The sequence below is a fragment of the Prionailurus viverrinus genome, chromosome D4 (assembly GCF_022837055.1).
Source record: "Prionailurus viverrinus isolate Anna chromosome D4, UM_Priviv_1.0, whole genome shotgun sequence".
Classification (NCBI taxonomy): Eukaryota; Metazoa; Chordata; class Mammalia; order Carnivora; family Felidae; genus Prionailurus; species Prionailurus viverrinus.
In genome coordinates, this window is record NC_062573.1 from 6413661 (window position 1) to 6890387 (window position 476727).

At 47.4% G+C, this 476727-nt stretch overlaps 6 protein-coding genes and 1 long non-coding RNA gene across 23 annotated transcripts; 4 read left to right on the forward strand and 3 right to left on the reverse strand.

The window, feature by feature from the left end:
* Positions 1-16761: 16761 nt before the first annotated feature.
* On the reverse strand, positions 16762-69698 carry MRRF (mitochondrial ribosome recycling factor). 10 transcript variants are annotated; one of them, XM_047829618.1, is made up of 8 exons: positions 69550-69564; positions 66059-66149; positions 64685-64905; positions 56070-56225; positions 52667-52785; positions 46545-46636; positions 26112-26271; positions 16762-17611 (listed from the first exon to the last, which is right to left on the reverse strand). In XM_047829618.1, the coding sequence occupies exons 3-8, from the start codon at positions 64866-64868 to the stop codon at positions 17534-17536; spliced, it is 789 nt and encodes a 262-aa protein (XP_047685574.1). In that variant the 5' UTR covers positions 64869-64905; positions 66059-66149; positions 69550-69564; the 3' UTR covers positions 16762-17533. The 10 variants fall into 10 exon arrangements, with proteins under 10 accessions (XP_047685574.1, XP_047685572.1, XP_047685570.1 ...); XM_047829616.1 differs by lacking the exon at positions 69550-69564 and adding an exon at positions 69236-69413; XM_047829614.1 differs by lacking the exon at positions 69550-69564 and adding an exon at positions 68749-69181.
* Positions 69635-91042, forward strand: RBM18 (RNA binding motif protein 18). 2 transcript variants are annotated; one of them, XM_047829622.1, is made up of 6 exons: positions 69635-69773; positions 72631-72759; positions 80249-80375; positions 83595-83681; positions 85378-85463; positions 89001-91042. In XM_047829622.1, the coding sequence occupies exons 2-6, from the start codon at positions 72647-72649 to the stop codon at positions 89158-89160; spliced, it is 573 nt and encodes a 190-aa protein (XP_047685578.1). In that variant the 5' UTR covers positions 69635-69773; positions 72631-72646; the 3' UTR covers positions 89161-91042. The 2 variants fall into 2 exon arrangements, with proteins under 2 accessions (XP_047685578.1, XP_047685579.1); XM_047829623.1 differs by having other exon boundaries at positions 69648-69773; positions 72641-72759.
* A 9642-nt stretch (positions 91043-100684) lies between these two features.
* On the forward strand, positions 100685-126041 carry LHX6 (LIM homeobox 6). 2 transcript variants are annotated; one of them, XM_047830537.1, is made up of 10 exons: positions 100685-100949; positions 102097-102168; positions 102566-102748; positions 103108-103229; positions 112022-112242; positions 114853-114953; positions 115174-115269; positions 115488-115662; positions 118781-118876; positions 123839-126041. In XM_047830537.1, exons 1-10 carry the CDS (start codon positions 100866-100868, stop codon positions 124030-124032), a joined length of 1344 nt encoding a protein of 447 aa, XP_047686493.1. In that variant the 5' UTR covers positions 100685-100865; the 3' UTR covers positions 124033-126041. The 2 variants fall into 2 exon arrangements, with proteins under 2 accessions (XP_047686493.1, XP_047686494.1); XM_047830538.1 differs by having other exon boundaries at positions 118781-118884; positions 123839-124009.
* Positions 126042-128180: 2139 nt separating this feature from the next.
* MORN5 (MORN repeat containing 5) lies at positions 128181-158159 on the reverse strand. 2 transcript variants are annotated; one of them, XM_047830540.1, is made up of 5 exons: positions 158018-158151; positions 154385-154532; positions 152670-152781; positions 148877-149008; positions 128181-128370 (listed from the first exon to the last, which is right to left on the reverse strand). In XM_047830540.1, exons 1-5 carry the CDS (start codon positions 158062-158064, stop codon positions 128291-128293), a joined length of 519 nt encoding a protein of 172 aa, XP_047686496.1. In that variant the 5' UTR covers positions 158065-158151; the 3' UTR covers positions 128181-128290. The 2 variants fall into 2 exon arrangements, with proteins under 2 accessions (XP_047686496.1, XP_047686497.1); XM_047830541.1 differs by lacking the exons at positions 128181-128370; positions 152670-152781 and having other exon boundaries at positions 148913-149008; positions 158018-158159.
* A 73-nt stretch (positions 158160-158232) lies between these two features.
* Positions 158233-175228, forward strand: NDUFA8 (NADH:ubiquinone oxidoreductase subunit A8). The gene is made up of 4 exons (XM_047830539.1): positions 158233-158404; positions 164934-165097; positions 169808-169973; positions 174912-175228. Exons 1-4 carry the CDS (start codon positions 158252-158254, stop codon positions 175047-175049), a joined length of 621 nt encoding a protein of 206 aa, XP_047686495.1. The 5' UTR covers positions 158233-158251; the 3' UTR covers positions 175050-175228.
* Positions 175229-214301: 39073 nt separating this feature from the next.
* Positions 214302-219639, reverse strand: LOC125150139 (uncharacterized). The gene is made up of 3 exons (XR_007146245.1): positions 219504-219639; positions 218312-218464; positions 214302-215530 (listed from the first exon to the last, which is right to left on the reverse strand). It is a non-coding gene; the product is annotated as an uncharacterized LOC125150139 (long non-coding RNA).
* Positions 219095-458902, forward strand: TTLL11 (tubulin tyrosine ligase like 11). Of its 5 annotated transcripts, none has more exons than XM_047829545.1 (10): positions 219095-220293; positions 271770-271866; positions 279217-279350; positions 319049-319624; positions 331254-331349; positions 332096-332211; positions 395999-396082; positions 417669-417920; positions 426104-426210; positions 447037-450720. In XM_047829545.1, the coding sequence occupies exons 1-10, from the start codon at positions 219589-219591 to the stop codon at positions 447075-447077; spliced, it is 2208 nt and encodes a 735-aa protein (XP_047685501.1). In that variant the 5' UTR covers positions 219095-219588; the 3' UTR covers positions 447078-450720. The 5 variants fall into 5 exon arrangements, with proteins under 5 accessions (XP_047685501.1, XP_047685500.1, XP_047685498.1 ...); XM_047829542.1 differs by lacking the exon at positions 447037-450720 and adding an exon at positions 456965-458901 and having other exon boundaries at positions 219096-220293; XM_047829546.1 differs by lacking the exons at positions 219095-220293; positions 447037-450720 and adding exons at positions 271007-271083; positions 456965-458901.
* The last annotated feature ends 17825 nt before the right edge of the window (positions 458903-476727 follow it).

Genomic DNA, 476727 nt, shown 5'->3' on the forward strand with positions numbered 1-476727 from the left:
CTTTCCGCTCAGCCAGCTTGTGAGCGTTATCAGTCCCATTTTGCAGGTGGGGAAGGTAAGGATGGGAAGAGGAAATCATCTTGGCCAAAGTCCCGCAGCAAAAGAATAACAGGTGGGAATGGGGCTCAGGTCTGCAGTCACCAGAAACCTGTCCTTCCCACTCTTAGAAGGCAAGAAGGAAGCACAGGTGGGCCAGGTAGGACCGAGGAGAGGGACCCCAATAAAAAGCTGATCCAGGTCAAGAGCCCTAGCCCAGGCTGTCTGGCAGCAAAGCCATGGTGCCCCAGTGTCATTCTGGGTGACAGCCCCCACCCCACCACCATCCCCCGCAGGGCTCACTTCTGCCTCCTCTGCCTGCTCTCTGCCTCTGTGTCCAGCCCCCTCCAGGAAGCCTTCCCTGATCCATCTGAGCAAAGCTTCTATATTCTTGATATTTGGGCCTTCCAACCGTGCCCTCTCTACTCTCCTTCACTAACCAAGTATTTTAAGTTATTCATTCACAGGGACTCACCTGCCCAGAGATGGGGGGAGCGGGGACGGGTCCTCCCTTGGGAAGAGGACTGACAATCAGCTTTGGAGCCAGACTAGACCAGGGCTCAAGTCTTGGCTGAATCTGACTTCGGACACTCATTTCACTTCTCCAGATCTCCACTTTCTCATCTGCAATGTGGGAATAATAATAATAATGGCACCTCTCTTACAGGGTCGTTGTAAGTTGAAATGAGATCATGCTTGTAAATGCTTCAGTCCGGGGCCTGTCCTCCTGGGACCTGCTGCTACAACTACTCCTTAGCTGCCTGTGCATGGTTGACACTCAGTAAGTTCCTGTCCTTTGATCACTACTTTCCCTGCTACAAGGGATATTCAATTAAAACAAAACAACAACAACAAAATACCCAGCCCTGAGCCTGCCAGGCTCTCTCACCTCATCTGCTAAGACTTCCCTTTTGGGATTCTGGATCTCGTGTTTGTACTAAGCACTCATGGCTCCCTCTTTCCTCTCCATGCCCTTGCTGGTGCCATTCCTGACACCAGGCGATCCTTCTCCGTGCCCCACTGGTGCATGTCTAAATTCTACTGTTCATTCGCTATTCACGCATTCATTCATTCACAACAAATGCTTTACTGGATGTCTACTTCATGCCCAGTCTGCACCGGGTACTTTCAGGTAACTTACTCGGTGCCCATGCCAGCCTTGCAAGGGAAGGAGTGTTAGCTGCATTTTGCAGAGGAGGAAACTGGGCTCAGAGAGGTTCTGTCACTTTCCTGAGATGACCCAGCTAGCATGTGGCAAAGACCTGCCAGCCTCTGAAGCCCAGCTCTTTCCTCTCTGGCCTGCATGTGCTGGGGTGAGTGAGAGCTGAGTCGGGAAAGGAAAGGAGGTGGGAAGGGGGTGGGGACCAGATTTTGACTGGGTTTCAGGGAACAGCTTCTACAGGGAGATGAGCAGGAGGGGAGCTTCCGTGTGGGGAGCCTGCCACACAGGGCAGCAGGTCTGGACCCAGCTCCACGACCAGATCTTGTGGGGATCATCCCAGTCCGCATGAGGAGTCAATGGGAATCCTCTTCCACCCCGCCCACCTCCCAGCCCCGCTTTTCCAGGCCAGTGTGAGAATAGGTCTGTGGTGGCTGCTTTCCTGCTCTCCTTGACCAGAACAGGAAAAGGAATGGCCACGGCAGGAAGGCTCCAGAAAGTTCAGAAGCCCACCCCCAGCCCCAGCTCCTCCTTCCAGGGGCCACAGCTCTAAGTGAGGCAGCCCTGTGGTCTCAGATCTACCAATCCCAGACAGAGGCCAGCTCTGGTACCTCAGGCAGCTGGGGGTAAAAGTGAGCTGGCAGAGAGAACTGGCAGCCAGTCACGGAGAGATGGGGAGAGGGAAGGGGGAGAGCAAGGTGCAGAGAGAGAGAGAGAGAAAGGAGAGGAAGGGACAGAGACAGACAGACTCAGGGATAGAAGCGGGAGAGACGGGGGACAGAAAAGCACAGAGATGTAAGCAGGGAGAGGAGCCTGGGGAGCCTGCGAGGAGGCAGAAAGCAGAATGGTCCTCAGGGCCTGCACCAGGAGGCCCCAGCATCCATGCTGCATGGCTCTCAGTCCCACCTTTCCCTCTCTGGACCTCAGTGGTCCCACCAGCAGCATGGGAGCAATACCAGGTACCCCTGCTTCAGTTCAGATTCCTGGACGTCTATGACCCCAGTCTAGGGAGCTGAGGTCAGTGATGGGCAGGGCCTGAGCCTGGGGTGGTGGCAGCACAGCTGTGTCTCTTCATACCCATGGCTGTGGCTCTGTTCACCTCGGGCTTCGGCTGTGTCCATGATGATGACTGGAGCTTGGGTCACATCCCCGATGGGTCCCTGACTACTTGTGCATCCATGTGTCTCTCTCTGGGTCCCTGATCTCCACTCTCTGTTTACATAGGGAGCTTTAGTAAAGAACCGCTTGAAGGAAACGAGGTTTGGGCTGCACAGACCCCTGTCCTACAGCCCCTCAGGTCTAATGTCTCCATCGGGATCCTTTCCACCCCCCCCACACCGCCCCCCACCGTGAGGTGCATAGCTGTCAGCCCTGGGTCCCCTGACCACACACAGCTTACTTCCCCCATACCCTCCAGCCTCATGCCTGGTATTGAAGACAGACCCAGATGTGAGGCTGGAGGCTACCTCCTGGGAAAAGCTCTAGGAGTTGAGAAGACCAGCCCTAGGAAAGGTGACTCAGCATAGCACGGTCCCAAATGCTGGCCTCAGGGAGTGACACAAGGGAGCAGAGGTGGGCTCTGGGCCCAGAGCACAGGGTCTGGGATGGGAAGGTTCATGCTCATGGACAGCACCTGGTCAGCAAGGAGTGGAGAAAGCAGGAAGAGGCTCTCTTCAGGGAGGGAGCTCCTCATCCCCAGGGGAGAACAAGCAAGAGCTTCTATACCTGTTCACAGGAATGTGGTAGAAAGGATTCTGTCACCATATAAAGGAAGGATCAGGAGCTTTCTGAGGCCCATTTCTGAGAACATACCGCCTCTCCACCCAAAAAAGAAGGCAAGAAATCGAGAAAATGCTGAAGGGCAGCTGCCCAGCCTCCAAACTTTCCTACCTGCCTTGGCTGGCTTTTGAGTCCTGCTGGCCATACATAGTTCAAGCCCACGATGATGACCATGAGGGCAATAATAATAATAATAATAAAAACAATAACAATAAAACAATAGCATTTGCTGGGTCAGAGCTAACATTCAGCACAAATGCTCCAGTAAGGCCCTACCAGCTGTTAAAATCTTGAAATACATCCACACCAGTTGTTAAGGAGCCACGGTCCCAAGACACTGCTCTGGGCCTAGCTGCGGGGGTTGTCACTCCACATTCCATTCCCTGCCCAGAAAGCCTGCCTGACCCTGAGCATCCCTGCGTCTAGTTCACCTGCAGGAACACCATCCTGAACGGAGATGCCCTGCCTCAGCCATAGAAGCTGCCCCCTGGGCGGCACCCCCCTCTGCCAGGGCCCCTCTCCCAAAGCCTGAGCAATCAAGGCCTGCTCCCTCCCCGGGCTGGTGCAAGTGCCCGCCTCCTCCCGGCCCCTCTCCGGCTGCAAACCCAGCTCATTTGCATGTGGATCGTGCCTGCCACCACGGGTGCTGGGGTCAATTGAAACTCAAGAAAAGAGAAGAAATTTATGCAAAACTGTTGATTGCATTTGTATGTAATGAAATCATCCAATATTCATCTGACTATAGAATCTAATCTGAGAAGAGAACTGAAGGACATGAGTGTCACTGCAAAACCGTAATGAGCCACTGTAGTGATTAAAAAAGCTCTTGAGCCTTCTGAAAATCCAGGCAGAAATAGCGTCTAATCAACTCTGAATATAGGAGGCGAGATTGGGCTGGCGCGCTGCACACGGCCCGCCGTGGCGCTGGGGGTGCGAGGTAAACCCTGGCGGCCGTGGTCTGTGGGTGCCAATCGACCGGCCACAATCAGCCGAGTCCTCCGTGCACAAAGCAATCGCCACGCAGAAAGAGCCCAATCACGGCTGTTGTGGAGAGCGGCTTTGGGCTTTCACACCCGCTTCAGAAGCCTCACCAAAGGCCCCATCTGGGTTCCTGGCTCCTGCCCTGGGAGGCACGGAGGGTTTGCATATCTGGGACTGTCACACCTGGACACACCTGGGGTCCAGCCAGCCCAAGTAGGGGAGAGAGGCTGTATTTCTCAGGAGCCCTGGTTCATCTCTGAAATGCCACCTCCTCCAAGAGGCATTCCCTGACTGCTCCGTCTACACTGGCAACTCCCACCAAACACACACACACACACACACACACACACACACACAGTGCTCCACCCTTACCCCTGCTTTGTTTTCCTTCATAGCAGTTAGCTATGCCTGGCATTGTGTTATTTCTTCATCGTTTTAATGTCTGCCTCTTCCAAGCAGACTGTAAGCTCCATGAGGGCAGGGACTCTACGGTAGTTTGTTTACCACTGTGGAGTGTGGAGAACTAGGCTTGACACTTAGTAGATGCTCAATAAATGTGGCATGAATAAATCAATTTCAGTGGGCAGCCAAACATATTGACTCAATCATTCAGCAAATACTTGTTGGGTGCACAGTACCTTGATGAACAACACAGCCCCTGCCCCCTCGGAGCTCACAGTCTGGGCAGGAGGCAGACACTGAAGACGTTTACATATAACCAAATGGGATACTGTGGTATCCCATTCAGTCCAGTGACTGCAGGAACAGCAGGTGGAGGGTATGGACCCAAGCTGGGGAGGTCAGGGAACGCTGCCAAAAAGCAGTGAGATTAGGTCGAGAGCTAAAGGGTGGATAGAAGCCAGCCAGGCGGAGCGGGGGGGGGTGGTCTGGAGTGCCCCAGGAGGAGGGAATGGCACGTACAGTCCCTGAAATGACCGCATCTATGGGGACCTGAGAAAGAGCCAGAGCCTCCTGGAACCAGAGCAAGGGACAGCCTTGAGTGAGATGCGGTTGAAAGGACGGTCCAAGTCAAACCTTGCAGTTAAGACCTTGTGGTAAGAATGTGGGGCTTTTTCCTGGAGGTGACCTGGAGCCTCTGAAGAGGAGCAGCCTGATTTGCATTTTGTCACCATATAGAGGACGGGTCAGAGGGGCCGTTATGGAGGAATAGAGACCGGTTGGGATGCTCTTCAGGGAGGGAATGAAGAGATCTCAGGGGCTTTTGAGCAAGGCCAAGTCATGACAAAGGCTATTTTAAGATGATTCATCTGACAGCAAGAGATGGAGCAGAGGAAGGGAAACCAGGTGAGGGCAGCCATTCATTCATTCATTCCTTCATTCATCCATGCAGGCAGGCATGCATTCAGCATTCAGCAGACATCTGAGTGTAAGCTGCCTTTCCCCACATTCTAATTTATAATTTCCAATCTGCTCTGGGTTTGCCTACCAAGTTACCTATTTCCTTTTATTTTTTTTTTTTAACGTTTATTTATTTTTGAGAGAGAGAGACAGCGCATGAGCAGGGGAGAGGCAGAGAGAGAGGGAGACACAGAATCCGAAGCAGGCTCCAGGCTTCGAGCTGTCAGTACAGAGCCTGATGCAGGGCTTGAACACATGAACCGTGAGATCACGACCTGAGCTGAAGTCGGACGCTTAACTGACTGAGCCACCCAGGCGCCCCCCAAGTCACCTATTATTAAAATGCGTTCTAAAGTTGGAGTCAATAGCTTCTGAGAATCCAAGGGATTCTGTGGATCATGAGGCTGCTTTTTTTGGCCTGGACTTCCTGACATCAAAAAGGCCTTGTGAGTCATTTGCCTTCTTTGGGGCTTAAATTCCCCATCACTGAAAACAGGGAGCCGAAGGAGACAATCTCTAAGTTCTCTCCCTGTTCCCCAAACTCTGTAGTCTTATGTCCCACGACGACATTATGATACCACAAAGCCCAGCAGACTGAAAATCCTGTGGAGAGGTCTGCCCTGCTACACGGACAGCCAGGGGAGCCAGAGGCAGTCAGGAAATCTGAGTTCAAGTCCCAGCGCTACCACTCATGTGTTCTGCGGTTAAGAGATGCATTTTTCCCTCTCTGTGCCTCAGTCTCCTCCCAGCTATTGACTCCTTCCTGTGGGGGTAAGGGCACTGGCACACTAGTGTCCTCCAGGGCTTCTGGCCGCCCTAGACCCCTGTACAACAGATTCCAGGAAACTACCTTCAAAAACAAACAGAAAGGGCGGGGAGGGGGGAGTGGCCTCGAAGTAAGGAGAGCTATGCAGCCCCACTGCCCACACCAGAGACATCCCCTCCACCTACCAACCAGGTCAGACTAGAGTCCCGGTTTCACCATTTAATGGCCATCGAGAAAGTCCTTTAGACTTTCTGAGTCCAACTTGGTAGAGCAGGCGCTCTGTGAGAATCAGATTAGATACTGTATCTCAGGGCAGAGCCTGGAGTCTGAAGTGCTCAGGAGATGGGCTCTGCTGTTAGCATCGGGCCACGCCTGCCTGGATGGGTGGGCAAGCACTTGGTCCTTCTCCCTCCTTCCACCTCTACAACGGCTCCATTTTACCAGCAACTGGCATTCACTGGGGGCCAGTGGAATAGGGATTCTTTTAACAGGTAGATTTGAGTGGGAGGAGCTAAAGGCCTCTCTACCTCACTAGGGAGGGGGAACTAGCTGGGACTACGTTGGGTTTTCTTAGCCATGGTGCTACAGACACTAGTTAACTAGGACCAGGTTATTTTCTGGTCACAGCAAACAAGACCTCCTAAACATTTCTGGGTAGCAGCTGCCCCTCCCCAGATCCCCATTCTAGAAGGAATGCTTTGAATTTCAGGAGCCCACCCCTCTCTCCCCAAAATTGATTTGTGGGTATTGGATCTAAGATGTCATCAGAGCCTTGGTGGTTTGCCTCCCACGGTGGTGGATGGGAGAGCTAGGTTCAGTCTCACAGACACCCCTGGGCACTGGCTCTGTGCCGGCCTGGTGCTGGAAGTCCCTGTCCTCCAGGGGCTCCTGTCCAGTGGGGAAGACAGTCTATGAACATCACAAAGGGAAACACAAGAAGGAAAGCGCTTTGAGCCTTCAGAGACTGATGCCAGGGAAAAGGGAGACCACATCTGATTGGTGGATGGATTCCTGGAAGGCTTCCTGCAGGAATGGCCTTCAGCTGGGTCTAGGGGAGAGCTAAGATGTCTCTCTCTGGAAAAAAATTTTAAAACAAAACCAGAGAACAAAGGAACAACCACTCCTATTTTCACAACCCCAAATTTTAACACTTGGTCAAGTTTTCATTTTTTTTTTTTAATTTTTTTTTTCAACGTTTATTTATTTTTGAGACAGAGAGAGAGACAGAGCATGAACGGGGGAGGGGCAGAGAGAGAGGGAGACACAGAATCGGAAACAGGCTCCAGGCTCTGAGCCATCAGCCCAGAGCCCGACGCGGGGCTCGAACTCGCGGACCGCGAGATCGTGACCTGGCTGAAGTCGGACGCTTAACCGACTGCGCCACCCAGGTGCCCCAAGTTTTCATCCACATATATGAGATGTCTTTCGGGTACCTTTAAGCTTTTCCCCCAGTCCCCAGTGGCAATCACCATTATGAATTTGGTTAAGAATCTCTTCACAACCCTCCCTTAAAAGAGTGAATGTATAATGCAAAATGGAATCGGGAATAATTTTGTGTAATAAAATTATTTTGTGTCCTCCTAGTTTACGTAAGGGGCGTCGCACCGTATCTCTGACTCTGCCTGCTTTTTCCACGGCCCATTATGTTTCTGGGGCTCTCTTCTTATTCAAACATGTGTCTCTGCCTCAGCAGGGCATCTATGGATGTGCCACGCTTATTTACCCCTGGAGTGGGCAGGGTTTCCATAGATGGAGATAATCAAGGGATGACATTCCAGGTAGAGGAAGCGGCAGCAGCAAAGGCACGGGAATAGGAAAGGGGGGCTGGCAAGGGTCCAGGGTGGAGGGAGCACAGGGCATGCGTGGAGAGCTGAGGGAGGCCCCAAGCCCTAGACCAGGAATCTACCGCTGGCATGCTGGACATCTGGGAGTGTGGGGACAGACACCCCCCCCCCCCCACCTTAGAACCGCCCTCCACAATAATTCCACTCATCCACCCTCTGAGTCCTCCCTGGGGAGGCCTCTGTTACTCTTTCCATTAATTGTCTCATTAATGACCCACTGAAGTCAAGTACCCATTGTTCTCTAGGCCTGGGGCAGCCTCCCTGGCTTTCTCCCCCCGGGGGGATTTGTAAACGTCTTTCCTTCCCCGCTTTCCTTTGGCAGGCGTCCTTATCTGGTCCCTGCAGCCCTGGCCCGGGCTGGTGCAGTCTCTTCCTCCACCCACACCCTGCACACACGGGGCTGGCCGGCCGTCTGGGGGGCTGTGCGGCCACCAGCTCAATAGCTCGCTCTCCCCCCACGCCTCCCTCTGCCTCACTCAGTCTCCGGCTCTGGCTACATGTGTCTCCTCCTGGTTTTCTGTTCTGTTCTTTCTCTTTCTTTTCTCTCTTTCCTTCCTTTCTTCCTGTCTTAACTGCCTCTGTGTTTCTCCCCCTGGATTTCTGTCGTGTTCTCTCTTCGCGTGTATTTATCTCCCTCTGTGTCTCTGTCTCTATCTCAGTGTCTCTCCTTCTAGGTGTCTCAGAATATTTCTTTGGGATGACAGTCTCACTCTCACCCTGTTTCTTTCTGACTATCTCCATCTCTCTGTCACTACCTGCGGACTCTGTGCCTGTATGTGTATGTGCACGTGTGTGCGCGCGTGCGTGTGTGTGTGTGTGTCTTTGTCTCTCTGATTCTGCCTCTTTCTCCCTCCCTCTGGCCTTCATGTCGTGTCTCTGTGTCTTCATTGCCTCTGTCTCTGTCTCCCTCTCCTCTCTCTGACTCACCTCTCCCTATCTGTCCCTCCTCCTTGTGGGTCTCTGAACCCTCCTGATTGACTATTGTCCTGTTTCTAACCCCTGCCCCATCGCTTGCTCACCCACTGGGTCCCTGACACCCACACAGGTCAAACCGCTTCCCTCTGTTGCCTCGCTCCCTGGTTACAGCTCCAGCTTCCCTTGGATGACAGCCTCAGAAGGTCAGTGGCGGCAGTAGGCGTGAGGTCCCACAGCTACCAGACTTTGGGATTCATGCATCTGTAAAGTTAAAAATAATAAAATGGAGGGGATCAGCAGACGGTGACTGTTATTCTTTCTAAATGGGAATTTTTTTTAAAGACTCACCAACTTCTTATCCTTCCATAATAGAGCATTTTAACACCGAAAGCAGAAGTAGGAAGAGCAAGATCTAACAATATGCAATAGTCCAAAGGAATTAATTTTACGTAAACATTTGCAACATTGCCTTTATTTTTTTTTAATTTTTTTTAACGTTTATTTATTTTTGAGACAGAGAGAGACAGAGCATGAACGGGGGAGGGGCAGACAGAGAGGGAGACACAGAATCGGAAGCAGGCTCCAGGCTCTGAACCATCAGCCCAGAGCCCGACGCGGGGCTCGAACTCACGGACCGCGAGATCGTGACCTGAGCTGAAGTCGGACGCTTAACCGACTGCGCCACCCAGGCGCCCCAACATTGCCTTTATTTTACTTATCCTGCCTCAAATGGGTGAAGATATTTTGGGGGCCCGGCCCCATTGGAAACCACGGATCTTGCTTGAGCAAGCCCCTCCTTGCGCCCCCTGGGGAAGTGGAGACACCCTTACCGCGGGCACAAAGGGGAAAGCTGGGACAGGACTCGTTGGCCACTCTAGCCCCTCTGGTCTCTTCCCTGAAATAAGTTACTGAAGCTGCCCGGCTGGGGGTCAGACACCAGGCCCCCTGCATTTCATGCCTTCCTTTGGTCTTGGGGGCCTCTGAACAACTTCACCTCCTCTGTGCTTCGCTTTCCTCATTTGTAAAATGGGCAAAATAATAACTAGCCTTCTAGGGCCGCCTCACACATAGCAGAGGCCCAGGACTTGTTAGCCACTATTATTCTTATTGCAAAGAGGGGGCAACATGGGCTGAGGCTAGAGCCTGTTAGGGAGAGAAGGCCCGTGCACCCAGCCACCAGCTGTGAGCCACACGTCAGGGGTTCTACCGGCCTGAGAAGGAGCCACAGTGGTGGGAGGCCTGAGGGCTTTAAACCCCAGCAAGGCTGCTTTGCAGGGGCCACGGGGGGCTGGGACTGGGAAGACCTTCCCCTGCCTCTGAAGAGGACCCCACCTAGCTGGCTCGGGCACCCCAAGCCCAGGAACCGGCACTCTGGTCCCAGACACCCACACTGCCAACAGGAGCAAAGGCGAAGCTCCAAGTGGCTTTGATGGCTGCAGAGGCTGGCGAGGGGGAGCCTGGGCAGGAGAGGCACAGGGTAGACACCAGTGACCATGGACACCATGGGAGGTAGCCTCTAGATGCCCAGAAACTCTGGAGGCCGACTCAGCAGATGAGGTTGGAGGTCTGAGCAAGCAGGTGAGAGTAATTAGAGAAACTTTGGGTTATTGATGGAAATTGACTTCATTTGTATTCAAGGCCAGGCAGGCCCATTACAATTGGACAAACATCTCCTTAACAGCTGCTCTGAGCCAAGCTCTGTGCTAGTCAGGGAATGCAAAGAGTTAAAAGAGCAAGGAACTTTCTTCCCAGGGATTCACACAAGGCTTATCTAGGGCTGGTGGTGTTCTGCCTCTGAGGAAGGCCAGAGACACAGGCGAGGCCAGCCTGAAACATTTGACACTTCTGTTCCCGGTACGCACCACTCGGCGATGTGCAATTTGAAGACAGAACTGATGGGACTTGGTGACTTCTTGGATGAGAGTGTGAGGGAGAGGGAGGCACAGGTGGCTCCCAATGTCTTGGCTTGGCACCTGGAGGGATAGCGAAGGCATTTCCGAGAGACAACACAGGACAGTGAGTGGGTCTGGCGGGGACACGTATTCCAGATGGGGCCGGTTGAGCCTGTGGTGCTTGAGGCATACGCAGGTCAACAGGCATACACACATTTAGGGATCAGGAGAAACATCAAGATAGAGAAATGAATGAGTTGGTGCAAGGATGTGGGACCAAGAGCTGTGAAGGCTGGACAAAATGTGCCTGTTGGGTGGGGCAGTGACCTAAGGGTGCGCATAGCAGGCAAACAGCCTAAGACAAGACATGGCAGAGGAAGAAAGCGGCACAAAAATTAAGAAAAGGTAGTAATTCCACTGAGCTTAAGCACGAGTTGCCTTAGGGTGGCTGTGAGAGGTGCATCACCACTGCAGAGATACAGAGGTTTAGACGGCAGAAGTTACTGCTTGCCCGGGTGAAGTCTGTACACAATTCAGCAGGCAACAGGGCGCCGTTGACGGGTGTGGAGCAGAGGTGTGGTGTAATGAAGGCTACGTCTCAGGGTGAGTTAACCCAACAGCACGTGATGAATTAAAACAAAGACCAGAACAAAGGAATATAGGAGACAGGGATCGTCATTTATTTGTTCATTCGACAAGCGGTGAGCCTCCTCTCTGCAGAAGCAACCCTTCTCCCCAACCTAACACCCAGACCCTAATCTGCCAAGGGTTTAGACACCAAATCACCCAGTGTTAATACTGCATGCAAACAAAGGTTAAGCGTAGGGTTCTACTGAACATTTCAGTATTATCAGTAAGTGTGAATGAGTTAAGGTCCCCTACTGAAAGAAAAGGAGTTTCTTTTATGCTTGTAGATCAAGGGCTTACTGTATATAAAACCTCGGTCTGCAAGCATAATTTGTTCCAGAAACATGCTTATATTCCAAAGCACTTGTAGAGAAAAGTGAACTTCAAGAACCTTGGCTCAGCTGTGATCACGTGACATTCAGCATCACGTACTACTCGTATTACAAGACATCGCTCGTTTATCAAGTTAAAATTTATTAGAAATGTTTGCTCGTCCTGTGGAACACTCACAGAACAGGTTGCTCACAATCCCAGGTTTTTACTATAGATACAATGGAACACTATTCAGCCTGAAAAAGAAAGGAAATTCTGACAGCTGCTACAATGTGGACGAACCTTGAGGGCATTGTGCTGAGTGAAATAAGCCAGACACAAAAGGTCAAATACTGTAGGATTTCACTTTATCAGGTGCTCAGAGTAGTCAAATCCATAGAGACAGAAAGTAGAACAGTGGTTGTCAGGGGCTGGAGAGCGAGTTGTTTAATGGGTAGAGAGCTTCATTCCTGCAAGTTGAAGAGGGTTCTGGAGATCTCCATACCGCACAACGATGTGAATGTACATGCTACTACTGAACTGTATACTCAAAAATGGTTAAGGTGGCAAATTTTATGTTATGGGTATCTTATCAATTAAAAATGAGGATAATTTTTAAAAGCAGTTTCAGAATGCTTCATAGAACAAAACCCAACCCTAAGAAATCTAAATCTAAAACAGTGATTTGGAAAGACTACAAATAAAGGAATAGGAAAGACACAGCAAGCAAACATAAACGAAAAGCAAGCAGGGGCTATGATCTTGATAGAGGACAAGATAGAACTCAGACTCCCAAGCAATGAATGAATGATATATGAAGATGACAGAAGAGCCAGGCCATCTGGGCATTCAGACAGCACAGAAATTATGGGAACTGCGAGAAGAAATACAAATGCTAATAACGGGAGACTGAAACACACGACTTTCAGTCCCAGACGCATCAAAAGGCCAAAAAAATAATACAGAAAACCTAAACAGTATAATCTATGAACTGCATTTCTTGTGTCCGTATCAAACTTTGTACCCCCCAAACAGAGACACTTCCTTTTAATGCACATCGCGGAAACTGACCACATATTAGAGCAAAAGAAACTGCAAAGCTTCACTCAGTGGTTTCAGTGGGATTAAAGGATATAGAAGCACTTTGAAAACTAAAAGTATTGGGGCGCCTGGGTGGCTCAGTCAGTTGAGCGTCCGACTTCGGCTCAGGTCACAGTCTCACAGTTCGTGGGTTTGAGCCCCGCATCAGGCTCTGTGCTGACTACTTGCTCAGAGCCTGGAGGCTGCTTTGGATTCTGTGTCTCCTTCTCTCTCGGCCCCTCCCCCGCTCACGCTTTGTCTCACTCTGTTTCTTTAAAATAAATAAATGTAAAAAAATTTTTTTTCAACGTTTTTTATTTATTTTTGGGACAGAGAGAGACAGAGCATGAACGGGGGAGGGGCAGAGAGAGAGGGAGACACAGAATCGGAAGCAGGCTCCAGGCTCTGAACCATCAGCCCAGAGCCTGACACGGGGCTCGAACTCACGGACCGCGAGATCGTGACCTGGCTGAAGTCGGACGCTTAACCGACTGCGCCACCCAGGCGCCCCTAAAAAAAAATTTTTTTAATAAAAAAAAAAAAAGAGAGAGAACTAAAAGTATCAGCCAGTATCAGTTACTGGTGCCACCAATACTATGACCATCATTATTACCATTATTCACGGCTGGTGGTCTTTCCGCTCATTCACTGCTTCTCTTCCAAGTTCTAGAGGACTCTGCCAAACAGGTGAGGTAGAATTATGTAAATATAAATCTTTACTGTCGCCCCTAGAGCTACCAACCCTTCAGTGTTTACCACGTGCCACGTCCCGTGCAGCTTTAAACGTGGGCCTTAGAAATAGCTAATTGTTTTCATGAGTTTTCTGCTTCTCTTCTATCACCTCTGGGGCCTAGAGCAGTGCTGAGTGAATTTCGAATAAGTGTTTGGTGAAGACTTATGAACTGAAGTGCACGGATTAAGGACCTACTTCAAAGTCAGATCTGAGTTTCAGACTTCACTCTGGCACTTGCGAGCTGTGTGACCTTGGACAAATTAAATGCCCATTCTGAACCTTAGTTTTCACCTACGTAAACAGAGATAATATACCAGCTAGCATTGTTCAGAAGTTTAAATGTAGTAACACATGTAAAGTGTCCAGCATGGTACCTCGTCTACAATAGGCATTCAATAAATGTTAGTCTGAGGTTGAGGAAGGGTAGGTAAAACTCACCAAAACAGATAAACTTAGAATGGGGGTTGTTTTTCCTCAAAAAACAAATAAAAATCATCTTAAATTTTTTTTAACGTTTATTTATTTTTGAGACAGAGAGAGACAGAGCATGAACGGGGGAGGGTCAGAGCGAGAGGGACACACAGAATCTGAAACAGGCCCCAGGCTCTGAGCTATCAGCACAGAGCCCAACGCGGGGCTCGAACTCAGACTGCGAGATCATGAGCTGAGCTGCAGTTGGATGCTTTACCGACTGAGCCACCCAGGCGCCCCCCACCCCACCCAAATCACCTTTAAATAGAAACACCCTCCAATGCATTTGAAATGATTTTTTAAAATATCATGGGGGTAACAGTGAAGTCAGTTCAGGTATACCTGTATTATGGAATACTGCATTGCAATGAAAAAGGAGTGAACTCTATGTTCACCTATGAAAAGATGGCCATGATGTGTTGTTGGGTCTAAAAAAAAAAAAAAAGGCAAGCTTCAGAGTCTGAACAGAATAGTTCCCTTTCCTGGTTTTTAAAAATTATGTATGGGGGTGCCTGGGTGGCTCAGTTGTTTAAGCATCCAACTCTTCCTTTCAGCTCAGGTCATGGTCTCATGGTTCATGGGATTGAGCCCTGTGTTGGACGCTGTGCTGACAGCACAGAGCCTGCTTAGGATGCTCTCTCTCTCTCTCTCTCTCTCTCTCTCTGCCCCTCCACAGCTTGTGCATGCACTCTCTCTCTCTCTCAAAATAAGTTAAAAAATTATGTACGTATAGAAAAAGATCCAGAAGGATATACATCTAATTGTCAAAGGGGAGTGAGATTAGGAACTTACAAGAAGTTTCTCTTTTAACTTTTTACATCCCAGTTTCTTTTGTAATTTCCAACACACACACACACACACACACACACACACACACACACACACGTAAAAAAGAAAAAAATAAATAAATAGGACAAAAATTCTCAATTTCTCTTTGGCCTGTCATTTTCATGGGCTTGGGAAGCAGTTTAACTGAACAGAGGAGGTGGTTAATTCTTCTGGCAAGGGAAGGGATTTCCATACCCAGCTTTTCCTTTTGAGAGAAAGAGGCTCAAGGAAGGGGAGAGGGAGAAAGCACTGCTCCAGCATTACTCATTACTCGGCGGATCCAAACAGGTAGTCCCGTTCTCGTCCCTGCCACCATTGCAGCCCTGACACAGAGGAACAGAGAAACTCTTTGATAAATGTCAGCTAAAATAGAGCAATCAGCTGAAAGCCATTTGCTGAGCCGTCTGACTGCCCTGGGCTGGAGGTTTTCCTTTATTCATTTATCATGATATACAGCTTTGGCCAACATACACACAGGAGAGAAATTGTTGACATGTGGGACCCAAGTACAGAAAATCTTTCATTTTCCAACCTCCCCCCCCCCCAACCCTGTCTGTTCACCAAATAAGTTTTTGTTTATTTAAAGACTACAGAGGATTTGGCTGTTAAGAACCAAATGCCTTTGGAGTGGAGTTACAACATAATTTATCATTTCCTCTGTTTATTAAAAAATCCTGCATCTTTGAGAAGCACATTTGCTAGGAGTGGGGGCTTTCGGCCACTCACGAAAGGCTGCTGCAATGCCCCCGCCATGTGGCTTACCCCAAAAAAGGCTCCTCGATTGCTATTTCCATCCCTGTTCTTCCCTCAGCTGACTTCCGATCGTGTGATGGCCACTCAGGGCTGGCGAGAGGGGTTGGACCGAGGACAGGTAAGCGGGGCAGGAGACTGTGTTAGCTTCTTTCATTTTTGACCTGATTCTGACCTTGAACCCCCACTGGCTGTGCACCATGTGCGCCACTAGTACAAGCAGCGGGAGAAGAGCAGACTTCCCGCAAGGGATAGAATATGAGAGGAGTCAGACAGCAAAGAGAAGCTGGGTGCTGCTTCGAAGGAGTGCGGCCAGGCCTGGCTGCTGCCCAAGGGGGGCCACTCGAAAGGCAGACAAAACTGGAATGGACTTCCTACCTTCTGCCTGAGACAGTCCAGTGTGCCGTGCACCCCTCAAAGACAGAGGTCACACCTTACCCATTTTTGCATTCCCAGCATGTAGCACAGCACCTGACACACAGTGTGCTCCATAAATGTTTATGAAGGCTGCAGGATGCGTGGGCAGAGCACAAGCTTTAGATCAGGCCTCAGTTTGAACCCCAGCTCTGCCACTTGCTAGCTGTGTAACAACCCCCGGCAAGAAACTTGACCTCTTTTGAGCTCCTCCCTCTTGGTAAAATGAGTCTGACAGTGAAGAATGGAACCTTCTATCACTTGCTAGGCTTGTTACTTTGGGCAAGTTACCCAATACTCTCAAGTCCCCATTCTCAGTTTTTCTATTTGTAAAGTGGAGAGAATACACATCTCGCAAGTGTACCATGAAGATTAAAGATATTACCTAGAACTGCATCTAGCTCATGATGGCTATATTATGAATGAGAGAAAGGAAAGCAAGAAAGGAAAGGAAGGGAAGGGAAAGGGAAAAAGAAGGAAGGAAGGAAGATTAATTATTATGGAGAATCAATCGATTGTTTACTGGAGAAAAAACCTAACAACCCAGCACCCAAAGATGAGCCACAACAAACCACTTGTCTGTCAACAACAGGCGGGCCCTGGGGGAAAGGTATCTCATCTCCAAGTAAATGCTGAGGACAAAGGCAAGGCAAGAGTGGAAAATGACAGAATGATGGTGTTATGATTGGAAGGACGGGAAAAGAAGCCAGTATTTGTTGAGCGGCTACTCTGTGCAATTCATTCACAACACATCTCGATGCCTACTATGTTCCAGACATTACGCCAAGATCTGAGGAAAATGAAGATCTAGAGACTAAGTATCAAAAAGGTTTAATTCAAAGCAGTAGACAGTCCTGAGAGCCAATAATAGGAGCCCTAGGTTGGGGGAATGAGGAGGACTTCCCGGAGCAAGTGGTACCCAAGCAGGGACGTGAAGGATGAACAGGACTGGCCAAGTAGGTCAGCAGCGGAGGAACGGTCGAGGCAGAGAAAAAATCATGTGTGAAGATGACTCAGAGGCAAAAGTATTGTTCTGGTGGCTTTCCGTAAAGGTCCTTAGGGAACATTAATCCGGATTGACTCTACCCGTTCCTTTGTGGTTGTTATTCTTTACAATTTATTTTGATTTTATTGTTACGTAAGAACGGGCCTCTGGCGAAGGGATCCAGTCACAGGTGAAGACCCACACCAGCCCAGAGTTCAAAGTTGGGGACAGGGCCTGACTAATTGAAAAGGAGGCTCCCAAGATGAGAAACAGACGGGCTAAGCCTGTCAATAGTCCTAGTTGCTTGGCAATGTCACGATCAGGGCAAATGGCTGAAGTAGAGGCCATCTGTCAGCAACAGATACTCTCTGAGGGCCACCCATGGCAGAGGGCCAGGGCAGAATGGGGTGGACAGGGAGCAGGAAGAAGAGAAGGAACAAGTCTGGGTGCCCCACCAGAAGGCCTGGAAGGCTGAGCCTCACAAACACTGACAACTGCAAGACGGCAGCCTTCGGTGTAGACGGGGAAGAGGGGTGCCAATGTGCCACCCACGGGCTCCACCAGAAACCAGGCTCTGGAGTACTGCTGCCCCTGGTGGGCTTTCATCCGAGGAGTTCTTTGGTCTTCGCTGCCAGATGCCTGTCCAGCTCTGCTGCCGTATCATCGGCCATTTGGCTGATCTGCAGGGACACAAAATGAGACAGCCCGATAACTGAGGCTGGCGAAGGAGAGGGGGACAGACATTCCAAAGCTATGACGAAGTGATCTGGGAAACGGTAACGGTGACAAAAGCCTCACACTATTCAGGCACCATGCTGATTCCTAACAGCAGCCCCATGAAATAGATACAATTATTATCCCCATTTCACAGATGAGGAAACTGGGGCAGTGAATCACTTGTTCAGGATACACAGCTCAGGTAGCAATGACAAAATTGAATCCTGAGTAGTCTGATTTCACAGCCCAAAATTCTTAAATATTATTATAGAATACAGAGAAGCCAGCTTTCTCTGTCACTTAATGACCCTCTAGAATTTCCTACACCTCAGACACTCTGCTATCTAAATCCCATACTAATTGATAAGAATATTAAGATCCCAATAGTTTAAGCAGAAAAAAGAAGTCCTGAGAAAAGATGAAGTAAATCTGGTTAACAAACCTGGGAAATTCATCAGACACGGAAGAAATGCAAATGGAAACAAGATATAATTCAGTTATCGTAGTTAACAAAATCTGATGTTGTCATTTTTAATTACAATATTCGACTCCAGAAAGCTATGGTAAAATGGATAAGCTCGTACATCAGTGAAAAGAATTCAAGTGGATGCAAATGTCCGTAACATTTTTTTCACCCCCCAAATCTCTCCACTGGGAAATTACCACATGAATGGAATCTGAAAAAAATTTCTAACGTTCTATATGCAAATACATATTATATATACATATATGTGTATATATATATATATATATATAGGCTTTATTTTTAATAACAAAAAGTCAGAAAATCTAAAGTGATAGAACAGGGAAGCGTATGAGTACATACAGCCATTAAAAATGGCAAAGACTGGGGCGCCTGGGTGGCTCGGTTGAGCGTCCGACTTCGCTCAGGTCACGATCTCACGGTCCGTGAGTTCGAGCCCCGCATCAGGCTCTGTGCTGACAGCTCAGAGCCTGGAGCCTGCTTCAGATTCTGTGTCTCCCTCTCTCTCTGGCCCTCCCCCCGTTCATGCTCTGTCTCTCTCTGTCTCAAAAATAAATAAATGTTAAAAAATAAATAAATAAAAATAAATAAATAAAAAAAAATGGCAAAGACGGTCTATTTCTCGCGGTGAGGGTATAAGTACGAGAAACACAAAACAACTTAGTGAGTGCAGCAGCTTCCCTCCCACGTCTAAAAGGGACCCGAGGCAGGAAGCCTTGAAGGGGGCAGCACGGGGCCCAGGATCTGTGTGCTCAGTGGCACAGCAGCTGTTTGACATCTTTATTTGCAGACCACAGGCCTTGGCCAGGAACTGGGAACTAAATGCACTGTGGAAAGGGAAGAAACTAAAAAGGATTTGGAGCAACTGGCCCCGGGCAGGGAGACAACCAGGCTCTCACCATAGCAACAGCTGCTTGTTTGTAGCTGGGAAAGCACCGCTTCAGGGGCTGCTGGGCACGCGGCTGGGCTCCAAACGGCCGCTTGGGCCCTCCTCACTCAGCCACGTACTCTTTAGATGCTCTGCCCACCCCCCCGCCCCCGGGGCGGCCACCTTGCACGGCGCGTGGCATGGTGCCCGCAGCACTCACTCCAGCGCCTGGAGGCCGGCAGCCTGGGATGGCAGGAGCCAGCACCGCAACGCTCCTCTGGGAAAATGGCGTGGAGGGCAGTTTGGGTTCAAGAGTGGGGACCAGGGGGAGGAAGAATACCTAGGGTAACAGTGCGATAATGTGGGTGCTGGATTACATTCTCGGTGGGATAACAATGTGCAAGTCACTGAGCCTCGCTTTCCTCATCTCTCAAATGGGGACGCTGGGCCCTTCCTCAGAGTGGTTGTGAAGGGCTAAGTGCGTTCATCGATATGCAGGCACAGCGTAAACGGCTTATTTGCTATGCAAATCGGCTTGTGTTACTCTGAGTTTATCATTTCCTGACTTCAAGTTAATCGATTCATGGAAATATTTACTAACTTTCTACCAAATTGTAGGCACAAAGTGCCCCTGGGGACAGTCAGGCTGCAAGTTCATCTTGTCTGTCTTCGTCAGACTTCTTAAGATAATGATCACCAACAATGACCCCACTGCCACCAGCAGCTCCCCCCTACTGAGTATCACTACATGTCAGACACTGGGCTAAAAACTTCCTGTACACTATTTCACATGATCCTCAAAACATATGAAATGCTGTTATTATCTCCCTTTAAAACATTGTGAATATTTCATTAGTTCACCTGCCGGTTGCACAGCAGTTCTTTAGTATGCAAAGGGGTTTTGTCCTCTGCTATTTCATTCAAATCCAACAACCACACATAACCTCTGTAAGGCAGGTGGGTCAGGTATTATCCCCACTGTACAGAGGAGTAAACCAAGGCACAAAATGTTAACTCTCCTGCCCAAGGTCACATCAGAAAGTCAGTGGTGAGACTGAGTGAGGAACTCACCCACCCCAACTGCCAGTTTGGTGCCGCGACTCCCCTGGGGAGTCCCCCCACCCCTCCGGCACCAGTGGAACTGGGTGAGGGTCACTCCAACAGCCGATCCCAGTTCTACATTCAAAGGGTGGGGAAAGGAAAGGGACGGGCAAATATAGCGGACGCTTAGCGAGGACCAGCAACCCCACCAGCCGCGTTTAATATATGTCCTTTGGTCTTCTCGCCAGTCCTGGGAGATAAGACCCACTACTCCCACTTTATAGAAGCTCAGAAAGGCGAAGCCGTTCGCTAACCTGAGCAGCTGAGAAGTAAAAGAGCTGGGATGGGAGTCAGTCAGGCCTGACTGCCGGCAGAGCAAGAGTCCTTTCCGTTTTAATACACTGCCTCATAGAGATCACATCACCATCACCCTACCGCCACCACATCTGCTCCCTTCCAGTGCAGGAGAAGGGAAGGCAGAGACAGGAAAGGGGATGGCGGGAGCACAAGGCGCACCGGGGCGGGCTGGGTAAAGTCAGCCTTCCCGAGGCCTGTCGGAACACCCAGGGCCTCACCTGGTCCAGCCCGCTGCCTGCGTGCCTGTCCTGTCCGCTAGGAGCCCTGCCCTCCTTCAGCCACCAGCACCCAGCCTCACTCAGAGCAGCAAGCTCCTCAGAAAAAGATCTTGGCCAGATGTACTGGTGGTTTCTGCCAAGTGCTTTCATGCTCGGCAGGCCCATTTACTGACGCAAAGGTGAGAGAGCAGGCTGGCGGATGTCAGAGTCCTGGGAGGGCAGGCCCCTGTCCTTCTTCAGCAGAGCTGGCCTGGGCTGAGGACTGGGAGGGTGGGGGTGGGGGTGGGGGTCAGAAGGGACTCTAGGGATAGAACCCACAACCAAATCCTTCCATTTTTATACACCAAAGAAGGAAGAGTTTTATAACCTAGTTTTTAAAAATCTGACCTCAAAAGAATTTTGGAACATACAAAAAAATGTCCCACAAAGAATAATATTGAAATTGCTCATAATCCCATTGCCTGAAAGATGAACAACGTTCTCTAGTGGATAAGATGCCACCCTTTTTTTTAAGATTTTATTTTTTTTTTTTTTAATTTTTTTTTTTCAATGTTTATTTATTTTTGCACAGAGAGAGACAGAGCATGAACGGGGGAGGGGCAGAGAGAGAGGGAGACACAGAATCGGAAACAGGCTCCAGGCTCTGAGCCATCAGCCCAGAGCCCGACGCGGGGCTCAAACTCACGGACCGCGAGATCGTGACCTGGCTGAAGTCGGACGCTTAACCGACTGCGCCACCCAGGTGCCCCAAGATTTTATTTTTAAGTGATCTCTACACCCAATGTGGGGCTCAAACTCACAAGCCCAAGATCAAGAGCCACATGCTCTACCGACTGAACCAGCTGGGCACCCCTAAGCTGCCAATCCTTTAATGTACATAAAAGGTTCTGTTATAAAAATGGAGTCATATTATAATATTGTTATGTAACCTACCTTAAAAGAATAAATTCCAGGGCTCCTGGGTGACTCAATTGGTTAAGCGCCCGACTTTGGCTCAGGTCATGATCTCGCAGTTTGTGAGTTCGAGCCCCGTGTCGGGTTCTGGGCTGACAGCTCAGAGCCTGGAGCCTGCTTCGGATTCTGTGTCTCCCTCTCTCTCTGTCCCTCCCTGCTGGCACCCTGACACACTCTCTCTCTTTCTCTCTCTCAAAAATAAACATTAAATAAATAAATTCCAAAAGAAACTTACCATATCTGCAAAATATTTTTTATAACTGTCTCTATACAGAGATTCCAGTAAGTGGATGTAACACAATTTATTTTCCCATTGTCAGAAATTTAGACAGTTTCCAATTTCCAACAGATACCTCTGTAGGTAAGATTCTCAACAATTTTATTTTGGATAAATTCCTAAGCCACTGAATCAGAAATGTATGGATTTTGGTATATATTGCTATATTATTTTAGAAAGGTTGTATAGATTTATACAAAGAATAACTTAATCTTTTCTGTGGAGGGTAGAAACAAAAGCAATACTTCCAAGATAAGCAGCATTTCAAGCTCACACTAAAAATTCTGGGTTCAGATGTTAGGCATTAGGAAAGGCAACAAATTTTTAAAAATATACATATTCTAAAAACCTTGCGAGTGATTTAGGCAGTAAGAATCTTAAAAATATGCATTCCCGTTGTGCAGTAATTCCACACTTGGGACTCTATCCTAGGGAAATCATCTCTACAAAGATTTATGTATAAAAATATTCACTGCAACCTTATTTATAACAAAAAAAGTTTAAACAAACTAAATGTCCAACAAGAGGCTTATGAAAGTGAATTATGGTATAAACCACAAGACAGACTATTTCGTAACCATCAGAAATGGCTGTTTAAGACACGAGAAAATGCTAATGGTTTTAATGCTAAACAGAAAATATAAAAAGCTGAGTACAAAACTGTATGAATACTACATTCTCAGCCGTGTTAAAAACTGTGTAGTTAAAAAAAAAAAACAAAACAAAAAAGAGGGAAAGCAGAAATACTCCAAAATGTTAAGAGCAGTTGTCTCTGCAATGTGGGTTTATGGTGTGGATTTTTCCCCCATGTTTTAAAACAGTCTTCTGAACTCTACATTTTCTACAATGAGCATACATTACACTTTAATAATCAAGAACAAAGTAAACAAATACATTTTTACAAACTTTGATAAAATAACAATCAGCTTGTCTCACTTATTCAAAAAACCAAAACAAAAAACACACACCCAAAACTCCAGATTAGTGCCTTCTGTCAGAGAAAAAGAATAAAACAAAGTGTGCACCAGCCTGTCTCCTGAAGATTTTCTTACTCAAACTTTAAACCATATGACAATAAACTATTAATCTAATGATAAGAACTCACATTTAAATGATAATATCTTAAATAATAAAGGTTCTTGCACTGGATATATTATGTATATACACGGTGATCCTTTCTCTTGTAATATGACGTTATACCTTTCCAGAGATAACTTGAAGGTCTGCACTAGAATGTTAACAATGGTCATCTCTGGGGGATGAGATTCCAATTACTATCTTCTTATTTAAAAAAAAAAAAAAATTACATTAAACATGTATAAGCTTAGCATCAGAAAACTAATAAAGTTATCTTCATTTTGAAAAATAAGAATAGTAAACAGTTATAAGTATTGAAGAAAAAAATCTAGTCTAAATAGGAAGGTGAAAAGCCAGGTGCTAGTGTGAAGGCTTCTAGCCACTTTGTCAAGTGGGTTTTATCAAGAGTATTGTTTATCTGATCATTCCTCCCATTGCAGGGAACACAGGCTCTGGTCCCTGAGGCACAGGGCCAGTCTTGTTGAGTGAGGAGTGCCTGGCAGGTTCCCGAGGCCCACGGGCCTACCACTAAGAAGCAGTGAAAAGGTCTAGTGTTGACTGTAGAGACAGACTCTCCTGGGGATGGACAAGGAGCTGGCCCAGGTGGGGCCAGGGACAGACTCCTGCAAGGCAGGATGGGTGCTCAGAAAGGCCAGCCTAACCCAGGAGCCTCTTTTAGCTGGTACAGGGAAAAAAGAGAAGAGGGCACAAAGAAGGTGAGAAGGGAGCTCTGAGAGTCCAGGAGTTGGATATTCTAAAGGTGCTTCTAACATCTCCAGGGCAACCCTTTAAGGCAGGAATTACAAATCCCTTTTTAAATTTTTTTTTTTTTTTTTAACGTTTATTTATTTTTGGGACAGAGAGAGACAGAGCATGAATGGGGGAGGGGCAGAGAGAGAGGGAGACACAGAATTGGAAACAGGCTCCAGGCTCTGAGCCATCAGCCCAGAGCCCGACGCGGGGCTCGAACTCACGGACCGCGAGATCGTGACCTGGCTGAAGTCGGACGCTTAACCGACTGCGCCACCCAGGCGCCCCTCAAATCCCTTTTTACAGAACAAACGGACTACAAGGAGTCAAGAAATGTCCCCAGGGTCACAGGACATCAAGTGCAGAACTCCCTTGATCTAACTCTGGTATCATCACAGGGGTACACCGTAAGGCTTCTAGGTCATTAATTACCTTCTGTGTCTGCTTTTGCAGAATTATCTGGGCAGCTTTTTAAAAATATACATTCCTAGGTAAACATACTGAATATCAGAAAATGCAGGAGCAGAGCCCAGGCCCAGCTTTTTCTTTGGTGGTGGTTAAGGCCGGCCTACAACTGGCATTCTAACTGCTGGTCCAGGAGGAGAGCAATTGGTTAATTTATGGCCTCCTCCAGATGCCCCTTAACAGCGTTCCTTGCTTCCAACCTCTTCTCTCCTTACTCCCCATCCTGCCCACACTCACATTCAATCTTCCTAAAATAATGATTCTATGGTGGATGCAGAGGCTTTAAGCTAGCCTGTTATACTACGCTAAACATTATTCTATCTCCTAAATACTAGTAAATTCATCTTCCTATCTTAATTCCACCGGTTCCGGTTCAGGTTCAGACCACCATTTCCTGGCTGGATTTCTGTAACAGCCCCCCTGGCCTCCCTGCCTCCAGTCGTGCCCCCTACAATCTGTCTTCTACACAGCCACCATAGTCATCTTTCATAAGCACAGATATGACCTCCCCACGGTCTGCAAAAAAGAAAAAATCTTGCCAGGGAGTTACTATATCAGAATCACGGGAGGAGCATTTAAAAATGCAGATCCCATGGGGCGTCTGGGTGGCTCAGTCAGTTAAGCATCTGACTCCGGCTCAAGTCATGATCTCACAGTCTGTGAGTTTGAGCCCTGCGTCGGGCTCTGTGCTGACAGGTCAGAGCCTGGAGGCTGCTTCGGATTCTGTGTCTCCCTCTCTCTCTGCCCCTCCCCCACTCACTCTGTCTCAAAAATAAACATTAAAAAAAATTTTTTTAATGCAGATCCCTAGGCCCCACCCCAGACTCACTGACTCAATCTCTGAGAGCAGGGCCCCAGAAACCTGTATTTTTATAAGCTCCTCAAGTGGTTGTGATGCTGTGGTGGATTAGACTACTATTCTATAAATATTCACTCCCTCCCCTGCAGTTCCATGAATATATATATTTTCCTGTCTCAGTGATACTGGGCTTGGCCCATGTGATTCACTTGGCCAATGGGATGGACCAAGAACAGGTGCTTAAAATGTACTTGAGTGGTTAGGCTTACGCTCTTGGCATCTGCTGTTGCAAAGATGCCCTGAGAAGACTGTTGACTCCAGAAGACTGAGAGACACATAAAGCAGAGTTGAACCCAATCCAACATCTGGAGCCAAGCCCACTAAGCCCAGCCTGGAACCACGACCCCCCAGCTGAGCAGATACGAGACTAAGAAATAATGCCCGATATTGTAAATCGCCGAGTTTTGAGGTGGTCTGTTAGGCAGCATTTATCAGACAACTGATAGAGTGGCACAGCCCGTGTGGGAGTCTCTGGACATGCTAAAGTTCAACCTGCTCAGCGTGGCCTCCAAGCCCTTCCATGGACTGGCCACTGTGTCCTTTCTTCCCATTCCGAAGTCCCAGCCACTGTTCACACCAGACACCCACCCGCACAATGTTCTTTTACACAGCATACCTTTGCGTGGTTATTCTACCTTCCTCCAGTCTCTCAATGTTTTACTGCAGCTGTTCAAGTGCCGCTACTCAGCATAGGAAGAACACCGTTAAGTCCTTCTGTGTCAGCACCCAACCAACCACACGACAGTATTAGCAAACAGGCTCTGAAGTTAGTCTGCCTGTGTTGGGATCCACTGGGACCACTTACCAGCAGTGTGGCTTTGAGTGAGGTATTTACCTTCTCCGAACCTCAGTTTCCCCACGACCCACTTCACAGCTCTGTAGCAACGGGGAGAAATGAAGGGTTCGGCGTGGAGCCTGGGACCTAGCAAAGCATCAACAGCACCCTCCCTTCCTCCATATCCCCAGGGCTAAGCCCAGAACAGAGACTCCATCAGTCCTGATCACGTCAATGGAAGAACCGGGGGTATTGTTTTAGTTTTTCTCTCTTCAGACACAAACAAGTGGTTCCCTGCGTCAGAGACGTTAACTACTACATCTGTTGGTGGTAGTTACCTGTTTCTCTATGAGCCTAATGGTGTCCTCGGAGACCTTGTCTTTTGATTTCTTTAGCTTATTCATTGCGTTGGTACGAACTTTCCGTAAAGAATCCTTGGCCTTGTTGGTGTTCTGTTTCGCCAGTTTCACCAGCATTTCCCTGTGCTCCCTGGTCACTCTGATTAAAAAAAAAAAGAAGAACATTTCAGCAAGATCATCCTCTACAGTATCTGTTAGCCAAGAATTTAACATTACTCTGTCCACTAGCTCCACGGTTTGTAGCTTTGCTCTCCTTTGGTGATGACCTTTACGTTCCTGAAACGTGCCCAGGGGTGTGCTCAGGGTCAAGTAAAGTTCCTGGTGAGTCAGGTGAGGAGAGCTATGAAGAGAACTGCTTAAAAGCTCAAGCCAGGGTGTCCTAACCATGCCACCTGACCATGCATAACTGACTTCCTCTCCTCAGAGTTCCCACCTGTATAATGGGGATGCTGTGAAGATTATATGAGATGGTGCACATAAACTGTTTAGCACCGGCCCTGGCCCATTTGAAGGACGTCACTATCAGCTCTACCTCTACCCCTTTCTCACCCACTAAAGATGCAACACAAATGAGTGATGATGCTATAGAAACGTGCCATCGTCAAATCTCTAAATCACCCGAAACAAGTAGCAATCTTCAGAATCTTATTATTTTAGCAAATTACTTGTGCGTCACTTCAAAACTGACCAAGACAGAACACGAGTCCCAACCACCACACCAGGAAACTTCCACAGAGACGTCATGAGAGTGTCTGACACACGTAAATAAGTGCTCAATGCCACTTATTTTCACTATTCCCTTCCTCCTCCTAACAACGCCAATGAGCACATTGAAGGCCTACTACAAACCCCTGGGAAAGGCTGAACCTTACAACTATATGAGGCACTTATTATTATTCTTACGTTACGTGGACTCATCACAACAACCCAGCAAAGTAACCCAACACGTTTGCTCTGCCTTTGTTTCTTGGTCACGTATACAGTTGAGTGCCTACTTACCTACAAAAGCAGTGCCGGGCATGTGAACAGTAACAGACTTGTGGTCGACACTAACAGACCTTTGTTCTGTTAGTAGGGACCTCGGCCAGACATTTACCATGGGAGTGTGGGAAGTGCTGTGGTAAGGGCAGCGGAGAAGTACAAGGTGCCACAGGAGCACAAAAGCAGCTCAGCTAACTCGCCAGGAACCGTCCAAGTTGGGGCAGGCAGCAAGCAAGGGAAGACTCTCCTGAAGAAATAATACCTAAATGCGGCAGTCTTTGGGTCTGCTCACTAGCGTTCTGCTTCTTATTCCTTCCGGTAGGAAAGCATTTTTCCTGTATCTCTAAAGTCTGGCGCGGCTCCACAACTGCTCTGGTCAATGAAACATGAGCAGAAATGACGCGCCTCAGGGCAGAAGCTTTAAGAGCCAGTGTGTCCTCCACCATATTTGTGTCTGTTGGCTGCAATACAAGTGGAGACGGAGCTTCCATCAGCTTGGGTCCCAGAGTGACTATGATAAACAGCACCCACCAGGCAGCATGAGCAAGAAACAGATTTCTGTGATAAGCCATGGAGATTTGGAGATGGTCTGTTACTACAGCATAGCCCGTCCTGTCCTGACTAATACACAACTAGTTCTGAAGAATGAGTGCCGGTTGTCCGTGCTGGCGTGGCAAGGGATGGATTTCCAGGAGGAAGAAAAGAGCACATACAAAGGCTTTCAGCTGCAGAGACCAGGTTTCATTTGAGGAATTACTGGACACAGACAACAAGAGAGTGACAAGAGGCTGGAAACCCATACCATGGAGGGTCTTGAAAGATCATGAGCACCACTTTACAGATGAAGAGAAGGAGGCCCAAGAAGTTTGGGCCAAACCCAGGCTGACCTGTCTCAAAAGCCAATAGTCTCAATATGACAAAATTCCTCTGCCCCCCTGGGTCCTGAAATGGACATCACTGGCCTACGGTTCCTGACCCTCCCATCAGTGTGGTTCTTGCTTGGTGAGGACGATCCCAAGTTCTGGGTCTATGTTCCACGTGAAACACTGACAAGCAGGTGTTAAAGATTTAGTGGCATCTACCTGCTATTTTTTTTTTTTCCCTGACAGGATGAGGGAAAAAAAAAAATTAAAGAATTTTGAGAAAAGATGAGCTCTGAAGACAAAGCGGACAGATGCATTATAAATCAATTCTTCCGGATTCAGCTATTTGAAGGTATTCTCAAAGTAGAAATGATCCTGATTACTGCCATTATTAAGCCCATCTATGCCAGGTGAGTACTTTAAGTACATTACCTCAAAGACCCTCGCAACAACTCTTCCAGCTAGACTCCCCCCATCTTCCAATGAGGAAATTGAGGCGCACAGGTGTGGAGTGACTTACCCACAAGCCTGAGTGACGGGACTGGGATTCAAATCCAGATCTCTCTGCCCTGTGTGCTTTCCACTACTCCGTGCTGCCTACCCCTTGTAATCTATTTCAGATAAATTATGCATTGCTGCCATCACTTCTGCTTCCAGGCAGAAAGCTTTTCAAAGTCAGTAATATGAATCTTGGGACTGAAAAGGACAAAACCACCATGTCAGGAGTTTAGGGATTTGGATCAGATCTTGTTACTTTTATGGTTTTTAATTCATTGAACAAAAATCATGCTGACATGTTTAGGTCTCTTTTTTGTTCTGCCAAAGCATATGTCAGTATAAGGAAGGAAAAGGAAAATTAAAACTTGATCCAGTGATTCAAAAAACTTAATCCCGCTGAAATACTAGGAGGGGCAGAAAATAAATGAATCTGAGTCTGTAAGAAACCTCTTAAACTTCTCTGAGCAGAGGTATTTCAATCTTCTATTTCATATATAATTTGAAATAAGTATCCCACTGCTTAGGCAATCTTTAATAAAAAATTTTTTATCTAACCAACTTCTTTTCACCACATTGTTACATTTACATTTTACGTGAAGAAAAAAACCATATGTATTTTTAAAAAATATAAATTGGGACTCAAAGATGTCTTAGGAGTAAAAGGCTATATAAAGAAAACAAAATTGTAGTAAGTGTAATTTGGCCTTAATACAAACATATTATTTTGTATTAATGTAAATGTGACCACAGTAGACTGTTAACAGCAGACAGTTTCCATACATAATAGTACCCAATTACTGACAATGACAAAAATGTTTCAGTTTCAGGATGCAAGCACAGAGGCAATAATCTAAAGAAATGGAGAGGGGGTGCTGTGAGAGGGTTAAGAAGTGGGGGTGGTGGCGGGCACAGGGAAGGTGGAGAGGAAGAAGGGAATATGCATGCTGGTTCGGGGTGTTGGCTCGAAAGGTATCTCAAATACAAGTTCAGAAGCAGCTGGGGTGATGGAAACCCACTGGTTTTGAAGCCAGCCAGACGTGTTTCATTCCCATGCCTATCACTCAGAAGCTAAGTATCCTTGGGCAAGCTACTTAATCTCTCAGAGCCTCAGATTCCTCACCTGTAAAATGAAGATAATAAAAACACCTTACAGGGTGATGGGAAGAACCAGACATAATACATATATAAAGTACCAATAAAGACAGCAGCACATAGTAGCTTTGAATAAATGATAGCGTTTATGAATGTTTTAATCAAATACACTTAATTACTTCCTCATGAAACAACGAGGGCACATCTGTTTTAGAAAAGAAACACACCATATTATGGAAATATTTTAACTCCTTTCCAAACCAGTGATTAATACATCTGATCATCTCCATCTCGCATTCAGGGGGTTCTCCCGGCACACGCTGGTTTGTCCTCCAGGCTTCTGCACTCAGCCGGTTGGTTCTGAGCACCCGCTCTGCACTTGGCGTGCATTCATTCATCAAGCACTGGCTGAGGCCCCTGAGTCCTGTGCCAGATCCCGGGCCAGGCCGAGGAGCTCCAGAGAGAAGGCAGGCCTGGTCCAACTTCCCCAGAGGCTCAGTCCAGTGGCGGAGACAAACTCGTCAGCCACTACTTAGAAAGGGCGTGAGTGGCACTAGGACAGAGGGGTGGACCTTCCGCAGGAGCACCAGGCAAAAAAGTACAACTCTGCCTCGAGACTTGGAAAATGCCTTAGAAGCATTTCGGTCCACTGCATTTCAGGCAGAAGCATGGTGGGAGTCTAATGGCAGGAAGGCAGGAGGCTGCAAAGGTCAAATCTGTCCTGCAGGCCTAGAGTTTTCACATTCCTCTTTAGCCACAAAACTCTGGCTTCAGAGAAAACCAAGGCAGAGGCTCCACTTATAAATTTATAAAACAGATAACAAGAGAGCTATTCCAGTTAATGAGGGGAAGGGCCGTCGGGGAGGGGTGGCGCTCTGTGCCAGGCCCAGGACTGAGTCCGCCCTGCCTCCCCTCCACTTTGGGCCTGCCACTAACTGGCTGAGGGACCTCATGCAAGTTATTTAAACTCTCTGGACCTTGGTCTTCTCATTTGGAAACAGCAATTAAAATCAAGCAAACAAAAAACCCAAGCATCTACCTTTCAGGGTTCTTGTGAGGATTCTATGAGAGAATACGTGGAAAGCACACAGTACAAAGCCTGGTAGAGAATAAACACTCAGAGAATGTCAGCTGCCTTTGCTGCTGTGGTTTATGTGTTGGCATTCACTGAGGCATCTTCGAATAATGATGCGTTTGTTCTTGTAAGTTTTTATCAACGGAGAAATGACAGGGCAAACAATCTATGCTTCAGCAAGATGGCTTTTTGAGATTCTATTAGTAATTTAACGTCTCACATACATTTTAAAATCCACATGCTCCCAGCATGTAGCCCTGAACTTTTCTCTTTTCAGTACTAATTCATTTAGTTTATGGTTTCATTCTACAGCTATTTACTGGGCACGTATTGTGTGCCAGCCCAATGCCAGCCCCGAGGGATACAGCATTAAACACATGAGTTTACCGTCTGGCAAGGAAGGCAGTCATTACACACACATACACACACAATTAATCAATATGTTACAGTTGTAATAAGCACAATAAAGACATGTAGAGTTCTATGAAAATAATTAGTGGGGGAAGGGAGTCTGACCGAGGTCTCTTGTGGGATTCCAGGGGCAAAATGTGGGGACATTCAAGAGGAGTGACATTTAAATTACGAGGTGCAAGAGTGGAGGGGTTGGGGGAGATCATTCCCACCACAGGGAATGGTCGGTGTAAAGTTAAGGCAGCTTTCCAGGTAGGAAGGTGGGTACTGCTCTCTGAGGGGCTGAAAACAGCCGTGAGGCTGAGAACAGAAAGAAGAGAAGACTGTTCCAAAGGAGGCTGGCAAGCCTGGCAAGCCCAAGGGTATGCATGCAGGCCCTTCAATGTCACATGGAAGCCCGGTAGGTCCACCAACAAGTAAAGAGACACACAAATGGTACATGCACACGGTGCAATTGCATTCAGCCTCAAAAAGGAAATTCTGACACATGGGATAGCGTGCATAAACCCTGAAAACATTACCCTGAGTGAGATAACCCAGACTCAGAAGGACAAATACTGCATGATTCCACTTAATACGAGGTACCGAGATTGTCAAATTTATAGAAACACAAAGGAGAAGAGCCGTTACCGGGGGCTAACCGGGGGATCGGGAAATGGGAAGTTACTGTTTAATGGGTATAGACTTTTAGTTTTGCCAAACAATAAAGAGTTCTGGAGACTGTACAACAATGTAAATGTACTTAATACCACTGAACTATACATTTTTAAATAATGGTAAATTAAAAATAATTTTTTTAATGTTTATTTTTGAGAGAGACAGAGAGACAGAGTGTGAGAGGGGGAGGGGCAGAGGGAGGGAGACACAGAATCTGAAGTAGGCTCCAGGCTCTGAGCTGTCAGCACAGAGCCTGACGCGGGGCTCAAACTCACGAATGGTGAGATCACAGCCTGAGCCCAAGTCGGACACTTGACTAGTGAGCTACCCAGGCGCCCCAGTAATGGTAAATTTGGATGTATATCTTACCACAATAAACAAGTCTAAAAGAGTCCTAGCAGATTATTCTAAGAACAATGTGGAGTTCCAGGAGCCTGAGTGAGGCCCAGGAAACGTGACTAGATTTGTATTTTGTGTAGACAGTGATGTACAAACAAGATCTAAGCACATGGCAGAAGTCTACCCAGGAGTCTGTAGGCAGGCAGATGGAAAGCAGTGGACGCACCCTGGAACAGCTTCTTGGCTGGATGATGAAGACAGCAGCCTTTTCCGCTAGGGTCAGAGAGCCTCCCCACATAAGGCAGGGGTTTTGGCTGAGCTGGCAGGGTCACACTTTGTTTGCACATACTCCACCAGGCAGGTCTTCCAGTAACATCCTGGATGGGGGCCTTCCTGCAAAATTCCTTGAGCATGAACAATAAGCACAGGGCATGCCCTGATGGTAACTCACACAGCAGAGAATCACCCGGATTGAAATGATACTTCCTATTGTTTCAGCGAGAACTGGACACATGTACAAAGCTATCCACCAGGTGTGTATTAGAGGAAGCTGTGCTCAGCGTGGGCAGTTACAGTAAAACCCAGTTATGATATGTCAGACACTAGACTTCACAAGGATCACTGGTTACTTACAGGGGTCTTTAAAAGGTGGGGAAAACATGCTTTAAAGCCAAGAAGACCTCAAATTGGAATCCTCACTCTGCTGCTTGTCAGCCTCAGAACTGTCAGCATGCTGTTCAACATCTCCAAACTGGCTCTCCACGTGTGAAGCGGGAGGAAGAATGTTACTATGGGGGCAGAAGCAAGGATTAAATGAAATGGTGGTGGCAAGGGGCTGGCACACGGCCAGCGGGTGCACCATAGGCACTCACTGCAGGGTGGCTGCATTCTTACTCTTACCACAGGCTCTCCAGGGCTTGGGGATACTAACAGGACATGAATCGTGAGGGAGAAAACCGTCAAAAGGATTTAGCAGCTTAAGCGGAGAGGGAAAGAATGGGAACAGAGGAGAGCAGGCGGTGGGAGGTGTGAGTTGGGCTCCAGCAGCTGTGGGGGTCGGGCTGAGGGGGAAGGAAGCTGCACATCCAAGGAACAGCCCATCAAAACACATCTCTGACAGCTCCACCGAGAGAAACCTCACCACCGCCTCACCGGCTTCTGGGAGCCCCCCCCCCCCCCCCAGTAGGGACATCAGCCCGCAATCAGCTGCGGACACACGCCCGACTTTATTGTTTGCCGGTGGGCGCTGCCCGATGCCTTGGGGCCACTGGCCCTGAAGGAAATGTTTTTGTTTGTGTAGCCCAGCCAGACTTCCTATGCTTCTAGGTATACAACTTCCCCATCCCCTCTTGCCTCACCCCCGCCACTGCCAGCTCACCAGCCTGTTTCATATACACTGATGTCTCCTAAGGACATCAGGTGTCCTTTTAGCCCAAAGAAAATCATACGCGCACTTTGGAGGGACTTCTACCACCAGCGGTAACTTCAGTTCTCTCTGGGGACAAAACTGGCCACCTGCTTTCTGACGACCGTCCCGAGCCTCTTAAAGGCCTGGCTGACCCAGACATACTGTGCTGAAATACAGCCCAGCAGGATGGAAAGAGAAAGGAGGTGAGGTCGGGGGCCACATCTCCACATTCTCAGCAGAGTGACCGTGATTAAGTCTGCTGACTTCTTCCTGTCACCCCAGCAGGATGGAAACCCAAGTTACACACAGGTAGAGAAAGAACACGGGTCTGGTGGTAAAGGCAGACTTGATTTCCAATCCCAGCCCCGCCACTTACAAGCTGGGTAACTGTGTACACATAACTTGTCCTCTCTGAATTGAGAAGATGCCCAGTGGGCACACAGGAGAGCAGTCCCTAAAGCCCGACTGCTGGGGTTTGAGGCTCAGATCCATCACATCTTAGCTGCACGGCCCTGGGCAAGTCATTCTACCTCTTTGCCTCAGTTTTCCCATCTGTCAAATGCGTGTAATACCATTAACTTAATGAGATTGTTGTGAGGATTAGAAGAGCTCATAAACATGCTGGCACACGGCGATGTGCTCAATAAACACTATCTGTTCTTATTTCCTCAACTGTCACATGAAGGGGGAGTAATAAAAATGTTACCTTTCTTCCACAGTGAGTGTTAGGAGCAAATGAGAGAGGATGGTTAAAGAATGCTGACCGTGTAGGTATTAACTACTTAAAAGCTATTGATAATATCAGTGATAAAAATAATGGTGATGTCTCCTACTGAGCGAGTGCACAGCACAGGGGGTCAAGCCCTGGCTCAGAGAAAGACTGCCTGCTTTTCCACTTACTGTGTGACACTGGGCCCAAAGAGCTCCATTCCCCTATGACTCAGGTTCTTCATCTGTAAAAGAGGCATAATAATATACCTACCTCAAAAGACTGTTAGGAATATATTAGCTGATACGAGTAGCATCTGGAATAGCAGTGGGCATACAGCAAGTGCTCATATTCATTTAATCCCATTATTCCATAAACACTGATGGCATTTTTGCATACTTACTACGCACTAAGCCCTGTTTCGGGGCTAGGGATACAGCTGACACAGAGAAATAATAAATCCATAAAATGAAACAGAAGAGCTAGAACGAAAATAAAGCACGATAGTGAGATAAGGAAGAACCTTATTATTATCACACTTGCATTCGCCTAGACATGACTCGGATGGAACCTGCTCCCCTTCAGTAAAAATAATGATTACTAACATTTGCAGAGCTCTTCCCCTGTGCCAGCCTCTGAGCTGATACACTCTCCATGCATTAGCTCCATAAATCCTCACAACGCTCTTATGACACACTGGCACTACTACCTGGATTTCACAGATAAGAAAAGGGAGGCTCAGCCAGATCAAGTAACCTGCCCAAGGCCACTCAGCAAGTTCCTAGTAGACCTGGGATCCGAGCCCAGTGCAGATGGCCCTTGCATTCTTTGTTGGTGCCAGACAAATCGAAGCAGCTATTCTTACTGGTGGAAGTGATCGGAATAGCACTGCTCTTACGTTAAGGCCTGCTTAGATATACAGTTCATTACTATTGCTCCAGCTCCCCTATAAGTCCAAGTGCAGCGGGAAGAAAGGAGAAAGGGAATCCAGAAAGGACTGCAATGGAAAAGTGATCGGACCTCAGCAGTCAATTGCCATGTTCTATAACAGGGGCAGGACATGAAGGGGAGAGGACAGAGGAGGGGCAGGGAGAAGAGGAGCCTGTCCTTTGGGGTGCAGCTTTTACACAGGTGTTGGTGGCACTTTCTCCTCAGTCCATGCTCCACTCAATTCCGGATTGCACTTTCTTATGTGTTTCAACCAGAACTTATGTGCTGGGAGCAGGCCCGTTTCACACACGTGGATCCCGAAATAGCAGGAGGCGAGCCTAACAAGCTGCAGGCCGGGTAGGAAGCAACACCACAGAGGAGAAGGCGGGCACCCTAACACCGCACGGAGGCCCCTGCAGGACTGGAAGGCACAGAGAAACAATGTGCCGGATGGACCTCATCCAGCACAATGAGTGGCCCTGAGAAAGCAGCGATGGCAAGCAGGCGGTGGGAAGAAAGGGGAAGGAAAAGCAGCTGTCGTTGCTCAAACGCAGTCTGTGGCCGCCCCAGCCCAAATGAGGTCATTAGGCATTCTTCTCTCACCTTTTTTTCCCTTTCAAGACTGCTAAAGGTCCGTACGTGTGTGGGTTGTGTAAGAAAAGGGTATTTCCTGGAATGTACCCATCATACACACTTCTCCAGTACAAGAGCCACTAGGCGATACGGCAGCTAGACAAGGAGGCCACAGAGCAGGAAGACAGGTTCCACGCTGGCAGCCTGACAAGCAAGACGACAGTGTGGCGAGAACATGGGCTTTGGAAGCAGACAGATTCCATCTGAATAATGACTCCTCCACTTACTAATCTGTGATCCCGAACGAATTAAACTTTCTGATGCCCCAGGATTACATCTGTATCACACCCATCTCAAAAGGGTATTTGTCTGCAACAGTGAGATCACCGTGAAAAAAGCAAATACTCAATTTCATTTATGTTAACTTAAATACGTGTGTGTGTGTGTGTGTGTGTGTGTGTGTGTGTGTGTGTATGTGTGTAGGTGGGTATACACCTCTTTTATAATTTGGAAGGATATACATTAAACTTACCAATAGTTACTTTATGGAAGAACATTTGGGGGACCACAAGAGAATGTTTTATTTTTCTGTAGGATTTGAGTTTTTACAATAAATGGGTACCATTTTTGCGATTAAGAGAGATGAGGGGTGCCTGGGTGGCTCAGTCGGTTGAACATCCAACTCTTGACATCAGCTCAAGCCATGATGCCAGGATCATGGGATCGAGCCCCGCATTGGGCTCCACGCTGAGTGTAGAGCCTGCTTATGACTCTCTCTCTCTCCCTCTCACCCTTTCCCCCACTCACGCTCACTCTCTTTCTAAAAAAAAAAAAGAAACAAAGGGAGATGAAAATCATACACCTAAAAGTCTAGTATCCAGAATATATAAAGAACTCTTACAACCCAATAAAAGGACAAACCACTCAACTTAAAGACAGGTAGAGAACTGCAGCAGACATTTTTCTAAAGATACAGAAATGCCAAACAAGCACATGAAAAGACACTCAACACCAGCAGTCATTACGGAAATACAAATCAAAACTACAATGAGATACCACTTCATACCCATCGGGATGGTGGTAATAATAATAAAAATGAACTGAAACAACAAGTGTTGGCAAGAAGATGGAGAAACCGGAGCCCTCACACATTACTGGTGGGAATGTAACATGTGCAGCCCCTGTGGAGAAGTTTGGCAGATCCTCAAAAAGTTAAACAGAGCTGTCATATGACCCAGCAACTCCACTCTTACGTATACACTCAAGGGAACTGAAAGTATGTTTATACAAAAGTTTGTGCAATGATGCTCACGGCAGCACATTATTCATAACAGCTCAAACGTTCATCAACTTACGAATGGATAAATAAAATGTCCATACAATGGAATATTATTTGGCACTAAAAAGAATGAAGTACTTATACATGCTAGAACATGGATGGACCCTGAAAACATTATGCTAAGTGAAAAGAGCCAGTCACCAAACACCACATAATGTGTAATTCCATTTTTATGAAATGCTCAGAACAGGGAAATCTATAGACAGAAAGCAGATTAATGGTTGCCTACAGCAATCCCAAGTGGGGCAAGGGGATTGGGTAAAGCTGGGAGTGACTGCTAGTGGGTACAAAGTCTCTTTTTGATGTAAAATGTCCTAAAATTGATTGTGGTGAATGTTGTACAACTCTCTGAATATACCAAAAACCACTGAATTGTACACTTTAAATGGGTGAATTATATCTCAATAAAGCAGTTAAGCAAGGTCACGTGCCTACTTGGTTCTTGTCACTGAACAGGGCTTGTCTCCTGGATGGAAAACGTAATGACGGTGGCACATGTTTCTTCACCTGGGGAATGGCAGTGATGATAGGGCTCCCCGTAACAGGTAACACAGAAGGTTCCTTAACAGCAGCTACCTTGATAGCGACAACTTAAAAACTAACATTCACCCTCGCTGACTTTCTTTCCTCTCTTCACGGGTGTCAGGCCTGCATCCATGGTCCAAAGGCTCTCCCCTCTAGTGCTGCTCCCCCTCCCCTTTATCCATCTCAGCACTTTCTCCCAATAAATCTTCATAAAAGTAAATACGGCTATTATCCTATTCTACAGATGAGGACACTGAGACTCAGGGAACTGAAATAACTAGCGTAAGCTCACAGAACTCTTTTTATTGGTTTTCTTTTCACAGTTCTTCTGACTATAAGCTTGGTTCCCCCAGCTTTCAATGCTGGCTCTCCCAGGCTGCACTACAGCTCCCTGCCTGTGGTTAACTCAGCCTGGGGACCACCCTGCCTTACCTGGCTTGCTTTCCCTGGAAAAACCTGGCCATCGTTCATGAGAAACCATATGTCAGGATATGGTGGGGGAAAACTACCTGGGAAAGGAAATTCAGGCTAGGAGAACTGTAACTCAGGGCTTTTTACTGGTATCTGGTAAAATAGCCAGGTCTGATCCTGAGTAGACTTCTCCTCCGTGCTGTCACCTCAGAACAAATCTGGGGGAAGGGGCCTAGCCTGGGCATAAGGTCTATCGCCCCTGACGATGCCCGAAGGAAAAGCGGAAGCCAACAATGGCAACTGTCTGGCTGTTGGGAGGCCCTGTGGAGCAGCTCAGTGGGCTGAGGGTGACAAGAGCCAAGGTCCCTCTGCTCACCAGAAACACGAAGCATATCCCACACCATAGGCAGGACTGGTCATCAGACTTTCTTATTTGGGATAGACGTCCTAGGAGGTTGTATTCGCCACAATTCACATTCAAAGAACAAACTGAATGCTCGTTAACAATCAAACTACAGTGTTCCCGAGTAACTGAAATTCCAAGATAATTACAACATAATGACTCCACTCCTCCCATCCCTAAAAATGGAGGATAGAAAAAAATGAACATGGCATTGGGGGTAGAAGTTGGTGAGGAAGAGGGTGAGAGTTAAGGACTAAAAGAGCAGTCAGTAAACAGAAGTCAAGTATCACTGGTTTTACTTCCAAATAATCAGAAAAAGACGGCTTCCAAGAACTCTTAACCAAGAGAATTAGAGAAAGTCAAAAAGTGTAAGATACAGCAATTAAAACTGATTAAGTACCTATGACATGCCAAGCCCCACACTAAGAGCAACCCATATAATATCGCATTACTCCTCACAACCATAAAAATCATTCCCATTTTACAGATAAGGAGGCTGAAGCTTCCAACAATTGAGCAATGCGCACATTCTCCAGACTGCTGCTAGGCAATGACCACGTGACAGAGGGACTCCTTTAATAGGCAACCTGCTCAGGAATGCCCCTTCAGCCTAGGTGACTTTCTCAGGGGTGCTGTGTGAGTCTTCTCCCACCCAATCCCCCTCTCTTCCTTTCTTCACTGGCAGTAGACCTGTGCTCAGTCTCTCTCGCAGGCATTTCCTCCCATAAACCTCTTGCACATCTGATTCTGTCCTGGCATCCATCTGCTTCTCAGAGGACCCAAGCTGACAAAGCTAGAGTGACGCAACAGGGATTTGAACCCCAAAGCCCTTGTGCTTTCCTTTCTACGAAGACATTAAGTGATGGATAAATCAGGTCGTTAAATGCAGTGAATATTCTCAGACCTTCTCTCCCTGGACTTACCAGCCATGTTCAGCATAGCCGATGACTCCCTCCTCTTTAAAATACTTTGCTCACGGGGCGCCTGGGTGGCGCAGTCGGTTAAGCGTCCGACTTCAGCCAGGGCACGATCTCGTGGTCCGTGAGTTCGAGCCCCGCATCAGGCTCTGGGCTGATGGCTCAGAGCCTGGAGCCTGTTTCCGATTCTGTGTCTCCCTCTCTCTCTGCCCCTCCCCCATTCATGCTCTGTCTCTCTCTGTCCCAAAATAAATAAACGTTGAAAAAAAAAAATTAAAAAAAAAAATAATAAAATACTTTGCTCTGTTGGGGCGCCTGGGTGCTCAGTTGGTTAAGCATCTGACTTCAGTTCAGGTCATGATCTCTTGGTTCTTGAGTCCTAGTCCCACGTCGGGCTCTGTGCTAACAGCTCAGAGCCTGGAGCCTGCTTCAGATTCTGCGTCTCCCTCTCTCTCTGCCCCTCCCCAGTTCACTCTCTGTCTCAAAATAAGTAAGCATTAAAAAAAAATTTTTTTTAAACACTTTGCTCGGTTTCCTGGACTCCACGCCCTCCTGGTTGTCTGGCCACTTAGTCTCAGTCTCCTTTGCTGGTTTCTCCTCACTGCCTTGACCCATAAATCTTGAAAGTCAAGCATCAAGGCCATAGCCACCAAACCCCTTCTCTTCATGATCTACGTTCCTGTCTAAAATAATGCCACCTCAGGGCACCTGGGTAGCTCAGTCAGTTAAGTGTCCAAATCTTGATTTCAGCTCAGGTCATAATGTCACGGTTCGTGGATCGAGCTCCGCATCAGGCTCTGATAGCACAGAGCCTGCTTGGGATTCTCTGTTTCTCTCTCTCTCTCTCTCTTTCTCTCTGTGCCCCTCCCGTGCTTGGGTGTACTGTCTTTCTCAAAATAAATAACCTAAAAAAAAAAAAAAAAAAGTCACCTAATTTCACGGCCTCCTCTACAGGGTCATACTTCCCAGATTTCTCTCCCTGGTCCACACCTGTCCTCTGAGCTCTAAACTTACAGATCAAACAACCTACTTGACCTCCCCACGTAGGTATCTAATAGTATTCCAAGATAAACACAGACAAAACCTGCTCTTCCCCCCACACCCAATTTGCCCTCCCACAGTCTGTCCTGTCAGTGAGGAGTAATCCCATCCTTCCAGGTACTCAGGCCAAAACTCTTGGAGGCATGTTTATATTTAGTCCTTTCTTTCTAAATCCACAACTAATCTGTTAGCAAATCCTGGCAGCTTTTTCTTTACAATGTAATCCAGAGGCAGACCACTTCTTACCAAGTCCACATTACTAAGCTAGTCCAGGCCATCATCATGCCTGGATTACTGCAATAGCCCCTAAATGAACCCTGCCTTCACCCTTGCCTTCCTACAGCAGAATTCTCAAAACAGCCACCATTACGATCCTTTGAAAACCTAATTCAGATCATGTCACTCCTAGCTCAAAACCCTCCATTCACCGACTTCCCGTTCCCTTCCAAGCAAAAGCTAAAATCCTTGAAATGATCTATAAAACTACAATGGTTAATTTTATGTGTCAATTTAACTAGGCCACAGGCTGCCCAGATATTTGGTCACACATTATTCTGGATGTTTCTACAAGGGTGTTTTGGGATGAGTTTAACATTTAAATCAATAGACTGAGGAAAGCAGTTTGGGTCTGAGGACCCCTGGAGGGGTCACTTGGGGGAGCTGCAGACTGCTGTCTGGCCCTGAAATGTCCCCGTCTCTAAGAAGCTCAGCAATATGCAGCACACTGTTGCAAACAAGCACTCAGGCAATCAAGCAGCAGTAGCAACACTAAGGCTCCCCACGGTCTGTTCACTTGTTTCCCAATTCCAGCGCCCCTCCCTTCCCACTCCCAGTAGAACAGGAAGTACACCTTGAAGATCATTAGGACACTGTTAGTCAAAGAGAAAAACTTTCAACAACAAAGACATTCAACAACTGGGAACTAGTTAATGCTGTATGTAAAATGTAACCACTATGCATCCTTTAAAAAGAGTGAGGAAGAATTCTCACTCTTACTCATCAGAGAGTAATGACACATTGTTAAGTTAAAAAAACAAGGGCAGAACAGTATGTATAATTTAATCCCTTATCATTACAAGAAAAAGGAGGAGATATAGGCATGTGTTTGAATCTGCACAGGAAAAAAAAATCTAGAAAATCAAGGTGCTAAGAGTGGTTCCCCATGGAGAACAGGATGGAGGTATTTTAATTTTTTCTTTAATTCTACTTAAAATTAAATCGATGCGGACATTGATGAAAAATAACAAAAGAGGAGGACAATCAAGGAAGAACGCAGCCTCAGCAGGGAGTGAGTCAATCACACGTGCTTTTATCTCTTCAGTGAGTTCATGATTCCTTACAGGTTTCTTTCAAGGCAGACATGCAGTCAGTCAGTGCTCTCCACCAAGCAGCTTCCTTCTACTGTGTGTGGTTTTCTCCCTGAGATTTGATAGAACAATGAGCAAGGGAGTGTGTGTTTGCTTGCTTGTTTGTGTGGGGGCATAGTAAAGATATGAATGGGGTAGGGGCAGAAATCTGGCCTGATGCAAAAAGACCTCCTGCTCAAAACTTTTCAGAGTCCCTGATTAAGAAGTGAAAGAGTGATATTCCAGAGAGATGTGCCACCAGGAGACGAGAACAGGCAACAGGCAGTTAAAATAGTGAGGCCCGAGTTCTAACCATGCTTCTGCCACTTAGCTTTATGACGGCAGATGTTCACCTTCCATGAGCTTCCGTTGTCTTCCCAGTCAAATGGGCGTTAAGAATAATCTCCTGGCCTCATGGGAGTGTAATGAGAACAAGACGAAACTACAAAGCATTCAGCACGGCACCCTCAGGTGCTGCACCTGCAGAGCAGGTGACTGATAAACAGCACCCAAAATTTGACTACATAGATATGAAAGGAAAGTAGAAGAAATGATTTCAGTACACCTGATTAACAGGAATGGTCAAAGAATCTATCCAGTAGGCTGACTTCTCTAAATCAAAGAGTGCTGGCCAGAGAAGAAAACAAAAACTATACGCACTGCCAGTGGGGGCAGACACAGCCCAGCCTCAGGCTCCGCGGTACTGAACTGAGAAGAACCGCACGCAACCACACGAGGCTGGGTTCCCAGAGGCTGTGAAAGACAGCTCCAGGTCTGACCTGTTGTCGATTTAGGATTTATCTTCCCCCTAATTCCCAAAAGGATCAGAGGCAGATTCCAGTTAAGAGTCAACATACTCAGTAGACTCATTTAAATAAGAATAAAAGAATCAGAGAAATATAATGAAGGCGAGGTACCAGCTGAGATCTGCTGCAACTGCAAATAAAACTTAGCGGTGGGCAGCCAGAGTTAAGACCAGAAAACTTGCAGACGGATCATTAGGCAGAGGAAGAGTCAAGATCATCAGGAAGGGCACATTTTCCTAGAACCAAACTTGAAATTTTGTAATCAGAAACTGATCCTAGGGATGTATGCCTCTGGTTCAATCTCACCTCCCAATCACCTCATGTAAGCTTAGTGTACTATTTTCCTCCTCACAGCTTTGCCAATTACCAACTATCTGACCCGGAACCGATGCCTCACTTCTCTGAATCTGTTTCCTCGTCCTTAAAAGGGAATTATGTTCTGACCTATCTATGAAAGGGAGTAGAGGAACATTTGCTAGCATTCATTCACTGGGTGCCGGCCAAACAGCAAAATCTTTGTGTACGTTAACTCACTGTAATCTCCCAATAACCACACGCAAGCCCTGTAAATACTTTACAAGTAATCTCCCAGAGATTCAGAGAGGTGGGGACAGGTGCCATTGTCACACAGCTACAAAAGTGGATGAACTCAACTGCATGCTTCTGTGATACCAAGGCAGACTTTAACCCTATACTCTCCCACTTTCTCCAGCTATGTCAAGCACCTAACAGGCCCTGGGACATAGTAGGTACTCAATATATTAGTTCCCTTCCTCATTTCTTCCCTTCTCAACTAGAATTATATATACCTAGAAAATTAAGTTTACTGAAATAATATCAGTATCTTATATTTACATAATTTCTTTCCCCTAAGGAGATCATACGACCTAATCTATTTTCTCTACTAATCCCACCAAATCTCTACCTATCATTATGTATTATTTCACTTATTTTCCAAGTAAGGAACTAGCAGACAGCAAGCTGCTAGGGTGACGTGGCCACAGTCATGTGGAAGTCACTGCCAAAACCAAATAAAAACCTTGGTCCTCTTTACGTCTAAATCAACCTTTATCCTCTCATGTGACACAGGCTCCATAATGAAGAACAGATCATTCATTTTTTATCTGGAAAACTACCAAACGTATAATTCAGTAAGGGGCCTCATGACCTTACCACCTTGTCAAAGGGAAGTAAGTGTATAAAAAATGAGGTTTGCAGGAGCAGACGGTTTTGGTCCGTCAACTTTCTCTTAGATTACTCCCATTAACCAACATAAAATAATGTAAAATATAATGTAACAGATCCCCAAGTCTTTGGAAATTTAAGCAAAACTCACTGATCCTTCAAACTTACATACAATGCACAAGGGCAACCGTTAACTCCTGAGGGGCTGCAGAGGTGCACATTATGTAAACTAGGTCTTTGAAAGAAGAATATGATACACAACCAGGCCACTCTAAGGAGAATCTAAGTGAGCAATGAGCATTCAGCAGCAGAAATTCACAGTATCACAGAACTTTAAAGTTCAGAGGGACCTGGCAGGCCACTGAGAACAATCTCTTCATCTGGTATATGAGGAAACTGAGGCTTATGGAGGTTAAGTGACTTTTCCAAGATTTTGCAGACAAAAGAACAAGAACTAAAAAATAGAGGCACCTGGGTGGCTCAGTCGGTTAAGCGTCCGACTTCAGCTCAGGTCATGATCTCGTGGTTTCTGGGTTCAAGCCCCATGTGGGGCTCTGTGCCCAGAGCCCAGACCCTGGAGCCTTAGATTCTGTGTCGCCCTCTCTCTCTGCCCCTCCCCTGCTTGCACTCTGTCTCTTTTTTGGTCTCAAAAATAAACAAACATTAAAAAAAAATTTTTTAAAAGAACTAAAAAATAAACCTGCTGACTATTATCTATTCCACTTGCAAGTCTTACTTACATCTGCTGTCCATGAGTACACATAGCACTTTCCAGAATAACCCACCTATAAAGACAGTGCAGGATAAAGAGCACGTACTCTAGTAACAGAGAAATAGGATTCGAATCCTGACTGCCACTTACTGACCATATGATCTTGGCGAGTCCCTTAATTTCTTTGAATTTCAATTTTTCATCCATAAACTGTGGGTAATAGTATATTCCATGGATAAACTGCAGATGATATAAAGAAGGGGCCTGGCCACAGCCTGTGAGCTCCATGAAGACAAACATCAGGTTTGTACATCCCTAGCCTCCAGCACAGAGCCTTTACATTTGTAAAAACTGGCTGAGCAAAATTAATGAACTAACCAAGCAAACAGGTTCTGGACTTGAACCCAGGTCTACTTGGTTCTTAAACACTAGGTTATATTGCTCCCGATTCACATGATTTCAAAGCACAGTGTTAATTCTGACTTACAGAATACGAGAACACAATGAAATAAAACAGCCATTTTCTGGTCCTAAAGCAGAAAAAAAGTTCAGTGGGGAAAGTTCCTGGACTCTCAGTGTCGGGATTGGTTCTTATTGCTAGTGTGCGCACATCATGAGGCTTTAGAATCAATTAAGGCTAGGCTTGGGTCCCAGCTTTAGCATAAGCTGAGTGATCTCAGACATATTACTTTACCTCTCTGAGCCTAAATTTCCATACCAGGAATAAACGTACTTCACAGGACTGTGTGAGAAGTGAGGCAATATATGTGAAGAAATACAACGTGATGTGTGGCACAAAAAGACTCTATTTCCCTTCTAGTTACTTGGAGGCTTCATTCATTCACTTCACCTAGGTCTCTGCTCAAACGTCACTTCCTTCTGAACCTTCCTATCTACAATAAAAACCTCAATCCTCTATCCCCTTACCCTGCTATTCTTTTTCATAGTCCTCATCCTCACTTGATATTACATCATAGGTTTGTCAGCCTTTCTGTCTACTGTACCTACTCGACTATAAGGTAAGCCCAGGAAGACAGCGGCTTTTTCTTGTTTATTTTGTTTACTGCTGTATCTCAACCACCAGGAAAGTGCCTGACATGCAGTTAGTGTTTAATAAATATCTGTTGAATGACTAAATGAATTAATTCAACACTCCCTTGGGACCTGCTGTCCAAGAGGCATCACGTAGGAAGAAGGACTTACAGATAAGTAAGAAATGAGATTATAGGAGAAACTACCATGCCTGCCCTGGAATCTGCAAAGATTTCGAACTCACCTGGACCCTCACAGTTGCCTCCTGACTATTCTTTGTGTCTACTCTGCCCCCCTATATTCCATTTGTTAATCAGCAGCCAAAAAGACCCCCAAAAAGTCAACATTGGATCAGATTTCTCTGCTTAAGCCCCTCTAGTGGCTTCCCATTCCAATTAGAGTAAAGCCCAAACTCCTTACCATGGCCTGAAAAGCCTACCTTCCATTCCCTCTCTCTCCCTCCTTGACTTTCAGGCACACTGGCTTTCTGCCTCTCAAACATGCCAAAGTCTTGTGATTTCTTTTTTAATTTAAAAATAAACATACATTTTTGTTCATTCAAAACTCTAAGTTCTATTTATATAATTAACAATATTCTGTTCTAATGCCTAAATTTTTCAACAAGCAAGGACTAATGTAAAAAATAACTCTTCAATGGACACGAGTGTCGAGGTCTTTTGTGCTGGCTGCTCAGTCTGCCTGGAAAGCCCCTCCCCCAGCCTGGCTCTTCCTCCCCATTCGGTTCAGCAAAAACGTTACCTCCTTAAGGAGCTCTCCCAGGCTAAGTTGTCCCTCTACCATCACCTTCATCAAGTCGCTCTGTGGAGTCCCACCGCCATTACTTTCCCCACAGCATTTCACTATCTGGGATGACTTTACTATTTACGTGTCCCACCTTCCCAGCCTGGAATGTTCCCAGCCTGGAACGGAGACAAGGACTTTGCCAGGTTCACTGCTGCATCTTCGGCCCCTAGCATGTAGTAGGCATGCAGTAAATATTTCTGAATCGGTAAACTGGATCCCAAAGGATGCTGGAGTTTGCCAGGGTAAGAGTACAGGTAAAATACGCTGCGGGCCTAACAGTGTCTTGGCCTGTTGGTTTCCTTCCGAGGACAACTGCCCCACTGCATCAGAAGATGTGAATTTTAACCAAACTTACTTGGGAATGGGCACCCGAATTAGCGTCCCTTCCACTTCTGGGTTCAGATTCATTCCACTTTCTCTTATAGCCTTGATAGCTGCAGCTGTACACTGAAAACCAGATCAAAAGGTAAACAGAATTAGTAAATAATTATTACCAGATGCAAGCCCTCTGTCGATAACTGGCAACCCATCTTGGCAGAACATGGAAACATTTAGTTCTGTTACCAGTAAGATCAGGAAGTTACATTGGTGTAGAGTGCTTTGATCAAGCTGAATAGCAAACTACGTCCACTCCTGGTACCAGTGTACTGCGGGAGGGAAGAAAAGCAAAGAGGAGGAAAAAATAAAAAGAAAACAGCTCTGCTTCTTTGAAAAGATTTCAACGGTTTGAGGCAACACAGATCAAAACCACAATAAATCCTCAAGGGAGGGGGGCTGGTCTGTACAAAGATTGGTGTAAGGACAGATGAAAGATTTTATACATTAAAAATTCCAGTTGACATTTTACACTCAAAATATACCAGTGCCGATGTAGAATGAGTAAATACATTTAACTCCTTCGCATCTACACTCACACCGACCTCACTCGTGTTTTGGCTTGAGCAGTGAGTCTCTGCTGGTCTGTGCTCCAGGAAAGGCAGTATGGTACACCAGTCAAAAGCCTGGGCTTTGGAGTCAGAAAGACCTCAGCCCAAATCCTTGCTCTGCTAACCATGTGACCCTGGGTAACAATCTCGACCTGAGGTCTCCATGTTGTAATCTGAGAGCACACGGTACCTGTATCTCCCGGAGGATTAAATGAGGTAACACAAACGATGCATCTTGTTCTGTGCCTGGCACACAGTAACACCCAGGCAAGGGGCGTTATCATCTAAACTTATTCTATTAAAGGTAAGAATGCGCAAATCCTGCAAACAAGGCTGAGCTGATGTCATCAGTCAGCTGACGCACTGTTGTCCCGCATGACATCCTTCAGGGTCTTCTCTGATACGGCCTTGCTCTCTACTGTGCCAGGCAGCACAAGGTATATGGATTTCCCAACGTGCTTCACTTCACCTCAAGCAATGTAACTATGCCTGCTATGAAATCCTAAAGGACAAGATAAAGCAGTGTGGATGGAAGACACTTTCATTGGCATGGCAATGTGGAATTCAAGAAAAGAAGGCCTCCGACATTTTCAAAGACGTTTAGGTTTGGCCACAGCTGGTGTACTTCACTTGGATTCACAGGGACAATTCTTGGCCCTGAGTTCCTCCCTAGACTTTGTGGTTTAATGAATGGGGTTTGTTGCACTCCTGTTTTGTTTTGGTTTTTGAGGGAGTGCCCAAAAAGCTTATCCATTTCATCTTGACATGACCTTAATTCTACAAGGACCTAAGGTACTGCATAAGGTCAAAAAAGACAAACTGCAAGTCCACATGCAGAAGAATCATCCCTTTGGGAGGCTGTCACAGAATGGAACACAGTGTGACCATTGCTTCAAACAGTAAATTCTTCAAACGGTACTCCTGACCACCACAGACTGTTGGAGCTAGCGGGGATCTCTGACACAATGTAGTTCAGTCCCTTCCTATGTACACAGGGACCCTACACACATATCCGGTCTTCCCTGAGAGCCAAGGGCGGTGGAATGAGGATCTTGCCCACCATACTTCTGGTTACCGGCAGAGTCGGGAGGAGATCTCAGGTGCCTCAACCCTCCATCCAATGACGTTACCTTGTATTTCCTTCCAATGTATTCAGTAATCATAGCATGTGGAATTTAATTTTTTTTAAATAGACAAAAATAATGTGGAATTGGTCTGGTATATAAAGGGAATGGTGAAGGTAAGTAAAAGAGATGGATAAAGAAATGAAATTTTCCTCCGCCAAGAGGGCTGCCATTTTCCTTAATAAAATGAATCATTTCTAAAGTTAGCAATAAAGGGAGAACCTCTACTTTGAAGAAGTGGCCTGATCTCAAGTCTCTAAATCCTCCTCTCCTGAAGCTTCTGAATGACAGAGAACTCAACTGTAGCATCTCACTGCCACCAACTCCCTTCGCCGTCTGCCCCAGTCTTTCCAGACAACTTTCCCCCAGAGGCATGGGAACATCCACTGCGGCTTCCAAGCTGGGCAGAACTATCCCTCAATATGTATGTCCTTACAGTAGAATTACAGTGTGGGTACATGGAAAGTGCTCAGTAAATGCATGTTGAATGAGTGGATTAATGAACTGGCTTCTAGGTCAGTTCTTCTAAAATATTCTAAACATGTATATTTTCATTTGATATGGTAGGATACAGAAACTCAGGGAATTACAGTTATTTTCCCAAAACGACTTCTGAAAGTCATTGTTCAGACAAAAAGGCACATATTTCTATTGCATTTCCATCTCAGGCTGTATCCCCTTACTGAAGGGATGCTAATCAGCACCTCAGGACAAATAGGCTATTCTCAAACAGCAACACTGACCAACTAGTTGGAGCTGCTTGGAGTACTGTGTCAAGAAAGCTCATAGACTCCATCTAGGGTCAGGCAAGAAAGAGTGCCATAACCAATTAGCAATGTCTGCTATTGTGATTCTCAAGCTAATCTATGTTAAAGGATAAAAATGACAAAATTCTCTTGGACAGGTGAACAAGCACTTTGACAATCTGGGTTCAAGTCAACTTTGCTGGGGCCATTTTAATTAGTGGCCCTGCATTTTCTTTATATCCCAATGAGTCCCTAGAATGTAAGGTCTATGAAGGCAGGAACCCTGTCTGTCTTAATCATCGACAAATTCCCAACACCTCAAAGAGAACCTAATAACTCACAGAAACTCAATAAATATTTGTGGGGGGTTTTATTTTTGTTTCCTAATTTGTTGAATTAATGCAGGGATGGCAAAAGCACGGGCTTTAGTGTCAGACCTGTGCTCAAATCTTGACTCTATCCTAACAGTGTGAACCTGGGGAAGATACTTTACTTCTCTGAGCCTCATCTATAAAATGGAATAAATACTGCTTCATTTTAGAAAGTACCTGTGTTGATCACTAAACAAAATATGAGAAAGCAAAGCCTGGCAACACAGCAGACACTCAGTACACATTAGCTTTCTTCCTTCCACAACAGCAATCGTGGAGGCTGTGGAATTTTTTTTTTTTTTTCATTTGCCTTGTTCAAATCAAGCTGTGGTTTTTTACTCCCTTCTTTTCTTTCCCATCATTAACTCTAGCTGCAGGCAAGTTTATGGAAGGCAGCAACTGTGTGTATCATTCATCAAGCAGGACACGTGTTAAACAAATGCAACACAGTGTTCTGTCTGCAATGCGTTTGAAAAGATTATGCATGTAAATCTGCATCGTGTCACTACGCCACGACACAGAAATGCTCAGGTTTGGAAAGAAAACCAACCGCATGTGAGACATAAAGGAATTACATAAACACAGAGGGGATTAGCTCAGCATTTTGAAGCTATGAACCTGGGTAGTCTATGGACAGTTTCTAAACTAGAGGAAGGAAATGTTTAGTTAGAGCTATTTGTTTAATATATGCACCAGATGAGATAAAGGAATTCAAAAGACAATGTAAGTCACACTTCCTCACTCTGTCCTTGCAAAGAACTCTCTACTGAGATGATTATGAAGATTTTTCTTTTCAAAACTCACAGAATTTCAATTTAGGAAGATGGCAAAGATACTCTGGTTAAAAAATGAAGATATACTCCAACTTCCTAAGAAAAAATTAAGCTGTTAATACCTCCTCCTGCCTCATAAGATGCTCTGGTGGCCAATCAGGTGCTTCTTCTGTGAATGCCATTTGCTATTTAATAACAGAAGTGGCTGGCTCTGAAAAGCAATCTGCCTGATGAGGTCTTCAAGCTGTGTAATTAGGAGGCTATTCCCTAAATTGGCCCACGGTGCCTATGGGATCAGATGAACAAGGCAGAAGGCCTCAGCCATTTAGAGGGAGCCAGCATGGGAAAGAGTTGACAATTCTCTTTTCATCCATTTCTCTGCTTCTCAGTGACACCAGGAAAGAGTGCCTTCCTTCCATCAATCTAACGACAAGTATTCATCCACTTGAGGAAAATCTACTGAGTGCTTCCGTGTGCCAGGCAGCGTGAGGGGTGCTGGACGCAAGGAACAAGTTAGATACGATTCCTACCTTCCAAGCTTACAATCTAATGGAAAGGAGATGGAAAATAAAGATGGAAATAAATGTGTAACTGTTAATGATAAGTGTGATGAAGAAAAAGAACGTGCTATGCAAGAGAGGCCAGTGTGGATGAATAATTGAGATTGAGCAGATTAGGGAAGCTGTCCCTGAAAAAGTGACATCTAGGCTATGATCCAAAGTAGGAGTAACAATTAGACATGCAAGAGTGTTCCAAGCAAAGGCAATAGCATATGCGTAACTCCTGGGGATGCAAAGGTATGGTGCGTTTGAGGAACTGAAAGGCCAGTGTGCCTAGACCGGTGTACAGGGATGACAGTGGCATTAGACTGCAGAGATTGGAGGCAGACCAGGGCCATATCAGAAGGCAAAGCCTTTTTTTTTTTTTAATGTTATTTATTTTTGAGAGAGAGGGGCGCCTGGGTGGCGCAGTCGGTTAAGCGTCCGACTTCAGCCAGGGCACGATCTCGCGGTCCGTGAGTTTGAGCCCCGCGTCAGGCTCTGGGCTGATGGCTCAGAGCCTGGAGCCTGTTTCCGATTCTGTGTCTCCCTCTCTCTCTGCCCCTCCCCCGTTCATGCTCTGTCTCTCTCTGTCCCAAAAATAAATAAATGTTGGAAAAAAAAAATTAAATTATTTTTGAGAGAGAAAGAGAGACAGAGCACGAGCGGGGTAGGGGCAGAGAGAGAGGAAGACACAGAATCCGAAGCATGTTCCAGGCTCTGAGCTGTCAGCCCAGAGCCCGACATGGGGCTTGAACTCACGGACTGTGAGATCATGACCTGAGCTGAAGTTGGACACTTAACCGACCGAGCCACCCAGGTGCCCCCATAAGGCAAAGCCTTCTAGGCCAAAATAACTTTTTTCCAAAAGACTATGGAGCCACTGATAAATTTAAAGCATAGGAATGATATAATCCAATATATATTTTTAAAAGTCCACTCTGGCTGCAGTATGGAAAACAGAACAGCCCCACACAAGTGTGCCTGGCACATTAGCTACAGCAGCCTTCTGATTTGAAACAGTTTGTTCACAGCAAGGGATTTCCCTCCTCATGTCTCTAACCCAGTTTGTCAAATCCAACAGGTTCCACTTTGGTCTTTGGGAGAGAAGTATTGATAGAGACCATCGAAACAGGAAGAGACTTCAGATTCCTCCACCCCATGTTAACAGATGATAAAATGGAGGTCAAACAGTAGAGATGGGACTGGGTCCCAGGTTCTCCAGGACTCCCAGTCCAGGTCAATTCCCAATCCACTGGAACAATAAGGAAAAGCCCATTTGTCTTCCTCAACTAGACTTAAAATCATAGCCTCAAGGTTGCAATGATCTAATGCAATCCACCTTCCAGCCCTGGAGGCTCTGTGCTCTGTCCAATTCTGCAATGGACCAGTTTGAAAGGAATATGAATTCCTGAAGGTCTGCTCCCAATACTAATGCAAAGGTCACAAACTGGGGGCCCATAGCCCAAATCTGGCCCATTAATACACTTTGTCTCACAGTCTTTAAAAAAAAAAAAAAAAGTGAATTTGTTACCAACATTTAGGAAAGATCTTATATAAAAATGTGAGTTACTGGCTTATTCTAGAAATAAAAACCTTAGCGTCTGGTAACACTGATTACCAGGTTTAACTTCTGCCTGGCAATGATCAGCAGGGGCTGGGCAGAGGCTGCTCCCTTCAGACAGGGTGCAGGCTCTCCCGCTTACCCCAGCCCCTTCCATTTGGCTAAGCGCCAATCACTGTATCGCCACTATTACGTTCCTTAGATGGAGCCAGTTTCAGTATTCAAATTACTTGCCTGGCCTTTTAGTGCTTGAGTTTAACAAAAAAGGAATTTTGAAACAAGAAGAGAGTTTTTCCTTATCATTAAGTTCCCTTTATTGGGCCTTCTCTCTTGTTCCATCCCAAGCTGGAGGGACTACTTCTTCCTGACTTGACCCAGCCTCCTCCATTCCAAAAGAGATTACGAAGAGGTCCCTTTGGCAAAAGCCACCTTACCTCTGGGAAGCTGGCCATATTCACCAAAATCAGCTGTGGAGACTTCATGGAGATCTGGCCAATCTGGTTTAAAGCAAGCTTCCCATCAGCAGTTACCACAGTGATATGATCAAGGGATCCTAAAAGAAAAGTCACAGAGTCTTAGAACTCAGAAAGACCTTAACAGCCCCACATCTAAGTCCCTACCTAATTCAGATTCAACTAATATTCAGTGATCCCTTATCAATGTGGCAAGACTGTTCAAGGGGCTGTCACAGGAGCAGCAGTGTCACATGCCGGAAAGGGCTCTGAAGTGTTGTCAGAACTAGGACTTCCCTACCGTCAACCAGGGTGGCCAATCAGAAAAAGTGGGGGAGGGGTCCTCTTAGGCAAACTGGGAATTGTCCCAGCATACCGTTGTAAGAATAATGCAGTGCAGTACTTTATTAAGACCCCAAGATCTGATGTGAAGTATTCAACCAGATTCAATGTCATCACAGGAGAGGAGGTTGTTGACAACACTGGCTTCAATCTGGAAAAGTCCAGGAGGTATAATGGTAAAAATCTCCACAATTCTGAAGACCAATGACCTGGGTTCAAATACCAACTCTGCCCCCTCCTGATTATGTGACCCTAGGCAGATCCCCTAAACCTTTAGACACCTGTTTCCTGATCTCTGTAAATGAGGCATACAAATTGTACCTACCTCATCGGGTTGTTATGAAAGTCTCTGGAAAGCACTTGTAACTGGCATATACGAGTGCCCAGTAAATGTTAACTATTACTACTTCTTGACTTTCTCCTGTATTTTAACTAAGCTAAACTACTTACAATTTCTCTAATACAGTCTGCTCCTTCTTGCCTCAGGATTCTGAGCATATATTGTTCTTTCTGTTGAGAATGTCCTTCTGTGCTCAGATAACTCCAGCTCATTCTTTAACACTCAGCTATAATAGCATCCAATCTCAGGAATCTTATCTGACCTTCTAGGCTGGATAACAAACCCCCTTATGAGCTCCCTAGGACCCCATGGACCCCTTCTATAATGATGATAACCAGTATTTGCTGAACGTTTCCTATGCGCAAGACACCATACTAAATGCTCTCTATAATTTCTTTTGCTTTCATTATCACAACTCTATGAGATAGTTCCACTATTTTACAGATGAGGAAATGGAGGACCAGACAGTAACTTGCCCAAGGTCACAACAGTTCTTAATAATGGAGCCTAAATTCAAACCCAAGTCTGGACAACTCTACAGCCATGTTCTTCACCACTCTGCTTTGCTATCTGGTTTTATCCATGTTGGTTTACTTGTTGATCTCTTCACATTAGGCTCTGGGCTCTTGGAAGCTGGGAACAACGTCTTTTCTCTCTGTATCTACAGCACCTACTCATCAGCACGGAATAAGTGCTCAATAATGTTCTGGTGAATACATCAGTGTACAGATGGATGGATGAATGGAAGAGGGCAAGAACAAATACATGGATAAATTTGTATCTTAGACAACTATTAAAAGCAATCAACAGAAGACCATGGGGGAGGGGAAGGAAAAAAAAATTAAGAGAGGGAGGGAGCCAAACCATAAGAAACTCTTAAAAACTGAGAACAAACTGAGGGTTGGTGGGGGGTGGGAGGGAGGGGGGGGTGGGTGATGGGTATTGAGGAGGGCACCTGTTGGGATGAGCACTGGGTGTTGTATGGAAACCAATCTGACAATAAATTTCATATTAAAAAAATAATTTAAAAAAAAAGCAATCAACTACCTTGGAGATAGAAATTACTGGTAGACAGACAGAGGTGTGAAAGGAAAAGTGCCTGCTGGCTCAGATAGCAGCGAAAGAGGATATGGAAGAATATGGCACAGAAAAGACTGGCTAAGTTCAGTTTCACCCAGTCTCTTCACGGCCCCAAGTTCTAGAGAGAACGCTACACAAACATAACCCTGAAGAGAAGGAGGCAAAGAGGAAATACCAACCGGAGGCCTTTTGAAAATGGATCTTAACTCAGCCTTCCTGATTTGCCATAAGATCCTTTGCCACAGAAGTCGCAACACGGGCTTTTCAGTATGCAATTGTGGTGGTTCCCATTCCCTAAATCCATATCGACATAATGCATCAAATCCTTTTCCCTCAATCTGTCCCCAGCGAGAATCTCCCTCAGCCTCATTCCTGCCCCTCATTTTCGCAGAGGTTAACATTTAACAAATTACACTCCCAACCCCTTTCCAGGCCCATCATCTTTTTAAGTTCAACAAGAGTGGAGCTTGCTGGCTAATTTTAAGTATCACATTTCTCCCTGAGCTCCTCTCAAACTGCTCTCTGGTTTCGGCTGCAGAATGTTAACAGGCCAGAAAGCACAGGGGAGACAAAGCACTTTATCAGTTTCATACCTAAAATAATAAGCAAGTTTAAAATAAACAGTTGGGAGAGATTGAATGGCACGCTCTACTGTCAGCAAAGGCAGAAATGCCCCAGTCCAAAGGTTGACAAATGACGGAATGGTCTTCTGATTTCACACAGGATCTCGTCTCTAAACTCAGTATGTTTCTGCTGGTGTTTATAAATGGAGCTGTATATTTTTCATTTGGTTTTCTTAAGAACAAGTTCATGAAGTATTTCCTAGTTTCCTTAGGAACTATCCCAGCCAAGATGTGAGTGGGAGCAGCCCAAGCTCCTAGAGATACCTTCAGAGGGGGTCCCAGGCTTGACTCTAGGATGATGACAATTTCCAAAAGGCCAATTTAACAGCAATTGGATTTTTCCTGCCTGCCTGCACCATTAGCTGACAACTCACTTCTTCCATCACATCTGCAAACAGTTCTCTTAGACAGTTCTGACATTTCCCACTTAGAAAAGCCACTTTCAGGAAGTTATTAACCCAAACGGAATCTTCCTGGTCAAGCTCAGAGGTACAGAAATGCCTCAGATGGATAGGTCTGCAGCCACTTGGTTCCCAGTAAGGGATAAGAATGGCCAAATAGGACAAATTGGAAAAATCAGACCAAAGATGTCAGTTACTGTAAGACCAAATACCTAGAAGTGCTTATATAGTATAATCATAATAAAAATCCCATTTTTTGAGAGTGCAATTCCATGAGAGCAAAGACCATGCCTACTTTTGTTCACCACTTGTGGACCAGCACAATACTTAGTTCATCGTTGAATGGACAAATAAACGTAGTATTAACTACGAGCCAGGCACTGTGCTCAAACCATTACATGAGTTACCTCACTGACTTTAATACTCACCCCAAAGCTATAAGGTGGGAATCAGACAAGGAAACTGAGGACCAGAAAAGTAAAGTTAACTGCCCATGGTCACCAGTTAGTAAGTAACAAAGCTAGGACTGAAACCCAGCCCTGCCAAAGCCATGATCTTTCCACTATGCCCTTCTCCAAAACATTGGTTCAGTCACTAACCTGGTGAGGTCCTTATATTGACAGTCTTATTGAAATTATCTTTGAGCGCTTCTGTCACAGACTTCATTTCTTCATCCACCTCTTCCAAGCTGATTATATCCTCAACCAAGGCAGCATTAAGATTCACTCTGGTTTGGAACTGTCCTTTCCCTTTGGCTAAGAAGTCAACAATCAGTGAATACAAGAACAGCAGCAGAAACAGAGACAATAAACAATTAGGGAAGAAGTGCCTACGAAATGCAGGGAAAAATGCCAAGTGCTAAAAAACTGTACATCATCAGTGTCCTACAAAATAGCCTACATTTATTACCCACTGGATTCCCAGAAAATGCTAATCATTTTCTGAGGTACTAGTGAAGGTACAGGCTTTATAATGAAACACCCCAGGTGAAAATCCTGGCTATCACGCATACGAGTTTTATGACTTTGAGCAATTACTCTGCTCTTCTGAGTATCAGGTTCCTTCCCTATAAAACAGGGATAATATCTATATTGCCAGGTTGCTATGATACAAATTAAGTAATTCAAACACCTATAACAGCACTATCCACATGGCATGCACTCCATAAATAAATTAATTCCTTATTTTTTAGAAAAATAAACAGAAGATGAGAAAGGTAAAGTGACTTGCCTAATGTCACCAGATCATGAAATAGTATAGCCAAGATTTGGTCTCAGATCTGCCTAATTTTAACCTACAAACTTTCCATTAGATTGTCTCTATACAATCTAATTGGAGACACAGGAAATACATTAATTCATTTTAAAACGAATGCTAAGACAAGGATATGCAAAGTATCTGATAGCTGGTAGAGACAAAAGGAACAACAGTAGTTACAGACATTAAATACCACCAGTGGTGATAATAATGACTCATATTTCAGAAAAATCAACAGCAATGGGAGCTGAATAAAATTCTATTTTATGCCTAAGCCACCATGGTTATTTTTCATTTACATTCTATGTATATAGATCACTCCCACAAGTATACAAATATTCCTGCATTTCTTCGTGGGAGGTGGGTCAAGGGAAAAAAAAAAATATTAAGTACTACTACTATCCACTTATTTGCTAACAATTCAAGTATTTATTGAGATTCATTCACAACAAATTTTATTAAACATCTACAGAGAGCTAACTCCTGTGGTATTTGTATAGTGTATTATAATTTGCAATGCAATTTAAAGTACATTCTTCTATTAGATAATCAAAGCAGCTCTTGGAAGTAGGAAGAACAGATATTATTACTGTTCCCACTGTAGAGGGAGATGAGATGAGATGAGAAATCTATAGCACAAGTCATTTAAATGTGTTCCCCAAAGTACCAACCAGTAAGCAGCAGAGTGATTTTTAAAAAAATATTTACTGGCTTGTGTCACCACCGTTCTTGAAACCTTATTGCCCTTAAGTTAACAGAATAATGTCTTAGTATTTTTGGAACTAATGAAAGCTGACAATCTTCAGATTCAGAAACACAAGTTCCAAACAGGATACTGAAAGTAAATTCATACCTAGACATCCTGTGAATGCAGAAAATTAAGGACAAAGAGATCTTGAAAAGAGCCCAAGATAAAAGAAAAATTATCTAAAAAGGATCAAAATTTACAGTAACAGCATACTTTCCAAGAGCAACAACAGGAGCTAGAAATGATGGAAACAGTATCTTCAATTTTAGTTTTTCTAAACTAAGAATGTACGTTAAAATTTTTAAGTGGGAGCCTGGGTGGCTCAGTCTGTTAAGCATCTGATTTTGGCTCAGGGCATGATCTCATAGTTCCTAAGTTTGAGCCCCGAGTCAGGCTCTGTGCTGACAGCTCAGAGCCTGGAGCCTCCTTCGGATTCTGTGTCTTCCTCTCTCTCTCTCTGCCCTTCCCCTGCTCACACTCTCTCTCTCTCAAAACAAAAAGAAAAAAATTAAGTTATGCCCATCAATATGAGGATAGATAATATGAATGAAATAGTATACAGTCATGAGAAAGATCTACAACTACACAGAATAAATCTCACAATCATAACGTTGAGCAAAGAGGCTAGACACTAGAATACAGAGTGTGCAGCACAAAAGCCAGATACAAGAATATAGAGACAAACGTAATCCTGCCATTAGAAGTCAGAATACAGGGGCGCTCAGTCGGTAAGCATCCAATTTCAGCTCAGGTCATGATCTGGCAGTCTGTGTGTTCGAGCCCCACGTCGGGCTCTGTGCTGACAGCTCGGAGCCTGGAGCCTGCTTTGGATTCTGTGTCTCCCTCTCTCTCTGCTTCTCCCCCACTCACACTCTGTCTCTCTCTCAAAAATAAACATTAAAAAAAATTTAAAAAAAAAAGTCAGGATATAGTTACCTACAAGGAGTAGGAGGAGGTAAATTACTAGAAGGGAGCATAAAGGGGACTTCTGACATGCTGGGAATTTCTGGTTTTTGATCTAGGTGCTGATTACACAAGTGTTTTCAGTTTGTGAAAATGACCAAGCTGTTTCTTATGATAACTGCACTTTTCTATAGGTGCCTTTTAATTTCTATAAAAAGTTAAAAAAAAGAAATAAAGGGTAACTACCAAAACAATAAGAAATAAAATGTATAACTTCCAAATTAGCAGAGATGAGAAAACAGAAATAAAAAAAAATTTGGCTAATTCAATAGAAAGGAGGAGAAAAACAAAGAAAACTATGATAAAGTAAAAAATAAAATGGTAGATATACAAATACTCAGTAATCACAATAAATATACACAGACCAAGAATTTGACTTAAAAGTTTGAGACTCTCAGGATGCCTGAGTGGCTCAGTCAGTTAAGCATCCAAGTCCTGATTTCAGCTCAAGTCACGATCTCACAGTCATGAGATCGAGCTCCCATGTCAGGCTTCTCACTGACTGTGGAGCCTGCTTGGGATTCTCTCTCTCCCTCTTCTCTCTCTGCTCCTCCCCACCTTGCACGTGCTTTCTCTCTCTCTCTCTCTCGAAAATAGATAAACATTAGAAAACTCCATCTATTTCAAAAACAAAAGTTACAGATTCTCAGTAAGATATTTTTAAATCTAGTCATATACAACACATAAGAGGTTTTACAAAAACATAAGATTACAGAAAGTTTAATGTACATGAATGGAAAAATAACCCTGGAAAATATTAAACTAAAGAAGGCTGATAGTTATATCAACATCTAAAAATAGATTTTAAGACAAAATGCATTTTTAGAAAAAATGAAGGCCATTTCATAATGACAATAGAAACAATTCACCAGGGGCACCTGGGTGGCGCAGTCGGTTAAGCATCCGACTTCAGCCAGGTCACGATCTCGCGGTCCGTGAGTTCGAGCCCCGCGTCGGGCTCTGGGCTGATGGCTCAGAGCCTGGAGCCTGTTTCCGATTCTGTGTCTCCCTCTCTCTCTGCCCCTCCCCCGTTCATGCTCTGTCTCTCTCTGTCCCAAAAATAAATAAATGTTGAAAAAAAAAATTAAAAAAAAAAAAAAAAAAAAAAAAAAAAAAGAAACAATTCACCAGAAAGATACTCCCCTTCTGAGCTTAAATACACCACATAATGTAGCATCAAGATCAATGGAATTAAAAGGAGAAACTGATGAATCTACAATCATACAAAGACATTCAAAATACCTTCCTTCATAACTGATAAATTGAGCAAATAAAAAAAAACAGAAAATTTGATCAATACAATTAGCCAACTCAATCTAATGGTCATATACACAATCTTGCATCCAGCAGTAAGAGAATACACATTCTTCTCAAGCATATTTGGACTTGTATACAAAATGATCTTGTTCTATCCCTCAAAACAAATCTCAATAAATATCAAAGAATCTTCATCATATAGGACATAGTCTCTGATCACAGTGGGATCAAGCTAACTCTCCAAAAAACATGTTTGAAAATTTTTAAACACTTCAAAATAAGTCATGAACTAATGGAAAACACGTAATGAAAATTTAAAGTGTTTTAAAATAATAATAATACTGTATATCTAAAACTTCTTTGAAGTACCTGACATATTTACATAGAAGTTTTATAGCTTTATACACTTATAGGAAAAGAACAAAGGTTGAAAATTAATGAACTCTCCAGTTCAAAGGATAGAAAAAGAAAGACAGGGGAGAAAATAAACAATAAAGGGCAGAAATCAATAAAACCAAAAATGACAAATCAACAAAATTAAAATCTCTTTCTTAAAAGGCTTATGAAACCAAAAAAACTTCTTTCAAGAATAACTGAGGAAAAAAAGGAAGTAGACAAATCAATTAATATTAAGAAAGAAAAGGAGAAGACAGTTAGAGAAGACAGAGATTTTAATAATTTTGACAGACTATTATGGACAACTTTATGCCAACAACTTTCAAAACGTAGAAATAATAAAAAATTTCCTAAAAATACATAATTTACTAAAATTAACTGAAGAAAAAAGAGAACATCTAAATAGCATCATAATCATTAAAGAAACTGAATCTATGATTTAAAGCCTGCCCACACACAATACCAGGTTCAGGTGATTTCATAGGCATGTTCTAAGAATCATGTAAGGAACTGATTAATCCTGGTCTTACACAGACCATCCCACTGAGAGAGAGACAGAAAGACAAAGATGAACTCCCAGCTCACATCATGAGACTAATATAGTCTTGATACCAAAACCGGACAAGGAAATGCTAGAAAGTTATACCCATCAATATCAGAGACTTACATTAAGGCTAACCTCACATAAAGGTATAGACTCAAAAATCCTAAATTAATATTAGCAAACCAAATCCAACAACATACATACAAATTATGTATCAAGCAGTGTACATACAAATTATATATCAAAAGGAGCAAGCAGGGCTCATACCAAAAATGCAAAAGTGGTTTAACATCAGAAAAAGCTACTGATGTTGAGTCACCCCATTCATAGATTAAAAAAGTAAAAAAAAAAAAAAAAAAAAAAAAAAAAGACGATCGTCTCAATAAATGCACTAAGAGCATTTGATAAAAACACCCATTCAAAATAAAAATTCTTAACAAAATAGGGACAGAAGATATTTGCTTAAAAGAGAAACTACTGAAAAATAAAGCAAACATAATTCTTGATGTTAACACATGAGAAGTGTTCCTTAACAAGTCAGAAATATAACAAGGATGCCTACTATCATCAGTCACGTTTATTCAAATTATATTAGAGTTCCTAGCCAATGCAGTTAGAAAGAGAGAAGGGAGGGAGGAAGAAAGGAAGAGAGGGGAGGAAGAAAAGGTATATGGATTAGAAAGGGAAAAACAGAGCTACCATCATTTACGGGTATCACAATTACCTGAAAATTCAAAAGAATATACAAATAATAGATCTAATAAAAGAGTTCAAAGTTGCAAGATATCACATGAGTGTATAATAACCAAAAGTGTTCCTATTCACCAGCAACCAAACAGCACGAATGATCTTTAAAAAAGATATGAATTTAAAAAAACAAATCTTCCATAAAATAACACAATAGATCCACTCATGACCTTAAAGTAGGGTCATTTTTCTTAAACTGAAAAAAAAAAAAAAAAAAAAGCATTATCCATAAAGGAAAAGATTAATAAATTGACTACCTGAAAATTAAGAACTTCTATTCATCAAAAGACACAATTAAATGTAAGTGATGAATCACTGAATTCTACTCCTGACACCAACATTACACTATGTTAACTAACTCGAATTTAAATAAAAACTTGAAACAAAACACCACTAAAAGGCTGAAATGGAAAGCACATCAGCAATACGTACATATGACATAAGTCTTATCCTTAGAATATACTGAAACTCCTACCAATTGACTTTTTTTTAACGGGCAAAAGACTGGAAAGAGGATATACAAAGAGCCAAAAAACAAATGTAAAGGTGCTCGCCATCATCACCCATCAAGAAATGACAAGTTAAAACCACAATGAGATAAAACCACACACCCATCAGAATGGCTAGAAATAAAAAGACTGTGTACTGAGCACTCGTGAGTACGTGGAACAAAGAGAAAGCTAAACCCTTTTTGGTAGGAGTGTAGACTGGCACAACCATTCTGGAAAACTCTATGTACTGAAAGGGAACATACACATCCTCGGAAGACTCGACCATCCCACCTCTCGGTATACGTACACCAACAGGAAGGTATATATGTATGGGCACCAAAATCCATGTACATGCACATTCACAGTAGCATTATTTACTTCCAGTTCAAAACTGGAAGCAGCCCAAATGCCCAGCAACTGGACAAGCATACACAAGTTGTGGCATAAGCATTCACTAGGATACCATAAATAAAAACGCACAGACAACTACTACATGCAACAACATAGACAAATCTCACAAACAGATTGTTACCGGAGGAAGCCAGGCACAAAAGAAGCTACAGTGAGCTCAAAAAGGGAAAACCTAATCTATAGTGCTAAAGTCCCAAAATGGGTTATCTTTTAAAGGGTGACAACCGAAAGGGACGGGCAGGAAGCTTCCAGAGTACGAGCGATGTTCTATATCTTGACGTGGGTGATGGTTACAAGGCTGTGTTCACTTTGTGAGAATTCTCTGAAATGTAACCACTTACAATGAATGTATATACTATTCTGCATATATGTTATAACCCCAAAATTTATTTAATAAAAAATATGTATGTGACCAAAACGACAATACCCAGAAATAAAGCTGATGAAAGAAATGTATAAAATCTTTATGGAGGAAAACTAACAATATGATTATAAATTTCACATACAGGAGTGAAAGGCCAGAAAAGTGTGTATGTATAGTAAGGGGAAAGATTTTTACCACTAGGTTCAAGGCTTTATGACAGTGATTCAGGTAGCAAGAAATTTAGAACAGGAAGAGATAAGTAATTCAACAAAATCAACTAAAATCAACAAAAAACTTGACATGCGACAGAGGAGGCATTACAAATCTGGGAGTAAAGAAGGGGCTAATCAATAAGTGATGTTGACACAACATATGACCCATTTCAAAAAAGAAACTTAAAACTAGATTCCCAGCCTCACAACACCTTCAAAAATAAATTCCATATGGACTCAAAACCCACGAAAAGTAAAAAACTTTAAAATATTTAGAAGAAAATATAGAAGAATATGACTCTGGGTAGGTAAGGATTTGTTACAGAAGACACAAAAAGTACAAATGATAAAGGAAAGGACGAAAAAAATAGGACCACATTAAAACTTATGGTCAACAAAAGATACCATTAAGTAAAAGGCAAAGCAGACAGCTATAGCACAATCAACAAACGACTCTCATTCCTAATACAGAAGGAATCCAACAAATTTCAAAGAAAAAGTGAAACAACCGACTTTTTAAAGAGGCAATCAGAAGAGCTAAAAACTGAGCAGCCAAGTAAACATGAAAAGCTGCTTACACGCTATAGCTAATGTGTGTATCAGGAGCCCCCCCCCCCCCCATTCCCAGTTCTGCCATTATCTAGATGTGATCATGGACAAACATCTTACATAGGTACCTCGGTTTCCTCGTTTGCAAATGGTGAGATTTGGGCTTCACCAGATAATTATAAAAATGTCTTCACTAGATAATAATAATTCTTTCAGTAGATAATTATAAAGGTCAAATTATTAAATACGTGAATTTGTGAAATTTAAAAAAAAATCAGTGCAACATACAGATGAAAAGTCGTTACCATTATCACTAGTAACAATATAAATCTTCTAACTATTAATGCTCTTTCAGCAATTTGTTAATTTTCCTATTAATAGCAAAGGGAGGGTTCATATGAAACCATAAAAGGAAAGTCAGCGGAAAAAATATTCAGCAGCACGTTTCCAACACCATCCTTGGGAATGGACTCCCTGACCCACCCCTGCAAATAGCACGTGTGCTCTGAGGTGTGCTGAGGAGTGCTTTCTGCACTCCTTATTCATTCAACAACATTTTTTGATACATACTATGTGTCAGGACCTGTTAGGTACTAAATAAGGCACGGACCCTATTCTCATAGGGTCCAGCATAGAAGACACAGAACAAACAATAATTAATCTCACAATTAATTGCTTAATTAATGGGTGCTGTGCTAAGGACGTCAAAGGTAAAATAGCAGTGCACAAGAGTGCACGTAACAAGGGACCTGACCCAGTCTAAGGGGTCAGAGAGGACTTCCCTGAGGAAGCGACATTTAAGCTGAGACCTGCGGCATATCAAAGTCTCATTCTTGGATGACACAAACCATTAAGATCATCCATCTAAATCCATGGCTCTAATACCTCCTCACCCAACAAACTTCTGGTTTTAATTTCACTTCCAACAGAGGTCTTGCTTGTTATAAGGAGAAAATAATGTTGATCTCTGCCACAAATATTCTGGTTGGCTTGGCACTTACATCTCTAATTCCAAAACTAAAACTAAAAGAAGGAAATGAGGTATATTCTGAGCAATGGTAACATAGAAGGCCACACGGTAGTGAGCAAAGAGACCCTTGGTTCTAACACTGTCTCTGTCACCGTGGTATTTAAGCTGATCAACTGAACTATCTGAGACACCATCCCCATGTTCTTCCTCAGGGGAGAAATTCAGTACATCTCTGAGATCCCTTCTAGCTACAATAGTTCAAGGGCTAAATGCAAGAAAAGGGCGAAGAGGTCATATAGCTCTACCTTTGGCTTTCTTGGTAGCGAAATAACGGATTGGTACAGCTGGTGAGGCCATGTATTGTCCATGGTCACTTTGTCTGCCACTCACTGTCTTCAGCGTCACTTCTGAAACAGGTCTGGTCAAGGCTGCAAAGGAGTTACAAAAGACAGGGGGGACCAAGCGGAAGCATCTTAATCCCAAGGCCATGACGGAAGACAATCCTTGTGAACATTCACTATAAAGACTAAGACCAAAAAAAAAAAAAAAAAAGGAAAACAGATAGTATTACAACTTCAGAAAATAATTTGTACCAATTATCAAGCAACAACTGCAAACTAAGCTATGTGCTAGGCAATTTAAATATATTACCTCCTCCTCCCAACAGCCATACAAGGAAATATGATTAGCCCCATATTACAGAAAGATACTGAAGCTCACAGAGATTTAAGTAACTTGCCCACAGTCTGTAGGACTCCAAATCGCCAGGCTCTTTCCACTGTACCAAATGCCCCTTATAGTACGCAGGAAACACAGAGTTAAGTAAATGTGCAGCAGCTGAAATCTTTAATGATGCTAATTAAACCCTTACATGAGAAAAGGCAAAAAAAATCTTGATAAAGTTATACTCTAAAAAGGGAGGGCAGAGCACTGGAAGAGGACTTTAAACTAAATTTAAAAAACTCATTTCAACAGGCATAAAATGACTGGAAAATTCACACGACAGCATTTAATTAAAATTTTCTTTGGTTCCTTATGCGCTGATTACCAATTAGAATGCACTTTACTTTAATGTGAGTCTGAAGCACGGTTGAGGTTTGAGGTCTTCCATGTTACAGAACTAAAGCTCTGGAAAATGCCACCCTCCTCTGTGTTAACACAAGTTATACATTATACTTCTAAGGTCTCTGACCATGAAAAGATGCGGGATTCTACAGCCAGCTTCTGCCAGGAATCTGGCTATCACTCAGTTAAAACCAAGAGCAATTAGCATCAAATACCTGGAAGTTACTATCTTTGAAAATCAGTCCTATACCTCATTAGGAAAAAAAAAAAAAAATCCGATCCTTAAATGTTAATGCAACAGAACTGAATAAAAGCATGCACTTTGCAGCCAGGAAGACTGGGAATCTAATCCCAGCTCCACCACTGACTAAATGCCCCTGAACATCTCTGCACCTTCATTTCCTCAGCTGTGAAATGGGGATAATTATAGTTATTTCTTAGGCTCGGGAAGAATAAATGAGTTTACGCAGGTAAGATAATTGGCACAGTGCCCAGCTAATAGCAGGAGCCCCCCCCCCCCCCCAAAAGAGTATCTGTTGACAGCTATCACCTTTCCTTTCAAAAAGACTTCTACACAACAGTCAGACACAATAAAGAATCCCATGTGTCTTTACCAATGTATAAGATAGTCTAGTCAGTCAGATCTGGATGTAAATTCCAACTTTGGGCAATTCACTGCACCTATCTGGGCATCACTTTCTTCATCTGCAAAATGAGAAAAATAATCCTGATCTTAAAATGCGATAGCAAATGCATGTAAAACACCTAGCACAGTGCCCGGGATATAGTACCTACTTAATAAATGCTAGCTACCATTATTATTATTTCTTAAAGGAAAAGCGAGTAAATCAAAGGCAAATAATTTCTCCTGATGGAGTTGTTTTTTTTTTTCTCTCCTGTTGGAATTTTTAATAGCAAGGGATGCTAGATGTCAGTGATTGACTGCATGAAATCAGTAAAAGCAAATCTAGATTTTAAAAAGTATCTTTCCTCTTCTTTAATTATTTTCAATAGCTACTATTAATTGAAGTCAGGCCTGGGCTGCTTGCTTTACCATGTCTAATCCTCCCAATAATGCCACAGAGAAAGTATAATAATCTCCATTTTACAGATGTAGAAACTGATGCTCAAAGAGACCATCGCTGTCCAAGGGCACGGAACTATTAGCTCTGCCCTATTTTGCCAAAACTGTTCAAAAATTTGGCTCTAAGTGAGGTTTCTATATCTAGGTTTTTCTAATATAGCCAATGCCTTACCCACACTTATATCCAAATATGGATGTATAATAATGTGTTTTGTTGTTGTTGTTTTTTTTAATCTACAGGGTTTCAATCTGGCTGCTCCATTTAAGACAGGTTTCCTGGTGTTCCTGTTGCAGGTCATAATACCAATCCACAAAGCAACAGGAAATCAAAATGGGTTAGAAATAAACAACCTTTGACAGAAAGCGCAGCACCCAAAAGCAGACCCAGTACATGTGAACCGGAAGACAACTCTATAAATAAACCACATTGCTGAAATGTTTTAGGCGTAGATTTTAATTGCACAGAAGTCAGGAAATTTCAAAGTAGAGGTTCAATAAAGGCAGTCCCTTGGGCCCTTTACCTTAAGGACATGCATATTAACAATTCAGCACAGAAGAGTTAGTCAAGGAAAGGAACTGTCACAGGAGCCCAGGTATTATCCAACAAAATTAACCTAAACTCAGAAAAAAATGTGAGAAAGTATTTGGGCTTTGGACAGTCTTGAAATGGAATCCCACACTTAGGAGCTGTGTGACCTTGCATAGATGTTTTTGCCTCTCTGAGCTACAGTTTCCACCCCATTTTTACTGCCGTGATATTACTGAGCCTTCAAAAAGATAATTGTAACAATAATAATGAAACAATTGCTAACATTTACAGAGTTACAACTATGTGCCAGAAACTATTCTAAACGCTGTATTGCATACATTAACTCATTTGAGCCTCATGATATCACTATGAAAAAAGGACTATTAGTATACCCATTCTATGGATGAAGAAACAAAGGCACAGATAACTTGCCCAAGATTAGATTTCAGGCAATCTAGCTCGAGTCTGTGCTCTTATCCAGTGTACTGTATACTATTACATATATGAAACGCTCAGCAATTATTGACGTTATTATTGAAATTGTTGGGAGTATATTTTAAATCTATTTGAGGCACATATTATTTTTCCAAAGTTAAGGTTCTCAAAACTTGACTTTGTGTTTTCTATAGAAGGTGCATTTTAATTTTGCAAAGAACTAGACGAGGGACACAAAGCCCTAGCTTATCTATTGTCCCAGCAACTTCTCACAATCCAGCTGTATATTAGCTTATAATATGTACATTTTTATAAACACGGATGTGGGTCCTCATTGTATATAAAGTACTTTCACATGTATTATCTGATAACCAAATTCATAATTACCACACACATTTTACAAATAAGCAAAATGATTTTTCATTTCCTTGAATATTCCTCCTGCTCCTGGGTCTTCAAACATAATGCTGAAGTTGAATCTGCTTGGAATGATCTTCCCCCATCTCTTTAATGAACTACCTCTCATTTTTCTTTCATATTTCAGCTTAAGCATCACTTTCTCAGAGGATGCCTTTCTTGGCTGTCTCCTCCAGTCCAACTTGGTCAAATGTCCTGTAGCCCACTTTCATCAACACCCTATACTTTTTTCATAGCACTTAAACAGTATCAGCTAATATCTGTGTAGTTATTTGATCACTGCCTACATCCCTCCCTGAGACTATAACCACCACAAAGACTGATCTCTGGTTCTCTTGTTCACTGCTGTACCTCCAGCATAGCACAGTCCCTGAATACAGAAGACACTGAATATGAGTGATGAATACATACATGAATGAAAGTCCGGTGCAAGATCTGGACTCTAAGCCTCAGATTGAAGGTCCTGGGTTCTACTTCCCAATAGTGCTTCGATCATCTCTTAGTCTCCCAGATTTTTCACATAGAGATAGTAGGGTATGCTCTCTAAATTCAGTGCCACACACAGGTATTTGCAGCAACTGACTACATAGTATCTGACTATTCACAGCATCATGACTATAGTATAGAATCATGTCCCTGATGTAACCAAAGGAGGATGACACACTTTAACAGGTAGAGAAAGAACTTTTGCCTAAGACCTAGAAGGTACAGATCCCAATATTCCTATCTCATCACTCCCTGCCAGCAATCCTCTTTAGATTCATAACCACCTGTATTACAAAAAGCATTTGTGGCAGCTCTCCAGTGACATGTGACTTGTACCAAACCACTTCTCCTACCTAGATTGTGTTTCGCCAGCTGCAAAATGAAGGGTCAGTTCAGGTTTTCATTCTTTCGAACTATAAAGCTCTCCAAGATTCTGGAAAATGCAGTAGAGTGCGGTGAAAGGAAAAAAGGCACCAAACTTAGAGAAGACCTGGGAAAGAGTCCTGGTTCTAGCACTTCCTAGATATGTGACCTCAGATAGATCACACTCCCTGGACCTCAATCTCCTAGGTAAAATGTAGATGACAGTACTATTTGTCAAGGTTACCAGGACGATCGAATGAGGTAAGGGCTGCAGAAACACTTTGTAACTAGACAACGGCTACTGAAATGGCAACTGTTTGCTGAGGGAAGGCACAGAGTAATGGTTAAAAGTTAAGGCTTTGTAATTTAAGCTCCATCCCTCACCAGCCGCATGACCCTGACAAAGTTATTTCTCTGAGCTTCCATTTCTTCATCTTGGGGCGGGAGGGGGGGGGGGGGGAGGGTAATAATACCTACCCCCGTGGGATAGTTCTGAACACTAAATGTTCCTGCCAGATAGTGGGCTACAAAGGAGGGGATGCTATTGAATAAGCACCCTCCCCTCCGCATCCTCGAAGTTCGCAGCTGAGGGGACGAGCCCCGCCCCCACCCCACGAAAATCTCGCGGAAGCGACAGGTCCCGCCCCCAGTCTTAAAGGTCAAGCCGGATTCGAATGGAACCGGTCAGGGTACGGTGATCAGACTCCTTCAGGTTCCCCAGAGATGCTTGAGTAGAGGTCTCTGGCACCCGGATCCAGCGCGCGCCTCGAGGCCGTGCAGAGGCCACTCACCAGCTATCGCCCAGGCTACTAGGAAAAGACACACGCGACCGCGGAGACGGCGGCGGCGCGGGCGCCATGACGTCACGGGGCGGCGCGGCGGCGCAGGCGTAGCGCGTCACCGACGGCCTGGCAGCGGGCGACGTTGAGGTGGACGCGCCTGGAGGGCCGTCGGGCTGCGGGGTCGGGACCTGTTTCTGGGGCATGAGCCGAGGGGACGACGCCGAGGCCACGAGGTGAGTCCCGCCGCGAGGCGCCCCTGCACCTGAGCGCCGGCCCCGCGAGGGGCTCGTAGAGGAGGCTGCCCTAGCAAGACGGCTTCTCAGGCCCCGCCCCGGATTGTCCCGCCGCTAGCCCGGAAATAACAATCCGAGACATGACCCATTGCATCTGGGAATTCGCGGCCAGGAATCGGGAAGCCGGGGTTCCAGGCTTGACCCTTCCATTACCCTTAGCTTTAGGGACAAGTGGCTTTGCTTCTCTGGACTTTATTCCCTGTAGGATTATTCTTGCCTTCCAGGCGGCTGCAGTTTGCGAGGATAGATGTAACAAGCGTTTTTTGTGAACTCTGTTAATCTAGGGGATTGTCGCCATTGCAAACCTAAAAGATTTTAATGGTCGCATGACATCTTGATCTTATTACGCTTTTACAAAAGGCCCAGTGCTAAACTGTCACAGATACTCTTATTCAAACCCCTCAACGACCCATGAGTTAGGGATAATTGTGCCCATTCTAGAAAGGAAGAAGAAAATGAGGTTCCAAGTGGAGCCCCGTTCATTCATTCAGTTAATATTGAGCACCAGGCAGTGTACTAAATGCTGTGAATGGAACTATGTCCAGGATAGGAAGGTCCTCCAGGAGCTTACATTCTGGTGAGGGAAACAGAAAATAGAATAGTAAATAACGTTGAACAAGCAGTATACAGAAAGAAAAGGTGGCTATGGCTCTACTCTTAGGAAAAGCTTTTCTGGAAAGACACTTAGCTAAAGTCACACAATAACTGGGTGCCAAAGCCAGGATTTGAATACAGATCTTTCGGCCCCATATCCCGCACTCTTGCCACTAAAACATGCTACCCTTTTGCCAAGTAGTAGTGGGTATTCCTGTTTTCAGACATGAGAAAATCCGAGAAGGTCCTATGATTGAAGTGTCATCGCAAATGTTGTCTCTTTTAGAGAGGCCTTCCCTCTCCACTGATGCTGAAGTAGTCCAACCCCAGTCTCCATGTCAGATCACCTTGCTAAATTGTGTTTGCAGCTCTGTCACTAATTATACCTTGTTTATTTATCTTGTGTTTGTGTTGTCCCGCCCCTCCTCCAAACCATGAGCATTCCAAGCACAGAGAGCTTATTTGTTCACTGCTTTGTCCTAGACAATGCCTAGAAATAGAAGCTCAGTTTTTCTTTTTGGAATGAATGAATGATCTGTAGGAAAATAGGAGGATAGGAAAGCACAGAGAATACAGAATGCTTCTCCTGGTCTGTTTCCACTCCTAGGATTCTGTTTCTGTGTGTTTCACCTTTCTCTCAGGAGGTAAGAGCAAGAACTACAAGCTTATTCATTTCTCTTTTTTCAGCACATAGCCATGGGCTTAGCAGTTAGCAGTTGCTTGTCACACTTTGTTGAACAGATTGAAGACGTGAGTGGGAAAGGTAGAATAATACCCTCACGTGAGGAGCTGGATAAACATGTTATTAACAATAACTTAGCGCCCACTGTGTACCAGACTTCATGGGCTATGCTGAGATGAATAAGAGGTAATGGCAGTGACCAGTGTATGTCATCTGCTGTTTTTAAGACCGTTCCTACAAGCACTACCCTCTGAGGCACTTTGGGTTACATAGTATCTGTTTCCTAGAGCAAGGAGTTGTAAAGTCTGGCACAGCCTGCCATCTTCCCAGCCCTTTTTTTCTTTCTCTACCACATGATATATTTGTTAAAGCTTTGCTTTACATCTGTCATCTCATTTTTGTCCTTCTCAGCACCCTTAAGTTACAAGCAGGGCAAGGTTTCATATGTAGAGATGAGGAAACAAGCTTAGAAAGAAGTGACTTCCAATGGAAATGCCAAAATTGGAAACCAGGTCTTCTGACACCAGCGTTTTTTCTCTTGCCACTACTGTCTCCATCATAACCCTCAGCCTCCTTTTTTGGTTGTGAGATGAGTCCTTTCCAGATCGAAGACTAGTGATAATTTAAGCTAACATTCATTGAAAACTCCTCAGGTGCCATACATTGTTCTTAATGCTTTGAGTGTGTTAACTCAGTGAATCTGCACTTTTGTGAGGGGTCATTCTCTTTTCAGATGAGGAAACTGAGGCACAAGTAGCTAAGTAACTTGCACAAGGTTACGCAGCTAGTAAACGGTGCAACTGGAATGACTTAGGAGGAAGTTAGTCTCTTCTCTGAGTCTCTTCCAAACTATTAAACATGATACTAGCAAACATTGATTGATTGCTTACTGTTGTTAGATGCAGTGTTTAATGATTTTTCATGCATTATCTTTAGTCTTCCCGACAGCCCTGTAAGATAAAAACTGTTATTTCCATTCATAGTGTATATGAGGGAACAGAGGCCTAGAATGTTCTGGCAATTCACCAAGTCACACAGCCTGCTTTCAAACCCAGTTCTGATTCCTAAATCTATAGCTTTAAATTTCCTGTATTGCCTCATCCATGAGGAAGAGACGTATAACTGCACTTTCCCACCCATCTCCCTCAGTGCCATTAAGACTCTCTTTCTGGTGGTTTCCAAGACTTATTTTGGGTGACAGTTTTTGAACTGGAGTATCATGTAGTAATAAAGACTTTGGCCTCCCGCCCAGTCAGCCTCTGGCTTCAAAAGAGGAAAACTTTAGTGTCTGCACGCAGAACCACACCCCTTTCACCTTAAATGGAAGCTCTTGCACTCTGGCTGCCAGAGGAGCTGTCCCAAGGGAATTGGTGCTGGGGCCCTGGTTGTGGAATAACTGAGGCCTTTGAAGAACTGCCCAGGGCTTGCCCTCCTTGAATAAATGTTTGTTGAATTGAATTTGAAGTCTCCTGTTCACACACTGCTGCTCCTCTCCTGCCTGAATGTTCACATTTTCTTTAGTATTTCATAGAGATTGATGGAAGCAGAAACCAAAACTCTTCCCCTGGAGAACGCATCCATCCTTTCAGAGGGTTCCCTACAGGAAGGGCACCGGTTATGGATTGGCAACCTGGACCCCAAGATCACAGAGTGAGTCTAAGTCATCTTAATTTGTTGCCTACAAAACTGGGATGTTTGTAGTGGTGGTGTTCAGAAGAATTTTCAAGAGATGTAGGATATATTTTCGCCCTTTTATTTATGTTTTAATTACCTTTGAAGGGTACATGCTTTTGTTATTAACCTGTTATGTTGACATTTTTCTTATATTTGGACTGTTCTGCAAGAACACAGACGTGGGTATTCTTTAAAACACATACTTCATTTTTCTTACTTGCCGAAGATGTTCTTTTTTTTTTCACCAATTTGAATCCTTGTACCCAGTGACTACAGGACATTATTTTCTAGAATCAAGCCACAGCATACTTCTATTTCTCAAAATGAGGGAACCAGCAGACGTCTCAGTACCTTCACCAACAGGCAGAGGGTACCGCTTGGCTGTAATTCATGTTAAGCAGCCATGGAACCATAGAAGGTCAGAGCTGGAAGGCATCTTAGAAATCACGTCAGCCTCTTTGGTTTTCATTCATTCACTAAATGGTATGGTGCCTAATGTGTGCCAAGTGCCTATTTGTGCCAAGTACCACACTAAGCAGTTTTCAGACTTTTTAAATCTGAGGAACCTTGTCTTAAAGTAATCAGAACCTGTTTATAAAATACAAGCTCAGAGCTGTGCTGATTAAAGTGGGGAAGAGGTCCCCCCAAAGCCTTTTGGCAACTGCCACCCTTTCTTTGGCAGTCAGTTAGAGGACTCCATGTTACAGGACTCCATGGAGCACACTTGAAAACCTCTGATAGGACCCAGGTCTCTTATCCTACAGTACAGGAAACTGAGATCCAAAACACAGAAGTGCCTTGCCCGGGGTAACACAACTAATTAAATTGTCCTGACTCCCCAATCTTTCCATTGTGGCCATTATAGTGGAAAGTACTTTCTTAGCAGGAGAGAATTAAGAGGTGTTTCCTTCCCCCAGTTGTTCAGTAGGTATAGGGCTGTAGTTGGTGGCAGGATGGTAAGGAGTGAATAGATCCAGCTGTGTGGGATCAGTGCTTAAAGCAGGCGTGGAATATGTCATCAGTCCTAAAAGGCAGTCCCTGTGGAATAGTGTTAAAGGCAAGGTGAGAGGAGACAAGAGAACCTGCTTACTTGAGTCTAGGATAAGAGGAGGTGTATATAGGATTGGGACTGGGAGAGAGGAAAGGGATGTGAACTAATGGGTCAGGATGGTAACACAAAGTTTAGTTCTTAATTCTGCTGAAGTTCAGATCAGCTAAATGAAATTAACTTTAGGTTCCTCTAGGAATTATGCCCTTTAACATATGTTGTCCCCATATTATGTTACTTTGGTCACTGGGGCCCTGGACTGTGGACTGTGCATTTATTTTGGTTCCCTTTATGGCTTATGGCTTTGAGGATGAATGAATGTGTGAATCAGCCCAGCCTCTCAATTATGAGTGTTGATCAGAGAAGCTGTTTCCATCATCTAAAGGCCAGGCTGTGAGGGGTTGCTCCCCAGAGTGGTTTCCATTCCCACCTCTGCTTCTCTGAATGGAAATCGGAACATGGAAACACTGTTCGTTGTTTTGGCTGCAACTCACCGTAATGAGACTCTTGTTCTGATTGTGTCCTGCTGCTTGATAGGAAAGTTCAAATGGGCATCTACCACCTCAGTTTATGTCAGAAGTTAAGAGTATATCCATGTTTTCTTCTGTTAGAGCATTAACAGAAACATTGAATCAAAACTTTCCCACTGGTATCTCTGCCCCTTTTATGTCAGGCCAAAGGTGGACATCATGGACTGAGCTGCAGATCAGGGCTTTGCGGGGCCTACCTGTGGCTTCCCCACTTCTGTGTCACCTGCTATTGTTTTTCTTCTATGGATTCCTTATCTCAAAACATTTTCTCTGCCAAACACACTGATTAAATAATAATAAATTTCTTTTTAAAGATATGACAGTCGTAGCTGTGGTTAGCATGAAACGCTGAGCGTTATCTCATTTAATTTACTTAATTATAGCAAAGAAACCTAGCATGTTAGTAAGGTAGGTCTTATGGAAATGTGTGATTTCCTTCCAAGTTTTTGAGTTACATAAACTTCTAGATCCTGTTCCTCTCAAGGTGGGTAATGATGGGCCTACATGAATTATTAAAATACAGTCATTTCCAGGCATTGTAGGATTGCATGTTGTATCTTACGTGAATATGGGTGCCTGGCTTATAGTTCAATCTCAGAAGGGATTTGAATCTAGATCTTTAAACTTCTAATGACTCATGGGGCAACTGGGTGGCTCAGTCAGCTGAGCGTCCCAACTCCATCTTGGCTCAGATCATGATCTCACAGTTAGTGGGATTTAGCCCCATGCCAGGCTCTGCGCTGACAGTGGGAGCCTGCTTAGGATTCTCTCTCTCCCTGCCCCCGCTAAACCCCGCAACTTGCACATGTGCTCGCTCACTCTCTCCTCTCTCAAAATAACTAAACTTTAATAAAAAATTAAACAAGGAAAAAAAATAAACTAATGATTCTTGAGAGAAGTTTGCAGAGCATCCTCCAGTTTTCATAATTAAACCCCACCCACAAATTGCTGCTAGTTCCTGCTGTTTCCCCTTTCAACACACTCTTATCTCTTTCCTGTACATACCCCTGCTCTTTACCATCCCTCTTCCTGATCTCTTATAAACTGATTTGAATGCCCCTCTTATACAGATGGCCTCTCACTTCTTGTTAGAAGACAATTTATAGTGTATATTTACTGTGATGAATGGTAACAGAGACAGTTTAAAAAAAAAAAAAAGACTTTTCCACTCAATTTTTCAGTTTTTTTGATAATTAATTCGAGTCATCTTATGTGTATGTGCTTATTACTAATCTGAGTCCTGATCAAGTTACATGGGACGCCCATCAGTCTCCTCTCAGAGGAATGTGTACTGCTAACTGACTGTCTAGCACTCTGATATCCTGCTTCACATTGGTTTGTGTTCAGTACTTTGTGGTTGCAGTACTCCCCATAGCATTCTTGGCTATGCTAGCTGCCAAGAATATCTGTATGACTAAATAGGTCGTAGAATTTAGATTTAAGGGAATGATGACGTATGATTTGTGGAGGTAGCAGGTTCCATTATTCTGATTCCTCCCAACTTCATTACACCTCATATTTCTCACCTACAAAGTGAGAATGTTCAACTAACAGGGTGAACATTTTTTCTGGCTCTAATATTGTATTAGTTCCTCTTATTTAAGCTCATGACAACCTTGTGAGGCAAGGAGAAAGATAATAGATAATATTTCCCCTGTTTTATAGGACAGGAAGAGTTAAGTGAGGTGACTCAGTATACTGAAATAGTTAGCCATGGACTAATTTCCCATCACCTAATTTAGTGCTCCTTGCTCAGATATTCTAATAGTCCATTTAACTGAACAAGCATAGCCTAAAGTGTCCTATTCTAAATTTTAAAATATAAGGACTTCTTTTAAATTGTCTTGGGACCCAGTCTAACCATAGGGTAAAAACAGTACTTCCAAATATCGTTGCTAGTGCCTGCAACAGAGAAGCCAAAAAAGTTAATGTCCTTAGACATTATCTATTTTCCACACTGTGGTTTCCTCTGAAAGGATTAATCCAGGCTTTCTTTTTCAAATATTAAATGTTTTGCATAGAAAGTCAAATCAATAGCCACTACGTAATTCATGAGGAGAAATACGAGAAGAAACAAAGCCAGCAAAAATTGTACAAGAAGGAGCATTCTAAATGGAAGGTGTAAGTGGAAATAAGAAAGAATGTGTGAGCAGACTATCAGGAGGACCTTTTTGACTAAAGGAAGGTTGAATACTAAATGAGGGTGAAAGCAGCAGTGGGATAGATGGAGTTCTATCAGATGCATACAGGGTCTTTAAAATTGACTCAGACAAGAAGTTTGAATTTGTTGTAGAAGAGACTTATTGGGGGTGTTAAGCAGGATGCTGACAACATGCAAGTGATGTTTTAGTGGAGAAATGAGACATCAGTATGCAGAGTGGGTTGGAGGAGCAAAGACTGATGCCAAAGATTAGCTAGGAAAGACTGCCAGAAACTAGGCCAATCTGTCACCCAGGTAGAGACCGTGAACTTGGAAGCCACTAGGTGAGTCTGAGAGATGAAGAACGTGATGGATGGAAGGGGAACAGGAGTTGAAGATGACCCTGATGTTTCTTGCCTAAGAAATGGAGAATCATGTCCACACTGACTGGTGGAATAGCTGGAAAGGGTATCAGGTTTGGAGGGGAGGTCATTCTGGGTTATACTAAGGAAACTTAAAAGCAGCGGAGAGCCATCCAGGTGGAAGTGTCCTTCTGAGGCCAACTTTCAGAGGTGAACTGGAATGCAAGAGGGGAGTACACGCATGAATGTGTGTTTAACCCTAAAGAAACCTGTGTCTCTCAGCTAATTCTTGTTTTTCCTTCATGATTCATGCTTTTCTTTTAATGCCTTGGTTTGCACGAATCAGCCTTTACTGTTTGCTACTTAAATTTGAAACACAGTGATACTATTTAATAGCATAGAACATGAAGACCCAGCAAACAGTAATTTCTATAAGTTTTAAAGAAAATTTTCTCTAAAACAAATTATGCATTTAAAACAGTCTTAAATATCATTTCATTGGCTTCCCATTGCCTACAGCATCAAATTAAAATTCCCTCACTAAGAACACCAACATCCTTCACAGTCTGTCCCCTGCCTGCCTTTCAGCTCATCTCTTAACTGCCCTACTCTTACTCTCTTCCAATGAAGCAGATTCCCTTTCGCCTTTATTTCTTTGCACATAATATTCAGTAACCACCATGTTCCTGCACAGTTGGGCCTCTTTGTGTGCTCATGTACATACATCTATGTGCAAGTATCATAGCATTTTACAGTTTTTTGATTGCATATCTCTATCTTCTAACCAGAATGTGAGGTCCTTGAAGGCCAGGACCTGGTTGTATTCATCTGGATGGTTCAAGTGCCTACTACGGTCTTTGACAAGTAGTAGGTGTCTAGGTGTCTATTTTAACATTTGCGTAGACTAATTACTTCTGTGCCACTAGGCAGGAAGGCCATTTTCAAGACCATTACAGAAAACACTAAGTTGCAGAAATATGTTGGGACTGGTGTACCAGCTCCTGAAAGTTGCAGGGCCCCACATTTCATGAAGTGAAGCAAGGCTCTGATGAGTCGTGAGCCCTCCCATACTTCAGCAGCACGTGAAAGTGCTTGCAGATGTGAAAGCAAGACTCTTCAGGCTTTTTTTCACTATCAGAGCTCACAGTCCCCATCTCCAGGAAGCAAAATAGTAAACATTTCATTCCTTTTGTTTCGGTGTTCCGATAATTTCAAGAAATTATCAAACAAGGAAAGAAATCCTGGAGAAGTTGAAAGACACAGACCTAAGCAGATGTTCCTGGAATCTTAAGGTCGCACTTCTCGGGCAGAACGTATTTGTTAGCTTTTCAAAGAGTAATCTGTTGGCTTTTTTTTTTTTTTTCTGAGTAAATTAAAATTCATTTCCTAGGAAATGCCGATCGCCTTACCTTCCTGCTTTTAAGCAGAATGGAGCTGATGAAAAGATGACCGCCCCACAGCAGCCCTTAGATTGTTTTTTAGAAAAACGGGTTTGACCCACCATTCATGGCAACTGGCACAGTATTGAGGTTTGAATGAGTATATTAAGTGGAAGATGCAGCTGTGAGTTAAAGACTCAGGGGAAGGGTGCTTGGCTGGCTCAGTCGGTGGAGCATGAGACTCTTGATCTTGGGGTTGCGAGTCTGAGCCCTACACTGGGCATAGAGATTACTTAAAAAAATAAAAACTAAGTTAAAAAAAAAAAAAAAAAAGACCCAGGGGAGACTCTTCCAGTCCATATCTGCCTGCACATTTGAGAGGCTCACCCTTGTTGTACCCCTACTCAAAAATCAAGTAAAACCAGAAATCTGTACTTGAGGTGTCTCCCTTTTCCTCTGGAGAATCCACGCCTACATCCTCCCTAGCAGTTGAGGTCTCCTGATGGGAGCTGAGAATTTGGAAACTAGGGAGTTACAGTTGCTTTCCCTTTCAAAACAGGTCTAAAGACCAGATTAATGTTCACAGTATGCCTTGGGATCCTTGCATCCTGCCCCAGTGCAAGACCTGTATTATGTCTTTCTTGCTCCGTTGTGTCAGGCACCTGATCCAGGATAATGGGCTTGCTTGTTGATGTACATTAGTATCAAATTTAGTATGTAGAGCTTATGATCCCCTTCGTATCTTTCTGCCTCCCAAAGAAGATTGTTACTCAAGAGTAAAATCTTGATGAGTTTCTCCTAGAAAACAATGTGAATATAAATGTGGCTGTAACGACAGCTCTACTGACTCCCTGTGGGGTAGAATTCCCAGTAATAACAGATTTAGCATGTGGGCTGATACCTTTTTAGTATCACAGGGACAGCATTGTTTAGAGAAAGCCTTGACTCCATTTGAATAGTGTGGAGGATGCCAGGAGGAAGGCCAAAGGAAAAGGAAACGGGAGAGCTGTTGGTTTGTCTCACCCTTACATCAGATGACAGGAAGTCGGAATTGAGATTGGCCACAGCAACCTGTTAAGGCCACATCTGTTTGAATAACTTAAAAGCTCTATAGAAACCAAATAAGTGTTAGAGAAAGGAATCCAAGAAGAGGATAAGGGGCACAATGGCAAGCAAGAGCTTGGGGTGAATCTCCTACCAGGAAAAAATGTCTTCCTGGGCCATCAATACTCTTTAATCGGCCGTGCTCCAAGGTATAAACTGTGTGAAAACAACTGAGGTTGATTAGTTATCCACAGCTGGGTGATTTATAGAACTGGCCAGGTTCTCCTGCCCTGTATGAGACCAGCCTCAGTCACACTCACACTGTGGTTCCACATTGTCCCTAACATTCAGTCACGTCAGGGATTGAAACTCACAGGCACGTATGGAAGTGCCGCTAGCTGTGGTTTGGTTTTTGGCAGAGTTTCTCACGAGTGCAATTCAGGGCTAATGATTAATTATGGAATCTATTACAGAAGTCTTCCAAAGTTGTTTTTTTGTTTGTGTGAATGTGTGTTACTTTATTTATTTTTGAGATAAGGTAGGCTTTGGCTTTTGGAGTGTGGGTATGTGTTCCTGATGGAGTTGTAGTTATTCACAAATGCTAGTTCATTGCCAAGAGATTAAAAATAAATAGATCGACACTATTTTTGAGCTTTTCTCCAAAAGAAAAACAAATGGTGCTTCTGGGCCAGACAGCTGTTTGTTAGGTGTGGTTTTTTGTTTGGTATTTTTGTGCTGGACAGACGCTTAGCCATGACAATTCTAGTTCCCATTCCAAATAGAGGCAAACAAGTCTGTTTGCCAAATAAACTAACGCAGCAGTTTGGGAGAAGGCAGGGGGGCGGGGGGGGGGGGGGGGGCAAGATTTTATCCTGGGGTAAATCATCTGCTTTTATCTCCCACTTCGGCCAGAGTGGCCATCCAAGTTCCCAGTGTACTCATGGGCTGTCCTTTCTCTACAGATACCACCTCCTCAAGCTCCTCCAGAAGTTTGGCACAGTGAAGCAGTTTGACTTCCTCTTTCACAAGTCTGGTGCTTTGGAGGGACAGCCTCGAGGGTACTGTTTTGTCAACTTCGAAACTAAGCAGGTAATGAAACCTCTCCCCTTTCACGGTGCTTCCCATACTCTCTTCCTTACTTAGTCCTCTCTCCCCGAGCACAAGTCACGGTGCCTTGTGGGCAAGAGCCGTGTTGGACTCACCCCTCTGTGCCTCGCCCTGAGTCCTAAAGGAGACCCTCGGTAAACGAACGGGTGAACAGCTTTCAAAATCGACCCTCCCCAGGCTCGCGGTCTGAGGCGGCTGACCTACTTTTCTGACCAGATGCTTTGGGGTGCCCACATTAAGCACATGGACATCCTCCTCCCTGTTCTGGTTTGTTTGTTCCTTTAGTGGCAGGCCAACAAAGCCTCCTTTTCTTTCAATAGTTTTGCCCCGTGGTGCAGAAGCCCTCCCTCTGTGTGGTGAGCCACCCACAAACTCTTTTATTTTGATTTCTTAAAAATGTACCCTTCTTCTCAGTGTCTCAGAACAAACGCGTACAGATTTGAATATATATGGAGGAAGAGAGCATTCAGCTTCAACCATGATATACACATGTATCTTCTTGCAGTAAAATTGTATCCTTTAAGTGGACGTGGCTTGATAAAGAAATAGAATTTGAACGTTATTAAATATAGAGATACTGGTTAGTATTCTTTATAACTTTAGTAGCCATATGGAAGGACATTGCCTGGTTATTGTTTCAATAATACTGTATTTGGATGTTTTTCTTGTTATAAAAGTAGTACATATTAATTACAGATGAAAATATAGATGACGTGACTTCCCTTATCAGCCCAGTACCCAGAAATAATTCTTGTTAATATTTAGTCTGGTTAATATTTAGTTTTCTTGTTACTATTTAGATCTTTCTAGTCTCTTCTTTCATTACATTCACACATGCGTACACACGTATAGAGCTTAGAGCACTCAAATAAGGTCATATCGTCCTGTTTACCGCTCAAAGTCTATTAAAAATTTTCTGTCCTCTACTACACATCCAGAAAACATTCTGTATCATGATACTGTGGTTTCACCAGTGTGGCTGTTTATATGTAAAAATTCACTGATGTAGGGGTGCCTGGGTGGCTCGGTCGGTTAAGCGTCCGACTTCGGCTCAGGTCATGATCTCACAGTCTGTGGGTTCGAGCCCCGCGTCGGACTCTGTGCTGACAACTCAGAGCCTGGAGCCTGTTTCAGATTCTGTGTCTCCCTCTCTCTGTGACCCTCCCCCGTTCATGCTCTGTCTCTCTCTGTCTCAAAAATAAATAAACGTTAAAAAAAAATTAAAAAAAAATTCACTGATGTAGATCTTTAATGTTTATATATTTTGTTGTATGTAACTCAACATCATTTTTGATGACCACACAGTATCTCATCGTAGGAGTGTATGGTAAGTTATTTGACTAATCCCCAGTTATTAGCTGTTTAGGTTGTCCCCAGTGATTCACAAGTGTAAACAGTATGCTAGTGAATATCTTCATACCTCTAGTTATTTTCACATTTACTGTATACATGGAAACTGAATGCTATCAACAAAGGCCACGCATATTTTTTCTTGATACGACTGCCAGTTGCCTTCAAGCAATGATGTATCTGTACGCTCTGAGACTATATGAGAGTGTCATTTGTCCTTATCGGTGCTGGGGGTGCTTTCCATCTCCTCTAACTTTTGCAAATGAGACAGGCACTAAGAGATACATTGCTATTCTAAATGAGGGAAGTGAAAAAAATGCTGCGTATGGTTAGCATTTTTAAATACTTTATTCTTCCTTAATGATAGAGTGTGATGAGCATTCTTACAGACAATTAAAATCAGTGGTCATGGTGGGGATAGATGGTGGTTTTAAAACACTGGACTACAAATTACAAAGCCTAGCTTCTATTGCTGGCTCTTTTATTTATGAACTTTGGGCAAGTCTCTTGACCTCTTTTGGCTCAGTTTTCATTTAAAAATGGGGATTAAAAATACCCTTCTTTGCTTACAGGAAGTTGAGAGAATAGATGAGGGTACATAGGAAAATACAGTTGGCATTTAATATTGTTGAATACACAAACTTTGAAATGACATACAAAGATAGGAAAAATTTTTTAAAACATTTATCTCCTTGCTGGCATTTTTAAAACATTTATCTCCTTACTACTGCCAATGCTGCAGAATTAATAGAGAATGCCATGTGAATTCTAATTCCCTAGATGAAACTAAAAAGGAGAATAAAATGTCTCTTATCTGTCTCTCTAACTGGTAAGTGAGGATGTCAGTGACTGTCCAATGGCTGACACATAGTGAACACTCAGGTGTTTGTTGACTGTCATGCTGGTGAGCTCTGGAGGAACAAGAGGATCATCAGTAAAACCAGACTGGAATGCCTGGTGGTATTACACTGCAGTGTCAGATCCACTCTTGTTCCTGCTCCGGTTCCTTAAGAGCTTCTTCACCCCCTGGTAGATGTGGGTTACACTTGGCTGAATGCCTCAGGGATACAAATGGGGCAGAGAAGGTCTGGCAGGATGGAAAAGTACGACCAGGCTTCCTGGGAATGTCCTAGAGTGACTCTTAATCCAGCTTCAGGAATTCCTTTTAACCTTGTTCCTCCTGTATCTGATGGGGAAAGGGTCAGGGAACTTTTGGCTCCCAAAACCAGGTGCATAGATTGGCTCACACAAATACCTTGCTCACAGGCTCTTTGACTCACTCCTGCTTTTTCCGGCCTAGTTTCCTTCACTCCCGTATCCTTTGAAGCCATTACTGTTTCTCACTTTGGATCCAGGGAGTGTAAGCCCTTGTCTGGGGTATAGTTCCGGTAGATTTCCTAGCACAGTGGGTCCTCGCAGACAGAAGTGTATAGAAAGGTATCCCCTGATAAGAACAACGCGCTGACAGTGGTTGAGTGCTTACCACGTGCTCCATGCTTTCTTTACATGCACTCTTCCTCCTCCCTCCAACCAGTGAGGAACACGTAGTAGTGTCCATGTTGTAGAGATGAAGAACCTAATATTCACAGAGCTTAAGGGAGGGACCTGCCAGCTATCCCACTGCCAGTAATTGGCAGAGCCAGGATTGGCGTTTCTGTTTGACCAACTTTATAAAACTCACACCCTTTCTGCTATCGTGCCTTTTTTTTTTTTTTTTTAATTTATTTAAATTGTAAATCCTTTGCCAGTTGTTTATCAGAAGCAGTCCGGTTGGAATCACAGCCTTCAAAGCTGGTGAGGCCCTATGAGGCACATGAATTTTTGACTAACATCTGTCCCTTTCCTGCACAGGAAGCGGAACAAGCCATCCAGTGTCTCAATGGCAAGCTGGCTCTGTCTAAGAAGCTGGTGGTGCGATGGGCACATGCTCAAGTCAAGGTAAGCCTGCTGGGCTAGAAAGACCACACCAAGCTCACCCTAAGGAGTTTTCCAAAAGACCGTTGTCCACTTACCCGTTTGCATCCCAGCCTCTTCACATCTGGAGCAGGCATACTTTGGTCTCCTACTTGTACTTACCATGTGTGTTGCCAGATTTTTCTTTTGAGAAACATCTCAGGAGGGATTAAGTTCCTTCATTGTTTCTCTCCACATACCCACAGATTCTGTTTTTGATTGATTTTTCCATGTGGCTGATGTGTATACTCAGACCTCTATCATGTTTTTGGTGGGGGTTGTTCTTTGGAGGAAAAAATGCATTTATTTTTAAAATTAGTTGCTTTAGGCATTATTAGACTGTTCCCAGCCTCTCCATTCTGTGGAGAGTTTGAATATGTTTATTCTAAACGCTTGAGAAATGGGTAGTTTGTATGAGTGCTTAAATTCCTGGCATCTCATCACTCCGGAGAGTTTGAGAGTTATTTGTGGGACTTTGCAGGGTCTGAATTGTCTCCAAGGCCCTAGAAGTGGCAAATGGCCTTGTTCATCTTTATAGTTGGTCTCTTGGAAAAATGCACTGGAAAAGATAATTACCATTAAAAAAAAAAGAAGAAGAAAAAAAAGAATGGCATTCTGTGTTACCTGGCACAAAGGTAGAGAAGGATGTGGACCAGAGCAATCCCAAGAGTTGAGTCGCTTCCTTCGTGGTGGGGTGTTGACAGACCTGCCTGCAACAAGATCCGTAGCGGTTAAAATTAGAGCTCCGGTCTTTAGCTATAGGAGCACGGCTTTTGATCAGAGACCCCCTACCCATCAAGCTTCCCAGTAAAGAGTCACAGAAATTAAACTTTGGAGCTGGGTGTCCAGACTGAAGAACAGAGCTCCAACACTTTGTATCCTTCTGAGTATCTCAGGTAATCACAGAGCCTTCTCAATTTCTAGGACACATTGCCTTAAACATAGAAACAACGGGGAGAATTACCAAATGCTTTTTTACTCAAAAGAAAATCAAGTCTCATTTGCCAGACTGGCTGTCATTTTCTCATTCTGTGTCTCATTGAAAAGACACGCAAGAGAAATCATCCTCTGTTCCCATCTTTCGTTTAAGAATCTCTGTGCCTTGCAGTTCTCTTCTCCTCTAAGTCTTTGACCAGAGGGCCTGATTGCTCTTTAATATTTAATTTACTTTTTACAAGGGCGTATAATTATCTGACATCAAATTAAACTGTTCTTTTGCTATAGGATGTTTTCTGTATCCGTGGCTGGAAGCTTTTATTGCTACTTTTCTTCTCCACTCAGACCTGTTGAGAGTTGAATGTTATGCTTGGTACTTGGCAGAAATCTAGCAAAATTTTAAAGTGTTTTGAATAAAGCAAAATAAATACTGTAAGAGGACGTAAGAGGGGACTCCTATTGTGTATTTGTACCATCTGTGAATTTGAAAGTTGAAGTTCTCTCCCTACCAAATGAGGCAGACTAGTGGCTAGATAGGAAGCTTCTTTTAAACTTCTTTTTCTAAATTTGTAGCTTTTAGGCCAAACCTGTGTGGGGTTTTGCATAGGTTCTAAATGTAAAGCAGTCCGAAGATTGTCTAGAAATATGCCAACGGTACACTGATGGGGTTGGAGTTTTTGAACTTATGCACTAGAGTAAAGGGCTGGTTTTTGTTCAAGTGAAGTGATTTCCCTTTTTCTTTCAGAGATATGATCATAACAAGAATGATAAGATCCTTCCTATCAGTCTTGAGCCGTCCTCCAGCACTGAGCCCACTCAGTCTAACCTGAGGTAAGATGGGGTAAGGTCACAAACGAGAATTCGAGAGCGTGAGCCCCTGCTTCGTTCCAAGCCTTCATTCGTACTTCAGTGGACCCTTAGACTCTTAGTTTGTAATAGAACCTGTCAACTTCTGACATTTGGAGAGATGTGTTCAGTTAATCTCTAGAACGCGTAATAGCCTCTCCCCCCATACCCCCAAGATCACGGACTTACAGAATTCATTCACTCAAAAACAGCTGCCTATACCTGCCGCGTACCAGTCATTGTGCTTGGCGCAGGAATACGCAGGCACGGTCAGACAGTCCTTAAGCTGAAAACAAGCATTTTAATGAGGGCTTGAGTCTTGCTGGCTTTGTCATTATACGTATGCTAATTCCTCCCCAGCCGTGAATTCCTTTCTGCAGAGTGTTAGTGTGCAGCTCGTTCATTCTCTGGGCCACTTCAGCGACTGTAGCTGTGTTGGTTCTAGTGTGCACAAACTGTCAGTTACTTCTTTGGAGTTAATTCAAAACAGAAGGAATGAAGAGAGTTGGGTGGAGAAAGGGGAAGTTAAGTGGATGGTTGAGCAGAAGTAGAGGGTTTTTGTTGTTTGGGTTTTTTTTGTTGTTTTTTTTTCCCCCTGCATTATAGCCTGGGGAGAAATTTTAACAATAACAATAGCCAGGATTTATTGAGTTTACTATAAAGCAGGCACTGTGCTGAACACTTCACATGCCATATGTCACTTAATTATAAAAATGCCGGTAAAAATACTGTAACACTCATTTTATTTCAGAGGAAACTGACACTCAGCAAGGTAAAATATCTTGGTCAAGATGGCACAGGTAGCAAATAACAGATTCCAGAGTCAAAGCTAGGTCTACTGGACTTCAAAATTCAGTAAATTAATTTTATAGTTACTAATTTAATGTCATTGCTTTATATATTTACAATATTACTACACTTAAAATATTTAATACTTAATATTTGGTAAATTATATTTTTTATATTATAACATTTAATATAATATATTTAATATGTCGATGACAAATATTAAATATAATAGTTAATATAATTGATATTTCTTAATTTTGTCCTCTTTTACTATTTTGTGCTCCCAGAAATTAAAAAAAAAAAAGAAAAAGTATGATGACTCTTGTAGGTTCACTGGGAACCCTATCCACTATGCCGTTTTCCCCATAAAGTTTGAATCTCCATGATCACAACTCAGTTTTCATGGAGGTTTTTATAAATCTAACTCCTGTTGGGAGGAGACCACTGCATTAATGTCTGCTGTCCTCTGTTACAATGAACATGTCTTTAATTTTATTTTCAGTGTTTGCGTCTATACTAAACAGCCTAGTGTTTTCCATTTATTTTGTTATCCAGAGAACCTCAGCTTACATCTTTCTATTAACATCTATACCTAATTAGAGAAGGTTGCTTTTTGGTGACTCCTACTGAACAAACAGCTGGTTATCCCACTAATGGAGAGGAGAAGGTGCTGGAATGCATCTTGGTAATACCTTGGTGTTCTTTTTTATTGTAACCTAGGGTTTTAATTTTACATTGACCATGTAAAGTTATGAGTATATAGGAACAGATGTACACTTTTTGAGGATTTCTGAAAGACCATTGTATACATCCCCTTCCAGGTTTCTGTCTCCCTGACTATAGATCACTGACCGCTTTGCAAATGGAAAGGAAACCAGGGGTCATAGAATATCCACTGCCTGAGTGCTTTGCATTCTGGTCCAGGGATGGCAATGACCTCCATCAAAGAGAATTCCTCCCAACGTGGGCAGTGTCTCCTCACCCCTTCTCTCTGATACAGGGCTGTGCAGCTCCCAACCTGATGGAGAGGAAGGAGCAGGGGTTTGGGTGATAACAAACTGGGTTTGAATCCTGGCCGTGCAGTCTGTTAGCTGTGTGACCCCTGGGCAAGTTACTACCTCCCTGCATTTCTTTATCTATAAAACATGGATGTTATCACAAGGATTAGAAACAATATCAGTAAAACTCTGGGCACAGTGCCTGGCTCATTGTAACTCCATAAATGGTTGAATTTATAAACACACATTTATTAGTAAAAAGAGATTTTGTAGGATTTCCAAGGTGTTTCTTCCATTATTACTCAGTGATTCAAAAAATGGTACAATGTAGTAGTTAATAGCATGGGCTCTTGAATCCAATTATGTTCAAATCTCCACTGCTTACTAGCTAAATAATATTGGGCAAGTTAACCTTTCTGTGCCTCAGTTTTTTCATCTGCAAAATGAGTATAACCCACCTTATAATGTTTTTGATCTTACACGAATTTTTTTTCCAATTTTTTTTTTTTTTAACCATGGTGAAAGGCATATAAAATGGCATTTGCCATCTTAACCATTTTTTTTTTTTAAACTCTATTTGACCTAGTCTTGGTCTACTTTTTTTTTTTTTTTTTTTTTTTTAAGTTTATTTATTTTGAGAGACAGCAGAGGAGGGACAGAGAGAGAGGGAGAAAGAGAATCCCAGGCCGGAGCTGCAGGGCTCGAACTCACAAACCATGAGATCATAACCTGAGCTGAAACCAAGGGTCAGACACTTAACCGACTGCACCACCCAGGCACCCCACCATCTAAACCATTTGAAGTGTACAATTCAGTGATTCTAAATACATTTGTAATGTTGTACAACCATTACCACCATCATTCCCCATAATTCTTTTCATCTTGTAGAACTGAAACCCTATATCCATCAAGTAATAACTTCCCATTCCCACCTCCCCCAAGCTCCTGGAAACCACCGTGCCACTTTCTGCCTCTGATTTTGATTAGTCTAAGTACCTTATACAAGTGTAATCATCCCATATTTGTCTTTTTGTGACAAGCTTATTTCACTTAGCATAATGTCCTCGTGGTTCATCCATGTTTTGGCATTATGTCAGAATTCCCTTCCTTTTAAAAGCTGAATAATATTCCAAAATGTGATCTAATACCACATTTTGTTTATTCATTCATACAAGACCCTGCTTTCAATTTCTCTATGAATTATTTGAGTGCCTACTATTTGCCAGGCCCTACAGTGTCAAACAGTGTGTGTGTCTGAAGATTAAATGTAGCCATATGTGATGTACTCCTAACAGTGTCTGGGTTTTTGGTAAAAATTTAATAGATGGTTCAGGTTTGATCGTTTCTGTTTCTGTTTTTGTTTTTTAACGTTTCTTTATTTTGAGAGAGAGTGCGTGCGAGGGAAGGAGGGGTGGGGATTGGGGAGAGAATCCCAAGCAGGCTCCACACTGTCAGCGTAGAGCCCCATCGCACAGCTTGAACTCACAAACCACGAGATCACGCGTGACTTGAGCCAAAATCATTGGACACTCAACTGACTAAGCCACCGAGGCAGCCCTGATCTTTTTCTTAAAATGTTATTGTGTGTGTGTTTTATGTGAAATATTCGCATATTCATATTTGAGTATCTTGTTGCTTCTCTGATCCGCCAAAAAAGACACAAGGAAGATAAAGTATGCGAGTATTTTCAGAATGCACTCAGGCCCGCTCTGATCCTCTGCTGTCCTTTTTCCAGTGTCACTGCTAAGATAAAAGCCATTGAAGCCAAGCTGAAAATGATGGCAGAAAATCCTGACGCAGAGTATCCAGCAGCACCTGTTTATTCCTACTTTAAGCCTCCAGATAAAAAAAGGACTACTCCTTATTCTAGAACAGCTTGGAAGTCTCGAAGATGATGGTTATGAATTATTGTAGCAGCAAAAGCCAATTGGTCTTCACACCTGAAATCCTCTGCCTTTGTACTTTGTAGATGTGAATGGTACTACCCAACAGAGCACAATCACTGTTAATGTTTGGTAGCGTAACATTTTTGGATGTTCTCATGGATGTTTCTTCCCTGAAGTATGCGTGGAATTGAGCGTCATCCAGAATAAATAGGATTGTATCCAAAATTGTGATTGGAACATTGGGATGCTCTAGTTGGCTGGTGTGTTTGGATTTGTAACTCCAGAAACATTATATAGTATGCCAGAGAGAAAGGCAGACATAAAAAATACCATTTAAATCCGGAAACTAAATCTATTAACATCCATCTTTTTGAAGGAAAAAAAAAGAAGTGGAGCATTTTTCTATGCTCAAACGTCCTTACAAGATAAAGAAAAAGTAAGAGAGAGGGAGGGAAGTGAGAAACTTTGAATCATGTTGAGAACCGTTGTTCCAGAATTTATTATGGAAATCCATCCCTCCAACTAGACTAAAAAAGAAAAAGTTCTTGGCAAAAGGGAGCCGATTCTTTGAACAAAAGTTGTGGTAATCTGTTTAAGAATTATGGTTCTTGTTTCAAAATCTTGTTAGGAAAACACAGTGTACATCTTTAAGTTGTTCGCGTCAACAAAACCGTAGAATCAGATCCAGCATTTGATACCACAACGAAGTTCTGTTCGGAAACCCAGCTTTGACTCTTGAGTGATCATTTTTTAAAAATCTAAATAATTCTGCCTTCTACATGCCAAATGTTGTTATTAACGTGGGACTTTTACAATTGCGCATATTGCATGAGATTGTTTTTTATAGCATGAGTATGTTCTATTTGGAATTGTATCATGGTCAGTCTAAATAGGAAAGCAAACTTTCTCTGAAAATCTAAACATTGCTATATCGATCTCTGTCAAGGATACTATTTATTAATAATTATGTAGGGGTCTGAGTAGGAGAAATTGAACTGTCTTGTGCCGGGTGAGGAGGGGACACGCGGTGGACGCAGGAAGTCCGCAGAGCAGGCCATGCTCTGGCACCAAGATTGCAATGAGCTCATGATTTGTGTCGTTCTTAAAGGCTGGAAAGACCGCATGACTTTAAAATGATTCTTCCTTTGTAAAACATACTCTCTGGCTCGGGTAGGTTTTCCCAGTTTGAGTATTTTGAATGCAACAACGGAGAGAGAAAAATAAACGAATGGATCTGGGAGTGTGTTTCTGTCAGCGGTTTTGGTCCTCTTGGTGCCGGGTTGATGGGACTGTTGCATTGGGCGGCACCTTTGCATCTTTACCAGGTAAATGGTCTTAATCCCTAGTGATGACAGATGCATTACCATCCTCGGCCCTAGCAAGAGGAAGCTTTCGTTCTAGGAATTCAAGTCTTCCTGTGAGCATAGGTGAGTTTATGACACTTGAACCAAATCTTGAGCATAGTGAGGTTTCAAAGTTCATAGAACTGGTTCAGAGAAAACTCTCATCCCCTTCCCCAAGGTCAATCTTTTTAGATATCTTTAGATATTAAATACTTTCTGCATTTATTAGCTCTGTCTGCGATGCAAGTAACTCTCCTTCCATTTGGGGGATAGTTCAGAGAGGCGGGACCATCATCTCCCATTTTTCTGGTGACTTCTTAGATTACAGAATTCACCATTTTATCTTTAACGTCCTCAAAGGGTTATGGTGGAGTAGGACTTACTTAATGCAAAATAGTCTATTTTTAATAGGAACTTAGAAAATACATAACTTTGAATTATCTAGAGTTGTTTCCTTTAGAAACCAGAGCTATTTATTTGTATTTAAAGCAATGTTCATTATTTGTACGGATTCTTAATTCCTCTGTGTGAATAAATGCAAGACAGTGTCTGCGTGGCTGTGTCTCTTGTTTATTTTCTAGCATAAAGACTACAGTTTTCTGGTAGGCTCGTTTCCCTGCGAGCCTTGGGCCAGGGTGTCCAGGTAGGGTGTGTTTTCTAAGTGCCTTCTCTCCAGCAGAAGGTTCTGGCTAGAGGTGAACCTCAAAGACCATTCTCTCCACCCGTATGCCTCCCTTACTTCTGTTGTTAGAGATGAGGAGAGTGGTTCTCACAGCAAACATACCCATGTGAAAAGAAGCCACAAGTGGAAGTCCCTGAAAGTATCACACTGTGTTTGGTCCTTCCTTCAGAGTAGAGGTTTCAGAGAATAACTGTGTCCTAAATATGCTGAAAGCAGTCTGGTGAAAGGTTTGTAAAATACAGGTGTTAACTTGGTCGACGCGTTTGAAATTACAAGAGTGAAGAATTGAGGGAAATATTCAGGAAAGAGGTGTGAGCTATATCCTTAATCTCAGCTCCTATTTTGTCAAATGCAAAACATAACTCTAGCCAGTTGATTTTCTGTAATTGGTATCTCAGTGTTGGGAAAGAGGATTACACAGGGGCAAGTTTTTCAAAGCATGTCAAAAATCAACAGCAAAAGTTTTTTAAAACCAAATATTCTAGAGCCCTGTCCCTTGTTTATTAAGGTAGATACAGTTAATTTCTGAATCAGCAAATAGATTGGTAATTGTATTATACTATGTGTAAAAGGAACAGGGTTTATTATTGCCTTATAAATTGAATGTTAAATATTTCTTACATGGGATCACTGTGTTCCTAAAGTACGATTTGGTCCCATCATATTTATCCTTGATTTCTCTTTTTTTCCCCTCTTCCCGTCCAGTCCTTCAACAAATCCTGTCAACTCTACCTTCAAACTCCCATCTTGAATCCAGCCACTTCCCCCCGACCCCCAACACTACCATTTTTGTTCAAACCACTGTCATTCTTGCCTGGACTCTCGCAGTGCCTTCCTGATGATCTCCCCGCCTCTGCTAGTGCCTCCTTAGAGTCCGCTCTCCACACAGCCAAAGCAATCCTTTTTAAAATCTGAGCTTTGCATCACACCTAGAATAAAACCCCTGACTGCCTGTCTGTCTTTATGACCTGTTATCTTTTTTGTTCACTGTGTTCCAGCCACACTGGTCTCCTTGCTATTTCTTGAATACAAGGCAGTTCCTACCCCAAGGCCTTTACATTGGCTGTTCCATAGAGCCCACTCCTTCATTTGTTCCCTGTGTCTGTTCAAACGTCAGTGATCAAAAGGCCACCTGACTTCTTTCTAAAATCACAGCCCCATCATTTCCCAATCCTTCCCCTTCTTCATTTTCTTAACAGTACTTATCACTACCCAGTTTAATATATAAGTTTATTTTAGCTTTTTTTTTTTTCATTAGAATGTAAGTTCCATGTGAGCAGGAACTTTTATTTACTGCTATTTGCCCAACATTTAAAACAATGCCTGGTATATATAATACATGCTCAATAAATATCTGTTGATGAAAAATCAAATGTGTGGTACTTGAGAGCCAAAGGGGCTTGAGAGGCTCATCTATATGGCCCCTTCCTTGTCCAGATGGAAAAAAGAGTAACCCCAGAGACACAAAGGGACTTGGCTAGGATCACAAGGTTATCGGGAAAGCATTAAGTAGAACCCAGGCCTGCAAACACCTACTGTGGTGTTTGTTATGCTGGCAAACTGACATATCCCTTCTTTTTTGTACAGCCCACAAAGCTAAGAATGGCTTCTACATTAAAATATTGAGGAAGAAGAAGAAGACTGTTTGTGACACATGAATATTATATGAATTTTGAATTTCAGTGCCTGCAAAAATAAAACTTTTATTGGAACATAGCCATGTCCTCCCACATACGTATTGTCTGGCTGTTTTCCCACTACAGCGATCGGTTGCTGTGCCATGAATATTGTCAGTTACTCATCACATCTTTTGGGATAGAGAACTAGCCATCCGTGCCTAGCACCGTCACCGCTGAAAAAAATTGTGTGGGTGCAGGCTAAATCCCTTCATTGTTTTTGTTTTCTTTGTATCTTTTTTTTTTTTTTAAGTTTATTTACTTAGAGAGAGGAAGCACAGTGAAGGAGGGGCAGAGAGGAGAGGCAGGATCCCAAACAGGCTCCGCACCATTAGCACAGAGCCGGATGTGGGGCTCAAACTCACGAACTGTGAGATCATGACCTGAGCCGAGATCAAGAGTCAGACACTCAACCAACTGCGCCAATCAGGCACCCCTGAATCCCTTCATTGTACACGTGAGGATACTAAGGCCCAAAGAGCTTTGGCATCAGGTATGCCCTGAGTTAGACTTGTAGCTCCTGCTGTGTGGGCAGGTTAGTCCGGACGTTTCAAGTGACAGACACTACTCAGACTACCTTACGGTAAGAAATTTAATTGGCTCACGTAACTGAAAAGTCCAGGTGTTCAAATGATAATGTCAGGAATCTATCTCTTGATTGTGTTTTCGTCTGGGTTGGCTTATTCTCAGGCAGGCTCTCTGTAGTGGTCTCTAGAGAGAGACTTGAATCCCAGGTATGAAAAACAGATCTGTCCGAATTTATCCCAGGATGTGGGACTGTACCTTCCTTCTGTGTTTGGTCGTACTTGGCTAGGATTACAAATTACGTACAATGGCATTTTATTTTTAATATGTCCTGCGACCTTTGTAAGCTAGAAATAGAATATAAAATTTCGTTGTAGAAAATAAAACAAATTAAGTTTTCCTCTTCTGAAAACAGATCTCTCCCCATTGAGAAGCTTTCTGGTGGGTGACCTCATCAAAAGGCAAGTTATTCATTCTTCAGACATGCACTGACCTCTGCCATGCTCCAGGCGTGGCGGGTATAATGATGGTCAGGCACGGCCCCTGGGCACTATTACGTGCGATGATAGAGGCAAGATCTGGGGGCTGGGAGAGTGCAGAAAACGAGCACCTGACCAAGCTGGAAACGGAGGTGAGGGCACAGGCGACTTCCCGGAGGAAGCGACACCTGACCTGAGTGCTGCAGGATGTTTAAACACAAGCCAGGCAGAAGGTCTAAGCAAAATGCTGGAGGAAGAGGAACAAAGCCCATTGAAGTGTGAGCTAATCATGAGGGGAGTTAAGACACTTCTGAACACCTATGCCCACAGGATGAGCCAGGTGTATGAGGCCGTCCACAGTCTGTTCCCAAACACGTTCTCCCCCTAACCAGACCCAAATGCTTGGACACCCCAAATGTCATGCAATCTGTCAGACCTTCCATGTCCTTGTTCAAGATGCACTTTCTACTTGGGAAGTCCCATCTGCACACCTCCACCCCATTTGTCAAGCCTACCTACCCCTACCCATCCTCGCTGCCCTCTAGCCAGTTAACTGTCTTTCTGTTTCTCAATGCCTGATTCTGTTTTAGCTTGTGTCACCCATATGTTTTACAGAAACATAAATAATAATAAAATGTATATAATTCTATAATTTTAATTTTTTTTTAAATTTTTTCATGATTCAAAAATCATTCTCACTGAAGATAAGTTAGCCTCAGGGACAAGTTGCTTTCCCCTGAACATGAAAAGGAAACAAATCGACTCTCTTCTGTATGTGGAGTTAATCCTCAATGCTGTAGAAAGCTCCCCTGACTTCAGAGACATCCCTGCACTGACGTCTCCGAAGTTCCTTTCTGCAGCTCCAGCCCGTCTTCTAAACCACAGACCTAACATCCAGGTCACCCCTGGGCACTTTAACCTGCACGGTCCCCTGGCACATTGAACCCAGACTGAGTTCGTTATTCTCCCTTGCCCCTCTCCAGTCACTCCTGTGTCCCATGCCTTTGGGAACAACATAATAAATAAAAAATTAGGAAATCGTGAGTTATCTTTGACATTTTCCACTTCCCCACCCCCCCATCCTATCTCCTAGATGATCAACTTTACATATTATAGATGGCATTATATAGACTCATATTGCATATGTGTAGCATATGTACATATATATGTATCATATATACAATGGTATGTGTATCATTATGTATTATATATAATATGCTTCTATATAGCATCATATATAGCTTTGCTATATAAATATTAGGAGACTGGATGTGTTATATATAGTTATAAATGTATATAACATATGATCATATATAACATACTAAAGTGATATGAAACAATTATCTTTTCATTATATATATATATATATATTTTTTTTTTTTTTCTTTCTTGTCTTTGCAGCTCCCTCCTCAGCCCTCCCTTAGGTTACTGTAGTATCTTAAGGACTCTGTGGAGGACTCAGTCTCTTCAAATCTATCCTCAAGCCCCTGCTTCAGTCATCTCTCCAAACCCCCAATTTAGCCATGTCATCTTCATACTTAAAAGCCTTTTCTTTTTTTAAGTTTATTTATCTTGAGAGAGAGCACACGGAAGAGGCAGAGAGAGAGGAAAACAGAGCATCCCAAGCAGGCTCCACACCATTGGCACGGAGCCCGATGATGCGGGGCTCAAACCCATGAACCGTGAGATTATGACCTGAGCTGAAGTCAGGTGCTTAATCAACTGAGCCACCCAGGCGCCCCCACGCTTAAAAGCCTTTGATGGCCCCTCACGGTTTATATCTTAAAGTTGAGGTCCTTTAAATGCTGCACAAGGCTTATCCCCGTCTAGCTTGTTCTTAAGCCCTATTCACCCTCTGCTGGAAAAAGTTTAACAGGAGAGATTTACTTCCAAATAGCGTGGCCAGGGCAAAATTCCGGGAGAAGGGAACATCTAGCCCCTTGAGGACTCCCCACCTAACTAGCACTTTCTGTGCCCTCATGACACTGTTTTAGCGATGATGATGGCACTGGGTGACCGGGTGCTTGCTGGATGCCAGGCCAGTGCCAAGCTTTTAACTTGTAGATGTATCTTGGTCTTGTGGGCTCGTCACAGCTCATCTGGGTTCTCCATCAATGCCTAGTTTATGGGCGAGGCAACTGAGGCTCATAGAGTTTGTCACTTGCCTTGGGTCCCGCAACCAGTGTATATTAGAGTCAGGTATCAAGTCAGGCTACCTGACTCCAAACCCAGCGTCCCTAACCACCGTGCCTCACTGCATCTGCAGAGACAGGATGCTGTTTTCTGCATGGTTTGGCTGGCGGGAGCTGCGCTTTCCAGATGAACCCAAAGTCCTCACCCAGCACCGAGCCCTCCACGGTCTGGCTCCTTGTACCCCCACAGCCTCATCTAGCAAACCGTTAGCTGGGCACCCCTTCTCCATCCTGACCCAGCTCCCCTCAGAGCTGGGGATCGTGCCTGCATCACAATCCCTCACCTTTTAGGACTTCGCTCAAAGGTCACCTCCTCCAGGACACCTTTCCTGGCATGCCTACCCTGTAAGCCGGGTGAAATGCCCCTCCTGTGCCACCCACTGTGTATTGCCTGCCCTGTTACACTGCAGATGCCAGCTGTTTTCTCTCCCGATAGACTGGGTTCCTTGTGGGCAGGGACCAGAATGGTTCATTCTGTGTCTCCAGTACTTGGCCTGGCAAGGAGTAAGTGCGTTATTATCACCTGCTGACCTGAATTCACGCCGTGAATGTCAGAACCGGGAGGGGACTTCAGGTGACTTTGGTTGCTCATACTTGTACACTTGACGTCTAAAATGCGATTATTTCCTTTACTTCTCTGAGATTGATATTATCCCCGTAGGTGAGAAAACTGAGGTTCAGTTAAATGACTTTCCCAAGTTCGCCCAGCCAGGAAGTGGCCAGACTGAGACTGACCTTGGGTCTATCCGACTCCAGGGCTAGTGCTCCTTCCATCACTTCCCCAATGAGCTGATTCAAATGACACACACATTTACTAATGAGGACACTGAGGCCGGGGGTGACAAATCGCTTGCCCAGGTCAAGCAGTCCATAGCCCGTTCTGTGGTCTTTCCTCTACTCAAGCAGGAAATGCCCAGGAAGGTGACAAGGTGAGGACAGGGTCCTGAGCTGGGAAAGGGTATACTGCCTGTGTCTCTTCCCATTGCTCATTTCCCATGTGTCAAACCCAAATGTTTAAATCTCGTATTTAGTATTTACTCTGCAATGGCTTTCATCTAACTTCCTCCCTTGCTCACCAATTTAGCTGTCAGAGTAAATAAATGTGAAGCTGGGTCTCTAGCTTCCCCCCCACCTCCCCCTGGCTCACATTACCTTCCTAAAATTACACCCCAGTGGGGCGGAACCGCTGCTGGGGGTGGCGGGGGGGCCCTCCCATGAATTCCCCAGTTATTATTGAAGCCTCTTTTTAAACACAAACCTTGGATCAGGTGGAGAAGGATGGAAAAATTCACCTCGGAGGATGAGATGATTAGATCCTGTTTAGTGAGCAGGAGAAAGAATGAGGTGAAGACTAGATGACATTGTACCTGCAGAATACTTCTGACGACGTGCATGCATGATGCCGATGACATCGTATATACAGACTCCCCATGACCTTATACCGTAAGGCATTTATACAGTGCCAGAAACCGAGGCAACACTTTTAAAATATTAGTTTTTAATAGATGGTTAATTGTCACTACGATCCTGAGAGATAAGTGTTGGTATCTCTATTTTGCAAGTAAGGAAACTGAGGCTCAGAGAAGCCAAGTGACTTGCCCACAGTCTCCTGTAGGAAGAAATCCAGTATCCCGATGGAATCCACTGAATTTGCTAATCCTAATTTTGCCGAGGTCACTCCTATATGGACTCTTTTCCCTGCTGGAGTCGGGAGTTGTTAGAAGAGAGATTTCTTTTCCAAAGTAAGTTCACTTGTGTTCCTTTTTGAAGTCCGGCAAGCCTTGACTTGGGTTGGAATATTGGCTCTGAAGCTCCCTTAGGTAAGTTATTCAGAAGAATATTCGATTATTTGGTTGATGTATGCCCTGCCATCCTCCATAAAAAAGAAAAACTGATATGGCATCTGGTAGAATGATGACTGGAAGATGTAGCCCGTCCGGTAACGACAGGAACCCTTTCACATGGATCATTTGCTCAATTTTCACACGCATAAGAAGTGGACTCTGTTGTCATCCCCACTTTGCAGATGAGGAAGTTGAGGCTGAACCAGGGACTGAATGCCTGGTCCAGAGTCACCCGGTATTAAGGGGCAATGCTAAGGCTGGCATCACAGCAGTCTGGCTCCAGAGTCTCTGTTTCTCACTATTGAGGTTAACGCCTCTTATTCCGGTAGTGATTTTCTGAGCACCTAATCTCAATTCAGGAGCAGAAGAATTGAGAAGAATTCTGGAGTCTGAGCGCTAGAGCTCGAGGTGGGGCTCCTGTAAGCTTGTTTCCTCAGCTATAAAGTAAGTATAACAGGGGCACCTGGCTGGCTCAGTCCGAAGAGCACGTGACTCTTGATCTCAGGGTGGTGAGTTCGAGCTCCATGTTAGGCATGGATGGTACTTTAAAAAGATAAGTACAGGGGCGCCTAGGTGGCTCAGTTAGTTGAGTGTCTGACTCTTGATTTCGGCTCAGGTCAGGATCTTGAAGTTCGTGGGATAGAGCCCTGCAAGGGGCTCTACACTGACAGCACGGAACCTGCTTGGGATTCTCTCTCTCTCCCTCTCTCTCTGCCCCTCCCCCACTGGCACTTTCTCTCTCTCTCTCTCTCTCTCTCTCTCTCTCTCTCTCAAAAATAAATAAACATTTGAAAAAAAAAAAGTATGGGGCGCCTGGGTGGCTCAGTCGGTTAAACATCCGACTTCAGCTCAGGTCATGATCTCGCGGTCCGTGAGTTCGAGCCCCGAGTCGGGCTCTGTGCTGACAGCTCAGAGCCTGGAGCCTGTTTCAGATTCTGTGTCTCCCCTCTCTCTCTGACCCTCCCCCGTTCATGCCGTCTCTCCCTGTCTCAAAAATAAAATAAACGTTAAAAAATATTTTTAAAAAAAGTATAATAACAATCTCCTTGTGGGGTTGCTGCAAGGGCTGAAGAGAATAATATAGTAGCTGAGTTTATTACTCAAAAAGATAATAAACCAAAAGGTAACTGAGAGAGAGGAAGTTGTTCATCTGACATTATGTGGATGCCTGAGGGTACACGTGTATGCGTGTACACATGTGTGGATATGACAAACCTCACTGGCTTGCACATTGCCATGGTGCTCTTTGTATAAAAGAGGAGGGTTCAGAGGGAAACTTTTCACTCCGAATTTCTGTGCCTGAGAGTAATAAATGACTAGGAGAGGGTGGGAGTTGCCATTGGCTGGGGCTGGGGCTGATTCTGTGTATCTTGGTGTCTGTAAAGAAACCGTATTTGTATCTTTCAGGGATACAGGTGTGGGTCTTTAGTATGACATTGCCTGCCATTTGTGCCTATGTGTGTGCATGACTGAGGCTGAAACTATCGGGAATCCTGTGTCTGCAGAGTTATATACGCTGTTTCTGCCTATAAATGGTTATCTCACCAGCTGTAGGGATGTGTGTATCTGTGGGTGTCTGAGTAAAGGACAGGAGGTTTTACACAGGTTTGGAGCTATGTAGGTGTAAAAACAGTTGTGTGGGGTGCACATTTGTAAATGAGGGCAATTAGGGGTGTGATGGAACGCGTGATGGCTTGGAGGTGGGGTGTTGCACTGTCTATAGGGTCGGATCTAAGTCTGAGTGTGCATTTTCTTTCCAAGAATGTTGCATATTTACATGTGTCTCTCTAGGCTAAGCTGTGTAGAGAAGGGGGCTGGAGGCTGTGAGTGTCCACTTGTACATGTATATTGTAGAGTGTTAGTGTGTGTAAGGCTCTGTCCTGGAGTCTGAGGGTTTGTGTATGTGTGTGTTTAGGGGCTCTGTCTCCTAGCCACGTGCCTGCCACCACCCCCCCCCACCTTCCCCATCTCTCTGACTCTCCCTAGAACCCTACAGAAGGTGAGGTGAGCATTAGACCGGATGGCTCAACAAATCCCGAAGGGCAAGGGGATATCCCAGGCGATCCCTCCCAGGAGAATTCAGGGAATCAACCCCCCACCAGCCCCCACCCAGCCCAATCCCATTCAGTCCTTAGGAACCAGTACACTCTGGTTGTTACGGAGCGAGGCATTTGTGCAGGTGTGTGTGTATGTGTGGATGCCTTGTGCTCCCGTAAATGATGTGAACAGGTAATCATTTCCATCAGTATGTCCACAAACGTACAGGAGGGTGGCTGCGTGAACAGAGTATAACGTGCGACTGTAGATGGAATCCATCTACAGTCCAAGGTGTGACCATGGGTCCTTTTGGTACCTGTGAGTGGGGCTGTGCCTGAGGGCTGTGGGTGCCCCCTGCGGGAGGGGCGGCAGTGAGAGCTGAGTGGAAGTGGGGGTTCTGATGCCTTTGTATGTCAGCTGTCTGAGTCTCTGTCAGCAGTTCTGAGGCTCTGTGTGTCTATATGTCTGTGTGTGTGTGTCTCTGGGTCGCTGCCTCGCTGTGTGTGTCTCGCTCTGCCTTGGCGGGGAGGGGATTGGTCACGCATGACTCATCTTGAACCGAGCGGGGCTCCAGCGGCAGGGCGGCCGCCGCCGCAGCTGGAGGGGGAGGAGGACGAGGAGGAGGGAGAGGAGGAGGACGACGACCAGGAGAGGGAGGAGGAGGAGGAGGAGGAGGAGGAGGAGGAGGAGGAGGAGGGGGCGGGGGCCTCTCCAAGTTTGTCGGGACCTTCTTCCGAGGCAGCGGCGGCGGCAGCCGGGGAGGCCGGGGCTGCGCGCGGGCCGGGGGCGGGGGCTGGGGCCGGGCCCGGGGCGGCGGGGCCGGCGCCTCCGCTCTCCTCCAGCTCCTGCTTCAGCCTCTGCTCCCGCTGCTGCCGTGGCCCCTCTCCGCGCGGCCCTCCGCGCTGCGTGCCCGCCGAGCCCGCCGCTCCCCGGCCCATGTACTGGAAGCATGAGAACGCCGCCCCGGCGCTGCCCGAGGGCTGCCGGCTGCCGGCCGAGGGCGGCCCCGCCACCGACCAGGTGAGCGAGCGAGCGAGTGGGTGAGCGGCCCGGGCCACGGTCCGGCAGGGGCCGGGCGGCGGGCGGCCGCGGGGAGGAGGGGTTCGGGGGTGCGCCTGTGAGTGTGTGTCTGTGAGTGTGTGAGCGCGCGCGAGCGCGGAGGTGGGGGGGTCGCGGAAAGCGGGAACACATTATGCAAATGTTGGAGGAATTTCTCAAAAAGCGATTTAGCAAAGACACAGGCGAATCAAGAGGAGGCGAGGCGGGTATTGTCCGTCTGAATAGGCGCTGATAGCGCCGATGCGCCGGGGGTTGTGCTGGCGCAACGCTGAGAATCCCGACGCGGGGCCGGTCCCGGGCGCGCCGAGGGGCTGGAGGGTGCTTTTTCCTCTTCTTGGACGCCTCTGTTTTCTCTTTTTGGTTCCATTCCCCCCCACCCCCCCGCGAATCTCGCCCCCGTTTTGCTCCGGGTTTCCCTCCGACTGGCCCTCCAAAGGCGCCTGAATTCGTGTCAATATCGCCGCATCAATTTCGAAGCGTGCGCTGGGCTGGAGGGCTGATGCTCCCAGCGCTCCGGGTTTTATTTTCCTCAAACGCCTCCCCCCCCCCCCATCTCCTTTTTATTTTCTTTCTTTCTCTCTTTTCTCCTTTTTGCATTTTGTGTCGAGAGGAGGAGAAGGGAGCGAGGAAAGGGGGGTGGGTGGAGAGAGAAAAAATTCGATTTTTAATTACTACCATTAAAAAATCAAATTTGCAATTCTTTGGGCGGCCTGATGGATCTCACTGATTGACAGTTGGAATTGACACTCTGGCTACCTCTTATCTTGGGCATTCACGACAATTTCTAATTGCAGGTAGTTTGTGTGTGTGCGCGTGTTTTTTTTCCCCCTCAGAGGCTTGGATTGCAAGGGAACTAAGCGATTACTTCAAGAGCCACGGGTTAAGTGCAGGGAGAGGGGGAGAGAGAGGGAAAAAATCCAATCCAAATTCAAATTGCTTCATTAGAGAGACACCGCTTTTGTGGGGAAGGGCTTTAAATGCCCACTACAAAGTTAAGACTCATTGTTCCGCGCCGGTTTATATAACAGGCGCGGGGAGGCGCTGGGCTCAGGCTGCGCGGAGCCAGTTGTGCAGCCGCCGCCGCCTGAGTTCCCTCCCCCTCCCCCAGGTGATGGCCCAGCCAGGGTCCGGCTGCAAAGCGACCACCCGCTGCCTTGAAGGGACCGCGCCGCCAGCCATGGTGAGTTCGCTCGGCCCTGCCTTCGATCCCCGGTCCCCTGGCTGTCCCGCCCTGGGGACCTTGACCGGCTTTCCGGCCCCGAAGCCGCTGCCCAAGCGCCGGGGGACTGCGGGAGGGCGCCGCCCCTCTCCGAGCCTCGGTTTTCCGGCCGGAAGTGTTGACTTTGACCGTCCCCAGCACCCAGGACGAGCGGGTTGAAAGTTGGGGCCGTCCCTTCCTCTCCAATAGGCCCTTCCATTCCTATCCTGTAGCCCATAGCGCGGCGACTCGGGAGAATTTCGTTGTCGACTGATGCGCTGGGGCCCCAGATTTGTCTCCGAGGCGGCGGCAGCCTCGGGCACTCACTCGGCTGGGCGCTCAGCTCAGCGTGCGGTTCTCCCTCTCTCCCCGACTGCAGGCTCAGTCGGACGCCGAGGCCTTGGCAGGCGCTCTAGACAAGGACGAGGGTCGGGCCTCCCCTTGTACACCTAGCACGCCATCTGTCTGCTCACCGCCTTCTGCCGCTTCCTCCGTGCCGTCCGCCGGCAAGAACATCTGCTCCAGCTGCGGCCTCGAGATCCTGGACCGGTATCTGCTCAAGGTGAGCCAGGGGCGGGGTGTTGCGTGTGTGTTGGCGGGGTGTGGGTTGCAGCCCCGAGGACTGCACGGAAGCGGCGCCGGTGCCAGGTCCACTAAATTCCTAATCCTGGTTCAGCCGCTGCCTGACTGTGCGGCTTTGGGCAAATCTTAGAGTCTCTCTGCCCCCTCGGGTTTCCGTCTGAAAAATGGGAAGAGTGTATGTCTACCTTCCTAAGCTTCCTTGTTACAGAAGGAAAGTAGGGCAGCCTCCGCACCTTCAGACCTTCAGCGACCATCTCAGCAAACGGGGCCGGGGAGGCTGGGGCCGGGCGTGAAAAGAGGCCCGCGCTGAGCCGGCCCCCACCTCCGCCCCCTCCCCAGGTCAACAACCTCATCTGGCACGTGCGGTGCCTCGAGTGCTCCGTTTGTCGCACGTCTCTGAGGCAGCAGAACAGCTGCTACATCAAGAACAAGGAAATCTTCTGCAAGATGGACTACTTCAGGTAGGCTGCCGCCGCTGGGCCAGCAGTGTCGCCGGAGGCAGGCCCCTGGCGCGCACGGAGGACCCTTTGGCAGCGCTTGGTCTCTGGCTCCGGAGCCCCGATCCCGAGTGCACGCCCTGCGCGCCGCGGGGGCTCAGCCAGCCCGCTCTCAGCGCCCCAAAAGAGGAGCTCCAGGCCGCGCGCCGGTGCAGGCACAGGTCCGGGCCCGCGACCCGCCTCCGGTTCCTGCGGCCCACTCGCTTTGGGTCGCGTCTCTGGCTCCGTCTCGGGTCTTGCAGAGTGTCTGGCTCCGGTTCCGACCTCAAGCGCCGCGGTCCAGCTCTGACGTCCTGGTCTCTGGCTCCGACCCGCTCCGATCCCAGACGCGATCTGGCTGCCCCTACAGTGCGCTTCGGCTCTGGGTTCCAACTCCCGCTCCGACTCCAGCCGCGCCGGCATCTCTCCGGGGCCGGACCCTGAGCCGGGCTCCCGACTCCCGCTCCGGCTTTGCCCTTGGCTTCGCTGTGGGTCTGGGTCTTGGTCGGGGGCCCCAAGCACTAGCCTCGCGGCTCTCATATCCAAGCGCCTCTTCCTAAGCCCCAACCTCTGTCTCCGGCTCCGCCTCAACTCAGACCCTGGCGTCCTTCGAGTGTCGCATTTCCAGTCTGGGATCCTGCCCGGGTCCCAGGCGCCTGTTTCAGTCTCAGCTCCGTCGTCGTTTCGGTCGGGGCTTCAGCCTCTGCGGGTCTGGGCTCTGACACTGGCCGCCGGGAAGGTCAGGGTTGTCGGGCACAGCAGTCAGGGCCGCGAGTGGGATTACCCTGGACTGGGCCCTCCGAGCTGCAGAGCCGCGATTGGGCGGCTCTCCGCCTCATCTCAGCCCCGGCTCCTAACCCCGCGCTCAGGCCTGACCTGGTCATGGGGTCGAGGTCACAGCGAGGTCAGGGGCACAGCCGCCTCTGCCTCCGGTGTGATCCCTCCGGGAAGCGTGAACCTAACCTGAGGCGGGGCCACTAGGCCTATGGAGTGGGGGGAGTGGAATGGGACTGTTTCCTGGGAGGGATGCCTGTCCCCAAGGGCTTTGTCAGGAAGTGGTGAAAGCTGTTCCCCTATAACCGCTACCTAACCCGCAGACATCCCTCCCGTCCTTGTCTCTGCGGAGGTCATGGCTTCAGTCTTCCTAGAAAGACCCCTGGCCCTGAGAGTCAAGGAAAGTGGTGGTGGTGGGGGGGGGGGGGGTAATTCTTGCCTCCTTGCCTCTGGTTCTGAGTCTCCTTGGCACCTGGAAAGAGATCTTGAGTCTAGGGTGAAGTTTGCAACGTTTGGGGCTGGAGTACTCTGGGAAAAGCATAGGAAGCATGATTTCAGAAGCGGACTCTTCCTTTTGTGAAAGATCGTTGCAGCTGAGGTGTGCGTTGGGAGAGGGGAGCTCGCCCCGGTGGCCTGGGACTCAGCATGCAAGGAGCATATTGTGTCTCTCTGTTGTCCGGATCTGTGCAGTGCCACAGGAGGAATGCATCACTGAGCAAGGTCAGGGGTATGAGGACAATGTGTGTACTGCTTTATGACCATTTTTGTCTTTTAGTTTAAATGTGTGTCAGGAGTGTGTGTCTCTGTGTGAATGTTGGGACTTCGCGTGGTGTGTGTGTGTGTGTGTGTGTGTGTGTGTGCACGCGCGCGCCAGGTAGTCAAGACACGATTACATCTGTATAGGGACGCACAGGTGACAAGGCAAGAATTCCGAAATCTCATCATTCCTGCCCCCCCTTCCCCTTCTCTGAGGGAGCATTCCTGCTTAAGGCCTTAACCCTGGCATTAAGGAGCCAAGGGTGTGATGTGAACGTGGGTGTGTGGATGTGGACCGCCACACGTGTGCGTCAGAGGGGGTTATCCTTGCGTGGTAATGTAACAGGAGCATGGTGTCTTTCTGCACTGTCCCATCTGACTGCTGGCTGTCTGGGCAGGAAATGAAGGTTAGAGTCCCTGTCTTGCCACATCCCTGCTCTGTGCCTGACTCCGTTTGCTTAAAAACAAAGCCAAAAAAAAAAAAAAAACAACAACAACAACAACCCCCAAAACAAGTAAGAAACCAAAAGCCAAGCCAGTTGCTGTTTTAGGGCTCATGGGGCTCCTCAGCTGGCCAGGGACAGGGCTCCCACCCGGGGCACCCAGCAGGATGGTATCTCAGCCTCCTCCTGCAGAGTAAGGCAGGGCTAGGTTCCTCTCCGGGCCCTCCCGGTGATGGTGGACCTGGCAGCTTCATGAACCACTTGTCCACTTGTTTCCTCGCTGTTTCTCCAGCCTCAGCTCGTGCCCAGGATGGACTGAGTCTTCTGGGACACTGTGCTTTACTAGGCCTTCAAGGAAGAGTCAAAATTCAGGTCCTGACCCTGCTGTTCAGAGCCTCCACTGGCTCCGGAGTCCCCCTTCCCACTGCAGTGGTGGGATGTGTAGCTATTGCGAGTACGGGCAGTAAGTGGGGTCTGCCAGGTCAACAATCACTGTGTGACCTTGGTCAAGTAACTACATCTCTCTGCCCTCAGTGTCCAACTTCCAGGATTGTCTGTCTGAACTGCCAAGGAGGCCAGTGCAGGGAGAAAGGCTCCGTAGCGCCTCCCTAAATGGCAGGTGCTACGGATGCCTGGATTGTCACCATTGGCACCACTGGCAGAGTGGGTGCTGGGCACAGTCCCCTGATAGCATTTCCTCTGGTGGTTGGGGGAGCAGGGCTTGTCTGGAAGGATGGGGCCAGGCCTTTTCTAGGTTGCAGGTTCTGAGCGTTAATCCTTTTCCAGTGACAAGAGCCCCCCAAAGCAAAACTAAAACAGATTTTGAGGTAAGAGAATGGACGGGATAAAAGCTCACATTCCTTGGGATGCGGGATGAATTGGGGCTCTCCTGATCATTTCTATCCCAGCCAAGTCTCCCGGCAGGCGTAACCCATCCCCGACAGTGCCACCTGTAACAAAAATAACAAAGCCCACAAAAAAGGAAAGAAAAAGCCGTGGAGCGCCAGGCATGGACTATTGTCTGCTCTCAGCAGCAGCCCAGGCTCAGGGTGGCTGCTGCAAGGGAGTTTTTCCTGGGGTGGCGTGGGAGGCAGACCTCTTCCTCAAGAGCTGGGGCTCAGGGAGAGGCCATGCACTGAGTTTCCCTAGCCCTCTGCCTCCTGAAACCCAAGGTCAAGGGTCTGGTGGGATAGGGTCTGGAGCATTCTGCCCAAAGAGAGACCAGATCTCTCAATGGGACAGAGGGAGGGAAGAAGTGGCCAAGACCTCATGGAGGGGGCACAAGGGGGCTTCCACGGTCCTCTAATCTCTGGTTTTATCCCTTAGGGGAAGGTTTCTCTGCTTTTCTATCCCTCATCTTGCCCCTTCTTTTCACCCCTCCCCCCCAATAGTCTCCCTTGGCAGAGCCTGGTGTTGGTGGCTCAGGAAGTCAGAAGTTAGGAAAGCTCTCCAAACTCACCGGGGAAGGAGACTGCAGAGCACAGAGGATGCCCTTAGCAAGACTGCTAGCCCTCCTGCCTCAGTTTCTCCAACTCTCTCTCTAAAGAGGGACCTCAGCAGCCCTTGTGGCCTCAATCAGATTCCCAGTAACCCTCGCTTCCTGAGCCCTAGCAGAAAAAAAGAAATTACCACCAGGGAAATATGACATTGCTTTTAATTTCTTCACTTTTTTGGTTAAGACCGTTTTCTTTATATTTCCTTCCAAGAAGTGAAGAAAAGGCCTGAGGGAAAAATAGCATTCCTTCCTGGGTCATTCGTATCTCCACTGCCCTCAGCAACCACAATCTCAGACAGCTGTCTCTACCTCCGACCCCCACCCCCACCCCCTACACACACACCTGCCGCTGCTGCCTGCCGAACAGGGCATGGACTGATCTACAGTGCCTCCCCCTTCAGCTTCCTGAAGCATCATGCCCATTGCATGGCTGGGGAGACTGATGTCCTGGGGAGAGAGGAAAGTGGAGCCCAGGGTCACACAGTGAGAGGGGGTAAGAGGGGCTGGGCAGGGGTGAGGATACTGCTCACCAGAATGTATAGAACTCTGCTCCAGGCCAGGAATTGTTAACTCATTGCATGCTTTATCCCAGTGAATCCTCAAATCCACCCAGTAATTACCATACTCTCATCATCCCCACCTTAGAGGAGGGGAAACTGAGGGTCTGAGAGGTGAGGCCATGCAGCTAGTAAGTGGCAGAGCCTGGGTAAGCCCCATGGCTGTGGACACCACCATCCCTGTGTCTAAACATTCTGTACTGGTCTTTTATAGGGGAGATATGTCAGCAGTAGCTCTCCCTACAACATGTGGCCGGTGGAGTGGCAAAGACCCCTCTCTCCTGGCCCTAAGCCCTAAGCCCAGTTCCGTTGGCTTCCACAGGGAGCACCAACTCTGGTGTGTGACTCTCCCTGGATGGGCCCTGGGAGGACTAGGACAGGAGTGACTTCCTCAGGGGCTGTGACTAGATCAATTTTGTCAGGATCAGGTCACCATGGTTCCTGGCCCCCTTGCCTCCTGCCCATTTGAGTGGGGAATAAAGGGTTAACTACTGCTCTTGGCGTTGATAAGGGTGGGGTTCAGAGAGTGTCCTGGGCTGGGCGCGGGCAGCCGGCTGAAGTTCCTGTCCCTGGCTTGGCCCATGTGACTTAGGGCAAGCCCTCAGCTTTCTCTGGCCTTCCTCCTAGAGCCCAAGCTCCAACCGCGGGCTCCTGCGGGAGAAACCCACCCCCTCCCCCAGAGCGAGGGTCCCCAGGGAGGCTTATAGCTGGGAAGCGGCCCCCCACCGCGGCAGAGAGCGGCCCAGCGGCCGCCAGCTGTTGGGGGACAGATGTTGGGGGAGCGGAGAGAGGAGTTCTGGGGAGGGGCCTAGGGCCGGGACCTCCGAGGCGCGGGGCGTTTTAACCTCGTAATTGCTGGTTCTGTTTTTTCTGAGCTTCTTCTCCTAAGAGTTTGCCTAGAAGGGAAGGAGCAGAGGGGATAGGAAGGGCTCCACCTCCAATCCACCTTGTTTGCCTCTTAGATTCTCCCCACGGCCAGCAAGTGAGTGTCCTGAACGTAAAATAATTGAATTCTGGTTTGAGTTTCCCCACTGGCTCACCAGCTTTATAACTAACATTGGCCTTCCCACTCGAGCTTCGGTTCAGCTTCGGGTAGCTTAGTACGGGGGAAAGGCTCTTTCGTTTGAGGCTCATTCACCCAGCAAATAATGACTGAGCACCTCTCGGTATCCAGAGAAAGTAGGCCAGAAGAGCGAGTTTGCCCTGGCCAAGGGCGCACAGCTCCCTCTGCACAACCGCGAGTACCCAGACGTCTCTGGTCCCTCCTCAGGGGAGAGAGGGCAAGGAGACGGGCGATGCCCACCCCACTCCTTTCGGCAGTTGCCAGGATGCGAAGCGTCCATGCCCCGAGCGCCTCAGTCCTTGGAGCCTTTACCCCGCGGTGCGCGCCGGGACCCAGGGAGGCGCGCGCACAAGGCTGGGGGTGGAGGGGCGGTAGCCGCGCCCCCTAATCCCTTTGGCGCTCCCTTCGCAGCTCCCGAGCACCCCATTCTTGAAGTTTCGTTGTCTCGCCGCCAATTTCGCTGCTTCCGGAATCCCGCGGCTCGGGCCTCGCTGCCCGCCTGGGAAGGAGTCAATCGGTTTGTCAGAGCCTCGATCCGTAAGCCTCCTCGTGCCCCCTTGTTTGTGCCACTGACCCCTGCCCTGGGTGGAGGATACGTTTCAGGAGCGGCCCGCAACGCACCCAAAACTGCATAATGACCCCACCCCCACCCAAGGATCCTTCGCAAAGGTGATTTCGTTGACTGGGCGGAGCCACGGCGAGCGCGGGCAGATCCTAGGGCTGGGGACAGCTCTTGTCGTTTGGGGTGACATGTGGAGGGTGAGAAAGTTGCTGAGAGATCACTCGCGGCGTCCTCCTCGGAGTAAGCAGTGCACAGTGTAGGCGCTGACCGCGCCCGGGCGTGGAGGACTTGGGGAGCCGGGAGATCAGGGGTGTGCGGGGTGTCGTGGACTCATCTCTGGCGGAGGACGAGGAATCCCGTACAGCCTAGCGCGGGGACCCGGGGTCGGAGACTCTGGCGCAGCTCACGGGGCGGGGGCGCACGGAAACCACAGGCTGGAAACGCAACCGCTCTCACCTGGAGTCTGAAGGCCGGGGACCTTCCCTTCCCCGGCTCTCCCCTCTCCCTGGGAACGCAGTCTCTGCCTTCCCGAGCCCGCTGGGCCTCAGGCCCTACGCGCGGGACTTTCTGGGACCGGTGGCTGGGAGTAGGGACGCGACGGGGGTAAGACCAGGTCCCTTTCCAGTTAATACAACTGGGATCTAGTCCCTACCATCTCCCGCCCTGCTGCTTCAGCACGGTCTAGGTTCCTTTTGCACCTCAGAGCGGACCTCGCCCCTCGCCCCACGCTCTTTGTGGTCTTGGGCAAGTCACTTGTCCGCTCTGAACCTCCCATTCCACGTGTGCAAAGCGGGTGCTAGAGTCTCCACCTCACGCGGTTGCACCAAGTCGAGGGTGTGCAATGAAGACCTTGCGCCCTGGGTCCCTGAATCGCTTTCGTGGCTCTGCACGCTGCTGGCTTCTCCCTCCTCTCCAGGGCCGGAAAGTGCTCCTAATCCGTGTACAACGAGTCAGGCAGCGGAACCCCCAGTCCGCCCCGCGGCGAGAGTAGGCAGGGGTGGGCTAAGCAGTTTCCTCTCCCCTTTACTGAGGGATTGGGAAAGAAACCGCGGGCTGTACTAGGCTGTCCCTGGGGAAGCCGAGTTTCCAAGGTCGGGAGCCGCCTCAGTTTAGGGGGCGGTTGACCCAGCGAAGGCGCACAGTGCAGCCTTAGCTGAGCAAACCGCGCTGCCAGGGACAGGGTCCTCCTGGGGTCCTGGTCAGAGACAGTGGCGTTAGAGTTACGTCTGGGAGCCGGGCTGGCGGAGGCCCCTGCGCTCCCTCTTTCAGTTCAACCCAAGATCGTTTATTCAATTGACAGTTGCCTGCATTCGGCAAGACAGGCGAGGCTGTAACCAGAGTGCATTTGCCGGGCTGTTTTCTCCCCACAGTCACAAGCATTTCCCAATGCTCCTCCGGGTGCAAGTGTGCGGGCCCTGGGGACACAGGGCAAATCTTCTTGGTTCTCTCCTAGGATTGCAGGGGGTGGGAGGGAGAACCGAAGAATCTGACATTTACAAACCTGCCGGACCAATGTTGAGAGCCCGGTGCTGGGACTGGAGGGCTCTGCAGGGAGGGGGGTGTGTGAAGAGCACAAAGTCTGTGCAAAGACCTGGGCTGGGAAAGTGCTTCAGAGGGGGCCATAGAGACCTGGCACTGACCTTCCATTGTGGCTGCCTGGGACTCCTGTTTGGGTGTGGGGTGGGGAAAGTTAGGGAGGAGATGAGTCTAAGAGGTTATGGTCTTCTGGGCTTTGTAAATGCCAAGGCTCTTGGACCAGATCCCGAGGTAGAGTGGAATCAGCAAAGGATTTTAAGCAGGGCAGGGTAGGATGCACCGTGCGTGCTGGAAACTTCTCTGTGGCCACTGTGTGGAGGAATGGTTGGCAGGGGTGGTGCTGAAAGCAGGGAGATCAGGGCAGATACTGGCCTAGGAGGGCAGCTGTGGGACTGGAGACGAAATGGATCCCAAAGATACTTAGGAAAAAGAACCAACAATGTCTGATGATCCGTTAGATTGTAGTGTTGAGGAAAGGGAGGAGTGAATGATTTAGGTTTCTAAGCTTGGGGGGCTGGATGACTGGTAACATCATCCCCTGAAAGAGTGTGCAGCAGAGGAAACCGAGGCCTAAAGGGCTGGGACAGGGTCAAAGGATGAGTCATCCACTTAAGGAACAAACCTTCCCAGGTGCTCAGGGGTCAGGCCTTGGGCTGACTTCTGGGACAGGATAAACCAGACTCCTGCTTCTTCTTGGAGGGGCTCGAAGTCTGGTGGTGAAGGGAGTCATACCCAAATAGCTGCACCTCGAGGTGGGAGAAGATGGGGAAAAGGCCCAACAAGGAAGGCTTAAGGGGGAGGAAGCATTCGATCTGCCCCTCGCCGCCCCACTTTTTTTTGTCTTTTTAACATTTACTGTTAGAATGCCATGGGGCTCCAGAGCCTGGGACTGGCTGGGTAGTTAATAGACTTAGACTCAACTAGTACTTAGACTCAAAGTACTAAGAACTAAGTGGTAGTCATTGCTGTTGTCACCTAGTTCAGCTCAGGGCAAGGAAAGTGAGCACTCAGAGGGGTTAAATAATTTTCCCAAGGGCACAAAGCCCGTAAGTGCATATCTGTCTATGCTTCCAAGAAACCCTGAGCATCTCTACAGCTGGGGTACGGTTTATTCATCGTGGGTTTCTAGCCTTGCAAGCTGTGTGACCTTATGCAACTTACTTTACTTCTCTGGTCCCCAGTTTCCTCATCAGCAAAATGAAGATTAGTTGGGATACGCAACATAAAACACTTAGAATCTTGCTGGGCACGTGGTTAGTGCTCAAAATTTTGCCCGTTATTATATTATTACATTTTCCCTAACACTCATGATATATTTGAGTGAACAGATTAGTTATATATAAATATAAGGAGTCATTGTAGAAAGTTTGGAAAACTCAGAAAAGCACTAAGAAGAAAATAAAACCACCCACCAGCTCACCTTCAGAGTAAGCTGGTGTCTGCAGGGGGGTGGGGTAGGGGGCAGACCCAGGCAAAGGGAAATTTGTGAGTGAGGGAGGCCAGGAGACAGGGTGCCAGCGGGCCACTGGGAGGTGGAAGGGGTAGCCTGTCTGAGCTTCGCCACCCCCTTTCCTGCCCCGGTGTCCCGCAGCCGATTTGGGACCAAGTGTGCACGGTGCGGCCGACAGATCTATGCCAGCGACTGGGTGCGGCGGGCACGCGGCAACGCCTACCATCTGGCCTGCTTCGCTTGCTTTTCGTGCAAGCGCCAGCTGTCCACGGGCGAGGAGTTTGGTCTGGTCGAAGAGAAGGTGCTGTGCCGCATCCACTACGACACCATGATCGAGAACCTCAAGAGGGCCGCCGAGAACGGTACCCAACCCGCCCCACCCAGCACCCTGCCACACCTCTGTGCCCCGCCCTCTCCCACCTCAGCCCAGCTCCCCAGGAACTGACCACACTCCTCTGGGAGCAGGCGCTTCCTTTATTGCCTGGAGACTGAGTGGGCGTGGGGCCGTGCACGGCGCATGCGCTCTTGGCCCACCATTGCTTGAGAGCCTGCAGTGGTAGTCTGTCTCTGCAACTGTTTCCTCATCTGTAAAATGGAGCCAATGATAAGACACCTTCTCAAAGATAGATGAGCGCATGTGTTGTAAAGGCAGGAAGCACCCAATGAACCCTAGAGCTGATTCTCACAATGGGGCAGCCTACTCCACCTTTAGACAGTTCTGGTTGGCCTGAGGGCTAATCCCTTCAGGCTGCCTGGAACTGGGCATGGGCCAGTCCTAGAGAGATGATGCAACTCTGTTCTCCCAACTCCCATGCCAGCAGCTCCAAGCCAGAGGTTTGGGGGGCGGGGTTCAGCCTACACTGTGAGGGAAAAGGCCTTTGAGTCTGGAGACCTGAGCACCAGTTTGGCTGCTGGCATGCTGTACTGATATGTGAAGTTTCCTTTCTTATCTGGGCCTCAGTCTCCCCATCTGTGCAAGAGAGATGGGTCAACTAGAAAGATCCCTAAATCTCTTCTGGCTCTAATACTGTATTTCCTCAAGACACATAGGACTGCAGACAGGGTCCACATCTTCCAGAAATTGTGAGGACCAAGTCACAAATGGTTAGAAAGGGGTGGGGGGGGGGGGGGGATGGAGGCTGGGCTGAAGGCGGAGTCAGGGACCCTTTCCATGATTTTCCTGTCTGGGTCTTTGGAAGCTGCTAGCTTCTCTGTAATGTGGACTATTTTGTGTGATCCTTACAAAAAACCTTAGGAAGTAGCTGATGTGTCCCCATTTTACAGATGAGGAAACAGGCAGAGGTTATCTTCGGTATGTGATTTGTCAAAGGTTGCATCCTAGAAGGTCTGTTTTAACCCTAAAGCCCAGGCTTTTAACCACCATCCCATACTACCCCATTCCTGAGCTCCAGGGACCGCTTAATCAGGCCTCATTAAGCAAGGGAGACTGCTGGGAGGTGGCTGCCCCTGTAAGTTTCACTTTCCCATCTAAAAGATGGCACAGCAATCCTTGTCCTGCCTGTTCTCCTAAGGGACATTAATACCACAAAGTGTCTGTCCCAGCCTCAGGGCCTCTTGGGAGGTGTGTGGACCACCCTGCCTCAATTTCTAGCCTGGGGACTAGTCAGGAATCCCCAGAATGTTCCAAACCATGGCCACACCAAGGCTATCACTTTCTCCTGCCAGGGTCAGGACTAAGTGGGCCTAGGTGGGAAGCAAATGAGGCTGGGGTTGTATGAAATTACCCGCAGTGGTGGGCAAGTCAGCAGTGGCGTTGGGATGGAATCTCAGGAATCAGGGCTCCCCCCATACCATGGCCCATCAGTGACCCCAGGCTTCTTCCACATCTGGACCTATCAGGGCCACCCTTACCCACAGCCTGGCCAGTTACATCGCTAACTCTCACATCTAGGCTGACCCCAGACTCCTACCATGAAGGCTTGGGGCCTCAGATCTCCTTTACTGAGCAACCCTCAGTTTTGGTTACTGGTTTTCTTTTAAACACACCCGTCCATCATAGAAAATTTAGAAAAGATGGTTAAGCAAAAAGAAGAAAATAAAGATCACTCTAAATGTCACCACCTCTCATATCTTTAGAATATATCTTCCCAAATTTCCCCCCATGTATTTATGGTGGCATGTTTGTTTGTTTTTTCCCCCCAACATAGTCTTCCTAATTAAAAAAAATTACAGCTAGTTGTGTGAATAGTGCTGGAATTACTGGTGATTTTTATTTTCTTCTTTGTGCTTACCTGAATTTTCTGAGTTTTTGAGAAGGAGCATGTATTACCTAGAAAAAATCAGGTATTAAAAATAAAATGGGGGACTATGTTTAGTGTGATTGTAAAAGTAATAGAAGTGGAAAGAGAATGGCTAACATATGCTCCAGTTAACGAAATTAAACCTTGGAGAAATAAAGTGACATGTGATTGTTGTTAAAACCTCAAAACTTACAGAAATATTGAAACTAGAGCCATAATTGCACTCTTCAGAAGTAACCACTGCTAGCACCTTGGCGTATATCCTTTCAACTTTTTTGCTTCCATACATTTTTACAAAATTAGAACCGCAGTTCTGTAACCCGCTTGCATCTTAACCTCCACTGGCCTTTGGTTTCCCCAGTTTAGCTAAGAGGGAGCCCCTTGGGGCGCTAGGGTCAACCACTAGGCGAAAGGTCTTGGTCAGGGGTTTTCTTCTCTTTGAGCTTTAGTTTCTTTCCTCTACTGTAAAATGGGGCTGTGAGACAGACCCAAAAGGCACACCGAAGGAGCAGTGTCTGGTACTGAGTAGACGCTCAGAAATGAAAGCCCCTTACCTAAAGACAGAGCTCAGGGACTAGGACTCTGGGATCCCCGCTCCCAGCCAACTCCGCTCCTGACCCTTCCAGGGACCAGCTGCCCCCACCCCCGTCCTTTCCAGGATGCCACTAGAAGAGATGGGGACGCGTGGTCAGCCACTTCTGTCACCCCCAGGGAACGGCCTCACGCTGGAGGGGGCAGTGCCCTCGGAACAGGACAGTCAGCCCAAGCCGGCCAAGCGCGCGCGGACATCCTTCACCGCCGAGCAGTTGCAGGTACCCAGGCCCGCCGCGAGTGGCCGGGGCTGTGGGTGGGGCGTAGACGTGGGCGGGGCCTAGAGGACCTCTGGCTCCGCCCCCTCTGCCCGGACCCGCGGGTGACGGGGAGGGGCCGTAGCTGTCTGGGGCGTGGCCTCCGGGCCGGAGCCTCTGATTGGGCCGCAGTCTGGGAGACCTCCGCGCGTCCGTGTCTCACTGCCCCTTTTGCTCCCGTCAGGTTATGCAGGCGCAGTTCGCGCAGGACAACAACCCCGACGCACAGACGCTGCAGAAGCTTGCGGACATGACGGGCCTCAGCAGGAGGGTCATCCAGGTGGGGCCGAGGGAGGGCGGGGCCTTCGGGTCTGGGGCGGGGCCTAGGGGGCCGGGGGCGGGCTCTCCAGCGCGTAGCTGGTCTCCAGCTGAGCCGCAGGCCCGGGCGCACGTGGCCGCCCTTACCCAGGAGGCAACGAGGCAGTCCCGCCTGGGGTCTCCCGGCGGTGTGTCCGACCCTTTTCCGCGAGGCTGAGGCTGCTGAGGCTGTCGTTCCAGGTGTGGTTTCAAAACTGCCGGGCGCGTCATAAAAAGCACACACCGCAGCATCCCGTGCCGCCCTCCGGGGCGCCGCCGTCCCGCCTCCCTTCCGCCCTGTCCGAAGACATCCACTACTCCCCGTTCAGCAGCCCCGAGCGGGCGCGCATGGTCACCCTGCACGGCTACATTGAGAGTAAGTGACCGCCACAGCTAGACCGCCTAGCCTGCGGGCGAGGGGTCACAGAGGAGCGCGCGCGGGAGGTGGAGGCGTGGTGGGTGAAGGCCTTTCGGAGCCTGGTGGGTGAAGACGTGGGCTTTGTGGTCCCTCAGACCTAGGGTTTGGGGAGAGGGGCTAAGTTCCCAGTCTCCGCCTTAGTGAGACGGGACCCTTCATAGAGAAAACCCAGTCCGCCATTCAAAAAACACCTTCCAAGTACCCACTGTGTGCGAGGGCCCAGGGGCTAGGGAGAGAACAAGACAGGTAAAGTGCTTGCTCTGGTGGGACCTGCGCTGTCGTGGAAGAGATAACACGGCACGATAACCAGACAGATGAGGGCATGGTTTTAATTGTGATGATTGCTATAGGAAAAGTGCTGGAATATAGGAATATAGGAATGTGTGGAGATGACGCCTCTCAGCAAGCTGAGAGTGGAAGGATGGATAGGAATTAGTGAGGCACCAGGAGAGGGGAGGCAGGAGTGCAGGGCAGCAGAGGAGATGGATGCAAGCAGGCCTTAGCCGGGAAAGCATTGTGGCATGGGTGTGTTTGGGGTTGCAGAAGAAGGCCCATGTGGTGGGAGTATCCCCACCTACCTACCCTCCTTGAACCTCAGAATCCTCATCTGTAAGCTGGGACATTAACAATGCCTACCTCACAGGGTTGTGAGAATCCATTGATGTGTTCAGTAAATACTTTTCCATGCTAAGCACTGGGATACAGTGGAGAACATAACAGACCAACTCTGTGCTCCGGGGGCTCACGTCCTGGAGTGGGACATGGGTAGAGAGACAATCAACTAATAAAGAAGGGAGGGCTGGCATGTCAGTGGGACTGGATGCCATGGGAATGATGGAGTGGGCCAAGGTGGAGTGACCTTTGAGCAGGGACCTGGAGGAGAGAGGGAGTAGCCTTGTGGATTTCTGGGGGATGGACATTCAGTGAATCTGCTAGGGAGCAGGTGCTTATTACAGATTTCCATTCCCGTTGAGCTTGTTTGTTTCCTCAAAGCTGGGTGTGACCAGAAAAATAGAAGTGGCCACAACATACCCACAAACATGAATCCTCCCTTCTCTGGCTCCAAGTAAAATGGAAAGGGAAGGAGGGGTCAGAGAGAGCCCTGCTGTTTACTGAGCCCCGGCCATGTGCCAGACACTATACTAAGCGTGTTTGTAAACATCAGACATCACTGTCTCATTGTGCAGACGAGAAAACCAAGGGTCCACGTAAGTGAACGGGAGCAGTGTTCCTTAATGGTTGATTGTGGGCTTTGGGGTGAGACTGTCAGGCTTCTAATGCCATCCTTGCCACTTACTAGCTGTGTGACATCAGGCAAGCTTGGTAGCTTCCCTGAATATCAATGTCCTCATCTGTAAAAACGAGGACAATAAGAATCCTTATCTCAGAGCAGTGTGTGAGCATCAGATGAGATCACTGACTTCAAGTCGCCAGCATTCAGTAGATGCTGGGTAACTATTAACCGCTCTTGTAGTGGTGGTGGTGGCTCTGGCTGGCACAGCTGGAAGTGCAGATTCCTGCCTACCGCACCAGGCAGCCTGCTGGAAACCATGTCCGTTTGCGCTGTTCCATTTCTGAGCCACCTGCTCTGTAGGAGGGACTTTTCTTCCTTTCTTTTCTAAACAATGACATATGTTCAAGCTGCACAGAGCCCATTGAACATCTAGTTCATCTGTTAAAGGTGCCAAGGACCCAGGACTCTCTAGATACCAGGAGTCTGGGCTACCAGCTAGCCCTTGCCATGGGGTTGGTAATGGACCTAGGTGACCCTCTTGGGAGTGGGGCCATGGCCTTCAGAGTCCTGCTAGAACTCCCCACATACTTTGCCAATAAAGCCTAGTTTGTGTCTTTGACGCTCAGAGAAAGGGCTGAGGTCCCCTTTCCTCTTCCCCTTGAGGTGGAACCCAGCTTGGGGCAGGAAGTGTTGAGAGTGTTTGGACCTGCTCCCTCTTGCATGGCTGAAGGACAACCTCAGCAGTTTGCTCTGCTGTTAACTAAAGTTACACAATTCTGAGTCTCCTGGGGTCTTAGAGCTTGGAATCTGATAAAAAGCTTTGGAATCGGACCCCAGAAAGATGCACGTACACATGCCGTTTTCCATGTGATCGCAGGACTCCTAGAATACCCCAGGTTAAGAATCCCCAATCTCATACAACTGCCTTATTCTACAGATGAGGGAACTGTGACTCAGAAAGGCACGGTGACTTGTCCTAAGTTACATATTGATTGTTAAGTCTCTGTACAGGGCTTTTCCCTCCTATGACCAAAGAGGAAGAAGTGTAGGGAAGAGAGAGGCCATGGACTTCTCCACTATAGTGGTAAAGCACTGAAACATGAGAGATTCGGGTCAGATCTGAGGATGGACTTTCCCCCCACAGTTTTAGGTGTTGGAATAAGGTACAGAGATTCATGCCAGAAATATTCAAAGAGTACCTACTAGGTGTAGGACCTACTAGGTGTCATGACTCATTCTAGGTACTGGAAATCTATCAGGATCTAGAGTCTGGAAAATTCTCGAGTCAGACAAAAATTCCTGCCCTTATTAGGCCTTGCATTCTAGTTGGCAAAGACAGATAATGCCAAGTAAACAATAGATATCTACAGTAAGTCAGGTGATGGTAAGTGCTAAGGAGGAGAAACAAAGCTGGGAAGGAGGACAGGGAGGGTAGAGGTGAGTACAGTTATAAACAGGGTGATCAGGGACAGCATCATTAAGAAGGTGATGTGCAAGTGCAGGGTCCTCTGGGAGGGACGCAGGTAAAGCCTGAGTGACACCTGGCAGGTAAGAAGGTATAAGGCACCAAGGGAGGATCTTAATAATGGGGTACAGCCTTGCATATAGATGTTAAATACATAGGAGTGTTTGTTTATCAGTGAGCTGGGCAGTTATCACATAGCACTTTATAGATTATAGGGATTTTCGTAACCCTCTGTTGAAGTTCTGCCCAGGGCCAACACAGCTGGTAAGTGGCCAAAGTGAAACTGGCCCCAGGACTCCATCCTGCTGAGCACGGGGCACACGGGTATCCTGCACAGAGGCTGCAGGATGGGTTCCAAGGCATCCTTTCGTCCACAGGTCAGGTACAGTGCGGGCAGGTGCACTGCCGGCTGCCTTACACCGCACCCCCCGTCCACCTCAAAGCCGATATGGATGGGCCGCTCTCCAACCGGGGTGAGAAGGTAAATGGAGCTAGGTTGGGTGTGGTGGGTGAGAGCCTTCCTGCCAGGGATGGGTCTCAGGTAGGCCCCATGCTGCTCTGTGGTAGATCCTCTCTGCCTAGCATACTCCAGCCCCCACCAGGCCCCCGAGGTGGTCACTTGAGCGGCACATTCTATGTGCACAGCCCCTCCAGAGGCCTCCTCGTAGCCCCCCACCAATAAGTGGCCTTCTTTTTTTCAGATTTGTGAATTTAGTTACTTGGCTCAAATCTTGTGGTTTCAGGAAAGGCTTGTGTCACACACCACCCTGCATCCCACCCTGATACCCGTTCTTCCTCCTTCCTCCTTTTTGTCCCTGTCTGTTAGGAGTGGTTACCCTTATCTTGGGGGAGGCCTGGAATAGCAGGCCGGGGGTGACCTTGGTCAACTGGCAGGGCCTTCTTTGTGTAATTGGGATCTCTGGTTATCTCAAGCATCAGGACTGAATATCCAGAAGGGTGCTTAGGTATCCCCCAGCCAGTGGTTTGAAAGCTTTGTTTTTAAGCACCTCACACTTAAAAAAATTTTTTTTTCCATAACCTATAACACAGATAAAAGTGGATAGAGCTGCTCTGGGTGAAACCACAGAGTGGGTAGAAACCCCATCTCCCTCTCAGTGGCAAGACACCTGTCAGTGAGCCTTGCAAGCCTCTGTCCTAGGACAACCCCTCGTTTTAGGACTGGAGAAATTGAGGCCCAGCTTGCTCCACATCCCAGAGCCCGGATGGGAACCTATACACTTCCTCATTTATTCAGCTGACATTTGCTGTGCACTGACTTTGCCCAGTAGCCCCGAGTCAGTTGCCAGGAGCATAGAGATGAGGAAAAAGCATGGTTCTTGCTCTGAGGTGGTCACAGCCTGGAAGGGAAGCACACACAGTGTAATCAAACTGGTGGGGGAGGCCAGGGAGCTGGAGAGCGGGGGCACAGCTCAGGAGAAACACAAGGAGGACTTTCCGGAGGGAGGCACTATCTGCCCCCAGGCCCGAAGACTGAATCAGAGTTCATCAGAGAAAGCATGAGCCACCATGGCTCTCGGGGAACCCTGAGCAGTTCAACATTGCTGGCACCCAGGCTTGGGAGGGACAGTGAGAGGTGGGGAGCTCAGGGCTGTCAGTGGGGGAGTCTGGACTCTGTCCTGGGGCAGGGGGGGAGGCCCTGGAGGCCTCTTGTTTTATCGATTTAGTTTTAAAGATTTTATTTTTATTTTTATTAAGTTTATTTTATTTTACTTATTTTTGAGAGAGAGAACGCGCACATGAGTGGGGAAGGGGCAGAGAGAGAGGGAGACAGAGAATGTAAAGCAGGCTCTGTGCTGTCAGTGCAGAGCCTGATGTGGGGCTCGAACCCACGAACCGTAAGATCATGACCTGAGCCCAAGTCGGATGCTCAACTGACTGAGCCACTCAGGCGCCCCTAAAGATTTTATTTTTCTAATTAAAAAAAATGTTTATTTATTTTTGAGGGGGGAGGGGCAGAGAGAGAGGGAGACACAGAATCCAAAGCAGCCTCCAGGCTCTTTGCTGACAGCACAGGTGTGGGGCTCAAACCCACGAACCGTGAGATCATGACCTGAGCTGAAGTCCATTGCTTAACTGAGTGAGCCACCCAGGTGCCCCAAGATTTTATTTTTTTAAGTAATATCTGTACCCAACATGGGGCTCGAACTCACAACCCCAAGGTCAAGAGTTGCATGCTCCACTGACTGAGCCAGCCAGGCGCCCCTATTGTATTTTATTTTATTTTTCTGGTTTTATTGAATGAAGGCCTCTTTTAGAAACATCGTAGTAGCAGTCCTCAGGGAGGCGGGGAGCCCCAGGAGTCAGCAGGTGTGGTGGACCAGGAACACTGAGCCAGTGCCTTCCAGCTGCAAGGATCTCCAGACACCTTCCAGGCCAGCAGAGCACCATCTTGGCGTGCCTCAGAATCAGCTGGGAAGCTTATAAAGAAGCAGGTTCCCCAGCCACACCCCTAGAGAGTCTGCTGGGGAGGCGGAGGGTGGGGGGCGCTCCTCCAGGACACCTCCACTTACTCTGCCTCCTGACTGAGCACCTGCTGTGTGCCAGGCTCTGCTGTGCTGGGCACCATGGGGCAGGTCTGTAGTGCAGACAGCCTAGCTGGCCAGATGGATTTATAAATAAATGGTAGCGTGTAATACAAAATCCCACAGAACTGGTGGTGGGTGAGCGCGCCCCATGAACACCCGCCAAGATTGTCCTGCTCGCAGCAAGAGCTGCTGTTGCTTCAGCAACTCCATTCACGGCAGGTGCGTCACGGACCTTGTCTGATTGATGCCTTCCAAGCACTTTGTGGGTGTGGGGATGGCCATCCTTGTGGTGAAAATAAGGAAACTGAGGCTCAGAAGGGTGGCGTGCAGGGATGCCTCGAGTCCGTTGGACTCTGAAGTCCGAACAGGTCAGTCTTCACTTCCTCTTGTGCAGCACTTTACACAGTGCTCTCTCTGACCTCACCCATCACAGCCTCGCTGGAGGGATGATTCTGACTGATTCCGTTTCACGCCTGCAGAAACCTGGGCTCGGGGCAGGAGCTCACCAGCATCACACAGTGAGTGTGGGTAGAGCTGGCCTCGATCCTAGGACTACTGGCCTCAAAGCTGCCACTCTCCTGCGAGAGGGCACTTGTCCCACCAGCCCTGGCACAGGGACTGTAGAGGCAAGCTGGCACAGTCCCTGTCCTCAAGAAGAATGTGGATTAGAGCAGGAGGCGAGCAGGGTGACAGGGCAGTTGAGGTGACGGATGAACATGGCCCTTGAGGACCCAGAAGAAGTGCTGAGCTGTAAGGGAGAAGCAGGGAATGGGAAGAAGGGTGTTCCATGTCAAGAAAAGAGCATGTGCAAAGGTACAGAGGCATGGAAGAGCCTGGGTCTGAGGGACCGAGGGATGTTTCGTGTGGTGGAAGCCCAAGGAGGTGACAGGGGTCACATAATGAAGGGCCTGGACCAGGCCCAGAGGGGAGCGGAGAGGGGAGCCTTGGAAATGTTTAGGGTTGGGCTCAGCACTTGGAGCCAAGCCCTTGTCTCCTGGTTACTCAGCTAAGCTTGTGGTTATGTCTGGTTCAGTCTGAAGGATGAGCCAGCCTCGGGTCTGGCAGCTCTTGCTGTACAAGGTTTCTGGCCCTTGGGTTTGGCTGCTGAGCCAGAGTTTTCTCCTGCTGGGCCTCGTCCCCAACTTCACATCCAGCAGCTCTGGAAAAAAAATGTCTCTCCCTCCTTCGTGACCTCCCACCCTCTCCCTATCAGTCCTTCCTGCCAGCTCCTGGGGACCTTTTCTGTCCATCTCTTGCCAAACCCACAAGACCTGGTTATGTGTGATCAGGGCAAGACTGCATGGACTTTCTCCCGAATGCCTCCAGGGCTGACTGTGAGGAGACTCAGTAGGCCCTGGGGCAGGCCCCTGAACCCACTCAAGACCAGCGCTGGCCCAGCGAGGAGGACAGTGTTCTGAGCATTTGCCTGGCGCATCCCCTGCCTCCGCCACATCGTCATTTGGTCACACACTCCTGAAAGTTTCCAGAACCGTACTTCTTCTTGGTCATGTCCCCCGATTCCACAATTTCGGAGCTTGGAAAGCTCTTAGAAATCAGAGCCATGCTGTCATTGATCAGACGGAGAGACTGAGGCCCACAGAAGGTAGGGTCTTACCAGAGTTATCCCTCTTGAGACAGCTTCTCTTAATAAGAGCCTAAAGCCAGGCATCCCAGAGGTCAGAGAAAAGCTCACTGGGGTGAGCCAGTGCGGTGTGAGCTCTGGAGTTAGCCAGCCTCTGAATCCCAGCTCTGCCGCCCTCTCACTGTGAGACCTGGGAACACAATTAGCTTCTCTCAGCCTCCATTCCCACACCCACAAAATGGGGAGAATTATCGTTGCCGCCACCTAAGGTTGTTGCTGAGAGTAGATGCAATAATGTAGGTGAAGGCTTTGGCACAGTGCATGGTACACGGAAAGTGCCCCATAGATGTTGGTTATTCCATTATGCTTATGGAGATCATCACCATTGCTTTCCTCCAGCTCCTCCTCATAGTGACTGATCTGGAACGTTCTTGATCAGAAAATGGAGCGGCCATATGGCCATGCCTACTGGATGTCCCTGGACCCCTTGAAAGCGCCTCCTGACACGTTACTATGAAAAGGCACCTCCCATTGACTAGCCAGCCAGCAATCCTTGACCTGAACTTCAGGGGAACTGGCCTTGTTGGTGGCAATGAGAAGTCAGCCAGGTGCTTTAGGTGGAAGAGGGAGAGGGAAAGGGGCAGACGGTTCTTGATCGCCCGCTGTGTGTCAGGCACCGGGCCGCCTTTTGGCTTGGTGATGATGAAGTGCGTGAAGGGCTTGGCCCGCTGCCTGATGTGTAGTGAGCGTCGATGACTACTGTCCCCATGGCCTCGCAGAAGCGATGCGTTACAACAAAGAGAGCTTGGTCTGGGGCCAGGACTGTGTTGCGGGACCCAGGGCCACCTCTGCCTAGCTGTGTGATCGTGAGCTTCCTGACTTGCCCCTCTCTTGCCCCCCTCAGTGCCCTCCCCGTCAAATGGAGACAATGGCGGGATGCGCCCATGGGGTTGAGTCTTCTGTTACATAACGTCAGGAAGGCACGTTACACGGCGCCAGGAGCAGGGCGCAGTGCCCAGTAGACATGTGCTGCTGCCCTTGTGTCTCACTGAACCCTCCCCATTCTGAGAGAGAGGTTTTGTCATCCCCGTTATACAGATGAGGAAACGGGCTCAGAGAGGGGCAGTGAGTTGCCCAGGGTCTCGCCGCGAGTGACAGAGCTAGGATTGGAACCCAGATCTGGGCCCCGAGCCACCCTCATTCTCCATGCCTTTAGAGGACCCCGGGGGGGGGGGCGGGGCTGCAGGGGGCCAGGGCGGGGGTGTCAGGCCCCCAGCTCAGCCCCCTCCCCCTCCCTCCTCTCGCAGGTCATTCTTTTCCAGTACTAGCGCCGTTGGCACTTCTGCATCCGTCCGCGGGCACCCCACAACTGCCCCGCAGCCGCCGGAAGCCCGTGCCCGAGCCACTGCCAGGGGCCCACCCGCTCCGCACCCGCCCCTCGCCCACCGTCCCGCCCGCTGCCAGCCGGGCCCCCGGGCCTGGCCTTCCCTTCTCCTGCTGAGAACCAGAACCTGCCAAGAGCACTGCGGAGTCCTCCTCTCCCAAGGCAGAGCTCCCTGAAATTTGGAATCAGGGCGAAAACAACGGCCTGTGTTTCCACTTAGACAGGAGTCATCTTCAACTTAAGCTGATTACAATAGCAAAAGGCCAAATTGAACCGTGCAACGCCAACAGCCTTCTAATTTACAGGTTTTCTTTCCTCCCATATTGGCCTTTATTTACTACTTCCTTGCAACCATCTCTGAATTCTGAATAGCCGACAACCCCCCCAATGTTATCCACTCTGTTGCTTTTGTCTGGAAAACTCTACAGTGTTTGTGGGATGTCCCCAAAGGAAAGCTATGTTCTAATTTTATCATTTCCATCTGTCTGGTTATGTCAAGTTAATTCAGAGAGAGAAGAGACACTGACCAACCCTGAGAGGCCCAGCAGGGCAGAGATGGAGCCCTGCCCAGACCAAGAGGCAGGGGATCGGCAGGGACTGGGGGGAGGGGGCGGCAGAGGCTCCCATTGGAGAAGCATGTGGCATAGTGGGCTGGGGGAGGCACGAGCTCTTTTAAGGAGAGGGAAGAGAAAACTCGGGGTGTATAGGGGGAAGACTGTTCCTACCTAGTTATCCAGCCATATACACAGGAGACTGGCGGAGCTGGTGTATGAAACGCACGACGGCATTTCTGAACGTTTCGGGGTTAGAATCGGGAGCCCTCACTGGCTACTTGTTGACTCCTGATAGGGGCGTTTGGGTCATGTCTTCCTTGGAGGGGCCGTTCAGTGGAGGCGGGGCAGAGCTGGAGAAACAGAGCCCTGGGAAATGGCAGAATGCGGAATCTGAACCCGGCTCTGAGTAGAGAGAAGGGACCTGCTGCGGAGGTGAGTGTGCTAAGCCTAGGATCCCAGTGGGCACTCCCCACCACCCCTGCCCAGAGCCAGCCCCACCCACTCCCGAGAATGCAGGCCAGACACAGCTGTGCTCACATCCACCCCGCTGTGCCACAACTCTTCCACCCCAAACAAAAGGGCTTCGGCTGCACAAGACCATGATTTATGTTTTCAGGGGACGCCCATTTGTCCCAGACTTCTCCTGTAATTTCAGAATTACTTGGTGTCCTGATGCATTTCCCACTAGAGGCTGCTGGTAGGCATGTGCTAGCCCGAATCCTCCCTCCTGCTTTGGTTAGCCTGACCTGCTGCTCTTGGAAGGAGACCCCAGGACAGGGAAAGCAAGTTCATGGCACGTATGTACCGGCTGTCCCTGTTGTCAGAGGTGGTAGGCGTCGCTAATTGATTGCATCTCTCTGTCTCTCTGAGTCTGGATGAGGTTTCGATATCCAAATGCTTGAAGCTGGCACTTAACACAAAAACCTATTTGCCTTTCTCGCCCTGGGACCTGGAGGAGGGCCAGGCCCAGGTATAGCCCAAGTTGGGAACCCGCTTCCTTTCCCTTCTGAAGACCGTTCCAGGTGACTCGGGGCCAAGAGAAGGTAGCACCAGAATGCGGTCAGTGCAGCTCAGTTCAGAGCTCATCCACTGAATAGCTCGTACCTGGCCATGCACAGGGTGCTGATGTTAACAAAAGGAGCTGGGGCCTGATCCCTGGTGATTGGGGAGCTCTGTTTCCTTTGATTTTTGCTCCTGATGTCGAAGCCCTGAGCACAACCATGTGGTAAGTGGCCAGCCAAGCCCTGCCCAAGTGGGTCACCTAGTACCCACTCTGCCTTGAGCCTCCCCCCACCCCAGGGTCTGTTCCTTGCGTGGATCATGTGGTTGTAGCATGTTGCCATTCAGACAGGTCTCCACTAGCCTGTTAGAGCAGCCTGGGAAGCCTGGGAACACACAGGCCACCAAGACTATTTATTTAAATACAAAACAGAGGGAGAAAACACACACACGGAAAAAAAAAAATTGTAAGCACTTTTTTTGTAAAACCAATGTCTGTTTTGTTACATACCTTTCATGTTGTGCTTTGTAAATGTCCTATTTGTGTAATAAATAAAGTTAATGCAAGTAGAAGTGCTGGCACTTAAATCCAGAACATGATGGGATTCCATTTCTTTCCTGCTGTCTGGCTAAGGGCTCCCCGCAACTGCCCCGCAGCCGCCGGAAGCCCGTGTTCGAGCCACTGCCAGGGGCCCAGCCAAGTGTCTGGGCTGTCAGACAATGCAGTCCCCCTTCCTGGACAATCGGTGCTATTAACCAGTCAGCCACCTGTGCATTGCAAAGGCATGACAGTGAGCTTCGTCTCCAGTCTAAGCTTTGTAGGCGGCCAGGCTGGCTGCTGTCCTCGGTGTCACTCCTGAACACCCGCTGTCTGCAGGCTCAGGGAAGGGCCTGGCCCACTAGCCACAGAGGAGCTGTCAGTCCGGTCAATGCTATAGCAGACGGATCCCTCTGACATGCTGTGGGGGCCAGGTTGGGGGACGTTTGAGCCAGATATATCCGCTGAGAGATTCACGGAATAGGTGCAAAGGAGGAGATGTTGGGGGCCGGGGAAAGAAGCGCAGAAGCACCTATTTGGAAGGTGCAGGAGAATTTGGTCAGGTGAATTGAAGGGAATAGGGGATGGGAGACAGGGAGACAAGGCTCTAGCTTCGATACAAGTCTGGGTCTCACACTGGCCTATTGGGTTCTAGAGCCACCACACAATCTGGGGAGTGAGAGAGAGCATCTTTCTGCTCGTTGCCAACCTGTCTTTTAGCAACAAACTGTTGGTTCAAACCAAAGCTCTCGAGGAAGGGGGTGGAGTGGCCCTGTCCAGTGCAGAGGCTTCCCAAGTCCCCCCGCCCCCGGCCCTGCAGAGAGTTGTTCATAAACTTCAGCTCAAGATGTACATGGTCATCACCCCTGCAGGACCTGTCTTTATTTTTTTTTTAATGTTTATTTATTTTTGAGACTGAGAGAGACAGAGCAGGAACAGGGGAGGGGCAGAGAGAGAGGGAGACACAGAATCCCAAGCAGGCTCCAGGCTCTGTGCTGACAGCTCGAACTCATGGACCGTGAGATCATGACCTGAGCTGGAGTTGGTCGCTTAACCGACTGAGCCACCCAGCCGCCCCAGGACCCGTCTTTATTGTTTCATTCAGTATCCCAGACCCCATCTCTGCCCCTCTCCACCCTTCTTCTTTTTTTTTTTTTTTTAAATATGATACAGGTTTGTTTTTTTTTTTAACATTTATTTATTTTTGAGAGACAGAGAGAGACAGACCATGAGCAGGGGAGAGGCAGGGATAGAGGGAGACACAGAATCCGAAGGAGGCTCCAGGTTCTGAGCTGTCAGCACAGAGCCTGATGTGGGGCTCGAACCCACAAACTGCGAGTTCATGACCTGAGCTGAAGTCGGACGCTTGACCGACTGAGCCACCCAGGCGCCCCTCTCCACCCTTCTTCCAATCCATTTATCAAATGTTGATTTAGATAGGTGTGTTTCTTTGAAAAAAGTTGTGTGTGTGTGTGTGTGTGTGTGTGTGTGTGTGTGCGCGCGCGCGCGCACGCGCGCTTCTTTCCATGAATGTCCCTTCTGTTTTCAAAACACAGTTCGGAGACCTTTGTGGAGCTCAACCCTATCATTCTACAGAGGTGACTGTTGCCCCAGAGGGGAGAGGTAATCCCCCAGGACCCCTCCATGGTGCAGCTGAGTGTGCCCAGGCCGCCCTCTGACTTCTAACTCTGCCTAGCATGCCAACTCTGGGTCCCCGGTTTGAGGGTCAGTTTCCTGCCCCTGCAGACCTTGTCAGAGCCTTCACAGGCTTGCCTTCTTCTAGCAGCTCTTGGTGAGCCAGGGACAAAGTGGGGGTGGGGTGGGCTGCTGAATGCAGCAGCCTCTAAGGAGGGACAGTTATGCAAAGATCCAGGATGCTGTGGCCCAAGTGTGGCCCTGGAATGTGCCACCCCTTCCTCTTCTGGTTTTCAGCTGACATGTGATCTTCGGGGTGATGTTGAGGAATACCTGGGAAATAAGAGCGCATCAGGGAATGCAGCTGGGAGTGCACATCGCTAGACCCTATTCCCAGAGACTCTGACCAGCATGTCTACAGTGGGGCCCGGAAATAGCTAATTTGCACTTCCGCCCAGGTGATTTTGGTGCTGGTAAAATGAGGATCCCCTCTCTAAGAAACGGTCTCGAGAAAGTACGCTTGGGGCCACTGAGTGCAGAAAGGCTTTATTCCTGGGTCGAAAGTCAGGGTCTGCAACCGCAGGCTGCCCGCAGGGCCAGCCACTGCCAGCGGTGTAGAGGAGACCTCTCATGGGGGCAGCTGCAGAGCTCACAGCTTGGGTCGGTGACCCACGATTTCGTCCCAACCCTTGCGACACGTCTTGATGATCCACTCGTGCTCGTCATCATCTGCAAGGAAAGAGGAAGAGCTGGTCATGCCTGGTGTCTGCTGGGCCTTCTCTGCCCTGGGAGACCCGCAGACAGGGTCTCGGGACTGCAGTGCATTCCAGCATGGGGTGGGTGGCCTTGGTGGTCAGTCTCTTTAGCTCCGTGCTAGGAAGGAACAGATCTTTCATTAAAACAGTCCTCCGGTTGCCTACAAATGCCTGGTCTTGGGGAAATTGAACACAAAGGGGTTTGCAGATGGTGGATGGTGCTGATAGAGGCAGGCATGAGGTCTTCTGGCCACTCTGAGCTGGGCAACCCTGACAGGCACCCAGACAGCAGCTTGCTTGGGAATGTGACCAGTCTGACACCCACAGAGGGCACTCCCCCAGAACATCCAGTCCAGGCCTTGCCGGTAGTGCCAGCTGCCCGAGCCTTCAGAGCTTTGTTTCCTTTCTGGCTTTTCCAGAACCCAGAGAAGGGAACCCCGGGTTCCCTTCTAAGAACCTGTGGTTCCCCAGGAAAACCTGACACCTCTGGTGACTCACGTCCTTTCAGTGGGCAATAGAGAGGAGGAACCGATGTTCCTGTGGGCCCTACACTCATTGGTGTCCCTTACTTTAACCCTCGTGATCCCCTGACAGCAGTAACCCTGCCATTCTACAGGTGAATAAGCAGGCTCGGAGAGGTCAGGTCACTTGTCTGCAGCCACAGGTTGGTGCGTGGGAGAACCCAGAATGGGAGCCTTGGTTTGTCTGACTGCAAAGGCTGTGCTGTTTTTTAAACCTTAGAATGAAGTCCAGTCTTTATTCCCCAGCACACCACAGCCCTCTCTCTGGGCCGGGGAAGGCCCTTTGGGGACTGATCTCCCCCCATTATCCCTCAAGCCCATGCCCAACCCCTCCCCCAACCACGACAGAGACCCACTTTAGTGTTGGGATATACGTCCCTAAAAACGCATGCCGCTCTGTAAAGTGTGTGCTGTTGTTTTGTGTACCAATGTGGCTTTAATTTACCACCATAAATGGCATTGTGCTGTGAGTTTCATTGTGTCTTAGTTTTTTTCACTCAACACTACGTTTTCAAGATCTATTCTTGTTGCTAAATGTACATCTAGCTCTTTGCTTCCTATTGCTGCCTAATACTCTGTGGTGGCTTCTGTGATGTTTTACTATCCACCCTTCCGGTGGTGGACATCCAAGGGTTTCCCCCCGCCCCACCTCCCGTTACCAGAAATGCCTCTGGGACAAACGCCCTTGGGCACGCCCCTTCACAGATTGTGGGAGAACGTCTAGGACCTGGGTGGTGGGTCGTGGATCCGTGCACACACTTCATTCACCAAGACTCCCTGCGAAGCCTGGGGTCTTTTCACAGCACCGCACAACCCGCCTGCTGTCCCACCCTCACCCCTCGGTGTCTTGTCCTGGGGACAAAGAGAATTGGCCCAAAACCCTGCCCTCAAGCAGTTCTCCTCAGGGCTATAACACTGGAACAGCCTTGTCTCCTCTCCTTACCTGCCTCCCACCTAAGGGATGGGAGCCTGGGACTACCCATCCTCCTCAGTGACAAATGGCAGTAGCCAGGGAACAAGGGCACTCCCTGAGAGCTCAAACCTGGAGGGCCGGCCCAAACCTTGCCCTCCCCTGCCCCCTTCCTCTTCTGCGAAAGCACCAGGCCCAGGATCCGGGAAATGGGGGCTTACTGACAGCCTACTGTGCGCTCCATCCTTTACAAACACCCATCTCATTGAGTCTTTGTGATAGCCCGGCAGGATAGGGGAGGTTACCCCCATTTTTCAGAGGTGACGAGCCTTGCCCCACGTCCACAGCCAGTGGAATTCAAACCAAGGCGCATCAGACTCCAGAGCCAGCCTGCCCACCCCAGGGCTGATGTGATAAGGGTAGGCGAGGCTGCCCCCGAAGAGCTAGCCTCCTCTGCCCCCTCCCCACTATTTCTCTGTATGTGACCTAAGGAAAGAGCCTTGCTGACTGGCAGGCTCTGGCCTTTGAGGCCCTCCCTAAGCAGCCAGTGGGCCTCAGTTTCCCCTGGGGAGGCTGCCTGGGACTCCACGTGTGGCTGTCAACACCCCCCACCCCCACCCGGGGGGGGGGGCGGGGACAGCGGCGGCACACAAGGAGTTAAGCGCTGGTGAAGCCCACTTTTGCCACACCGCGAGCAGCCTGGTTGATAATTACAGTTCTGAAGTCTCTGGGCTATTCGAATCAGTGCAGCTGCAAGCTCTTCAGTGCTAACCCCTGAAACCAGACAAACTGGGTTTATTGTGCTAAACCAGCCCTCAGGCCCCTCCCTGATCGTTACAAATTGACAGCAATGGACTTAACAGCCTCTTCACTACCCCTCTCGCTCTCTACCTGGCGGCACAGCCACCAATTTGAATCACAGATGCCTCCCCTCCAGGCAGCTGCTCACCAACCCTCCCTCCACCTCCTTCTCGCTGCGCGAGGCTCCCCTGGCCCCGCCACGCCAGGGTGAGGCTGCCGAAGCACATTTCATCAATATTTAAAATGGAATTAAACCTGCAGCTTTGATTAATGCCTCCCAGATCCCGGGAGTTGTGATTACTATTTTGCAAATTGCAATTGTTGGAATATGTTAATATGATTGTCTGAGAACATCTTCACCTTCTCAGATAATTTCCCCCCTTTTTGGCAGGAGGGGAGGGGGAGAGGGCGGCGGAGCGGGGTGGGTGGGTGAGGATGGGGGAAAAAAACACACCCCGCAAACTCTTTAATCAATTGTAAATTATTACCCTGGGCACAATTGCCGGTGGTTCAGTGGGGAAGGGGAGGGAGATTTCTGGTTTGGTGCATTTATCTTGAAAAGTTTTGGCCTTGTTGGTCCATTAATTCCACTGCGGGATGCTATCCTAAGGGAATAATCTGTCTCAGTATTATTTGGAATCAAGAAAACTGAAATAACCTATGTTTCTAAAACAAAAGAATGATTATTTTGTTGTATATTCTTTATTTAACAACTAATTTCTAAACGCGACTATGGGCCAGGTATCATGCTAAGTTTGGTAGCAGGGTGGGGGAGGAGAGGGCATGGTGATTTAGCAGCTATTGAAAAAGGAGAGTTATGAAGTCTGTATAGCAACATAGAAATGTTTTTGATATGATAGAAAGCAAAAGAAAAAAGGTGGGAAGAAGTAGGAAACAAAATTACATAGACAGTATAATCTGTAAAAACTGTGCACAAGAGACAAATTAAAAATAATACATTGAATGTGACTAACAGGCATCTCTGAACAGGGTGATGGGAGAGGCTCTTCTGTTAGGGGTATTTCTCAAATCTTCTTAATGTGTATTGACAATAGAAAAGATAAAAACAGTCTCTTTTCCTACCGTCCAATTTAATGCCTTGCTAATTTCCTACATTTTGGTAACTAAAATAAACTATTTCTAGGTTCTTAGAAATGCCAGTGGAGCTCTTGAATTTCTCCAAAGTGCAAGCGTAAGCGTTAAAATACTGGTAAAAATGCATAAAAATTGAAGAGTAGATACATTTCCTGAGCAGAGTTCCAAATAATTTCCGTGAAAACTCTGCCCTCAAGGAGGTGGCGCATAATTCCCCACTCCTCAGGTGTGGGCTGCAGAGTGACCTCCTCCCTACAGGACAGTACAGGAAGAGAGCAAAAAAACAACGAAAGAGTAGCTTTGACTTGCAAACTTTCCCTGAGCCTCTATTTCTTGGCACCCAGGTCTCAGCTCGAATGTCACTTCCTCCGTGATCTCAGTGTAACTGCCTGTGTCCCCTCTTCACTTTCTTTTCTTTATAGCAATGCCCCTCTTTGTTGTTTATTCATATGTTGTCGGTGTCCCCCATCCAAACTGTGGGCTCCCATGAAACCAGGAGCCTCCTCTCCTTGTTTGGTGGCATTGCCAGTGCTTAGATTACAAGTGTGCAGTATTGGAGGTGCTTAGTCCATATCTGTTTGATGGATGGATGGATGGACGAGCCAATCCTGTGGCTGCCATGTTCCCAGCGCTAGGGGGACAGGGGACTGAGACCCAGCAGGGGGTGTTGTCCAAAGGCTTGTCTCAGACACTCTTCAGGTTCAGGTCTGTCTGCCTTTGGGGCAGCAAGATTTCTTTATTCAGGTCTGAAGCTTTAGAAGTGACCTCACTGCCACCTGTGACCCCCCTCCCACCTACCGCCACCCCCTGAGGAATCTCACCAATCCTTAGGAGAACTGGGCTTCTTATAGAGAACAAAAGGAACATTTGGCAAGAGAGATCCCAAATCTGACCCTGAACGCCCTTGCTGAGAAGCCTTGCCTGGAAAGGCTCCACACTCCTTCACCTGGACTTCAAGGCCGCCCATCCAGGTCTTTCTGCTCTCCAGACAGCCTCCCTCCCAGGCCTGCCTCACCCTGCAAAATGCAGCCAACCTGCTGTGCTGCAGTCGGCCATGTGTGCGTGCACAGCAGGGCCTCTGTGCCGGTGTACCTGCTGCTCGGGGCTGGGGACACCCTTCCTCATAGGACCTGGTGCAGGGGCAGGGCCTCTCAAAGCACTCCCTCCATTTTGGGACCTTAGTGTATATAAAAGAAAGGCCTAGATGCGAGAATAAAAATTGCAGCGTGGTTTAAATATGTATATTGAACAAATTAATGCTTGTGACACAAACAAACACAATATAAATGTCGACTCCAGGATTTCTTTCAAAGAAGTGCCTCAGCACACTAAAGGCCATGTGTGCAGGACGGGGCTGTGAAGTTGGAGTCGCCTGGTGAACACAGCTTTCTCTCAGTGCCACCACACTCCAGACTTAAGGCCGCTCGTGAATGTGTGTGGCTGGGCCGAGCGCCCTCCTGGCTGTCGTCCACCCCTCCGGGCCCTGCCTGGATGTCACCTTCCCTGACCCTGGCTGAGGTTCATGGTCGCCCATGCCAGCCTGGGGCAGTTGTGACCCAGGCACTCCTGGTCCTCAGAGCCCGGGGTGGGCCGGGCACTTTAAAAGTACTTAATAAATATATGGTGAACGAATGAATAAAGAAATGTAAAGTTGGGGACATAAAAGCGGTAGGCTTACCCTGCGGGGTTTGGACAAAGGGGGAAGAATTTCTTCTCCACCTTCAGCAAATGGAGCTCCCGAGTGGGCAAAGCAGATATGCCAAAGTGCAAGGCCAAGGCTGCTGGTTCCTTTCTTGTCTTGAGGCCACAGATGGAGCAGCTCCACCGCACAGGAAGGATGGGTTGCCTGGGCTCATATCGGGGCACCAACCACACTGAGGAAGCTCAAAGCCCTGGCTGGCCTGGGGCCTGCCTCCCAGTGAGGGCAGGGAGGCACAGGCCCGCACAGGCCACAGGCAGGGCCCAGGTCACTGAGGGTGTCATCAGTGCAATCCGTTGGTCAGCGCGGTGCAGGGAGAGAAGAGATCCTGAAGATGTCCCAACAGATGAGGGCAATAGGAGCCCCCAGATGGCTGGCGGGGAGGAGGCAGCATGGCCGTTAAGGGCCCGGGCACTGGAGCTTGGCTGCCACTAGCCCTGTGACCTCGGGCAGGTGGCCTCACACCTCTCTGGGTCTCATTTCCTTCTCTACAAAGTGCCTGCTGGAAGACTTCCTGTGAGGTTTACTTGGGCTCGTTCCTGCAAAGCGCTTAGCACGGTGCCTGGTACGCAGGAAATGCCAAAAACCAAAAGAAAGCCACGAGTTGTCTTTGCGAGGTGAGACTTCAGGGTGCACGTGACAGCACGGCATAGGCCGGAAGGAGTTGGGTCCACTGCTGAGCCCTGTCGCCAACTTGCTGGGTGACCTGGACGAGCCACTCTCCCTCTCTGAGCTGGGCTCCTTGTCTGTACAGGGGGTTTAATCATACCTCCTGCAGAGCCAGGATGAAATGCAGCAGGTTGGCACCCAGGGAGTAGGAGCCATGATCACCATTTGATGGGCCTTCATCCCCTAACTGCATGCCTTCAAGAGAGTGTTCTTAAGTGACTCTCTCAGAACACCCTGGGATTTCTGGTTCCCAGCGGGGATGAAGGGAGGACCTGGGGGGAGAGGTGGAGGAGGTCTTTACACAAGGATCAGCATCATAAGGATCAAGAAGCACAGCTCAGCTAATGATTTTTGTTCAAAGTGAGGCGGGCAGGCTGAGGCAGGTGAGCCCAGGGAGGGCAAATGGGTGGATGCAGGCTATCGGGCGCCCACAAGCCAGATTCTGCTACCTCTTGGCGTGCCTTTGGGTTTAGCACACCTGCGGTCAGTGGCTATGCAGCTCCCTCCTGCTGGGAAAGGGAGGGGACCAAGATGAAACCAGGCACCTTAGCCTCAGGAGAGGGGAGGAGGCTTACACTGGCAGAGCACCTAGGAGGTGCCTGGTTCTGTGGGAAGAGGGTCATGTCTGTCCTCTCCACAGTGAGTGACACAGGGCGTCCCCATTGAAGACAAGAAACTGAGACTCAAGGGGGAAATAAATCGCCCCACTTCATCTGCCAGGGCAGAGGGGAAGGGTTCACTGTGCTGGTGCAAAAGCCACACTCGGGCTGTGTGTGCACGGCCACAAATGGGCATGTGCAAGCGTGAATACGTGTGTGCTGTGAGTGTGCATGTGGCTGTGCCTGAGGTGCTCGGTGTCTGGCTGGGTGAGTGACAGCGTGTGACTACCTGAAGTCAGCGTGTGCTTGATCAGGTGCTAAGGGAGGGGGCACATCCATCCCTCGGTGACAGCCCAGTGCTCGTCCACAGTGTCGGGCTCTGTCATGAGGGTTACCCTCTTTTCCTGGGGTCATCACCCACTCTCACTTGGCCCCTGGGTGAACTGTGGTTCCAGGCGGGGGTGGGAGGTGCCTGGTAACCCTGGCGCCCCAGCCAGTGGGCAGTGCCGCCCTCAAAGCTCGGCCCCACCCTCTGTGCAAATGCAGGGCTGTGAGAGCCTGTGGGGCAGGGCCAAGGCCCTGAGCAAAGCCAGGGCCCGCAGTGAGGGCGGCAACGCCCGCACCTCCTCCTCGGCACAACTCCTGACAAGAAAGAGGCTTTGAACTTTGCTTGGCAGGGCTGGTGGCCAGAGGCCAAGGCCATGGTATGGCCAATATTGACTAAGGGGTCATTGCCCAGGCAGAGCCCGCCAAGGGGCAGGAGGGGAGACCTTGGGGCCGCTCTTGGTTTTCTCTGCAAAAGAGCATATTCTGGGCTGGGTGGGTGGAGGGGTCAAGGGTGGGGGGTGGATTAAACCAGCCTGCTTCACCCCCTGGGGAACTAGAGACACAGGGCCCAGCACCCACAGCTTTTCAAGGCCTATTCAAATGTGAGAGGTTTGGAGAGAACAACTGACTCTAAAATAAAGAGAAGATGCAAAACTGAAATTAATGTTATGATTAATGCATTCAGGCTTAATTATTAAATTTAGAAATCAAAACAATTTTATTACACTTGAAATCAGTTTGTAGGCTTGCTGTCCTCATTTTGCAAGAATTCTCCAGTATGCACACGGCTCTCTAGAAGTCACAGCCAGGCTAATAGTCCAATAATTTGCCAAGCAAAGTTTTAAAAGTCCTTTCAAAGTTTTAACAGCAAAAAATACATATTCAATGTGGGGATGTGGATACATTTTGTCTTAATATGTTCAAATGAGGGGGGTGAGGCCTCCAAAGTCAGGCTTAGGGCTGGATTAGGGCTGTGCCTGGGAGAGGGGAGTCCCAGGAGTACGGCCACCTGGAGTTAGGGAGCATTTCCACGTGCTAGCTACATGCTGAGTCCTGCACCTCGCGTGCCTGATTGCACGCAGTCCTCGTAAACATCTGTCGTAGGCACAGCTGGTGCTGTCTCAGGTAGGAGTTTTAGGTGCTCCATTCGGTCGCTGAAGGGAAAAGTGCCCTGAGCTATAACGACCCTTGGGAATCCCTTAGGTAGGCCCCGTGCTGGGGAAGGACATCATAGTCCCCAGCACTGAGAAGTTAGCATTCTGACACTGTTGGAAGAGGGAGTCCTTTCTGCTGTCGAGGCCCAAAAGCACAGACAGCTGGTTAAAAAATACATATCCCTGAATACTAGAATCATCCTGTGTGTGGCAAGGTGATCACACGGCGGCAGGAGGCACACGGGGCCACACGGGGCTGGGGATGTGGGGCAGATTTACGCCTCCCCACATCCCCAGTGAGCGAGTGGAGGGAGGGTGCCGAGCCACCACCACAGCTTGTATTTCCGTTCCTCTTGCTGCCCCACTTTTCAAGCACTCGTAATCAAATTTGTGATTTGTGTTCATGACGCCCAGACACTGTACACAGGCCGCTCAGGGAAACAATGTGCCAAGGCCAAGGTCACTCAGTTAGCCTGGGGCCCGTAGTCTTTGACTCCTGCTCTCCAGCTGTGTGCAGGGGACAGGCCTGGCGGTTGGGACTTCTGTCCTCCAGCTGGCAGATGCTAAGGGCTGAATTAAGGCTTTGCCAGTGGGGGCAGCCAGCAGGGTGTCAAGGTTATCTGCAGGACTCAGTAGCAGACTACAGCTCAATCCTCACAGGTATCTTGCAAAGTCACTGTTATCCCTGTTTGACGGGTGAGGATCTGAGGCTCAGAGAGGTGATGTCATCTGCCCAAGCTCCCTCAGCCACTGGGTGGGCACAGGGGCATACCCAAGTCTTATCACCAGACCTGCAGCCCTCAGCCACTACGCACTTCCCTGACAAGCGTCTGTGTAACTGCCATGCCTTTAGCCCTCACCGTCTGAAGGATGGCATTCAAGGCTCTCTCCACCTTGCACTGGGTCCCCGCGCCTTGAATGCCCAGCAAGGATGTATTCCTACATACCTGTCAAAGCCCAGTCTGTCCATCACCACTTGAGGGAGTCCTCCCTTGACTCCTCCTCTGTCGCCCAACGCAAGAGCCAGTCTCAGGTGCTCCGTCTGGAGCACCCGGTGTCCCTGCATCTCTGTGCTTTGTTCCTTCCCTTCCATCAGCAAAATCCATCTCCCATCCTTTAAGGCCTAGCCAAACACCCCCTTTTTCAGGACAGCATCTCAACTACACTTGGGGCACGCTGGTGCTCAGCTCCTCAGGCACACTGCTTCTGGCTCCTGGAAGCAGTGAAACAGGGGCATTCCCAGTGTTTGGGAGAAAGAACCTCGTATGTGACGTTTCGAATTAAACATGAACATAAACCCCATAGGAATACAGAATTTTGCTGGACTTCTTTCCAGACACTTATTTTATGGTTTATGTGATTCTGATTTCTGAACTATATTTTGAGGGGTAGGAGGTCTGCTACAGTCTCTTGTACACTTAGACTCCTTTAAGGCCCTGGGCTTCTGTCCAGACAGCACCCATCCAGATCTTGTGACTGTGCATGCCTCGGCTTCCTCCCCCACCCCATGCTGGTTCGGAGGGGCAGACGCAGAGTCTGGCCCCCCAGTGAGACCCTGGTATCAGCAGAGGGTCGGTGAAGACCCGTGCCTGGGGGGAATCGTAGAAGTGTTGGGCTCCAGGTGGATAAGAAATGATGAGGATGAGGAATGATGCCAAGGGCTGGATAGAGAGATCCTGGGACCTGCAGGCCTCCAGCCCAGTCTTGAAATCTACATCAAAAGCAGGTGGGAGGAGGCCAGAGGACAGTTAGCCTCTGAGATGCCAGCTCCTCCCTTTGGGCGTGGAGTTAGGACCCCCCCCCCCCCGCCCCCGTCAACATTCCCCCCCCCCCCCCCCCCCGCCAGGGTGTGAGTAATCACCCTGCAGTAATTTAAGCTCCTCATGGGCCAGGCACAGCTTTTGCTGTGTCCCCCGTGTCATCTCAGTAATGCTCACCACAACCCTGTAAGGAAGGTCCTATTCTCCCCAGACTTTTCAGAGGAGGAAACCAGTGTTCAGAGAAGAGACGAGCTCTAGATCACACAGATGGCAGAGCAGGGGTCTGACGGTCCAATTCTAAAGCCCTGCTTGGAAACCTGCATCTTTTTCCAGGAGGTCAAGCAGGATTTTCAGCCAACTGCCTCAAGTTGCAGAGCTTGGGCTGAGGAAGGTACACGAAGGTCCTGCCCCCTGGGCTCTGGCCTTGCTCTCACTTCTATTAAAGGAGACAAAACAAACCATTACGCTCGCCAACCCTGGGGATGACTCCAGCCACGGAAGGGGAAGCTGTGTCCTTTGGATGCCTCCAGGAGGTTGCCGTGGGGGTGGGGGACTTATTGTTACCAGAATCTGATGGGCACAAGGGCTGGGAGGGGAATTTCCAGGGCCCTTGGAATTGGGGTGGGGACAGAGGGGGCAATGGGCAATTCTCGCAGCTCAAGGAGAGGCAGTAATCCGAGCAGGCTATTAGTCCTGGAGCCGAGACCTCCCCGGAGCTAACTCTGCCCTCTGTAGGCAAAATTCTGTGGGTGGGTTCACGCGTATGTCTCCGGGGAGTTCTATAGCTTTGACTGGCTCTCAGACGGGTTCAAGATTCAGAAAAGGCCACAGCCTATCCTAGTTCAGAGTATGGCCTCTGGTGTCAGAGAGGCCTGGGTTCAAATTCTGAGTCCTTCCTTTACTAGCTGCATCTGTCAGTGAGCCTCAGTTTCCCCAGCTGCCAAATAGAGGTGATGATATATTCCTCAAAGGATCAGGATGTGGCAAGTCCCCTGGTCCAGGAGAGGCTTTCAATGCTCATCACTTCCCTTCCTCCCCTTTCTGCTTAAAGCAGATGCCCGAGTCTGCTGGCAGGGATGTGTGATCTGTGCAGGCATTTTATTTGGCAGTTACAAGTGTGATATTATCCCCCCACAAAGCTGTCATTATGGCGCTGCTAACAATACCACAGATAAGGCAGGGATGCCCCTGCGTGCCAGCCTCCAGGTGATTATAACATTTGGGCAAATTGCCTTTTGTGTCGTGGAGAGATGACGGCGGGAGGGCCTGTGCTGGAGACTCACTGGGCCATTTTGCCGAGACCACAGGAGAAGCATTGTGGACAGGCAGCCTCGGTCTGCTGTGGAAGGAGGCCTGGCTGCCGGTGGAAGCGGGGCCCCAGCAGGACACTACCACTCGTGGGCTGAGCAGGCCCGGCAGGTGACTTACCCTCCGCAGGTCCTAGGTTTCTCACCTGTCAGGTGAAGACAGTGGCCTCGAAATTAGTCTTGGTTTGTCCGTGGCCCTGAAAGTCTTGCTCTTTGGCCAGTTTTGGAGCAAAGAAGTGGGCGGAGAACGATCTTAGGGGGAAAAGACCACCACTGCCATGTCACAAGGAAGGTTCCCGGTTCGTTCGTTCTTTCTTTCTTTCTTCCTTCCCCTTCCTTCTTTCTTTCTTTCTTTCTTTCTTTCTTTCTTTCTTTCTTTCTTTCTGTTTCTTTCTTTCTCTTTATTTCTCTCTCTCCCTTCCTTCCTTTCTTTCTTTTCTTTCTTTCTTTCTTTCTTTCTTTCGTTCTTTCTTTCTTTCTTCCCTTTCTTTCTTTCTTTCTTTCTGTTTCTTTCTTTCTCTTTCTTTCTCTCTTCCTCTTCCTTTCTTCCTTCTTCCTTCCTTCCTTCCTTTCTCTCTCTCTTTCTTTCTTTCTCTCTCTCTTTCTTTCTTTCTTTCTTTCTTCCCTTTCTTTCTTTATTTCTTTCTCTTTCTTTCTTTCTCTTTATTTCTCTCTCTTCCTTCCTTCCTTTCTTTCTTTTCTTTCTTTTCTTTCTTTCTTTCTTTCTTTCTTCCTCTTCCTTTCTTCCTTCTTCCTTCCTTTCTTTCTTTCTTTCTTTCTCTCTCTCTCTCTTTCTTTCTTTCTCTCTCTCTTTCTTTCTTTCTTTCTTACTTCCTCTTCCTTTCTTCTTTCTTTCTTTCTTTCTTTCTTTCTTTCTTTCTTTCTTTCTTTTCTTTCTTCTTTCTTTCACTAAGAAACTCCAGAACCTGCTCAGTTGCCATCTTTAGCTTTGAGTCAGCTAGACCTGGGGTCAAGTTCCAGGCCTGTGTAACTTCAGGCAAAGCATTTCACCTCGCCTTCTCCATCCGCAAAGTGGGAGTCATGGAGACGACCATTTCACAGGGTTACCGTGGGGATTAGATGAAACAAAATAAAATAAATGGTGCGACATGCTCAAACCGGTGCCTGGAACATAGGAAGCACTCAGGAAATGCTGGTTGTTTTTATTGTCCTGCTTTTCCTCCAGAAATAAAATAAGGTACCTTTGTATCTCAGCAGATCCATTACTTGACTGCCATTTTAGTGACTGCACTGTGTATATTATAAGAATACACCTTGTGTTATTTACTCAGTTCCCTCCTCTTAGACATCTGGGATGCTTCCGATTTTCAACTGTTTAATAACGCCAGAGGAGGAGCACCTGGGTGGCTCAGTTGGTTAAGCGTCTGACTTCGGCTCAGGTCATGATCTCACAGTTTGTAGGTTTAAGGCCCACGTCGGGCTCTGTGCTGACAGCTCAGAGCCTGCTTTGGATTCCTGCCTCCCCCTCTCTCTGCTCCTCCCTCATTCATGCTCCGTCTCTCTCTGTCTCTCAAAAATAAGTAAAAGTTAAAAAAAATAATGCCAGAGGAATGTTGGAAGACCAAGTGTTCGCTCTGCAACCCTTCTGAAGGTGGGTGGGAAGTAGATAAACAATGTTTGGGAGCTCTTCACCGATGCCTCTTTGGACAGATGACCTGGGAGCTGGCCTGGTAAAGTGGGGAGAAGAGGAAAACCTCTGGAGGCAGATGAGCCCGAATGTGAATCCTGGTTCCTGCCATTTCCTGGGGGAAATTCTCTAGCCTCAGTTCCGAGCCTCCGTTTCCGCACTTGTCAAGCAGGGATCACGGCAACACTCCCTGCTCTCTTAGCTGGGTGTCTGGGGCACGGTAAATGCTCAGTCAATGTCACAGCTCACCGCATCACCATAGCGTGAGGGGGAAGCCAGCCGTCACCTCCCCAAGACTCCAGATCACACAGACCAGGTCTCTTTTTTGGACCCCAATTCATACTCCTCCCCCTGTTGTCCATTTAACTGAGCACACATTCAAATGAGGCTTGTGATCCTGATTTTGAATTCTGTCTGGAACCCACAGGTTCAAACGCAAAGGGGCCCTCTCTGCAAATAATCACTGGTATGTGATATTTTTAAGAAGCCAAGGCCATTGTTTCTGATTGAAGGAAAGTTGGTGCTATTTTGAAGAGCAGAACGATTAAGCGGTGGCGTTATCTCTTTAACCATTGGGAATTATACGCTGTTTGAAAGATTTGTGAGCTCTAGGACATTTGCCAGATGTGCTTGATTCGACATTTCAGACAACAAAGGGGATAATGTTGGCGGGAATCTTGACGGCATTTCTGATGATCAGGATATTCTTTGAGGATGGTACTGAGACCTTTCGGGGAAGAATTTCAGCTTTTACATAAACTAATTTGGGATGCTCACTCTCTGTCTTCCACAAAGCAAATTTAGTTCATTGTTAGTTGTATATGTTAAAATGGTTACGAGGGTTTTTTCCTTTGAATATTAATAATGTGCCTTTCATCTGAGACACTCGCATGGGGTGTCATTAATTGCGGGGAGGGAGTAAGGATTAGTGGTGCAGTTATTTTGCAAATGATTCCTACCAGTAACGTGGAGGCAAGCCACAGCCACACGAAGAGACACACGTACAAACCGCTAACGTGGGCCTGGCTTATCCTTCCTGAGCAGAATGACAGGGACGGGGAGGAGGGTAGGGGTTAATCTCCCAATTTCCCACCATATTAAGGGTAATTATCCCCAGTATCTTTGAATGCTTCCTTATTGGCCCACAGTGTGTAAAGGGCCCTTTATCAAATAACGTAGCATCTCACTTTGGGGACGGTGGTGTTTTTGTCTTAAGACTCTACAATGGACCTTTTCGTTCATTTAGGAACATTGCAGAGCTCCAGCGGGGGGCAGGGCCTGGGCTTCCTGCAGGAACAACTATGAATGAGCCATGGCTCCGTCAAGGAAGGGAGATGACCGTATAAAGAATAAACCAGGACACAAAGCCAAGAAGAACAGAATGTGGGCAAGAGTTGGGTTCGTCTCCGACTCTGTCACCGGCTGCCTGTCTGACCGGGGGCAACGTATCAACCTATCTAAGGCCAGGTGTCCTCATTGCAAACCGAGGCTCCTAAGAATGACCCACTTGGGATGGCAGGAAAGAGCAGAGGAGATAAGCAGGTACGGTGCTTAGCAAGGGGCTGGCAAGGGTCCCCTCCATTCCCTGAGCCGTGGATGTTCCGGGAGCGTCCCATGCCATTCTTCCGTGGCCTCCTGTCACGTGCCAACCACAGAGAGGTGTGGAGGACCGTGGCAGGTGGAGAGGAGGGGGAAGGGCATCCTGGGCTGGGGGAGGACATGAGGTAAGAACACAGGTGTGTTTATTGGTGGAAGCAGCTCGTCTGGCTGAGCTGGAACATGGGGTGGAAGAGACAGGACGGTGAAAGATGAGCCGGGAGGCTCTAAAGGCCACAATCAAGGGCCTGCAGGGCCCAGTGTTTCGGCAGTATTTCATTTCCCAAGCAAAACCCCCAAGGAGGCAGACAGATGTGGCACATCCAGGCTCGTTTCTCCTGGCAGCCTTCTTGTCTCTCCAGCACCCAGAGAAACCTCAGCAAATCCCAGGGCCTCCCTCTCCTCCAGCCTGAGTCAGTAATCACCATGATACCAGTCACAACCGCCAACCACAGGACACGAGCACTGGGCCAGGTGTCTTACACACTTAATCTCATTTTCCCTAACCTCCAGATTAAGTACTACTAGAAGGCCCATTTTACAGATGAGGAAACGGAGCCTCCAAAAGGAGACAAGGAATAAGCTAGCCAGTGGTGGATCCAGGACCAGAGGGTGGCCAGAGGTGTGGATTCCAGATCCTGGGCTTTTAACCACCACACCAGGCTCTCTCTCTGATCTCTCCCAGTTTCCCATGGGAGGCAAGTCCTAGCTCCGTCTCTATTTTGCTTCGTGTCTGCTGTATTGATTGGAAATACTGCCTGCATTGAGTTGCTACCTCTCATGGTTCTATGGTCCCAAAGGCAGCCTCAAAGTGCAGGAGGAAGACCACCGGACCTGCAGTGAGATGGGAGCGGGTTTGTATCCAGCCTCACCTCCAGCAGTCTGTCATCTGCCATTCACTACTGGAGACCTAGTTCCCTAACGCCAGGCCACACGCGTTCCCAGCTCACTGGATGCGTGGGAGGTCCACCTGAGATGCAGTGCTCCTGAGCCCAAAAGCTTTAAGGTGGGCACCAGAAATGACTGACGCCACTGGGGCTCTGACAGCAGGGAGTGGTGGGGACCTGGGCGGTACATGCCCCAAGTAGGTACACAGGCCAGCCAAGCACAGACCATGCAGACCAGATTGGGCCAGAGGGTTGCTGCTTTGAGACCTTTGATGCGTAAGCTTTTAAGCTTTTCAATGCTTAAGCAGCTTTGAAAACTTGAGAGGTGTGGAGAAATACAGTGGATTGTTTTTACTATTCACAATAATAAGTTGTCTGTTACGTGCCGGGGACTGAATATTGTATAATTTGTTGAAGAATCTGAGGGGCTTGTAGGCAGGTCCTCTGCCTGCCCACCTGCTTTTCTTCCATAAACATTTAATCAGCTCCAAGTCTGGGGACCTGTGTGAGGTGCTGGGGGACCCGGTGATAAATCAGACATAGTCACCTGGTCCTTGTCCTCAAGAAGCTGCTGGTCTAGCGGGGGAGCTAGTCAAATAAAGATGCTTCCGCAGTTATGGGCTAAGTGCTGTTAGGGAGGCTGGTGGGGCATGGAGGAGAGACACCTAACCCAATGGAGCAGGAGACAGAGGGGACGGGAGGAGGTTGGTCAGGGAAGGCTGCTTAGGACAATGATCTATCAATGGTTGGTCCCAAACTTCACGAGGGTTGTGAAATCCATTCAGTGCCTAGCAACCAGGATTTTTAAAATTAAATAGGGACACCTAGGTGGCTCAGTCCATCAAGCGTCTGACTCTCGATTTCTGCTCAGGTCATGATCTCATGGTTCGTGACTTCGAGCCCCTCATCAGGCTCTGCGCTGACTGTGCAGAGCTTCCTTGGGAGTCTCTGTCTCCCTCTCTGCCCCTCTCCTGCCCTCTGTCTCTCTCCAAATAAATAAATAAACTTAAAAGATTAAAACAGAAAATATCCTAGTACATCATGTGTACAAAGAATACATACAAATGTGTGTGTGTTTGTGTGTACTGGGTTGTGATGTACGTTGCTGCTTACTGTGGGCCTGGGTCCAAAGGTTTGAGAGCCACAGTCTGAGAGAACTCTTGCCTGCTCAGATCCCCAAAGCCCGGCACACGGTGGACACTCAAAGGCCTTTTGGTGAGTGGAAGGATAGATTTAAATTCTCATCCGATTCCAGCGAGCAGGTACATCCTCCCCAGGTAAGAAAGGCATTCTCAAAACCCAAGTCTAGCAAACCCGGGGTTGTCAGGCATGCTTGCCATTCAGCAGTTCGTAGTTCAGTGGGCTAGGGCTTTCCCATCAGGTCTGGGGGGTGAAGCCAGTGCGAGGCAGGGAAGGAGCCGGAGCCTTCCAGAGAGGCCTGAGGGTGAACCAAAGGCGACCCTCCTGCTGGTGCCCTAGCCTGTGACCTCCTATAAAAAGAGCGTCCCCGGCCCTGACCCAGCCAAGGTGGCATGCACTTCGTAATAGCAGTGGCTCGGGCCACTCTGTTTATTCTGGGATGGCCTCAGGCACCACCTTAGGCCCGCACGGCCGGCAGCCCTGTACCTTCAGGAGGCCAACAGGAAGCACTGTTTATGGGGGCAGACCAGAATGCAGGGGAGAAAGGGCCCCGGAGAAAACAGGAGATGGACAGAAGTCCGGATCAGTCCCTGGCAGGGTGAGGTGAGTCAAAGGTAATGACTAGGTGGCCATACACGGAGACTCCTTTTAGTGGTTTTCAGGACGCTCCAAGCTCGATCTGTCCTATAATATCAGGACCAAAATACCCCCTGGCTACCTTTCTCCTCCATCGCGGACTCTTAAGGTTGGAAGGACCCTAGGAATTATCCAGCCTGACCCCCTCATTTTACAGATGAAGAGCCAGGGGCCCAGAGAGGGAAGGCACTGGCCCAGGGTCAGCCAGCAGGCAGCCCGAGAGCTGGGCCCGGACTCGGAACCCGGGCCTCTGGCACAGAGCACTGGGGCCCGAATCCCTTCAGGTACTCCTCTCTCGCCATCTCGCCATCTTTCCGATCTAGTTTTACCCCCTTTGGCCCCTTCCCTATATGCAACCAGAGAAATCTCTCCAAATGATGAATCAGTTACTACACTACCCTCCCTTGTCCCCCCTACTGCTCTTCCCCTTCCCACCCCTGGGGCTTCCTCTCTTACATTTCTTCCCTCGACATACTGTTGTCTCATGCTCCCAAACCACTTGTAGCCCCTAAATAGGAGCGATCTCCCACATCTTATCCTTAGCGCGTGCTGTTCCCTCTGCCTCAAACACTCTTCCCAACCCTGCTGCACGTGTCTGCTCTTGTTTAGGCTTCCCGTTAGATCTTGCTCTTTCCGGGAAACCTTGCTGGCCCACTGACCCTGACCTCCAGGGACCTACTAGGTTCTCTTGTGGCAACCCTGATTTACTGTCGGTTTCTCCTGCTCCCTGAGAGAAGACTCTATGATGCTGCCTAACCCAGAGTCAGAGCCACGGCAACTAACCACTAAGTGTTTGTGGACCAGTCATCGGTGTCCACCCTTCTCCAAAACTCCTAAGAATGGCCTTCCCTTCTCATGATGCATTTTTAAAGGCTATTTTTTTTTCCAGAGCAGTTTTAGATGCACAACAAAATTGAGAGGAAGGCACGGAAATTTTGTGTATACCCCCTGCCCCCACATATGCGTGGCCTTCCCATTGTCAGCATTCTCCACTAGAGTGGGTGCCTCTGGGGATGCTACACTGACACCTCATAGTCCAAAGTTTACATTCGGGTTCACTCTGGTGCGTACGTTCAACGGGGCCGGAAAAACGTATAACAACATGGAGCCATCCTTGTCGTGTCATACAGAGTAACTTCATTGCCCTAAAAATCCTCAGTGCTCTATCTGTTTGTGCCATGATGCATTTTCAATTTTATTACCAAGCATGGCTTGGTAGGATTCTGGGAACCACAATTTCTGATTCCCTAGTCATGCCATGCCTTTTTTTTTATGCCTCTGTGTCTTTGCATATGCTGTTCCCTCTACATGGAATGCTCTTCCCCAACATCCTTGCTAACAAAATCCCTGCTCATTCTTTAAGACCTATCACTTATGATACCTTTTTCCTGACTGACACCCTGTATCCCAGCCAGGTGGTCAGTCCCCCTCACCCCTGCTCAATCGCCCTTCATCCCCAGGACTTGCCCCAGAGGGAGGGGGGAGGAACTCCCCCCTTAGGAAGAAAGGCGAGAGCATCTTTGCATTTGTATGAAGGCTCCTCCAAACGAGTCACACAGAAGGGCACGAACGTGTTCCGTCTGTAGGACAGAAAAGTATGGACGCCAAACAACAACCAAAGGGTGGCGGGACTGTGCCAGTGACCGAGCTGCTGACTCTCAGCTCCAAACCTACCATTCTATTCTCACTTTGCAGTCGGGACCGAGCTGTGGGACACTGCTCTGCCGGCTGGCCCCCAGTTAGATGCTGCCAGGCACGTGGAGGCAGAGGGGAACACGCTCTTTTCTGTGTTGCTGGTTGCTCGCGTCAGTGTCAACGTCAGCAATGCGGCCCAACTCACTTCCAGTTTACAGTTCTCCCCGGGATCCTACCATCCGCTTTATGGCTCTCTCTCCAGAAGCCCCACTGGGCAGCGGCCCCTCCCACAGGTCTGAGTTGCTGCTTCTGGGGGGCCCTCTCTTGACCCTCTAGGTTCTAATAGCCCAGTCTCCGGCTCCTCCCCCAGTTCTTGAGGTAGTAGTCGCTCCCTGCAGTTATTTATTTATTCTGTCACCTCGATGCTTTGTCAGTACTCCAATATCTCTTTAACTAATTTCCTGATACGAAGTTCACTCTGTCCTCCTGTCTGGACCCTGCCTGATACAGAGACAGAGTTCCTGCTCACATGGATCTTACAGTCTAGTGGAACAGACAGACGTTCAAGCAATTAATCACACAAATGAGGCTTTAATTACAGTTGAAATAAGTGCTGGGAAGGAAAAGTACAAAGTATATTAGCATATTAATGGCCCTGAGAAGCCCTTCAATAAATGAAATTGTTGAGCATTGTTTCACTCAGTATCTCTTTAGCTTACTCAATCAAGAAACTTCATAGAGAGCCTATTAACATCCAGGAGAATTAGTGTTCTGCAGAATCTACCCTGTCAATGGCAAATGGGAAGTCATTAAAGCAAACTGCCAGGAGACGTGGAATGTGAACATTTGCCACCCTCCCCGCAGTAGCCCCCGGTGGGGTAGCGCTATTTCCGCTCCAGGATTCAGCCAGAAGACCAGCTGACCATTCCCTTTACTCTTACTTCAGCACCACAAGGCAACTTTCTGATGACCACTGACTCCCTGAGTAAATGCCCCTGTAGGGAGAGGAGGCTCTCATCAGCCAGCCCAGGCCTCCTGGTCTCCCTGGAAGTTTCGTTCTGATTTTAGAGCAGGGTTCCTTGACCCGGGTCTTAAGAAGTAGTCCTTAAGACTATATGCAAAATGTGCGCACGCGCGTGCGTGCGTGTGCATATGCATGTTTATGTGTGTGCACACACATTTTTCTAGGAAGAGGGTCCATTGTTCTTGTTATTCCTAGTGGGACTGTGTCTCTAGGAAAGTGAAAGGTTCCGAATCACCATGTTAAAGGAAAGTGTCCTTACCTGTACACTGGCCTCCTCTGAGTTTGGTCACCATAAGCCTGATCAGCTTGTGTCCGCTCACCAGCTGAGGTCCTGGATCCTCCAAGGTACTCCCATGGCTGAGGGCACCAGCCAGCATTCTGGTACCACATGGTATCATTCACCTTCTCGACATTTACCTGTGCTATTTCCTCTCTGGAAAACCTCTCCCCATGCCCTGTGGCCAACTCCCAGTTACTCGTTAGGTCTCATTTTAGCTGTCACTTCCTTCTTGAGACCCTCTGAATTTCCAATTCTGGACGAGGTATCCCTTCTCTGTGCTCCCACAGCATCCCTCCCACCTCCCTGGGACTCCCCGCCTTCACCTCTCCCCCTGCCCCAATCTGGGGCCACGTTTTCCCCTTTTACTGGGCTTATTCCATGATGCGATCAACCCTTTCTGGTGCTTGTCTGCTACCTGTCAAAACATAAGCTCCATGAGGAAGGAGGTTGGGGTCCAGCTTTGGTGCCTGTAGTGTCTAGCGTTTAGTAAGTGCTCATTAAATACGAGTCAAAGGGAAGCACGCAAAAATATGTACTTTAATCCTTTTCGTGCTATACTTCTCTGCAGTCACAGTTAACCACAAGTGTCCTTTGCCTCATTCTATGACTGTATCGTACAGACTTGTCAGGCGTAAGAACTCCCAACTGTGAAACAGATAATAATTTTTGGCTTTTATCAGCAAAAGTTTCTTTCTCACCAAATGCACACAGGTGTGCGCACACATATGCACAAACCTATGGGTAAATGAGAGGAGGGAAAACATGTGCCACAGGGTGTCAGAATGAACATACCTGCATTTCTCAAAAAGCGGTTCCTATAGTCTTTGATTATCCTTGTGACCGGGTCATAGAAGCCATCTCCGCAATCGTAACAGCCTTCAGGGATTTTTCTAGGCGGGTCCATATTGGTGACTTGAGAGATCCCTTGAAAAGACACAGTGGATAATCCGCTCACTACCAAGGCCAAATCTAAACCTGGTCTCCCTAACGTCCACTTTTGGCTGGTTGCTCACGTGAGTATCTGCTACCGCCCTTGGGCTGAACACTCCCGACTCAGAGCAGCAGGAGCAGTGCCCGAGAGCAGCTTCCTGAAAACGGCTCTGTGAGCAGGGTCTTGGGGACTAGACCCGCAACTTCTTTCCTTGACCCCATCCTCCATTGCTAGGGACACCAGGCCAAAGGGCATAGGTTGTGGAGGCAGAGAGACCGTGAGGGTGCATCACAGTCAGCCATGTGGACAGAAAGGCACGTCTGGCAGAAGGATGGAGGCATGAGTCATCAGGCCTCACTCAGGAAACCGTGTGGAGCAGGGCGTATGTAAGGACAAGCGTAGGAAGAAATGCGTCGGGTGGGCAAGCATCCAGGAGTGGAGAATTTTGACTCTTACCAAAATGACCACAGCAGCTGCCATTTAGTGAGTGACCATCTTGTGCCTGGAAATTCATTAACTCCTGCCAGTGTCATTTAATTCTCACAGCATCCAGTGGCCCCATTTCAGATAAAGAAACTGAGTCTCAAAGAGGTCAAGTAACCTGCCCAAGACTCTCCAGCTAGGAAGCAGCTAGACACCCGGCCGTGAAACCTACAGGTTAATCCGCTGATGTCCCGGGCACCGCTGACAGGACCAGGGGCGTCCAAACCACCAGGAGCTCAAGAGGAGCTGGTGCACCTTGTAGGTCACACTGCCCTGTGTGTTGTGTATCTTGGAAGGCTGAGGCCCGAGTAATGGGTGCAAGGTTGGAATAAATAACTTCTAGGGATCTTTCTAATGTGTGTTTCCTGTAATTCCCTGTTCTCTGGACCGAGGGCTGGATGCCCACCGAGCAGAGCACCATGTTCACGGCTCGTGGCAGGGGGTGGGGGTGGGGGGGTGGGTTCAGTCCTGCGCACAGCTGCTCCTATGTTGGTTAATGATAACCCCTCTGTGTATTATTGGCTAACGGTTACGGAGCACTTATTCCGTGCCGAACCCTCTCCAGCCATTCTCTCCCCGGAGCCTCATGCCAGTGCCGTCTCACAGATACTCAGCGAGGAGGAGGGGCAGCCTTACGCTTCCCCCACCACCACCCCCCCTCCCCCCGCCCTTGAGGCTAAGAGGCGGCTGTCGCAGAGCTCTGCCAAGTTCCCAGTGACGTGGGCAGGCAGTGGGTACTTAGGATAAAGCTGCTGTGTTGGGAATTGCTGGAGGAGAAGGAAGGATGCCAGGAAGGTCACCGCACTGCCTACGAGCCCCACCTCTGACAAAACCAGCTGAGTGTCTCCATGTGACAGCTGAGTGTCTGTGGCCAGGGGCTCTCTCTCTGCCTACAGGCTTCAGTCAGGGTGATGAGACCATGACAAAGTCCAGGCCCTGTCATAACTAGCCCAGGAGGAGCCGTTTACAAGGTTCTTAAGTGGCATCCAGCCTGGCAGCTCCTGGTAGGAAGAGACTGTGCCCTCTGCTCTCAGGCCCCCGGCGGTCCAGCCAGTGTCTGACCCAGAGTAGGTACTCAGGAAATTCAATGTCATTGCCTTAATTCCCACTCCCCCATCTCTCCCTGCTGTGAAGTCAGTATTATCCTCCCTGTGTAACTCTTTTCTGATGCCTACTGTATGCTCAGCAACGTGCCAGGCACTGGGGACACATCAGTGAATAAGACTGACCCCCCGCCCTCGTAGAGCTCAGTCGACTTGGGAAGAGAGACTCTGTGCACTCATGTTAGAGCTCTGGGCACAGCCACGGCTGCTCTGCAGTATGCCACAGGGAGACCCTGCCTCGTCTGGGAATTCAGGGAAGGAACCCCAGGCTAAGGGGCATTAGGCTGAAACCTGAAGGATGGGAAGGAGTTCTCGGGGTGAAGTGAGGGGTTAGAGCTTCCCAGCAGAGGGAACAGTAGGAAAGATCATGGTCTTTTCAAGGAATAGAGGTATAGCCAGTATGCGAAGGAGGAGAGACTATCCAAGAAAGGCAGGTAGTGTGGTATGAGGTTGGGGACAGCAGCAGGAGCGAGAGAATGCAGGTCATTTTAAGAATTTGGAACCTTATCTTGAGGGTAGTGAGGAGGCACTGAAGAGTATGTGGTGGGGGTGGGGGCGGGGGAATGTCAATCCCAGTCATGTTCCTCAAAGATGAGGGTAGAGTGACTGCAGAGTGTAGAATGGCCCAGAGTGAGTCAAACCTAGATCTCGGGTAAGCGATTATGTGATGAACACATGAATGAATATATTTAAGAGGTAGAATCCACAGGACCAGGTAGTTGCTTGTACATGGGGAAAGAAGGCAGGACTCAGCCCATCTAGGTGGGCTGGAGCGACAGTCTCTGAGGGAGCAATCACGGGGGGAGAAGGGGCTGGTGGGGAAGGTAACAAGTTCAGTGTAGACAAAGTGAGGGATGACAAACACAGGTGTTGGGGAAGTTGGCTGCAGGAACCCAGGGCTCAGGGATTTTGATTTCCATTGGAAGCTGATGGTATAAATGAAGGCTTAGAAGCGAATCAGCTTGTTTAGGGATAGGGTACAGAAGGATAACAGAATAGGGCTTAAGGACGGAGAGCCCTGGGAACCCCCAAATTAATAACTGGGGTGGGGGGAAGAGCTGACAATGGAGACAAAGGGAGAGAAGGCTCACCTGATCAACTAACTGATTCAAGGTGACATAGCCACCGTTTGAGCCGGGTTTGATTCCACCCCGGGTGCTTTCTGGAGGTTTCTGCCCTCATGGAGGCTGACTTGCCCAGGCTCATCCAGCTATTGACAGGGAATTTAGGACTCAAACCCAGACCTTCCAGCTCCAGGCTCAGTCAACTACACCCCATCATCTCCTAAGTTAGGATTTATTCTTATAATTTGAAAAGTCACTGTCCCACGTGTCATTCTGGATGCATTGTCTCAGCCGTGTCAGAAACTATACTCTTGAGGTGCAGCGGACCTCACACAAGCCCCTGAGACACAGAGGAGCCCCTTAAGTGGCTGCTCTCTGAGTCCAGAGTCTAGGCCCAAACGTAACCCTCCATGACGGAGCACGCTTTCTGATGATACGGGGAACGCAGAGAGGAAGACTTGGGCCCCCTGGGAACTCCGCTCCTGGGAAGCATGTCTGGACCCCTGGGCCTCGGCTTCCTCCAATACAACATGGGACCAGACCGGCAGGCACGGCAGGGTCATCTGGAGATTCTGGAGAGCCCCAGCTAGCATTTGATACATGGAGCTCATGCTCCTTCGGTGCTGCTCAATTTCTGTGCTACAGCTGGTTCTAGGAATATCATGGCTGAGATGGACCGTGCGCCCACCGTGAGCAAGACGTTGCTATAAACCCTATACATGCCTTATCTTACTTTCAACACACTTGTGGGGTGGATGATGCTATCGTCCCATTTCGCAGGAGAGAAACTGAGGCACAGAGCTGTGAACGCCCTGCCTGTGGTCCCCAGCTGGTACAGCGGAGATGTGAGGACTGGTCTTTCTGGCTCTACAACCTGGCTCTTTTGTGTCCTGCGGCCTCTGCTCAATGCCTCCTCTCTTTTGGGTTCCTTCAATAGGCCACGGCCCTTCCCCTTCGTTCCCCTCTCGGTCTGGGTGTGAAGAAAAGGGCGGGTGCCCAGGTACCTGCAGGCTTCAAGCCATAGCAGATCTCGGTGTAAAACCTCCGGTCACAGCCGTCGCAGTAATGCCAGTGCTCGGCATCGTACTGCAGCCCGTCCGAGAAGGTGTACGTGCCCTGGAAGACAAGGAGCATGCGCGCAGGCATGAGGCTGCCCTTCTGCCAAGAAGGACGGATGTCAAGGGGAGAGGTGGCTTTCTTATTGCCGCAGAAGAGAAGTGATAACTATCACAGCCATTATGGCTGTGATGATTAGAAGGAATGGCTACAGTGCTGGGCTCTCTGTGACTGGCACTCAAAATGTGGCAACTCACTGCGCAATGCTGGGCAGATGACCGAGCCCTTGGTTTCCTCGTTTACAAAACCGCATGATAAGAATATATATGTTATAGGGCCGATTCAATGAGATAGTACTGGCAAAGCATCTAGCACAGTGCCTGGCATAGAGTAAGCATTCAGTCGTAGCTGAAAAGGTCATGGCCATCAGTCATAGCCCTTTGTCCAAACATGTACGTTCTGCTTTTGCTGCCTTAGCGCTGAAGGAATCCCCAGGATGTAGAGGTCGCATTGGCCTGGGCATCAGGAAACATAGATGGAAATTCCGATACTATTAATTCACTGTGTGACCTTGGAAAAGTCATATCCCCTTCCTGGGGCTTAGAGTCTCCAAGCTGTAAAACAAGGAATGTTTCTTAACCTTCTTAAGGTGGCTATTAGTAAAACCAATGACAGCAATAGACCTTTCCTCAGAGAAAACTGTTCTCCCATATAAATCAGGACATTGCACTGGCTCCCTGAACTGTATTCATGGGCCCACAAATACTAGGTGGGATTAGATGGGTCAGATGTTTGTCATGATACCAGTAGCGGTGACAGCAGCAGTTCTATGACCTAACACTGAGTGCCAGCTCTATGCCAGGTACTGAGCAAAGGGCTTACAGATATCACCTCATTTGCATTCACAACCACCCTAGGAAGTGGCTAGTACTATTCTGGCAGGCTAATAACGATTCCCCAAGGATACCCACACATAAATGCCGGAACCTGTAAAAATGTTAACCCTATGTGGCAAATGGTACTTTGCAGGTGTGATTAAGTTAAGGATCTTGAAATGGGGAGATTTTCCTGGATTATCTGGGTGGGCCCAGTATGATTGCGAAGGTCTTTATAAGAGGGAAGCGAGGGGGCCAGAGAGATAGAAGACGAGATGATGGAAAACGCAGAGAGAAGGAGAGGTGATGATGGAGGCGGAAGTCAGAGTGATGCAGGAAGGCAGGAAGCTTCTAGAAGATGGAAAAGGTAAGGAAATGGATTCTCCCGTTCAGCCTCTGGAAGGAATGCAGCATTGCTGACCTATTTTAGACTTCTGACTTCCAGAACTGTAAGGTAATACATCTCTGTTGTTTTAAGGCACGGGGTTTGTAGTAATTTGTTACAGTAGCAATATGATGTACAACTATTGTCCCCAGTTTATAGGGGAATTCGTGGGCCCAAGGTCACACAGTTAGTGGCACAATAGGATTCAAACTCATCATGGCCTCTCCAGGGGCCCTTCTGGATCCAGAGGAGAGGATTCTAGAACCCTGGGAGATCAGTAGGAAGGGAGAAGAGGGAATGGAAAGAGGTGGGCACTGGATGGAGAGGTCAGGGTGCTCCATAGTGGGGGATTTTCCTGTCCGAGGCTTTGCTCTCTGCAACCTCCCCTCCTCAGGCTGATCACCTTCACGGCCAGTCCCTTTTCCCAAATGGCATCATAGCGGCTCCCGTTGGGGAAGTACAGGGTTCCTTGGCCATGAAACATGCCGTCCTTCATTTCCCCAACATACTTTGTTTCGGTAGGGAGGAGGTATTCGGCTTCGCCCTCCATCCTGCAAGGACAAAGGGAAATGATTGAACCGTGCATGGCGGCTGGAGGATCAGAGCTGACAGGCACAGGCGAGCAAGTGGGAACCTCATCCTCAGGGTCCTCTGATGTTACCGTCCCAGTAATATTTTGTTCAAAACCAAACTTTTTCTTCAGTTCCCTCAAAAATTAAAAAATGAGAGGGTCTGTGTTGTTGAAGGTGGGGGCGGGTGCAGTTTTGTCGGTCTTCCACCTTACCTATAGGCTGTCCTGGAGTTCACACTTCCCCCGACACACCCGTTGGTTGGCCCAGAGAGGGGAGGGATGTGCCCAAAGCCACACAGCACTGTGAAGCAGAGACTAGGGCCAGGTTTCCTGGCAGCTCGTTCTGGGTCTTCCCTGTCCCCCATGATCAGCCTACCCCTGCCCTCTATACCACTTGTAGAGAATTTGGAAAAGGATGAAACTTAGGAGACATAGGCTTGAATCTTATTTCACCATTTCCTGGCTGTATCATCTTGGAGACTTCCCTAAACTTTTTTGTTTTCCTTCCTTCCTTCCCTTTTTTCCAACAGATATTTCCAGAGCATCCACTATCTATCAACACCTACCATACGTGGTGAGTCTGGTCTGCAGGGTACAACCTGGTCACAACAGTGATCAAGGCATACGAAGTAACCCCCCGCCCCTCGAGGGGGCTCACAGTCTAGTGGGGGACACAATGAAGTAAATACATAATGTGTGGTAATTGCCATGTGGGGGAAAGACAGGCGCTTAACAGGAGCACAGGGCAGGGATGCCCAGCTTGACCAGCTGACCACTCATTTCATGTGTGAAAGTGACTGAGATTAATGCCCAAGATCAACTCAGATAATGTATAGTGATTTTCCTAGTGAAGGGCCTTCCATGCAGCGAGTACTGAAGAGAGACACTTTCCTTCATTTCTTCGTTCCTGTATTCCTTCTCTATTCTTCCCTGCTAGCTGGAAGTCACCTCTTCTAACTCTGAACTTCTTTAGGCTTTTGTGTGTACTTCCGTTGGATGCTCAGCACTTTCTGCCTTGCATTGTACTTGTATTCCTTGTATCCCCTATTTCACTGAAGCTTCTAAATGAAGACCTTGGTATCCTTAGTTCTTGGAATCATGATTCTGCTCACACAGGTGCTCTGCAAACATCCGCTGCATAAGGAATGGAAACAGAAGGGTGCAGTGACTGAGCAGATGACAGAAGACAGAAGATGCCACTGTGCTTGAAGCACAGTTCCTGAGCCATGCAGACCTGGGGTCACCAGGCCCAATCCAGGCCTGGCTCCACCTATGAGCCTGTGTGACCTTGGGCAAGCCCCTTCACCTCTCTGATGAGCCCGAGTTTCTCCTCTATAAAATGGGGATAATGACAATACTCCTCCCCAAAGTTGAGATAATTGGATGAAATAATAGCTATGAAACAACGGCAGAATGCCCAATATAGACTAAGAACTCAAAAATGATTTTGCTTTTATTCTACTGCGAGATGTGAGAGGAGAGAGAATGCCTTTTCTCCTTTATCTTTTTGCTTGAAATCACATCTACCATTTCCGTTTCTATCAAAACCCTTCTCTGAGATTAGAACCCTGCTCCCTTTTTTTAAACGGCAAACTGGACATTCATTGTTCAGACCTTCTATAGGCATCTCCAGCTCCCCCCAAATGAAACTCATACTCTCCTCCTCCAGAGCAGCCCCTTCTCAGAGTTCTCAATTTCCACGAATGGTACCAGAATCCTCCAGGTTCAAAGCCTAGAGCCAGGCACTGAGTTGGGACTGGAGGCAGTCTCTGAGTGGGACTGGGAGCCAATCAGTTGCCAAGTCCTGACAATGTAAATTCCCGAACTTATACATCTCTCTCTTTCCTGAAGCCCCACTGCCTCTGCTTTGGTTCAGGGTCCTGCTACCTCTTCCTGGGACAACTATGGGCTCTGACTTGATCTCTCTATTTCCACCCCGCCTCCCTCCCTCGTTCTTTCCCTTCTCTTCCTCTCTTTCCTTCCCTCCCATTTTTCTTTTATTCATTCAAGGCAAAAAGCCTTCATTATAAATTCAAAGTAAGTTAAAAAGAACAAACAGGGGTGCCTGGGTGGCTTAGTCAGTTAAACGACCCACCGACTTTGGCTCAGGTCATTACACTGTGGTTCATGAGTTTGAGCCCCATGTCGGGCTCTGTGCTGACAGCTCAGAGCCTGGAGCCTGCTTCGGATTCTGTGTCTTCCCCCCTCTCTGCCCCTGCTCACACTCCATCTCTCTCCGCCCCCCTCTCAAAAATAAATAAACATTACATTTATTTTTTTTAAAAAGAAGAGATAAAGACCTCAATCCATAGTGAGGACATGATTACCATATCACAAGTTTCTTTCTTTTTCTTTCTTTCTTTTCTTTCTTTCTTTCTTTCTTTCTTTCTTTCTTTCCTCATTTCTTTCCTTCTTCCTTTCTTTCCTTTTCCTTCCTTTTTTTCTTTCTTTTCTTACTTTCATTCTTTTATGAATTCTTTCAGCCAACATTTACTAAGTGACATATGCATTATGAGGAGAGATACAGTGCAAAGTAAATTAGATTTCCTAGTGCCCAGCCCTACAAAGGATCTATCCATCAGTGGCTCCTCCCACTCACAGAACTGTGCACAGTACTCAGATCTCTGTATGCCAGAGCACAGACCCACCCTTCCAGCTCTGGCCCCCACTCTCTTTACACTCCGGCCCAACTGAACTGCCTGCTCTTCCCCCTATAAGTCCTCTGAACTATTGCTCATGCTGCTTCCTCTGCCCGGAAACATTCTTCACCTTGCATCTCTACCCACCTAAATCCTACCCAATCCTCAGGGCCCATCTTCAATATTTCCTCCTCCAGAAAGCCTTCAAGGACAGCCCCAACTGGCCATGTCCTCTGTAGAAGCCCAGCAGCAGGGCTCCATAGAAAGCTCATGAGCTTTGGAGTCAGACCTGGGTTTTGATCTCTGACCTGCCAAATGCCAATGAGGTGACTTTGAGCAAGTTACATAATTACTCCAAGCCTCACTTTTTCCATCTGTAAAATGAGTATTGTATCTATCTCATAGGGTTGCTGTGGGGAGGAGAGGATTCAGGCAAAGCCACCATCTGAAATTATCTTCCCATTTCTTTGTTTATTGGCCATACACCAACTAGACTGTAAACTCTATGAGAGCAAGGATCTTGACATTTTTTAGTATTTTTTTATCCCCAAATCTAAAACTGCAGATAGCAAACACACACGTATATATGGAATGAATATATCTCAGCTATGCTGCTTATTATATGTGTCCTTGAGCAAGTCACTTTACTTCACTGGGTCTCATTTTTCTTAACTGTAAAATGGAAATAAACAATCATATCTGAAAGCGTTGTCCCGAAGGATAAAAGGAATAAAGTTTGTGAAAGTGCCTGGAACAAAGTGCTTTGCAAAGGCAGCCCTCTTTAACCAGTCACAGATTTAAGACATGAGTCAGATGAGGCCCTTACCTCCCGTCTACATATTCCCCAATATATTGGCTCCCCGTGTACTCCATGACACCAGCCTCTAGCTTCCAGCGGTTGGGATCCTGGAGTCTCAGTGCGTCCCGCCTCACTATGACAACCAAGATGGGCGGGGCCGGCTCGGAGCCCCGCCCACAGACCCCGCTTGCCTTCCAGGCACTGCGCACGCTCTATGGCTCGCGGTTGGGCAGAGCAGTGCGCCTGCGTGGCCGCCCGCGCATGCGCAGGCCCGAGGTGGCCCTTGGCGGTCGAAAGGGGATTTCAAGGAGACGGGGGCGACGCGGCTGCGGGCGCCTCCTCGGGGTCGGGGCTACCGCCGTCATGCCGGGGATAGTGGAGCTGCCCACTGTGGAGGATCTGAAAGTGCAGGAGGTGAGGCTCGTCCGGAAGCCAGGCAAGCGGGGCATAGGGCTGCAGCTTTTCGGGCCTGGGCCCAGCTCCGCTTCGTCTCACTGGACTGTGGGCCCTGGGTCCCCCCACCTAATGCCCCCCGACACAGACACAGGTGGATTCTCGGACGCCCCCGGCTCAGCTCCGGGAATCGCCTCACCCCCTCCCCATCATGCAGGGGCTCTGTAGAAGTCTCCTCGCCTCCCCCACCCCGACCTCCTGCCATCTGCTTGCCCTTTACGTGAATAATAGTGGTACTTTTTATTAAGCACCAGCCAGGGCCACTTTACTTCCTTTAATGTCACTTAATACTCAGACCTCCCTGCGAAGTGAATATGCAACCCCGGGTGTTCACAGCCGAGCGAGAGAGACCGTCGCTTCTAGGTAGCCTCATCGGTACAGTGTTGGAGTGGAGCTAGGAAGCCAAAGCAAAAGGAGATGAAACTGGAGAGTGGAGTTGCTAACAACCCTGGGAGGGTGTTTGGTAATAGGACATTTAGAGCATTCATTTATTCAGGAGATACCATTTGAATAATTGCCATATACACGCACACTGGAGAATAAGAGCGTCCCTGCCCTCATAGAGCTTATAATCTAATAGGGAGACAGACATAAAGAGGCAGTTACAGTATAGTGAAGTTTGTGCTATGAGAAGTGAAGACAGTATAAGCTAATTATAGCAAGTACGACCAAGCCTTTTTTAGAAGTCAGGTAAGATGCTAATTCCTTCACGTACATTAATTCATCAAAGCCTGCCAGCAACACCATGAGGTAGGATATTATTGGCCTCTTCATGTGAAAGGTAAGAAAACAGGTCCCAAGAGTAGAAGTGATTTTCCCAAAGTCATATAGCTAGTGAGTGGTGGAGCTGGACTATGACTCTAGGTCTGAGTTTCAAACCCGTGCTTTTAAACTATTGTATTATGGGTAAAAGCTCAAAAGAGTGAGAAGACTTCGCAAGACCTTTTGAGTCTAGGGAGACCAGTGCTGTTTGATGTGACTCTAGTGTTGGTGGGAATCAGCTGTTGCTGAGCCCAGAGAGAGGTACCTTGGACTGGAAGGACTGGGAAGTAGCTTCCACAAGGCCAGATTTATTTTAAGGTGACGTGGGAGGGAGAGGTTGAAGATTTTAAGGCAGAGGAGTGTCGTGGCAGGACTGGATAGTAGAAAGACCAGGCTACATTAAGAGGACAAGGAGGGCAAAACTAAAAATTATGTGCCAGAAATTATATCCCAGGCACTCTGTTAAGGGTTTTATCTTCATGACTTCAGTTAATCTTCTCAGATGCCTGTGAGAATGGCAACTATTATTTCCCACAGAGGCATAACTTTTTAGCTGTGTTCGGGGACTCTGGTCAAGTACATTTACGAGAGGGGAGGTTGCCGGTATTCAGTCTTTTGTTTTTTTCGTCCCACCTTGAAGCTGGGTTAGCCTGAAAGTGCTGTAGTTTTCATTGAAAGTTTAATTTAATCTGAGGTTCTACTTCCTGCAAGTATTCTATATCTGGAATAGTTTGCCTTTAGTGTTCATACCTTTGAACTGAAATACAGATAATTACATAAATAACTACAATGCAAGACAAAGTATGATTAAATCTATGGAAGAGGGGCAGACATGGTTTCAGAGCAGAGAGTAGGATTTGAAGTTGGATCTAAATTCTAGGCCTAACTGCTCAGTTACCTTGATTAGTCACTTGTAGCATCTGCAGACACAGTTATTTTATTTGTAAGATGAAGTGATTCCAGCTGTATAATTCTCTGAGGCTATAAAGGGAACAGAGAAAGCACTTCTCGGGCGTAATGTGGGACTTGGCGAAATGGCATTTGAAGAATAGCATTTATAGGCCAAGACGGACAGACAGGCTTTCTTAAGCGAGGGTTAGATCTGAGCGAAGGTGAAGAGATGGGAAAATGCAGGAGGCCACAGATGGGTTGTGGGGACAGTGAGTTCAGTGCTCTGAGACAGCAGCAGGTCCCTTTTTGGAAGTGTCTTGGGTGAGAAGGCTGGATCCAGAAGGCTTTGAATACCCTGTAAAAAGTTTGGGCTTTATTCTGCTGTTAAGCCTGAATCCTTCCAGGGTTTTGTCGCTAATTTGTTTCAGTAGAGGACAGTAAGAATTGTCTTCTAGGAAGATCAGTCTGGCAGCCCTGTGAAGAATGGATTGAAGAGAGGAAAAGAAAGGGGGACTAGTCTTGGCAGCTGTTGAAATAACGAGGAGGATATTAATGACCCCAACATAATTGGTGACTGTCCTCACAGAGGGGAAAGAACAGATTTATCTGGAATTGATCAGACTTAGCAGTGACTTAGATATCACAGGCAGGAAAGGTCGGGGAGCCTGTCAGATCTGCAACCTGACAGTGGGACTGGGGAAGCCAGAAGGGGCAGCTTTGAGAGGCAAGTTAAACACATTTTGGACCTTGTTGACACATCCCTGTGAAAGAAGTAGTCAGAAGCTTAGGGCTGGAACCTCCTTGTACAAACTGACAGTTTTGAGCAGAAATAATAGCTGATATTTTTGATGTGCTTTCTATGTGCTAGCCACTGTTCTTGATATTTTTACACGTGTCAACTCATTTAATCCTCAACAGTACTATCAAAGGAGTACAGTGATCCCCCATTTTCCATAAATTAAGTCACATAGAAGTCACAGCATAAATTACTATAGAAAGAGGTGCAGACGTGGTTTAAGGAAGAGAGAACAGGACTGGAAGATTGGTTGTAGATTGTAAGACTTTTCCTGCCTCCCTTTCCACACCTGCAGACTGTATAAACCCGCTGTGCAGGAAGGCTGTCATGAGGGTAAATGAGGAAGATGCTGGAATTCTGTGTTCTTTGAGACAAAGGGAGCTGAATGAATTTGAGAGGGTATTCACAGTAAGCAGCTGGGAAGGGATGTTGTTTCTGGTGGAACTCATCCGTCTTTGTGAAGAAGCAGGTGAGGGGACATCTGAAGTCCTTTGCCACCTCAGCGAAGGCTGTGTAATGCAAAGTGGCTTGATTGAAGGTCACAGTCTCTGGATTCCAGCTCTGCGGTTGCCACTGGCCTGCTGTGTCATCTTGGGCACATCTCTGTGCCCAGGAAAGAGATTCAGTGAGTGGTTCTTATCCTTTATTTCCCTGTGACAGAGCATATTTTACACACTCAACAACATGGGTACCCGTAGATTTTGGTAAGACTTCTACATTTGTAGGAAAGTAAGGCAAAGAATGTCATAACCTTTTTGGGCACAATGGCTGTGAAGGCATTCGAGTGAATCAGCCATTTAAAGATCTTTTAAGGCATTGGTCAAGGAGGTAAGTACAGCTTAATTTTTTAAATATATTAAGCTTTAAAAAGTTTGAATTTTGATTTTTATTCTCTTGGCTTTGTACAGGTAATCTAGCAAGTTAATGTATACCCCTCAATTAACCTAATACACTCTTATAAAAAACTGTAGGGGTGTCTGGGTGGCTCAGTAGATGAAGCGACTGACTCTTGATTTTGGCTCAGGTCGTGATCTCACGGCTCCTGAGATTGAGCCCCACTTTCAGGCTCTGCACTGACAACGTTGAACCTACTTGGGATTCTCTTGTTTCTGGAGCTCTCTGCCCCTCCTTCCCCCCAAATCAATCAATAAGTAAACTTAAAAAAAACACAACTCTATGGGGCACCTGGGTGGCTCAGTTGGTTAAGCATCTGACTCTTGATTTCAGCTCAGGTCATGATCTCACAGTTCATGAGTTCAGGCACCCCGTGGGGCTCTGTCAGGGGCTCTGTGCTCACTGTGTGGAGACTGCTTGAGATTCTCTCCTTCTCTGTCTGCCCCTTTCCTGCTCACACGTGCACTCTTTCTCAAAATAAGTAAGTAAACTTAAAAAAAACAGCTGTCATATAAAATTTTACAAATTTTTAAACAAATTTATTAGAATTGTCATGGCAGGTTTCACTTGTATCATAAGTTCATCTTTGCTTTGATAATTACAGCAGTTGTAATGTTAGTAGACATCGTCCTAACTATTCTCTTCCCATAGTGTGTAGATGAGTTACTCTCTTCATATTCCCTTGCCTTTTTTTTTCAACTTTTATTTATTTTTGGGACAGAGAGAGACAGAGCATGAGCAGGGGAGGGGCAGAGAGAGAGGGAGACACAGAATCGGAAATAGGCTCCAGGCTCTGAGCCATCAGCCCAGAGCCTGATGCGGGGCTCGAACTCACAGACTGTGAGATCGTGACCTGGCTGAAGTTGGACGCTTAACCGACTGCGCCACCCAGGCGCCCCTCCCTTGCCTTTTATCTTATTAGTAATTTAACCTAAGCTGTGTGAAAGTCATAAAAAATAAAATTATAAAATTTTTATCATTATAAAAATAATAATTACAACATTATTCTTAAATAAAAATCCTTAATAGAATGCTTATAAATCAAATCCAGTGATATCTTAAAGCATAATGCACTGTCACAGACTAGATTTTATTGTAGCTATAGCGAGAGGTTTTTGGAAGATCTGTTAATTCTCTACATTTATGGATAAAAGAAACCTGAATTTTTCAGTCTTTCTGGAAACAACAGTAAAACAGAATCATCAGAAAGAAACTTCCTTAGTGAGGACTATCCAAACACCAAATCCCAGACACCAATAGCAAATATTGAACCAAATTGTGCTTTAAAGTCTAGAAAAAGGCAAGGATGCCTACTGCCATTGCTGTTCATTTGTATTGTCCTAGAGGTTTTAGTCCAAGCAGTAAGATAGGAAAAGAGAAGGAGAAAAAAAAGGATATAACTATCAGAAAAGAAGGTAGTTTTTACTCGTAAGTGGAAGTTTTTCCTCTTAATCCTCTTGTTGTTGTTTTTTTTTAAGTTTATTTATTTATTTTTGAGAGAGTGTGAGCAGGGGAGGGACAGAGAGGGAGAGAGAGTCCCAAGCCGGCTCCATGCTTAACGTGGAGCCCAGCACTGGGCTTGATCCCATGACTGTGAGATCATGACCCAAGCAGAAACCAAGAGTTGGACGCTCAACCCACCGAGCCACCCAGGCACCCCTTAATCCTCTTGATTTTGTATCAGTAAGATATGGCTAGAGAGAAGATGCAGTGTACAAACAAGCTATTTAGGTAGTATCAAAAAGGTTAAAATACTGAGGAATAAACAACAAATATGCAAGGTTCCTATATGAGGGAAACTATCATTTTAACCAAAGAACATAAGAATGACCTAAGTAAGAGGAGGGACGTAATATGTCTTGGTGAGAAGGCATAATTCATGTAGTCTCGCCTCTACTGTGACTGTCGTATTGTCAGTATCTGGCACAGAGTGAGTGGCTCAACAGATGAGAGCTTTTGTATGGTGCTTAGAGAAAGATCCTCTGGGGAGATAAAAAATTTCAGCAGAGACCTAGTGTTGTAAACATGCTCGTTCCCTTCTAATTTAACACATAACTAACCTTTGTGCAGTTCCAGTGCAAATTATTGGATGAGGGGGTTCATCTGAAAGAATAGCCAAAGCGATTTTGAAAAGGAAGAATAATGAAGAGGGTGGTCCTCCCAGACAACACATGTTCTATTTAAGTTCCAGTAATGCAAACGTTGTGGAATTGGCCCAGGAAAAGGTAGTACCGAAAAGAGGCCAGCAGAACCCTTGCTGCACAGCAATTCGACGGGCCCTGGACTATGTGCAGCCCTCTGTGAGTGAGCTGTAACTATACTGTTTCTCAAGAAAATGAACCAACCGGAAGGCAAGTGAGAGAGAGTTATGGACTGGTGGCTACCTTGGATATAGTGTGTGATAGGAAAAAATAGAAAATTTTAGTACTTTATCATTAGTAATAACTTACTGGACTAGATGTTTTTACTGATCCTTTCCAGTCTCATTTTCTGTGACTCTGTGGTCTTCTGGGAATTTTATGTATCCTATCACTTTTTTTTTTTTTTAGTGTTTATTTTTGAGAGAGAGAGCTCGCACATGCAAGCTGGGGAGGGGCAGAGAGAGAGGGCTCCCTGCTGACAGCAGAGAGCCCACCTAGGGGCTTGAACTCACTTGAACTCAGGAACCTCAAGATCATGACCTGAGCTGAACTTGGATGCTTAACCAGCTGAGCCACCCAGGCGCCCCCCTGCCTCATCAGTTTTATTCCTGGAAAGGAGACTCATCAAAACTCCCCAGAGTTGGTTCCTCTCCTTCCATCACAGAAGCTTCCATCATCTTTCAGAGCTCTACTTTCTCTGTCATAGAGAGCTAAAGGTTCTGTTAGGACTGCCATTTCCTTATGTCTAAAAGGGGGAGAGTAATGTCAACCTAATGAGATTATTATGAAGGTGTAGAAAATCATGCATGTGAAAAAGCTTTGTGATCTCTAAAGCAGCAGAGATCATAAAGGTTTATTATGGTAGCCCCCTATCTTTAATTTTCTTGGAGTCGGAACAAGTTTTCCCTTTGTGTTCCCTCGGCCTTCAGCAGCAGGAGATGAAGTTGAGGAAGTTGATATCCTGGTCACAGATCTGTGGTTTGTCTCCTCCTGTTCCGTTCCCCAGGTGAAAGTCAGTTCTTCGGTGCTGAAAGCTGCCGCCCACCACTATGGAGTTCAGTGTGATAAGCCCAACAAGGAGTTCATGCTCTGTCGCTGGGAAGAGAAAGACCCCAGGCGGTGTTTAGAGGAAGGCAGGCTCGTCAACAAGTGTGCTCTGGACTTCTTCAGGTAAGAGTCTTTGACTTGACATCAGTGCCTGTGGGCTGAAACATCTAGGTATATGTATCTCAGTGAACATCTAGCTAATTAAGTAGAAGGATAATTTTAGTAGGAAGTGTAAGACCTTGAAGTCGGATGGACCAAGGTAAGCATGCAGTAAATGATGCAGTTAGCTTTGTTATTTGTTTTTATTATTTGGCATGTCCTTTAATATCCATGAATCTTAATTTCTAAATCATACAGGATTGTAATGAAAAATTTGTAAAAGTACGTAAAACCAACTCAGCACAGTGCTTGCTAACAGGTGTTCACTAGATTGATGCTACTATGGAACACTCAGTTATTATGGAAAGAAAAGTGTGTACAGAGTCAAGGTATTAAGTAGGCCATTATGCTTAATACCATAAGTAAAACAATCCATATTGCAAATTGTAGAAAAATGTTTTGACAGACTCTATTAAAAGGGACAGAAACTCCACTCGAAGGGAATTGGCTTATGTAGCTGTCAAGTCCAGAAATGGGGCTGGCATCAGGCGGGGCTGGAATCAAAGGGCTCACATAATTTCATAACTACTTGGTATCTTGTTGCCTCTCTTCTCCTTCCCCGATCTCTTAGTTCTGTTTTGTCTGTCAAACTCATTTTCAGAGAGACTCTTTCTTGCTGTGGCAGAAGTGGCCGGCAGCCATCCCACACTGCTGTGCTGCTTGCCTAGACCTGGCCCAAGAGTGTCCTTGTCCAGTGGTGTGAGCATAGGTCCCTGGCCTGAGTCTCATTGGCCTGGCTGGTCGATTTTGTATGCCTCTCTTTGAATCAGGTGTGTTTCAGGAGATGAAATGCTGTGATTTGTCAGGCCTAAAGTGGGAAGTGACTTAAATTCATCTAAACTGCATTGCTGAGAGAGAGGGACAGATTGTTCCCCAAAGAAAAATTACAAGGATGTTACAGAAGAATGGGGACTGACTGCTGGCTAGGCAAAACCCACAGATGTCCACTACAATGACGTTAGAGGGAAAAATCAAATTCCTTCACATAATAGCTCCTCTCCTCTTTTGCTTGGTGTCTTTGTCCACATGCAAAGATATTTTTGTGGTTAAAGTCACAGTGTGTCGTTTAAAATTCATTTTTCTGAATTTTTCTGAAACCATGGGGAACATTCTTTCAAGTTGCTAGATTGTCTTTGTGATCATTTTTAATGGCTATTTAATATTCCACCAGTAGGTAAACCAACCATAATCTACCTGTTACAAAGTCATTTTTAATTCTGTTTTTTTAAAAATGTTTATTTTGAGAGAGAGCATGCACACACGAGTGGGGTAGGGCAAAGAGAGAGAGAGAGGGAGAGAGAGGATCCCAAGCAGGCTCTGCGTCGTGCGCAGAGCCCAACACAGGGCTCGATCCCGTGATCCTGGGATCATGACCTGGGCCAAAATCAAGAGTCGGAAGCTTAACCGACTGAGCCACCAGGTGCCCCTAATTCCAGATTTTGCTTGTTTTAGATAAATCCTCAGTGGTTACCTTTGTGTGCAGATCTTTTTCTCTTTTTAAGTAATTCCTTGGCATAAATTTCCCAGAGGTGAGATTATTCTATAAAAAGGCTTTGAATGTAATTTATGGCTTTTGAACTATGGTTGCCATTTAAAAAAAAATTGGGTCAGTTTATGCTGCCCTCAGCACTATATCTTGTTGTACCTCACCAGCATTGCATATTATTTAAATATTTGATAGGTACAAAATGGTGTTTTATTCTTGCTTTGGAATTTGCATTGGTTTGATTGCTAACAAGGTTGAATGTGTGTTTATTATTTAAATTTTGCTAAGAGAACTTTGGAAAAACATTTCTGCTTTGGCCCAGAGGTAGTATATTTAAATGTGACATGTTGGGATTTCACAAGCTCCTGAGGTGCCCAGCCGCCTCCGTGAGAGGAATTTTTCACTGCTGATGTTGCTCTTTGCAGGTGTTTGTAGGCAATTGTTCGTTGGGTGTGGATACCAGGGTAACAGGGTCCAGAACTGAGACTAAGTACTGTAATAGTGCTAGTAGCTCTCCCGCTGCCCCCATGCTGGAGGAATAAACCACTTGTACTGGAAACAGTAGGCCACTACCAAAGTGATTGTCAAGTGAGGTGGGTGCAATTTTACGTACCGTGGATGTTGTTGTGGTCGGTGAGGCTAGAGGCAATTCAGAAAAGCTCCCTAGGGCTTTGATCCTCCTCCTTCCTTCCTGTTGCACACCCTGCCACCCACAGGTTACACCAGAATCCCTACTGTTCATGGGGCACCTAGGTGGCTCAATTAGTTAAGCGTCTGACTCTTGATTTTGGCTCAGGTGAGATCGAGCCCCAGGTCAGCTCTGTGCTGTCAGCATGGAGCCTGCTTAGGATTCTCTCTCTCTTTCTCTCTCTCTTTTTCTCTGCCCCCACCCCCACATGTGCACTGTCTCTCTCTTGCTCTCTGTCAAAACAAATAAAGAAGCATTAAAAAGAAAAGAAAGAAGGAAATTGGTGACATTGGTTGCTTCCTAGCAGGGAAACCCAGCAGGAATGGAAAGCAGATTGTTTACTGTGCATTTCCTCCAACCCATGTCTGGGGTTCTTCCCGAGCCATGTTAAATAAGATTCCTGTGTTGAGTGTAGCTAGATTCTTAGAGTATGACAAGTAAGCACTTCGAAATTATGATTCCATTGGGGGAAGGAGGTGCTATGCATATCTTCCACTGCCTCATATATGGCTTTTACATAAAATAATGGTATTTTATTTTTCCTTGGATTGGCATTTGTTGGATTACTAGCAAGGCTGAATAGTAAGAGAAGGGGAATTTTGTAAAAATAATTGAGGCTTATACACAAAAGTTACTTTTTCTTCAACCATGTTTTGGTGGTCACAGAATTAATGAATTATATGCTACCTCCTTTTATTTATTTATTTATTTTTATTTTTTATTTTTTTATATATAATTTGTTGTCAAATTGGTTTCCATACAACTCCCAGTGCTCATCCCAACAGGTGCCCTCCTCAATGCCCATCACCCACTTTTCCCTCTCCCCCATCAACACTCAGTTTGTTCTCAGCATTTAAGAGTCTCTTATGGTTTGCCTCCTTCCCTCTCTGTTACTTTTTTCCCCCCATTCTCGTCCCCCCGGTCTTCTGTTAAGTTTCTCAGGATCCACATATGAGTGAAAATATATGGTATCTTTCTGTTCCTGACTTATTTCACTTAGCATAACACTCTCCAGTTCCATCCACATTGCTACAAATGGCCAGATTTCATTCTTTCTCATTGGCAAGTAATATTCCATTGTATATATAAACCACAACTTCTTTATCCGTTCGTCAGTTGATGGACATTTAGGCTCTTTCCATAATTTGGCTACTGTTGAAAGTGCTGCTATAAACATTGGGGTACAAGTGCCCCTGTGTATCATCATTCCTGTATCCTTGGGTAAATTCCTAGCAGTGCTATTGGTGGGTCATAGGGTAGATACTATTTTTAATTTTGGGGGGAACCTCCACACTGTTTTCCAGAGCAGCTGCACCAGTTTGCATTCCCACCAACAGTGCAAGAGGGTTCCTGTTTTTCCGCATCCTCTCCAGCATCTATAGTCTCTTGTTTTGTTCATTTTAGCCACTCTGACTGGCGTGAGGTGATATCTGAGTGTGGCTTTGATTTGTATTTCCCTGATGAGGAGCAACGTTGAGCATCTTTTCATATGCCTGTTGGCCATCCGGATGTCTTCTTTAGAGAGGTGTCTATTCATGTTTTCTGCCCATTTCTTCACTGGATTATTTGTTTTTCGGGTGTGGAGTTTGGTGAGCTCTTTATAGATTTTGGATACTAGCCCTTTATCCCATATGTCATTTGCAAATATCTTTTCCCATTCCGTTGGTTGCCTTTTAGTTTTGTTGGTTGTTTCCTTTGCAGTGCAGAAGCTTTTTATCTTGATGAGGTCCCAGTAGTTCATTTTTGCTTTTAATTCCCTTGCCTTTGGGGATGTGTCAAGTAAGAAATCGCTGTGGCTGAGGTCAGAGAGGTTTTTCCCTGCTTTCTTTTCTAGGGTTTTGATGGTTTGCTGTCTCACATTCAGGTCCTTCATCCATCTTGAGTTTATTTTTGTGAATGTGCTACCTCCTTCTTAGCAGAGAGCACCAAATGTAATTTAACTTTCTTAATGACAAGGATGAATCTGTTTTTGTTCAGTCCGTTAATAGAATGAGGACTTTGAGCTTTGGGGAGTGTGGGGTAGTTTGCCTTGACACTGAATGACCCCGGGATCTTCTGCTTGTTAGTATGTGTATTTGCCTTGTATAGTTCTGTCTCTTCCTTTGCCATTGTCCCTCATGCCCATCTCGGATTACGCCTCCTCTTCTAAATTTGGTAGACTGATAATCTTTAGAATTGGATATAAAGAAAAGAATAGGTAGGCCCTAAGTGAGGAGTGCTCTGAGTAAAATCTATGTGCTTAGACCAAATTTTTTTGGCATTTGAGTTCATTTATTTTTGGTACATAAAGAAATTAGGTCTTATTCCTTACAAATCTTTTTTTACATGTTGCTTCTCATCCTGAGGATCTTAAGTTGTCTTGTAAGTGAAGTGAGAGCATCTATTCTCATACCTTTCAAAAAGGAAGGTTATGCATTTGAGGTCTGTACCTATTTCCCCCCACTTTTCTGTTTCTCATTACTTTGCAAAGAGCTACCCCTGACCTAGCCCTCTTTTCCAGGCAGATAAAGCTTCACTGTGCGGAGCCTTTTACCGAATATTGGACCTGCATTGATTACTCCAGCCTGCAGTTACTTCGTCGCTGTCGCAAACAGCAGGCCAAGTTTGACGAGTGTGTGCTGGACAAACTGGGCTGGGTGCGACCTGACCTCGGAGAGCTGTCCAAGGTAAAAAGGTCTCCTGCTGGGGGTTTCCCCCTCTCACTGAGGGGTGGGGGAGGGCAGGAGGTGGTCAGAGAGGGGTCTCTGTGAGTAAAGATATGATGGGAGAAATCTGTGTTTACCAAACAGGTTGATGAGAGGGATTATACATAACCCAGAGGGAATTTATTTAATACAAATATTCCTGTAAATAGATCTTCTGGCATGTGCAGATTGTTTGTTTAATTAGCTAATTGAAGAACAGAAGGGAGTAGATGAGGATAAACACAATGTTGGGGCACTGTCAATTGAAAGCATTGAGGTTATTACAGAATTCAGAGAACAAATAGGATCGAGGTTATGCCAGGTTCTTCAGGCCACATTTATCAGGACCTAGGATTTTTAGAAGTATTTCCCTGTAGTTTAAAATGTACGTTTTCTGGGGCACCTGGTTGGCTTCATTGTTTAAGTGTCCAACTCTCAATTTTGACTTTGGTCATGATCTCACGGTTTGTGAGTTTGAGCCCCGTGTCCTGGTCTGCACTGGCAGCAAAGAGCCTGCTTGGGATTCCCTCTCCCTCTCTCTCAAAATAACCAAACATCTAAAAAACATAAAAAGCATGTTTTCCTACTCTTTTTTCTGTATTTCTTGTCTCAGTCATGCCACCACCATCTGTGGAAACCTCAGAAACCTGAGTGTCTTTTCTTCACGTCCCACTCTTTCTTTCTTTATACAGTCGTCAGTTCCCATAGGGGAACATCTCCTAGATTAGTTTTTGAATCCTCTCACTGTCCCCACATCTTGGACAGGAGTTCTTAACTTGGGCTACGTGAACTTCTGGGAGGGGAGGGTGGTTCAATTCAGATTTTAGAAGACACTGTATCACCTGAAATTGAAGAATTGAGGATATAATTATGTCTCCACTATAGGCATGATCTGTATGGAAAATAAAAACCACTTAAAAATTTTTTTTTAAGTTTATTTATTTATTTATTAAAAAAAAATTTTTTTTTAACATTTATTCATTTTTGAGAGACAGAGACATAGTGTGAGCAGGGGAGGGGCAGAGAGAGAGGGAGACACAGAATCCAAAGCAGGCTCTAGGCTCCGAGCTGTCACTACAGAGCCTGACGTGGGGTTTAAACTCAGGAACTGCACGAACATGACCTGAATCAAAGTTGGATGCTTAACCGACTGAACCACTCAGGCGCCCCTTAAGTTTATTTTTAAATTATTTTTAGTAATCTCTGCACCCAACATGGGTCTCGAACTCAAGACCCCAAGATCAAGAATTGCATGTTCTTCCGATCGAGCCAACCAGGAAGTCCAAACACCACTTTTCTTTTTAAAACTTCACGGGCTTACTCTTGCTTGCAGTGTCCTGGCTTACAAGGCCCTTTGTGATCTGACCTATCCCTGCTTCTTGAGCCTCATCATTGTCCCTTCCCTCTGGGACAGATAGGTGGCAAGGTGGGGGAAAACTCAGGTTTGAATGGAGGCAGATAGTACTACCAATCACTATGGGATCCTGCACAAATTGCCAACTGTTTCTCGTCCTACCACATCTACAAAATAGGACCAGTATTCATACCCAGTTTTCTGTGAGGATTAAGCTTGAGAGCCCTTGTGAATCTCTGGCCTAGTGCCTGGCATGTGGGTCCACAATTAATCTTTATTCCCTTGCCTTTCTGTATAGCATCTATGGATGGTTGGATCTCAAGCTTGGGGTCACAAGTAGACAAATGACTTAGCAGTTTTGTTTTTTGTATCCAGCCTGATCTCTTCAGATGGCTTCTTTTGCTGTCCTGAACAAATTGCTTGCTTGCTTGCTTGCTTGCTTTCTTTCTTTCTTTCTTTCTTTCTTTCTTTCTTTATTATTTAGTCTGTAAGTTTTTTTGCTCTGTTTATGTTCATCGCAATCAATAATTTTTTTTAATATTAAAAGTAATTTATTGTCAAATTGGTTTCTATACAACATCCAGTGCTCATCCCTGAACGAATTACTTTAAACTGTTGATAATTCTGAGTTGGAAAGCGGCAGGACCTACAGATTTAATAATGAAAACAACCTTTTCTCATTTCTGTCTCAAGAAAGGAGAATCAGCAAATCATGCTGATGAGAAAGCATACTGATTCCTGAATCTTTTTGTCAGCCATTTTATTTTTAAAAATTTTTTTTTTCAACGTTTATTTATTTTTGGGACAGAGAGAGACAGAGCATGAACGGGGGAGGGGCAGAGAGAGAGGGAGACACAGAATCGGAAACAGGCTCCAGGCTCCGAGCCATCAGCCCAGAGCCTGACGTGGGGCTCGAACTCACGGACCGCAAGATCGTGACCTGGCTGAAGTCGGACACTTAACCGACTGCACCACCCAGGCGCCCCTGTCAGCCATTTTAAAAACCTATGAAGTATTGGTGTCCTCTTTTCAAAAGTTTGTTTCTTTAAGAGGATTATCAGTTTTAGTCCTACTTAGAATCAGAATCCAGTCTCTTAGAAAGGTAATGACCAGCTGGATAAAGCCCACGTTTTACCTTCATTTACTTCTGCCTTCTGCTTCCTCCAAGTTGCCCTCTTCTCCTTTGCTCTGACCAGTTTCCACTCACTCCTCTGCCCTCAGCTTAGATGCCAATGTCCTTTGAGGTTTCCAGCCTTCCTAGGCATCCTGATAATGTTAATATTGAAAATAACTTTTGGCGCTTAACCATAACCTGCTATGCATCAGGCTCCAGACTGTGTATTATCCTAATAGCGCTGTAAGCTAACAGCCCTATTTTAAATTTTTTTTTTTTTCAACATTTATTTATTTTTGGGACAGAGAGAGACAGAGCATGAACGGGGGAGGGTCAGAGAGAGAGGGAGACACAGAATCGGAAACAGGCTCCAGGCTCTAAGCCATGAGCCCAGAGCCTGACGCGGGGCTCGAACTCCCGGACCGCGAGATCGTGACCTGGCTGAAGTTGGACGCTTAACCGACTGCGCCACCAGGCGCCCCAAGTTTGAGAAACATTTTTCTAGATTGATTTCATAAATATTGTAACTTCCTGAAGGGAGCTTCACGTGCCAGCTGGAGGCCTTTGGAGTTACTCTGTCAAGCAGTAAGGAAGCATTAGTGATCTCTGTGGCAGAGAGATGAGAACACTGTTCTAAAAACAAACCAAAAAAGACTCTGGATCTGTAGTCAGAAGACTTGGGTCCCAGCCCCGGCTCTGACCTGTAGCATGTGTTTTTTCATAGGCAAGTTGGCCTCCTTGTTCTCATCTGTGGACTACAGATAATAATGCGTCACAGGGCAGTTATAGTAATAATTATGCTGTTGTCTTCCTGAAAGCTCCATTCACATTGAATCGTTTTTGGATTTGTGCACATGGGAAGACTCACCAGTCATATAACATGGAGTGGCTCGAAGATCAGACCACTAGATAACAAGACTATTAATAATTATGGCCTTGTCTTTCCATTTCTCTGCGTGTTTCCTCATCTTTAAAGGGAGGATGGGGGCACCTGGGTGGTTCAGTCAGTTAAGCATCCGACTTTGGCTCAGGTCATGATCTCATGGTTCATGAGTTCAAGCCCTGCATCAGGCTCTGGGCTGACAGCTCGGAGCCTGGAGCCTGCTTCGGATTCTGTGTCTCCCTCCCTCTCTGCCCCTCTCCCGCTCATACTCTGTCTTTCCCTCTCTCAAAAATAAATAAATAAATAAATAAATAAATAAATAAATAAATAAAGGACATTGGGGAGCTTGGGTGACTCAGTTGGTTAAGCATCGGACTCTTGATTTCAGCTCAGGTCATGATCTCAGGGTCCATGCTGGGCATGGAGCCTGCCTAAGAATCTCTCTACATTTCATGTGCTCTCTAAATTAATTAATTAATTAATTAATTAATAAAAAGTGAGAACAATTTCTGCTGGCTTCTGATGGAGATTTTTGTGACCATCGGGGATAATGTGGACGTGACCACCTTCTACCTGTCTCCCTGTTGCCATTGTGCAGTGCTCCACCATCTTGCTAGGCCTGTTGGCTCAACTCTCCCAATTCTGGTCTTGCCCCTCTCCAGTCTAGCTTCTGCACCTTCCAGCCTGCAGGTGGTGGTCATGAGTTCATACAGGTCATGACCTGCAGATATGTTTGAGTGGCTTCCCTGCTTCAGTGACGTCTGTCACCCTTGAGTTAAAATTCAACCACTTGTGCACATCATTCAGTACCCTTCATTGTCCGGCCTTGTCTACCAGTGTAGTATGTTACGTAAAAGCACAGGCTTTGGAGTAGGCAGATCTGGCTTTGAGCACTAGTTTTTCCACTATTAGCCAGGTGGCCCCAGGAACCTCTGGAAAAAGGCCTCAGAGGAGTGTGAAAATGAAACGTAATCGGGGGCCCAGCATCATTTCTAACAAGTGCGTGGTTAGGTGCTTCATCTCCCTCCATTATCCAAGCAACCTTTGGCCATTCTAAGGACATGCCTCTCTGTCTTCCCATGTACTGTTTACTTAGAATGTCTTTCCCTTGCTAATCTTCTGCTGGCTCATGGTTATCCTTTTAAGCTAAACGTTACCCCCCATGAAATAGTTCAGGCCCCTGTCCTTCAGGATGGGTTACGTGTACAGAGTCCTTGCTCCCCAGCACTTAGTTCATGCCTCAGTTATGATAATTCGGTCGGGAGTCTTGGTTGATTTTCTTGTTTGGCTCCCTCAGACTGTGAGCCCTCGAAGACAGTGTGTATTTCGTTTCCTGCTGTATCCCTAACTTCTGCCACATGAAATGACCCAAAAAAGGCTTTTTTAAATGTTTGTTCAATAAGGCTTTCTTAAATGAGTTTAAATGTGGTTTGCTGGGGCTTGAGAAAAGAGGGGTAGTTGGAGCAGCGGGAGCAGAGAGGAAACGCTGGGAGGTGCGTTCTTGGTCACAGACTGCTCCACCTGACCTTCAGCCTTGCCTCTTGCTTCTGTCCTCTTCGCTCCTCACAGGTCACTAAAGTGAAAACAGATCGACCTTTACCGGAGAATCCCTATCACTCGAGAGCAAGACCAGAGCCCAACCCTGAGGTAGAAGGAGACCTGAAGCCTGCCAAACATGGCAGCCGCCTTTTTTTCTGGACCATGTAAAGATGGGTCCGTGGCCCACACTCAGTCACACGCCTGGACGACTGCTGATGAAACTCCCGTGCAGTTTGCATCGACTGATAGAGTTCTTTCCGGGATCAGAAACTTAACAAAAAAGTTAATTTATGTGACTTGGCAGTTATTCTATACCATTTCCTGGCCATTAAAAATTTTAAAGGAAACAGTTGTATTTTATTATGTTTTATATAACCTTTTGGCCTTTAGAGAGGACTTCCCTTTGCTTGTTCTTCTTGTGGTCCTGCCTGTTCCTCTCTCTTCGCTTTAAGTTGACGATCACCAGTGTGGCGGGGAGCCGCGTTAGACCAGGCAGAAATGACTATGTAAAGGACAGGCTCTCTTGCCAGTCTGTGTTCACACATTTTGAAGTCTTCCCTCTCTCCCCATCCAGCAGCACAGACAAGTAGCTTTCCCTAAAGGTCATGCAAGGGAAGCGTCCAAGATAGAAGTGAAGAAACATTTGAGCCTTGTGACTCAGGCCCTGGGAGGGGCCTCCTGGCTGTGGTTTAGGCAGAGTCTTGCTCAAAGTTTCTTAAAGAACAAAACTTCCACCACTTCCCCTTGATATCCCATCCTCAAGCATTATGACCCAGATGTTTTTCCTGATAGACCAGGGAGGTGGAGGCTGAGCTCCCAGCTCCAAAGCCAGGAAGTCGGGAGGTCTGAGTGTCAATTCCAACCTTGGGTGTGTTCCTTAACCTCTTGGGAGAGGTTGAATTTGAGGACAAGCTAAAGGCAACATGCTTATCTACCTCCTGGGCAGGTTAAAGCCACAAGTATTTATAAAGCTTTGGTTCAAAGCACTATTATGTCTTTATTTTCCCTTTCATTCACTTCCTTTTTCACTACCAGGCTATTTCCTCTACAGCTGACTGGGTCACTTTACACCCTTCTGCTTGTGGCATTAAATTGCAGATGGCCCTGCATATGTTGTTACAACTCCCTGGGCCTTGGTTTCCATTTGTGGAGCTCCAGAAAGCAGGTTTCCATTTGTGGAGCTCCAGAAAGCAAAGTCGTGTAAGTCTTTCCAAAGGCCTTTCCAACTCCCACGGTAGAGCCTCCAGGCAGGGAGAGTGCTAGGAGGCATTAGAGGAGGTGCAGGGCCTGTCACTGCCCAGAGGGTCCAAACAGGCCAAAGACAAAGCTCTGAGTGATTGGCCCTGCCCCTCCCCACCTTATTCCCCTGCTCCACAGTTGGGAGCACTTGGGGTGAATCTCACTCTCACCTGTTCTGCAAAAGATCTTGCCACCTGCCTTTATCTCATTCTCAAATTTAATGAAAAAGAATAGATTCTTAAATTCTAAAAAAAGCTAAGACAGTATCTATTAGCCTGTTCATGGCCAGGTAATCAGAAGTCACCCCTGGTGGGGAAAGTATGAGCATGGTCACAGACTGGCATTTCTACGATACCTCAAGCTCTGTGTTGCTTCTTAGATTTTTCTGCAAAGGAAACTGGGACCTGCATAAATGATAATAAATATTCATTGAGTTCTGTGCATTATGCCAAGTGCTTTGCACGTATCAACTCTTCCAATGCTCAGCCTTTGAAAGAGATTCTATTTGTCGTGTCCATTCCATCAAGGAACTATAGCTTAAGGAAAGGTTAAGAAGCCCCAGTCTGCCTCAGAAATAGTAGATGTGGAATGCAAATGAAGACTGGCTTCAATGGCCACACTTGTTCTCCAAAGTCTGTGGTTCTCAGCCTTGGATGCACGTGTGAATCACCTGGAGACCTTTAAACACCAATGTCTGGTTCCTACCCCCAGAGATTCTGATTTAATTGGTCTGCAGTATGGACAGGGCCTGGATTTTTTTGTTTTTTTTGAAAAATTTTTTTTACATTTATTTTTTTGAAAGAAACAGCACAAGTTGGGGAGGGGCAGAGAGAGAAGGAGACACAGAATCCAAAGCAGGCTCCAGCCTCCGAGCTGTCAGCACAGAGCCCGATGTGGGGCTTGAACTCACAAACTGTGAGATCATGACCTGAGCCGAAGTCAGATGCTCAACCGACTGAGCCACGCAGGCGACCCATTTTTTTTTTTTTCCTCAGGGGCTGGAGTTTTTGAAAGCAGTCAAAGTTATTTTAAGGTCCAACCAGGATATAGGCCACTGATAAGTGGCCAGGATAGGCCAGGATAAGTGCTGATAAGTTGGAAGTGGTTAAACTAAGATTTAAATCCAGGTACATCTGATTCCAAAGTCTATAAGTATATACCTCTGTATATAAATCACATGAGATCTTATTAAAATGAGGATTCTGGTTCAATAGGTCTGGAGTAGGTCCTGAGATGTCTAGTGAGCTTCTTGTTGGTGCTGATGCTGCTGGTCCATGGACCACACTTTGGTTAACAAGGGAATAAACCACACTATCTTTGGGTGGAGGGTCTGTGTACGACTAATCTATCCTGCTGCAGTGTCTAGCACCAGGCCCTCCCTTGAATGTTAATTCACCTTTTTAGAATCAGAGCAGCAAGTCCTGAACCGTTAAGGGCTGCAAATTCAATTGTAGGATGTTTTAACTTTTGCCCAAGTTGGACAGAAGTTTTCGCCTCCCCCACCCCCCACCAACCTTGCTTTGAATTCCTTGAACAAAGAAACTCACGTTTGGCTTTCCTGTATTCTTGATGGAATGACACCACATCACAGCCTTCTAGGACCAAAGAGTCTAAGTAAAGGTAGAATTCCCCAAATCTCTCAGAACAAATGCGTCTCTCAATTTCAGTAGGTAAAAGGTCACGGAACAATTTGAAAGCAGTGCGAAGGATCTCTGAGCAGAGAGAGCTTCCAATAATAAAATCTCCTGGCTGGTTTGGCTTGAGAATAAGGAGACAGATTCCTCACATTTCCGAAGGAAATTTATCTGCCCCTTTTCCTCTGCCCAGCCTGTTCCTGTCTTCCCTATCTGAGTGAATGGTGTCTCCATCCTTCCAGAGTCAAACATGAGACGCACCTTTGACTTCTCACGCCTCTCTGTGTTCTAATCCAACACCCAGCCCTGCTGAGTTCCTTCCATAATCTCTCACATTTGTTACTTCCACTTTTATCTTACTGTCACTGTCCGGGTTTGTTTTTGTTCCCCTTGCTTGGATTGCTAACACTACTTCCAAATCTGTCTCCTGCCATCGCCTCGCCCCCCGGTCCATCCGACTTGCTGTGTGTGCCCGTGCTGCTCAGAAACCTTCAGTGGCTCCCGAAGGGCTATTAACTAGAGCCCTAATCCTTACTGGCATTCTGACACTCATTATCTGGCCTTAGCCTAGCCCATTTCCCCACCATTATCTTCTCCTTATCATGTGCCCTACAGTCTCCCAAATGCCATTCCTCAAGAGTGTTCTCTGATTTCCAAATCTTCACTGATGCTGCCATCCACTCACTGGGAGACGACCCTTCCCCCACCCCTGCCTCTTGAAAGTCTACCCACTTCTCAAGGCAACCTCTAATGCTGTCTTCCCCAGGAAGTGTCCCCTTCCTAGAGCCAGAAGTGGTCTTTCCTGCCCCTTTGTTCCCATGACGCAATATAACATGCGGGTTGAGCACAAGGGCTCTGGAGCTGGGCTGTCTGGATCTGAATCCAGGCTCTGTCAGTTAATAGCTGTGTGACCCTAGGCAAGTCACTTAACTTTTCTGTACTTTATTTTCTTCACCTATAAAATGAGGGGGATAATAATAGTACCTACCTCCTGGGATGATTCTGAGGACCGCACGAGTTACAGGCATCAGATGCTTCATACAGTGTTGATAAATGATAGCGATCGTTAAACACTATTTGCATAACACCTGTCATGGCACTGGGTGTGTCGTATCTCCTCTGGCCTAAGTACTGTAAGATCTGGACTTCTATCTTATTTATATTTCTATATTCTCATGCCCTGCACATGACAGACATCCAGGAAATGATTAACTGTACACCATGTTTATTTTTCCAAAGAACTTCCAAATCCCCTCCTTGCTACGAAACAACAAACAAACACATTAATTATGTAGAGATAGGAGTCGATCTTTGAGGTTAAATTGCCATCATAGTAGGGATCAAATCCTAGCTGGGTTGCTTTGGGTGTAATAAAAGATGCACTCTTATGCCCTGAAATCTTATGCCCTGGATCATGACATACTTGGGCGTTAAAATGTGTCAGTTGCTTCTACCACATAGGAAGTCTCAGCTTGGGGTTGGGACATCTTTTTGTGTCTTGCTCATTTGTAATACGTGTCGCCAGGAATTTGTTTAAAGAAGATATTGAAATTTACAAATGTATTTACTTTAAAAGACAAAACAGATTCAAGAGATCAGATTAAGTAAGAAGCCCCAGGCTTTATGTGTGAGAAGCAGATCTGTGAGTGGTAAATCTAGGAAGCAAATGGAGGTTGTCGGATTCCAACGGCCACACTCTTGTCCTTCAGAGCCACTGAATCTCAGCCTCAGATGCACATTGGAATCACCAGGAGACATTGAAACAGCGAGGTCTGTCTGGATCCCATATTTCAGATATTCTGGTTGCCCTGTTGTGTGGCCTGGGCATACAGATTTTATGACAAATAATACCACTCAAATATACTTTCTTCTGTGAGAGAAAAGAGTATAGTTGCAGCTAGCATCCTGGAAATACATTAACGCATTCCTTAATTCATTCAGCAAGTATTTTACAGCCTGCTGTGTGCTAGTTATCATTCTAAGCATGGGAGATGATCAAGACAGATGGGGCCCTGCTCTCATGGGGCTTCTATTCCAGGGGTGGAGGCAATCAACAGGTCAATACACAAACAAGATGAACTGGATGGTCTTACGTTGTGGTGAGTCCTGTGAAGGAACCAAACAGGGTTGATATGAAAGCCAATAGCTAGGGAGTGGGGATATGTTGAGGAAGGGAGGCCATGGGAGGTCTCAGTGGTATCTGAGCTTCCTCCCCCTGGATGAGAAGGAGACTGCCAGTTAGAGACCTGATGGAAGAGTGTCCAGTGTGAGGGAACAGCAGGAGCAAACCCAAGGCACGACAGGGCTCAGCGTGCTTCCGGAACAGGCTGGCTGGGGTGTGGCTTTGTGGGTACAAGCCCCATGCAGTTGCTTATCTCTGCCTTTGACCTGACAGGGACATTTTCTGTCATAGGTGACTCCACAGACCGCTGGGTAAAGTCCAAACTCCTCAGTGTGATAGTCACTCGCTCCAGAGTCTGACCGAGACCCTTCCAGCTTCCTCTGTCGCCACTGTTCCCCAACTCCATCCACACTGGACTCTCCACCACTCCAGACCCCTGCACCTTTCCCTGTGCACGACCTCTGCCCCTCAGTTCTCCCCCACCTCTTGCTAAACTCTCCTTCAGGATGCAGCTAGAATTTGTCGCCTTTGTGAAATAATCCCTCAGTTCCTCCCAGAGTGAACCACACCTTCACTTCCTCCGTATTCAGGAGCATCTTGTCCATTACAGCTGTCTTATTCTTTGTACGCAAGAATCGCGTCCCATTTTCCACTACATCTACATCTGTCATGGTGGCTGGTGGATAGTCAGTGCTTGATAACTCTTTGTTGGGTGAATGTTACACAGCTATTGGCCTCTTCAAAAGGGGGTAGCTTAGTTAATCATAAATGTGTCATCTTGCATGTAGAATAGACATGAGGGGTGTTTTCTGTTCAAGGACAGTTTCTGGTTTCTACTGTAATGATTTAGCACCAATGGAGAACGAAGGAAACCCTCAGTTTTTTTTTTTTTTTTGTTTTTTTGTGTTTTTCAAAAAGAGCACAGAAACCTCTGTCACAGTCTCAGTAAAAATGCTGTCTGTGAACTGAGAATGCATAGAAGGTCAGATTAGGCTATGGTAAGAAAAAATATAATTGCATGCTGGTGTTCCTTTAATTTGAGGGTTGAATGCAAATTAAGCAGGCATGCCCTTTCTGGAAGCCTTGTTTTAATCAATTCTGCTGCTCTGGTGGAAGAGTTGAAGCTAAAAAGGATGGTAATAATGTTTCTTTCACTTGCCATCTGAAACTACAGTATTAGGTGATGTGACAGTAGTTTGATGTACAGGATTCATTCATTCATTCATTCATTCATTCATTTTGATTGTCTGTTGACCACAGAGCACCACTGTGTTGCTGGGTTCCAAGGATCTGAGGTTCCCAGTGGTGAACTCAGACCTAAGAACTTTCCAGTAAAGCCATCGGCATCTTTTCTTCCCCATTAGGGTGACGGGCAGCATTCACAGTTGGGGTCCTGTTCCCCGCTCCATCTCTGACTTGTGTGACTTTGGCAAGCCACCTTCCCCTCTCGGCCAGTTTCTTTAGCTGTAAAATGAAGTATTTGACTAAGACGGTATGGAGGCTCTTTTCCATGTCCAGAGTTATGTGAAACATTGTTTCTCTGCTAGCCAACCTGTTGGGGGAGATGGTGGAGTTTTGATGATTAGATCTAATCACCTGAGCAATTCATTCTGGAAAGTTCACTAAAATGAAAAGGGCATTTCAGGCTTTGTTTTTTTCTGTTTTTTGTTTTTGTTTTTTTAAGGTTTATTTATTTTTGAGAGAGAGAGAGAGAGTAGGGAAGGGGCAGAGAGAGGGAGACAGAAGCCAAAGCAGGCTCCAGGATTCAAGCTGTCAGCACAGAGCCCGACGCGGGGCCTGAACCCACAGACTGTGAGATCATGACCTGAGCTGAAGTCAGATGCTCAACCGACTGAGCCACCCAGGCGCCCCACCAGGCTTTGTTTTAAATAAAAAACCCACAGTGGCATTTAAAGGACATGATATGGAAGAGGTTCAGGGAGTTTGTCATCCATTTAGGAATTATTTCCAATAATTTTCTTGTTATTTGAGACTGAGTTTGTTCAGAGGATTATTATGAAGTCTTTGATCTTTTTTTTTTTTAATTTTTTAACGTTTATTTATTATTGAGAGACAGAGAGATACAGAGCATGAGCAGGGGAGGGGCAGAGAGAGGGGGAGACACAGAATCTGAAATAGGCTCCAGGCTCTGAGCTGTCAGCACAGAGCCTGACGCGAGGCTCGAGCTCACAAACTGTGAGATCATGACCTGAACCAAAGTCGGTCACCCAAGCAACTGAGCCACCCAGGTGCCCCTTGAAGGCTTTGATCTTAAGAGTTAAAGGAGGAACCCTTTGGAGACCATCCCCTGCTTGGACTGCCTTCTGATTGGGCCAAGTCCAGTCTGAAGCACTCTGTCCTCATGGGTTCAGGCTGGCTGACACTAGAGGTTGGTGCAGTGTGGAGGGCGGGAACAGGGGAGGGGGAGCGGTTCACCAGTGGGAGCCAGAGGCAATGTCTAGAATATGAGAGGAGATCGGAACATCAGAAGCCAAAAGGCCAGGAGTAAGATAAACTGGGACAGAACCGAGTCAGAGTGGCTGGGAAGAGTCACCTGCAAAAGCTGTGGGCAGGCAGTCTGCAGAAGAGAAAATCAGAATGGCCAACAAACATATGAAAAGATGATTTATCTCACGAGTAGTCAGAACAATGCAGATCAAAGCCCCAGTGAGATGCCATTTGATTAGTTCAGCCAAGCTGTGAAAGATGGATAACATCGAGTGTTGGCCCAGGTTGGGGGAAATGGGTGCGCTCCTAGCCCGTGGGGAGGGGAACACACTCATACATTGATGCATTATGTTGAGAGGACAATTTGCTGCATCCACCGAAGTACGAGGTGCGTGCGTGTGGCCTTCCTCATCTGTAAAAATGTGAACAATGCAAGTGCAGATTCAAGTGTTTTAAGATGCGTACAGGGAGATTCACTGCAGCATTATTTGTAAAAATGGACAGAGAGAGAGAGAGAGAGAGAGAGAGAGAGAGAGAAACAACCCAAGTGCCCATCAGTAGTGTCAGGGTAGTTACATGACTTGCAACAGAGCCACGCAGTGCGATCCTGGGCAGCCGGAAAGAGGCCTGAGGTGGCTCTCCGTGTGGACACAGAAAGATTGCTGGGCGATCTGGCTCCATTACATGCCAAATTACATAGTGATGATCTGTCTACTGGTCTACCTCCCCTTCTTGGCTTGCGCTTCTTAAAAACAGGAGCGATGTGTATTTTATCTCTGGGAGAAGCAAAATCAAAAAGCAGGCCTGACTGGCTCCAAAACCTGGAGTCATTGCTCCGTGCAGAGCTGTGGGTTAGGAGTTGGTGAGCTGGGCGACTGGAGATGGACAGACAGCAGGGGAGACGGGGAGGGACGTGGCTTGCCCAAGACCACCTAGTGCTTCGCTTCCTTGGCAAACGGGACCTGAGTGGCTGCTCCGGCTGGTGAGTGACGAAGTGGTTCGCTCCTCTGCGGGACCGGAGACATACACCTCACGTCTCTGAGGTGCAGCTTCCTCCTCTGAGAAGTGAGGACGACGACAGTGCTTCCCTTCCGGGGCGGTTTTGTGGACTCGGTGACAAGATGGCTGTGCGTCGCGTGGCACCACGTAGGTAGACGCGCGATAAACGTCACCCTCTCAAGGCGACAGGTGCACCCACAGCGGGGCTGTGAGACAAGCGGGCCAGGCAGCGGAGCCTAGGTTTCTCAGAGAAGTAGGACACGATACCCGCCTGAACGGCGGCCCCCAGCGCCGTGTTCCCCGTGAGTCAGCCTTGGGCTAATTGGTGGACAATGGCGCTAATGAAAAGGCCATGTTCCTCTACAAAAGCACCCACCCAGCTCCCAAGCCTGGAGGCAGCTTGAACCAGTTGAGTGGCTCTCTTCTTCTGGGGAGGAGTCCCGCCTGCTGGTGTACTGGGGACGCAGACGCCCTCTCGTGCCAGGTCCGGGCTCCCACTCATTGCCAAGTCCAGTGCCGGGCATCTGGCTGGGGACTGGACTCCCTCGCGGAGCACCAGCACTGGCGAGACCTTAGGGACCAATAAATTCTCTTTACAAATGGGGAAACTGAGGCCCACCGATGGGAAGGGCTCAGAGAGTAGCAAATAGAGAACTGAGCCGAGACTTTTGACTTGCCCACCCTGGGCTACCTGTGGGGCCGCAGCCAGCTAGGCAAAGGCCGTGCAAGCTGGATGTGTGGGCAACAGAGGGGGAGGGGGCGCAGACAGGGAACAGTGTGAGCAAAGGGATGAAAGGGGGGCTGTGGAGGCCCATCGTGGAAACGGTCATGACAACAGCTAACACTAAGGATACGTTCCCCGGGTTTTAGATGGGGAGCTGAGGCCCAGAGAAGGCAGGTGGCCTGCCTGCAGAAACACAGCCGGCTGGGGACAGAGTGAGACATCAGACTCAAAGAGATAAGCATAAAGGACAGCCTGGCCAGGTCTCAGGAGGTGGGGAGGGATGGGGCAGGCCCAGGCCCAGGGCAGCAGCCCCTTCCTGGCTTCCTGACAGCGCTATTGTTTGAAGCCGGTTCTTGGACATCCAGGAAATGGGCGACATCACTCCCAACCAAGGAGAGGAAGCTGCTTGAATGTTTCAGCTCCACCTCACGCGCTGGCCCTGCGGCTGCAGATGGGAGTCGGGCCAAGGCTGCCTGACCCCTCTGCTCAGCTGGGCCACCCCACCCCCCACCCTGGTGTCTGACCCGCTCCCTCTTCTCTCTGTCAGTCCAAACCAAACCCTGCGAGGCCTGACCAGCAGACCTGCCCGCCCTAGGAGGCATCCCCAGAGCTCCACCGAAGCCCCTTTTTCTGAGGCCTGCAGCCCCTTGAGTCCTGTGGGATGGGGACTCCCCTCCCACCATGCCCCATCCCAGATGGGAAGCTATACCTTTAATTCTCCAGGACTGGCTCTGCCTCACAGGGCCTCAGTTTCCTTATCTGTATGGAGGCAGCACCGGTCAGGTAGAGCTGGTCTGGGTCAACTCAAAGGGCTCTTTCACCTCTGATGCTCTGGAATTCTGAATCTAAGCATCTTTCTGCCTGGATGGGGGGGGGGGGGGGGGGGAGGGGTACCATGGGCAGCACCTGGGGCCTCAGAAAGAGGAAGGAGGGGAGTTCAAGGGGCAGGGCTGTCATTGAGGGTGGGACAAGGTGACTGGGTGAAGCAGAAATTGAGAGTGGTCTTTCTCCTTGGCTCTGGAGTCAGCCTGGGTTCAAATACCCATTCTGCCACTAACTGGCTGTGTGACCTTGGGCAAGTGACTGCACCTCTCTGAGCCTTTGTTTCCACACCCATGAAATGCACACAGGAAGACCTAACTTGCAACGTTGTTGTGGGAATTAAATAGGGTCATGGACACAAAAGGATCAAGAGGCACGTGGCAAGCACATGGCGCCTTTCCCCTCACTCGGGTGACGTTTCTGGCGGGAATTGGAGATAGAGAAACAGACACTGCGGCCCCCGAAGTAAGAAACTCAAGGCTCTGGTGGAGCTGGGAGAACAAAGACGCTGTTCTGTTTCCTGACCCTCCAAGAGAGTGGGAAGCAAGGCCCAGCAGTTGGTAGGTGAGGTCTGTGCCTGGCATTTCACAAACTCAAGGTCACTGTTGCCCAGGGCTCCATGTACCGCGGACTTGTCTGGACACAGAATGGGAACCGCAGGCTGTGTGAGTGGCACGTGCCCTTGGGGGTCACCTGCTGGTCTGGAGCACCAGTTCAGTGGAGCCAAGAGATAGATGGCAAGTGATTCCCTGTCCTGAGGTCACAGCACCAGTCGGGACTGGAACCCGGGCCTCCTTCCTTCCTGTCCGAGGCTCTTTGTACTGAGGAGGGCCCTGGGATCTGAGAAGCCCTGCTTTACTCCCCAGCTCCAACCCAGGAGAGGAGAGCCGGAATCTTGTCAGGGAGTAGAAGGGAGGCAGGGCCACCTGTTTTCGTGCCAGCAGAGGAAGGATGGTCCCAAGCCCTATCCCTCCCAAAGAGCTTTTCTCCTGGGGCTCCCCAGCATTCCTGACCTGCCCCGTCCAGCTGGGGCTGCTGACTTTGGGCCTTCTCTCCACCTCCTGGACCTCAGGCTCCTCTTCTGTCACATTGACATTAAATATCCTTCTCAAGGGCTGCTGTGAAGCAACAGACAGGAAGTGCTTTGAAGCCCCGTGAAGGCGAGGGGTTGCTATAGCCCTTTAATTTTGATAACAGCATTAGTTGGGCACCTAATTGGTGCCATACCGTTGCCCCAGACCCCACAGCAACCCTGTGAGGAAGGCATCTCACAGATAAGGAAACAGGTGCAGAGAAAGGAAGCATGTATCCAAGGCCACATAAGGTGCCAGCCACTTGAGACCAGAGCTCCAGTCCCTGAGTCCAGTCCAGGGGAACCCTCTCCCAAATACTGTGCCGTCCCAGCCTGGCAGACTTGCCATGCTATGCTGGGGGCAGAGAGGGGAGTATGGAGAGAGGAGAGGGAGGGTTAGGAGTCCCCCCAGCCTCCCATCACAGGGAACAAATCTCCAGGAAGCCCAGCGGGTGGCCAGGTCCCAGCGCTGATTGCAGGAGATGGCACCGGGGCCAGGCGGTTGCCATGGCGACTTCCTGAATGCAGCGCTGTTCCCGCTGAGGCTTGGGGAAGTCGAGACATACCTGGGCAGCCCCTGAGCTGGCTCTGCGTCTCTGAGGGGGAGGCCACAAGGGTCTGTGGCAAGCCAGCTCACACAGAATCCACATGCACGTGAGTGAGTGATGCAGCAGCAGGCGTTGCACACGGGCCTGTGATGCAGAGATCCATCTGGGACTGGGTGCAGACCTTCCTGACAGTGAGCAGATCCTCTAGGGATGGGAACCCCTGAAGGAACAGAGGAATCTGAGAAGGTGTTCCTGACAGAGGGAGCAACAGGGAGTGCTAGAGAACAGCTAGGGTGCGGCTGGGCAGGGTCAGATCACGTGGGGCTCTGCATGGCCGGCTGAGGAGCCTGGATCTTCACCTGGAGGCACTGGGGAGCCAGAGAGGGCTTGCAAGCAGGGACGTAGCATGGTAGGACCTGAGCTCCTGCCGGCAGCCCATGGAGGGTTCATCAAAGCGGGGAGAATGATGGCAGGGGGCCCCATGTGGAGGCCAATCTTCCTTACCCAGCTCTATTTTTTAAATTAGCATTTATCCTTTCCAACACATAACTGCTTATTTATAATATTTATTCCTTATTATCCGTCTTCTCCACTAGGATGTCTGCCCACAAGAGCAGAGGGTTTCATTTGCTTTGTTCACTGATGTATATCAAGTACCCAAAAGAGGGTCTGGTATATAGGTGTTCAATAAATACTTGCTGAGTGAATGAATGAATGAATGAATGAATGAGTCCTGGATAAGAGGAGTGGCAGAAGGGATGGAGAGAGGTGTAGGGACTTAAAGACGTGTAAAGGTGACAGTGATTGGCTGGCTTAAGGTTGAGTTGGTCAGTTGGTGGAAATATGCCTGAGGCCCCCTCTGAGTTGGTGGGTGCGGCCCCATACAGGTGCTGTTCTAGCTCACAGATGAGCTGTTCTAGCTCACAGATGTGGGGTGATTTTAGGTGGGATGCAGGATGTTAGGACCATGGAGGACTAGAGGGCCACATAAGGTGGGGAAACTGAGGTAGACCCCATGACCTGGGCACTAGGCCTGGGTCACTGTAACTGAATGTCTAGGGTCTTCCCCTGACTCCTTTGGGGTTGGGGCCTGCAGAATCTTCTAGACCACTACTTTTCCATAAAAATGTAACAGGCCACAAATATAAGCCACACATGTCGTTTTCAACGTTCTAGTAACACATTACAAAAGTAAAAAGAGGTGAAGTTAGTTTGAGAGTACATTTTACTTAGCCCAGTATGTCCACAATGTGTATCATTTCAATAGAAAAATGGATGCATGAGATATTTGACATTCTTTTTTCTGGTCCAAAGTCTGAAAACGGGTGTGTATTCCACATTTACACCACACCTCAGTGGGGACTAGCCAGGTGTCAAGTGCTCGGTCACCACATGTGGCCAGTGGCCTCTGCATTGGACAGCACAGCTGTTTAGGCTCTGGAGCCCACTCACTGGTAATGAGGTCCTGGGTGGCACTGAGTCCGCAGCGGGACACCAGTGGACTGGCGCTAGAGTGGGGGAGGGGAACACAGGGATCAGCCTCAGCCTTTCCTGCTGCTTTCTTTGGGTTCAGCCCTTGTCACTAAGTCACGTGACAGACTTTTTGTTGAGCACTTACTATGTGTAAGGCACTGTGGTAGGGGCTAGAGCTAGAATAAAGCAATTGAACATGGAGTAGTAATTTTTTTTTTTTTTTTTTTTTTTGAGAAAGAGAGCATGAGCTGGGACGGGACAGAGAGGTGGGGGTGGGGGGGGGGTGGGGAGGCGAGGATCCAAAGCAGGCTCCGTGCTTACAGGCTGACAGCAGCAAGCCTGATGCAGGGCTCGAACTCACGAACTATGACATTGCAACCTGAGCTGAAGTCAGATGCTCAACCGACCGAGCCACCCAGGCACCCCTGGAGTAGTAATTCTCATTACGTGAAAATTCTCCAGTCCTCCCATCTCCTAGATGAGGAAGCTGATGCTCAGAGAAGTTGAGTGCCTTTCTGGAGGTCACTCGGCTTGGTAATCCTCTGAGCCCTTTCCCCTGCCTCATGTTGCACAGGTCACCCAGATGTAAATAAAGCCCACAGGAGGGAAGAGTGGGGTACAGGAGGGGTCTACAGAGGGCCTCGCTCAAGGAAATCCATGCCTCTGGACTCTACACCTCCCTGGAGACAAGCTTCCTCTCCTCTTCCTCAACCTCCTTTCCCCCAGCTGCCTGAGCTTTGATGCTCAGGGCCTTGGAACCAGTATTTCCTGATGAACCTGCATTTAGGCCATCTTCTTCCTGGATCACATTGAGTCCAGTGATCCTGCAAAAGGGACAGTGATCGGTGACCAGGGCTGACCAGGGCAGTCCAGCTCCAGAAACTGGACTGGGGCCAGCCTGGATGTCCCCAACCTAAAGGCCCATCTCTTACCAAGGCAGCAGCAGGGTGGAGCAGGGATAGCACAGCACTGTTCTTGGTGCTCAAAGACTTGGGATCAAGTCCTGACAACTTTTTTACCAGCTGGTGACCTTGGGGAAGGGACTGTGACCCTCAAGGCTTTGGGTTCTGCCTCCATACATGAGCAGAGTAGCCAATGCCCACTCAGGCTGAGGCCCCATGTTGGCCCTGAAAGCACATTGTTCATAAGAAGGGTCACACAGGGCTTGGAAAGGGACAATTTTTCAAGAAAGACATACTCGTGTGGCTTCTGCTTAGAAACCCTGACCTAGTGGCCTCCAACAGCTGGGAGTCTGGCTCATGAGTGAAATCTCCCAACAGTGTCTGGGGTCTGAGCTCCAGGAATAAATCTGGTCCAAGTGGTCTCTTCTTTTGAGCTTTCTGTCCTCCTATACTTTACTAAGCACCAAGTGCCAAGTAAGTTAAATATCTCTTCTTTACAGCTGAGGAAACTGAGGCACAGGAAGGTTTGGCCGGTTACCCAAGGTCATCCAGGAGGTGTCAGAGCTGGGCTTTAAATCTTGGCCTCCTCCTCCAAAGCCATTGCCTCTGGCCTCTGCCCAGCACGCCCAGGTGCCATAGCTGTCCTCCAGGAGTCGCCCAGGGTGGCTGCCCCACAGAGAGCCTGGGTTCCTTGTGGGCTGGGGCCAGCCTGCCAGCCATGCAGCAAGACGCACAGGAGCAGGGAGGCTTCAGGGCCAGGCACGGCCGGATTCACAGGTTGAAGACTGTTCCTCCAGCCTTCCGGACTCCGTGCCTTCCCCTACGGCCCTTTCCCCGGCCACCTCCCTTCCTGGCTTGGTGCTGGGGGTGACCAGCGGGTGGGGTGGCATCCGGGCTGGGTCTAGAGCTGTGAAGAGGGTGTCTGGGCAGAGACTGATGGCCTGTCACTTGGCTGCCGGCACATCCTCAAATTCTTTGTCTCTGTGCAGAGCAGGGATTGTATAGGAGGTGGGGGTGGGGCCCTGCAGAAGGGGAGGAGGAGGGGGTGGGGGTGGTAAGTGGCAGGAAGTGGGACATCTCCATGGCCTGATGTCTCTGCTCTTGGACAGCCCGAGGCTTGGTCTGGGCAGCATGGGTGTGCATGTGTGTGCAGGCACGTATGTGTGTATTTGTGTTTGTATCTGAAGAAGTCAGGACCCTGTCCCTTACTTTGGGGCCAGACAGACAGGAGTTCAAATCCTGGCTCTGCTCCCCACTTGCTGGGGGACCCCAGGGAGGTCTCTTTCCTGTTTAGCATTCTAGACCTCTGGCTCCCCATCAGTACAATGGGCCTGTCTATGTAAAGCTCAGCTGATTAGAACGTTTGGATCCAAAATTCTGGAGGCCTTGGAGGGTCTCCTGATGGAGGAGGCAACAGGGGCTGGGTCTCAGAACTGTCTGAAGGAAGCACTGTAGGGGGCTGGGTGGGTGACTGACACTCCCCCCCCCCCCCCATCCCCACCAAATGCACAGGACGTCAATAGGGCAAAAGCTGCTCCTCTCCCCAGCCTGGGCATTGGCATCCTGGCTGACTGCAGGGTAAGTGAGCTGATGGAGGGGTGGCCAGGGAGGAAGCGGAGAGAACAGAAGCTGTCATCTGTTCTGAAAGAAACAGCTCCCCAGTGCTTGGACCACCCAAATACATGGTCCTGCCAGGTCCCATGGCCCTCAAAGCCCCACATCCACAGACAGACAGACAGATAGATGGACACACACACACAGTGTCACATAGGCCTACTCTCACAGCCTTCCCTCAAACACTCAGTATCTGTCACCCAGCCGTCACTGGGCAGCCACACTCAGCACCATGGTCTCAGAGGGAGCCAAGAAACCGCACCTACAGCCCCAGCCCAGCCCACTCACACAGGCGTGTCTACAGATGGACTGGTACACACACATACACACACAGAATCACAGGACACACACGGACACAACCACACAGGCACAAAGCCCCTCTACAGTCAGGTGCTGATGCAGAATCCTAGCCACCCTGGAGCACACAGAGCCTGCTCCCAGCAAACATGCAAGTTCACACGTGCATGCGTGCCCCTTTATGGGTGAGCCCTGGGCTGTGCCCAACTCTTTTGGAGAACCTCACAGATGCACCCAGTGTCGCAGAAGCCTGTTCTGGTTGGGACCTGGGACAATGAGGAGATTTCCGTGGACCCCCCTTTAATAAAAGGAACCAGATGGGCCCCTCCCCTGTGCCCCACCTATGTTCCAGCACCCCCTGTTCCCCCCAGCCTTAGCACCCTAAGCACTTAGTACTAAGCACTTACTAAGTGAGTGCACTTAGTACATCTCCCAGGGGGCGAACAGAAGGTGGGAAGGAGGAGGGGGGGTTGCCCGAGGTCGGAGCCAGATGCCAGAGGCAGGGCTTGAACCGGAGGCCGGGTCCCCCAAACTCGCACCATTCGCACACTCCCCGCACGCGCTCTCCCCATCTTCCCGGCCGGACCGTGGACGCTTAGCGTGCTTCAGTGCCCCTCCACCCCAGCACCCGACGGCCTCCGGCCTCCGGCCTCCGGGGCACAAAGCCACTTGGCGGCGCTCGAGGGGGCGCGCGTGGGAGCGCGCGCGGGGGCCCGCGCCTCCGGCCAAGATGTTCCCTCTCGGCGTGATTGACAGGCTCGAGTGCCGAGAAACAAAATTGTTTATGCGCTAATGAATAAGGCCCTGATTGCAAGATCCTGTTTGGAAAATTATAGTGCGGCGGCGGCGGCGGCGGCGGCCGCGGCGGCCCAATTACAGCCCGCGCTGCATATTCATTTCGTCTCTCCTTTGCATCGAGATGAACGGCGGCCCCGCGCCCTGCAAAGGCAACGCCAAATTTAGTCCCAGGTTCCGCACTCCTCCGCGCCATTGTCTGCCCCGGACCACCTGCCTCCTGCCGGCCTGATTGCCGGCCCCGGGGTCCGCCCTGCCCCCTCCTTGCGCCGCTTCCCTCCGTGTCCTCGGCCTCCTCGCTCGGGCTCCCCCCACCCCACCCCACCCCGTTGGTCTCTCCCCCGTGTCTCTCTCCCTCTTCTCTCTTCTTTCTCCGAGTGTCTCACACACTTTGGGACTCTCTCTCTGGGTCTCTAACTCCAGGTGCGAGGCTCCCGGCCCAGAGCAGGAAGCACATTGGACTCTTCAGCCCCTTCCCCTCTCCCGGTTCCTGCTGTAGAAATCCTCCGGGCTTCTGGGTCCTTAGGGACAATAGGGACAGTAATGGGGATCTGTCATTATGTGGAGGCCATGGAGATTTGAGGTGGATCACACTTGGGGCTTGGCTTTGAGGATGGGGTGGCTTGGCCGTCCCCCTAACCAGGCTGCTTGGGGGGAAGATTCCTTCGTGTTGGCACGTCTCCTGCCTCCCGCCGGGCCCACATCCTGCAGTCCCCGCAGGGCACCTAGCCTGGCGGAGCTGTGCTCCCTCACACTCTGGTGCCTTTGCACATGCTGTTCTTTGGCTGGTACCTCCTCCGTCCTCCAGGACCCTTCCCAAGTACGTCCTAAGATGCCTTCCATTCTCATGACCAGGCCAGGCAACCGGACAGCCCCCCTCCCCTGAGCACCCGCATTTCCAGACATGCCCTTCTGTTGTAGCTGTGAGCAGGGCTGTGTGCACATCCTTCTTCAGGGCCCCCAACTGGGAAGCCTGGGGAGAGGGGCTGAGTCACCCTGTTGCCCTGGTGTCCAGTTCAGGGCTGACCAAACTACCACACTTCCTCTGTGATATGGGGATATATTCACCCCATCCTGTTATAGAGTGTAGGTGGGCAGGAAAGGATATGAGGCTGGGAGGGCCTGGATGGCTCCCAGCCCACAAGGGCCTCAAAGGCCAGGACAGCCGGTCCCTCTGAGCCCTAGGCCTCCAGCCAGCAATATAAGCCCCGCTGCCCCTTCTCACTGGGGTCATTGCCGTACTTGACAGGTGCCTGAGGCCCAGGTATGGCCATTGAGGCTGGTGGTGATGGTGATGGTGGCGAGGACTTTTTAGAGGGTGAGGATCATGCACAGAGTGAGGCTGTGCTCCTCCCTGTCCTTCCCTGGAACCCTCCCAGTGATAGAGACACTCTTTCCTGGGGTGGGAATTGAAGGACCCAGATGTGCCCCAAAATGGACAACCACATACACCAACTGGCGTGGCCAAATCCTCCATCCAGAAACACACAAAGTAATACACTCACACAGTTGTTATACACACCAACACACACAGAGATTCAATCTGAAAGATCCACACAGTCTGAGACACAAAGACATGCCCGTCCCAAGGCCCGTGTATGGGGCGGCACTGCCCTCTGGCGGCTGTTCTGGCAATCTCTCCGTCTGGCCCAGGCTGGCTTCCTAGAGCCACAGCTGAGCCGTAATGGGGGGCACCCAGACCCAGGGAACTGAGACTCCCAGGGAGGAAAAGGAATTTAAGTGTCCCTCAGGATGAAGGTCTCTAGAGTTCCGGTTCCGTGCCCTTATCCCCATGTACTCCAGGGTCCAAATTTGCTAACAGTAGGGCCTGTCCAGGGATGGCGAGAGGGAAGAAATTCCCTATCGTGGGAGATGTACAAGCTGATCAGGAGCCACCTGCAGGTTGGTGGCCTTTAGTGGCAGAGTGGACAAATTTGGAAGTCATCACCAGCTTGAGACCATACGTCCAGCCTTATCCTTCCCCCACCCAGCCGGGATGCCCTTCTGTTCAGTTTATTCACTAGCCATCAAACTTTGAGACCCTCTCAGTACTTGGAGCATCAGTGTGAGATCATGGATGGTGGGAAATGAGGTTGCCGAGCGTGGTAAGGACATATCTTGGGAACTTTCAAGGCCAGTGTTAGGAGCATGGACTGTATTTGGAGGTAGGGATCTGGGGACAGGCTTAGACAGGGAAGCAACATGGTCAGATAGGCATGTGAGAGCCAAATAATGAGAAGAGAGTGGGGGCAGGATGACACAGGCATGGCCCTGACCAGGGTAAGGGGAGGAGCGGGGTGGTGAGAAGCAGGTGGATTCCAGAGCTATTAAGGAATTGCCTCGGCAGGTTTGGTGAAGGACTGGCTGTGGTCAGAAGGAGCCAGAGGAGGTGAGCATGATGATGAAGTTACCCCGGGTGACATCAGTGCTGGATGTGGGAGCCAGAGGAGAGATGGCAAGAACGATTTGGATCTGTTGAGCCTGAGAGTCAGGGGGACATTGGTGGGAGGTTTCCAGGGGGCAGCTGAAATCAGGTCTGGTGACATCCACGTGGGAGGTGGAAGGTTCTTGGCAGGTAGTTAAATATGAATGAATAGATGAGGTCACTCATCAGCCCTAAGCACTGAAAAGGTGGTGGTACTCGCCCTACTTCTATTGGTCTAAAGAAAGGACACTAAGTTGTAAAACATGACACTTAAGTGTGTTACAAAAATGTCATCATCCCCAAATGGATGGGTTGATAGGAACTAACATTTTCCTACCTGTCTCCCTTTTTTGGCACTCCTGGTCTAATGGTCTACCTGCCTTCCTGCTGGGTGATCCAGCCCCAAATCCAGGCAAGAGCAGTGATGTCAGAGGCCCAGGAAATGTCAACATTCAGAGACAGGAGGGAGCAAGAGGCCCACAAAGTCTGAGAAGGAATAGTTAGGGAGGTATGGGGAACCCCAGGAGAATGTCTCTTCATGGGGGCCAAGGAAGTAGAGAATTTCAAGAAAGAGGGTGTGATCAGTTGTATAGAAAACCAGAGAAGGTAAGAAGGTGAGGACTGAAAATGTGTCCATGGGGCTGCCCGGTGGGCCTTAGTGAAAACCACACGCTCAGCAACATGGAGCTGGTGGGGAAACTCGGGGGCCCCTGGACCTTAAGCCTCCTCCAAACTGAGAAACAGGAAGGGGATGATACCCCTGGACAGGGGTGGAGAGGAGCTGTCTTGGGAAGGAGAAAAGTAGACCAATAGATCTGCGGATCTGCTGGGGCGGGGGGGATCTGCTGGGCAGCTGGAGGCAGTCCTTCCTCCAACCACAAGGGGGCAGCATAAGAACAGGTCATGCCTTGGCCCAGCATTTTGTATTTTAGGACTGTTATTTCCAGATCCTTGGGTGGGTCCTTGAACAACCTGGGTCTCAGTTGCTTTTCCTGCAAAGTGGGTCAGTTGGACACCATAATTTCTTGGGACCCTTAGGAGATTTCCTTCATTTCATATCGTCCCACCCATCACCCACCTGGACCTCCAGCTTTGCTGAGACCGGGCCCTTGACAGAGGACAAGGGTACACAGCCTCCCAGCTGATGGCCCACGAGTGTGAGTGTGTCAGGTACAGACATGGAGTGTGCGCGGGAACACAGAATGCTGGCCTCAATGAAGCCCGTGGGCACACATGAGGTCGGCAGAATGGAGACTGAATAATCCCACGAACCTGGGTTAAACCTGTCTGAAATGCTCTGCTTCCTCTTTGGGGTATGCCCACTCTCTGCCCCTTCTGTCTGCACTGTAGACACAGTCCAGCTGGGAGGCCAGGGCCTGAGTTCTTGTCATGCCCACCGCTGACCCCCTGTGTGACCTTGTCCGTATGCTGCCCGTTCCAGGCCTCGGGGCCCTCTGGACAATGGAAGAGGACACGAGACCTTCCTCAGCATCTCTCCAGCCTCACCATGCCTCTGAGGCAGGCCTGCCCTAGGCGTGGACACTTCTGAGAGCTGCCTCAGGCCGAGTGGCAATCTCGAGGGTCAGGACAGCTGGTTCCTGGCCCTGGTGCTCTGGTCTGATCTTCAGAGAAGCTGGCGTGAGGAGTCAGGCCTGGGGTCTCACTGCCAGATCTGACTGAGTGTGGCCTCAGTTGACCACTTCTGGAGGCATGGCAGGTTGGCCAGAGCTGGCCATGAGCAGGAATGTCTGCCCAGGGAGACAGTGCCTATCTGGAGGGTCTGCTTCCCCACAGAGCCTCAGCCAGACCAGGGCAGCCTGTGGGGAGTGGCACAGGAGAGCACTCAGGGACCAGTTGGACCAGGGGCCAACTCTCCTGCTGTGTGACCTTGAGCAAGTGGCCAACCCTCTCTGGGCTTTGGCAGGGGGACTTATGCAGGATTCCAGACAGCATCTCGCAGGCCCAGAGTAGCCCTAGGATCAGGGTGAAGAAGGGCAGGCAACCCTGGGCCACCCACCTGTCCATAGGGGCCTACTCCCTGGGAGGATGGCCTCGGAGCCTACTGGGGCTCTAGCGGAATTGGGGATCTGACTTAATTAGATCCTGGTCCCTAAATTTTGGCTTAGGAGGTAGAAAAGGGTAATCAAGCGACCCTGTGGTCACATGGGCTTGGCCCCTGCCTGGACAGATGACCCCGTGCAAGTCCCCTCCCGTCGTGCAGCTGCCATTTCCTTGTCTTTCTGAGTTCTGCCCAGAGCAGGAGTCCCCAGCTCCCACTGGGTGCACGGCCTCCCGGGTGGTGAGCTGAGTTGGTTCTTGGGGCCCTCTCTTCCTCGGGTGGGCCTCAGGCGTGGCTGTGTAGGACCTGCAGCGCCAGATGCATGGGGGGTGCACAGGGGCCAGTGGCATGGGCCTGGGCTTCCCTGTGGGCCACCGAGGCAGCGCTTAGCCGGGCCCCAAGCACCTGCACCTGGGCATCTATCAGGCCTGGGCCAGTGGGATGGGAAGGGGTGGTCTGGTTCCCACTCACCCAGCTCACCTGCCCATTAGCCACTGTCACCTGTGCCTCAGCCTCCCGGATCTGCTGCTGCTGGAGCGTGACCTGAGGGTCTAGGGCCATGGCCTGGGGTCCCAAGGAGAGGAGAGAGGGAGGTGCTGGGGGATAGGCTCCAGCAGGTGTATGCGGGAGGGAGGATAAGCTAGAGACTCTTCGGACAGGAAATACCTCCTCATCCCTATTCTGATCCCTAGCCCAACTGTGTGCAGCCTCACCCCTGTACTTGCACGCCAGCAGGGGCCGTCTTAAGTACCTTGAGGGAGGTAGAACCGATGGCTTATCTGGGCCCTCCAGGATCTGGGGTCCCTGAAGCTCAGGGATGGTGCCGTCACCGCTCTTGTTGGTGACGGTGATGCTGGGCTGTGCCTTCAGGCATCTGTGCCATCCATGGTGGGTCACTCACCTGGTCTGCCATGTGCAGTGGGCACTGGAGGCTGAACTCATGGTAAATATCAAAGGCCAGGCCCCGGTCCTCACTGCTGTGCTATGGGTTCTGCACTCACAGTACGGCCACGTGTATACGGATGTGGGGCAGGGCCACGTAAGCTCAGCTTCTCAGGATCCGGCAGGTGTGAAAAGCTTGGCCACACGTGTAGACACACGTACATGCCTGGAGAGGTGAGCACAGCTGTGCGGACACCCCCCAGTAGGTCTGTAAAGGCCTCTCTGTGCACAGTCAGGCACACAGGCACGGGGAGAAGCACTAGGCCTACAAATGTGCACAGATCCTGTGTCAACAGCGTGTGTTACATACACGTACATGTACATGCAGGCTGGGTGCACCCGGACACATGCTCCTGGGGGCACTCAAGGGACAGGCAGGTCCTCGGGGAATGTGCCTTCCTCTGCGCACACAACCTTCTGTTGGGCCCCCCAGGGGTCCAGAGCAGACCCTGGCTTGGAGCACATGAGACCTATGCCCCACTCCCCAGCAGGTTGGGAAGGGCTTGGGGAGGGGACTTCACCTTTTTCTTGGACCAGAAGATATGGCAGTGGAAGGTGTTTGGGGCGCCATTTTGGTTGATGTAGCCAAACATCTTCAGGCCTAGGGAATTGTGGCAACACAGAAGATTCTGGAGGAGAGGGAGGTACAAAGTATGACCTACAGTTGGCAGCTACCAGGCCCCACGGGAGCTGGGCCTGAGGAGCCCCCGGGGGCTGAGGCTGAGCCTAGGAGCCTCCAGATTTATGGACAGGGTCATGCAGTCCTAGGACTGAGCCCCCATCTCTTGGCAGCTCTAGTCCCTGAGGAGAGACAGTGGAGATGAGAAAGGCCAGGCCCTGTTTCGGGTAAGGGTTATGGGGTCCTGGCCTCTCAGGCAGGAAACCGATGGACCGAGGCCAGGCACAGCACAGATGGAAACAATTAGGGGATTCCTGAATTCTCTGTGGGGCTGGGGCCTTCTCAGACCCCAGGGCAGCTGTGACCAGCAGGGAAGCCACCCCAACCCAGCCCTGCAGAGAGTCCTTGACCAGAGCCAGACTGGCGGTGGCCTTGGCCTCCGAGGGTACAAGGGCTCCCACCCTATCCTGGCCACAGAGGGTGCCGGGAGGGCAGGAACCCAGTCGGGAAGCCCCTCCAATTCTAAGGAGGGGGCTGAGCCAGCTACGGCCAGGGTGCTTGGAATTCACCTTCTCCCGGTACTCGCGTTGGGCCTGGTGCTTTGTAACCCATTTCTCATTCGATCCTCATCAAACACCCTGCCAGGTAGGCGCTGACCCTTCCATTTCAGAATTAAAAAAACTGAGACATAATTCGCTTACCATACAATTCACCGTTTCACAGTGCAGGATTCAGTGGCTTTTCGTATATTCACAAGGTTGTGCAACCATCACGACTGTCTAGTTCCAGAACACTTTCATCACTCTGAAAGAAATCCTGTTAGCAGTCGCTTCCCATCCCCCAGCCCTTGGCAATCACCGATCTAACTGTCTCTATAGATTTGTCTAGTCGGGATGGTTTATACAAACGGAACCGTATCATATGTGGCCTCCTGGGTCTGGCTTCTCTTTCAGCTTTTAAAATTCTGTGCTTCCATTTTGTAAATGGTGACACTGGGCCGGATAGATGGAGTGACACCAGTCCAAAGTCACACAGCAACCAGGAGTCAGGCCCCTGGGGCTGCCCTTCTAGGGGCCTCAGCTTGGGGTCTGTGCTGGTGGGGACCTGTGGACAACAGAAGAGCTCTTGGTGGCCACTCTTGGCGGCCACGCCGCTCTTGGTGGCCACTCAGGTGGACGGCCATTCTCAGCTCCGACTGGTGTTTGCCATGGGTAAGGGAGAATGTAGGGTCAGCATTGCCTGATGCTGATACTGGTAAATAATGACAAAAATAATAATAGCTAACATTTTGGCTGCTTCTTTTGCGTTCAGTGCTGTGCTAAAGAAGTGTTCTGAAGGCGCTTTCTCATTTAATCTTCAAGACAAACCTGAGGCAAGTACTGATATTATCCCCATTTTACAGATGAAGACACCAGAGCACAGAGAGGTTGAGTCACTCAGCCAATGACACCCAGCAAGTTAGTGGCAGAGCTGGGACTGGAACCCACGTGGTCTGACTTTGGACTCCCTGCTCTTATCCACCTCTACAAGTGTTCTACCTCTTCCAAAATTTCAGGGAAGGCAGTAATACAGAATTTAACACGAAATATCATAATTTTAAATGTTTCTAAACGTTGGCGGCTGAATCACTGTTGGCTGACTCCGAATCAATGGGAGAGACGACAGACCAGCATTTGGGTTGGAGAGGCTCACCGAGGCCATCATAGCATTTATTGAGCACTCGGACAATTCCAGACACACTTTACACGCATCGCCGCATTCAATCCTGACATCACCTTGTTGGCTACGGGCCTGGGGTTTCAAGCCAGGCAGCCTTGCTTGAATCTGCCCCTTCCTAGTGGCGTGGCCTTGCGGAGTAACTCAACCTCTGGAGGTCTCTGTTTCCTTCCCTGTAAGATGGGGAGAATAGTGCCCATCCTTAGGTCTGCGGTGAGGTTTCAACGGATTAAATCCTGAAACGTGCAAAGTGCTTAGAATATTGCCTCCCATTCGCTAAGCATTTACCACACGTGAGCTTTCCCCCTTATCACTATGAATTGTCATTTTACTGATGGGGAAACTGAGGACAAAAAAAAACCTAAGTGACTTGTCTAAGGCAGTGGTTCTCAACCAGGGGTCATCTTATTCCCAGGAGATATTTGTCAATGTTTGGATGCATTAGTGGTTGTAGCATCTTGGGGGGTGCCGGAGGGTTGCCCATAAACACCCTGTGACACGTGGGACAGTCCCTTATAAATGCAGAATTAGCCAACCCAGGATGCCAGTGGTGTTAAGGCTGAGAAATCTTGTCGAAGGTAACTCAGCTGTAAAGTGACAGAATCGGGGCCTAAGCCCAAGCTGGGGACTCCAAGGCAGTGACCACCACTACTGTGCTCTCTTGCCTCTTTGGGTGTTCTCAAGGTGAGCCTCGAGTGAGAACACTACTGCCCACACTGAGCGCTAGCTTCTGGAAAGCCAGGAGTGGAGTAAAGTTACATATCCACAGCAGAAGCTCCTCGCCCACACCTTGCTCCTACGCATTGTAGGAACTTTGGTGAAGTGGAAGGTGGGCATTTAGGGTTGATGTTAACCACAGGACAGATTTTGGGGGGCCCTTATTTCAGCAGCCCTGTATGTCAGAGCTGTGAGGGTCAGAGAGGACATTGTACCTAGCCCTCCTAGGACAATGGAGAAAAGGGGTTCTGAAAGACGGTCACACAGCCGAAGGCTGGGAGCAGAGCCCGGAGGGGATCCCAGCTTTGGGGCGTCCCCACCCCAGCCTTTCCCCTCCTCTGCGATGGCCAGCATCCAGGCGCCCTACCAAGGAGCGGAGGCTCACGTGTACCCCACCCCCCTCAGTAAACCCCCTCACTCCACCCTGCACCACAAACCCAATCATTTAGAGGGATATGCTTTGCACAGCAAGAGTGGTGCTCCTCCTCCAGGCTCACTGACCCAGGGGCCCCTGCAGGGCCTCAGGGGTGGCTCTGAAGAGGCTGGGATTGCTCTGGCCGAGTAGCAACCCCGGGGCACTGGCTGCGTGGCGCCAGGAAGAAGATGTCTTCTCCCTGCGGGAGCTGGCCTGAAGCCTTCATCCTGGGCTCGCTGGCAGGAGGGGCTGCAGACCCCTGCAGGGTCCGGGGGCCCATCTGCCCAGGCAGCCCGAGAAACGAGTTGCTCAAGGGAGACAGGCCAAGAAGTAAGCCAGAGGGCTGAGGGTTCTGTGGAAGGATGGCCGGGTTTGGGGAGGTGAGAGTCACCCACGTTTTGCTGAGTGGAAGCCATTGGTGAGGGGCTTTGAGGGGCTAGAAGTGCCGGTAAAGCAGGAATGTCAACTGGGAGAAACAGAAAATGCCGGCAAGAGTCAGGAGAGGGGAAAGCGTGTCTGGGGCAAGGAGGAAGCCTTATGTTATGGCTGCAAAGAGCTGGGGAGGCAGCCCCTGCAGAGGCCACCTGGTTCTCGTGAGCAGGTCTGGGCTTGTCTTCAAGGGGGGTGGGGGCCGCAGGAGGTCCTTGAGCAGGGAGAAGCAGGTAGGGAGGTCACTCTGCCACGGGGGGAGGGGAGGGTGGCTGGGTGGGGGGCACCAGCCTCAGGCTGGCAGGGCAGTGAGAAGGTTGACGTCACACATCAGGCTGGAGGATGAGGCGAGACGCAGGGCAAGGGCAGGAACTGAACTCGTGTTCACAGGACTTCCTAACCCAGTGCCGCTGTGAGGGAGGACGCCTCCCTGTCAGGCACATGGCAGCACGCAGGAAATGACCCCTTCCAGAAGGGCATGCTCTCTGTTCTTACCAAAGCCAGATCTCCGGGGCAGAGGGTCATCAGAGGCACCACCGGGGCCAGAACGGGGTGTTGGGGGGTGGGCATTGTGGAGAAAGGCGTGATTTCCCCATTCTTAGACTCAGGCGCTCTCTGTTTTCAGAGGAGCAGGAGGTGATGGGAATGAAAAGGAAAGAAGGAGAGAGAAACAGAGTCCGAGGCAGTGATAGGACAGGTCCAGACACACAGACACGCGGTAGGAGTAGAAAGAAGCGCGGCAAAGCACACAGAGACAGCACGAGACACACAAAGGCACGCAGTGACCGTAGAGGGACAGAAGGCAACAGGGAGGGACAGAGGCGGACACAAGGAGGGAAGCGGAGCCCCCACGGGGAGGCCCAGGGGAGCTGGCCGCTCTTGGGTCCCCCCCAGCTGCGGTGTGGGTGCTCACCCACGCTGGCTGCCCTCTCCTCCCTGGGTGGTGCTGAGCCCCTCGACCCGACCTCCCCTTTGGGACTCTGCTCCGGGATAGCCCCGCTGAGAGCCGAACATGGAGCTAGCCATCCAGTTCTCCCAGCCTCCTGCACTGCACGTCCACTGGGCATCTACTGTTTGCCACCACTGTGCCTTCATTGCCTCCTACAACCCTCTCAGCAAATTACTGAGAGCCCGAGGCTCAGAGAGGTTAGGCTGCTGGCCCAAGGTCACACAGTAAGTATGCCCTGAGATAAAATTCAAGCTCCAGTCAGTCTGATGAGTCAAGGATTTTTTTTCCGTTGCCCTGTTCACCCTCCAACTCCATGCTTTTTTTTTTTTTTTTTTTTTTTTTTTTTTTTTAGTTTATCTGTTTTGAGAGAGAGGGTGTGTGTGTATATGGGAGTGGGGGAGGGACAGGGAGGGAGCAAGGGAACATCCCAAGCAGGCTCCACACTGTCAGAGCAGAGCCTGACTTGGGGCTCGAACCCATGAACCACAAGATCGTGACCTGAGCCGAAATCAAGTGTCATTTACTCGACTGAGCCACCCAGGTGGAGCCATCTAGGCTCCAACTCCATGGTTTTAAATGCCTCCATCTCCGAATGTGTTTGAGTTTGTCTCAGTATTTTTAGGAATTTTCTCCGCAACCCCCCTCCACCCCCATCTCCCGAGTCTGGTTGGAAGAGGAGGGAACCTGGAGAGGGCAGAGGTGGGTGTCAGAGGGGACTCCTCTGCCTCCCAAATTGCATCTGGATCCTTCCACGGAAGCCTGGCAGCTTCTCCAGGCACACCTCCCTCCCTCCCTGCAATCCCCTGGCCTCTTAAGAAGCTGGAGGAACAATAGCTAATCAGCTTCCGAGAGAGTCTGGGAATGAATGGAGAAGCCAACAACTCGCCCGATTGCTGGCAGCTGGTCCCCTCCCCAAGCGTCAGCCCCAGCTCTGGCTGGCTCCTAGCTCCCTTCTCAATTCCAGCTTTTCTTCCCTCTGCCCTATTTTCTCGGGCCTCTTCAGGTTTCTTCCTTGACCTGATCAAGCCACAGGCGTTGAGAGACCCTTTCCCTGAAACACCCCCTTCACTCACCTCCCATGCGACACCTCCATAACGTGAAGCGTATTTTATCTCTGAGCCTTTGCACAGCCTCGTCCTTCCCCATGGGCCGGCCCTACCCCAGCTGGCAGACTCCTATGCATCTTCTAAGGCCCAGCTTACCTGCCACCCCCTCTGTGAAGCCCACCTAGACCTCTCCACCCCTCTGGGATCCCATAGCAGTGCCCATGCTGTGGTATTCAGGGCACAGCCCCTCTCTATCTAGTGCTTGGGACAGGGCCTGGCTATACAGGCAGTCAGTGTGGCGGCATAGTGTGGTGGGAAGGGCACTGGACACGGAGTCCAGTGGGTCCAGTCATGGCTCTGACTTGTGGTCAGGCTGACCTGCCTTTCTCTGGCTGCCTCCCACCCTCCTCCTCCAGGTCTCAGCTTCTCCGTCCTTCCTTGGCTAGCCTTCTCTGACCCCTTCCCCCATCCAGGTGGGCGGGGAGGCTCCCTTTCCTCCCCTGGTCCCACTAGGAATGGGTTCCTACAGGGCAGCAGTCCCAGCTGCATGGCCACCACTGCAACCCCAGCACTCAGGGAGTGATGAATGAATGGATGGATGAATGAACGAAGAGAACCTTGAGTTTCTAGTCTGTCAAATGGGGACAGTAGTAGTTCTGCCCTTTCAGGGCCACTCTGAGCATTGGCTAAGACCCATGTGGGCTCTTTGCCGACTCTCAGTACTGGTGCTCTCACTACGACTGTAAATGTTTACTGAAGGGAACCCAATCCCCCCAGGACTGTTCTCACGGGATTCCTGCTGGCAGAGCACCTGCAGGGCTCCTCAGAGGAGCAGGCTGCTTGCGAATGGGGGTGGGGTAGGATGTGGAGGGGCTCAAGGGTCAGTAGATTCGGGCTGGAGGCACAAACCCCAACGCCAGACTTGGTGGCCTGTGACATCTGTCCCCCCACACTCCAAAACTCCAGACTGAGCCCCAAGTTACAGCTGCTGAGGAAACAAGAAAAGGGCAGAAGGGCACTTGGCGAGTGCTGGATCTGGTCCCCACCGCGCCAGGGGAAAGGCTGGATCGGGGCCTGGCCACACTGGTTGAGCACCCAGTGCCTCCCTGTCATAGCCCAGCCCTCTGCCAGTGCTCTCCGTCTCCTCCACCAGCCTGTGAGCCCCACAGGCACACTGTGTGTTCTCTGCGTGTGTCATGGCCTTGAGGTGAGAGAGAGAGAGAGAGCGAGAGAGCGAGAGAGCGCCCAGCATGTGGGAGGAGCTGGGGCCTGGAGCAAGGGTGGAAACAGAGTTAGGATGGCCAGAGAGTGGGGTGGCCACATCACTCACGGCCCGCGGACCACCCCGAGGTGCTCCTGGGGACCAGAGATGTGGCCAGTTGAGTTGGAGGGGGAGGGCTCAAAGCCTGGTCCTTGCTCAGAAGCCACTTGGAGACTAAAAGCGGGTGACGGCTCCAGGGCAGGGGCAGCTGGGCATGGACGTGGGTGGGAGTGCAGCCTGGCCCAGCCACCTTGGCCACCACTGGGTCCTGGATGAGACCCCCGAACCCAGCCATCGAGGGCCCTGGCTCAGAGGCATCCCCGTTCGTGTCCTGCTCCTGGGAGGGAGGCCCACAGCTGGCCAGGGCCCTTGTGAAAACGGAGCCCGAAGCTTGGAATAGCAGGTGGGGCAGAGCTGGCGTCAGCGCCCAGGACTGCGGGCAGATGGCACTGGGCTGAGCTGGAACAGCCGGCCTTCTTATTTTTGGATAGGGAGGCGGGTGAGGTCCCTGCTGTGGTGTCGCACAGGCCTGCATTCAGGTCTCAGCTGCTCCTGTGACTGGCCCTGAGACATCGTCAAGTATGTAGCTCAGTTTATCCGTGGAGGCCTGGGCGCCAGCCGCCTGAGCAGGGCCTGAGCGAATATTCGGAGAGAGAGAGCACACCGTGCTCTCAGCGCAGCACCTGGCGTGTGGGAGGTGCTCACAGCATGTCACCTGTTGCCAGGACTCTGATGCGGGTCTGCGGTCTGGAGCTCGCGGTCTTGGCCTCTCCGGAACAGGCTGCCCTGCCATGAAGAAGCCTGAGAATAGGGACAGAAGAAGAGACAGAGCTCAGAGGAGGGAGCATCATTTTGACTTAGGTGGATGTGGGGAGAGAAGGGGAGGTGCAGTCAGGGTAGGCTTTCTGGAGGTAGCAGCCTTTGAGCCCAGCCTTGACAAACAGGTGGGATTCCCACAGGCAGACATCCCTGGAGGCAGCCCAGGAGACCTGAACTGTGATCTTTGGGGGCCAGTGTGAGTGAGAGGATTTGGGTCCTGAGTCTGGGTCCTGAGTGGCCCAGCAGGGAGTCCCTCCTGAGAGGAAAGAAAGGAGGCTTGGCCAGGTGCAGGGGGCCACTCAGGGGTGGGGGTGGGGTGACAGCACAGCCCCTGCCTGTGGATGCCAACTAGGTAGGGTGGTGCAGAACTGATCGGGCTGTGCCCCTGGCAGCCATTGTCTGGGATTAGGGTGGGGAGGGGAAGGGGCTTTTCTCCTCGCTTCTTGGCCTTCTCCCTGACCCTGGCTCCCTCTCTCTTCCCTCCCAGCCTGGGGCCGGAGGGGCCTCCGAAAGCCTCAGTCTTTGGGCCTGAACTCTGCTTTCGGGGTCTCACAAGCTAGTGAAAGCAAATGTATCAATCACTTAGTGAGTGGTTGTTACGGTGCTGGCCTCTTGATGAGAATTCTACCTGGATTATCTGGTTTAATCCTCACCTATTTTCTCAGTCCCATTTTCCAGAGAGAAAACTGAGGCATCTGTTCCCCTGCCCCTCAGCAGGCATCTTTCTGGAGGTTGGCAGATGGTACTAAAGTTCCCCCACGTCTCTCCAGATTCCTCAGTTTCCCCTCTCCTCCCATCCTGTCTCCTCTGGACAAATTCCCATGGGTTTTCCCAGCACCCCAGCACCCCTGGGACCCTCTGACATCCTCTTTCTTACACCCACCACCAAAGGGCTCCACTGGGAGGAGAAATGCGGACCAGGAGAAGCCCAAGGACCAGGCTTATCGCCCCCATGGCATAAATGGAGGATTCAGGCTGGAGTTGTCCCCCCTAGCCCATGGATATCTCAAACCCAATGTGTCTAACACCAAACTCACTGTTGTCCCCCAAACTTGATTCTCTTTCTGGTACCATTTAGGGAACGACCCCTTCGTCTCTCAGCCAGGCAGCCTGGGGACAGCCTGGGGTCACCAGACTTGCTGTCTCACTTGCCTTCAGGCTCCCTCCCCAACATCACTAGGTCTCTCCCCCTTCTAACTGTGCCTGCCACATAGTAGGTGTTGAGTGAAAGTTTCTTGAATGAAGGAATGAATAGGTCAGCCTCTCACCAGCTGTCTCCAGACTCCCTCCCTCCAGCCCTTTCTCTCCTCAGTAGCCGGAGTGACTATGTTGGGAAATGTCAGTCTAACCCGTCCTGCTCTGGTTGCAAATCCTCAGTGAGCTCAGGATGGCGTTCACCCTCCCTCTCCTTGCAAGACCCTGAATAACTTGGCCCCGTCCGCCTCCCCAGCCTCCTCTCCCCACACTCTGCTATATATAGAGATGTTCCAGCCATAACACAGCGCTTGTAGGCGGCCAACTGCACCAGGCTGTTCGCACTCTGTCTTTGTGCACGCTGGTCCCTCTGGCTAGCAGTCCGCCCCCCTGTCACCCCATCTGCCCGGTGAACTGTCTGCTCCAGGAGCCAGTTGAAAGGTCATCCTGGCCAAGAGGGCCCACCTGACTCCTTTGTGTGCCTTCCTATAGCATTTCAAGTTCTGCTGCCATTTATGGGTGTGTCTGTCCTCTCAGTGGGTAGGAAGCATCCCCAGGCCCAGGGGCTTGGTCATAGTCATCTCCGTGTGGAAAGGAGTGAAGGAGGTTTCTCAGTGTCACTTAAATCGGAAGCATGAAGGCAACCATGTCCGGTATTGAGCGTGCATCTTGCCCATTTATTTGACCCAGAGAAAGTCACTCTTTCATCTACTTATCGACGCTTAATAAATGACCCTGAGATGGAGTTGCTTAAAATAGTGTCAATGGATTTTTTTCCCCTGGTTCTGAGGGTTGACTGGGCTCTGCAGGGAAGTTCTGCTCCATGCACTATAGCTGAGGTCACCCTGTGGCTGCTCTTAGCTGGGAGCTCAGCTGGGGCTAAAGAGTTCCTCATCCTGGGCGGGGGAGGGTCTCCCCATGGGCCTCTTATCTCCTGCAGTCCTGCCCGAGCATCTTTAAGCATGGCACTAGCTTCCATCAGGCAATATTCCAGGACAGCAAGTCCTAGTGCAGAAGACCTTAGACCTTTGCTTGTGTCATACTTGCTAATGTTCCATTGGCCAAAGCAAGTCACGTGGCCCTGACTGGGGCTGGACTGTGGTTCACTGGATTTGTCAGTGTAACTGTCTGCCATAGTTATGTTTCCTTCTTTAGACATGGGTCCAAATACAACTGAGAATACTTTCCACCTGTCATGCCAAGGCAAACTGAGTTTGTCAAAGGCAGTTTGAAGTAGCCTCTGATCCCCTTGCATTGAGCAGAAGGCCCAGCCAAAGTTGGGGTCTATTCCATGAACTGAGGCCGGGTCAACAGGTGGGACCATCAGGGAGTCACCCAGCCATAGTCCCTGTGTCAAGCATCAACCTTACCCCTCGGAAGCTGGGTCTTTGAGGACAGCCCCCTCCCATGGGACACCTGTCACTACAGGTGGTAGAACAGAGAGTGACCCTCTGCTTTCTACGAAGCTAGAGAACAGCAAGGTTCTGCTGAGTGCTCGGGCTTTGTTGCTTGGATGGGGCAGGTGAGAAAGATCATTTTCCCCATCTCCCCACTCCCCATCTCTCCCTTCCTTGTTTCCCTCTCTTTTCCCATTTCAGGAACTTGGGCCAAATGACCTTTAACATCCCAGTTCGATTCTTCTGTTGTCATCCTTTTGGGGCCAGGCAATGCTGTATTTATTGGGTGCCTACCAAGTGCCTGGGCACACACTGGGCACTTCTCCTGCCCTCACCCCAGAAGGTCCGGGGGCCACTAAGCTCCCTGGGTGCCATGCTGCTGCCCTTTGAAGTTTGATTCTTGGGCCTGGGTCCCATTGACCTGTCCCTCTCTGGGGTGCACCGTGCTTGTCTAGAGAGTTCACTAAACATTTCTGGTTCCCCTCTATCACATGGGAGGACTGCTATCTTCTCAAACTCTGAAGTTACACTTGCTCTGGTCAATGCTATCTAAACACAACTGGCAAGCACTGCATCTGAGTGCAGCTTTTTAAAACAAAAATTTTTTAATGTTTATTATTTGAGAGAGAGAGACAGAGACAGAGAGCAAGCAGGGGAGGGGCAGAGAGAGAGGGAGACACAGAATCAGAAGCAGGCTCCAGGCTCTGAGCTGCCAGCACAGAGCCTGACGCAGGGCTGGAACCCACAGACCGTGAGACCATGACCTGAGCTGAAGTCGGACGCTCAACTGACTGAGCCACCCTGGTGCCCCCTGAGTGAAGATTTAAAGGCTAGTATGTATCTCACCTTGTTTCCTTTCTTCCCACCCATGGTGGTCATAGACACATGTGTTGTCTGTTAGTCTTATGACCTTGAATGAGTACTATGTGCAGAGTCCCTGTCCTGTATACATAGTGTGAGCGAGAAATAGATTTTTGTGTTAAATTGCTGAGACTTTGGGGACGTTTGTCACCATAGTATAACATAGCCCATTGTGATGGATGCACACATTTGAGTTCAACAGAAGAGGCTACAGGGCTGTTGGAGTCACCTGTCTTGTCCTCACAACCAGCTTCTCTGGGAAATGGCAAGACAACCTTCAAGCTGTCTCAAAATCCATTTGGTAGTTTCCAAGAGAAGTCAATGTGGGGCTCAGTGGCTAATTGGTTCTGGAGGGGTTGGGGGAAATGGAGGAGCTAGAGGTCCAAAACTGGAAGGAAATCCCCTCCCTCAATTCACCTGTAAATCAACCAAGAAAAGGATTTCTTCTCCAATAGGGCCACCTGGGAGCATTAGAGATTTCCTTTCTTTCTCTCTTTCTCTTTCTTTCTTCCTCCTTTTTCTCCCTCCTCCCTCCCTCCCTCCCTCCCTTCCTTCCTCTTTCCTTTCCTTTACCTTCCTTTCTTTTCCTTTCCTTTCCTTTCCTTCCCTTTCCTTTCCCTTCCCTTCCCTTCCCTTCCCTTCCCTCCCCTCCCCTCCCCTCCCCTCCCCTCCCCTCTCCTCTCCTCTCCTTTCCTTTCCTCCATCCCTTCTTTCTTTTCTCTCTTATTCCCTCTCTCCCCCTCCCTTCATCCCTCCCTCCCCTCAACTTTCTTTAACACTGCTTTCCAAAGTTGGGCTACACTTGAACTCTCAGTAGTGTTGGTTTTTTTCCCTAGGAGAACTCCACCGAGACACTCCAGCAGCCCCCACTTCTTGACCTGGGTGAGGCATCTCTCTTGATTGCATTCAGATGACTGCTTTCAAAATATTTTTAAACCCTGATAGCTCTCCAAGAGAGAAACCTGCTTTTGGAAGAGTGTGTGACTTTCAATTTCCCTTGACCTTTTAGGAAAACTCATTTGAAGTTTGGTGTTTATTCTCTGCCTCCGCAGGGCCCTCGGGGAATTCAGGGCGGTGTCGCTTTGCCCTTAGCATTACTTCCAGCTGATTTCCCCTGGCTGTTAATCTGTCACCTGCAGCTAGAATATCACGTGTCCCCACTTCTGGGGGTTGGCATGACAGTCCAGCACGGGCAGTGGGAAATCCAGTCTCTGGGCTTAATGCTGGCGGTGCAGAGATGCATCGTGTGCGGAACCAGGACACCGAGACCCAGCATCTCCATGCCATCTTTACCAGTCTGTAAAGTGTCATAGAAGGGAGGGTGGGATAGAAGGCAGGGCAGAACATGACAGGGCAGAAGCAGGGTGCAGAGTGAGGGCGGGGCTCCTGGGCACTGCCTGGCTCCCTGGGCTCAGCCTTGGCCATCCTGGCAGGACTGGAGTCAGAAATAGAGGTCATACGTTCAGCTCTTTGAAGTTCTTCGGGAGCATCCGGGCCAACCTCCCCACTTGGCATAGGGCAAACGGAAGGCCAGAGGGCACAGGGCCAGGCCAGGGACCCCAGTGAACTTAGACTTACCAGCAGGAGACAGCGTGAGCGAACCATCGAATGGAAAGAACACAGACTCAGCACTGGACACACTGAAACTTGAACTCTTACTCACCGTGTGACATTGGATAAGAGCCTCCTTCTGTCTCAGGCTTGGTCTCTACTTCTAAACGGGAACCAGAATAATCCCCAGCATTGATAGATCACTTATGTGTAGACACCTTACAGATTTCACCTCGCTTAATTTCTACAACAACATTCTGATATAGGCACTATTATTGATCCACTTTCCAGATGAGGACAGCAGAGGACAGGCAACGTATAAAATGTGCCTGAGGTCACAAAAAAGAGCGAAAATTCCATCCCAGTCTGGCCACTCTGTTTTACATCGGAAGTCAGCAAACTATGGCTGGTGGGAAGAATTTGGCTCACTATTTTTTTTTTAAGTTTTATTGCAATATGACATATACCACACAATTCATATTTTTTAAAGTGTATAATTCACTGATTTTTATTTCATTCAGATGTGTGTATTCATCACCACTGTCCATTTCCATCATCCTAAAACAAACAAACAAACCAGAAAAAAGAAAAAACCTGCATCTCTTGGCCCCCAGTCGCCATGAGTCCCAAATTTCCCAGCCCTCAGACGCCATGATTTCTCTTCGTAGATTTGTCTGTTCTGGACATTTTGTGTGAATGAGAACATACAGCATGCATCTGGCTTCTCTCACTTAGCATAATGTTTTCAAGGTTCATGGATCTGAACTTCCTTTAAAATTTTTCTGTTTGCTACAAATCTCTGTGAATCTCATGTCTTCCTCTGTTTTGCTTTACCCCCTCATTTTGGCAAAGCACGCTCTCAGTAATTCCTGGAGAGTCATGTCATTATACACTGAGAAATTTCTTGTGTTATTTATTTCTCCACTCTTTTTTTTTTAATTGCCAAATGGCATTCCATTGAATGGAAGATACCACATTTTATTTATCCATTTATTGGTCGGGGGATGCTTGGGTTGTTTCCATCGGGGACTATCCTGCATAGGACTATTCTGCTGCTGTGCACAGTCGTGTACATGTTTTCATGTGGACATGTGCTTTCAATTCTCTCCCGAATGTACCTGGAAGTGGAATTGCTGGGTCACATGGTACCTCTGTGTTTGTCACCATTTGAGGACCTGCCCTACTGTTTTCCAAAGCAGCCACACCGGTTTATATTGGACCACGTATATATGAGACCACGTATATATGAGACCATGTATACATGAGGCTCCTAGTTTCTCCACATCCTCACTAACATTTACTTGTCTTTTTTATTATAGCCATCCTAGTGGGTCTGAAATAGTATCTAATTGTGACTTTGGTTTGCATTTCCCTGATGGTGAATACTGTTGAGCATCTTTTCTGCCTGTTTTTGTGAATAAAGTTTTATTGGAGCACAGTCATGCTAGCCCTCTCATTTACATATTGTCTAGGGCGGTCTTCTCCTTAGAAGGGCAGAGTAACGATGGAGGCCTGCAAAGCCTAGACTATTTACCATATGGCCCTTTGCAGTAGAAGTTTGCTGACCCTTGCTCTAGACTATAGAACATTGTCACCTTTACGTGAAGGTTTGTCCCAATATTGGAACTGCTCAGCAAATTTTAGTTTCCTTCCTGCCTCCCTCTGTCCCCTCCCTCCTTCCCTTTTTCTTTAAAAAAATTTTTTAATGTTTTTATTTACTTTTGAGACAAAGAGACAGAACATGAGCAGGGGAGGAGCAGAGAGAGAGGGAGACACAGAATCCGAAGCAGGCTCCAGGCTCTGAGCTGTCAGCACAGAGCCCGACGTGGGGCTCAAACTCACGGACTGTGAGATCATGACCTGAGCCGAAGTTGGACGCTCAACCGACTGAGCCACCCAGGTGCCCCTCCTTCCCTTTTTCTTGGGGCAGACAAGATCAGGCCTCCTTCTGCACTTAATTTTCTCCCTGGAGCCATTTTCTCCCCCTCCCCTTGTCCACCAGCGGTGGCTACCCTCCTGGCACCTGCCTTACCTCAGGCTTTTCTAGGAGGTTTCCCAGGACAGGGGCTCCGTGGGAGGGTGCTGCTATTCTAGAGGTCTCCTAGTGGCCACTCCCCCACCTGAAGTGAGGGGACGCTGGCCTTGGGATGGAAGGCAGAGGAGAGGGATGCTTGGAGAAAGTGGCCTAGAAGGGGAAGAGGCTGGAGACAGCTGGGGTCAGCCCCGTGCATCCTTGGGAGGATAACTAGAGGGAGGCAGGAACCCCAGGGCTTCCGGAGATCCTCCCACAGAGGGTCAGGATCCTCAGTGCAGAGACCCGGGTTGTGAGACCCCAGACTCCCTGCCCTCTCCCCAGAATCTTCCTTGGATGACTGAAAGCATAAAAAGGATGAGTCTTTGGGGATGGTTAAGGAGGAGGTGGCTAGGGGTCTCCAGGACCCCCAGAATCAAGCTGGTGAGAGGGAGCCCAGGCCCAGCGTTTGGGGCCCAGGGAAAGGGATCCTGCAGTGGTATGAACAGCAGGAATCTCCCCAGTCCCCTCACACCTTGCTCTCTTCCCATGGACCACCCCCCACCCCCATCTTGTCACCTTGGCTGCTCAACTGCAACAGACACCTCAATGGTCTCTCTACTTCCGGTCCTGCCGACCACCCGTCTTCTAAGTGAGGTTAAGGGTCAGGCTCTGGGCCCCAGTTGGCTCTGCCCCTTCCAGCTGTATGAGGTCAGGCACTAGCTCGCTCTTCTTGGGCTGATCGCTGCTATGTAAATGGGGGATACCAACGCTATCTGCTTACTAGGTTGCTGTGAGCATGAAATAGACAACCCATGTCAAGGGCTTAGAGCAGTGTCTAGCTCAGTCTATGCTAGTTACTTCTACTTTTCACTGCTCAGAGTGTTCATTCTGAAACACAGATCTGTGTCCTTCCTCTGCTTAAAAGCCTCCCAGGGATCCCCATGATTATGGGAAGAAGCTTGTTTTAACACTGATCTGCCAACCTCCCCATGTGTTTACCACACCCATCAGCACCCTATCCCTCTCCTGCATTCTGAGGTCACCACTCAGGGGCCTTTCCTCCAGCTATGCTCTCTGCCAGGCTCCCCCCTCTTGTCCTCCAGGACCCCCACCCCCACCCCACTCCTGCTCACAGCATTGAACATGAGGTGGTCGGGGGGTGGGGGGGAAGACGTGCTCATCTGATAGACATCACGTGAAGTTTTCGAGGCCCTGCCATGAAGCAGAGCCCCAGTCTCTGTGGACTTTGCCCACTGTGGACCCCACTGTCCCTTGTATTTGAAGACAATTCCCCATTCTGATCCTCTCTGCACCAAGTGCATGTATGGCTTGGATTCATTAAAGACTTGAAGTCAGTTAAAATTTGTTATATTTTAAACAAATCCATCTATCTCATTAGAGGTCTGGAAAGTGGCTCCCCTGGGGTTGGGGGAGGATGACTGAAGGAAACATAAGGGAGATTCCAGGGTGCTGGGGATGTTCTGATTCTTGATTTGGTTGTTGCTACATGCGTGTGGTCAGTTCATGAAAATCCATAGAACTTTCTGTATACATATTACTGTTTACATGCAGAGAAAAAGAACCAATAGATTATAATGAACTGGCTCATGTGATTATGTGATCATGTGATCACATGTGATCATGTGATCATGTCCTAAGAGCTACAGTTGGCAAACTGGAGCCCCGAGAGAGCTGAAGGTATAAGTCCAAGAGCAGGAGAAGACTGATGTCCCTGCTCATACACGTGTGCACAGTGAACAATGGCTAGTATTGTTATTCAAGAAGAAACCACCTATTTGAGAAATAGTTAACCCCAAACTGCACATGAAGCCTTCTGCTCATTCATTTTTTTTTTTTTTAATTAAGGTTTACTTATTTTTGAGAGAGAGCAAGAGAGACAGAGCGTGTGCACAAGCGGGGGAAGGGCAGAGAGAGAGACAGGGAGACACAGAATCCAAAGCAGGCTCCTGGCTCTGAGCTGTCAGCACAGAGCCCAATGCAGGGTTTGAACTCAGAACCGTGAGATCATGACCTGAGCTGATGTCAGACGCTCAATCAACTGAGCCACCCAGGTGCCCCTGCTCATTCATTGAGATTGATCACTCCCTGTTCCAGTGAACCCTGGTGCTCCTGGGTGCCCTATCACCGCATTTCTAAAAGGAGAGGAGATTTGGGATCTGAGGCTTAAGGACAAACAGCTCGCTGACCATACAAGGGGCCAGTGGGTGTGGAGGGGGTGCACCAGGCAGAGACAGCAACACTTGCAAAAGCCAAGTGGTGCAAAAGTGTGTCTGCAAATAGAGTCAGGCAGGAACTCTTGAGTTTTACTCAGAAGCTCCTAGCTGTGGGTCTTTCCTGTACCTCATCCCGCTTCAGCCTCTGCAAAAACCAGGCCTCAGGTGCCCCCTGGCGGTGGTCTTTGATACTAACAGGACAGAAACTAACAGCTGGAGGACAGGCTGCCTACATCCCTCTCCCTTGAACTGTTCCTTCCTGTCTCCCCAGAAATGGACTTGCTGCAAAAGTGATAGAACAATCAAAGAATGTTTATTTTATTTAAAAATTATATGTTTTCCAGTTATCAGAACAATGCATGTTCATTGCAGAAAATTTGGAAAATATAGAAAAAAATAAAGAAGAAACGAAGTCCTCCTAATTCCGCCACCCAGGATAACCACTATTACTATATTGGCATATTTGCTTCCAGTGTTTTTCTCTGCATACAATTTTCACATGGCTGAGGATTGGCGTGTATATATATTTATATACAAATACATAGACATACATATGGGTTCAGTTATGTGTAAACATTTGTTGAGTATTTTTTTTAGCTTTTATTAATTTTTTAAAAATTTTAATTCCAGTATCATGAACCTACAGCATTATATTAGTTCCAGGTGTATAATATAGTGATTCAATAATTCTCTACATGACTCAGTGTGCATCATCATTGTACTTTTTAATCCCTTTCACCTCTTTCCTCCACCCCCCACCCACTACCCCTCTGGTAACCATCTGCTTGTTCTCTATAGTTAAGGGTTTGGTTTTTGGTTTCTCTATTTTTTTTTTTCCTTCCTTTCCATATGTTGAGTATTTTTGTGCACAAAGTCCTGGTGTGGGAGTTAGCGTGGGTGTTGGGAGCCGGGTGCCAGTGTCAGACCATGCTGAGCTAGAACCCCTTACTAGCTGCGTGACGTGGGCAAGTGCCTTCTCTGAGTAACAATTTCTTTCTTGATCTGTGAAATGGGATTTCTGATGGGACCTATCCCAGGGCTGCTGTATGTAGATGGCAAGGCATATATAAAATACGCAGCACAGTGCCGGGGGCAGAGAGGGTTTTTCCTGGTAACATATCACCATGGAAAGCTTAGTCTGCCTTTCTGATTCACAGTGGAAACCTCTGGAAGTGGGATGGACTTCTGGGTCTAAGGATATGAAGACCCCAAGGTTGATATAGTTGGTCCAAATGGAGAGGCAAATTTCAACCAAGATCTCGTGCCTCCCGCACCACAGCTGTCCTCATTTGTCTCTGTATTCTTCCAGGCCCTGTGTACGCAGAAGGGTTTTTCAGCATTCTAATTGCAATGCTTGCACCAGTTTGCTTAGCGTTAGTTACATCATCAACATTTTCCTAAGCGGCTAAAGCTGTCATTGACAGCACTTGCCATGGTTTGCTTAACGATTTCCTTATTATTGAATATCTGGGATTACTTTTTCATTCATTCATTCACTCACTCATTCGTTCGTTCGTTCATTCATTCATTCATTCATTCATTCAAGAAATAGTTCTGCCAGGCACTGAACTAGGCATTGGGATATAGTGGTCAACAAGAACAGTGAGCACCTTACACTTCAGACACTTGGACTCTGGCCAGCAAGACAGACCACGTCAAATAAACAAGCAAGCAAGATCCCCACGGTAAGCATGGTGGGTGCTGTGAAGGAAAAGGAGAGAACTATGGGGGGGTGGGAGGGGATCTATTTTTTAACACATTTTTATATTTTCTAGAGGTCGTCCTAGTGTCTAATTCTAACCTGCTGTTTGCTCCTCAGCAGCTGTAACTGAAGCTTCTCTTTGAGGAGTCCCATTTGGGGTTGGACTTTCCACTAACACAGTTTCTGGAGGAGTCAGAGTTTACCAAGGTGGTCAAAGGCCTGACAATGAGCTCAAATGGGCCTCATTGTCTGTCCTCCCTTCCTCTAAGCCTTGTGTTTCAACCAGTGTGGTCTGCTCACTGCCCCCCAAAGAGACATGATTATCCCCTTCTTAAGTCTACCTGTACAGTGCCTTTTCCTGTCTTCTCAGTACGGGACTCCACTAGCCCTGGGAGCCTTTGAACCAATTGGAGAAGGTGTTCCCTTCTAGTGGACAAAGCCTCAATGGCTGGAGCTTGGTGGGCAGAGTACAAGTTGGATTCCAGCCCTTTTGAGGCCTCCTGGGCCACCTGCATGACTGCACATGGCAGTCCTGCCCGCAGCCTCTGGAATGACCACCCTACCTACTTTCTTTTCTTTTTTTTTTAATTTGTTAAAAACAGTTTATTTATTTTGAAAGAGAGAGAGAGAGTACATGCTCACGTGAGCGGGGGAGGTGCAGAGAGAGAGGGAGAGAGACAGAATCCAAGCAGGCTCCACGCAGTGCAGAACCTGACATGAGGCTCAAACTCATGAACCATGAGATCACAACGTGAGCCAAAATCGAGTTGGATACCTAACTGACTAAGTGTGGGGCTCGAGCCCACAAACAGTGAGATCACAACCTGAGCTGAAATCAAGAGTTGGATGCTTAACTGACTGAGCCACCCAGGCACCCCACCCCACCTACTTTCTATCTATCTCATTCTTACACCATCTTGAAGACTCAAAGTTTATATTCCATCTCTTATAGGAAGTCTTATCTAGCCTTCTAATTCACAGTAACTTCTCCATTCCTTGAACTCCTAAACAATTTTTTCACTCCTTGCCTTATTTGGCACTCAATTGTATATTGCCTTGTGATTCTTCTTGTTTTTCTCTCCTGTATTGTTCTTTCTTCTGAAGAGATCTGATTTAGATAGAGAAATCAGAGGTATCTCTGTAGATGTATCATTCACACTAAATCTTGAAGGAGAGATAGGCAGAGTTCTAGAGAGTGTTCTAGGCAGAAGGGAGGGCATGTGCAAAGTCCCTTAGGCAGAAGATCTTTGAGATTCAAAGCCAAATGCACATGAATATCTCTGCATGGAATGGCCTTTCAAGATTTGGCAAATGAAGTGGAAAACAACTATTAAATTATGCATTCCAGGGCGCCTGGGTGGCCACTCAGTCAAGCATCTGACTCTTGATTTCGGCTCAGGTTATGATCTCATGGAGCCTGCCTGGGATTTTCTCTCCCTCTCTCTCTCTTCCACACCCCCCTCCATCTCAAAAGTAAATAAAATAAATATTCATTCACACTACTTTCTGAGTACCTCTTTGTTCTAGCCCCTGCAAATGGCATACAGAGATGAATCAGACCAGACATGTTCCTTCCCAGACTAACGGAGGAGGCTAAGATTTCTCTACAGTGTGACAGACAGACCAGGGTAGAGGGTTATCATGTATGTCAGTAGGAGAGTGGACAGAGTAACTATTTCTTGCTTGTGGGCACTGAAGAAAGCTTATCCAAGATGGAGACATCTGAGTGGGGTCTGATGAAGGGTGACCCGTGAGGAGGCTGGTGCAATGGTCCAGGCTAAAGGCCTGAATTGGGACAATGACAATAAGGATAGATAAAAGAGGAAAGATGAGAGAGACATTTCAGTGTAAAACGTATAAGACTTGGAGATGGAATGGTTTTAGGAGGCCGGGGAGAGGAATAAGTTAAGTCTCTCCAACTTTCATGCATGAATGACTGAATAAAGGCGGTACCCCTGGATGAGACCAGGGATGCCAGGAGGAGAGACAGGATTTGGTAGAGGGAGTAGGTTGGTGGAGAGAGATTAGGGAGTGGTGAGGCATTCTCCTTGGCACCACGGACAGCTCCAAGGATCTCCAGAAGACTTGACATAGACCAGATCAATGGTGCTTGCCCCTGGCTGCCTCAGAATCAGCAGAGGAGCTAACTTAACATACATAATCCCAGTCCCACCCAAATGTTCTGCATCAAAGTCTCTGGGGTTGGGGTTCAGGAGCCTGCATTCTAAATAAGCACCCCAGATAACTCAGGCACCGGCAGTCACATAACTACAACACTGAAATACAGCTATGATGGCCTCCAGAGAAAGAGATGAGAGCGCCCTCTGCTGCTAAAATGACGTTTTGATCTCTTGAATTTATTGCTAGTGTATTTCAAGGCAGTTTATTTACCTGGGGAATCTCTGGGCCAAAACAACGAACCAACCAACCAACCAACCAAGAGACTGGGCAGATGAATAAGGAAGAGCGGCCACCTGTGAGTAGTTATGATACAGTCTTTAGCTGGGATTCTGGGATGCTGTTACACCTTCCCAACTGCATTCCCTAAAAAACAAAACAAACAAAAAACAATAAATGTGACTCCCTAAGGTGAGAAGGGAGAATCCTCTCCTTGCATTGGCTTTAAAGATATGTTGCAACCCAAAAGAAATGAAAGCAGGGACTTGAAAAGGGATTTGTGCACCCATGCTCATAGCAGCATTATTCTCAATAGCCAACAGGTGGAAGCAATCCAAATGTCCATTGACAGATGAATGGGTAAAGACAATGTGGTAGACACAGGCAGCAAAAACATTATTCCGTCCTAAAAAGAAATGACATTCTGAGATATGCGACAACACGGGTGAACCGTGAAGGCATTACGCTGAGTGAAATAAGCAAGACACACAGGGACAAATATTGTATGATTCCACTCATATGTAATGAGGTCCCTAGAGCAGTCAAATTCATAGAGAAAAAAGCAGAATGCTGGTTGCCAGGAGGTGGGGGGAGGCAGAACGGGGAGTTATGGTTTAAATGAGTACAGAGTTTCAGCCTGAGATGAAAAAGTTCCAGCAATGGTTGTTGGTGATAGTTCTCACACAACAATGTGAACGCACTTAATGCCATTGAGCTGCACACCTAAAAAGGTAAAAACGGTAAATTTTATGTTATGTTTATTTTACCACAATAAAAAGAAAAGTGACATAATAAGAAAAGCAGTGTTGATGCCCTCCAGTTGACTGGGAATGAGTAGGGCTTCTCCATCCCATAGGGCGCTCTCTGAGAACAGGGAAAGGTGTCTCCCTTCTCAGTCTGGGGCTCTCCCAGGGCCAGCCAGGTGTTTCTTTAAGCGGACAGCTAATCCCCCAGGGCCTGGACTCGTCCCGTCCATCATCAGCTAGAGATGATTCCCGATGGTGCAGTTCCCTCCAGCAGGTGAGGTTCTGCCTGCCCCTTCCGACTGGGAGTTATCCCAGCGACTGTGTACGGGGTCGGGGGGAGGGGCAAATGGGCCCTTAGTTTGAGATTCTCGTCTCTCTTCCGCAGCTCCCAGGCTCAGGAGTCCCACAAGTGCCCAACACCTTAGCACACCCCTTCTCACCTTCTGCTTCTCCAAGTTGTGCTCCGTCAGAAAGCCAGCGCCCTCCCTCCGGCCGGGCTCAGGCGGCTTTCCGCCCTCTTCCAAGATGGCCGCCGCGGTTTCTGTGACAGGCCCGGTCACGTGGGCGCCGCCGCCTATGAGGTCGCGGGAGCTCGAGCGGCGATTGTCCCTTCCCGGGCCCCGTCCCGAGGCGGCGACTGCCCTTGTCAACCCAAGCCTGAGCGATCATGGCAACGGGCTCGGGCGGGGAGCGCGTGGCAGCGGCGGCAGCGGCGGCAGTTTGGTCGCGGGCCGGGGCGGCGGAGCGGCGGCGGCGGCGGCGGCGGTGGCACTGGCGCTGGCACCGGCCCTGAGCGCCATGCAGCGGGGCAGCTCCGAGAGGGAGCTGGCGGCCCGGTGGGAGGCGGAGGCGGTGGCCGTGACCAAAGCGCAGGCGGCGGCGGAGCAGGTCCGCGTGGACTCTGGCGCGGCCGGGGAGCCGGAACGCAAGACGCCAGAGGAGCAGCCCAAGGACCCGGCCCCGGCGCAGCCCCGCGCGGCCGAGGAGGGGGACGCCCGCGTCGTCCCGCGGCCGCCGCCCACGCTGCCCCCGGCCAAGCCGCAGGCGGCGCGGGCGCGGGGCCTCTGCCCGCACGGGAAGCCCCGGAGCAAGGGCCGGGGCGGCCGACGGAGCTCAGGCCGCGCGGCGGACGAGTACCACTCCCAGCGGCCCGTCACTGTGGACAGCTCCAAGGCCAGGACCTCCCTGGACGCCTTGAAGATCAGCATCCGCCAGCTCAAGTGGAAGGAGGTGAGGCCTGGCCCGGCCGCGTGGGCACGGCGGGAGGGTGGACAGTTCGACCTCGGAGGACCCGGCGCGGCCCAGGCCAGGGCTGAGGGCTGAGCTCCTGCCGAGCGCCAGGCTCCAAGTGCTCATCCTTCAAAGCCTCGCCCCAAAGTCGCTTCCTCCAGAAGGCTTTCAGCCCGCTCCAGGTCAAGTTAGCCACAGCTTCTTCCCCTGGCTCCCCTACAGCTCTGGTTTCTACCTATCAGCACTCCCCTGCATTGTAGATCTTAGCCTATTTATGTGTCTGTCTCCTCCACCAGCTTTGAGTCCTCGGGGCCCGGGACTCTTTCTTTCACTTCTTCATTTAAGTTCTGTTTGCTCAGCACTTAACTGTATAGCAGTGAACAGTTTGTACTTTGGAGGCAGACAGACTTAGGTTCTCACCACACCCTGCCACTTAGCTGTGTGACTTTGAGCAAGTCGCTTCACCTCTTAAGCCTATTTCCTTCTCTGTAAAGCGAAGCTAATAAGTGTCTCATAGTTTTGTTAGTATTAGAAGACTCATTGCTTATTGTAGCGTAGCACAAGTGTGCAATAAATGGTAACTAATCTTAGCACCGTCTCCTCTCTCTTCCTCCATCACCGTTACCATCACCACCACCACCATTATCATCAGTGTAGGAACCGTATTTTATATTCTAGGCCTTGGCATATGGCTATAGCATGTGTCAATGAGCGGTGGCTGAAAGGGTGGATGAAGGAATGGGTTATTCCTCCCTGAGCCCATTTTAGACCTAGTGGGGGCTGGAATGAAACACCAAAGACACCCAGGAGTGTCTGTCGCAGTTGGCTGAGTGGATAAAGCCATTTGACTTTATTTTCAGCTTCTAAGGCTTTTTAAACAGGGTTTCGGGAATATTGGGATTGTGATTAGGGCAGTCAAGTCTAGAGACTTAGATCCAGATGGTCTGCTGGTGTAACAGGAATCCGCAGCAGGTGACGTGAAAGACTCAGGTGCTTAGCTCTGTGCTTTGGCTATGGCAGACATTCAGGAATGGTTTTATGAAGCTGGAACATATGGAGAGATGGCCGCAGAAAGGATTGATGAGGTCAGAGGGTTGATGTCCCAACAGGAAGGAGACGTGTGGTTTGGAGGGAAGACAAGAATCAGGCAGGGCAGACGTCCAGGTAGGGAGGGGTTAGCCATTGGGGAAGTCTGACTCCAGGTGTCAGGGTCCCCAGGCTTGGGGCTTGGGATTCAGAGGAGGACTTCCATGCCTAGGAAACCTGGAGGGAGGCTCCCAGCTCTGGACAGGGTCCCAGGTCTGGGCCAGAACAAGATAAAATCGGAGAACTTGTCAGTGCCATGGTCCTAATAAAGAGAGAATCCAGGGACTGAAATCAGGCCACAGAATCAGGCAAGGCTGAGAATCAGGCAAGGAGAGCTGTGCTCGGCTTAGCGCTGTGGGAGGGAGAGACATGAAGCTGGCTAGATCTTGCGAGATGGAACCAGATGGACTCAGAAACCAGCAGGCATGCATGCCAGGTTCAGGTACTCGGTCCACGGGTGTTTGCTGTGGGTGCTGACTCTGGAAATCAAAGATGCTTAAGATGTAACCCTTGCCCTCAAGGACCTTACAGTTCAGTAGGGAAAAAACACAAAGAAATCATTGCAGTGATTAGAAGGTCTTTGCTGCTGCTTCCTGAAATGCTCTTTTCCCAGGTATTTGCATGTCTTATTGTCACTTTCCATCTCTGAGCAAATGCTTCCTCCTCAGAGAAGCCTTCCCCCACGATCTGTCCCTCCACCAACCGTTCTTCTTCTTTCTTTTATCGAATAGCACAAAACTCTACCTGACACTCTGTTACCTATTCCCTCATTAGAATGTAAGCCCCATGAGGGCAGGGGCTTTGTTTTATTTATTGCCATATCCTCAGGTGCTTGGCACACAGAAGGTGTTCAATAAATACTTGTTGAATGGATGGATACGCTGTGTGATGAGTGTTTCCCTGTCCCTATGTAAAGGTGTACGTGCTGTGGGAGAAGAAGAGGGCCATCTCACGAAGGGCTTCCTGGAGGAGAGAGATGTGAGCTGAGTTCTGAGTGCTGAAAGGGAGTAGGAGTTATTTAGGGCCATTGAGTTCGAATCTCTGGTAGAGGGCATAGTATGGGCACAGCAGAGGCACATTTGGGGCTTTGCATGTAGTTCAGTATGGCTGGAGGTGAGTGGGCGGCAGGATGGTGGTGAGGTGAGGCTGGAGAAAGGAGCGGGGGTCAGACCACAGGCCATGCTGTGGGATGTGGACTTGTTTTTTGGAAGGCTGTGTGAGCCACTACAAGATTTTAAGGTTCTTCCATTTATCGACTATGCTAGTTTGACCAGTGAGTTAAACTCTTTAAGCCTCTTAGTTTGCCTGTCTTTCAATGGGGGTGGGTTGGGCTAGTTCAGTGGTTCCCAGGCTGTCTGGTGACATCATGTCATGTTAGTCTACATGAGACCCTGGTGCTGGTAAACCTAGTGGAGTGGGCAGTTGCCAGGCATTACCTGTAACTCCCCCCACCGCCCCAACCTCGCCTTCTTCCTCTCGCCCAGAAAGTATATTGGCATATAAGTGGAGATACCCCTTCTGGTATATTTTAAAACAAACTCAGTCACAACAGGGCTTTCCTATTAGATGTGTGATTATTAATGTCACTCTTCCCTATGAGTTTGTGAGGTGCTGAGGACAGGAGTGGTGTTTGACTTGTGGTACATCATAGGTATTCCATAAATATTTACCAGATGAATGAATGAAATACTTGCCACAGAGCTCACATTTCATCTTGACACTCTAGAATGTGGAGTTTGAAAAGTACTGGAGTAGGTAAACTTTAAGTACCTTCCAGCCTTAATTATGATTTTAGTATTGTTAGTGCCTACCATAAAGTTGAGTGCATGAAAAGCAGTCACTAACAAAGCGTAGACAGACACAACCTCTCCAGGCCTCAGTTTCCCCATATGTTTCAGGAGTGATGTTGGACAAGATCATCTGTAATGCTCAGCATTGGTGTCTGAGGACCAGGGCTGGGACACAAGGCTTGGTGTCCTTTGTATTTCGTGCAGTGCTGTTGCCGCAGGATTTGAGAGTACCCGACTGGCTGGGGTGGACGGGGAGCCCAGGTAAGAAATGAGGTCATGAATACCAGCCAGGGTGAAAGCTCAGTGTTTCCTTTGACAGTGCACAGTGAGGGGCGGCACCGGACAGTCCATTTAGCAGGGCAGCACTGAGCCAGCTTGTGAATTCAACGTTTGCTTGGCTACAGGACACAGTCTCCCTTCCCCCTTCATTTTTTTTTTTTTTTATCACACACACATTTAACAACCAGGATAGCGAATGTCAACAGCTATAATGAAGCCTTACATAACTCTTAACCCTGTGCCAAGCACTCTTCCAAGTGCTTTATGTTATCTACAGTGATTTGATTTTCCCAACAACCCAGTTAAGTGCCTCATTGTCTCCATCTTACAGAAGAGGAAATTGAAGTATACAGAGGTTAACTGATCCAAGGTCATATGGCTAGTAAGTGGCATTTACTAGTGGCTAGTAAGCTAGTATTTGAAACAGAGATTCCGTTTGAAACCAGCCTTCATTCTGGGCTCTTCTCACTGTTTCCTACTGGATCTCTATCTGCAGTCCCTGGATTGGAGTTACACATACGGATGTGAGTGGGATTCCCTCCTTGCCCTCCAGCAGCTTCTGGCTTGAGAAAGACATGCACACAATGGCGGGTCCAGTCTGGGAGTTGAATGGGTAATGGCCATTCCATACAGAATAGGCACAAGGCAGGGAGGATGGATCAGATTTTGTGTGCAGGGTGGGATTTTGTGTGCACGATGCTTAGGGAGCACGTGGGAAAGCGGGAGAGATGAAGAAGCCAGATCATGGAGGACGTCGGAGGCCAGGCCAGGAAGCTTGAGCTCCTGCCTGAATGTGATCACAGAATCTTGCCATATATAAACTCAGCTCCTCTTGCCCACTCTCTCAGCCCCAGGTGAACCACGCCAACTCTCTGGTGATTCTGTTTTCAGTTGTATCTACTCTGGTCGGGTCTAATCCAACCATGTCCACAATGTTGAATTTGCCTCTCAAAGGAAAATTCACAAATGTTGGCCCTGTTAACTTATAGATAAGGCGAAAGTTTATCTTAGAATAGCAAAATCAGGTTTATGGAGTCGCTATTGAAGTTGCCCACATGAAAGAGAGGGATTTTTCCTGGCTAACAGTAGTGCTCAATAAATATTTATGGAATTGTATGGTCCTCTTTCAATTGTGTGAGCCTCTCTCCCCATCCTCTTGTGTATTCTTTTGTAGTTTTGACACCATCATTAAAGAAACCCCAGGGAAAAGACACCAAGGAGAATAGCTGCCCTCCCTGGAGCTGCAGGTTGTGTATATGTGCACAGTGGTGCCATGGACACCAGCTAGCTGACGTGCGCGAGGGCGCTCAGAGATTTGATGGAAGGACCTTTGTTGATAACACCTTGCATAAGCCCCTGTCCCAAGATCTATTACAGTGTGAGTTCTTTGTTTCAGAGACTCCAAATCATGTGTTATTTTCTGAAATTTATCCAGCCTTTCTGCAGCATGTGTATACTTACTATGTTGTCCTGCTTATAAGGTATAATATCAGTTACTGTTTATTAAATATCTGTTATATGCTAGGCATCATACTATGCGCTTTATGTTTATTAAAAATTAGACATTTACTATGGATTATTTTATTTAGTCTTCACAGCAACCCTCCGAAGTAGATCCTATTATCATTCCCAAATTACAGATGAGGAAACTGAGGCTCGGGGAGAGTTTCATATAGGGCTAGCCCAAGGCCACACGGGTAACAAGTGGCAAAGCCATCCAGGGCCTGTGCTCATAGCCAGTGTACAATCCTATACTGTCTTCTTTGCTAATCGTTTGCTAGAATACACCCCACTAGTAGTTATTCTATTATTGGTAGTCCCAGATACTGAGTGAAGAAATTGAGGTGGGCACAGTAAGTAAGAGGGAAAGTCAGGGTTCATACAGTAGTCTGTCTTGTTCCAAAGCACACTTGCCGATGTGTTTTATAATTCTCCACTTCTTAACGCTCCCATTTGTCTGACTCATAACTCTCAAATGACAGCAGAGTTGCTCAGAACCAGGAGAGTGCTATTGCAAATAGGACTTAAAATAAAACACACTGAAATATATCCTACCTGGCAGGGGGAACATTTGGTGCCTGTACCTTCCAAATCCTATCTTGCTGCTGCCCACAGAGAAGAAGCTATTTGGGTGCCATTTGACTAGCTGAGTTGCCTTGCTCCTCTATGGAATGTGATCCTGCTGTATGAATTGCTGTATCTCATTCCTTCTGGAAGGTGCGGTGTAAAATGAAAAATTATATAGTTTAATCTTACCTCCCTTTCCTGTTTCAATGATAGTGCTTGCAATTTATGTTCCATTTTTTAAAAACAGCATGGTATTTAAGAACGGTTTATATCCTCTTCCATCAAATGCTCTCCTTTCAACAGACATGTCATTATAATGCCTAGTCCACCAGAATTTTCCCTTTGCCAGTTGAACTTGTCCTTCCATAAAAATCGCAATTCACTACCACCGTTGTTTGAACAACATGGTATATGTAATAGCTTCATGAAGCCACACGAACACCTTCAATAGTCCTTTAAAAGACAACAAATTCCAGGGGCTCACATTCAAGTTCTATAGCTAGTACAAATTAAAATTTTGGTTTTTGTGGTCAACAATTGTCAGAACCGTTTCCCGGGTTATGTAAGCATACCCTCTATTGTAAATAGCCTCAGTTTTGGTAGCATTCTGGATTCTGGTTTTGAGCCAGCGGAAGTTGAATGCAAAAATCCAATAATTCTCTTTTTCTTTTAAATCTATTCTTTGACAAGGACATATTGTAATAGTAACTGCCTGCTCTTTAAGTGCCTTTTTCTCTAGAAGGGAAGTGTTGTGTCCTGGAGCTAGCTAGCATGGACTTTGGATTCAGACAGTTAAGTGAAAATCCTCGCTACTAATGACTTGTGTGACCAACCATGTACTAAATATAGAATCTGAGCCTCAATCTCTTGAACTGTAACAACGGGCAAGTGATACTTACCGTGCAGAATTTTTGTGACATTAAATAAGGGAATGCATGTAAATTGCCTTAACCCAATGTTTGACACACTTGTCAATATTGAATAAATGTTATTTTATATTTTTCATCCTTTGAGCAATTGCAGATGTGGGTTATTTGATCTACGTAAAAAATTTTTTTAAAAATGTTTATTCATTTTTGAGAGATGGAGAGAGACAGAGTCTGAGTGGGGGAGGGGCAGAAAGAGAGGGGGACAAAGAATCTGAAGCAGGCTCCAGGCTCTGAGCTGTCAGCACAGAGCCTGACGCGGGGCTTGAACTCAGGGACAGCGAGATCATGACCTGAGCCGAAGTTGGATGCTTAACCAACTGAGCCACCCAGGTGCCCCTGATCTATTTAAAAAAAAAGAAAAAAAAAACTAGGAAAAAATATTACAGAATTTAATCTGCATATATAAGGTTACAGCTTAACCAGAACATATATGACCAGCTTATTTGAATCATGTTATAAATATTTTGAGACCTGCTCTATGACAGACTATAGCAAATAGTGAAAACATGCAAAGCTCTTGGGGGATAAGGGACAGTTACATTTTTTAATATATATATTTTGTTTTTTAACGTATTCATTTTGAGAGAGAGAGAGAGAGAGGAATCCCAAGCAGGCTCCATGTGGTCAGTGCAGAGCCCGATCTTACAAACCATGAGATCATCACCTGAGCCGAATCAAGAGTTGGACACTTAACTGACTGAGCCACGCAGGTGCCCCAACAGTTACATTTTAAATGAACATCAAGGTGATGTAGTTTAGGTTTAAAATTTTTAAAATAACATGGACTTAAAGTTCTGTTAAAAAAATTTTTTTTAAGTTTATTCATTTTTGAAACAGAGAAAGACAGAGCACAAGCAGGGGTGGGGCGGAGAGAGAGGGGGACACAGAATCCGAAGCAGGCTCCAGGCTCCGAGCTGTCAGCACAGAGCCCGACGCGGGGCTCAAACTCACGAACGGTGAGCCCATGACCTGAGCCAAAGCCGGACGCTCAACCGACTGAGCCATCCAGGCGCCCCTTAAAGTTCTGTTTAAATCAGTTATACTTTTAGGGTTTTGTGAATTTAATTGAAAAATGTAAAGCCTCCATTCTGAACCTGGCACCTACCTCATACTTTGCTGTATTAATTATTATACATCACCACAGGAAGCTTATTTTAGCTATTTGAGTTCACACGGAGAACTGAGATCGTGTATGTAAATATACCCATTAGCTGTGTGGAAGTGATGTGGATTTTCTGGGCTGATTTCTTTAGCCTTTACTATCATTCCTATTCTTTACTGTCATTCCTATAGTCCTCCCCATGGACTCTGGAAAGACTATAGCCAGACAGGGGTTTGAACCTTGGCTCTGTGACCCTGGACAACTTGCTTTACCTCTCTGAGCCCAAGATTCCTCATCTCTAAGAATGAGCATAAAATACTTGGTAGGGTTGTTATGAGGATTAAATCAGAAAATCTTTAAAGTGCCAGTGTTTACACTAGGAATACTGTTTGCCTTTCTCTCCACTGAATTTCCATGACATCTTAATTACATTTTATAACAGAAACTTGGTGGTGTGAACAGGCAAATAACCTTGTTGTCCTTTAATTAGTTTTGAGCTCCTCCCTTCCTTGTGGCTGCTCCACTGCAGCCAAGTTATGTCCCTGAGATCCCTCTGCACAGATTCCTTTTTTGCTGGAGAGAACAATAACCATGTTTCTCTATTCCAGATGGACTAACATCTCTCCTTTCACGTCACGTCAAGTCGTGCCTTGCTGTAACAGCTGCCTTGGCTGCCATTTGTGTGCATGTTTGTTTCCCTGGATGCGTTTGAACCATTATCTAGTAATTTTTATAAATGCCTTTGTAAGTCCTAGCAGGCAGTTCTGACGACCCTTTCTCTATCCCCATCTGCTTCTGTGTCATCATAAAACCTCATCCTTAACGGAGCTGGTAGAATAGGGCAGCATTTCTCCCGTGCCTGTTATCCCTATTCAGGAGAATGTTACTTTTCTGAGAAGTCCTTCTGTCGATCTGCCTAGAACTCTTATGAAGGACAGTTTTCCTGTTTTGTTCCTTATGCTTATAGGGAGGTTTTATTTCTCTTTGTGTCGGAACTGTGGTTTATTGGAATCTAAAAAAGCAACAATGGTAAATTTTCTGGACATCTTAGATTATTTACAAATATATTTGTTCAATTTTCTAGAGCTATATGTACTTATAGAAATGTATACAGTTCCCAAGTGTATAAAATAAAACCTCCAACCCCCCACTCCCCACCCCATCCCCCTTCTAACTCTTTAAAAGGCAACGCCATGGTTACAGTTTGGTTTGCATCTTTCCAGATTTTTTTCTTATTCCCTCATGTGTCAGGACAAGTAAATTGTACTGTAGTAACAAGCAACCACAAAATATCAGTGGCTTAATAACAACACAAGTTCATTTCTTGCTCATACTCAGGGATTCAACGTGGGTTGGGAGGGAGGGAGGGAGAGTTGGTGGGAAGGAAGGGACGGGGCTATCATCATTTTGGTTATTCAGAGACCCATGCTTCTAGCTCAGTACCTCCCTCATTGAGTCCCTGAGGGGAAGGGAATGTGCAAATTGTGCACTGCCTTTTAAGACTTCTACCCAGAAGTGACTGCGCTTACATTTCATTCACAAAGCATTACATGGCATGGCTAACTTCACAGGGCTTGGGATGTGCGGTCCTACCATGAGGGTATGAAGAGGATAATCATATATATATATATATATATATATATATATATATATTGGCAATTTCTATTTTATTTTAAATGCTATAGTTACACAATATGTATAGTATTTGGCAACTGCTTTTTTTTTTTTTTTTTTTTTTAGCATGGCTGTCTTTCTCTGTTAGCAAGCATAGGTTCATTTCATGTTAATAATAATCTAATGGTTGACTGGATGTACCATCATAAAATTTATTGTTGGATATTGTTTCCACATTTTTTCTTGCAATTACAAAGAAAGGCACAATACACATCACTGTTCAGATGTTAAGTGTTCATTTGTACAAATACTTCTGTAGGATAAATTCCTAGGACTTGGTGGGTCAAAGGGTAGATGCACATTGTATTTGGATGGTTACCATCAAATTGCCACCAGCAGTGTTTGAGGGTGTCCCTCTTCTCATCTCCTCTCCAATACTGCCTTCTATTTATCTTCTAAGTCTTTGCCGAACTGACAGGTAAAACATATGCTCTTTTGACTCACATTTCTATGCTTGTCAATGAGGCTGGACTTTTTGTATGTTTCCTAGTCATTTGTCCTACCTCGTCTGTGAAATGCCTAAATGTATTCTTAAGTGTTCATTTATCTTTGGGGTTGTTTATGTTTATATTTTGCTTATGTTTATGTTTTTCCTATTTGTTTATGAATATCATGGATAGTCACTTTTTGTCTCCTATGTGTTGTAAGCCTTTCCCCTGTTGATTATTTAAACATCTAATAGATAATCATTTGCCTTGCATAATCTACCTTATGATAATTAAAATGTTTCCTTCCTATTCACTAAAAACAGTCCTTAATTTATTACTGACTTGTTAGCTTATGAAGGCAAAACATAGACAACTTTATCTTCAGGTGCTATTAAACTTCTAGGGGCGCCTGGGTGGCTCAGTCAGTTAAGCGTCCCACTTTGGCTCAGGTCATGGGCTCACGATTCGTGGGTTCAAGTCCTGCATCGGGCTCTGTCTCTCTCTGTTTCTTAAAAACGAATAAACGTTAAAAAAAATTAAAAAAAAAAAACCCTTCTAGTGAATTAACAGGCTGTGTGGAGAACTTTAGGGCCTTACATTTCAATGGAGCTAGATGTTTTTTGTGGAACTTTTACATACATTTATCTAAGCCGACTTTTACTTTATGCAGTGAGTGTGGTAGGTAGACTTCATTGCTTCTGTTTGATAGATGGCAGTATTGTATGGCGTTAGATTTGGGTTTGAATCCCCACCACTTATTAGTTCTGACACATGGGGCATCAGGCTTGTCTCTTAGGGTAGTTGTCCCATTTTAATAATGTGTGTTTAATGACATATATAACCTGCATGCTAGAGCCATTGCCCAGTGAGGATTGGCTGCGTGTCAGCTGTTTCACCCTTCAGAGGTGTTAAGTGACATACAGCTTAGAACTAGACTCCAGGTCTCCTGGTTCTCAGGCTGGGTCTTGTTCCCATGGCCACACTGCCCATCTAAATAGAATATGGGGGCACCTGTGTGGCTCAGTCAGTTAAGCGTCTGACTTCAGCTCCAGTCATGGTCTCATGGTTTGTGAGTTAGAGCCCGCATCAGGCTCTGTGCTGATGGCTCAGAGCCTGGAGCCTACTTCAGATTCTGTGTCTCCCTCTCTCTCTCTCTGGCCCCTCCCCGACTTGTGCATGAGCTCTATCTCTCTCCCAAAAATAAGTAAATAAACATTTAAATAAAATCAATATATACAGTATGATTTCGTGGCCCCCTAGAAATAAAGAAGACCATTGGAAATTACTTAATTACTTCAGTCATACTGTACAGGCCTGGGCTTTGAGCCTGACTGTTAGTTTTATTTAAAACTCAGTTTTAAAAACATTAAAATTTTGTGGCACAGAAACAGACACATAGACCAATGGAATAGAATAGAAACCCCAGAACTAGACCCACAAACGTATGGCCAACTAATCTTTCACAAAGCAGGAAAGAATATCCAATGGAAAAAAGACAGTCTCTTTAACAAATGGTGGTGGGAGAACTGGACAGCAACATGCAGAAGATTGAAAGTAGACCACTTTCTCACACCATTCACAAAAATAAACTCAAAATGGATAAAGGACCTGAATGTGAGACAAGGAAACCATCAAAACCCTAGAGGAGAAAGCAGGAAAAGACCTCTCTGACCTCAGCCGTAGCAATTTCTTACTTGACACATCCCCAAAGGCAAGGGAATTAAAAGCAAAAATGAACTACTGGGACCTTATGAAGATAAAAAGCTTCTGCACAGCAAAGGAAACAACCAACAAAACTAAAAGGCAACCAACGGAATGGGAAAAGATATTTGAAAATGACATATCGGACAAAGGGCTAGTATCCAAAATCTATAAAGAGCTCACCAAACTCCACACCCAAAAAACAAATAACCCAGTGAAGAAATGGGCAGAAAACATGAATAGACACTTCTCTAAAGAAGACATCCGGATGGCCAACAGGCACATGAAAAGATGCTCAACGTCGCTCCTCATCAGGGAAATACAAATCAAAACCACACTCGGATATCACCTCACGCCAGTCAGAGTGGCCAAAATGAACAAATCAGGAGACTATAGATACTGGAGAGGATGTGGAGAAACGGGAACCCTCTTGCACTGTTGGTGGGAATGCAAATTGGTGCAGCCACTCTGGAAAACAGTGTAGAGGTTCCTCAAAAAATTAAAAATAGACCTACCCTATGACCCAGCAATAGCACTGCTAGGAATTTACCCAAGGGATACAGGAGTACTGATGCATAGGGGCACTTGTACCCCAATGTTTATAGCAGCACTCTCAACAATAGCCAAATTATGGAAAGAGCCTAAATGTCCATCAACTGATGAATGGATAAAAAAAATTGTGGTTTATATACACAATGGAGTACTACGTGGCAATGAGAAAGAATGAAATATGGCCCTTTGTAGCAACATGGATGGAACTGGAGAGTGTGATGCTAAGTGAAATAAGCCATACAGAGAAAGACAGATACCATATGGTTTCACTCTTATGTGGATCCTGAGAAACTTAACAGACACCCATGGGGGAGGGGAAGGAAAAAAAAAAAGAGGTTAGAGTGGAAGAGAGCCAAAGCATAAGAGACTCTTAAAAACTGAGACCAAACTGAGGGTTGATGGGGGGTGGGAGGGAGGGGAGGGTGGGTGATGGGTATTGAGGAGGGCACCTTTTGGGATGAGCACTGGGTGTTGTATGGAAACCAATTTGACAACAAACTTCATATATTGAAAAAAAACATTAAAATTTTGGAAAAAAATAGAAAAAGTTTATAATCAACCATGGAGTTGCAATGACTATTTTTGTTTTGAAGCATTTCATTCCAGCATCTCTTCAGCATAAATTTAGCTGATGTGGGGCGCCTGGGTGGCTCAGTCAGTTGAGCATCCAACTCTTGATTCCGGCTCACGTCATGATCCCAGGGTTGTGGGATCAAGCTCCTCATTGGGCTCTGTGCTGTGTGTGGAGTCTGCTTAAGATTCTCTCTGTCTCTCCCTCTGCCCCTCTCCCCTGCTTGCATTCTCGTTCTGTCTCTAAAAACAAACAAACAAACAAACAAACCATACACACATGCAAAATACTTCAGCTGATAATGATTAATGTCAGTGTTTTACAAAGCTGATATAATTTTATTTTGTTAACATTAATGCCCATGTTATAATTTAGATGTTTTTCTGTGCTATACACACTTTTCAGAAATGTCATCTTAATTGTCAAAAATGTCATCTTAATTGTCAAAAAAACAATCTCATTCAGGAAACCTATTTATTTATTTATTTATTTATTTATTTATTTATTTTCATGTTATTCAATGTTTAGATTGATTCCTCTGTGAAAAAATTTCCTGGAGTTCTTTCCCTCCACATTTTATATTATTTTCTTAAAATAAACTTTGCAGAAATAAAACATTTGGGTTAAAGGGCATGTGTATTTTCAGGCTTCTGGAATGTATTGCTAAATTGCTTTCCAAGAATTGTAGCAGTTTTTTTGCAGCAGCATATAAGAGTTCTTATAAGTACTTACTTTTGAAGGATGTAATGACAAATATTGGGGAAGAGAGTGAACCAGATGAATCTTTCCCCTGTCTTCACTACTTCTAGTTCTAGTTCAGTCCTAGTTGAAAGCAGGGCATTTTGATATGGCTATTTTTGTGTAGTCATTACATCTAAATTGAAATAGTCACATAAAAATGTAAAGCCACTCTAAAATTTTCCGTTTTTAAATATTTATTTATTTTTGGGAGAGCACAAGTTGGGGAGGGGCAGAGAGAGAAAGACAGAAGATCCAAGCAGACTCTGCCCTGAGAGGCTGACAGCAGTGAGGCTGATGCGGGGCTCGAACTCTTGAACTGTGAGATCATGACCTGAGCCGAAGTTGGACACTCAGCTGACTAAGCCATCTAGGTGCCTGCCACTTTTAAATTTTCAAATAATGTATTGAGTAGACATGACTGGCCTTCTGTCTACCCTTGACCATCTCCCCACGTGTAGCTCTTTACTCCATTACTGGATCTTCTTCCCACGAGGTAAGGCTTAATTAAGCATTCCATGTAGAGTTGGGTAATGAAACTCCTGAAAATTCCAATAGGTTATTTCTTTATTTTTTAGGTTTTGTCAAAATATCTTTGGTATTAAAAAAGAAAAGGACACATTAAGGGCTGTATTAAAATGTCACATGCCGTCATTAGCCATTAGGGAAATGAAAATCAAAACCACGATGAAACCATTTTGGACCCACTAGGATGTCTAAAACAGCAAATCATAAGTGTTGGCGAGGATGTGGAGAAATTAGAGCCCTCGCTCTTGCTGGGAATGGAAAATGGTGCAGCCATTTGGAAACTGGTTTGGCAGGTCCTCAGAATGTTAAACATGGAATTACTACATCACAGCAGTTTATTCTTAAGTATATACCCGAGAAAAATGAACACATGTTCACTAAATCACATGTATGCTAATGTTCATAGTAGTGTTATTCACAATAGGTAAGAAGTAGAAACAACCAAATGTCCATTAGCTGATGGATAAACAAAATGTGGTATAGCCATATGGTGGAATATTATTCGGCCATAAAAAGAAATGTACTGATTTCATGCTACAACATGGATGAGTCTTGAAAACATCTTATATGAAGGAAGCCAGTCCCAGAGACCACACATTATGTGATTCCATTTATATGAAGTGTTCAGTATAGAGAAATCTACATGGAGAAAATAGTTTAGTGGTTGCCTAGGGACTGGGGAGCCTTTTGGTGGGAAGTTGGGAGTGACTGCTAGTACAGGATTTCTCTTTGGGGTGATGAAAATGTCTTAATATCGGTTGTGGTGATGGTCACGCAACTCCATGACTATACTAAAAACTGTTGAATTGTACACTTTAAATGGGTGAATTGTGTAACATGTGAATTATATTTCAATAAAGATGTTGAAAAAATGCCATATGCTTATCCAGTTCTCATCATTGAACAGTACTTGCCTCCCAGGTAGTAATCATAAATATGTTTCAGGACCTCAAATCAGCCCAGTGCCCCCTGTTGCTCACTCTGCATTGTAATGTTGCCTGTTACTGGACACCTGTGTCAAATGGACTCTTTGTCCTGGTGGCATAGAGTAACGGCAGCTGTAACGCCATTCCAAACTTTCACTGTAAGGATGAGTTTTGGTTTTTTGTGGGGTAAATTTGAATATTTGCCTCAAGAATGAAGTTCAGTCTCCTTATAAAGGCTCCCTATGAAGACTTCCATGACTTGAGATGCAGTGTAGCCTGGACTTTGGAACCACACAGATATGGGTTTGAAATAACTCACTATGTGACAGTGGGAAAACTTTGCCCTGAACCTTGGTTTCTTTATTTATAGATGGGCACAATACATTCATACCCCATGGAGTTTTTGTTGCCAGCATAAAAAGATATAATCATGTATTTAGCCTATGATCCTGGGTATATTGTGAAGACTCAGTTGAATATTTTTTGTTAATATCTGGGCCCCGAGCTTCTCTAGACTTACTTCACATATTCCATGCCCTGAACTTAAACCACTACTGATGCTGCACTGCATGTGGTTCTCTTGAGCCTTCATGCTGTGCCATTCCTATGTCACCTTTGTTCATGTTTTCACTCTTCCTTAGAATATTCTCTTCCTTTCTTCCTTTCTTATGTACCCTTCAAGGATTAGCTCATGACTCCTATTTTCCATAAGTCTTCCCTGACCCCCCCAATCCCCACACACCCCAGTCTAGGCTAAGTACCCTTGCTTAGTCACTTGTATTTTATACAGATCTCAATTTGATTAGTTTTTCCAAAGAAGCAACGTTTGGTTTATTGATCATCTCCATTGTATCTTTGTTTTCTATTTCGTGGCCTTCTGCTCTCTATGATTCCTTTTCCTATACTTTTTGAGGCTTATGTTGTTCTATTTCTGACATTAAGTTGGATGCTTATCCTATCATCTTTTCTAATAAAACATTCAAGACTACAGAGTTGGGGTACCTGGCTGGCTTAGTCAGTAGAGCATGTGACTCTTGATCTCTGGGTTGTGAGTTTGAGCCCCACATTGGGTATAGAGTTTACAAAAAACAAAACAAAACAAAAGGCTACAAACTTGCTTCTCATTATTGCTTTAGCTGCACCCACAGCTTTGCTATGTAGCATTTTAGAAATCACCTTTTAGTTCTGTGTATTTTATATTTTCATGAAGATTTTTTCTTTGGCCCATGAGTTATTTAGCTTTGTGGTTTTTAAAAAATTTCTAAACATATGAGATTATTTCTGCTTATCTTATTATTATTAACTTCTATCTTAATAGTGTTGTGGTTAAAGGACATTCTTTCTTTCCTCCCTTCCTCTTGCTTGAGAAAAATGAACACATACATTCACTAAAACACATGTATGCTAATGTTCATAGTAGTGTTATTCACAATAGGCAAGAAGTAGAAACAACCAAATGTCCATTAGCTGATGGATAAACAAAATGTGGTATAGCCATACAGTGGAATATTGTTCGGCCATAAAAAGAAATGTACTGATTTCATGCTACAACATGGATGAGTCTTGAAAACGTCTTATATGAAGGAAACCAGTCTCAGAGACCACACATTATGTGATTGTCTCCTTACTTTTTTCTGTTTTCCCGTTCTTTGTTTTATAGCCTATTATATGGTCATGTTCTATTTGCTTTTGAAAATAATGTGGGAGCACCTTGGTGGCTCATTTGGTTAAGCATCCAACTCTTGATCTCACTCAGGTCTTGATTTCAGAGTCAAGTGTTCAAGCCCCACCTTGGGCCCAATGCTGGGCATGGAGCCGACTTAAAAAAAAAAGCATATTCTCTAGTTATTGAATGCAACATTTTACATATACATATTAGATTAGCTTGTGAATTGCATTATACAAATTTTACAGCCTTAATATTTCTGTCTGACCATTTATTACTTGAAGAGTTATGTTAATGTTTCCCTCTATGATTATAGATTTCATATATTTTTAAATTGATTTTTCCTTTTCTCATTTCTCCCTGTACTAGTCGGGAAGTTATACATCCTATTTTTATTCTTCTAGTAGTTACTCTCAAAAAGTTAATATGTATATAATAGCAAAAAGTTTAAAGTTAGTATCTTTATTTTCCTCTTAACAACACAAAGATCTTAGGATATTTCATTTTGGTTGTATACCTCCTGACTTCTATGCTTTTGTTGCCCAATATTTTAGTTCTCTCTTGCTTTATCCTTTGTTTGAACTTTACAAATTAGACATTATTATTCTTATTATCATTATTATTTTACAAAGCCTTGGTGTATTTTAGATTTGCCCACATGTTTACCTTTTGCTTTGTTTCTTATTCCATTTTACAACTCAGGCCTTCCTTCTGGGATCATTTTCTTTCTCCTGGAAGTAATGTTTTAGCTGTTCTTTTAGTGAGGGGCTATTTGTAATAGGTTTTATCAGTTGGGTTTTTTTTTTTTTTTTTGAGAGAGAGAGAGAGAAAAAGAGCGAGAGCGAACGTGTGAGCAAGCCCCTCTCTGTAGGGGCACAGAGAGGGAGAGAGAGAATTCCAAGCAGCCTTCATGCCTATCACAGAGCCTGACATGGCCAAACTCATGAACCGTGAGGTCATGACCAGAGCTAAAATCAAAAGTTGGACGCTTAACCGACTGAGCCACCCTTGTGCCCTCTATCAGTTTTTATTTGTCCAAAGTTACCTTTTTTTTTGCCTTCATTCTTGAAGATAGTGTCACTGCACATATGGTGCTGAGTTGATAGTTATATGATCTCAGCACTTTGAGGAAATGCCTCTTTTTACTCACTTCTATTTTTGCTACTGAAAGGTCAGTTCCCAGTCGATGTTTTTCTTTTGCTGGTAAAGTGTCTTTTTCCTTCTGGCTGCTTTTGAAATCGTCTCTTTGTCTTAGATATCTTCTGTGTCATTATGACTTACTGGGTGAGGATTTCTTTTTCTGCTTGAGATTTGTTGGGACTCTTGTCTCTGAGGTTTGCTATCTTTTATTAATTCTGGAAAATTCTCATCTGTTTTCTCTTTCAATATTGTCTCTCACCCATTGTTTTACTTCTCTCTTCCTGGGATTGTGATTCAGATGTTTCTAGACTTTTTTTTTTTTTTTTTTTTTTTGAGAGAGATAGAGCCTGAGCAGGGGAAGGGGAGAGAGTGAGGGAGACAGAGAATCCCAAGCAGGCTCTGCACTGTCAGTACAGCCCAACATGGGGCTCAAACCCATGAGCCATGAGATCATGACCTGAGCCAAAAGTCAAGAGTTGGATGCTTAACTGACTGAGCCACCCAGGTGCCTCTAGACCTTTCTTGAATAGTGAGCTCATGTTCCTTGGAGCTTTAATCTCTGATAATTCTCTGAGACCTTAGTTGAAAGTGAGGATTTTCTTCCTGTGCCAGTGACTCAGAGGGCTCTACCAAGCTAGAACACTGAAAACCAAACTTTTGGTCTTAGGCTTTGAAGGTGATAGGCATAGTATGAATTCTGACTCCAGACTTGCATGTATTATGGTAGGCATTCCAGGGGGAGGCTCTTCCCCTTCCCTGAGCCAACACCAAGAAAAGGCAGGTTTTCTTCTGGATCACCCACGGAGGATGTGGCCTCACAGAGGGCCTGGGTTGATTATAGGAGCTTCTAATCTGATGCTTGTCTTGCCAGCAGGCAGTCAGGGGCCAGACCAAGATGATAAACTTGCCTTTATCACTCTGGAGAATGGGTCAGGACTCCAGAATGGAGGCAAATTAGGACACTGCCATATACCTCTGGAGAGATTGTGCTACCTGGGACAGGATGGGGCTGAGTGGCCAAGGTTGTTAATTGAGATGGTCTGTCTTTTCCCCTAGACTGGAGGATGCCCAGTACCAGGGAGCTTGTCTTATTGCTTGTTTTGTTCTTCAGTGCCTGGCACAAGAGGAGGCATTCAGCAAATGCTAATTGAATTGAACTGTATAATCAGTAATGGTTCTAGTGCTGTGTTTTTGGGACTACCTTCAAAGTTACTATTTTCTTTAAGGGGAAATGACATAAAGGGATTCCAGGCAGTGAACTCATCCTGTCTCTGGCATTGCAAAGCTCAAACCAGAAATAGAGAACCAGCTGTTTGTAAGCCCCTGCAAGCCTTTGGTTTTGGCTGGGTTTACTTTCCATGATAACATAGCTTTCTTTAGCCTATGCACTTGTTCCTTTCTTAAGGAGTCTCGGGCTCTGTTTGAAACTACTTACACAAAGCCTTACCGTCTGACTGGATTTATGACATTTTCTCAGTAATTACTAAACTTTATGACTCTCTAGGCAGGTTGCAAAGATGTTCCTTTAATGGTATGTGATAGCTGTGAAAACTTCTGACTCTTAAGACTTCCCAGAAAAAGTACCCTGTGTCTAGGGAACAAAGGGAGAGGGAGGATGGTCCCTGCTGGGTCACAGTTTAACAAGCTTTAGCGGTCACTAAGGAGGGTTGTTCAAGAGTTTATACAATACTATCCCATTAGAATGTGCAGAAGTATTTCTAGCAAGTACAGCGAAATAAAGCATACATATATAATTTTAAATCCTGAGGCCTTGAAGTTCTCCATTATTCATTCAACAAATATATGTTGAATGTCTACTGTGCCTCAAGCCCTGTTTAAGGCATTGGCAATAAAGACTCAGTCAGACCCATTCCCGCCCTTGAACCAGGACTACTACTGGTCCATACATCCTTTTGTGTGAATTAGAACAAGATGCCCGCTCCTCAAAGAAAAAAATATTAAATTAGCCAATGTATTATTTACATCTCAATGATGAATTTGTTACAGCAAATGGATTATTAATGATAAATGAATATTATTTATTAAGTAATATTTATACAGCATTATAATGAAATACTTGTTGATTTAACCTTGAAATTCAGAAATATTTTGACACAGTAAACAAACATTTGCTAATTGAACTGCAATATGATTTAACCAGTGCATTAATACCAAAGACGAGTTTTTTCCAAAAAAAATGAAAAGTACTCACCAAGTATACATCAGACATATTAACAGATTTAGAAACATGGTCTAATAGATATTATTCGATCAACAGTCTTTCAATAATCCAATTTGTCAAGGGGGAACAATACATATTTTCTTGTTAAAACAAGACACTTAAGTACCATATGCCAGAGAATTCTTTCATAAATATAAAATTGCCCAAATAGAATCATCTGATGTTTGTTTACTGAACCAGAAACTTTTTTTAAAATGTCTACTTTTTTATTTTTGAGAGAGAGAGAGAGAGAGAAAATCTCTGTGCTCAGCATGGACCCGACGCGGGGCTCAATCTCACAAAGATGCGATCATGACCTGAGCCGAAATCAAGAGTCAGATGCTTAACTGACTGAGCCACCCAGGTGCCCCTGAACCAGAATATTTTTGAATTCCCAGTTTAAATCAGCAAGTACTTTTACTATGATAATATATAAATATTATATAATAATATTTTATGAATAACCCATTTGTAATAGAATAAAAAATATAAACACATGAATTATAAACATATGGAAAGTGTTCAAAATATGAAAGATGCCTGCGTGTGACCAGCATCATGGCACCCTTGTGTATGACCTGAAAAAGGCCATACATGGTGGCCTTGGAGACCCCTGTGTGTGGGGAGCAGACATAGCCGATGAGTTTAATGGGAGACGCTAAGAGTTCTATTAGAAGTACGTACAAAGGGGGGTGGAGGCAGAGGGAAGGAAAATGAGGTCAACCTGGGGTTTTGGCAAAGGTTTGCGGTGTTAGAGGCACTCAGGTAAGTAAGATTCGGAGTCTTTTTGACACATTTTGGTTGTTAAGTAGCCTCTCATCTTTCTTTTTGGGTTCCTACTGCTTTCTGGATGAGTGAGATAGCTGCATTCCAGATTGGTGAGGTGACGCTATTTTTGATACACTGTGTTGAGACGCTTTCCTCCTGCCTACATCTTCCTCTGCCTTCAGGTGCCTTCTATTATAGCACAAATCAGCGTAATTGTTATGGCTTGTTTGATCTTCTTTTTTTCCCCACCAGATTTTAAGTTCAACTAGTGCAAGGGCCGCATGTGTCTTGTTTATTATCATTTATTATCACATTGTCACGCTCCAGTGCACAATGCCTGGCACACTATAGAATAGGCTTTTCATAGACAGTGGCTGAAATAATTTTTTCGTTCATTCCTCAAACATTTGGCACCAGGGGCTCCATGGGGCGCTAGGCAAACAAAGAAATGACCCCACTGTGGGTCCCTCCCCTCAGAGAGCTCACTCTCTAGTTATTACAACTCAGTGGAAGAAGAGCAGTGGTTAGGGTCGGGGGCAGCTGACTCAGATTCAGGGCTCAGTGAAGCCTCCTATGGCAGGGGCCTCTGAGCTGAGTCTGAAAAGAAGGGTTCTGGAGATGGAGGCTGGACAAGCACTCAGGGCTCAGCCAGCACGGCAACAGGGTGGCAAGCTGGAGCACAGGGAGCTTGGAGGACTGCAAACATTGTATGGTGTGCAGCTGGAACACAGAATTTGAGAAAGGGACAGTGATGGGTGATGCCACCTGCGAGGTGGGCGGAGGCCAGGGAATAAAGGTCTGAACTGGAAACAGAGAGCTCTGGGAGCCACTGGGAGGTGGTAAATTGTGTGTGTGTGTGTGTGTGTGTGTGTGTGTGTGTGTGTGTGTGTATGGTGTATGTGTGACAGAAATCACCTGTGTATGTTGGAAAGACCCCTCTGGCTGTGGTATGTAAGGTGTATTGAGAGCTTGGGGAGTGAACTGGAATTAGGGAAAGCCTCCTTGAAGGCAGGGAGAGTGGCTTCCCGGTCAGTTTCCAGCATGCGGCAGGTGGCTGGGGTATAGTAAGCCCTGAGATGGTACTTTGGACTGAGAAACCAGCAGGGTAGGATCACAAGTTCTCCTTGCTAAATGACGGCAGAATTACTGCTGTCACTTTATGGAGCTGCCTAGCAACTCTCTGAGGCAAGTAGGCTATATACCTTAGCTCCACTTTACAGAATGAGGTAACTGAGGCTGGGCTGGCCAAAGGACTCAAACCCAGGTCTTTGTCAATGCCAAGTCAAGTGCACTCTCCATCTGTCCCATGGTGGGGTGGGTGCAGTGCTGGGGGAGAACTGGCTCCCTGGTGTCTCTTCTCTCCAGGGACCACTGTCTTCCTTCTGATGAGGGAGGGGCCTCGGGCTTCCAGCCTGGAGTCCTCCAGGCATCGGTGCCCCATTCCCTGAGTCTACTTCCAGGGAAGGAGATGGCTGCCCAGGGGGCATCTGAAAGCTGTCTTCACCAAAGCAGTGGGGAGAGATTTGTGGGTCCCTGGCACGCTCATCACATGAGTATCATGCTGCTATTTAATAAAGGCATCAGTGCTTGAAGGGCCATTAAGTAACCAGTGATATATTTCAACCTCATTGCGGAGGAAGACACAGCGTTAAATCAAATTCAGACTATGTGGAAATAAAAGAATAAAGAGGCTATTCACATGCATGGCCCTCCCCCTGAGGGGAAAAGAAACTGTCATCCAGGGTCCACTCTGGGCCAGACACCGGTTAGGAGCTTTAGCACTGGGAAGATTGACAAGTAGAGACGGTGCTGTCCTGTGGTCGAACGGACTGTATGGACACCGCCACTTAGAGGCGGAACCAGAATCTCAACCCTGACGTCATGCTGCCTGTTCCTTTCATTGCCCTGAGCTGTCTCCCCTGTGCAGTCTTTTCTCTGCACAAGACAAGCAGTGATTTGTTTTTGTGCAAAGGGTGAGCGGTGCGGAGATCAGCCACCTGTGCTGGTTTCGACTGTGCACCCCCCAAAGGCGGGAGCTTGTCTGTGGCTCTGTGCGCACACGCCGCTGGATGAGGCAGGCAAGTCCTTCCTGCCCTGTGCAGGGTGCTGCCGCCTTTCCCCCCGCCTCTCGCTACTTTCCCTCGTGTCTGTCCTGTCTTCTCTCCTCTGCCCCCAGAGACACCTGTCTGGCTCTCCTTGAAGACAGTTTTGACTCCATCCTGAGATCTTTGCTGGTTACTACTGAGCAAGCTGATGGTGAATTGGTTGTGAGTCCGCCTTGGGTGGTGCATGTAAAAGGACATTTTGGAAGACAGCTTCACCTGCAAGAGCCAAAGGGATGAGGTCCCTCTGGTGGGGTGACCGGCTGTGGGGTGGATGTTCTTCCATTCAGGCCCTACTCACATCCTGGCAAAGCGTCTAAGACCCTTAAGATCTACCCCTGCTAGCCGATTAGACTCTCCCCTGCCAGGCTAACCCACTCTCCCACGCCAGCTGTGTTCTACCCTAATAGCTCAGGTTAGGCAGGTGCCGCCACCTTCGCTCCCACTGACCTCTCAGGCTAGAGTGGCTTTCGTTCCCCCCACTCCCTGCCCGCTGAACTTGGAGCCCCACTTCATTATCCAGCCATTTGTGAGCTCGGTCACGAGCCCCACCACCCTGCAGAAGCAGCTGCTTCTTCCTCTGTGTCCTCTTAGCACTTGGTATGTTCCTCTGGATGTGTTGCTTTTCACAGGGGATAATGATTTGTTTATGGACACTAAACTCTGAGCACTTTGAGGACAGAGATTGTGGGGTGTGTGTGTGTATGTTTGCATACAAACAGGTGGGGGAGGGGTTCTGTAGGGCTTGGCCTACAGCGGGTGTCCAGGGAGGGACTGTGACCCGGAAGAACATGAGAATGTGTGCCAGCACCGGCCTCAGTGGTGGCAGAGGGACAGAGACACACATGAGTGAGGGACTGAGTCCCGCCCTCTAGCCCTCCTCTTTCTGTCCTCCTGTCTCTTGCTAGGAAAGGATGCTTTCGTCTGGGGGTGACACTGCTGGGTCTTCTTTGAGGCCATCCAGCAGTGGGCTCTCACCTACCTTCACTTGGGAGAGTGACCACCCCCTCCGCCTGCCCTTCCTCCGCCCCCAGCCCCACCCTGACCTGTTTTCTGTCCTGACCGTCCTAGCGGGCTCCAGCGGGGGACACAAACGAAAGCTTGCCATCCTTCCTTCGCTTGGAAGGGTCTCTGATCTGACTGAGGAGAGAGGGCTCAAATACCTGAGAAGTCTCCCTACTGCACAGGTGGGGACTGTATCGCTAGGCCTGATTCCTAGTAGGTGCTCAGTGACTCACACTTAACTGTCATTAAAGGAAACCAGAGCTGGAGAGTAGTGGTAAGAACAGATTTTATTTAGGAACCTTTGCAATAGAGGCAGAGAAGCCTGGGCCACATTCTGTGTACCACTAGGACAAGTGGGGATTCATAACCAAGCATGGGCGTAGGGGTGAACCAGATGACTAAGAAACATCTGGGGCAAGGGGGCTGCTGGCTAAACCAGTTTGACAGGATTCTTGCTGAAGCTGCCCGGGGATCAGATACCACAGGTGGAAAATGAGGAATGTGGTTAGATGCTGAGGATAGGGATCAGATATTGAGGGTAAAGGATTCTTGCTGAGACCGGGCCACGCCGAGACTGACATGGAGGGCCCAAAGGTGGAGGCCTAGTTGGGAAGAATGTTTAGAGGAGCCTGACTAAAGTTTGGTCACCGAGAGGTTTTGTCACTGCAAGGGAAACCTGGAAATGTAGACCAGTGTTGTGTCCAGAAAGGAGAGGAAATGCATTTCGGTGAGCAGCCCGCAGTCTCTGCCACAATGCGGTACAGAAAAAGGATTTGGAGTCTGTCAAACGTGGGTTCAAATCCAGCCTCTGCTGCTTGCTAGCTGTGTGGACTTGGAGGAGTTTGTTGAACTTGTTCAGACTTTGAGCCTCAGTTTCCTCAGCTGTGTAATGAGGATAGTAACCCCGCTTGAGAGGATGGTTGAGAGAGAATGTAGGGCAAGCCCCAGTGGTGAGTAATCCAACATTTCTGGGAGTGTTGTCCCTCCAGTCATTAGTGTCTTTATTGTTACCATGTATCTCAATTTTACTGACTAAAAAATTAATAACATGCACGGGGTAAAAAAAAAAAATCAACATAGTATAAATGTCTAAACTCTGAAAAAATATGTCTCTCATCCCACCCTTAGTTCCCTTCCTCAAAGGTAACCACCAGGAGCAGTTACTTGGAACGTTTCTAGAGATCTGCGTGGGCAAACATCCGCTTATAAATAGCCCTTTTTCCTTACCTAATGCCTTCCTATAATACATGTGCTGTATCCTGAACCTTTAATTTAATTTAACAATATAACTTCGCTAGTATTTCATGTTGGCATGAATTGATTTACCGCATCCTTTTCTTTATGGCTGCACAACATCCCATAGCTTGGGTGTCCCTTCCCTTATTTAACTGGTGCCCCGTGACACGCATGTGAGTCAAACTTACAGGGTGGTGCCGCTCTAGAAAGCTGCAACCACCGTACCCTTGTACATATGTCTTTGTGCACTTGCGTGAGAATATGTGTAGGACAAAATAGAGCTAGCATTCATTAAAATGTGGGCTGTTTTCACTCTGGTAAGTATTGTGGAGAGAAAGGGGTAGGAACTAGTCACTTGGCTTGTCATGAGAAAGAGATAAAGTACATCGTTTCTTTATTTTTAAAGTCTTTACGAATACAGGCCCTTGTTTCCTCTTCCCATGATGCCTTGGATTCCAGATTCCCCAGCAGGGATATTTGACAGATTTATAAACCAATGCAAATCGGCTTTTAGCTTGAGAGTTTATTTTCCCACATAAACAAGTTGTCAACCGACTTTCTGAATCCCTTACTCATCAAAGAAGTTGGATTGACTATATTAGAAACAAAGTCCTTTTGTTTGGTTGGTTTTGAGTGGCAGAGAAGCAAACACTGTTGAGTGCTTTGTCTGTGTTAGGTATTTTTCATAGATTATCTCATTTGATCCTTGTAAACCTTTGAGGTGAAAAATATTATCCCTGATTTCTAGAGAAAGAAAGGCGTGAGTTCGCAGAAGTTAAGTGATTTGCCCAAGGTCATACAGAATCAAGATTTGAACTCAAGTCTGGATGACTATACCATTTTCTGGGCTTCTCTTGTTCTTTTTTAGAGGAATCTGTAGAACTTTTCTGAATGTTCAATAAGTTTTACCTATTGCACAAACGTCTGATGATTAGCAGTGCCTCTTGATGGTTTTGTGGCCTTCCTGAGCTTAGTAGAGAAAGAGGGTCTGTTATGGTTCCAAGCTCAGTGTCTGGCATGCTTAGTCCGTAAGTCATTAATCCAGCAACTTACAGATGACTAGTCCAGTCTACACTGTCGGCTCTGCTCTGCCCCTCAGCTCTAAGGCAAGATTGCTCTCTCTATGACCCTGGACTCTGATTCCATGTCCTTCCCTGGTGTTCTCCCCATACCCTTTATCAAAGTTCTTCTCCTGTGTTTTCTGTCTCTTAACAAAGAAGTCATTTAAAGCACTTTCTGGGGCGCCTGGGTGGCTCAGTTGGTTAAGCGTTGGACTCTTAATTTGAGCTCAGGTCATGATCTCACAGTTTGTGGACTTGGGCCCCACATGCTGTTAGCACAGAGACTGCTTGGTGAGGTTCTCTCTGTCTCTCCCTCTCTCTGCCCCTCCCCTGCTCACACTCTCTCTCTCAAAATAAATAAGTAAACAAACAAAAAAGCACTTTCCAAGTGGTAGGGCATCATTATGACTAATGACTCCCCCTGCCCCACACACTGCTCCCCCATTTCTCCAGCCTCTGGGCTGGTATCTCTTCAGCTCGAAGTCTGCTCTCTTTTCTGAAACCCGCGTTCAGTTCTTTCCAGCTTGCAGGAAATCTGTTGCCCATGAACAAAAATTAGCACATTAAAGCTCCCTCTCACCCCCACACTTTAAAACATCATATCCAAACAACCACATTATAATTCAATCCACTGTATCCTAGGAAGGGCCTGTTTTTTCAGAACAAACCTTACAATCAGTGCTTTGTGCCTGCAAATCTCTTTTTTATTAATTTAATACGTCACAATTAACTCATTTCCATATTAGCACAGTTCTCTTGTTGGGCTATAAATTCACTCCTGTTTTATTATTTATTAACAAGCATTTGTTAAGGGCCTTGTAGTGTCAGGTCAGGCTACCACCTCCATGATCTCACATATTCCTCAGAAATAACTATGTGGAGACGGTATTATTACCAACCTTGTAGTTGGGGAAAATGAGGCTCAGAGAGGTTCATTAACTTGTTCATGTTTCATCTAGTAAGTGGTAGGTCTGGGATTTGAACCTCAGTGTTTGGGTTCTAAATCCACAACCTCTCCCAGATGAAAGCCAAGGATTATAGTTTCTTATTATCTTGCCGCTTCAGTTACTCTACTCAACTCCTTAATTAGTGATGACTCCAAATCAGTAGCGTGTTACTGAGCCTTCTGGTGTGGGAATGGGTTTTGTTTTGACCGCAGTCACATAATCCATACTGAGAAGGCATTACTTAATCCGGAATGAGAGACGGTAAAAATCCACAGGAAAGCTGGAAGAAGGGGGGGGGGGTGCATTTTTATTTGACTGGCTGGTTGGTTGATCTCTAGAGAGTTTTCTTTCTTTTTTTTTTAAAAGCCCCCTTCCTTTCCTTCTTGGAAGGCTAAAGTACTTCAAGGAGCTCCACCCAGTTCTTAAAAGTGTCCAGGAGGTGGCAGTGAAATAAGCTTCTAGTGTGCTGGGTTTTAGGTTTTCTGAAGCCTTAACTCAGCGTGTCCCAGACTTGTCTGATCATAACAATCACCTGGAACATTTGTTAAAGTTTGATTTCCCAGTAGGGGTGGGACCTGGGGAATCTTTATTATTATTATTTTTTAACAAGCTCCCCTTAGGCGATTCTTATGATCAGACTAGCCCGGGAAACACTGAGTATCCTCACTGGGAATCAGGGGACTAATCCCCTTTGTGAACTGTCCTCTGTAGATTTGAAGCACAGCTGGTCCCATTGCATTGCAGCGGAGAGAACATGAATTCTGGAGCCAGAAAGCACAGGATTCAAAAAACCCAATGTGACCGCTTATAAGTTGTGTTATTTCGGGTATGAAACTGAACGTTCTCATCTTGAGAACTCTGCTGCCGCCATTTTCTCTGCCTGGAAACAAATTGTTTTCCTTTCTCTCCTTCTTCGGACCTCCTTTGTCTTTTTCTTCAGCTCTCAGGAGCTCATTCCCTGAGCACCCACCCCCCACCCCCCACCCCCAAGCCAGGTCATTCATTATTTTTGTAAGAACTTTTGAGTGTCTCTCATTCCCCACTAAACTCTAAGCCCCGTGAAAGCAGGAACCATGATTCTTGGGTTTATTATTTAGGACTATTATGATAGAGAAAGATAGGATAAAATAGGCAGAGAGGGAAAGGTTAGGACCTGAGGTCCCCAGGTGGGGAAAAACACATATTTTAAAACAATGCTGGGATCATCTGACCGCAGCAAACTCTCTGAGGCTTAAGGTTCCTTTTTAAGGATGTAACAGCTACCACCTAGTCCCCCTCAGGTTCCCTTCAGGAATTTGACAGTCAAAATACCTAATTAAAATAAGTAAACCGTAAAACCTATGTTATACAAGGGACAGTAGGACCATAATCTGACTCCTCACACAATGGAATTAAGCCAATCAGGAATGGACAACTCAGCACCTAGAGTTACCCAGGCAGTAAGGGTTGGTTTTACTTGAGAAGGAACAAGGGTGGGGGGGGGGGGGTGGGGGGACAGGGAGGAGGTGTGACCGGAACCTTATAAAACAAAGACCCTCACCTGTAGTCAGGAGTATTCACTTTCGAATGCCCCCTCTATGCAGAGAGCATTCAAAAATAAATAAATACATAAAAATTAAAGCAAACAAAACAAAACAAAGAGAGCATTTAAACTCTTCTTACTTAAAAAAAATTTTTTTTAACTGTTTATTCATTTTTGAGAGGGAGAACAAGCAGGGGAGGGGCAGAGAGAGAGAGGGAGACACAGGATCCAAAGCAGGCTCCAGGCTCTGAACTGTCAGCACAGAGTCCAACATGGGTCTCGAACTCACGAACAGCCAGATCATGACCTGAGCCGAAGTCGGACGCTTAACCGACTGAGCCACCCAGGTGCCCCTATTCTTACCTTGTAATCTCCTACTCTAATGAACTTTTACCTGCTGCTTATTTTATTTGCATCCATCTCTTTATTCTCAGAAGCAGTAAACAACGAATCCCGGGTATTGAGGTTAAAAAAAAAAATCCTGCAACACCATAATGTTTATAATTTATTATTTTATTATTATGACTCTCATGTTTTTTACCGCATGCCCAACACCTAGCGCAGTGTAGCGTGAATGATCTGGGATCTTTGTTTTTCTCATCTGTAAAAATGGATGAACACGATTAATCCACAGGGGTTTTGGGAGGTTCAATGAAATAGTGAGTGTTGGAACAACTGGCATACAGTAGGCATCTGATAAATGTTAATTCTTCCCTTCTGTTAGAAAACAAATTTCAGCTAAGTTAACTCAAAGATCTCTGACTTTATTCAACAGTTCATGAATCGGGTAGCATCCCATGTAGCAAATAGAAAGTAGCCCCAAGGAGCTGTACAGAATGAGAAGTTTGGCAGAAGGGGGCAGAAAAAAGAAATTTCTAGCAAAAAGTAGATTGTTTCAGGCAAGGTCACCTTCCTTTGGGGAAAGGCAGGGGTCTGTCAGGCAGATTACTTTATTAGTATGGATCAGGTAATTCCAGATTGACTGGTTAGAGATTACATTCCTGGAGAGGCTGAAAATCCATTTGGGGCCTGTTTCTTTTTTTAACACTTTTTGGAGAACCCACTTATGATTATTAGTGCTGAATGGAATAGATTATAACTGAGGCTTTAAGGCTGCTTGCTTGACACACTATTCTACAAAGTTTCTAATATTCTTGAAGATTGAGAATTTAGTCTACTTTTCTTTCCCCAAGTCCAAAGACTGTCTTCTGCAGGTTTTTTAACTTTGTTCTGGTGACCCACTTCAAAGTGTCTAATAATTGTACCTGACTTCCCGTGGATAGTGTATTTTTACATTTTCTTTATTCAGTTTGATGCTGAGAATGAAAATGATATAATTGTAGACCGAACTTATTTTAAGAAGGTCATGGGTGGTAGAATGGGGTTCAAAGGTAGCTTTACAGACTGTCTTTTCCTGGAATTCTTAAAAAATTTTTTTTAATGTTTATTTAGTTTTGAGAGAGAGAGAGAGACAGAGAGACAGAGCGTGAGCTGGGGAGGGAGAGAGAGACACACACACACACACACAGAATCTGAAGCAGGCTCCAGGCTCTGACCTGTCAGCACAGAGACTGACGCGGGGCTTGAACCCACGAACTGTGAGATCATGACCTGAGCCAAAGTCAGATGCTTAACCGACTGAGCCACCCAGGCACCCCTATGGAATTCTTTGGAAGAGAGTAGGAACATTGTCTTGTGACGATTTCTTCTCGTCTTTTGTGAAATCCAGGTTGATATCTGCAGGTGAAGCAAATTCAGAATTTTATTTTGTTTCCTTCCCAGTTGGGACTAACTTGGCAACATGTGACTGCCATTCATATTTAAAGTATAGAAGAAGGACTTGCCATTAACGGGGGCCCTTCCTCTCACACGTTGGCAAATAGAAGCTGTCCCAATACGAGGGCGAGGGCCAGGGCCAAGGGCGACCAACTATCTCGGTTTGCCTGGGAACTGCCTGGGGCACTAGTCTTTCAGTTTTAAAACCAGAACCGTCCTGGGAAAACTGGGGTGAATTGGTGGGCTCTTTGTGGAATAGCTTGCTGTAGGAATTAAAGTAACAGGGAAGCAGGCATTAGCATGCTTTTCTGTTGTTTTAAGGGACACAGGAAACAAGTTAAAACTGCTTTTAAAAAATTGTGAAAGTTTTTGAAAATTAGTTTCACTTCTAAAGCCACCAGACTAAATATAGAAGGAGTCATATAAATGCAATTGCTTTTGCACCATTTAGAAACTCAGTGACAGTCACCTGGAAACGAGTGGTATTGTGTTTTCTGTCTTTTCTGCACCTGAATGGCTACAGCTAGCCAATTTATGTGACCCATTTTCTAGCGGTAATCATTTTCACTGATATGTTGTGAATAGCTCATCTTTGAAATTTTTTTTTTCTAGTTAAACACCAACACTAGAACTGATATTATCATTGATAAATTTTGAAAATAGGTCAGTTTTGAAAGAAGGGCCTTAACTCAACATGAATTGTATATTATCACTTATATCTCACAAGGTAAAATTTAAACTTATTTTAATACGTATTTATGCCTATCTTATTCCCCAAAAGCATGTAAAGTGGCTTTCAAAAATACATACATTTTTGTAAGTCTTTTGTTTTTAAGTTTAAGTTAGAAGTATCAGGGCAGGGGCGCCTGGGTGGCGCAGTCGGTTAAGCGTCCGACTTCAGCCAGGTCACGATCTCGCGGTCCGTGAGTTCGAGCCCCGCGTCGGGCTCTGGGCTGATGGCTCAGAGCCTGGAGCCTGTTTCCGATTCTGTGTCTCCCTCTCTCTCTGCCCCTCCCCCGTTCATGCTCTGTCTCTCTCTGTCCCAAAAATAAATAAAAAACATTGAAAAAAAAATTTAAAAAAAGTATCAGGGCAAAGGAACAATAAAAATGGTATAATAAAATGAAATCAGAGAAAAGTTAGTATCTGGAAATGTGTGATCTAAAGATCTTGCACAGTTTTTATGATGGGACACAGATTTGGTTCTGGTCTTTCTGGTTACCAAGGAAACATTGAAACATACCAAGTTGTTAAGTCATGGTGCTGTTAGGTCATGGTGCCAGCAGGTAAGATAAAAGATAGTGTAGTTTTTCCTTAGCAGTGAAGGCTGGGAGAAATTTCTCAGACGGCCTTCATAAAGGAGCCCCTGAGTGATTAGCGTCTGCTTCATCAATACAGTTTCAAGGTTTTGTGTGAGATAGCACCCCTCACTGTACTCTGAGGGCATAACAACCAAGTGCCAACAAGACATTACTACCTTTGATACAGTGGTCCTTCCTGGGGCTGTGCCTCAGTCTCCTGGCAAGTGTTTTACCATTTAGATTTCTAGGTCCCAACCCACCTCTACTAAATTGGCATCTCTGTACTTTTGCAAAGCTCCTGGATGATCTTGATAGAGAATCACTTATTTAGAATTTTTTTAAAAAGCTATCAAAAGAGGAAATTCAAATGTCCAATAAACATTTGAAAAACATAATTCAATCTCCCTGGTATTATCATGATTGTGCAAATTAAAACAATGATGAGCTACTAGTTCACATTGATTAGATCGGCAAAAATGTTTAGCAGTAGCCAGCAGTGTTGAAAATGTGCATACTCGGTGACCCAAACAATTGGACTTCTGGAGAAATTCTTGTCCATGTATACAAAGAGATACAATGAGGATGTTTATTACAGTGTTCTTTGTAATGAGGAAAAATTGGAAAGTACCTATATTCCATCAGTGGTGGTATGCGTAAATCAATTTATGATGTGGGTTGAATTGTGTTCCCCACCCCTCACCCCCCCACCCAGCCTCCCACCCCCCCACTGCCCCGCCAAAAGATATGTCTAAATCTTAACCAATATCTGTGAATGGGACCTTGTTTGGAAATAGAGTCTTTGCAGATGTAATTAACTTAGGGATCTTGAGACAAGGTGATCCTGGATTAAAGGTGGAGCCTAAATCCAATGATGAGTGCCCTTACAAGAAACAAAAAGGAGAAGAGAGAGACACACAGAAGTGAAGGCCATGTGAAGACAGAGGCAGGAGGGGTTGAGACTGGAGTGATGCATCTTTAAATGTTTTTATTTGTTTTTGAAAGAGGGAGAGAGAGCAAAGGGAGACAGAATCAGAAGCAGGCTCCAGGCTCCGAGCTGTGAGCACAGAGCCCGACACGGGGCTCAAACTCATGAACTGTGAGATCGTGACCTGAGCTGAAGTCGGATGCGTGACCGACTGAGCCACCCAGGTGCCCCTGGAGTGATGCCTGGTTCATTCCTCACGTCATTAAACCAAGGAATGCCTGGGATTACTAGCATCCACCAGAAGCAAGAGAGAGGCATGGAATGGGATCTCTGTCAGATCTCTCAGTAGGAATCAGCCCTGTCAATGCAGTGATTTCAGGTTTCTGACATCCAGAACTGTGAGAAAATAAATTTCTGTTGTTCTAAGTTTCTGACATCCAGAACTGTGAGAAAATAAATTTCTGTTGTTCTAAGTCACCAAATTTGTGATCATTGGTTATGGCAGCCTTAGGAATCTAACAAAGTGGATATCTTCCCCTCAAACCACAGGGATACCCAGAAGAGGGTTATGGAGTGCTCCTTCCACCAAGAGGGTGGAAGCATGGAGCTAATAATCTTCCACAGTGCATCTGAAGCAGTTTTGTCCTGATGTGAGGCTAACAGAGCCCTTGGAGACCATGTGGTCCGAATCCTCCCATTTTAAAGATAGGATGCCCAGACAAGGGAAATGACGTACCTAAGACACTATTGCTAATAAGGGGCAAGCTTGGATTTGAACCAAGTCTGACTCCAGAGTCTATGTTCTTTTCACTTCATTTGTGGCACTGGCACCAGAATGCATCCTCTCTGATCAATATGGCAGCATGGACTGTAGGAAGGAGCTCAGATGGTGGAATCAGACAACTTGAGTTAGTCTTTGCTCTCCCATGCTCTGGCAGTGTGGCAAGCAAATGGTTCTTAACTTCTCTAACCCTTATATTCTTTTTCCTAACTGTTGTTCCCAGTGCACCTGTATCTCTGGATTGTAAGGCTCCAGTGACATAATATATGTGAAGAGGTCTTTATTAAACTGTAAATCACTGTACATTATAGTATTACCATCATCGTCTAATCTAGCCTCAGACCAGGAATGTGAAAACTCAGAAAGTGTGGTAGGCAGAATTTTAAGATGACCCCTAATAACCTTCCTCCATGTATAATCCTCATCCTTTGAGTGAGGGTGGGACCTGTGGATATGATGAACTGTCACTCCTGTGATTATGTTACATTAGATAGCAAAAGGAAGATTTCCCTCAGTGGGCCTGACCTAATCAGGTGAACCCCTTAAAAGTATTTTTCTCTGGCTAGGTTGCAGAAGAAGTCAGACAGATGTGCTTTGGCTAGTCTGGAAGAAAGCAAATGTCCACCTTTGTGAACTTCCCTCAGGGGTCACTATGACAAAGAACTGTGGGCAGTCTCGAGTTGCTGGGTATGGTCCCTGGCCAATAGCTATGAGGAAAATGAGGACCTCAGTCCTATCACTTCAGAGAGTTGAATTCTTCCACGCGGTGAACTGGAAGATGACCCTGAGCCCAGATAAGACTTGCAACCCTAGCAATACTTGCATTTCAGCCTTGTGATAATCTGGGCAGAACACCCAGCCGTGCCATGGTGGATTGCTGACCTAAAGAGCTGTGAGCCAATAAATGGGCATCGTCTGAAGCCACTAGGTTTGTGTTATTTCTTTTGTGCAGCAATAGGAAACTAATACGGAGAGATTAGAAGGTTTTCCTTGGGTCATAGAGCCATTAAGTGCACCTGTCTGTACATCCCTCCAAGGAACGCTGAGCTTCTCTAAGGTTGTAGCTTTATCTGATTGATCTCTGGAGCCAGACTGGCTGGGTTTGTGCCCTAGCTCTGCCACTTACGAAGTCAAAAATTGAAGCAGTTACTTCTCTGTGCATCCAATTCTTCATCTGTAAAGTGGATATGATAATGTTACTTACCTCTAGGGTTGTTAACAGTGTTAAGTGATTTTATACATGTGAAGTACTTAGAACTGTGCTGGTCACATAGTAAATATTCGGCAAATTGTTATATCTCAGCACTCAGGCCATAGCTAGCAAATAATAGGCACTCATTAATGTTTGTTGAGTGGACGAATTAATTAATTTGGATTAGGATCTTGGTCTCCCGATTCTTAATCCTGTAGTTTTTCTACTAATTGTTATTTGTAATAGAATACAGAGTTTTCCAAAGCTAATTTCACTGGCCCAATTTCTTCAGGATGCTCCAGAAAGGCACCAGGTTTATTAACACCATGAAAATACAGAGGTGTTTAAACTCATACCAGAGTGCTTAAAAACCTGCACTGTGTGGAAGCTGACTGAAAGCTGTGAGGGGGCTGGCTTTGTCTTCATAGACCATGTCAGCTGGTCAGGGTGACACACTCTTAATACAATTGCCTAATTATCTGGTCATCAGGGAAATACCAGCTGTCATTGCCAACTGAGCTGGACCATCAATCAGTTTGTTCTGAGTTCATGATGTAAATTAAAAGGTATTGCTTAAATACTTAGTAGAGGAATAACAACCCTCATCTCAAGGAGCTAGTGAAGCAGTGGGCTTTGCTACAGCTATTGGCTGCACTGAGCCGTGAATAATAATAAGATTTGGAACTTGGCAATATAGTTCAACATTACAAATAAAATGAGAGCCCCAAATTTGTTAAGGATGCCTGTACACTCTCACCCCCGCTCCCATCACATTTGCATTGTTTTTGCTGATAATTCCTTTCAAAATTCCAAACAGCAAGGTGGGTTCTAGCTGTGAACTAGACCACTGCTCTTGAACAGGCCCACATTGAAGGTGTACGTTTCCTTTCCCGCAGCTGCCTTGTTTACCTGCAGAGTGGTTATCAGAGCCTGGACTGGAGAAATAAATGACCAAAGCCTACACATGTCTGCTGTATGCCTGAGCAGTTTCACACCAAGATTTGTTTTGAGGCTTATAGGTTCTGGTTCCATTCAGTTCCCTTTCTGTTGTGAGACCCCACAGTCATGCTTTATTCCCTCCACACTGAACTGCATGGCACTCATTCCTCCAGCATCTGTGACTTGCCGCTCCCTCCCAGACACTGGGTGAGGCACCTGGAATACAGGCATAACTAAGATGATTTTCCTGCCCTGAAGAGACTTCTTATCACGTTCCCTCATGCTCCCCTGCCTTTGCACACGGGCGCTCCTCCAGCCTCGACTACCTTCATGCCTGCTGGGCTTGGCAAATTCCAGGTCGTCTTTCAAGTTTCTACCAAACCACATCTTTCCTTCAAGAAGATGAACTCATACCTGTTTCATGCTCCCGTAGCCCTTTGACTCTCATCTGCTAGAGTGTTTGCCTCTTTGCATTGTGATTTATTTATAAGTTCACATTCTAAAGACAGAGACTGTGCCTTCTTCTCTGAATCCCCAGCGCTTGACATTGAGTTGATGCACATAATGTTTACTTGAATAAAAGGCTAACTTGGTGAAAGAGTGTAACTATTCCCATGTAAGGTGTGTAGGAGGGTAGAGGGAGGGATGGAGCCAGAGAATAAATATAATTTTCTAATATCTCTTTTACCAGCAGGGGGAGAGATGTGTTTATAAATATCCCATCATGGAAGCCTTTAGGTTCTATGGTCTGAAAGGCCAAAGAGAGACTCAGGATCTTTCTCAAATTTATAAGAAGCCATTTTACTTCAAGTAAGAGTGGGTATGACCTTGATTAATTTGAATCATGCCACCTTATGGCAAGCTAATTTTTATTTTTTCCCTTGAGTACTGTCATTTCTTGTTCTTTTGGGGGAGAGGTTGAGGGGTGGTGATGGTTTTTTTTTTTCATAGGTTCAAAGCTACAGGCAACAATATTCTGCGCTTTCTGAACACCTTTCAATGAAATACTGAGGTTGGAGAATTTAGTTGTTTCTTCCTGGAACCCACTGTCTGGGACTGCTAGGGCCCTCTGACCTTGGCCATTTGCTTTTCTTTCTCAGTAACCACTCCAAAAACATACCTTTTCTTCAGTTCTCTCCTCTATGACTTTCAAAGTTGCACCTCTTGCTTTGACTTTTCTCTATTCCCATTCCTATATTTCTAATCCCTTGTGGGATAGTTCCAATGAGATGTCCTGTTGTCCCCTCAAGCTCAGTACTTCTAAAAGTTAACTGTTTATCTCCCAGACGTACTTCATTTCCATTCGCTCTATTCTGCTCCTGGCTCCAGTGAGCACTGAAATCAGGAAGTGAGGGTTAGGACAGGCAGAGGCACCCCTGCAGAAGATGTAGGTGCTCTGAGTCAGAGTGCTTGGGCAGAGGCGATTCAGCACTCTGGAGAGCTCCCAGGTGGGTGCCGCTTCCCTTCCTCTGGGTCCTCCTCTGCTCCTTCCCACACACACAGCCTTGGTATAGTGTGTGTCACCAGAATTCTATGTTTGTTAAAGTAACCTCATTTACTTCTCCTAGGCTTGGTTCTTTGGGTGCTGAGGACTTAATGGGGCTGGGCTCTGTTCCTTGCTCTACCACTTACTGGATATATTACTAGAGACTAAGTTATTTAATTGCTCTGAGCCTCAGTTTCTTTATCTGTAAAACAGCATAGCAATATATCTACCTACTTGGTAATGGTGTTGTGAGGGTGAATTGAGGTAGCGCATGTAAACTACACAGCACATAATATAGACTCAATAAATAATAGTCACAACTTTTAATTATAGAAGTTATTGGTACAATAGTATTAATTCTTAACAATATGCAGTGAGATAGCTTGAGGCTGTCATGGCAGTGGGATGTCTTTGGGAGGTTATAGGCTGGTTTCAAGGGTCAGGAGGAGCACATGAATTCAGGGGGACAGAGCTCGTCCCTCTTTATCTAGGAAGTCCTCTGGGAAACCACTTCTTTGTTCCTTGGTTTCATTATTAACACAGCACTGGGTGCCTTAGAGTCAACACAAATCATAATCAGTTGCTGGAAAAGAAGAGCGGGCCCCCACAGATTTGCAGAACGGGAAAAACCCTGCATGTGCCAAGTGGGGAACAGACCCGAAGAGATCCAGTAATGCCCACAGCAGCTCAGAAAGTTAATGGCCACAGACAGTGGAAGACTGGGTCTCCAGGCTCTTGCACGCTTTGCACGTGTTTTTTGCTTCCTCTCATTGGACCCCTTTCCTTCTCCTGTCTTGGCAACTTCTCTGTCGCAAGAGTCAGCTCAAATGTCATATACCTTTCTGAGCCTTGGTGGCCTCTTCTGTGAAATGGGGGTATGGCAGCTATTCATAAGCCACGTGGAGACTAACTGTCACCATGTGGGTGAAGAGCTCAGCTCGGAGGCAGGCATGTAGTAGATGCTTGGTAGGATGGTGGCAGCAGCATCCGGTGATCTGGTTGTGTGTCTGATTCAGCCGCTGTGCTTTGAGCTCTTTGAAGGTAAGCAGTCTTTTATTCATCTTCCTGTTTTTACCTCTCCAGCTTTAGTCTCCACCACTAACACTTTGTCCCATATGCGGAACTTCTCAGCATTCCCAGAGCATACCACCTGGCTCAAAGACACAACGTGCTTGTGTATTGAATGAATGAATTGATGTTCTGGCTAAACCATGGTGCCTTTAGACACCAGCTTTCTAGTGGAGTTGCCATTGTGGAAAGTCCTGAAAGGGCCTGGGTATCTGGTTAACTGGGGATGAGCTGCCCATATGAGATGTCGAGAGTGACTTCGGGAAAAGTTGTTTGATAATCCTGGCTGGGAGGAAAGTGCGCTGAAATGGAAACCTGATTTGCCTTGTTTCCATTTCAGTTAATAAACACATTTAAAGTTTTGGTGTGGACGTCTTTGAGGTGATTTGAGGACTAATGGTGAATTGATGTAATTTACACCCAGTGAGAGAGTAGAGAGCAGGGAGATTGCTGTGGATAGTATAGGGGAGCAAATCTACATTTCTCTCTTCCCTTCTAGTTTCTTGGCTGAGACACCCCCTGCAATAAGTGAGAGATTAACAGGGCCAAACAAATTTGTGTTAATTTTGTACCTACGGGGACCCCAAAGAGATAAGCCCCAAAGAAGTAACCAAATAGAAAAAATTTTCATACTTTTTTGACAAGGAAACAATGAATTTGGGAAGTACTGACAAGATGAAGTTTGAGCCTGAGGTAGTACATTAGAGAGGAAGTAACAAGGTTTGTGTACATGGTCTTCTGGGCTCCGAATTCTCTCTCCCTGGTGATAAGGATTTCACCTTTCCTCTTGATATATAGAGAGGACACCTTTCACATGGGAGATTTGTTTCCTGCTTTAAGGGAAACAAAGGATGGTCAGAACATCCTTCTTGTGTTGGCTGTTTCATACGTAACTTTAATTCAAAGTAATATGCCAGAATGGCGCATTTTGGGGCAGCCTGCCCCGAACCCCATCAATAATTTTGCAGGGCATAGTGGAGGTAATTTGTAATTTATAATTGATATTGGAACCCTTTTCCACAGGCTGAATTATAATGGAATGGAGTAAGAGTCATTTGATGTGGGTATTTTGTTGTTTCCATCACCCTTATGAATTACAAAGTGGAAAAAGAATATACTGTTAAATTGGTGTCCAGTCTTTTCAGAGCGATTTGCTAAATAAGCTGGAATTTTAATTAAAACTGCAAGCCAAGAGGTAAATCACTTTAAAAGTTTGTGAAGTTTTTCTTTTTTTTTGGTTAGTATAATTACTACTAATAAAGATTCTTTATGGGTAGGAAATTGGACACCACAATAAATAACTGGAGGAGATTGCTATGGGACACTGAAATTATGAGAGGGGCAAGGTTCTCTTCCCCTCCTGCTAACATGGGCCTTTTTCTAGTTCAATTGTTTGGTAACAGTTCTGATCTCATTAAAAGTATTGTGATCAGAAGCAGAAGCAAGGTGGACGACAGGCCTCACTGAGGCTTTTCCAGCTTTAATTCATATGAGTCAATTATAATGAATGGATTTAATAAAAAATACAGCATGCTTTGGTGATTAACTCAGTGAACAATAAATGGTGCGCTTACCCAGAGTATCATATTTGCAATAATGAAGAAGTGAACAGGAAAAGGAAACTTCATAGATCACAAGAATTGCTACTTTCCAGCAAAAGGTTGTTAATTACTTATCCTTTTGCTATCTTTATTGGCTCTATTAGAGGATGAGTAATTATTGTCTTCCTGGGAAACCCATTGGAGCCAGGCAGCGTCTTCATTAAATCGGAAGGCTCCTCAGAGTGCTAGTTATCCCTGTGGGATCCTCTCCCTTCAGAGTCTCCAACGACCAGGGATCTGGAGGAGGTGAGAGGGGAATGTCAGCCCATGGGCATGAGAGAAGGGGCTTCTTTAAAGTGCACTGGCTATTAGAGTAGTTCTTGCACATGAAATTGGTGATGTGCCCTTACTCCTCTGTGCCTTCCCCACCCCTACTCCCAATGCATTCTTTCTCTGCTTGCCTCATTGCCACTCTACCCTGTCCTAGCCTTGGCCGGGTTCCTCATGGGTCTGGCTGCCCTCAGTCTCGCTCTACCTCCCCTCCATTCTCCATTCTAGCCAGATCTGGCATAACCCTGCTGGAGCACTTCCTTCGGCTGTCCTCCCCCTGCAGAATCAAATTCAAGCTCATCAGCTTGCCCTGTGAGCCCTTCATGACTTGTCTGGGTCATGGAGACCTCTCCAGCTTTGTCTCCCCTACCTACCCTGGACTCCAGGCATGTGGAACTTCTTGTGCCCTCCAGAATCCCTGCACACACGCTGCCCTCTGCCTGATTTCCCTTTCTCCTCATCTTGGTGTGGCAAACATCTATTTCCCATCCAGCTCACATGGTCCCTCTTTCCTTCTCTGGAGCAGAAACAATTACTGCTCCTGGGCTCTCACACATAGATAGTGCATCTGCCTCTACCTGAGGCTGGCTTATGCATCCCTGGAGCTATGTTTGATTCACTACTGTTTTTCAAGAGGTGGATTTGTTGAGGGCCAGCCTCTGCTTTCCCTGCCAGGGAAGATGTCTGGGGACTTTTGCAGTCTGCCTCGTTCACCATGGGACTTCATTGGGTGAAGAACAATCCAGGATACTTGCTGTCCATATTCTATGATTGGACTAATTTAGCTCCTACTATGTGCCAGGCTATTCACAAACATTCTTTCAGGTACATGGTTGTTTTTAATCTTCACAACACCCTCTGTGATGGAAGCTTTGCTAGTCCTCTTTCTCAGGTGTTGAAACCAAAGGCCTTAGAGATTGGCAGGGCTGAGATTTGAACTCAGGTTGTGGAAGTCAAGTTAAGGAGACTTTGTGCAAGTACAGACTTTCTCCAGAGGTTAGACACATACCCAGGAAGACCTACATGGCTTCAAATACCCTGAATATACCTTGTGTACCTTTAACCTTAGGCTGGTCCTAGAAGATACACCCATCCACCATCCCCTCTAGGTAATATCTCACCAGACAATAGGTATGGGGTGAAGGATGATGGAAAAGCATGGAAGAGAAAAAACAAAACAGTATTTTTTTGAAGACCTACTGTGTATTTAGTATTGTGTGTGAGGCACAGTGCTAGGTGGCTCAGACATATTATTAGACCATCTAATAACCCAACTGCATTGCCATTCTTGTTCCTGCTGAGGAAACAGGTTTAGAATTGCCCCATGGGTGGGCTTTCCTCCCAGCCCCATCCAAAGATGCTGTGATCAGGAAGCTGGCCAGTCCCTCCCCAGCATGGGGAGGCCTTTTCTCATTAGCTTTATTTTCCCAGGTAGGAGGGAGCCTGGAATCTCCCTGAAGGCAGTTGGGTGGTTGGCACTTCTCATCTTTGTGGGAGGATAGTGATGCCATTAGCTGAGATGTGAGCAAGAGAGGAGTGAGGTAGCTAGCTTCCTTCTCTCAGGCTTAAAAGGGGCTCTCCTTCTTTTGATATGCTCAGATTTGGCAGATAGAGCCATGTTCCATGTGGTCACACCCTTCAGGATTTGATGGATTTCCACCAGTTTTTGGTTTTGTTTTGTTTTTGTTTTTGTTTTTGTTTTTTATTTTGTTTTGTTTTGTTTTGGTATGCTTGCTTTCTTGATTGAAGAAAAGAGTACTAAGTTTTTTGTTCATTCTTGAAGGGCAATTGCTTAGTCCTTTCCATGTCTTTTTTTTTTTAAATTTTTTTTTTCAACATTTATTTATTTTTGGGACAGAGAGAGACAGAGCATGAACGGGGGAGGGGCAGAGAGAGAGGGAGACACAGAATCGGAAACAGGCTCCAGGCTCTGAGCCATCAGCCCAGAGCCCGACGCGGGGCTCCAACTCCCGGGCCGCGAGATCGTGACCTGGCTGAAGTCGGACGCTTAACCGACTGCGCCACCCAGGCGCCCCAGTCCTTTCCATGTCTTAACTGGTCTTCTCTGGACTTTTCTGTGCTATGCTCTTCCTTGAAGTGTTAACCACACTCATTTTTTTTTTTTTTTTGCATAGATATATGTGCTCATTTCCCCCCATAGGTTAACACAGCTACCCATCCATTCAGCTTAGTGGAATCAAAAGAGCACAGTCTTTGGACAAATTCTGGGTTTACCACTTATTAGGAACAGAATTACATTTTTTCATGTGTGAAGTGGAGGCATATATATAAGATGCCTGGCACACAATTAAGTGTTTAATAAATTAGTCTTAAATTCCTTCATTCTCGAAGACACTGTTATAAACCTGGAATGGTGTATTCATTATCTATTATTGTGTAACAAATTTTCCCAAAGCTTAGCAGCTTTAAACATCACACATTTATTATTCACATACTTTCTGGGGATTAGGAATCTGAGAGTGACTTAGCTGGGGTTCTGGCTGGGGTTCTGGGGATTAGGAATCTGAGAGTGACTCAGCTGGGGTTCTGGTTCTCTCATGAAGCTGCAGTCTCTGAGGACTTGACTGAGGCCAAAGTATCCACTTCCAAGTTCATTCACATGGCTGATGGCAGGAGGCTTTGATTTCTTACCACTCCCTAGACCTTTCCGAAGTGAGTGGTAGTGATGATGATGATTATGATGATGATGAGAGACAGAGATGGGAGCCAGGCAGCCAGGGGCACACACGTGTGCGCGCGCACACACACACACACACACACACACACACACACACACAGCATGCGCAAGACAGAAGCCACTGTCTCTTTATAAGGATATCCTAATAATGGAAGTGACATCCCATCACTTCTGCTGTATATATTGGTTACATTGACCAAGGCTGTGACAGTTGTGGGAGAAGACTACACAAGGGTATGAATTCCAGGAGGCAGGGATAATTGGAGACTATTATAAAGGCTGCCTACCACAGATGGGTAGGTCGAGAAGAGGGTAGAAAGAAAGGAATGTCTCTACCCTGAAGCATTCTGTCTGATGGGGAGCCAATCATGTAAACATAAATACCCTACAAGGCAGTGGCTGTACTATAGGCATCAACAGAGTGCAGAGGGAACATTGGTGAGGAATCTATTAACTCTGCCTGGGGGCATCGTCAAGGGTTTCCCAAGTGCAGGTACACTGTGGTGTTCGTGTTCAAGAGCTGTCCTAATGATGCTTGATTTCTGGTTGGCATCTTTTTTAATTGAAGTTACTCATTGAGGTGATTTCCTTGGACACTAAAAATAATAACCTACCCTATATAACAGCAATCTGCTGTTTACAAAGTGCTTTCCCATGCGTTACCTCAGTCCACAGAACCGCCCTAGGAGGTGGACGGATTTTATTGCTGTTGTTTTCCTCCCTAGCAGATGAGCTGTAGGGGCGCAAGGTCAGTGTGTCACAGTTGGGGTGGGGTGTGGTGGGTCGAGGCTTGAGCCAGGGTCTTCCTTGTCCAAGCGTGCTGTTCTGGCTCATACCCCTTCCCTTGTGTTTTTTCAGAGTGCTTTGGGTCTCTCATTTTAAAGCAGTAATTTGGGTCATTTCCCCCTGTAGAAGCATTGCACATGTGCTTGCCCACATCAAAGCTTATTTGCCACTTTTATGCCCAATCACTTGAAAGATTTTCTTTCATGAAGAAGCTTTATGAAGGAAATCATTCACAAAGTACAGAAATGTGAATTGTGCTTTTATCAGCATTCACTGTGAAACTTCATTTTGTGAAACTCCCCAGGGGGTTTGAACTTGCTCTTTGGACTATTTATTAGAAGAGGGACCGGAACCTCAATTCCTTAAGCACAAACATGCTTAAAGGACATTTAATGGTTTCAGTTCTCGTTGGAGCCTGGCTGTTTTGCAAGTTTGTTTTAGTCCTTCTGGGTAAGAGGGAAAAGGATTTGGGGACCACACAGGTGTATACGCTGAGGGAGAATCCTCCTTTGTGGCAAAGATGGTAGCATATGGGGTGAGGGTATGCTTGTTACTGTAGCTCGTGTGTGACTAATAAATGCCACCATAGCAACAGATCAACCTCAGTTGTGTGTAATGGTAAGTGCGTGGGTCTTGGAAGCAGGCACACCTGGATTTGATCCTGACTCTGTCCTCAGTACTCTTGGGAGAGTCATCTAATCTCTCAAAGCTTCGGTTTCTTCATCTATAAATAGGATTATTTGTAGCACCTTTCTCTTAAGGTGGTTGTGGGGATTAAATGAGATAATCTATGTATGAAACACATACACATAGTAGTAAGAATTAAATAAATATTAACCTTAATAGTGACAGTGGCGACGATGGTAACAGTGTATTTGGGTAGCTGCTATTCATAAGTTCCTTTATTTATGTATTTATTCATGAAACATACATACTACAGATGTGCTAATAGTGCTGTCTGTGAACAACCAGAGGCTCCAGGGAGTCTTTGGATCTTTTCAAGTCATATGTGCATATATGCATATTTTATGCATGTGTGTGCTTTTCTGATGAGAATCCCCAAGTGATTCTTGACCCCAAATAAGTTATGAACAAACAAAAAGTTATAAACAAAGACTTGGTGTCAGGGATCCACAAATGATGATAAGACTGTTTTCATCTTCAAAGAGTTAACAAAGTGGCAAGGTGGGCAGACTTACAGATGGGATGTTGCAAATGTCCCGTGAGGGTGTAAGTGACAGGGGCCATGTAGAAGCCAGGGTTTGTGAGACAGCTTCATGGAAGGAGGGAGTGGATGGTCAAGCCAAGTTAGAAGATCCCAGGCAGAAGGAATAACACCTGGAAACCCAGGCCACAAAACAGTGAACCGCTATATACTTATATGTCACAAGTAGTCGGGCAGTGACCGTACAAGTGCCCAGGGTGTCCGTGGCCCAACTTGAGGCAAGCAGGTTAGCAGAGAGGAGTTTGGCAAGAGTCTTTTGGGCCATGCTTGGAGTTTAGACTTAATCCTGTGGTTCATGGGAAGGCATTGAAGAGTCGTAAGCAAAGGAGTGACATGGTCAGAGTTGTGCTTTTAAAGAAACACCCCTCTGTGTGTGGGGTGGATTAGAGGAGGAGACTGTGGCAGACAGTGGACCTCATCCCAGTGGGAGATGAGTCCCCGAAGTTAGGCAGTATCATTGAGGATTAAGAAAGGGGAGAAAATTTAAAAATAAATTAGGACAGGGGCGCCTGGGTGGCACAGTCAGTTAAGCGTCCGACTTCAGCCAGGTCACGATCTCGCGGTCCGGGAGTTCGAGCCCCGTGTCAGGCTCTGGGCTGATGGCTCGGAGCCTGGAGCCTGTTTCCGATTCTGTGTCTCCCTCTCTCTCTGCCCCTCCCCCGTTCATGCTCTGTCTCTCTCTGTCACAAAAATAAACATTGAAAATAAAATTTAAAAAAAATTAATTAGGACATAAACCAGACTTGCTGACCAGTTGGGTATTGGGGAGGAAGGGGTGACCTGGGTGATTGTCTGGATTACAGCTTCTGATGTTCCTGTGGGCCTGTGACCAATTGGACACCTGGTTGGTCATCCTTGAAACCTGAGAAGTATGTCAGATTGTTCCTGGTCCTAGGAATGCATGGCGTTCTGAGGGAATTAGGGGTTACACGTGAAGTATGCGAGTGCAGACAGTGATGAGCACAGTAAGTGCTGAGGGGACCAGGAAGGTGATCCCCAGGCTGAAGTGGTCCTGGAGCTCTCCATTGTCATCATATCCAGCAGGCAGTTGTTAGTTTCCAACCTCTGAGTTTGACCTCTCAGCCATGTTCACACCAGTCACCATTCTCTTTGTCTTGAAACACTCTCCTCCCTGGCCTTTTTCAGCCCATGCTCTCTGTCTCTCTGGGACCTCTTACTCAGTGGCTTCTGCTCAGTGGGTTCATCTTTCGGCATGACCTACTGTTTCTGTGATCCAGCTGGGGGGCAGCCCTACCCCGTGTGCAACTGCCGAGGTCTTCAGGATCATCTCACACTGCTTTCCTCAGGTCCTCCGTGCCCCAGCCACCTTGACCTGCCTTTAGGCTTTCCAGTGGGCCATGGTCAGTCTGATCTCTGGGCTGGAATGCTCTTCTTTCCTCACTTACCTGTTCTTTACAGTCTCCCCTCAAATAGCCTTGTCTTAGGAATAGGGCGACCACTCAGTTTGCTGTTCAAACCAGGATACATTTGAAAGTGAAGAAAAGTTCTATTAATATTAACCCCAGGACAGCAGCTGTAAACTGGAACTGTCCTTGGCGAATGAACACACGGCCCCCCTACTCAGAGTGGCCCTCTTTGACTTCCCAGATGCATTTGGGTCTCCCTGTGCTCTCATTGCTCTCTGGACCTCAGTTCGCAGTTCTTACCATGACTTGGTTTGCAGTGATACGTTGGAGTGACTGACTCAACTCTTTCTCCCCCATGGACTGTATGCTTCATGAAAGCAGACATGTCCCTATGTGTCTTTGCCACTTGAGGCACATTGTGCCGCATGATAAGTTCTTAACGCTTAATAAGTGAATAAATCAATGATCACCTCAGATTTGTATTGTTGTGTGGAATGTACAAAGCATTTTCACATCCATTATCTTGTTTCGTTCCTATTGCACTTTGACACGTTTTCTTGTCTCAGTCTATGGAGGATACAAATGTTTTGGTTGCTTAAGATCTCATACCAGGTGACAGAAACAAGTCTGAAACTCTCAGGTCTTCTGACCCCAAATCCAGTCCTTTTTCCAAAAGGGTTTGAAGAAGAGAAAAGGAAAAAGATGACTCCCAAATTTAGAACGTAGGTACCTGGGAGGATGGTGCTGACCTTGAGAAAAATGGGGAGTGGGGGAACTGAGAAACAAGGGCCAATTCCAACTGCCCCATGAAAAGCCACATAGCATTCCAGGCTATAGAGAGCTCAGAGTAGAGCCACAAATGGCCCCTTACCCTCAGGGGGCATAAGGAGACAGTTTTTTTTTTTTATTGTTATTTTATTGTGGTGAAATGTACCCAACAAAATTTATCTTACCCATTTTTAAGTAGCATTAAATACATTTACACTGTTGTGCAACTATCAACTCTAGAACATTTTTCATCTCCCCAAACTGAAGTTCTGTACCCATTAAACAAATAATACTCCATTTTCCCCTCTCCCTAGCCCTTAGAAACCACTGTTTTACTTTCTGTCTCTCTGAATTTGACTACTCTAACTACCTCATGTAAGTGGTTTATTTCACTTGGCATAGTGTCTTCAGGGTTTCATCCATGTTGCACCAGGTGCCAAAATTTCATTCCTTCTTAAGACTGAGTAAGTTTACAGTGTATGAATGTATTCTATTTTGTTTATCGGTTGATAGACAGTTGATGGACACATGGACCATTTCCACCTTGGCTACTTTGAATAATGCTGAACGTTTGTATATCAATATCTGTTCAAGTACCCGATTTCAGTTCTTTTGGGTAAATACTCAGAAGTGGAATTGCTGGATCATGTGACAGTTTCATTTTCCACAGCAGGTTTTTACATTCCCAGTGCCTAAGGGTTCCAATTTCTCTACATCCTTATCAGCACTTATTTCCTTTTTATTATTTTTTATGCAGCCATCCTGATGAGTGTGAAGTTGTATCTCATTGTGGTTTTGATTTGCATTTTCCTAATGATTAGTGATGTTGAGCATCTTTTCATGTGCTTATTCGCCATCTGTATGTCTTCTTTGGAGAAATGTCTATTCAAGTCCTTTTCCCACTTTTAATTGTTTTTGTTGTTCTTAAGTTGTAAAAGTTTCAAAACATATTCTACATACATTAAATTCACGTATTTAAAATTTGTTTTAATATATTCAGATACATATCTGATACATGCCTTATCGGATACATGACTTTCAAATATTTTCCCCTATTCCATGGGCCGTCCTTTCATTCTGTGGACAAGTGTCCTTTGATGCAAAAACGTTTTAATTTCAACAAAGTTCAATTTATTTATTTTTCTTTTGTTACCTATGCTTTAGTGTCATATCCAAGAAATCCTTATCAAATTAAATATCATAAAGCTTATCCCCTATATTTTCTTGTAAGAGTTTTATGGTTTTAGCTCTTATGATTAGGTCTTTGACCCATTTTGAGTGATTTCTTTTTATGGTGTAAGGTAAGGGTCCAACTTCATTCTTTATGCATGTGGATATCCAGTTTTCCCAGCACCAGTTGTTGAACAGAATGTCCTTTCCCCACCAAATAGTCTTGTCATCCTTGTCAAAGATAATTTGACCATATATATCAGGGTTGATTTCTGGGTTCTGTATCCTGTCCCCTTAGTCTATATGTTTGTCTTTATGCCAGTACCATACTGGTTTTTACTTTGGTTTTTTGGTTCACTACAAAATTGAGCAGAAGGAACAGAGGTTTCACATATGTTCACTGATCCTACATATGCATAGCCTCCCCAGCTATCAAAATCTCATGCCAGAATGGTACATTTGTTGCAACTGATGGACATACATTGGCACATTATCACCAAAAGTCCATAGTTTTTAGTAAAGCTTATTACTCTTGGTGGTGTACATTCTGTGGGTTTGGACAATGAATCATGATATGTATCCACTATTATGGTATTATGTGGAGTAGTATCACTACCCTAAAAATCCTCTGTGCTCCACCTGTTCATGCCTTCCTCCCTCCTAATCCACGCAACCACTGATCTTTTTACTGGCTCTGTAGTTTTGCCTTTTTCAGAATGTCATATACTTGGAATCATACAGCAGTTAGCCTTTTCAAATGGGCGTCATTCACTTAGAAATATGCATTTGAGATCCCTCCATGTCTTTTCTTGGCTTAATAGGTCATTATCTTTTTTTAGCACTGAATAATATTCCATTATCTGGATGCACCACAGTTTATCTAACCCATTTACCTACTGAAGGACATCTTGGTTGCTTCCAAGGTTTGGCAATTATTAATAAAACTGCTATAAACATTCATGTGTAGATTTTTTTCCTGGACATAATTTTTCAACTCATTTGGGTAAATGCCAAGGAGCATAATTACTGAATCATATGTAAGAGTATGTTTACTTTTTTAAGAAACTGTAAAATCTCTTCCAAGTAGCTGTATCAATTTTGCATTCCCATCAGTAATGAGTGAGAGTTCCCATTGCCCCACATCCTTGCCAGCATTTGGTGTTGTCAGTATTTTGGATTTTGGCCATTCTGATAGTTGTACAGTGGTATCTTACTGTATCTCATTGTTTTATGTGCTGTTTTGATATCTATAGCTTTGTTGTTAAGTTTTGGCGTCAGGAATTGTGATACATCCAACACGTTCTTCCTTCTTAAGATTGTTTTGGTTATTTGGGGTCCCTTGAGATTCCACATGAATTTTATGATAGATTGTGCTATTTCTGCAAGGGAAAAAAAGTCATTTGGGTTTTGGTAGAGATCGCATTGAATTTGTACATTGCTTTGGGTAGTATTGACAATATAAAGTCTTAGCAATATAAAGTCTTCTAATTCATGAACATGGGATGTCTTTCTACTTATGTATTTCTTCTTTAATTTCTTTCAGCAACATTTTGTAGTGTTTGGCATACAAGGCTTTGCCTCCTTGGTTAAGCTAATTCCTAAGTATTTTATTCTTTTTGATGCTATTATAAATGTTATTGTTTTCTTAATTTTTTTTTGGATCACTCATGGTTAATATATAGAAAAAACGGATTTTTGTGTATTGATTTTGTATCCTTCAACTTTGCTGAATTCATCTATTATTTCTCTCTCTCTCTCTCTCTCTCTCTCTCTCTGTGTGTGTGTGTGTGTGTGTGTGTGTGTGTGTGTAATCTTTAGGGTTTTCTACATAGAAGATCATGTCATCTGCAAAAAGATCATTTTACTTCTTCCTTTCCAATTTGATGCTTCATTTCTTCTTCTTGCCTTTTGCTCTGGCTAGAACTTGTGATACTATGTTGAATAAAAGTGGCAAAAGTGGGCATTCTTGTCTCATTCCTGATCTTAGAGAAAAAGCTTTCAGTCTTTCAACACTGAGTATGATGTAAGCTGTGTAAGTAGTTTTTAAAAAGATCTTAAAAAGAGGTGGGATTTTGAAAGTCCTGGGACCTATTTAAAATTGAGTTCCTCTGTGTTCTCAGCACCTAGAACAATGTCTGGCACATAGTCATTGTTGAATGAATGGATTAAAAAAAAACACAGTTTCTCAAAACTGAATGAGCTAAAGGCATTGCTGCAAGGAGTGTTGATTTGGGATTCATGAGGTTGGCAAGGATTGAAGGGTGACTGTCAAGGTGATAAGGAGTCATGGGCTGTCGGCTGACATGGAGCAGGTATCAGTCCCACATTGCAGGCAGCACAGCCACTTGGATCTCAGTAAACTTTGCTTGGATAGTTTGCTTTTTTGAGAAACTCCCCTGGTTAAGTTATTTTCCCCTTCTCTCTGTTAGCACTTAACAGCTGGAAGAAAATAACATATGTTGCATCTTTTTGTATTTATGACTACTGAATTAATAACTTCAGTCCATTGGATGCAATGAAAACAAGCAAAATGCTATAAATTATAGATGAAAGTTGTTCATGCTAATAGAGTGTGTAACATATGCCTTACTTTGGCACAGCTTTGAAATTATGTGAATGATTTAAAGGGCTTGAGTCTGTTTGCCTTCATTTTAATTTGGAATAGTTGGAAAACATCAAGCCACCACCATTTCATTGGTGATGCTATGTTCTCCCATTGGAACCTAACTCTCTTAACTTAGAGCAGATAAAAACCCTGATTAGCTATAGTCTTACGATGGGAAAATCAAGTGTTGCATTTAATGTGTTGGCATCTCTCTTCATCTGGACCTTTAATAAGCATGAATTGACACGTGCTCACTTTTTTCCCTTTTTAACAAGGGTCATCTGAGTTACAGATTTTAAAAATGAATTCTGTAAATGTAGAACTTGTTGATAACTTTGAGAGGCAGCAGGATGTAGTGGAAAGAGCAGGCCTTTCTGTCTCACTGTGGGATTTCTGGCTGCTAATTAGGAAACCCTATAGCGTGTGCAAAGAAGGGATAGATTCTAAGGATACAAGGCTGTCTTACAGGATCCAAGGACAGGGGAGACAGCCAGGTTGAGGAGGGTCTGCACCTAGGATCTAGAAGCCCTGGGAGCTAAGGTCAGTCAGTCCGTCACTAGGACCACATGGCCTTACCTTCACTTTTCTCTCTGCACCTGCTCCTTTCTTCTCTCTCAGCAGCCTGGCTGCCTTTGCTTCTTTGTGCTCACAGCTAAGCACAGCTGCCCGGCTCCGGCTTTTTATCTTTTCCAGTTCGAGGGCCAGCAGGGGTGGCTGCCTGGCATGTCTGATTTCCAAATTCCTGGAAGAGAGAATCTGGTTATCTCACCTTGAATCAGACGACCATTCCTGGGTTTGTTCATTTATTCATTCAAAAAGTCTTTATTGAAGTCTTTATTGAGGCACTGGGGGATACATCCTGCCTTCACAGACTCTGTGTGTGTGTGTGTGTGTGTGTGTGTGTGTGTGTGTGTGTGTGATTGACACATAGGGGAGAACAGGGAGAGAGAATGAGTGAGAGAGCACAAGCAAGAGAGTACAAGCTCATTTTGGGGGGGGGGCGGGGATTGACTTGAGAGTTGCAATTTTCAGAGAAAGAGAAGTATGGCTTGGGGTTCAGATAGACCTGGATTCAAATCCTGATTCCTCTCCTTCCCAGCTCTATGTTACATTAGGCATATTCGATACCTTTCTCATCCTCCATTTTCTCACCAGTAAAATGGGAATCCTTCTTTCTAGGGTAGTTACAAGGATCAAAATGAAAGGGTACTTGTAAAACCATGAGTACTGTATCTGCCACATAGAATCAGAACTCCACCCCTCACTGGGTGTGACCTCCAGCAAGTTCCTTAACCTGTCTGAAACCATTTCTTCACTTATAAAATGAGAAAGGATATCATTTACTTCACGTGCTAATTTGAGGATTAAATCATGTGATATGTCCAGGTCCCGGGAATGTGTACGTAATAGACACTCACGATAGTAGCTGCTCCTCTAGTTCATGTTAATAGTCACTTTCTTCCCCCCTCTGTCTTCTAGTTCCCATTTGGCCGACGCTTGCCTTGTGACATCTACTGGCATGGAGTTTCATTTCATGACAATGACATATTCTCCGGCCAAGTGAACAAGTTTCCAGGTATCTGCTGTTATTGTTGACGTTGAAAAATGTTTCTAGGCTGAGCGTCAGGGTGCCCTCTTCTACAAGAACATGACAGCATTTTGAGCTCAAACTCAAGGACTCCTAATTGGGACTCGTGGCCACACTGCCACAGTCAGTGCCCTTACCTCGGGAGGGAGGCTAAGGCAGAGGTACTCAGGATTTAACCCACCAAGAGTTTATTTATTTATTTTTTCAATATATGAAGTTTATTGTCAAATTGGTTTCCATACAACACCCAGTGCTCATCCCAAAAGGTGCCCTCCTCAATACCCATCACCCACCCTCCCCTCCCTCCCACCCCCCATCAACCCTCAGTTTGTTCTCAGTTTTTAAGAGTCTCTTATGCTTTGGCTCTCTTCCACTCTAACCTCTTTTTTTTTTTTTTTTTCCTTCCCCTCCCCCATGGGTTTCTGTTAAGTTTCTCAGGATCCACATAAGAGTGAAACCATATGGTATCTGTCTTTCTCTATATGGCTTATTTCACTTAGCATCACACTCTCCAGTTCCATCCATGTTGCTACAAAGGGCCATATTTCATTCTTTCTCATTGCCATGTAGTACTCCATTGTGTATATAAACCACAATTTTTTTTTATCCATTCATCAGTTGATGGACATTTAGGCTCTTTCCATAATTTGGCTATTGTTGAGAGTGCTGCTATGAACATTGGGGTACAAGTGCCCCTATGCATCAGTACTCCTGTATCCCTTGGGTAAATTCCTAGCAGTGCTATTGCTGGGTCATAGGGTAGGTCTATTTTTAATTTTCTGAGGAACCTCCACACTGTTTTCCAGAGTGGCTGCACCAATTTGCATTCCCACCAACAGTGCAAGAGGGTTCCCGTTTCTCCACATCCTCTCCAGCATCTATAGTCTCCTGATTTGTTCATTTTGGCCACTCTGACTGGCGTGAGGTGATATCTGAGTGTGGTTTTGATTTGTATTTCCCTGATGAGGAGCGACGTTGAGCATCTTTTCATGTGCCTGTTGGCCATCCGGATGTCTTCTTTAGAGAAGTGTCTATTCATGTTTTCTGCCCATTTCTTCACTGGGTTATTTGTTTTTCGGGTGTGGAGTTTCCCACCAAGAGTTAAAGACTGGAGGCTCAAAAACAAAAAGATGGGATTTTCTGGTCTAATTTTCTGGTCTGATCGTGGAAGAACACGATCTTCACCTTCTGGGTTATAATATGAGGGTGTAATGAGGGGACTATATTCTGTAAATGAAAAGCAATAGACCACTTTAATTATTTGCAAGAAACAGAAGTACTGAAATCCTAGGAATAGGTCACAGAAATGGCGTTAGCATCTTCTATTGTCTTCAAGTATCATAATTGGAGGTACCATTTTTAAAACCAAATACACCAGTGTCCGTGTTGGGAACGACAGGCAGAGACAGTGCCTGCCTTTTACCTGGGGACATTATCCCAGTGCGCTTTCCTGTAAGGGAGACTTGTGCCAGGAAAATGTCAGTCAACACTTTAAGACACCCCCTCACTCCACTCCCAGCCACCCAGTTGCCTTTCCATTTTATTTTTAATCTCTCCCACCCTCTTCTGCTATTGATTGCTATTCATTATTTTTAATGGCTAAGTGAGGAGGGTGGTTAAGGGAGTGGGTGTGCTCAGCGAGGGAGGAACATTGGGTTAAGCTGAGGGTGATCGCAGCCAAAGGGTCTGTGTCTTGTATTCAGAAATTTTAACTCAATATACACAAACCATACTGTAATACATTAATAAAGAATTTTTTTTAAAAAAATAGCATCACCCTTAATCCCATCTTTCATTTAACAAAACTGCAATGTGAGTATTTCTATATTTCCTCCCAAACCTTAACCATATTTTTGTATCATTTTTGTATGGTTGCAGCCAGAGTGTGGTTGCCTGAATACAAGGTGTTTTCTCTTAGTGTGGTATCATTTATGCTAATTTTTAAAAGGGAGAATCAATTTACTCTTTTCCTGGGGCACCTGCCTGGCTCAGTCCGTAGAGCATATGACTCCTGATCTCAAGGTCAGGAGTTCGGGAATTCGAGTCCCATGGTGGGCTGAGAATTTACTTTAAAGAAGATAATTCATTTTCTTTGGCACGTCCTATGCCATGTCTTTAGGAAAACACCTCTCAGAAAACCCAGTAGCCATACATTGTACACTGGCGAGTTATGCCGCTTCTACTAGGGGGTTTCAATTCAGCGTGCAGACTCCCATGGGCCTCACATCGCTCAGATTCGCCTCGAAGGATATAGGGCAGGAAACACAGCTTTCCAGCCAGTCAGTGTCAGGCATTTCTCTCCAGTGGTGTCTCTGCAAGGGTGCCAGGGGCTTGTCTCACCCCTCGAGTGAAAGCTCAGGTTTAAGGGGACAAGACCTACATCAGTGAACACGGGTCTGTCTCGGCTCAGAGACCCCCTAAGAGCCGTATCCCATGTAGCTACTCTAAAGCATGGCTTCCAGGGTCCCCAGCAGGGTCGTGTTAAGTTACAAGAATCATTACATCAGGAAAGCCTGGAGCTACGCCTGCCTACCAGGTATTTATGCAATTTGCCAACCAGGGATCATTTTAACCATATGCTCTGTTGTCTAGTAACACAGCTAACTTTCTACCTTTATTGGTTTCCAGGGAAACAGAGCTAGAAAATTAACCCAAGGTTAGAGGAGGAGGGAGGGTTATGTTGGAGAACAAGAACGATTCTGGTAGCCAGGGTTCTTCCACACGGTTTAATGGGATCGCTATTATTTTCTCTTCCTGCTCATAAAAGGTGACTTTTTGATGCCGCTCAGAGGACTTACTGGGATATTGAAGGGATGTAATTTGGAAGAGAACAGTCCTTTGAATGAAGACAGAGTTCTTAAGACATGAATCATCAAACGAGGCTTCATTTACATTTCCCCCTATTTGCTCATGCCTCGTCTCACAGCTGAGAGTAGGAAAGAAGTCATGGCTCTGGCTTTACTTTTGGAACACAAATGAGAGAAAAGTACCTTCAACGGACTAGTTTCATTAAAGGTGATACAAGAATATTCATTCCAAACAAGCAAGTTAGCTCCATCCCATATTCCATGTGCCAGCGATTGGAACGTATACTTTTCCACTTTACCAACAGCAGTTAATTAGTTCTAATGATAAAGCAGGCTCTCGAACCTCTAGGCACAGAGGCAGTGTGGCCACACCCCCTGCACTATGGCAGACAGCAATTCTCAGCTATGCCATGATTCCAGAAGGGTCTGTCCTGTGGCTCTAGTTTGTGTCCAGGCTTATCTTCTGTCTCTGATGTATCCCGTTACTGTAACAATGCATCTTCTATGCATTGTGTATCACGTAGAGTAAGTTCTACTGGACGTGGCCAGCAACTGTCAGTGTGTCACATGCCGAATAAACTGGAAACCTTTGGGGATGATTTATTTTGTTTGTGTCAACACATTCGATTTTAGCCACTTTTCTATGGGCAAGGTCCTTCAAGAAGTGTTATTGTGTCTTAAATGATGAATTAAGACCTTCTATAAAAAATAATCTGATTTAGATACGTCCTTGGCTTTAAGAAAGTCCCAAACTGACAATTCTCAGCTTATAAGCAACAGTTGTTTGCTGAGTTTCAGGGTCTGAGATGCATGGCCTCACATGGCAGATGTCGCCTGAGAGTCCGCCGTGAGGGGGGACTTTCTGTCAGAGAGGGAGAGGGTCCCAGGGAGAAAGCTATGGGGGCACCTGACTGTCAAGCACTGGGCTGTGCTGGGAATATAAAAACAAGGAGAAAAGCACGTAGGGAGAGAAGTCAAACACAAAATAAGTGCTAGACAGAGGAATCCTGGGATGCCATGGGAGTTTGGAATGAGGGCATGTGACCTAATTGAGATCTGCTTGGGGGACAGACCCTGGAGAAGGGAATTGCCATGTGAACTGAGCCTCCAGGGGTGGATGGGCCTGATCTCCCTGCAAAAGGAGGGAGCAGAGTTGGTGCAAAGACGTAGGATGTTTAGACCAGGCTGCTCATTCAGTGAAGAGCGGGTGGCCCGTGATGGTCAGAAAAGGTCAAATGTGATAGCAGCAGTGGACAGGTGACAGGCAGGAACCAGAGGATAGCATTCTTACAGTCTGAAGGTCATGGGGAACCACTGAAAAATTGTTAAGCCAGAGAGTGACAAGGATCAGCTTGCATTTTAGAAAGGCCAGCCAGAGGGATGCATCGCATGGGAGGCGGGTGGAAGGGCTGAGCAAGGAAACAGGGTAGAGCTAAGAGGCTGCTGCAGCGTCCAGGCCAGTGATGAACTTATCGGTGGCAATGGGAACAGAGAGAGAAGGATGGATCTGAAAGCATTTCTTTGTTGTTGGGTGACCATAATGTGTTTTTGCCAAGAATTATTGTTATCGATGATATTGGGATTGAATAGTGCTCTCGACGCAGGTCAGGTTTTGTTTTTGTTTTTGTCTTTGTTTTTAATTGGGTTAAATAATAGGTCTGTGTGGGCAAGCCTCAGGATCAGTCTGTTATACTGTTGTGTAGCTTCACAGGGGATAAGACCTACCAGGCCCTGAGACTCCAGTGTGGCAAAGAGGAGAACCCAAGAGTGGCAGGAGGCAAGTTCTTGGCGTGGGAAACCCTACCCAAGTGAGAGGGGAAATCCCACAAGGGACATCTGGAGGCAGACCTTGTTGAGAGACCCAGGTAGGCAGTCAGCCTCAAAAGAACCTGTAAATAGGCAGCCAGAGGGCGGGCACAGGGCTAACGTCACAGGCAGGAGGACACTCGCCCTTGCTGGGTAGTTTTGGGAGGAACAGAGGAGGAACTCTGGAGGGGACAAAGCAAAGGCATTGCAAAGGCGCCAGGAGCAAAAGACAGGTTACCGAAATCTGGGGACAAAGCAATGGAGAAAGTTGAAATCCTCCTTATCTAATTGGCGTACAAAGTCAAGGTCAAAGATTGCCTTGTTCCCAATTTGGTGGGGGTGGGGGGGAAGGAGGGGAGCTGAGGGTTAGACCTAGAACTTCTACCTCAGGTTAGAATGTGTCTCAGAGCCTAGGGCAGGGGTCACAGGGAGGGGTCACTTGCCACAGCTGCTTGGAGAAGGGAGGTGGAGTCTAGAGCCAGCAGAGCCTGGCAATGACCGCTCTTTTCACATGTTTACTCTGGGAACGTGTGCTCTGGCTCAGCTAAAAACCCAGCTACTCCGGTCAGCATCTCACTGAGAGAAGATGACACTCCCCACATCTGTCTCTGAGCCACCACCGGAAGCCCAGACACCAGCAGCTTCCGCATGGGGTGTAGTGGGGGGTTGGGGACGCTTTCCCTGGAAGCACCGGGAGGGAGCACAGCCTAGATATGTGGAGGAACAACGGGTTTGGCAGTAAGGATTGAGGGGGGTCTACGCTGGTGCCTTCTGGAGACAGGCATTTAGGCAGAGGAGGGGTGAGCCGTCCATAGCCTGTGGGTCGGAAGTGTCCGGGAAAAGCAGCCACTGGCCTGTAGGGTGCTTCCAAGTTGGCTGTTTTCAGTAGAGAACTACCTGGAGGCTGGCGCAAAAGCAAGCTTGGTGGCAGACCTGTCAGCTCACGTGGGGACTTAAGATCCACATTGTAGAAGCAGCCCTTGCAGATTTCAAAAGGATACGTACTCAGTTTGCTGGACATTGATTTTCATAAAACTTTTCTAGAGCATTCAAACCACGCTTCTGTGCTCACAGCAATTCTGTCTGTGTTGTGTGAGTCCATCCGATCTGCTCAGGGGGTTCTGAAAGAGAACCTCCTCCTGTCACAAGGCCATTAAAGGGTAGCAAGTACCACAACACTTTGTCCAGGAGGCTTCATCTACTTGGTGTAAGGTGCCATATTACAGTTAGTTACGAAGGGTTTTCATCTAGATTGGTCACCCAGTATTGTCAAAGAAAAGAAAAAAGCTCCAAAAAATGTTGAGATTTTTGTTTTGTGCACTTTGTGTTTGGCTCCAGTGTTTCTAACTCAAAAATTCTAATTTCACAGGGGACTGAAAGGAAACGGCTGTAGTTTTCTAGGCTCATACTTATTTCTCGGGAAGCTCAGAACAGTATCCTCAGTGAGTTTTCTTTAATATCGAAGAGTTCACATCAGGGCACAGTTTATTAGTGCCTTTTAAGCTCCTTTATATCTTGTTTAATCCTTCTCTATCTCCTTCTAAACAAGAGCCAAGAAGCTGTGCATTGACATCTTGAATCTGCGATCTTCAGATTTATTGCTCTTTTTAATATGCTGAGGGAAGCAAGAAGCAGGTTATTAAAACCTTCATTCTCAGATGTTCACCCTTCACTTCCTGAACGTGGGAATTTAGAGAAATCTCATTCATTCTGATTGTGCCCACTTGAAATGTGTGATAATTCGGACATGCCAAACTGACGTGGAACTGTGTGCTTTCTGTTAAAAATAACTTTTGCTAAACAAATTTCCAGTGTCAGTGATGGAACTGTGTAGCCTCTTTGAGGGTGAAGGCCATTTTTAGTCTCCATTTTCAGTGGTGATATTTGCCTCGAGAGATAAGCCTGCTAAAATTTGAAAGAATTTCTGCCTATTTGCTTAACATTCGCTAAGGAATAGACTCTGTGTCTTCCCTTGTCAGAGTTCCTGAAGATGTTACAAGAAAAAAAAAAAAATCCGCCATCTTTTAAAATGTTTTATAAGTGAGACATTTGAATCCCCTCTGGGCAAATTAATGAGGTCTGATCAACTGTTAGTGAAGTACTTATAACTGAAGAACTCCTACAGATTCCATTTTTTCCCCCTAAACTATAAATTATGCTATGATATCCTTTCCACTTTGTGTCCTTATTTCAAGGAGACAGATTTTGTGCTGAAAGCTACATATTCTTTTACTTCATACCTTTAACACTCATGAAAGATTAAAACAAAGCAATTTAATTAAGCTTCTCGTAAGGTAGGCAGAGTCCACCAGGTAATGTTCTCGAGGATATAAGATAGAAGCAGTCCCAGGAGTGTATATGGTGGCCCCAAATTAAGGAGGATCTGAAGTTTTAAGTGCGAGATATAAATGCTTCTTTTTATCCGTTATCTAGGGGGCTGGCAAAGAATGGAATAATAGACTAGGTGGAAACTCATTCCTTCAAATTGATGCTTCATTTTTATAAAAGAAAAAAAAAATATCTGTCTCCTGCCTCAAGTTTTTCATTAATTTGGTTGGTCTTTCCAAACCATGAGTCACCACTGTGGGGAACAGCTCATACCTTTTTTTATCCTGTCTGAAACAGGGAATACGTCAGGTGGGTGGTTTTAAAAGTCCCCAATAATGGCTGTTTTATAGCTAGTGGCCCACTGCTGTTCAAACCTCACAGCTTCTCTTCTCCCCAGGCATGACGGAGATGGTGCGTAAAATTACTCTGAGCAGAGCCGTGAGAATCATGCAGAATCTCTTTCCTGAGGAGTACAACTTCTACCCTCGCTCATGGATTCTGCCTGACGAGTTCCAGCTCTTTGTGGCTCAGGTAGATGGCGCTCTGTCCCCACGACCCTTGAATTATGTCATGTTTGCAATTGTGTCCCGGGAGCTGGGTCCTGGGTCCTGTGTGCTGGAAGCTGGGGCGGGGAGTCCCCAGGGAGCTGCGACTAGCCGAGGGGGTGTCACAGCAGTACACAGTGGGTGTCGGCAGCAGTCAAGGAGCTTGGAGAGTTGAACGGGCAGGGTGACAGGTAGGTAAACTGAAGAAGTGGGTCTTGACCTGAGGAGACTGGCCTGAGGCAGATATTGGGAGCCGGGTCTTGGAGTCAGTGTTTGGAAAGCCAAGAAGCCACAGCTGGAGCAGGTGGCTGAGACCACAAGCAGATTGGGACTGGGTGAATCTGGAGCGTGGTCTCCCCAGCATCCTGTAGTATGAAATGTGGGAGGTCAGACTCTGTTTCAAGGCTAGGGAAGTAGATCTGACACACTGGGGGGTTATGGGAGGGGACCCTTTAAGTGTTCTCTGCTTTAAATCTGCTCCAGTGTCAATTTTCAAATCACCCATTCCATATCAAAGCAAAATGTTTGGGCACAAAATACTTTGCAGCCTTCACCACTGATTGTGAAAGAGTACCAGTAGGGAAGCTGAATTCAAGATCGCCATTTTTCGTTTAGGACCATTTCAAAGCCCTTGCCAGTGGGTCCCATGGTCCATACCATACCTCTGTGAGTAACTATGCGACAGATGCCTATCTCATCGTGATAAGGCTGATACCATTTATTGGTCCTACCGTGTGCTCCAGGCATTGTGCCAGAAGCTTACCATTATTTCTTTTAATCCTCATGGTGATCTTGGGAAGTTGGTTGTATTCTTAATCCCATTTTGTGGATAAGGAAGCTGAGGCTTTGATAGGCAAAGTGACCTGCTGGAGACAGGGATTTAAACCTAGAGCTGATTTCAAGGCCTATGTTTTTTATAATCTATTTTATTGCCTACATGTTGTTTTGGTTTTAATATTAAATCATAAAGCTTGTAATAAAATTATGATTTCGTAAGCACAAAAAAAGTTTGAAGTGGTAATTTTTGAAAGGAAGCTGTCTATGGGATGTTCGTCACATGGGTTTACACATTTCTTAAAATTCATCCAGTTATTAACTTAAAATGAGTACATTTTATTGCTTGTAAATTATGCTTCCATAAAGTTAATTAAAAAAAATAAATGCTCAGCTATTCCCCATACTCACCCCTCAATTTCCCACTTCCGTGGCTGTGTTCACGTTTTTGTCCCTGTGTGCAATATGTGTCTGTCCCACTTCTACAACTCTGTGTTTAACTATTCTTTGAGTTAAAAACATTTTTTTAAATGTTTATTCATTTTTGAGAGACAGAGAAAGAGTGCAAGCGGGGGAGGGGCAGAGAGAGAGAGAGAGGGAGCCATAGAATCCAAAGCAAGCTCCAGACTCCGAGCTGTCAGCACAGAGCCTGAAGCAGGGCTTGAATTCAAGAGCCGTGAGATCATGACCTGAGCCGAAGTCCAACACTTAACCGACTAAGCCACCCAGGCGCCCCTATTCTGTGAATTTAAATGAGATACCTACCAACTGTACTTTCAAAATCAGATACTTTTCCATCAACCCCAAAAATTCCTCTGTGCCTCTTTGCAATCCATTCCCTCAACTCTTCCAGCCCAGGCAGCCGCTGATCTGCATTCTCATTATAGATTAATTTTGCGTGTTCAAGAAATCATATATGATATATATACTTCTTTGAGTCTTTTTGTTTCTTTCAGAATTATGTTTTTGAGATTCACCCATGTTTGTTGTGTATATCAGCAGTTTGTATTTTTATTGGCAAGTAGTACTCCATTGTATCAATATACCACAATTTGCTTATCCAACCACCAATTGAGGGGGGGCATTTGGGTTATTTCCAGTTTGGGATTTTATATTAAAACCGCCATGATTGCTCACATACAAATCATTTTGTGGATGTATATTTTCATTTCTCTTGGGTTGTACCTAACGAGTGGAATTTCTGGATCATATGGTATCTGTATGTGTGACTTACAAGAACTTGCCAAAGTGTTTTCCAAAGTGGTTGTACACCCTCACCAGCAGTGTGTGAGAGTTCTGTCATTGGCAAGACTTGGTACTGTTAGTCTTTTGAATTTTAGACATTCTTGGAGACGTGTAGTTGTATCTCTTTATGGTTTTAATTTACACCTCCCTGGGGCGCCTGGGTGGCTCGGTCTGTTAAGCGTCCGACTTCGGCTCAGGTCATGATCTCACGGTCTGTGAGTTCGAGCCCCACACTGGGCTCTGTGCTGACAGCTCAGAGCCTGGAGCCTGTTTCAGATTCTGTGTCTCCCTCTCTCTCTGCCCCTCCCCTGTTCATGCTTTGTCTCTCTCTGTCTCAAAAATAAATAAACGTTAAAAAAAAATGTTTACACCTCCCTGATGACCAGACGTTGAGCATCTTTCACATGCTTTGTGGTCATTTGAGTATCTTCTTTTGTTAAGTGTACATTTAAAATTTTGCTTATTTCTATGGGCATTTTATTTTTAAGTTGTAGGTTCTTTATGTATTCTGTGTACAAGTCTTTCCTATGTCTATTGTGAATATTTTCTCCCTTTTAACTTTTCAAAACCTTAACCTCAAATTTTCATGTTTTAACTATCTTTTGAAGAGCACAAGTTTTTAATCTGGGTGAAGTTGAACTTAAAATTTTTTTTCTTTTATCGTTTCCGCTTCTGTGTGATCTCTAAGGCATCTTTGCCCAACTAAATGTTGGGAAGATTTTATACTTTGTTTTTTTTCCAGAAGTGTGTTAGTTTTAGGGTTTACACTTAGATTTATGATTCATTGCAACTCAGTTTCTATATATGGCACAAGATCAGTGTTGAAAGTTTCCTTTCTTCCATAGGGATATTCAGTTTTTCCAGTGCCTTTTGCTGCACTGATGATTGTTTCCCTCACTGAATTACCTTGACAACCTTGTTGAAAACCAGTTGACCGTCTGTGTTTGGTCTGTTTCTGGAGTGTGTTTTGTGCCACTCATCTGTATGTTTGCTCTTATGCTGATACCACGCTTTATCTTGGTTACTATAGCAGTAGAGTATATTGGGTAGTGCAAGTCTTCCCACTTCGTGTATCTTCACGATTGTTTTGGTTACCGCAGGACCATTGCATGTCCACCTCACTTTTGTAACCAGTTTGCCCATTTCTACACCGGGCTTTGATTGTGATTGCTTTGATTGTGATTGCACGGTCTCTACAGATCAGTTTGGAAGCCGTGGACATCTTAACAGTGTCAATTCATCTAATCCTTGACTTTTATCTGTATTTATGTCTTCCTTAATTTATCTCAGCAGTGTTTTTATAGTTTTCAGTACAGGCCTTGCACATATTTTGCTAACTTTATCCCTAAGAATGTTTTTTTTTTATGCTATTATAAATGGTATTTTTTGAATTTCATTTTTCTATTGTTTGTTGCTAGTATATAGATACCCAGTTGACTTTTTAATTTTGAACTTCTATCATACGACCTTGCTCAATTCCCTTATTAGTTCTACAAGTTCTTTTTTTTTGTAGATTTGTTTGGATTTTCTATGTATACAATTAATTCACTGGTGAATTAATATTTTTTGTTTCCTCCCTTCTAAACCTTATATGCCTTTTATTTCTTTATTTATTTTTCTTATTATACTGCACTGGGCTAGGATCTCCAGTACATCACTGAATTAGAAGTAATTAGAGTGGACTTTTTTGCCTTGTTCCTAATCTTAGGGGGAAAACATACAGCTTTTCACTGTTACATGTAATATTAGCTATATGTTGTTCGTAGACGCCCTTTATCAGGTTGAGGAATGTGTCTTTTATAGTTTGCAGAAGTTTTTCATCATGAATGGGTGTTTAATGTTGTCAGATGCTTTTCTGTATCTATTAAGATGATTGATTTTTCTCTTTATTTTGGTAATATGATGAGCCACCAATTCACATTAAAAAAATTTTTTTTAATGTTTATATTTATTTTTGAGACAGAGACAGAGCATGAGTGGGGGAGGGGCAGAGAGAGAGGGAGACAGAACCCAAAGCAGACTCTGTGCTGTCAGCACAGAGCCTGATGTGGGGCTCAAACTCACAAAACTGACCTGAGCCGAAATCAAGAGTTAGATGCTTAACCGATTGAGCCACCCGGGCACCCCAGGCAATCCTCATTAAATGAGTTGGTAAATATTTCTTCCTTTACTGTTTTGAAAATTTTGTATAAGGTTGGTATTATTTCTTTCTTAAATGCTTGGTAGAATACACTATTGAAAGTATTTGGGCATGGAGCTTTCTTTCTGGAAACATTTTAAATTATGAATTAATTTTTTAATACATATAGGTAACTTGTTTCTTTCAAGGAATTAGTCCATTTTATCTAATATGTCAAATTTATTGACAAAAGTTTTGAAAAATAGTATTCCTTATTTTTTAATGTCTGTGAGATATGTGGTGATCTCGCCCGTTCATTGTCCATATTGGTAATTTGTGTTTTCTTTTTCTTTCTCCCTCCCCTCCCCTCCCCTCCCCTCCCCTCCCCTCCCCTCCCCTCCCCTTTTCTTATTTTCTTTCTTTCTTTTCATATCAGCCTAGCTAAAGTTTTATTAATTTTGTTGATCTTTTCAAAGAACCAACTTGTGATTTCATTATTTTTCTCTATTGTTTGTCCATTTTCTATATCATTGATTTCTACTTTTTTTGGATTTACTTTTCTTTAACTTTTTATTTATTTTTATTTATTTATTTTATAAATGTTTTATTTATTTTTGAGAGCACAAGTGGGGGAGGGACAGAGAGAGGGGGACAGAGGATCCGAAACAGGCTCTTCACTGACAGGCTGACAGCAGTGAGCCTGATGTGGGACTTAAACTCACGAGCCGTGAGATCATGACCTGAGCCAAAACCAAAAGTTGGACACTCAACCGACTGAGCCACCCAGGTGCCCCACTCCCCCTCTATCTTTTAAGGAGGAACTTAAGTTCCCTGATTTTTGTTTTTAAGTTTATTTATTTCGAGAGAGAGAGGGGGACAGAGGATCCAAAGCAGGTTCCATGCTGACAGCAGAGAGCCTGATGCACGGCTCAAACTTGTGAGCTGTGAGATCATGACCCGAGCCAAAGTTGGATGTTCAACCCACTGAGCCACTCAGGTGCCCCTAAGTTTACTGATTTTTAAAGCATTTTATTTATTTATTTATTTATTTATTTATTTATTTATTTATTTAAGTAGGCTCCACGCTGAGTGTGGAGCCCAGTGCAAGGCTTGAACTCACAACCCTGAGATCAAGACTTGAGTTGAGATCAAGAGTCAGATGCTTAACTGACTGAGTCACCCAGGTGCCCCAAGTTCACTGATTTTTAAACATTAAATCAATAAATTTCTCTCTAAGCACCGCTTTAGATATATTTCAGAAATTTTTGTATATCACATTTTCATTACCATTTAGTTAAAAATGTTGTCTAATGCCCCTTGAGATTTCTTTAACCTGTGGATTATTTAGAAATGGGTTGTTTAATTTATAAATAATTTTAGAATTGTCCAAGTATCCTTTGTCACTGATTTTGAATTTAATTTTGTTGACATCAGAGAATATATTCAGTATTATCTTTGTGCCTTTAAACTTGTTGAAAGTTGTCTTATGGCCCATATATTGTTTATCTTGATGAATATTTCATATGTACTTGAAAATAATATGTATTCTGGAGGTGTTGGTGCTAAGTCAAATTGGTACTTGGTACTGTTCATATATTCCTTACTAATTTACCACCTACTTATTCGGTCAGTTACTGAGAGGGTATGCTGAAATTTCCAAATCTCATTGTGGATTGCCTATTTTTCCTTTTAGTTATGTCCATTTTGTTTCATGTAGTTTGAAGCTGTTGTTAGCTTGATGATTTGACTTCATTTGAAGGTAACTTTTCTTGTCCTGAAATCTAGTCCTTCTGATATTCATATAGCACCTCCTGGCTTAGTATTTGCATGGTATATCATTTTAATATTCTTTTACTTTTATCTATTTGCATTTTTAAAGATTGTTTCTTGTTGACTTCATATAGTTGGGTTATGGTCTTTTATCCAGTTTGATAATCTCTGCCTTTTAATTGGTGTGCTTGGCCCACTTACATTTAATGCACATTTACAATCAATATTGTTGGACTCAAGTATACTATCTTACAATTTCTTTATGGTTTATCCTATATATTTGGATTAATTGAGCATTTTTGTTTGTTTGTTTACTTGTTTTTGAGAAAGAGAGAGAGAGGGAAAGAGAGAATCACCCGCAGGCTCCACACTGTCAGCACAGAGCCTGACATGTAGCTCAAACCCATGAATTGTGAGATCATGACTTGAGCCCAAATCAACAATCAGATTCTTAACCGATTGAGACACCCAGGCGCCCCTAATTGATCATTTTTAGTGTTTTATTTTATCTCCTCTTTAGGTTTACTAGCCATGCTTCTTTTAAAAATGTTTTAGTTTTTGTCTTAGCCTTAGAATCTAGGGTTTACAATGCATCTTTAACTTATCACATTTACCTTTAAGTGTTACATACTTCAAGTAAAATATATGTTGCTTCACAACAGTATACCTCTATTTCCATCTTTATACTTTATGGTGTTATCATATATTATATTTCTGTGTTATAAACCCCACAATACATCATTATTATTTTTGCTTTGAAGAGTCAATTATCTTATATAAAGAAGCTGAAAAATGAGTTTATTTGTCTTGTATGCTCACCTATATATTTACATTTCCAGCACTTCCCATTCCTTTGAGTAGTTTTTGGATTCCATCTGGGAATTATTCTCCTTCAACTTGAAGAATTTTTTTAAACATATTTTTTATGGTACAGATCTGCTGTTCTCCCAGCTTTTGTTTGCAAATGTCTTTATTTTACCTTCAGTTTTGAAGCTGTTTTGAAATAATTTTAGACTTATAAGAAAAGAGCAAAAATAGTATGCAGAAAGAGTTCCCATATTCCCTTCATTTAGCTTTCCCTGATAACATCTTATACAATTACTGAAACTGGGAAATTAACATTGATGTAATATTACTTAATAATCTATGTGGCTTGGGGCACCGAGGTGGCTCAGTCGGTTAAGTGTCCAACTCCTGATTTCCCCTCAGGTCATGACCTCACGGTTCGTGAGATGGAGCCTGCATTAGGCTCTGCACTGATAGTGTGGAGCCTGGTTGGGATTCTTTCCCCCTCTGTCTGTCTCTACCACTCTGTCTCTCTCAAAATAAATAAATAAACATTAAAAAATAATCTACTCACCTTATTTGCATTTTTCTGTTGTCTTGCTAATGTCTTTTTTTCCTGGGACAGGATCCACTCCATGTTCACTCCTTGCATTTAGTTGTCATATCTCCTTAGTCTCCTGTAAGCTGTAACAGTTCTTCAATCTATCTTTGTCTTTCATGACCTGACTCTTATGAAAAGTACTGGTCAGTTTATTTTTTTAGAATGTCCCTCAATTTGTTACAAAGCTGTAACCATCAAGACAGCATGGTACTGGCACAAAAACAGACACTTAGATCAATTGAACAGAATAGAGAACCCAGAAATGGACCCACAAATGTATGACCAACTAATCTTTGACAAAGCAGGAAAGAATATCCAGTAGAATAAAGACAGTCCCCTCAGCAAACGGTGTTGGGAAAACTGGACATCAACATACAGAAGAATGAACCTGGACCACTTTCTTACACCATACACAAAAATAAACTCAAAATGGATAAAAGACCTAAATGTAAGACAGGAAGCCATCAAAAGCCTCTTTGACCTTGGCCACAGCAACTTCTTACTCAACATGTCTCTGGAGGCAAGGGAAACTATTGGGACCTCATCAAGATAAAAAGCTTCTGCACAGTGAAGGAAATAATCAGCAAAACTAAAAGGCAACCAACAGAATGGGAGAAGGTGTTTGCAAATGACATATCAGATTAAGGGTTAGTATCCAAAATCTATAAAGAACTTATCAAACTTAACACCCAAAAACAAATAATCCAGTGAAGAAATGGGCAAAAGACATGAATAGACACTTTTCCAAAGAAGACATCCAGATGGCTAACAGACAGATGAAAAAATGCTCAACATCACTCATCATCAGTGAAATACAAATCAAAACCACAATGAGATATCACCTCATACCAGTCAGAATGGCTAAAATTAACAACTCAGGCAACAACAGATGTTAGTGAGGATACAGAGAAAGAGGAACTCTTTTGCACTGCTGGTGGGAATGCAAACTGGTGCAGCCACTCTGGAAAACAGTATGGAGGTTCCTCAAGAAACTAAACATAGAACTACCCTACTACCCAGCAATTGCACTACTAAGTATTTATCCAAAGGATACAGGTGTGCTGTTAAGGGACACATGCACCCCAATGTTTATAGCAGTGCTATCGACAATAGCCAAAGTATGGAAAGAGCCCAAATGTTGATGGATGAATGGATAAAGAAGATGTGGTATATATATATATATATATATATATATATATATATATATATACATACATACACACACAGTAGAGTATTACTCAGCAATCAAAAATGAAATCTTGCCATTTGCAACAATGTGGATGGAACTAGAGTGTATTATGCCAAGTGAAATTAGCCGGTCAGAGAAAGACAAATATCATATAACTTCACTCATATGTGGAATTTAAGATACAAAACATATGAACATAAGGGAATGGAAGCAAAAATAATATAAAAACAGGGAGGGGCACAAAATATAAGAGACTTTTAAATATAGTGAAAAAATTGAGGGTTGCTGGAGGAGTTGTGGATGAGGAGATGGCTAATGGGCAAGAGCATTGAGGAAGACACTTGCTGGGATGAGCACTGGGTGTTATACAGAGGATGAATCGCTGGAATCTACTCCTGAAATCATTATTGCACTATGTGCTAACTAACTTGGATGTAAAGTAAAAAAAACCAAAACAGAATGTTCCTCAATTTGGTTTTGTCTGATTTTTCTCATGATTAGATTACGATTACACATTTTTTTTATAAGAATACCACAAAATGATGTTGTGACCTTCTTAGTGCAGCATATCAGGAGATACATAATGTCAAGATGTCTTATTTCTGGTGATGTTAAATTTAATCACTTAGTTGAGGTAGTTTCTGTTAGGTTTCTCCACTAAAAAGTTGCTGTTTTCCCTTTGTAAGGTTAAGTATTTTGTGGGGAGATATTTTGGGACTATGCAGCTAGTCTATTTGTCTCATACTTTAAAAAAAAAGCTTTAATTCAGATATAATTAAAGTACAATAAACTACAAATATTTAAAGTTTGCAGTTTGATAGGCTTTGATATATGAAAAAACCCACAAAACCATCACCATGATCAAAATCATGAATATATCCATCACCCCAGAACATTTCCTCATGTCCTTTTGTAATCTTTCCTTTCTTCCTCTCCTTGCCCTCTGCCTCCCATCACCAGGCAACCATAGATCTGCTTCGCACTTTCTAGAATTTTATATAAGTGGAATAATGTAGCAGTACTCTTATTTTTTCCTTAAAAAATTTTTTTTTCTGGCTTCTTTCACTCTACAGAATTATTTTGAGATTCATCCATACTGTAGTATTCATCAATAAAAATTCATTTATTTTTATTATTGAGGAGTAATTCTATTTAATGTATAAACCAAAGTTTGTTTATACCTTCAGCTGCTGCTGGATATTTGGATTGATTCCTGTTTTGACCTATTACAAATAAAGATGCTATAAATATCCGTGTCTGAGTCTCTGTATGGACATATGATTCCATTTCTCTTGAGTAAATGCTTAAGAATGGAGTGTCTGGATCATATAGCAGATGTATATTTGATATCAAGGAAAATACCAATTGTTTTCCAAAGTGGTTGTGCCATTTTATATTCCCATCAGCCATGTGTGAGCATTTTAGTTCTTCCACATCCTTGCCATTAGTTGGTAATAGTCTTTTCAATTTTAGCAATTCTAATAGATGTGTAGCCTTTTCTTGTTGGCTTTAATTTGGGTTTCTCTAGTTATTAATGATGTTGAACATCTTTTCCTGTGCTTTATCATCCAAATACATTCTTTAATGAAATATTTATTTATATCTTGGGTCCATTTTTAAAAATTGAATTGTTTTTTATTGAGTGTTGAGAGTTCTTTATGTATTTTGAATATAGGTATTTATCAGCTATATCAATTGCAAATATTTTCTTCCATTCTGTGCATTGTCTCTTCATTGTCTTAACAGTATATTTTGAAGATCAAATTTTCATTCTGGTGAAGTCCAATTTATCAGTTTGTTCTTTCATGGATGCTGTTTTGGTGTTATGTAAGAATCTTTACCTAACTCAAACTCTCAAAGATGTTCTATGCTTTTGTCTAGAAATTTTGTAGTTTTAAGTTTAGGTCTATGATTCATTTGACTTAATTTTTGAATATGCTGTGAGGCATGGATTGAAGTTCACTTTTTTTGGACATGGATATCCAGTTGTTTCAGAAACATTTGATGAGAATACTAACCTTTCTCTCCCAAATTGCCTTTGCCTTTATGTTGAAAATAGTTGCTCAAGTATATGTGGATGTGTTTCTGAATTCTCTATTCTATGCCATTCATATATTTGTCTATTTTTATGCTAATATCTCACTGTCTTGGTTACTATAGTTTTGTAATAAGTCTTGAAACAAGTAACATAGGTCCTTCAGCTTTGTGCACTTTTTTCAAAGTTGTCTAGGTTATTATAGTCTTTTGATCTGCCATAAGAATTTATTTTATTTTATTTTTTTAATTCAAGCTTATTTTTTAAAAAATGTTTATTATTTTTGAGAAAGAGAGAGAGAGAAAGTGAGCACACGCTGGGGAGGGACAGAGAGCAAGAGGGAGACAGAGGATCTGAAGCGGGCTCAGCACTGACAGCAGAGAGCCCAATGTGGGGCTCAAACTCACAAATTGTGAAATCATGACCTGAGCCAAAGACAGACGCTTAGCTGACTGAGCCACCCAAGTGCCCCGTATCTGCCATATGAATTTTAGAATCAACTTATCAATCTACAAAAAAGCCTGCTGGGATTTTGATTAGGATTGCATTGAATCTACATTTTACTTTAGGTAGAATCAACATCTTAACAACATTGAGTCTTCTGACCCATGAACATGATATATCTCTCCTTTTATTTAGGTCTTTAATTTCTTTGGGCAATGTCTTAGTTTTTAGTGCCTATGTCTTTCACATTTTTTGAAGTTTATTCCTAAGTATTTCAAATTTTTGATGCATTGACAATGTTGTATTTTTAAACTTCAATTTCTAGTTGTTTATTGTGAGTATGTACAAATACAGTTGACTTTTATATATTGATCTTGTATCCTGCAATCTTGCTAAACACAGTAGTTTTCAGTAGTTTATTTTGTAGATTCCATTGGATTTCCTGGATAGACTATCATGTCTTCATGATTTCTTACTTTCCAGTCATTTCTTTTTCTTACCTTATTGCACTGGCTAAAAGTCCCATAAAATGTTAAATAGAAGTGGTGAGAGTAGTTGTCCTAGACTTGTTCTTGATCTTAAGGGATAAGCCTTTAGTTTTTCATCATTAAGTATGGGTTAGTTATAGATTTCTTATAGATGACCTTTATTAGATTGATGAAGTTTCCTTCTGTTCCATGTTTCCATGGATTTTGTTTTGTTTTTAATTAGAAATGTGTGTTGGATTTTTTTACATAATCTTCTTGAGTCTATTGAGATGATCATATGGATTTTCTTTTTTAGTTTATTGATATGATGAATAATATTGATTGATTTTTAAATATTAAATAAACCTTGCATTTCTAAGATAAATCCAACTAGGTAATGATATATTATCCTCTTTATATATTGTTGGATTTGATTTTATAATATCTTGTTTAAAATGGTTGCATCTATATTCATGAGGGATACTGTTCTGCACTTTTCTTTTTTTGCAGTGTCTTTGCCTGGTTTGTTATTAGGGTGATGCTGGTCACATAGAATGAGTCGGAAGTATTCTCTCCTCTTAAATTTTCTGAAAGAGTTTGTGTAGAATTGGCATTATGTCTTTATTAAATTTTTGGTAAAACTCACCAGTGAAGTCATGTGGGCTTGATGTTTCTTTATGGGAACGTTTTAATTAAAATTTCCATTTCTATAACAGATACAGGCTATTTATGTTTTCTATTTCTTCTTGAATGAGCATTGGTAGTTTGTATCTTTCAATGAATTTGTCTATTTTTGCATTCCTACAAATGTTCTTGAACTTTGTTATGAGATTCAGTTAAGTTAACCTGTAAATAGATTTGGGTCTTGTTTTTAAGGTCTGTCAGACAGGACTGGAGCAGTGCTCCAGTATAAACAAATTATTCCTTACTACTTAGGTGTACTTCACCCAGTGCACCCGTGAATCATGGTGTTTTCTAGTCTGGCTGGTGAGAACAGACAGTATTCCAGGCTCTGTGTGAGCATCAGGCATTCCTACTTCTAATTCTTTCCGGTGCTTCTTTCCTTGGCCTCAGGTAGTTTCCTCATAATCGTGCACTGATTTGTACTTGGCTAAATACTGATGGGAGACCCTCCATGGATCTCCAGAGTTCTCTCTTTGTGAAGAAGTCTCCTCTCCAGTAGTCTTTCCTGAGAACTCTAGCTACCTTACTCTCCCCTGACAATTCCATTCCCTCAGCTTGGGGAGTCTATTGGACTCCTGAGTCTATTGGAATCTCTCTCAAGGCAGTAACCTGGGGCAATCTTAGGACTCACATCATTTAATTTTTGTCTCTCAGGAATCATTGTTCTTTGTCGCCTGATGTCCAGTGCCTTCAAAACCATCGCTTAATGCATTCTGTCTAGTATTTGGTTGCTTCAGATGGAAAGGTAAACCCAGTTTCTATCAGTACATCTTGGCTGGAAGTGGAAGTCCTCTGAATGATTGATTATGTGACAATAACAATAGCAATAGTTTTTTTTTTTTTTTAACCGAGATTACCTAATTTAAAATTCTTCAGCAACCCTAACTGGGTTCTTCTATTATTCATAGGAGAGGAAACTGAAGCACAGAGAGGTTAGGTGATTTTGTCAGGGTAACACAGGTTGGACAACTAGCCCCAGAGTTAATACTTTTACTTTCTGTGCTGTAATATGGGAGAATATTTGAATAGATGTGTGGATAAGGTATGGAACTATGCCAGAGAAAGGAGTAAAACTTGTCCAGGATGAGAAGGTTAGGGTAATCAGGGTAGAGGGCAGATGAGAGGGTGGGAGGCAGAAGGCTTCCTGTTGAGGTGACACCTGATTAGACTTTGAAATAACGAGCTTGCCTTGTAGACTAACCAAAGAAGAGCATTCCAGCTAAAACCAGTAGCTTGTGCATAGGTGTACAGATGTGAAATAGTATGGCATATTGGAATGATAAGCAGATTGGTGTTATTGGAGTTTAAAAGAAGAGGGTTTGGCAGTAGATGAAGTGAGAGAAGCAGAGGCCAGGTCATGGAGGGTCTTGAATGCCAGGTTAACAGGAGGAAGCAATGAGAGATTCAGGTAGGGGGTGGGGAAGAGTGTGGCCAGGTTATGGTATTAGCAGAGTAAGCTTTGGTGGAGCATAGATAGGATTGGGGAGAGCGGAGGAGTGAGGCCTATGGGAAAGGATGCTCTGCTTGGCCGGATGACAGAGATGCTGAGGGTTGTATTGAAACACTGAGACAGGACTCATGCAGAGAAGGGCCAGACATGCAGGATATTTAGAAGGCGGAATCCACAGGACTCGGAGACGGATCAGAGAGGGGGGGTTGAGGAAGAAGGCGGAACTGACGCTTTCAGGAATCTGGTGGGGGTGCCCTTTGCTAAGATGCCGAAGAGAAGGAGCAGGTTTAGTGGAGAAGATGGAAAACCGAACTAGTGCTTGTTATTTACCTGTTGACTTTCTGACTGTAGCTGTTCAGAGAGACTTGTGGGTAAAATGGGAGGTGGGTCAGGTGATTGACGGGGACTAAGTCCTGAACCATCAAAGCCCTTTTGATCAACGCTAAAAGTACTTAGAACAGGTTCCCTAACATAAAGGAGGATTTCTTTGTTTCTAAGATGGTATTCGTCTAGAATCTGCTGACTCAGAGCCTGGCACATGCAAAATAAGACTCTGAAAACACTACTCTGGGCACTTGCTGGAAAGCCCAGCCTGTCTGGTAAGTCCCTTCCCCCAGCCTGGGTTCTCCATCTGTTAAGTGGGTAAATGATCCGACCCTCAGAGTGATTGTGCACATCCAGTGAGTATTGGATGATGAAATGCTTTATTAGCTGTAAGCCTGATTAAAAAAAACCACCACCACCACCACCAACAACATGTGGCATTCTTATTTTTAATATCTCCTTTGTTTTACTACAAAACAATGCATTCATATTAAGAATTCAAATAATATGGGAACGTGTAAAGTAAAAGGCGAAAAAGAAAATCCCCACTCATTAGAGATTACTTGAACACTAGTGTGTATCCTTCCAGCTTTTTCCTATGTATGAACAGATAGACACCGCGTCACACACAGCTCTTTTTCTTTAAAGAAATGGGATTATCCTCTGCGTTCTCTTCTTCAGTCTGCCATTTCCTCCACTGTGTTTTATACATCTTTCCATTTCACTGCTGCAAAGTACTGTGTTGTAGGCGTGCATGACTTTTACAATCGTTCCCCTATTGATGAACATATAGGTAGTTCTCCTGTTTCTTTGGTTCAACAAGTAACGCCATCAGGAGCACCTTCCTACATAGGTATCTTTATACCCCCGTGCCAGCATTACCTCCAGACAGATATCTCAAAGTGGAATAGCTGTATTAAAAAATACGTGCATTTACATTTTGACAGGTAAAGCCAAACACGAGGCTTTATTAGAAATGGTGCACTTAATTATGAGAGTAAACAGTGTCTTGCCATTGCCTTGGAAGTGAGCTGTCAGAGGTGCGTGTGGGGGCTTTGCTTTGTGACTCCTACAACAGCAGGAGGATGTGTGAGTAGCTGAACAGCATTCTAAAACCTGACACTTGGTAGGTATTAGATTTGTCACATTAATTAGCATTCAATTTATTTCGCTAAAGAACGGGGAAGATCCACATCGCTCCTATATTCCTTTGCAAAACTGGTACCCAAATATGATCAGCAGGTGGCACTAGCTGGAAGCAAGTAGGATTCTCCGTGGAAATTTTTGTGGCGAGGAGGACGCAGGCTCTCTTTCCCTCTTCAGCAGATGGCCAATAAAAAAATTCCTTGGAGTTTATTTTGCATATGGTCTTCCATCTGGGTATTTGAGAAAAGTACAGTTTTGTTATCAAAACAGTATTTATTATGGTGAAGGAGTTTGTATTTCGTAGCAGAAGAATTTTTCAGTGAATAAAGCCAAAAACCTGTTCAATAATGTTTTGCAGTTTCTTGGACAGAGTCAGTGAGCATGAGGTTCTTCCATTTTCCTCTCCAGTTACCAACCTCAGTTAGCTTTTATTGATTCAGCTCCTCGAGGCTGAATGAAGTGCATTATTTGCAAAAACCCCAGAGAACAATGTTCTCCACTGGGTGTAGGAACTAGGAGAATGTGGAGTTATAAGTGGGTCAGAGTCAAGGCAGGAACAAAACCTTCAATGTGAAGTGTGTATTCCTTGTCCTGATTCCGCACTTAGCAAACCACCTTCTGCTGGCTTGATTACTCGCATCATCTCCTGCATATCGATGACATGCTGATTTGGCTGGCTTGGGTCACCCAATGGCTTACCCAAAGGATGAAGTTTCTATACCTTCAACCTGCCTTGGGGAGCCCTGGCCCTCTCCACAGCCTCAGCTGGCACCATTTTCCACTCCTTTCTATGGCATATCCTTCCATATTCAGCTTTCTAGGTACCGCGGCCTCCCTTACTCTACATTTTGTACGTGCCTCTCCTGTCACCTAGAGCACTTGTCTTCATCCTCTGTGTCCCTCTCCCACCTACGATGCTGTTTTCTTTCACCTGACAAATGAGGCTCATTCTTCAGACCGCTGTTTTCTTTTACTTTTCCTATAAACCTACTCTGCCCCCCAAGTCAGGGGCATGTCCTTGACAACACCTTGTTCTTCTCTCTTCCTGGCACTTATGTGTGCTCACTGTTTGGTAACTGCATGTTTCATAATCTTTCTTTCCTCTCCAAGTCCCACAAGGGCAGCTAGTGATGGGATGGGTCTCACTCATCACTGTGTCCCTAGCACCTTTCACAGCACCTGGCACACAATAGGAACTCAAGTATATTTGCAAATTAATATGCAGACGCGCAGGTTTAAAAATTTTTGTCTCTTGTGCGTTTAGCCATCAAAAGTTGGCTCCTCTGAGGTCAAGGGTATCAGTATGAGCTAGCCTGTCACTTTATAAGGGTGTGGGCTGGACTTGGGTCATGAGGAACTTGACCATCCAGTGAGACGGTGGTTGTTGTGCTGCCCTTTCCCTGATGATGCCCCAACCCCCACCCACACACGGAGCTCTGACACACATCTGCAGCAAGCTTGGAATGCCTTCTGTTTATTCAGCGTGGCTTCCACCGAGGCTGCGGCCGCGGCCTGGGGTTCTGGTGCATAACCAGTAAAGGACTGAAGACAGAAGCTAGGGGACTCCAGCTGTCAGAAGAAGGCAGATGATTCAGAGCTGCTGGCAGTGACTCTGTAGGAGCCATGGTCTCACCTCCCCATCTGCTTCAAGTTTCATTTTCTTTGTTGCCAAAAATAAAACTTCACCTCCCACTTAGATATATCATGCCTTTCTTGTGCCCCTTGCTTAACAGTTCAATTTGTTTACTGGAAAAATGATACCATCTGAAACCCAAGAGGCTGCTCCTCTCTGGAAAAGCATACCTAGGTCCTATTCATTAGGAAGTCCTTTTAAGTGGCCCACGTGACAACTGGCACCTTTGCAGTTTACCAAGTACACGACCTCTGCTATCCTCACTCAATCGGGGGAGGTGTTGTTGCCTCCAGTTTACAGATGAGGACACGGGGGCTCAGAATAGGAGGTCCCCGCTCATGGTTCTATGTGGCTCTGCAATGGCCAGTGCCCTCAGATTTCTGGCGTGGTTCAGTGCAGACATTTCCTGAGACCTACTAAGTGCCGGGTGCTAGTGAAACAAACCAACTCACATACATCCTTGCCCTCGGCAGTCATTTAAAGTGAAAGGAAGGGCTGGGCTGGAGTAGGTGGCCTGGATTCAAGTTCTGGCTTTCTGTTTTCCCCAGTTCTACTGAGATGTAATTGACATGTAACCTGGGTGAGTTTAAAACGTACAGCGTGATGATTTGTCATAGGGGTATGTTAGGAAATGATTGTCCCATAAGTATAAGGTTGGTTAATACACCCATCACCTGACATAACTACATTTTGTGTGTGTGTGTGTGTGTGTGTGTGTGTGTGTGTGTGTGGTGAGAACATCTAAAATCTACTCTCTTAGCAACTTTTAAGTACACAATGCAGTATTGATAACTGCAATCACCATATCTGTACATCAGAGGCCCCAGAACTTATGCATCTTATAACTGGAAGTTTGTGCACTTTGGCCACTACTCATTTCCCCCACCTCCCAGCCCCTGGCAACCACCATTCTACTCTCTGTTTCTACAACTTACACTTTGTTTTTTTAAATATAGGTTCCACATATAAGTGAGATCATACAGTGTTTGTCTTTCTCTGACTTATTTCACTTAGCATAATGCCCTCAAGGTCCATCCATGTAAATGGCAATATTTTCCTTCTTTTATTATGGCTGAATATCATTCCACTTTATATATACACCACATTTTCTTTGTCCCTTAGTCTGGTGATGGACCCCAAGTTTGTTTCCATGTGTTGGTGATTGTGAATGATGCTGCAACAAACATGGGGGTGCAAGTATCTCTCAGAGGTGATCATTTCATTTCTTTTGGATATATGCCTACAAGTGGGATTGCTGGTCGTTCTATTTTTAATTTTTTGAGGAACCTCTAAACTGTCTTCCACGCTGGCTGTTCCACTTTACAGTCTCACCAATAGGAGCGAGGTGATACCTCATTGTGGTTTTGATTTGCATTTCTCTGATTATTAGTGATGTTGATCATCTTTTCATGTTCCCGTTGGCCATTTGTATGTCTTCTTCAGAAAAATGTCTGTCTGGGTCCTTTGCCCACTTTTTAATTGAAGTTTTTTTCAGCTGAATTGTATGAGTTCCTTATACAACTTGGATATTAACCCCTTATGTGCTGTTGGGCTTGCAAATGTTTTCTCCCAATCTATAGTTCGCCTCTTCATTTTGTTGATTGTTTCTTCCCCCGGACAGAACTACATCTTCAGTTCAATGTAGTCTCACTTGTTGGTTTTCGCTTTTGTTGCCTGTGCGTCTGGTGCCATGTCCCGGTGCCACCTCTTAACCAGCTGTGGAAGCCTGGCCAACTCATCTCTCTCCCACCCCCCACCCCACCCCCTCTTCCAGGCGTCAGTGCTTCCTCTGCAAAGAGAGAAGATCGTGTAGCATCACTAAGGACCCTTCCAACCTCTAAGCTTTTGTGATTCTGTGAATTTGCCTTTCCTGGACGTCCGTAAAACTCCCCACTGCAGTTATAATTCTGCACAGATTTCTCCTCCAAGGTTTCACTGGGGCACCGAGGGCCTTGTGTAATCAATCATCTTCTTGCTAATGCCCGGTCAGTGCAGCCTGGGCTTAGGGAGGCGCAGATAGGGAAGGCTGCACTACAGAGGCTTCTAGAAGTGCTCTCTGCAGGGCTGGCCTGCCCCCCCTCCCTGCCCTGGGGCAACCACGGTCTCCTCACCTCTGCCCGGCCCCTCCCAGGAGGCTGACTGAAGCCAGGTCTGCGCGGTCGTCCGGGTGGCTGTTGGACGACACTAGCGAATATTGTAGCCAGGGCCAAGCCATCCTTCCTGGTGGGTCTGAAGCCCATTCAAAAGATTCACATCTGTTCACGTTCTTGCGTCTCTTGACTGTTTCTTTTGCCAGAGACTCTCTTCCTGTGCTTGTTCACTTGAGTTTCCTGTGTCGGAGTTGATGTCACCAAACCTATGAAGGTCTTTTCTGATCCCTCCCTTCTCCCACTCCACCTCCCACCCCCCTGCACCCAGACCCTGGGACAATTTTCTCTGGCCCAAATTCTATACCCCCCTCCAATTATAGGACCCCAAAGCACAGTACTTTTTTCCCAATGTTCCTGGTTGAAAGATAGTGAGGCAAGTGTTTGGGGTCAGTATAGATCCCAAAGTTTAAAATCCTTTTATTAAATTACTTCCTAAGTGTGCACCTTGGGGAAGTTATTTCATTACTCTGAGCCTCAGGTTCCTCACCTGTAGCACCATGGGGATGCGATGAGAATCACCCTGTGTCCCTCCGTGATCGGACATTTACTTTTCTGTTGTCCCTGCTGGACTGGAGGCCCCGGGGAGCCGGAACCTGGTCAGACTCGTCTCCACCTCCCCACTGCCCAGCACAAAAGGGCCCCTCAGGCATTTGTGTGAAATGAATGAATAATGAAAGAGGTTTTGCAGTCTTCACTGGAAATTTAAGCCGGTGCTAAGGATGCCTAGACAAAGCATTCTGGGTATTTCTGGCTTATTGGAAATGTGGAAATGGACTTATTTTAATTTTTCATAAAAACCTTATGTTGAGACTAATTATCTCACTATTTGATGAGAGATCATGTAGGAGAGGAAAAAAGTGAAGACCTCTCTCTGACTGAATGGGATCCCAGCTTGGCTTAACTTTTTTTTCCCCCTAGATTTCTTCCTCCTCCGAGACAGCCCTGTGCAATAACACAGAGAGTAGAAGCTCTTTTGCTTAATCTCCTAAACTTCAGTTTGGCCCCAAATACATGTAGTGTTTTAAATCGCAGCTGTTACAGTTTCGCCCCTTCGCAGTACTGATATATTATGTGGAATGTTGAGATGAACATGATCATTAGGGAGCCTCTGCGTTCACCTGCTTCTCCCCTCTAATGGCAAGCTTTTAAAAAGAAAAAGGGAAAGTGGCATACATTTTTCTGGGAGACTACTTTAAAGGTCAAGAAAACCCTGCCTCCCAAAGCGAGTAAAAGGTCATTGTTCACCCTTCAATTTTTGTCCTTTGGTTTCATTCTGCAAAAGTTCCTAGTGATGTCGCCTTAGTCACTTGAGGACACATGTCTCATGTTCTCCCACAAAATAGTGGCCCCGATCTCGACTTCAGTGCCTATCTCAAAAGGGAATTAATGAAAATTGCTTTGCCCGTGCCTTCTTTCCTCGTCTCTGAAGAAACAAAGCGAGCTCTGCTGCTGTTTCTCGCTCAGCTCCTTTTCTGTGTCGTTGCTTTTTGGGAGGTTAGTTTAAGGCAAGCAAGGCAGACGAGAGGCCCGGGTTGAGAAAGACGTGGTGATCGAGTCCTCCAGCTCATTCATAACTGATTCTCTCCTCCTTTCCTGCCCCCGAAACGCACACCCGCTCTCCCACCGCCTTCTGAAATTCACCCATCATATTTTCTAGACGAGTTAGAAGGGCAGGATAAAAGGATTTGTTTGGCCAGAAAAGATCTAGTGATAGTGCTTCTCTGTCCTTTTGGACCTGATGGCTCCCTTCCGTTTTCTTTGAACTTTTAAATTTGACCTAATTTCAGACTGATTGAAAAATTGTGAAACTAATACAGAGGATTTCTACACACCCTTCACTCAAATAACCCAAAATATTACCATTTTACCACATTTACTTTCTCCCTCACCCTCTCTCTCCTTTTTTGGGAGTAAGTTGCCTGATGCCCCTTTACCCCAAAACACTTCTGTATGTATTTCCTAAATAAAAGGGCATTGTCTTTCATAACCACCGTGTAAGGGTCAAAATCGTGAAATTAACATCGATCCAGTGCTATTGTCTGATCTGATCATACTCAGAATTGACTCATATTCTGACAATTATCCCAACAACGTGTAGTGTAAGAACTGGAGCCAGTTGTCTCTTCAGCCTCCTGTAATCTGGGAGAATGTGCTGGCCTTTCTCTGTGTTTCATGACATTGGCATTTTCGATGAGTACAGGCTAGCTATTGAGCAGATTGCTCCTCAATTTGGGTTTGTCTGGAGTTTCCTCATTATTAGATTCAGGAAAGGCATCTTTGGCAAGAATAGCACAGAAACAGTGTCATGTCTTTCTCAGGGGTATCATCTCCGGAGGCACGTGATGTCAGTGTGTTGTCTTCTTCCTGGTGATGTTAACTTTCATCTTTTGGTTAAGGTTGTGTCTGCCAGAGTTCCACTGAAAAAGTACTGTTTTCCTTTTTTGGATTGATAAGTACCTTGTGGGAAGATACTTTAAGACTATATAATATCCTGCTACTCCTCAAATTTTCACCCTCTTGTTTTAGCCTCCATCAGTGATTCTTGCCTGAATCAGTTATTATTGTGATGGTCACCAAGTGGTGTTTAGTTAACCCCGTCATTCTATCTACATTTGTTGGTTGAGTTCCTACTGCAAGGAGAAGCTTTGTCTTCTCATTTATTTACCTCTGCAGGTGTGCCTGCATATTTAGTGTGGACTCGACTCGTGGATTCTTATTTTACCCAGTGAGTTATAATCCTTTACCGTCATTATTTATCTTGATGTTCAGATTATCCAAGATTTGACCAGTGGAGTCCTGTGTCCTTCCTGTCGCTCTGTGAGCACTCTCTTACTTTTTTGCCACAAGATAGTCCAGGCTTTTGTTACGTTTTCCCTGCCCCAATTTTGGAATCAGTCAAGTCTCCAAGAATCCCTGGTCTCTTCTGGTGGGCGTGAAGTGTGCTCGTTGCTACAAGGTGTCATCCCAGTGCCCTCCCCTTTTTATAAAAAATATTTTGTGATATTATCTTTATCATCCTGAAATGAAATATAATCAAGCTATACACGTTGTTTAAAAACAAAACAACACCCATAATGTTCTCTAAAAGAGAAAATAAAGGAAAATGTATGCATTTCAGTAAGTAAATGCTTTGGCACTGTTATCCTGAAAGACATACGAAAGTGGTCAAATGCCTGCACCCACCTATAATGAATAACTTTGGGTATAAGCAAAGTAAGACAGTTTGATTAAACATTATAGTGTCTGTCTTTCGGCCTCTCAGATAGATAGATAGATAGATAGATAGATAGCATAAACCACCATGCCATCAGTGAGGTGACACTTCTGAAATATTGATAAAATCCCAGGGCAAGAAAGGGCAGAGCGTAATTTGCCCTCTATTTGTGCAATTGTTGCATTTCTGGAAAATTGTGATGCTCAGCTTAAATCAGGTAGAAAATTCTTTTCGTTTGTTTGTGACAGAGTTGTGTTCTAGGCCAGCTCCATGCTACATATCCATGGGTCTTTGACTTCACAAAGGTACAGCAGACTGCTCAGGGCACAGCCGTCTGTCTGGCATTCAGGCCCCTGCCCACCAAATGCTGGTAGTGCTCTCCCTTCACTGTGACAGGCAAAAGAAAGTTCTAGACACTCCTAGAACTTTCCGAAGCCCTCCTTTGGTGGCAGTGCTAGCATCCATCTCCACGGAGCACAGCGTGTTCATCTGTCTTCCTTAAGAAACACAAATGCTGTTATATTGCTTGAAGGTGTTTAATTTTTAAGAATCATATTCCAGAATCATGTCTAACATTCAGGTTTCCCTGACTCCCACTTTACTTTTGGAATGAAGGTGACCCTCCTCTGTCTCTCTGCCTGGGTGGGAAAACAGCCTCAGCTCACTGCCTTGGGTGGCCAGAGCTTGCTCACAGGGAGGTTGTCCACGCTGGGTAGGAGAGTCGTGACCTCTCACAGCACAGTGCCACCCTGCAAGCCGTCTTGTCATGACCCTTGTTCTCCAAAGAGTGTATGGAGGAACCCTGGAAGCCCTAAGCAGACACAGACCTCCAGAGATATTAATTAGCCATAGAGCTAAAGGAGTACCAAAGGATAACTAATCACAGGAATTAGAAAGGACCCGAGAGAACATCCGGGCCACTCTCTTCTGGGTGAGTGCCCTCCACACCTGGACAGGTGCCCAGGCGCCAGCCTGTACTTGGTCATTTTCAGAAATGGGCCATTTAATATTTTTCTAGGCAGTTCATTCCACCAAGGACTGTTCTAAATTTTTTAATTATTCCCAAGTTGAGACCTTTCTACCTGTGTCTTATCTTCTCTTCCCCATCCCCGCTGGATATGGTTTGGTGCTGTTGGTCCCATGGAACATAAATGTCCCCTGTAGACCCTATGACTACACTTCAGAAATCTCAAAGTTGTGTCCATGTCTCCTGAGCCTTCTTGGCTCCAGTCTTTGACATTGTACTTGACATTGAGATTATTGTGATGAACATGCCTGAGTTCTTGTCCTTACGAAGTTTTTAGTGTAGCAGGAAGTCCAGTACTGCACAAGCACTGAGCATACAGGCTGATGTCAAATACCCTTGCCTCCTTTTCCGAAGGAGTGGAAAGGTGTGGAGGAAAGAGGCTGGCTTCTGGAGCTTGAGTTGACACTGCCCACAGCTGCACGTGTGGCCTTGCGTTATTCTTTGCTTCACGCTCTGATCCTCGTTTCATCCTCTGTAAAACCGCAGGCAGACGAACATTCACTCCACAGTGTGTTAAATAAGAACACTGTAAAGCGCCCCGCACTGTGACGCTCAATGCATGGTTGTTTCTTCCTCTTGCTCTTTTCATTCCCCCAGTGTGACATGTTTAAAGAAGCTTCTAGACATTTAGAAAGGGCTTACAGCTCAGATTAAAATGGCTTATCAGAGTAAAATCACTCAGATTTATCTCTGCTGCTCTCGGACTCCACCCTTTGTCAGATAACCAGGGGTACTTTAAAAATTAGATGAGCAAAACACAAATAAGGAGATCGTGCCTATTTGGATTCAAGGCAAAGGCAAAATAGTAACTTGTCTCTCAGATTAATTGTTGTATGTTTAATGTTGAAACACATATTGACTAACGTCGCCATTGACTGATATCACCGCATCGCCATGTCTTAGATATTGAAATTATAATCAGCCCACATTATTAATCTGAATATACGTGAGCTCTTGTCGGTGTTCTCCAAATACATTATAATTAAAAAATTTTTTTTTAACATTTATGGTTGAGAGACAGAGACAGACAGAGCATGAGCAGGGGAGGGGCAGAGAGAGAAGGAGACACAGAATCTGAAGCAGGCTGCAGGCTCTGAGCTGTCAGCCCAGAGCCTGACGTGGGGCTCGAACTCACAGACCGTGATATCATGACCTGAGCCGAAGTTGGATGCTTAACCGACTGAGCCACCCAGCCGCCCCCAAATACATTATAATTTAAAAAGTGTTCTCTGGGGCACCTGAGAACAGGGGTGGCTCAGTCAGTTAAGTGTCTGACTCTTGATTTTGGCTCCGGTCATGATCTCACGGTTGTGAGCTCGAGCCCCATGAGATAGAGCACCTTGTCGGGTCTGTGCTGGGCATAGAGCCTACTTAAGAGTCTCTCCCTCTCTCTCTGCCCCTCCTCTGCCTGCTTCCTCCTCTTTCTCTCTCTGTCTCAAAAAAAAATTTTTTTTTTTTTAGTGTTGTCTGGTCTTGAAGGTCTGGAGAATGCTGGACTAGAGAGGTTTATTATAATCCCCTTTTGATGGATGAAGATATTGATGCTGTGGGGCTAACAAATACCCTACTATTTCCTGTACATTATCTCTCTGTGGCTGCTCAGTTTATGGGATTGTATCCTGATATCCTGACCGCTGTCCTGTTGCGGTGGTTGCATAACTCTCCTGTCTTTATGGGTCATAGGTGAGGTCTTCCCTAGAGAGGGAGAACTTTCCAGCGTCAGTGTTAGGGGATCTCTTAGCTGAGCCTCCAGGGAATCTAGGTGTGCTCCTAGACATGGGAAAACACTACCTTCTGCCATCCAAGGTCACACCGCAGAGCCCTGTTGTACTGAGATGAGAATAAACAATTCCGTAAACGGGACTGTCTCATTGCGTGCTCTTCTCTGTGTTTATTTCCCTTTTGCTCTCCTTGAGTCATTCATTAATAACAGTCTTTTAGAGCTTGATCCCATCTAGGCTGTGGGGAAGTAAGGAAAGAGTTGGAGCCCATGCTTGGTTCGGGGCGTTAGCGGAGATCAAACTCCCTCCTGTCCTAAATCCCTCGTGGTGGAGACAGTGGCTACAGAGATATCCCCATGGGGAAGGTGGACTGGGGGGAACAGTCAGGGGAGGCTGTTCCCACACAGAGTGGCCTCCACTGCCACTCTCTGATGCATTTAGGAAACAGGGAAGTTTCCTTACACATGACCACTGAGGTCACAAAAGGGATGCTGGCCTGACGGTGCCTGTGAGCCCATCTAAGAGTAGGCAGAGGACTTGTCCAGTGGCCACCTGCTACCATTGAAACAGAGTGGGGTGGGGGAAGCAGACAGTGTTTATTTGAGGACAAGTGCTCATAAAGCTGGCCTCCAGTGGCATGGGAGGAGCTCCTTTGTAAAACTCAGCCCAGCCTGGCTTCCAACCAGCTCGCTCATTCAGAACACCACAGAGCTTCACATGATCAAAGGCATGTAAAAGTAATTCCTACATGTCAACACCTTCGTGCTCCTTGAAATTTAAACCAGCAGTTGAAAACTGGAGCCTGGCGGGAGATCCTGTTCTCACTCTCCTGCTGTAAATGATCAGGCTAATGACTGATGAGTTCCCAGAAGGGCACTTGGCTGCCCGGCCAGGTTCTCAGAGGAGATTGGTTTCTTGGTTTGTCAGGTTTATACCCAGTGCTTTGCCGGTAGACATCAGAGCTCTTGCCCAGCAGCACCAGCACCTGCATTGCTGTCCTGCCTGCCCAGTGACCTGGGGCTGGGCACACCCAGCAACAGGCCATGCCATTGGCACTCAGGGCAGCAAGCATCTGGGTCTGTGGCCCTGGTCCCCAGAGTCACCTCAGACTTCCCTGCCACGCCCCACTCCTTACTCTCCCTGCCCTCCTGTCATTTGACGTGCCATGTCCTAACTGTGATTTGTAGGTCATCTGATTTCTCTGAACCTCAAATCCTTTCTGTGTAACATTATTAAGAATGGTATCACACACATGCACAAAGGATACTAAAGAACACAACAAAAATAGAAACATTTTGGGCAACATGGGTGTGAAGGGGGTCAAAAGGTATAAACTTCCAGTTATAAAATAAATAAGTCATGGTTACCATAGTTAATAATATTGTGTTGTAGGGGGGGCCTGGGTGGTTCAGTCGATTAATCGACCAACTCTTGATTTTGGCTCAGGTCATGATCTCATGGTTCATGAGATTGAGCCCCGCATCAGGCTCTGCTGACAGTGTGGAGCCTGCTTGGGATTCTCTCTCCCTCTCTCTCTGCCCCTCCCCCACTTGATCTCTCTCTCTCTCTCTCTCTCTCTCTCTCTCTCTCTAAAACAAAGAAATAAACTTTAAAAAAATAATAATGCTGTATAGTTTATTTAAAAGTTGCTAAGAGAGGGGCGCCTGGGTGGCTCAGCTGGTTAAGTGTCTGACTTTGGCTCAGGTCATGATCTTGTGGTTTGTGAGTTTGAGCCCCACATGGGGCTCTGTGCTGACATTTCAGAGCCTGGAACCTGCTTCCAATTCTGTGTCTCCCTCTGTCTGCCCCTCCCCTGCTCATGCTCTCTCTCTCTCTCTCTCTCAAAGAATAAATAAACATTAAAAAAATTAAAACAGGGGCGCCTGGGTGGCACAGTCGGTTAAGCGTCCAACTTCAGCCAGGTCACGATCTCACGGTCCAGGAGTTCGAGCCCCGCGTCAGGCTCTGGGCTGATGGCTCAGAGCCTGGAGCCTGTTTCCGATTCTGTGTCTCCCTCTCTCTCTGCCCCTCCCCCATTCATGCTCTGTCTCTCTCTGTCCCAAAAATAAATAAACGTTGAAAAAAAAATTTTTTTTTAAATAAATAAAAGTTGCTAAGAGAGTAAATCTTAAAGTTCTCATTTCATCTCATTTTTCTTAAAAATTTTGTGGCTATGTGTGGCGATGGATATTAACTAGACCTATTGTGGTAATCATTTTGTAATATGCATATATTGAAAGATTATGTGGTACACCTGGAACTAATATGTTACATGTCAGTCACATCTCCTGAAAAAAGCGTATAAATATAGAACATATATTTGACTACGAAGTGATAGCCAGTAAACTGAAAATCTGCCCCCTCCTCACCAAATAATAGTAGCAAACATTTATGTAGCACTTAGTACATGCCTGACACTACTTTTTAAAGATTAATTAATTAATTACAGCACCACTTTTCAAAGGCGCTTCACGCATATTAATTCATTCAGTCCTCAAGACATCCCTTGTGAGGTTGATATATCATTCTTTCTATTATATTCATGAAAAAAACAGAGGCAGAGAATTTAGGTGTTTTGCCCAAGAATATAGTTTTTAATTTTTTTTTTAAGTTTATTCTGAGAGAGAGAGAGAGAAAGAGAGCTCAAGCAGGGGAGGGGCAGAGAGAGAAGGGGACAGAGGATCCCAAGTGAGCTCTGTGCTGACAGCAGAGAGCCCGATGTGGAGCTCGAACCCACAAACTGCAAGATCGTGACCTGAGCCAAAGTCAGACGCTTAACCAACTTGCACCACCCAGGCGCCCCTATATATATATATATATATTTTTTTTTTTTTTAATAAATAAAAAAGAAAAATCAATATCCGTAGATTTTTCATAGCATAGCTCTGAGGATTCAGTAAAACATCTGTAATGCAAGTGAGTTTTAAATGCTCATGCATGGTTATTATATATTATTATTAATTACATGTTTAAAATATTAAGCTGTAAGCCTTCTTCTAGAATCTTGTATATGAAAGACGGTACGATTTAGCAGACAAGATGTAGCCTCTGGGAATTTGGACGTACATGTGTGTTCAGATCCTGGCTCCCTAGTGTGCAAACTGTCTGACCTGGGGGGATATACCTAACCTGGTAAGTCCCATTTTTCCTCACCTGCGATGGAGGGGACTCTGATAGTGTTCACTTGAACCATATGGAATTGCCTGTATCTGTATGGCTGGTTGTGACCTATGAAAATGGTGATTTCCTATGGCTCACTCTCCAGTGCCTCCCTCATAGGGTTGCTCCTAAGGATTGAAGAGAATCTCCTAAGGATTGAAGAGAATCTGTGGAAATACCCAGTACAGAGCCTGAAGTGAGCTCTTCCAGCCGCCTAGGAAGCTATCACAATAACAGAGGTGAGAAATGCTGAGAGCAGTAGAGGACAGCAAGGCGTGTGAGTAGATAGAAATGTCAGAATTTGGTGACTGGATAGGGCAGGTGATGGGCAAGAAGGTAGAAGCCAGGGTGACGCCCAGATTTCTGGCTTGGGGACAGGGGTGGATGGTGGCACTGTTTACTGATACAGGGGACACAGGAGCAGTAGATCTGAGGAAAGAGGCAACGGGTTTGGTTTTGGCCGGGCTGAATTTTTGATGCCTATGGAGATGTCTAATTATATGGCTCTGGAGCCCAAGAGAGAGGTGTGTGCCAGAGATAAGAGGATGAGTAGTCAGCTGCGTGCAGGGTGCTTTAGTTGAAGTCCTGGGAGTGGTTGGAATCCCCTGGGGATTAGCCCTGGAAAGAGTGTTAACTGTGATCTCGGACAAAAGGTAACAATACTGAACAATGGAAGACATGGCATTTGCTGAGTCCCGCTCCACGCAATCTTCCTTGCTACGTGGGGACAGATGAGGGTGGGGGAGTTAGCATTTCAGTTAACTTAGCCCCTTTTTTTGTAGGACTCGCAGTCCTACAAAAAAAAGAAAGCTCTAGTTACAAAGCACAACAGTGAAAGAGCTATTACTCATCCTGTAGGCTTTAGATCTCATGTGTACGTATTAACACTCATAGCCGATTGCCTGGCACTGATCAGTACTGCAAACGGGGGTGCTATTTTAGCCAAAAGAGCATCGGAAGGAGGACTCCTGGTTTGAATGTTGCAAAATATGACGTTGATATTCTTGTGTGTGTGTGTGTGGGGGGGGGTTGGTTAAAGCTCAATGTGTGAAGTACGGTAAGAATGCAAGAGATTCAAGGACGTGGTGTTAGGAAGCAGGACAAGCTAGGGCTGGCGATCGGACGTGCTTTTGATTGGTGTGGTCATATACATTTGGAGGTGAGCTAAAGATTATTTGGCCAGTTCATTAGCAGGAAACCCTCAGTATTGAAACAAGTTTAGCTGGAAGGGGAGCTGGCTTAGTAATCAGGTGTTGCTTTCCAGGTGGGATCAGCTATGATGCCTTCTGGGATCTCAGTAGGAGACTGTGGGGAAGGGACTCTGGGAATTTGGACGTACATGTGTGTTCAGATCCTGGCTCCCTAGTGTGCAAACTGTGTGACCTGGGGGGATATGCCTAACCTGGTGAGTCCCACTTTTCCTTACCTGTGATGGAGGGGACTCTGATAGTGTTCACTTGGACCCTATAAGATTGGTAGCAGAGCGAGGGTCTGCCTGCGGGAGCCAGCGAATCACACCAGGCTTTGGGTGGGACTCTGCCGGGGTGAATGTGAGGCTGCTGTCAGAGGGGAGCAGGGAAGGACTGAGGGGCAGGAGACAGGCCCAGCCGCTGGGCACAGTGCTGTAGTTCAGATACCAGCCAAGTGGGTCAGGGACGAGCCTCAGTATGGAAGCTGGAGGATGATCAGGAGACCAGGACAGAATAATAAAAAATAAGGTAACGTGAAATGAAAAGTAGTGCTATAAAAAATAGTACTGGGTTAAATACGAATGCAAGGTGTTCTTTCCGTCTTGTAGGCGGGGATACTGAATACAGACAGCTTAAGTAGCTTGGCCAAGGCTCAGCTCGGAAGCGGCCAAGCTGAGATTTGAACCCAGGTCTGTCTGACTCCCAAGCCCGTGCCCTCTGCTCGGCTGCTGCCCCCACAGACACTCAGATGCATGGACCTGGTGGTGGTAAAGGGGAGCTGCAGCCGGGACCCTCCTGTGTCCAAGGACCCTGAAGCCCCTAGGATGCAGCCTCGGGCCCAGCAAGCCTGGTCAGAGCCTGGTCAGGGAACTCGAGGGAGAAGGGGGAGCCTGGGGATACCAGGCAGGGCTGATGCCTGGCTGCTGAGCCGCTGTCCTCGAGTCCCCTCTCCCAGTGTTGAGGGGAGACCTGAGAGGAAAACGGACAGTCTCACGAAATGACGGGTTCCTTCGTACTAAGCAGGTTTTATAGTCCCAGGTGTATTCTAGAGTGGCTTTTTGATAGCTCACTAATGATGGATAGATTACGGCCCACATAAAGTTGCCGTGCACTAAGAGTGGGATCCATTACGTTGCGTTGACAACAGGCTGGATCTGGGTAAAGCCCGTGGAGAGGCTCCTCTTTGCCTCCGAGTCTTTGTGATTGTGAGCGCCCGCTTCCTCGAGCTCGTGTGGTGCTCTGTCCACCTCCCCGTACAGTGAGAGCATCTTCCAGAGGCAGGGAGGCTTGGGCCCAGGACTGCTGCTCCAGTTCTACCTTCTAGCTGGGTGACCACAGGCTTCTTTAGTCTCTGGCCTCCATTTCCTCAGTCTCCCTAGAATGGAGGCTTGAAGATTGGCTAAGGCGATTGCACTTCCAAATTTATTATAATACCAAACAAATGTTATTATTCAGAATGAGGAGAGAACTTCTTTCCAGGTTTTCTTCTAAAAGACCTCTTCAGGGGCACCTGGTAGCTCAGTCGGCTGAGTGTCCGACTTCGGCTCAGGTCACGATCTCACAGTTTGTGGGTTTGAGCCCCACATCAGGCTCTGTGCTGACAGCTCAGGGCCTGGAACCTGCTTCAGATTCTGTCTCCCTTTCTCTGTTCTTTCCCTGCTCCTGCTCTGTCTCTCAAAATAAATAAAAACGTTAAAAATAAGGAGAGAAAGAAAGAAAGAAAAAGAAAGAAAGAAAGACCTCTTCAGGGGCGCCTGGGTGGCTCAGTTAAGCATGACTCTTGATTTCAGCTCAGATCATGATCTCATGGTTTATGGGTTCAAGCCTCACGTTGGGCTCAGCACCGACAGCTCGGAGCCTGCTTGGGATTCTTCCTCTCCCTGCCCCTCCCCCACTTGTGCTCTCTTTGTCTGTCTCTCAAAATAAATCAATAAACTTTAAAGAAAAATAAAATTTAAAAGACCTCTTCAGATGACTGAATCAAATATAGTGAAAAGCACTTTGGGTTAGAAACCTGGAGGTGTTGTGTTTCAGTTCCGGCTCTGCCACTAGCTGTGTGGCCTTGGGCAAGTCTCCAGTTTCTTTGTTTACAGAGTGTGTGTGTGTGTGTGTGTGTGTGTGTGTGTGTGTGTGCGCGTCCGTTCATGCACACACGGTGATGACTCCTTCCTGGGCCTGGCCAGACTGGGTGTGAAGATACAAGGCCGCTCCGTGGCTGTCTGGAATCACTCTTCTGACAGCAGCTGGCCCCAGCTAAAGCAAGACGAATCCTGCTTCTCTTGCCTGTAACTTTGTATTCCTACAACTATCTCCTTCTATACTTTGCCTGTTAAACAAAAATTCCTGCATGTTAACTGCTTTGAGTTTTCCCAAAGAATAGAGTTGTCACGGAAAGATCACAGACTTTTTGAATCTGATCAACTTGATTTCAAATAACTTTACTGTTTCTTAGCTGTGTGACTTTGGCCCTGGGACTCTACGTCTCTGAGCCTCTATTTCCCTGCAGCGTTGCCGTGAGAATTCAGTAGATCGTAGCTGCAAAGCACATAGCACAGGGTATGTGTTCCACAAATGGTAGTTTAGAGGAAACTTTTCTTACTTGTTAAAGTAATCTTGTTTCTACAGGAGAAGTTGGTTTATCTGGCAATCTGTCAGCCACATATCTGTTAACTAATATTCCTGCAGTTCACATATGTCATAGTAATCAAGCTTCTTGAGAGTATTTTGGAAAGTATTTATTGAGCTTCCACCCCGCTACATATGGGAATAGTGACTAGACTAAAGGCATGGTCTTCATCCTCAACAAGCTCATAATCAAGTGGGAGAGACAGAAGAATAAATAATAATAATAGCCCACCGTGTTTGCCTGGCACTTCACATTCTTTAACTGGTGTAATCTTCACAACAGCCCTAAGGCAGAGGCACTCCTATTAGTCCCATTTTGCAGGTGAGCAAACTGAGACACAGAGAGGTACGAACATTGCTGAGGGTTACCCAGCTAGTAAGTAGCGGCAACACTGGGCTTTGTACCGCTGCTGGCTGTCGGCCGCAGCGTCCGTATTCTTAGCTTTCATAATGTACAGTTCTTAACTACATAACTGGAATACAAGAGAGCTCCAAACTTAAAGACACGGGTGATATTACAACCTGATAGAGATGTGCTGTAGAAAGTTTAGATGCCGCAGCCATGGGAGCACAGAGGACCAGAGTGGCCATTCTGTCTGGAGGGTGATAAGCCAGGAAAGGATGCTCAGAGGGAACCTGTGAGCTGGATCCTAGATGCTCAGTAGCGGCTCTGCCGGCAAAGAAGGGGAGGCGGATGGAAACGCTGTGAGGGTGTAGAGGAGAGAAAGTGGGACAGAGGGGAGGGAGGGGACAGAAATGAGGCAGCGGCTCTAGCAGGTGAGGGCTAGCCTGCCAGAGAAGGAGGGCCTTTTAAGCCATGCTAAGGGTTTACACGCGAGTGGTCCGATACCACTCCGTGGGAGTAATTAATGGCATTTCTTTTCGACTATTCAAGGAAACCCAGGATACTCATCAGTGATAAAATGAACAGAGTTTTTGTTTTTTGTTTTTTGTTTTTCAATTTGCACTTAAGTGTCTGGAACTGGAATGCTTCAAAAGCCAGGGAGTGGTGAAGTGGGTGAGCATGTAGTGGCAGGTACAGGTCCTTCCGTGGGGCCTGTGGTCTCCCCACTAGCCAGTGGGCTGAGAAGTGTACTGGGATACCCTTCCAAATATCCTCCAGTTCAAGATATTCCATGTCTGAGTTTAAAAACCTGAGTCATGAGCGTCACCCCAGCCAGACAGCAGTTCTTACTTTTGCTAATGCTGTGAAAGTCACTGCGAGAGTCGAGTGTGTATCTGTATGAGACAGCGGACAACGCGTCCAATTCCTATGAACAGTAAGGGGCTTGAGGAACGACGTTACGAAGTCTCATGTTGGCTCCGTGAATACCGGTCAGCGAGGGGAGCTCCCAGGTCCCCTTCCCACCCCAGCTCTCCTTCCTGCACTCCCTAAACCGTAGGCTGTGCTATCTCCCACACCACTGAAGCCGCCCCTCTCACCTTCACCTGCATCCAGTCACTGGGTGCCCTCGAACCCACCTCTGCCTCACTTCCCAGCCCAGCCCAGCCCGGGCCTTCAAGACTTTGACAGCCCCGAATCTTCCTGCGTCTGGTCTTGTTTTTTCCAAACCATCCTCCTCATGCAGATGACTGGTATGGGTGCCCACCACCCCCAGGTTGAAAATCCACCAGTGGCTTATGGGATCAAGTATAAATAGAAGACATTTTGTGATCTCCTCTGCTCCTCTAGCCTCTCGTTCCCAGGTGGGCTCATCTCCCCCCTTGAACTATCCCTGTGTAACTGGGCCCGTCATGGAGGCTACAGCCATCATCCAGGGGCTTGATGGCCCCAGATGTATCTCCTGAGCTCCAGACAGACATTTCCGGGGGCCGCAGAGCCTCTCCAGCTATGCGCCCTCTAACCTCCTCTGTCTGGATCGCCATCTCCGCCGGGCCTCCTGAGACCTCTCTCCTCCTCCCTTCCCTGGGAATACCACCACCATCACCTAGACATTCGGGAGCTGTCCTCATGCGCCTCTCTCCCTCACCTACTCACCCAGTTCTGTTGATTTTACCTCCAAAATATTCTCAAACCTGCCTTCTCCCCCTTCACCCCTCTGCCAGCCTCTGTTCAGGCTCTTCCTCTCTGCTCCTGACCTCTGCCCCCTCCACGCCATTTTCTGTGCAGCAGCCAGAGGGATGTTTCTAAGGACGCATCCAGTTTGGCTGTTTCCTTCTCAGAACCCTGCAGTGACTCTCCATTACTTCAAGACATTGTCCAGACTCCCTAAAATGAAGTTCAGGGTCCTTCCCTGTCAGGCCCCACCCCATGCCTAGCCGTGGTCTTTTTCCCTCACCTTCCTCACATCCTTCCCTCGTTCACTATAGATACGGGCTCTGGAACCCGCCTGTCTGTGTTTAAATCCTGACTCCGTATCCTGTTGACTGTGTGACCTTTGGCAAGCTAATTAACATCTCTGGGGCCCCATTTCCTGAACCGTAAAATAGGGTTGTGGAGAATTAAGTGAGATGATAATGTAACGTGCTTGTGCTTAGAACAGCGCCTGACCCACGAGCACCTCACTGGTGCCATTTCCAGCACTCTGCCCATTTCCCTGCTCTCTGTTCTGCAGCCGTGGGAACGGTTTGTGGTTGCCCAGACTGGTCTGTCTTTCCCCCGCTTTCATTAAGACCCACTGCAGCAGGACGATAACCTGCACGGTTCTTCCTCTTGGTGTCACCTGTCTGCCTCCCACGCTGCCCCTTCCTGTCTGGCGCTGGGGACTGCCTCGTCCTCAGCTGACTCGGTGATCACCTTGAACACTGGGAGTAGGGATTTGGCCTGAGAGCGAGGCTCAGTCCGCGGAGGTTGGAAGGGGCCGGTCCCCTCACGCATGCGCTCTGTGACATCTGCTTGTCTTCCAGAAGCTGTTTTACCTGTGCCTGTGACACCAAGGGTCTCCGTTGCTAAGATTGAATGCAGACCCACCTGAGTGACAGAGGACCGCTCCAACTGGCTTCGACTTCCCTGGTGTTGCAGACACAGTGTTTCTTCAGCAACTGTCCTCTCAGCTGCCCTCGCTGCTAATGATGTTTTGTGGCTTAGTATTCCAGTTGCTGAATTTCTCTCTCAAAATATTTTAGCTTGCTTCCCCCAGATGCCCAGCCGACTTCCTCAAGTGCATCGTAAATCTCCAATCCAGATCTCCTGCTCTTGGAGATCTTCCCGCTGCACTCCTCACGGTGGCACAGCATAAACTGTCCGCTGATGAATGTCCCTTGTGTGTTTGTAACACAGCCTTCAACTCCGGTGATATCAAGATAAATCAATGTTCAGAACCTGTTAGATGGCAGAAGCCAGGGACCTTAGTGTGACCTCTTTATTTTATAGGTGAATACAACAAAGCCCAGGAGGTTAGGTGACTGTCTCAAGGTCACACCATCAGAAATGACCTGACTAAATTGGGGCTAGAAATCAGATTTTCTGCTTTTTTTTTTTTACTTCAGTTTTCTTCCTAACTCACCAAAAAGCTATTTATTTGCGTGTTTTTATTAAAAATTTTTAGGGGCGCCTGGGTGGCGCAGTCGGTTAAGCGTCCGACTTCAGCCAGGTCACGATCTCGCGGTCCGTGAATTCGAGCCCCGCGTCAGGCTCTGGGCTGATGGCTCAGAGCCTGGAGCCTATTTCCGATTCTGTGTCTCCCTCTCTCTCTGCCCCTCCCCCGTTCATGCTCTGTTCTCTCTCCGTCCCAAAAATAAATAAACGTTGAAAAAAAAATTTTTTTTTAACTTAAAAAAACTGAGGTGCCTGGGTGGCTCAGTCGGTTGAGCGTCCGACTTTGGCTCAGGTCTTGATCTCATGGTTTGTGAGTTCGAGCCCCGCGTCGGGCTCTGTGCTGACAGCTCGGAACCTGGAGCCTGCTTCGGATTCTGTGTCTCCCTCTCTCTCTGCTCCTCCCCTGCTCATGCTCTGTCTGTCTCTGTCTCAAAAATAAATAAACGTTAAAAAAATTAAAAACAAAAACATTGCAGTAAAATATGCATAACATAAAATTTACCATCTTCACCATTTTTAAGCATATAGTTGAGTAGCATCATCTCCAGAACTCTTTTCCTCTCCCCACACTGAAACTCTGTGCCCACCGAACACTAACTCTCTACTTCTCCCTCCCCTCAGTCTCTGGTAACCACTCTACTCTGTATCTATGAATTCTGACTCCTCTAGGTACCTTATGTAAGGGTGACCGTTCAGTGTTTGTCCTTTTGTGTGATGGCTTATCTCCCTGAGCATAATGTCAGGGTTCATCCATGTTGTAGTAGGTGTCAGAATTTCCTTCCTTTTTATGGCTGAATGATCTTCTATTGGACGGGAATAGCACAATTTGTCCATCCCCTCATCTGTTGATGGACACTCAGGTTTGGCTATTATGAGTCATGCTGATACGAACACGGATATACAAATATCGGTTCACCGAGAAGTATTCCTTGTACATTTAGATTTAGAGACCCTTGCTGCTACCCACCCTTGCCACACTCCTCTGTTTTTTTTTTTTCTTTTTTCCTAATTGGAAAGTTTGGAAAATACAAAAAGGCACAATGAAGAGTATAGAAGTCATGGATTTTTTTTTTTTTTTTGGTGATATATATTTACAGGATTTTATATTCATGCTGCCCATAATTTTAAAAGTTTTATACATCCTGAGAGAGAATTTTGACAGATAGTCCCATCTATGTGGTAGGGAGAACAACGTGGAATGTATTTAAGGAACCGAGAGCGTGAACACGGACTATGACCTTGGCCAGCCCTAGTCTTTCAGAGAGGAGTTCATTCAAAGTATGATCTTACCGTAACAGTCTACTGAGGGAGCTCTTTGTGGTGGTGCTTCCTTAAGACCATTATTAGTAGAGCGGGTTACTGCTAAAAGTCAGAATTTTGAACTGGGGTCTTTTCCCAGTCACATTTCTCAGATATCCACTAGGGGGCAGTAAAAGACACATAAATTTTCCCTTAGGCCGGATGAGTAGCAAGCGGTCAGGCCACCACATCCTGTTTGCATCTCTTTCAACCACCCATGCATAGTTACAAGATAATGGATTTCACGTCCAACAGCAGCCCTGGGTAAAACTGGAGATACCATTAGCTGTAGCCTACGTGCCGGTCTTCCTCGCGTTCAGGCTAACATCAATGCAGAAAACTTCATTCTCTAGGTTAGTCCCAGATTGTATTTTTCTTTAATTCACATTGGTTCAACGATTCTCAAGCTAAGGGAACATCAGAATCACTCGTCATGCTTTTTCCAAAATACACATGCCCAGGTCTCATCCCAGATCTATTAAATCAGACTCTCTCTCGGGCTGAGGCCTAGTTATAGACTGTATTTTTATTCTGGTCCTCGAGTTCACTAAGAACCAGTGCATTAGCTCTTGACTCTAATAACCGGAGGGAAAGGGCCACCCTTGAGTAAAACCTCGGAGGAGAGTGAATATGAATTCTGGAAAATCTCTTTCCCTTTTAAAAATAGAAGTCACTGAAGGATCTGGTGGCTATGGGAACCCCACTTGGAAGAGCTATGAGGCTTTCCCATAGACTGTGCCTCTATCGTTAGAAGCTAGGAACCTGAGAGAAGCTCTGGAACTGGGGAAGTCCTGGTAAACTCAGCATCTGTGGTTACAGCTTCAAGAAGGCCGCGCTCGGGGGCCAGCCCCCTTATTGTACAGCCAGAGTTCAGATCCCAACTGTCTGCCACATGAAGAGAACCTTCCCTATAGTATTCGGGAGAAAGAGGCCTTTAGTTTTATGTTGTAGAGGTAAATTGGCATAGAGAACCTGAGGTGAGGTCAGACAGCCTCCATCTCCTCGGAACCATCCCACCAGCCAGTTAGGTCAGCTTCCCAGTTTGAATTATGGGAGGACTGGATGGCATTGATCTCTGAGGATCCTTCCAGTTCTAAAATTTCAATGATCCCATTAGTATTAATAATCATGATTTGTATGGTCCTATTCTGGCAAAGAGCAGAAGAAATATTCAGTAATGCAATGAATGACAGAGACTATTGACCACGTAGTTTAATTTATTTAAGGCATATACACTGAATTCAAAGGAGAAAATATTGCTCCCGATAATATATTGAACTGTTAGTATCTTTGGCATAGTAAAAGCTTTCCAGAGGGAAAAATTATCCATCGCTGCAAACTTGACATTTTTCACTTCCTGATCCATAACTGCCATTTCTCCAGCATGCTTATATTTACTGTGAAGGGCCAAATGTATGAATGCTTTGGATGAATATTAAATAACTACATAAACGTCAAGGTCACAGTTGCAAGAAAGGCTCAGTGGAGGGCCCTGGGAGGCTTGCATTGATCTCTCGTGAACTTCCATTCTCGAATCCTGCTGACAAGGGGAAACAATTGATGTGGACCATTATTAAGGTTTTAAGTGTTTCTCCATTGTTAAAGATCTTTTACAAGCCCGGAGTAACCGATAGTGCCCAAGGAATTGGCAAAAGCTTCACTTAGAAATATAGGCTGGCCAGAGAGATAAGTACAACCCAGAGTGCAGATGTCCTGGGCTGAGCTTACACAGCAAAGGTGGAGGGCTGGGGCGAGCCCAGTGCTGGGGCCCGCCACCTCCTCGGCCCCCCCAGGCTCGGCTCTGAGTTACAGAGTTCAGAATGGAAGGCCTGCTCTGGGATCCGGCACATCACAAGCTGCAGAGAAACCGGCTGCCCCTTTCACATCCACCCCCGCGTTTCCTCCAGCTCCCCTCCCCCAGCACGCCATTCAGTCCACAGCTGCACAGAGGACCTGACAAGTGTCCGGGGGAATTGGGTGCATATGAATTATGCAGACCTGCAGATCCAGACTGACTGTCTGGACTGGTCAAGTGCCCTGGATAATTATGTGAATGTCCTGCTGACCTGGAGATGGGAAGACAGCGGACATTATGGATGGCAGAATCTAGTTTCAAAAAGATCTCCACAGACTGGAGGAGGATGGGCCCAGTCTACCAGATGAACTGAGTAATAGATATAAATGATGGCATGAACATTTCCCCGCACGAGCTCCCCGTTCGGTCTTAGGCTCGGCCCTTTGCACATTTTAGTTTATTTCTTTACCGCGAGCCAGTGAGCGTAGGTTTGTAGATCTCCATTTTGAAGAGGAAGAAACAGAGACATGGCAGGGTAGAGGAAGGTGCTGTAGAGTCCTTGATCGAGATTCCAATCCCACTTCTACCCCTCAGCTGACAAATCACTTCATCCTTAACAGTTAGGAATAGCTAGGCTTCGTGGCTGCCTTTCACGAGTCAGGTTCGATGTGCTTAGACCTTTGCGTTCATTATCTCATTTATTCTTCAGTGCAATCTTGCTGCTCTGTTACAGACTGAGGGAGTCACAGAGAACTTAAGTAACTCGCCCGAGGTCACGCAGTAAGCAGCAGGGCCAGGATCGAGCCCAGGCAGTCAGATTCCAGTGCCCACACTCTTAACAACTGCTGTGCCCTCTCTGCTTCCTATGTTGTAAAAAGAGAATCCTATTCTCTGTAAGGGGTAAACTCGGTAACTAATGTGCAGTGCCTAGTGGAGTTATCTGGCACGTAATAGGCACTCATAAATGGTGTCAGCCATCCTCCTCCTTCTCCTCCTCCTCCTCGTCATCTTCCTTTTCCTCCTTACCATCATCATAGCACCATGAGTTACATGACTTGTCTGGGGTTAGACTTCATAACTGACAAAGACCCTGGATTTGAACCTAGCTCCTGTGACTTCAGATCTGCCTGACTCTCAGTCCCCCTTCTGGAGGACAAGGCCGAGGGCAGTCCTTAGGTCACTATCCTGGTACCTAGTACAGTATTATCTCCCTGGTGCTCAGTGAGTGCTCACAGAGGCAGGGCTCACTTTGTCACTCATTCACGAAACATTTGCTGAGGTCTTGCTCTGACTTGGGGGTCCAGAATATAATGCAGCCATTCTTTTTTCCCCCACCAGGTTCGAATGGTGAAAGACGGTGACCCATCCTGGAAGCCCACTTTTATTGTGAAACCTGATGGTGGTTGTCAGGGTGATGGAATCTACCTCATTAAAGACCCCAGTGACATCCGCCTGGCAGGGACCCTTCAGAGCAGGCCAGCGGTGGTCCAGGAGTACATCTGCAAACCTCTTCTTATCGACAAACTCAAGTTTGATATTCGTCTGTATGTCTTACTCAAGTCCTTAGACCCCTTAGAGATTTATATAGCCAAAGACGGACTCTCTAGATTTTGCACGGAGCCATATCAGGAGCCCAACCCCAAAAATCTGCACCACATCTTTATGCACTTAACCAACTACTCGCTGAACATCCATAGTGGTAACTTTGTCCATTCGGACAGTACTAGCACGGGCAGCAAACGGACTTTTTCTAGCATTCTTTGTAGGTTGTCTTCCAAAGGTGTTGACATCAAGAAGGTCTGGTCTGATATCATCTCCTTGGTGATTAAGACTGTCATTGCCCTGACTCCAGAGCTCAAGGTTTTCTACCAGTCGGACATCCCTGCAGGGAGGCCGGGGCCCACATGCTTCCAGGTAACCCTCGCCTGTCTCCACCTGAGTTCCCAACCTTGATGGGGCCTTTGGAGGGCTCCCAGCTTCCTGCGAGATGAGGGGTGGGGCGGCATGGCCAGAGGCCGGCAGGGGTGGGTGCTGGTGTGGTCTTTGGGGTTAAACCTGGGTCCAACTTTCTATTTGCCAGCTGTGTGACTTGAGGCAAGTTATTTCCCTTCTCTCACCTGTAAGACGAGACTACCCCCCTTAAAGGACTCTTGTAAGAATTAAATGAAATAACATACATAAAGCACAGTGCTTGCCGTTCGTTTATTCATTCTCCCTTCTAGCACGTTTTACACCTGCCTAGTAGGGGCCAGGCCCTGTCGCAGGTACTGGGGAGACAGTAAGTCAGGTCTCCACTGGCCGAGGCATAGAATTTACTAATATGAGAGACACATGGTTTACGAAGCACCTGGTATAAAGTGTCACGAGTGCTAGAGTAGAGTAAGAAATGTACTGGGCACCGTGACATTGTGGGGCCATCTAACGTCCTCTAGGTGAGAGTGAGGGTGGTCTGGGAAGGCTTCGCAGGAGCGGAAATTGGATGGAGCGGGAGATTTCTGGATTGGGCTGGGGGAGACGGTGTTCCGGGGGCAACCAGGCAATTCAAGGAACTGAAAGAGGTTCAGTGTGGTTGGCGGGTGGGGTTTGAGGCAGAGCTTGGAGGGAGACGAGGGAAGAGGAGGCCGGGCAGGTCGGTAGTGGCCGAGTCGCGGAAGGCTGAGGGGGCCCCCCAGAGGGTGGTCGCGGGGACTGGCATGCTCAGGTTCGCACGTTACAAAGAAGAAACCAAAGGCAGAGGGGAGAGTGGATTGGGCAAGGCTGGGAGCAGAGGCTGATGAACCGATGGCTTTCATACAAGCAAGAGGTGGTGTTCACTAGGATGAGGAAGGTCTCGGTGTGGGTGGAGAGAATAGGTCTGAGAGCCATTCTGGAAGTGGAAGGGCTGGACTGGAGATGGGGTGGGGGGAGTGTGGTGGTGAGGGAGCAGCGGAGAGCCAACACGGACTCCCAGGAGCTCAGGCACTCGGATGGATGGATACAAACCTCAGGAAGGGGACCGGGCTTGTGTGGGAAAGGTCAGGAGTTGGACTTGACCATGCCCTTGAAGTGCCCGTGTGACATCCAAGTGGAGAGGTTGAGTGGACAGTCGGACATTTGGGCCTGGAGTTCAGGAGCGAGAGGCCGGGGCTGGGCTGGGAAGTCATCAGCATTCAGTGACTCAGGCCACGTGAGGCTGCAGGGAGGTGGGGCCTCAGAAGATCTCCGTGGGCACCGCCATTCAGGCAAGGGAGAGGCGGCTCGGGTGGGGGGACCAGCAAAGGAGGTCAACAAGAAGGGGCTTGAGACATAGAAGGCATATCAGGAGGGGAGGCACCCTAAGTGCCAAGGAAGGCGCGCCTGGAGAAGGAGCGGGCAGGGAACGGCAGCGGCGAATGCTGAGATGTCACACGGGACCAGAACTGAAAGTGCCCACTGAGCTTCGCGATCTTCAGGGGAGTGACGGGGCAGGGGCCACGGTGTGGTGGGCTGAGCCCAGGTGGGGGCGGGGAGCGGGAGTGACAGCAGAGGGTTTGCTCAGGGCATCTGTCTGTGAAGTGGGTGTCGGGGAAGCTGGAGTCCAGGCGCTCAGGAGACACACAGGTTCCCACCACCAGATAAATCAGAATGGGGAGCAGATAGCAAGACCCTCTGGGACCCTGTCCATCTAATCTTTAGAATTACTTGTGGCAATCGACGTATAAATAGAATACACAGAACATGTGTGTAAGCTACGGAGCAGAACAACAGAATGGTCATCCCAAACGCACCCCCCGCCCCTCCCCGCCCCGTTCAAGATTGCCAACTACTGTGCTTGTCCCGATCCCATTTTCCTACCCACCCCCGGGCTCACGTTATCCGGAATTTTATGCGTATCATCCCCTTGTTTTTAAAAATCCTTTTGTGATGCACTAATGTATCCCTGAACAGTATATTGTTTCATTTTGCTTGGTTTTGAGATTTATAAAAACGCTGCTATAAAGTATACAGTCTTTTTCAACATTCTCTTCCACTGCATGTTGAGGTGGGGTGTTGGGGCTGTTTCCTGTGTATTGCTGTAGATGCCAGTGTAAATACACACTATTTGTCTGGGCTGTTCCTCGTCCTCCGTCTAAGGCGGGAGAGCAGCGGGTGGTGTGGAGCAAGGAGAGGAGACGCAGGGGGGCAGCGTCTCTAACGGATGGGCTGTTAATTCAATAGCAAGAGAGGGGGCTGGTCCCCAGGTGCAGGTGCCAAACAGAGAGGCCAAACAGAGGGCCCCTGGGGCTGGGCACTGGTCAGCAGGGTTTCCAGGCAGACTGGTGGGACCCTTTGGAGGGCAATTCAGGCAGTGATCAGTTCCAGGAGGAGATGGCTGTCATCTGAAGATCTGTCCTTAGGCACTTGGACCTCAGGCTTTGAGTCCCAGGTGGGATGCCCAGCTCAGCCATCCGGTAGGCAGCTTAACGCATTAGAAAGGGTAAGTGGGCAGGATTTAGAGATAGGAATAGAGAAAACGCGTCTTATCCCAAGCCATGAGAAGATTGGGGGCAGGAGATAGTTGCAACGTGGAGGCATCCAGGGGTCATCCCGGGGGACCATGTGGTCACATCTGTTTGACGGTGACAGCTATTCCAGGAGTATCATGTGGGCCAGCATGCACAGCCAAGCCACACGGCCCTGGCACAGTGAGCGTGCAGTGGGGAGGGGCCAGGGTGGTTGTTCGCTGCCTATCCTGCTGTGGACAGGACGCACAGGGCAGTCATTGGGGTGGAACCAGGGGCCCACGCTGTGGGGAATGGGAGGGCAGACAGGGAGGGAGCCACTGGTTTAGACAGATCACGTCTAGCAAACGGAACCACAGCCCCCATATCTGTTTTCCATTGCTTGACCACACTAAATGCTTCCAGACCTGGGGGCCAGGGGATGAGCCCTGGGCTGGAAGTAACATTCCAAAGGAGCAGCTCTTCCTCTTTCCAGCCGTGTGACCTTGGGCAAGCTTCTTCACCACCCTGGGCCGCTGTCTCCCTGTCCGAATCGCCTACACTCACCTCCCCACCTGCCTTCTTAGGGGTAGCGTGAAGTATTATAAGTGAAAAACTTCGACAAGGCGTAAAGTGTTAGGTGTTTGAAATTTGGTTTACCCTGCATTTCAGATTCACAGTGATTGAGAAAATACTATTCTTTTTCCCTTGGGGGCCTCTCTTAGTTACTTTATTCTTATCACTTGGTAAAACACTTGTTAGTTTGGGTCTCAAATACCTGAAGTGATTTGAAACCCAGAGATTTAGGGAGAAGGTATGGTTCTGCTATCGAGTTGCTGTGTGATCTTACATAAGTCACTTAACTTCTCTGTGCCTCGGTTTCCTCACCCTCCTTACAGTGCTGTTGTCCGCCCCACACGAGATAAAGAGTACAAAGGACTTTGCAAACTATAATGTGCTGTGCAGGTATAATAAATTATTTCTTTGTCGTGAAGCCCCCTTTGCCTGTAGCCTGGGCCCAGCCCACACTGCAGCATTCCAGGACATAGACTCTAGCCAACCACATTACATTTATCTTAAACATGTGATTGTGCCCCCTTTCCAATCATAGCCACAATAACTACTTGGGAAACTGTGGTGGCCCGGAGCAGCTGCTGGCACAGCTCAGGCTGTGGGCAGGTTTCCTGTAATCTGTTGCCTAGGGAACGTGGCAACCCTGTCATTCCAGCCCGGCCCCCGTCATCGCCCAGCCACACTGCTACCCACCCCCCCTCCGCCGCCACAACACATCCCCATGTCAGTCTTCTTGGGGGCAGCAGTGTGACTCTGGCTTCAGCAGTAAGGTCCATCTGGGGGTAGATGATTCATGTGGCAGAAAAACACATGCAGAGGAAAGGTTTTCCGCTCAGCTTTCAAAAACATTCTTTCCCAATCCTGTTGCTTGGTCTGTATCTTCCTTTAGCTCTGTGTCTAATTCTCTCCTCGGCTCATGATCCTTTCCCTTAGATGTCTGGAGGAGACACCTTTCCTAAATGCTAACGCGTTTCTCTTTCTTCTCTGTCCTCTTGACTTCCTGCTCGCCTTCAGCCCCAGGCACCCCATAGGAAGGAGATAAGAAGCAGCCTTAAGGCCACACGAGGGCTTGGGGTTTGCTCTCAGACGCCCTGGGTTTGAGCTAATAGCGGCTCCTTTTTCCAGCCACTCTAGCTGGTGAGCTTGCAAGTTAACCTTTCTTTGCCGCAAATCCTGTAAGAGGGCCTGTCACAGAGAAAGGAGTAATTAACTTTGCCTGGCCCAATCAGGGAGGGCTTCCCAGAGGAGGAGCTGTTTTAGCTGGAGCTTAAGCATGGAGAAGAATTTGCCAAGCAGAAAGGGGCAAGGGACCCCATAGTGACCTGCTTTCCCTTCCACCTCACTGGCCGCTGTTTCTGTGCTCCTCCTCTGGACCTTCAGTGTTGGGGATTCCCAGGACTCAGTGCCTGGAAAGTTCTTTTATGTACAACCACTCTCTAAATACCTCATTTAGCCCCATGGCTTTAGGTTCCAGCTATGTGCTGTTGACTCCTGAATTTTTATCTCCAGTCTTGACCTCTCCTGAGCTCCAGGCTGGTATATCCAGCTGCCCCCTTTCATTTTTTTCACCCAGACATCTAGTGGGACTTTCACATCCAACATGTCCAAAATCAAACTCTTGAATTCCCTCCCAAACCTCGTCTCCCATTGTTTTCCTATTTCGGTAAATGCACGACGTCCGATCAGTTCCACAAACGGAAAACCTGAACCATCCTGCTTTCTTCTTTTCCTCTCCTCCTAGATCTAATGCACAAGCAACGCTTGCAGATAGATCCTAAATGTAACCACGTCTGACCAGCTCCACTGCTGCCATTCCAGTCCAGGCAGGGGTCACCTTGCACTTGTAGCCTCCTAATTGATGTCCTGTTTCCCACCCTTGCTGCTTATGGCCTATTTTTCTCACCGTAGCCAGAGTGATTCTTTCAGAACATGCCAGATCAAATTACTTCCCTTGTGCAAACTCTCCAATGGCTTTCTCGTTGCACTTGAAAATCCTGGCTCCTTACCATGGCCTACAAGATGTGACATGACCTGTCCCTTGTCTTTCTATCTGACCTCATCTCCTACCACTGTCCCTCTTGCTCACCCCTTGCTGTTGTTCAAAAGTGACCTTTGCTCTCACTGCTCCCTCTGCCTGGAATGCGCTTCCTTAGCTCTTCAAATGACTTACCCACTTACTTCATTCAGTCCCTATTCATGCATCCCCTCTCGAGGCTTTTGCTTCTGGTCATGATGGAACAACAAATCTGGACTTAACAGCCTTTTGAAAGTGACTAGAAAGCTGGACAATGTGCATGAAATAAGTGGTTTCAGATTTTGGACAACAGACATCTCAGCACTGTGATCCCTGAGGAAGTGGGGGATGGAACTGAGGTGAGTCCTATGGTCACCACAGCTTCCTGTCTGGGAGCAATCTCCTGGATATGGATGCTGGGAGGAGCCTGAACCAAGCCCTGTGACCTCAATGAGCTGAAGAGTTGGAGATCAAAGTTGGGGAAGGCTGAGGTATCTGGAATTCTGTGGACAGAATTCTGAAAAGGAGGGAGCTGAGCAGGGAATGGGCTCCAGAACCTGCAGAGACCCCTGTGTTGTTACTGAGTGCTAGGCCACCATGTGTGGAGTGTGGGTCAGTCAAGCTGGGCAAAGAGTGACTAGTGAACTGATAAGCGAAACAACATCCGGTGCCCACACAGAGCAGGGAGAGATGTTTATACTCCAAGTAGCCAGGCTCATCCTTGGTGGTCATCAGGAGCATTCAGTGGAGGTTCCGGAGAAGTTATGCCTTAATGGACTAACTCTTCCCTGGAATGAAAGTTGCTCTACCCTAGTGAAGTTTAAACAATAGGCCTTTGGGGCACCTGAGTGGCTCAGTTGGTTAAACATCTACTCTTAATTTCGGCCTAGGTCGTGATCTCACGGTTCATGGATTTAAATCCTGCAACGGGCTCCATGCTGACAGCATGGACCCTGCTTGGGATTTTCTCTCTCCCTTTCTCTCTGCCCTCCACCTCCCCCTCAAAATAAATAAATAAACATAAAAAATAGGCCTTGGAGGTATCAAACTAATCTGCAAATAATTGCCAAAAAAGCCTAGCACTTTTTAAAAAACAAAACCTAGACACTCAGCATTGTAATGTTCACAGTGTCCAGCATCCATTCCCATCCAGCATTCAGCATCCAGGCATTCCACAGAGCAGGTAAGGCCATCCATACCAAGGGAGGAAACCAATACAAACAGACCCAGAGTTACCAGCAACGATGAAACTAGTAGGGGAAGGATGTTACAACAGCTGTTATAACTATGCACAACATTTTAAAGGGAAATATGAGCTTAATGAAGAAGAGAGATGGAAGCTATTAAAAAGAACCACATGAACTTTCAGAAGAGAAAGATACAAAATATGAAATGAAAAATTCACTGAATGAGATTAGCAGATTAGACACTGCAGAAGAAATGGATCAGTGAACTTGAAGACACAGCAATAGAATAGAGAAAATGACAGGAAAAATAAGTGAACAGACCCTCACTTATCTCTGGTACAATATCAACATGTGTATAATTGGAGCTCCCTGAGCAGAAGAGACAAAGAAGATGCAGAAAGACTTTTTTTTTGGAGAAATAGCCCCAGATTTCCAAATTTGAGAAAAAAATAGAAATCTGCAATCCAAGAAGCTCAAGAAATTCCAAGGAGGACACACACACACACACACACACACACACACACACACACACACACCAAAGCTTAACAAAATCAAATTGTGGAAAACCAGTGATAAAAAAAAAAAAAAATCTTATATTCAGAGGAACAAAGAATAACCAAAAAGTTATTCTGATCAGAAACTGTGGAAGCCAGAAGACGATGGGATGACAAGACCTTCCCTAGTTATCCTTCTAAACCACGAACCCTCCCCTCCACCTACCATATCACACTCATTTGTCTTGTTCACTGGTTTATCCTCAGGGCCTAGAATAGTACTGAGTATTTAGTAGGTGCTCAGTAAATATTTCATCAGTAAAGTTGTCTTCCAGGCAGAAGAGTATAAAGGAGAAAGCAGTAAATCATCCTAGAACTGCTAATAGTTCAGCACAATTACAGCCCAAGATGTGCAGGGCGGGAGGGAGAGGAAATAAGGCTGGAATGTGAGACAGATGTCAGGTCATAGAGGAATTTGTAGGACATGCCGTGGACCTAGGCCTTCATTCTGCAGGCAGGGATTTTAGGCAGAGGAATGCTAATACTCTGTTTGCATTTTAGAAAAATTACTCTGGCAGCCCCTTGTGCCAGGTGAACTAGATGTGTGAGATCGAAAGCAGGGAAATGAATGGGAAAGCTATTAAATTAGTCCAGATGAGAGCTTGGTGCGGACCTGATCTAGGCCAGGAGCGGTGAGGATGGGCCAGCTCTGGAAAGCTCTTCAGGAGGCAGAATGTACACGAGTTGGTGAGCAGCTAGATGTAAAAGATGAAGGAGAAAGTTTTAACTTGTGTAATTGGTGGATAAGGAATACAGGAGGCAAAGTCGATTTTAGAGAAAGGTGCTGTATTAATGATCAATTGGCTGTGTAATAAACTACTCCCAAAGTAATAGTTTAGCGGCTTAAACTCACAAACATTTATTATCATTCAGTGTGTGTGGATCGGGAATCTAGGCTTCGGGGACTCCCTCTGGTTCAGTCTCCTACAAGGCTGCAATGACTATAGTCACCTCAAGGCCTGACTGGGGAAGAAGCCTTGGGGTAGGCCTCAGCACCCCCTGGCTGTTGGTGGGAGACATTAGTTCCTTGCCACCTGTGCCTCCAGGAGGGCAGTCCACAACATAGCAGCCAGCTTCCCTCAGAGTGTGTGAGCAAGAGAATAAGAGAAGGCCTTCCAAGATGGAAGCCCTGGTCTTCTTATGATCTGATATTGAAAGTGACATCCCATCATTTCTGCCCTATGCTGTTTTTTAGAAATAAGTCACTAGGTGCAGCTCACACTCAAAGGAAAGGGATTACACAAGGGCATGATTGCCACGAGGTGGGGGTCATTGAGACCATTTTAGAGGCAAGTGAGTTTGGATAGTGATACTGAGTTTGGATATGTTGAATTTGAGGACTCTGGGACCTCCCAGTTGGGACTACTCTGGATACAGATGGATGTGTAGTTCTAGGGTTCAAGAGAGAATCCCCCCTCATCGGAACGTAGCTTGGACCTTGGCATGAGTTTACAAGTAATGGTGCAGGATCCTTTTCTTCCCAGGTTGTTTTGGAAGCTTCTAAAAGGGCTGAAAGACAGATAACTTTGAATCCCCAGGGTACCCCTCGAGTAGGAGGTGTGCAACACATAATTGCTTGCATCAGGGCAGAGTATCATGTGACTGAAAAGTCCTCTCTCTCCTTTTGACAATTCTTGCTCTGCCACCAAACTGGAGGGAGGTTTTCTCCTTTCTAAGCTGCTTTTATGATCTGCATAAAGTGGCTGTTAGACTAAATTCGTAGTTTAAAAATATATATATATGTGTATATATATATATATATATATACATACACACACACATATATATGTATGTATGTATATATGGATCCCCAGAGAAGAAAGCTTTATATATATATATATATGTATATTATATATATTATACATTATATTTTATATATATATGCACACACACACACACACACATATATATATATAAAGCTTTCTTCTCTGGGGATCCAGTATATGAGATAGGTAAAAGTTGCTTTGATCTGGCCTCCCCAGTGCTTCCCCAGAAAAGAACCCCATTTTGAAAAACACTGGACCAAATTCCTGATTTTTTTCCAGCTCTATTCCAGAATTTTATGACAAGATTAACTCTAAGCTCCTCCCAGTTCCATTATTCTGTTTATTGAGATCCACTGGTGCTACATATTTCATTGAACTTTTGAAAAGAAAATCTATATTTCCTTGAATTCATGAAAAAAATATAATAATGACCTTTATTAAATACTTACTATGTTTCAGGCACTGTGCAAAATATTTTACATTGCATTATCTTTATTTGGTCTTGGCTCCCCACTATTTATTGGATTGTAGGCTCCATGGGGTCAGTGACCTCGTCTAGTCCACTGCTATATTTCTAGAAGGTAGAATAGTTCCTGGGATATAAGAAAGCACTCAATAAATATTTTTTTGAATGAATGAACTAAGGTAAGTACTATTCTTATTCCCATTTTACAGATGAAGAAACTGGGGCTGAGAGTTGCTAAGTAACTTGCCCATAGTTATGCACATTAAAGGCAGAGCTAGGATTTGAAATGAGCTCTTCTGGACTCTAAAGCCACATGATGCCATTTCTTGTTGGTGGGATCCGTAGGAAACTGCAAAGGGAACTGTCATATATTGAGTACCTCCTACATGATGAGCCTAGTCATAGGTGCTTTTTGCTTCCATCATCAGCTACTCTGCAAGGTAGCTATCGTCAGCTCTCATTTTTCATGAGGTATATGAAGCTCAGAGAGGCTATGCACTGCACCTAGAGTTGTCTAGCTAGTCCGAGAAACAGAGGTAGGATTGGAGCCAAGTATTTCTGACTCCAAAGCATTTCTGTACAAGACCCTACATATTCAACGACATGCACCCAAGTTTAGGTTCTAGAAAATACCATGCCATTGGTGGGTGCAGATCAGTATGGCTGTTGAGGTTTTGCCTTCTCCAGCTTTCCTAGAGCTTTATTTTCAGGTAACCACTGTTCATTGAACTGAAAGAGCCCACCAAGCTGAGAAAGAGCGAGTCCAAGCTTCTAAGATGTAGCAGAAAGCAGCTGATGACTAAGGATGATAAATGCAGGCACCACAGCCCGCTGTTCTCTGTAGCCTCATCAACACCACATGCCTCAGCCCCGGTCTGCAGTTAGACTGATGATGTCACCAGAGTCTTCTAAAGGCCTCATCACTCATAGCCACTTGCCATATATTATTAAGTGGATCTATAATGCATGTAACATTTTCTACTGAATTTCCATTCCTTTCTTTTCATGACCAGGGAAAGAAAAATAGAGCAAGGGTGACTTTTTCCAACTTCTCATCCTCATTGCCCTTCACTGAAGAATAACCTCATCCTGAATTACCCCCAAAAATGGTCATTCGGGCTCTGATTTCATTAATAAGAATGAGGCTACAGTTGGATAATTACCGTCTGACTAATGCACATTCTGTATAGACAAGTAAATGGGTTTCCCTTCATCTTTTCTGCTTGATCCACAGAGGAGGGGATACAGCTGTATCTTTTTCTTTTTCTCTCCTTTATTCTCCACTTTATTTTTTGAAACTTTGGCACTGTGTCAATTATGTCAGAAGCTTTCTACCTCATCACCTCCTAGAGAGATAAGGAGAGTCCTCCCGAGAATCTGACGTCCTTGTGGTTTGAGTCTGAATCTAATTAGAACCAGTGATTTTGAGGATCGGGAGATGTTATGCAGGTGAAGGGTTGTTTCGGGCAGAGGGAAAGATGCACAGGGTGGCTTACCCCATCTTAGGGCTTGTGAGGAACTGAAGGAAGCCAAAGACGAAGCCTCACCTAAAGCAGCACGCTGGATGGAAGGGAGGGTGTCAAGGACACATGGTGTTGGGGTTAGCCTTGGGTGTGGGTCTGTGCAGTGACACAGCACTCTGTGCTCAGAAGGGCTCCGTGCTTGGTTTAATGCTCTGCTGCCACCATCATGAAATTGTCAGTACTTTTTGAACAAGTCTCCCCCTCCCCACCGTGTTTTCATCTTGCACTGGATCTCACAAATTCTGGAGCCAGCCTTATGTGGGTATGAAATCCAACTCTGTCACTTACTCGCTAGGCGAGCTTGGGGAAATCCATTGGCCTTTGTGAGACTCAGTTTCTGCTTTTGGAAAATGGAGAGCAGGATCCTTCCTTCAAACACACCATCATGAGGACTAAACGAGATTATGAATAATTGGTGCACCGTGGAGTAATTGGTGCCTAATAAATATTCCCTTTCCTTAGCTAAGGAGCGTCTTTCAAAATCACTGGGGTGGGGAGCAGGGGGGCATTGTTTTTCAAAACTAGTTTGCCTGGGTTCTACTCTGAAAGATTCTGACTTGTAGGTGTGAGCTGGGGGATATGTGGTGGTTTTGAAAGGGCTCCTTAAGTGATACTGATGGACATCTGAGGTTATGAAAGGTAGCCTTGGGTTTTCAGAGATCTAGCTAAGAAGCAGCTTAATAGAGGAGAGCAGATGGAGAGGGAGAAATTGATGGGCACTACTGATCCTCAACATAATAAAAAACCTGTTAAGGAAGAAAGAGGTCACTGATATTGCTGAAATGCACCAGGAGAACTCATCCCATCATCAAGGTTCCTGTGAAATTTTCTGCTGTCCATTTAGCCTGACAAGAACACCCAGGGGCAGAGGGGCCGTGGACAAGAGAAGCCAGGGTCAAGGCGCAGGTTGGGGGCCAAGTTTGAACTTATTGTCACCTTAATGACCCTAACACCATACTCGATTCCTGAAAAGAAATTGTAGCCAGAGGGAGTAATCTTGAATTATGTGTATCCTACCCAGATTTTAGGCTTTGACATCCTTCTGATGAAAAATCTGAAGCCTATTCTCCTGGAAGTAAATGCAAATCCCAGCATGAGGATCGAACATGAGCAAGAAGTAAGTATTTTGAACGCCTCGTTGAATATATTGCCATACAACTGCACGTGCCCTCTCATGCTGTTCACTCGGCTAAACAAGGTTCAGCATTCTCAGATTTGCACAGTGAACTTCTGTTCCAGTCTAAATAGTTTCAGTTTTGTGGAGCTCTGAACAGAGTCTATAAATATAAGACCTCTCCGACCCCTGGTAACTTCTCAGCATGCCATTCTTCCAATTTTTAAGGTCTGCAGACATAGAGGCAGCTGAACCTTTCCATCAGTTTTGACGTGAACTAATTAGTTAGCCTCAGGAGATGAACTAATTGAAATTCTAGGAATATGATTTAGCCATGTCGACATACTTGAATCACTAACATAAATAGCACATTCAACAGTGGTTAGTGCATAAAAAAAGACTGGAAGGAAACACACCAAATACTAATATTGTGTTTTGGGGGGAGTATGTGGATTTCTTTTATTTTCTTAACCCCTTCTATATTTCCAAATTTTCTACAGCGAGCATGTATGATTTTGATAACTAGAAAGACATAGTGCTCCTTATGTACGTATTTCCGCTTTACATATTTTGTTGATTTGTTAAAGGAAACTGACACTGTAAAAGTAACATAAAGGGAGTCTTTAAAAAATTACCTTCTGTAGATGAACATAAGCAAAGCCTAACAGTACAACCACTGGAGCCAGTGCTAATAGGTACTTGGTACTGAATCACTCTCCACTGTAACACTGAATCCTTATCCATTCAAGCTTTCTCCGGGGGTCTTTGAAAATGTCCCCAGCCTTGTCGATGAAGAAGTGAAGGTGGCCGTGATCAGAGACACACTACGCCTGATGGACCCACTTAAGAAGAAAAGAGAGAACCAGTGAGTATATTTTTTATATCATTCATTTCTATCAACTCTGCTGGCAGTGTCCCAAGCAGCTAAGTTCCCTTAGAACATTGTAACATTGGAGTGAGATTTACACATTAAACAATCTCACCCATCACATTTTCATTTGTGGACATCAGCCTCCAAATATAGTGACTTGCAATCAGGAGATGGAGACTTGTATATGAATCCAACGTTTGGGATTCAGCTGATGAATTTTTAGCTGACTGTTATTTGAATCTGGAAAGTCTCTTCTACGAACCCACTTTCCCCTGAGGTGGAATCTCCTCTCACCCACCACTGTTCACGTAGAGCTTTTCTTGGAAATGCCCAAACATAGGGAGAGAGTAAAACAAAACCAAGGAGAGGGCCATAGGTTGCTTGGACGTGATAAGAATCATTTCCCTTTTCACTTTCTTCCTGATGTTTATACTCTTGCAGGATAAGTTTTTGGTTTCGACGTTTGCAGGGCCACTTGAAGTTCTGGGAGTTCTGTATTCTTTACAGTTATTGTTCTTTTCCATCCCACTGGCCCCAGGGTGCGTTACCCCAGTTGGGGCATTGGTAAGAGTATGTGCCCCACCCCTCCCTCCCCGGAATCACCCCAGAAATGAACAGCATCTCATTTGGGTATTTTGTTTTGTTTTTATCAAATTCCTGGCTCTCGCAAAGTAAATATCGTTATGCTTGTTTTAGGCAAAAAAATCAAAGCCCTCCTTGTCCCCCCAACAGATCAGCTTGACCTAAATGCCCGCAGACAAATAAAGCACGTGTCAGCTGTGGCTCGAGACCTCAGGGAGCATGGACTTCCCTTTCCTAAGCAAGTGGTGTTTTGCGAGTTCCTCTCCTGCAGCACCTCACCAGCTGGGCTCAAGCCCAGACAGTGCTAGAATATTCTGCACTGGTGCTTCTCCCTTGGCTGCATGTTAGAACCATCTGGAGAGCTTTCATAAATACCAGTGTGAGGGCCCCCGCTTCTAGAGACGCCGATTTTAATGAGCCTGGGCTGGAGGGCTGGCCACAGAAGTATTTTAGGTTCCCTAGGTGATTCCACCGTGCAGTCAAGGTTGAGTGCCACTGCCTGGCAGGAAATGTCACTCTGTAGGAGCATTTGTCATATTCTGAGTCAGGCTGGATGGTGCCTGCTCGGTTGAGTGTTCCTCTGGGGCGTTCTTCCCCGTGGGAAGCACAGATTGCCATTGTTGGCAAGACCTGGCCGAGAACATTCACCTGCAGTTCGGAGGGCCAGTCCCGCCGGGTGTGGCTTCGGCCAATTAGAGCTTCAAAGTGGTGGCCTGTCAGCTCTGCCGCATCCTGGGTGTGGCCCTAACACCATGGGTAACGTGTCCATTCGTATGAGCACGTGACTGCTTTCTTCTGCCATCCCGAAGGAAAGGCAGCAGGTGGATTGCAGTTTGGTCAGATTAATTGCAATAAACTCATTCCTTGAACATCTACTCTCTAAGGGTTATCGATCTCCCTGATAGAGGTTAGGTCTTGGGAGATTGTGTGGCACTGTGGGGAGGTTTCAGTGGCTATCCATGTCAGTATGGCACGCCGGTACAGCTCTTTGAAGATGACCTTGACACATTAGCAGCCTGATTTGTGTGTGTGTGTGTGTGTGTGTGTGTGTGTGTGTGTGAACAAATCCAGGGGCCATTGTGTGGCCATGAAAAACAGGAAAAGATATAAAAGCATCACTGTATTTTCACATTAAGTGATATTGAAACGTGATTAGCTTTCTTCTTGTTGTTTCAGTTTTTTTGTGTTCCGTTTTGTTTAGTTTTGTTTACCCACACCTGGCATTCTGGATCTTCTCTGTGAGCTGCACAACTAAAATTTAATAGCGACGGGGCACGGGACCACAGGAAGGTTGGGCAAGGCATTTGCAGCTTACCAATCATAAGTAGCAGAACCTTGTTTTAACTGAAGGAGCACTGGCTCTTTTAAAAATTGATAACCAGGAATAGGTAAAATTTCTAGAACCTGACCTCAATTCTAATATAAATCTTTCCTCTCCCCCTTTTCTTACCTAGAATATAAGGGGGTATATGAATAGCCAAATGTCATTTACTGATAATTTTCCTAAATTTCACCTTTAAAAAAAAAAAACACAGTAATGATCGTCCATTAAAGTACTTTGTAATCCGTAAAGTGCATTTGTATGTAAGGAATTATTATGACCGTTTTGGTAACTTTACCATGCAGATAAAAAAGGCTAAAATTATCCTCAACTCCTCTGTGTAGAAATGTTTCAGAATAACTTGAAAAAGCACCATACTTATGCCCACAGAAAATGCCCAGTGTAGTAATGCTGAATCATATGTGTCCAAATCAGACACCATGTCACTGTGCAGAAAATGATGTCACAGAGACTTCTAGGATGGGAGGGAGCTTTAGAAACCAGAGTGTCTTGTGTTTAAATAGGATCTGACCTAAACCTTTATTTTTTAAAATTAATTTATTTTTATTATTTTTTTAACGTTTATCTATTTTTGAGAGAGAGAGAGAGACAGGATGTGAGGAGGGGAGGGGCAGAGAGAGAGGGAGACACAGAATCCAAAGCAGGCTGCAGCCTCCACGCTGTCAGCACAGAGCCGGATGCGGGGTTCAAACTCACAAGCTGCGAAGATCGTGACCTGAGCTGAAGTCGGACGCTCAACCGACTGAGCCACCCAGGCGTCCATGACCTAAACCTTTAAAAACAGATGATTTCCTAGCCTTTCCCTACAACTCTTTAGCAAACGAGGGTCTGCAGTGTCCCTCGTTACTTCGTCCTTGAGCACATGTCGTCAGCGTGACACTGAGGTGGGTCTTCACTGTCCCCATATACGCTGAGGAGAAATGGTAGATAGAGGTCCTGACCTCTTCGTGCCTCTCAACTTCTCTGGGAAGGTGCCGAGGGGACGCGTGTCCATGCGTCAGGCATCTTCACACACCTCAGGGGCTGACAGGCTGGGGTCACTTTCCTGGTGGGACTGAAAGTGGCCCTCGTGCCTTCCTTGGGCACAGGAGCTGGTGACTGCACGTACCCTTCCTGGCCTAGCTGGAGGCTTTCTCCTGAGCTCGAAGGGATGAGCTTTAAGTTCCGACCTCAGGATTGTTGCAGAGCTGTGTCCTTTTCTATAAAAGTATAAAATTTTGGGGCGCCTGGGTGGCGCAGTCGGTTAAGCGTCCGACTTCAGCCAGGTCACGATCTTGCGGTCTGTGAGTTCGAGCCCCGCGTCGGGCTCTGGGCTGATGGCTCGGAGCCTGGAGCCTGGAGCCTGTTTCCGATTCTGTGTCTCCCTCTCTCTCTGCCCCTCCCCCGTTCATGCTCTGTCTCTCTCTGTCCCAAAAATAAATAAACGTTGAAAAAAAAAATTAAAAAAAAAAAAAGCTTTAAAAAAAAAAAAAAAGTATAAAATTTTATAATGAAAAAATTATCAGTGTCCTTTTCTATAAAATGGCATTTAAATGAAACAACATGAAAAACTATCATGAAAAACTATCATGAAAAAATTATCAGTGTCCTTTTCTATAAAATGGCATTTAAATGAAACAACATGAAAAACTATTCAGAGTAGCCACTTAATCATGCTTAGCTCACCACTCAAAATAAAACAATCTACTAGAATATGAGAAGAAAACACCAAAAAATAAAGCTTAGCTATTGTTATCTTTCTGGGTATACTTAGAGTAGAATTCTGAGTTACGTATCCTAAAGCTGAAGCTACGGGACCACTGTGGACATTGGAGCTGTTTGCCAATGGAAGGTTCCGTTTCTGAGTAGCAAGATATTACTGGCCCAGGCATATTTATTTGTTGGATTAAGGAAAAATACCTTTGGCCCCTGAAGGAATAAAATAGCTGTCTGAACTATGATAACATTTTGTAATATGAAGTGATTCTGATTTACGCATTAGGGTTCTTTGGAGGCATTGTAGGGACATGCGAAGGGGGAGGCTGATGGGGTGGGACTCTGGAAATATCATATATCTGTGCGTATACACCCATATATGGAGGTAAAATTCACATAGCATAAAATTAACTATTTAAATTCCATGGCACTTAGTACAGTCACGGTGTTATGCAACCACCACCCCTATCTAAGTGCTTCCAAAATGTCAACCCCTAAAGGAAACCCTGTACCCATGAAGCAGCCACTCCTCATTCCCACCTCCCCCAACCTACTCTCTGTCTCCGGATCGACTTATTCCAGACACGTCATATAAGTAGAATCATGCAGTGTGCAGTCTTTTGTGTCTGGTTTCTTTCACTTAGCATGTTTTCAAAGTTCACCCATGTTGTGGCATGTATCAGTCCTTATTCCTTTTTATGGCCAAATAATATTCCGTTATATGGGTATATTCTATTTTATTATCTGTTTGTCACTTGATGGACATCTGGGTGGAAGCAATTATCTATTTCATATTTTGGCCTTCTACAGGAGATTTCATTTGAGAGCACAGACTCTTTTTAACGTTGTTGGTTTACTCCAGCCCCCTCATTATATTGAGAGAAGCACGGACTATTAGAATCAGAAGGGGTCTAGAAACCATGTGCCAGTCAGCTCCCTGGTTCGGGAATCTGACAGAGGAGCAGCCCGTGTCCTGGTGAGGCACTGTACGTGGCATCAGCCAGGTCTGGGGTGAAGTTTCTCACCTCTGATCGCTGTGCCATGAGCTTGGCCAAGGGACTTTGTTCTCCCATCTGGTCTTTAACAATGGGGATGGAGATATCTCCTTGACTGGATTGTCATGGTCACCATATGAAGTGACACCTATTGAGAGAGCCTCATGACATCTGAAAACATTAGACAAACGCTAGTCCTTAGGCCCACCAAGTGGCCAATCAGGCTTCGGGGTTCTCCTGATGGTGACAAATAGGTCACCAGCTTCTGAAGCAGCCTGTCTGTCGTACATAATGGTTCTGCACACGTGCATCATACAAGACGAAACCCAGATGGAGAAGGTCAGTAACTTGTCACAAGTCACAAAGCTGGTCAGAGGCAGAGTGGGAACTGGATCCAGGGTCTCCCAACTTCAACACCAGTGTCTCTCCATTTTGCCACGTTGTTCCACTGACCTCCAGCTTCTCCAAGGATTCAAAGCTAAGCTTGTAAGATAGGGGAGAAAATCAGGAGAATCAATGGAAAGTTTTGCTTTTGTCAAGGTATGTGGGTGCCCGCAGTCTTTTTTTTTTTTTTTAAACTTCTATCTGCAACAGAAGTGAAGAAATTGCATTCCTGGATTATTTTAGAAACAAAGTGATGATTCCATCAATTCATTAATTTTGGAAGATTGGTTTACCTTGGGGAGCCATCTTAGTAGCATTTTTCCTCTTTTCCTGAATGTAGATATTTCTGGGACCCAAATTCGTTTCTCAGGAACCCTAGCCCTTCAGGACCTCAGAGAAGTGTAAGTGAAGTCAAAGACAGGCAGGCTTGGAGGAGTCTAAAGGGACTTTCTTGATATGGTGATGCCATGCAGTGCCTGGGAACTGCGATATAGACCACCCATCTCTTATTCAGAAGCGTGTATTTGGAACACGACTTACATAAGGCACGGAGGCCTCTTTTCTCCCAGTAACATCTCACCGCCCTCTCCCAGTTCCGTTTACTTCCTATCACAGGAACAACCAGGTGTATTATCAGGGTGTTGGGGCAGCTTTTGACCTGATCTAAACAGCTTTATCCTCTGAAGGCTTCACTGAGAGCTCAGGCTTCACTTCTGACCTTGACTCCAAGCATCTCCCTTGGATCCTGCACCATGTTTAGAGCCAATAAATTAAAAGAATCCCCAGATTCGTTTGATTCCACATAGAATCTAGGATAAAGGCAGAACATTCTATGAGAAAAGAGACCAAGAAATCTCCCAGTGCTTCAGTTTCACAGCTGGGGCTTGTACCAAGACCAAGGAATGTAACTCTGTCCCATCCTGGAGAAGATTATCAAAAACACATTAATCAGAGGTCCTCCAAGTCCAGACCTCTGCCACTTAAACAGACAGTGTATCCTACTGAAATCCCCTCAATGGTAGGGAACAGGGGCTCTTAAAACGTGTAGACTAAACATGCCTTCATAAATGCAGGATGTTATCTTTCTTATCAGAGAATATTCTTCTGCAAACAGTCTTTCCGAAGAATCATCTAACCATCCTGACAAATGGCCCGTCCGTGCTTGCACGGCTGACATGTTGAAATTCTGGGTCTCACTGATTCCTAAGGATTCCTTTGTGGCAAGACCCTACAGATCAGGACACACTGACCCCAAGCACCTTTGACGATTTCTACATAAATCAGGAGCCCGGGTCACAGAGAGACGAATATTTGCATATTTATTTGCATTTCATTGCAAATCCTTCATTTCATGTCAAGGATTAGAGAAACAGCTATGGACTATTAGGGTATTTGTTGAGCACTTACTGTGTGCCAGGGAGAAGACTTACAAAATTGAATTAGCTCACAGGCCAGTGGGAGAAGTGAGAGAGATCCACACATACAGATCTATAAGGTGGAAAGTGCAAAGTGTGCTCTAAAGGTAAAGACAAATTGTCAAGGGAGAAAAATACAAGAAAAGATTATTTACTTATAATTAATGGATAGTTGAAAAAAATGGGGCACCTGGGTGGCTCCGTTGGTTGAGTGTCCAACTTCAGCTCAGAGCAAGATCTCATGGTTCGTGGGTTCAAGCCCTACGTCAGGCTCTGTGCAGACAGCTCAGAGACAGGGGCCTGCTTTGGATTCTGTGTCTCTCTCTCTGTCCCTCCTCCACCCATGTTTTCTCTCTCTAAATAAATAAATAAATAAATAAATAAATAAATAAATAAATATTTTTAAAAAAACTGACAAGGAGAAAATGGCACTTGAACCGAGGAGAAGTAATATTTGAAACATACAAATGGACGGAAGACGTCCAAACAAAGTCACGGGGCCCTGTTGGAGGGAACTTAGGAGTTCAAATCAGCTGGAGAGGCAGGTGCGTGAAGTGGGTTAATAGAGAGGAGGTGCTGCTGGGGAAGTGGATAAAGACCCAGAGGCCAGAAGGATGGCCTCGAATGGCAAGCGAAGAAAATCAAAGCTTGTTTTCAATCCAGAGTACACGAAGGCTTGAAGGGCATCTGTGAACCCATTAACTACACGAGATTTTATGTATGTGTGTTTTTTTCCTGGAAAAAGAGGCCAGACATTTCATCATGTTTTGAAATAGTTGAGAACCCAACAGTCCTATTATCATCAGAGGCTATAGGGAGCTGAGGCAATTTATCCAAGGTTGGGGTGTTGGGGCTTCAAGATATATTGTGCCCTCTGTACCTCGAAGCGCCTCACATTTTGGACGACAGTCAGCAAACTAGAAAAATATGCGTGCATTTTCAAGTAAGAACAGACAGGAAATGACTAATGATAAGTGCATTATGTTATGGGCAAGAAATAAAACCAAACAACTCTCTTCCATTTGAAAGTGTTTAAGCATTAAGTCAGGAGTAACCAGTAAAAGCCTCTTTTGCGTGAAGTTTGTTGAGCAGTAACCATTTCCGAGACTTATGGGGAAGGTAGAATTTCCTGAGCTTCGTGAGAGTGTCATTTCAGAGACCATTAGACAGGAGCCGAGCTGCTCCGCCCGCAGGCAGGCCTGCTGTCCCTCTCGCCCCCGCTAGGACCAGATGGGACACTAGACAAGCATATGGCCAGTCACCATTGTGGGGCAATGGCAGTGCGGAGTTCTGCGTGGGCCCTTCCAGAGTTACTCCAGGTAGTGATGGGGGTAGCAAATGTATTTGGAAATTACCTTAAGCCTTGCTTCAGGGAGCCTTAAATGTTCACGTGCTTTTAAAAATGAGGAGCTGCTAGCTTTTTAGAAGGAGGCAGTGTGGCCTGGGTTCAGGAGACCAAGGTCTTGGTACCAGTTCTACTGGGCCCTCAGATAAGTCACTCCACTTTCCTGCACCCAGCTTCCTCAGCGGAAACAAGAAGAAGAAGAAAAACAAGGGAATAATTGTAGTCGCTCTGCCTCTTTCACAAGGTCCTGTTTTCTGGCGTGCTTACCGCGCATGCACAGTGGTGTCTACATCTATCCCACTTTGTGCTCACGGCAGCCATATGCACTAGGTACTAGTCCCACTTCTAGTTTACAGATGAGGACACTGAGACTTGGAGAGGTTGAGTGCTGTGCCCAAGACCACACCGCTGATAAGCAGCAGCCTGAGATCTAGAGTCAGGCCTGTCTAGCTCTTGCCTTGAGAAAGAATGGATGTGAAGCTATTTAGCACACCAAAGAGATGTGTGCCCGCAAGGTATTCTCATTACCTGAGTGGGTTCATGCCTTTACTGTAAACTTTGGGCAGGGGTTCATCTTTTTATCTCCAAGGACTGAACATGAGTAGGCACTTATGGTGTGATTGGTTATCTCCCGTGAGGAAGCTCTGTGGCCAGCTAGGTGGTTACTCCATTTTCAATAATGCTCAAAGCCAGAATGAATAAAATGTGAGCCAGTGTGCGGAGAACCCCAGCTTACAGCAGGGTCTACACATGGCAAGAGAGAGAACAGTGACAGACAGAAAATCGCTGGCCTGTCCTTGTGCATCCCAGACTGCGAACCTGTGGAGAGTTCAGGAGAAGGCAGGGTGAGCCAAGCATGAGGTCGAACCACATGAAATTGTGGATATTAGACCTTTTCGTTTTGGATCTACAAAAATGGCAGCTTCCAATGATCCAGCTAATAGCTGGCCTCGAGTGGTCAAGGCGGCCTTCTTGAAGGAGGAGGGTCTTCTGTTTGCTTAGGTTTGGTTTGGTGAGAAAATAGAAACACGTTTTGGGGAGGAAGGATGGAGGTAGGAGGGGTGAGGCAGGGTTGGGGAGGTGCCTGGCTGGCCAGAACCACCAGTCATGCTTCCAAAAGGGCCCTTTGTTTGGGATGGAGAGGACAGAGGCTTCTTCTCCACGACACCCTTCTCATTAATTTTTTTTCCTCAGTATAAAAGTAGTATGTGCTTATTGTTGAAAAATTGGAAAATACTGAAAACTGTATAGCATGAGATAAAAAGCTCCCTCAAAGTCAGCCACCCAGAGTTAACCTTTATTAACTCTTTAGTTCATAAAAATCATATAATTTCCTCTGTCTACATCGTTTTATAGTTGAGGCCATATGATCTATATAATTTTTGTGTGTTTTTATTTTTCTCCATTTTATGTGACAGTAATTTCCCCTTCTTGTTAGCCAATTCTATAAACATCATTTGCATTAATGGCTGGGCCAGAGCCTGCCTCCGTATTGGTGAATGCTCAGTTTATTTCCAGAATCTCATGCTTAAAGCGCTGTGTGCAATTTGAGATGTTGTCTTAAGATCGAGGGGGCCCCTGAGGAAGCAGGAATGGAGACCCACTCATGTTTTGAATGCACAGGTAGGAGAGAGCACAGTGGGTAAGAGTGGGCGCCCCTGAGTCAGCTGCTTTGGGGTGAATCCTGACAGCTGAAAACCGCACAGAACTTCTTCCCCTTTCCGCACTTTGGTTCCTTCATCCATAAAAGGGAGTTTGCATTAGGATGTTTCTAAAGCTGCAAAGCAATGAGGACTTCTTAATTTGGGGGGAGAGAAAAATGTTACTTATTCCTAAGAGACTCTTTGTCGTGGTAAATGTCCAATCCGAATGTATTTAAATTAAGCCAAACAATATATGTAACCTGGGGGCTCTCTTTTTTTAAGGGGGAAAAAAAAGTGTGAAGGAAGAGCTGGCAAAGTAGGTGGGAAGGGAGCTCCAGCAGTGACAGGTTAATCTCTGGCTGTTAGGATGGATTTGATTTCCCTCTAATTATCTGCTAGATTAGAAGAAATGAAAGATCAAAATTAAAGCCAGGTTTAGTCATCACTTGAAAGCCCTTGGTTATCACACCAAACGGTGGGCAGTATCCTCCAGCTGCTTTCTTTCCTTTTTACTCAATTTCCATTCTTCCTCCACTTTAAACAGCATAAGGGCCCCTTGCAACCCTCATCACAGAGGCTAATGTGAGGGGGGATGGGAGGAGCAACTCAGAACTTGAACCACTCGGTTCGCTGGGACCCGCCCCACCCTCATCCTCCGCCAGGGGCGCTCGCGTCAAGAGTGAGGATCAGCCGTGGAGCTGGCTGTTAGGCTGCGTGAGCGCTTCGCTGGGAGGATGTCTTCATTTGCCTGGAGAGGATCGCTTTCTTCCTCCAGATTGTCCACGCCTCTGCAGCACCAGAGGCCAGCCCAGAGGAGCCGCCAGCGCATGCGCGAGTGCATGCGTGCGTGCATGAATGAATGAGTGTCGAGGGATGGTGACATGTGGTCATGTGCTAAAGGCTGGGTCAGGGGTGGCCCTGAGCCTGAGCCCCAGCAGCAAGGTGAGCAGGAGGGAGGCGGTGAGAGGGGCCTGGGCAGAGAAAACAAGTTCCCCATGAGGACCCCAAGGCAGGAGAGCATGGGGCTCGCTGAGCACAGAAAGAAGTCCAGAACTCCAGCTGTGTGGCGCATACAAGCTCCAGGCTGGGGACAGTCTAACTGCCCACAAGCAGAAGCATGGGCCAGTCACGGACATTCACTCACTGGATTACTAGATGCCAAAGGAAATGTGTGAACTACGGCTCTGTGCGTCCATACTGATATTGAGCAAAAGAAGGAACTTACAAAAGAGTATCTACAGTATAGTTCCGATGAAGTAAAACTCAAAACAGGCGAAACTAAACTTTATTTTATAGAGCTGTAACCCTAAGTGGCCCAAATAGGAAGAAAAGCAAGGGCGAGCGATGGGAGAGTTTCAGGTAGCTGCTTCTGGGTAGCGATGGGGAGAGCGAGGTGTGACCCGAGAGGGGCACAGGTGGGGGATGGAGCTCCTGGCCGTGCGTGCTCTAGTTCTCAATCCTGGTGATGGCCACATCAGTATGGAATTATTCTTTAAGCGCACGCCCCTGTTTTATACACCATCCTGTATGTGTGATATAGCACAATTTTACAGGTAAAATAAAGAAGTCCAGCATGACAGGATTATAGCAAGTAAGCAGGGTGGGTGTCAGGAGACAGGGCCAGATGCTGCAGGATCTAATGGGTCAGGCCAAGCATTTGGTTTTTGTCCTAACAGCAATGTTTTAAAAGCAGGGTGGCATGACGAGATTGGTGTCTTAAGGAGGTCACTTTGGCTGCAGCAGGAAAACCAACTGGGGTGAGGTGACGGTGGACGCAAGGCAGCTGAGAGTCTTGAGCTCGTGGTTTGAGAGGGGGAATTACCGCTGTTTGGAACGTTCTCCTGCGTTTACACATCTGCCAGCCCCGGCTCCAGACAGCTTGCGTTTCTGCACACCAGGGCCTCTCCGAGGGATAGCGACTGGAAAGCGTCCTCGGAGGCCTGACTGGGAAGTGGGATTGGACATTGGACATCCCTCCGCTCAGAGGAAAGGGCGGAGGAGAATAAAAGACCCCCCGGGGACGGCATTACCGTCGGTAGCTTGTTTCGTGGGAGAGGGATCAACTCTCTGCAGGCCCCGATGGGCAGGACAAGGAAACATGGAGATTTGCAGAGAGATTTATTTCGGCTCAAGGAAAGAAACACACGCACAAAAACAGAACGCAACCTTACTTTGCCTGAAATGATAAAAGTTGACTCCAAGGAGTAGTGAGTTCCATGTGAGTTCCAAGACTAACTGGCCACGTGCAGGGAAGACTAACCGGCCCTGGGATCAAACAGACACGGGTTCAGTTCCAGGTCTTGTGATCTTGGGCAAGTCACCTGATCTCAGAGTCTGGGTCTCCCCCCCCTGCACAGTGGGACGATGGATGTCTGCAAGGATCAAATAGGGACCAAAGCAGATCTCTGGGTACACTTGTTCCGCAAGCATCTCTTGAGTTCCTACCGAGTGTGTGACATCTGTTACGTGCTTCAGCTGTCACCAGTTTGCACACAGGCCTGCCCTTGACATTAGTGGGCCCTGAGAGTGAGTGCACATTAAGGTCTGAGCCCCCTACTCTTTCCTTTTCTTCCCACTCCTGCCTCCATCCACCACTGCAAGGGGTGGGGAGATTCTCCTATTCCCACACCTAAGTTCTGTCCACACCAACCCCCCACCCTGAGCTCGGTCAACTTGGCCATCCCTCAGATCTGGGGGAGCACACCAGAAGCACCATTTTCCCTTGAAAGGACGGACTCAGCCATAATAGGAGGGGACCCCAGAGTGCTGGGTACCAGAAAGTGTGGGGCACAGACCCCATGTGGGTATGTCTGCTTGGCCTAGGGGACTCCTTGCCCCACAGGAAGGGGGGATGCCAGAGCTGGGCTAAAGCAGGACCCTCTCAAGTGGAGAGCCTGGGGCAGGGGCCGCTTGCCAGGTCTAAGTGCAGTATCTTCTTCAAGATTCCTAAGTGGTGTGGCTTAGTTATCTTGGGTATGCTCAGCCGTGAGCTCTTCCAGGGCCTCTGTGGCCTGCAGAGAGGAAGGAGCAAAGCCAGGAAACTGGGGGGAGAGGCCCAGGACCCGGGGAGGGGTGGGACAGGGCCAGCAGCCCAGATTATAATCGGGGTCAGGTTTTCCAAGGTAGCGGAGGGAATCTATGAGCAGGATGTTGCATAGGAGTCCCCGGGCAGTGGCAGAAAAAGCCTCCTGATTCCAGACTATCTAGCTCACCTGAGGAAGAACCGAGAGCACAGGTGCCTTCCCTGAGAGTGAGGCGGGGGCTGGAGTTGGGGAGAGAGTGGCCAGGACTAGGCCTCGGCCACATAGCCTGGAGTTTGAGCTAGAAATGCAGCCCTACTAAAATGGCCAGCGTGGCCGCCGGAAAGGCACAGCTGGGCCTTAGACTCTGAGTCTGAGTCAGCAAGCCTACCCCGGACCCCCTTCCACCGGTGCTTTCCAGTCTGTTCATGTGCGCCCTGCGGAGGCCAGCACAGGCTGTAGGGCTGGGTGGTGGCAGAGTCTTCAAATGCAGTTCTAAGGGCTTCTGCAACTGAGCAGGGGTGGAGGAGCCAGGAGGCGTCACAGGCTGTGGATGGGTGGGTGCCACGCTAGCAGCCTGTCAGAATCACCTGGGGTGGGGGGTTGGTAAAGCCCAGATGGCTGAGTCCCACCCCCAGAGTTCTGGTTCTTCTAAGTTTCTTACAGTCACAGGTGATGCTGGTCAAGGCCCAACACAACACTTTGAGACCCACTTGCCTGCCAGCCCTGGGCCTTGTGTCCATCCCAGACCACCTGAGGCTGCTGGACCAGAGCCCCTCGGGCCCTGTGCTCTCAGTTGGGTAGTCAGTAGGTCTCATCCTTAAGCAAAAGAGACAGACGATGCCCCTGGGGAAGGAGGCCATTGGAGACGCTTTGCCAATAACGCCACTAGCGGGTGTCCTGTAGGCCCACAGCGCTGAAAAGACAAAGGAGGGCCACTTCCTCAATTCACATTTTCATTCATGTTTCCTTTCCCTGCCTTTCTGTGCAGGCTTCTTAAGACAGATCAATATTAAATCATTGTAAAATCCAACTTTTAAGGTGCAATCAAACCCTTTAAAAACCGTTCTTCCAACGAGGGAAAATGTTGCAGATTTTTTCCCTCTTCCTTCTCTTCCAGCTGGTTTGCAGGCAGAGGCCTAGATGCATTCTTAATCTGAGCCTTCCTCTACAGCAGAACAAGTGGTGGGGAAAATTTTTTCTCCAGGCAGCAGCAACATTTCTGTCTCGTTTGTCTGGTTTTGCGCCGTAACATGACAGCTTCTGGGGCCACTGACTCGAACTTAGGTCCTTCTAGGAATGCGTCGTCCACGATCAGTGCATATATCAGGCTGTAGGTTTTAGCCATTTCATTATTGAAAATGGGAATGAATGCTTCCTTGCCTCATGAATATTTTAAAAAGCAACAATAGACAAGTTGTACTTCACTCCCAGATTTCACCGTAGTTCTGAACCACTTCTGATTTTCAGCATGATCTGAAGCTTGGGAGCGAGGCCGTGAGCTCTGTTTTTCTTCAGGGGATTTGGTGACAGAGTTGTTTTGTTCCAAACCACGGAGAAGTCTAAGACATAGAGATCAGGTCATCTTAGCACCATTTAGTTTGTCCTTGGATCTGAAAATGTCCTTGCTGGAAAGGGAATTGTAGAGCAATACTTTTTTTTTCTGAAGGGAGATGTCATGTTGTACAGTGGAAAAAACAAAGGGGCCTGGAATCCAGTGGGCCTAGATTTGAATGTTGACTTTTTTCTTGTTCACTCTGAAATGTAGGGCATTTACTTGACTTCTCAAAGTCTCAGGTTTTTTTCATTTGTAAAGTGTAAAGGATATAATAACTGCTTAACAGAATTATTATGATCATTAAGTGAATTAAAATACATAAGTCTGTCGCATAATGACTGGACATGTATTAAGAAGTGGTAGTTATTTGACAATTATCCTTATTATTATTATACAAAGTGCCTGTCACAGCACCGAGCACATGTTCAATAAATGGTAATTATTATTACCATTATTGTCATTATAATGCATACAGATGGACATATATCAAAACCACTGTGTTACCCCGTGCAAATTATATGTGTTTTATTTTGTAAGATATGCAAGCCAACAGGAATTTACATAAGGAAATGGACATTTTAATGAAGTTTAACAGGATTAAAGTAAATCAACGGTGCTCATATAAATAGTTTAATTAAGGTAATCCCTGATGCAAAACATTTGTTCAATTTGTGCCTTAAAATGAAAATAGGTTCCACGGATTTTCAGGAACTTCACCTCTTCGCTGCGCATGGATATGGAGACCTTAAATAAGAACAGTCTTCCATGGAAAGGCAGCTCTGACCATGAGAGAGGAGGTGGGCGGGGCGTCAGGATCCAGAGCCTCACCCTGAACTTGACTCTGGGGCTCCCCGCACTTCTCTGGGCCGTGGTTTGATCATCTCCAGCATCTGCTATCGCCTGAAAAAAATGCTGTGATTTTCTAAGTGCTTGCAATTTATTGCCCTTAAAAAAGAGAGATATAAAACATAAAAAGGAAGAGTTTATCCTTTAAAAACGCTTAGACTCTGCAATTTTTGCCAGTCACTTTTAAACCACCAGGTATTAGATGCCAGATATTTGAGAGCGGCTTAATTGGGAGTTGTGTTTATTATCTGGAGCGAATGCGCTTGCTCTGTGCCTTTTACTGTCTCTTGCCATCCAGCTTCTTGCTTCCGCACAGGATGATTTGCTTCTCCACTGCATTCAGAAGAAACACTTTAGTCCTGGTTACCATCGTTAATTAGTTTGGAGAAACAGGATTGTGTTTCTAAAAATAGCTCTGATACAGAAGGCCATCATTTGGTGCTCTTATAATCTGGCTGCTTCATCAGAGGGCCATTAGGAGGCTTTACATTTTATTCTTGGTCCGAGTTCATTGCTAGCATCTTTGAAGTTGGTGAACCAGTGGTCATGATCGCTGCAATGGTGCTCATCCCTGTGCTTAGCTACTGGAGATGTGGACAGTGCCTCCCATGGTTTGGGTCTTAGCAGTAGAATGACTACTATTCCTCCCTACCAGAGGGAAATCTCTCCTCTGGTCCTGTGATAGCATAATAGTGTGAATGCATGATATCAGTGAGGTGGACAGACGAGCATTGCTGTGGGCAGCACAATATAAGAAAGGGAAAGAATGCTGGTATAGGAGACCTGGGCCCTTGTCTGGACTCTGCCACACCCGGTAGGGCCAGGCCTGTGCTGGGGCCTGCGGATGGGAAGAGAATTCCGTGTGGCTCCCCCCGCCCCGCTCCATCATCTGGACTTTCTTACGTCTTCACTGAGCGGCTTGGGCTTGATTGCGGAGGACCCTTTCTGTTCTACCGTTCTGGTGGCTCAGTTACCGATAATAGTGGTAGTAAGTCTCAGACTTGTTATACAGGTGGGCATTTTGGTAGGACTCTGGCAACAGATGTCTGGATGAGTTCCAAATGATAGATGGTCCCAGAATGGGTGTTTAGCTTCCGAGCTTGGCTTACCCCACATAAAATTCATTGTTGGCTTTCCATAAACTGGTTCTTGGATCCTTCTTGGTAGTCGAGAAATGCTTTGGTTAATTTTCTATTCTGGGCTCTTAGTGGCATTCAGATTGCTTTATGTATTACGTCAGATTAAGATCTCAGAGTTGGTAGGGGCCTGGCATCTCCTTGATTTATGATGTAGTCATTTGAAGTTGTGTTTTCTCTTTTAGTTTTACATTTGAGTTATTGTGGGTGATATCACCCCATTCTCCCATTTTTTTTCCTCCTCCTTAAACTCTGTGTCCTAATCTGAATTAAATGGATGGCATTCATATAGCAAAGTAATATTTGGGGCAATCTATCACATGTGTGCTGACATTTAAGCTACCTCTTCCTTAGGAAAGAGCTCTGCTCCTTTCCGAGCTTTATTTGTGAAAGGTTCGGATCTTTGAAGAAGGCCCAATCCACAGCCCTCTCTTCTGCCTGAGTTCTGAAGTGATTGAGAATCAGACAAAGGAATAAAGGGGATCAGGGCCAAAATATCACTGTCATTATGGAAAAGGTGATGTTGGAGAACGTGTCTTGTGTCCAGGGGCAAATGAGCCTCTGACGCTGAGTCCAGAGGGAGGGTCCCGTGGGCAGCGGCCCCCCACCCACACAGGGAGGACGGCGGGAACCAGAGCCGGCCCTGGTGGCAGAATCTGTGCCCCTAAGAGGGCAGGAGGAAGGGCTGAGTGACATCCCCCCAGCTTCTCTCTCCAAACTCACTAATCAGAAAAGGACTTTAGTTTCCTCAGGGGTATAGAGTGAGAGTGGGGCAGAGAGAGGCCAGAGATGTTCTGCTGAGTCCCTCCTGTCATGTGGAAGGAAACATCCAAGATAGTGAAACAGTGTCTCCCGTCCCCCCCCAAAACCCAACCATACTCACCTCACAGGAAACAGAGTAGCTGGGGTTAAAAGGGCAGGCTTTGGAGTCTGATTGACCCTGTTCAAGCTCTAGTCTCCACCCACAGGCTGTGGGATCAGAGATGAACTCCTTCACCTCGCTCAACCTCTCCTGTAAACCAGCAGAGAGAGTCGGTCATTCTGAAAGTCGAGCGAGATAATGTGTTAGAATGCCAGGCACATAGTAAGTGCTCGATAAATAATAGAAAGTCAAAAGAGATAGCGTGCAGAAATGTCCTTTGTAAATGATACAATTTTATAGAAATATAAAGAAGTATTATTTGCAGTGGTGGTATTAATAACATATTGAATCCTCTGGCTACACAGTGGTGTTAGTTAGTTATTTAAATAGGCTGGGGGTACCTGGTGGCTTGTTCTGGATACATCTCTTCTCTATCAGCTTTTACAAAGAAGATCCGGGAGCCAGAAGGAAAGAAGAAATTAAATTAACAAGAGACTTCCTTGTATCAGAATGACCAGGCCTCTGTTTCTGTAGATTCTCCTGGAAGCTGTCATGGGGTTGGGTAGCAGCCATTAGGAAATCTTCACTCCATTTAATTTATGCCACAAAATGATTAGTGGGACTTTGACGCAGGCCGGTATGCGGCCGTCAGGCTCGGACAGCTCCACTGGCCAGAGGCAGACCTTGAAGTGCGCTCCAGACAAAATGGGGAAACTGTGGCTTCACTCGGCCTCCTCTTGGCCCCTCCCGTCACCGTCAACAACCTCACATTTACTGAGTGCGACCGACCGCGGCCAGCTACTTTCTTGTGTTTGCTCTCACCCCATGAGGTTTTACTATCCGCCTTTTACCGTTACGTTTGCCCACCGTTTCAGGCGGGCCCACTCATTTGAGAAGAGACAGCGATGTCTCACAGTGTGGAAGGAGGCTCCGGGAGGCCCTTGCAGCTTCCACGTTGGCGACGTTTGGTGGGAACCGGCAGAGCCCCCCTTCCCTTGGCAACTGTTATTGCCACTATCTAGCCACAGCTGCGTTGTTTTGTTTCGCTTTGGGTTTTTTTGTTGGTCTTTGCTTTGTTTTGCTTTTTTTAAATGACATTTGCTCTTCTGCTTGACCGGGGAGGATTTGAGCATTGCGGTGGGGAGCGGGGCTCTCTGGAAGGTCCGTGCTGCACACGCTGTTCTTAGGCCAGACTCTCTTTCCTCTGTTCTGCTGGAGAAACCGTATTCTCAGCACCAGGTCTTGAGGGTTCGCAGAGTTGGAGTTTCATTCCATTCTAAACAAATTTAGAAACCCCTCCTTTTCCAGGCCCAGGAGTAGAAATTAAATAGTTGCACCCATCTTGGATGCTTGAAGTAGTAAATGGAAAGTGCCTACAACAGTACCTGGTACACGGTGAGCGCTCAGCAAGAGTAGCCGTAGGGTGATTATTGGTCATGGCCCCGGGGAGCGCCCAGCAGGCCGGGAATGACACTCAAACAGATGATTCCAGTACCTTTGTGTGAGTGCAGTGGTACTGGCTGCCTAGATGGCAAACACAGAGAGGAGGCTGGGGCAGGGCTGGTAGGTCTGTCAGGTGGCAGCATTGAAGACTCGGGCCATGTAACCTGGGGCAGAGAAGGTTTGGGATGACTGGTGCCTATTCTCACACGTAGGAAGGTCCTCCTGGGAAGAGCACATTTATTCAGTACTGTTCCACCAGGAAGAGCTAAGACTAATGGACAGAATGTGCCACCAGGCAGATTTTCTTGATAAATAGGAGCAAAAGCTTCCTAATAATCAGGGTTTTCTAAAGTGGAACAGGGCTGCCTGGGAACCCTGCTCTCTGTCACCAAAGGGCACATGCAGAGCAAGGGAAGGCAAGAGGTACAGGAGGGAGAGGCCAGGCTTCGGTTCCAGAGAGTCGCACTTGAACCAAACCTGCACACCTGCTGTGTGATCCCGGCTGGGATCTGACTCTGGGATCCCACCTAGACCATCTGACTCTGCTTGCTTTGCAAGGGTCCCGTGGCAAGTGCGAAAGCCCTTTATGAGCTGGGAGCACCATGCAAAGTGGTCATCGCCGTAATTCCTGCTAAACATGTCTCGATTATGTCCCATTAGTAAATGTTTGTGGATTGGGTTAGTTCATGAACCAATGATTTTCCCCCAAAGCATGGCCCTGAAGCTTGAATTTGGGTCTTATCCACAGAGCCTAGTACTTATAGTAGACTCTGACTTAAAATGTATTGCTTAAAGGAATGAGGAAGGGATTAAATATGTTAATTACTGCTACTTAACATGGTAGTCCTTGGGCTAAACACTTCGCATACATCTCCTTTAATCCTAAACACAATCTCACGAGATGGCCCCAGAAGACAGAGTATCTGACTCGGGATTATAACACAAAGCCAGCATGGATGGGAGGCTGGCCCAGCTGGCCTGTGGGTCATTCTCACCTTTAAGATTCCACATTTCTAGGGCAGCTACACCGTTGGTGAGAAATGTTTGGGTCTCTGACTGGGGGAGACATATTCCCCTTTGGGCCCACCTTTCCCTAGGGAGCCAGGCTCTCAGCATGCATCAGGTTGTGTTCCTGCTCCTTGTAGCTTTGTGTCTGTACTGACTTCGTGCGCTAACGTTCGGAGCCGTGGAGACTCCGAGCGCAGTGCTTTGCTCACCCCTGAGGAGTCCTGCGATGCTACCCATCCAGGAACGGTCTAACTGCCCCCAAAGGATTACCGCAGCCCGCCGCTTGGCAGCTAGAGTTCAGGGCTGTGGATTCTGTGATCCTGAGCATTACTGGGCGTCGGCCTCTTCCTAACTCTGTGACTTTGGGCAAGATGCTCTTCAAGGCTCAGTTTCTGTATTGGTAAACTGAGACAATACCGACCTCTTACATTATCATGAGGATCGATGTCAAATGCCTGTCTAGTCCATTGATTGGCAATGGAAGGGCTCAGAAAGTGGCACGGAATGGCCATCACCAAGTGACTTTTAGGGTTCTCAGACACGGTAGATACTACTGGATGGATGGGTGTTACTGTATGTAATTACTATAAGTTGCCTAATTACAAGAACATACATAAAACCATTTTCTCCATCTCTGTAATATTGAGGTGCACAGACGTGGTGCAAATATTGAATAAATGAAGACGAAAGTTGCAATCAGCGGCAATTTCCTTCCGGCCACAAGTGTCTCCATTTCTCAGTACAGAGAGCCGCCCAGGATCGTGGGCCTGGGTTCTGTTCTGCCACTGCCGTATTCCAGCTGAGCTAAGGACGGGACAGCCGCTAGAGAAGACTCCACTGTCTCGTCTGTAAAATGGGGGCAACTGTGGCCACTTCGTAGGGTCACCAAAAGAACTAAATGAGATGCTATGCCTCAGGGCCCGGGATTGGGCTTGACTGGGATAGTCGTTCAGTAGACACCAGTTCTCGTACCAAATATGAAAAGGACTAGTTCAGTGTCGGGTTGTGAAAGGAGGCACTCAGTAAACAGGACTTTCCTTTATTCCTTTTCAATTCACAATCTCCTTCAATCCTGTGAAAGCACTGTGCCAGTATAACTAGGCTTTTAGAGCTCTCGCGCCAGCTGATGGGGGAACCACGCTGTGAGGGAAAAGATGCCGGGTTCTTTGTTCAGTGGGGACCGCTTGCAGCTGAGCTCCGCGGTGGTGCCGGGAGATCACGGGGGCGAGTAGCTTCTGTGAGTCCCTCCTGTTCTTCCTTACCGGGAGGCTCCGATCCAACGTCCCAGTACTGGAGCTGAACACATCTAGCAGCTAAGGCGGAGACGAGGCTGGCAGGCGACGTGTTTGAGAGAGCGTTTTCTGTTATGCCCCCGGCGGCGGAGGCAGGGAGCAGGCACCTGGAGACACCTGTTCCTCACCTAGAACTTCCCTTTCCACGGCCGCTAAGTGACTCTGAGTCAGCCGCCTCCAGCAAAATAGCACGCAAAATGCACCGGTGCCCAGGCAGCATCTTAATAAAAATGACACATCTCTGTTTTCCGCGCACTTGAGGTTTATCGCTTCAAAGTCAAAAACTCATTTTTAACCGTTTGGGGGGTTGAAATCTTTCTAAAATGCAGTACACACACCTGCTTCCTGAAGTCGAAGGAACAGGAATTGGACATCTTTTCCCCCTTCCTGGGGCCTTGGAGTTAAGAGGCGTGCCGATGAACTGGCTCCCTGAAACCAGAGCAGACAAGCAAACAAAAAAACTTTGTCCGTGGTGTAGATGTTCCTCCTGTGAGTGATTTCAAGCTCTCTGTGGTTCTTCACAACCAGCAGGAGAGATTTGTGAATATTTACGGGCAGCTTGAACCCCCATTGGAGACAGGAGCTGGGAATGGAGCAGGGTGGAGAGGGCTGGGGTTGTCAGACCTGGGCAGACCTGGCTTTATTCTTGTTTTTTCCCACGTGAGAGCTGGGCTGCCTGGGACAGGATACGTAACCTGAGTTTCTTTACAAAAAGAAGATAACAACGTACACCAAGAGTGGTGGTGACGTGGGATAGCTCAGGGGTCCCAAAGTCAAGCACTGTAGGGGCCAACCGGGTGACATAACGTTTGCGACGGGCAGGGGTGCCTGGGTGTCTCAGTCGGTTAAGTGTCTGACTTGGCTCAGGTCTTGATCTCATGGTTCGTGAGTTCGGGCCCCACGTCGGGCTCTGTGCTGACAGTGTGGAGCCTGGAGCCTGCTTCGGATTCTGTGTCTCCCTCTCTCTCTGCCCCTCCGCCACTCACTCTCTGTCTCTCTCTCTCGAGAATGAATAAACATTTAAAAAAAGATGATTGCAACAGGCTGGACAGGTACCCTGACAAATACCTGAAACAGAGGTCCTCAAGCTTGGCCAGAGAACTTCACCCAAGCCTGGGCCCTACCTCAGGCCAGTCAAACCAGAATTTTCCCAGAGAGCCAGTAAGTGAAGTGTTTTTGTGATTTCCAGAAATTCCACAGGGAGATCAATTGCTACGGCAGGGCTCAGGACTTGTTCATGGTGGTTAATTGTGGACTACTTTCTTTAAAGCACTTAGACATTGACCTGTAAAATAATCTTTCTTGGGGCACCTGGGTGGCTCAGTGGGTTAAGCGACCGACTAAAGCTCAGGTCATGATCTCACGGTTTGTGGGTTTGAGCCCCATGTTGGGCTCTGTGCTGACAGTGTGGAGCCTGCTTAGACCCTCTGTCTCCCTCTCTCTCTCTGTCCCTCCCCTGCTGGTGTATGCGCTCTCTCTCTCTCTCTCTCTCTCTCTCTCTCTCTCTCAAAACTAAATAAACATTTAAAAAAATAAGATAAAATAATCTTTCTCTCCAATATTGTCCTAAGTGGCAACAGTAAATGGGTGAGTTTGGGAAATTGTTAGTAGTTTGGTCCAGATGGATGTAGGAAGCAGAGGGGATGAGGTACAAGGGTTGGCAGCGGTCTGGTTTAAAAGGGCCTTGAATGCCAGGCCAAGGAGTCTTAGCCTTCTCGTGCAGGCAGAGGGGAGGACCCCGTGGGCACTTTAGGGGAGGAATAGCACCAGCGCGCTCTGTAGTTGGCAAGAGAATTGTTCCTGGTTGGCCCATTGAATAGATCGGATCAAGGCATTCATCTTTCAGAGCAATCCCTGCCCCAGCTCTGGGTTCCCACCCTCTGCATTTGCATAATTTCCCTTTAGTTATTGCTTTCACTATGTTCATAGCCCAGACTGGCAGGAATGGTCTGATGCAGGCAGGGTAGGATGAAACTAATGGGACCCCAGAGGACCTCCTTTGGTCATATTATTAACCTGAGTATTTTTCAGAGATTTGATTAAAAGAGATCATCTGGGGTGTGTTTTCTGCTATATTTTCTGGAGAGGACACAGCCATCGACTGTCCTTGCCCCCTGACTGCCCTCCCTGTGTGCATTTTAAAAAGCAGGTGTCACGCAGAGCTTAGGGGGCACCAATTTCTAATTAGTTGCTTGTTGAACCACAGGCCTTCAGATTGTGCTGCTAAAATCACTAGTTTATTCAATGAAGACACCCTGATAGTAATTTTCTTTCACCCTGAAAACAAGCATATTCAGTTCTTTGCTGATACCACGTTTTTCTGAGATGGTTGTTGTTACTGTTACTATTAATTACTATTTACGGCACCTGAGGCCAGTGCTGGGTGCTTTGCAAATATTGTTGTCTTGTTGAATTCTTACTGGATCTTTGCAAATACTGGCTTTTCAGAAGAAGAAATCTGGTCTGAGAGAACTGAGTCACTCCCCAAGGTCACGTAGCCGGTATGAGTCAAGCTCAGCCTTGGGCTGGACCCACGTTCCTATTCTTGGCTCCAACGTCTTCTCTATGCTGTGCTCATTGCTATCTCCTTGCCTGTGTTTAATTGGCCATGTGTTATGATAATAGGAAGCGGTATTTTGATTAAATAGCATCTGGAAAATAATAAAAGTAATGTTTAAATATAGCTTAGAATATATAGTAGAGACATAGATTAAACACCACTAATACTTCCCCTGGACTATTATCATTCCATGGAGTTCACTTAAAGGAACAAATGCAGTATTTCCCCCACTATAGCAGCAACGCTCCGAATTCCGAGATTCCCCCCAGGGCAAGCGTTTAGTTCTTTGGTGATTATTCATGGCGTAACCAGCCTTCCTAGGCCATATTTATCATTTCGTTAATTTGGTCCTAGTCTGTTCCTCTTCCCAGGAAAATGGTGGTTGTATGGAATCACTTTTGATTGGGGATTTGTACGCACCGCAGTGACTTGGCTTCTTAGTCTCTTACCGTTAGCTGTCCCCCTTTTTATAACATGAGGATAGATTTGTATTCTTTGATCAGACACGAAAAAAGAGACGAGTGGGCTTATAGGAGTGCTCACTGGGTTTTCAACAAAAACATTTTCCGGGTGCCTCCTGTGTGCCAGAGGCTTGTCTCGGGGAGGGGACGGAGCTGTGGAGCCCACCCATGGGGTCTGCTGTTGTGGAGCACACATCCCGGAGGAGGGACGGACACTAAGCACACAGAGAAGGAAAAGTAGGGAAAAGGGGGGATGTGCCAGCGGGAGTGGTGCTGGTAAGGCGATGGGGTGACAACATAGTCCCTTCTCTTTGGGAGACAGACGCTTCAACAAATAGATACAAACCCTGACTTCTAGGCATTTGTAGGTATAACATTTACTACCTTGACTATGCTTAAGCAATGCAAAGATATGTGAAATGCAGCCATTTGTCATTTTGCTGAAATGTAAATTATCTTCCGTTGTGAGGGAAGAGGTTTTTGCCTCCAGTAAAATAATTTGGGCATCACCTAGTATGTAAGTTGTTTAGGGAGAATGATGCGTCTTCCCTGTGTCCATGGAATCAGTCCACATAGATCTTATTTCATTTATTTACTCAACAATCCTTGCTTTAATGTCGTGTCTGTTATGGTCTGTAGACGTAAGAAGGAAAGAAGGGCCACTCAATCCCTGTCTTTGAGAAAGGAGAAAAATATGCACAAATAATTATAATTATTACAGTCTGCTCTTAAGATACATCAAGGGACCTTTGTGAATCCTTAAATTGACTGTCACTTGTTAGGCAGAAACAAACGTTCTGCAGTCAGCTGGGCTCATTCAGTAATTAAGTGACTTGTTAATTCACACCTGCCCCTTGGAAGGGGTGATTCAAGGTCACGCAAGATGCTTTACATATGTCATCTCATTTGATCCTGGCGACGATCGATGGATCGATTGATCGTGTGATCGGGATTGCGCTCTCCATTCACACTGTTGCATGCCGGCACCTTCAGGACTCACACTGCCAAGGGCCTAGTGCCCCACCCTGTATTCCGTAGTCCCCGATAAGGAGTATGGGGTGCACCTTCTTGAATGAGGAGGACGTTAGCCTGGGTCTAACAGGACGAGAGGAGCTCGTCAGGCAGAGAAGGGAGACGCACTGGCAGATGGAAGCACGCGTGCAAAGTTATGATATATGAAAGCACACACTTATTCAGGCCAAACAGAGATCGGGAACTTGGTGGTGGGGGAGGGGGTAGAACTTGGCAGGAGATGAACTGGCAAAGGCAGATTGGAACCTGCCGGTGAAAGGCCCCAGGGCGTCTGGAGGCAGGGCCAAGAGGACTCCTGCTGGCCACAAAGGAGGGAGGGGAAAGAGGCATCACGCCTGTTCCCAGGATTTGCGCCAGAGCCACTGGGGGGCACCTGGGAAGAAGGAGATGTTGATCTGTACCACACAGACATCCCGTGGGGGACAGTCCCCGAGATGGGCCAGTCGAGAGACAAGAAATGAGCGCTTTGAAGTGGAGCCGGAGACAAGGGAATCGACTGGAGGGAACACTCCCGACTCCACTCAGCAGTCGGGTCACTGGGGTCTGGTGAGAGAAGATGCTGGAGGGTGCCGTTCTGATGTCAAAAAGGTGAGGCGAGAGGCATTTTGGCGTGTGCTGTGAAGCCAGATCGCATGGGTGCGGACTCCGTCTCTGTGCCACCAGCCAGCTAAGTGGCCGGGGCACGGTACTTAACCTCGCTCAGCCTCAGTTTCCCTGGGGTCACGTGAGGGCATCAGCAGCACGTACGCTACAGGCTGAGAGAATTTCACGACAGAGACACGGAGAGGAAGTTAGCAGGGTGCCTGGCATATTGTCAGTGCTCGGCGAACGCTGGCTATCATCATCATTGTCACCGTCATTATTGATTTCACAGCCATCGGCTCATCCGTGATCGTTGAGGCCATTGCCAAAGATGAGAAAAAGAGTGAGGAAGAGAGCTGCCTTCACCTCCGTTTCTCTTAGAAGCCGGTGCCAGAGACACATTCCAGTTCTCGGGGCTCACTTTCATGGTGGATGTGGCTTCACTCGAGAGTTTCTTAAAATTAACTGCAATTTTAGAAGGTGAGGAGTAAGCCTCTGGCTGCGTCTAGCAATCCAGAGGCTCCCCTTACACGAGAGCTCCTTGGAACACACAAGTACGATAATGACAGGCTCCGCGCAGTTAAAATGTTTTAATGGGGAGAAATGGATGTGAATGGCAGAATCTTAAATGCATTAATTTTCAACATTGTGAAATTAATTGGCTCTCAAATATAGCCGGCTTCTGCAGTAATTGGAGTTCTGGGGAGCTTCCAGTGTTCCTGTTACCTTTAGCCAACAGTCTTGGTTCGGTGGTGAATAAAGACCTCTTTGTTTAATTAGAGTTGAATCATGTTTTGAGAAGTTAGTAATCGAATTAAAATTATATTCCCGGTTCACATGAAGTAGGAAAAGGAGAGATCAGCAAGTGTTCTATGGATCCTGCTGTATACCATGCACCCGGGGGGGGGGGGGCACGCAGTGTACCCAGAGAAGAGTGAGACAGGGTCCTTGCCCTCAGGCTGCTCGGGTCAGCGATAGAGGCAGACGGGACACAATGATATCAACCCAAGGTGATCAATGGTGGTGGTCCCACAGGGCTCGGAGGAGGAAGTGACTCCCTCTGCCAGGTGGGTCAGGAAGCACTCTCCAGAGAAGGTGACTTTGGAGGCAGGCCTCGAAGGATGCCAATCTGACGGGAGGCCAGTTATGGAATGTCGCAACGGTCCAGGGAGAGCCAAGGAGATCGAAACCAGGCACAGATCCTGGTGACAGTTAGGGAAAGCATTTTACTTCTCCTGTGGTGGCTAACAGGGTGTGGGAGAGTGAAGAAGAGAGATAAACTGAGATAGCGAGGAGGTCATACACAAGGCACAGATGGTTGGAACTCCAAAAAACGAGAGATATGGGGAAATAGGGAGAGAGGGTCAGGGAGGAGACTGCATATTTCCCATGACTGTGCATTTTACACAATTTATTTTTTTTTATTTAATGTTTTTATTTATTTATTTATTTTGAGAGAAAGAGAGACAGAGTGAGAGCAGGGGAGGGGCAGAGAGATCAGAGGGACATAGAATCTGAAGCAGGCTCCAGGCTCTGCGCTGACCGCACAGAGCCCGATGCAGGGTTTGAACTCACAAACTGTGAGATCATGACCTGAGCCGAAGTCGGATGCTTAACAGACTGAGCCACCCAGGTGCCCCCAATTTTACATAATTTAAGAATAGGATTTGTGACCATCAATCAAACACATACAGTTTCATCCCTGCTCCCCATCCAAAAGCAGAGTGTCCTATGAAAGCATTCCCATGTCATTGTAAAGTGAAGAAGCAATTACCATTAATTTACACGGAAAAAAAATCCGAGCGTTCTCAGACCCCAGAAATCACCTTAGTTTTTTCTGATCCCGGAGGACAGATCTTGCTAATGAGTGCACAAGCTACATGGAGATAAAGCACGGAAGCTTCCAGACACTGCTCAGAGCTCTGGTGGCTGATGCTGAGATGCTGAGTGTGGTTCCAGGAAGGAGCTAGCTGGGGCCACCCTCACTGCTGGGGGAGGGGGTGGGGGGTGGGGAATGCCGCCTCTACAACAGCTCCCTGAAACACCAACACTGAACACTATTCTCAATTTTTGCTTCTTTTCATAAAATCCTCTTTGGATTTTTGTTTTTCTCTTTGGTTAGCACAAACAAGTACTAACGTAGGTCTTTCGTAAAAGCCAAGTGGCAGAATATCAACTCTTGAAAAGCACGCTCTACCTGGACTCAAAAAATCTAACATAGCTATTTCAAGCCCTTTGCTGGCAAGCTGTGTTTTGAGAGACTGGATAAAGGAAGGTCCTGCATTGTTGTTGGATACCTGAGGGCGAGCCGGGTTGTTAGGTTCCAGAAATGAAGGAGGTGGAGCCAGGCTGGAAGGCAGAAGAGGAAGGGGGTTTGTCCCTTCTGGACAAATTACCTTCTCGGGTAGCACAAGAGATTCGCTCACCTCTCATCCCCACCACCCTCCTCCCCTCCCCTCTGCCTGCTGCTCCTGTCATCCTCTCCTTGCTGAGCCAAAGCTTCCCCTGATGAAATACTTCTCCGAGAGCTGTCACTGCGCCTGCCGTCTGCCGGGTGCCTGTCCTGTAGCCTGCAGGCGGGGCTAGAGTGGGAAGGGAGGGGCACGGAAGAGCCCCAGCGATCTCCTTGTGCTTAGGGCTCAAGCTCTGTCTTGGGTTTTCTATTACAAAACAGAATTTTAAAGTTTTTGATTAGGAAACAATTTAAACATTCAGAAAACAACATAATGGATATTTATGCACTTCCCACCAGGATTCTGCAGATGTGAACAGTTTTGTCCCATCTACTCTGAATCTGTCACTCTCTCTCTCTTTTTAAAAAAGAAATCACTTTACAGATCTGGCATCCCTTCTTCCCCCCTCCCCCTGCCCCAGGAACCACTATGTTCTTTTACTTTTACTATGTTTATAAACAATACATACAATTATTTTATATATCAATTTTTCTATGAATGATACAACACTATACATGTGCCCTTTTACAACTAGTCTTTTGGCTTACTATTATGTTTCTGATATTTATCCACTATGATGTATTGACATCTATGCTGGATCCATATTACTTATTTTAACTGGTGTATAATATTTCATTTATTTCTCTATTAGTTTACTTATTGTTTACTCTTACTAAGGAAAAGCCAGGTTGTTTCTCATCTCTGCTGTCACAGGTGGTACAGCAGTGAACGTCATTGCACGTCGCAAGAGTTTCCCTAGGGTCGGGACCTACAAAAGGAAGTGTACCTTCTGTGCTCCTGGTTATTTTTTAAATGTCGGACTTCATCTGCTTGGTGTGCTGCCACATCCCTTGTCCCTCCAACGGCACCTGCCAAATACTCAATAAGTATTTGTTAAAAGAATGAACACTGACAAACTACTCTCCAAAGTGGTAGTACTAACTTGCATTCCCACCCAATTTATAGGAATATTTCCTTTTTTTTTTTAAAGTAGGCTCCACGCCCAACGTGGGGCTCGAACTCATACCCTCAGGTCAAGAGTCTCACGCTCTACCAACCGAGCCAGCCAAGGTACCCTGAGTATTTCCATTTTTAGCTTTCTTGCCAACAGTTGGTTATTAAACTTACTCAGGTTTGCCAATCTGATGTGTATTAAACGGTGTCATATTGTTTTAATTTGCATTCCTGTGATCATTAATGAAGATGACCATCTTTTCTTAGGTTTATTGGCCATTTGGATTTCTTCCTCTATCAATTAGCCATTCATGTTGTTTGCCATTTCCATTTTCTTACTCATTTGTAGGAATGCTTTACTTATCTTAGATTGAAAACCCTTTGTTGGTTATATGGGTTCTACCTATGGTTGCTCAGGCTATAGTTTGTCTTTTACCTTTTAGTTTGCCTTTTTTTTTTTAATGTTTATTAATTTTTGAGAGACAGAGAGAGACAGAATGTGAGCAGGGGAGGGGCAGAGAGACACAGAATCTGAAGCAGACTCAAGGCTCTGAGCTGTCAGCACAGAGCCTGACTCAGGACTCAAACCCACTAACTGTGAGATCATGACCTGAGCCGAAGTCAGACACTTAACTGACTGAGCCACGCAGGTGCCCTAGTTTGCCTTTTAATAAACAGAAGTTTTCAATTTTATATAGTAGAATGTATCAGTCTCATTATTTGTTAAGAATTACAGCTTTATTTCTTCCCTTCTAATCCTTATACTTTTTTTTTTCCTTTTCAAATGCCTTTGCTCTAATGATTACAGACATGCTTGCCTTGTTTTTGCCCTTAAAGGGAATGCCTCTAACATTTCACCACTGAGTATAATGTCATTTTTGGGTTTGGGTTGACATCTTTTCTCGGGTTATTTTATATCATCCTTGCAATCCTAGGATAATGCTTGGTAATAATCTATTATTTTTTTTTTTATATTTACTGGATTTGTTTCCAGGTGTTCTCTTTGGTTCTTAAATTTATTTTGTCTTTCCACGCCGTTTTCCTTCCCTTAGGGCTTGGTTTGTTTTGTTTGACATTTTAATTATTTTCAACATACTTATCTCGGGATTTTTGTGGTCTGCCTTGTCCTTTTTTCAGGGAGAAATGTCTCTTCATGCTTTTCAAACTGACTCTATCCTTTGCTTCCATTGACATACGTAGCCACTGAGTCACCAAACATTTACTGAGCAACTAATATAGACAATAGTGTATCCGGACTCCAAGAACTTGTTGTGTGGTGAATACTTGTCACACAATTAGTGCCTATTGTCTGCCAATCCCTTGCCCAGCAAAGTGATATGAAGAGTGGTCAGAGTCCAGGATTTGGAGGCAGATGAATCTAGATTAAAATTCCGGCTCCACTGATTATTAAATGTGTCATTATTAGCATGTTAGCAAGTTAGTTAACTTTTTAAAGCTCCACTTAACTTCTTCTAGTAACATGGGATAATAATTATATCTACCTCATGGAGTACAGCCAGATGCCCATGATATAAAATCCTGAGCACAGTATCTGACACATAGTAGTTAAGAACCAATCAAAAATAGCTGTTGTTATCATTTGTGTCCATTTCCCCATTTGATCCTCACAATTGCTTTAGGAGACACATTATTATTATTTGACAAGTGTTATATGAGCATGTGGAAACATTTAGTGAAACATTACTAAAATGTTGGGTTTTTATGAATGCGTGTAAAAGGGCTTTGAAAACATAAAACATCACGCAGATGGAAAGGAACATCATTCTCTGGGATGGTTTAAACCCAAATTCTTGCCTGTATTTAGAGGTGTCATTACAGAAATTTAAAATCATATAAAAGGCCTGGAGGAACAGCCTAGCGTATTTGAAAAGGAGGGAGCAGAGAAAGGATTACAAATATCATTTAATAACATTGCTTAGGTGTCGCTATTATGTTTTTTAAAGCCTATAGGATGATGTAGTAAAGTGTCTCAAAATGATTTGCCTATAGCACGAGTCCTATCTAAAATATATATCGAAAATAAATATATATGTATTATTATTTATTAGTTTTTATTTTTTTATTTATTTAATTTTTTATTATTTATTATGTATTAGTCCTATCTAAAATATGTATCTAAAATAAAATAAGTCCTATCTAAAAATATATAGTTTATGTGCATGGGAGCTATTGGAAGGAAACATGCTAAAATGTTGAGTGATGATCTCTGACCCGTAGCATTACAGATCATCGTAATTGTTTCTTTAAGCTTTTCTGTATATTCTAAGTTTCCACAATGAGTCTGCTCTGGGAAGGAAAAGAAGGTGCCAGGGCCTGCCCGTTAGACCTGTGTGAGAGCAGCCTGGAGCCCCAGGTGCAGGGGACTCAGTGCCAGTGGGCCCTCTGCTAAACCCGTGCTGGACCTGGGATCACAGAAGTGGAATCTCGCCTCCTCTCTATCCACACCCAACTTGATATCAATGGCCTTGATTTATATCCTCTAGCCAGCCTGTGGTGGTGGCTCCCAGCTTGCTAAGCAGCACCTACCCAGGCCGCCCGGCATCACGGACATCTTGCGCTAAGTCCGCATTTGAAGTTCTCTCCTGTCCCACCACCTGTGTCTTCCTATCTCTGTCATTGTCCTCGTGGCTTGGGAGGGAGGATCTCCAAGCAGGGAGACTCTCACTAGGTTGGCCAAGCCGCTCTTTGGCCGAGCTCATCTCTTTCTGGTGGTAATGAGGCTGCTTTCTCAGAAGCGGCCAGTAGGGGTCAGTGTACCCAGAGACCCGTGGAGACTTGGTGCCCGTCTGGCCAGGGCGGCTAGTTTCCCCGAAGCTCTCCCTGGGAGCAGGTACTATGCTCTGTGCATTCTGTTCTTTCTTTCCCCCCACTCTTCTCAGTTCATCCAGGCTCCTAAGCCAGGAGCCATGGAGAGCCCCGTGAACTCTCAGTGAGTTTTCTTGAGCTCACCTCCTTGATCCTGTCATTCTCTGCCTCTCAGGTACACCACCCCCCTCCAGGTTACCATCGTCTCTAGTTCAGAGAGCACTAAGACTCTCAGAATTTATTTTTCTCCTCACCTCCTCTTCCCTCCATCCACTTTATTCTCCTTGCAGTAGCCAGAGTGATCTTTTCAAAACTCAAATCTAAGACTTAAAACACTACCTAAAACACTTCAATGGCTTTTCATTTCCTCATAGACTAAATAAAGATAAAACCATTTAACATGTCTGCCAAGGCTTTGCATGATCTAGTCTAGACCAGCAGTTCTCACAGTAGGGTCCTCGGACCCCCAGGGTCCCTCAGGATCTTCTCAGGATAAGTGAAGCCTCAAAACTATTGTCATCATCGGGATACTAAGACATTATTTGCCTTTCCATTGTGTTGACTTTTGCACCGATGGTCTAAAAGCAGTGCTAAGTGAATCGGGCTCCTTCGCAGCGCTTAAGACAGTGGCACCCAACTGTGTTAGGAGTCGCTGTTAACTGTTCGTTACTGCTTCCTACTGTCTCACGGTTTAAAACAAACACATGAAACAACAAACAAACAGAAGAAAATCCTAGATGAAACAGTACAGATTATTAACTTAAGTAAACCTCAGCCCTGGAGTGTGCTTCTTTTTAATATTCTGCATGGCAAGATGGCAAGTAAGTGCAGAGCACGTCTACTGCCACGGGAACCAGGGTGTTTGACCGGAGGAAAGGCTCTCTCGTGGTGCTGTGGGTTGCCAGCTGCACCAGTCCCTGTGGTCAAGGAACGATTGCAAAGTTCTTTTTCACGGAGGGAGCGATTGGCAGAGAAACTACAGTTATTCAGATTTAGGCAGCTGGCAGACATTTTCTTGAAACTGGAAGAAGCGGGTTTCTCCTTTCAAGGAAGACAACCAACCACTTTTGCCGCCAATGATAAAATCGGGATGTCTAACTAAAAAATAGAATTTTAGAAAACTTGTGTCTGACACTCTGAGTTTGATGGCTTTGCAGTATCTACAGATTTTTCTGATGAGATCCATGGTGATATTAACGAATGTGATTTTCCGGTATCGTATAATGAATTACGCGGCGTTTGGAAACGCTGCATAAACCAGTATTTTCCAAATATCCAGTGCATGATGTAAAATTCTGCATGAGTAAATGATCCATTCAAAGCGCGAGAGAGACCAATAGATTTTCCCAACAGGGTGCAACATTTATCGATAGATTTCAGCTTCCACATTGTGACTAACCTTTAAGACGGTGCCACCTGGCAAGAGTTGATGTATGCCAGACTTCCTTACATACTTCAACCCCAAACATATCACAGCAGACAACGTAGAAACCCAACTATCTTTTATTAAGCCAGACATTATAGAGTTTTGCAAAAATGTAAAACAGTGCCACTCTTTTCCCTCTTTTTTTATGTTGCTGTTTTGGAAAAAAAAATATTTCTCACAAGAATATTATTTACATTAACATATAATGAATTTGTTACTGTTATTTGTTTTTATTTTTAATGTTTATTTTTGAGAGAGAGAGAGAGAGAGACAGAGCATGAGCAGGGGAGGGGCAGAGAGAGAGGGAGACACAGAATTGGAAGCAGGCTCCAGGCTCTGAGCTGTCAGCACAGAGCGCGATGCGGGGCTCGAACCCACACGAGATCATGACCCGAGCCAAAGTCAGACGTTGAACCAACTGAGCACCCAGGTGCTCCCATTTTTATTTAAGATTTATTTTATTTTTTGAGAGAGAGAGCAGAGGAGGGGCAGAGAAAGCAAGAAAGAACTTGTGAGAGAGAGAGAATGAGAAAGAGAAAAGAGGGAGAATCCCAAGCAGGGTCCACACTCAGTGTAGATCCCAATGCAGGGCTCGATGCCAGGACCCTAGGATCATGTCCTGAGCCTAAATCAAGAGTCAGACCGAGCCACCAGATGCCCCTGTTATTGTTATTTTTAAATGAATATGTTAAAAAGTTGTCTGTTTTAATTTCTGTTATGGTGGCTCGATAGGCTATAAGTGTGTAAAGGACTCCCAGGCCCCCCCTCCCCGCCCAATTTGGGAACCACGGATCTAGAGCCTAGATCTAGAGATCGGATCTCTACCCTCATCTTACATCATTCCTAGTATTCTCTGACCTCCCTCCTTCTTTCCACGACTTCCATAGTTCCTCCAGCCTGACTCCCTTCTGCTCATGCTCAGGGCCTTTGCACATGCAGTTTCTTGTGCCTCAAATGTATTTGTTCCCCCTTCGCCGATATTCTTTCATTCAATCTCTACTCTCTTGCCATTACAGCTCAGGGAAAGCCTTCTCTTTCCTTGGGTCCATCACATGCGTTCTGATCCCCTCCCTTCCAGAGGCTCCATGTTAATATATTTCATACCTGTTCTTCCACTCTCCCTTCAGATTTAGATTCTTATTATGTCCTTCCTTTATCATTTCCCACCTCCTCTGCTGTCTGTTGTGTCATATTAATCACCACCTGTCTGATACAAGACAGGAAAAACTAACCGACATTTTCAATGCTCAGGGAGCCACTTGATCAATCTTTTCCTTGAGATTTCATACATTTTTAAGAGGGTTCTCACATACCTCTTTACACACTCCAGTGTAATTTACTCTGTGTTTTTTTTTTGTGTTGTTTTTTTTTTTTTTTTTTTCAGCTCAGGAAGCAAAGCATCTGCATTTTGTCATTAATGAAGCTGCTTTTCCTGTCTCTTGTACGTGGAAATCTCTGAAGTGTGTGCTTATTTTTTGTATCTGCCAAACTTCCCATTTTAATGGGACCTCATCTTTTTACTGAGCTCCAACCCCTTGATGTATAAACTCAGACCTCACCTATCCTCAGGATCAGTGGGAATTAGCCTTATTATTCGATTTTTCTTTGCAAAAAAAAAAACTGGGTTATCTAGATCTATCAGCCTGCCATACTACTATGAAAGGTTTGACGAGATTTTCTTTTTGAACTGTAAAGAAAGCCTTTGTAATAGCACAGACTATCTGTGCCGTCAGCGAGGGCGTCTCGGAGCGAAGCTTCTCCTGGCCGCTAATAATCCCAGGCAAGCTTCTTTTCCTCTCTGGACCTGGTTTTCCCATTTGTGATATGAATGGGGTGGGTGTTCACTTAAGCTCATCCTGCCCTACGACTCCGTAATCCAAAGGCATCCCGAGAGCCTGGGATGTACCCAGACTGTGGCTGTTAACGAGGAGGGTACAGATGCAGGAGAAAACGAGGCTGCATCCGCAGAAGGGCACAGTGCTCTCGAAAACCAAATATTTAACATTAGGTGTAATGTGAAAACATTAGGTGTAATACGGGATGATATGTGTTTGTGATATACATATACACATAAATATGTCTATATGATTTTTATATACCTCCCCCCTCCCTTTACCAGGCCCCCTGCTGCACCCTGGCACTTGATGGAAGCAGATGAGGAGAGTGTATAAAGGTCAAGTCTCAGGAACTCCTAGGCTTGTTATGGAGACAAATAGAATATGCAGCCTCCCAAGCTCAACATGCAGGGCATGTGCGGTCAGCAAGGACGTACCGGGCGCCCTCAGAAGGTGCTGACTTCACTGAGAGAAGTTGTAAAGGGGGCGGCGAGAGAAGAGCTGGGGTTGGTACCAAAATGTCTTTGCCGAGCGCGTGGTGGGACCAGTGGAACTCTCTGGAAGACAGGCGGCTAGCCTGAGGGGCGAGCGGGGTGGCCAGCGTGATCAGAAGGATCCCCGAGGAGGGTCCTCGGCAGGGTTTCAAGGCCTATGTCCAACGTCCACCAAGTTGTGTACGGTTCCGGGGCGTTTTCCTTCTGTCCGAAGCCTAAGGCTTGAACATTATCGGCTGGAAAGACAGGAGTGAGACGGGAGGGGAGGACGGAACTTGAGAACATATTCCTCCCCTTCAACCAGATCTAGTAATAGAACAGCTAATTTTAACCTCCCAGCCACTTAGCTCGCTCTGTCTTCTATCTGGGAGAGCTTGCGTGCCCGCAAGGGGCTCAGAGGATGCGCGTGGCCTGGTGCCATTAGCACGTGCTCTCTGCCCCGAGCGCATTAGATCATTACTGAACGGGGCTCGGGCGTTTGACAAATGGGGCAGCTGCCGCTCAGGCAATTTCCTATTGAATGGCCGAGCCAGGTGGAGCAGGAAGATAGCCGGCTTTACCGAACAGGGCAGGCTAATGCTAATCATTAGGTCTTTGAACCTTGCCATGTTACCAATTAATGGTAGAATAAAGTGAAACGAGTAATTAGATGGATTCCAACCCACCGGCTGTGCTTCCCTGCTTGAGTGCCTCCCGTTTCCTTACCAATTCAATTACTAAGAAGAAGGGCAGTGTGGGATCTTAGTACTTAAAACACGGGTGACTGCTGTCTACCAGAAACACTCAGGGGGCACTTACTGTATGCTAGAGTCTGTGCTAAGAAACCCGCGTTTAAACATGCATCCTCACAACTGCCCTGCGAGGTGTGGATAGTGTATTGACGCCATTGTAAGGGTGCCAAGGTCAAAGCGTAGAGAAGTACAGGGACCACTAGGACCACCCGATTGCGTGGCAGACCTGGGATTCAGACCCAGGTCTGCCGACACCAGAGTCCAAGCCCTAACTTGCTCCTTACTGCCGACGCTACACCAGACACTGGCGGTGGTGGCTTACGTGCCCGCATCTCCTTTAATGCCCGTGCCGCCCTCGAGGCCGGCGGCAGTGTTCATTTTGGATTCATCCGTGTGGGACCTGAGGCGAGAGCGGCCAGCTGCTTGCTGGAGCCACTCAGGGAGTCCCAGGCTGCGGCCAACACTGACGCCCTCTCCACTCCCTGGCGCTTCTAGGTTTTATCCACAATGGGGTGCAGGGCCTGGGGCGCTGGGGGCTGGGGCGTGCACATCTTGGTGCACCCGTGTGATCTGGAGAATTGGGAACTCGGTCCTTCTGATCTTGGGCCCACGACTCTGCCACTGCCAGCTAAGGTGACCCCTGGGTGGGTCATGTCCTCTCGAGGGCTAGCATTCCCTGGTGGCTGATTGATACGGGATTGAGTTGAATTCATCACCAGCCATAAACTTTATCGTTGAGTGGCTTGTCTTGAGATATGGGACACGGTTTTAGTAATTGTGTAACTGAGAAGGTGAACCGATTCATATCTGTACCTTCCCCAGACTTTGGGCTACTCCCTTTAGCCATCAAACTATTTGCGTAAGACCTTCTAGAGGCCAAGTGCCCTGAAGAACTGAAGGCCTTCGTCGCCTCGAGCCCAGATATTGTGTGTTTTACTCGTTAATCTGCAAGTCACAGGAACACAGTACATGGGGAGTTCCATCCTGGTCCATCTAGAGAACATTGCTCATTTCTCTCTGGCCTCTTTCTGTGGTCTGAGTTCGGTTCCCTGGACCTCAGTTTTCTCGGATGGTGGAATCAGACTGGGTCGTCTTTAAGCGACTCTTCCAGGACTCAAATTCTCTGATTTTCCATTTACTCAACCCTCATTGCCTCTCATTTGTGGAATACAGTGGTCCCTCTAAGTGAGTATCTTTTCAAAAGATAAGCATTTACTTCACTAATCCATGAAGCTTTACAGTTTAGTCGCTTAAATTGGAGATTTTTTTCTAAAGCTTACATATATTTGTTTTCTTAATATAGTAGATATTAAACTTTTTCTTGATAAGTTAGGTTTATCATTTTTAATGTCAAACCATAGGACCTTAGTGCCCCAAAGGGCTGTGATCCACCCCGCCCCCCCCCCTTAGTCTATAAATGCCCTAAGGAGAAAAAGTGGCCTGTCTGGGGTGACACAGCTCAAGAGGGACAGAGTGTGGGTCCTTAAAACCCACTCACACTTCCGGACCAGTGCACCCTCTTTCTTTTTTGCTGTGATGTAATGAATTGTTGTCCTACAGACATCGCATGTATTCCCAGCACCCTGTACAGGAACCAGCACCCAGAGAGTGCTAATTACTATTCAAGGAATGAATGGGTGACCTCGTATCCCCATAAGTGGCTCTGCTTTGTAACACTGAGATTGGACGTGAACATTTTGTCCACCCCTTCCCGGTACATTTTTCACACACACTGCGTGGCTGGAAGAGAAGCTGCAAATAAATGCCCCCTGGCTCTCCTAAAGTAAAATGCATGAATTTTATGGAAACTCTCTGCAGTTCTGGGGGCTTTGGGGCTCCCTTCGTGTTTGCAAGCTATGTTTTGTTAGCTGAAATTGTCTGCAACTGCCTATTCTACTTAAAATCACAGGGGTTGTCTCTGATAGACTTAAGATTATTTTTTTGTCCAAATGAGAAGAAATAAGTCATTTTATACTAGTGTGGTAAATGTATTTTTTGTGTGTACATAAAATTGAATAAAAGGTTTTAAGACAATCTATCATGACTAAAGCAATAGCATCAATTTTTCTAGAAGCAGTAGCCCTTACCGAGTAAGGGCTAATTGAGAGGTTGTTTTGAAGCAGAATTCTTGATCTTTCTTTTTTTCTTTTTAATGTTTATTTATTTTTGAGAAAGAGAGAGAGACAGAGCACAAGCAGGGGAGGGGCAGAGACAGAGAAGGAGACACAGAATCCGAAGCAGGCTTCAGGCTCTGAGCTGTCAGCACAGAGTCCGATGCGGGGCTCGAACTCACAAGCTGTGAGATCATTACCTGGGCTAAAACCGGACGCTTAACCAACTGAGTCTCCCAGGCGCCCCATGAATTCTTGATCTTCCTAAATCACAGACATGGCCATGTGTTTCATACCCCTCTCCACCCCCTTTCCATGTTTCTCAATCATCTACTCTGATACTTTAAGATTATGGCTCCTGGGGCCCCATGGAGCGCCCCATGGAAATCACTTGGCCACATTTTTAATAATGTCTCTGGGCTCGGGACAAGAAGCATGCATTTTAGCAAGCTCCTTGGGTGATTTCCTAAGCGCACCAAAACTTGAGGGTTACTCGACCTCTATGGTGAGACCCAAACCCAGTGCCATGGAATATACAAGATCCTCTGTGACCAGGTCTTACCACCTTACCAGCATTATCTTCCTTCACCGCCTGCCTCCCAATGATCCCACCTGATCCAATGAACAGATTGGAGCTAAGGACCCAGCACTACAGCTGTGTTCCTTCTATTCAGAGCACCCTTTTGACCCTTTCTCTGACCAGCTAACTCGTAGACTTCCATCAATGTCTTATTCAGGACAACATCCCCTAGAAGTCCTCCCTGCTTTCTAGCATAAAATAATAATATTATTATGGTTACAATAATAATAAAGCCCATTTTTTTCTGTGCTCTTGTAGTATTTAACTATTTTTTCCCCAAAATTATCAGTCTACATATTCTTTTCGCCCACCGACTATCAACTTCCTGGGGGCCTCATACGTCTAGATCTCTTTGCCTGGCGGTGCCTGGCACCTAGTAGGCATGCCGTCAGTGTTTTTTTGAGACGTACTGATCCAAAAAGCTGCATCGCGGTTCAGGGAAAGGCTGACATTTGTTGAACAAAAATAATAACCATGAAGGTCAAGTTCCGAGGGAAAATGGAAAGCCTGGAGAAAACATAATGATAATAAAATAGCTAGCTAGCTAGCTGCATAGGTGTGCATGCAGAGTACGTGCTCTGTGCAAGACACGGTGCGAAGGGCGTGTAAGCACTACTTGAATTAATTTCTACAACAGCGCTGTAGGGGGAGGTGCTGTGATTTTCACCTTTTGATGTTGAGGAGTCTGAGGCTGAGGGACAGGGAGTAGTGGGCCTAAATACAGCCACATCAGCGAGGCCCAAAGCCAAGCCTATCTGATACCAAAACCCCTGCTCCAGCCTTGAGGAGGAATAATCACCGAAGGGGGATGAGGCAGCCGGGTGACATGGGAGGAGAAGGGACGGTTTTTGTTGCCAGAGCATTGGCCCTAAGACCCCTTCTCTGCCACTGGTCAGCCCCGAGCCGTGGCCCATGCTGCTCCTCCTCCCTGGTTCTCGGATTCCTGGCCTGTGCCACGGGGAGTGGAGAGGCCACGGGGGTGGGGGGTTGGGGGGGCTCCGACCCGTGACATCCTTGGCCCGGTGCTTGGCACCCGGCCAGCGCACAGTGGGTGCTGGGCGCTCTTCCCATCGTGCGTTCATCTGAGAAGGAAAGGAATTAACGAATGGGAATAAACCCTTCATGGACCGTGTGGCTCTGAACAAGAGGAGAGAGGAGCTGTCTTCAGGGCCTAAACAAAGCCTGGGCCCCGCAGAGACCAGGAGGCCCAGTGAGCGCTGGCCCGGCCGCTGCCTGTGTCCCCAGCACCTTGCGTTGGGGAGGGGACACGGGCGGTGCAGCCGGGGGCCAGTCCTGGCAGGGGCCCAGACCTGGGCACCTTGAAGCAGAGGCTCTTCGCGTCGAAACACTCGGGGCCACTTCCTGGCGGGCGTGTCTGAAGGCGGACTTCAAAGTGTGTGTGGGGATCCCCTTATGGCTGTAAAGATGAAAAAACCCCTCAAGGGACGAAATAACCTCAGAACCCTCACACGGGTAAACTGGTATCTGTTTGAAAGCAACCCAGAACCGCGAAGAGACTGATACGACAGGATTTTCAGAGCCCCCATGGCACGAGAAAAGTGTGAACGAGAGATGAAGGCTTTACCGTCTCGAGAGTGGGCCTGTGCCTTTCGTCCCGAGGTTAGAGGCCCTGGGGGCCAGGCTCCATTTTCCTGGTGGGTGCTGCTTGGCAACAAGGGTGAGGCTGAAGGAGGGGAGTGGGCGGCTGCCATCCACATCCACTCGCTCACTCCGCAAGCCTGCCCCGAGCCGACCCCGTTCCTGGTTCCGGGCTGAGCTCTGTGCGCAGGGACCCTCAGCAGACCTGTCTCTGCCACTGAGGCACGCGCACTGGGCCAGAAAGCAGTGTGGGAGCCCACAGGGAGTCTGGGTGCGGCTGTGGGAGCCCGAGGAGGAAGCGATTCCCCCGGCCTGGGAGTGTCAGAGGGCTGAGGGGGAGCCCATGAACCTGAAGAATGAGCAGGTGTCGCAAGAGGAAGAGGAGAGAGGGCAGGCCCGGCAGAGGAGAGGCTGTGAGCAAAGTCGGGAGCGGGCCTGGTGCATCCAGAACACGGTGAGGAGCATCAGCGGGGGAGGGGGCAGGCAAGGGCTGGCAGGAGGCTGGCAGGAGGCTGGTGAGAGGCTGGCAAAGATGGGCGGAGCCAGGCAGGGAGAGGACTTGCCTCCCATCCAGGGATCCTGGGGCCTAGGATGTGGCCTGTGGGCTCTGGGGAGCCCACAGACACTGATGGAACACGCAGTCCCTCTCTCTCTGGATGTTTGATTTTGTTTTTCCAAGCTTCCACCTTTGGGGAAGAGAAAAAAAAAACCCAAAAAACCCCACACATCTTCTGTTTGTCATGTTCTTCGACACCTTGGTCTTTCCTTCAGAAATGTCACGGTGGAAGATTGGAACTGAAATTCTGCCGGAGATATTAGAGATCTATAAAAAGAGCCTTTCTGAGGAGAAATGAAGAGCGAATTGCCTGTGTCCTGCTTCTCTCCTTCAGCTGAGCCTGTCCTCCTCGCCGTGATGAGAAAATTCTTGTAATAAGACCATATAGTCGGATTAAAACAGGTTGAAAAGAAACAAAATCAATACTTTGCCATTTGTTTTATTATATGGAACCCTCAGACTTGCTCACAGACGTTTTGGTTAGCTTCCAGCCCCTTGTGACAAATGACTGTCTCAGGGAGAGTTAAAATGTCTCTCACAAGCCGGAGGAAATCTCCGGAACGAATTTTAGTTGATAAAAGTAGCTGGGCTTGACGATTTTGCTCAGGTTTAAAAAAAAAAAAACCAAAACTTGTTATCCCCACAGGCGTTCCTGCAGGAAATTGCTTGGGCCTGTTTTTTCTCTCCTCTTTCTGGAAGTGCCCAATTTCACGGTGACCCCTGCCTTTTCATCAGGGCTCTCCCCAAAGCTATTCTCTCCACCTGTCCTCTCCTGTTTCATTTTTAAACTTCTCGTTTCCATCCCCAGAACCCTCACTTGCCCCTTCCCCTGTGTCTTGCTTTAACAAGTCTCATTCATTTTCCTCTGAATGGCTTGTCAGCATCTTCTAACTCTGAGTTTACTTTATGATTAAAAGGAACAAACCAGCAAACAACATGATACAGTATAGAGAACCCAGGAAACGGGGGAAAGCCAGGGCCAAGGGCCTTGCCTCTCTCTGGCCCGTGTACGGTTAGTGAGCTGGGAAGGACGGAAACATTCCAGGGTCCCACTCAACAGTGTCACTACGCCCTAAGCCACTGAGCACCAACCCTGTGCCAGGCCCTGCGTTGAGTTTCAGGAGCATGGGAAAGGTGGATGCTAACTCCGGTGGGGAATGTCTGGGAAAGCCAATTACTAGTCTAGCATGAGAGCCAATGCCGTGGAAGGAGGAATTCTTTCATTCAAGGATGACACTAGAGTGTCCCCCCTCTGACAGCTAAAGGAAGGGAGAATGACCCTGGAAAGGAGGCTTGGCTGGAGCCAGGCAGGTCAGGTGTGGAGCCCTGGGTAACTTGTTAGCGTCCTGAACAGGGATAGCCACCTACTCTCACTGAATCCCACTTTCTGCTCCTGTAAAAATGAGATGTCAGACGTCTAGGGCTGTTGGGAGTACTGAAAAGTGAGTACTGTCTTAAAGTTCCTTGGAACAATGCCTGGCCCAGAGGATGTCCCCCAAAGTGTTGATTTCACCTGTTTCCAAATGATGCCCTTTGCAGTTTTCGAACAAACAACACTAAAGCATTGAAAAAAAGGTAATGCTAAAAACAAAATTTTGAAAAAAAATGCAGAAAACACACCCAAAACAAAAAACTTCCAACCCCAACGTCTACCAACAGAGCTAAGGATTGTCTAAACTCTGTCTACCAACAGCCTTTAATGTTTCTTGTACAAGATTTGAGTCCTGTTGGTTTTGAAGTGACTGTGGCCTAAACTTTCCCCCACATTGCTATGCAGTCCTCACCGTCGTTCTCAGTGCTGAAAGAATATCCTAGGGAGCAGCTGTACTGCAATTTACCCCCATCATTGGACATTTATGTGGTGTTCAATTTTGTTCTTCTCTAAATAAAGCCCTGCTCTGGAATTACTGAGTCAAAGGCAATGCCTATCTTTAAAGATCTTGCTGCAAAGGGACATTTTGCTTTTTCAAGGGGTTGTAAATGCCCTCCTGGCCGCCATTCATGTCTGTGTGTGCCCATTCCCCTGGAAAGCCTTAGGTGCTGCCTTTACTTTTATTTATTTAGTTTTAATGTTTATTTATTTTTGAGAAACAGACAGACCACGAGCAGGGGAGGGGCAGAGAGAGGGAGACACAGAATCTGAAGCAGACTCCAGGCTCTGAGCTGTCAGCACAGAGCCTGATGCAGGGCTCGAACTCAAAAACGGAGAGATCATGACCTGAGCCGAATTCAGACGCTCAACTGACTGAGCCCCCCAGGCGTCTCAGGTGCTGCCTTTAAACTAGCTGCCAATTTAGGGAGTTTAAGATGGTTTTTCAGTGTGTAGGTCTTCGCTTGTTAATGGGCCTGAGCATATTTCCACATCACCGTTTATGTTTACTATTTATATTTGATTTTACGGAACTTGGAATTTATCTACCTGTATCTCTTGTCCATCTGATCGTTGGGATTTTGAGGTTTCACACACACACACACACACACACACACACACACACACACACAGGCACACACCCGCAGCTAGAGGGTAATAGGGACCCGTCTGGGGCACTAATTTCAGGGCCTGGTCCCCTCCTACCCAATCCCAGAGTGGACCTTTCCCCCACCCTCACTGTCACAGATGACAGCAGGGGCAGTCAGAGGCCATCAGAGGGTTTCCAGAATCAGACTCTCTTCTTCTGAGCAAGTGAGGTCTTTCTACTGACTCCAGGGGACCTGGAAAGTCACTGTGGGCTTTATGCCTCCTCTGGCCCCAGGTCAGCTTGCTCCCTTGGTCAACTGACTTATTGTAGCATGTGCAAACTTGAGGGTTCCTGGGCCCCAGGAACCCCTTCAGGGGACTCCAGTGAGAAATGCTGAATTAAAAAATTCCACAGTGCCACTTGTGACGGCTTGGCTCCAGGGCCCCGGGTGATTTTGAGCATAAATGCACGTGAAGGCACAGAAATTGGGAGACAGCAACATCATTATATTACATTTTTAAAAGTGGTATCAATAAGAAGAAAACAGAGTAGGGTACAACCCTTGTGAGGTGCTCAGGGATCTCACGAGAAATGCGAGTCTAAAGGCTACTTCCTAAGAGTTAGCAGTAGACGGATCAGTGTAGACTCGTGGTTGTTCCCACACCGCTGGTTCCGTCTAACGGCTTCAGTCTCTACAATTTCCCCTGCATCAGTCTCTACAGCACAGGCAGTGGCAGCAGCTGAGGTGTGGAGAGTGCTGTTTGCCAGGTAGCGTGCTAAGCTCCTTAAAGATGTTACTTCATAATCCTCGAAACAGATGAAAAGGGCTTAGCGTGTGACTGTGTCGGGCTCGCCAGGTTCCTCCGTGGGCTCAGAGACGGCTCTTGTGGGCAGAACTGCACAGCCCACCCCCCCCCCCACACACACACACACCCCCGGCTTACATCTCTTGACTCTCCTTCCTTCTAACTGTAGAGGCAGCTGTGAACATCTAAAGTTTAGGATTACTTCCCTCTGCCTGGCCCCGGGCTTCACTGAAGGACTCTCTACCCTCCTCGGCCATCTGCTTCGCTTCCACTCTCTACTTTCCAACCCCCGTTCCCTCTTTGTCTGACCACCCCCCATAGGAGCGTCTCATAATTGTGATTACTAAAGCTGAAATTCTCAAGGTGTTGAAAAAGTACACAGAAATAAATCAGCAGGTGCCAGAATTTCTCCTGAGGGGGCGACTCAGCCCTGGGGAGGGATTGCTGAGCTTTAATTTACACAACAGCTGTGATTCTAAAAGGGTGTGTAAATCAGTCGGGGGTAATTGAAAGGTACCAGGGCGGGTAACTGTTACATGAAGGAATCCTATGGTGAGCTCTTTTGTAAAACAAATCTTACTGATCCTTTGAGGTCCCGCTCTGGTGTCACCTCCTCCTTGAAGTTTTCTCTGCTCCCCCACCCCCTTCCCGATTAATTACTCTTTCATCTAAGCTCCCTTAGGACACTGGTCGTGTCTCTGCCTAGCACGTGATCCAACCTCCCTTGTGATATAAATAGATCTTGGCACAAAAAAAAGTGTGAAACGAATGTTTGTTGAGTCAATGAAAGAAGGAACCAGTGAATTAGATTCACCTCCCTGAGGGAGAGATGTACTCTCGATTTAACTCTTTTTTTGCAAACGACCAGCAGGGGTCTTCCGCTAGGGTCTCGCCCTTCCGCTGGTCAGCAGATATTTGGATGAGTAAACAACGGAAGACAAATTAGCCTCTCAATTTATCCTTTGGGTAAACTCCTCTGTTAACAACCAAGAGATAATATTTTAAGATTGTAGGAAATTTGTTGGCAGCAGTCAAAGCAATTCAAAGTGTAAGATGCCTTCCAGGCTGTTCACATATGAACTGGATGCCCTTTTTCTCCTTACCTTCCCCCGGCAGAGGGGTCCAGGCAAAGGGGCCCTTGGCCCTCTGTAGTGGGTAAGTGTTTTCCTCCTCCCTCTTTGAGAACGGTTCCTTTCCTATGATGGGGCTGCTCACATTCTGATCATTCACGAGACTGAAATGACCATGGCCAACTTTGTTGGCATAAACTTGGAGGCTATAGTCTTTGCTACTGGTCTTTTTTTTTTTTTTTAACTTTATTTATTTATTCTGAGAGAAAGAGAGAGAGAGAGAGAGAGCAGAGTGGGGTAGCGGCAGAGAGAGAGGGAGAGAATTCCAAGCAGGCTCCACGCTGTCAGCATAGAGCCCTATGAGGGGCTCGAACTCACAAACTATGAGATTATGACCTGAGCGGAGATCAAGAGTCAGACGCTTAACCAAATGAGCCACCCCGGTGCCCTTCTACTGGTCTTTGTGTTAGTGCTGACATACAACAATTTCCAGAGAGAAATCTTGGCCTTGGACACACAGATCCTCCTTGGCCCACTCCTGTGGAGATGGGGTGGCCATCTGCTCAGGTTCAAATCTTGTTAGGTACTGATATAAAAGAAAAGGATTTCAACCCTACCTTCGGTTTGATTGACTACCAAAGAAAATAGTTTGGGTCTAAATTTGCAAGATGAGCTATCTACTTCTCGGTGATATGCTGCCTGGTGACACCCATCCCAGTTTACTGGAAGGATATGGGATCCATCTGGTCTAGGTGGTTGGATCAAGCCAACCCATCAGAGAGCTTTGCTCTTGTATACTTACATTGTTCCAGCTGCCTTTCCTGCCTTTTCTTTGGTGCTCCCCCTGCGGGGGGGAGACATTATAAGAAGCACTGATTGTAAATATGCATTGTACATGTAAAGAGCTTAAAGCAGCGCCTGGCGCATGGTTAAACAGTATTAAAGTGTTAGCTATTATGTCTAGCATCGGCATAACTGTTAGCATTATTGTTAGGATGTTGTTGAGGACATCATGTGTTACATCACTAGCTGTCCTACCACAGGGGAAGTTTCTCTCCGGCACCAGCTCCAGGAAAAGCTGGGCTTCTGCTTGAGCAACTGGTATGTCTTCTGTATTGTAACATCTTGTTATCCAAGTGAACTTTTCTGTTTCCCTGTTTCCTTTGGTTACCGGGAAGCTTGGAGCCAAATCTGGGACCACTTCACCCCTGCCAGCAATTATGCAGACCTTTGAAGCATGTGTTTCTTTATGTTTAGGTCATTTAAAAAAATTATTTTTTAATGTTTATTCCTGAGGGAGAGAGAGAGACAGAGCACAAATGGGGGAGGGACACAGAGAGAGGAAGACACAGAATCTGAAGCAGGCTCCAGGCTCCAAGCTGTCAGCACAGAGCCCGTCATGGGACTCAAACTCATGAACCGTGAGATCATGGCCTGAGCCGAAGTCGGACACTTAACCGACCGAGCCATCCAGGAATCCCTGTGTTTAGTTCATTCTTAACCTTATCTTTTTATTCTACCCATGCCCTTCCCTTACCCCTGTTTATGTGTGGATCCATTTTAAAGCATTTATCTATCTGTCTAATCTACCTATCTGTAAACCACCTCATACACTTTTTTAGAAAGGAACATGTATGTGTTTCTAAAAAAAACAGTATTTCAAAGTATTTCAAAGGGATCAAGCAACCCCAGTGCCCATCACCTGATGAGTAGATTACCAAAATGTGGTGTATTTATGCCGTGGAATATTATTCAGCCTTAAAAAGGAAGGAAATCCTGCAATATACTATCACATGGATGGAACTTGAGGTCGTGATACTAAGTGAAAGAAGCCAGTCACAAAAGGACAAACACTGTATGATCCCACTTACATACGGAACTTGGAGTAGTCAAAATCATGAAGACAGAAAGAAGAATGGTAGTTGCCAGCTGCTGCAAGGGACGGGGGAATGGCGAGCTCGTGTTTAATGGGTACAGAGTTTCAGATTTAACAAGAGGAAAGGGTTATGGGGATGGATGGTGGGGAAGGTTGTGCAACAAAGTGAATATTTAGTACCACTGAACTGTATACTTAAAAACGACTAAGACGGCAAACGTTGTGTTATGTGTATTTTAACACAACAACGAAAACCCCACAACATGTTAAAGTATTTTGAGGCGTCGAAACTCCTGAAGTTATACCGCCATCTTTAGAGTCGTCTAATATTGATTTTATTAAAAAGCACAAGAATGGACACCCTTAAGTTTGTAATTAAGCCAGCTACCGTTTTCTCCATGACTCAGTCTAACTTGCGACTTTTATAACATACTCCAGTTTAACTGACGTGTACCATTCATAAAGAAGAGCGCATAGTTTGTAAGTGTCACGCTCAGCCAATTGTCATAAAGTGAACACAGTGGGGTAACCCAATCCAGGACAAGACGTGGAACATTACCAGAATCTGAGCCCTCCCGCAGACCCCTTCTCATCACCGCCCACTGCCTCCTAACCCCCCACACGGCCACCATCATGACCTCTACCACCATATGTTCTTTTCGCCTGCTCTTGAACGTTAGGTATAAATACAGCCAGACAATACACATTTTCTTGTGTCTGACTTCTCTCACTCAACATCACACCGGTGACATTCATCTGTGTTGTTATATGAAGCAGGAATTCATTGATTTTCACTGTTGTATGGAGTTATTATATTTTGGGAATACACCAGTTTGTTTCTGTGTTCTACAACTGATGGGTTATTTCCAGGGTTTGGCGATTATTTCGTGTATCCTTTGTGGAGAACAAGATGGGTCATAGAAGGAATTAAATTAAATTAAATGGGTGATTGAATGAATCTTGTAAATTATCACAGATGACCTTCCACTCCCAAGGGGCTTGGCCATGGAGCCTCTGGAGCCAGGTCCTGCCCCCATCTGAGCTCCTTGGGCAGCCCCTGGGTTGTTTTTAATGCCATCTGCCCTAGACCCAGCTCGGGGGTAGGTTGCATTCATTCATGCAACAAATAAGTATTCACTGTGTACTACGCGCATGCATTATGCGGAGTCTGGAGACACATCTGGCATGACAATAGAGGACAGTCACTGTCCTCACAGAGCATATGTTCTAGTGGCATGGAATTTCCCTGTCTACATTCTGGTATATCCCATTGCTCTGTGACCTCTGGTCAATGCTCTGCCCCGTGGTAGCCAGGCTGTTAGACCTCATGGAATCTTGCCCTGCGCGTTCAGCCCTCCACCAAGGATGTGAGTAGTGCCCCCCACCAACCCCACACACAGACTTGCTTCTCTCCAGTTACCTGCCCCAGGCATTCTGGATGCCTCAGCTCCCTGGATGCTGATCTCTGCTTCCATAACTTGGAATCTGCTGTTCTCCCATCCCTGGCCCGTGGTCTGTAAGATGCCCTGGCTAGCTGGGGCTCACCTCATGTTTCCCTCTGTTCAAGGTTCATAGGCCTGCACTGCCTGTTGACCAATACTTAAAATCACTCTCCTCAAAAAATGCACCAAGTTTTCTAGTTGTTTAAGGCAGGAGTATAAGCTTGCTGTCACTCTATTACAGCCCAAAGTAGCAGTATATGCTTGTCTTTTTTTTTTAATTTTTTTTAATGTTTATTTTTGAGAGAGAGAGACAGAGTGTGAGCAGGGGAGGGGCAGAGAGAGAGCGAGGGAGACCCAGAATCAAAAGCAGGCTCTGGGCTCTGAGCTGTCAGTACAGAGCCCGACATGGGGCTCGAACTCACTGTGAGATTGTGATCTGACCTGAATTTGGGACACTTAACCGACTAAACCACCCAGGCACCCTGTATGCTTGTCTTTTTAATGGCCTTATATTATTCCATTATATGGGCAGAACTTAATTCTAGTGGGTTTTTTTAAGTGCAGTTTATTTCCTACAGAGCAATGAGAAATGTAAGACTTAGAGATTATACTCATTCTTGCCCCTGACTCATGCTCACTTCAGCAGGTGCCCTGGATTACCTATCTTCCTTTCCTTTTTTTTTTTATTGGAAATAAAGTGGAAAAACATACCTAAAATTTACCATTTTAATGATTTGAAAGTATACAGTTTAGTGTCGTTAAGTATATTCACAATGTTGTGCAACCATCAATTTAGTAGATTTGAAAGGTAAGTATAAAAGAAAATTGACTTCTGGCACACGACAGGAAGTATTTGTTTGAATAAATATATGATTGAATCCTGTCACTGGAGAGACTGTTTCTGTATTTGCTGAAATGCTTTTGGCTACAGGTACCTAAAAAACCCCACTTCATGAAAAGGTTTTGAAAACTAAAGTTGGTCCGTGCGGTGGCTCAACGCATCGCTGAGTGCCCCAGTCCGTTGCTTTCTTTCGCTCTCCTACCCTCAGCACGGTGCTTCGTCCTCTGGGCTCATGCCCCTCCTGGCCCAGGGTTGGCCAGAGCCATTTTAGGTGTCGTTTCCAAAATTAGCAGCATCTCGAGGCAGGAAAGGGGTCCACCCTTCCTCGTGTATCTTTGAAGAGTGAAGAAACCTCTCTCGGAGAAGCCCTCAGATTTCCCGGCACATCACGTTAGCCAGAAGTGGGTCACGGTCCAGATCCCAAACCAGGATCATCGAGGACAACGGGCCCTCCGCGATTGTTCTAGACCAAGCAGAACTCGCCCCTGTGGCTGGGCCTTGGGCTGGGGCCGGCCTCCTCGCAGCGCCTAGCCTTGAGGAAGGGCATGGGTGCCTAAACTGAGAGTTCTGGAAGGAAAAGGGAAGGGAGGAAACGGACCTCAGATGGGCCATCAGTCATGTCTGCCGCAGGGTCCCAACCCGAAATCAGTCTGCCTCGGTTCCAAGGCAGAGACACTTACGTGTGAGAAGTTCGGTTTGTCCAAATAAAGTAATAAGAATCTTAACTGGAGATCAAATTCCCTAACAGTGTTTCCAACCGTCTGACTGTCGTCAGCTACAAATCTAAGTCTAACGTGACCGGCCACGCTTAGGGCCCCCATGAGCTCCTGATTCCTTCAGCCAGGCTGCTGTTCCTTCCATTCTTACTGCTGGCCACTCCTGAGGCCCAGCTCAGAAAGTGTTTCCTCTGAGATCCTTCTCTGAACCCCAGAATCAAAATGAATTCTCCCCTTTTTCTGTATTCACTTTCATACAGTTTGGAAAAACCGCTGTATAGCCACGTCTTGTTTTTTATTTCTTTGTTTAAAAAAATTACAAAAGTACTAATACATACTACTTTTAAATAATTCAAACAATAGGGCTGCCTGTGTGGCTCAGTCTTATGTTAAGCACCCGACTTCAGCTCAGGTCATGATCTCACAGTCCGTGAGTTCGAGCCCCGCATCGGGCTCTGTGCGACAGCTCAGAGCCTGATGCCTGCTTCGGATTCTGTGCCTCCCTCTCTCTCTGCCCCTCCCCTGCTTACACGCTTTCTCTCTCTGTCTCTCAAAAATGAATAAACATTAAATTTTTTAAGTAAAAAATAATAATTCAAACAATATATAAAGTATATACATTGCAAAGTCAAACCTTCCCACTCTTTCCCTCAATCCCAACCCTACTTTCCAGTGATAACTGCTCTGAACAATTTGCTTTTATCCTTTCAAACACTTTTATGTGATATACGAACCTCCGAGGAGAGGTGAATTCATTTTGTTATTGTAATTTTTATAAAAATGGAATCATACGATGTCCTACACACATGTTACTCTGTGACTTGCTGTGTTTACTTATCAGCATCATGAGGACAGCTTTCTGTATCTGTAGGTCCAGATCTAGACATTATTTCTATGGCCTGAGTGTTATTCCAGTTTGGGGCCATACCATACTTTTTATGACCAATCCCCCGATGATGGAGACATAAGTTATTTTCATGTTCCCACATTTCAGCAGTGCTGTCCGGCGTGTGTGTGTGTGTGTGTGTGTGTGTGTGTGTGTGTGTGTGTCTGTGTGTGTCTGCGGGGTAGATTTCTGCGGGGTAGATTTCTAGAAATAAAGTCACTGGGACAAAGGATAGGCGATTTTTAAAGTTTGATAGCCAATGCCAAATTTCATGAGGGTGTTTTGGAGCCAGCTGCTGCTGGTACAAGATAAGTAATTTCTGGACTTTCAGACTTTATACACCAATAAAATGTAAAAAGAAAAAAAAAAGGTGGACATAACAAAGAAAGTAGCCAACATTTTATTTTTTCATGTGAGGATGTTATAAAAAAATCAGGTACCAACGATTCGCTGGAACCATGTGAAATTGACATTTTCATATGTCAAAATAGTCTAATAGCTGCCTAATATTTGACTTCACACTGAGATTGATTTCATAAAACAATGGACACCCACGCTCACACGTTCACACGTGCAACTCTGCTTACTTTTCTCGTTTCACCCATCAGATGGCTGCACACTCACTTAATCTCATGTCTAGGAATCGCTGGTGGAGAATCGTTGACCAGGGCCCCTCCCACCGCCACCACCAGCATCTGGTTTTGCTGTCGCTGGGAGTGACATTGTGGTCACGTGAAGAGCAACATGGTGGGGAGGAAATGGAGATGAAGTGGTACATATTCCTGTCCTTGACCTTTGGCTCTGGTTATAAGCTCCAGTGAAAGAGGCGCTGAGAGGCAGAAGCTGATGAATCTGGGTGAGAGGGCCTGTGTGACACTTGCCACAAGGAGGGCACTAGAAGCCACAGGTGAGACAGGCTCTCCTCTGACCCCCAGTCTACCCCCTGCCACGTCTCCATGGAACCTAGCTCCATTCAAGGGCTGGAAGCTTAGGGAGTATGAAGAATGAGCCCTCTTCCCATGGATGGTCCTCAGATGGCAGGCCAGCTTGGACGGAAGGACGTTCCAGTGGGAGTGGACCCTTGGGAGTCTGTGAGGAGAGGAAGATGTCTTCTCGAGGACCCTGGCCCTGTTCATGGCTGCTCAGGAGACCCTCCCAGGGAACGGTCAGGAATGCCTGAGCGATCTGCTAGGAAAGGCAACAGCAGAGCGGGCCTCCGGGTCTGTTACTGGGCAGGTTGGGGACTACTGAGGCAGTGAAAGACTTACCAGTTTATTTGGAAGTCCTGCCTGAGCCTACGTTCCTTGAAGCCATGGACTGTATCTTCACAGTATTTGCTACATGAAATCCAATGGATGCGACTGTGTCCCAACAAAGCTTTGTTTACAAAAACAGATGGCAAGCTGGTTTGGACCCAAGGACCATAGTTTATCAACTCCTGCCCTCTACTATAGGACAAAGAAGCAAAGCAGCCTCTCTCCCGATCAGATGCTACATAAGCCGCCTCGCCATAAGCTGTTTCACCTTTTTGAGCCTCGGCTTCCCCAAACACGAAGTGGGGATAATAGTCGCTACCTTCAGGATTGTTGTGAGAGTCGAAGGAGGTAGTGTGTACAGAGCGTCCAGCCGAGCACCGGCGGGTAGATGGCGTCGAGGGTCAAGAACTGCTCGTTTTCACCAAGCACGGATGCTAGATCCAGAGCCCCCCCACCCAGCTCCCTTCCCCAGGCCTGTCCGGGGAACAATGTGAAAGAGCAGGAGGCAGGGTTTCCAAAGGCTGGCGGAATGAGATCCTTGGGACTTTGATTTGATTTCAACACAAGCACCGGGCAGAGACATAATGTCCCTGGTCCTCCTTATACATAGCCTTCAGGTGTCAGTTCAGTAGCGTCCTGGCTATATGACATCCATCACAAGCAGCTTACAGCTTCCAAAAACACAGTCCTAGACAGATGTTGAGCCTGTCTGGGGATTAGAAATATCCTTTTCCATTAAGCATAAATTAACTTAATCACCAGGTATGAAAGATACGCAACACAAACAGCATTCCCTGAAGCTTTCATTAAAATTAAAATTCTATTTAAAATTTAGCTTGTATTTTCTAGGACTTGAACCCCTTCAAAGAGATAATATCTGCTGTAAATTTTTACACTGACAGAGTGGCAGAGATGAATATGCCGGGGACAGTGATGTACTATGTAATTTAACTCTGCCTCCTGGCCTTCTTTTCGCCAACGGATGGATCTGTACATCTTAAAGAAATAATTAGTCTCGGTAAGATCTGGTCTTTGACCATTTTCAGAAGCAGTCAGAGTGATGTAGAAAAATGAAACTCTGAGTCGAGATCACTAAGAGCGAGGTGCTTCAAGTCTTGTTGTTCGGATCCATGCTGCGGAAAGTGCTCTTAGGATAAACAGAAAGGAGGGGCATTGACAGATGAATTGCCAGGAGACCTCTAAACAGAACCCTCCTTGGCTTGGCCTGTTTGCTGGGCTTGGAACCGGTGAGTGGAGGAGGGGGTACAGCCAGGGGGGGGGCTCCCTGCGTCCCTTATCAAACTGTGCAGGAGAGACCGCCTGGGGGAACGTGCCCCGCCTGGGGGACAGCGTGACGCCGTGGAAAGAGCATTGAAGTCAGACAAAGCTGGCTTCGGATCTGGTTCTTTTTTTTTCTGACTCTGATCTTGGGCGAGTCTCATAATTTCTCCAAGCTTCGGGTTTTTAATCTGTGAAGTGAGAAAAATAATGCCTGCTTCCGGGGATCATCGTGAGGGTTATCATAATCTCGGGGATCATAATCTCGGTGCTTAGAACCCCTGACATTCTAGGTGCTTACTGAATGCTTAGTATTATTTATTCATTTAGGAAACCGTTGTTGAACATCTGCCGTGTGTCAGAGTCTAGACTAAGTGCTGACGATGCGGAAAGTCAGAGAACACAGCCCCCCCACAAGATGCTCAAAGATAGGGGATTGAGACGTATAAAGAAGAAAATCACAATATAGGGTGACATGTCTGAAGTGGAATCCTGAACATGGTTCAGAGCTGATGCAGAGCAGGAGTGGTGTGCCCTGTAGGAAGTGACATCTGTTGGGTTTTAATGACATAGAGAGGCTCGCATGGTATATGGGCAGAGAAGGGCATTCTGAGCAGCAGGGACAGCTTATACAAAGGCAGAGAGGCGTGCAGAGACATTTTGTATTGGGAGGATTATAAACACGGAGGTACTATTAGCTGGGGAGGAGGGGCGGGGGGGGTCCTAAGGATGGAGTGTCTCTTCAGGTGGGCGCACCCCCTGAAGACCTGGGTTTGAAGTGTCCCAGATGATTCCTCAGCTTGGCCACAGCGGCCCAGTGGCCACCACATGGTGCCAGTCGCCCCGTCAAGGTGCTCAGGACACTCGGACCAGAAGGCAGCTCTTCCAAAAGGAAGTCCCACTCTTGAGTTGAATGGGTTGCAGGTTTGAGAGGAAGCAGGTCCTAGAGTGGCAAATGTCCTGGGTGAGGAGGTCCACACAGCCGGGAGCCCAGTCCCCACATACGGCCCCACGCGAGCTCCCTGGGAGCAGGGGGCACTAGGTGTTTCTCTCCCCTGAGTCCCGGGTGTAGGGCCTGTCACAGAGTAGAAAGTTGTAAATATTTGTCGAATAAATGCTCAGATGCCTCATCTGGCCATCTTCACCCTGTTTCCCTCACGGCGCTGCTGTGAGGACCAGGGACAAAATGGGGGTGGATGTACTTGGCAAGGTCTCAGGCTTTATTTAAATATAGGTGCATGGTCATATACAGCTGTGCACCCATTAGCGCGTGCACCACAGTTGACCCACCCGTTAAAAAAAAATACCTGCAGTATTCCTACTCGCTCTCTCATTTAACAAAAAAGCCACCATATGCCTTTTAAAATGATGAGGAAATGCAAACTGCATGGTTATATTTGGTGACTCGCCTTTTTTTTTTTTAAGTATCGCAAAGTTGACTTAGTAGTCAAAACAGTAATTATATTTGAGACGATCAAAGATATCCCGGTTCTTTCCCGTGCAATCTAAAAAATGTAAATTTACGGAGGAAAAAAAAATTGAGATTGTACCTACCTACAAAGCAAGCATTATCTCAAAAAAAAAAAATTGTTTTCCCAAACATCTCCAGCTGTCTTGACAGCTCAAAACATCGCTTGCTCCCAAGCCCACAGCCCTTTGTTTTAGTGATAAATGTGTTCTAAAGAAAACCGCTGCTCTACAGAGCTGGAATTGGTGTTTGGTTTGAAGCTGTAATGAGGCACCACTGTTTTCCAAACTGTTACGCTCAGCTGACAAGGAAACTGTGAAGGAACTGGAAAGTTTCTAAAGGGCTGCACAGAAAGCGAGGACGTTTATTGCACTGGCAGAAAGAGAGGCAACTATAATGGGGGTTAGCATCTGAAATTGAGCCATTGGATGCTCACTGCCGCTCGGCCACATGCTTTGGCCCAAGTAATGACTAAATAATATATATATTATATTTATATACACACATATATAATATATTATATTATATATATTTATATACACACATATATTATATAATTATATATATATATATAATAAAATTATATATATATATAATAAAAAATATATTATATTTATATACACACATATATAATATATATATTATATTTATAATATATAATTATATATATAATTAATATATAATTAATATTATACATTAAATATATAATTATTTATATATTATATAATTCATTACATATTATATATTATATAATAGATAATATATTAATATATCATATTAATATAATATATAATATATAATTAATATTATACATTAAATATATAATTATTTATATATTATATAATTCATTACATATTATATATATTATATAATATATTAATATATAGCATATTAATATAATATATAATATATAATATATAATTAATATTATACATTAAATATATAATTATTTATATATTATATAATTCATTACATATAATAATTTATAATTGTATATAATATTATTATATATAATATTATAATGACATTTGTTGTTCCAACCCTGCACACTCTATCATGTGGACAAAGTAGCTCTCCCCTTATGGGCCTCAGTTGCCTTATCTGCACTCTGAGATAATAATTTCTGCCCTGCTTACCTTACCGCCTTGCTTGGAGGGTCCACAGAGGTAATGGGACTGTTGAGCTGCAAGAAGGATTGTCACAGTGGCCGTAGCAGTCCTCCCGACCCCAGGACCCGACATGCCCCAGCCCCCTCTCTCCACTAGCCCAGAACATCTCCAGGATTCAGAGTCCTCCTGGGTCCTGCTTTGCGGAGCTGCCCCAAATGCCCTCACCTGGCGTTTCCCTAAAGCCCTAGGAAGCAGGGTCAAGAGAAGCCAGTTGCAGCTCAAGCTCTCTGCTCTTGCTGGGCGGTTCCAGGCAAGTCCTTGCCCCACACTGAGCCTCGTTTTCTTGGGCCTAAAGGGAGACTTTGGCCCAAGTGATTCCTGAAGCCCCTTCCAACAGAAAACACGGAGCCCAGCCCATGAGCACTCATTTGCCTCAAGCAGGACCTATGGGTCTGGGGCTATTGGGCACCCCTGGGGAGTTGGAGTCCTTGGTTTTCTAGATGGTCTGTGTTTAACCCTTTAAACACCCAACCCTTTCAGTCTTGCTGGGTATCTTGGCTTCTCAAATACATTTCAGTGAATTTGGCTTTTTAATTGAATGATGATTCTGCAAACTGGTTTTAAATTGTTCTGCGATGTATCAGTGCCCCGGAAGAGCTCTGAAGGGTTTTTCTACCTCCTCCTCTGCCTTCAGGCTGTCACTTCCTACACTGCACATTGCATGGCTGTGGCATCCTGTGGTGTCCCTTCTATTTGCTGGCAGTACTGTGCTATGTGATGGTCTGAAGATGAGCTCACCAAGTTGTCAGCATTGTGTGTAGAGTAAGAGTATATAGGGGTAGAGCGATGCCGCAAGAGGCTGGCCTCACTCACAGACATAAACTTCAGGGCATGAACTTTGGGATCTGCATTTGAGCTTCTCTGAGAGAGAGGGCTTCTCTCTCGCCTCCTAGTTCTTAGTAGTGTTTTAAACAGAGAGAGGAAGTGCTTGGGTGTCTGGGTTTGGACAGGGGAGAGATTTCTCGACTACATGTTTTTTGCATGAGAATTACCACATCAGTCTTTACCCTAAATCTCTCCTCTCTTGCTGCAAACACATGCCCTAGGCTCCGTCCCCATTTCTTGAGTTCCAGAATTATGCCCTTCGTGCCAAGCTCGTTTGTTCACGCATGCCGTGTCCTCTGCATGAGATCCAGGAATAATTCTCTCTCTCTCTCTCTCTCTCTCTCTCTCTCTCTCTCTCTCCCTCTCCCTGCCACCTGAAGGCTCTACCCAAGCCTTTCATCTCTTGGCTACCTCATGGAAGCCTTGGAAGTGGCCCTGAACCCTCCGGGGAGCAGAGAGCTGCTCTGTCCCTGTGCCCACCTCATGCTTCACATGTATGCCACACTCAGTGACCTGTCTGTGTGGGTGATGCTTCTGCCAAATTGAACTCCTCTGTGCTAAGACTGCCTTTGGATCGCCAGTACCCAGTGCAATGTCTGGCACATAGTAGGGACTCGATTAGGGTTGGAAGAATGAATGTACAAACAAATGAATGAATAAGTTGACTCCCTTTTTTGGCTTAATAACATCACTCTCAAAATGTATGGATTGAAATCTTAACCCCTGGTGACTCAAAATATGACCTTATTTGGAGATGGGGTCTTTATAGAGATAATCAAGTTAAAATGAGGTCATTAGGGTGGGCCCTAATCCTATAGGACCGGTGTCCTCACTAGGAGAGGAAATTTGGACACAGGGCCACACAGAGAGGGGACAGTGTGGAGACCCAGGGAGAACACGGCCACCTACATACCAAGGGGACGGGCCTGGAGCCCCAGCCGAGGACAAGCAACATGTCTGCATGTCTATTCCCCATAATAGGCGCTCTGACTAGAAGAAATCTGTGACTGGATGGACACACAAATGTAGAGATAAGTAGAGACAACCACCATTGAAATGAAAAACGACTTCATTAGTTACTTCAATATTTTATGAATGTTCAGTGCAGCACTGTCAAAATGGGAGATGGGTCTCTCTTCATTGCTCATGAAACACCAGCACGTGGTGGGATCTTTCACAAGTAGTAATTAATTACTCTGTGTGGTGAGCTGGGCGGGCAGTCTCCAACCTGGAGACAAGGCAGTCTGCAGGCGGGTCAGTCCTGATGGCTGGGTTGGCAATGTTCTTAGCTGGGGATTGTCCCCTGCCCCACACTCTCTTTCTTCCTCCCTCCCTCCCTTCCTCCTTCTCTTTCTTTTTCTTTCTTTCTTTTCTTTCTTTCTTTCTTTCTTTCTTTCTTTCTTTCTTTCTATTTTTGAGAGAGAGAGAGTTCATGTGCATGCGCAAGTTGGGGGGGGAAGAAAGTGAGAGAGAGAGAGAGAGAGAGAGAGAATCCCAAGAAGGCTCCATGCTCAGCTCAGAGCCCCATGTGGGGCTCGATCCCAAGACCCTGGGATCACAACCTGAGCCTGAAATCAGGAGTCAGGCCCTCAAACGACTGAGCCACCCAGGCGCCCCAACACCTCACACACTCTAGAAGAGAGAAACAAAGGGTCCACTTAACTGTCAGAACCTGAAGGAGCCATAAGGTCGCCTCCTCCAACCTTTTCATGTTACAGTTGGGAAAATGGAGGTTGTTAGAGGGAATGGAATTCTCTGGGTCTTGTGGCTACTGTGGGAGAATCTGGGACTGGAATCCAAGTCACCTGACAGCTGGTCTCACCAGAATTCTCTTTTCTCTTAAGCAATGCACCTGCCTTATGTTTGGGTGCTAGATGTCTGTGCCTCACCTGCATGGACAGCCCTCTTCTTCGTACTCCCACTTTTCTTCCTTCCTTCTGTAGGACATAGGTATCATCATTCCTATTTTACAGATGAAAATGCTGATCCCCAGAAAGGTTAAGCATTTTGTTAAGGTGGTAGGACCAAGAACCAGCAGCCCAGGAATTTTATTCCTGGCTGTCTTACTCCCAATCTTCCCACCCCTCTGTGCTTTTTCTTAATGAATCTTTACCCTTAGGCCTTAGACATTTTTCTCCCAATTATATATAACATATTTTAAAATATCCATTTGGTTAGAAGTAATAGATTTTTCATGGCCAACCAGCTTCTATGTAAGACTTCCTAGAGAAATTTGTAGTAAGATTTAGCAGATTTCAAAGGGCTTGCCCATCCTTAAAGTTTGCTACCACGTGGAAATAGTGAGCGGATGTTCTAGACACAGCGTGGTGATTGTTTGGAAGAATCTTGAATGATCTGCAGATAACTGACTGAAGGTGGTGGTCTTTGATGAATGTAGGACCAGACTATCTCTTAGTCTATCCCGGTTTTGCACATGTCCTCTCCCTCATCCGTGGATAACCTTTTAGTAGGACCACGGCAACCAACCTCCATTGTTATTTCCCCTTGAGCTCTGGGAAGGCAGAAGGAGCTTCCTCTCCCTCTCTGGATTCCATCATCTAACACCATCCGACTACCTGGGAAGTAATCCATAAATATCTGTGAAATAATGAATGGGGTCTTCTCTCGTTTTGGAACCACAGACATTTTTTTTTCTGGTATTTTTTCTTGTTTTCTGACTATTGCTCTGTGGACAGCCTCCGAGCTGGCGATGGACCTCCTTCCGTTTCTTCTTTCGGATCCATCCTATGCACCAGATTCCGAGCAAGGCAGAATCCACATGCTCCCTGGCAAATTGAAAATGGATCCTCATCCTGTTTATGCATGCCTATTGTATGTTGGTCTTTCTGCTACCTTTTGGGAATCACACTAGGTTGTTCCTTCTAGGAGCTCCCAGCCGATGGGCAAGTTGAACAAATAACTCAAATATGATGAAGACCATAGCAAGTGTTAAATGAGGCACTAGCGATGAGCTATGGGAGGAAGGGTAGTTAATTTTTCCTGGAGAAATCATGGGAGGGTTCACAGAGAAGACAGATATTTCAAAAAAAAATTATTACATAAATGAATTCTGAGCAGCTCATCCCAAGTTCACATTCTACATAAGAAACTCAAAAATAGAGTTCGCTGTTTCCAATTCTGGCTGTTTAGGGTGCTGACTCAGATTCAGATTCATAGCTGTGAGAAGAAGAATCTAAAAAATAATTAGAGATACAAATCTCAATGACTATTTCTTATTAGTAGGAAACAAACTGTGGGTCACTTGAAAATATTGCTTAATCTCATTACTTCTAGTTCCACACACTCCTATGTGAAATATTTTTAAACCCATATTTGTGTTGAAATTAATAGAAAAATGTGTCACCCTATTTTATTGTGATTTCAGTAGTTAAGTTCATGGCAACCAAAAGATTATAGATAGAAAAGCTTTGAACTGGTGACTATGATTTCATTCTCTAGCAATTTAGAAGGTCATGGACTAAAGCAAGATTATAGAACAAGGGCCTTAAAAATGTTCATACCTGTTGACTGAGAAATTTCACTTCTGGGAATTTATACCAAAGATATAATCCAAAATTATGAGAGAGATGTATTGTCTAAATATGTATATCCAAGTAGTGAAAAATCAGAAACAATTGAAATAGCCATTAGCTTGAGGGGAGTCACTCGGTCATGAAAGATTTCTATAAGGGGTGCCTGGGTGGCTCAGCTGGTTGAGCATCCAACTTCAGCTCAGGTCCTGATCTCACGATTCATGAGTTCAAGCTCCGCGTCAGGCTCTGTGTTAACAGCTCGGAGCCTGGAACCTGCTTCAGATTCTGTGACTCCCTCTCTCTCTCTGCCCCTCCCTTGCTCATGCTCTGTCTCTTTCTCTCTCTCAAGATAAACATTAAAAAAAAAAAAAAGATTTCCATAAATAATTTTGGTGACATGACAGATACGTGCTTATAACACAACGCCAAATAAAAATTAGGCCACAAAATTTTGTGTATAGTGTGATTTCAACTATGTGACAAAATTATGTGCATAGGAGTAGAAAGGAATTTACCAGAATATTAACAGTGATCATTTCTGATAGTGAGATGATGTTTGAGAGTTGTGTGATCTCACCTATGTTTTTGTATTTGTGTGTGTATATACATTTGCGTGTATCAGGAAATGTGATATTACAGCATTAAAACCAGCAATGTTAGAGGGGACCGCTGGGTAGGAATGGACAGCACAGGCCAGCACATTCTGAGGTTTGAGGGCTTGGGCAACATGACACAGAACAGTCGCAGAGCTCTTCAGAGTGAAAGAGCGTGACCAACCACAGCTTGGACTCGCCTGGGTCCATAGCTGCCACGATGGCAGGAGGAGCATGGGAGTCCAGGTGCCAGTCAACACGTCAACTAGTTGCTGGTGGCCTCATGGTTTCATGAGCTCAGGTCATTCACAGCTGGACCCAGACAGCACAAAGTGGCCGGAAGAATGGCACCTGCCGTCCCGGAAGAAGAGGCAGCAGGCGAGGACTTGGCACGGGCAGGGGTAATGGTCAGGGTGTTGTCCTAGTGGGAAACTCCTAGAATACCAAACGGGCACTGAGGCAGGAACCCCATTGGATGGAATTGACCATCTCCATAAGGGGCTGGTAGCTGCTAGAATCTGAGTTTCCTCTTAGGCATGAGGATTCCAGGCTTAGAGCAGAAAGAACGATGCCGGGGTGAAGACCATTGAGCTTCCACCTGCTGGGCTGGGACTGGCCCCAGGTGTGGACAGTACTGAGCCGGCTGGCAGAGGGTCAGGGCTCTGCGGGTCTCCAGCTGCGAGGGGCTGGCTGGTGTCACTCCAGATGAACCGTATACTAAATGCGTAATAATGTATAAAAGACAAGACGTTGTCCATGTCCCTTTGACGATCATTATTAAACATGGGAACATTTTTAGTTGCTAGTACTTTCTTCAAAGAGAAAATGCTGTTTCCAAAGATGGCTCTGTCAGGAATGTGGGAATCCGAGCCGTTTATGTTTCATTTTCATACACAGTGTGTGAAGCCAAGTCGGCCTGTATATTTAACCCACGTTATATTTGGTATCCCTGAGCTGTGCTGGGAAAACCAGCAAGCCCCTAGCTATAAAATGACAGGATAAATATTACTCCGTTCAAAGCACAGAAGAAAAAATACACCTCAGTATTTTCTTTAAATACTTTACATTTATCTGATACTCTCTATTACACCAGTGCATTTGTTCTTTGTGACAGATTTATGAAGTGTAGACACGGCCAGCCCAGAGAGGTGGGGGACTGCCCCGTGCCAGCCACTGTTTAAACCTAGAGGGTGTGTGTGTGCGTGCATGTGTGTAAAGTGAACGCTTTGAAATGACTTATAAAAAATATGTATATATAATCTCATATATATATATGTATACTTATGTTTATATAAAATATCACAATCTTTACAACAACTTGCAAGAGAGATATTATCCTCATTTAAAGGATGAGAAAACAAAGGATCAGACAAGCCAAGTGACTTGCCCAATGTCCCCCAGCGTCCGGGAGGCAGAGTTGGGATTTGAACCCAAGCTGGATGCCTCGGCCTCTTCCAGAAGGGCAGAGGAGGGGCTCCCCCCTCCTGCCGCACTGGGGCCTGTGTGGTCATCCTTGCTCGTCTCCCTGGCTGAAGTTCAGGCGTCTGCTGATTTCCTTCCGCATACCTTTCAGTGCAGCCACAACATTTCTGTTCCTACATCTGAGAAGCGTGAGTCACTCCTGTCGGGAATAATTAGAACAAGAGGGTCTGGGCAGTGAGCAAGGAAGGGGGAGAAGGAAAGGCAGAACAGAGGAGGGTGAGTGAGCTAGGGAGCTGAGGGGGCAGCGCCTGGGGCTTCAGAACTGACCTCCCCCATTTGTCAAGAGGAGAGTGGGTCCCAGGGAGAGGTGGGCCGATGGGGTGGCGGCTCCTCCAGGAGTCAGGAAGCAGGGCTGAGGCCCCCAGCACTAGCAGGGGTGGATGTTAGGAAATACCTCTGGATCTGAGCCCCTAACGGAAAGTGGGAACGTTCCAAGCCGTGCACATTCACAGCATCCTGTGGCTCTGGCAGAATCCAGAAGGTAGAGTCAACAGCTCCTGGTTATTAGGTTAGAGATGACCGAACCTTCAGATGGTGGAACACACACACACACACACACACACACACACACACACGTGCCCACGCGTGCAGAAATAAGGCTCAAGGTGAACGTTGTCTGCAGCAAAGCAAAACATACTCTAGACATCTTGTTCACACTGCGAGGGAGGAAGATCCTGGAAAATATCAAGGGACCAAGTGTGGCAACTTACCGTTTCTAAATTTGAGACAGATAAGATAAAGATAAGATATAGTCTTTCGTTCTCTGCCTTTATTGTTGCATGTCGGTCTGAATGTAGCATTTTGGGAACGGGCTTTTTAATCAGGTCGTTCCTGCCCTTTGTCACACAGCGTCTTCTCAGTCACGAATCCCCTTTCTGGCGGCTTTTTGAACAAAAAGGTTTTCTGTAGCTATGTCTCGGCCTTACTGCATCGTAATGGAACTCTCTTTCTCTAGGTGTCTCCCTGTGCCAGTTGGCAGCCCGGGCAGGCAGGGGCACTATCTTACTCGTCTCACATCCCCTCTGCCCCGTGCTCGACACGTAGGAAGGGCCACATGTTTATCTTGCCCGCTTATCACGCTCGGTGCCAACTTAGAGACGCCTGTGCCCTCGGGCTTTGTTCCAACCATTTGAGGAAATGTGGAACCCGGGTTCTCACGGTCCCCTCCCCTCCGGGGTGTTTGTGGTGTCCAGGCCCTTTGCAGGCCCCGCCGGAGGCATCCTGAGCATCTCTCAGCTGCCCTGTAGAAGTTACTTGCGTTTGTCTTGTGCCCACCAGCTTGCAAACAGTAGTTCATTATGCTTTCTGATTTCAGCTTTCCAGATATCTATACGGACAGAAAACACAGATTCCCTCCGGTTTCTGACAGAATGCCTTCATCACAGCTTCCCGTAGTCAGGTACTGGCCAGTGGAATCGACGTAGCTAAACTCGTCTACATCTCCTACACTTGTGGCTACGCCTCTCGGTTTCTGTGCCTCGAAAACTCCTAGAGTGTGGTCCGGTGGGCACGGGCGGACGAACGGGGTTGCAGAAGCAGAGATGTAGTTAGAACTGACCCCGATTCTCCCTTAGTGTGTGGGGAGCAACACGGCAGAGTTGGTGGGGGGTGGGGAGACAGGTTTCAGCAGCAGAAAGGCTTGATAGGAATTCCCATCCAACCCTTTGTCTGCTGTGCGACTTTGGACAAATTACTTATCTTCTCTGAGCCTCAGGTTCTTGATCTGTGAAATGGAGATAATGGTGCCCAACTCACAGGATCACTGTGGGAGTTAGAAGTGATTGGGGGGGGGGTGGGGAAATGTGATCACAGCTGTGGTAAATCTCACATACTGTGTGCATGCACACAACGAAAAAGAGAAACGGAAAGACAGATGAAATCCTGGAAAGAAAACTCCAGTACGTTAGCAGTGGCTGAAGGTGGATGGTGAAACAAAGGGTGAATTTTACCCCCTTTTTCTGCTTTTTTGGTATCTTTAAATATTTTTTTCCATGAACCTATATTGACTTGATAATTAGGAAAATAGAAAATAAAGAAGTGTAAAATAGGAAAAGAGAAATAATATGCATTAAGTACCAGGCATAAGTTGGCACTCGGTAAATGGTAGCTATTTTTACTAATTAGTCATTATGCCTAATAATAATAATTAGGCATAATGATTTCCTCTGGGACCAGGGGTTGTGAATTAGTCTGTTGGAGGCGGCTGATGACTCCCTCTAAGTGAGAGGGAGTTCTGGGTTCACTTCCAATCAGGCCACCCCTCCCTTGCCTCCCTGATCCTTCTGCCAATGCCTGAGTGCCAGACCCCCCACCCTGCTCCCGCTTCTTCCCCCCCAAAAGCAGTCTGAGCAAAGGTCCTGTGCCCCTAGAAAGGGAAGCACACTTTCGGGCAGGCAGAGGTGTTCTCCGTGGAGGAGCTGTCCAAGGAGAGTGGTGGTGGTCAGGGCGGGACATCACCATCCCTTCACTGGTGGCCAGTTGTCTAGGGGGAATAGAGTGAGAGGGTCAATAGTCCCTTCTATTTCTTCTGTTTGGAGAGCAGACAAGGTCCCTGGGACAAGAGTTTCCCAACACCTAAAACTGACTCGATGCTGTTAGTTGGCAGGTCACAGAAGTTAAACGTGTCCCCTCTCTTCGCTCATGGCACAGTGAGAATACTGGTCTCACTGGGTCAGCCCAAGTGAGAGTTTTAGACTAACCTGCCAAACTCCTCAGGGTCCCCACAGTTTCAACCAGACAGAATTAAACTTCTGCCAAAAGGAAAGAGAAAATGAGGTCCCGAACTAGCTGCGTAGCCGTGAGCAAGTCAGAAGACCTCTCTAAACCTGTGTCCTAGGTGTAAAATGAGAGATCAGCACTGCTGGTCCCTGGAATCCCTAGACGTTCTCAATTCCGTGACCTGCTGGTAATAAACACAGTTGGTTCTAGAAGAGAGCGGACTCGGAGGTTTTCTCTGCTCAGCGGGCAAGCTGCCAAAATGGGATGGCTGGGACAGGGAAGGACAGGAATTCTCTCTGGGGCTGACACTTAATCGGTGTGGCCCCCAGAGGTGACAAACGATGGCAGGACATCAGCTGGTGGCTTCTAGAACAGTGAAGACAGCAGGTCCTCCGCCAGTGCATGCGAACCCTCCGTTACGTCAGCGTCGGGTGTGAAATGCCTGCCCAATGCCGGGCACGGTAGCAGATGTCACACAGACCGCACGCTGTGTCCACCCCTTGGTGCCCTGCAGGATCAGCTTTGCCATCGCTCCACAGGGGAGGCAGCTGAGACTCAAGAGCTTGGCTCCCTTTCTCCCTTGACATTTTCTGTGCCTGGACAGCATGCTCAGCGCCCCGAGAATCTGAGAGCAAACAAGATGATCCAGCCCCCGTGGAACCGGCAGTTTAGAAACAGCTAGAGACAAGCACATGGGCAGTCATAGTACAGTGTGGAAAAGTCTTCAGAAAAGAGAGAAAAGTAGCATTGTGAAGCACAGTGAAGGGGTCACTCACACCCGCAGAAGGGCAGCACAAGGTGGGGGCAATGACGTTCCAGGCAGAGGCCACAGCACGTGCAAAAGCCCCAGGGTGAGTATACAGCGGAAGGACTTGGAGAGCTTTGTGGTCTGGCTGGAGTTCACATGGGGATGTGGAAGGACAGGGGCTGGAGGGGACAGAGCCGGCACGTGAAAGGACTTGACTGGGCCAGTGACCCTGCAGGCAGAGGGGAGTCAGTCATTCATGCATTCATGCACTTGGCCCATATTCAGTGAGGGCCTACTGTGTGCCGGGACTGAGGAGCCAGTGGTGAACAGAACCATCACAAATGTCTTCCTTTGTGAAACTCACATTCTTTATTGGGGTTGGGGGTGGTCAGAGGGCAGGAGACGGACATCAGCGAAGTAAACGAGTAAAATCTATGCTCTGATGAATGGCAGCACGGCTGTGGTGAAGAACGGAGCAAGGCGGGCACTCAGAGGCTGGCAAGGAGTGGGCGTCACAGCTGTAAGCAGAGCGGCCAGGGGAGGTCTGTCGGGGAAGGGGACGTTTCCACAAGCACTGGAAGGAAGTGAGTGGGAGAGCCAGGGACGGGTTCAGGGCCGCAGGGTGACATGGTCAGGTCCGCCGGTTGGCTATGATATGGAAGATGTGTTGGAAGGGGAAGCTGGAAGCAGGCAGACTCGTGATGGGGCTGTTGAAATTCAGGTGACCCACCATTGACAGGTGATGGCAGCTTAGATTCTGGGGAGCAGCAGTGGAGATGGAGAGAAGTGGGTGGACCGAGGTGACAGAGGAACAAGACTGGGCTACTTGTGGGGTTTGGGAGTTACTCTCCTCTGTCTGGTTTCTGACCCAGACACTGTATGGGTGTTAAATATCTTCTCTGAGTCGCGAGCAAAGCTGGCGGCTCAGTTTTGGGAGCAGCAATTGATGAGCTCAAAAGCGTTTTGTCCAAGGGCACCCATGTTGATACCTGCACTGCTCACAACAGCCAGCAGGTGGCAGCAGCCCAAGTGACCATGCAGGGACGGAAGACCGGGTAGACAAGATGTATATGCACACAAAGGAATATTATTCAGCCTTTAAAAGGAAGGAGGTTCTGACACCTGCCACAGCGTGGATGAACTTTGAGGACATTGTGCTACGTGAAATAAACCGGACACAAAAGGACAAATACTATATGGTTCCACTTACTCACAGGAGGTTCCTAAAGTGGTCAAATTCATAGAGACAGGAATTAGAATGATGGTTGCCGGGGCTGGGGATGCGGGGAATGGGGAGTTCATGTATAACAGACACAGAGTTTCCGTCTGGGAACGTGGAAAAGTTCTGGACGTGGAGGTGGTGAGTGTTGCACAACAGTATGAATGTACTTAATAGCCCTGAACGGTACCCTTAAAAAATGACTAAAACGGTAAAGTTTATGTTATGTCTGCTTTATGAAAATGTTTTACAATTCGTTTTAAGTAATTTACTCGAAGTCACATGACTATCAACCCCAGAGGCCCTCTTGTACTCCTGCCTCTTATTCTGAGGTCTCCCCGCCTCTCACTCTTCCCTGGGTTCCAGACTGGCTGGGATCCCCTGGCAAAGTGACTTGGCATCTCTGGGCCTATTTTTCCTCACCTGCAAGGTGGAGATGACCCTTCGTGGGGTTGCTGTGAGAATTAGATGGGTTCACACCCATCACTTGCCTGGCACCGAGTAAATTGTCATTACACATCATTGCATAGCATTGTTCTTTCTTACGTCAGAACTCCCTGACTTTGGTAAAACAGCACAGACCTAACTAGAATCCGTGCCCTAGCGCTTGTGGGCTGTGTGGCTTTGGGCAAGCCACTTGTAAAGTGGGCCCAATAATTTCTACCTGGCAGAGATGAGGGCAAGACTAAATAGGACCTGCGTTCAGGGTCCCCAGGGCAGGGCCTGGATGCCACAGTCCCTGATAAACAGCGGCTGATCCTGTACGGACACAAGATCATAGTTACGCAGGGAACAGATCAACCCAGTGACGCGACAAGTAAATTTCGCATTCTTCTCTACTTCCGCGCCGTTTTATAGGCAGATACAGCCCTCCCTTCTGGTAGTTGAGGTGTCTGTAGAATCCTGAAATTACACCTTTGTGCTGGCTTCAGGAACAGGTCTGCATCTGATTTGTTTTACAAAGGAGATCTCTTCAGCCAAGTCTGAATAACAGTTATGGAGCTCCTGCTTGGCCCGGTCCCAAGCTGCTGCTGCTGCCAGAGAGTCAGAAACGAGACAGACAGCGGCCCTGTCTGCACAGAGCTGATTGATATTAGCCGAAAGAAGTGGCAAGGATATTGTCACAGCAAACTGCACTGGGAAATGGGAAACCTGGACTCTTCCTGACCTGTAAAGCCAGGAAACCTTGGACAAACCACTCCCTGTCGGCCAGAGCTTGGTCCGTGTCTACATACGGAAGGAGGACCACCCCCCGTCCCTGTGACTTGAAGCTCTTTCCTTTCTAACTGCATTGGTTGTGTTGCCCCGTCTCTCTCTCTCTCTCTCTCTCTCTCTCTCTCTCTCTCTCTCTGGAAGCAGTCTGCGGGGCATAGGGTGTTCAGGGGAAGCTGGACAAGAGTCACCGCCTTCCGTGCTATACAGACCTGGCCTTGGGGGCTTAGCGGTCAGGCAGGAGGGGCTTGACCCCATGGCACGCTGGGACTCCAGCCTTAAGATGGTGAGAAGAGGGAGGACACTGGGGCCGTGCAGAGCCCGGAATGCAGAGACCTGGAGTAGGTTCTGGAGGCCAAGGCTAAAGCAGACTAATGGGAATGGGGCATGGCTCGCTCCAGACCCCCGCTGTGGGCTGGCGCTGCCTGGGTACCCCCACATCGTTCAGGCCTGACTCCCAAGGCGCACAGCAGCCAGGACAGGAAGAGGTGGGCTGTGAGGGCAGGTGCGTTCTGGCCTTCATCTGCCCACTCAAGGGGCGGGAGCCCCTCTGCTCGGATCAGATTCCTACCCCAAGGACAAAGGAGGAGAAGACAAGCTACTTGGAGGATCTCGCGAATCCTCATTTGCCCTTTGCCTGTGGGGCAACAGAGAAAGCGTCCCTGCGCCTCCCTGACTGCTGGTCTGCCTTCTGGTGCTCCGTCTATCTCATGCCAAGGCACGGTCTGCTCATTTCACATGGGATGCCGCACCCGTGCGTTCTTATCTTGGGCCGGAAGTGAGTCAAATCCAGCAAAGCTGCGTTCGGGTCCTGGGGATCATCGGTCTGTGCGCCGGCATAGCGTTTCCTCGTCAAACACTCGGTAGCCAACCCAAGTCAATTAACGTGAGGAAGAAAAATTGCACGTTATCATTCAACTACTGCTGCATCCATATGCATGAGGCCGAGGGACCTGACTCCCTTGCAGAATTAAGATAACCTTTAGAGGGACGCATTTCTGAGAAGTCCCTACCCACTCCCCCTGCCTGCTCCCCAAGCACTCCCCTACAAGCCAGAGCAAATGTTGCTTCCGATCTGTGGCCGCCAAGGAAACGGCCCGGGCTGCCCGCATGCCGTCCAAGTTCTTGAAGAGTTTGATGGGCTCCTGCCACTTAAGAAATTGGTCACATTTAGAAATATTCAGCTTCAGTGAACATGTCACTGCTGCGTATAGGAAAAACATACTATTATCTCTAGAGCTTGCCTGAAACAACAGGCTTGTTCCCGAAACAGATGTTTTGTGAAATCCACCGTGACAGGCTCATCAGAGCTGGAGAAGGGCCAGCACTTAGTTACCAGCCTTGCAAGGACACAGACATCCCTGCTGGCTTCTCGTTCATCCTCCACACCTGGGCTCCGAGGAGATCCTCCCCGTGGTTCTTCCTTCTGGCTCTTGGGTTCTGAAGTTAAAACATTTTACAAGCTTGATACTCTAGACAGAATTCAGTCAGCCAGGTGTGTCCTGGGGAGAAGTTTTCCAAGGTAATGACTCAGGATATCTTAATTTGGTTCCACTAACATTTATTGAGGGCCTACTGTGTACCCGCGACCGTTCCGGCTGCTCTCAGTCACATTATCTCGCGGTTACTGGTGGGATTGCCCATTTCAGAAACGGGTTGGTGTCCCAGGTCTGCCGAAACAACTCACCTGTTGGCCTCAAGCAACAGACAGGTGTTCTCTCGTGTTCTGAGGCTGGACAGCGTCAGCCGGGCCGTGCTCCCACCCTCCCGAGGCCCCCCCGGGGCGACTCGCCCTCACCCCTGCCAGCTTGTGGTGGCTCCCCGCCTTTGCTGGCCTGTGGCCGTGTCACTCCAATCTCTGCCTCGTCTTCACACGGCCTCTTCTCCGCGTGTGTCTGTGTCAGATCTCGTCCCGCCTTTCTCTTCTCAGGACACCTGTCCCTAGATTGAGGGCCTACTCGAAACCCGGGATAGTCTCCTCTCGAGAGCCTTAATTTGATTACACCTGTAAAGACCTTTTCCAGATGAAATCACATTGCCAGATTCTGGGGGTTAGGGCCACTATTCAGCAAGCTACAGACCTCTAGGTATTTTCTGGTTGTTTCCCCAAAGTCACACAATAAGAAAGTGTCACAGCGGGAGGTAAACCTGGGCTGGCTGGCTCTGAGCTCAGACCCTCGGTCAGGTCCTCACCCCTCAGACTCTGTGATGCAAAACGTGGGCACCAGGCCCTGCTCTTAAGAAACTACAGCTACATGGGAAGGAGCTTTGCGTGTTGGTTATGAATGAGGCTCTTGTGTCCAGCCGATCCTTATGACCTTGGGCAAATTATGTCACTGCACTCATGTCTCAGAGGAAAATGCCTTATGCCGAGAATGGGAATCATATTAAGAATAATAATAGCTTCACACGGCTGTGGTGAGGATCAGATGAGAGGAAGCACTTAGCCCACAGGCATGGAGTCAGCAAGATCCCAGACGCCCTGACCCCGCAGCCTCTGCGGTTAAGCACCGTGCTCCCTGCTCCCACTCCCCAGAAGCTTTGAATCAGAGCCTCTGAATAGAAAAGGGATTGTGTACAGGTCCCCAGGAACCCAGGTGAGGAAGATGGAGAAGCCAAAGCTGACTTTGGGGTTTTGAGCTTGGCTCACTTAGCGGAAGGAGCTGCCAAAAACAGCACGGGTGGAAATGGCAAGAAGCAGGTTTGTTGGGGGGCCGGGGAACAAATCGTGCTCAGCTTGGATGCAAGCGGGACACCCGGGTGGATTTCACTGGCAAGTGCTGGACTTGGAAGGTGACTTTTAAAAGCGCCCCAGAGCTTAAGAGTAAGGGAAAGAACTGAATCTGTTTGGCAAATTCAAGCGCTATCACAGATTAAGCTTCTCAGGGGGCAGAGAGCAAGCGAGCAAAGACGAAGTGAAAGTGTCGGTACTCACTGCTTCGTGGTCACAGCACTCAATTTTCTCACCTGTAAAATGGGCACATGCTTGTTTCTTCCCAAGCGGTTGCTCTGGTGGCAATAGATGCCAGATGGGAAATTACTCCATACGTTAGGGGTTGAACCACAGCTAGTGGCAGTGGGTACCGGCATCAGCCACCTTTTCCCAGACACTGAGCCTGGCAGGAGAGGCGCCCGGGGGTCTCCCCGTCTCTGCGTCATGGCTGAAGAAGCAAGAACTGTTCATTCACCAGGTTGGAACGGGCCTTCTGCCGGGTTCCACATCTATCCATGATCACCAAAGGAACTACAGCAACAACTTGAATTTCCCCGTTCCCTGGGCAACGGGTACACTTCTGCCAGGGTTTTCGTGTTTCAGAAAACCAGCTGAGGGTACCACTCGCAGTGCTTCTGTTCAATGTACGCTCACCTGGACTCCCCCCCCACGTGTCCCCCTGGCCGTGTACCTTGGACCCCCCCCCACGTGTCCCCCTGGCCGTGTACCTTGGACCCCCCCCCACGTGTCCCCTGGCTGTGCACCCTGGACCCCCCCCACGTGTCCCCCTGGCCATGCACCCTGGACCCCCCCTCCCACGTGTCCCCCTGGCTGCGCTCACCTGGACCCCCCCCACGTGTCCCCCTGGCCGTGCACCCTGGACCTACCCCCCTCCCACGTGTCCTCCTGGCTGTGCTTGCCTGGACCCTCCCTCCACGTGTCCCCCTGACCGTGCACCCTGAAACCCCCTCCCACATGTCCTCCTGGCTGCGCTCGCCTGGACCCCCCCTCCCACGTGTCCCCCTCCCCATCTCATAGGGATTTGCAGGACCCGGTAGGTCAGTGACGTTGCCATGACAACCAAGGAAGAGGCCAGCTCTGACTTCAGCTCCAAGAGGTGCTTGTTAGCAGGGAAACTAAAAGATAGGCTTTCTCTTGTTTTCTTTTTTGGGGTGCGGGGCGCCCGCCCCATTCCTCTTGGCACAGAAACCTTTCACTTCCGCCAGGTGAGCTGGTCAATTGAGGATATTTAACTCATTTGAACGGGCGCCCGGAGAAACCACTGTGAAAGAAGTGTCCGTGTGCCGTGTCCGGGATGTTGTGTCACAAAAAGCACACTGCTCCTTAAGGCTGCCCCTCAGGGGGGGCTGGCAAGTGGGCGCAGCAGCCTCTAGACCCCGGTCTGCACGTCTCCACATCTGTGGGATTTTTAAGCTGTCTTACACTGAGGCCCAGCGATCTGTGTGGCATTCTACGGGGTTCTTTACATTTGGTATTCCATTTGGTTCTCACCAACCCCCTGTGTGTTTAGTATTATTGTCACCATTTTGCAAATGAAGAAACCGATACTCAGAGAGGTTAAGTACCTTCCCCGAGGCCACTCAGCTGGTAAGTGGCAGTGCTGGAGCTCAGCCCCAGGCCCGCTTGATGTGTAATCCCCACAACTGTTGCCGTCCTGCCACCCTGCCTTAACCTTGTACTTGAACCTATGCAGTCTCTCTGGAGCTATCAGGGAGGCATCATCTAAAAAATGTGCCATGATAACTAAACATTTAGTACTTCTGCGAGAAACACCACTGCACACGGTCTGGATGTCTGCTTGGGGAATTGTGCAGTGACAAGAGAAATTAATACTTTAATGGATTTTGACAACAACTCTATGTTAGGGGAATTCAAATGGCGTGGAGAAAAAAGTTAGGCTTTCTCTCTGGACCTGGTTGCTAATATGCATATGCCTAATTTATTAGCCGTGTTGTAAAAAAAAAAAAAAAAAAAAAAAAATCTCATTTTGTGAGGACCGAAGGTCTTGGAGGGATGGAATGCTACGGACTGGAGGAGGCAGTTAATTCTTCCTGGCTGGGCTTCAGCTGACCGGAAGTCCCTGATTTTTGTTTGACATTTCGTCCGCACTCACTGTGCCGCAGCCAGGACGCTAGCCTTTTGTTTCATGTCACCCTACTGAATGCCTCCACGCCTCTGTGAGGGGGTTGCTGTCGTCCGTCACCATTTTACAGAAGAGAAACAGAGGCCGAGCCTAACACAACTTCCCCAAGGCCGTACGGGTAGGAAGTGAGTGGAGCCAGGATGGCTGTTATTCTTATTGCCATAAATTCTTACTGTTGCACTATTACCCTTAAAACAAAACAAAACAAAAAAATGGCTTTCTAGGACCTGAAGCTGCAAATGACACGCAGAGGTCACCCCCGCCCGTTTTCTTGCCTATGGCAAAATTACACCAAATTCTTCACGTTATTTGTCTTAAAGAATGCTTTTCTTACACAGTCATCTACGAGCGAGCGAGCGAGCGTACCTTTTCTTTTGCATTGCCTATGAGATGTAGAGTACTATTAGGGGAACAAAAATGGGTTCTATTTTCAGCAAACTCACAGTCTATGGGGGAGAGAGGCCACAGACTTCCACAGCTGTAATATAAGTTTAGAAGATGATTGATTGCACAGGAGAGGAGCAAATGAGGTGCTGTGGGAAATCCAGAGGAGAGTGTATCTGGTGGGAGGGATGAGGGGGGCTTGTGGGTGGGTTGGCACCTGAAGTGAGCTCGGCAAGGTGTGCGGGATTGGGGCCTGGATGTTGGGGGGGGGGGGTGGCGGGGAGCAGGGCACAGGCATCCGGGCAGTCATCTCTGGGTGTGAATGGGAGGGCCTAGGGAGCCCGGGTTGGGGGGGGAGGTGCAGGGAGCAGGTCAAGGACAGAGGCTTAAAGGACACTCTACCACCAGGAGGGAAAAAAGACAGAGAACAGAAAACCACCAGGGCATGGGCACAGAAGCCAGGAAATGAGAGTTCCAGAAAGCGTGGTCAAAGCGTCATCAGATGCTATGAAGAAGCTGAACTGGAGAAAGACCTAGAAGGTCGGTGGCGATCAGGAGGGTCATGGTAACCCCAGGAAGAGCCGTGCGTTTGAAGCAGTGGGAGCAGAAAGGCAGTGGAAGCTCGCTCAGTACCGAGACCAGGAGCACATCGAGCACCCAGAGTGACCTTCTCTAGGCCACGCCCTGCTGCGCCAGGGCTCAGACTGCAGTGTCCTCACAGAGGGTCAGCAGAGAGCCCTCTTGGCACTGGAGAACGCCGATGGAGGCCTAGAAAGAACAAGGTCTTGAGAGTCAGAGCCAGATTACCAGATGCGACCATTTAGAGGCAGGTGACCTTGAGGACTTCATGTAACCTGAGCTTAGCTTGGTAACAGCTAACACTTATTGAGTGCTTACTGCATGCCAGGTATGGTTCTAAATGCTCTACGTATATGTATTAGCCCATTTCGTTTTCACAATGATGCTGTGACGTAGGTAGAATTATTATCCCCATTACACAGATAAAGACACCAAGGCACGAGCATGTTAAGAGACTCTTCCAAAGTCACCAAGCTAGTGAGCAACAGGGCCAGGATTCCAACCCAGGCATTCTGCTTCCAGAATATCTCCATCTTAATATCTCTATCTTAAGGTCTCGTGTAGCTTAACCAGGGTAATTTACGTACAGAAGGTTCCTGGCTCATAGAAGGGGCTCAGTAGGAGTTATCCCTCTTACCCCCTGACCACGTAGGAATACAAACTCTGGGCATCCTTGCCTGAGAAAGGTTGTGGGATCAGCCCCATAAGGCCTCACTCACGTTAGCGAAAACCCCAAACAGCACGACACGCACAAAGACTGCCTCAAAAAGTGGGATACACACGCCTTGCGCCCCTGGCACACGAATGAAGATAGTTTTGTGTTCAACACCCTCACTGCGGGATGACCAGCCAGCCGTAAGGCAGTCCTGGGTGGGGAGGACCCCCGAGGGCAAATCAGGGACAGGTGAAATCCACCAATCAAGCAGATTTCATCCAAAATTTAAGGGGGAAGGATATTCGGCCTGGGATATGCCCACTGAATCCCTGGGTACCTGGTGTTCACCGGGCACATATACAGTATACAAAGGAGAACTAGGAGCACCACAAAAAAGGAGCTGCATCTGGATAAAATTGAAAGCCAAAAAGAATTACAGTCTAAGCAAAGGATAACTTCTACACATGGTTTCCCCCACTTATCGTCTGTGTTCACACAGGCCTATACTTTGGTGCAGAACTGTGTTTAAACACTAAAACGCTTTGTGTTGCAGACAGGCGCTGAGTGTGTAATTAAAAGGATCCCTTCATTAGCAGAACTAGACAATGAAAGCTCAAGTTGGCCTTTTCTGCTAATTTTGGAGGTGGTAAAACAGAGGCTAATACAACCACTGATTACAATCGTCACATAGACGGTGCTTTGCTGTTGCCACCAGGAAACCTTGGCTCCTCCTGTAGATAGACAGGCTCTTCCCATAGCTGGGAGGGACAAAGAGAAGGGATGCATTCTGGCAATGTATGTGGAAGGGTGTGGCGGTGGCGGTGTTAAAAATGTGACCCCGGGTTCCGGGCCCAGCCCCATCACTTAGGCAGCTGACTTAACCTCCCAACGCCTCAGTATCCTCAGATGTAAACTCGAGTTAATAGCTGCGTCTAATTAACTAGACTGTTGTAAGAACTCAGTGAAACAATGCCCGTCTGTATTCGCCATCCAATGTTTTGAGCATTTACTGTGTGTCCGGAACGGTGTCAGAAGAGAGATTCATACGTGAGTGACAGCAGGGCCCGCCCTCCCGTGACCCGCAATCTGGGGAAGGAGACAGGTGTCAGAGACAGTCATACCAACAGCCATTTGGGTATGATGGCGACCAAAGGAATGCAGACCGTGGGCTCTGCTCTGGGCAGGGTAGAGATGAAACGCTCAATACTTACATCTTGGGATGAGCATGAGGATGATGACGATGTACAGAGAGTCCAGAAGGTTTTAGGGAAAGGAATGGCTGCTTCCAGCTCCAAAGGCTGAGGAAAGCTTTTTGGAGAAGGGGATGCGAAGTCTACGATGTGAAGGACGAGTTGTTTTTGCGTGGATAATTTTGGAAAGAACGTTTACAAAGAAGGGGAAGAGCGTGGAGAGGGGGAGGTGCGGTAGGCAAAGTAGCCCCCCACCCCACGCCAGTGCTCTGCTCACGAGGAGGGAGGGCCCGGTCGAAGGCGCCTGGGGCAGCCAGTGTGGGCCAGGCGCAACGAAAATCAGGAAATCCTTCTCCGGGTTCCTGTGAAAAGTTGAGCACTAGCCCAATCATCCACAGAAAGATGGTGGCCAACCACCGGGTGGGGTTAAAGACGGGACAGTGTAGCCCTTTGGTGGGGGGGGGGGGGGTGAGGGGGAGTGGAGGGGGGTGTGGAGGAAGAATTCTTCTCCCTGCCTGCCAGGGTGGCCTCCACGGTCCGAAGCCTTTCATTCAGAATCAGAATTTTGGCCACTCTGGCATTTCAGTTTAGCGGTGGTTTGGTTTTTGTTGTTGTTGTTGTTGTTGTTGTCGTCCCCTTTCCTTCTTCCTTTTTTAAGTGCTTTGGACAGGAAGCCAGGAGAACTGGGTCTGCCTTTGCCAACACCTCTCGCTGGCCACCTCACCCCAAGCAAGTGTCTGCCTCGACTTCCCCGTATCGTTCAAGAGAAAAGTGGGACGCAATGACCTCCAGGGCCCCTGCTAACTCCACGGTTTAACTTTTTCTTTATGGGGGGAACAGCAGTGACTTTGTGACGTTTCTCTGTGCGTTATTTTGTGACATTAGTCATCCTCAGTAGAGAACCAGGGTGTCAGGTGAGGGGCAGTTTTCCAGTGAGGTCCGAGAAGATGAGACTCATACGGGGGATGTATTTAGGGCGAGACGAGAGGCTGGGTGCAGCTTGCAGTGAGATTTCCCGCTCAGAGAGCAGGAGGGCAGTCTAGTGTCTAGTAATGTGAGCTGGGGGCAGAGCAAACCGTCAGAAAGTGGTTAAAGAAACCCCGTAGCCTCCGGAGTTCCCAGAGATGTGTGCTGATCTCTCCCACTGAGCCTGGTGACCAGACAGTGAGCCTCTGGAGATGATGGCGGGAGATCAAGTTGGTGATTATAATCACAGCGGCTAACAGGTACTGAGGCGCCGTGCCAAGCACGATGCATCCACTTTCTCTGTAATCACATCAGCCCGGTAGGTTAGGTGCCATTATTATTCCCATTCTTTGTAAGAGGAAGCTGAAGGTTTCCTTGAGGTTGTATGACTTGCCCAAGGTCGCCCGGCTCCAGAGGGCAGAGCCGGGACTCCAGGGGAGCAGCAGGCTGGTGCCCTGTGGCGAGGAGCTGCCTGGCATCACCCCTCCCTGGCCCACGTGACAGTGCGCCTCATTGACTCTAGCTGCCCAAGACAAAGAGAGCAAGAACAACGGCAAGATGCTGGCTGTGTGCGGAAGGGCGGAGCAGAGAGAGCCCTGTTAGGAAAGAAGCGTATTGCGCGGCCTGTCAGTTCCTTCATCCGGAAAATGAGAGGGCCGAGCCCCGTGACCCTTGACGGCCCTTCCCGCTCTGAAATAGCATGCGCTCTGGGTCTGTGGGGATGGGAGCACTGGAGTAAGTCCTCATGTTTGTCCTTTTGTTAAGTCGGGGCCTGGCAGGAAGATGGTCCTGTGGCAACCCCAGCCTGGGGGCTCTGGGAACTCGTCCCCAGCAGTGACTGAGACCCGGTCTGCTGCTGTCGCCACTGGGGCCCTTGTCAATTCATATACGCGACAAACGCCGTGCATCGGTGACTCATGTGAGCCTGTAACGGTAAAATAGGGATTCATTTGTTCGGCAACGGGGACCAGCCCCATCCAGATACGTGCTGGTTACTCCCGCGTGGTCCCATTGAGGTCAGTTACGAGCCCCCAAGCAGATCCGTCTGGATGCTTCATAGGGAGGCTGTGTGTTTGATCCTAAGCAATGCAATAGTCCTGGGCTAGGCTTGGACGGGGTGCCCTCCCAGCCACGCTCCCTCATAGGCTGCATGACATCCCAGAAGTAAGAGACTTCCCTCCACCGCCAGGGAGGAGAACGTGTGTCTAGAGAAGGTGCGTAACTACAATGAGTTGTAGCGTGACAGGGTGGAGAGCGCCTGGGCTTTGAACCCAAACAGACCCAGGTTCAAATCCTCACTCTCAGCCATGTAATAGCTGAGTGACCTTTGCAAAGTAGGGTAACCTCTCTGAAGCTAATTTTTCTCATGAGTAAAATGGGGCCACTGATAGTACGTAAGTCATAGGATCATTGCCAGGCTCAAATGAGATGTTACCCGTATCCCGCCTGACTCTCGGGCACTCAGTGCCTGGTAACTCCTCGTGTGTGAAAGGGCGTCGTGCACCAGTTAGAAACAAGGATGCTAGCACCTGCCTGCCTGGGTTTCTAACCCGGGTTTCTAACCGGAATTAGACTGTATCTTCATACCTCGGTTTCCTCATCTGTAAAATGGGCATAATAATAACACCTACTTTGTAGGATTGAATCAAGGTTAAGTTTGTTTTAAACTGCAGTACCTGGCACATAGTAAGTGCTGCCAATATCCGATATCGTCACCATTGTGTCTGTTGCTGTTCCTGTCACGCCGTGCTGGGGAAAGAAGTGATCCAGGAAGGTGGCCGTGGCCAGGTGAGCCCTCAGAAGAACATTGCGTGGAGGGGGACAGGTAGGCCCAGCCTGGGCCTTACAGGGACTGGAGCATCGGACAAAGTTCCCTCCCTGAGTACTTTGCCTCATCAATTTGGAAACACACCTGCCTCGCCCGCTCTATCATCTACCACCTTCTGTTCAAATAGCATCGCATCGCCATCAAGCAAATGGGGCCCTGCGATGGCAGAGATTCATCAAGTGACAGAGCTGGGCTACGTGGTAGTTCCGTTTATTTTTAGTGACTTCACCCTCCAGCTCTTTAAATTAGCTGCTGGGCTAATTTAAGGCGCTTCTTTGGTACGCGCTTAGCAGTTTCTTTAGGAATGACAATGCGCAGTTAAATCCCCAAGTGACTGTGGGGACAGGTCTCGGTCAAATGGCAGGGAAAGGAGCCTGCTTACCTCAGTGCAGCACCACCACTGCCCACGAGGCTCTCCTGCCAACCCACGGATTGCCCAGCAACACGATCCAGGGTGTTCTCTCCCTTTCTGACCCCCATGGTCAAGCCGTTGCCAAATCCACCCTCTTTCACCTAGAACCAGCGATCCTTAGATCTTAGCCTGCCTTGGAATCACCCACGAGGCTTGCTAAACAGATTGCCTGGCCCACTCACAAAAGTTTCTGAGTCCACAGGCCTGGGATAGGGCCAAGGATTCATATTCCTAACAAGATCTCAGGTGATGCTGATCCCGGTTGGCCGGGGATGTATGCTTTCAGAATGATTGACCTGGAATATTCCAGTAGCTTCCTAACATCGTCCAGTCCCCTGCCTCGATTCAGGACTCGTGCTGCTGGCAGGCTCATTCACCTTCACCACACTTCTGATTTTGCCACTCCCCTCCCCTAAATCCACCACTCCTGATCTCCTGCACTACCAAATCCAAACACCCTTGTCTCACATCCTAGATCCTATGAGACCTAGACACCCCCACCAGCTTCCTGCTCGTATTCCCACCCCTTCCCCTTCACGCATACTACCCAGCAAACCAACCTCCTTCCATATGTTCTAGGTCCCACTCTGCATGTTCAACTGGCCACTTCCGCCTTGCTCACTCATTGTTTATGGATGGGTCTTGTCTCCCCCCCCACGTGGTCACGTGCTTCTGGGGTGGTAAGAACTGTGTCCACCTCACCGAGGCCCCTGGGACAGGGAAGTCCTCGGACAAATAAAATTACCAAAGGGCTGCTTAACTAAAAAAGGTGACTATTTCTCTGAGAGACTTGGCGCACTTTCTCCGACACTGGAATTTGACCTTGCTTTATCTACCTTCCGATTTGGTTGCTTTCTGGGGCTGTTATGGAGCGTCTGCCTAAGGAAAAAAGTCTTTGGTTGGATTTAAATCCAATTAGCACAAGAACAATACAGTGAGCTAAGCACAGAATGTGTAGTGGTATAGTCCGAAGTATGAATTCTGATTCCACTACTGATCTGTGAGGTTGGGCAATTATTCTGGTTCTCTGGGTCTTGGACTTTTAATCTGTAAAATGGCACCTACCTCGTAGTTTCCGCCTATCTCGTAAAATTGTTAGGAGAAACAAATGAGGTACTAGAAGCAAGTTGCTGGGCCCAATGCTTGACGTACAGTAGGTCCCCGATACATAGCAGGCAAAATAAAAGTTAGGTGGTTTTTCACAAGAGTTTTAATAAAAAAGAATCCCATTTTATTTGAAAAGCGATAATAGATAAAACACTCCAGAATTTTAATGAATCAAGGATATACCAAATTCAATAAAAAAAAAAAAAAAAAAGAAATTACCCCAAAGGACTAGTAAGCTTGATTTATGTTTTCTTTACCAGTCACTTTTATTTCATAAACCCGCCGTTTCCATTAAAATGCTATTAAGTAAAAAGAGGATTTTACAGTATTTGTGATAACTTGGATCTCGATGTGATCATTGGAATTAGCTCAAGCAAAGATACCATTTCTCACTGTTTTATCTCTTCTTCTGTATCAGCTACATCTTTACGGCCTTCTTCCAGTTGAGTAAAACACTTCCCCCTAAATTTGTGGTTTTGAGTCCATGAAAATTGTATCTGTGGCTTAGGAGGCCCTTGTCATCTTGAGCATATTAATTGGGATTCAGGAAGGAAGGGAAGCGGTAGTCAGCCAGTAAACACAGCAGCCCTTGAAAGAATGTGAAGGGCTCACGTAAAGGAGGAAAAAAAAAAAACCACTCCATCTGCGCGGCTCTGGGGCAGAACCTGTGGCAGGCTGAGGACGCTGGCGAGAGGCCTCCTCTGACATGCATATCAGCGGGAAAGCCTGCCCAGGCCAAGAGGTCCCCTGGAGGTGGTGGGGTCCCCGTCGCCAGAGCAACCCAAGCAAAGGCCACCACCCTGGACCATCTGCTAATTAAGTGACCCACTGATGGTAGTGGCCTTATCTGCCCGGGATTGAAGTTTCTTCTCCGAAATGGCATTGTCATGGAAATGTTCTGGAACTAGATAAGAGGTGATGCGTACCCAACACTGTGAGTGTACTAAATGCCACCGAATTGTGCGCTTTAAAGTGATTAAAATGGCACCTTTTACGTTGCATGCATTAGACCACACGCCAAAAAATGGATGGCGTCATTGCACAGAAGGACCTCCAAGTCTGCTGCTAGCTGTGATGTGTCCTGTTTCTGAGAGGGAGCACATTCACTTAGGGACCAATCACCACATTCCATTTAGTCACAGACAGGCCATGTTGGGGCACCCGGATGGCTTCAGACATGCGCCTGACTCTTGATTTCAGCTCAGGTCATGATCTTATGGTTCGTAAGTTTGAGCCCCGCATCGCGCCTTGCGCTGAGCGTGGAACCTGCTTGGGATTCTCTCTGCCTCTACCCCCACCCCCCAACCTCCCTCTCTTAAATAAATAAAAAATTTTTAATAAATAGGCCATGTAGACAGTCAATAGCCAACTGAAGGGGGCGGCTAATTAAATTATGGTTTGGCTTTAATACCGAATATTTCACATCCGTGAGAAATTACCTTCGTGAAAACATGTTTAATGCCACGGGAAGATACTCTGGATATGGGGCGCCTGGGTGGCTCAGTCGGTTAAGCGTCCGACTTCGGCTCAGGTCATGATCTCGCGGTCCGTGGGTTCGAGCCCCGCGTCGGGCTCTGTGCTGACAGCTCAGAGCCTGGAGCCTGTTTCAGATTCTGTGTCTCCCTCTCTCTGACCCTCCCCCGTTCACGCTCTGTCTCTCTCTGTCTCAAAAATAAATAAGATGTTAAAAAAAAAAAAAAGATACTCTGGATGTAACTTAAAGTGTGAAAAGAAGATATGCAATGTGATCCTAACTTCATAACTATAGATAAGAAACCAAAACATAGTGGTCTTTATCCCTGAACTGTGGGTGACAAATGATTTCGATTCTTTTATACGTCCTCAACATGTCTGCAAAGAGCATGGATGACCGTTATACTCTAAAAACAAACAAAAAACAACCCAACTATTTAAAATACAACATAAATAACAGTACTTTGGATTCCGTGGCCCACCCTGTGAACCATGCTGTGCTTTCTAACACAGTAGAGGGGTGATGAACGAGCCCTGGTTAGAAGGGCTGATTTACAATCCTGGTTCAGCTGTGACAAACCTTGCTGGAGCTCGGTTTCTTACCCGGAACAGAAGGCCTAAGAGTAACAGTCACCTCGGGGCGACTGGGTGGCTCAGTCAGTTAAGCATCGACTTCAGTTCGGGTCATGATCTCGCAGTCCATAAGTTCGAGCCCCGCGTCGGGCTCTGTGCTGACAGCTCAGAGCCTGGAGCCTGCTGCAGATTCCGTGTCGCCCTCTCTCTCTGCCCCTCCCTGGCTCACGCTCTCTCTCTCTCTCTCTGTCTCTCGAAGAGTGAATAAACATTAAAAGAAAAAAAAAATTTTTTTTTTTTCAAAGAGTGACAGTCACCTCACAGGGCTGCGTGAAGAGCCAGCGAGGTACTGGAGATAGGACGGCTGATTGAAGGGTTCTCGGAGCTCTCTTCGTTGACACAGAGCATATTCAAACTGTTCGTTTCCAAACCTTCCCTCGACCAAAAACCTAATGAGTACTTAGCAAGTCAGCAACTGCCACTTCTCCAGTAATTTAAGAGCTAATTTCCAGAACACTACTAATCTTTCCTCATCTGTCTTCCTGTAACCTTCGTGTGGAGACATGTCATTTCACCTGAAAAGTAACCACTGACTTTTATGTACTGTCCTGAAATTCAAGGAGATGATGATAAAACCAGCTTAGCTGAAAGGAGATTGTGCAGTGTCCCACCCAAGAGCATGTGCTTCTCAGGAGAAATCCTGGTGAGATTGAGCATTTGTTTCCCCAGAACCATCCACACGGCTGAACTTCAAAAGGGGTTTGTTTTCCTGGGGGCGCCTGGGTGGCTCAGTCGGTTGAGCGTCTGATTTTGGCTGGGGTCATGATCTCGTGACTAGTGAGTTCGAGCCCTGCACGGGGCTTGCTGCTGTCAGTGCAGAGCCTGCTTTGGACCCTCTGTCCCTCCCCCCACATCAAAATAAACATTAAAAAAAAAAAAAGAGCTGGTGTACAAAGCATCATAACCTTGGTATCTTACTTGAGGCATGGCTTGCCATTAAAAGCAAACTTGCCCACTTCAACAAATTCAACGAAACATTTCACAAAAGCCAAAAGCGTTCCAGGTCCTGTAGAGATAGAGTTGAATGAGATGTGGTAAGAGGGACTGGTCTACAGACAAATGCAGTGCCACTTGACCAGAGGAACAAAGAAGCAAGTCCAAGGAACAGGAGTGGAGCATGGAAAGAGTCCCTGGTGTGGTCAAGGAGACATCTGAGCTGGTTCTGGAAGTGGACCAGAAGAAATGTGCCGGGCAGCCAGGGCCAGGGGAAGACCTCAAAGGCCAAGGAAGGCAGGTACAAAGATACCAAGACGACCCAACTTGGTGACTGGTGGTGAGCTCACAAGTGGGAACACAGGGGATGTGGCCATTTAATAAAGAAAAGAGTAGATAGTGGCCTTGAGCTCAATACCATGTGACGTGGTTGTAATTTTCCTGGATCAGTTAGCCAGTTGGGCAGTATGTACTGACCAAGTACAGCCTGCTCAGGGTTGTCTCAGGAATGGATGCACACGTGGAAAAAGTCACACCTGGCCCTGGACCAGCTGTGGGCAGAACAGCAGACAGGAGAGTGAGGTGAGCTGCAAGGAAGGGCAGAGAGAGACACCAGCTGTGGAGGAGAGCCGGGGTGCAGTGGGCCCCAAGTCTCCGGTCCGGGCCAGACCACCTGGCAACAGGGGAGCGTGCAGGGAGCACCCCAGGCCTATCTAGGGGTAGTGATAGGAAATGAGGAGGACGGAGAAGAAATCGAAAAGGGCCTTGAGCACCAGAATGAAAAGGATGGGTTTCATTGTAGGCACTCGGGAATCCCTAAAGAGTTGTAGTAAGAGACAACCCAGCCAGGTTTGCTTTAGAAGAGGTGCCTCAGGGGACACGGGGGGGGGGGGGGGGCTGAGTCAGTTGAGCGTCCGACTCTTGATTTCAGCCCAGGTCACGATCCCAGGGTCGTGGTATCGAGCCCCACTTTGGGCTTCACGTGGAGCCTGCTTAAGATTTTCTCCTTCTGACCCTTTCCCCCGCTCACGGTCTTTCTCTCCTCTCTCTCTCTCTCAAAAAAAAATTTCATTAAAAAAAAGAGGTGCCTCAGGTGCCAGTGTCTATGGGTCTGTGGATGGGAAAGGCTGGAGGCAGTTGGTATGGTCCAGGGGAGAGCCCACAAGACCCAGGTTGGGGAGAGCAGAGCTCCCCAGTCAGGAAATACTGAGGAGGTAGGCCTGGCATTTATCCTGACATTTTCTGCTTGGGTAGCTGGCAGATGGGGGTGACGGTCAAGGAGATGGGGAGTGTAGATTTGGGGTGAGGGAAATGGGCGGGTGTTTCAGCCTGGGGTGACTGGGGCCCATCCTGAAGGTGCAGCAGGTGATGAATATGTGGGTCTGGAGGTGAGAAGAGCATTCCAAGCCAGAGGTGGCTATGTGGGAGTTTTAGCCGTGACTTTTCTTGACTCTCAGAATAATTTCAGAATAAAATATCCAGACTCTGGGATCACAACATGATAATCATGTTTTTTGTTTTTTTTTTTTTTTTGTATGAGTTCCAAATAAGAAAATAGTTAAGCCAGAAAATGTAATTGTGCCTATTCCTAGAATTGGGTAACTGATGTATCTTTGCAAATTGTTCATTGAACTGTGCTTCTGGCTTCTTGCCAGCCCTCAATGAGATTTTTTATATTTCTTAATTATTCAATTACTACCCACAAGTAGGAGTTTGAAATCAAACCTAGGCTGCTCTGGAATAGAGTACTCTCTTGAATCACGAGTACGGTAAAGGCGGTTGTCCACATTGGGAAACCAGGTTGGGAGAACAGAGGACGGTCCTGGCTCTGTCCCGGGTTCAAGTCCCGACCTTGCCACACACTAGCTATGTGAGCTTGAGCCGCTCGCTTCTCTGAGGTCAGGCCGCTGGTCTGTGCAATGAAAACAGTGTCCGTGATAACACCTCCTGAGGTATCTGAACTGTAAAGAGAGGAGAATATGTGTGAGAAGGCGCTGCGTCCTATGACTCCTGCTGCACCTGTTGGTTCATTACTTGCTCGTGTCCTTCAGGTCTCAGCAGCTTACGAAGCCATTAGCTGCAAAGGAGGATCCTTCCGACAGTGAGCCGGCCAGCGCCTCCGACGGCAACGCGGATCCCGAAGCCCACCTGCCCTCCATCTGCCTTAAGCAGGTGTTCCCCAAGTATGCCAAGCAATTCAACTACCTGCGCCTGGTGGACAGGATGGCAAATTTGTTTATCCGGTTCCTGGGGATCAAGGGGACGATGAAGTTGGGACCAACAGGCTTTCGGACTTTTATAAGGTCAGTGAGACCGGCCCCTCGGCTTGGGGTTCAGGCAGGGTGGAGTCCGGCCCCGCATCTGGCTGGTCCCATCTCCCTGACCGTGCCCCTGGGTCAGTGCCCTGGGTCATCTCCCTGGGTCAGTGCCCCAGCCGGGGCTGGATTGGCCCCGTGGCGGGAGCTAGGCCTGGCACACTCTTGGTTGTCAAATGAACTAATGAATGTTACAGATGTGACAGCTTTCGCCACCTTACACTTGTGGTTAAAACACAGTTTTGTGCTACCTTAAACTAGGTCCTTAGGCCACATATAAATAATTGCCCCTCGGACTCAGACAGACCTTGTGTTTCTTAGACCAGGGTGATGTTCTCCCAGTGGTAGTGGCTGGGTGCTGAGCATTTAGGAACCCACAGCAAAAAAAAAAAAAAAAAAAGGCACGTCTTTCCAAAGTGTCCATGTCGGGAGAGAAAAGCTAAATAATTCAGTTGATAAATAATTTAATGTATTTGTCCTGATATAAAAATAACACGGCTATATGATCGAGTATAACACACAATTTGCATGAATTTTAAACATGAACCATGAGATAAATCAGCTGCGTTTTTGCCAAAGCCAACAAAATAGACCACGGCACTCGATTATTCCTTAACTTGCCTCTACTCTCTGGGGCACTTTGGTGCAACACAGGTGTGAATAAATATCTGAAGCAATACTGACTAGCTGTGTAACCCTTGAGCAAGTTAGTGACCCTCTCTGAATCTCAGCGATCCCATAAAACGGGGATGGAGCTAGCAGGATCGTGTGTTACACACCTCAGGGAAACTATCTGCTGGCATTCGATGTTGCTGTTGTTTTCCCATCATTGATTTTAATATTTCTACCTTCCACTTCAAAGTCACGCTCTCCATAATTTTGTTCACTAAAGCAAATAATTAGAAGTCTCGAATTGGAAACGTTTCGTCATGCGCTTCTCTCCAACCGAATTTTCTGAATTCTAACTCTGGCTCTCTGATATTCCTGATGGGATGGTGAACAGAAGAATCAGCAGGAATAATTGCCATTTTAGGAAACCTGAGCTCGGACTTGCACGGTGATTATGAGAAGGGCTTTGTGTTAGCTCTGGGGGGGGGGGGGTGGGAGGGGGAGGGGAAAGCCCAGTGGAAAGAGTCCAGGCTTTGAGTCTGGTTTCAGGACCAATCACATTACTTAATAGCTGTGTGGCTTTGGGCAAATCCCTCGCCTTCTCCAAGGCTCAGTTCCCTCGTCTATAAAATGGGAACAATCTGTCCTGCCTTTCAGGATTATTATGGGGTTGGGATGTAATACATCCTCAAGCACCTGACCCAGAGCCTAGTTTTTACTGGAGCTATTTGTTAGGTGGGAGTCTTGTGACTATTGTTTCCATTAGACAATGGGCATTCTCAAGAAAGCCAACAGACGCATGTTGTTACTTCCCTGAAAATACTACCTGATACCTTCTGACTCATTTAGGAATTGCATTTGACTCATAGTAATAGATACTCATCTATAAAGGGTTTAAAATAACAAGATTAATTTTCTCTCATATAATAGGAAGCTTGACAGTGGGGATTCTAGGCTGGTTAATGACTCCACAATGTGATCATGCCCCACTTTCTTTTTGTCTTTCTGTTCATCCATCCTAAGCATGTGCTTTCAAGCTTCAGGGTTGCCTCAGAGTCACAAGATGGCTGCTCAAAATCCAGCCATCATGGTCAAGTTCCAGGCAGGAAGAAGGAAGAATGGAGGAAAAGCAGAAGGCCATAGAAGAAGGGGGCGGGGAGAGATTTGAAAAAAATAGCTTACCGTAAGAATCACACTCTTGGTTGCCTCCAGGGTCAGGCAGGAAACATAAGCCAGTGGGTGGGATCTGGAAGGTTGCGGAGGGGACATCCCTGGATAAAAGGAAAGGCTGCTGCTGGGCTAGTGTCACCAGAGCTTTTGATTTTCCAAGAGAAGCTAGAAATGCCGATTTTTTAAAGTTTTGATTGATTGATTGATTGATTGATTGACTTAGAGCAGGGAGGGGCAGAGAGAGGAACAGAGAGAGAATCCCAAGCAGATTTCCCACCATCAGCGCAGAGCCAGACGTGGGGCTTGATCTCACGAACCTCGAGATCATGACCTGAGCTGAAATCAAGAATTCACACTTAACCAACTGAGCCACCCAGGCGCCCCTAGAAATGCTGATTTTTATATAAAATCTCAATACGTGCATATCCACGTTGGCTATTCAGAAAGTAATTTTGAAACACTGGGTGGGTTCAATCAAAGTGCGACTGACCACAGAGCCCACCGGCGTGTGAGCTCTGGCATGAGAGGTGGGGAACGTACCAAGAGGGCTGCTAGGCTCATTCACGATCTTGAGAAGAAAACAGAACTGAGAATGGTTCTAGCAAAGGGGACTCCTAAGACACTCTCAGACTGGAACCGAGTAATATCAAAACTATCGCTTCAGATCTGTCTCTGTGTGATAGGCCTTATGATTTTTCCATCCTTTTTTTTTTTTTTTTTTCTGAATAATTAAGGGCATTTGCCAGTAAAACCGATTTTGGTGAGGTTGGAGGCCCTCAGGTCACCGTCTGTTGCAGCACTGTCTGCGGGAGCCTTGGTGCCCTGAGTAGGGGGAACAACGTCTTCAGGTGGGGAGCCGGACTCCGGCAGTGAGCCCCTCTCCCCTCCTTCCACACCCACGCAGCCAGTGTCCTGCAGGAAGAAGTGGAGAAAATGTTGCACAATCATTAATAGATTTTTCCTTTTGAAATATACCAAGAGATCCCAACAGCAACTTAATCGTAAAAGATGATACTCTGCACTTTAGATTTATCTGAGTATGTTCAGTCTTGCCAGCTAAATTTAACAGCAAGCGTTTTCTCTTGCTAACAACTGCTCGCTCTCTCTCTCCTTTCCACTTCGGTTTAAATTTTGCTTCATTATGAATTAATAATATTTATGCCATATGTTAAATCGAGCCAAGTGCCCTTCTCTGGAGCACTGCGCAGGAGACGTACTTGCTGGCTAGATATACACTCCTCTCAGATCTCCCACACAAACGACAGAAGCTGAACTTGGCTTTCACCTGGACGACCCACTCTTTCTCTCCAAGTTCCTTAAAGAGAACAGGAGGGAACAAAACAAACATCCGACTGAATTTATTTTCAGTGACCATCTCTCATAATGTGCTGCATAGATCAGCAGTTTTAGGAGTGAATTATGCTAATGCCAGTCTGGCCACATTCTACTTTTCTTTTCTACCAAGAAATGAGAAATAATGAACTGTCGTTCCCTTGTCTAGACTTAACTCATCGAACCAGCTTTTCATGTCGTTTCCTCAGGAGGCACATAATAGTAGCACATATTACCATGAATTAAGCGCCTCTTTTTTCTCTCCCCCCCCTTTTTTTTATGTCATAATAATTCCTGGGGCGTGGAGACTTCTCTTTCTCTGAGAAATAGAAATTGTCTGATTCTTCAACTTGACAGCTTTCTTTGAGGGAAATGCATTTTTGCTATTTTCCTTCCATTGGATTACTAATCTGGGGGGCTTTCTATGTAACTCACTAAGAACACATTTTCCAAATGTATCCTACATCATAATTTGACATCAGTTTGCACGTGCTGGCGTTTTCCATTTCCACAGCCTGAACGTTAAACACTTTGCCAAAACCAGGTTCGTTTCTGGGAAATGGAGGCCACTTGGAGGGCCCTGCTCAGCCCCTTTGTGGTTTTTGATCCTGGTCTCCTTTTAAATTAGAGAATGGTTTTTCTCTTTTTCCTTTTCCCCCCCCCTTCCATTCCCTTTTCTCATAGGGAGATATTAATATGTTTCATAATGGGTAGCTGTGGGGGGTTTTATGCTCTGAGAGGCAACATGGTGTGTTAGAATGTTCTGGAATAGAACTGTAAAGGGTCTTGTCTCCCCTTCTGTCATTAACTCCTTCCGTGACTTTGAAAAATCCCCCTGTTCTGTGATGATCTCTTTCCAGCAATATTGTTAGTTCCTATGCCTGCGATATCGATAGCCTTTAAAAATATACATGTTATAAACCAGAATCGTCATTTTCCTCCTAGATATTTAGTGTTGGTTTTTTTTTTTTAATTAACAAATATTGATTACTGGTTAGCCTTCACCTTATAGAAAACTCTCCAGGAAAAAATAAGCTTCTTTTATTTCACAGAGAAGGAAGAATGCGAAGGAAATTCTATAAATAGAATTTTATAGAGTGGAAAAAGTTGGTTTCTAAATTTCCCATGAGATGTCAGTAGTTGTTGAGAGGAAATGAGGATGGTGATTTCAGATCTTTCTAAACTTGGGCTCCTAATGAACTTGAATGATTTGTGATTGTCTCCCACCATATGTGCCCAAGTTCCTGTGATTCTGGGAGGAAAACAAAAACAACAAAACAAAACATTTCTTCGAAGTGGTTCTACATCATGGAGGAGGGCTGGGAGCCGTCATTTGTTACTTCTCCATGTGTGCCAGGCACTGAGCTAGTCCTTAAAATGGTTTTGTATGGTGAGTAGCGGTTTCCTTGTTGTACAAATAAGGAAATTCTGATGCAGAGAGCTTCAGTGACTTGTTCAAGGTCACGTCACAAAGTCAAGATTCAAAGTCCTGTGCATTTGACTCAGCTCTTTTTTTTTTTTTTTTCCATACACATTTCCAGTCTATCCTTTCTCAAGAATTGTTCTGGTTTCTCATGTTACCATATTTCTTGGACTTCTCTTCCACTAAAGAATTTACTCCTCTACTCCTTAGTTATTTGAGGAACTGCATCCCAGGGCATAAGAGGAAACGCTACCAAGATTAAGAGCTACCAAGGCTTCATGTTTTTACCCCAGACTCTGAGATCTCTTCCACCCTCTGAGAGTAGTATCCAAGACAGATTGTGCTCTGCGTCACTCACTGGGCTCAGAATCCCACCTACCCATCGTGGACACAAAACCAATTCTGCACCGAGTGGATGGATAGGTGAAAAAGTCATTCGAAAGTCTTGACCCTCCAAACAAGGAGGCTTTTCCTGTTTGGGTCAATGAGAATGTTGAGTGGCCATGGGGACAAACCTAGGAGAATCTGTCTCCAAGTGCCCGTGGTTGTCTTCCCCCAGCCTTATATCCCAAAGCTTCCCAACAGGGTCTCTCTAGAGGCTCTGGCCTTACTGGGCCCTGCCTGGGATTATGTCTCAAATCCCGGGTTCTTCCTGCAGCCCTGGGCTGGGCCATCTCCCTACTTCTCCCCAGAGCTCCTAAGTCCACTACTCTGTCCTCCAAGGGAGGACTGGATGTGAATCCCAGCTGTGTGATCTTGGGTAAGTTATGTCCCTTCTCTTGAGTCTCAGCTTACCTGTCCCTGGAATGGGACTAAGAGTACTTCCTTTGTAGGGTGGTTGTAAAGATGGACAGGAAAGGGCCTGGCATACTAAATGGGTGCCCGAGAAATGAAAGAATCAAAATTCTTTTAAAGCATCTCCTGTCTCCTGCAGCCAGCATGGGTCCCTCCTTCCCCTGCCCCCATACCAGATGTTACAATCAACTGTATTTGCAGGCATCACTAGGGAGGATGAGTTACCTCGGAAAAGGGATAAACGGAGAATTCTCTTTGGTAAATTACGGCCCCTGCTAAAGGTTTGACACTTCTATTTTCTACCTGTCAGAAAAAAATAACTATATACCAGTGGTCAGTTTGGTTTCCCTTTTTATACTCCATTAACCCACAGAGCAAGCCAGGCAGAGCTCCTGTCCCGTGGGGGAGCAGGTAGTCCAGAGGACACTGATACAATAATTAGAGAAAAGTGGTGGCCCTTCCTAATGAAGCTTGGAAAATGAGCAGCTCAGGTTGTTGGAACACCTTGGGAGAGACTGGAGCGTCGTCTCCGGTGGAGCCCAATAGAGATAGCCATCTTGGTGACAGGCGACATGAAAAGCTCTGTGTCCATTGACATGTTGTTACCGGGGTTCAATAGCTGTGCGCTGATGTGTTTGAAGTCCGCCACCGGTGACTTGTGATTGAAATACGGAGCAGGAGCCCAGGAGGAAGCAGGATGTGAATTGATGGCCTGAGAAATACTGGCAGGGAAGAAAGGAAGGAAGAGGGAGGGCGGGAGGGAGGGAGCCGATGTGCTGGCATATAAGGAACACCAGCCTTGTCTGGGCACCATGCCGGGCACACTCACGGCCTCCATCGTCGGGGTGTGTGTGGGTTTGGAGGGGGACCTCGGGGGTGCCCAAATCCTGCTTGCCAATCAACCCCTCTCCTGTCGGGCTTCTAAGGGACCTATTCACACGAGGGCTGATGACAAATGGGTAATCAAAGAACCACTTTATCATTAGCTGGGGCAACGGATGAGGCCATATTTGGAGAGTTGAAAGCAGCATTGAGCGTAATTCGGCCAAACGGACAGCTGGCCCAGAGGTATGACTCCACGATCGCGAGGGCAAATCCAGCTTGTGTTGGGACTCGCTTCCCAGCTCGACCCTGTTCAGGAAGGTGGTGCATCTGGACAAGCCAGGGGCTACCTTTAGTCTGGATGGAGAGCCCGGAGCCCTGACATCCAGACGCTCTGACTGGTGAGCTCCGTTTCTCCAGAATGGACGGGGCCACTTGCTGAAGGGTCAGCCCCAAGCAGCCTCCGAAGATCCCACGCTCTAGCTCTGGAAGAGGGAACGAAAAGTGGGGAGCGGTGGGGAAGAGAACCAACAACGGTGGGCCAACCGGGTGCCAGGCACCATGCCGGGTCCTTGGCCCGCACCGCCTCATCCTTCTTCACCGCCGCCATGGGGGCGGATACTATTCTCTTCATTTTAGGTAGCAGCAAATAAAGGCACTGAAGGTTTAAGTAAATGCTCACGGTCACATAGCTAGAAAAAGCAGCAGAGCCAGGGTTTCTATCCTGGTCTGTCTGATGCCCAAATCACGCTCTTTTCAGTGTGCCAGACTGCCTCCCCACATCTCCAGACCAAAAAACAAACAAACAAAAAAAACCCCAAAACCTAGAGGGGAGGCAGAGGATTGCAAACATGCCTTTGTGGCTTGGACAGGGAGCAGATGTGGGGCTGAAAACCTGGTTACCTTGGCCTCTGTGCACTGGAGGAAATAAACCGGAGGAGCCTCCGAAAGTCTGACGCCAGCCTCTCCCCACCCCTGCTGCTTCCAGGTGACTCCCCAAAGTCAGGACTGAGCGTGGAGGGGTGTGGGCCAGCCGCGCTCATCTGCTCTGGGAGTCTCGGGCTCACCGTTCGGGACCCACGTGAAATCTTCAGGTGACAGATTCCGATGGGCGACGTGCAGGAACCTCCAGCCCCTGTCTGTAGGTTTGGGCCCAGGGATTCATCCGGGAAGCATTCCAGTGGGGAATCACTTCCGGACAGAAGCGGCACCTTCCGTCTGTTTGGGTGACAGTGCTGTTTTCGTTGGGCCATCCGAGTGTGCCACTGTCGGCCGCCTGGGCACTGGTAAGAGAGCACGGTGCCCAGGTCCAGCCTTTCTCTTCCCAGAGACGAACGCACATGAAGGTGAAGAGGTGCGGAGGTGCATGTCCAAAACGAGGAATTCCCTTTCCCTCTCGGAGCAGGCAGAGACCTCCCCTGGCCTGTGTGCAACAGGCCGATCCCCAGCGGCTGCAGAAAAGACTGACTATTTTACAGGGGAGGAACGTGAGGTTCCGGAAGGGGAGCTGGATCAGCCGGGACCATTAGCTTCTAAGTGGCAGAGCCATTCAACTCAAGACTGGCCGTGTCCGGGCGCCGGGGTGGCTCAGTCGGTTGAGCGTCTGACTCTTAATTTCGGCTCAGGTCATGACCCACAGGATGTCCGTGCGGAGCCTGCTTGAGATTTTCTCTCTCTCTCCCTCTGCCTCCTCTCCCCTGCCTGTGCGTGCACTCTCTCTCTCTCTCTCTCTCTAAAAAAAGACTTGTCATCCTAAAGTCCTTGCTCTTTCCAGCCCTTTAGAATTAACCAAATTACAGGAACCCACATGATCTAATCTCAGCTTACATTTTCAGCCTTCTCTTCCCCCGCCCCCCCCCCCACCTGCCCTTCACCAGCTCCAGCTGTGGGGAGGGAGGGCCTTCCAGGCAGGGGTGAGGACACAGCCCCCCCCACCCCCACCCCCGGCGAAGGCACGGAGGCAGGCCGGAAGAGGCCGCGCTCCTTCTGGCAGTAACATGTCCCTTCACGTCTTTGGCAGGAACTGCAAACTCAGCAGCAGCAGCTTGTCCATGGCGGCCGTGGACATCCTCTACATTGACATCACCAGGAGGTGGAACTCTATGACCCTGGACCAGCGGGACTCAGGTACCTGATGACTGGCCTCCGCCCTGTCCGGTGGGAGTCCAGCTGGGTGGGCGGTACCCTTTTGGTTCCTTCTTGTTTAAGGGTCAAGGTTGGGGAAAGAGGAAGGCTGTCCTGTTCAGCTGTAGACATTCCCAGGGGGACGGAGCTGAATTTGAATCTAGGAGCACTGTCCTGAATTCTGCTACCGAGGCTGCCCCCCCCCAATTCTAGTTCCACCGTCAGAATCCCTTATCTTTGTGTAAGGCTTTGATTCCATTTGTACTGGAAACACTCAATTATCCGTTCACCCCTCGGCACGCATGTGCTAGCGTGTGTGGGCCAGGCCCTGGGTAGATGGGAGAGAAGAGTGCTTAGCTCTCAACCGTGGAGGAGCTCGCAGTAGGGCAGGGGGGCAGAGGAGAGCCCAGCCCTAGTATGGTGTGCTACCAGCCCAGGGGGGCACGGAGGGGCTATCAGGAGCCCAATGGAGGCGCTCCCATCGAGGGAGGCCCAAGGAAGACTTCTTGTAGAAGGGGGTGTGGGAGAAGCCACTGAGTGGGGTGGTGTGGACTGTCTGGCAGGTGTGGCTTGCCCAAGGCACAGACACTCGTGGAAGGCTCAGATAACCCCGAGAAGCTTAGAGGGACTGGAGCAAGAAGGGAAGGGAGATGGGGAAAATGGGGTTGCAAGAGCCACTGAGGCCTTGAATGCCACACTAAAGACTTTGCTCTTGATCCTCTAGATTACGGTGGGGGGCGGGCGGGGAAGGACTCCGTTAGAAAGATCCACTTTGGGGTGAACGTGTTTCTGATCTTATTTCCTGACAGAGGGTGTTTTTCTAAAGAGTCATACTAACCGTACCTGACATTTGAACAGCTCATCACAAAATTACCCCGAGCTCTCATGCATAGTCCTTCATTAAATGTGCCCGTGAACCAGTGCACTGGGTATCCACGTTTGAATTTCACAGACGGTAAACTGTAGCTCGGGTGACCTGGCACCCGGGCTTCCCTCCCCTGGGCTGCATCCCTGCGAAAGGAACACGGGGCAGAGGGGGCGCCTCAGGAAGCAGCTTTCTTCCTCCTGTGGTTCGGTGGAAAGGACGAGAAATCAGAGGTTGGGAGATCCAGATTAGAACTGACTGTGCCATTTTCTACCCATGTAAGCTTGAAAAGCCATTTCACCTCCTGAGTCTCCGTTTCCTCTTCCGTAAGTGGTGCCAACAATACCCGCTCGCCAGGGGGGCCCTGAGGTCTCCTACGTCAGTGGATATGACAGTGTCTGGAGCCCTTGCTGGCAGTGCAGAGCAGTAATCCCATTAGCAGGCTCCACTCGGGCTGGGTCCGTCTGAGCGTGGGGTGCTCCCTGTCGCGGTCAGCTCTGGGCTACAGCTTTCTGGCCACGGGGATCATTACCTTTTAATAATGACGCCACTGGCTGCCAGTTGTTGGGCAAGTCCTACGTGGAAACGCTCTGCTGGGGGCTCCATATGCACGGCCCTGGCTGGAATTCCGGAGGTAGGTACCCTCAGCTCCACCGCAGAGAGAAGGGTGCTGAGGCTCAGAGGCACAGCTGGTGGGTACGGCTCTAACACCACGCCGCCTCAGTTTCCCTTCCGGGCTGCTTGATCCCACGAGCCGGTGCTGGCGTCGGATGGCCTCCAGGCTCCCTACTGCTCTCCTTTCTGAACTCTCAAAGCAAAACCCAGGGAATCCCAATACTCACTGACGCCACAAGGTGGGTGCTAGGCGTCTCGGCCGGTGGAGCGCCCTCACAGCCTTCCCTGGCAACCAGGAGAGGCTGGCGAAGGAGCGTCGTCTGGAGAAGCAGGCAGATTAATTATCATCTCGAGGACCGAGAGCGCTCGCATGACAGTCGAGCAGCGCGCTTTTTGCTGACGCCTCCAGAAAGTGAAGGAGTGTTTGCTCTGTGAGTTGAATGCAGGAGTCATCGCAGGATCCCGTGGAGGGGGCCAGGAGAGGGGGTGGGGTGGCAGCGGAATTATTAAATATTGAAATTGATCAGGAGTAGCAGCAGGAAGCTATTTATCATGTTTTATTGCTTCAAACTAGCATTACCATCTGGCCCATTGTTAATTCTGAATAGCTTTTCATGTTTTGTTTGCCTCTTAAATTGCTCTCTGTAAGCGGAATCCACAGGGGCTGTCCACGGTACAGGCGCGGGTGGGGTTTTCCGGGGTCTGCCAGGATCCCTCCGTTCTGCTGACCAAGCTAAAGAGAGGAGAAAAGTACTTATTTTTAGCACATACTGGCAAGCGAATCCGGGGCTGGGATCTCCCAGGCCTGTTGCCACGCCTCAGTAAGGATTGTTAGCAGGGACCGGGATCTCCAAAGTCCCTCCCAGGTGCATCTCGCTGCCCCTTCTCACACTCAAACACCAGACCGTCAAGCGGGTGATTGTGTCCCATTTTACAGATGAGGATCCTGGGTTTCCAAGAGCGAGTGGCTTGTCCAAACTCCCATAGCCAGTGAGTAGCAGAGCCCACATTTGAAGTCAGGCCTCCTGCCTCCTGGCCCAGGATGCTGTCCCCAGTCCAGGGGGCCTTTGTGTGACTGGGCTGGGGGCAGGGCTTGTGAGGCAGGGAGGTGAAAGGTCGACTCCTGAAGCACAGGGCCTATGGGAAGATGGAACTGAGTGGGAGGTGGTTGCCGGTCTGAGCCTCTGTCTCCCAGCATCCTCAGAGCTTAGGCTCCTGTTTCCATGGCTCCTGAAAAGAAATAACAGATGCAGGGGGGTGGGGGTGGGTATAGGCAGTGGGGGCTGGGCATGAAAGCCAGGAATGAGAAGCCCGTCTTGTGCCCCCGTCTCAGCGGCCACCGCGGTCTCACAGCTGGCGAAGCCAGGGCCCGGTCCTTGCTTCCTGAGAAGGCTGGTATGACACCCCCGATTCTCAAGGAGAAGCAGCTTCTGGAGCCAGCCACATTCTTAGGAGCATTCAGGAAGCTCCTGCATAGCAAAAGAAGACAGCTGTGGTTGAGTGGTGGTTCTTCCCTGGGGCAAGTGTCAGCAGGAAGACCAGAGAGTTCTCCTTCCTTCCCCCCACCGCGCCGCCCCCCCCCCCATGGTGCACAGCCAAGGATTCTCATGCCCTCAGTTCCATTCCTTCCCCCCACCGCAACCCCCCCCCCCACACCCCGTGGTGCACAGCCAAGGGATTCTCATGCCCTCAGTTCCAGTTGTCCTGCCCATGTCAGAGGGGGGCAGCATGACCTGTCCCAGAGCCGTCTTAGGGCTGACAAGAAAGAAGTCGGAAGAGTGATAGAACAGGGGCTTGCATTCTCAAAGGGCAGGGGCTCATTCAACAAACAGGTAACGAGCATGTTAGCAGGTGTCCGGCCTGGTAGAAATAGAAAGAGAAATTACTTACAGATCCCACTCTCGAGAAAAAAGAAAGGGTAGAGACCATTTACTGAACATTTACTATGTGACGGAAATAATTCTTGTTATGAGTTATCCCATTTAATTCTCGTACAGCCCCGTGAGCTAAGAGTTGTTATTCCCGTTTGACAGATGAGAAGTCTGAGGCTTAAAGAGGTGAACTGTGGATTGAAACAGCTGCATCTAGGATGTCAGTGGGGACCCTAGGATTTGAACCAAAAGCAGTCTGCCTTCAGAATCCATTGCCTTTTCATCACACCCAGTGTCTCCAGCCATACACATAAAAAGGACACACGGTTGTCATAGGGTGTGGCCAGAGTCGGGGTTGGGGGGGGCGGTGTGGGGGAGAACAACAAAGGGGTATTGCTGTGAGGGTTAAGAAAGAGAACACAGACGGGGGCACCTGGGTGGCTCTGTTGGTTAAGCATCCGACTTCAGCTCAGGTCATGATCTCACGGTTTGTGACTTCGAGCCCCATGTTGGGCTCTGTGCTGACAGCTCAGAGCCTGGAGCCTGCTTCGGATTCTGTGTCTCCCTCTCTCTCTGCCCCTCCCCCGCTTGCACGTGTGCGCATGCTCTCTCTCTCAAAAATAAATAAATATTAAAAGAAAGAAAGAGAGAGAGAGAACACAGACTTCGCATCCCAGAAAAGGCACCCGCTGCGAGTTTTGTATCCCTGAGACTAGCACAGGGCCCAGGGAATGATGAGCAGACAAATAGCAATAAAAAAATATCCTGCACCTGCAAAGTAAGGCGTTCTGAGTGTGAGAAGCGTGGCTTATAGTAGAGGTGGTTGCTGACAGGGTCTCCTTCCCCTCTCCTCAATGTCTGGCATAAAACGCCAGCTCATTTGGATAAGACCTTCACCCCACGCCCAGCACTAGCTATGTCCAACTACTCGTGCAAGGTCCCCTTTCCGGAAGCCAGCCCAGACCTTCCTTCTGGCCTCATGAGGCTTTGGCACCTACTGAAGGAGCTAGCCAGATTCCTGATGTCTGAGACCTTAATGAACTTTTATATAACCTGCATGGGGAGACCCTAGTATTGAAATGGAAGAATAAAAACGGTATTTATAAAGATTAACGAGGAGAAAAAAAGTCAAAACTACTATTAAAAAAAGAATGCACGTTTTGGGATCTAAATCTCAGACCATCCTTTTAAGTAGCCTTGTTTTCTATTCTTTTTTTTTTTTTTTGAGCTCAAGTGCATAGAATTGGGTTAATCATAATCTTTGGTTCGTGAGACCTTCTATCCGAGTCCATGCATAACCTGCTTTTATTAAGTTAGCTTTCTGAATTAGTAATTTTTAATAATAAGCATCCACAGACTCACCACCCAAAACATAAGCCAAGACTTCACAATAACCCGCATCTAGTACGTGGCTCTCCCCCAACACCAGCCCGCCCCCCCACCCCCCCCCCCCCCGCCTCTCCCCACCCACAGAACCCTCATCTGCAACCCCAGGCTCATCAGTCCCCAGATAGTCTTGCCTTTCTCTCTGTTAGAAAGTCAATGGCTATTTAGGAGCTTGATGGAATTTAGTACTAGGCAATCTCACACTCCCCAGCCAGCCGATGTAATCGACATAGAAATAAATAAATAAATAAATAAAGACTTCAATGTGTAATTCTAGAATTTCTAGCAGAACAGAAATCTAAACGAGGGTCTTCTCAGACAAACTGAGGTCTGGCAGTCCCGTCGGTGCCCAGAATGAAATGAAGACACAAATTTGTCTGTGAAGATGCGGTTACTTCATGTAAATTGCACTCACGAGCGCCTCCTTATCTCTGAGACTTTGCTCTCAACGCTTCCCAGAGTGGAATTTCACTTCTCTGTGCCAGAGACGAGGACAGCATCAAGATTAGGCAATAAAAGGTAGTATTAATGCGTCATCTCTGAGAGGGAAACGTTTCACTCGCGGAGGGAACCTCTGAGCCCAGCACCTGGACATCTTGTCCATCTAACACACAACCGACCTCTAGGGTCCCTCCCAGTCATCAACGGGAACATGACTGCAAAGCAAGGAAACTCGGATTCAGGAGTCTCTTCCGCCCCCCTCCTCCACCCATTCAAGCACACCCACACCTGGCCTGCAGAGGGAAATCTAAGAGTGGCGTAGTTTCGTGTCTCATACATCCTGCACACTCTTTGACTAAAATAAGAACCGTTTCTTCCACCGCCTGAAGGATGCCTGAGCTACGTGCCTCCTTTCCTGGGACTGCCTTGGTTTGACTGGCAGTATATCCAAAGCCACAGGCTCTGGGATCGGACAAACCTGGCTTCAAATCCAAATCCGGGCTCCCTAATTGGTAGCTGCGTCACCTCCGCAAGTTACATAACTCCCTCTGAGCCTCGTGTTCACCATCTGTAAAGTGGGGATGATAGCGGTGCCCGCTTCTTAGAAGCATCGCTGTGGATGAAGTGAGGCAAAGCGCTCAGAGCAGGGTCTGCCGTCCGCGGGAACTGCTCAGTAAGGGGGCTCTCCCTGCGCCCCTCTCTGAGACATGCCTCCCTGCACCTGCTCATGCCAGCCTGGGGACAGGACAGGTGCTGGGACCAGACGGGAAGAAGTGCTTGATGCGAGAGGCGTGGCACACGAGCAGTGGCATCACATTTCCCTCGGTGCCCAACGGAGTGCTGCCCCCCCCCCCTTCCCCTCCACGACCGCCCTCACCTGCCTCTGGCCAGAACCGTGACCGCAAACAACCTGGGGCCAGGCCGCCCGCGGGTCCCGCTCCCTTGCCTTCAGCCCTGGCCCACACCGTGGGGTGGTTCGGCTGGGAAGAGGGGGCTCGAGGTGGGTGCTGTGAGCCTGGGGAGGGTTGGAGACCTTCGGCAGGAAAAACGGCGCTGGAAGGCTCGGAGCTGCGGGGCCTGGAAAGCTCGCCAGTTGCCCTCCACGCCAGCTGTGGTGTCTGATGAATGGCTGTGGCCATCCCTCCACATGCCCGCTCTCACCCTGGTGGGTGCTCGCTGCCCAGGCTGGCTGTGCCGGCCTCCAGCCCCCCCGTCTGCATCACCTTTCCATGCAGAGCCCGCTGGCAGCTGCCTGCAAGGCCGGCTGGTCTAAGACTCCAGTTCCAGGGTAGAGCATCTGAGTGAATGAGGGCCTCGCGGACTGGGGCCCTCCTCTGCAGCCAAGCCTCCCCCCAAAGCCCCCTACTCACTCGCTCCAGCCAGGAGAGCGGCCACCTTGGAGGTCCTCCACCGAGGCCCCTCGCCTCTCTCCGGCGCTCCACCCCCCAGGCCGTCTCCCCAAGGAGACCCTCAGACGGCGCCCCCTCCCCATCAGCTCCAACAGCATCCGGCCCTGCTCTCCATCCGGATCGCAGCTAACTAAACGCCGTGGAATGGAGTGTGTGGCATCTCTCTGAAGCTAGACTCGCCTCCGCGAAGCCCAGAGCTGTGCGTGGCACACAGTAGGTGCTCTGCAAAAGTGTCAAATGAACTAGGATCAGACCCTGACAGTCAGCGGCGCCGGTGGATGTCTGAGTCTTATGACGGTCTCTCACCAAATTTCCTCAGTCGACTTATGCAAATCATCTGCCTCCTGTACTTTCATCAGCTGGAATGAGCCCCCACTGAAATGTATTTGGTTAACGATGTACTGAAATATTTAAAAGTATTTTTACTCGGAATGTTGAGCGGAGCCTCGCTTATACATATACATGGGTGGCCCCCTCCCTCGGAAATATGGGAGCCCGCGGATAACTAGGCGGGTTTCATGCAGCGCCTCTTGCGACGTGTCTGGCACAAGCCACATTCTGCAGCCTTGAAATTATCTCGAAGTCAGATGGGCCTCTCTGGATGGGTGCCCTACACGCTTACAAAAGAGTCGGCATCAGAATTAGTTTTAATAAAAGCAAGTGAGCGGACAGAAATGCCAGCTCGCCCTCTCCCTCGCACAGACACTTCAGGGCCTGCCACTCCTGGGCTGCGCCTTCTGGAATTACTTCTCCCCTTTGCCAGGGCCACGACGAGGCCCTGCGTCAGGGGCACCTGTTCTCCATCATCCTCTCCGCTGTCACCTCCCGGGTGGAGGGAACAGGATCTCTGTCCACTGAGCTGGCCTGACCCCCCCCCCCAAAAAAAGACACAAGAAGGGGAAAGCAGAATGATGGTTTATGCAGCCCCCCCCCCCCCCCCCCGTTGCTTGCACCTGTGTGGATCATCACAGCACCATGGAGGCTGTGGGGAAGCGGGAGCCACATGGACTCCAGTTCAATCCCCAGCACCTTCCCTCTGGCAGCCCTTAGTGGTGGCACTCCTGCTCTGGGAGCCTCGGCCTCCTTTACAACGGGGCGGAGGACATCCGCCTTGGGTTGTCGTAAGGATTTAGTGAGGAAGCACAGGCCCCCGACCACAAAGCACCCTCCCAGTCCGTCCGTTTACTGAGTGTTCACATGCTGGTGAGCTCGGTCTTATTCCCATGACCCCCTTCTCAGAGGAGGAAACCAAGGCTGGGGTCAGGAGGGATTCTAGGGACAGAGCAGGAACCCCACCCGGAGCCTTTACCTCTAGTGCTGCCTGGGGAAGTGACAACAGTCACCACCTCTTGAAGATGGAAGGACCCCGTCAATCCCCAAATGTCCCCAGGCTCGAGAGCCAGATTCAGTGACTGAGGCATCCCTAAGGTTGGGCAGAGCTGTGTTTGGCAAGACAATGGTTGGTCCCTGATCTTGGTTCAGGGAGGGGTTCACAATGACAGACACATGAGGGGGTGGGGCGGGGGCAGGGGACTCCGCCCCAGGCATCCCCCACCTGCTCCTCCTCCTGCCGGGAGCTGGATAAACGTTCCCACCCACTTTATTGTCACAAATATGGCACCAGAAGCTCCCCAGAGCCTTGCTCTCTGGAGTTGAGGAAATGAGGATTAGATGGGTTAGGGGCCACACCCAGCGGTGCCCAGCCCATACGCAACACTTACAGAAAAATTGAGCAGGTAATACCAAGAATTCACTTATATCCCCCCACATTGTCCCCTGTAATATCTTGCGTTACCGTACATTTGTTACAGTTAGTGAATAAATACTGATACACTATTAAAGTCCACAGTTTACGTTCAAGTTCATGCCGTGTTGTATATTCTGTGTGTTTTGACAAGTGCATAATGTAATTTCCCCAACATTGCAGGACCCCACAGAATATTCTCACTGCCCTTAAAAGTCCCTGTGCTCCCCCCCCACCCCATTCATCCTCCCTCCCGTGAGCCCCTGGCAACCTTTTTTACTGTCTCCATAGCTTTGCCTTTTCCTGAATGTCATAGGGCTGGAATTGTACCATGCTGCCTTTTTAGACTGGTTTCTTTCACGTAGCAGTATGCATTTAAGGGTCCTCCAAGTCTTTTTGTGACTTGATAGCTCAGTTCTTTGTATTTCTGTGGAATAGTCCACTGAATGGATATGTCACAGCTGGTGAATCCATTCACCTATGGAAGAATATTTTGGTTGCTTCCAAATTTTGGCAATTATGAATAAAGCTGCTACAAACATTTGTGTGCAGGCTTTGTGTGGTTGTAAGTTTTAATGCAACTGGGCAAATACCTAGGAATGTGATTGCTCGGTCATACGGTAAGACTATGTTTAGCTTTGTAAGAAGCTGAACTGCCTTTCCAAGTGGCTGGTTCACATTTCCACCAGCAATGACTGGGACTTCCTGTTGCATCAGAGTCTGGTCAGCATTTAGTGTTGTCAGGTTTTAGATTTAGCCATTGGAAGAGGAGTATAGTGGTATCTCACTGCTTTACTTTGCATTTCCCTAGAGGCGTATGATGTTGAGTATCTTTCCATTTGCTTATTTGCCATCTGTACATCTTCTTCGGTGAAATGTCTGTTCAGATCTTTTGCCTGTATTTTAACTGAGCCATTGGGTTTGCTTTTTTTCTTATTGTTCAATTTGAAGAGTTCTTTGTATATTTTGGATACAAGTCCTTTATTAAATATGTCTTCTGGAAGGGTTTTCTCCCCGCGTGCGGCTTAGCTTCTTGTTTTCGTAACAGTGTCTTTCACAGAGCAGATTTCTTTAAATTTTTTTAATGTTTTACATGTATTTATTTTTGAGAGACAGAGTGAGACAGAGTGCGAGTAGAGGAGGGGCAGAGAGAGAAGGAGACATAGAATCCGAAGCAGGCTCCAGGCTCTGAGCAAGCATTCAGCACAGAGCCCGATGTGGGGCTCGAACTCACGAACCATGAGATCATGACCTGAGCCGAGGTCAGACACTTAACCGACTGAGCCACCCAGGCACCCCCACAGAGCAGTTTTTAATTTTACTAAAGCCTAACATCATTTTTCTGCTTTCATGTGTCTTGTTTCGGTCTTGCATCTAAAAACGCATAGCCAAATCCAAGGCCCCCCCTAGGTTTTCTCCTATGTTATCTTTGAGAAGTTTTATAGTTTTGCATTTCACATTTAGGTCTGTGATTTATTTTGAGTTAATTTTTGTGAAAGGTATAAAGTCTATGTCTAGATTTTTTGGGGGGGGGTGGTCTGTGGATGTCCAATTATTCCAGCACTATTTGTTGAAAAGACTAATTTTTCTCCATTGAATGGCCATGGCTCCTTTGTCAAAGATTAGTCGGTGACATTTGCCTGAGTCTATTTCTGGACTCTCTATTCTGTTGCACTGATCTATTTGTATGTTCTTTTGCTAATACCATGTTGTTTTGTTTACTGTAGCTTTACAGTAAGTTTTGAGGTTGGCTAGTGCCAGGGTTCTGACTTGGTTTTTCTCCTTCAGTATTGTGTTGGCTGTTCTTCCCTTTGTCTTTCCATGTAGATTTTAGATTCGCTTGGTTGATATCCACAAAATATCACAATATTCACTTGGTTGATATCCACAAAATAATTTGCCGGGATTTAATTCGGAATGTGTTGAACGTATATACCTTTTCTTGTCTTGTCTTACTATATTAACTAAGGCTCTTAGTACAATGTTGAAAAGAAGTGATGAGAGGGGACATCCTTGACTTGTCTCCAATCTTAGGAGGAAAGCATCTAGGTTTTCACCACTATGATGTTAGCTGTAGGTATTTCTAAATAGATATTCTTTATCAAAGGAACAAAAAAATTTTAGAGGTTTTTTTTTTTTAATCATGAATGGGGATTTGAGTTTGTCAAATGTGTCTCCTGCATCTATCGATCATATAATTTTTCTTCCTTAGCTTATTGATGTGATAGATTACATTAATTGACTAGTGAACATCGAAGCAGCCTTGCATACCTGGAATAAATCCCATTGGTAATGGTGTCTAATTCTTTTTATACGTTATTAGATTCCATTTGTCAAAATTTTGGGGGGGGTTATTTGCACCCATGCTCATAAGAACTATTGGTCTGTAGTTTTCTTTTCTAATAATGCCATTATCTGTTACTAGGATAATGCTGGCCTTCCAAAATGAGTTAGAACATGTTCCTTCTCTTTCTGTATTCTAGACAAGGTTGTAGAGAACCGGTATAATTTCTTTCTTAAATGTTTGGTAGAATTCACCAGTGAAACCACAGGGCCTATTGGTCCACTTGATCTAAATTACCAAATTTGGAGGCAGAGAGTTACTCATAACACTCCTTCGTTAGCCTTTTAATGTCCATAAGACCCGTGAAGCCTCCTTCATGGTCTGATATTAGTGATTGTTAATTACTAGTTAGTTGTCTAGCAATCTACTCTCCTTTTTTCTTGGTTAGCCTGGCTAGAGGTTTATCAATTTCATTGATCTTTTCACAGAACTAAATTTTGATTTAATTGACTTTCTCTATTGATTTCCTACCTTGCTTTCATTGATTTGTGCTCTAATTTTTATTATTCTTTCTCTTCTGCTTACTTTGGGTTTAATTTGCTCTTCTTTTTCTAGTTTCCTAAGGCAGAAACTTAGATGATTGGTTTTAGATCTCTCATCTTCTCTAATATATGCAGTCCATGCTATAAATTTCCCTCTAAACACTGCTTTTGCTGCATCCTACAGGATTCAGTAAGTTCCATTGTCATTTTCACATAGTTCAAAATGTTTTAAAATTTCTCTTGATACTTCCTTTTTGACATGTTGTTTAGACATGTGCTATTTAATCTCCAAGTATTTTGAGACTTTCCAGCTATCTTTCTGTTACTAATCTTCAGTGTAATGCCATTGTGGTCTGAGAGCATGCTTTGCATGACTTCTATTCTTTCATATTTGTTAAGATATGTTTTATGGCCCAGAATACAGTCTGTCTTGGTGAGTGTTCCATGTGAACTGAAAAGAATGTGTATTCTACTCTTGTAAAGGGAAGTATTTTATACACGTCAATTAGATCCAGTTGATTGATGGTGCTGTTCAATTCCACTATATCCTTACCAATTTTCTGCCTGCTGGATCTGTCAATTACTGAGAGAGGGGTGTTAAAATTCTCTGACTTAATAGTAGATTTGTCTGTTTTCTCTTGTAGATCTATCTGTTTTACCTCACGTATTTTGACACTCTGTTTTTAGCTACACTTGTATTGAGGACCATTATGTCTTCTTGGAGAATTGACCCCTTTATCATTATGTAATGCCCACCTTTATCCCTGATAATTTTCTTTGTTCTGCAGTCTGCTTTGTCTGAAATTAATTTCGCTGCTCCAACTTTCTTTGGTTAGCGTTAGTATGATATCTCTTTCTCCACCCCTTTGCTTTCTGTCTGTGTCTTTATGTGTAAAGGGGATTTCTTGTAAACAACATAGAGTTGGGTTTGTTTTTTATCCACTCTAACAATCTCTCTATTTTAATCGACATATTTAAACCATTCACATGTAAAGCAATTATTGGTATTAATTCGTCTTGACAAGTTTGGTAGAATGCACCAGTGAAGCCATCTGGTCCTAGAGTTTTGATTCTTGGGAGATTTTGATGACTGATTCAGTCTCCTTACTAGTACTTGGTCTTCTCAGAAATTCTATTGCATCATGACTCAGTCTTGGCAGGTTGTATGTTTCAAGAAATTTATCCATTTCCTCTATGTTGTCCAAAGACGCTGTTCCTGGACATTCTCCCTTTTTACATTCTTTCTTTTCGTATTTTACTTTGTGACATTTTGATTGACATGTTTTCAGGCTCACTGATTCTTTCCTTGTCTGTGTCTAGTCTACAGTTGAGTCCACTGGGGGCATTCATCATTTCTGTTACGGTGTTTTTTGCTTCTAACATTTTCTTTTGATTCTTTCTTAGACTTTCCATCTCTTTCCTTACATTACCCATCTGTTCCTGAGTGTTGCCTACTTTTTCCATTAGAGCCCTTAACGCATTAATCATCATCATTTTTAATTCTCCATTGCGTGATTCCAACATTGTGTCATAGCCACGTCTCCTTTTGATGCTTCCCTTTGTCTTGTCAGACAAATGTTTTCTTCTTGTCTTTTAGCAGGTCTTGTGACTTTTTTGTTGAAAGCCAGACATGGGAGATCAAGTAGTAGGAACTGAGGTAATCAGGCTTTCAGTGTGAGGTTTTCTGTTAACCCAATGAGGAGCTAGGCTGTATTTAATGTTTACTGCAGCTGTAGGCACCAGAGGCATCAGTTTCCTTGCTTTTATTTTCTCTCCCTCTTGTCCTTGGACTTTCCTAAAAACTCCTTGAATAGAGAGTCTTTATCTTGGAGCTGTCAATTGTTATCCACTGTGGTTACTTTGGAACCCTTTTGATGGGTGGTAGTGAGGTGTTGGGGAGAGACAGCATTTAATAATCTTATCGCTAAATCTCAATTTCTTAGTGGGCTTGGGTCCCTGGACTGCCACATTCAGAAGTGTTCTTCAGCCCTTTTTTTCTGCCCTTATGTGAGACAGGAAGGCCAAAAGGGCTGGAGTAGTCTAATCACCCTTCCCTCAGGTCAGATGAGCCTCTGGTAATGTAGTCTCCCGTGAGGGCAGCCTTTTGTGATGGAGAACACTCAGAGCACATTTTGGAAAGGTTACTTCCTCACACACCTCCCTGCCTGAAGCATGTGGGATTTTTCTCCAATCACCACCTTGAGAACCCAGTGGGGCTCTGGAGGTACAACCCACAGATGCTTGAAGGACCCCTAAGACTGGGCTCCCGGACTTTTTAACGCTCAATCTCATCCATTCAGCCTCCAGCAATTCCTCAGTCACCAATGAAGCACTCCTCCCAGTTACTGGCTCCAGCAGCCACTGCTGGTAAGCTGGCCTGGGCTATGATTCTCTGTTGTCACTTGCCTGTCTGGTTTTCAGGGTGACACTTTGCCCTGTGACCTCAAATCTCTGACAGATGTAAGGACTGTCATTGATTTTCAGTTTGCCTATCTTTTTTTCTTATTGTGAAGATGGGAGTGATGACTTCCAAGCTCCTTACACATCAGTGCTGAAGCTGGAAGTCCTCTATGTGCGTTTTCCACTTTTCACACCAACCTGGAGAGTTAATCCTTCTACTCCAGGTTACAGAGAAGAGACCTGACGTTCGGAGAGGTTACCTAATGTGCCCAGGGTCACCCAGCTAATGGGTAGAAGGAAGAGCCAAAATTCTTTGTCTTCCGCTTCTACCGATCTCTGAGAAACTACCAATCCCAAGCATTCCAAATATGTTTACAAATACAGGCTTTTCCTGGAGATTTTCATGGAATTCTTGGAGAAACCTGGGCTTGGTCATTTAACCTGAGAATGAAATGAGAACCTCATGGGCCACCTGACCAGTCTCTGTCTCTCATCAAGAAAATGGCCAAATTAGCCAAGATAGGGGCACCTGGTGGCTCAGTCGGATTAAGTGTCCAACTTCAGCTCAGGTCATGATCTCGAGGTTCACGACTTCGAGCCCCACGTCAGTCTCTGTGCTGACGGTTCAGAGCCTAAAACCTGCTTCCAATTCTCTCTCTCTCTCTCTCTCTCTCTCTTTGTCCCTCCCCTGCTAGCACTCTGTCTCTCAAAAATAAATAAAACATTAAAAAAAATTTTTTTTCTTGAATTAGCCAAGATCCTTATCCAGGCCTCTCGCATGGGGCCAACTTCAGCATTCACTGGTAACACTCTCCAAATTATGTTTACTTTACTGCCATAGAGTCATAGTGGTCAAAACCAGAAATGCCTGAGAGATCACCAATTCCAACGCCTTTGCTTTACAGGTGAGACCCTGAATTCTAGGGACTCTGAGACCCTGGTAAGTTAATGGGAAAGCCACCTGCCACCCATTGGCTTTCTACCTTGCCACCTGGCTCTTCTTCCTAGATCTTTTAGGAATTAAATTCCACACTTATTTTTGAGATAGCCCAGATGAGCACGTGATGAAACCTGCAGTACTCTGCCCCATCCTTTGGCACATGGGGGAGGGGAAGAGGCAGACACCATGCCGGGGCCGTGAGGTGTCCTACATCTCACTGGGAGATCTGGGAGACTTCTGGTGGTCAGCTGTGTCGACCTTCATAAGTCTGGGCAGACCAGTGGTTCTCAATTAGGGTATGATTTTGCACCTCCCCCCACCCCATGCCCTGGAGGACACTTGGCCATGTCTGGAGACATTTTTGGTTGTCACAACTGGGCAAGGAGAGAAGTTGCTATTGGCATCTCGCGGGTAGAGGCCAAGGATGCTGCTTTACATTCTTTAAGAAAAGATTTTTTTTAAGTTTATTTATTTATTTTGAGAAAGAGACAGAGAGAGTGAGCAGGGGAGGGGCAGAGGGAGAGGGAGAGAGAGAATCCCAAGCAGGCTCCGCACTGACAGCACAGAGCTTGAACTCACGGGGCTCGAACTCATGAACCATGAGATCACTACCTGAGCCGAAACCAAGAGTCAGATGCTTAACCGACTGAGCCACCCAGGCACCCCTTAACATTCTGTAATGCATAGGACAGATTCCCTCCCCCCGCCCAACAAAGAAGTTTTGGGCCCCAAATCTGGAAAAGTATCAAGGTTGAGAAAGGCTGAGCTGGAGTACGCCCATTCAGGATCTCCACGACTGATCTGGGCTTACTTGAAATAGCCACACTTTCCCTTCAGCTTCCCTACCATAGCTCCCGGGCTGGGGGAACAGTCCCCCGTGCCCCGCCACACTCGGAGATTGCACCTGCCAGCCACCGCGGGGTGAGGGATGGCGGCCTCTGGGGAAAGCGTGTGCACCTGAACTGTTCAGCGAGACCTTACATGACTGAGGTGCTTTCTTCTTGGTGGCAGGTGGGTGTCTCTGCCCACACTTCCCCACTGATCACGTCTGTGAAGGGAGGAGGAAGCCTTATGTAAGCGCAGCCTCGCACAACCTTCTGTCGTCCTGGCATTCCAGGGCTTGGGAAACCCCCTCCCTCCCGAAGTCTCAGGGGAATGTGGTTCTGTTCTGAACCGGCCCTGCCTGCGGGGGCTGCTTACCACCTGAGGATAAAATCTGAGCCCTTCAGCCTTTGAGATTGGCCTGGCCAGCCTCCCTGTCACCCCCCCTGCAGCCCCAGCCCCCCATCCCCGCTCCACTCTCCTCCCACGCACTCCAAGTAGCAGCCTCACGGGCTACTCTGAGCCAGACCGACATGCTTCGGCTCCTGCCTCTGCTCCCACTCGGCTCCCTGCCTGGAACACCCTTCCCTTCCTTGCCTGCCTGGACAATGCCTGCCTGTGAGACCCTCCTTTGGGACGCTTCCAGGCCCCTCTCCCTGCCTCCCCGCCGGCCAGTTCTGCTCTCTCCTGTTCCCTGTCAGTTCTCGGCACCGCCCTCCAATAGGCCTTACCTTGCTGGATCCTCAGTGTTTGCGGATGTCTGCCTCCCTCTCCACCTGCCCCCCACCCCGTGGATGCTGAGCCCATCCCTGGTTCACGTCTAAGGCCCAGGGTTTAGCACAGGGAAAGCTTCCTGGCAAGGTGAGCGAGTGGATAAATGAAAGAAGGAATAGATAGATGGAATGTCACTGCTCCTTATGCTCGGAGTGGCCACTTCCAGGATCCTCATGAGTCCCCGTGGCTCACCTGGTTTCCCAGACACAGGACACAAGACCTCAGCTCTGCCTCTTTCTGCCATGGATGCTGTGTGATCTTGAACAAGTCACTTGCTGTCTACACTGGGTGCTGTCTACACGGTAACCAGCTATAACACTGTAGCGGGGCCCAGGTGCGATCCCACGTAGAGGAGGAAGTAGAACCCCAACCAGGTTCAGGAGTCCCCATTTGTGGTGGCCCCCACTGGCCCCCACAGAGCACTGCTCCGGAGCATGAGTACAGTGAAAGAAACATTTCCTGCACTAATAAAATTACCTTCTCTAAAGAAGGCAATTTGCATGTTAATGTTTTGGGTAATTCTGTGCAGCTCCAGTGCCCTCGAGGCTGCAATTTCTCTCTGACAAAGTGATAAAAATAAACTCCCGCATAAAAGAGCATTTCTCTTCTCTCTCATTTGCGCTCCAAAGTGACATTCTTAATGTGAGTCAAGCTGAAACCCACTTCTCGATCTTGTTTTTGACACTGATCTGCCTCCCCTCACCTCTCCCTGTGACAGACCAGCTCCTCAGAGCAACTCAGAGGGGTCTCTTCCTGAGGAGCCAGCTGGATCCTCTTGGGGAGCGGGCACCCCCACTCTCGAGGCTCCAGACTCTGGGCTTCTGCAAATTCCAGAAGGTGCAGCCAGTTAACTGGAGGACAAACATGGGGCACGAGGAAGAGGGCTGCCTTCGGTGGGTGAGTTAGGGTGGTCTGTCTACCCCCAAATTGCCCATTTTTTGGAAACAACTACAATGGCTGGAGATTCTGAGACTCTGCCCTCCAGGGCGGCAGACTGTTGACCCGCCAGGCTTGGCCCTTCTGATCACCTAGACGTAATCACCAAAGAGGCTCGGATTTGGGGGTGTCCTTCCGTGCCAGATGCTGGCCCGGCCCTTATATCTAAGTTCTCTCATTGAAACCCCACAAGAGCTGGGCAGGGTAGGTAGAAGCTGAGGCTTCCAGAAGGGAAGGGAATGAGCCGAGGTCATCTAGCAGCACCTAAGAGACAGACCTTGAGTTTGAACATAAGTGCAGCCTGCTGTCGATGACCCAAGCAGTGGGAAAGGAGGAGAGAAGCGCCATTTACCAAACACCTACTATGTGCCATGCGTTATGTGTGTATATTTAATTCAGTTAGTCTACTAGTGTTCGTGACAGTGTGTGCAGTGACCCGTAGGACACCCAGGCCTCGTGCCCCTGACAGTCTTGAGGCGGAGGCAGACAGAGATTAAACATAGAAACACAGAAATAAACATGTATTTACGTGCAATGAGAGAAAATGACTAGGTTTTAAGGAGGATAGCAGAGAAGACCTAATTTACATTAGGAGGTGGGTCAGGGAGATCCGTCCGTACAAGTAGCATCGTAGTTGATGTCTAAGTGCTGAAAGGTGAGGACCCAGGGAAAGAATGTTCCAGCAGAGGGAATGGCTAATGACAAGGAGCCCTGAGGTGGGGGAGGTCGGGGCACGCAGGCAGAGAGCAGGCTTTGGCTCACAGGGGGCTGCAGACGCGGGAGGGACTCCATCTTGCAGTGGCTCCGAGCAGGTTAAGGCATGTGGGTGTTGCTCTGAATGCTGGTGGCGAGGTGACAGCAGGATATGTGGCTTGGTTCGTGTTTTGAGAAGGTCATTCTGGCTGCTGTGTCAGAAGGGGCAGTGCTGGAAGCGGGGAGGCCAGTGAGGAGGTTGCTGTCGGTGGTGGAGAGGGATGGGCGCTGTGGGAGAGGAGTTTCAAAAATGGTTCTCCGACTTCTGGCTTGAGCACTGAGGTGGGTGGAGATAGTATTTATTGAAATGAGTAGGATTTAAAGCAAAGCTGGATGGAGAGGGACGACCAGGAGGTCCGTTTCTAACAGGCTCTTTGAGATGCTAATGAGGTATCCCAGCAGCAAAAAAGCAGTGTGGCCCGGAGCTTGCGAAGGGAGGAGAGCCTTGATTCACGGAAGATATTTAAAGCCTAGGGAAGGAAGGACGGGAAGGGAGACCCGGGCCCAGGCGGAGAGCCTTGCAGGACCCCGTGCCCTGCGAACCTGAGAGGAACCAGCAGAACACCAGAGCCCCCCCACCCCACCCCACCACCGAGCCAGGACTTGCCGGAAAGATGCAAAGAAAAGCCAGAGAGCGGGCATCAGAGAAGTGGGGAGGACGCACTTCAAGGAGGGAGGCTTCCCCTCTGGCCAACGCTGCCGCGAGAGCTGGGAAGGGGAACGGAAGGTGCCCGGTCTCTTGGCAGGAGCAGTTCGGGGGGAGGGGGGAGCTGATCCGGGAGCAGAGGTAGAAAGGTGAGATACAACGTCAAGGCAGCCTCTAATCAGTGCGAGAGCCTGGTATGTTTGGTGGCCGATGGACGAGGTTCAGAAGCGGAGACACTGCTGAGCTGGGAGCACCAGGCACAGACTCCAAACCACCTACCTCTCCTCCTGCAATTCTCTGCTGCTCCCCCTGCGTTCTGACCCTGTCCCCTCCCCAGAGCGTGAGTGCACGTGTACACACACACACACACACACACACTTTCCTCTCCGCTCTGGCAGAGGAGGGCTCGCACACCTGTGTATCCACTTGGTGGCTGTTGGCCAGTGTTTGTGGACTTGAATCGAATTGCCCCGGCTCCTGGCATACAAACCCTCTAGAGCCAGGCCATTGTGGGGAAGAAGAGTTAGATTTGCGCTGTGGAAAGGGACACCTGTGCAGGGCTTTGCTCAGTTGAGCTCCGATGGAGGCAGAGAGCTGGAGCACACGGTGAGACAGGGTCTCCTGGGGAGGTGATGAGCACCCCGCCGCTGGAGACGACCAAGTGGGGGTCAGATGCCTGTTGTCAGCAATGCCAGGAGGGCAACCGTGGCTCAGAATCTCACAGGGGAGCTTCAGTCGGATAGACGGTGCTAACAGCAGTTGCGCTAAGGTAACTTGTGGCCCCCTCCCTGCCTCTCTAAGTAAGCCTGATGCGGGGCGCAGAGTGCCAAGAGGACAGATTCACAGCCCGGGTTTGAATCCCCACCCCACCCCCAGGCCACTGGACCCTGCCTGAATGTCTGTGCTCCTGCCTGAATGTCTGTGCTTCTGTGCACCCCAGAAGGCTGCAGCGCCCAGATAACAAACAAAACCCAAGACAAAGGCAGTTTTGCTGGTAAACAGCCAAAGGGTTATAAAGGCATCTATCCCCCAGACTTTCGTTTTGAGGGTGAAATGAGAGGTGCCCCTCAAGAGCTGGCCGCAGAGCCTGGTACATATTGAGCACCACTCAGATTAATTCTTACCCTTTTGAGTGTTATTGTCCTGTGAGGGCCTGGATTTCGTTATCTCTGAAATCCTTTCCAAGCCAGAGGTTTTGACCACTTGCTGCGGAATGTGTTGAGCCTCGGAAGGTCCTGCGGGAGCCATTAATCCCAGGAGAAATGTCTCGAGTTGCAGGAAGCGGTGACCATCTTCCCAGCCAGCGACTCAGGAACTTGTGTCTGCCCGCGGTGGAGTCGGGTGACGCCGGACGGGTCTGCGGTGGGACCTTGGGCCACTTTGCGCTGTGTGCCCTGTGCCTAACGAAATGATGGAAGTCCTGCTTGCATCTTTGGTTGTGTTCGTTATTTGGGTGTCCCGGGCTCCTGGCGATAATGGTTTTTCTGCAAGGTCTATCTATGGTTCCTTCCTGACGCTTACTAATTTTTCCGTCCAGACAAGGACAAAGGTGATAGTGGCTTGTTGCTGCTGTAACGCAGAAATACAACGACTGGGTGTGTCCCATTCTGTTCTTGAGCTGGGTGGGGAGTGGCAGGAGGGAGGCTCTCTCTTCCCTGAAAGGATGCGCCTTCTGGAGGTCTCCATCTGGTTTGGGGAGAGGCAGTGCAGAGCAGTGGTGGGAACCCCGGCATGGCCACTGTCCAACGGTGCGACTTTGGGCGGGTGGTGGGACCGCTCAGGGCTGCCACCAGATTACGTGAACGGGCAGGGAAAACGCACAGTGTGACTCCTAGTGGGCAGAACGCCCCCAATACGTGCAGCTTGTGATTTTTGTCGCTACCATTTTTTAAAAAATATTCAGAAGCCACCATCCCTCCCAATGCTCCCGGAGTCCCAAGAAATTGCCCAGTTTGCTGCTCATTTTACCGAAGGGGAAACTGAGGCCTGGAGAGGGGAGGTGACTGGTTCAAAGCCCCGCTGTACTCAGGGACCGCCGCCCTTCCGAGAACCCCGGTCTCCTTACCAACTGCACGATTTTTCCTGTCTGTAATCCCAGCCAGTCTGCTCATTTACTCCACAAACAACTGTTGAGCACCTGCTCACGGTCGCTGGGGATGGGGGCAAAGATGCCCTGGCCTCATGATAGTCTAGTGTAGAGACAAGCAGTCAGCTCCCTGCCATAAAAGAAGAAAATGAAGCCAATGTCACGACGGCACCCTAGGAAAGTGTGGTGATGGCGCAGAAACCTTGGGTGGGGAGGTCACCGGAGGCTTCGGGTTATCAAGCACTGTGTTGGGCTTCCTCTGGGTGGTGCCGTGTAAAAGCCAGTTGGGGAAGATGTGATGTCCCCACTTTACAGACGCAGAAACGGAGACCCGCCGAGGGGAAACCCCTTGCTGAGGACGAGGCCGCGAGGCCACAGCAGAGCTGGACCCCGACCAGTGCATCTGACCCCCCGTCACTGTCCCATGAGCCCAATGCCGCCTCATGGGAGATGCTCCGGTCCTTTGAGACCCCAGCCCTGGCCCGGAGCGACTGCACTAATGTCTGGAGGGATTGTGCCTCAGCAAACAGGAGCCAGGCTGCAAGGCCCCCTAAGGATGTGGGGAACGCTTCCGGTGATTAACCACCTTGGAGTTGGTGAAGGCTTCACAGACAACCCTTGCAGGGAACATTCCCCCGCGCAGATAGGAATCATTCAGCTAATTCCAGTCAAGATCGTTCAGCTTTATTTCCCACCAACATGTCCAGCCAGAAAGCGTGTATACTTACACGTTTGGAATTTCACTAGGAGACGGAAACATCTATTCTAGGTGGGTAATAAGAAAGATTTAAATCATGGGGAGACGGAAGGAGCTGGCATGTAGCCGGCCGAGCCCAGCACACCAGCACCTTGGAATAGAATTATAGCAAGGAAGCTCAGGTATTTTCGAGAGGAAAAAAAATGTCTCCTATTCAGTCTGGGATAATATGCCTGGCTGTCAACAATGATTTGGATTTAATTATATCATCTATGCAAATGTGTTCTGTAAACTGTAAAATAATACATAAATGTCAGATGTTAAGAAGATCGTCATGCAGGAGAAACAACGAGGTTTGGGCATCAGGTAGGCATGGGTACAATGCTGTCTGGTCCCCCTCGCAGGCCACCTGGCCTCTCTGGGTCTGCACTCCTCAGCGACAGCGTCTCCTTCTGAAGATCACCCTGAGAACCAGAGGAGAAAACGGATATGCCTCGTAAGCTGGCGAGGCATTCTTGCTGTTTCCGTCCTGGAGCCCCAGGGTAGATGATGGGGTCATTGGAGGGCAGCCCCCAGCGCGTTCATTATGTCCTGTGCGCGAGGACCCCTCCCCAGGGTTGGGGGTGACTTTTGAGGCCAGAAGGAGCCCATGGGCCCACCCTCGCCCACTGACCGACAGAATGAGGCCATGGTCTGTCAGGGGCCGCACCCCAGTAAGCAGGTGGCAGTCTCGGGTGGGAGACGTGTGTATGGCCACATCCAGAATGTTGCAAAGGCTGCTATCTCCAGTGACAGCCGTCAACCCAAAATAAAGTTGGGGAAAACGCTCCACGGCTTATCTTCAGGCATGGGAGGCAGGTGGGGGATGCCTGTTTGCAGAGACTGGCAGATCCACACCTCCTTGCCGACAGCCAGCAGAGATGGATGGGGCCCGTCCCTCCCCCGGGGCCAGGCGGGCATTGTTCCTTCATTTCCTCCTTCTAAACGACCCGACGTAACGCTCCGACTTGGCCATCTCTTTGAAGGCCCTCGAAGCAGCCACAGAGTAAAGAAGTTTCGAGAATGGTTCTTGTGATCTGCCCCCTTCCAGCTGTGCGACTTTGGCAAGTCTCTGTGTAAAATGGGACTGATATTGACACCTGCTTTGAAGGGCTTCTGTGGGATTTAAGTTAATGCACACGAAGCCTTTAGATCAGGGCCTGGCACATAACGAGGGCTCCATAATTATTAACTATTATGGTTTATTTTCATTACGTTTACGGTGACAGGTCGCTAAAGCAATGTTACCAAAGAGATGCCTCCAACTCCAAGTTTGAGCTGTGAGGGTTTTTCAGGCAGCTGGTGGAGGAGCCGGAAAGGGCGGGGGAGGATTTCTTCTATTTCTCCTCAACGGCTCAGGTGATCTCAAAGACTTGGGAAGCGGTAGGAGACTGTGTCCGGCTGCTGGATGAGCCATAAACAGAACCGAGAAGTTGGGATGCTATGGAATTGTTAAAACCCCAACCCCCAATGTGACTGTATTAGGAGATGGGGTCTCTAAGGAAGTAGCAGTTAAAATGAGGTCATAAGGCTGGGGCCCCGATCCGGAGAGACTGGTGTCCTTATAAGAAGAGACCCCAGAGAGCTGGTTCAGTGTCTGTGCCACATGAGGACACAGCGAGAAGGCAGCCATATGCAAGCCAGGAAGAGAGCCCTCACCAGAACTGAAACCTGCTGGCAGCCTGATCTTGGACTTTCTACCTCCAGAACGGTGAGAAAGTAAAGTTCTGTTGTTTAAGCCCCCACCCTTCCCCCCAGGCCATGGTGTTTTTGTCCTGGCAGCCGCAGCGGACAAAGACGGTGAGGGGAGGAGGGGTGGGCAGTGGGGTTCCGGAGGAGGACGTTTGTTCTGGGCATCCCCCATGGTTCATGATTGCCCACAGCAGGGCCAGCCCAGCACTAGGCTTCTTAACCTCTTTACTTCCCTGCCTCCTCGAGAGCCTTTAAGGAGATGGCCAAGACGGAGCGTTGGTTCCAAAGTTTCCCGATCACCCGTGGGTGCAGAGTCCCCAGCCCTGCGGGTACAAGTACAACTCCAGGGGCCTCATGGCCAACACACAGAATCTCCGGGAGACGGGAACAGAAGCCTGCATTTCTGGCAAGGTCCCCAGGTTATTTTATGCATAAGACGTTTAAAAACCATGGTCCTTGAGGGGAAGGCCAGTCCTCCACTGGTGTTAGAGGTCCTCCTTCATGAGGGCTCTTGACTTGCCCTTAACACCCACGTCCAACCCAGCAGCAGCTCTCGGACCTGTTGCACTGCCCTCAGACTCTGTCTGGAATCTTATCACCCTCACTGCCTCTGTCACTACTGCTCTGGTCCAAGCCACCCACAGCCTTTGCTTGGACTGGGGCAGTAGCCCCTCGGGACCTCCTTGCTGTCCTTTCTTTCACATGTGCCCCGTCTCCCTGGTCTCAACACAGCAGCCGCACCGATCACGTCACTTCCCATCTCCCCGGTGGCCTCCCGTCTTCCTCGGCATAGAACCCAAAGTCTGATCATGGTCCACAGGGCCCTCTGTGGCATGGCCTGTGAACCTTTCCAGCCTCATCTTCCTCAGCACAGCTAGAGAAGGGCAGGGCCTTGGCGAGGGCCACGGAGCTCTGCCCCACTTAGCGGTCAAGGGATGGTGCCGGGAGAGACGGGGGATGTGCGGTTTCTCGGAAACCAAGGAAACCGAGAGAGGACTAAATGCAAAGCTGGAACGATGTCGTGGCTTTTTGGCTTCCATCATTTGAGATTTTAAAAATAACTCCCTCAGAACGTCTTAAAAGGCAGACCTTCTTAGCCCAAAATCCAGCTTCTCAAAGCTCGGGGGCAGGTCCTTTTGCAAATAGGCCGCGTTTTGCAGATGAGTGTTCAGGGTGGAGTGTGGACAGACTGGACTCAGCAGTGAGGAGGAGGATGGGGAGGAAGGGATGGGTTCTCAAAGTGGGGTCCCTGGACCAGCAGCCTCAGAGGCACCTGAGCACGCGGTAGGAGTGCAACTTCTCGGAGCTCCAGGGGAGGGACCCGAAGTCTGTGTTTGCACGAGCCCTTCAGGGGACCCTAGACTTCTAGAGCCTCCGGTCTGGACCATCTTGGTCTCATGAGTCTGCACGGCGTCTAAGAGAAGGGTTCTCAGAGGGTCGTCTTTCCCTGTGTCCCTTGGCTTACCTTGCTGGCCTCAGCTGTAAAGTGGCAACAATAACACCTGCGTCACAAGATCGCTGAGAAGGTCGCAGCCCATTCAAGGGGATTAAATGGCTCTTTATTGGTGCCTGCTGTGTGCCAGGCTGTGCTGGGCACTGAAGATGCAGAGAAGATTGGGGCAATGTCCCCGCCTGCAGGAGCACACAGTCCCACTGGGGAGACAGCCACGTACCCATGGATTTGTCCCAATATATAGGAGGAAACAAGGGGCAACCCCAACGAAGGGCCATTAGCTCTACCTGGGGATGGGCCAAGTGTAGCGTCCTAGACCTCCAGACCTTAGAGGCTGGGTTGGGGTATTTTTAAGATTATATATATATATATATGTATATATATATATTTTTTTCTAATTATTATCAACAATGAACATGCATTATCTTACTTGGGAAATACAGAAAAATAGAAAGAAAGATACAAAAATACCCTATAAGTCCCTCCCCCGCCCCGACACGGTGCTGTAAGTTGCCGGTGAATACCATTGTGTGCTTTTTGTTTTCCTTTGGAAGAAATGTTTTGAAATACTCGCATGGCTCTAAAAACTTCTGCCGAGTTGCTTGTCAAAAGTCCCTAGCAATTTCACCATCAACTCACCGGTAGCGTTGTTTTACGTTTTTGCTAATGGGTGAGCAGTAGGCTTCAATGGCAGGTTTTCTCTCTTCCTTGCTAACGTATGTGAACTGCCCATTCACGTGCTTTGTCCATTTGAGGACTCTGTAAGGCTTAAGTATTTTTAACATGAAATTAACTACCAAAACCAGACTTAACATTTAATGCCCCCCACGCCAGATTCCTAGGGTTTTATTGCAAAACAATAAATGCATCAGAAATAAAAACAGTGATGTGCCAAGTGCTTATGATTGTGCTTATGTTCTCATTAATAGTGAAGGAAATGTAACTAGCCTCGGTGTTCAACAGTGGGGGATATGGCAAAATGATATACAAAGTAAGATTTGATGCAATATTCTGCCACTATTAAAATAATGTTATGAAGGCTATACAGCAACATACAAAAATGTTCACGATACCATTTTAAGCACAGTAACTACAAAGTTTTGTGCATGTTGTTATTACGAGTGAAAACACATCTTCTGTAGACAGAGTGGTTTGAAGGTCAGTTGTCAAGGACGCTTAGGTTCTAGAAAGCGGACATTCATGAGCTTGCCTTTGCTTTCTGTTGGCCTTCTCACTGTATGTAAGAAAGAGGGAGAGGGGCGCCTGGGTGGCTCGGTTGGTTAAGCATTTGACTTCGGCTCAGGCAATGATCTTGCGGTTCCTGAATTCGAGCCCCTCATCAGGCTCTGTGCTGACAGCTCGGAGCCTGGAGCCTGCTTGGGATTCTGTGTCTCCCTCTCTCTTTGCCTCTCCCCCAATCTTGAGCACATGCTCTCTCTCTTTCTCTCTCTCCAAAAGAATGAATGAATGAAAGAAAATAAAGGAAAGAAGGAGAAAGCCCCAGAGGGAACATGTGGACTGTCAGTGAGGATCTGGAAAGGGCAGGGGAGTCCAGCGAGGTGGGAACCCCAGCAGCCCTACCCCGGGAAGGCCACTTGGACTATCTTAAGTGCATTTCCTCCTCCTGTTTTCTTCCTCCCCCTACCTCAATCCCTCAGAACCCTCCAAAGCTCGATTCTCTGAAGCTCAGCAAATATCGAGCTGAGTCCGGCCGCCATTTCCTGGGCCAATTGATGAAATGAGGAGCAAGACACTCAGCCCCTCAAGGCGGCCATTGTGGGGACCTGCGACCCACATGTGCATGGTATGCAGTGTGGGGTGTCCTTCTTCCCAACCCTCACTGGCCTTCAGGCTCTCTCAGACATACTCTGTGGGGCTCTTGGCCAGTGTAGACAGGCTGAGACAGCCCTTCTCCCCTGTCCCTGGCCTGAGAAGTGTCTGGCTTGCCTTCTTATTTTGGTGCTGGTGATGGTAGTGCAGTTTGAGGTCTGGAGACCTGGGGTCCTAGTCCTGCTTATGCTGGGCCTCGATTCCACTCCCCTCTTCTGTAAAAGGAAGTTGCTAGACCAGGCTTTTGGATCGCTGGGAGGGATGGTGCTCGGCTGGGTATGAAGAGACAAGAGTCCCTTAGATGAGTCCCTTCTGGTGAGGGAGGTCTGTCAGGGCAGGGCTCTGAGCCTCCACCCACCTCACAGGATTGCGTTCGAGGAATAAAACCAACAAACACACTCCACTGTACAAAACAGGAATCCCCTGACCGGAGAATGTGCTCAGGCTGTACGAGGCATGGGACTCCGCCACTGGATCTCGGCTCGCTCTCCTCGGACCCCTTCCGTGGCTCCCGGCTCATGTCCCCTGGCCTTCCAGTCCTCTCCGGTCTAGTCCAGCTGCCCCTTCCCCACCTGTCCTGCGGCAGGTGCCCGGGGCCATCACTGGGGCCACACGCCCCACCTCCTCCTCCCTCCTCCCTATTCTCGGCCTAGCCCACCCCTTCCTGCTCATCTCTGCTCATCAAAGCCCTACCCATTTTGCCCATTCCTTATTCCAGGAATGAGATTCAGGACCTGCAGTGCATGAGGCCGGTTCAAATCCATCCCAGCCCTGCTTCCCTTATCGGCATGTAACCCGAGCTCAAGTTATTTGGTCTCTCTGGGCCTCTGTTTTCTCACAGGCACAATGAGAGTCGTAGTGGGATCAGAGCACCCCGCACAGCAAGCCTGGTTCCTGCAAGAGTCAGTAATGTCCCTTTCTCCTCACTCTGCTTCTATCTTCCTTGCATGTATATAAACTGTATCAAAGCAGAACGTGTATTCAGGAAGGTGGCATTGTGTTTTCTTCAAAGTGATACATGCACAGAACCTCAAATTCAAGTGGTAGCAAAGGGTTCACAGTGAGAAGCAGCTACCCCTGCCTCGCCTCTTTCCACCTCCTAGAATTTTCCATTGCACGTTTTAAAATTGGGTCCGTGACTTATTCATTCCATAATGGGAAGCCTGTGTTGCCCTCTCCCCTCCTACCCATTTTGTCCACCCCACCGCCTCCGGCAGTCATCAGCTTATTTTCTGTATCTATAGGTCTCATTCTGCTTTTTGTTCGTTTATTCATTTTGTTTTGTTTTTAGATTCCACAAAAAAATAAATAAATAAAATAAGGTATGTGTTTACTCTAGAAAATCAGGACATGTAGACAAACAAAAACAAAACCCAGTATAACATAGGACGTCTCCTTTCTCATTTTAGAAGGTCTCCTTTCCAGATGATTTAGTCATATTTTTTGCCCAAAAAAGGTCCTTTATATTTTTTCTGTGCATTACTGCTTCAATCGTAGCCTTATTAGTTTAATTAAGGGAAAGAAACTAATATTGGTTGAGTAAAACGCATTCAGTGCTTGCTACTCAGACTGTGCTCCAGAGAGCAGCCACGCGGGCACCACCAGGAAGCGTGTTGGGAATGCGGTGTCTCAGGCCTCACCCCGGAATCTGCATTTTGACAAGATCATGCATGGTAAATTTGTTTTTTAATGTTTACTTATTTTTGAGAGAGAGAGAGAGAGCACGAGCAGGGGAGGGGCAGAGAGAGAGGGAGAGAGAGAGAATCCGAAGCAGGCTCCGTGCTGTCAGCGCAAAGCCCAGTGTGGGGCTTGAACCCACGAATCGTGAGATCGTGACCTGAGCCCAAGTCAAATGCTCCACTGACTGAGCCATCCAAGGCACCACAGTGTCATGTGCATTAAAGCGGGGGGAAGGGGTGTGTAGACCAGGGCGGCTCAAAGTTGCAATCCACGAACTGTTCTGTACAGTCCTGGACAAGAGGCTTTGAGCCAAAATGTAAACCAGTGCCGCTTCCTTTGTAGAGAAAGACTTGCTACAAAATACTGCCAGCTGAACTAAACAATGTGATTGATGAGGAGGGTGATTTATATTCTGGCCCAGGCTCCTTATCTTGTCAGAGACCGGGGACACACAGTTCCCGGACTCGGCACCCATCTGCCGTCCACACTTTGAGTAGCACTGTCGAGATCACACAGTTCTGGAATGGGAGGCTGGGACTGCATTGGGTTTCTCTGGCTTTGGATCCTGGCCCCTTGCACCCTGCTTGGGTCTGACCCTCCCGCTGACTGTGACAGACGCACATGCACGCATGCACGCATGCACACAGGTGCACACGCATGCATCCACGCTCACACTCTAGGAGAGCCCTGGCCCCTTGTCGGTGATTAGGAAACCCCTGTCTCCCGATTCAGACGGAAGCTCCCTTTCCCCTGTGTCTCTCTGCACGAGACCTCTGTTTGTATTAAGAAGGTTTTATGCCAGGGTCCCTGTTCCCTTTATCAGCTCCTCCTGTCAGGGCCAAAAGGAGCCCTGGAGAGAGCATCTGGAGCCAAGAAAAGCTGAGCAAAAAAGCTTGGATGGATTCGGATGGAGACAAAGAAACAACTTTACTCAGCTCAAGTTCCCAACACAAGAAGAGCTCTCAGATCCCAGGGTCCATCTATAATCCAGTATTTAAGCCTCCAGGCCAGGCTTCTGCCTGAGGACAGAAGCAGGGGAGCAAGGCCACTGGGAAGGTATGGATTAGCAGAGGCAAAGCCAGCCTCCTCTTTTTTTTTTTTTTTTTTAATTTTTTTTCAACGTTTTTTATTTATTTTTGGGACAGAGACAGAGCATGAACGGGGGAGGGGCAGAGAGAGAGGGAGACACAGAATCGGAAACAGGCTCCAGGCTCCGAGCCATCAGCCCAGAGCCTGACGCGGGGCTCGAACTCACGGACCGCGAGATCGTGACCTGGCTGATGGCGGACGCTTAACCGACTGCGCCACCCAGGCGCCCCAAAGCCAGCCTCCTCTAAAATGCCTGTGGCGTTCCGTCCAGCCTGAGCGTCACCTTCCCCGAGGAGTCCAGGCAATCCCCTGACTTTGGGTCATGGGGTTCAGTTTTGCTTGGACATTGGAAAGACTCAGAACTTTGTATGTAGTACCACTTATTGAAAGAATTGGGAGTCAGGGGCACCTGGGCGGCTCAGTCGGTTGAGCTTCCGACTTTGGCTCAGGTCACAATCATGAGTTACAGCCCTGCATCGAGCTCTGTGCTGACAGCTCAGAGCCTGGAGCCTGCTTCGGATTCTCTCCTTCTCTCTCTCTGTTCCTCCCCTGCTCGCACTCACTCTCTCTCTCTCTCTCTCTCTCTCTGTCTCTCTCAAAGATAAATAAACATTTAAAAAATCTTAAAAATACATAAACTTAAAAAAAAAAAAAAGAATTGGGAGCCAGAGTTTGAATTTCCAGGCCACTATTCTCTGGCTGCGTGACCTTAGGGAAGTTACTCAGCCTCTCTGAATGTTGGTTTCCTCATCTGCAAAGCGGGGCATAATAACACTGATCTCAAAAAGGTGTTGTGAGGATTAGTGGCGATGTCTGTAAAGTACCTAGCACTAACCCATTTGTTCATTCATCCATTCATTCACTCATGTATTCAGCGTTGTATATTGAGCACTGGGCATCTGGCCCTGGGGGAGCAGAGGTGAGCTGGAGGTCCCAACTCAGCCGGGAAGAGAGAGGCTGTTGGAAGGACCACACAAATAAACACCGAACAGGCCGCTGTCGGCTGCAAAGGAAAGGGCTAGAAGCCTGTCCCAGCGGCCGCGTCTGATCTGGGGATCAGGGAAGCTTTTCCTGAGCGGGGGATTTTGAGCTCCGATCCCAACGATGAGTACGAATTTATGAGGCAATGTAAGGGAAGAACGTTTCAGGGACATAGTGGGGACTGCCATGACCTTCTAGAATATCATTTCGGGGAGAGAGAAGGGGTAGAGAGAAGTAAAATTTGCATACAGCAAAACGCACAAACCTTCAGGCACAGTGTGTGACAGGCCCCCACACCCACGTAACCAACACCTCTATCGACATGTAGGGCATCGCCGTCAGGGGTCTCTGAGGAGCAAACTTTCCCTGTTGTTATCGACGTCAGGGGCTGGGTTTTGACTCGAATGTTTTATGGTGGCACAGAGGGATGAGGCCTTGGGCCAGGCTGCGTATGAGCTCTGCCACCTCCTACCCGTGTGACTTTGCCCAGCGGGCTCCGCTTCTCTGAGACTCAGTTTCCTCGTCTGTAAACCAGTGCTAACTGAGCCTCCCCCACATGACTGATGAAGGGGTCGACTCCGCAGATGGTCGTGAACGCCCAGCTGGTGCCTGGCACGAGGCAGGCCCTCTGGGAGTTTAACCCAGAAACTAAAGTTCCCGGGATGGAAATGGTGGTGAGCAAGGAGCCTGGTGGCTAGAGCGGCGCCTTCCCCGGGCAGCGTGCGGGCCCCTTTGGCACACAACCCCCGCCCCCCTCTTAACGCTGGTCTCTCTGTCCGCAGGAATGTGCTTACAGGCCTTCGTGGAGGCTTTCTTCTACCTGGCTCAGAGGAAGTTCAAGACGCTGCCGCTCCACGAGCAGGTGGCCTCGCTGATCGACCTATGTGAATACCACCTGTCCCTGCTGGACGAAAAGCGCCTGGTGTGTGGCCGCAGCGGCCCGGCGGGGGGCCGGCCCCTGGACAGCGGCAGCCCCCCGGACGCCACCCCCTCGGCCCCGCCGGTGGAGGGCCACCCCCCGTCCTGCACAAACAGCACCCCCAAGGCAGCGTATTCCAGACACGCTCTGTCCTGATGGCCACTCGATGCTGCCGATGAAGGGTAAGCCCTCCGGGGCCGAAGAGGACCCTCTGTGCTCCCCGCCTGTGGACAGAGGGCAGGCTGCGGAGAACCCCCGCGGGACAGCCCCCTGCCTGACATGCCGTCTCCATGTTCTGCTGAGCTGTGCTTTGAAACAGGCTGATGGCACCCGCCCGCCTTCCTCTCGGTGGTCCAACTATGTGTGAGTCATCGGTGGACATATGACATCCCAAACGCGACAGATGGCATCTTCTATTCTGGGCTCACAGGAAGCAGCCACCGGGGTAAAACTGTTGCGTTCGGGGCACGGGGCGCCAGCGATCCTGAGCCCGAGCTGCAGAGAGGAAAGAACTCGAGAGAGCTGAGACTTGGGTCTGCCGGGGCCTCCGAGAGAACACTGGTTAACTCCCGGGGACATCACGCTGATTTCCTGCCACCGTGCTGTGAAAACCGAGTGGAGCTAGTGTGTGGGCACGCCCGACTCTCCCATCCCGATCGTGTGCTCCCCGGGTGTAGTTAACAGACTGGCCTCATTTATTTCATTAGCTTGCCTGTCACTGTCATGTTCGGTTTGTTATTCATTAAGAACTAACCAAGAAGTAACCAGGTAAAGGCTCCTAGAGTCTCAGGGCTGACAGGAGCCTCAGAAGTCATTTTGTTTGATTTTGTTTGACCTTGACCCCAAAGCAGGAGTCCCAGGGTCCTGTGACGGCACCCCCTCACCCCACACGGATGAGGTGCCATCACCTGGCCGGCAGGTGCCTGGCAGGCACTTGCCACAGGGCCCCTGGGTGGGAGGAGGGGCTTCCGAGGGGAGGACAAGAAAACCCCCTTACGGGCCGGTGTGAGGGGGAGCATGGTGTCAGAAGCTCAGGACAAGGAGCGCCCACACCCCCCCTTCCAGGAGACCCTTTCCTTTTCTCCATCTGTGTCCCCAGGCAAACCCCTTCTCAGAGGGGAAGGTTCAGAGGCAGCCAAAGGTGGCATTTTGGAAAACCAAGCCCCGCAGAACTCGCTCTGTCTGGGCTGCTTGGTGACAAGAGCCACCTGTGATGACCTTGTTTCCCAAGCAAAAACAGGACAGGTGACCTAAGACGGGAAGGGCGGGAGGAACCTGATGCGCCCCTGCATAGGGACATTCTAGAGGTATCAGTCAGCTCGGGTAGTTTTGTAACGCTGTTCCCATTTTCAGAGGAGCAAAGGCCGGCCTGGGGGGGGGGGGGGTCCCGTGGGAGAGTGAGGCTTGGTCCAGTTCTGTTGGTTGACCCCTGAGCCCCATTTCCTTTATGTCCCCTGGTGAGCATGACTCAAGTTCCAATCGCCTCTGCTCCAGGTCTGCCTGCCCTCCCCACCCCCCACCCCCCACCCCGGAGCCCTGCCCGCTCTCCTGCAGCCCTGTGACATGGGCCAGGACAATCAGTGATTCTAAGTGGTCTGCTGTGAGAAGCAGACTTTGAAGGCCCCGTCCCCGCTCTTCAGTCCCTGTTATTGCCAGAGCAAATGGGCCTCGCAGCAAAGGAGTCTCTCACACGTGTTAGCAGCTGGGAGCAGCAAAGAGTCTTTTCAACACAACTCTTCTTTTTTTTTTTTTTTTTCCAGAAAGCATTCACTTGCCAAAATGGAGTGCAGTTTTCAGTTCCAAAATCAACCAAACACATTGGATTGGGGGGGGGGGGGGTGGGAAACCGAGCCACATTGTTTGGGATGATTTGAGCATGTCAGTTCTCACAGTGAGGAATGTCCTGTCCCCACCCTTGCAGGTCACATGCAGGCAGGTGGCTCTGCTCAACCCTTCACTGTCTGGAAGGAGCCCCTCCTCTGCAGGCAGGGCCTGAGACCTGCACCCCACGGGGTGAATGTCGGGAAAATCAGGCCGCCATTTTACAAGAGGCCAGTAAGGGACAGACTGGGCCCTTTCTTCTCAATGCTGTTCAACAGGAAGAATTCGATGCTGCTCCCTTATCAGAGTGAGCGACAGGAGATGTCCCCCACCTCCTTGGTGCCTATGGGAAGCCCCACTTACTCACCCCCTTTGTTTCCCACACCCCTCATGTTTCAGGGTGCAGCTGAAGTGATATAGCAAAGACACACACGTCCTTTCTCCTGGAAGAGGGGAACCGGAGACAGGGATCCGGGGCCCAGAGACGCCCCATGAGGAGCAGAGTGCCCCGTGTTCTACCTGTGTTATTTCTGGGGTAGGGCCCTCAGGATCCATCCGGGCCTCTTCTCCCCTAGTCCCCCTTCCTCCCCCTCCCACTGATTCACACACACGCACACACACGTATGCACACACGTGCACGCACTCCAGCCACATCAGCCCTTAATGTTCCTCTGGCTGAGGTCCCTAAAGGGCCAGCTTTCTGGAGCAGGTCCAATGAATGGAGATCAGGTTCAGCCTGTCTCAGCTCAGGGTACATCACTGGGTCTGGCCCCCCCCCCCCCAGCCTCTCCTGCCACACCTGTCACTTCCGGTGCACCGGTCAGCTCCCTTTCTCTTCCACACTGGTCATCCTGCGGCCCTCCTTCCAGCCTCCTAGGAAATGTGCTTGGCTTCTCTGCTGTCACAGCCGGGAGCTGTGTCCCACAGCCTGGCCAGAGGGGAGCCTGCCGTAGGTGCTAATAAAGGCGTATCCGATTCAGTGCAGTTGTTAGCAAGTGCGTGGAGGCAGGGCCTCCGCCCCCAAACAGGCGCCCTCTTGGTTCTCCTGAGGGTCCCCGTCCACTCTCCCTGGCTCAGACTTCACCACCTCCTGCCTCTCATGCCCCTCAACTCGTCCTCCGTCCTCCAACCCTAGTGGCCCCGAAGGAATTCGGAGAACCACAGAACCGATCACACGGTCCCCTAATTCAGCCTTCATCTCTGCCCAGATAAAGCCCGTGCTCCTTAACCCAACGTTCAAGCTGCTCATAATCCAGCCCCGTCCTTCCTCTCCATCCTAAAGCTGTGCCTGGTCCACGCTTTTCTGGGGAAGGCCTCTGCCCCCACCCGTCACCATGCTCCCAGGGCACTCTCTGTGTGTTGTTGCCCCTAGGGAAGAGAATGTGCTGGTTCCTGCCCCAGGGACAGGACCTGCTCCTGGCTCTCCCGCCCTTGTGCTTACCCTTCCGTGCTGGACGGCCTCCCTCTGTCCAGTGGACACTTACCTTCAATGTCCAGCTCAAACGCCCCACTGCAATCTCCCACACCAAATGAACTGTTCCCTCCGTCTATTTTTGAGAATCTGGAAAGTTCTGTTATTACCATGCTTGCCCCGTGGCATCACAGGGCTCTCACCCTTACCAAGCTGGGAGTTCTTCTGGGTCAGGCAGGTGCTGGATTCACTCAGGCCTCCGAGCATGGGGTGGGGGTCTAGCAGATGCTGGTTGAAACAATACAAATATCCAGCAAGTCCCAGGGGAGGAGTGGGGTCATGGCGCTCCTCCTCCCTGAGCCTGTGAACACCCTTAACAATCATGGGATTTTAAACCTTGCCAGGGCCATTCACTCAATACCTCCGTGTCCCCAGCATGGTGGCTGCCCCATGACCCTGAGCGGACAATGGCCCTTCTCACCCCGGGTAGTGTTTCCGTCATCCTTTGTATCTTTGCCCTGGGCTCAGGTGCGGGCAGTGCCCCCGGTGGGCACCCCCTCTTCTTCAGCCTTAGAAAGGCCCGCCAGGCTGGGTCATGCGCACAGGGGTCCTGTGTCAGGTGTCCCGCCTTCTCTTCAGCTCTGCAGGACCCTGCGTCTGTGTGGGGTTGGAGAGCTGAGTAGATAATCCCGATGTGAATGTGAATGTCGATGGTTGGGGGGGTGGTAGGACTGGTCTGCGGAGGAGCCCAGACATTCGGAATGGCGTTTCTGCCTTTCTAGAACCAACTCGTTTTCCCACGTGAATTGAACCACATCTGTTCAGTGCTTCACAGTTTACAAAGTGCCGGCACGTCCATCCTGTCCTCTGACCCTCCAACAACCCGGCGAGGGATGGGGGTTCTCATCACCCTCTTCACAGACAGGGCACCCATGCCCAAGCTCGCGGCTGGAGAAAAGGCAGAGCGGGGACCCACCGTGAGGCCCCCTGCTCCCTCCTTGGCATCGTGCCCGCTCTGCACAGAGACTCGGCGCTCCCAAAACCCAGAGGGCAGAGGCTTTGGGACCCATTTCAGAGACGTGTGAGGCTGGGGGCTTGTTCAGCTCACACCCAGGCTTCTGGGGCCTCAACATGGACCTGCCAACCTCCTCCTCCCATGTCAAGCCCCCCAGGAGGGCTCTGGGAACCACCACACTCCCGGGCTCCAGGTCCCTCGGCCACACGAGGGGGTGACAGGCACTCCCTCACTTGGTCCCTGGGAACTAAGACAAGACACAGCCAACACAAACATACACGAAAGTGTTTTGCAAACCAGCGGGCTGCTCAAATGCCATGCTCTCTTCGGCCCGCTCCGGCTTCCTACGAAGTGTGAAGGGACGAAGGAAAAACTTTCCTTCTTGAATGTTGTCATCCATCAAGACAAATGAAGCCAAAACAGCTCCTCGCCCCCCGCCCCCCGCCACCTGCCCTTCATCCTTACGCTTAAGACACTCTGCAGGCTGAAAAATGGCCTGTGCCGTGCCTCCGACACCTAGAATCTGCCTTGTGATTGGCAGAGTATTACGCCAAAAAAGCTTCCTTCTTTTTTTCACTTCTTGATTAATGTCCTACACTCCTTGGCCCGATAATTGAAAATTGGGGCTTGAGAGGGCCGGCGTTTGAGCACCTTCCCTCGAAGCTCAGAAATGATGAACTCTCTCGCCGGGGAGCTGGTGTTCCTGGTGGCCGAGGGGGCCGTCCTCCTCTCCCCCCGCTGAGGTCAATTAACCTAAAATCCACCTCGCCTCAGTTGATAACTTTTGCCAGCCTCCTATTTGCTTTGATGAATGTGAGAGGGATTTTCCCACATGGCATGTGAGTTTCTCCCTCGTGAAATAAATCCACAGGGTTTTTTTTTTCTGTTCCCGGGCACAAAGGAGCTCTGTAGAACCCTCAGCCTACCCCGTTACCTCCGTCTCTAGTAACCAGAAGTCTTGGTGTTTATTTAACTAGGAAAACCATGCAGCACAACGCTTACAGGTACGCACACGCGCGCACACACACACACACAGCACCGCGGAGCTTCTGTATAAAATGGCAAAATTACTGACGATTTTCTCATTTCTGGCAATTTCCTTCTAAGTCTTATTTAGCGAGCAGAGGGAAAAGGGCTGTGCGCAGGCCCTGGGGTAACATAACGCACTCACTAAGGGACTCCTGGGAAACATTTCCTCCAATGTGAAGGTGCTTGCTAGGATTCTGACCAGGACCGCGGTCCCGGGCCACAGGGACGCTGCCTGCTCCTGACTGTGGCTCCCCTGGGTTCTTCCCAGGCTGCGGGAGCAAGGCCAGGGCTGCTGATGCAGGAAGTCAGGAGGGATATTTTCCCTGCAGAACCACCTGCCTCACAACAGGGACACGAGGGCCTGCTTTTGCTGGACCTGCTGCTCTCTCGCTGTGTGACCGTGCACCTGCGGCTTCGCCCCTCTGTCCTCTTTCTGGCCCCCACGGTGGCAACTGTGTCGTAATGCATGTAAGAAACCCGTCATGGGCTTGGCGCCTGGGAACTACCTTAATAAATGTCTAGAACAAGACCGATGCCAGGGAACCTGGGCCCACCTGGATGTCCCCGACAGAGAGGCCCTTCGAGGCCCGGCGAGCGTCCCCGTGCTGGAGCCCTCCTCCCTCTGAGCAGGGCTCTGTTGCGAGGCTGAAACTCCTGCCTCTTAAAAGCCTTTAAACATTCTTTATTAAATTTTCATGGCACATAAAGTCAAGGTTCTGTGACTTGGCCTCAGTTGTCTTGGTAACTTCGTAAAATGCAATAATAAAACAAAGCTGAGTGTTGCTAAACACAGGCTCATTGTAAAAATGGCTGCGAAGTATTGACAGTTTCTTCCGTGTGATACTTCTTCACGGCAAATCCACCGGGGTGGACAAAACTTGCTCATTTTGGGACAGTTGGCAAGAAGAGAGCTTTTACATTTTCTTCTCCCCTGATGGTGCCTGTTTGCCTGGGAAGCTCAACGTTGCCTCCAGTAAACTGTGAGATCCTAGGGGAGAAGGAGGGAGGAGTCTGGAATATCTCCCAACCTTTGATCTGCTGCAGATAGTCTCCCTTAGGGAAAGAGTGATGTGCCACCAGTTTGGCCACCTGTCAGAGACTCTGTGGCAGGGACAGCTGCCCCGGGAGGGAGGGTGGCGCATCCAGCCCCGTGTGTGCAGAAGGCACTGCCTGCAGGGCCGAGCTGAGCAGGTGTGCGTGACAAGCTCCCCCCTCACAGGGAAGCGGGAGGCAGGGCGCCTCCCCAGAGAACTGAGCCATTCAAGCTGCACCAAAAAGGTGATTCCTGGTGCTGCCGGCTCGCGTGGTGGCTCCTTCCCTGGGAACAGGGCACCTCCTGGACCCACCGCTCCTCTGGACTTGAAGGGAGCAGCCTATGTCTGCTCTGAACATCTCCCAGACTCCACACCGCCCGGGGAAAGTGAAAAGCAGATCGCCTGAAGTTACATGGGGATCCCCGCCCCGTGAAAACCCCACCGCTCGGTGGCCCCAGGGAGGCACTCATGTCACTGAGCCCCCTCCACAGTGAGGGGGCCAAGCAGGCAGGCTCTGGGTCCAGGGAGCTCCCTTGTTCTTTGGACCCCGGGTGCACCATTTTAGGAAACACTCGGGGGTTACGCATTCCTTGCGTTCTCACTGTAGGCCGGCCGCTGGTCCTGGACTCCTGGGTCTGCAGGTCATGGCTCAGCCATGTGGCAGAGCTGCTGGGAGGGCAGCCAGCAGCCCAAAACGCTACATCTGCCTTGGCTCTCTGCAGCCGCGGCCAGACGTGTCTTCGGAGGAGCGAGTGGGGACATCGAGGCTGCAGGGCCCTTTCCATACCTCTGCCTCCCCCCTGGAGCCCTTGAGCATTTGGTGGCGCCCCTCAGGGCTCAGTCCCCACCTCTGACTCTAACCCAAATCTCCGATACACAATGGACTTGGTTCTAATATTGTATCCTTGGCTGCTACATTCCATGTATCAGTGGTACCAATAAAGCAAGGGAAGCCCAGAGAGGGCAAGGGCCTTGCCCCAAATGCTCAGCAAGTTCGGGATGTGAGCTAGCACCCCGTCCTCCTCTGGGAGGGACTCTGAAGAGGAGAAGCCAGCGCCAGCCCAGGGGGCCTTTAGGTCAGGAGTGTAATACCTAGTTCCCACAGTGCATCTCAGCCATGAGCTGTTTTCCATATTGATGCTGCAGGTAAGGAAAAAGCTTCAAATGCCATCATCATCACTTCCAATTTTTTTTTTTAAACCGGTGACAAAGCTGGGGACCTTGGAGAAAACCCTTGTTCAAAGTTACAACCACAGCAGCATCCTCCCCGGGCCACCTGGCCAGCTGTGACCCTACCACCACCCCAGCCACTTGGACCCCTGGAAGACATGTGTCTTCTCTGGACTGGTTCACACCAGGGCCTAAGAAGGTGCTGGGCTTGCCCAGATTAGACCAACTTCTCCCACCCGCCACAGAATGGTTTGGGGGGGGGGGCTGGGGAGGGAGGTTGAAGGCTGGAGCTGGCCTCATCTCTTGCTTGGTTCTAATCATGAGACATTGGAGATCCTCTCGGAAACACTCTGCCTTGCAGCCCCTTGCTGGTACTTTAAATCTGCTTTGCGCTATTTCTGGGACCAGCTGCTGCAGCATCCGTGGTCACCGGCTCTACCCTGGTGGTGCTGGGGTACAATACAGCCCCGACTCCGGCAGGTCAGAAGTCTGTAGGTGTGGCCCAAAGGGGCCAGCTGCAAGCAGCCACTTATTAGAAGCCTCATGTCTTCGCTTTCCGAGTCTCATAAATACCTTCTCCCGCTCCATAACGTACCCTTATTTTAGTCAGGATAGGCGAGGCAATGCCGAGGTGACAACAAATCCCCCGAGTCACAGTGGTGTAACCCAATGGAGAATTTTCCACACGCGCAAAGCTGACCAGTCAGATGGTCCCCCAGGAGGACTTTCCTCCACGCAGGATCCGGGCTGCTTCCAGCCTGGGCTCTTCAGGCTCTCGAGGCTTGGCCTGGCTCCAGGAACGGTTGAGGACCTCAGGCGGTGGAGTCTCCTCAGGCGGTGGAGACCTCAGGCGGGGGAGGCAGGAGGAGCACACTCAGCCCAAGCCCCTGGGGCCCTCTGGCCTGCAGGCAGGTGGTCCGGCCAAGCCAGCTCCAGCCGCCCCTGCAGCCAGGCCCACTGAGGAGGGCAGGCCCGTACAAAGCAGCCTCGGTGTGGTAAATCGAATGGCATCAGGGTTGGGTTCAATTAGCCCAGGGCGGTGGGGCCGGGCCAGCATAAACTACGTGCTCAACAGCCACCGAGCGCACGCAAGGGCCAGACGGCGCTGGGCATGCCGTGCGTGTCAGTTTGCTAATCTCCGACGCAAGTCCAGGAAATGGAGTCTCCTCTCATCACCCCATTTTACGGTCGAAGAGAGCGAGGTTCCAGACCGAGATGAAGCGACTTGCCCGAGGTGGCACGGTTTGTAAATGCCGAAGCCAGTGTGGGATCTCAGCCTCGGGGGGCCGGCGTTCCAGATGGTTCTTCTCTGTGCCACCGCCCCCCTGGGCTCTCCCCTTCCCACGGCGGTGAGTCCTGCCAGGGAAGGTGTCCGAGAGCATGTGGGAGTGGGAGGCGCTGGGGGAGGCCTTGAACAGCACCTTATCAGCAAACGTTTCTCTAAAAAGCTCTGGCATGTAGTAAAATCCTTGAGGTAAGGCCTCGACGGTCATGCTTCCCGGAGGCTGCCCCCACCCAGATCAGGGGGGCCTTGGGAATTGCTCAGCTCGGCAGACGAGTGACAGCAGAGGGGAACCTAGAGGGACCACACTCCCATAACCCAAAGCCTCTGAGTCTGGCTGGAATATGCCAGGCAGCGGGACGGGAGGCTGGGGGCAAAATTGGGGACCATGTGTGGTTGCATCCCAGGCAGGTCCCAGGCACCGCCCCAGGCACCGCCCCAGGCACTGTCATCACTGAAGCCATGCGGGGGAGGCCTGTGACCTCACTTCTCTATTACAGCCAAGGAAACTGAGGCTCAGAGAAGCTTCACACCTTTTCCGGGCCCAAGAAGCCACCTTAGAGGCTCTGAGGTGAGACAGTAGGGAGAGGGAGGCAGGTGCCCACATCCCTGCAGGCCAGAATGTCCCAGGGCCCCACCCATCCAGGCCCATCAGTGTGTGAGCAACACATCACAACATCCAGAACGTCTGCCCCCAAGCCCGGGCTCCCAGCTCCACAGCCTGGAAAGAGGCTGGAAATGACACTCTGGTCTCAGCGCGCTCACGTGCTGCATGTGAGGTGACACTTGATGGAAGCAGAAGGGATGAGAGCCTCAGCAGAGAGGGGACTTTAGTGCAGGGGCAGAGAGCCCTTTGCCTCAGGGCCAGCCAGGAAATGTCCACCCACATTCCACATTCTTTACCTGAAAAAATATGGAAGAATATTATACATTTTACGTAGGCTTCCTTAAAAAAAAAAAAGGTTTTTAAAGAATTTGATTCCTGCAATATGTCTGGAAATCTTACTTTCATGGAAATTCATTCCCCAAGGACACTAGGTAAAATGAAAACCCCACTGCATGAGAAAGACACTCAACCACCTGGGCTTCATGTTATTGTTATCAGTTTTTTAAAAAATATGCTATTATACACACACACACACACACAATGCACATATGGCATTAATGGATATATATGGTTAAAACAAACAAAAACAGCACAAAGATATACAGTCATAAGTAATTTCCCTCCACCCCTGTCCCTGTCCCTCAACTCTGGGGAGGTCTGTCTCCAGAGACAGCTAGTAATTCTGGGTTTTATATGTTCTTTCTTTCTTTCTTTTTTTAAAAAAAAAAAATTGTAATGGTTATTTATTTTGAGAGAGAGAGGAAGCAAACGAGTGGAGGAGGGGCAGAGAAGGAGAATCCCAAGCAGGCTCGATGTTATCAGCATGAAGTCCGACTCGGGGCTCAATCTCACGAATCGTGAGATCACGACCTGAGCCAAAATCAAGAATGGGACGCACCACCGACTGGACCACCCCGGCGCCCCTGTATGTTCTTTCAAAGACAGTCTGTGCATATACAAGAATTCTTATATCTGTGTGTATACCCTTTTTCCTCTCTTTTACACTCTGCTTTTATCACTTGACATATTTCTTGGACATTGTTGCATGAGACGTACAGATAGGCTGGCCTCAGCTTCTTAATGGTGCCGTGGCATTCCTTTATACGATGCATTATAATTACTTATAATACTTTGCTGAACTGGTCCCCAGTCGATTCACACTGTTTCCCGTTCTCCGTTACCACATAAAGGGACTGTTCCTGTATGTGCACCTTCATGTACTCGTCTGACTAGACCCGAGAGAGCGAAGTACCAGGTCAAAGGAGACACGCATTTCAAATTGCAATCGATAAATTGCCAAAGTGTCCTCCCAAGAGGCTGGGCCAATTTTCGGTCCCACCAACGTGTGAGAGGACCAGATGCCCTCATCTTCCCCAACAGAGCACATTATCAAAACGCTAACCTTTGCCAACGGATGGGCGAGAAACATGGCATCGTCTGATTATAGACTTAACTTTTGTTTCTCTCGTTACGAATGAGGTTGGGACTCTTCTCGACGTGTTTAAAGGCCACTGGTATTTCCTCGTCTATGAACTGGTTGCTCATGTTCTTTGCCCGTTTTTCTACGGGTCTTTTCTTTGTTGACTGGTAGCATGTCATTGCAAATGGAAAGAATCAGCCTTTTGTCATATTTTTGCAAAATATGTGTTCTTTGTGGGCCATTTTTCGGCAGCCAACTGTCTCTCTGCCTCCAACACATTCTCCACAGGCTGCCAGAGTGGCCTTTCTGAAATGCCAATCTGATCATGTCACCCTCCTACCAAGATAGAAGACAGCTTCCCACCACCGCGTCCAGCTCACACACCTCACTTGGTTTTGGGGGTTTTCAGTTCGGGGCCCAGCTTTCCCCAGCCCTGACCCACAAGGCCAACCTCGTACACCATGAACGTTGTGCGCAGCGTGGGGGCGAGGACACACAGAGAACCCAGCGCGCCCCCTAGAGGCGACCCACGGGGCCTCCCACGAGCGGCTGCCTCTGTCCCATACACCTTACCTCAGGACTCACCAGAGTTTTGCCATTCCCCAAACGCCCCGTGCACTTCTGTGCCTTCCCCAGCTCCATCCATGCCTTCTAACGCCCTTCCTCCCCTGTGGGCCTGGGGAGATTCCTCCTCCAAATGTTGATGGTCACCACCTCTGCAAAGCTGACCCCGCTCTCGCAGGTGGGCTCACCTTCCCCTGGGGCCCCACAGTCCTCCTGTTACCCCTTTAACCCACGTCGAGGCAAACCTCTCCCTAGGGCAGGGCTGTGCTCAGTCCTGTCTGAATGGCACGCCCAGCCAGGGCCTAGCACCGAGGAGGAAATGCGTGCGGAATGAATGAAGGACTGAATGAATGAAGGTAGCCTTCCGACTGCCCAACTCGGTGGGCATGAAGCGAGGGGAAGACCCAGAACCTCAGCCTTTCAGACTGATGTAAAGTTGTGCATTTACCCAATAGGCTGTTCTTTTGCATAGATATCCATTAAGCACAAAATGCAAATTTAAAAACATGCAGCAGAATGGTCCTTCCCAGGTAATTATATAGTCTGCCCTGCGAGTCTGCAGTGAAGGCCTTTTCATTTAGTGGATCCAGTGCTCTTTTCAAATAATAAATTAAGGCCCATTCAGGAAGAAGGTTCTCCTCCCTCCCCTAATTCCCCCAAAGGGGCATCGTAGGAACAGTCAGGGGAGGGGGCAGGGCCCCAGGGACCCTTCCTGGTCTGTAAGGGCTGGTGGGATGTAGGTTCCCCAAACCCCCACCCCCCCCTCCCCACCCTTGTCCATACCAGCTTTCCTGCCAGTCTCCTTGGGTGGGGAATGTGCCCCCAGCTCTGCCTCCATCACCCCCCGGGCACCTGCTGGGCCTCCCGCTGTTCTGCCCCCTCCTCAGCCTGCCAGCACCCCTGCATCCTGGGGACTTTCAAAAACAGAAGTCGGAGGGGTGGCTCAGTCGGTTGAGCGCCCGTCTTCGATTCAGTTCGTGGGTTTGACCCCGTATCCGGCTCTCTGCTGTCATCACAGAGCCTGCTTCGGATCCTCGGACTCCCTCTCCCTCTGCCCCTCCCCCGCTCACACTCTCTCTCAAAAATAAACATTGAAAATATATATACATATATATAATCAGATGAGGGCCCTCCCAGCCGCACTCTCCCCCGTGGCTTCCCTTGCCCTGCAGAGTAAGGCCATGGTCCCTGCGTGGTCCCTGTAGCCCCTCTCGCCTCCCCGTGCCCTGCATCTTGTGGGGTCCATCCTCTGGCAGCCCCAGCAGGGCCCCTCTGGCCTGGCTAAGGCCCGCTCAGCCCGCAGGGCCCAGGCCTCTCTGCCCCTTTTCCTTCCTGCCCCTACTTGGTGACCGCTGAGCGCTTGTCTGGGTGCTGACACGTGCCAGGCCCCGGTGAGGCAGCAGCCACGTGAGCAAAACCAGCCCTGCTGCAGCTGAGGGCTGGACAGGAGGGAACTAAGTGCACAGGGCTGCGGGCGGGGAGGGTGGTGGTGCAGAGGGGAAGCAGAGGTGAGGAGGGCGGGGGCAGGGAGAGGCCGGCAGGCAGGAGAAGGCCGGCCCCGCAGGGTGCCGGCCCACCGGGGATTTCCTCCTTGTCACTGGAGAGCGCTCAGACGGGCTTGTGTGTTGAAATAAGCAGGCTTTGAATTTGGAGGGGGGGCTTCGAGGCGTCGGAGGTGCGTGAGTGGAGAGTGGAGCGAGGCGGGCGCCGGGGCAGCAGGGTGTAAGCCGTCAGTGGCTCTGGAGACACAGGGCACAGACTCAAGAAGCTTGTAGGAAGCAAAGCCGATGGCTGTTCTCATGACGGTGGCTTGATGGTGGTCTCACCCCCCTCCGAGCAGGCAGGGACTGGACGTCAGCACTGAGAGCACAGCAGGTGGAATGTTCGGGGGATGAGTGAACCGACAGGTGGGAGAGGAAATGCTGAAGCAACGAAGGATTTGACACACGGGGACACTGAGACTCTAAGTCGTGGGGTCCTAGGGGCACCTGGGTGGCTCAGTGGGTTAAGCGTCCGACTTCAGCTCAGGTCATGATCTCGCGGTTTGTGAGCTCGAGCCCCGTGTCGGGCCCTGTGCTGACAGCTCAGAGCCTGGAGCCTGCTTCAGAGTCTCTGTCTCCCTCTCCCTCTGCCCCTCCCCTGTCTCTCAAAACTAATAAACACTAAAAAAAAAAATTCCTTTAAAGTCATGGGGTCGTGTGTCACCTGGAGGAGCCGGTGACCATCCCAGGCCCGGGCAGGCCCCACGGCAGGGCCGGGAAGGAGGAGGAGACGGGCTGCCTCCCCCGGCCCTGGGGCAGCGCGGAAACCCCAGCTCCTCCCACCCGCTCACGAGGACTTGTTTCTCCACACACCCACGGGCAGGGACACGCACTGTCCCAGTAAATAAATCTGGGCCACTTTTCAGCATCGTTTAACGTCCCCGGGAAGGTTGGATCACGTGGCATCCGGCCGCAGCCCATTAGCGGGCAGGTTGAAGCATGTCATATTGAATTCCACGGCCCGCGGAGCCCGCGAGTCCCCACGCCGCTCTGAAATCTGCGCTCGTTTATTAGAAGGCACTTGTGGGGCTGATTTCCCATGAGGAACACGCTGCCCCCCTCCTCTTGCCAGGACCGGTTTTCCAAACCTCCACCAGGGAGGCAGGAGTGGGAGAATTGTGGACTCACTCCTCAGAGTATGGGGCACCCGGGTGGCTCGGTTGGTTAAGTGTCTGACTTTATTTTTTTACTATTTTGGGGAGAGTGCAAGCAGGGGAGGGGTAGAGAGAGGGGGACAGAGGATCGACGGGCTGACAGTAGCAAGCCTGAGGTGGGGCTTGAACTCACAAACCATGAGATCATGACCTGAGCCAAAGTCAGACGCTCAACAGACTGAGCCATCCAGGCGCCCCAAGCGTCTCTTGATCGTGGCTCAGGTCGTGATCTCCCAGTTCATGGATTGGAGTCCTGAGTCCGGCTCTGTGCTGACAGCACAGAGCCTGCTTGGGATTCTCTCTCTGTGTGCCCATCCCCCACTTCTGCATTTTCTCTCTCTCTCAAGAGTAAATAAATAATTAAAAAAAAAAAAAGAGGGTATGACATGGAAGGAAGCACGTAGAGGCAGGTGCTATGTGCTGGGGGCTGAACGGGGCTGACCTTGGGTGCTACTCACAGAGAGATGATCTCAAGGCACTGAGCTGTCCTGCTGTCCTGCCCTCTGGTCGCCTGCCTCGTCCCTGGCTTCCCTGGCCCCTGCCCCACTACTACAGCAGGACGTAGGGCCAGGCTGGCCAGGGGCTCAGCCTCTGGAGCTCATGACCCGGCCACAGCACAGTGTCTCTCCCTCTGCCACACCTCCTGGGGGCCCACAGGCCTGGGCTTCTGCCTTGAGCATGTGCCACACACACTGACCACAGCTCTGCACAAAATAAAATGGGGCACATACCCACACTGGTATGCAAGCCACAGCTGGGCAGAACCACACACACACGTACCCACACATACCGGCTCCCATCCCCGTGTGTAAGATACACACACACACACAGTCACGTATACACTTCTACATGAATTTTTTTTTTCATTTATCTTTGAGAGACAGAGCACAAGTGGGGAGGGGCAGAGAGGGAAGGAGGCAGAATCCAAAGCAGGCTCTAGACTCTGAGCTGTCAGCGCAGAGCCCGACGCGGGGCTTGAACTCACAAACTGTGAGATCACGACCTGAGCGGTAGTCAGACACTTAACCGACTGAGCCACCCAGGCGCCCTCTACGTGAATTTTTGATTTCCAAGCAGCAGATAAACTTCGGTTCTTATTGAAGGATAATTGACATACAATATCCTATTAGTCTCGGGTGTACGTCATAGTGACTTGATATTTTTATAGAATATGAAATGATCCCCTGGATAAGTCTAGTCACCATCTGTCACCATACAAAGTTATTACAAATTATTGACTGCATTCCCTCACGTTGTACCTTACATCCCCATAAACCTTTGCTATTAATTCCTACTTTTGCTGCTCTGTGGTCAAGAAATATGGCTTTTCCTTCTTTGAACCTATGATGTACCGAGCGTTATGTTAGGTGCTAATTATACAAAGTTGGATAACTTTGGACTCCAGAGCCTAATAATGGAGAAGACAAATCCACATGGACAATTCGACCTGACACATGCATGGCAGAGGAAATGTCACAACCTATATTTTCTTTAATATATCTTATATCTTTTTCTCTGCTTAGGTTGATTCCTTTTTCGTTTCAATTACCTAAACACTTCTGGAAAAAAAAATAGGTAATTTTGTGTCATACCCACATTTCCTCTTCTTGAATCATTAGCATGGATGAGCATATTCTCATTCATTGTCATTTGTAGTCCTTCTTTGCCTGCTTTTCTGCTGGGAGGATTGTTTAATTCTTCAAGTTTCCCGTGATTCGTCTTCTGCAATATCCTTGGATAATTCTCCAAGCCGATATTCTGAGATGGATCGTGACTTTGACCCCCAAGCACATGCGTTGTGGGTTTTGCTCTTGGCGATGGTTCTCTCTACCCCCAAGGTTTTGTTTTCAGGCTGCACCTGTCCCGTAGCAGCACACGCCCCCGTGTGTTGATGGAGCATTATTTGAATTACCTGACCATTCCTTCAGGACCGCTGAGAGGTTTGCACAAACCTGACACCCTAAGGCTGGGTGTGCTGTGGGGGGCGTCGGGAGAGAGGACTGTGGCAAAAGGAACCTCCCGGAGATTTTGTCCAGGTTGGCAGGCCCAGCCACTCCCTCCGCTCAGTCCGTGCTTGTGCTGTTCTCGCCCTGGGGGCCAGCAGCCCCACCTGCCTCCTGCGGGTGGTCTTTCTCTTCTGCTCAGTCTACACCGGCTCTTCCTGCCTGCCTAATGTAGGAACCACCGGGGCACCTGCAAAACTTCAGACTCTATGGAATTGGAGGCATACATACAAAATCATGATATCTGAAAGGGGAATATGTGTGCACCTGTATATATGTATGGATGTATATTTGTATGGTATGTATATGCGTACCTGTGCACACGGATTTATACACACACACACACACACAATCACATTATTTGTTTCCTGGCTTTGCTTGCTGAAAAGGTGAAAAAGAAAGAGCGTTCTAGTAGCTCTCAGATCTTGGTCTGTAATTCCAGTCCCCAGAGCCGCTCAGGGAAATGACGAATCTGGAAGGGGTAGTGTAAATACGAGGTAGGCATGCACCTCTTACGATGTTAGAAATAAAGAAATATTCAGAAACAGCGCTGAGCATGTCACCAGGACGTGGGCACCAGCGTGAAGGGGCTCCCTGTGGCCAAATCTGGAACCATTTGAACACCACAATCATCAAATAACGAATTACAAACCCTTAAAAATAGGACTTTATGTGTCCATACCGATGGTAAACAGATACACGTGGAGAAGGGAGCTCCTTTGTTGGTAGCAAAGTTCTAAGAGTCAGCTGGTGCTAGAATTGCAAACGTGTCTTTTGCAACCATCCTAGTAAAGGCTGGATCAATTAAGAGTCGCTAATGGTTGCTAAATCGAGGGGGGTATTTTGATGAATAGCAGGAAAGTTGCATGGTCTCAAAACATCTCCCCATAGGCCACTTGTTAGTTGCAACCAAGACAAGGAAAAAAAAAAACAGTAATTATACGATGGAGAAATTGGACCACATCTCGTTCAGGTGATCAAAATTAACATCACCAGCGAGGGACAGACAAGGGACAGATGAGGATCATGTGCCTGTCACTCTGCAAAGGACACAAGCATGCCCCCTGCAGTGTTTGGGCCAAGAATGAATCACCACAACCTAGTCACAAGGAAGCAGCAGGCAAATTGCAACATTATATTTCTATTGAAGAAAGAGGGGGGGGCAATACTTGGCGGTAGTTTTCCAAAATTCAACGCCAAAAGACAGAGAAAAAAGCCATAGAAGAAGTCTAGATTAGTAGAGGCTAAAGCGACCTGACACCTAAATGCAGTCTCTGCCCCTAAACTGGATCCTGTGCTGGAGGGGAAAATAAACGATCATTATTGGTTCAGCCGAGAAGATCGGGATGTGACGTTAGATTACAACACGGACCCATGTGAAACTGACTGAGGTTGATAGCTATCCTGTGATTATGCAAGAGAGTATATCTCATCTTAGTAAATGGGCGCTGAAGTACTCAGGGGTAAAGGACCATGACGTATGTCACTTATCTTCAAAGAGTTCAGAAAAAAAAAAAAATTGTATGGGTGTGGGGAGGAGACAGAGACCAAATGATAAGGCAAATGGGGTAACAGTGTTCACAGGAGAATCTCGGTGTTGTTCTTTGCGCTGTTGATTTTAGCGAATTCGCCGTAAGTTTGAATTCTTTCCAAATCAGAAGGCTGGTTGTTGTTGCTGTTGTTGTTTTTAAAACTTCAGATCCCAGGACTTGAAATGTTAGGCTATGGGCAAGTAGACTTATTAGAAAGCAAAAATAAAAAGGAGGAGGAGGACGAGGAGGAGGAGGAAGGGGAGGAGGAGAGGGAGGAGGAGAAAGAAGAGGAAGAAGAGGGAAGGAAGAAGGAAGGGAGGGAGGAAGGAGGGAAGGGAAGGAGAGACAGCTTAGAAAAAGGAATTACATCATGAAATGGGGTCCATGATAAACTGCCAAGTGAAAAAAACAAACTGTCCATTGGTGTGGAGTGTGACTGCATTTTTGTCTTAAAAGTATTAGTTTGCACAGGAGGAAAGTCGGTCAGAGACCTTGATCAGCAGGTGACGAAAGATTTCCATGGAGAAGGGGTTTGTGAACGAGGGAATCCCTTTGAACTTTGTATGTTTCTGTTTGTTGTTTTTCACAAAATTTGTGAAAGACTTCAAAATAGGGAATGAGGATTACCGGGGCCCCACAAACTGCTTTTTGTTGTCTTTGAGCTACTTTACAAAACCCTGATTAAAAGGCACGTGATTCTTACCCATAGAAATACAAGTAAGTCGTGTCCAGGGGGATGCACTTGATCATTGCCCTGTGGGTGGACTCCCTTTGCAGCCATTCGTAAAATTTTTTCAGCATTGGCGATTCCCATATAAATGTGGCTCTTTGAATTCTCCTTTGGATGGGTTGTGACCACTGGCAGGTCCCCTCATTATTTAATGAGCTAAAAAATGCCCAACATGCATTCATTTTATATTATTTGGGTGAGCGTCGTAGTTTTGTCATTAAAAAAAAAAAAAAAAACCCGTATCTTTTAACACAAGCATTTGTTACTCTCATAACCAAAGGTAAAATCCAGAAACATTTTAAAAGAAAAGCAGAGATTCTCCAGGGAGCTAAGTCAGAACTGAGCGGGGAGCCCTCACTTCCTACGGCAGTGCTGACCCTGGTGGGCAGAAGCCCAGCTTCGTGCGCCAGCCAAGTACGGGCACCACCAAGTGTGGGCTCCCAGGGACCCCACCCAGCCTTCCCCAGGGATCCTGTGCCTCAGGTGAGGGGGTTCTCGGCCCCCTCTGCCCCTGTCGCTGTACCAGAGTCACTGGCGGGTGGGGAGGGCGTAGCCAAAGTCGGACCATCGTCCTCGGGGAAAGGGATTCTTTATGTTTCTGACTGGCAGGGCCTCTCAGAGAGCAAGACAGCCCAGATTCATTTGTTTTCTGGACGTTTCAAGGATATATAAACACAAAGAAACGCCGAAAGAGAGTCACCAAAATAGCAGTAAATTTTAAACATTTATGTTGGATACATGAATGTTTTAATACAAACTCGATAAACAGCACAGCATCTGTACTGGTCACCAGATAATAAGACCAGGGTTCTGGGGCTGTGGCGTGTGCCCTGGGGACAGTCTCTTCCACTCGCCAGGGCTCTGGTCACCATCCAGACTGCATGGACAACCTCGCTGGGCTGTCCCGGTGTGAGGTTCCCTGTGCGTGTGTCTCTCTGGGAAGCCACAGCCTGCAACCCCCGCCCCCACCCCGTGGTGACAGGCAACAACCGGTATCTGGAGAGGCAGTTTCAATTTTGTAGACTCATTGTGTATGTGGACGCTTTACCGAAATCGTGACCATCTTCTGTGATTCCCGGTGAAATTCTAAGACGGCCCTGTCTTTGGCTTTCTCTTTCCCAGGGGTTACAGCTAACTTCTTGCATTTTGCCATTGACATGTGGGGGTCCTACTTCCAAGCCTTGTTTCTTACCTCACCGGAAGCTCTCTCTCTCGCTCTCTCTTTTTTTAACGTTTACTTATTTTTGAGAGACAGAGACAGAGCACGAGCAGGGAGGGGCAGAGAGAGAGGGAGCCACAGAATCCAAAGCAGG

Coding starts and splice junctions, on each gene's coding strand:
- MRRF (XM_047829611.1), bottom strand. CDS start 69,617: ATGGCGCCCGCGCCGCCGCCGTCTCCGCGGTCGCGTGTGTCTTTTCCT. Junction 64,906..69,549: donor AGTAGCCTGGGCGATAGCTG/GTGAGTGGCCTC, acceptor TTTTGGTCTTAG/TCTTTATAGTGAATGTTCAC. Junction 56,226..64,684: donor CGCTACCAAGAAAGCCAAAG/GTAGAGCTATAT, acceptor TTGACTTCTTAG/CCAAAGGGAAAGGACAGTTC.
- RBM18 (XM_047829622.1), top strand. CDS start 72,647: ATGGAAGCAGAAACCAAAACTCTTCCCCTGGAGAACGCATCCATCCTT. Junction 80,376..83,594: donor TCAACTTCGAAACTAAGCAG/GTAATGAAACCT, acceptor TTTCCTGCACAG/GAAGCGGAACAAGCCATCCA. Junction 85,464..89,000: donor CCCACTCAGTCTAACCTGAG/GTAAGATGGGGT, acceptor TCCTTTTTCCAG/TGTCACTGCTAAGATAAAAG.
- NDUFA8 (XM_047830539.1), top strand. CDS start 158,252: ATGCGCAGGCCCGAGGTGGCCCTTGGCGGTCGAAAGGGGATTTCAAGG. Junction 158,405..164,933: donor AGGATCTGAAAGTGCAGGAG/GTGAGGCTCGTC, acceptor TCCGTTCCCCAG/GTGAAAGTCAGTTCTTCGGT. Junction 169,974..174,911: donor ACCTCGGAGAGCTGTCCAAG/GTAAAAAGGTCT, acceptor CGCTCCTCACAG/GTCACTAAAGTGAAAACAGA.
- TTLL11 (XM_047829542.1), top strand. CDS start 219,589: ATGGCCGCCGCGGTTTCTGTGACAGGCCCGGTCACGTGGGCGCCGCCG. Junction 331,350..332,095: donor GGATCGAACATGAGCAAGAA/GTAAGTATTTTG, acceptor TATCCATTCAAG/CTTTCTCCGGGGGTCTTTGA. Junction 332,212..395,998: donor AAGAAGAAAAGAGAGAACCA/GTGAGTATATTT, acceptor TTCTGATTTCAG/CTTTCCAGATATCTATACGG.
- MORN5 (XM_047830540.1), bottom strand. CDS start 158,064: ATGGAGTACACGGGGAGCCAATATATTGGGGAATATGTAGACGGGAG. Junction 149,009..152,669: donor CTATGGCTTGAAGCCTGCAG/GTACCTGGGCAC, acceptor TGTCTTTTCAAG/GGATCTCTCAAGTCACCAAT. Junction 128,371..148,876: donor CCGCTTTTTGAGAAATGCAG/GTATGTTCATTC, acceptor CTTTCCTTGCAG/ATGATGACGAGCACGAGTGG.
- LHX6 (XM_047830537.1), top strand. CDS start 100,866: ATGTACTGGAAGCATGAGAACGCCGCCCCGGCGCTGCCCGAGGGCTGC. Junction 102,169..102,565: donor GGACCGCGCCGCCAGCCATG/GTGAGTTCGCTC, acceptor CCCCGACTGCAG/GCTCAGTCGGACGCCGAGGC. Junction 115,663..118,780: donor CCTGCACGGCTACATTGAGA/GTAAGTGACCGC, acceptor TTTCGTCCACAG/GTCAGGTACAGTGCGGGCAG.